This window comes from Triturus cristatus, chromosome 5_2, assembly GCF_964204655.1.
Source record: "Triturus cristatus chromosome 5_2, aTriCri1.1, whole genome shotgun sequence".
In the NCBI taxonomy this organism is placed as follows: domain Eukaryota; kingdom Metazoa; phylum Chordata; class Amphibia; order Caudata; family Salamandridae; genus Triturus; species Triturus cristatus.
Window position 1 is genome coordinate 1,015,217,462 of NC_140588.1, and position 576,716 is coordinate 1,015,794,177.

The 576,716-nt window shown below is 45.2% G+C and overlaps 1 protein-coding gene across 7 annotated transcripts; it reads right to left on the bottom strand.

Annotated features, from left to right (window-relative positions):
• Nucleotides 1-45,419: 45,419 nt before the first annotated feature.
• ST3GAL4 (ST3 beta-galactoside alpha-2,3-sialyltransferase 4) lies at nucleotides 45,420-398,325 on the bottom strand. 7 transcript variants are annotated; one of them, XM_085608300.1, is made up of 12 exons: nucleotides 398,163-398,325; nucleotides 306,245-306,320; nucleotides 211,797-212,027; nucleotides 175,156-175,243; nucleotides 119,709-119,783; nucleotides 114,376-114,473; nucleotides 110,945-111,008; nucleotides 87,721-87,816; nucleotides 75,485-75,674; nucleotides 75,100-75,246; nucleotides 60,192-60,335; nucleotides 45,420-47,878 (listed from the first exon to the last, which is right to left on the bottom strand). In XM_085608300.1, the coding sequence occupies exons 3-12, from the start codon at nucleotides 212,008-212,010 to the stop codon at nucleotides 47,792-47,794; spliced, it is 1,203 nt and encodes a 400-aa protein (XP_085464426.1). In that variant the 5' UTR covers nucleotides 212,011-212,027; nucleotides 306,245-306,320; nucleotides 398,163-398,325; the 3' UTR covers nucleotides 45,420-47,791. The 7 variants fall into 7 exon arrangements, with proteins under 7 accessions (XP_085464426.1, XP_085464419.1, XP_085464425.1 ...); XM_085608293.1 differs by lacking the exon at nucleotides 398,163-398,325 and adding an exon at nucleotides 396,581-396,634; XM_085608299.1 differs by lacking the exon at nucleotides 398,163-398,325 and adding an exon at nucleotides 394,470-394,754.
• Nucleotides 398,326-576,716: the final 178,391 nt, after the last annotated feature.

Consider the following 576,716-nt stretch of genomic DNA (forward strand, 5'->3'; position numbering starts at 1 on the left):
ACTACCCCATTGATGCCGAGAAGAACGTTTCCTTCATGGTGAGGGGGGCAGAACCAAAGCCTTGCCGAAAGGGGCTAACTTACACGTGAATATTTACATCAACCGAGAAAACAGCCACTAAATTCAGACATTTACCATTTACGTATATGAAATTACACGACGACACATTTAAATTCCGTGGAAACTACCCCATTGATGCCGAGAAGAACGTTTCCTTCATGGTGAGGGGGGCGGAAGCAAAGCCTTGCCGAAAGGGGCTAACTTACACGTGAATATTTACATCAACCCAGAAAACAGCCACTAAATTCGAACATTTACCATTTACGTATATGAAATTACACGACGACACATTTTAATTGTATTTTAAAGTTACAAATCTAATCCCTACAAATAATTATTGAATAATAAAGCAACGTTTTACATAATTCGTTATTAGGGCATTACGGCTTTGTCAAAATTTGATTTTTAAATAGGTACCTATAGTTTCCCCGATTCATAATGGAGCTCTCATTCTGCACTGAGAACAAATGTAACTCTAAAATGGCCGTATAGTGTCTAATGTTTTATGAAAAGGCGTAGTAGCTTGTCCCTCCTTTAATTTTAGCTTCTACCGTGGGAGCGGGGTGACGTTACGTGCCGGCGTTTTGCGGGCGGCCATCTTTCTCCCCCTCTGTGTCTCGCTGTTTGTGTCTTTCGGGCGGCGGTTGTTGCTGCAGAGCCCGGGCCTTGTGCAGTGGAGTGGGGGACCGCTGTACAGTAAGACCAGCAGGGAAGGTGAGGCATGTTTAGGGGTACATTGTTGGGGAGACTGTTGTTAGATTAGGGGAAGAAATTGGCGAACAAGGAAGGAGGCCCTTGAACCCTCTGTGTCTTTTAATCAATGCCCATCTCTTTCGTGTCGCTTGTCATCTACTTCACGCTACCTATCCCAGCACTCACTATCCTTTCACTGTGGAGCGCCTGTTTATCTTTGCCTGTCACCCGTTTGCCGTCATTTCCTCTCACCTTCACGTCTTCGAAAGGTGCAGGTATGCGATTGTGAAGAAACCGGAAAGGTTCTTAAACGCTAATAGTCATCTTCTCGCTGCCGATTACCCCCACCCCCCCCCTTTGGTCACCGTTTCAATTAAGACATTATCTGCCAATATCTGAAAGTGATAAGCACGTGACTGAAAGGTGTCAGTGTGTGTGACTGTTGAGCATCTTTGGCAGGTGCTATCCTTTACGTTTTGGTTCAAATTAGAAGCTGCAGGCACGTTCAGTGATGATCAATGACGAAAATTTGACTCTCCTGCATATGTAAATACAGCTCCGTGGCATCCAGCTTCTGATAAAGCCAGAATAAAATGCTACGGTCTGGGGAACAGACTTAAAAAATATCCTAAAACAAATAATTGGTTCTCTCTCAACCTTGGATGATAACGCCTTATTTGGGAAAAGGGGGCACAACGGCCCCGTTGTGTCTACCTATAGCAGCCTATAACTTCTTCCCTACCCTGACTGAGTGCTTGATTGTGCGATGTCATAATAGACTAGAGACCAAGCCTTCACGGCCTATCAGAATGTTTGAGAATGTAATTTCACAATGGGATTCTCCTGTGACTTCACTATCCAGTCTGGGCACATTTGACGTCACAGTGAAACGCTCCAGTAAGAAGGTTTGATTTTGCGATGTCATAATAGCCAAGAATATCTAAAAGCCTTTCTGTCCTATTATGTTTGACTACGTGACGTCATACATGTATACTGTCTGAGTGTTTGTGATGCCACAGTGAAGCGCTCCTCTGCTTTCACTATCCTGACTGTATTCACGTAATGTCACACTGAACGCCAATCCTCCCCCTCCCCCGTCTTCCCTATCCTGAGTGAGTGCTTGATTTTGCGATGTCATAATAGACTAGAGACCAAGCCTTCACGGCCAATCACAATGCTTGATACTGTGACATCACAATAAATGGGCTGCCCTCCTGCCTTCACTGACCTAATACAGCGATTGATTGTGTAATGTCGGCAGCATCACTGTAGGTGTCATCAGTTGCAGAGAGTCCTTCTAGCTGCCTCATTCCCTGTGAGGTTCCTCTGACATGGAATCTGTAATAAATGTTTCAAATGTGCTCGTTTTCCTGTTGGTCGAATATATGTCGTTACTCCGCATTCCGTTGCAACGCATGCCTTTACCACGCATGCGTTACAACGGAATGTTTTTTCTACGCATTGCCTTTACCTCGATTTTTCCTTACCCCTCTTTTTCTTTTTTGGGGGGAGACCCCCCCAAACCCCTTTCTTCTTTTTGTTTGCCTTTTTCTTAGGTCTTCGCCGATACTAAAAAAGGACTGACGTTTTTTTTCTGATGAGGAAGACGTTGTTCCGTGATGACGTTGCTTGCGTGGTAAAGACGGTTGTTGAAGCAATACGCGTTGTGAAGACGTTTACCAGGTAAGTGTACCGTTGTAAACGTAACGCGTAGAAAATGCTTCGTGGTAAAGGCTGTTTCCCCTGTTGGTCCTAGAAAGAATTCTGTGTGTTGTGAAGCTTCTTTGTGGCACTGCACACTTTCACACTTTCAGAGTCACACCGGACCCTCTATCACACGCCTCTGCACAAGGTGATGGTCTCAAGTGCTAATGAAACAAGCATTTGCAATGCAATAGGTCTCGCCTTTGCGAGAGTTTGAGCTATTGGCATTGTAAATGACAATGCCTTTTATTTATGTGTTTTGAAAACCTGCAAGCGGTGTGTAAACACATACTTTGTACTTTTAGTCGTTGCTTACAAGGCTGGCAGTAACTGCGCCTCTTTTACTGCCAGCTATTAGTACAAACTGCATGTTTACGGACCGCTTACAGGTTTTCAAAACACATAAATAAAAGGCATTGTCATTTACAATGCCAATAGCTCAAACTCTCGCAAATGCTTGTTCCTTATTTTTCTGTTTTAATAGCAGCATTTTTGCAACATTGACATCCACAGTGAAAATTTACCAAGACAACATTTTACAGAGCATTGTATAATCTGTAGTGCACGTGGAATCACATCATACAATCATACGCATCTAGGTGCATGACCATTAACACAAACCAGGTAACCCCTCCCCCACCTAATCGTTCCTCAGCATAGTTTCCTTTTACCCCATGCACAAACATAAAACATCATTACATCCTCATAAGTGTGTTTGGAGGTTATTTCCTGTTCAAATTTTCCAAGCAACAGTGAATTATCTAAACTGACCTCGAGAGTCCCTTGAACAGCTCCCAACTGACCTCTGAGAGAAGAAAAAAGTGCAAATCAATGAATGGTTTTCAATCACAGCAGCCATGATACGGATGTGACCCCTTGAGACAGATTGAAAAGCAAGGGACCCCAGATTGCTTCAGAGTCAAGCTTGCTCCACCTTAAACTGTTCTTGAGTTTCTCCCGCATGCATGGCAGTGAGTAATAGGCGGAGAGTCCACTTTGTTCCAGCCTCCCTTCCCCCCCCCCCCCCCCTGTAGTTTTGGCAGCACCAGGGCAGTTACAGAGTATTACTTTATCTGCTCCAGTCTGACATAAAGTGGGCGTCCTCACCCCTAAAAATATTGTGGGTAAATCTAGTTGAAGGAGAGAACCTTAAATGGTCCTAAGTCGTTTTATAGCATCAGAGCAAAATGCCAAGACGTGTGGAGTCCAGCCATCTGAGTTTCAAATCTCCAATTGAATGGCAGCCCCTTAAGCACACCAGGCTAGCGAGAGGGTACACGTGTATACTGTCGCTGGTTAACAATACCAGTCTATTACCAATTTGTAAAGTGCCTCTCTTCCTAGAATACTGCATATATGTTACTTGTCTCATGAAGTTTTAAAAGGGGGTTAGGCCCCTGGTGTCTGTGTCCCTTCACCCTGGCTGTAGCACCCAGTGCCATAGCTGCGTGGAGTGGAATCTTTACTTTTTGTCTGAATCAAAATCCTTCTTACATTCTGTAAAGGTCTCAATTGTCCCACTATTAAATAAATCTGAGATCACAAGGCAGCCTCCACCATGCCAAGCTGGAAAAGGCACCAGATGGAGAGGAGGCGTGAATGATGATGCAGTGCAGGATATGTGGTCAAATATAGATGACGATGTAAGGTGTCCCAGACCTGCAGTGTTGTGGACGTTGGTGTGTAAAGGTAACCATTTGTTGGGTAATCAATGTTTGGTTTCCATGTGAGAGATCCACTATTGCTCTGTCTATATGTACCCATACTATGAGCGCTCTATTCCATGATAACTCTCAGTTGGACTGCTCAGTAATAGGTCTTCAGATCAGGTAGGGCCATTTCCTCTCTCTACATTTAGGCTGGCTCATCCTTTTATTAACAATTCTTAGGTGATCTACTTTTCAAATAAATTTCAGCAGTGCCGTTGCAAAGGCAGCATATAAAACTTTACGGAAGCACATTTGGTAAAGCCTTAAAAAATGTAGAAAACACTAGGTAGCACTGTCATTGTAAGAGCCTATCCTGCTTATCCATGAGATGGGGATCATCAGCCCTCCATTCCATTTCGCCTTTAACTTGGCAGGGATATGGAGTTCAGTTTTGTAGCGGTACCGGAGGTCAGAAATACTACTGGCTCTCAAGTATCTAATAGATTTTGAGGTTCATCGAAATTGAGCACAGATCTTAAGGGCATCAATGACCGTCTGTTACATTTCATATTTCAGATGTAGACATGTGTCCCTTAAATCCTGAGACTGACTCCTATTCCCTCAAGACCTCTCGTAGGCGAGGTGTTTGGAGTCAATAAGATGCCATTCACTAATAACACCACCTTGTGTGTTCCTGGCCAACCTGCAGACATGTATTACCCATGCCTCTTCTAATGTTCATGCCCAGTAGTTCTACAATAAGAGCAAACAGTAAAGGGGCTAGTGTACATCTCTGCCATGTTTCCCAGCTTAAAGTCCTACGGCGCGAATGCCCTCTGTTTAATGCTATGCTAGAAGTTGGGGGATAATGATGAAGACTTTTGTCTGCTCCCAAGATCCTTAAGACGGCCGGTATCACCTTTTTCTTTGCCTTTTCAATCAGGTGAAAGAATCCTGTACAAGCTATCATGTGATTCTTGACCAATCCCGACTGATCAGGATGGATCGCACCAGGGAGGATATACTCTACACGCATGGCAAAGAGTTTCATGAAAATCTTATGTTGGGCAATGTTATCAGTCTGACAGAGGTGCTAATTTTAGGATCCTTTCCCTGTGAGTGAGGGAGTTGTTGCTTTTTGCCATAGTGGGGGTGACGCAAAAAATCTTGTGAAAAGGAATAGAATAGCTGGGTAATGTGTGGAATCAAAGGATTTGCTAAACCCCTCCTGCAAACACATCATCAGGGTTATGTTCATCTTCAATGTCTTTCTGGTTGCCTTTACGTCCTCTTCCGTTATTGGGGTATCAAGAGATTCTTGTTCTGGGCACCCTTGCGTTTCCCCAGGACGCGTTACAGCAGTGTATTCAGGGTGTAAAAGTTGTAGAATGCCAACATCTTGGACTCTTCCTTCATCATACAGTTGTCAGAATCTCCCCCCAAATTCCTTGCCTTAGCTGCTCTCTTGTTTCTACCCAAACTTCCTCTCTAGATATGCACCCACCCTGTTTCCATGAACATAACATGTGTGTTTTATTTACAGGAGTGACAATTCTGTTCTGTTTGTGTCTAGGATTGTAAGTGATTCCTCCAATTAAAGTAAATGTGTGGGGGGGGGGTATGGGGGGGTTGTTCCGTACTTCGTTACAATACTGGAGGCTATCATTATGCATTAATCTTGAATGCTACTCCATTGCAGCACTTTAAAGAACATATCACATCATAAAACACTAACAATCCAGAACTAGAATCTACCATCACGTATAAATAGTCCCTTCACGGAATCCTCCTCCTCTTTTAAAGGCTGCTCCTCATTCAGATACGTAGCACATTATTGATTTGATTATATATTCTACTAGGGATTGTATATTCTGTTGTTAATAATTATATTTTATCTAAGGGTTGTATATTCTGTAGTTAAGGGTTTCCAATTTATGGAAACGTTCTAGTTAGGTGTTTGTTATCAGTCATCTGGTTTTACCCAATGCTTTTATGTCCTGGTTTCAAGATACTTTGAGTAAGGTGTAATTTAGTGCATAATTTATTGTGCTAACCTGGAACGTTACTGCTCCTCCCTTTTTACATCGAGCCTACAGCGCTGGCAGGTGATCTGTTGTCTGTACTTTGTGGGGTCTGACTCCTCCAGGGCCGGACTGAGAACCAAAACCGGCCCTGACAAAGTGCTAGGCCATCCCCAGCCGGGGGTTGGGGTGCGGCCTAGCTCTCTGCCAGGGCCAGTTTTCATCCGATTTTGTTACACGCCGATTTTTGCAAAACGGTCCTGTAACTAAAACGGCCCCCAGGGGCCCAAAACAGGCCCCCACCCGTGCGGTGCACCAGGGGATTGCCCAGTGCCCGCTACGGCCAGTCCGGCCCTGGACTCCTCCCACGCTTTGGATTGGCTTTCGTGTGTGTCCTTTAAAAATCGTAGCCTGCAAATGGCTACGGGGGGGGGTGCATGTTCCACCTTTTCTCCCAAGTTCACCCCCAGGGACTATTGCTGTGGGAGTGAGCAGGGGCACGCACGCTACGTGCCTGCCTTTATCCTGCTGGTTTCCCAGCCTCAGACCGTTTGTACAAATCTTCTGAGAGTGCACGGCGGACTGCAGCACACTCCCTGCTCCAGCCAATAAACCTGGTGGGCTGGCAGGCTTGCAGTCCCTCATTTGTTTCCACTGCAACTGCGAGTAGAGGCACAGGCCAGACCCCTTTTATGACTTAAAAAGGATGTACAGACAGTGGGAGAGGATTGTTTTACGGGAGGCAGTCCTTTCTTTGGAAGTCATAAAAGGAGTTTAGCCTAACGCTCCCTAATCTTGTTGTTCTTAAAGTTAAATAAATGCAGCAAATCGGTTCCAAATAGGCTCTCCGGTGTATGTCGGGACAGCGTCAATAAACATTGATAGTAATCTTTATAACCGCGGTTGAGCAAGTTTGCCCTTGGTGTGACGCCAAATATCTTCATTTGATTTTCAGTTTCACAGTGACGTTCTTGAAAACAACACCAGTGACTCAGGCCGTGTCCAGAGGACTGCATGGGGCAAATAAGGCACCATTCAACGTTTGAACGGGGAACAAAACGAGCTCAGAAAGGGTAGAACAGGAAGGAGGGGAAGATGGGAAACAAAACTCCAGTTCCCTGTTCAGAGATCAATTTTGTTTCCTCATGCGCGCATCCTCCAAAATATAGTGACGTCACACCCAGAGCCAGGCTCTCCTAAATTACATAGGAGTGAAGGGCAGGGACACATATGTCTTGGTCGCGATTAGGACATATCATACAATATTTGCCCAACAGGCAAACGATTACACACGTTCTTGTATTATTATTATTATTATTATTGAATTTTGTACCGCGCACGGTTACCATGAGGCATCCCAGCGCTTATAGAAACCAAGAGCAGGCTACTAATAAAAAGCAGAGAAGCTACAGTTATTCTGGGAACAGATACGTTTTCAGATGTTTCCGGAATCTGGGAAGGTTTGGTTCGGACCGCAGCGAGAATGGGAGGGAGTTCCAGGCTAGCGCTGTATGGATAGAAAAACTCCTGCCCCCTGAGCGGGCTCTCCTGATTCTCTTAGTCTGAAGGAAATGTTTATTGTCAGAGCGTAAGGCTCTTGTAGACTTATAAGGGCGAATCATGTCCTTCAGAATAGCTGGTCCTTTCCCCTGTATGCTCTTGTGAGCGATGCACAGGGCCTTAAAGGTAACTCTCTCTTTGACAGGGAGCCAATGGAGTGCTTTTAAAGCAGGCCTGGCTGACTGCCTGGCCGGAACATTCCGCAGCAGCCTTGCTGCTGCGTTCTGCACTTGTTGCAGGATCTTAAACGTTGACTCTGGTGCTCCAAGAAAGAGCGCGTTACTGTAGTCCAGGCGTGAGATGATTAATCCTTGGACTAACAGCTTCCGGGAGAGTTCTGGTAACAGGGGGAGAACCTTACGGGCCGACCGGAGCATTCCATAACAAACGCCCGCGATCTTCTTGGCGTGTGTCCTAAAGGACAAGTCCGGCTCCAGCCAGACCCCCAGGCTCTTGATCTCTTTTTTTGGGTCAGGCGGGGTGCCCATGCAGTTGGGCCAGCTGCTTGGCGAGAGGGCAAAACTTGAATGACCCAAGATCATCAGCTCAGTTTTTGAGCCATTCAGTTTGAGCGATGACCTGGACATCCAATCAAACACATCTCTCAAGCAAGCATGGAGTGTCTCTGGCTGTTTCTCCAGCTGTGTAAGACTCACCACTAGCTGGGTGTCATCCGCATAGCTTATGGTCTTAAAGCCAAACGGAGACACCACACCCTCCAAGGGTGCCGTATACACGTTAAATAACGTGGGGCTAAGGGATGAGCCCTGTGGCACCCCGCAGTGGAGTGGGAGGGGAGGGGATTTTGCATTTCCTTCCCAAACCTCGAAGGTACGCCCCTCCAAAAAGGAGGCCAACCATTCCAGGGCCACTCCTGTGACACCCGACTCAGCTAGACGTTGTATCAGCACCCCATGGTTGACGGTATCGAAGGCCGCACTGAGGTCCAGGAGGATCACTGCCACTGATCCCCCTGCATCCAAAGTGTTTCTGGCCTCCTCTACCACTGCTAGCAGAGCCGTGTCCGTACCATGGCCTGGTCGAAATCCCGTCTGGGAGTCCCTCAACCGGCCATTCTCCTCAAGAAAGTTTGATAACCGATGGTTCGCCAGCCTCTCGGCAATCTTACTCACTCCTGGTAGTAAGGAGATGGGCCTGAAATTGGCCAAGTTCTGCGGGTCCAAGCCCGGCTTCTTCAGAAGCGCTTTGACAACCGCACTTTTCCAGTCAGGCGGCACTGTCCCCTGAGTGAACGAGAGATTGATCAGATTGGTCAGGGGCTCTCCTATCGTCAGGGCGGCCTGCTTAAGGTACCGCATCGGGACAGGGTCCCGAGGTGAGCCACTTTTCATGCTCCCGAGGACCTTCAGTACTTCACCTGTAGATACAGGGCCAAATGACGTCAGTCGATTTCCCGACATGCTGAAGTCCTCAGAAGGGGGCGATGTTCCCAAGACCGAGGGGAGAGAACTAATAATAATGTCGATTTTGTTTTTGAAGTAGGTGGCTAATTCCAGACATTTTTCCTGTGGTCTATCATAGACAGGAGTAGGCTCAGGTGGTTTAAGAAGCTCCTTCATCACTAAGAAAGCTTCCCTGGATGAGGACGCAGCATGGTTTACTCTCTCCCCATAGAAGGAGGCCTTAGCAGTACGTATAGCATATAATAGGGATTTCAGAGCAGAGGGATGTGGTCTTGTGGCTAGGCAGCTGACTGTTGAACAAGGAGAGTTAAGGTCAAATCCCAACGTTCCTACCAAGATGTTTGACCCTGGGCAACTCGTACTATCTCCCGCAACTTATTGTTTCTAAATTCTAAACCGAGAATGCCCAAAATCAGGTCAGGTTAATCAAAGTATAATGGAAGTGTACAAAAACTGGACATTTAGAGAACACTTACATGCCTATAATGTTACGTCCCTCACACGCCGGTAGGTATCATCGGGCAAGGCCCCGAAGAACGACATAGGCTCAAAACAAAGACAATACACAGCCTGTCCACTGAAATGAGTCTTTTCTCTTGCCAGCCTTAGAGCATAACTTCTCCGCCCTAAAACCCAACACATCCCTTAGTAACAAAACACGCTTCTTTAACACCCCGCCTTCTTTCAAAACCAATGTTTCTGAACAATTTCACTGCATAACCAGTGTTACTTTAACTTCTGTTTGATTTGCGATGTCAGTTTAGATTTGAAGTCACTGGTCATAAAGGGCAGCACATGGGTTACGATGGATGCTTACGTACCAAATAAACGCTGTGATTTTAAGTTGCACGGTTGATAGAGTTGGAGTAGGCAAATCAAGAGTAGGGTAACACGTCCATTCTTCGTGTTGTGAGGATGGCAACGTGATTTATTAGACTTTTCAACCAGTGCTTTCCTAACCATAGAAGCAGTAATTGAAAAATGCACAATAAAACACACATTTCTATAATTCTGCTTGTGCACAGTAAACTGTCAAGTCTTGACAGTTACAAGCATCCATATCAGTGCAAAACTATGCTTGAATCAGTTGGTCTTTTGAAGGCTCTAATGCGCATGTTGGATTCTGCAGGCATGGACACCGAAGTACGTGCAGCTCCTTGGTCTCTTTTTTCGATCAAAGGTAACCTGCTACACCTCTGCAGCACAGAACATCATTGACCAACATGCTGGTTCATATTAATTATGGCAGATCTTTAATTTTATTTTTTGAGAGGGGTTTTCACAAAATATCTGTTGTAATAGACTTTATTGTGTCAACAAGGCATTTTCTAAAATTGCTATGGGTAGTACTAGGAAATGTTTGAGCGTGCATGTCCGAAGTTTTACCTGATTTGACCATGTACCCACTCAATCTGCATGTCCCCACCCTAAGCAGTGCCTCTTCGCTGTTACTGTCTCTCCGAATATATTGTTTCCCCTCACGGTGTTCTGTACTCCCCCCCCCCCATGCATTTACCTTCTTATACTCCCAGGTCATTATTCTCCCCTATGTTTCCGTCGCCAGTGCATCTCCCGGTGCTCTGTCCTTACACATTATCACTCACTGCATAATGCACACGTTGGCTGTGCACTCCATCTCTCTGCCGTGCCACCAACATGCTCCTCACCTTTGCTCTTGACCGCAGCTCTCTGAATGCTCTCCTTGTATACTGCAAGTTTTAGCTTTAATATGTCCCTCCTTATACAGTACCAACATCTCTTGAGCATTCTAGGGTGACCAGATTCTCAAAAAAAAAAAACAGGGACAGGTCATAGACATAGAAGTAGGACTACGGTTTGCAGTAACCAGACATAAAAGTGGGACTATTTGACAGCTGTCATAGACATAGAAAAGGGACTACCATTACAGCTCCCTCCACAGACCGAGATGAAGCATTACAGACAACAAATCCGCAGTCTTTTATTGGCAACCCTCTCCTTCACACAGCAGCATTAGTACTTTTTATTACATTTACACTTTTAAGGACTATAGTGATGTAGCGCTTAAAAGGTTGAAAATCGTAGGGGTGCGTTATATTCACTGTTAGTCGGCACCCGCATATAATCAAATGTGTACTCAGGTATTTTGTGTGCAATGTATTAAGAATTGTATAACCTATGTCGATTTCAATAGAAGTGTTAGCTATGTACAAGCATATTGTGTACGTATTAGGGAAATGTATAGAGTTTAGCTTACATGAAAAGTAATGTGGTGTTAGAAATGTGTAACTTAGAATTCGTGTCTGTAGACTGTTTAGTTTGACCACACATGAAAGAAAGACGTAAATGTCAATACTGTGATTTAGACCTGCTTGTGTAACCGAAGTAGTGGCCAGAATTCGCATATATCGTTGAGGCGAAAGGCCTGGTATTTTCTTATGTTAGCCAAGGGCAATAGGCCAAAAGGGATTTATGCTAGTAGAGGTTTTAGGCTGTAGTAAATTGCAAGTTAAAAGATGCGAAGTATGTCTGCCTTGCATGATCTCACCCCAGGTGCAAGGACAGTTGCTCGTTAGTAGAGAAGCTCTTTGTTCATGAATTGACTTATGTAGTAAAAGCCAGACATGGGAGTGCATTGGAATGTGCCAATCGTAACTCCTAGTGCGGATGGCGTCTGGGACTCAAGGCCAAGCGATGGACGATGGAACTGGACAGCGCTCTGTGGAAAATTACTGAAAGCCGACCCCGCAGAAGAGGAGGTGCAAAGGGCGTGTTCTGAGATTTGGGGTTCTGTATTAGGGACAGCGCCCCGAGGGTGGAGGCAGATCAGAGCGGCCCAGAGCAGAGGAAGGCTAGGCGAAGAGATAGAGGGGGCAACTTAGACCAAGCTCTCTAAGTGAAGACTTCTTAGGAAGTTTCACTCTGACACCTTTTACTCGATTGGGGGTCTCAGGGATTGCTAAGTAGGGATGTCACCTAGTACAGAGTAGGGACAGAGATGGTATGGTCCAGTGTCCCTAATATCGACATTGGCTTGGTAGTTTTCTACCTCATGCTTTTAGAGATTGTGCTTTTAGTTATTTTTAGTCGTATGCGGATTCTTCGTAGAGTAGCATTTGTGTTAGTGCCTATGTACTTGTTGTGCCTCGTATTGAGGACTTTGTATCTTCAAATCTTTATGCTGATAATAAAAGCCAGAGAGCCAAGAGATTAAGTCTCGCGTCCTTGATTATGGCAAATTGTGGACAGTAATTTTGATAATTGTGTTTATTCCCTCCACGCTATTGGGCAAGTAAAAAGTTCCATCCGACCAGAGTGGGTTCTAGTAGATAATTGCGAGATACTAAAATGGGCCGGAGCAGTTGGTAGCAGAGGATGGTTACTTCCGATAGCGAGGGACGATTAGATTAGATAAGGATAAGTGATCCTCGAGGCCCAAAAGACGATAAGTGATGCTGAATCATCAGATGGCGAGCAGCAGACGGCAGCAGATGAGCATCGACGGCGAGTAGCAGTGCGGCCGAAAGCAGCAGTTCCAGGAGTGAGTATGAAAATGAGATGTTGTAGATTGCGGTGTTGATTTGTTGTGTGATGTCTTGCGGAGTTGATGTGTATGTCGTGTGATTGTGAGATCAGGCTGTGAGCGCGCGCAGCCCGGGAATTGTGGTGTAGAAGACACCTGAGATAGATTTTGTTGACCACTCAAAGGAGATCGTGAGGTACCATCGATCACCTGGACCGAGATCGGGGGAGCGAACGTGTGTGTGTATGGCAACTTAACGCTGGTCGTGGGTTGTTGTGTGCGGATCGGAGTGTTAGTAACCTATCAGTGGCGATCTGTCTGGCCGGACGGGGGCAGACGGGCGCCAATCGAGGTCAACAAGGTCGAGAGGCTGTGGACGGAAAGCCAGAGAAGTAACTTAATTGGTTATTTCAGTGTATGAATGGGACGAGAGCAGGCGTGAAACGTGTTTGGAGAAGGGAACTGCTGCGAACGGAGGAAAGTGACGTCAGAGGGTGTCGCGCTGTGATAGGCCGGTTGGTGTGAGTCGCGCTGTTATTGGAGGATTTAAGAACAAGAAGTAAATAGAGTGCGAGATCGAATTGCTCATCATGAAGTGTCTTAGGGTTTTGAGAGAATTGTGTAGAGGCGATAAACATGTGGTTGTGCGAGAGGGAGAAGAAGCCCCTCCCGAGGACACCCCAGCACATTACATGGCAAAGAATGTGGGGTTACATACTATAATTTGGATCGAGAATTGGCACAAGGTTACACAAGGTGAAGGGGAACTAGCTTTCCCGAGGTATGGCTCATTTAGACTAGCGGTGCTGTACCAACTGAAGACGGTGATGGGGTCCTTAAGACTCTTGCCAAGACCGGCGCAGTTCGAAGCATTGCATGCGTGGATTAGAGCAGTGCATGATAAGGAAAAGGGAAGAAGTCAGGAGAGGATGAGGAAGTCGATTAGGGCATTTCAGGATGCCAAGTGGGACGCTGCGGAGAAAAGATGGAGAGTGCAGACAATTGAGGAAGAGAAACTGTATCCCTTGCTGATAGACTCGACGGGGATGAGGCATGTGAAAGCACAGGAAGAGGAGAGTGACTCCGATGATGGGGTATTGCAAAGATTGTTAGACGAGAGACCACCTCCTTATAATCCGGACGAAGTGGATGATAGGTGGGGTGAGAGGGGAGAAGCTAGAAGGGTAACGATCCAACCCGAGACCCGAGTAGAAGGGTTGGTTTCGTTTGAAACAGCGAGCTCACAGGGTCAGTCTGAGGCTAGTGGGAGGATTGAAAGAGAGATGAGGTTACCGGATGCATTGAGGGTACCGGTCACCATTGGACCGATTGTGTCGATATACAGTCCGGAATCAGAGGAAAGAGAGAGGTCTGAACGAGTGGCAGAAAGAACGAGGAGAGAAAGCGGGGAAAGTGGGTTGGAAGGGGCAACGGCCCGACCTCCAAGCCCTGTACAATGGAGTACACCATTAGCAGCGGTGTCAGATACATCTAGGGGCGAAGAGGACGAGAGATCGGTGAGGCCGAGGACTCTGATGGAGTCGAGATTAGATTTAAGGTCATGGGTACCGTCGGAGAGGCACCTGAACCGGAATGTGGGCCAAGCGGAGAAAGCTCAGGATGACTTTAAGAGTTATTCTGCTCCCATAGAAACACCAGAAGAGAGGAGAGAGAAGGAACCAGAATGCGAATATGATGAGGGACGTGGAGCAAGTTGTCAGGTGTTGAAAGGAGCTTTGAAGGCAGGGATGATAGACATAGTAAGGCTCAAGGCAGAGGTAGATGAAATTATATATGGAAGTCTACCTCTTGAGAGAATAGTATCTTACAATCCGGATGAACTGTTTTTCGTGGCGAAAGATGTGACTCGGAAAGCACGAATGGCACACGAGAAATTGAGGGGATTGGCGAAGGAATATGATGTGGATTTATCCAAGACTAGGGTGTTGCAAGGAAGTCATAGGATGCATTATACTGAGCGAGAGCTGGAGGAGAAGAGGGTTGTTGGATTGAGGTCACATGCCAGAGAACTGGTCCTAGCCATGCGGCCATGGCTGACGCTGGATAAATGGGAAGAGAAATGGTCTAAGAAAAAGACCTCTAGGGGGGCGGAAGGAGGTACCCCGGGTGAAGGGTTGTTACTAGCAAAGACCTTTCCCCTGAGGGAAGTGGCGAATGGGGGATATGTGCATGTACCATGGAGCAGGGGGGATTTGGCATCATTTACGAATGATTTTCCCAGGCTCAGGGAGAAGCCTGCAGAGTGGTACAAGCAGGTTGAGCGTTTTGTTAAGATTTCGAAGGTGTTGTGGATAGACCTAAATACCTTATTCGATATTGTGGTTCCGGGAGATCTGTGGAACGCATGTAAGATTGCTGTTGATTGGCCGGACTATGAGCCTGAGAGGAATGTGATTACAAATGGTCCGTCGCCAGCGGTGATGAGGCTGTATGAGAAAGTAATTACCTGGTTGAAATCGAAGGTTTCACCCCAAGACATTGATTGGGTGAAAATAGACAGGACGGTGCAGGAACCAAAGGAGACAGTACATGAATTTTATGAGAGACTTTTGAAGGCTTTTAAGCAGTACAGTGGCCTAGATGAGCTGGAGACGAAAGATATGGGACAGTTTGTGTCTAAGTTCGTGCTGGGTTTGAAGCCCGAGGTTAGTCTCATGATACAGCAGCATTTAATTTGTTGGCAGAATAAGCCCGTAAATGAAATCTTGCGGTACGCCAGGTACTGCACGGATGAAATTGAGTCGAAACACAAGAAGATGAAGGATAACCTATTGCTCATTCAGATGCAAGCTGCCCAGGGACCGCCGAATGGGGGTCCAGTGGTGAGGAGACAGGGAAACTATCAGGCAGGGAATCAGAACGTGCAGGGTCAAGGAAGGCCGAGGCCCGTAGACCCTAGGACAGGCATAGATGTAGCAATACTGAAAAAGACGACAGCTTGTCACCAGTGTCATCAGGTGGGACACTGGAGGCGCGAGTGTCCCTTGAACCCCTATAATCAGCCACAGATGGAGGGAGGAATGGGTCAGGTCCCTGGGGCGGAACAGGTACAGACGGTGACTGTACCGAGAATGATGCAAGGGGGGACCGGCATCTCGCAAGTGCAGGTTCCCCAGCCACCCAGAATACAGAACATACAGCAGGGAGCTCGAACTTATTTACAGATGCCCATGTTTGAAGTAAGCGAGGAGAAAGATGTGGATTTGCTGGCCCAGTTGAGTTTAGGCCAGGACGATGATTGCATACTTAGGGCCATTCTAGAGGTGGATCAGAGAGGGCCCTTTGTGGAAGCAGAACTCGATGGACACCCTACTACCTTTTTGGTTGATACGGGGGCTACCAGGTCAACTATAAGATCGGCAGTAGTTCCGGGTGTAGCCCTTTCTGGAGAAAGCATACAAGTGGTTGGAGTAGCGAACAAAAGACTAGTTAGCCCCTTGACAGAACCGATTCCAGTCAGGATAGGAAACTTTAGGGATCGACATCAGTTCGTGGTGTGCGATTCTAGTCCTGTTTGTTTGTTGGGGAGAGACTTATTGTGCAAGCTCAATTGCACAATTTACTGTACCCCGAAAGGAGTAGAGGTGCAGACAAGAGATGAGGATGCGACCTTTAAGGTTGCAAATCAGCGGGTGTGCGTGGAAATGTACCCAGCTTTGACAGTGGAGGAGCTTTCACAGGATTTGAGGGAGTCAGTATCGGCTGACGTGTGGGACCTAAGTGGAGAGGAGATTGGCTTAGTCAGGGGAGTGGAACCAGTGAAGATACAGGTTAAGCCAAACGCGGAATTCCCGAGAACACCTCAGTATAAATTATCCCCTGAAACGATTGCAGGGATTAAACCTGTGATCGAGTCTATGATTAGGCAGGGAATACTGGTGGAGATTATGGGTAGTCCATGTAACTCGCCCATTATGGGACTGCAGAAACCAAGTGGGAAGTTCAGGATAGTGCAAGATCTGCGGAAAATAAACGACATAGTCGTTCCATGTTGTCCAGTGGTACCGAATCCATCTGTGATACTGTTTCAGATCTCATGTGAAGCTGGATGGTTCACGGTGATTGACCTATGTCAGGCGTTCTTTTCGATTCCTTTACATGAAGAGAGCAGATTTCTTTTTGCATTTAGGCTAGAAAATCGTATATTAACGTGGTGTCGTATCCCACAGGGGTATACGGAGAGCCCATCGATTTTTAATCAGCTCCTAAAGAAGAATCTTGAAAGTCTTGTGTTGCCGCGAAACTCTGTTTTGGTACAATACATTGACGACCTGCTTGTTGCGTCAGAAACAGAAGACGCTTGCAGGACTGATACAATTGCGTTGCTGAACTTCTTGGGAGAAAATGGTCACAAGGTGTCTCCAAGCAAGCTGCAATACTGTTTACCTGAGGTACAGTATTTGGGGCACAGAATTGAAAAGGGTAAAAGGAAGGTGTCTCCAGATCGCATTGATGCGATTCTGAGAATGCCAGTTCCCTCGACGCAGAGGGAAGTCAGAATGTTTTTGGGAATGGTGGGCTATTGCCGCCAGTGGATCCCAAACTTTTCCTTTGAAGCGAAGCCTTTACAGCGGCTGACGCGAAAGGATGTAAGTGATCCGGTACCATGGGACGACGACTGTTTGAAATCATTTCTGAGGCTGAGAGAAGCCTTATGTAGCGCTCCTGCGTTGGGAATGCCGGATTACAACAAGGCATTTGCATTGTTCTGCTGCGAAAGAGAAGGTTGCGCATTAGCAGTGTTAACCCAGAATCATGGAGGTGTCCATAGACCAGTTGCCTATTTCTCAGCTACTTTAGATCCAGTAGCTTCTGCGTTGCCCGGATGTCTCAGATCCGTTGCGGCAACAGGTGTCAGCATCGAGAGATGTGAGAGCATTGTGATGGGTCATCCTCTTACTGTACATGTGCCACATTCTGTTGAATTGTTGATGACTAGGACTAAAACACAGCACCTCACGAATAATAGGCTGACTCGTTATGAGCAAGTCATTCTTGCAGCCGATAATGTGGTATTGAAAAGGTGTGCTGTTTTAAATCCTGCTACATTGTTACCTGTTCCAAATATAGATGATAATGAAGATTGTGAGGACCATGATTGTCTCGACGTTACGGAACTATGCACCAAACCGAGACCTGACATTGTCGATGAACCACTCCCAGTTTCAGATGAGATTTTCTTTGTGGACGGTTCATGTTTAAGAGACAGTGTCGGTCGACTGAGAGCAGCGTTTGCTGTATGCACCATCACGGGTGTGGTTGAAGCCGCTTGTTTAGAAGGAATACACTCCGCGCAGGTGGCTGAGCTCATTGCCTTGACTCGTGCCTGTTTGGCAGCCGAGAAGATCCGTGTAACGATTTACACGGACAGCCAATATGGGTTTGGTGTGGTTCATGACTTCGGACAGCTATGGTCCCAGAGAGGGTTTATGACGTCGTCAGGTTCACCCATAAGAAATGGTGACCATGTACGAAAATTGCTTGAAGCATTGCAAGGCCATGATGAAATTGCTGTTAAATGTGCTGCACACACGAAGGGGAATGATTTTGTTTCGTTGGGTAACAACTATGCTGATGAAGTAGCTCGGTTTTGTGCAGAGCAGGGATGCAATTTCACGGAGACTCACATTGAAGAAACGGAGGAGGAATTGGTGTATGATCAAATGTTCGCAATGGCAGACTCATGGGAGGAACTGAAACAGCTTCAGGAAGGGGTTTCTGATCAGGAGCGGGACAGTTGGATACGAGCTGGATGTGAGAAAGGAGATGTGGATATATGGGTTTCGAATGATGGACGAGCAGTGTTGCCGGAAAGGTTGTTGAACCCCATGGCGAGGCTGATACATGGTGCTGTGCATCTTGGGAGAGACGCAATGATGAGAGTGTTTCGTCAGACTTGGTACAACCCAAAGTTTCGGGCAGTGGCCGAAACCGTGTGCCAGAGGTGTGTTACTTGTCAACAGATGAATGTAGGAAAGAGGACAGCTGTGACTTTGAGCCATATAGGGAGGTCAGGAGGACCTTTCAATAGGATGCAGCTGGATTTTGTTGAAATGCCGAAGTGTAATGGGTTGAGGTACATATTAGTCATAGTATGTGTCTTTTCCAGGTGGGTGGAGGCATACCCTACACGCAGATGTGACACACTCACGGTAGCAAAACTATTATTGAGAGAACTCATTCCAAGGTACGGGTTCCCGACGTCCTTTGAATCGGACAGAGGAACTCATTTCCATAGCGAAGTTATGAAGTTGCTTTGTGCTGCCCTGAATATAGATCAGAGGTTACATTGTAGCTATAGACCAGAAGCTTCAGGGATAGTGGAGCAGGTGAATGGAACCCTGAAGGCTCGGATGGCGAAAGTATGCTCGTCTACGTCTCTGAAATGGCCTGATGCATTACCCTTGGTCCTTATGAGCCTTCGAAGTGTGCCTGATAGAAGGACTGGGTTGTCACCCCATGAAATCCTCATGGGAAGAGCGATGCGTTTGCCTGCAATACCTGCTACTGCTCTGATAAATATCACTGATGATATGATCCTGGACTATTGTAAAGGCCTTGCTGACGTGGTCCGTTCTGTGTCTCAGCAGGTGCAGACAGCAACGGTTCCAGCTGCGAGTGACCTGTGCCACGACCTGTGTCCAGGCGACTGGGTCTTAGTCCGCAAGCACGTGAGGAAGAGTTGCTTGGATGCAAGGTGGCGCGGCCCGTTTCAAGTGATCCTCATTACGAACACAGCTGTCAAGTGTGGAGGTTTACCGAACTGGGTGCATGCTTCCCATACCCGCCGAGTCCCAGCACCCTTAGAAGGTACAGCCCCTCTCGAGAACGAAAATCCAGCTGAGCCGATAGAATCACCTGAGAGGGCCAGTCAAGCTGTAAGGGTTGCTGAAGCGGCTGATGGTGCACTGAATCGAGTTGGGGAAGGACGTGAAAGAAGTACTGACCCAGAAACAGGCGAAGGAGCAAGAGGTGCAGTGGGTAGTACGGAATCGAGTTCTGCAGAGGAGGAGGAGGTCAGTGCACAGGGTATCGAAGGGAAGACTGGAGGTGCCACCGAAGCAGAAAGGGTTTGGCCCGCAAGACAGGACCGGGTAAACCTGAGGTCGGTACCGGACACAGATCTTGCACCAGTTTCGGAGGAGCCAGAAGAAGAATCGGGAGACGAGGAGTATCCTCAAGGTGGTGTGAGAAGGTCCAAGAGAACTAGAGTGCCAAGTCGGAAGTACGCTTCACCAGAGTGGGCTTATCAAGTGACCGATGCCAGGGTTACCGAGCACGGGAAGATTGAGGTCGATGACATTGGTCAACAGTGTTCCGCTCCAGAGAGTGGAAGTGTTGTTGAAAGTTCCGGGATTGGAGATCGAAGGAATTCTGACGATTCATATTCCGAGTCCGCCTTTCCTGAGTGTCATTCGAGGTATGATCTTGGACAATTTGAAGTTCCCGATGTTCACTACTGTGCCCGACCCACAAGATCTGATCATTCTTAAGCTCGAAATATTGCAGGGAGTCCTGGAACTGTTGGGACCAGCGGTTATGTTGGACTGACTTGAGAGGGTTGCAAGCAGAGAAGAAGATAACCTAGACCCGAGCGGAAGAAGAACAAAATTAGGGATTTTTCCGTTATAGAACGAAGAAAAGTTAGGGAGGTTTGCCTAAGTTCACGAAAGAGACATTAATGAGAAAGAGACTTACCCTTTCAGAGACTGTATTGGACACTGAGTATATTCCGAAGATGGCAGATCCTGCAAACCCACATCGTAGGGCTAAATTGATAATAGGCACATTGATAGGGGTTGTGATAGTCACCATATTTGCAGTAGTGATAAGTTCGTACATGGTGGCTCACAGGCAAGAGGGGAAGGTTCAGGGAGCACCCACACCTATTACCCCTGGGCAGAGAGGTGTCAGTATCAGAGAACAGGGAACCTAGAAGTTGAGGGATGATCGCAGACTCCACATGGATTTGTCGAGGGGTGATTTTAAGCTTAACGCGTATGCAAAGTTGCTGTATGAGTATGTTGATGCGATGGATGTGAAGGATTGCTATGTGTGTATGCAGTTGCCTGCTTCAGTGGATGAAGGTATCAAGTATCATCTCCCATTGACACATGGGATTTCTTGTAGTTTATTGCTCAGTCTATTTTATGACAGGAGGCAGTTCGAGTATTTCTTTTCAAATTTTGACACAGTACTTCCTGAAGTTCCAGCAATAAAGCATTTGAACAAATACGATTATTATAAGAAAGAGGACAGACTCCTGAAGTATTTTAGACCGACTGTGAAGTTGGATACGGCGCATGCTCACAGGAATAACCTGACATGTGCTTTATCTGAGACGGAGAAAAAATTCATTGATCAAGTAGAAGACAGGTATAGAAAGTTGACCCAGACACGAGACACCGGAGATAGTCCAGTAGATTGGACAGAGGAGGAGAGGGCTCACAGATCCAAGGGAAGTTATGGACCAATAGCATTAGATGAAGTGCAGAGAGGGAATTTGTGCATTGGGCGGCCTCAGTCGGCCACGGAGAAGGTTGCAGTAGAACATAGCACCCGTTCTCAGACTTTCACTCTGGACGCTTCTGTTAAGGGTTTTATGCAAGGTCCAGTAGAAGTGATTCCGACAGTGTATTATGTATGTGGGAAGAATGCTTATGTCAGGCTACCCGCGAATTGGGATGGCATATGCTATTTGGCTATCATATTCCCGAAGATTTATCACACAGAGGACTTGGAGTTGTTAGAGACGAAGCAACATTCTAGAAGACGTAGGGCTGCAAACGCAGGTGCAGTGATTGGGGACATATACGGAGCAATGATACCTAGTATGGGTGTGGTGTTGAATGACGTGAAGATCAGGAGGTTGGCGACTGTAGTTGATGAGTTGTCTATGAACACGGCGAGGTCCTTGTTGTTGGTGGTTGGAGAGATGTTGTCGATATGAAATATGGTTATGCAGAATCGCCTTGCGTTAGACGTGTTATTAGCCAAAGAAGGCGGAGTCTGCAAATTATTGAAGGTTCAAGAATGCTGCACATATATTCCAGACAACACGAAGGAGATAGGGAAGTACATAGATAACATCACAACTATTCACAAGGAGATTATGGACTTGACAGAGGAGAATGTATGGGAAAAGATTGGACAAGGATTTGGAAAAGTGGGAACGTGGTTAGCGAATTTGGGAAGAGGATTTCTTGGATCAGTGTTGAAGCCAATTATCATTGCGGTTGTTTGTGTGATTTGTTTGTGGGGATGCGTGAAGGCATGGAAGTGGTATCAAGGAGGCAAGGTTGAGAGAGCTCTTAGGGCAAACGAGAAAAGGATGGCGAAGCTCCAGGAGCAGCAATATGAGAGTCTTAAAAGAATGGAGGGAATTCGACATGGCGGAGCCATGACTAGTACGGTTTAAATCAGTTCCGAAGAAGGGGATTGTAGTGGTGTGATGACAGATGTCATCAAAGGGGGGGAACTGATGTAGCGCTTAAAAGGTTGAAAATCGTAGGGGTGCGTTATATTCACTGTTAGTCGGCACCCGCATATAATCAAATGTGTACTCAGGTATTTTGTGTGCAATGTATTAAGAATTGTATAACCTATGTCGATTTCAATAGAAGTGTTAGCTATGTACAAGCATATTGTGTACGTATTAGGGAAATGTATAGAGTTTAGCTTACATGCCTAGAGGACATAAAGGGTTGGATGACCAACTCCTCCCTTAAATTAAATGGAGATAAGACGGAGCTCATGCTCCTAGGCCCACCTTCTCCAGTCCCATTCACCTCCCTGTGGCCTAATGCACTGGGTCCCCCCCCCACCCCAAAGGAAAGCGTGAAGAGCCTGGGAGTGTGGTTGGACAGCAAACTCTCCTTCTCCACCCAGGCCACAAAACTATCTGCCACATGCTTTGGCCTTCTAAGAACCTTGAGGAAGGTTCTTCCGCTGCTGCCACTAGAAGCCAAAAAGGTTGCGGTCCAAGGGCTAATCCAGTCTCGCCTTGACTCGAACAATGCCCTATACATGGGGGCACCTGAGTTTACACTTCGAAAACTGCAGGTTGTTCAAAACTGTGCAGCTCGTTCCTTGTTAGAAATTCCGCGCACTCAGTCTGCTAAACCTGCTCTAAAAATTCTCCACTGGCTGCCAGTGAGGCAGAGGATAGCCTTCAAAGCACTGTGCCTGGCGCACCGCACCTTCTGGAACACAAGCCCAGCGATCAACAGAAATCTTGTCACCCCCTATCATCCCAACAGGAACCTACGATCAAAGGAGGCCTTTCTTGCCGTCATTCCCAGAGTAAAGCGAGCCAGAGCAGGGGGAAGAATGTTCTCGCTGAATACCGCCAGGCTCTGGAACGACCTTCCCCTCTCACTCCGGTCCAACTCAAATCTTCTATCATTCCGCAAAAACTTAAAAACATGGCTGTTTGACAAACCCACTGTACCATAGCACCTCCTCCGTCATTTTCTGGTCAGCTTAGCGCTTGGACGCCCACGGGCAGCAATCGCGCTCTACAAATACCATTACAATTACAATTACAATTACATGAAAAGTAATGTGGTGTTAGAAATGTGTAACTTAGAATTCGTGTCTGTAGACTGTTTAGTTTGACCACACATGAAAGAAAGACGTAAATGTCAATACTGTGATTTAGACCTGCTTGTGTAACCGAAGTAGTGGCCAGAATTCGCATATATCGTTGAGGCGAAAGGCCTGGTATTTTCTTATGTTAGCCAAGGGCAATAGGCCAAAAGGGATTTATGCTAGTAGAGGTTTTAGGCTGTAGTAAATTGCAAGTTAAAAGATGCGAAGTACGTCTGCCTTGCATGATCTCACCCCAGGTGCAAGGACAGTTGCTCGTTAGTAGAGAAGCTCTTTGTTCATGAATTGACTTATGTAGTAAAAGCCAGACATGGGAGTGCATTGGAATGTGCCAATCGTAACTCCTAGTGCGGATGGCGTCTGGGACTCAAGGCCAAGCGATGGACGATGGAACTGGACAGCGCTCTGTGGAAAATTACTGAAAGCCGACCCCGCAGAAGAGGAGGTGCAAAGGGCGTGTTCTGAGATTTGGGGTTCTGTATTAGGGACAGCGCCCCGAGGGTGGAGGCAGATCAGAGCGGCCCAGAGCAGAGGAAGGCTAGGCGAAGAGATAGAGGGGGCAACTTAGACCAGGCTCTCTAAGTGAAGACTTCTTAGGAAGTTTCACTCTGACACCTTTTACTCGATTGGGGGTCTCAGGGATTGCTAAGTAGGGATGTCACCTAGTACAGAGTAGGGACAGAGATGGTATGGTCCAGTGTCCCTAATATCGACATTGGCTTGGTAGTTTTCTACCTCATGCTTTTAGAGATTGTGCTTTTAGTTATTTTTAGTCGTATGCGGATTCTTCGTAGAGTAGCATTTGTGTTAGTGCCTATGTACTTGTTGTGCCTTGTATTGAGGACTTTGTATCTTCAAATCTTTCTGCTGATAATAAAAGCCAGAGAGCCAAGAGATTAAGTCTCGCGTCCTTGATTATGGCAAATTGTGGACAGTAATTTTGATAATTGTGTTTATTTCCTCCACGCTATTGGGCAAGTAAAAAGTTCCATCCGACCAGAGTGGGTTCTAGTAGATAATTGCGAGATACTAAAATGGGCCGGAGCAATAGCATATATTTGCCAGAATTCAATAAAACATCACAGGCTAGCAAACGCCAGATTTACTAGCTTTATCAATGCTCGTTTCTATAGCTGCGCGTCAGCACCACATAAAGTACAACTCACCAATGTTGCTTAGTTGCTCATGACAGAAAAGCATGGGAGGTAAACTGCGGAATGCTAAATTGCCAAATGGCAGCCATGGACTAATGTACAAAAAAAACTTCTCTCCAGGTATTACTGCCTTAGGGTCTTAAGGGTGGCAAAGGCTGGCCGACCACACAGTCCTCCCACATTTGCGTAGTCACTGCTGGGATGTCATGTTACCTTACTGGGGTATGTATAGTGCACTCTAGCCATTGGTATCATCTCATAGTGCAATAGTGTGAAGACCTGAGCAAAAAGCTCGAGCAGCACTGCTCGCCTCTCCCACAGGCGTTAACCCTGCTCCTTTAAGTCCTTTCCAGCTAAACAGTTTGCCGTGATCTGAAAGGTCAGTCAAAAGGTCAAGTCGTAGCTTTGATATGGAGAACACAAAGCATGCATCAATTGGTTATGAATAAAACATGCAATGAGCAATGCATTAATCCTTGCACGGTATGCATAAGGCTACTGAAAAGTTTGTATGGCTATGAATACAAGCGACCGGATGAAGAAATATTGTTTTATCCAAAGTAGAAACTTTGGCTGGCACGCTGACGTAGGTGGCGCTGCGTGTAAAATGTCTCTCTTCAAAGGATTTCCCTTCTTGCTACAGCGCTCACCTCAGTGACGACACATGCTGTAAACAGTGCAAAGAGTATGCGCGCGCATGCTCAACCAGAACAATGAAAAACAGGGACATTTCTGTGTTTAACGGGGACACTGTTTGAAAACAGGGACATTTGAGTCACTTGGAGAAAAGTGTCGGGACACGGGACACTTCCCCAAAAACGGGGACCGTCCTGGGAAAACGGGGACGTCTGGTCACCCTAGAGCATTCCCACCCATTTCGTAGTGCACCCCACACACAAACACACGTTTGTGATGCAAGTGTACTGTAAACAGGAACACATTGCTGTCCAAAGTCTTCTTGCCCATCCTGACTTCATACCCTCAGCTACTGTCTAAAGGCCTCCTCGGGTGGAGCAGCCCCCGCACCCTCTTTCTTACTTGCTTGCTTTTTTGGTCGATCTACAATGATTGGTGCCCGGTACTCCCTTATTCCGCCTTGAAGGAATGAAAGGCTGCATCAAGCATTTGTTACAGCCCTTACTACACATTTCTCTTTTAACCTCTTCGGTGTTCAGGACGTCCCCCAGACGGGCAACGTCGCGGTGGGCGTGTGCAGAGGACGGCCAGCGGCCGTCCAGCGGCTGTCCAAATCCCGCCCACTTATTAAATCTCCCGCACAGCGGGAGAATTCGTGCAGTGCCTAAGGGGTTAACCGATCTCTAGAACTGGTAAATAAAACTTGTTCAGTGGTGTCCGCTTTCTATTCTACCTTGTTTTATATTGTGATTCCTCTCCCGAAGAGGTGTGCGTGGTGTGGTCAGACCAGTCTTTAAGGGAGGAGGAGGATTCAGAAGACTCCAGGGCGATTGACCTGCCCATCAGCCTGAGTCTGCTAGACTTTGTGTAGCCAACAATTTTCAGGTAATTTAAGGTTCCAGCCCTGCCAAGTGACATAGCATAACGCAGTGGTCTTCAAACTTCTTAATGCTGTGCCCTCCGTAAAAAAAATTTTTTAAAAAAAACTTTGGCCCCTCTCAATTTTTTTACAGTTATTCTGCTAAATTGGCAAAGTTTAAATATGTTTAAACACATTTAAACATTGCAGTTAAGTTCAGTTTCCCATTTTTACACATACTCGCAGCGAGGATATAAATGGCAAAAGTTGTTAGTGATGGCTCATTACAAGGTGGCTGACTGACGCTCATGTTTGTAACACTTAAAACAAAGCATGAGGCTTCTCTTGGCCAGAGACTGGCACCCCCCCTGAGATCACTTAAGGCCTCCTAGTTTGAAGACCTCTGGCATAACGGGTTAAAAAACGCATTCCAGTGCATGTTCCCGCATCACTGCACTGAGAGGCAAAGTCACACAAGTAGATACTCAGTGCCTGCTTTTACTCATGGTGTTGCGCCAACAGGAGCTCTCCGACTGCAGCAATACTCGGAGTGCAGGCAGTGCCTGTCAGCCCGGGAGTCAAGCAGTGGTGAGGTTGTTTAACCCCTTCAGTGCCCCGCCCTGTGCCGGGCGTTGCATTAGCGGGCGGGGTTCACGACGAGATAGTCTCGTCATGGGCACAGCGCAACCGCGCTCCATGACGAGACCATCTCGTCATGGGCACTGAAGGAGTTAAGATACAATAAAGTCTTGGGCTTCTTGTGATGACATGGTTGCATGTGATTAGCAAAACACACAAGTTGATGGACGGAATGTTGCACATTGGCAAAACATTCACCCCCCCAGTCACAGATCTGGGTTTAATCCATCGTTATTCTGCTCACCATGCCACCCCAGTTCAGACATGGCCATATGCAAATCAGTCTTGACCCTGTGCCTCATGGGAACAGTCCAGCCTGAACTGCCAAGCCATGTCTTCCCTGGACCAGAATCAAGCATCCTAGGACAGGTTTCGGGGTTTCACCCCTCTTCAGCCAGGATAGCTTGACTCCAGTGGCGTGGTGAGCACGGGACCCACGTCTGGGCATACCCTTTCCACATAGTGCAAACAGCAAAACACACAAGATGGACGGAATGTTGCACATTGGCAAAACATTCACCCCCAGTCACAGATCTGGGTTTAAGCCATTGTTATTTTGCTCACCACACCGCCCTAGTTCAGACATGGCCATATGCAAATCAGTCTTGACCCTGTGCCTCATGGGAGCAGTCCAGCCCGAACTGCCAAGCCATGTCTTCCCTGGACCGGAATCAAGCATCCTAGGACCGGTTTCTGGCTATCAGCCGTCATCAGCCAGGATAGCTTGACTCCAGTGGCGTAGTGAGCACGGGACCCACATAGGGCAAACAGCAAAACACACAAGATGATTAGCCCCATCATCACACTCTGCTGTGACTTGAATTGGCGGCCTAGAACTCAGAGCTCCTGTTGACCATTTTATTTTTTGGAGTTAAAGTCCATAAACAGAGTGCTGAAGTTTTGTACAGCAGATTAGTGAAAGATCACAAAGCTGCTTCTATGCACAATGATCATTGTGCTTTCAAGTAATTTTCCCTTTTCTAATCTAAAGAGGTATAATCAGGCATTTTTCCTGGGAACCCTATTATGATTTCCCTGAGCTCCCATCCCCGTCCTATGCATTGTGCCACTTTATGTAGCTTATAGTGTGGTCTCATAATAATTGTATTTTTCCCCATTTATAAATGTTACACGGTTTTCTAAGAAAATTATGCCCTTTTCAATTTTATGTTGGTAAAGTGATTTATTCTTGTAGAGAGCAGGTCGGTGCATCTTGCTTTGGGGAAAGCACCAGTCTTTACAGAAGTTTATAGTACAGTTTTCTTGAACCCCCCTCCCTCCAAGTCTTGAGTTGTCAAGACCTATTGGCTTTGTACCCAGGAAATTGTGCTGCATGGCTAAACACTTATAAGTCCAAAAGGCGAGACATAATGGCTATGTCAATGCTGGTTACTTTTTTGAATTTGTTATGGTCTGCACTTGTGCAGTGGTCAGTCTGTGATTGGCACCTGCACTGGACTCTTAGAATGTGTGACATCAGCATGGAATCTTGCCATTAGGTGAGATTGCAGCTGGTGCCTTGACGAGTGGTTGTGTGTGGCCCCACTGTTCTTGGATCCTGAAATAAACCTTCTCTACAGATCAGTGGCTGGCGTATTCATCTTTAATGTGCACCACAACAAATTTTTGGTGATGAATGAGCCTGTTTCATGGGGCCTTTCAACCAGCGTAGGCATTGTACTCAAATTTCCACCAGGAACCTCAACACTCTTTGTGCAGACTGTAGTGAAGTCCAATCCAACGGTGATCACCCTATAATATAAAGCACCCAAGAAGTGCAGAATGGTGGCCCTTGGAACACATTGGCAACTTTATATAGAAGTGGATTAGGAACCCACTTGAGAACGAGGTGAGGAATGTGTTAAGGGCAGAATGTCCAAGACCTTTTATCAATAAGGTCTGCTTCAACTAAAACTTGGATCCTGAGCTTATCACCTTTCTATTTAAGATTGGCAGAGACACCAGAAAGGGATGCACTCCCAGGACCATCTTTGTGGATGTGATAGGCCCATTCACAAGAATAATCGATATGCCTGAAGAGGCATACATTAAAGGGCTTCCATTGGACCTGACTATATGAGAGGTTGGAGTCAAAAAGCTCTGGTATTATTGGGCAACACAAACTCAGACCTTAATGCTGAAAGGCAAAATACATTTTTTATAAAAATAAACCCTAAACTAAGTGATCAAGCTGAGAAGGAAGCTAGTGAGAACCTGAAGGGACTCTTGTTTGGGGAAGACCTGGTCAAGATCCTTGGCAAATATGTTGCCCCCTTCACAGCCCTAGACAAGGCCCAAAATATCATGCACAGGGTGTTTAGTGGAGACGTTTTTGGAAGGGCCGGCAGAAGGGGACTTCTGCCAGCCAAGGGTTTCACAAGTCCAAATTCAACAGCTTCAGGAAAAGAGGTTACAGTAGATACCAAGTCAGTGTGAGCTCTTCCTTCTACCTACAGAGAGGCCGCCATCAGCGAGCAAGAGAAAACTAGCCCCGTGGTCAGGGGACAACTGGATACGGGGGGTGAGCACAATGGCTTCTTCCCTATGAAGAGTAGGTTGTCATCTAAAACAGTTTGCCAAAATCTGTGAGAGTATAACCCCAAATCACAGAAATGCCCATTCAGTACAACCACTAGAGGAATTGATTTTGAATTCGGACAGAGTGTGGTTGACCAAGAGATAAAAAGCTATGTTACAGAAGGGTGCAATTATGAAGGTGAGCAAAGGAAACACATTTTTTGTGAGTACTCTTTTTCTGATAGAGAAAAAGGACAAGGTTTGGAGACCAGTTATAAACTAGAGAGACTTGAACAGGTTTCTAGTTTACAGACACTTCACGATGGAAGGCATCCATCTCCTAAGGGAACTACTGGTTGGCAAAGTTGGACCTGAAATATGCTTACTTGACAATACCTATGGCAGAGAGCAACCAACGTTACCTACAGTTTATATGGCAGGATTGAATCTACCAAATGTGTTCCCTTCCATTTGACCTATCCTCAGCACATGATGCCGCACCAAGGTAATGAGGCCAGTGATGGCCTACTTGAGAGAGAGAGAGGTATTTGGATGATCATTTATTTAGAAAACATTTTAGTTAAGTTTCAGTGTCGGAATCAACTCCTGAGAGATTTGGATATGGTCAAGAATTTATTGTGAACAAGGAGAAGTCGTTTTTGACTCCAACACAAACTCTGGCATTATTAGGGTTTATGATAAACACAATCAATACAGTTTTATTATTATCAGTCAAGAAGATCATCAACATAAGGAAAGAGATTTGATATGTGCTCAAAAGAGAGTTACAAACTCCTAGGGACCTAGCAAGGCTCATAGGTCTTGTATCGTCTGCAATTCAGGCAGTTGTCCCTGGTCCATTATACTATTGTGCACTGCAAAGAGTGAAAGCAAGAACTCTTTGGGCAGGCTTATGGTACAGAGACAAGATAAATCTAGATTTGGCATCAAAGATGGAACTACATTGGGGAGAGGATGTGGCTTAGTGGGCTAGGGAGGTCGATCCCAAATCTGGGGAACTGGGTTCGAGTCTTGACAATGACGCTCAACATCCTATGATTCAGAGCCGATCACTTAATGCCTAACAAAATGTGTCCTTGTGTAACGTAACTGGTGCTCATGTAAAGCATTCTGATACCCGATACCTTCGGGTCAAGTTCACTCAATATAAAACGTCGTAAAAAAATATATATTGGTGGTTAGAGAACTTAGATGTTTGGAATGGACAAACAATCTTTGGTTGTACTCCGGATTTCATACAGGAGTCAGATGCGATAGACTCGCATCTGACACTAGAATGAAATGAGGTTAGGGTGCACGTCAGGGTTCACTGGAGACTAGTGGATTGTGGTCAAACACGGAGGGAGAACACCTCAAACTGTTTAGAGTGGACATTGGATCTCTATGCTCTCATGAATTTCAGGTATACTTTGCAAAGCAGAGCGGTATTGTTAAAGATAGACTATGTTTCTGCAGTGGCTTACATATATCGATTAGGGGGCACAAGGTCCCTTGGTCTGTCCGAATTGGTAAAAGAGCTTTGGTTGTTTTGTTTGGAGCACAAAATCAGCTAGAAGGCAAAATATTTGCCTGGTAAGGAAAATGTAACTGCAGCCTGGAATGTACGTTTTTTTTTAGGGATTACAGCGATTAGGAATTGAAACCGGAATGTTTCAAGAAAATAGACCGGTGATGGGGTCCTCTAGAGATACACCTTTTTGCGAGCAGGTTGACATTTCCGGTACAGAATAATTACAGTTGGATGCCAGATCCAGGTGCTTTAGCAGTGGATGCTTTTTCTACGGAGTTGGAAGGGAGAAAACATCTATGTGTTTTCTCCCTTCACTATGATTCAGAGTTCTGCAGAAAGTGAGGAGAGAGGAATGTTCTTCAAGTACTGGTAGCTCCCTTTTGGTTGTTGCAGGCATGGTTTGCAGTGCGATTGGAACTCCAATTTATCTTCCTGATATGGAGGGTCGTTTAAGTGACGCAGATGGAGAGGAACACCCTCTGGTCCAGACAGGGGCTTTGAACCTTCTTGTCTGGAAAGTATCACAAGATTTTCAGGCATGTCAGGACTCTTGGGAAAGGCATAGGAGTCTTGGGCACCAGGTACTTGGTATAGATAGAAAGGGATTTAGAAATGATGGGCATGTTGATGCCTGGAATGGAGTTTGGATCCCGAGGAGTCATCTGTAGTTGAGGAGGTTAACTTCCTGGTAGAACAATTTCAAAAAGGCCTTATGTTCTAGAACCACAAATTGCTACATGTCAGCAGTATCTGCTGGACACAGTCAGGATGATGGTAAAAGTGTGGGTAAGAGTGTTTTAATTTGTCCTTAAAAGTATCAGGCTGCGGAGACCTTCTAGAGTAAGGATTGAAATCTTGTGCGGTGTCAGTATGGTTTTATCCTTATTGACCCCGCCAAGTAGTAGGTACTTAGACTTGAAAAGATTGACCATGAAGATAGCACCTTTGTTATTCTTAGTTTCTTGTCGCAGAGTTTTTATAAGTGAAAGATTTGGGGGCAACAGAGTTTATGACCCTTTTGGGGTGACATTTAATATTACTAAAAGAACTAAAATAATGTTGGAAACTATATTTTATCCAACATTTGAGGCATGTAAAAAGCAGTGTGTCGTAGATTGTATGAAAGAGTGTGATTCTAGAGTGGAAGAGTATCGCCCTGATGAAGTGAACCAATTAATGATATTTTTTGTGAATCTTTTCAAGGCTGTCACTACAGCTACTGTTGCAAGATGGGTGAAAAGTACTACGCAACAAGCGGGTGTTAATTTACAAAAAAGTAAAGCTCATTCGATGAGAGGTGCAATAGCTAGCCAAACTTTTTGGAAAGGAGGGAGACTGGAAGTTATGAGAGTGGCTGACCGGTCAAATGCTTGTGTATTTTGCAAAGCATTATTGCAAACCAATTGAGTAAATGTGGATTTAGAGGGCTACCAACTTGCATAATGGTAGCCTCTGGTCTAGTAATTAAATAGTGATTCTCCAAATAAAATTACAAGAGAACTTGGATTTTATTAGATGCGGAGGCTAGCATTATCCTACCCGCCTCTCCCTAGTTTTAGGAGAGTAATATAGGTTAGTTTTAAGTTTAAAAAAAAAAATCAATATAGGAGATAGAAATAGAAGGCTAACTTTGATTACTTATTTTTTTGAGTGGCTATTTCCAACTTTTTCTTGTTTCAGAAAACAATAGTTCAGTAGAGGGAGGATGATTTTGCGTTTTCAGAAGAAGGGAATATGCTTGATGATATTGACGGAGCAGGCTTTCGCGAAAAGGAAACGTGCTCGAATTGAGTACCCCCATAATACGTACTAGCAATAAGTAGATATAGTAAAATTAACATGCACCCAACACAAACATGGGGAAGCTGCATTGCACATGTCTTAACTAACACGTAAATGGATAACAATGTAGTAACTTTGTGACTTAAAAGAAATTGCATGAATAGGATGCATGTGTTTCACTATTTTGCCCATTGCATCATGCTATAAAGTAATGATTAATGCCGCTTTTTTGCATTAAGCTTATGCTAGGTAACATTAATGGGAAGTAGTGAATGGTGGGTGGTAAACCGTGATGGTTTAAATATCACATAATTAATAAATGTTAATTTCTATTTACTTTAGTGTGTTGAAGGAAGATGCCATCTATTTAACTTGGCTATGGTGGGAGGGGTGAGCTGTTAGGAGTGAGTTTGTTCTGCCATGAGGAGAACAAGATGTGCTGTGCGCCGCGGATGACATGACGGAGTGAAGGCCAGTGTGTTAGTCGCCTGCCAACTACTGTACCCGAGCGTGGAACCGGAGATGTTTGCTCCGAATAATTTTAATTCATAATAAAAGAATGCAAATTTGTATCTGATGTGGTGAACATGTGAAAAAGCTGAGATTCAGACCATGTGAATTGTTATACACAATACATTTGTTGAATAAAAGGTGTGTCGAAGTAGCTTAGGCTGACAGGAGAGAAAAGGGGATATGCGTCGCTGTTCGTCGGTTTGCAGAGTGGCCTAGCTGTTCCTATCCTATCCTGTTCCTGTCCTTGTATCTTGCATTTCCCGATTACCTTTTGGGGAACCTCCATCTCCTGGGTCCAGGGGGTGGTTTTCCTACAGACCGATAGGTTTGTGTTTAGCCTATATCATTCTCAGAATCTCAGCATTAGTGTATTTATCTATGAATATTTTATCTCTCCACCTATCCACTCCGTCAACAAAATATTGATATGCATTATTTTAGATTAACCTATTGTCTCTTCATCTATCCCTCCGTTAGGTATGTTATTAGCTGACGTAATTATTTACTGAATCTTTTGTCTCTTACTCTATCCACTCCTTCATTGCATTATGTCATTGCATAATGAGTCTGTATAAAATGCATAATTACTCCTGTCATGAAATTCGATGTTTTTAATTGTGACCGGATGCAGATGAGCATATACCTTTAAGATTGAGATAAAAATGTAATTATTAACCTTACAGAGAGTCTGTAATTAATCTGACTAAATGGTTGGTAAATTAGTATTTATCATTGCCATCAACTCTTCAACTAATTGGTCCACTCAACAAATAGAAGGAAAGTTGATATCAGTATTAGTTATTTAACGGATGATCCAAAGGGATCTATAAAAAGAAATCATTGATGAATGAAACAAATTGACCCCAGCGCATCAGGGATACTGGGTGAATGTGTATGTGCCACTGTAGTGATGTTGTTGAGTATTGATCCCCGATTGATTATTGGTTTTTGCGCTGGATCAATATCTTGTACTGACAAGACAGATAGAAGGAGCATGGTTTCGCATTTTAAAGAGGAAGATGATTCTGTGAAGAGGCTATATATATATATATATATATATATGTGAAAAAAGATTCTAGTACTGGATTCTTAGTGTTTCATTGTGCAATGTGTTCTTTAAAGTGCTGCAATGTAGTACCATTAAAAGATTGATGGATATAGCAATTCAGATTCTCTGGGCATTTTACTTGGAGAGTCACTATTTTAAGTCTGCACTTTGCAGTTCTCACTCAAGTTAATTTTTGTGTTGCTGTCGAAGTCTTTGACAGTCGCCACAAGCCCAATACAGTTGCCTGGAAGGACCGCCTTAAAGGCATCCATAGGTTTGGCTATATTCACCTCTCCATTTTCATTGTTCTTAAAATAATCCTGAGTCTGTGTGCAGGGTTACCCCCTCAAAACTGGATCGCCCAGCAGTGAGGGGTAGAATATCCACCTCCCAAAATTCTTGGGCACCGACCTATCTCAAACAACACAGGGGCATGGTCCTATAAGCAAATTGGGCTAATATCTGAATGTGTTATGGCAGGTACTAAAGCATTATTTATTAGTGTGTAGTCCTTTCTCTAGTAAGTGCTAAAGAAACAAGTGTATTCTTGGGAATCCCTATGTTGTTTTGATCAAACATCATGAGAGTGTAAATCTTTCATTGAAACCTTCAGTTTTTAAGAAAAGTTCCTGTGTGCGTCACTGCCTTTCTGGCTTTTCCATATGCAGATACGCTTCTTCATTCACCCATTAAGCTTAGAGCTCCCACTGCAAATTACGCTACAGCAGTTGTGAGATGACAGAGGAATGCCTCCTGGCCAGTGTAAGAGGCATAGGTTACTATAATGGTGACTTTTTCCCCTCCAGGAAATTCTTGACCAACAATATCTTGCTCTCTTCATACTTTTTGGTGTCTATCATTACAAAGGGGAGGAACATGTGAAGAAATAATCCTAACCCACCGTGTCTCATATGATTTGACAGGTAGAAAGCGTGGGGGTACTGTTTACGTCTGAATCGTGTCAACTTTATTTTCTTAAAGCATTTTAAATGGATGCTAATGATGGGAAAGATGTTGTAGACACTTACTCTCAAGATGCTGATTCTGGTCCTAATAAAGATTTGAGAAGAGTGCCAAAGTGTAAGACCTGCACATCTTAAAGACTTCTTTCGATGTCTTCTTCCCTTGGTTATTTTGTTACATAAAGAGGGAGCGTAGTGTCACAGTTAAACTTTAATGGAAAAAATATGACTCATTCCAGTTTTACTCTGCTAGTTTTTTTTTTTTTTTTTTTTTTTTTTTTTTAAACCGTTTATTGCAATCTCAAGAATATACAAGTATGGGCCTACAACCTTCCGGCCGGCCGCTAGAATGACAGGAGCATATGACATACGTACAAAAACACTGGGCGTTGCAGAGAAGCAAAATCAGGAGGTATCAGCGTCGTGGGCCACATCACTCTGACCCCACAATACGGTTTCATTTTATACAAACAACACAAAAACCACACCCGCAAGGCAACCCGCAAACGAAAGTAACAGCACGTGCCCCCCGAATGGGGGACCCCAGCCATCCACAGGAGTCTAAAGAGGGGAAGGGGAACAGATCGAGGACTGGGGGAACTCCGTGCTCGGGGCTATGGAAAGGAGTCAACTAAGGGGACGGGGCAGGTGAGGCCGCAGGCAGCAGTGGTGGCGCGCAGATACCCCCGCGGTAGGCGTTCCAGGGGCCCCATACTTTCACCCATGCCCCAGGCTTACCCCTCGCCACATACACCACCTTTTCTCGGAACATGCACCAATCCATGTGTTCTTTCCAGGCCGACACCGCCGGGGGCCTCTGGGATCCCCACAGTTGAGCAATGTCACACTTAGCTATCATATATCCCAGAGTCACCCATCGCGTCTGCGGAACCGAGTAGTCAGTTGGTTCCCACACATTCAGCAGGCATCTCCTCGCTTCAGGCAGCAGCGCGACATGCGTAACCACTCGCAGGACCTCATGCACACCACGCCAGAATCGCTCCACCTTCGGGCATTCCCACAAAATATGCAAAAAAGTCGCCAAAGCACCACACCCACGCTTACACAACCCATCCTCAGCATAGCCCATACGCAGAAGCCTTGGCCCCGTCATGTAAACCCGATGGAGTATCTTAAGCTGGACGAAGCGAAGGCGAGCCGGTATGGCCACCTCCTTCGGAGAGGCCACCGCGGAAATCCAGTCTTCGTCGTCCAACTCCAGCCCGTCGGCAACCCAAGCCTCGCGGAGGCCAGTCAGCAAGCCCGAGCGATCATTAATCAATTTTTTGTAAATAAGGGAGATCGTGCTGTCCGGAACGTGGCCATCCAGCACTCTATCCTCCAGGGGGGAAGACTCCGGGATGGAGGCGACGTCTGGGAAGACTGAGCCCAGCGCGTGACGGACCTGCAAGTACCTAAAGTATTCACTGCCCTGCAGCTGAAACTCCGTCTGCAGCGTCTCGAATGTTTTAAATCCCCCCCTCGTCCAGAGGTCCCCCACTTTACTGATGCCGATCGTGTCCCACTTCTCGAAGCCCTTCGAGGTCCACAGGGAGCCCAATCTCTCAGACGCGTACAACGGTGATGCCCGGGTCAAACGGTCCTTCCACCCCATAGCTGCGTTAGCCGCGTGCCATACTCGTACCATGACACGCGTAGGTCCCGTCAGGCGGGATCCGGGCGCGCCAGAGTAGAGCGCTCGATTATAGTCGCCACCAGGCAGGAGCATCTTGTCCATTTCAAATGCCGGGTTTAAGGCGGGCCCGTAAAGGCCATGATTAATTGCAGCTAGCTGGGAGGCCCAGTAATACCGTTTAATATCCGGGAGGGCAATCCCCCCGTCGTACCATGGGAGCGTCAACTTCGCCAGGGCAATACGCGGCCTCCCGTCCCAGAACAGGCGGCGCTGTAGACTCTCCACCTCACGGAAGTAGCGCGCCGGGACTAAATCCATAGTATTCTGGAGAGCGTACAGGAAGCGTGGCAGCGACATCATCTTAAACAATGCCGCCCGGCCGAGCGGCGAAAGCGGCAGGCGCCGCCAGCGCGCGACGTCCTCCTTCAAGCGCTGGAGGGGGGGAAGCAAATTCCGCTCGTAGCGGGCCTCCGGGTCCAGAGTAATGTAAACCCCCAGGTACCGAAACCCCTGTGAGGCAATCTGGATCGGACAGCCCCGCGGGAGGACGGGAGCCTCCCCGTAAAGCACATACACACATGATTTAGCCCAGTTGATGACAAGGCCTGAGTTGCGGCCGAATGAGCGCAAAACATCAACCAGGACAATCAGTGATTTACGCGGGGAGGCTAGGTACAAAAGGATATCGTCAGCGTATAGGGACACGCGGTCCTCATACTCGGGGGTCCAACGGAGACCACGGATGGAAGGGTGCCACCGCAGCCACTCCGCCAGGGGTTCCAAGGCCAGCGCGAACAGGAGCGGCGACAAGGGACAGCCCTGTCGCGTGCCCCGTCCCAGCTCGAATGGGACCGATACTCTTCCATTCACCACCACCTGCGCCAATGGGCCCGAATACAACAATTTGACCCAGCTGATGAACCCCGGGCCAAATCCAAACTTCGCCAGCATAGCCCAGATGTATGGCCACTGGAGCGTGTCAAACGCCATGGTGGCGTCTAAGGACGCCAATATGGCCGGCTCCCGCACAAACGGGACACGCGCGAGCACCCCGTGCAAGCGCCGCAGATTAAGGGCCGTGTTGCGATGGGGAATAAAGCCGGACTGGTCTTGGTGGACCAAATCGCCCACCACGCCGACCAGCCGGTTGGCTAGCACCTTGGCGAGGATTTTGGGCTCCGCATTCAAGAGCGAGATAGGCCGGTAGGATGTAACCCGGTCTCGAGGTCTCCCTTCCTTGTGGATCACCACGATTGTAGCCAGACGTTGGTCCGGCGGGAGGGAGCCCAGCGAGTGGGCCGCCAGGAACATCGCACGGAGGTGGGGTGCCAGTACATCCGGTCGCAGCTTATACAACTCGATAGGGATGCCGTTCGGGCCCATGGCCTTGCCGGATGCGACCGAGCGTATGGCGAGGGCAATTTCGTCGGAGGTAGGAGCGGCATCGAACGACACCCTGTCTTCCACCGAAAGGGAAGGCAGCGCGATATCCCTAAGCAGGGCATGGGAATCCTCCTCCGAGCAGGGAGAAACCGGGGAATACACCTCGCGGAAATAATCCGCGAAACAAGAGACAATGTCTTCTGGCTCGGTGACACGCACACCATCCATCCTCTCAATCAGCGGGACCACACGACTCGCTCTCTCCTTTTTATCCAACCATGCAAGCAGTTTACCAGCCTTATCACCCACATCATACAGTCGCCCCTGTTGCTCTCTATAGAGGCCCCTGGCCGCCTCCGTGACGAGGGCCCTGTAGGCCGCCTGCTTAAGTTGTAGGACATGTAGTGCAGCGTCCGTCACCCCACCCTCTAGATCACCCTCCAATTCAGCGATTTCGGCCTCCACCCGGGTCACCTCCTCCTGCTCGCGCCTCCGGGCATGGGAAATAAAGGAGAGGGCCTCCCCTCTAAGAACTGTTTTGAAGGCTTCCCACAGGGAGATAGCCGAAGGGACGGACCCCACATTCTCATCGAAATACCGCTGCAAGGATTTAATCAAATCAGCGCGAATAGTGGGGTCGCGCAGGTACCAGGCATTGATTGGAGCTACCCTGCCCTCCCCCCTCGGGAAGACATCAACGTGCAACAGGAGCGGGGAGTGATCTGAAATACCCCTCGCCAAATGGCGCACCTCTCCTACCCTCCCAACATAGGCCGCAGGGACAAGGACATAATCAAGCCGTGAGAGGCTACCATGGGCACCCGAGTGGAAAGTGTACTGCAGCTGCGTGGGATGTTTTAAGCGCCAGCAGTCCACCAATCCCAGTGTATCTAAGAAGCCGGACAGCCACGCCTGCGCCCGGGGGAGGTCCCTAGGGGGGTGACGATCCACGGTCCCAGAAACCACCGCATTGAAGTCCCCCCCAACCACCAGAAGCCCCCCCGGAAGGTCAAGGAGGAGGCGCCCTAAGTCTGCAAAAGTCGTAGACTGTAACCCCGGTGGGACGTACACTGATACAAAGACAACTACTTTACCCTCCATTCTCCCCACTAAGACAGTGTAGCGTCCCCTCTCATCATGGCGCACCTCGTCTATTTCCAACGGGAGCGAGTTCTTCACCATGATGCCCACCCCCCGTGAGCCCGACGTGAAGCCCGAGTGGGCCACCAAGCGATAGCCACGCCGATTCATGGCACAAAAGGAATTACCAATAAGGTGTGTCTCCTGCAGAAAGACCACATCTGGCGAAAGTCGTTTCAAATACTGCAGGACCACACCTCGCTTAATCCTATCCCCCAGTCCGTTAACGTTCCAGGACAATAAAGTCAGGTCCCTACCCCCCATCACATACAGAAGCCATCATTCGTCCCCCCGAGAGCACCTTAAAAACACCAATACAATAAAGGGTTTGCCTTGCGGTAAAAACGAACAACACCCCACCCCAACCCACCCATCCCAACAGAACTCCCCCCTCCCTGCACCCCTGCATGAGCCCAAACAGCCCCCCCAAAGTGCAGTGTGCCTGTCGCCCCATGAATGATTAAACTAACTAGTCCCCCAGAGGAGGAGGGAGAGCCCCCAAGAGACCCCGTACCACCTCCACAGGAGGGAGACTTAACGAACAGTCAAAAATGACGACAATATTGTCCAGAGCGAGGCCTACTATTAATCCCTCAGTCCTGATCCGGCGAGCCCTCCCCTCCAACCGCGCCCCCCCCACCCCCCCGGCCCCGATCCCCGGGCAAGGAGTCCAACCAGTCCCCGGCCGCCTCGGGACGATCAAAAAAGTGCGTGCGGCCATCCACCTCCACCCGCAACTTAGCTGGAAAAAGCATCGCATACTTGAGGTTCAAGTCCCGTAGACGACGTTTGACTCCGAGAAAGCTCAGTCTCTGCTTCTGGACCGCTGGGGTGAAATCAGGATAAAAGTTTACGTCCATATTGTCAAGTCTGACCGGTCCTTGTTGCCTAGAAGTCTGAAGGATAGCGTCTCTGTCCCGAAAGTTGAAAATCCGGGCAATGAGAGGCCTCGGAGGGGCTCCGGCCTTCGGTCTTCCTCCGGGAACCCTGTGGGCACGTTCCACCGCAAAGAATTTACTCAGCCCCCGGGGCTGGAGATGGGTGAGAATCAGGTCCTCCACAAACAGGTCCGCCGCCGCCTCCTCACGTCCCTCCGGCACCCCGACAATGCGGACATTGTTCCTCCGGGCCCGACCCTCGGAATCCTCCAGTCAACGATCCATCAGGGCGCTCGCCTGGCCAAGCCGGCGCACCTCCTTTTGGAGGGCCGCCACGTCCGCTGTAAGGCCCGAGGTGGTGTGGGCCAAAGAATCGACCCGGTCATTGGTCTTGGATAAATCAGCCCTCACCAGGCCAACATCCACGTGGACAGAGTCAATCTTTTGCGCCAGTGTGTCAAAGCGCTGGTCCACCGAGGCCTTCATCTCGGCGATAGCGCCCATGACATCTCGCAGGGTCAGATCCGCGGGCAGCGCAGGAGCATCAGTCGGGTCCTCAGGGGACCTACGCGGCACCTCGGGAGATCCCTTCTGGAGGGTGTAGCGGTCCATGCTGTTGGACTGATGGGCTGCGCCACGGCGGGTCGATTTCACCTTTGCCCGGTCGCCATCTTGCTTTGTGGACATGGTTTCAGTCCCCAAATCGTGCCAAGCACCTCGGAAAAGGCCGACAAACCAGTTCACGGGCTCCGGGGGGGGGCAACCACAGGTCCGCAGGACGGATCACAGCCGGCGGGCCAGCAGAGCACCCCAACGAGGCCACACCACCGCACACCGCCCCGCAACCCAACCTCGCCTACACAGCAAGGAGGGTGCAAAAGCGAAAGTGAAAGTGCGGGGTACGCGAGTCGCCCAGCCCTGCCCGCCGCTGTTGATCACTTTGTCTCCGGATCGCCCCGCAACTCCAATCCGGGGGGCCGGCGTGGAGAAGGCCGCAAACCTCAATCGGTGCTCCCACCGGTGTCCGAGGTCCAATTTGGAAGCGGAAAACGGGTGACACCTCAGCTCGGGCTCACCCACACAGTCCCCTCATCTAGGACAGGATATTTTCAGGATTTATGTAGGAGGTCACGGAGGTCCTCGGGAGCCTCGCACCTACGCGGCCATCTTGGTTGCGCGCTAGGCTCCTCCTCTCTACTCTGCTAGTTTTGATGGTCTGGCTTGAGAGCACAGCTGTTGTCAGACAGTTACGTTGGAAACACCAGGAGAGGGACTTTGGCTCCAACTACACATTGGGAGTCTGGTGTTTGATTGGGCACAATTGTTTCCTTCCACAAAAAAGTGCTTGCGTTCCACACATCTCTGATCACTTCATTTACCAAGCTTGCTGAGCTTCAACTTTGAGAGGCACACACATGCCATGGTAATGCTTTTAAAGTGTCTTAGATAAATAATTGAACGGGTAAAAAGCGCCGTCAAGGGATTTATTTGGAATACGCTGTTCTATTGCTTTTGATATTTATTTTTAACTGCAAGAATTATTGATAAACTCGCCAGAGATATTATTCAAATGTGTTTTATCTAAGAAATATTTTTGTTCCTTGTGAGGACATAAGAACCAATGAACCAATCGCAAAACAATAAATATTCAAAACACGGGTGTATATATAGAAAAAAGTTTTATCTTTTGAAATTTATCAAGGGTACTACACAGTTATACAATGTAACAAGAGGAAAATAAATACAATTGTATAATCCTTCAATGTCACTATTGTAAACACTTCTTCTCATTATACATTATTTTCCAGAAGAGAGTGTGAGTGTCGACGTTTCAGTCTCTATGCATTTGTCCATGAGTCCATCTTCAGGACTATCATAAATTTAACAGTTGACCCCTGAATGGTGTTTCCAAAGATTCAAAAATTATAGAATTCAAGTGCGCAATGTAATTAGTTTTGTTTATTTAATTATGTACTTCCCTCCGTTTGGCCGTATTCTGTGGTTTACTACCCCCACCCTACCCCACCCTGCCCCTCCCCCACCCCGCCGCTACTTCTGAAAGTCCTGCTTTTGTTACTCAGAGTCCTGTTGTCACTGCTGTAACTCCTGGGGGCCATGCCCAGCAGTATTGTTGCTGTCACTTTGTTTAGATCCATCTGCTGTCATTCACATGCACATTTGTCAATGAACCTTAGATCTCAAAGGCTGGGCCCTTTCTACCCCCAATAAAGAGAACTTCTTTACTTGTGGTGCGAAAGTGGATGTAGGGAGCGACATGCCCAGTATAGCCCATTTAAAGACAAAACCAAAAAACATGACTCTTCTCTTTTGTTCTCTCCCAGTATTGCCCCTTCTACGTCTATAATACCCCTCTATTACATATTCTTTTCTCTCACACTCTATCCACCTTCTACCTCTAGCCATTTTCTCCTTTCCTACATTTTCACTCTTCCTTATGCTCCCCCACCCCTCCTCCTTCCATGTCCTTCACTTAGGCTTACATGTCTATCTTTTCACACCCCTCTCTCAGACGTTCTCTTTTCTGCCGCACCCACGCTTCTTATCGTCCCATATTCACTCACATCCTCACTTCTCACTGAAATACTCCCCTTGCGAATGTTCCTTTACCTCGCAAACACCATTGCTACACTTCCTTCTCTTGCTCGTATCCTTCTGTTTATGTTTCTCACAAGCACTTTCACTTTTTTGCTCTCTCCATTACACAGATTCAGCCACTTCAGGATGGCTGTGCCTTTATGTTCCCTGTCAACTGACTGAATGGGAACGAACAATATTGAAAATTATACTGGCCAAAACAAAGCTGTGTTCAACAACATGGCAACATCGTCTTGGATACCCTGCTGATGAGGTCTGAAGAGAAACCTATGCAGGAGAAATATGAAAGTAAGGGAGACTTTTCAAATGGCTGGAGTTTGCGTGGATTTGATTTTCCACCTATTGGGAAGTAGTGGTGATTGATAACAGGAGCAGCTCAGCCACAGTCTAGGTAACTCTGTTCTAGACCGACACAGAGGTGCCCATCTCTTCAAAAAGGGTTTGAGTGCGCACACACCAGCTAGAATGCAATTTCGGGCACGGTGCTGCACCTGTTCAAAATGTTGAGGGCTGAGAGTGGTATGCGTAAATGAAAGTGGGAGCAAATGCGCATGTAAAGTCTTCGAGTTAAAGAGATTCTCATGCCTGGCAGCACATGATGTCACAACCTGTGATTGATCCTGTAGTCTAGAAAAGGAAGAGAAGATACTATCGCAGCCATTTTGAATTGGGGAGAAACATATTTACAGCAAAGGGGTTTTCCTGTGACCATTCCATATAGAAGTAATGGAAATGCAAATTTACATGGTGAAAACAAAGGTTTATCCAGTGCTTTCGTTCTCCTTCATGCTGTTGGTTCCTCACATCTATGCTGCACACAGCCGGCCTCTCTGTACAGCCAGTGTGCAGAGACTTGCACCCATTTTAACGTGCTTGTGCACCTCTGAACAGGCCATGTAAGACAATTAAGAGATGAAGTGGGTTAAGTGTCCTGTGCTGTGGTGAGAAGAAGCAAAATGTGCATGACACTCCAAAGAACGGATGACCAATAGGGCCTATCGCTATAAATATGTGCTTTTTTGTAATGATTTTTTGTTAGGTTATGTTAGTAAGTTTTGTATAGCGCTTAAATACCCGAAGGGTGCCTTGGCGCTGCCTTGCAAGGAGCCAGAATGAAGAGGGTCTAAAAATGAGGGATAAGACTAGTGACTGAAGAGCCAGGTCTTCAAGATCTTTCTAAATTGAAGGAGCTTTTTTGCTTCTTTAAGGTTAAGAGGCAGGGAGTTCGAGATCTTTGCAGTGCTGGTCACAAAGCCTTTTCCAACCCAAAGGGCTTTCTTGACAGTTGGGACTATCGCGTATTTAGCGTTGGAAGAACGAAGTGATCTGGAGGGCCTATACCATCTAAAATTCTGGATAAGAAATTCAGGTCCAGGTTTATGCAGTATCTTATAGGCAATGGATATGGTCTTAAATGTAATTCTTTTCTGTATGGACAGCTAGTGAGGTTTGCGTGTGTGGGAAGGCCAAAAATAAGGCGTGCTGCCGCATTATGCAACGTTTGATGTTTTGTCAGTAATCTCTGTTGCATGTTCAAATAAAGCCCGATGCAGTAATCCAATTTAGACAAGATTTGTGCTTTTACCACAAGTTTTTGAAGATGGGAGGGGATAAATGTAAATGGCATAATTTTCCTAATGAGCTTGAGGAGGCGAAACACCGCTGAAGTGATTTGGTTCACTTGGTATCCAAAAGTAAGTCGCCTGTCAAATATAACTCTGAGACTTCAAACTTTCTCCACTAGTGTAGGAAGGGGGCCTATGTCCCGTGGCCACCAATCTGGGGATCAAAAGATGCTGTTGTTACCAAACAGAACCTCAGTTTTGCCAGAGTCAAGTCTTCGGCAGTTGTCACTCATCCATGCGCTGAGGCTTTCCATATATGTGCAGAACTTTTTAGCTGTCAAGGAACCGCCTGACACTGGTACAATGTTTTGGGTGTCATCAGCATACGACACCACAGCAAACGCAAAAGCCCTGATCGATTTGATTAGAGGAGAGATGTAAAGGCTAAACAGTGTGGGACTCAGGGATGCAGCTTGTGTGACACCACAAGGGAGGATGAAGGATTTTGTCACAAAGCCGTATACGGTTACTTGTTGTTCTCTCTCTGAGCGGTAGGAGGTTAGAAGAGAGAGAGAGACGCATCTCTGATGACCAGGTCATGAAGGCGGCTTATAAGGATCCTATGGCTGACGGTGTCGAAAGCTGCCGAGAGGTCACCACGATCTACGATTGTTGTTAGACTTTCTGCTGCAATAATAAGGGTAGTTTTGGTGCTGTGATGTTTATGAAAACCAAAATGCTCTAGAACAAGTAAATTGTTTTTGTTGATGAAATCTAATAGCTGAAGATTTAGTGCTTTGTCAATGATTTTAGCTGGTAGGGGCAAGCATGGAATCGGGCGATAGCTATTGGGATCTGAGGAGGTAGGCGTGCTTTTATTTTTTTTTTATTTTTTTTTTTTAATCAACGGCAGAATGGAAGCCATTTTCCAGGTTTTGGGAAATATTCCAGTGTGGATTATTTCATTTAGAATCATCTGATGAATACTCGTTTAGAAGTGAGTGGGGAGAAGTTATTTTAAAAAAAATATGAGGCTGGCACGGAAGCGGTATACAAACCAGGCCTAACAAGATACACGTGTCCCCTAAAGAAAGGAAACATATCAGAAATGAAAATTCATGTTTATTGACAGATTTTTTACATTTTAAATACCTTAATGATAATTTGACAGCACTGCTGAGTAACCCTCGCACACTCTGTCAGCAGTTCTTTTGATGTAGAATTATACTCTATACCTTACATTGATCCATATGAATGTTGCATGAAATTATTCCACAATGATATAAAAAATTCTTTAAAAAATAGAAATGAACACTCGTACAGTCAGCATTTGTTTAATAAATAACATTTTACATTAATGTAAACTTAATTAACAATAATACATAGAGCATTGTTCCACATATGCTTTATCATGACCACGTAAACAACATTGGAAATGAAGAAACCTTCGTAAAGAATTCCCCCAGGATGTCATTGTGAATTGAAAAACGCTTTTCCCAGAGGACTCAGAGCCAGTACCATGGTAAGAGAAACCCAAACAGAATGGATGCTGAGAAATTTAAAATGAGATGAGATAAAGGGGTAAAAACTAAAATATCCCTGAGTAAAATCAACGCCTCCTGCTCCAAACCGAGCATTTGGGGCACCTCTGTGCCAGTGGTTCAGTGACTGCCACCCACTCGCCATAGTCCACAAACCAATGACATCCCGTGCCAATGCTCACCACCCACACCAAACTTAGTTTTGGCTTGGACCTTGCGTTTGCCATTTTAATTGGAGCAGGCGCTTGAACATTTTTGCAATGAAGTACAATAATGTTTTAATGAACATTTTTCAACTCTCCCTCATTTATAGTATGCATTCTTTGAAAGCCCACCGTCTGAATCAAAACATGTCGCCTTTCAGAACCATTAGCTGACTTGCTAAGGGAAACCCTGAGGCCTGGAGCATGCGGCTCCCTGAGTGGACGGGGATGGGAAACGTTTTTAAGTCGCTAACTGGATCTTTTTACAGATAAAGGCCGGAGTTCTAAAACGAGTTTTTACATATAGTTCGCACAAAGCACCTTATTGCAACGAACCTGTATATTTTGAAGATTCACGGACATCTCTCAGAAATATCTGGATATAATGCAAATGTTGGAATCAGACATCTCAAATATCTGGATGTAATGCAAATGCTGGAAGCACTGACATCTCAAATATCTGGATGTAATGCAAATGCTGGAAGCACTGACATCTCAAATATATGGATGTAATGTAAATGTCAGAAACCCGGACATCTCTCAGATATATCTGGATGTAATCTAAATGTTATAAACTCTCTGCTTCATAACACGACTTTTTTCATGAATGTGCTTTTGAATACATAACTCCTAAAAGCATAAAAAAACTCCCAAATTCGGAAGTGAATACGGCCAATCATTTTAGAGAAGCACTCGCCCTCGCCTCTTCATCACAGGTATTACAAGCCATTCCCCGTGAGTGGTATTTACTGCCATGGTCTCCTTCCTAGCCTGGTGCCCGTATCTAGCCCACAGACAGCTCTATTTTGAAGACACCACAGAGAAGGGCAGCACAGCATGAACGTGGCTGAGAAGTACAAATCATGGGGAGTTATGTCTTTCACTCTTGCCACAACACCTTCTCTGATTGGTGGTAGAAGCTTGCGTCAATCCCACACGTTCCACTTGCTCTTCGATGATTGAAGCCCATGGCTAGATGGGACTTGTCAGGTTCCAGTGTAAGAAGAGTGCGATGTCCATCATTCCTCTTGACGGGTTTCCATCAGCTTCACGAGGAACCAAAGCTTGACCAATCCTGTTCCGGGAAAGAATGCTGAGCAAATCCCTGTCCAAGATCTCCCCAGCAGGGGGTAAACCAGAATCTCTGGATCAGTTCTCCTTCATTTCAGAATAAACCGCACTAACAAGATCTTAATCCTTATGTTTCATTCAAAACACAGAAAACAAGCAGTCGCAAAGTCAATAGTTCTGGCTGTATTTTTTAAGTTCTCCTAAACATATTTTTTTTAAATCCTGATGGTGACAAAATATTCCCAAAAAAAAGATTTGTTTGTGTATAATGCATCGAATCAACAACAAAGTTAATTTGTTATGATTAAGGGTACCTTCAAAATAGAATATCGTCCCTCATGTATTGCAATGAAAGCACGCAAGCCCTCCATAGGAGGCAGAGTGATACACAAAAGAGTCAATAGAAAAAGGTGAAATTTAAATACGCCTCTAAGAAGAGACAAATCCCACTTTATGCATAGTTTGAAGAATTGTTGAAAGGATGAAAGACCGCTTCGGTGTCAAGTCCGCCCTTAAAAAGGTGTAGAGGGCAGCTTACGTATTTCAAATCGACTCTCTCTCGGTATCCTTTTAGGGTTGCCACCTCTGAAACAGGGTTGATGGAATACTCATCTCTCAAATAGCATCAGACCACCTGGTCTCCAGGACATGAAGTTGTGATATGGCATAGCTTATCCACACAAACGTTTCGTGCTAGCCAGACCACCACATCATTATATACGCCAACAGCCAGCGTTGGAAGATCTTACTGGAGCTGCCCACCAGGATTTGTCGTCAAAATGATTCCGTTGAGAAATATACAGTTGTACGCAGAGCACCCGGAGGAGGATTCCAAGCCCTTAGTACGTCACCTCAACAGAACAAGAGATGCTTCTTTAGAAGCGGGTGAGGTTTTTGATAATCCCATAATCGAGGAGTCGTTTGATAGTGTGTGTTTCGGAACTTATGTTGTGGTCTGAAACCTAGATGAACGAGAAAGAAAAACGGGTCATTTTTTTCTTTTACTTTTAACATAATTGGTAGTAAATTCAGTTATTGTGCAAAACCCCCAAAATGCGGCTTAAGAAAGGAGCGATATATTTTATACAAATTTAAACTTCCGAAAAACCACATACTTGACTATCAAAACTACTTTGAAATATGTATGATCTAGGGTCAGCTTAAAACCCCTCTTTCATGCTCCATAGACGATTAAAGATGCTGGGACTGTTGCCTTACTGCACAGAGGGCATCACTGGGAATAAAGACTGGCTCACACATCCTGCCTTACCCGCTACCAGAAAGGGGAAACTATGCTGCATAGTGAAATATATATAAATAAACGTATCAGAGAGGAAGCGATATGTACCAGACCTATAGATTTATCTGATACTCATGCACAGAAACCCTTTGGAATGCCACCCCTGTGAAAATGCAAGCAATGTGTGTAGCCAAAAAAAAGAGAGCCAAAAGGATAGAACTTTGGCTACAGTCAGGGGAGAATTACGGTCCCACTACACGCAATAGTAAACTTCATATCTATCATTACTTGTATTTGTAACAAAAGATATGGCAGCAGGACCATCCGAAATATAAAAACAGAGATGCAGGAATGCAAAAGCTGCAAAAGGTGTGGAAAACTGACAGATACTGATAACATTTCCTTGAGAGAGAAAAAAACAAACTAGAAGATTTCCAGTGGACAATCAATGATGAGGAAGTCAACCCTGTAATGACAACAGTTGTCCATCTAAAATGCTACTAGGAAAGTAACACTGGATTTTTAAGCTTCCACCCACGTAAACTGCCTCAATGATTAGGTCAACTGGACACATCATACAACCATAATGCTGCTACTATCCCAGCAGAATGAGGGGCCAAAATTTAAATTCTAGTAGCCTTTGTCACTGAGCAAGTGACAGCATCCAAAACATGTAACACACACGGATCTCTAGGGAGGAAAGTATGTTGTGCCACCCAGCACCAGTGGGGAAGGCAAGTGTTCTCGTATTCCTATGCGATTTACCAACTGATGAGGAATTACCCAACTTTCAAGTCCGCCCCATATCAAAATGCAGAAGAATGCTTTTTTTCTTCCATAAGACAACAATTGGATATAAAAAAACAAATGCAATACTACATGCAGATGGTATGTCACTTGAATTCCCACAGGAACACATCTCTTTCCTGAAGAAGTAGTAACACCCACTGAACAGCAATAAGTAAGCACCAAATAGCTTTACTGTAATATTTCAATTACTAGCACACATTAGACTCCCACCAAAAAATGGTAATAAATATGAGAACAATGGAAGAGTTTTTACGAACATGCATACATACTGGTTATGTGATACTTAGAGAAGAATCTAGACTATGAGAATGCTTTCACCAATGTAAACAGAAAAACCAAATGCCCCCAACATAATGTTAGTTTCACAAATAGGATAAACATAAGAACATGAGACAACTATAACTATTTTTCCAATTCTGATCAACACACTAACTGGAGACAACAGGATCCGTAGAGCAGTGATGTCATCATGCGTAGCCACGCCGTAACGCTCACGTGCTAAAAACGTACTGGCGAATACGCCGTTCTCTCTCCTTTTATTTAGACATTAGACACAAGATAGTCGATTGTGACACAGGACGACTGTATCCATTATCTGTGCCAACAAGTGGGGTGTGTGAGAGGTAGGTGAAGGTTAATGAAAGAAACCATAACACCATAAATGAAGCACTGTAATAGCTTCATACAGTTTAAATGTATTGAAGTAGGAATGCCAATGTTTTCAGTTGCACTGTCAATGCTTTCTTTCACAACACAGCGCACTGAATCAGATTAAATAGCCAAACTGTTATGTTGCAACAATGACTATAGCTTTGTTAATGTAGAGGAACATCTTATTGTGAAGAATGCTACAGACCTACTTAGGGTACAAACAGGGTAGAAACATTTTGACTTCCTATTGAAGACAAAGTAGGGTCCTAATAACATGCTTTAGGTCAATTATGCCTTTTTAGGTCGAACATTCGAGACCTCATGTATATACTTTAGTATATACTTCTATGTGTATGTACTTTGTGGGCTCTGTAGATCAGCCCTAGGACTTGTCTGCTTCCACTTAGGAGCTTTATTTTCTGTTCAACTACCTCTATTTAAGTGTCTTGATATTAAACGACCAGCAGAGGTGAGTAAATTATCAGAATTGCTTTCAGCTGAGGGACTTTCTTTTTTTAATTTTTCTGGCAACTGCCTCTCTTTAACTTTCATGATAGAAAACGACCAGCAGAGGTCAGTAAGATACCAGAATCACTTTAGCATTCTCTAGATTCCAGTCCATAGAAATTGTCTTCCACGAGCACCCGCAGACACTAATATTTTTTTTAAATCTTGTATTTTCAGTGATATGACCACCGAAGGCCCCGATTTCGTATTAAAAAAAAGAGCTTTGGACCCAACCATTTCACGCTGAAAGGCAATACTTCTCTCCATGTGTTCCCATACCTGGTATGTCACGCAGTTTAGTGCTTACTTTCCTTCCATGTTAAAGCACAGTAGATATTTCAGTACCCAGGCTAATGTGCTGCATAGCTAAATACATGTAAGGTCCCAAAGGTGAGACCGATTGCATTGCAAATGCTTGTTTTAACCTTGTGTTCAAGATATATTATCGAATAAAAGATTGTATTTTGTCTCTCATTATACAGTTTTAACAGTATTGACCCCCTAGCAGTGTGGTAAAAACACATACAATACTTGTTAGCTTCAATATACAATGCAAGCTTAACATGTACCACTGTCCAGAGCTAGGAGTGGACTCCGTGATGAAGAATGTCCGCGGACAGGGACACTATTAGGTTGTATGAGGCACAACTATAATGAATGATTTCTTTTTCATTTAATCCAATGGGAATTTCAGACATACGATTAAATGGGATGGTTTTTAACCAACATATAGGGGCCGATACCGATCCGGGTCGGAAAGCACTCCGACCGAGTCGGATCCGGGGTGTTTTCTGACCGAGCCGGACCCCTACAGTCCGACCGAATGAGTACGATGCGCACGTATGCTGTCGGACTCGGTTCGGTAGGACTCCCATAGAAGTCAATGGGAGCCAGTTGTACGACGTGTACATGCGCTCTCAATGACTGAATGGGTACGTCTCGAACAAGTGCGCCCCCTACAGTGGGTAAGCGGTGCCATCCACGTCGTACATGCCTGTGTTGGGGAGACCCATAGGTCTCCCCCTGTGTCCGAGTCGTAGGTCTGCAGGTGTCGGGGGTCTGACGCGGAACCCCGAAGTCCGACTCTGGGAGCTTTTGCGAGCCGGACACTCCGGCTCGCACAGGCTGTCCAACGCGTGCATCGTACTGGCTCGGTTGTAAATCGCATCCATTGCACGCCATGGTTAGCTTCCGACCGAGACATACGGAGCGGTTCGGACCCGGAAACGACTCGGTCGGTGAATCTCACGTAGCTCGCATCGTACTTGCTAGGTGAATAATGAACAAGTTACTTACCATTGGTAACGCTTGTTCTGGAACAGATGATCTAGCCGCAGATTTCTTACCTTAGAATTATCCCCAAGCGTCCGAATGGATCCAGAAATTCTTGAGCAGCACCCCGACATACTGGTAGGTGACAGAGTTTGGCTTAGTATCTTCGGTGGCATCCATGCCAGAAGTGACGTCCCACCGCCCAGTGCACTGACAGTTTCTTTTTGCTACTTTTCAAACCAGAAGCGCAGAGCCACGAGGAATGCTGATGCACTGGTGTGTGGTGGTAAAGGCTTCAGAAGGGTAATCGATCAATCAATCAATCACCCATCAGGGTATCCAGGCTCTGGACTGCGGGATTCAGTCGAAAAGCCAGGTCTTGAATTTCTTCCTGAAGTCCGTCAGCGATGGGGATGCTCAGAGGATTCTTATAACCCTAACGAGAAATCAGTTCACACAAGGGGAGGATGGGAAAGCGGGATTTAAGTAATCTGCAACTAGATCGAGTCTCTACCAGATAAACTAGTTACTTACTTTCTGTAACAGTGTATCTGACAGAGACTTCTAGCCATAGATTCCTTAACATAGAATAGATACCCAAGCAATACCTCCCCAGTGGTTGGTCTGCGAGCAGATTAGACCAAATAGTCCTGTAGGACCAAACGGGCAAAATGGCCATTACGATGGACCGGGCTGTCCTGAAAGTAATGTTTGCTGAACATGTGCAGTGATGCCCACATTGGTGGATGACAGATGTCCAGGACAGGGGCCCTCTGAGCCAGTGGTCACAGCCATAGCTCTCGTGGAATGAGCACGCAATCCCTCATGGGTTGCTTTTTGGCAATTGCCTAGCAGATTTTTATGCAGGGCACTATCCATCGTGAGATGGTTAGTTTCTGTACAACTTCGTCCTTGTTCGCCCCGACATACCCAACAAACAGTTGATCGTCCACCCCAAGCTCTTTGGTACAATCAATGCTCATTTTGGATCCAGGCATTGGAGTCTCTCCTCTTCTTTAGAAAGCTGAGGCAGAGTGAAGAAGGCAGGCACGGGGATAGCCTGCCTCCATGAAAAGCTGACACAACCTTTGAAGGGAAAGAGTTATGGGTCCTCAGAAACAGTTTGTCTGGATAGAACGTTGTGTGGAGAGAGTATACAGAAAGTGCATGCAGTTTGCTGAGCCTCATTCCGATGTTAAAGCCACCAGAAAAGCTGTTTTGATGGTGAGAAGGCAAATTGGGTGGTTGTGCAGGGGCTCAAAGGGTACGCACATGAAGAATGTTAAGGCCAGACTGAGATCCCATTGGGGTATGATGAGTGGTCTTGGAGGGAACAGATGCTGAAGTCCCTTACGAAAGCAAGTCACAACAGATGACTTAAAAAAGAAGGTCGGTCTGGTAACCGCAGGAAAGCCAAGATGGTCGACAATCAGCCCTTACAGTGCACTGAGCCATGTTGGGCCAAAGAAAGAACATACAATGAAACTTGGGAGAGAGATGCAGAAAGAGGGGCAATGTTCTTGGATGCATACCATGTCACAAATTCGCCCCAACGACGGGCATATACTGTCATAGTGGGAAGATGCCTGGCTGCCAGATTCACATCACAGGCTTCGTGAGGGAAGTCAAAAGCTTTCAACTGTTGTCGCTCAAACTCAACACATGAAGGCAGAGGGTGCGCAGCTTCAGGTGCAAGACCTTGCCCTGTTGCTGTGATAGAAGATCCTCCCGAAGCAGCAATCTGATCAAAGGACTGATGCTCAGAATTTGGGGATCCCAGACTCTCCGTGCCCAATCTGGAACCTCAAAAATGGCATCGGCCCAGTCGTTCCTGATCTTCTTAAATACTCCGGGCAGGAGTGGTATCAGCCGAAAGGTGTCTGGAGCTCCACTAGAAACAGAGATAAAAATAGCGTATCTGAGCAACATCCGCCTTCAAAACCGCAGCATGCAGTGCTGCTGACATTGGACATTCTCCGCAGTGGCGAGCAGATCTGACCAAGGCTCTCTCCAATCTTGGAAGAGAACTTGCACCACCTCTGGATGGAGACGCCATTTGTGATCCGGTAGACATCGACAGCTGAGTTTGCCCGCTCTGGCATTCAGAGAGCCCACCAGGTGTTGAACGTGACATTTCAGCCATGTCCAGAGAAGCAGAGTCTCGGGACAAAGGGTCGAAGGCCTCACCCTGCACTGTTTGTTGCAGTACCAGATGGTGGTGGTGTTGTCCGTAAACACTTGCACCTGCCTTCCGTTGATCGAAAGAAGAAAGGCTTTCAATGACAACCGGATAACCCAAAGCTCCAACAAGTTGATGTGGATCCTGGACTTCGCCGGAGATCCAAGTCCTTTAATCTTTGCCTCTCCCATGTGGCTGCCCCAGCCCAGGCGTGCCACATCTGTAACTACAGTTCGCTCTCGTTGGGTAAGGAAGAGAGGTCTGGCGCTGACCCAATTGCACCACTGCGGATCTTTTCAGTTCACACTGAGATCTGGACCAGGTCTAAGAGATTCCCCTGAACTTCAGGTCACATGGCAAAGCCCACACATCCCAATGGGCATGTGTCACTAGCAGCAGTGGCGGCTAGTGACATCTGAAAGTGGTGAAGCAAGCAGGTCTCGGGGTTCACTGGAGCTAACATATACATGCCATAGAGACAGTACAGCTAGCGCAGTACATCCCAACCTCCATAACCGAATAGCTTTGGTGGGAAAAATTATGACATTTAGAATGCTAACTGGTGCGGTTACAGACTATAAAAAATAGAAGTTGTCATAATAATAATAAAACTTTATACAATATGAATGTCGATTCCTGAACTGCTTGGTTTGGATACAGTGTCCGGCTCTGCAAGGTTGTCCTCATTCTCTGTGGCCCAATAACAGCCCCTTGTTTTTGCTGGGTCCCTAGTGGACACCATTGCCTAGCACGACCAGCGGCCGCAGCCTAGTCATTTAAACAAGTACGACAGGGACAGAGCAAAGCTGTCCCTAACCCTTCTTCCACCAGTGTGGAGGCACAGTGACGGAAACATAGTGGATCCAGCACCTGGGGCAACACCACAACCTTCTGCTCTGGGCCGGCAGCCCCCGCCCTGGCTGCTCGGCTCCTCTCCCTCCCCATCTCTGCTCACCTCCTGCCAATGGTAATCCGCTGCTGACCTATAGCGGTGAATCAATGTCAAAGCTGGGTACAGTGTCGCCTGCTGGTGTCAAGACGAGGCCTGGAAAAAGGCAGACTGCTAAGGCCCCCCCTCCCCCCGACTTGTCCGTGCAGCTCCTTATTATGTAGCAGCCAGTAAGAAAGCTGAGTGGATTAACACACACCTTTTGTTGAGATCCATGCACCGTCAACATATCACAGCTGTCATTTTTTCTATAACATGTTGCACTAATTCACCCACAATGCAGGTAGATGGTAGATGCAATTTCATTTGTTCATAACTTAGTTGTTCTGCAGTTGTTCACCCATACTTCATTTTCTCTGGTAGTTCAGTAATTACTCAAACAGTACTGATAGTCTCCAAGTAGATGCCATTCTTCAGAGATAAGTATTGCTTCCCTTCAGGGTGCCTCCATGCAATCACAGTTGGTTTGGTGTGCTGTAAGTATAGCCATGTTTGGCTGTGCCACCGGCAGATAGCCAAGTGTAATGTCAGTTAATACGCAATATAACCGCACATGGTAAAGGCACTACCATAATAGAACTTTGGTGGTAGGGGGAATAAAAGAGGAAATAGCCTAACAGTATGGGAATGTTGCAAGATTAAGTCAAGTGACAGGAGAAGTGTGGGATAGGTGAGCTGTGCGAGAAAGGAGGAGAAGAGGGACAGTAGGACCCTGGAGATCAATGAGTGACATGATCGGAAATATTACTTACCAACGTCAGTTTCCGCCATTAGTGTCTTAGGAGAAGGCCATTCAATGGAACTCTGAACGCATGCAGTACTTCTTCATTCTAATTTGAAGACAGGAAGAGAGCCTATGAACCTAACCAATCCTGGAGATGCGCTCATGAATTTTCCAGCATGAGAGTAGCTCCATGATTGGTCGGAGCAGGCTAAGGCAGAGCTCTTATTCAGACTATGAGCCTGTTTCTGCTGTCTGTCTGCTATTAGAGAGCTAGCACTTGCTATGGTCTGAGTGCGCATGTCTGGCTGGCCGGTGCAAGTCAGCTGACCAATCCGACATGTGTAATTTAGGCAACAGTGACCTGCCTGCAAGTAAAAATGGTAACGCCTCTGCCCTCATACTCAAAGAAGACGTGCACTCAAATGTTAATGATCGATAAAAAATTTTGTTTTCTGCAGCTGCTGCTCCCCACTAGCAGGTTGCATGAGGCCATGATATCCAACAGCCTCAGAGTCAGTCTCACTGAAATCCAGCACAGAGGCTGAAACATCATAATCATAGCCCAAATATCCTGCACTCGCAGTGTGGGAAGATAGTCCTGAAACTGCGCTGTGTCGAGAACAACTCTGCTGAAAGGGAGCATCTGCTATCATTGTAATAGTGAAAAACAAAGTAATGCTTAAAGCTGGAGTTAATCAGATGGAAGTATGTTATGCTCAGGATTGCAAGGCTGTTTATAGCATTTGTGTACCTACAAATGGCCTTTGATAATATTGACAGAACAATCCAGAAGGTGATTTATTTAAATTGAAGGTTCCACCATATCTATAAGAGCTAATATTTAAAATATATTCAGGAATATAGTACTAAAGTTGAACAGACATAGCAGATGCAGAGAATTGAGCCCAGGGAAACAATCTCAATCTCAACAGAAACAGTGCTGCAAACATTCACATAGTTTAGTTACTAATCCATGTATTAAGTGAGACACTTTTAATTACTCACTTAAACAGACAGCTACTAAATCCTCCATCCAGACAGTTATATATCCACTCAATCTTCAATACAGATTGGTATATATATATATAATACATATTTAAATTTCAAACTAAACCACATTCACTGGATGATGTCATCAGTGATGTCATCAGTGATGTCATTTGAGATGTCACTGACCATGGCATGAATGATGCAATATGTGACATCATCAGCAGGGCATTGCGGGCGCGCGAGTTATAGTTAGCGGAACTAACTATAACGGAGGAAGTTCTATGGTTTTGTACGAGTGAAATGGCCAGCTAACTATAACACCCCAGAAACCCATGGTTTTTTCTGTGAATTTCTAAGGTTTTTTAAATGCTAATTTCTAACTATAACGTCTCTGAAACCTATGTCTACTACTCACTCCCTACTCCTCACTCTACTACTTTACTCACTCCCTGCTACTCTCTACTACTCACTCTCTACTACTCTCTACTGCTCACTCTCCACTACTCACTCTCTACTGCTCACTCTCCACTACTCACTCTACTACTCGCTCTCTACTGCTCACTCTCCACTACACTCTACTACTCACTCTACTACTCACTTTCTACTACTCACTTTCTACTACTCACTTTCTACTACTCTACTACTTTCTCTTACTCTCTGTACTTCTCACTCTCTACTACTCACTCTGTACTTGCTCTCTACTATTTGCTCTCTACTACTTTCTAGTACTCACTCTCTACTACTCTATTACTCTCTACTACTCTCTCTCTGCTACTCACTCTCTGCTACTCACTCTCTGCTACTCACTCTCTGCTACTCACTCTCTAACTACTCACTCTATATTACTCTACTACTTTCTACTACTCACTCTACTACTCTCTACTACTCACTCAACTACTCACTCTCTAATACTCACTCTACTACTCTCTACTACTCACTCTGCTACTCTACTACTCACTCTCTTCTCTCTATTAATCACTCACTACTCTCTACCTCTCTCTACCTCTCTCTCTACTATGCTCTACATCTCTACCTATACCTCTCTACCTCTATCTCTCTACCTCTACACCTCTAACTCTCTACACGCACACATATGCACATATATATGCATATATATTTATATATATGTATATATATGTATATGCATACATAAACATATATATAATCTGCATATCTATATAAATACAAATATAAATGCATGCATACATATACATATATGCATACATATGCATGTTATGTACATGAAAGTTTGAAAAACACTAATACAAGCAAAGGTAAAAAGCCACCTAATTACAAACAGAATTGCTTTAACTCAAACGAGGGCAAGACCTATTGCATTTTCAATGCTTGTTTACTTTGGTTCCTTCAAGAAGGCATTCAGATGTGTCACACATTTGCCATAAATTCAGAATGTTAGCACTCTAGTTGCTCATTAGATCACCGTAGTAAAGCTACTGCTCACCAGGAAAGTCTGCTGCTGGTATTGAAAGTGCATGTTTCAGTCTGCATGTCAGACTTTTTTAATGAAATAGAAGAGGATTTGAGAAGTCACTCAAAATGTGCCCTAATTTTTCTTTCTGCAGCACTAATCATACTTTCTATGGCAAAATTAATTGTTTTAACAGTTACCCCTTTATTCCAATCAAGATGACTTCAGGTGTGCCATACGTTTGTCATAAGTAGGACTGTTAGTGCTCTAGTTATTCTTTGGAACACTCTGGGAGGCTGCAGTAGAACACAAAGGAATCAACTGACAGTCTCTGACCTGGTTGGATGTACATGTTTTACTCAGAATTTCAGACTTCATTCTCACATGACTGAGAAAGATAATGTGAATTTACAGAAAATATGCTCTCAGTTTGGCTTATAGATCACCTTCCAAACTTCTGTGGGAAAAGCATGAGAAACTAGTTCTCTCAAACATGATTCATGATATCCCAGCCGAATGCTTTTTCACATGGTAAAATCACCTTAGAACATACCACAATTCCTAAAATGAGTATGGTACATCAACAAATGATTTATAATGTAACTAAAGTCTTAAAACCTTCTATAAACTGCAATGCTTTTTAATGAGCTGCTATCACTTATATTGGTCCCAAGATGGCTGCCAACACTTCTTGGATGAAGTGCTGACAGCCAATCAGATCTCACGATGAGATGTGTAGTTAGGCTCCGCCCAGTTATACATGTTATTTTACTTTTGATTTTCTCAGGAACTACTGAACGGATTTACACAATTTAAGCAAAAGGCACGACTCTGAACCAAGGTCTACCTTTCTGCCAAATTTGGTGTAATTCCGTTCAGCAGTTCGGGCTGTAGCTGCGACTAAAGTTCCCTATGGAAAATTGCATGGGGAAAACATGTTTTGTGACCCCCCCCCCCTTTTTTCTCACCCCTGCTTGATATAGATATATATATATATTTAGAATAAGGTTAAATCAGATGATGTTTTTAAGTAAGCTATTTTGACACACAAACATGCAGATGACACTGTCCGTATTTCATGTACTGAGTTTTGTAAGTGTACTGAATTTCAAATTAATGATAACATATGCCAAGTTTTGATCAATGATAATCCATATTCTGTAATAAAAATAGATTAGGCTGCATCAAGATAAACTCGGTGGTTCTGCATTTCGATTACTTGGGAATAGGAGTCAATAAATATAAGAACTGACAGGCAGTGGTAGCCAAAATTGTACCCTGACAGCACTCTAATCTTTCCTACGTTAAAACATGTAACTCCTGATTTTTTAAATTAATGTCACTGCTCCCTACTTTGACTATTCATTCCCGCTCCCTTTACACCTTTGTAAAAAAAAAAAAAAGAAAAAAAAAAAAATCTGACAACTTCCCAGTCTATCAGTCAGGGCCAGACTGGGAAATCAAAAGCAACCCTGGCAAAAATATTTATGCCAGCCCTGCTCCCTTCCTTTGCCAATCTCTCTCTTTCCATCCATCCATTCTCCCTCTCTTCTCTAACTCTATTTTCTACTTCCCTTCATCTCTTTCTTGAAGCCTCCCAGTGCCTGCTGCACTTATGACGGGAGTCAAGGGAAGTGACAGAGGCCCCATTACCTGCCCTGGGCTGTCAATACCAGCCTGTTCGGGCTCCAGCCCCCTGGGAAAGTACCAGATAGAACATAAGGCCTGTCCGGCGCTCCCACCACAGCAGCATCAAATTAATGGCCCATGCAGCCCCCTGTCTCCCTTCTTGTCAGGCGAGGCAGGGCAAGGATAAAATCATAAAGAGCGGGCAATACTGCCTCAGGAGATAACATTTAAGCAGTCACACTGGAACAGAAAAGAGGGCCAGACACCAAAACAAAACTGGCCTCCATTAGTGTTTCAGATAACCATAAAAGCACCCACATTTATACATCCGGGCAGTTTTGAACTTGTGAAAACATGCTGTATGGAGTTTTGCAAGGTATGGGAGACTGCGTGCATCTGGGCTTCCTGCATGCAACATTTGTAGTAAAATCAGGGAAATCAAATGCAAGGCCCATCAGGCCAGAACAACACTCCACACACTGACCTATCAGACCAGCCCTTGAGTGACTGCCAGAATACTATACTCTGAATTTAGCAACTAGGTTGTATGGATTTCTCCTGTACTTGGAACCCTCACCCGTCTCCCCACAACATCTCCTCGCACGTCTTTGGGGCAGCTGAGAAATCGTCTCCTACAGGTGTACAGTAGTACCAAAAATAAACTCCCAGGACACAGTGTATTCATCTTTCTTTCTGGTCTCTCTCTATCCCATCTGATCATGGAGGGTGAGGGTGCACAGTCCATCCACCCGATGGAGCAGTAGCTCCAAGTAATCCTGTGCCACCTAAAGCAGACTGAGGTGCCCAGTGAGGGGCTTGAAAACATGCAGAATCTGGGCATATCTGAACCAACAGAGCCATGCTGAGTAGACCGAAGTCAGCTGCAGGAGCTTACCGCCATGGACTGTAGTGTGGCTTTCTCATAGTAGTGTATCGGCGTTCGGTTATTCGAGAGCTCCGGATAGCCAAACCCCGCTATGTGGACCACATCACAGAAATGCAGAGCAAATGTAATCGCCAGCAAGCCACTTGTTGGTTTCTGCAGGGGAAAAGTATGGAAGGAAGGAGAGAGAGAGAGAAAGAGCCATGAAGGTCACATCACTTACATTTCTACATTACATTTAACTTGGGACTTGTCGCCATCTAAACCCTGAAGAAGGCCGGTTTACTAAACTGCTGCCTGGCTAAACTGCCCAGAAACATAGGACACTTCTTAAAGAAATATAAACAACTTTAACCACATATTGTACCCATACTGTAAATATATTTACATCGTATTTTTTAATTAAGTATTTGTATGCTGGTATTTAGGTGAGTTTACACATTTCTATTTTTAGCGGATAAAGGGGGATTAGGGGAATTACACCGCAAAAAATGCATTAGACACCGGTTACAGTTTTCTACAATGATCAACCTAGACGCATGTCCCAAGTTCCATTCAGTTCTTTGAAAAACAATTTAAATCTTTAAGACAGTCCAAGTGGAAGCCCCTTAGCAAATAAAGTAGAATACAGATTTTTGTTAACTATATATTAAAAGACTTCTCTAAAACTAATTTCTTTTTTCCAGTAATCCCTACATATTTATCTCTCTGCCACCAATATTTCCACCGTGGAAGCAACTAACAATAGTGAAAGGGCACAAAACTCACAGGTTGTGCATTTCAGAGTAACTCCAGGACTCAGGCCCCATCAGACCTAAGAGAGGTCATTCTTAACTTCCCTTATACCTGACAATATGGCCTGTTATAGGAGTATATGTTTGCCAGGCACAGGTTCAAGAAATCAACACCATGCAATCAACCAGACACCTGCTCTTCCACCTCTCCAGAAAGGTCATGCAAAGAACTTACTATTTCTTCCTCACATCAAAGTGTGGACCTGAAACTGACGACACCGGAGATCTCTCAAGGGCGAGCTATAATGAACCTATACGAGCTGGGCAGAGTAATTATAAAGTGTAGGCACAAATTTCTAACCCATTTTGGAAAATATCTCCACAACCTACATAACCATAAGACAAAGCGGATGACTGAAGCAAAGAAACAATACACCTGGACCCGTCGTGTCCTTCAATCCAAAACTCTCCTCCTCCTAGGTTTCACCAGTCAAGTAGCTTTAAGTCGGTCTAATTCAGTCAACTGTTACATTAAGATCAAGTTCAAACACCATTTCCAAAACTTAGGCAAGCTTATATCTCAACATCCAGGTGAATAAGTCATAACTGAATTCAACCAAATCAGAAAACTAAAGCTGGTTCTTACACTTAAGATCCATCATAACATGTCAATGACTCTCCCTCTCCCTCTTGGAGGGGCCATAAACCAAGGAAGAGAGTGTCTTAAGCCTAATGAAAACACACTCTGTAATCATACACTGGATGTACATGACCTTTAAACAGCTGCACTGGCTGCAAACAGGGACAGTAGGCCCTATTATGATGAAAGTGCTGCCCTCAGGGCAGCCGTGAACTCACGCTGCCCTGAGGGCAGCGCATTTAGTGAAATAGAAAGTGACTCATTGAGAACTGCTCCGAGTTTCTCTGCACAGACGGCAACCTGCCTACACTTTGAAGACAGCACCTTGCTGTAGGAAGAGGTCCGGGGGGATCCATGGGGCCCCCTTTAGCCCCTCCAGAGATCTGCCCTCAGTGGGCATACTGAAAGTGCACTGCATTTTTGTGGTGTGTTGCCAGTGTGCCTCCCAAGGGAATGTGCCTGGCATGTCAGGCTGGACTGTTCCTACTGGAGCAGAGTCAAGACTAATTTGCATAAGGCTTGGTCCAAACTGAGGTAGCATGATGGGCAGATAAACTGGTGAGTGGCCCAAAGCAAATACCAGTGGCTGAGCTTAATTCAAGCATGCTATCCATCAATTTATTGGTTTTTCAGTTGTCACGCTAAGTGCGACGGATATGCCCAGACGTGGTTCCCGTGCTCATTGTGCAATTGGAGTCGAGCTATACCGTACTAAAAGACGCAATCAGTGGCAAACCGGTAATGTGTTGCTTGTATTCTGTTTCAGGGAGGACCTAACCTGGCATTTCATGCTGGACTGATCCTATTGAAACAGGGTCAAGACTGGTTTGCATATGGATGGGTCCAACCTGAGGTGGCATGGTGTGCAAAATAACCATGGACTGGGATGTGGCCCAAATAATTACCAGTGGCTTAGGATAATTCAAGCACTCCATCCATTACTTTCTATACTTTAGCCATACAAATGATGGAACACCCTCTGAAGATTGAGGTGGTGCTACATGTGCGCCAGAGCCATTAGTATTACAGAAGGGGCCACACAAGCATCTGTGGTCCCTTCTGTAATTTCTAAGTACCTGGGGTGCACAAAGCAGGTGAACACACTCATTGCGCCCCCCAGGAACTTATCAGTAACACTGCTCCAGGTGCTCTTCTGATGCAGCTACGTTTTCCAGTGTCATTATTCAATCCTCTTAATGGTGGACCTTCAAAAATAGGATAAATATAGAACAATTCGTGGCAGCATAATAATGCTAAAACACCACATAAGTACAAGGCATCATACATTCTTCTTGAATCTTGTAAACGCCCTCAGAAACCTTAATCTACTCATTGCAAACTATCCCTATCCTTCCTTTAAAAAACAGTTGGGAGCATGCATCATCTTTGACAAATTCCACCTATTCCCAACTTTCAACCCCACCACATCTCTTCCCACTTTCACAAAATTCCCATTGGAAGACTGCAGAAGCGCAGACCCCACCAATCACCAACTATGGAGCTGAAGCAAGCTGCAACGTCATTATCTTGCAGCAAGGCAAGTAACAAAGCCTTCATAGGAGATCCACATCTCCCAATGGAATTCCACTCAAGAATCTAGCAGCAAACTATCAATGCTGATCTCACGGGCATCAATGCACCCACTTCAACCAGTCGAAAAGTACTGGCATGATAAAAACATCATCATTCCGATCTGTTCAATGATAAATGACTGTAAATCAGTTTTATACCAACGTGCCAAAAGGAGGTGTAGGATGGCAGGATACCCTTTTATGTAAAAGCCTCCACTAGGTAATAGTGAAGCTCAGGCATACCTATGATTGGGCCCTGGGCTTTAAATCTGTAGCCAGGATATACATAGTGGAATGTGATAAGAACAGACTGCATCAAGTTACCATGTGGGAATAGCAACAGCCTGACTTTCTTAGAAGATGCCAACTTCCAATGAAGTGAGTTATAGGAGTATGGTCCCCTTTCTCCGATTGGATAAGCTCGACTGAGCTGTGACCATTAAACATTCCAGTTCTTTCATTCTCCGTATCTCAGACTGTTTATTTTATCTACATCACGGGAATTTTTATATATTGTGTATATAGTTTCCTTCTTCCTTACTGACTGAATATTTTATATAAAAATATACTGTTTGCGAACTGCTAATTAGACAATATCTTTCCAATGTGCAACCTATAAAAAGTGGGCACAAGACTTACTGGCACTAATATACTCTTAGTAGTCACAACTGTGCCAGGGAAATAAACTTTTGTTGGCAAAACAATGATGAATGGTGATTTATACCCAGTGCTGACTGCCTTCAACAGTAGTCCCATACCTGGAACTTTTATTTACCAATCTTCTTTTCTCAGTTTCTCCATAGGGTCACTAGGTTTATACAGAGGAGATAAAATACCTATTTATTTCATTTTGGTTCCCATATCACCAATGTTTGCAAACTTCTTTTGATGTTCGAAACAAAAACAATGGTTCTGTTATAACACATATGTGTTAATTTTTGTACAGCACCATGTCACTAAACACGATCAGTCACTAATTGTTTCACGGTCCATGTGTTTTACTGTTGGACAGCCCTGTATATATTGTCTTGATGTACACAAAGAGTAAAAAGGAATTCAGTTTCAGAACCTCTTTCATTGTTATGTGTGTGCTTAGTCCCTTTCATTGAATGATCAGTGAAATATTGATGACTTGTATTAAGTACTTTAGAAACCAAGTTTACGTGACTCCCAACAGAACCACTGTTTTTGTTTCACATATACACCCAGGTTCTGAGGGTTACTGGGTTACCCCATTATCTTTAATGGCTTTCTTTTGATGTTCAGCAACATTTTAATGTTTGCGACAGTGGCAACATTTATAAAAGTATATTGAATTATGAATGCATGAACTTATAAATGAAAGCAAATTCCAAATAACATTTCCTTACGCAAGATTTCCAGATGAATAATTTGGCATTTCTAAATTTAAAAGCTCTACCTTTCTTTCTGCACCATAGAGATTAGCTGTGCAACTTCGACACCCTCAGCAGGGTTGAGATGGTGAAGCTAGGCAGGGCTGAGATGATGAAACTATGCAGGGCTGAAATGATGAGACTATGCAGGGCTGAGATGATGAGACTATGCAGGGCTGAGATGAAGAATCTTTGCAAACAGAAGGGTGGTGAAAACAGAAGGGTGGTGAAAACAGAAGGGTGGTGAAAACAGAAGGGTGGTGAAAACAGAAGGGTGGTGAAAACAGAAGGGTGGTGAAAACAGAAGGGTGGTGAAAACAGAAGGGTGGTGAAAACAGAAGGGTGGTGAAAACCGAAGGGTGGTGAAAACCGAAGGGTGGTGAAAACCGAAGGGTGGTGAAAACCGAAGGGTGGTGAAAACCGAAGGGTGGTGAAAACAGAAGGGTGGTGAAAACAGAAGGGTGGTGAAAACAGAAGGGTGGTGAAAACAGAAGGGTGGTGAAAACAGAAGGGTGGTGAAAACCGAAGGGTGGTGAAAACAGAAGGGTGGTGAAAACAGAAGGGTGGTGAAAACAGAAGGGTGGTGAAAACAGAAGGGTGGTGAAAACAGAAGGGTGGTGAAAACAGAAGAGTGGTGAAAACAGAAGAGTGGTGAAAACAGAAGAGTGGTGAAAACAGAAGGGTGGTGAAAACAGAAGGGTGGTGAAAACAGAAGGGTGGTGAAAACAGAAGAGTGGTGAAAACAGAGGGAGGCTGAAAACAGAGGGGGGCTGAAAACAGAGGGGGGCTGAAAACAGAGGGGGGCTGAAAACAGAGGGGGGCTGAAAACAGAGGGGGGCTGAAAACAGAGGGGGGCTGAAAACAGAGGGGGGCTGAAAACAGAGGGGGGCTGAAAACAGGAGGGGGGCTGAAAACAGAAGGGTGCTGAAAACAGAAGGGTGCTGAAAACAGAGGGGGCTGAAAACAGAGGGGGCTGAAAACAGAGGGGGCTGAAAACAGAGGGGGCTGAAAACAGAGGGGGCTGAAAACAGAGGGGCTACCCAACTGGATCTCCAGGTAGCTATCAGCCTGTTGAGGAAGTGCAAATATAGCAGTCTGCCTCAGGAGAGGATGATAATGATGACAATGACGAGAAGGGGGAACCCTGGCAAAGGATGAGGCAAGAGAGGACCCAGTCCAGGGTCCTGAGGTACAAGGAGAGCCCAAACCAACCTCAGCAGATGTACAGGAAGCCCAGGATGGAGCAGGGAGCAGCGTGTCTGCAGGGGTCTGACCCCAGAAGAACTGGAGGACAGGAAAGAGGAGAGGAGGCTCAAGCCACAGCTGGCCAAGATGAAGTTGAAATTGGAAGAGAGAATGACCAGAGAGAAGGCGGAGGATGAGAGAGCCTTGGCTGAGAAAAAACTGTTGCTGACACAGGCGGTGTGACTGAAAGGAAGGCAGATCTCGGAGTCCAGAAACAATGATGGAAGCACACCTGCAGTGTCCACTGGAGAGGGGATGGTCCACATACCCAAGGAGTTGGTGCCACCTTATATGGGGAGGCATGATATTGATAAATGGTTTTCTGCATACAAGATCGCTCTAAGGGCACACAAGGACCCTGAGGACTACTGGGGGGCTAGCTTCAGGAGGTACATGTCACACCGTGGGGAGTCCCACACTCCTTACACTTGAGATAGAGGCCCAAACCAATCACAACCTTATGAAGGCCATTCTTATTTCTACATTTGGGCTGACCCCTAAGAAATACCACCAGAGTTTCTGGGACAGCCACAAACTCCCAAACCAGCCCTTGGTAGACTTTTTAAGACTATTCCATCAAGGCACTGTTGGGCTGAGTGTGGGGCAGCAAAGTGGATGATTTTGGTGGGCTGTACAGCTTGATTCTGAGGGAGCATATGCTCAGTGCCTGTTTTAAAGAGCTGCACCAACACCTGGTAGATAGCAAACGGACTGACCCCAGGAAGCTTCCTGAGGAGGTGGACCTCTGGGTCAGCACTAGAATGTCCAAAAGTTCACCTGTGAGGTGTGCAGAAGGGGGGGGGGGGGACGGCTCCCAAAATGGTGATAAGGGTTCCCACCAGAAGAAAGGTGGGGTGGGGGTGAGATAAAAATAAAGAGTTATCTTAAGGCCCCCAAAATAGTTCACGGGGGAAAGGGTCCAAATCTGGCAACCAGATTGGAAAGGCTTCATAGACCAGAAAACTGGAAAGTTTGTACCCAAGTACGATATGGGCATGTCAAGGGAGAGGCCAACTGCACTAAGAGAGCACCTCCCCCCAGTGGTGGGCAATCACAGGGGATGAGCAGTGTAGCGCGTGGGGGCGATATGGCCCCAGTTAGTGTGGGGGAGACTAGGGAGGTTGCCCTAGTGTCCCTGAGTGATAAGGAAATGGTGCCCAAAACTCACATGCCCTTCAATACTTCAAAGTATAGGCAATGGGTCATCATCAATGGCCAGAAGGTGGAGGCTCAGAGGGACACTGGAGTCATTATGACCATTGTCACGTGTCATCTGATGTCCTCAGAGCTGGTGATACCCAATAAATTCCATCAGGTTGTGGTAGAGACAACTGGTACAGCCAGTATCCGGTGGCCCTGGTTCCCTTTGAGTTGAGATTTCAGGTCTTCTGAAAGCTGTTGTGAGCCCTGCACTGCCTGTGGTCTGTTTGTTAGGGAATGACCTGGAGCACACTGCCTGGAAGGACTTGGAAATGTTAGGGTTGCCTGAGTGGGTCTGTGCTACCACCAGGTCCATTGCTGCTCAGGGGGGAGTCAAGAAGGTCTAGATCCAGCTACCAGGAGACCAGGCCCTGAATGTCCCACAGTACGAGGGAATGGAATATTGGAGGAGGCAGCACCAGAGCCTCCTGGGGAGGCCATTTCCTCCATAGGTGATCTTCCTGAGCTTGCAGGACAGCAAGCGGAGGGGGGACCCACCAGAGAGGAGTTCTGCAAGGCACAGAAAGAGTGCCCAACCCTTGATGGCCTGAGGAGGCAAGCTGAAGCCCAGGCAGCGGGTGACATCTCTGGAGATCACCTCATATAGTGGGAGAATGGCTTCCTGTATTGTGACTTTAAGGCTCCTGAGCATCAGGCAACTTGTATGCCTGCTGTTCCCCAATGTTACAGGGCCTTTCTACCAGGGCTTGCTCATGAGATACCCCTGGTAAGACATCTGCAGCAGGACAAGACGTTTGCCGGGATTGCCACCCACTTCTATTTGCCTCAAATGACGACAGCGTCAGATGCATTCTGTAGGGCATGTTTCACCTACCAGACTCCCCTGACTCCCATGCCTTTTGTTGGCACTCCCTTTGAGAGGGTGGGCATAGATATGGTAGGACCCTTGGATACCAAGACAGCCTAAGGCAACAGGTTTATACCGGTCTTGGTGGACAGTGCCATTTGATATCCAGACACCATCCCTCTGAGGCACGTAACTGCACCTGTAGTGGCAAGGGCCCTGATGGGGATTTTTACTAGAGTGGGTTTCCCAAAAGAAGTGGTGTCAGGCAGGGGTACCAACTTCATATCTGCGTACATGAAAGCTATGTGGAAGTTACTTTTAAGTTCTTCACACCCTACCGTCCACAAATAAATTGACTTGTTGAAAGATGGAACACGACCCTCAAAGGCATGATTATGGGCCTGCTTGAGCCCAGGAGGTAGAAGGGAGGAATTATTTTACCATGCCTGCTTTTTGCTTACAGGGAGGTAAGCACAGAAGGGAGTGAGCTTCAGCCAATTTGAACTTCTGTATGTCCACCCTGTGAGGAGACCTCTCAGTGTGTTCAAGTAGGGTTGGGAGACAGCTCACAAGAACCTCCCCCCTAAGGATGTTGTTGGCTACACGGCAGCCCTCAGGAACCAGCTGGCAAAGTTCTGGAACAAGGTCTCTGAGATCTTTAAGGCAAGCCAGGAGGTAATGAAGTAATCGTACATCCAAGCAGATACTATTGAGGAATTCTAGCCTGGACAGGCACAGTGGGTGATCGAGCCAGTGGAGCCCATGGACTGCTGGACAGGGCCCTATCAGTGGTCGATATCAAGACCCCCAGAAACCCATTAAGGGTACTCCATCTGAACCGGCTCAAACCACCTACAAGATGTCCGAGAGCACAATGCCGCTGGTGATGGATGATGGAGAGGAGGAGACTGAACATCTTCCTGATCTCTTATCGTCCAAAAAGAAGCATGGGTCACTGGAAGGTGTCAACCTCTCTCCTATCCTGACCGCAGAACAGCAGAGGAATTGTTGCTAGTTACTGAAACAATTTGCCTCTCTATTTTTCCTCACCCCTGGGCTAACATGCATGTGTACCACCCATAATAGTGATACTACGGGAAGCCTTCCTGTCACAAATAAAATGAATAGGCCGTTTGATAGAAAGAAGGCCAAGATCAAAGCAGAAGGCTCTAAGATGCTGGAAACGATTCTTGAATTGGGGGTTATTGAACCCTCCACTAGTCCCTGGTCCAGCCCAGTGGTGGTGGTACCAAAGGCAGCCTACTAGGCACCGCCCCAGAACTTAGATTCTCTGTTGATTACAGGGAACTCAACTCAGCCACCAAGACTGATGCACATCCACCCCCCCCCCCACCCACCCCACCCCACCCTCCCACCACATCCCCCCTGGAGCTAATGAGCTTATGGATAGGTTAGAGGCCAATTTCCTGAGCATTTTTGATTTGAGTTCAGGGAACTGGCAAATTGCCCTGACTGAGAGGGCTAAAGAGAGTTCAGCCTTCTCTACCACAGAGGGCCACTTTCAATTCAAAGTGATGACCTTTGGACTGAAGGATGACCATGTTGCCTTCCAGAGCCTGGAGAACCAGGTCTTAGCTGGGATGGAGGCCTTCAGTGCTTCATGTTTAGATGACATAGCTGTCTTTCAGAAGCATCTGGCAGGACCACCTATTTTATCTGCAGGAAGTGCTTCAGGCCCTGCAATAGGTTGACCTGATTATCATGGTGAGCAAGTGCCAAATAGGACAGGAGTCTGTGGTGTACTTGGGACACTTTGTGGGCAGAGGTAAGGTGCAGCCCCTCCAGGCAAAAATATGGACTATTCTAGCCTGGAATACCCAAAAACTCAGACAGAGGGAAGGGCCTTCCTGGGCCTCAGTGGACACTACATGAACTTTGTCAAGGGATAGGTCACCATTGTTGCCCCTTGACTGACATAACTTCCAAGTAGCCGCCCAAGAAGGTGATATGGACAGAGGCTTGTTAGAAAGCCATTGACTCCCTAAAACAGGGCATATGCACAGCCCCTGTGGTCAAGGCCCCTAACGTTTCCCAGGAGTGTATTGCCCAAACAGATGCCTTGAAGCATGGCATAGGGGCAGTCCTAACACAACTAAAAGGGAGGGCCTATGCGAACCTGTAGCATTCATTTTTAGGAAACTACTTCCCAAATAACAGAGGTGGAGTGCTATTGAGAGAGAAGCCTTTGCTGTGGTCTGGGAACTGACGAAGCTGAGACCATAGGTGTTTGTGTCTCACCTCTGGGTTCAGAAAGACCACAGCTCCTCAGGTAGGTCATCCTCATGCAAATAAGGGATGTGAATCCAAAATGGTTGAGGAGGTCCATCTCCCTACAGGGAATGGACTTTATGGTGGAACACCATCCTGGATCAGATTACGCCAATGCTGATGGACTATTCAGGTTTTTCCACCTTAGTGAAGAGAACTCCGGAGGGGCTGAGTAGTTCTTACCACTTTCACCTGTGTGGGGACACATGTTAGACCTGTCAGCCTTAGGGTGTCCTTCCTCCAGCCTCTTGCCTCTCTTAGGACTGTGCACTTTAGCACAGCTAACTAGTGCTTAAGTGTTTGAGCTCAACCCCAAAAAACAAGGTTAAATTGGTTTATACCCAATTGAAATATTAATTTTGCCAGTAAGTCCCTTGTAGAGTGGTATATCTTGTACCCAGGACCTGCGTATTAAATGCTACTAGCGGGCCTGCAGCACTGATTGTGCCACTCACTTAATTAGAACCTAAATTGTGTCCTCAGCCTGTCACTGCAGTCTACATCTGCCATGATGACTTGGCATTGAAACCCCCCTAAACTCCACTTTTATTAAACAAAAGTCACCCCTGAGGAAGGCCCTAGGTAGCCCATAGGGGAGGATGTATTGTATTTGAAAGGTTGGACACGTACATTTTAGTTTTACATGTCCTGGTCCTGAAAATCTCCTACATTCATTTTCCACTACTGTGAGGCCTACCTCTTCCATAGTATACAATTGGGGATGCCTTATTATATTTAAAAAATTGTTATTTCCAATTGGGACTAGGTAGCTTTGGACTATATAATGAATAACCCTATTTAACAGTAAAATAAGTGTTTTTGATTACAATTTTGGAAATTGAACTTTTAGAAAGTTGGTATTTTTCGGCCCTTTGCCCTTCTGGGTCTGCAGCCTACCTTCGGTCACATGACTGGGAGTAACTGACAGACTTTGTGAATTCCTCTGAGACAGTCATATAATAGAGGGATTAGGTGTGCCTCAATGGGAGATCTGCTGCTAGAAGGGACAGCAGACCTGAGCACAGACCCCTTGCAACTGAATAGGGAGCCTTCAAAGAAAGGCCCTATCGCCTACACAGTCACTGCAGCCAGTTTGGAGCTAGGGCAAGGAAGTCAAGAAATTCCATGCACTTCAAAGCAGCCACTGTCTAGAAGCTTCTCCCACCTTCCAGAAGGAGGGCACCACGGGATAAAAGTAGGGCTTCAGACACCAACTCCTCAATGCGCTTCTAGGACCAGATGATCATGGAGTTTTTCAGGTCGCAAAAGGCCCGATTTGTAGAATCAGGTTGTATGCGACTGAAAAAAAAAGCCTTTTTCTATGTACCAACCTCTATTTTGCGATTCGGTAACTTATTACCGAATACCAAAATGGGTTAGCGATTCGGTATTAGGAAGAGTCTTAAGGGCGCCCCTTCCTAATAGCGACTCGCCGTTGTATGTGTGAATGTTTTTCGACCGAAATACAGTTCGCATTTTCCGCTTACTTCAGGTAGGTGGTAACCCATTCGCAAACGAAAACCAAAGGACCCCTTTCCCTTTGTGAATGGTTGCAAAAACTTTTTTTAAGAGCAGGCAGTGGTCCCACAGACCACTACGTGCTCTTAAAAAATGAAAAGAAAACTTTTCAATTTTGTTTTTGGAACGTATCCCATTTTCTTTTATGGGAAACAGGCTGCATTTAAAAGAAAATTGTTACTTTATTGAAAAGCCATCACAGACATGGTAGTCTGCTGACCCCAGCAGGCTTCCATCTCTGTGATTTTTGTGAACATTAATGAGGTAGGCTGTGCTGTCTAAACGATTACTACTCTGCTGGACTACTGCTCTGAAGGACAGCAGCCCTGCTGCTATGACCAGCTGCCCTCTTGCCTTAGTGAGGACTGGACCAGCATCTTGTGGTACCTAGGACCACCAGAGTGACTCCAAGGGAATGTTGGCTTGTCTCCTGACTTGACCCTCATTGGCAAAAGACTCCAACAACCTTGAACCCAGCACCTGGACTCTGCCATCTGTGAGTATACCCTGTCCAGTGGTGTCACCCCAGTCCTATACCCTTGGAAGTGGGATTAAGGTGCTTTGCCATCCTCTGTGGATCCAGCAGAACCGACATCTTTTGTGCTGCAAGGCACACCGAGCAGAACTGATGCATCGCCAATGCTGTATGGATCGCAACCACTGAAAAGACCCGCATTGCAGCTCCTAAAAAAACGCCGCAGGGGCAGGCCGTAGCATCCCTCATCGAAGGCATTGTCAAGGCTGCCGGATTCCACATTTCAGCCTCGCAGGGCCTTGAAATGAACACATCGCCCCGCCTGTGGAATACCTCCTTGATGTCGGAATTCACATTACAAGCCCTCGTTGAAAAGGTCCTCGATGATGACACAAGACCTCGCAACGTAGCCTCGTCTCATTTCAGAACAGAAGCATTGCTTTGGCTTCATGATGCATCTTCAACGCAGATCCTCACAACGCTCCACAAAGCAGGATTTGATGTACTTTGTTCAGCAGGCCTAACAGGGTCCCTGTAGCCAGCCCGCCCTCCATCATGGTCGACTTGAACTTGTGACTTTGTCCCGTTCCAGGGTGACTAGATATCCACAGTTGATGCTTTGTGCTTTTTGGTGTTATTTTTCATAAAACCTTAAAAACTGCCTGGATGGTTGTCATTTTGGTCTTGTCTTAGTTATAAAAAATGACACTACTATTGTTGCACAAATACTTTATACTTTGCATCTAAGCTAAGCCTGACTGCTATGTGCCAAGCTACCAGAGGGTGAGCACAGGTTAATTTAGGGTTGGTGTGTGCCTCATCCTGTCAAGGACTGTGGTTGATGCTTGACCAGGGCTCACACCCTAGTCAACAAACAACCATATACAAATTACTTTCTTAAATAATTCACACATATTCCTAACTGCACACCTTCTAGTTAAAGACCTCCAGGTAAACATCTGGAGAAACATATACAAGTTGAGATCTTTCACTTTTTCAGCTACCAAAAACAATCGTTCATTTTTTCTGTGTTATAGATTTTTTACCTTCTTTTTACTTTATAAAAATAGCAATTCCGTATCTGGCAGTTGTTGCTTTTATTGGGAAAAGGATGCATATCATTTTTAATGCATTTCAGTTCATTGTTTTGGGGTTAAGGTACGGAATAAAACCAGTACTATTTTACAGACTAATGTCTAAATATCCATGCACAAAATTCTTCTGGGTAGTTTGACAGAGGACTGACCGGCTCTCCCAGTAAAGGAGACTTATTAGTTATGGTATCTATTCGGCGCATACATGGAAATAGAATCCTAAATTGTCATATGTTGCAGGATGGCAAACAATTTCAAACATAACATTGACAGGATCAATTGTCCTCTATTATATCAGATCTGACGTGATTCCTTTTAATAAATTATAGTTTTACACCCTAATCAATCAAATTTCAAACACTGATAATGGAAGATCATGCCGCCAACCCCCCTTGACTAAGTATTTTGCATGATTAATACGTATTAGTTAAGAAAAAAGTTTACTAGATTCGATAGGGTGTATGTTTTTATGTTCTCTATAGTGCCTCGTAGCTGTGTAAAGAGCTTTTATGGAATAAACCTGAATATTTTGTGGTCTTTCTCAACCGCCCCTCTATATTTCCTTTCAATAGAATGAATGGTTTCAATTCTAAATTGGATGTCCTGTTCCTTCAAACTGCTCTTCGAGAGCTTACAACAATGTGGAATGCTGTATAGTGTGACAGTTATATTGAATTATTCTTTATATTGTGATGAGAATTCATGTATTTATGTCCTATGTCTTTAGAAAACTTCTAAACTGGTCCCACTGCTTCCGCAGATCCACGCGCAGCCTCTAGAAGGCGGAGTGTGCAGAGGGAGGGAAATCCGTGGTATTGGTCGCCTCATATTTAATACTGGTAGTCAGGACCCCGGATATTATCCCGCTGACGAAGGAAACTTAGTGGGTAGGACTGTTCCTTCTCTTGACGAAGGCAACCATGGAGTACCCCCCTGTTCATATCCTACCGAAGGAGGACCGCCAATATTTCAGAAAGAAAAGAAAATACCAATGGTCACTAGTGTATATTTTAGTCTTTTCTTGGGGGTTCCAGATTTTGAGTCACGTCATTTAATGATAATGCACGTTACATTTACTCTTCTTTTTCATCAACAATATCTATTTCTTGTGACCTGGATATTGTGCGATGATGAACCAAGGCATTGAAGATAGAAGAACCAAATTCAACCAAAGGGATGAAATGAGAGGTGGCGTGATACTAGGCTGATAAAAGAAATGAGTGACATGGCTGAAGCAAAAGGAAAATCCGAACAAGTTGGAAGGAAGAAGTCCACCCCAGCCTGTTCGGGGCTCGGCTTTCGGGAAGTGCTGGGGTGAGACCTTTCGGGATCTGAGACTTTGGTGAATATTGAGAACAAGGCGCAGTCTGAGAACTATTTTTACCCATTAATTGATTCAGAGATGGTAAATGGCACCAAATATGTAAAATGCTTATTGCATAGTAAAGACCCCATTCTCACACAAGAGTTAAGAGGATTTTTATTTTAGGGGTACATTTTCCCACTGAGGTACATTTAAGAGCCACAGGGCGCCACTTACAGCAAGAAAAGGGACAAATACCTTTCCAGTCATAATGTACTCTTTAATTCAGGGGCGTTTCCAGGTGTCTGGAATTGCTATAATGAAACTATTTTTCAGCCAGTAATGCACTTATAAAATGTGTGCTTTTACACTCCAGGCTGATGTTTACTTGGAGCTAATCTGAACAGTTCCACAAATTATAGAGGGTTATATTTTGGAAGGTCTGTGTCTTTGCCTTTTAAAAACCCTCTCAGAACGATTAGATATTGACTTAGCAAAGGATGGTAGCCAAGTGAGGCCTGGGGTGGATGGCCCAGATCTCTCAGTGTCATGCTCGCCTGTAATCGCTTTACCACCTGGGCCTTGCTTCAATGTTGTGGGACATGTGTGAACAGGCTACCTCCCACGCGGGACAGCCTGGCATGCCTACCTGAGCGATTACTTTACTGGACTGGATCATGGAGGCATTCAGAAGTTTGCCGGTCGCCACCTGCATGAAATAAGGGTTCAAGATCCGGAGATTATCCACTTTCACGTTCAACATGATTGGAGGCCTTTTCCAGAATCCCTTGGCAGGCTGAAAAAAAGAAACAGAAACACAACAGGGGAGTGAGGCATGGACGTCTATGATAACTCAAATAGTTCATGAGAGGTGAAACTCAACATTATCAAAAAATCTGATAGTTTTTAGCTTACTTAGGTTCTGACAGGTAAAGTTATATCTAATTAAAACTGAATAATAAGCCTTGAGATGAGTATTGCAGCATTGTCATGGTTACATGCACAGCCCTGAGACCAGTGTTCTTCATACTTACCCGCTTTTCGTCTTTTACGACAGATTTTAACCACCGTAAGTCCATGTGTTTGAACGGGACCAGAACCATGAGAGTCTCCGGGTTATTCTCTACGGAGGGGTCGAAGTCCGCAGACTCGGGGTAGAAGAGGCGCATCGTGGTCTTGTTCCCCACATCCTTCTGGTACTGTTTCACCGGGGCGTTGTTCAGCCTATGGGGAGGACAAGGGACGTTTACACCCTAGCACCGCTGTGAGCAGGCAGCAGGCGTCTGCTCTTTGCACATACCTTTGATGATGGCTGTGAACACATCCTACAAGCATCTCCCAGTGTCCCAACATCTAGCAGAGACTAAAAGACCAGATAGGTCAGTGGCAGCGTGCCGCTTCAAGCCCAAAGAAAAGTTACTTATTTGTAATCCTCATTCACCATCACTGGTAAATTTACAAGCACTAAAAGTTGCTGCCTATGAACAGAATCTCTATTAGATATTTTCAAAATCTAAATATTAAATATCCGCCTGGCGTTATGGTCTTTATAGCAACATTTTAACTAAACAAATAATTAAGGGCAGAACTCTACTGCTTTTAATTTTTCTTAAACACCCATTTCAGAAATAGAATCAAAGATTAAAAAAAGCAACAGGCAATAGTACTTATGAGCAGCTGGTCTACCTTACGGCGCCCCACATTGGAGGGAGCGATCGCCTGTGTGCTAATTGTTTGCTACTCAGAGGAAGGCTCTTACCTGCTCTCTCGGCTCCTCAGATCCTGATTCCTGCAGATATTCCTTTGAACTTTTAAAGGCACCTTCTTGGTCCCTTAACACTGTGGCTGGAGGAGTGTGAGGAGGCAGTGAGGTCACGCCCCCATGCAAACGAGGGAAAGCCCTCTAATGTTAGCGCTGGCGCTAAATGTGTGCCAGCACTATCAGTATTACAGAAGGGGCGGCATTTGCATTGGGCTACGCCCCCATGCAAATGAGGGAATGCCCTCGAATAATAGAGCTGGCGCTACAAGTGTGCGAGCTCCATCAGTATTATAGAAGGGGTAGCACAAGCACCTGCGGCTCCTTTTGTAATACCAAAGTACCTTGGGGTGCACAAAATGGGGGCACATGCCTGTTGCGCTTTGAGGAACTCAATTAACTACAGGACCTGTGCCAGAGAAAGCAGGGGACAGGGGCTGCATAAATGGCCTCTCACTTTCTTGTTTAAATGGCACTGAAGGAAAATAGGCAACGCATAACCGAAAAGCTCTCTGACCCCGCCCTCTTCCCCGAAGTTCTCAGAATCAGAGGCATTTAGGGCTCCAAGTTCTACATTGTTGTTGGGGCAACCAATCATACGGGCGGCAGTAGCTGACGTACCAGGAATGAGACGTACATGGTTCTGTAAGGCGTGGAGGATAATCGAGTGAATCAGGGGAGGGTTGTACACTTGCCTACTAAGAGCCTTTGCGGTACAGACCCAGGAGTTGGCACAGTGAAATCTAAACTGGACAAACCATTACAGCAGATGGTGACAAAGGCAACAGTGAGAGGAAGGAATATAATAAAGAGATCAAAGGTTCATATTTATCCCAAATTATACCTTGATCTCCAGACAGAAGACAAGACCTGCAAGTCATCAAGTAAGAAGTTATTTCAGAGGAGCTCTAAGTTCTCTGTGGCTCCCTGCAGCATGACAGTTCATAGCAGGCGTAAGACATTTATACTTTTGAACCCAGAGGCTCCCCAGGACTTTCTGAACTCAAGAAGAGGGAGCTGTGAGCACGCTGGAAAATGGAGGAGTTTGAGGAAATATGAATTTTTTATGGTCAATTGTGTCCCCTATCTTAGACCCCAACGGCTCCATGTACATGCTACAAGTACATGCATGTTCCCTCCAGTTCCAGCTATGAAGACGCAAATACATGTGCGTCCAACGTCAACCTGTCCTCTTTCAGATTTGCCATGAATGAGTCGAATATTCCATTCCTAAGTATGATTGGCCACCGACTTTATATGGTTCACTTTTCACGTTTTACAGTTCAGGCGAGTAGGCCCTGAATTCTGCCATCAAGCCTTTTCCTGCTTCTGCCTCTGAAATGCTCCAGCCTGGACCTGCATCGGTATCCATGAACTTTGTCCTACTCCCTGCGCAGCTAACGGTGCCTGACGCGGCCTGTTGCCTGCCAAAAACTGTATTCAGCCTTCAAGTTATCTGCTCCGCTCCTCACCCAATGCATTCCTGTCTAGTAGTTTAGGTAAACATCCTTCCTGCCACCGAGCAAAGGGCTCGGCCTCGCTGTCTTTATGCAAGTAATTCATAGCCCCTGTTACCATGGAAGATTCCTGCCCCTTCGCATCTCATGTAGACACATAGACGCTTGTACATGCACTAATAGTCAGTATAGAATAGATTCCGTCCGAGAGACCTTTTCTTTTGGATAAACCAGTTCCTTAAACAAAGATATTAGATACGATTTGGGATTAGGTTGACCTGACCCCCCAGACTTCTGTCTCCATATGTAGAGCTAAATGTCAATTCCCCTTCACCCTCTAGTTGCACGTCAATCACACGTCATGCGGCTGCGCGCATCTCTGCCAAATATTTCTGCTGACACTGCAGGATTCTCTTATGGATCCACCCACTTGTGACATCATTTTAAGTGACGTTTCTAGTATACGCCTATTATTACGCCTATTTTCATTACGTATGTGTATTCTTATCTGTATTATCAGCTGTTACGCCTCCTGCATCTGTCTTAATGTAATGCTTTTCATATATATATGATTACTTGTCAATAATGCATTGCCTATCCCTTCCTGAACCTTCGTGGTGATGGAATATGATTGCCTGGTTCGAACCATAATTCCTTTGTAAGGAATAAAGTCCTTTTCAGAACCTCTAATACCACGGATTCTGCCTCTTATTTTGACTGAGTTATTCTTACTAGACTTTACCGCATAAAAAATAGTACAGGTAATTTAAATATTTACCACAAGTTGTTCGGCCCATCATCTTGCCTTGAAGGTACTTGAGAGTAAAAATGTACCTGTCTGAACAGACGCAGCATACGTGGCATGAGGGCGGCCTTGTTAGAGTCTGGTGGTTGGACTACTGGTGTTCACTCCAGGTTTTAAAATGTTTACGAGCCTATATGTTATAGGACGAAGGCAGTCACCACCTGGCTGAAGAACGGCTGTCTCAAGCTTAAGGCAGACAAGACTGAAGTCCTCATCCGGGGCTCCACCCCATCCGCCTGGGATGACTCATGGTAGCCCACAATGCTTGGAACTACCCCCGCACCCAAGGACTATGAACAAAACCTTGAAATCATTCTGGACTCTTCGCTCTCAATGAAAAGCCAAATCAACGCAGTTTTACCCTCGTGCTTCCACATGCTCTGTCTGCTTTGTAAGATCTTCAAGATGATCCCCACTGAGTCCAGGAAAATGGTCACCCATGCGCTTGTCAGCAGCAGACTCGACTACGGCGACACACTCTACACCGGCACCACCCAGCAACTCCAAAAGAAACTGCAGAACATCCAGACTGCCTCCGTCGGACTCATCCTGAACATCCCACGCTGCAAACACATCACCGGTCACCTGAAAGACCTCCACTGGCTCCCCATCAACAAAAGAATCACCTTCAAGCTCCTCATTCATGCCTACAAAGCGCTCCACAAAGCTGGACCTGCATACTTCAACCACCGCCTCAGGAACACTCCCACCAGACATCTCCAATGACCACGGCTGGAGGAAGATCCTTCTATCTCATAGCGAAGACCTGGAACTCCTACATCTGCACATCAGTCAATCACCATCGCTGCCGCAATTCAGGAACGACTTTAAGACCTGTCTCTTCGACTGAACCGCAGATTCTCCCCTCCCCCCCACTCAGCGCCTTGAGACCCTCATGGGTGAGTAGTCGCACTTTATAAGAAACCTGATTGATTGGTTGCAACTCCCCCACTGTCCCCCTGTAATCTCTCCCTTGCCACCACCTTCATCGTTGCTTCCCTTTTCTCCCTCTGTAGAGACAGGACAAGAGGAGCTCCTATGTAGTGGGTTATGCAGAGATGTTACCTATTCTTGTACTTTAATCCGAAGTCCGAGGTCTAGAAAGCAGACTATTTGTTGAATTTGTATTTGCTATTTCTACGCCTTCAAATGCATTACTTGTTTAAATGGTTAGTTAAAGGATTCCATCCTATAACAGCAGGCTCATCTCCAAGGAAGGGAGGCTGGGAAAACTAGGGACATTACAAAACAAAAACAAAAAGAAAGGCAAAAAACAATAAAAGATGACATTATATAGCGACTGGCCTATAATATACTCAATCATGCCAGATTTTCAGGATAACAAACGCACACAAATTAATCCCATATTGAGTATTAGTTTACCTTGTGGACATTTGTCAAATATGCCACGACTCTGGCCCTCATGAACCAATGAAATAAGAGTCAAAATGCTGCTCTGTAGCCACCATGGCAACGGTCCTGCACAAGGCACAGATCATCAATGGCGGAGATCTCTAAATATGGTGGGCTGTACTCCGCCGGAGCAGCAGATCACAGGCTCTGCAGAAGGCACAGAATGAGACCTATAAATATGATGTGCTGTACTCAGCAAGAGCAGCAGACCACAGGCTCTGCAGAAGGCACAGACTGAAACCTATAAATATGGTGGGCTGCACTCCGCAAGAGCAGCAGCAGGGCACAGGCTCTGCAGAAGGCACGGACTGAGACCTATAAATATGGTGAGCTGTACTCCGCCGGAGCAGCAGGGCACAGGCTCTGCAGAAGGCACAGACTGAGACCTATAAATATGATGTGCTGTACTCAGCAAGAGCAGCAGACCACAGGCTCTGCAGAAGGCACAGCCTGAGACCTATAAATATGGTTGGCTGTACTCCGCCGGGGCAGCAGCAGGGGACAGGCTCTGCAGAAGGCACAGACTGAGACCTATAAATATGATGTACTGTACTCAGCAAGAGCAGCAGACCACAGGCTCTGCAGAAGGCACAGACTGAGACCTATAATTATGGCGGGCTGTACTCCGCCGGAGCAGCACTGCACAGGCTCTTCAGAAGACACAGCCTGAGACCTATAAATATGGTGGGCTGTACTCCGCTGGAGCAGCAGCAGGACACAGGCTCTTCAGAAGGCACAGCCTGAGACCTATAAATATGGTGGGCTGTACTCCGCCGGAGCAGCAGCAGGGCACAGGCTCTGCAGAAGGCACAGAACCAGACCTATAAATATGGTGTGCTGTACTCCGCCGGAGCAGCAGCAGGGCACAGGCTCTACAGAAGGCACAGCCTGAGACCTATAAATATGGTGGGCTTTACTTCGCTGGAGCAGCAGCAAGACACAGGCTCTGCAGAAGACACGGACTAAGACCTATAAATATGGTGGGCTGTACTCCGCCGGAGCAGCAGCAGGGCACAGGCTCTGCAGAAGGCACAGCCAGAGACCTATAAATATGGTTGGCTGTACTCCGCCGGGGCAGCAGCAGGGGACAGGCTCTGCAGAAGGCACAGCCTGAGACTTATAAATATGGTGGGCTGTACTCCGCCGGAGCAGCAGGGCACAGGTTCTTCAGAAGGCACAGCCTGAGACCTATAAATATGGTGGGCTGTACTCCGCCGGAGCAGCAGCAGGACACAGGCTCTGCAGAAGGCACGGACTGAGACCAATAAATATGGTGGGCTGTACTCCGCCAGAGCAGCAGCAGGACACAGGCTCTGCAGAAGGCTGGGACTGACACCCATAAATATGGTGGGCTGTACTCCGCCGGAGCAGCAGCAGGGCACAGGCTCTGCAGAAGGCACAGCCTGAGACCTAAAAATATGGTTGGCTGTACTCCGCCAGGGAAGCAGCAGGGGACAGGCTCTGCAGATGGCACAGCCTGAGACCTATAAATATGGTGGGCTGTACTCCGCCGGGGCAGCAGCAGGGCACAGGCTCTGCAGAAGGCACAGCCGAGACCTATAAATATGGTGGGCTGTACTCCTCCGGGGCAGCAGAGCACAGGCTCTGTAGAAGGCACAGACTGAGACCTATAAATATGGTGGGCTGTACTCCGCCGGGGCAGCAGCAGGGTACACGCTCTGCAGAAGGCACGGACTGAGACCTATAAATATGGTGGGCTGTACTCCGCCAGAGCAGCAGCAGGGCACAGGCTCTGCAGAAGGCACAGCCTGAGACCTATAAATATGGTTGGCTGTACTCCGCCGGGGCAGCAGCAGGGGACAGGCTCTGCAGAAGGCACAGACTGAGACATATAAATATTGTGGGCTGTACTCCGCCGGAGCAGCAGGGCACAGGCTCTGCAGAAGGCACAGCCTGAGACCTATAAATATGGTGGGCTGTACTCCGCCGGAGCAGCAGAGCACAGGCTCTGTAGAAGGCACGGACTGAGACCTATAAATATGGTGGGCTGTACTCCGCCAGGGCAGCAGCAGGACACAGGCTCTGCAGAAGGCACGGACTGAGACCAATAAATATGGTGGGCTGTACTCCGCCAGAACAGCACTGCACAGGCTCTGCAGAAGGCACAGCCTGAGACCTATAAATATGGTGGGCTGTACTCCGCCGGGGCAGCAGCAGGGCACAGGCTCTGCAGAAGGCACAGCCTGAGACCTAAAAATATGGTGGGCTGTACTCCTCCGGGGCAGCAGAGCACAGGCTCTGTAGAAGGCACGGACTGAGACCTATAAATATGGTGGGCTGTACTCCGCCAGGGCAGCAGCAGGACACAGGCTCTGCAGAAGGCACGGACTGAGACCAATAAATATGGTGGGCTGTACTCCGCCAGAGCAGCACTGCACAGGCTCTTCAGAAGACACAGCCTGAGACCTATAAATATGGTGTGCTGTACTCCGCCGGAGCAGCAGCAGGGTACACGCTCTGCAGAAGGCACGGACTGAGACCTATAAATATGGTGAGCTGTACTCCGCTGGGGCAGCAGAGCACAGGTTCTGCAGAAGGCACGGACTGAGACCTATAAATATGGTGGGCTGTACTCCGCCGGGGCAGCAGCAGGGCACAGGCTCTGCAGAAGGCACAGCCTGAGACCTATAAATATGGTGGGCTGTACTCCGCCGGAGGAGCAGCAGGGCACAGGCTCTGCAGAAGGCACAGCCGAGACCTATAAATATGGTGGGCTGTACTCCGCCGGAGGAGCAGCAGGCCACAGGCTCTGCAGAAGGCACGGACTGAGACCTATAAATATGGAGAGCTGTACTCCGCCGGAGCAGCAGCAGGGCACAGGCTCTGCAGAAGGCACAGCCTGAGACCTATAAATATGGTGAGCTGTACTCCGCCGGAGGAGCAGCAGGGCACAGGCTCTGCAGAAGGCACAGCCTGAGACCTATAAATATGGTGGGCTGTACTCCGCCGGGGCAGCAGAGTGCATTTCTCCTCTGAGCTGCCAGAACGAAGTACAGCTTGACAAACCTCAATAAAGCCCCACAGTATCTCGATCAAAACAGCGTAAATTGCTGTTTCATCTATGAAATATGTAAGCCACTGTTTTTTTGCTATTTTAGTCTAACAAGCAAAATTGTCAAGGAAGGGTTTTTCTAAGAATTGCGATAGGGAAGGAGAAACAGAAGACGGAGAACAGGGGTGAGCCTTAGAGCGGTGAGAATGAAGAGGCCCATGGCTTTTATTCGCCACAGTTAAACTTGTTTGTGTTTGAGTCCATTTCATCACAGTCTCAGCAGGGTTCACAGACACAGGCACAAGCAGTGAGATTCAAGTTTAAAACATGCGGTTAAGCTTTTCACTCGCCAAAGCAGCTCTCCTTTCTGCATTACTATTCTGCCTGAATCCCTGGTATAGCGCCTAACTGTAAACTGCGCTACTCTAAACGCTGACAGTTTCTGAAAGATAAATCGGCTGATGGCAAAGACACATAAAGTGATGTGCCCAAGAGCACATAATTCATTCAAGTAGGGAAGCCAGGATTTAAGTTTGAGCCTCTTGGTTGTGAACTCTTTAAATGTAATCATTAACCCACCTCTCCCCAGTAAAAGACATTCCGTTCTATAAATCGCCTTTTTGAACCACAAATGTAAACATCCGTGTTCCTTACTTATTTGAACCTATTGCGCTATTTCTGGGCCCGCCCAGTGTTAGCCTGTAATCCTGCAGCACACGGCTGTAAAACGGATTAGTCCTTTGATCAGAGAAGTGGCAAGGCCCGTATTCAAACCAGGGACGGACTGGGAACCAAAACCGGCCCTGGCAAGGTGCTCGGCCGCAAAGCCCCCCCCCCCCCCCCCCCCCTCCCCCGCCGCCGGGGGTGGGGGTGCAGCCGAGCTCTTTGCCAGGGCCGGTCGTCGGCCGACTTTGTTACAGGGCCGATTTTGCAGCTATGCTGCAAAAACGGCCCTGTAACAAAAACGGCCCCCAGGGGCCCAAAACCGCCCCCACTCGTGCGGCGCACCGGGGGATTGTCCGGTGCCCGCTACGGCCAGTCCGGCACGGATTCAAACTCTGGTCCCAGTGAACTGGTGTGTTCATTGATCAGCAGATACGTGAATGAATGAATAAATGAATGCCTGTTTAGCGCGTGACTACCCAAGAAAGGGATGCCCGGGCGCTTAACAGGAGGCAGCAGACACAGTACACAGCAAAGCCAAAGCAGCTCACAGATTGACTAACCAGTGCACAAAAGTCAAAGGCTTAGATCATGTCATTTATTTCTAAAGATGCCAAAGGGATGAAAAGCCACATGACTCTTTCCTCTAATTGTGGCTTCGTGTAATGTGATTTTCCAAGTCCTCAGAGAGTCAAAGGTCATATGACGCCATGCTCCTGTGGTGTCAATGTTACACTAAATACTGATTTTAAAAAAATTAAAAAATCCTGTTACTTTTTTCTCACGGAACGTTGTTTAATATGACACTGTATGTCATTCTTAGTAGAAGATTACGTCAGGGAGGTCACAGAGCGCATGTGCAATTTAGTGATGTATTTAAATTCGGATTTTTTGTGCAATTTAGAATGTTTCAAGTACACCCACTTCTATTTCCCAAACTCAAATTGTATAGCTTCTCTTCTCCTACTGGTATTTCTGGGGCTTGGGTTGATATGGTTCATCACACACGCAAACCCTCCCAAAAGCCGGAGAGGGAGTCCCCTACCCCCATCCACCCCCCCCATTCAATATTCTTCAAGCTACAAATCTGTGCTAGTTTGCCTCAAATGCAAGTTGACACCACCATGAACCCCCACTTCGGTCTGTACATCTCCCCGCCTGACAGCTGCTCCCCAGTGGCAGCACGTGTGTGAGAGGCAGGGCCGGCTTCAGAGTTGGTGGCGCCCGGTGCGACAATCACCTTTGGCGCCCCCTCGTTGCGTTGTTTTTATGTGCTGTGCCACGTTATCTCACCGGGCAGGGGCCACGTACCTAATGGGCCAGGACAGATGTACTTATGTATCTGGCACAGAATTGTTTGTGGAGTAAGCGTTTGTGCATTGCATTCTTACCACTTCTATGGTGTTGTTGTTCCCTCCACAACTGCAGAAGATGGCGAGTGCTCCAACAGCAACACACTTTTTGCCGGGGATGCAGCCAAGTTAATTGATGTGAACATTAATATTGGACTCAGACAGTTGAGGAATACAGAAAGCTCTGTGGAATCAAATGGTCGGATTATTTTAGAAAGTAGGTGTGCAGCCAGGTCCTTGCGAATGATACGTGACAGAACCCTCCAGTGCCATTACGGACTCAAAATGTCCCCCCGCCCCCGAGTTCGTCACATACCAGTCTTTAGTTTGAGTTTCTACATTGAAGCTTTTCAGATATCGACAGATGGGAGCGGCTGTAACAGAGGCTTCCCAGCCACTGCAGAGGTGGCGACATTAACGTCACTGCTTCAATGCTTTGATTTTAGGATACACCTTTAGGGTAAACATGTGTAAAAATATATGTACAATTATCTGAAAATCTGCGTAGCCTGTGGTTTTGAGCGGTCGAGAGAGAGAGATGAGTGAGAGACACGTGTGCAAGAAACATACGGGAACGAAAGTGAGAAAGAAAGGTCAACAACACAATATTGTTTTAGCCCACATGGATGGTCTGATTGGAAAAGGTGCGCTGGAGGATAAAATAGAGAAGTCACGTGCCAGTAGCAGAACATCAGACCACATCCAGAGAGACTTTACAGCCCGCGCAGCACACAACTCAAACGAGTGAGCACGTTTGAAGATAAGCCCCAAATGAGGGGGGACATAAAAGGAAAACCAGCAGTATTAGCATCCCAAAACAAGCATCCGCGGGATTATGCCGACTATAAAAACCACAACATGACGAAGCTGAAACTGAACTCCAGCATCCTGATATTCACTGCCCCTGTGCTGGGGCTGTTCGCTGCACCGGTGCTGGGGCTGTTCGCTGTGCCAGTGCTGGGGCTGTTTGCTGTGCCAGTGCTTGGGGCTGTTCGCTGTGCCAGTGCTTGGGGCTGTTCGCTGTGCCAGTGCTGGGGCTGTTCGCTGTGCCAGTGCTTGGGGCTGTTCGCTGTGCCAGTGCTGGGGCTGTTCGCTGTGCCTGTGCTGGGGCTGTTCGCTGTGCCAGTGCTGGGGCTGTTTGCTGTGCCAGTGCTTGGGGCTGTTCGCTGTGCCAGTGCTGGGGCTGTTTGCTGTGCCAGTGCTTGGGGCTGTTCGCTGTGCCAGTGCTGGGGCTGTTCGCTGTGCCAGTGCTTGGGGCTGTTCGCTGTGCCAGTGCTTGGGGCTGTTCGCTGTGCCAGTGCTTGGGGCTGTTTGCTGTGCCAGTGCTTGGGGCTGTTTGCTGTGCCAGTGCTTGGGGCTGTTCGCTGTGCCAGTGCTGGGGCTGTTCGCTGCACCGGTGCTGGGGCTGTTCGCTGCACCGGTGCTTGGGGCTGTTCGCTGTGCCAGTGCTGGGGCTGTTCGCTGCACCGGTGCTGGGGCTGTTCGCTGTGCCAGTGCTGGGGCTGTTCGCTGTGCCAGTGCTGGGGCTGTTCGCTGCACCGGTGCTTGGGGCTGTTCGCTGTGCCAGTGCTGGGGCTGTTCGCTGCACCGGTGCTGGGGCTGTTCGCTGTGCCAGTGCTGGGGCTGTTCGCTGCACCGGTGCTTGGGGCTGTTCGCTGTGCCAGTGCTGGGGCTGTTCGCTGCACCGGTGCTGGGGCTGTTCGCTGTGCCAGTGCTGGGGCTGTTTGCTGTGCCAGTGCTTGGGGCTGTTCGCTGTGCCAGTGCTTGGGGCTGTTCGCTGTGCCAGTGCTTGGGGCTGTTCGCTGTGCCAGTGCTTGGGGCTGTTCGCTGTGCCAGTGCTTGGGGCTGTTCGCTGTGCCAGTGCTTGGGGCTGTTCGCTGTGCCAGTGCTTGGGGCTGTTCACTGTACCACTGCTGGGACTGTTTACTGTACCAGTGCTGGGGCTGTTCACTGTGCTGGGACTGTTCACTGTGCCAGTGGTGGGGCTGATCACCGTGCCAGTGGTGGGGCTGATCACCGTGCCAGTGGTGGGGCTGTTCACTGTGCCAGTGGTGGGGCTGTTCACTGTGCCAGTGGTGGGGCTGTTCACTGTGCCAGTGGTGGGGCTGTTCAGTGTGCCAGTGGTGGGGCTGTTTAGTGTGCCAGTGGTGGGGCTGTTCACTGTGCCAGTGGTGGGGCTGTTCACTGTGCCAGTGGTGGGGCTGTTCACTGTGCCAGTGGTGGGGCTGGGGCTGTTCACTGTGCCAGTGGTGAGGCTGTTCACTGTGCCGGTGCTGTGTCTATTCACTGTGCCTGTGCTTTGTCTATTCATTGTGCCACAGCAATGCATGTGCTTATGCATGCGTTTCTTCAAATGAATGACCTGAAAGATTCGAGAGGGAACCATTGATAACAAGCCCTTTGAAGGACCAGCAATTCTGTCAGGAGACTCCTCATTTTCTATGCAGTTTCCTCTGATATGAGGTATTTATTCTGCTTTATTGTTCTTGAGAGCTTTAGCAGAACTTGAGACCCCAACTTACCACTGGTCTAGTGTCTCTAAATGAGCCCTTAAAATCAACCATGTTTTGACCCACGTGTGGAGGGTACAGAGATGCTGACTGTTCCTACACGCGAGCCGACTTCCCTTCGTTGTGCCCCCAGGCACCGGATCACCCATGGGTCCCACAGCACCGGGACACAAAGGAACCCACCCGCTACCTCGTGTGGGTGAAACAGTAGCCCTGGAGTAAACTGGAGGAGCAGAGAGGAACGAACACAGAGAAAGAAACTAAAATCCACCCCTTCTTTAAAACAGTGACCACTTACCTGATGACAATGTCATACTTGTCGATGTGATGCCCAAGAGAGCTGTTTTGTAGTCGGTTTCCATTTCCCACCACCACGCACGTCTTGCACTTTTTGCTGACAAGTAAAAAAAATCATAGCAGGACAGTCAGTATGTGGTCAAGAAAACTGAAATGTGTCAAGCATTCCTGAGCACCCACAAACCCTGCATGCACAAAGCAACCTTCTGTACACCAAAATCGCACAACAAAACCCTCCCAAAACTGATGCACTGGTAGTCAAGTCAAAAGTACTGTATTCGGCAGCCAAGAGCCATAAAAGCAAACCATTTTGTAAAAATACACATTTCATCAAAATACATCATATGATAAAAGGTCTCTCTTCTGTACACCAAAATGTCACAACAAAACCCTCCCAAAACTGATGCACTGGCATAAAACACTGGACTGGAGAAATACTGTCTAACATCTGCAGGGCTGGAGAAAGTGTTACTACGTAGGCTTATAAAGGACTGCGATGACTTTCATGGGCTGGTGTCCTATATCTGCACAGAAACTAAAGGCTCTTGAAAGGTGTAATGAGTGAAATGAGTGTTTTTTGGGGGTGGGTTTGGGGGTGCTGAAGGGACAATATAGTTTTATCCATTTATTATACCTCTCGTTCCCATGCCCTGTTTCTTTTCCACTTACTCATTTTTATTCCTGCTAATATTTGAATATTTTGGAGGGTTACATTTTTTAGGTGTTGCCTACAGACCACTTTTGCAGTGTAACAGCTCATGTCATAACACCACACATAAAAGCAGAAACATACAGACACAGAAAGGGGCTTTTGAGCAGCTCCTTTCAGACACTGAAATGTAGTTTAGTTGGCTTTAAGGATTGGCTTTAGAGGTTGTCCATCAACATTGGCACCCGCCTACATCATTTCGCGGATATGAACTACTTCAAAAAAACGTAAACCAAACTCAGGTGTTAATTCCTCGTTTGTTCTTTAAGAGGGCACCGACCCAACGCACTCTCTGCATGCTTACCCCACTTCCATCCATCATCCTCGTCCACTGTTTCCTGGTGGTCCCCCGCTGAACCCTAGCAGATTAGTGCTACCAAACGACTCTCTTTCTCCCACGGGCTTTATTTGAGGATTTTGATTTTACTGTTCTAAAATGGCTGTCGGCCAAGCTAAAATGGTAAAGTAAAAATAACAAGTATTGGAATGCAAATAGGTCTCGCATTTGTGAGTTAGAGCTATTGATATTGTAAAGGGCAATGTTTTTTACCTACACGTTTTATTTTTGGAGTGAATGTATGTAGTGTGCAAAATCCCTTGGAAAGGTCCTGCACTTCTTAATAAATATATTGAAAAAGACGCAAAGTGTGGATTGTGTCAACAATTGCTTGGCACGTACCTCATGGGTGAAGTGTCGCCACACATGCACACCGTGGTGCTTTACCAATGCGAAACTCATTAATAAAAGCAGTGCTTACAGACTAACCAACGCGATCGGAGCATGTGAATCCGAATCCCGGCTTCTCTTTCATTTTCTAGACTATTTGATTCACTCTCCTGCGTCTTGGTTATCCCTCAAACACTGGGAGGCAATGAAGTTTGCCAAGGGGGTGGGGGCAGAGGGGCTTCGTGGGTACCTGAAAATATATTCATTGCCTAGTTGTCAAAGGTCGCCCGGTGCTATTAGTTAAAATTGTGCAGATTTCATTAAGATATTAAGAGTACTTTACTCGCATCTATGAGAAAATCAACATTAACTAAGCGAAATGTCAGAATGCGTGTCAGTTTTCACAGTGTTTTAGACAGTACTGGTTGCTTAGTTTCATTTCATTAATTTTTTGTATTTACTATTTTACACAGCATTCAAAGTAGGTTACCTAACCCCAAAGCCCTAAATTGTTAAATGACGAAGGGAGTGTTTTACAGTTGAGCAAATGTGTCCAAATGTAATTTTGGTAGTGGCATGGAATGATCAGCCAATGAGGTACTTGATGAGCAAGAATTTAACTACACGTTCAGAACGTACGGTATTGTGGCTGTTTGTTTGTACACAACCATCTCTCTAAATGTGTTTATTAACATAGAGCTTCATCTACCAGACAGTGCTCACAGAGGGGCTACTAAAGCACAGAACAAAATGTATTCATTTATCCTGAGTGTGAAGGCACCCGGAAGGCTTAGGTGCCCACCCGGAGAGGCTAGGGATCCCAGCGCTTCTACAGACTCTGCCGTGCTCCTCTGCCCCAGCAGGGCACAGCTCAGAATCTGCCGCTGCTGCTAAGAATAGGTGAGGGGGATGAGGTTGGGGCATACGGGAGTTGCCGGCAGATTTCCAGGTTATTGAAAGTGATGATTCTGACATGAGGCAATAGAGACTGACTTTGTCTGTTCGTCTGCACCAGTCTATTTCTCTACCATCCACCGGGCTCAATGTCATGTATTCATTCATCTCTCTTTAGAGGTGCGCGAGCCAATATATTAACAGGTAGAGCCAGCCGGAGACGAGCCAAGCGTATACGAGCCAGTGGGCGAGCCGTGAAGATGATCAGCATGTTAATCATACAGTAAACATGATGTAAATGTGCGTAAATGTCTCTTCAGAATTCAAAAATTGCTTTCTTTAGCGCATCGCCTCAGTACACAAGATTATAGCACTGAATTGAGAGGAAGTTATTAAAAGTGCTTGTTTTAAGCATGATTTAAAACACTGCTGCTCCTCCCGCCCGACAACAATGCCATTTGTGAACTAAGAGGCGTCAGTTGCCATGCATACCCCGAATGTTGCCTAGAGCCTTATTATATTTAGAATAACATTAAAATCTAGTTAATTAAACACGAGAAGTTTTTGTACAGCACGCATCTTGTAATAAAGATGAAACCATTAGTGCCGGCAGGCAAGAAAACATGAACAGGAATGGGGAGGCAGGGGAGGGTGAGAAGTCGCAGACTGAGGGAGGGTGCTGTGGGGTGGGGAGACAGGGAAGAAAATAGTGTAAGGAGTAAATGGGCCAATAGCCGTGGAAGGATACAAATGATGAATGAGGAGGGACTAACAAGCCTCAAACCAATCGGAAGCCAGCATTTAAGACAAAAGCCAATGGGCAGAGAGTGGTCGGAGCTTCCACGAAGCTTCCACACTACAGTATATACTGCATGTCTCACAAAGCGATGCGCATTCGCGCTGCAATGCTAGGCGAGTCCAAAAAATGGCCACTGGTTCACCATGACACATGCAAACACACAGCAGTCGTCTTGGAATTAAATTATTCCAAATTTACCTCCGTGTACATGCATGAGTGCACAGGCATGCAGGAGTGCACAGGCATGCAGGAGTGCACAGGCATGCAGGAGTGCACAGGCATGCAGGAGCGCACAGGCATGCAGGAGCGCACAGGCATGCAGGAGCGCACAGGCATGCAGGAGCGCATAGGCATGCAGGAGCGCACAGGCATGCAGGAGTGCACAAGCATACAGGAGTGCACATGCAAGCAAAGTGCACAGGCATGCAGGAGCGCACAGGCATGCAGGAGCGCACAGGCATGCAGGAGTGCACAGGCATGCAGGAGTGCACAGGCATGCAGGAGTGCACATGTGGCATGCACATGCATGCAGGAGTGCACACGCATGCTGGCACATGCGTACCAGACGTCAAGATGTCATTTAAAAACCTACCCTTCCAACTCACTTTCCATTGCTGTGGACATTATAGATTGAAACTGTCTGTTTGAAGGTGCAGACTCCTGATCGGGGACAGATCCCGATGAATAGCTCTCAGTTCACACGGAAAAGAGAGGAGGCTCCTCGCTACATAGCAAGGACACGGGAGCTAGTGATGGTGGCACTCCTGCAGAAAGAGCAGTGCATGACTCTGGTGCACGCTGAGTAACTGCCCTTGGTGCCATTTCCCATGTCAGTGACAACCTGCCAGATAACATGAAGCCTTTCCCGCCTCCTGTGATCTGAATGTGCTGCTTCCACTTAGGAGGACCTGGGGAGCTAGCAGTCCCCTAGTAACAGAAGGAGGCATAGCCAGCACAACAGTGGACTTGGAGCAGTAGTGATGGTGCTTTGGAGACACAGGCCCTGGTTAAAAGAGAAGGGAGAAGAGCAGGGAGTCTGGCGAAAGAATGGGGCTCTCTGCGCCACATGCAGTGAGGAGGATGCAGTGAAAGAATGGGGCTCTCTAGGCCACATGCAGTGAGGGGGATGCAGTGAAAGAATGGGGCTCTCTAGGCCACATGCAGTGAGGGGGATGCAGTGAAAGAATGGGGCTCTCTAGGCCACATGCAGTGAGGGGGATGCAGTGAAAGAATGGGGCTCCCTGGTCCAGATGCAGTGAAAGAATGGGGCTATCTGGGCCACATGAAGTGAGGGGGATGCAGTGAAAGAATGGGGCTCTCTGGGCCAGATGCAGTGAGGAGGATGCAGTGAAAGAATGGGGCTCTCTGCGCCACATGCAGTGATGGGAATGCAGTGAAAGAATGGGGCTCTCTGGGCCACATGCAGTGAGGGGGATGCAGTGAAAGAATGGGCTCTGGTCCACATGCAGCGAGGGGGATGCAGTGAAAGAATGGGCTCTGGGCCACATGCAGTGAGGGGGATGCAGTGAAAGAATGGGGCTCTCTGGTCCACATGCAGCGAGGGGGATGCAGTGAAAGAATGGGGCTCTCTGGTCCACATGCAGTGAGGGGGATGCAGTGAAAGAATGGGGCTCTCTGGTCCACATGCAGTGAGGGGGATGCAGTGAAAGAATGGGGCTCTCTGGTCCACATGCAGTGAGGGGGATGCAGTGAAATAATGGGGCTCTCTGGGCTACATGCAGTGAGGGGGATGCAGTGAAAGATCTGCCTTTCCAGCCTGGGCCCCGCTGAACCTGTTCCGGTGGCAGCAAAAGCAAGTGGGATTCAGCCAGACCAAGCTCAGAATCAGAAACTGTTGCTGACTCTGATGCACAAAGTACAGAGAGTTGATCAACAACATTCAGCAGCAGAAGGACATGGTCAGATGTAGAGCACCGGTAGCATCACTGGTACCGAAACGGGAAGCGATTGGTTGATTTATTCCTTATCACTCCTGTGCACATTCTAGTACTTGAACGCTTCTTAACGGAGGAAGAAAATGAATCATCCATAGCAGGTCCTAAAACTGGAAGAGATATTGCTTCAAAAACCCATCTCCCCACTTCCATAAGGTGCACTTAGGTTACAATGGGTTTTTTCCATGGGTACCAGTGTAAAACGAAAATGCTACTTACCTGTAACAATAGTTACACAGTTTTCCCAGGGTCCCCTGGTGGTGTTATTCCACCGGCTAGCAGTGGGGTTGTGATTGACATGGACTCAATAACCACCATCACACCATTTTCAACTTCGTTTCTATTAACAGCGTGAACTTAGGGACATAGGTCCTGTGAAAGAAAACCAGCACAACTCCTAAGGGCGGGGTAGATTCACATGGAAATATAAGCACATTCAGTGTTAAACTATTCTCGATTCACTTGCTGTGCATCGATAGCGAAGCCGCACTACATCTCGAAGAAGGTTGTGGTGAAGCGTGAATGGGATCAAACGGGTTCTTAAAAAAAGTCTATCCTCTTGACCAGAACCCAAGACCAGATTGCTGCTCTGTATGGGTCATGTAAGGAAGTAGGGACAAAAGCCAGTGTCTACGCCTTCTTCCGTGTGGTTTGTGGCAGAGTACTTTCTGAGGCAGTGTACAACACAATCAAACGCAATGCACAATCCAGTTTGCAATATTGCATATCATGTTAGGATTGCCCTTCTGTTGATATGCAAATGATACAAAATAGTTGCTTTTTTTGGTAAACTTATTGGACCTGTTAATATCCTGCCTTGCACATGTCTGCTAATGATACGTTACCCAGACAATCCATGGTGGCTCTTTTCCCATGTGCATAGTGTGACTTGGGGAGGTTTGAAAAAGCTACAAAGAGCTGGTTCGGTTTATGGAAGGACTTAGTGCTGTCAATGTAATACTGCCCGTTCAAATCCTAAAGTGTGCAGTGGCCTTTCCACTACTGAATCAGGCTGTGGAAGAATATGAGCAGCTCAAAAGTTGTGTTAATGTGAAAAGATGAAACTAGGTTGAGAAGGAACTTAGGATTGGTCCTAAGAACTAACTTTTGCTTGGGTGCCTGATTGAACGGTGCCTGAACATGAGTGCTTCTAACTAGCTGATGCGCCAGAGTTAGGTTATGGATATCAGGACGCCCATGTTCTAGGAGAGAAGCTGTAAGCTGCAAGAGTGGAGAGGTTCAACAGACGGACCCACAAGCCTCGAGAGACCTATGTTAAGGTTCCACACTGTAGCTGGGAGTATCCTAGGGGGTGTCACCCTTATGAGTCCCTCCATAAATGCCTTAAGCACAGGAATCCTAAGAAGGGATGAAAATTCCCTGTTCTGCCATCACGCTACGTGGAAGTATATTGAAGTGTATGCAAGGCCTGCTGTCTGAAGGTGTAAAAGTGAAGAGCGGATCTCTTGATCCTTTACTTTGAAAGAGTATGTGCTTGGAGTGCAGCAGTAGACACATCTCTGCATAACATGTGTGTATAGTGGGCCTACGTGCCTCATGCAATATGTTCATGCACTCAAGAAGGTGCAAGTAGCCGAACTCTAGGACTTCAATTACCAGATTGCTAGGTGGACCTGCTTGGGATTTGGGTGCCTGATTTGGGTGCTCTGTTGTGAGAGAAGATCTGGCCCGATCAGTAGCTGTTCATGGGGAATGATGGACATCTCCAGGAGAATCAAGTACCAAGGCTCTCCTGCCCAAGTTGGAGCCACACTTCAAACAGCTGTTCAATGCAAATTAGATCAACAAACGTTTATATTGAATCTTGGAACACAGACACATCATCCTAGATATACCACTTGCCTTATTGCACCTGTGACCCATCCTAACTCGAGCAACTGGAGTGGGGGACTATGCATACTCGTCCTGTGAAGCACTAACATATCTACAAAGATTCCTGGTGTCACCGACAGTTGCAGGTGGAGGAAACCATCACCACCGAGCAATTGCATGTCTTCAGCCAATTCTCATCATGCCAAATCTGCTTTAGCATTCCGCGGCACCTGCATCTGGCAGCTTCTTTCCAAATTTGATCCGCTTCAGGAGGTCGATGTGTCGACGTTAGTGGAGAGGAGTCTCATGTCTGATAGTCATGTCACCGAGATGTGAGCCCCGCTCAGTGAGTGATGCGCTAATGGTCACCGACGCAAGAGGGTCCAAGAAAGGCCTGCTGAGTAACCAGGTGTTGCTGTTTCGGTGCAGAAAACACGGAGTGTCGGCCTTTATCAACACTAGATCTTCCTAGCGACGCTTCGCTTGTGGCCATTGCATCACAAGTGCTCATCTATGATATGGTGCCTGGAACAACTGCTATTCATGATGCCCTCATAGCCAAGAGCTTTGTTACAGTCCTTACAGATAATGGATGAGTGGATTGAAAAAACGTTGTTTGCTGCCGCAATCCTAAACGATCCAAGTTGTTGCCAACACGATTTAAGGACTGTGCTGCAAAAGAGTTTTGGGTGATGAAGTGTTCAAGCAGCGGCCATGTGATTGAACGTTGTGTGGTCTAGTTTGTGTACTATTTGTGTACTATATCTCCCCAGTGAAGGGCTATGCTCTGTGACCTCATCAGGAGTCGCAAGCGCTATATAAATGCAAACCGTTTCCTCTTCTATCCCACCGTTACCCTTCTTAAGCCAAAAACATACTAATATGTCCACCACTCAAATAAATTTAATATTTCCCTACACTAATTCACCAATAATACTTTCTGGACTCCGTAGTAGCGTGCTGCACGCCAAAAAATCATTTTGGCGCCTCATCAGGGGTAGCAAGCGCTATATAAATGCAATTACAATACAATATTCTCAACACCCTGGAGTATTATGCTGTATAGATTATTATTTCATATGCATGTCTGTTGCTATTAAGCTTTAGTTTATTTGTTTTGGTTGCCACATGCTATGTTTTAATTGTCGACTTATGTGTATTGGCTGCATTTGTTATTATTGTAGGAGGCGGTGTGTGGTGGGTTTCCTAGGATGGTAGATGGTTGCATTTGAACGTTGATGGCAATCCAGCGAGAGTCCAGGCAGAGTGCAGTTGCTGCCTGAACTTGTTAGACTGTTGGTTGCATTAAGCTTAATAAGGGATTTCGAAGTGCCTGCTTGTTTGGGTTCTCTTCGGGGGCTGCTGTGGCAACATTTGCCAGCACTGCTTTTGGTTTTCAGTTCGGCTCTGAAGGAAGGAACAACTTCACAGCGCACTGGGCGTGGGATTTGTGATGTTTAAAGTCACCAAAAGTGATTGCAGAGGCAACTGCAGCACAGGGTCTGCATCTTATACAACAAAGAGCTGAGCACAGGGGCTGCATCAGATACAACAAAGAGCTGAGCACAGGGTCTGCATCAGATACAACAAAGAGCTGAGCACAGGGCCTGCATCAGATACAACAAAGAGCCGAGCACAGGGTCTGCATCCTATACAACAAAGAGCTGAGCACAGGTCCTGCATCCTATACAACAAAGAGCTGAGCACAGGGCCTGCATCAGATACAACAAAGAGCTGAGCACAGGGCCTGCATCAGATACAACAAAGAGCTGAGCACGGGGTCTGCATCAGATACAACAAAGAGCTGAGCACGGGGCCTGCATCCTATACAACAAAGAGCTGAGCACAGGGCCTGCATCCTATACAACAAAGAGCTGAGCACAGGGTCTGCATCATATACAACAAAAAGCTGAGCACGACGTCTGCATCCTATACAACAAAGGACTGAGCACAGGGTCTGCATCAGATACAACAAAGAGCTGAGCACAGGGCCTGCATCCTATACAACAAAGAGCTGAGCACGGGGTCTGCATCCTATACAAAGAGCTGAGCACAGGGTCTGCATCATATACAACAAAGAGCTGAGCACAGGGCCTGCATCCGATACAACAAAGAGCTGAGCACAGGGCCTGCATCAGATACAACAAAGAGCTGAGCACGGGGCCTGCATCCTATACAACAAAGAGCTGAGCACAGGGCCTGCATCCTATACAACAAAGAGCTGAGCACAGGGCCTGCATCAGATACAACAAAGAGCTGAGCACAGGGCCTACATCAGATACAACAAAGAGCTGAGCAAAGGGTCTGCATCCTATACAACAAAGAGCTGAGCACAGGGCCTTCATCAGATACAACAAAGAGCTGAGCACAGGGTCTGCATCCTATACAAGAAAGAGCTGAGCACAGGGCCTGCATCAGATACAACAAACAGCTGAGCACAGGGTCTGCATCATGTACAACAAAGAGCTGAGCACAGGGTCTGCATCCTATACAACAAAGAGCTGAACACAGGGTCTGCATCATGTACAACAAAGAGCTAAGCACAGGGTCTGCATCCTATACAACAAAGAGCTGAACACAGGGTCTGCATCCTTTACAACAAAGAGCTGAGCACAGGGTCTGCATCAGATACAACAAAGAGCTGAGCACAGGGTCTGCATCATATACAACAAAGAGCTGAGCACAGGGTCTGCATCAGATACAACAAAGAGCTGAGCACGGGGCCTGCATCCTATACAACAAAGAGCTGAGCACAGGGCCTGCATCCTATACAACAAAGAGCTGAGCACGGGGCCTGCATCCTATAGAACAAAGAGCTGAGCACGGGGTCCTGCATCCTATACAACAAAGAGCTGAGCACGGGGTCTGCATCAGATACAACAAAGAGATGAGCACAGGGTCTGCATCAGATACAACAAAGAGCTGAGCAAGCGGTCTGCATCATACACAACAAAGAGCTGAGCACAGGGTCTGCATCCTATACAACAAAGAGCTGAGCACAGGGCCTGTATCAGAAACAACAAAGAGCTGAGCACAGGGCCTGCATCAGATACAACAAAGAGCTGAGCACAGGGTCTGCATCAGATACAACAAAGAGCTGAGCACAGGGTCTGCATCAGATACAACAAAGAGCTGAGCACAGGGTCTGCATCAGATACAACAAAGAGCTGAGCACGGGGTCTGCATCTTATACAACAAAGAGCTGAGCACAGGGCCTGCATCAGATACAACAAAGAGATGAGCACAGGGTCTGCATCAGATACAACAAAGAGCTGAGCACAGGGTCTGCATCCTATACAACAAAGAGCTGAGCACAGGGTCTGCATCATATACAACAAAAAGCTGAGCACGGGGTCTGCATCCTATACAACAAAGAGCTGAGCACAGGGTCTGCATCATATACAACAAAAAGCTGAGCACAGGGTCTGCATCCTATACAACAAAGCTGAGTACAGGGCCTGCATCAGATACAACAAAGAGCTGAGCACAGGGCCTGCATCAGATACAACAAAGAGCTGAGCACAGGGTCTGCATCAGATACAACAAAGAGCTGAGCACAGGGTCTGCATCATATACAACAAAGCTGAGCACAGGGCCTGCATCAGATACAAAAAAGAGCTGAGCACAGGGTCTGCATCAGATACAACAAAGAGCTGAGCACAGGGTCTGCATCAGATACAACAAAGAGCTGAGCACAGGATCTGCATCCTATACAACAAAGAGCTGAGCACAGGGCCTGGATCAGATACAACAAAGAGCTGAGCACAGGGTCTGCATCCTATACAACAAAGAGCTGAGCACAGGGCCTGCATCAGATACAACAAAGAGCTGAGCAAAGGGTCTGCATCCTATACAACAAAGAGCTGAGCACAGGGTCTGCATCCTATACAACAAAGAGCTGAGCACAGGGCCTGCATCCTATACAACAAAGAGCTGAGCACGGGGTCTGCATCATACACAACAAAGAGATGAGCACAGGGTCCACATCATACACAACAAAGAGATGAGCGCAGGGTCTGCATCACATACAACAAAGAGCTGAGCACAGGGCCGGAATCAGATACAACAAAGAGCTGAGCACGGGGCCTGCATCCTATACAACAAAGAGCTGAGCACAGGGTCCACATCATACACAACAAAGAGATGAGCGCAGGGTCTGCATCACATACAACAAAGAGCTGAGCACAGGGCCGGAATCAGATACAACAAAGAGCTGAGCACGGGGCCTGCATCCTATACAACAAAGAGCTGAGCACAGGGCCTGCATCCTATACAACAAAGAGCTGAGCACAGGGCCTGCATCCTATACAACAAAGAGCTGAGCACGGGGTCTGCATCATGTACAACAAAGAGCTGAGCACGGGGTCTGCATCATGTACAACAAAGAGCTGAGCACGGGGTCTGCATCATGTACAACAAAGAGCTGAGTACAGGGCCTGAATCAGATACAACATAGAGCTGAGCACAGGGCCTGCATCATACACAACAAAGAACTGAGCACAGGGTCTGCATCAGATACAACAAAGAGCTGAGCACGGGGCCTGCATCCTATACAACAAAGAGCTGAGCACAGGGCCTGCATCCTATACAACAAAGAGCTGAGCACAGGGTCTGCATCCTATACAACAAAGAGCTGAGCACAGAGTCTGCATCCTATACAACAAAGAGCTGAGCACGGGGTTCGCATCATATACAGCAAAGAGCTGAGCACGGGGTCTGCATCCTATACAACAAAGAGCTGAGCACGGGGTCTGCATCCTATACAACAAAGAGCTGAGCACAGGGTCTGCATCATATACAACAAAGAGCTGAGCACGGGGTCTGCATCATATACAACAAAGAGCTGAGCACAGGGCCTGCGTCCGATACAACAAAGAGCTGAGCACAGGGCCTACATCAGATGCAACAAAGAGCTGAGCACAGGGCCTGCATCCTATACAACAAAGAGCTGAGCACAGGGCCTGCATCCTATACAACAAAGAGCTGAGCACAGGGCCTGCATCAGATACAACAAAGAGCTGAGCACAGGGCCTGCATCAGATACAACAAAGAGCTGAGCAAAGGGTCTGCATCAGATACAACAAAGAGCTGAGCAAAGGGTCTGCATCCTATACAACAAAGAGCTGAGCACAGGGCCTGTATCAGATACAACAAAGAGCTGAGCACAGGGTCTGCATCCTATACAAGAAAGAGCTGAGCACAGGGCCTGCATCAGATACAACAAACAGCTGAGCACAGGGTCTGCATCATGTACAACAAAGAGCTGAGCACAGGGTCTGCATCCTATACAACAAAGAGCTGAACACAGGGTCTGCATCATGTACAACAAAGAGCTGAGCACAGGGTCTGCATCCTATACAACAAAGAGCTGAACACAGGGTCTGCATCCTTTACAACAAAGAGCTGAGCACAGGGCCTGCATCAGATACAACAAAGAGCTGAGCACAGGGTCTGCATCATATACAACAAAGAGCTGAGCACAGGGTCTGCATCCTATACAACAAAGAGCTGAGCACAGGGTCTGCATCATATACAACAAAAAGCTGAGCACGGGGTCTGCATCCTATACAACAAAGAACTGAGCACAGGGTCTGCATCAGATACAACAAAGAGCTGAGCACAGGGCCTGCATCCTATACAACAAAGAGCTGAGCACGGGGTCTGCATCCTATACAAAGAGCTGAGCACAGGGTCTGCATCATATACAACAAAGAGCTGAGCACGGGGTCTGCATCATATACAACAAAGAGCTGAGCACAGGGCCTGCATCCGATACAACAAAGAGCTGAGCACAGGGCCTGCATCAGATACAACAAAGAGCTGAGCACGGGGCCTGCATCCTATACAACAAAGAGCTGAGCACAGGGCCTGCATCCTATACAACAAAGAGCTGAGCACAGGGCCTGCATCAGATACAACAAAGAGCTGAGCACAGGGCCTACATCAGATACAACAAAGAGCTGAGCGAAGGGTCTGCATCCTATACAACAAAGAGCTGAGCACAGGGCCTTCATCAGATACAACAAAGAGCTGAGCACAGGGTCTGCATCCTATACAAGAAAGAGCTGAGCACAGGGCCTGCATCAGATACAACAAACAGCTGAGCACAGGGTCTGCATCATGTACAACAAAGAGCTGAGCACAGGGTCTGCATCCTATACAACAAAGAGCTGAACACAGGGTCTGCATCATGTACAACAAAGAGCTAAGCACAGGGTCTGCATCCTATACAACAAAGAGCTGAACACAGGGTCTGCATCCTTTACAACAAAGAGCTGAGCACAGGGTCTGCATCAGATACAACAAAGAGCTGAGCACATGGTCTGCATCATATACAACAAAGAGCTGAGCACAGGGTCTGCATCCTATACAACAAAGAGCTGAGCACGGGGTCTGCATCCTATACAACAAAGAACTGAGCACAGGGTCTGCATCCTATACAACAAAGAACTGAGCACAGGGTCTGCATCAGATACAACAAAGAGCTGAGCACAGGGTCTGCATCAGATACAACAAAGAGCTGAGCACGGGGTCTGCATCATGTACAACAAAGAGCTGAGCACGGGGTCTGCATCATGTACAACAAAGAGCTAAGCACAGGGTCTGCATCAGATACAACAAAGAGCTGAGCACAGGGCCTGCATCCTATACAACAAAGAGCTGAGCACAGGGCCTGCATCAGATACAACAAAGAGCTAAGCACAGGGTCTGCATCAGATACAACAAAAAGCTGACAACCATATAACTGATTATGATAGGTGATTTGAAATGGCCTCATAAGCAGGGGCAGCAATCTTCAACATGGCATGTGACAAACGTGCCATGTGACTAAACAAACTATCACCTAGGTAGTTCTAATGACAAGGCTGTCACAGCAAATCAAACGAGTTAGGGGGCATAGCTGGGCTGTCGAACCAGATGCTGCCCTAGCAAAAAAGTTCAAACAAGTCCTGTTCCCTTCTCGCCTAAGGCAATCTCTCCCTTTCCATCCTTGCTTCTCTCCTCTCTCTACCTCCCCCCTACCTCTCTATCTCCCTTGAAGCCTTATTGTGCCTGCAGTAGAGTTGAGGAAGGGACAGAGGCACCGGGAGTGGTCCTGGCCTTTCAAAACTGGTCTCCCAGGGATCCAGCCCTTGGGGAAATGCCTGGTGGAATAAAAGGCCTGTCCAGCCCAGGGAGGGGGCGTGTTCTACAACGCCAGGGTCTTTGGATGCAGAGTCAACAGGAGAAATAAAACAAAGCAAGCTGTCATGTTGGGTTCGTTCTTGTAGACCTGAAGGATATAGTACTTTAGAACTGTGTATGCAATGGGTTCCATAGAAGAATTTTTATCACGTTCGAAGATTAAGCAGATGAAGTTTGGCAGGGCAGCCGTGTGGATATGGAGTGCCAGGGCTGCAACAAACACCTACCACACCCTTCGCCTGGAGTCTTTACTAATGGCCTTAAAATCATATGGCCCACTCAAGCCCAGGGCAGCTGGCCAGCAGCATAAGAGGGTTTCCATGGCTGCAAGACTAGGCCTGTCAGGTACCTGGATAGTGACTGAAGCCTGGAAGACTGAATCAACTTGTAAAGACACGCTGCATAAAAACATTTTGCGAGGTGTGGAAGAAGTCATGCATTTGGATGGGAAACAGCCATTTGAACGCGATCATAACCACATGGGACAAACCACGAAGCCATTACCATGCATGCCTTTACCACAAATTTTGTTGTAAAGGCATGAATTATAAAGTCATATGGTAATGACTTTGTGGTAACAGTCATGCATTACTTACATACTACAGTACTTCTTGCCGCACTGCTGAAAGCTGAAGGAGGGTTTTGGGCTAGTTTGTAGGCGTTAGTGTGCAGTAGGACGTCCTCCACGCAAACATACAGCCTTTTTCCAATGGGGGATTGGGCTTGTGTTGGTGTGCGAACCAGGGCGAGTGCTCTTGTGGACATGCTTTATAATTTTACAGTCATAGTAGTGAAGGCGGTTGAGCCGCTGCATACAGCACTTCCTGTTCCAGCCGAAAGTGCGAGGGGTGGTATTTGTGAACTGTGCACAACAAATATGCATTCTTGTAGCCGACTGCCCTATTTAATCTGGTACCCCAAAGCTATAACATTACCCACATCGGGACATTACAGCACTCTGTTTAAAAGGGCAAGCATCCGATTTCGAAAAAACGTGGAGAAGACAGCCGTATGACTGTCCTTCAATGACACCCGGCCATCATGCACTCAGTTGGACCACCAACACAAGCCCAATCCCCCATTGGAAAAAGCCTGTATGTTGCATGGAGGACGTCCTATTACACACCAACAGTAATGCGTAAAAACTTGCCCAAAACCCTCCTTCAGCTTTCAGCAGTGCGGTAATGTAAGGCAACAAGAGCGGGGCAATGTAATTAACTGTAGTATGCCAGCAACACGTGATTTGTTGCTAAAGTTTTGTGGTAGTGGTATGTGTGGTAATGGCACTTTTCATGTGTCTTGAGCCTTGGCATAGCCAATAGGTCTCGCTTTTGGGACCTTATAAGTGTGTTTACTTTTGCTATAATCGCGGCACGTAAAGCGCGGGTGCCTTGGTTATTGCAAAAGAAATAGAAAAAAACATCTATTTCTTTACTTTTGCTATAATCGCGGCACCCGCGCATTACGTGCAGCGATTATAGCAAAAGTAAATATACTTATAAGGTTCCAAAAGCGAGACCTATTGGCTATGCCAATGCTTGTTTTAATTAAGTGTTGCCTTCACTGGCATTCAAGCAACAGTCTCCTACCCAGACACAGACAATCAAAAAGAGACGAACACGATATTGACTTTGGCTGCGCACTCGGGGTCCATCCACAACTTTTTGTTTATAATTTTTGACTTCACTGATTATGTGTCTAGAGGTTGGCTGTTTAACAAAAAAAGGCACTGTGGGAAGGTTAGCTCGCTTTGAGAACAATTGGCAGTCGTTGCACCACACATTTTCTCCCAGATGCGGTATGATAAGTGCAGTGCGTGTTAACACTTTAGTTTAGGCACACAAGTACAGAAACGCGTGTCAATATCGGCGCTGTTAGCGGTGTGCATTCTGCACACGTTTCTGGATTATTGTTCTCCATCAACAGAGGAGCAAATATGTATAGAGGCGCGTGGAAAATCTGCTTACAGTACCACTCCCAGAGGTAAGATGCTGTCAGAGGGCGTGGTCAGACCAGTAACTCCACGAGGAAGCCAATCACAGGGCGGTAAAAGAGCACACCACCTAACACTCCAGCACAGATTTCCTCCTAAGTGTATTACGGTAAAAGCAGTGCATGATAATAGTCCGTACCTTCCTAGCAGGTCTTTCTCGTCCCATTGTCCCAGGAGCCTTCAGTCTTCCCTGGTACAGATTTCCCTATATAAATACACCATGTAACTAATGCACCTCCCAACATGGCAGACACAACGCCCGGTTGTGAGACCCATAAAAAGAAGCCCCACCACGTATACTTCCTGATTTTTTTCTTGATCCACCGGAACATTAATTTCACCCATAACATAAGTTGTGTCAGTTATATTGTTAAGTGAGAGTTTGGACCAGCAGCTTTAGCTGCAATCCAGTGATATGTTTATGTTGCAACAGAGATTAGAGTGTAAAACGATTACTACCGGCATATAAACATGGAATACATGCCTGCAAAAGAAACAAGCATTGGCATAGCCAATAGGTCTCGCCTTTGGGACCTTATAAGTGTTTAGCCATGCAACGGTTGATATTGTTGCACCAAGGATATTGTGCTGCATAACTAAATACTTATAAGGTCCCAAAAGCGAGACCTATTGGCTATGCCAATGCTTGTTTTGGGAATATGGTCACCCTAGTGTTTGCATTGTAAAGGCATGAGTGCGTTGTTCCACATTACAACCCCATTTGGATTTGCGGCAGGCAATGTTTGTTTTAATATCAGAGAAATCAACAACAAAAACCGGCCCAGCGGATTATAAAACGGACCCACAAACAGCCAACAAACCGGAATAGTCCGACCGGTCAGGCCAGCCCTTCTGCACCACCGTGTTGCCCTGCAGGGGAGCGTGACCCGGGGCCAGCGCACCACCGGGGTCAGTGCTTCTCACGAGGCACGCACACTTGTTCTGGAGGCGCCGGACTGGCTCCGATGACCCGTCCCTCATGATCGGCATTCCAGAGAGGGCACGCGCTTTAACCTCGTGAGGGGTATGGGAGGCGCTGTAGAAACAACGATAGATACCATGTTTGAATAAATCATAGGTGTTACAACGAGTCTCCCGCCTGAGTCAATTGTCGGGGGGCCAGAACCAACCCCCCCCCTCCCCCCCGCTTTCCATGCACAGATATGGGGTGACAGCGTCTGAACCCGCTCCCTTCCTGACGATTCGTGGGTTTCCACTTTCAGAGCAGAGGCGGACTGTGTGCAGAAACCTGACCGTAGCTTGGAGACATTTACCCAAAGTCCTCGATGTAATACATGATCATGCAGAGCCAGCGCTTTAAGTGGGCGGCTCCTGTCCCGTCTCAGGCCGAGCAGGCATTAAAAGACGCCTTTGCAAGTGACCCTACCGGGTCATGCGCTTGCATTTCGGGCAAAATCACCGTTTCTCACCTAAGACTGTAAAAACCCTTAAACTATTGCATTCCAGCCGTTCAGTCCTTGTTTACATTTCCCATATTTTACTTCCTCTTATATTCGCCAAGAATATTTGCTTTTGTTCCAAAATGTTCTGTTTCTGTATTTCGTACGCAACATATGACACTTGAATAGTGCTTACTTGGAAGCGAGCGACCTCTGGGCGTCTGAGCGCGTTCAGGTTTCGGCTGGGTGTTTATGAATGTGAATGAGTGACCGCTTTGAAGTTGGGTCAGAAGGCAGCGAGTTTCTCACAGCGCCTCTGAGTGGAACATCAAGGTGTGCAGACTACATGCACATCCCATTCTTGGCCTCTCTGCAGAGCACATAGCATGATGGTTCAATATGTACCAACTGCAAATGTGTTAAAGTGTAATATCTGCAGATGGACAGGTGGGGAGAAAAAGGATGTGTCTAACAGAGTGAGAGACTGCAGAAGAAAGTGGGGTCAAGAGAGGGGCGGAGTGACAGGCACTCTCTTAGGACACTGCCCATTCACAGACCGTAGTACTGTTTCATTTGCAGTATTTTATTTTCAGAATTGAAACATTCCCAATTATAATTGCTCACAACGAAAGTATTCTCATCATTTATCTGATACAGCTAACAAGCACTGTCAAGAACAACAAGTCTCTCTTGCTTTAGGCATCTCTTCGTTGTTGTTTTACGTCGGAATGCACAGGAGTTTGGTTTACATGTTTTAAGCCACGTCATTAATTACACAGACCATGCCTCTTGGACAGGATTTCTAGTTAAGCTTCTTGGGCCACACCCCTTTCAGGGACTCCCCACACCACCTTTCCCATCCCACTAAAACACTGCACAGGAATACAAGTATCAGACATAAAATACCCTGGACTGGGCAAGTCACTCACACCGGACTTAAGATTCAGGACACTCCTAACAATTGTGCGCTAAGCTGGTTTATAAGGAAGGCTGTCGGGCCTGGGCCGTCGGCAGCACCCTGTGTCTATTATTGGCATACTGTGCTTTGAGCAGCACCAGCCTGTTTGGAACTGAGCTCTCCCTACCAGTCTGTCCATGTCCATACAGAGAAGCAGTCTCTGGCTTTCACGCTTAGTTTCTAGTGAGAAGGACCCTCCCTGTTCAATTATCGTCAAGGCCGGCTTTAGCGCTGGTGGCGCCCGGTGCGAACATCAGTTTTGGCACCCCCACGTCCCATGACCGCCTCCTCGGATTCTCTCACTACTACCTGCAAAAGTGCCCCTTATCTCTCCTCTCATAAGATCTTGCTAAGCACAGCGCCCCCCTGAGGTCACAGCGCCCCCCTCCACAGGTCAGCGCCCGGTGCGGCCACACCAGCCGCACTGCCCTAAAGCCGGCCCTGATTGTCCTTTGTTTCTGGCCACACTTTTTCGCAGTGTGCCCCTACACCTTTGCTGCTGGTGCCCATTCTGCCATCACTATTGCTTCGAGGCGCTTTTTGGAAAGCGTCTCAAAGTCATTTTACCAGAACGTATGCTGTCTTATGTGGTCTGAGAAATCTTGTTATTTAATGAGGTTTTTATTTTTTGGGAAACTTACAAAACAGCCACAAACGAATTCTATCAATACTGTCTGAGAAAAACATCCAGCGTGAATGTGGCAAAACTGTTAAAAACTAAAACTAACGCCCACCTATGATCAACATGCCCTTAATGGGATTAACAGCACTGAGGTTGAACAACGCGCAATGGATGCTCGCGGAGGTTGAACAGCGCACAATGGATCCTCGCTGAGGTGTAACAGCGCACAATGGATGCTCGCTGAGGTTTAACTGCGCACAATGGATGCTCATTGAGGTTTAACAGCGCGCAATGGATGCTCGCTGAGGTTTAACTGCGCACAATGGATGCTCACTGAGGTTTAACAGCGCACAATGGATGCTCATTGAGGTTTAACAGCGCGCAATAGATGCTCACTGAGGTTTAACAGCGCGCAATGGATGCTCATTGAGGGAAGGCATGGCTTGGCAGTTCGGGCTGGACTGTTCCCATGAGGCACAGGGTCAGACTGATTTGCATATGGCCATGTCTTAACTGGGGTGGCAGAGTGGGCTAAAGAACGGTGATGGATCAAACCCAGATCTGTTGACTGGGTGTGAGTGTTTGATTGGCTCTGATGCTCCGTCCATCACCACCCCCTTTTGTACCGCATTGAGGTTTAACAGCGAGCAATAGATACTCACTGAGGTTTAACAGCGCGCAATGGATGCTCATTGAGGTTTAACAGCGCGCAATAGATGCTCACTGAGGTTTAACAGCACGCAATGCATGCTCATTGAGGTTTAACAGCGCGCAATGGATGCTCATTGAGGTTTAACGTGCAATGGGTGCTCACTGAGGTTCAACAGTATACAATGGATGCTCACTGTGACTTAGCACGCAATGGATGCTCACTAAGGTTCAACAGCGCACAATGGATGCTCATTGAGGTTTAACAGCGCACAATGGATGCTCACTGGGGTTTAACAGCATGCAATGGGCGATCACTGTGGTTTCACGGTGAGCAATGGGTGGCGCACTGTGGTATAACAGCGCACAATCGGTTACTCACTGTGATTCAACAGTGCGCAATCGATGTTTACTGAGGTTTAACAGCGTACAATGAGTGCTCACTGTGGTTTAACAGTGTGCAACCGGTGGTTCACGGAGGTTAACAGAGCGCAATGGGTGACTCACTGAGGTTTGACAGTGCACAATGGGTTACTCACTGATATTTAACAGCGCGCAATGGATGCTCACTGTGGTTTAACAGTAACAGTGTGCAATGGGTGGCTCACTGAGGTTAGTGCACAATAGTTTTTCTTACTGTGGTTTAACAGCGCGCAATGCGACGCTCGCTGAGGTTTAACCCCATTGGTGCCAACTGCCGACACCCACACCCCTCCGTAGTGTGTCTGTCAGTCACTGGCTCATGTCACAGACTCCTCACTGGCATGGCTGAAAGGAGCAGGTGAGTGCTCTCTCCTGGTCCGGTGGGAAACAAATGCCTAAGGGCCTCCCCACGTTTCAGGGAGGCCTCGTTGGAAACGGAGGGCCCCCTTCCAATGAGGCCTTCCTGAAACAGTGCCCTGGCTTTCCACAGCCAGGAAACGCACTGGGCCACCAGCGACGTTTGCCAGGGGGTTCATGCTAGCGGTCTGCAGGGTCTTTATGTGAATGACCCTCAGTCCCAAACAAAAAAGAAAAGCATGCTTGAAAGAGGCGTCAAGGAACAGGGTATCGTGAAGTGAAGCACTGGGTAGAAACTCCCCAGAGTCTGCGGGTAAGGGCTTTTGGGTCTTGTCTGAGACAGCTAAGTGGGATAGTGTCTGTGTGAGCTCAGCTGAAGTAAAAAGGATGTTGGGGCCGAAAATAGCAACTTGTGTTGTAAACACGAGACACTCGGAGTTACAGATGTCTCAGTGGCTACACAGAGAGGTAGGAGAGCGTCTGTGTGCTCAGTCCACAGCGCCTGGAGCCCCTTACGGTTACGGGTGATTTGCCGCTCTTTATAAATGACTGATTGGTAGTGGCGTGCATGCTTTTTGTACTCATCCGGGTCTTCAGTAGCCGAATTGAATCGCACCCATCTCACGCTTTAACATTCTTGGTTAAATGAAACCGCCTTTATTAATGGAACGGCATTTATTAAGCGCGTAGCTACCCAGGGGCATCCCAGCGCTGAAGGCAGTAAACCGAGAAAACATCATAGCAACACTTAAGGGAAGAGCCAAGTTTTTAGAAGTTTCCGAAAGGCCAGATGGCTGGGTTCCCTCCGTTGGCAGAGAGGGAGGGTGTTCCACAGCCTAGTGGCATTATAAGAGAATAGACGACCGCCACTTCTGGCTTTCTTAATCCTGGGAACGCCGACCAGATGCAGATCGTCTGAGCGCAGCCATCTATTCGGCAGGTAAGGCTGGACAATGGAATGGTTGATCGCTGGTCCATTCCCTGCTAACGTCTTGTGGGCACCAAAAAGCGTTTTCCATGCTGAAATATCAAGCTAATAAAATGCATTTCCCAAACATCAAACCAAAATCTCAAGATGGTGACTTCACAAAAGTCACACAGAACAGATGCCCTGTGGAGCACTTTTAGGTTCTATGCATTATCATGAAAAAGTTAACAAAACTCTAAACAGGTTAACAGGGAGGGAGTGACCAATGTGCAGAGCGTGATGGAAGGGTGACGCACAGAGCGTGAGGCAAGGGTGACGCACAGAGCGTGAGGCAAGGGTGACGCACAGAGCGTGAGGGAAGGGTGACGCACAGAGCGTGAGGCAAGGGTGACGCACAGAGCGTGAGGCAAGGGTGACGCACAGAGCGTGAGGCAAGGGTGACGCACAGAGCGTGAGCCAAGGGTGACGCACAGAGCGTGAGGCAAGGGTGACGCACAGAGCGTGAGGCAAGGGTGACGCACAGAGTGTGAGGGAAGGGTGACGCACAGAGCGTGAGGGATAGAGTGACGCACAGAGCGTGAGGCAAGAGTGACGCACAGAGCGTGAGGCAAGGGTGACGCACAGAGCGTGAGGGAAGGGTGACGCACACAGCGTGAGGGAAGGGTGACGCACAGAGCGTGAGGCAAGGGTGACGCACAGAGCGTGAGGCAAGGGTGACGCACAGAGCGTGAGGCAAGGGTGACGCACAGAGCGTGAGCCAAGGGTGACGCTTTGTCAGAAGAGTGGGATTAGACGATTTAGCTTCTTGAAAACAGACAGCAGGTGGGCAGAGGACATCGGGCACAGAGACCCGCTCCTTCACACAAAATCTCAGCAATGTTGCGCAATGTTTGACCATCTTAATTGTGACACAGCTGGCACGTACTCAACTACCTTTAGTTAGTTAAGAAAAGGCACGAAAAATATGCGGAAAACATGGAAACGCTTGTATCATAGACTGGCTGGCATCAATGCGGAAAAGCCTTGACGCACACAGATTCATCAGCTGCCTGGGAAGTGCAAAGACCGTAAAAACAAACACCTGCTGCCGTTTGAGTGACGCACAGTTTGGGCGTGTGTGTGTACTGTACAAATGTCACACTTCTTCTACTGAAGCGTAAACAAAAGTATCTGCAATGCGGCATACACAAGGAAGGAGTGTTGCTTTAATTCCTGTGGCATGTCTTATTTTATATGCTTTTGTCAGCATGTGCTCCCCAATGCCCCTGGGCTCCTTGCCAACTGATTTCTGATGTAAAACTGCTCTCATACCTTCCAATCGAGGTGAAAGGGCAGACCCAAAGAGCAAAAACAAACAGGATGAGACTGAAACACTCCTGTCAACTGATGAAAGATGTGATTGGCAGTGTCTCAAGCCAATGGTTGAATATATCAAAGTTAAATAGGTCTAAGGCTGAAGGATGCAGGACTTAAAGTGAGCATAGAATGTAAGATGTTCTTCATTAATGGTCCAAGCACCCCACTAATCAGACTTAAAATGATGCCATCGTGATCCCTAAAAATGGGGAACTGAAAGGAGTGGAGAAGCTCAATGGAAGACTGCTCTTCCCAATGATGGGAACACCCGCCTGGCTGCCGCTTGCTTAAGAGATGGGGCATAGAAACACTCAAGAGGAACCATGGGCACGTCACAAAGATACCACTCCGCTGACATGAACCTTGAAGCCCACACATGCCTGTGATGATGCTCAGCACATGTGCATTTTGGAATCACATTATCACCAAAGACGCTAAGAGCCGTCTATAATTATACAATTAAACGATGCCATTGGTTCAAATTTCACCCGCGCTCACCTTCTCATCTCTGGCGGAAGGTTATACTTTGAAGTGATGGACAGGACTTTAAGCAGCAGATCCTCTAAAAAGAGAGAAACAAAAATTAATGTTAGAGATCCAGAATCCAAAGAGCAATGGCTTGAGTGTTGGAAATGTAGGTCTGTGATGGTGAACAGCAAACTCTTAATGTATAGACTGTAAAAAGTCACATACGGCTAGGATTTCCCTCTACATGGTCAGATGGTCGCTGGAAGCAACTGCGCACATGTCTATTGTACGGCAGTGTCTCCAGTCGAAGCATAAAACTAGGGCTCGATGAACACAGAATTAAATTCAGGATTTGCGATTTCAAAGAATTCAAAAACTAAAAGCAGCCACGATTTTGTGTGCCCTACTGCCCTCCATTGGTGCCTAAAAGCAGAACCACGTGCCCCCTCTGCCTTGACCAGCTCCACTAAGAAGCCACAACTGCCTTTTTTCTGTATTCTGCTATCAGTGAATGAGGCATCTCCAGTAAGCATAAAGCCCCTATGGCTTACAGTCAGTTCTTCAAAGTTCTTAGTCAGTTCTTCAAAGTTCTTAGCGTCATGAAACCGTTTGGTGTACGAGCGCTTTATAAAAACTTTTAACATAACATAACAAAGCCATCTGCGCAGGCCTCACCATTTGCTCGGCGCCAAATGACAAAGACGAGCCAGAAAATTGCATCCATGTGGAGCTCAGACATATTTTTGTCTGCTTGTGCCGGAGACAAGGAGGCCGCTAGGCTTGGGTTGACTTTCTCTGCTTCGTCCACAAGGGTGCAAGGCTTGCTCTTTGCGACTGTACCTCACCCATGAGGGTAGGCCTGTTTTGTCTGCCTTTGTCGCATTCACCAAGACCCTGGGTGCCTTTCACCTGCTTCTGCTCCTGAACACTGGTAGCAAAATATCAGTAAAGAAGGGCTTAGGAGAGAACGCAGAGCCAGGCTCTACAATGGGCCAAAGGGGAAGAGTTTTTAAAGAGCAGAGTGGAGGCACCAGGACAAAACCCTCACTTTACAATTTATTGTTAACACCCAAGCATGATTTTAATGTCTGGAAATTCCTTGATCTCCAAATAAGAGAAGATTAGAGCTCAATTAGGAACTATCAACAGAGAGGCGAAACATGTTCACTGCACTCAAATGGACGTATTCAAGTCAAACCCACATGCAAAGATCTGCACTATTTTTTACAAAATGATGGCAAGTATTGTCAAAACATGGACCACTGTCTACAAAAGGAGCCCCTGGGACCGGAGCTTTTTCAATTGCTTCACAAGGCGTCAAAGCATGTGCCGAATTTTCAAAAACAACAACGGCGGACCTCCTATGCAGCACCTCGTGCCAGTTCCTATTTATAAGTTCTCTGTGCAAAACTATCCCTGTGCCAGCCGTTGAGTAGCGTCACTGTGCTCCAGATCAAACGATATTCTGATTCATGGGGGTGCGCAGCTCAAGAAGTCCAATCCGAACCAATAATTAGAAAAAATATATTCTTTATTCTGATAATTCCCTTTTCTTAAATAAAACATAAAATATAAGATATCCTGCCAACGCGTTTCATTCCCAAAGGGGAACTTGCTCAGGGCAAAGAGAATATTCATATGCATCACTAGTAGGAAGTACTTTATAAACAATGACTTCAATAGTTCAGAATCGCAGATGTGTAGTAGTATATAACTTCATTGGTATGTTCTTATGTATATCTCCAAGTTGTCTTGAGATCCTCAAGCAATGTCCCATGGTCCAAGAGTATCAAAGTGTTTAGAACGATGTTGTGTTATACTCAAAGGTCGAACAGTGTATTGCACCGTTGCCCATACAAAAAGGATCTGTGTAGGCCTGATAGTCGTACACGAACACGTCCTACTCCGTAGTGTGTAACCAGTATCACTCCCACCGACATTCTAAATACATGGGACTCCTCCCCCAACCTCGGTCCGATAGCCAATCCCAGGGTTGGGGAGGAGTCCTGTGTATTTAGAATGTCGGCGGGAGTGATATTGGTTACACACTACGGAGCAGGACGTGTTCGTGTACGACTATCGGGCCTACACAGATCCTTTTTGTATGGGCAACGGTGCAATACACTGTTCGACCTTTGAGTATAACACAACATCGTTCTAAACACTTTGATACTCTTGGACCATGGGCCATTGCTTGAGGATTTCAAGACAACTTGGAGATATACATAAGAACATACCAATGAAGTTATATACTACTACACTTCTGAACTATTGAAGTCATTGTTTATAAAGTTCTTCCTACCAGTGACGCATATGAATATTCTCTTTGCCCTGAGGAAGTTCCCCTTTGGGAATGAAACGCGTTGGCTGGATGTCTTATATTTGATGTTTTTTAAGAAAAGGGAATTATCAGAATAGAGAAGTTATTTTTTCTAATTATTGGTTCGAATTGGACTTCTTGAGCCGCGCACCCCCATGAATCAGAAAATCAAAGCATGTGCCCTGTAACCCTTCGACCTCCTCAATCAAAATTCAAGTCAAAGGACTTCTCCTGAATAACCAGCTGCAACAACTGTCTTGAAGACATTATAAATAATCTTTTTATACCCTAGAGAAAACATGACTATCTCATTTGTTTGAGACATTTTTGAATGCAACTTATGTTCTCGCTACATGTTCCTCATGCTTGGTTTAGCCCTTATTGTATTGGGTTTGGTTCACTACAAATGTTTAGGATGTTTACTTGCTTAGTGACAAATCATATCCTTTTTCTGATGTACAGCGCTCGGATACCCTTTTCCGGGTCATGTTTGCGCTTTATAAAACTTTTCAAAATACAAATAGAAAAAAATAACAGTTAAGTCACTTTCGGATTCATAGAGTTTGTTAGCACGCATACATTTAAATACTATTTTGTTTATGTTTATAAACACCTCAGTGTTCTTACCCTTCCCCCTTTACATGGTTGATAAATCAAAACAGCTACTAATTACTTTTTAGCTTTAATCCATGTGCGTTAAATTTCAGCAGTCAATTTAGTATTGTGATATTTCCTTGTATTTAACCACTTTAACTGTATAGTTGATTTAATAATTTCTTTAATAAAATCGATTATCAATTATTCATTTTATTCTAATAAAGATTTTTAAACATGAAACAGATTAAGATGGCGATAAAAGACAAGGTTGTTCACCTGCACATCTGTTTAAGAAATGCAATAGGATTAGTATAATGCCAACAGGTGCTGGAAACAGACAAAGGAAGTAGGTTCCGTTGACTCAATGTTGCTTTCCTGATAATCGTACACTTCACGCAGGCGTTCCTTCACACAGCTTTCGACTCATGTGAGGGAGAGATTCATGGAGAAAGAGAAGCAAAAGGAGACAAAAGACAGGAGTGAAGAAGAAAAGGAAAGCAAAGTCTAGCAGAGATCTAGATACACCAAAAAAAGCACTTCTTACCAATTCCCTTGGTGCCAAATGGGAGTGTGTAGGTAGAGTTGGTCTTCACCCAGAAGAAGTTACTGGGCTCTAAAAACGCCTGTTGATCCCGGGTGTAGCTGCAATATAAGCAGAAGGTTTATTGATACAAGACAGGAGCACACATCATCTGGCTAGTAGCATGAGCAGTATCGCCCAATCCTGGGCGAGAAACACTGTGTCCACAACAGGCTCTCTCCCAGAGCAGGTTACAATGAGCCTGTAATGGTGGCTACACAACATAGTTGATTTTACCTCATAAATCACACGACCACTAGGATATTAACACAGCTAGCTACAGGGGAGCCAGAAACACACAAAAAAAAAAATTATAATCAAAGTAGGTTTTAATAAGCCTATCTCCTCTCTTCTTGGAGGCCATGAATTTCAGACCCAGAAGTTCTTACAACTATCTGTACTATTATTTTCAGTAAAGCAGAAAGAGGCTGCCTCGAGTGCTCCGCTTTAGATCCCACTCAGATCTATTTATAAACAGGCGCACAAGAGAATTATTCATAAAAAGCTTCTTTCAACAATATATTAAAGAGAAAAACAACTATAGAAAAACATCCCCAGGGAAGGGTGCTAGGGTAGAAGAGATGGTTAGAAAGAGTGAGAAACAGGCTAGCGCTCATAGGCGGGTGGAAAGCAACTAACGGCACTGCGTTGCAAGGCGCTTGGTTGTGGGTGCAGGAGGGATGATGGGTTTGGAAGAACAGCATTGTATCGGTTGAACTGGGCTGCGAAAAGCCCATCATCCAAGCTGAAGATGGAACATTCTGGCACTTCGCCTGTGACATACCATACACAGACACAGGAGCAAATTAAGTGAAGGCCATGTCTCTGTTGAATATGAAGTCAATTCCATAGGGCAATTTATGAGCACTTCAATAATATTGGGGAATTGGAATGCAAGAAAAATTAAAAGGTTTAAGGGACTTTTTCTTGAAGAAAGGTATTGTGATGCAGAACACTAATCCAGATACCTAAATCTTGAGGCAGAGGAAAAGAGTCAGATTTGTCATTTCTTTAAATCAGAAGGAATGTTAAATCAATAATCCATATAAATATGTGGACAGATGTGTGGAAGTACAAATCATCAATTAAGATGAACAAAAAGTGCAGTCCAGCTGGAGAAAGACATGCGTGGTGTGGTTGAAAAGAAACCATTGAAGTGCTATGAAAAGTTCAAAAGGGAGGTGTGCAAGGTGATGTTGGGAGGAACAGAGTGAGATCTCAGCAGGTTGGGGCAGGATGGCTACGGATGGAATTGAAATGGTAGCAAAGTTACATCAACTTCTTTTTTTTTATCTATATATATATATATATATTTTTTTTTAAAGTACTAAGCATGTCAGTTATTATTGTGAGGAAAGAAAGACCTGGGGATTGGGTGAAATAACAGACTTGATTGTCAAGTCATGTCCATGGAATGTGGCTTCATTAGGGCTTCCTGTGGTACTCTGCTGCTGTTTGCATGGGGGGCGGGGGGGGTTGTCATGACTTTGACCTATTGATATAGAAGTGGATGATCTGATAATGCGTAAAACCATCAATAGTTTATCGGCGGGCTTGATACGAGTTGTGTGTTGGATCCAGATGGAGACTTGAGACCTCAAGCAGTCAACACTGCAACCGCGAATGGTGGATGAGGGTTACTAAACCTTTTATAAAAAAACAATTCTACCTGAGATAGTAGTTCAGACGAGGGGCAGATCATTATACAACCAATTTACAAGCGTGTATTAAGTTTTTTGTTCTATTAACTCAGCCATTGAAATAATGAACGGGCAGAGGTTTGTTGGGCGGTCCCTTGGAAGCAGGAAGGATTTTGCCTGGGGCTGATTGCTAAAGAAAAGTGTTATGATTTGTCTTACAAAAGTCCATAAAACTAAAAAATGGCCAATTGCGCTAGTTTACTCAATGATTGACCTAAAGAAACTAAAGAGAAGGTTAGAGGATATGATGAAATCAATTAAGCCTTGCACGAAGGATGGGTTCATAATGCCTGGCACTCTGAAATTTCCCTGGTCAGAACTTCACAGAAGTTAAGATTTTCACATCCCTTCCAAACTATACAACATAGACAGAGAAAAGTTTGTAGAAGCATACACTCAAAGAACTTATTTAATAATTTGAGAGTTAATAAATCAAAATATTCTTGCTGGGTCTACTATCTACAGGGATATTTTCAATCAATCTGCAATAAGTACAAAACACTTAACGGAATACATTTTAGTTATTTGACACCAGAATTTTGACATGAGTCATGGAATAACTAGACGTAGGAAAGACGGTGTAATCAATTTTGTAAAATAACTTAACCACGGTGACAAATCAGAATGAGAACAAAACAAATAAACAAAAATAAAATCAAAATACAATGTTTAGTTTTCAAGCTAAAACCACTTTCTAAACTACCTGTAATATATAATGATATAGCGGTAAGGGTAGGGCACCTAAATAAAGAAAGCAGAACACAGTGTACAGGTATGTCAAAGCAGCAAAGTCCAATTGCAGATACACTAACGTTGTGCTATGTTTAGAATGACTCCAATCGTATGTGTCCACTGGACCTTTAGGCATTCATGAGAGAATGTATATGTATTCTGGCACTCAGGGCCAGAAAGAAGCATGGGTTACAGCCACCTAGAGATTTCACTGGTCTATCAGTCGGAGCTGAGTTTGCATGAAGAGAGAATACGTGTATGTATTGATGACAGTCCTCTAAAGATGTCACTTTGCCAGGTTTATGTCTGCTGTGGCTTCCATTTACTTTACTACTTGAAATTGTTTAATAATAGAATTTGATGGTTTGATAGGCAAGATTAAATATTTATGTGGTTATTTGCCATCTGTACAAGTACATGTTGAGTAATTTACACTTTTCTCTTAGAGTTGTTGCAGCCACCGCCATGGACTTCGAGAAACTCTCTGAGCTGCCTTCAAACCGAAGGTCAGGTGTAAGTACATCCTGTAGTCCTACTGATGCTATGCAGTGTCCCCAATGAAGATGCAGAAAAGTATAATGCAGAGGTAACATTAGGAACCTCCACTGCTTTACCCATCTGTTGACTTATTTGAGATCCAGTCTTAAACCTTTCTTCTTTACTAAGATAAAAATAGTAGTACGTCTTTGTTCATTTGCATTTTGGAAAACCTTTCCATGCTTTCTTGTATAGAAGAACCTCGACATCAAGTCATGTGTCTGATGTCAAACACTTAATTAATACATTTCTATAGTAGTAACATTTCTGAAACTGATTAAGTCCAAATGCAATTTCTCAAAAGAGCGGAGTCTTAAGAACCATCTAGAAGGGAAGAAATTCTATTACCTGCTGCAAGTTGCCAGGGAAAGTCAGGAAAGATTTACCTACTGCCTTTTTATTAACTCCGTGAAGGAACCGGGACGTTCTCGCTGGTCGTCCTCAAGAAACTAACAGGGTAGTGTAGATTGAATTATGCATCAGATATTTAGGAGCGCCCAAAAAGTTATTTTTTGATGAGGGAAAGAGCTTTAAATTGGACCCGTGCGGTCACTAGCAACCAATGCAACAAACAAAGTTTGCAGGAAATATGGGACAAGATTCTGCAATACAAGTATCTATCTTTACAATGTTAGATTCTTATGGTACCTCCAATCAATCCTTGATCCTTTCATGGCTGTGGCAATTGTTACTTCGTTTTCCGCGATAGTAAATAATGGAAAATGCGATGTAATTCTAGGTGATAAATAGAGGACTCAATAGCCCAATTCACCTGCCAGTCCAGAGCAGTTACTGTTCAAAAATAAATCCCTGCATTTTTACTTCTTAAAGATCTGATGCCAAAAATTCGTGTCTTGTTGGCCAATATGTAACAAGTGACAATTAGATTTCTGGGCATTGGATTCACCTATTCCAGATGACAGCCCAAACATCGAACCACTCCAACCAGTCAGCTCAAAGATTCAGCTATAGCCAAACTTCAATTTTAAGTATCAACTGTAATTTCTTAAATTGATACCAAGATCCGCTAGAAATAGATGAAGCGACAGTACATGAATATCGAAAGGGATAGGAGAAAGGTGTGATCCCCAAGGTACCCTGTGACCCGCTGTGATGGTACTGGCAAAATCATCATCAACGACAATCGTCATCAACAAAATCGTCATCAACAACAATCGTCATCAACAACAATCGTCATCAACAACAATCGTCATCAACAACAATCGTCATCAACAACAATCGTCATCATCAAGATATAGGACTGACAAAATAGAATCCAGTCATTTCAAGGAGGTGACCGACACCCCAGCCGCCCTACTCAGTCAACCAAACAAGGTGGGGGAGTGGAGGGTATAAAAGGCCTCAGAGATCCAGTAGCACCAACAAAGCCAGGTATTCTTTGTTCAAAATTGTAGTCTAAAAAAATCAACAAAAGTAGTTTTTCTGCCTCAAGGAGGGCAAAAACGTGACTGCTTGTCCCAGATGTTCTAAAGTTGACTGGGAATATGAAAGCGTGCTAGAAAGTCATGCTGTTGGAGACCACATCTATTCATGATTTCAGTGATGCAAAAGATGCTCAGTTATACATTTTTTTAGTGGTTTCCCAAAATGATATCATGTGGAGGAAAACAAAAAAATTAAGGAATTTACATTGGACAACCTAGATTGGAGAAATCACCGGAGTTTCTCAGAGTTCAGCTCGAGTCTAACGCTATATTAGATTTCAAACAGCGTGACTTTCTAGCACACATTCATAGCCCCAGACAACTTTAGTATATCAGACCTCAGATTGGTCCTTTATCATCTTGAAATACCCACAGTCCTGAAGAGGGTCTCACTGATGAGCAATGACCGAGACCGAAACGTTGACACACAATCCAACTTCATTTAGTCATTATATAACATACTGTCTATAGCCCAGTATCTTTTGCTTGACTGCCCTAACTTGCATAAAGAGGAAGTGGATTTTGGAGAAGTGACCATATTGTATCTGATTCGGTTTATAACTAAGCAATGGCCCTGGTTAAAGTATCATGAGATTTATTTATGTGAACCACTGCTACTGTATACATGAAGATTTGTTTGCTTTCAATATAAAAAGATAATGAATGTATACACCTGCTTGTGATAATTTTTCTTAATAATTTTCCTCTCTTCAAGAATCTTCAATTAGATTGCAATGCCAATTAAAGACACAGTGAATGACTTGTGAACATATGTATAACTATGTATGTCTAAACACATCCCTTGCTAGCATTCTTACCTATTAGACTACTAAAATATACAGAAATCCTCCCTAAATCATATGTAGTATGGCAGCATACTCACTTGTCTATAAATGCTGTTGCCATGGCCTCCACACTTCCAGGAGAGCACACTAGCCGACGGTCATCTCTATGAGGCCTGCAAAACAGAAAACAGGGGTCATTTGTGGGATACAGTGTATCAATTCCCGCTTTTAATAGAGAGCTCACATCAAGACACTATTAGGATTGGTACATACATTCTTTAGGATTGTTTTGAGTTATTCCTCTACTTCTCTCAAAACTAAAACAAATTATACAAAAATATTAATGCCGTGCTCCAAGAGAGTATTCTTCAAATGTGTACCTGGAGGAAAACATTTGCATAAATTGTTTCATGTGACTTTTTGAAAGTAAAATATGAATGCATTTCAGCTCTTGCATATCACTGTGCGAGGCATTTGTAACACTTTCTCATTCTCATAATGGTTGATGAACAAGTTACTTACTTTTGGTAAGGCTTTTTCTGGCAAAGACTCACCATTTCAATACCCTCGGTCATCAGACTGGATCCAGAAACTTTTGTGCAGCATCTCTGTGTGCAGGTAGGTGGCTCCATACAGCTCCACACCCATGTAATTCCGGTCCAGAAATGATGTGGGGTGCCTACATAGGCGTTGCTCCTGCGAGCTGAGGTCAGTTGCTTTCAAGACTGTCTGAGCTCCCAGACGTAGATTCCTAGACTTAGGATCTTATTAATGGATAGAGTCCAATCACAGAACGGAGAGAATGGGAGGTTCGGGAAGGAATGTACGGACCAGATAGAGTCTCTACCTTCTGATAGAGACTTTTAGCAGCTGATTGCTCACCTTCTGAATAGATACTAAAACAGTACCTAATTAGAGGTAGGTTATGAATGGACTCAAACCAGAAAGTCTTGAAGACCTGAACAGGCAAAATGCCCCTCTCGGCAGACCTGTCAGTTCAGTCAACAGTACTTTGTGAACGTATGGAAAGACACCCAAGTAGCCATCTGGCAAATGTCCAGGACAGGGAATTTGTGTGCCAATGCAGTAGTAGCAGCTTTGGCCCTGGTAGAATAAACACACAGTCCTTCAAGACGCTTTTTAGTGTAGCAGATCTAAATACAGAGCACGATCCAGCAAAAGGCTGGTTCTCTTCTGTACAGACGTGCCTCTCTTTGCAATGTGAATGGCACAAAGAACTGATCGTCCAACTTGTGGCCTTTGGAATAATCCGTGTAGAAACAGGAGGCAGAGTATAGACTGCCAACAGGGTGATGCTTTGACAGATGTGGAAAGGCGTCTCGCCTTTTGACAGAAATTATGCCAGAGTCTGCAGAACCAGCTTGCCTGGAAAGAATGTGGCTTATGGCGGTGAAGGGGTAGAGAGCGGGAATGAGACCAGGACTAAAACTTGAACTTGAACCGTGGCCTCGGCGAGGAGCCTTCTTATGTTTGGTGATGCAAACTTTAGCCTTGAGGTCCTAGATGGCCTTCAGGTTCATGAATGTGCAGTCACTTTAGGCCTTGGGGTCCTGGCTCAACCACAGACAGCACAGGCACACCTGGTGGGGATTGGTCACAGAAATCTGCTTGCACCACTCCCTACTGGGCTTACATCTGCTGTTTTATGGGGGGGGACGTCCCTTGCACACTGCAGAAATGTTGAAAAGATATTGAGGTTAAGTGTCTCTGAGAGACAAAAGAGAGCATCTGGAGGCACGGAAAGAAAAGAGTTCATGGCAGCGCACAGGAGTGGCACCTATATAGGCTCGGCACATCATTTCCGGACTGGAACGTCATCAATGCAGAACTCCACAGCACTACCTTCTGGCACTCAGATGTACTGCTGAAATGTTTCCAGATCCAGTCTGACGCCTGGGCAATAGTCAAAAGGTAAGGAATCTGACGCTAGAAGTCTCGGTCAGAAAATATGTATTTAAATTAAAGTCTTCAATACATGCTACCTGTCCCTAAATGGACAATGCTGCTGCTGTTCAAACAATAAAGAAGACCAACACCATAAAGGGGAAAGCTTAGGTACTGTACTCCAAGATAAACGGCTTCCAAAGACCCTTTCCAAGATATTATGTTCTAGCTTCTAGCTTAAGTCCTCATGCAGCCAAGGGAAGTTGACTGGAGATGCCATGAGGCCTAGACAGGTTGGGCCTAGACACTCGCTCGATTAAAGATGGATGCCCATGTTTGACATTCCCAAACCTACGGGGAGAAAATGAAGTTGCAGAAGCTTTTCTTCTATACAAACATTTTAGCTTATCGGATTTAATTTGCACTTTCATTTTCTGAAGCACAATTTGCACATTAAATAAATCAAGCGCAACTGTTCGAACTTTCTTCTTGGTCACTCACCGATTGGTAAATTCATCACTATATTCCGCTGGCTTTCCCCTCAACATGTAACCTTTTGTATCATCAGGTGAAGCATACAGCTTTGTTGAAACTATATGCTATGTTATGGCCTACTTATCTTTAAATTAAGCCCCAACCAACTGGTTGCAAGGAGCCGCCTTGTAGGCATTATTTAGTAAACCTAGAGTGGTGCAGTCCTCAAAGCACAGCGCGAGCGCCAGCTTATTCAATGTTGTGTGCAAGGGGTGTAGGGGTATAGTGCTTACCAGAGTAGGGAGCGCTGCCATAATATCAGGAAATCGGTGTCGCCTATCTGATATCTATTGACTTTGTCAATGTTTTTAGGCCCGTTATCCAGCTGCGCGGGCAGCTGTACAACATGGCTGATAGTATAGAAAATATTAGCGGTATGAGGGGGCCAATGCGGGCTGCAGCACGGATTCCTTTCCTTTACTTTAAGCCATGTGGCCCAGCAACCAGCGCTGCTGTGCAACATGTGTGAAAATCATTGACAAAGGCAATAGATGTTGCATGGGCAAAGCCTACCGGATTTGCCAATGCTTGTTTCTGCACAGCTCACATTGTGCATGCACCGAGAAGGACGAATACAGCACTGCATGGCGTTTTAAGACGTAATCAAAGTACACTAGGTTTTCAGTGCTGTTGTGTAAACCCGGGTAAGTGACAGCATTAGAGGAAAGAACACGCAAGTTGGGCAGCTTAATAATGAACCAGTGTCGAGGACAAGGTGGCTCAGCGAGTTGAAAGATTGACAGTGACAAATGCGGTGGTCTGAAGGACACGAGTTCAATCCCAGCAAGGACGACCCGGCCATCATTCCTAGACTTTACAGGGCTTAGAAACGGCAATAGTGCCTTAACCCCTTTGGTGCCGAGGACGTAATGGTTACGTCCTCGGCAACAGTGGAGCTGTGCCAAGGACGTAACTATTACGTTATCTCACTGGCCCGCGGGGGGAGTGCTGGCGCTCCCTCCATAGGCCGCCCCCCTACATGCCCCCACTGGCAAAGGCAGCGGAAGTGCTTCCGCTACCTCTCCCGACCCCTCCCTCGGCAATCCGATGACATCGGTGTGCTCACAGCACGCCGACGTCACCATAGGGTGCCGGGGACACGCTGGAAGCTATTTGTTTCCAGCGTGTCTAGGAGAGAGGACGTTCAAAGTTAAGTCCTTCTCTCGGGAGGGATGGGGGAGGTTTGGGGAAAAACGGAGGAAAGGAACGTTTTTCCTTTCCCCCTGTGCCTGTTTCAAATGGATTCCTGCTCCACGATCGCGGGTGAGGCCCGCAATCATGGAGCAGGAATCCATCCTCTTGACCACCAGGGATGTTTTTTGGGTTTGTTGGTGGAGCGACCCCTTAGGCAAGGGTCGCTCCCCTGGGGGGTATTGATATCCATGTTTCGGCCCCAGAGGTGGCCGATTTGGCCATTTTTAGGCCGATCAGCCTTCCCGCAGGGGGTTGAAACCCACTAGGAACCAGGGACTATAATATTGCACATTTTGGGCGCGACCCCTTGGGCAAGGGTCGTTCCCATGGGGGTGATTTTTTTTATCCATGTCCCCCCCCCCGGGGGCTGATTCGGCCATTTTTAGGCCAATCGGCCCCCCGGGGGGGGGGCAGAAACCCAATAGGAACCAGGAACTTTATTATTTGCACATTTTAGTAGCGACCCCTTTGGGTAAGGGTCGCTCCCATGGGGGTGATTTTTTTTATCCATGTTTCGCCCCCTCCCGGCTGATTCGGCCAATCAGCCTCAGAGTGAGCAGAAACCCACTAGGCACCATGGAATTTATTTGAGTGCATTTTGGGAATGCCTCCTGGGGCAAGGGTCATTCCCATGGGGGTGGTCTTTTTTACCTCCATGTTTCGCCCCCCCCTGGGACTAGATAAGCCATTTTTCCTGCTGATCTAGCTCCGGGGGGGAGTGGGGAGGAGGGAGTTGAAACCCACTAGATGCCAGGGATTCATTTTTAGTAATTATGGGGAGCGATCCCTTGGGCAAGGATTGCTCCTCTTTTGGGTATGAATGCTTTGGCCATTTCTGCCCCCCTTGGGGGCAGATTGGCTTTCTATTTTTAGGCCCATCTGCCCCCAAGGGGGGGTTGAAGCCTCTAGACTACCAGGATATATTTTTAATGTATGTATATACATATGCTTTGGGGAGTGGCCCCTTGGGCAAGGGTCACCCCCTTTTGGAGATGACTGTTTTGGCCTTTTCTGCCCCCCTTGGGGACAGATCGGCCATATATTTTTAGGGCCCAAAGGGGGAAAAAGCTGCTAGACCACCAGGGATTTTATTGTTCATGGTGCAAAATGTTTTGGGGAGTGGTCCCTTTTGGGGGTGAATATTCTGGCTGTTTATGCCCCCATAGGCCTTGTATTTTTAGGCCCATGTGCCCCCGGGGAAATTTTGTGTGTTCGGCTGATGGTTTGTGTGGCATTATTTGTGATCGTAACATTTTGTTTTCTCCTTTTCATTTTAGGGCAAAGCTTTGTTTTAAATTGTGCTTGCGGTTTCGGCACTGGTAGAGCTGCAGTTTAGTTGCAAGTGTTTGGGAAGGAATTTATTTTTATATTGTTTACTACAAATGTGACCTTCATGAATGTGTTTTTTGGGAATTTTTGTAATATTAGAAACCTATTTCGCTTTTGTTTGAATGTCTGTGCCATTTTCCTTGTATTTGTGCACAATTTGTGTTGTGTTGCTTTTTGTGTAATCTATTTTGTGTTTTCTTTTTTAGTGGGATATTGGTGCTTGCTGTGTCTGTGCAGAGTAGGTGCTGGTGAGTCTAGCTGCCTCTGGCAAGTGAGTGGTAATGTTTTACAGTATATAGGTCTTTGTGTGCTTTGTAGTGATAGACTTTGCCTTGCTACTGCTATATGCTTGTAGTTTTTCTTTTAGTTTTATAAATCCACACTTTGTTTATTACTTTTTTATACACTTTGGGTACAGTTGACTTATTTGTCAAGTTACTTGTATAACTAAGGATAATGGCTAGCCGCAGGATGACCGCTCAGCAGGTTGTTGGGATGCTTTGAGTCTTCTTCTGACCAGGATTATAAGACTGACTCTGCATCTGAGGCAGAGGAGGGAGGGTAAGATTCAGGCAGTGAGTTTTCTCTCCACATGGAATCATCTGATGATTAAGCTACTCTCAGTGCGGATGAAGTGACTGTTTTAGAGGAGGACACTGATGTGCCGATAGTGCAGCAAGAGGCATCAGGATTGCAGTCTGAGTCTGCGAGGCTTCCCATTGGAAGTGGTGGACTATGGGTTGACCCAAACATGGTGCAGCCGGTACACCCTGTCTTTAATGGTGTTGCAGTGTGTAGAGTGAATTGTGAATTTTTTTTGCCTATACATTTCTTTCAGTTGTTTTTGGACGATGTATTTTTGGCTGAGATTGTTGAGCAGACTAATTTGTATGCTTAACAGAGTTAACCGGTGGACTCCTACAAATCTCGATGAGCTGAAGAAGTTCTTGGGTTTAACTTTTTTGACAGGCCGGATCAGGAAGCCATCTCCGACTTCATATTGGTCTAGTAATCCCTTGATGGCAACAGCTATATTTCCTGCAACCATGAGTCGTAATCGGTATTTGCTTCTTCTACGGATATTGCATTTTGCTGATAATGCTTTTGCGTTACCCTGCGATCACACTGATTGTGACCGTCTTTTTAGGATTCGGCCTGTCCTTGATCACTTAGTTGATCGATTTTCAGAGATCTATGTGCCCGGAAAAGAAATGACTGTGGATGAGTCTCTGGTCCTGTTCAAGGGTCGATTGGTTTTTAGGCAGTACATTCTTAGCAAGAGGGCACGCTATGGAATTAAGATGTATATGCTTTCTGAGAGTAGTACTGGATATGTCTATAATTTCAGGGTCTACACTGGTAGGGATTCCAGTATTGAGCCCCCTGGTTGTCCGTCCACTTTGAGAGTTGGAGAGAATATTGTGCGAGAACTGAGCAGAGGACTTTTTTCACAAAGGTCACCATTTATATGTAGATAACTTTTACACTGCTGTGCAATTGTTCAAAGTGGACACTGTTGCTTGTGGCACAATCTGCTCGAACTGTAAAGGTTACCCAAAAGAGCTGGTTTGTAAAACAACTTGTGGAGGGACAGTGCAGTGCCTTGCGTAGTGATGAGCTTCCAGCTCTGAAATTTTCTGACAGGAGAGATGTCTATATGCCGACTACCATCCATGATGAAAGTACTTCACCTGTGACTGTTTGGGGTCAGGTTGCTAAAGTGCGCAAACCTGTGTGCATTTTAGATTACAATAAGCACATGGGCAGTGTAGATGGAGTAGATCAGGGGTTGGAACCTTACACTGCTGTTCGTAAGGCGTACGTTTGGTATAAGAAGTTGGCTATCCATTTATTCCATTTAGCAAGCTACAATGCCTTTGTTCTATTTAAGAACTGCTCTCCAGTGTCAAAGATGACATTTGTTCAATTTCAGCAGTCTTTGATAGGCAGCCTTGTTTTAGTAGAACAGGCAGGAGTTCCTAAAGAAGCAGTGGTGGAGGATGTGGCTAGATTGAAAGATCGCCACTATCCTGATCGACTTCCTCCCACAGCTAAAAAAGACTTTCCCGCAAAAAAATGTAGAGTGTGTGCACGAAGAGGTGTGCGGAAGGAGAGTTGTATGTACTGCCCCTATTGCCCTTCTAATCCTGGGCTGTGTGTGCCCACATGTTTTAAAATGTACCACACACAACAGAGTTTTTGGTTACAACCATGAGCTTAAAAGTAAAGTGACATGTCTGTATTGTTTTATATTTTTGTTCAGATTTCATGGTTGGCAAAAGTGTGTTGTATTCAGTTAGAGCTGTTGTGCTTGTTGTTAAAGGTTTGTATCTATTGCCAATTGGTTTGTGGTTTTTTTTGCTGCATAAAATATGTGATGGCGGTGTGTGTGTGGACTGGCGCTTGACTGGCAGTGTGCGTGGACTGGCACTTGGCTGGTGGTGTGCGTGGACTAGCGGTTGGCTGGCGGTGTGCATGGACTGTTGCTTGGCTGGCAGTGTGTGTGGACTGGCGCTTGGCTGGCCTTGTGCGTTAACTGGCGCTTGGCTGGCTGTGTGCGTGGACTGGTGCTTGGCTGGCAGGGTGCGTGGACTGGTGCTTGGCTGGCATTGTGCGTGGACTGGCGCTTGCCTGGTGGTGTACGTGGACTGGTGCTCGGCTGGTGGTGTGCGTGGACTGGCGCTTGGCTGGCAGTGTGTGAGTAGTGACTTGATGCTGGTCACTACTCACACTGCTAGCCAAACGCCACTCCACGCAATCCATCAGCAGGTGTGGTTGCTGTCTCAGGAATGTGAAAGTGATGGGCCCTTGAATGGCGCTGTCTGCTGATGTGACTGTTGTAATGTGTTGGTTTCGTGCCTGGTGGTGTGAATGGCCTGTAAAGCGGTTGGGGCCTTGACGTGGCTTTACAGCTCACGAGCTGCGAGTCACTGGTTCAGTTTTTTGTTCTTTCAATAATTGACAGTGCATTTCATTTTTGTGAAATCTCTTGTTAATAACATTTTATATACTAAACCATCACGCGCCCTCGTGCCAAATCCAACCAGTATGTGTGTGTGCTTGAGGAATAGATGGCTGTGCAGTGATCTTTGTCTTTTTTGTCTCTCTGCCAAGGTGTACATTCCATCTAAGAATAACCTACCAACTGTAGATATTGTCGTAAACTAAACACCCATGGGAGTGCATGGTGATGTCTCTCCTGTGCATCCCAACAAGTTATCGTACCCACAATGCCCTGCAAACCTCAAAATGTGTCTGTTACATTTTCGTTGCATTATTATGCCAAAATTTTCAAGCTGCAGAAAGAAACAACAAATTTCCTCACCCCCCCCCTCGACTTTCTCCAAGTATCCAAATAGAAATGGTACCGAACTAGCGTGGGTGGGTCAAGGACCCGCGACAGGCAAGGGCCCAAAACCTAGTGAGGTGACATCAAAATGATCTATCACAAACCAACCTGGTTTTCAAGGGGGGTCCCATGAATTTTTGGCCCCGGGCTCAGCAGCCATCTAGAGAAACCTACCAAGCCCACACATTTCTGAAAACTAAACGCCCAAAGATTCCAGGGAGGTATGGCTTGCCTGAATCCCCCAACATTTTCTTACTCAGAATTCCCTGCAAACCAGCGTTCCTTCGGGTCTCCCGATAAAAATGGTGCCTCACTTGTGTGGGAGGCCCAAGTACCCACAACAGGCAAGGGCCCAAAACGTATTGAGGCGACATCAAAATTGCCTATCACAAAACGACCTAGACACCCGGGGTATTCCAGGGAGGTATGGATTTCGTGGATCCCCAAATGTTTTCTTACCCAGAATCCCCTGCAAACCTCAAATGTAGCTGGAAAAAAATCACTTTTTCCACACATTTTTGTGTGGGAAAGTTGTGGCATCACTGGGCTGACACAAATTTCCTACCACCCAGCGTTCCCCTGGGTCTCCTGATAAAAATGGTGCCTCACTCGTGTGGGAGGCCCAAGTACACGTAACAGGCAAGGGCCCAAAACATATTGAGGCGACATCAAAATTGTCTATCACAAAATTGCCTATCACAAAACAACCTGGTTTTGCAAAAAGTGATGTTTTTCAGCTAAATTTGAGGTTTTCAGGGGATTCTGGGTAAGAAATCATTGGGGAAGCCACGCAAGCCATACCTCCCTGGAATCCCCCGGATGTCTAGTTTTCAGAAATAGGTGGGGTTGGTAGGTTTCCCTAGCTGGCCGCCGAGTACAGGGCCAAAAACCCAGGTGACCCCCCTTGCAAAACCAGGTTGTTTTGTGATAGGCAATTTTGATGTCGCCTCAATACGTTTTGGGCCCTTGTCTGTCGCGGGTACTTGGACCTCCCACACGAGTGAGGTACCATTTTTATCGGGAGACCCGAGGGAACACTGGGTGGTAGGAAATTTGTGTCAGCCCGGTGATGTCACAACTTTCCCACACAAAAATGTGTGGAAAAAGTGATTTTTTCAGCTAAATTTGAGGTTTGCAGGGGATTCTAGGTAAGACAACGTTGGGGGATCCATGCAAGCCATACTTCTATGGCATCCCCTGGGTGTCTAGTTTTCAAAAATGTATAGGTTTGCTAGGTTTCCCTAGGTGCCAGGAGAGTTAGGGTTAAAAAACTACAGCCAGGCACTTTGCAAAAAAAGGGTCATTTTTTACTGTGAAAATGTGGTGTGTCCACCTTGCATTTTTGGCCGTTTCCTGTCACGGGCACTAGGCCTACCCACACAAGTGAGGTACCATTTTTTTCGGACGACTTTAGTGAACGCGGGGTGGGTGGAATTTTGTGGATCCACGCAGATTTCAGAACTTTCCACCACAGTAAAGTGAAGAAAATGTGTTGTTATTCTTTTTACAAATATTTAGGTTTGCAATGGATTCTGGGTAACAGAACTTGGTGAGAGTCAGTCAAGCCACCTCATTCTGGATTCCCCTGGGTGTCTAGATTTAAAAAATGTATAGGTTTGCTAGGTTTCCCCAGGTGCCGGCAGAGCTAGGATTAAAAAACTACAGCCAGGCACTTTGCAAAAAAAAAAAAAGAGTCATTTTTCACTGTGAAAATGTGGTGTCCACGTTGCGTTTTGGGCCGTTTCCTGTCGTTGGCACTAGGCCTACCCACACAAGTAAGGTACCATTTGTCTTGGAAGTCTTTGGGGAACGTGGGGTAGGTGGAATTTTGTGGATCCACACATATTCCAACACTTTCCACCACAGAAAAGTGAGGAAAATTTGGATTTTTTGACAATTTTCTAGGTTTGCAAGGAGGTCTGGGTAACAGAACCTGGTGAAAGCCAGTCAAGTCACCCAATCCTGATTCCCCTGGGTGTCTAGTTTTCAAAAATGTATAGGTTTGCTAGGTTTCCCTAGGTGGCCGGTAGAGCTAGAGTTCAAAAACTACAGCTGGGCACTTTGCAAAAAAAGGGTAATTTTTCCTTGTGAAAATGTGGTGTGTCCACGTTGCTTTTTGAGCCATTTCCTGTCATGGGCACAAGGCCTACCCACACACGTGAGGTACCATTTCTATCGGGAGACTTAGGGTAACACAGAATTGTAGAGCAACTGTTATTACCTATTGACTTTCGATGCATTTCTGCCTCCCAAATGAAAGACAGTGTGTAAAAAAAGAAGCCATTTTGAAAAATGACATAATTCTCATGCTAGTATGGGACCTCTAATTTCGGAAATGTGCAAATATCTACTGTTTCTAAACTCTATATTTTGTTCCATTTTCAGAAATGCATAGGTGTCTTTCATACCGATTTTTCCATGTATACATTTTCCCAAAATAATTGTTATATACCCGGTACATAATAAAAAACCATTGCAAGACGCTGCTCAGTTATTGGCTCTGGATTCCTCGGGTTCTTGGTGAACCTACAAGTCCTATATATCCCCAAAACTAAAATGATCCAACGGATGTAATGATATATTGATTTCAAACATCTGTCATACTTAGTAGAAGTTACAAGTGAAAACGTTGGCACAAATGGCTGTTCTTTTTTTTAACTCATTTTCAATTTTTCTATTTTCAACTGTTAGTTTCCATATGAAAACCTTGAAGGATCTACACAAATGATGCCTTGCTGAATTCAGAATTTTGTCTACTTTCCTAAAATGCATAGGTGTCCAGGATCCATTATGTACCATTAACTGGAAGGAGGTTGAAAGCACAAATAAAAGCAAAAATAGGCTATGTCCCAGAAAGATGCCAAAACTGTGTAAAAAATGTTGGTTTTCTGACAAAAGTCTACTTGTCCCTGAAAGCTGGGAAGATGGTGATTTCAGCACCACAACCCCTTTTTTGATACCATTTGCAGGGAAAAATCCAGACGCTTTCATCTGGAGCCTTTTTTTCCAATTTTTCCCAAAAAACACAAAATGTAGCTGTATTTTGGCTAATTTCTGGGTCCCCTCTAGGGGAACCCACAAACTCTGGGTACCTTTAGAATCCCTGTGATGTTGGAAGAAAAGGACGCACATTTGGCATTGATGACTTAAGTGGTCAAAAAGTTACAGGGGCCTAAGCGTGAACTACCTCAAGTAGCCAAAAAAAGGCGTGGCACGGGGGGGGGGGGGGGGGGAGAATGCCTGGCAGCGAAGGGGTTAATAAATGGTATACAATCTTATTATTGTTGAGAATAAAGCCACAATGCAATTATAAACACAAAATGCTCTCAGTGAAGGTGTGAGCCCTTAAATGATTCCATCCAGCACGGGCTCTGTCCCTCATGATTGGCTGTTCAAATAAATCCATCCAGTCATTACCAATCCGCCTCTGCTAGTCTTTGAGAAGGGCTCTGATAACACTGCCAGGCTGATAGAGAGCCCCCAGTGAGCACCCTCTGCAGACATGCCAAGGCAGCCCTCAAGCTGCAGACCGGCTCGATACAAAACACAGGGTTTACCTGGTCCTGCACACTGAGCGAAGGCAGCCTGGCCCATGAAGATTGTACTGCTCTGAGCGATGAGTAATTTATTTGCTGAAGAAATATGAGGAAGTTGCTCTGCAGGGTACAAGATGTCCTCTAGAGGCGGTGGGTTAACGAAATGTTTACAGTCAGCAAAATGAACAAAAATGTAAACATCTACCATTTGAAGTGCTGAGAATTGCCTAAAGAGTGTTTACAATGGGGTGTGGCCGCAAGCCATCATGGTGGCCTGACTACAATACAGTCAGTGGCGGTTGGTGACATTTGAAAGTGGTGTACGAAAAGTTCTGGATGAGTGCCCTGTGGTGAGCGACCATGCGTAACGAGTGAGCCCGGCCAGCATAAAGGAGGAATGGGGAGGTCCCCACCCCCTAGAACATTTAGAAAAAGAGTGGGCCAATGGTGCATTTTCAAGCAAATTTGAGAACGCAAGAAGGAAAATATAGCAATTGTGAAAGTGTAGTTATGACATAGATGATGGCTGTATGGGGTTAATGAGCACTCTGCCTAAGGCTGCCATTATTTAAATTTACTTCCAGTCCAGCAAATAAACCTCTCACTGGGTAATGTGTGTTCTGCAAGACTGTGTGGTGAACTTTATCAATGGCTAGTTTGCATGTGTTTGCTTGGGTGTGGTTGCCTGCGTTTGTGTGGTTCTTTAAGTCTGGGAGATGTGTTCTTGTGGGAGACATTCCTTTACTCTGGCTTCCTTCAGGAAGAAAGGACACTTTCCAAACATCGATAAGCCATGCACCTGGGAAGAGTGCAGGTGGACAGGCCTCTCAAAGGATAGTCACTTCATATTTCGAAGATAATATAGCGAGCAGTGGAACCACACATAAGGATAAAATATCCGCGGGATAATTGCAAATGCCAGGTTGAGATAAGCAGCAGCTGTCATTCATGCGCTGCAAGATTTAAGGAGGTTCAAGGAGTGAACTGTGCCCCACAAGCCACTGAAGTCCCTGGACATGAACCCTACAGAGCTAAAAGTGGCTGAAAAGAGTTCACAAACTACAAAGAAACCTTGCAGGATCGGGTCAGTGTGCTCCAACATGAAACCATGACTAAAGAACACTTACCAACTCAAAGATGCCAAAAAGACATGGCAAACAACATTGAGGCCAGCGCCAACCAGACGAAGGAACTCTTCACCATCATCAGAGTTCACCTGCCCATCAGTCACCGGAAACTCGATTCCCTCCTCACAGGAACTCTGCGACGCTCTTCCAGACTACTTACACAACAAGATAGCCACCATATACAGGAACTTCGACCCACAACCCACCGACATCTCCAGCCTCCCCACTCCCACGAAGACTGCCACCAGCCACGTGCTCACCACATGGGAACAGCTCAGCACACCGAACACTAATGCCTTAATGAACTCCATCCACTCGGGAGCACCCTCTCACCCATGCCCCCATCGACTCTTTAACCTTGAAAGCAACAAGATCAGCCACAGCTCATCACCATCCTCATCACCTCTGTCCCCACAGCCACCTTTCCAGATGCCTGGAAACACTTAAAAGTCAGACCCCCCTCCTCAAGTAACCCTTCGCAGACCCCAGCAATCTCCAGAACTATCGCCCAAGCTCGCTACTCTAGTATTCTGCCAAAGCCCTGGAGAAGGCCATCAACCTCCAAAATACCGAACTCTTGGAGAGAAACAACCCACTGGACCCCTCCCAAACAGGATTCAAAGCCAACCACAGCACCAAGATGGCCTTGATCGAATAGGACACGTTACAACGCACGTGTTACAACATGTGTCATTACAATGATTTTTTTGCAACGTGAAATCCATTACAACGAATGTCGTTACAACGCATGTCATTACAACGCATAATCCATTACAACGCAATTGCTATTCTAACTCTGTTGGGGCATTACTATGGGGAATGCGTTGTAATGGATTATGCGATGTAATGACATGCGTTGTAATGGATTTTGCGTTGTAAAAAATGTGTTTGACACGCGTTGTAAAGAGTGTGTTGTAAAAGATGTTTTCCCCTTGATCACCGTGACAGACAACATACGCACCCTACTAGACAGGGGATAATCGGCTGACCGATCCTTCTCGATCTCTCGACAGCCTTCGACACCGTCTCCCACCACACACTCCTAAAACATCTACACCAGATCGGAATCAAAGAGGACTGTCTCGGATGGATGGCATCATCCCTCATTGGGTGCACCTCACAACCCAAGTGCACCATCTGCGGAGTCCTTCAAAGTTTGTCCCTCAGTCTAACCCTCTTCAACATCTACTTGATGCCACTAGTAGACTTCTACATATCCCACAACATCAACATCATCTTCTATGCCTATGACACCCAGCTCGTCCTCTCGCCCTCAGCGGACCCCACCACCACGAAGTCCAACATCCACGACTGCATGAAGAACGTCTAAGCCTGGAAGAAGGACAACTGCCTGAAGCTCAACACAAGCAAAACCAAAGTGCTGATTTTCACCAGCCACACCACCCTCAGAAACGACTCCTGGTGGCCATCCGAACTCGGACCCACCCCACACCAAAAGACCACACTAGCAACTTCTGCATTATTCTGGACAGCAAAGTCTCCATGAAATGGCAGGTAAACTGCATCTCCTCAGCCTGCTTCCACGCTCTCTGCAGATTCTTCAAATGGCTCCCCATCAGCACCAGAAAAACAGTGACACAGGCCCTCGTCACCAGCCGTTTGGACTACGGCAACACACTCTATGCAGGCACTACCAGTGAACTCATGAGAAGACTTCAGATGATACAGAACGCAGCAGCCAGACTGACCCACAACCTGCCCAAAAGGACCCACATCACCTTTCACCTGAGGCCTCCACTGGCTCCAGAACCAGGAAAGTTGTATTTTCAGACTCATGAAACATGCCTACAAAGTCCTTCATGACCAAGGACCTGCATACATGCAACATCACTTCCAGAAACCGCCGCTCCACCCACTTTACCCTCGCACAGACAATGTGCATGTGCTGCTGCCACACCGGAGGACTCTCCTTCTCCCACCTCGATGCCAAATCCTGGAATGCCCTCCCCTACACCGCCGATCATCATCCTTGCTGACAGACTTCAGGAGGGAGCTCAAAACCTGGCTGTGCGACTAAAACCCGCAGCCCAGCGCCTGGATACCCTCGCACTCTACAAGTACTCTATAACTTGATTGATTGAAAGACACTTTCTTTCTATGAAATGGTGGTTGGAGGCAAAGGTGCAGTCACCAACATGTAGGCTACACCCCTATACAAATGCTGGTGTGCCAGTTTCCCCCATAGTTAAACTGTGCTCCTGCACCGACTTGCCGGCTTTCCTCAAATCCAATGACTTAAAGTCCGACTCACTCAATCTCCAGTTCAATCCATCTCCTTCACTCATCTTCCGTTGACCCATCCCTCACTCACCCACTCAGTCACCCATTCAATCACTCATGTTAATCGAAGGTTTAATTTTCTTTTTTAGCCTCATCTTTCCTTCTTGTTGCATTTGACTTATGCTGTACTGGTATGTCTCGCGACTCTGTACTTGTATGGAGACCTGTTTTTCGGCTAACACAACACATGGAGGAAAACAAACAAACTGAGTACTGAACTAAAACCCTGGCCAATGGCTAAAAAAAATGTGTATAACTTCAGACAGGGGTTGCAAGTTTATCAGGTTTCAAGCATGGATTTAAAAAATGTTTATTTTTCATCCTCCGAGCGCTTTGCGGCACATGCATCGGGTGCATATGCGCAACACTGCGCTTGAAGTGATTTGGTGCAGTGTCATATAGTGGTTGTGTGATTGAGTAGTTGTGTGCAAGTGGTTGTGTGTTTGTGTGCAAATGCTTCTGTTTGTGTGTGTGTTAGCTAACGCTTAGCTTTATGCTTTAGTGGCTGCTGTGCAGGTATGTGTGGTTGTTAATTATATACGTCTTTAATAAGGCCTATGATCTTTGGTCCCTAATCAGACGGGGTTGCAAATTCCAAAGCAAACTGCGGTTTGTGTCCACAGTGAGACTGGCGTCTAACCTCAGTTTGCGAGTGTTTCTATCCACGATTTTCGGCAGAACAAAACTAACGAATTCGAACTGCACAAATGCACTCTTTGCAAATACAGGAACTGCATGAATTGGGGGAAAATTGGTTATTTGCATGTCCTTCCCATTCACGCGTAATCCGACTCCAGATGTGCACTCGCTAATTTGTGAAACCAACACACACAGTTACAAATTATATAGTGATAGGGCACGGTTTGTCCATGTAAAACGTAAAAGGCAACCCCTTTCCGATCGGGCCCTGGCTGTTGTTTGGCCAGCATCTGGGTACTCTGAGAATTCTCTGACAGACTGTTATTAGCAGGTCAGGAACAGATTCAGGCAAACACTGTTGGTATGTGTGTGTGTGGGGGGGTGGGTGATGGGGTTTATAGCATATGGATAAGCATGAGATATAGGAGTGTCAGGGCCACTTCACCTCGTTCTTCTGGGGGCCTACCAAATGGAGGAGGCCCCCAGTCCACTGTGTGCCGCCTGGGCTGGGAAAATAACACAGGTGTCATATTTCACACCCTGGGGTTCTTTGTTGCTCAATTTCAACCAAATAATGGGTCAAATAGCACATTTTCGTGGTTTGTGCACGTTCAGATATGTAATAACAGCCAATAGTGGTAGTCCCCATTCCAAGGTGCATAAAAAGCAAACATTGGTAAATCCATTAGGTTTCACCTATGTGATTAATAATAAGCGGATTTTTGTCGGAAGTTGTAGCTTGCTGAGTAGTTGTACAGTGTAAGATACATAAAGTCTGTTAAAGTGTTATGACTTGTTTATGTACAAAAAGGCAATATATTGTGCTGTTACAAGTGGTCTAGTGCAGGTAAGTAATAACATTTTGAAAACTGAAATGAAAGCGGGAAATAATAGAATTAATTGGTGTAATACCAATAATATGTGTTTAAAGGAGTTCTGACAACTTTTGGGCCCGGTGCCACTGCACCTGCTGTACCATTCAAATCATGCCCAAGTGTGTGTAAGATAACTGCATTTGTGACTGCCTGTTTAGTAGTAAAATACAGCAATATTGGGTGTTTAGAGCGGGTGCTAGAGCTTTTGTCCCAGTGTCACTGCACCTGCTGCACCACAGAAATCATGACCCTAATGCCTGCAACGTAACTGACACTTGTGACTGCTTATTTAGTAGTGAGAATTAGCAACATTTGGTGTTTAGAGGAGTTCTGACAACTTTTGGGCCCTGTGCCGCTGCACCTGCAGCACCATTGAAATCATGGCCCAAGTGCCTGCTAGATAACTGCACTCGAGACTGCCTGTTTAGTAGTAAGAGTTAGCAATAATCTGTATTTAGTGGGTCCCTAGAGTGGTTGTGACCGGTGCCACTGCACCTGCTGCACCATTCAAATCAAGCCCTTGTAACTGCAATATACCTGCAACTGTGTCTGCCTGTATATTAGTAAAATATAGCAATATTCGGTGTTTAGAGGAGTTCTAACAACTTTTGGGCCCGGTGCTACTGCGCCTGTTCACCATTCGAATCATGACCTTTTTGTCAGGAAAGGTAACTACACTTGTGGTAGACTATTTAGGAATAAAATATAGCAATATTAGATATTTTGTGGGGTGGCAGGAGCTTTTGGTGTCGTTGCCACAGCACCTGCTGCACTATTGAAATCATAACCCTAGTGCTTGCTAGATAACTGCAAATATGACTGCCTGTTTAGCTGTAAAATATAGCAATATTAGGTGTTTAGAGGAGTTCTGACAACATTTGGGCCCGGTGCCACTGCACCTGCTGCACCATTCAAATAATGACCCTGTTGCCAGCAGGATGACTGCACTGGTGACTGCCCGTTTAGTAGTAAAATGTAGCAATATTTGGTGTTTAGTAGAGTTGACAACTTTTGGCTCTGGTGCCACTGCACCTGCAGAACCATTTAAATCAAGCCCTTTTTAACTGCAAGGTAACTGCAATTGTGACGGTCTGTATTGTAGTAAAATATGGCAATATTCGGTGTTTAGAGGAGTTCTGACAACCTTTGGGCCCGGTGCCGCTGCACCTACTACACCATTCAAATCATGACCCTGTTGTCGGCAAGATAATTACACTTGTGACCGCCTGTTCAGTTTAAAATTGCAGCATTAATCTGGGTTTAGTGGGGTCACTAAAGCTTTTGGCCCCGGTGCCACTGCACCTGCGACACCATTCAAATTAAGACCCTTTTAACTGCAAGGTTACTGCAACTTTGACTGCCTGTTTAGTAGTCAAATATAGCAATATTATGTGTTTAGAGGTGTCTTGACAACTTTTGGTCCCAGTGCTGCTGGACCATTCACATCATGACCCCGTTGTCTGAAAAGTAACAAACTGCACATGTGGATCCCTGTTTAGTAGCAAATATAGCTTAGCTCTTGTATAATAACTTTATTTTTAATGCACAATGTTTATAACAACATTTAGAATTTGATTATAATGACCAAATAGATTAGGTTGAAAAAAATCAATCCGATAATGCCTACAAAATGCAAAGAAATGCACTGAGGCATGAATAGGAAATGCCACAAACGTTCTAAGGCTAAAGCATCTGCTTTTCTGCTTTACACAACTAAGTAATAAAAAGCAAGCATTCCAGCTTACTGTTAGAAGCGGTCTGTCTTTTCTGTGGGAAGAGATCTGATCTTGACAGTACATGGGGCTTAAACAGTGTGAACAGCTTTAGTAGAAGTATCATTAATAGGTACAGCCAGGGGAAGTTAAAAAAAAAAAGGTTCCACACAAAAGCGAATGAACACAGCAATTCGGCGATACAAACTGATAAGAGCCCCCTTTTAAGATGTATTAAATACAAGAGCTTTCACAAGCACAGCACAGGGGCTGTGCAGGCAATATCTAAAAATGGTGTGCAAACTGGTAAATATTGTACCCTAAGCTTTGGGTATTTTCATGTTTTGAGATAGTAACTTTAGCAATCTCACAACCTATTTGGGAAGACTCTGTTGGCTTAAACCATGACGTCAGAATGTTTATTCTGTGGCTCACAGCCAGGATCTCCTTGGGGCAACATCGGGCAGCGAGCCGCTTTCACAGGGGAATATTTGCTCATCAGCAGGGGATTACACTAGCATCACAACACACCCAAGAAAGAATTGGAAAAGACAACCAGCGCACGGTCGACTGCACACAAGCTGAGAAGAGTGTAAAAACAAGCAAGAAAAGTGCAAGGTGACGGCACGCGCACAGCTAACTTCACTAAGTCAAGTCAACACAACTTGGTGCAACAATTGATTTCCACATGTGAGCAATAACAAATTCTTTTAGTATGAAAACCAAAGAAATCTCTAGCTCCGAGGCACATTATTACCAGCGGCACCACTACAACAACCACATAGTAAAAACACACTTAACTCACTGTCACAGACTGAACTTACTTTCATTTTCGAATTTTATTTGTACCTTACATATATTTTTTTTACACTGTAAATGTAAAAAATGTAAATTGATACTTGTATAGCGCACTACTCACCCGCAAGGGTCTCAAGGCGCTTGTACGAATACCGCTGTGGAACCCATCCTGGCTTTCCCTGTGAGGCGTCCACTCCTGGGCACCCCCAAGGTGGAGGCCAGGCATCCTTAGCATTGTGGGGGCCGTTGTGGAGATTAAGCAAGCTATTGCCCAGAGTTGCAGAGTGGGACTCCATGATTGGAATAGGCACCGAGGCGAGAATTATCAGGTCCGTGGAAATTTTGAGCCCAATACCCGCCGAGGCGGGGAATTGAACCCTGGTCCCGGGCTAGACCTCTACACTGCCGCCTGCTTCAGCGTCTCCGAGTCAGACTTCAACTGCTGCCTTGCAGTGAGGCCTGGCCTGGCCTGAACGTGCAAGTTAGAGTCAGTCCGAGAGGTGATGAGCGAGATGGTTAGAAGGAGGAATAATATACCTCACTGCTCATCTTCGTTTCCTCGTTCTCGTATCTGCACTCTGTCTGCCACAATACAGGACTGCTGCTGGTGGACTGGTCCTGAAGACAAATGAGATTCAGACTCCCGCATGGCAACAGGAGAAAGGGCCAATCACTGCATGGCTTCGTAATAAAGCCATACAGTGATTGGTCATGAGCTCCATGGGCGTTTAAGCAACCTTCCACCCTGCGCTGCCTCTTGTGCACCAGAAAGGCCTACAGACCGTGTCTCTTGAGCCAATCCAGACACTGCTCTCTTGTTCAACACAGGATCAGAGCAGTGCCAGCATTGGCTAGAGCAGGCGGGGTTAGCACTCATTAGGAGACCGGGGGTATGAACCCTGCGCCTATACCGTCATCCATCCATCAGAAAAGCACACCTTCCTTTGTGGTCAGACACTAAACTTTGCTAAAAATTGCAGCAAAAAAATGCACAAAAAGACGACTGGATAGATGGCGGTGGTTTGGTTGGGAGAACAAACGGCCCAACCCTTCCAAGTATTATCATCTCTAGCCCAATCCCCCTTCTTATTGGTAATTTTGTCGCACAAGCAGGTTTACGGCGCTGCCTGCCACACAGAAAGCGGCACTTGTTCTTCTTGTGTACATAGAGTGGTGTGTGTGTAGGAGGTACAAAAAGTTCAACAATTTTGTACAATACCCTGTACCATCCAAAATTGCATGGCTTAAATGGAAAAAAAGGAAAAAAGCGCTCTAACGCGGTCAATGGTGGCTGCGTCAAAGCAGCTTTAAAAAAATGTACGTTAAGATGCCTAATTACACAAAAGCGCACAGTACACCAGCTGCAATTGCTTGGAAAGGAGGGTTGGTGGGGTGGTGAGGCAGATATGTAAACAGAAGGTGGTTGGGGGGGGAGAAACTGACAAGGGGATGGGACCAAATTTGCAAATAATTAATGGAATCTTTGTGATGTACACTGCGATTCCTGGAGGCTCGTTGTGACGGACATGTCATTGTTGTGGAGGATGAGAGCAGCGTAAGTAAAGGACAACTCAGAAACTGAGGCCATGGTGTGGAGGTCTGGGTGGCTACAGAAACAGCCTGCAGAAAGATGCATTCTGATGGAGTTCTACATTCCAAACTAAAAAAAAAAAAAACTCTGCAGGTGCGCAAGTATAGACAAGAAGCAGTACTTGGTCCGAGCTTCACAGCATGGACACATAACGAGCCTGGGGAGAAACCTGGAGGTGAGATGGGAGCAAGCCAGAGGCAAGGAAGAGGCTCTGTCAAATAAGAAGCAAGAAAACAAGAGCGAAGTGGGAGCCAACCAATAGTAAGTAATAGGCGGGCTCTAAGCCCCATTTAAGATTTTGAATTCATTAAAAGAGATTTTGAAAGCAAGGCTCAAGCAAAACCTATAAAATCCAGTCCGCGCAATATATCCACCTGATCTTACAGCTCAGCTCCGCGTCACTAAACTTTGGCAACTAACTTGCATGTTAGAAGCGATTCTTGCTCTGTAGTGGCAATTAGGCAGGACAAAGAACAAGACTCAAGACAAGGTATGCAGAGAGTATGCTCATCAGAAAGCGTTCACTGAGAAGAGCACCAATGTACAGCAGTGAAGCCAGAGAGGTAAAGACAAGATGGCGGCACACGGTCATTTAGACAAATGTGGCCTTCATACGGACCGGGTGAGAAAAGAAATGGAAGATCCTAATTTGGTAAGTAGCTTGGGCTTCACCTCCCGAAACTACTGCTCTTAATACTATGAACTCTACTGCTATCACTACCGAGGAGCCAATGATAACAGGGCGGCATTCAGACATTAATCCACAAGTCCTTATGACCTTGCCGTGTTACACACGCAACTTAAGTAGAGGCCAATGGAATGCAGGCATCTGTAAAAGCCCAAATGGTTCACTGGTTACTGTGGGAGGGGACTTTAAACTTCCATGGGAAGGATCACTGGACAGGCTATCCTCTTGTAAGTTTAGAGCCAATACATCTTACGCCCAGATGCTTAACTTATGCACAATCTTCAATCTGTGAGATGCCTGGTGACTACTCAATCAGACTGGAAACAATTATATATTTAACTCTTGTCCTCAACACATGTTTACGCCAATAGGCTACCGCCTAACAGATGACAACCCCCTCTCCAACTTAACAAATTCTAAAACCGACCCAATCATTATTTGAGAGATTGCGTGTACCACTATTGACTATAGCCTGACCAATATGACCTCTAATGTGAAGGAATCGCAGGTGACTGGTGGTCTTATGTATGGCCAAGCTAGTAAAGAACAAACACTTATAATCATACATCACTTCATTAAGGAAGCTAAAGCTGTGCCTTACCAGAACCAATAGTGACGAACTGAAGGCAACCAATAGGCATTAAGTATTAATATCATGTCCAATACAAACGCATATAATAAGCTCAAGCAAGACACTTAAGGAAAAAAAATACCTGCTCTTGGATACACATTACCACCTACAAAAGGGTTGGGCGCCCTATACGAATTAAGAAAACTAACATATGAATACAAGAATAACGTGAGTGCAAGAGTCGCCTTAGTAATAAACGAGGAGGCAAAGAAGATAAGAGAGAGGCCTAAAGCACATAGAGTTCTCACCAACAGCCTAAAATATTAAAAATACTTACCATTAAAAATTCACAAGGGATAATACAAATACATCCTGGGGAATGTAATGCCCATCTGGGAACCCTCGCGCGTCCTTCTCTGAATGCAGAGCATAGTTTACTGCAGTGCTACAGAGTTAGATGCCAATAAGAAATATTTCAACTTTGCATCTACCCAACGCAATTAAATGACCTGAGATCAATCTCCAATGGGTCAACAACCTTCGAGATCCAAAGCTCCACATCTGTAAACTCAAAACTAAAAGAAATCCAGATGCAACATTCTCACTGAATTCCCAAAACATGAATTGCTGATACTTGTGTCAATCTGATAAAAGGTGGCATGACAAGAGATCGATCTCCTGTTCTACGCACCAGATCCAATGTTGTGGGAAAGATCTTTCACGCTATGATACTCGACCCTCACCAGACCAAGGAAAGCTGGAGGACTGAAACTAGCAGTCATCACCCTGACATGGTCCCACACCTTAACCATATATGTATATGGTGTGCAAATGTTCCAGAGCAACCTTTGACCTGCACTTCTAAAATTAAAAAATGACCTAGATCATATTCCCTCTGCCCGAGATTGGCCGTTGCAGTCCCCTCAGCTGACCTCATTCCCAAATTATTTATCATCCAACACAGACTTCTACTATCTCGCCGACAGCCATTTCCCTCAATGGCTAGTTCACCACGATTGCTGAGCATTTAATGAGTTCACTTATTAACGCAGGACTTGTCGCAAAAAATGCCTACAATATTCATGACCTCATCAGTCAATGTAGATTTCCCTTCCTGGGCATCACATCAATGTGGCTCAAAGACTCCTCAGGTTGCTGATATGACCAACCTCCATCCTCCAAGACATAACATCCGGCTATGAAACAGAGTTCATGGATGAAAAGGAGGGTAGCACTAGTCCATCACTTACAAGGCGATGGATGGAGCATCTTTTACCTCTTTCCGGTATATTCTAACCTGTGCGGCGGTAACCACCCACCTATAAATTGCCTATCCACATTCCAGTCAGATTTCTTAAATTTTCCTCAACATGCCCTACGGCTTTAATATCTAGGAAGACAATCCTGCAATTACCTTCTCCCACACCTTAATTGAGGACATGGACACTCTTGGCTACACACAGCTGTCATGGAACTAACAATGAAGGAGGCCATAGCCTGGACCTCCTGTTCTCCACACTCTCTGAAATCAAGGTGTCAGACATTGATCATTTATCATGGTCAGGTCACTTCCTTATCAAATTCCACTTAGATACCTTACCAATCAAAGGACACAAGCCCAGCCTCAAAATCCGTCCTTCATCCTCAAGGTGTGACCTGAATAACACACAGCCTGAAGTCTTCTTTTAAACACCACATGATATTCCAGACCTTCTGTTCAATCACCCAGATGACATTCTGAATCACCTACCCTCTAAGGCTGTGACGGCCCTCCATTCCATGGCTCTCTCCATGATCAAGAAGCGCCAATAAATCAGATAACTGGTAAACAGATCGCTTCTGCCCAATGGAAAGGCAAGAGGAGCCTAAGAAAGTTATTGGAATAAAAACAAACTGCCTTCTGAATGCTTAGCCTGTTGCGTTTTGCAAGAGAAAAAAAAAGGACCATTACCAGTTCACGTCGCTGTAATCTTTAACTCCACAAAGGAGCTTTTCCAAACCTTCATGGAGATGTTCTTGACCAGTGGACCAAAAATGTATTTTGTTCCCACTCCAAAGCTCTGTAATAATCTTCTAGATTTCTTTACCAATACAATTGACATCCTTGGGGCTCAAATCACCGAGTTCATTGAGAGATACCCAGCGCACGAGCCCAAGGGTGTGGAATTTATGAAACTGTAAGGGACAAGATGCTCCAGAAATCTACTTATCCCTTACAAACATCCACGCATACGTTTTGGTGCAATGGAACGATTTGAAAATCAAGACAGAGTTCTAATTATATCAGAGCTCTGATAATAGTCTTTCCCAATATGTTAGTGCTCACATTATATCTGGGTGTGGATTCCAGCAAGACTCTGATTTTGCCACCTTCCAGAAAATCTACAACAAGCATTGGCATAGCCAATAGGTCTCGCATTTATACGAGTTTGAGCTATTGGCATTGTAAGTGACAATGCCTTTTATTTAGGTTTTGTTTTTTAAAATATAAATAAAAGGCATTGTCATTTTCAATGCCACTAGCTTAAACTCTTGCAAAAGTCCAGGTGCAAGTAAGGACTGGGGAGGAGGGGAGACGACTTGCCAGAACATGCGCTCTCAAATAAAATTTAAATTATCTCCCAAAGCCTTCCCCGTGCTGTATAATGGCCATCACTTGTAGATGGAAGAATAGTATCACTAGCGATCACTTGGCTGAATCCTTTCTTGTACAGGTGACTGCAGAGTGGCCCAAGTAAACCTGGTTATAGACTCTAGTTTGGGAAGAAGAGAAATAGATCGACCCCCTCCACTTGTCTCTTTGACACCGATTGCAACTTAATAAGACACTTGACATCTGTGCTGATGTAAAAAATGATGTAACACACTTGGAAAAACAAGCCGTGCGCTGGAAGCAGTACAAACCCTGCGTTCTCGTCAGAGAGGGCAGGTAGATACCTGTTTGAATAACACGCTTGTCCATGAATTCGGACACAACAGATTCCCAGAGGATTGCGGTCCTTCAAGTACAGGGTATCGCAGAACTTCAAGGATGTGAGGATTAAGGGGAGTTCGCTGCTGTTACTGTGCAATGCAGAAGCAAACAAAAGGCAGCTCAGCGTGATGTTGTGTAAGCACACATCACACCGCTGCGCTATCTTTGAAAGTCTATGGCTCCGAGTGTGCAGATACGGTTATTTGGGTTAAGGCTTTGGGAACGTGTACTGCTCCCCGCTTCCGAGGCAGTTTACCTGTGATGTCCGTGCCCAGGGGTAGGTTTCTGCGCCCTCCTGCCTTTGCTGCACTCGGCCGTTGGTAGAGTGAAGGCTCGCATTCCGAGTGGAGGGAGGGAGGACTCCTAATGCGAAGCGGGAGGGGGGAAGTAAATGAACTTCTAGACGCATGCCGCAGCGTGCAAAAGAAATACCGAGAGGGGGGCTCTTAATGCGAGGCGGGGGTAGAAAAAACTTCAAGGAGCACGCCATGGCCTGCTAAAGTTTGTTGCGCTCTGCCCTTGCTAAAATGAAACCGTGTATACAGAGTGGAGGGGAGATAAAAGTATACTGCTCCCGAGGAAGCTTACCTGCGATGACCATGCCCAGGGGTAGATTTCACGCCGTCCTGCCTTTGTTGCACTCTGCCGTTTGTAAAGTGAAAGCACACATATGGGGGGGCTCTTAATGCGAAGCCGGAGGGGAGGAAGCAAAAGAGCTCCAAGGAGCATGAGTGAGTACTACTCATGATGGATATAGGAGTACCACTCCTGAGCCATGGGCAGTGAGTACCACTCCTGAGCCATGGGCAGTGAGTACCACTATTGAGACAGGGGCAGTGAGTACCACTATTGAGACAGGGGCAGTGAGTACCACTCCTGAGCCATGGGCAGTGAGTACCACTCCTGAGCCATGGGCAGTGAGTACCACTATTGAGACAGGGGCAGTGAGTACCACTCCTGAGCCATGGGCAGTGAGTACCACTCCTGAGCCATGGGCAGTGAGTACCACTATTGAGACAGGGGCAGTGAGTACCACTATTGAGACCGGGGCAGTGAGTACCACTATTGAGACCGGGGCAGTGAGTACCACTCCTGAGCCATGGGCAGTGAGTACCACTATTGAGACAGGGGCAGTGAGTACCACTCCTGAGCCATGGGCAGTGAGTACCACTCCTGAGCCATGGGCAGTGAGTACCACTATTGAGACAGAGTACCACTATTGAGACAGGGGCAGTGAGTACCACTCCTGAGCCAGGGGCAGTGAGTACCACTATTTAGACAGGGGCAGTGAAAACCACTTCTGGGAGGGGCGCAGTGACCACCATCCCTGAGAGAAATAGGCAGTGACTATCACTCCTGAGAGAGATAGATGCAGTGGGTACCACTCATGAGAGAGAGAGAGAGACAGGGCAGTGAGTACCACCTCTGACAAGGACACGGCAGCAGTGAGGACCACACAAGAGAAGGGCACGGGGCGGTGGGTTTTACATCTGAAGAAAAGATGGCGTTTGCGTACCACGCCAGAGGGAGACACAGCAACTATGAGTGCCACACCTGAAGGGACCCGGCGTGGGCAGTTCCAAACTAGAGGTGAACACAGGCGCACTGATTTCCACACGAGAGGCACGCGGCAGTGAGCATCACATCTGAGAGCCGCGGTCGGTGAGTGCCAAGCCGGAGAGGAACACGGGGACTGAAAGCACCATACCATGTGAGGGAAAGAGAGACAGTCAATACCACACACCAAAGGAAGCAACGGGGTGAGCACTCCAGGAAGGGACGCAAGGTCAGTGAAAACCACTCCTGTGAGAGACACAGGGGCACTGAGTTACATGCCCGAATGAGTACCTCACATCAAAGGATGCAATTTAGTAAGAGACCTCACCCGAGAGAGTCACAGGGGCAGTGAGTATCAAAATCTGAGGTAGATACGGGGGCACTGAGTACCACACTTGAGAGAGACACAGGGACAGTGAGTTCCACTCATAAGAGAGACACAGACGCAGTGAGTATCAGAAAAGGAAGTGAGAGAGACAGAGGCGGAGAGAACGACAGATGTGAGGAAAGACAGAGAGAGAGAGAGACAGGAAGAAGACATACGCAGAGATGAAAGAAATAGAGAGGGAAAGTGAAAGAGGACGAGAGTGAGAGGGGTGAAACGAAAGCTCAGAGAGACAAGCGCGCGCGCCTCGCACTGAAAGTTTAAAAAAACAAGACCTGTGGCCGCGGGACGCGCTCTGTGGTGGGGGATGGGGAGGGGCTAAGGGTTGTAAGGCTTAAAATGAACATGGAAATATACCTCCAATTCACAATGGGTCACTCAAAAAGGGCACCATACAGCTATGCAATGCGCCACACAAACCAGCATTAAACATCTTCAAAAACTCTTGCAGCCTCGCAACCTGGAGCACTGTGACCATGGCTCTCAGATTGCCACAGTTAGGAACGAAACTCATAAATGCTTGTCCAACTTGAAATTTGTATTGGAATGCCCAGGAACTGCTGCAAATCTGGAGGGAACAGAATAGAAAGTGGGGAGTGGGTCTGTCACTTGAAGAACCAGGAGCTTCTCCCTTGGCTAGTACATGTAGCCAATTGACTTCAATAACAAAGCCTCACACTTTAGTAGCCTTTTGCCCCCCTCAAAAAAACTGTCATGTAAGCATCAATATTGCCTGCCCTGGAGGCCTCAATAACCAAAGGTACATGAGGAAACAGAGGGAGCTGGGTGTACCTAGTGACAACAGCAAGTGTACCGGATGTAATCAACCAACATCCCTGGAGCCTGGCTTTGCTGATGCTTGCGACGTTGTTTATCTAGGGGGGCACTCACCGAAGTTCTGGTCCCGGGGCCACAGGTAGTAGGTGGCCGGCACTTCGATGAGCCCCACGAAGGATGTCAGGAAGTTGAAGAAGGTGTTGCCGTTGTCATTGTACTGGAACTGCGGCCCAGCCATGGCGGCTTCTCCGAGGTGAGGGGAGCAGGGCAGGGGGGTGCGCGCACGCTCACTGACGCAGACCCGGCGCCGCGAGCCAACAACTGCCCCAACACACAGTAGGAGCGGAGCCGATGCTTGACATGCCTTTCTCGGTACTTACGTCACTTTTCCTCAACTTTGCTTTTAAGCTTTTCATGCTCGTCCCATTCACGTCCTCACAGCCCCACAATTGAGCACAGCATCTACAGTCTGCTTAAGAAAACAAGCCCGGGAGTTGTGTGCGCGCGCGCGCTAAACAGAATTTTTTTTAAAAACACGCAAGTGGTGCACACGCGCACTGCGGCAAAAGTGAAAGCAGCGCCACGTCTGGAGAGTGGTGTGCGATGTGCGCGCACCATGACGAGAGAGGAAAGCCAGATGGTGCCTCTGCTTGTGCCAGTGCGCGTAACCGCACACTCTATGCCAGACAAAAAGCTGTGGTCGGCTTTTTAAAGTCCACTCACTAAATGTCTCGCCAGTGCAACTCATGCGCTGGCTCAGGCGAAATCTAAAAAGGGGCTAAAATTAAGTGGAAAGTTGTTGTCCTACAGTTGGAATGCCGTGTGAGTCTGTGCACGCTTACAGACTAACAAGTTTAAGGCTATTCATCAAATCCTCTAGAATTGGTACCCATAATGGAAAAGGTTGGAAATTTACTCCGGACAAGGGCAGGAGTAAAACCTTTTACATTGTGGAGAAAAGGAGGTGTATGGAAAGTGAGTTTGCAATCGCGACGCATCGCATGTGCAAATATATGCATGTGTATCTGTTTATGGGAAAAATTAATTCCCAAAATTTGATAGGAGTTAGGCTTTTCAGGCCTCCTTCTGAAGATTCTTGTAAATGTCTAAAAGTCTTAAGACTGCACCGATGCCTGCAGGTTTACACTTGACTTTCTTTCAGAATCTGATCCCCCGTTTGTTTCAATGTTAGCCCTAACACTAGAGCATCAACAAGACTAAACAAATATGGTGATAAATGTGCCATCTTGGTTTACATGTAGATAATTCCCCCCCATAACTGAAACAACAAAAACATTGGCGCTTACACAGGAAGTGTCCATGATGGTATAAAGGCGTCCATAACAAAAACTAAAAAATATCAGCCTAGATAGTAGGCAGACATGACACTAACATTCCTACGCATGTTTACACTGACGTTTTGCTTGTTCAGGTTACCGTTTCAACACGACGGTAATCACGGTACTACAGGCCACCCATGGGTAGGATTTGACACACGACACCTGAAACTTGATTGGCCAGGATTCTTTGAAATACACAGGTCTTCACGTATACCTATATACGCTTCTTCACTGCTCCCAAGTTATTGTTTGGCAAGATTTAATTTATAAAAGATACCACACTTTTCCGCAACAGCCCTGTGCATCATCGTTTTAAATTTCCTGCCTTGAAGAAGGCCATGCTTGGGCGAAACGCGTTGGCTGTGAATGTGGTTGTACCGAATTGTGGAATAAAGAATACTTGAATCTTACAAGTTCTGTGTGGACTCTACAATCTGCTTCAAACTGTATTGACACAGTAAATTCAGCTTTGTGTTGCCTCTCATATATTTGTGAACATTTCTACGCATGTCTACAACGTCACACTTTCTACTAAAAGACATAAAAGAATCTGCAAACAAGCACATGATGAAAAAAGAAGAGGCTTAAACTGGACTTGTCCTACTGCTCACAACACCAGTGTATGTTTGGAGGATTACAAATAGCCTCAAGTTGTTAAAATTGATTTCATACTGGAATTACTGTCAGTGATGCAAGCTGAGCTCACAGCATTTCCTTAGAGTGTTTCTCCTAATAGTAAAAGGTTTGCATGAATTAATTTTATATACAAGTCTGAACAGCACATGCATATTGAAATGATTCTTTCCCTTCGGGGCAGACAATCCTCTTTCAAAGATCCAAGCTCTGGTGCAGTAAACTTGCAGTCAAGGGGTTTGTGCTGCAGGGGATAAGGCCGCTTGTCCAGAAGAGAAGAAGAAACACGAACATTTGTTGTCCTTCACCGCTGATGTCATGGGTGTCAGGCCCCTGAGAGCCTCAATGCTCCAACGTGTTCTCTCTTAACAGTAATCTTCGGAGCAGAGGCTCGTCGCTAGCTCCACGTGCCACCAACAGCTTTAAAAAAAGTGCTTTCATATGTTTGCATCTGCAAGAAGAGGGCCACATGAACAGCTGGCATTCCATTCTCATACTACAGAGAGAAAGAAGCTGGAGTTACTTTTTGGGTGGAGGGGATGCTTTTTTAGTTGGTGACCTAAGCTGAATTATTGCCCTCTGCAGAAAGCTGTGCTCAGCTTGTAGGACACAGGTCCAAACCCAGGTCAGCAGACATATGTATATCCTCCTGAGGTTAAACAAAACTGCAAATCAGAACCAGGTAATACCTATTATGTAAGCACCAAGTTACAACTTAGTTTTTGGATTATTTATTTACACCACACAACTACATCCACCGGATCTCCCATATATCCCACCTTCTCAGAGGACTATCCGACCACTTTCTGGTCTTATTCAAACTCATTAACTCCCATAAACCTCCCTTTAAGTGGCATATGTCCCCATGGCGCCTTTGAAACCCTGACTATCAGGAGACCTTAACCAGAGCAGTCTCGGACTATCTCGAATCCAACGTGGCCTCGGCCCCATCCAACTTTGAGCCCAAACATGTGGGCAAAATCCTTGCTGTGCGCCTGTGGACTTGCGTGCAGGACCTGATCCATCTGGATAAGACTGGCTTCATGCCACATTGTTCCACCCATCACAACATACGTCGTGTTCATAATGCTATGGCAAGGCCGCAAAGCTGGGGCACCCTGCGGCTATTCTACTAGCTGACATAGACAATGCGTTCGACTATCGCAGCTGGTCTTACCTCTTCCAACTTCTCGTAGTCATTAATTTCGGCTCGTGCTTTTTAGCCTGCGTACGCCTGCTCCCTTTGGATCTAACAGCCTCGGCCTGGATCGCGGGGCACCGGTCGGCCTTCTCCATCTGCCGCAGCACAAGACAGGGCTGCCCCCCTGTCTCTACTATTGTTAACCCTAGCAGTGGACCCCTTGGCGGCATGGGTACACAGCGACCAGGTGATCAGAGGTTCGAATGGTCACAGTCCCAATCTGACCGCATCGCACTATAAAGCGATGTGCTATTCTTTATGACTGACCCGTGGTGTTCGGGACCGCGAATCCTACAGATCCTCTGAGTGTTTGGTCAGACCACCGGGCTCAATACTAACCCCTGAACGTCAGTGCTGTTCCCAGTGTATGGGAATCAGGGACATGGATCCTGGGCAATGCACCTATATCACGCAACCGCAGGCTATAAATACTTCGGCATTTTTATGTCGCCCTGCCCAAAGATCTTGTGGGCACACAACATTAACCCGCTCATCACTAGTCTTAGAGATGAGACAGCTATTTGGTCTCTCCTCCCGCTCGCACTGCACGGGCACTCAGCGATTTTTAAAATGGTCTCATTGCCCAGAATACTATATAAGTTGCCTTATAATATACCATGGGCTTGGTTCGCGCAAGTTAATGCTATACATAATAAATTTCTATGGAATGGTGGGGCAGTCCGGGTAGCACGGAGTACGCCTGCATAGTCAACGTATTGTGAAGGCACCGTATCAGGGGACGTTTATGCCTATTATGCTGCCTCCCATTTACTAATCCTAAATGAATGGTGGTATAACTCGCCAACAGACCCAGCGTTTGCACTCTAGCATATGGCGATGGAGAGTGCCCCCCTCCTTCAGCTTCCATATAGTATGCGGAACCTGGACTTCCTACCTCCCGCCAGTAGAACTGTGGTCCGGCTCTGGAGATACACAGTTAAACAGATGGGGTGGCGTGGCAGCCTAACACAGGTGACCCCACCGTTGCATGGCACACATCTTCGCTCTGTGACGGCACTAGTGGGATTTTGTGATTGGGACCTAGTAGGCATATCCACTCTGGGAGACGTATTGCAGGGTACCACCCTAAAATCGTTTCAACAACTACAGAAAGAGTTACATTTGCATAGGACACAATTTTATAGATCTCCAATTACAGCATGCACTTGCTCCCCTGATACAGTCAATTGATACCCTGCCCGAATTCCACCCCCTCGAAGGCCGCCTTCTAATGGGAGACCTAGGAGCGCATAAGATCCATCATATTTACCAAACACTGACTACACACACTCGTACAACACTACACAAGACTAAAAGGGCATGGTTAGAGGTCATACCTGACCTAACAGAAGATGACTGGACTGAAGCGCTGGCTAGCCCCCGGGGTGCGGCAGTGTCATCACGCTACCACCTCATACAATTTAAATACATACACCGTATATATTACACACAATCTCGTCTTTGGAAGATGGGTGTTATCCAGTTCCCCATGTGTCTGAGATGCGAGGTGGAAGAAGAGACTTTCATACACACGGTCTGGAGTTGTGCAACATTACAGCCTTTCTGGCGGAAGATTTTGTCCTGTCTGGGCAGTGTATTATCGTGGGATCTCCCATTTGACCCAAAATTGCTCCTACTTCATAGCGTCAACGGGATAGGTGGGAACGAGTACAAGCACACCTGCTCTTTCTAGCCGTCACTATTGCTAAGCGTGACATCGCCCAGCTGTGGAAGGGGTTGTCCCCTCCGATAATTGGTGGGTGGAAAAAGGCCATTGATAAATGCATGGGCGCAGAGATTGTGGTGTTCCAGGCCCGAGGCTGCCCCCAGATGCACAGGAAAATATGGTTCCATTGGGCAATCTATCGAGGCATAGACTTACCCCCCTTCCATCTCTGGACCCCCCGATAAGACTTGTTCCCCCATATTATTGGTCACCGAGCAACCCAAACTACAATGTGATACAGTCTGTACTTGCATTCAATCAGACCTACTCAGACTTATGGGATCAGAGACTATCTGTGCCATGTTTCTGTTGTTTTAACTGCAGGTTACGCAGGGGTTACAATTTTATGTTTGTATTGACACTCCTGATTTATTTTGCCCTCACAATGTATACATAGGGCCACAGCACAGAATGTACCATGAAAACTCAATAAAATATGTTGTTAAAAAAAAAAAAGGATTATATGTTACGACAGTATTGAATTTTGATTGCCAATGTATAACAAGTACAATAAACAACCATGTTGATGCTGGTCTGTTTAAGGATTGTGTGTGCTTGCATGCTGTGCATTGCTGGCCTCCTGCATTCACTCACTACAACACACTCATACTCACTGTCTCACCAACTAGATACACACGCCAGCTCATCCAAGCCCCTCACTCATACTAAGTCGACATGACCCAACCCATGCATGCGCTCATTCTCTCACTATGCATCCACTCACACCAGCTCACTGAAGCCTCTCCCTCATGCACTTGTATAATCTCAAATGCATTCACCCACTGTACACTCAGTCACACATGACCCTTACTAAAATCATCACACTAATGCACATGCTAACTGTTTGAATTAGGGCACACTCACACCAACACACCAAGGCACACTTGAATTCACTCAAAGTTCCAACATGTAAACACTCACACTAACTCAAGATGACCCTCAACCAAGCATTCACTCACTATTTCACCAAGAACCCACTCAGAGTAGCTCACTGAAGACCATCCCTCGTGAACTAATGTAAAACAGTGAGCTGGCAGTGCACGTGCATATGGCTTCAGAGGATAATCTCAGAGACTGTCAAGTATGTGCTCTCAGTGGTGTATGTTTGGGAAACACTCCGAGAAGAGAAAGTGTAAAGTGAAGTTTAGGCCAGGACGCTGGTGAGAGGGTATGGAAAAGGAGAAGCGAATGTACTATTTTTTTGTCAGTGGATAAACAAAATAAGGTGTGGGTGCAATAAAAAAGGTGGTAGGAGGCATGGAAGGAGGGCAGAATGCCTCTAGGAGAGTATGAGGTAGAAGACGAAACAGGACCAGAGAAGAATCCTGCAGGAAAGAGAATACGTGGTTTTATACATTCTCGAAGGCCTGTCAAATGGTTCCAGATTTGTTTTGATGCGTTAGTCTGCTCGACATAAACATTTAAATAAATCTGCTTCCAGACTTTTCAGTGCATACTATGGTCGGATGTCACTTAATCTCTCAAGTTGGTGAGACCTGTACATTCATCAATGTAATGTAATGTAATGAGGTGCTTGTATAGCGCTCTATTACCCGACGGGTATCATGGCACTTAAAAAGGAGAGTCCCCACCAGAAGTTAATAGGGCCAGCCGAGGTGTGACACAGGAAGGGAGGAAAATAGAGATAATATCAGAAGGAAAAATTACTCCAGCCTAGGGAATAAAAACGTTTTCAACTTTTTCCTGAAATCCGTAAGACTTTGGACCGGACGTAGATCCAAAGGAAGAGTGCTCCATAGCCGAGAAGCAGCGGCAGAGAAGGATCTGCCACCTGTTCTGGACCGCTTGAACCGGACTACATTCATCAGAAATGCAGAAGCAGAATGAAGGTTTCTAGTTGGAGAATACCAGCTGAATTTTCTTTGCAGGCTCATAGGGCCCATTCCATGAGCTGCCCTAAAGACAGTGTATAGAGCTTTGAATTTAATTCGCTGGTGGATCGGCAGCCAATGCAAATCTCTCAAGGCTAATGTGGTTGAGGTCCCTCGCTGGCTATTTAAAGCGAGTTTCGCTGCAATGCATCCAGTTAATTGCCATTACTGTGTAGTTTTTAATTCTTTGAGCACATGCTACAAACACACAAAGGATGCATTCCAAGCAGACCAATAATGAAAAGCTAAGGGGTCCAAATATTACGTAAGGCGATTGAGGGAGTGGATATTTGGGCATGGTTTACACTGCATGCTGAACTGTATTTCTGTGTTGCAGGGTATTCATGTAGCCAACCCAAGGGTTCCACATTGAGACAGCCGCGCATGTTGTACACTCAATCTGGAACCCTTTTTGGGAGCTAGCGTCTTTACGCTGCCTCTTGTCAGTGACAAGGCAGTTCAAGGTTCATGCTCCATGAGTCCTTGTTCTCTCTGCAGGGACTCTCAAAACGTGGATCCTCCTGACCAAAAACTGTTGCCAGTTTTGTAAGTAGTGGTCCCTTGGCAACTGGGAACTGGCAAGACGCAGCCAAATATTGTCACTCCTGACACCAAACACATCAGAGGATGGTAGTATTTTTAGATCAATTAATGGTGACAGGAGTGAAAAAGAGGAGTTCAGGACTCTGGTATTTGTCCAGAAAGAAACTTGAAAAATGTTACCAGATGCGCTCCAGGTGATGATTTCTATTCCCTAGTCCAAACAAAGAAACGGTGGTTGTGTCAATGAAACTCCACCACTTTCTGGGTTAAGGGCCCCAATACCTAATCCTCTGCCTTACCTCAAGATGTAACCCGTTTTAGAGCGCAATTTTTGTTCTTTCATTTGTAGGGGTGCAATATAATCATGGGTAGTCTGCACCTACAAATATTCCATTACATCCTCACAAGTCTTCCTCGCCACATGATGAACTAAGTGAGCATCCGCTCCACACCAGAACCCTCCAAAGCAAAAAAGTTAGCCTCCCATGCCTCCCATCCCTTCCCAATATGGCCGACCAATTTCACCCTTGACCTCTATAAAAGGCAGGCCGGCCCAACCCTTCAGCCTGATTTTTTGGTGCTGCAGATTCTCCAGAGCGTGTCTTCAGGTAAGTTGGGGCGAGGTCCTGCTCTAGCAGGTCCAAGGGCTCGGGGGCGGGGGGGGTGGGAGGGGGCCTGCTCTAGCAGGCTCACGCTATGGTTCCCCCACCGTCTGGCCCTCGCACTGCCCTTAGGGTTTTCCCGCTCTGCTCTAGCGGGCTCTTGTGGTTGGGGGCTCTTGAGATTTCGTCTGCCCTGTGCCCCCCCCCCCGCTTGTAGCTTTATGCCCTGCTATAGCGGGCTCTGGGGTTTGGGCTCTGCTGTCTGGCAGCCCGGCATCGGCGGGCGCTGGCGGGGAGTGATTTTAGCCCTGCTCCCGGGACGGCTGCGGGCTTCACTTTTGCTTGAGTTCCGGTCTGGGGCGAGACAGCCTTGCTGCTTCTCGGGGATGCCGCTTGGCTTCCCGGCCCCGGTTGTTGCTCCAAGTCGGAGCCGGGTTTTCGGCGAGGCTCTGCTCCTTGCTGCCCAAGCAGTCCAGTTCCGGCTCTGGCCTCGGCCCGGCTTGGCCTGCTGCTGCCTTTGCCAGTCGAGCTGCGAGAAGCACATCTAGCCGGAAGCCTTAGCCTACGCCAGTCTGACGTTGTCACTCATTCACTTGGCGGTATCAGGTTCGGTCCTCATGTCGACTGCCTTCTCATCACCACTGGTATGTTTGTTTCGGTACAAGTGAGTGTTAGTACTCGTTTGTGTCTCTTTTCCTGTGGCTGCGGTGGGCGTCCTGAGGTTCCCGCCCCCCCCGTCTTGTGGCGTTTCTAGAACATTAGAACGTGAACTGTAATAACGTGAAAGGTGATGTCTTAGGGATATTTTCAATAAATGTGAAGAAATTAATGCTGCAACTACATGTGTTTAGCTGAAAACACTAACGTGCAGAATTTGTATATACTGCCAACAATTATTTACGTATTTGATGTGCTTATGTAACGTGTTAATTTAGAAATGCACAGTAAATTGTATTTTTATTATATGCATATTCATGAGGCCTTGTGTCATTTCTTATGTTGGCTGATTTCTGTAGGCCTGAATTGTATTTTTCCCTGGAAGCGCTCACATTAGATTTAATAGTTGAATTTCATGTGCATGTAGGATTTGTTCTTTCTCACGCAGTGGCGGCTGGTGACATTTGAAAGTGGTGAGGCGCAAAATAATTGTCGAACTGCAGTGCGGCGAGCTTGTGTAGTGAGCGAGCCTGAACAACCTACAGCAGGTTCGGGGGGGGGGGGGGGGGTCTCCCCCTGAGAAAATTTGGAAATCACAGTGGACAAATGGTGCATTGTCAAGCAAATTTGAGAAAGCAGGAAGGTTAATAAAGCAATTGTGAATCTGTTCTAACAAAGACAGTGACTGGCAAAACTGTCAGTCTAATCGGATGCGTATCAGATGCCGGCCTACCACGTGCTCTGTCTATCTGTGCCACTGTGCGCTAGTCTTTCACAAGTGATGGTTTGTACTAAGTTGAGCTGGTATTCCTTGAATTTCACGAATACCATCACTGCACTGATTTAAGAAGGGATGTGCTGTGTCACTAAATAAAATGTTTCAAACTAGTCTGTTAACCTTTGTGCAAGCGTGTCAGGCAGCAGCTGTAGGTTTATTTCACCCCACGGGATATATTGTGCTCTTTTAAGAACTAATTCTTTCTGACATTTCTGAAAGCTAGGGTTGCCAAATGCCAGCTCATTTCGGAGATGATTAGATATCTCCCAAAAAAGGATGGTCTGCGAATACTGTATTGTTCATGACGCTGCCGAGGATGTGCATTTCGTGACCTCTGTGGGCTAGAAAACTGTAGTTCTGATAAAAGGTCACTTCAGATCAGGAGGGAGTTTTGAAATGTTAACAGCTCTAGCCTAACGCTGCCCACGTACCGCCCAGAGTATATTATCTGTGTTTAACATGCAGGCCAGAGGCTCAATACTGAGTAGGACAAAAGTGGAATCTTCTTGACCTCGCTCTGCACAAAATACCAGGAGCAGAAGGGGACACGCGCCTCTTTCTGAATTAACTGCTCGAGCGTGCATACGCTAAGATGGCCGCTAGACTCGGGGAATCTCAGAACCTGCCATACCACTCTACCGGTTGTTGTGCTGACACTACCATCTCCTAATGTTCAAGGAACAATCCCTCAGAATCATCCAGCTACAGGTTTCCCGATGTAAGTTACACCTTTGATGTTTCCTTTCTCATCCAGTACCTTCAGCGCTTCATCCCATGGTCTGCTGGGGGCTACTTTGCATTCCTCCGGTACATATCAATATTTCAGTTATTAACTGTTTCTGAATAAATGTTTTTAATCGCACTAACAAAAATTAAAAGTTAAAGGAAAACATACATTTAATGTACATGTTCTAAACCGGGGGGCCACAAGCCTAGGGTGACCAGGTGTCCCGGATTTGCCAGGACGGTCCCCGTTTTTCACCAGCTGTCCGGGCAGATTTCGAGAAATTTAGCTCATATCCCGGTTTTTGCAGAGGGTCGACTAAAAACACGGGGGGAGAGGTGTTTTTTATGTTTTACAAAGCGGGGATAGTTAGCAGTTGTTCCAAGAAAGCAATTTAATTCACAGGCAAGCTACTGGGTTTAAAAATAGCATCTTATGTATGTTCTTACCGCCTGTTTTGTAATTCTCTGCTGAGGAGCGTTGTCATTCTGTGCGCTCGCTTGACATTATAGTCCTTCTATTTTTGTGAAATGTCCCGGTTTTTTGCTTTAAAATTCTGGTCACCCTACACAAACCCCCCTCTTAAGCAGCTTGCGCGGGTGGGGAGTGCATCTGAGCAGTTCAGATTAATGTAAGACATTAAACTTCTTGCTTATAGCTTATTTTCATTTGATTGGAGAGCGCTGGTCTAGAAATGAGAGCACGTGCACACCAGTGTGAGAGGATCGAATGATGCAGCTGTGTGGAGGCAGAATACATAAAACAAAAGAGAACGGTAGGGAGGGTGTGATGACAGAAACCTGGATCGACGGTGAGATGGACGGATGCAGAGAAAGATGAAAGATGGATGGAGGACGGAGAGAATGGGTGAAGAGTGGATGATTGGAGAGAAGAGGGGTGAAGGTGAGAAGTGTCGATGATTGTAGAGAAGTATGAGAGGATGAAGAGAAGGATGCATGGATGGACGGAGAAGACAGGGATGCAAAGAAGGAAGGATGGTTGAAAGAAGGAGGGCGAGACTGAAGGATGTATTGAAGGGTGGAAAAGGAACAGGAGGAAAGATGAGGGAAAGAAGGAAAATGACTGAAAGAAGGATGGAGGATCGGGAGGACAGTCCCCTGAACATCTCCCGGGCTCGCTCATCACACTTGCTCGTTTGTTGGTTTCAAGCAGGGCGTAATTTATTTCTCTGGCTACTCCCTTACGCACTAGGATAATTGTTTTGATTTTGCATTCTAAAGCATTGCATATAATTGGCTGAAGAGAGCTTTTCTCTCTAGAGAGCCTTGGAGACATTCACACACTATTGAAATGAGATGGTTTGGTTGTCCAGTTATTTGGGCGTATGGTATAGCAATGTGCGTTTAATGTGCAGGAACCTCTGTCGTAAGGTTATAGCGGGAGGGTGACTGGGTCACCCCGCTCTAGAAAATATCCTAGATGTATAAACCCTCCAAGAATATAACCTCTGCTGCTGGTAGATATCACCCCTGCTATTCTAAATATCCCCTCTTTCCGCACTACAATATATCACTCCCACACTAGACTATATTCCCACTGTGGCTGTACATTGCAGCCCTTTCATTCATATGTATACATTCGGCCTAGAATACAGTCCTTCCCCGCGCTCTGTCTCATCGAACACAAAACGTATTCACCTATCGTTCTATGATATATCCCCTCCCTAGCAGATCATATCCTTTACTGCTACTCTAAACCGCCACAGTGTGGAATCTATATACCCTCTTCAATACATCCTCCCCTTCCCCCTCCAGACTAATGCCCCTAGCCACTTGGCAATAAACGTTTGAGAACATATCCCCCACTCTGCAATATATCTTCACCTACTTCTGACTAATATGTACCAGAGAGTGCTTGAAATGGAAAAATAGAAGTAAAGGTACTCTGTACCCAGAGTACCTGCTTGTTTCTGAGAAGTGCCGGTACTCTCCAATTAAAAGTATAACATTTCTCTTGAGAAGTGCTGGTACTCTCCCCCTCAAAATAAAAAGTACGGGTACTCGGCATAAGCCCATTTAAAGCACTGTGAACCACTCTTCTAGACTACGTCATCCTCCATTTGTTTACATCACTTCCTGCTTAGATCAGATCACCTTGGTATCTTCAACACATCACCCTAGTACTAAAACATGAACTTTCCTGCTTATTCTAGATCACCCCCTCCCTCTCTGGAATATACCTTCTCCTACTTACACCTATGTACATGAACGACTCCATTACTGAGAAAATATTTCTTCCTGTTCTTGCAAACGCCACCTTCCCACTCTTCACTAAATCACCCGAGCGCTGATACATATCCATTCGTAAAATTCTATTAACCCTCCTCTTTCCCGCCTCTTCCTCGGCTTGTGCACCAGCAGTCCATATAGGGAGAGGTCAATAGAGTGTGACGTGACCACGTAATTAGAAAATGTATTTAGCCCTGCACCATTAAGAGGCAGGCCCATTCCCTCTGTTCACGCAGGTCAAAGTAGATCTATCCCTAGTATAGTGTGCTTGTATGTAGCGCTCCTATAACCTTTACAGCTTACGTAAACACAGTGCTTCTCACTAGGCGCTATAGATATGAGTGATTGTGATGCGAGTAAACCGAAGTGTGGGGTTGCTTGCTCGCCGGAATCGGGTTCAAGTGCCCTGAGGTCAATGGCAGTCACTTTGATTTGCTAATGAAAGTGTATACTGGTGTCTGAAAGTGCCACAAAGGAATTGCTTAAATGTCATACATTCATGGTCCCCCTACCATGTCAATGTCTTATTGTATAGGGCAGACAAAGATGACCCTGGATTTATCTCAGTCACGGCCGGCATGACGGGGTGGGGGGGTCGCGAGTGGGGAGGGAGGGTTTTAATTAAAATAAAACTTACCTTCCCACAGCTCCCGCAACGCCTAGGCTCCTGGCCGGGTCCCGACTCTTGCGTTTTCCTGCTGCTCTCCTGAACAGGAAACAGCCACCCACAGACAGCCTCCCTGCCCTCCCCTAAGCCAATCACTGGCAGTATTGTGATTGGTGCAGACAGCTCCCAGCCGGGAACCTTGGGGGAGGCTGTTTTCTCTATGTAGGCTGCTGCATGCAGCCGACATAGAGAAAAGGGAGAGTGCGCATGACTGGGCCCACAGCACTGGGCTAGCCACGCCTCCCCTGCTTTCCAGCAGACCCACCCACCCGCCCACCCACAACCAGGCACTTCTGCTTTCTCTCAGTGCAAGAAGCAGAAACATAAAATGGTAGTTTTACTGTTTTATATTTCTCGCACTGCGATAAAGCAGTGAGGCAACGCCCCTCCGCCCCAATGGAAGAGCCGCCGCTGTTCTCACATTTCTGTTGCAAGTGGCGAATTCATCCTTGTTCACTAGAATAACGTGTTTGTTTTAGGAGTTAGGCTCAGGGAGAAGAGGAGACATTAAAGACTGATACTGATAATGGAGAACTGTGGTACTTTCTCATCGAAGCAAGCCTGGGAGTCAAGGTCATCTTGCCAAGGCCTGGGAGCATCGCTGACTAGTGGAAATACACCTAAGAGGAGGTGGCTTGGACGGATGGTGTGATACCGCAATGCATCTTGGGATACTACCTGAAAGAATTGATGTACTGAAGTTAGGGAAAGTGTCACAGGCACACCGAAACTCGAGGGCCCCCCCTGCAAGGTACTTGGAGGGGCCCTCTCCGGACTCAATCAGGAGCTCGCCGGCCAGAGTACTGTGCAGAGGGGCTTGGGAGCCCCCTGCACCGCGGGGGACTGTGTTACACCACTGGAAAGTGTGCGTGGGACTTCTGCCTTGACTTGAGAGTATCCTAAAACGAGCTCTGTAGCTTCATGCTACCTGACCCATCTGATAAGAGACTTCTTAGGAAGACTTTACAAGCGGACACCTTATGGAATCTCGCCTGGGGAAATACTAAGTAGGGATGTCACGTGAGTAGTAGTGAAGGGACAAACTAATGCTTTATTCCCACGAACTGCCAATGAAGGGGAACCTGGGTATTAGTCCTGTCATCTTTTGTATCTTGGTTCTCAAACCGATAATCCTGTGCATATTGCACCCCCTTAATCTCATCCGTAGGTTTGGTGTTTTGTTAGTTCCAATGTATTTCTACACCCTCACTTTGAGGTGTTTGTACGTCCAACTGCTCTTGGCTTTCTAATAAACTAAACGTAACTGGGAGTCTTTGGTTTCCGGTTTCAGAGTATATTGGAACTGCAATGATTGATTGGCTAACGATTTCTCTCCCCCCTACGCTTTCATGCTGGCAAAATGAGCCGTTGACCTCGGGTTCCAGAGCAGATCTAGAACGTGGAACCCGGCTCCTTCACCTGAATTCACTAAGGCTCTCAAGCCACTCCTGTTACAGAAGAACTTTTCGCTGCCGTCTCTGGTGCAGGAAACCAGGGTTCGAGCCTCGAGGTCACGTCCACATCCTCTGATTCTGGGCAAATCACTTAATCTCCCCGTGCCTGAATGTGTAATGTAAATACGGTGCTATGTAAAGCGCTCCAATACCTTCGGGTCGAGTTCGCGCTATATAAATATGAAAAAAAAAAAAATGTAGGCCACTCCCCTAGGTCCATGATTACAACTTGGCCCTGCTCAACGAGCCCTTTAAACAGTCACTACTACATGCTGTGCTGTAATAATATAATTACAGCTACTCCTGGCACGAATAACAATCCTGGGTCGGGTATGAGTAAGCCTCCGGGGTCCCTCACGGGTCGCTGAGGAGCGTGGGCGCGAGTCCACAAACGCCAAACCTAGTTTGCCTCCCACCAGAACCCCTCTGATCGTAGTCCGAACAGCGCTCCGAAGTCACTGCGACGAAGACAGTGAGCTATCCTCATTTCACCTGTTGAACAATAGGTCAGACGCAGCAGTGTTTACTTCCGGCAGGTTGCCAGGGCGTGTGTCCCAGTACAGCGCTCATGCAGAATGAACTACCGCTGACCTGGTGTTGTCATTTGTATTTGGAAATACAACTGCTGCGTTCTGGGTTTAAAGGACAGGTTCAAATTTGGGAGGAGACGAAGCCTCGTCAACCGTGAGCTCAAACTTGCTGTAACTCGCGCTGGGCTTGCTCTAAGCCTTGCGGCGGGACACTCACAAAAACAGGCTTCACTCCAAATGTTGTGCACAGCTGTGCTCACAGTGATCTCACCCTGCACTGACCCTTCGGCCCACAGAGCTCGATTCCCGGATGATGACTCCATCAGTGGGCAGCCTGGCAACATTCACAAGGAAGTATTGTGGCTAGGCTTAATGCAAAAGTCTGTTGTAATTAGTATAGCATTACACACACACACACACACACAGCCAAGGCTTAAGAAACCTGCTGTTGTATGCGGACTCCTCTATTTACACCCCCAGCAGAAACAAAACGGCTTTTAACTAAACATATCTAATCATAGGTACAAAGGAGCGGCTGACTTACTGCCAGCAGCTAAACAAATAACTAATGCGGAGGTTACGTGATAAACATCTCGTATATTGCCAAGTGACCCGCTGCCAATCCGAGGCAGAGAAACCATGCGCGCATGCGCGCTGGCTCCCCCGAGTCAGGAGCCAAATGGGGACATGGCCCTGAACGTGCGCAGTGCAAAACTGTCAAAGTACACACATATCTGGTGGTCAGGTTGGACTGATCGGGACCACGGGATTGTAGTGGTTGAGTGTAGAGAGAGAAATAGTAGCCGTCAATTGTCATATATAAAAATGGGCACCCAGCAAGGCTGGAGGAATATAGCCAACATGATCCTTTTGGTGTCATATGAAGGCATTTCTTGAGATGGAAACTTACAGTCGATTCCACATCTTCCAAACTCAGAAACTGCCTTTAGCAGGGCCTCTCTTGGAGGCTAGAAACCAAAAATATACAGAAAAACTACCAATGCATCAAAATTAAAGCATGGGGCCGCCCTTTCTGTGCAACAATCGTAGCATTGCAGGAAGCGGTATAAAAATGACCTGCTTTCCTCCTAGACGAGGCCAATGTGCCACCCACCCATGATGAGTCAAGCCAACAAAAACTATTTACAGGCATTATTGTACTGGGAAAAAAGCACTACTAGGAGTATTAAGAAGTCATTGCGCCAATCACATTCCCTTTCCTTTCATGAAACAATATTTCTTCAATTTGCGCGTGCCACTCAGGGCTCTCAAAACAGGGCCTTTCTCTGTAGTACTAGCGCACAGCTCTCTGGCACGGTTTGTTCCCTTTAGCGATGTCATATTCAATTTTTACTTTGCTACTGCAGTGTCTACATATTTAGGTACCAGGGGGACTTGTGATTTAATAAGCCAATCACAATTTTTGTAGTTTGACTGACCTGTTTCTACAATCCATTTTTGAGGCAAGCTTACTAGTCATGTTGTGGGCTTACCAAAAACATACTGGTGCTTGGAGCTCACCAATTTCTTACTGTGTTTGGCTTCCCCGTCACTCATTTGGTAGCTTCATATTCAATGGTTTGCCTTGTCAATCTTGTGCCTCTCCCACCCCTGGAGCATAGTCAATTAACTTGTGTCCTTCCACTGCTCACTTTTAGGGACCTATATTTTCTTCTTTTGTCTTAAGTACTCCACGAGAGTGAATGTGTTTTCCAGGTGTCTTCCTAGTGTGCTTCGATTTCCCCCTTCGTGTTGCACTCTACTGCCTGTGTACGCCTCACCCGCCCACTGAACATTTCTCTTCCCAACACCAGTCGTTCTGCTCGACTGCACTAGCGCTTCAATTAAAAAAAAAAACATTTTTGGTGTCATTTTCCAGAATATCATGGATATGGAACAACACTGTTAGTTGTAGGAAGATGGGTGGATCCTATCCGAAAGACGGCCACATCAGGGGCAGGACCCAATAAGTATTTGGCACTTTCTCCCCAAGGGGCTACACCCATGAGCCCCTAGTCCAAAATGCTTGCCGGGTTGCTAGAAAGAGAGAGTTGCACTCATGTTTGTAATGCGCAAAAAGGATGTCATCCAACGTGCAATTTTTGGGTTTGTAATCCTTTTATTTATCGTAAGTGAATTGGTTCACAAACCTAGGAAAAAACAAACAGCCGACACGTGTTTCGCCCGAGGGGCCTAATTGGCCAAGGGCTTTCTCAAGGCAGTGATTCCAGGCGTACGTCACGTCTCCTAGTTAAGCGCGTCTGAAGCAGTCACTGTGGCCCTGATATGCCAATTAGGCCCCTCGGGCAAAACACGTGTCGGCGGTTTGTTTTTTCCTTTGTTTGTGAACCAATTCACCTACGCTAAATAAAAGGATTATGAACCAAAAAAATGCACTTTGGACAACATCCTTTTTGAGCATTACAAACATGAGTGTAACGTTCTTCCTCTAACAACCCAGCATGGAACCACACCGAGCTGTGGGCACTGGGTCTTCTGGGGCAGGCTGCTAGATGGCACTGTGCTTGTCAAAAGCATTTGCGGAGCGGTTGCGTCTTAAGCATGGGCAGATGCACACTTTGTTGCGAGGAAGAGTGGGGCTTAGGGCAGCACAATTGCATGGATGTAGGGAGTGAGATTCCAAACAGTGCAAGGTATTCTTTCCCATCCCCACAAGCACCAGAAGGGACATGGGGAAGAATGCAAACTTTACTCATTCGGAACCACAGAACTGCAACGGGGGTTTGAGGTGGGGGAGGAGGCGTTTGCCGAGAGGATACATCATAAACCTACTAGATCATTAATCTTGCCTGTCCCAAGCAATAGTGACTGATGGGATCTCTGAGCGAGGCAAAGTTAGGCCTTTTGTAGTAGATCATGGTGGGACAAGGAGAAGGTGGTATCACATGTGCTTGGATATGAAAGGTGTTCCTGCATGCTGTGGCAGGCAATGACAAGGGTATTGCATAGACGGAAGCATTCACTCCACTGGGCAACTTGCTCCTGTGCGGATCTCGGGAGGCTGTAGAGCAAGTAGCTGGTTGAATGCTGGGACCTTTTAAGGTTCCAGATGCCCCAGGAGGAACTCATGGTTGGGAATGACCTGGAGAAACTGGGACAGCCATGATGGGTGAGGGTGATTTGTCACACTCTTCGTCTAGCTCCCTCTGCAGGTCTTTCTATCATGTCTCTGGTGTTTCAGACAGAGAAGCAGTCAGACTGTCTACTGCTGGTGGATCTCCTCCATCAGCCTGTGGTCTGATCAATGTCCAGTTCCTTCATCATCTTTTTTTCATTTTTCCTCTCCTCTGGTGAGCATGAGGGAGAGGAATCTCTGGAGGCATAGTGTGGTGGTCTCAGGCGTCTGAGCTTCATAAGTGATCATGAAAGGAGGCCCAACACATTGTTCTTACACCCTGAATGTACTGAACAGACGTGGCCTGGCGTGTCCGGCTGTAGATTGTGGCCCTCTTGCTCCCGACTCCCTCTGCACCCACTGGTAGTCCCTGAACCATAAGACCTCTCATTTGTCTCTAGATGTGTTGTATGTGGTGGGAGTGCAAGGGGGCATAGAGCTGCAAGAGGTTGGAAGGGGAACACAAGGTGGATGGCTCTTTCTGGCCGATCGACCTGTGAACGGTTGCATGATAGAGCCACGCATGGTTAAACCACGCGTGCCTCTACCACGCAGGCCAAACCACGAATGCGTCTTAACCATGCATTCCATTACCATGTATGCCTTTACCACGCAATTGCATGGTATAGGCATGAATGGTGAAGGGGTATGTGTGGCTAAGGTCGCCACTACCCTGACCGCCCACCCCAGTTCCTAAAACCCTGCCCATTTATTAACACTACCCCGAACACCTGCACTGACTCTACCCATTGCCCTCCCCCTGCCCCAGGCCTAAAACAATGCCCCTTTACCTACACTACCCCCACCAACCCGTGCTGTCACTTAAATTACCCCAACTCTTTCCACTGCCCTGAAACCTACCCCAGCACCCCCAAGCCTAAAACTAACCCAACTACCCCTTCCCCTCACATTGCTCTAAGGCCTAAAACCCTGCCCCTTAACTTACACTACCCCCACCAACCCGTGCTGTCCCTTAAATTACCCCAACCCTTTCCACTGCCCTGAAACCTACCCACACACCCCCAGCCCTAACAACTAACCCGACTAGCCCTTCTCCTCCCACTGGTGAAGGCCTAAAACCCTCCCCTATACTTACACTACCCCTCCAGCCCACCCCACACTGTCCCTTAAACTATACCAACTCGTTGCACTGCCCTGAAACCTACCCCGACACCCCCAGCCCTAAAAACTACCCCAACTACCAATTCTCCTCCAACTGCCCTAAAGCATAAAGCACTGCCCTTTTACTTACACTACCCCCCACCCCAGCGCTGTCCCTTAAACTACCCCAACCCCTTCCACTGCCCTGAAACCTACCCACTTCCCCCAACCCCACTCACCTCATTGCAGCACCTTCCTGCTTCAGTCTAGCCAGCAGCTAGACGGTGCACTGCCTTAACCACACATATGCGTGGTCAAGGCAAGCGTGGTTTCACTTGCGTATTCGGAACACCCGTGGTTAAGAGCGTGGTGTTCCGACTTTTCCACCCTGTAGACCCCTTGGTGTGGCTGATGTCCTCTTTTGTCCCAAGTTTTACCCTCATTCTGACTCCTTCACTAAATTTCTGTAGTCCTTTAGACCCATCACCAGAGATGGTGCGGTATTTAGATGATGCAGTAACCTCTCAAACATTTTTTAATCTCTTAAACTTACCCATCTGAACACAATGTTTACTATTTGAAAATACTTTGCGCTGACTGCATACCTGTCTCTGCCAGATTCTCTCACCCACTTCCTTATCAACACACAGGAGGTTGACACCTACCCTGGCTGATAGAAGATGGAATTTGGCCACCCACGCAGACTCTCTGTGCGCTGCAAGCAGGAAGAAACCAAACAAACTTGCAGTTTTCATGCTGCACATGCCAGGCAGAGGATCATTTGAGAACAATTTTTGGGAAAAGCAAGGTCTTCATTGTTTCTCTGAACTCACAATGTCATTGATCGCCCCTATTTTCTTGAGGAATTATTCCACAGTTTGCATGTATTCACTGAGAAGGGGTTTCCACCAATGCATGCCTTTTGAAAATAGGGTACTGTCGGGAGCGAAGGCCTTCTCAATCCGAGTTTTCATACTTTATAAAGCTGAGTTTAGATTGCAAAAAGGTTGATCCAATTTCATGGACTGTCTGGTGTGCAGTGCACAGCACCTTATAATGAATCAGTGGTACTGTGTGTAGATCATGGCTCAGGGGACTTTGTTTGTGTGTAGGACTGGTTTGGCTGCTGCATTCTCAATTCATTGCAGCCTACTGATTCATTTTTACTAAGTCTGATGAAGAGATCATTGGCATAATCTAGATGGTCCATCACAAGGGCTACTGATGGCGGTCTTGTTAGAAAGGTGGAAACACGGGAACATGCATTCCTTTGTTGACTCGGGTTTGAAGGAATAGGTTGAAGTCCATGAACATACAAAGGCTTACACCTCTGTTGAAGTGGATCGCAGCTGTCCCTTTTCCAATGACCAATAGGATATGGGATTTGATTATGCCTAGAATCACGGGTCGGTATTAAAGATATAGAGGAATTAAGTTTGAGACGATTCGTCATCCACCGTTCCACTGAAAGAAGGAATTTGAGAGCCTGGATGTCTTGAATTCAGACGGGTGTTCCTGTTTTAAGATGCTTCAAGTGTCATCAGAAAGGGTTGTAGTAGGTGAGGTTCAAAGGCTTCACAAGATCCGGATGGGGTGATAGGTACACAATGAACTGGAGAGGCCCACAGTTGAGCCCTGAGGGAGGCGTCCAAGAGGTTATGAGCGAAGTGTCGAAACGAAGTTTGCGTTCTATTGTTAAGTAAGCATTTTGTCCAGCGGAGGACTTGAACACGGATATTATAACATCTAATCTTTGAGCAAATAGTTGGTCGTCTACCATGTCAAATGTGAAGAAGAAGTAATTTTCAAGTTTATCAACTTTTTCAATAAAGTGTTTTACTATGGCATTACAGCATATTTATGCGTGTTTATGCTTGTTGATGGGCTGGCCAGGTTGATTTAGTCATCTACTGTTTGTAACAGCTCCTTGCTTTTATGCAGCATCACAAATGTGTTGAGTGTACTGGGATCTTTGGGCTTTTTTAAAGGAGGTTCTCCAAGTGCCTTGGGGGCAACTTTTTAGGTCTCGCTGAGACAGCGCAAGCTGTCTCTTTGAGACATTTTGTAAGTGGGTTTTCAAAAGTGCTACCCACATGATTTGGCAGGCCTAAAGCTTGAGTGCACGATGGCGTGCACGTGCACAGCTGCTGCTCACACTCCCTCCTCCCCCTCCCTTTTCGTAAGCTTTAATCAGGCTCCTCTGATGCTGGCATTCCCCCCTCCCTTCTCGCCCAGCCCTTCTTGTCACCTCGGCTTGTTTATTCGCGCGGTCGTGTCACTTTCACGGCCAATGCTGGTTTGTGTTTACTGCAATGCTTCATGATTGCAGCAGTGCTCGATGCATGTCTGTGTCCGTCCCACCCCTCCCGCACCGCCACTCGCCCTCTGTGTGCCACCCCCCTCGTTCCTTAAATCGCCAGTAAAACGTTCCAAACAGTTCATGCAAAGTACTGCTCATCTCCGAGACGGCATGAGGTCTCTTTCTTTTTCAAACTGCCTGCGTCCGAGCAGAGTGCTGGTGATTGGTGCAGTGGGGTTCTAATCACGCTCCAGAGATAAGCTGACTTGATTAGCTGTGCTCATAATGGCTAAGTGTTTGTTGTGAGAATGTTCTCCTCGCTGCCACTTCCTTTCCTTGTGACTTGCTGGCATGATGAGGGTGGCGCTGTATAAAAGATAACCCACCTAGCTATTTGATGGAAACTGTTTATGCCACAGTAGTCCATTAGCTCGGGCTACCTTATAGTTCAATTAGTGTATCAATGTCTTCGTGTGCCACTGCCTTGCTATTACCCACGTTTGATTGAAGCGTGTAAAACAACCTCTGCTGAAGTGCGAGGAGCCCCTCATGCACCTCTGCTTCTCATATGGAGTGTTGGCTTCTGGAGAGAGAAATTGCTGTTTATTTAGTGGGCGGGGTGCTTTAAATGGAGGGATTTCCTTGGAGTACTGTTTCTTTGGTCATTGTGGCATGCTGCGTATAATGTCATCCATCTTTAACAGCAGCAGTCCGGCCTGCTCAGAAATCGGAATGTGTGATTACTTGGAATTTCATGTTGGGGAGATAAGGGACTCCGGAAAGAACAACATTGCTCTGACAGAATGCTAAAGTTAGCCGAAATGCGACTGTACCATCTGGCGCAATATCGAGATGTGCCTGAATGAAAATGGATGGCATGAAACCTCACAGGGTTTATTTAATTTCGACTTTTTTTTGTGAACTACGGAATTAATTTATTCACATTCTTTTTTATCTTCCACTTTGGTTCTCTCTCGCAGGAACAAAGGTGTGATAAATTGATACTTATTCATACGTGTTTTTTAAATTTTCATTGGTCCTTCTTTACATCTCAGTTGGATTGTGAAATTGTTATTGTCCATGTGATACCACTCAGCCCGTAGCGAAATAGAAGTGATATAGTGCCGCTATCCCATAGCCCACCACACATATACTTCACTGGTTGAAATGCATATACCCATGGAAAAAAAAAACAAGGGCACACTAGTTGGTGTTGGAGAGAACTTTGCTGCAGGTTTAATTTTGCATATGTAGCCAAGACAAGGAATGGGTTAACTTACAGGCGCTCCAGGGTTGACCTGCGAAGATGCAACCAATGCTGTCTGCCCTCCTGAATAGCCAACAAGCGCCTGGACTACACACCATCAGGCACTGTACCTTTTGGGGTGTCATTGTTACATTTTGGGGTTTCATTGTTACATTGTCCATGTGTGGCACAGATACCACAAAGCCTAGCCAAATAGAAGTGATATTACTCTGGCGTCTTAATTTTCATAGTAGCTTCAGAGTATTAATTGATATTCTATGAGAAAGTAATAGTTATAGAATTATAGATGAGTAGGCAAGTGACAACATAAGCAACAGTAGCAATGCTCTAGGTTTCTACTCACTAAGGTATCCCCATGGATCGGCTGACTGTGCATGAGAACAAGAGTCATGGGAAACCAAATACCCTTTCTTACCCACACTCGCCTCCCTTACATGGAAAAACACACCATTTCCTCCACTCGTCTCCTTCAGACGAGCTCTTCCTCCTTTTCTTAATTTATTTCTGTAAAAAAAAAAAAAAAAAAAAAAAAAAAAAAAAAAATATAGCTAACATTCTTCCTGGCCTCTATCCTCTCCCAACTTGAGGGCCATAATCTCCAGTCTCAATTAGAGACTCTAGACCAAGCACCTTGCTAGCAATAAATGAGTGAGTCCCTTTCAGCTCTCGTGATATTTATTGCCTGTCTGCGTTGGACCTTCCTGGCAAATGAGATAGTGATTGTCAGGACAAGAAAGACACCTAAAATCCCACTCACCTCTTGACTGCACAATCGTCTACCACCTCTTTCGGTTCCCTGGAGACCCATGGGAGATAGCAGATCAGTGCAGCCCATCCACCCCTTTAAAAACCATCTTTATTGATCAATGCAGTAAATAACACAGTTTTGAATACAGTGTTGCTGGATTCACTGTAAGATACATGGGTGCACATCAAATACTAGAATATCCCTTCATTGGAAGAGTGTGTAAAATAAAACCAACAAGAGATTACATAATAGTGTAACAAGAAAATGTAAAACATGAAGATTGATGTTCAAGTTTTTTCTGTTTTACTCACACCACTGGCAGTGTGATGCAGGAGGAAGAGGATGTTGCATTGTAGTGCTTCACCTTATAAATAAGTCAATTCCAATGGTGGCTGGTGTACTATGGCCTTGCGGATAGATCTCCACCTCTTTACAGCTGCCACTCATATTCTGGCATTAGCTAGGTAGAGGACCTAAACTCAGGCTACTTGCATAACTAATGACTGCCTTACACACGTGCACTACACGTGAATGGAGATTTGACTCAGACATTGCCCTTCCACTTGCAGTATGCATCTAAAATAGAAATTGGGGTAGGAGGTTGCAAATTTAACTGCACAAAAGGTGGCAAGAGTGTCAGTCAAGATAGCTGGAGCCTGTCACTGCTATTCCCTGATCTGACATGATTTTGCCAGAGGCATTAACTACTCCCCCTGAGCTACTGATGTTCATCCTTCACATATTGTAGATATTATTTGCATAACGGAGGGTGTTACTGACTAATGGTGCACCTCCTTGACACATGGTGCAATTTATGGCATACATGAGGATATTCCTTTAACAGTGGTTGGCCTGGCCAAGTGGTGCCTAACCATGAAACATCACGGGCATACTGACACAGTGTGGCAAATTGGTGGCCTCGGTATATTGTTGCCCAACCCTGTGCATATTGCGGGGATTCTTTATGTATTGATGGTGATTTCTGGCATATAGTTCCCATTATTGACATAGCACATGTATTTGTGACTTATTGAGTCCATTTCTAGCTTAACGGGGCCTGTAGAAATAGTAACGTAACCCAAGAACTTTCTTGGCTTGTCACCAGTGCACATCCACTGATCTTAAAATACTGGCAATCATATTGAAACATTGTTAATCGTTTTGAAGTGCTCTGAATATTCAAAGGAAATTTTAATAGTATTTCCAAGATGGACGTGAGTATATAGTATAGCAACTCATCTTTGCACTAGCCCAATGCATTTCGGGACCATTATATATCTTTGTCAGGGGACTGCTTAAGTTTATTAGTGGAGACATCATCACTGTGTTTCTGGCATCTAGCATGTAGAAGTGGAGACATCATTGATATGTATGTCTCTGGCATTTGTAATGTAGGCCTTATGTCAGAAACGTTACAACAAACAAATGATGGACGGAATGCTGACAATGCAGACATTCTCCCCCAGTCAACAGATCTGGGTTAAATCCATCGTTCTTTTGCCCACTACGCCACCCCAGTTCAGACATGGCCATATGCAAATCAGTCTTGACCCTGTGCCTCATGGGAACAGTCCAGCCCGAACTGCCAAGCCATGTCTTCCCTGGACCGGAATCAAGCATCCTAGGACCGGTTTCTGGCTATCAGCCGTCATCAGCCAGGATAGCTTGACTCCAGTGGCGTAGTGAGCACGGGTCCCACGTCTGGGAATACCCAGTACTTTCACTTTCACGGCCGCTTAGATGTTTGATCGCGATCACTTTCGCGGCCGCACGGCCGCTTGGCATAGCCAATAGGTCTCGCTTTTGGGACCTTATAAGTATTTAGTTCTGCAACTGTTGCATGGCTAAACACTTATAAGGTCCCAAAGGCGAGACCTATTGGCTATGCCAATGCTTGTTATTGTTGATGTTGTATGATTTTGTTCAGTCTTTTGAGCTATCTGGTGCCTCCTTTCCAATGTTTTATTTTTTAGTTAAACCAATTCCCTGTCCATCTGTGCGAGAAACGCAGCCATGTTTTAATCAGGACCCTGGTATTTAAACCCCTTTAACCATTGACAGAACTGATTTATGGGCAAGCCTCAAGAGTGGATGTGATGAGTTTTCTAAGAAGTTTAGATGGAAAATGTTCCAGAGCCTACTGATTATGGTTGTATCAGGGTCTTTAGAAATTGGGTTGCTATTTGGAAGTTGTGATTGAAATGAATAATGTGGTGCTTGTTTCAAATAGTGGGATTACTTCCTGTGATTAAGATGAACCTTCAAGGCAAATACAGCATTAAAAGTGTGGCCTGCTGGGTTGGTGGGCCTAGTGACCAATTGGCAGGAGAACATCAATGTTAGAGAGGGCAGATGAGGCCTGGCATAATGCTGGTTGTTCAGACCAGATCATGAGATCTTCCGGGAAACACGATTTGGATGATCCATTAAAACATCCTCAATTGAGTCCAGCAGAGCATCTGTGAAGGCTCAGTTTTATTTGGTCGGTAGATAGTTGTGGAGAAAGTTGTGGACAGTGAGCAGCGAACAAGGAATGAAGGCAGTGAAGTTGTAATGTTGGATGTTAGTTGAGTATTTGTGGGGACCACTGCTAACCCTCCTCTGATTTAGGTGTGTAAGTTTCTAAAAAGTGTCAAGTCATAATCAGGGATTGCCTCCTGAAGTATGGGTGCAGTATTATCACCTAGAATACAGGATGAAGAGAAGGTCCAATTTGACATCAGCTTGATGGTCACTGATAATCCATTCTGTTTTTGCACTCTGACCTGGATTGTTTTAGCACTGAAGATAGGTGATTTCAGCATGGGCTGTGATTGCTCTTTTGGCAGGGGTGGAAGGTAGTCGCTGAGACTTGTGGAGGTTGGCTCAAAGTTTATCTCTGGGGATGGCCCTTTTGCTTAACCTGGCTGGCTTGCCAGGCAGAGGATATTACACCCTTTTTACTGGTACCACGCAGCAACTTGCTTCTACAACTGTTGTATGTATGCTGTACGTGTTCTGTGAACGCCTCTGATACATACAGTGATGAGTCGAGCTCGGGAGCATGCGTACAGTTCAGTGTTAATGAAGGAAGGATTCTGCTCATAAGTGCTTTAGTTTGCCACGGTGAGGTTGATCAATTTGGTGAGGTTTAATGATCGCTCTGGCTGAAGTGGCAGTAAACTGGAAATACGTTCAACAAATTGCTCCAGTATTCAAAGTAGCGGCTTCGTGGGGTTTGGTAGAATCAAAGAGGCATATGCACTACGAGTGCTCTGAGGGAAGTGTGTATGGGGATGATTGAGAAGCAAGGCTGGCGTTGTAGGCAGATGTTGGAGGGGTAAGTGGTGCAGGCTGGTGATTGAAAGGGGTGAAGCAAAGGGCAAAGTAAGAATAAGAGCAGCGGGCTGCACATGTAGTTGCATCGATTAGTGCCCAGATATACATGTTGTGACGGGCATTGTGCTCGGGGTATGAGTAAGTGGAGGAGAAAAATCATCATCAAGGTGTTTTTGGGGCTTTTAATGGTAGACAGATTACAAGATGGTGGTAAATGATAGATGGGAGAAGTGTATGGGGGTAGAGTCAGACGGGGTAGTTCTTAGTGGAGGGAGATGCCGTTGGAAACAATGTAGACATAGGAGTGTTAGGTCACAGCAAGCAACAGGGGATTGTTGGAAAGGCATGTGGCAGATCTCACTCCCCTCTTTGTTGGGTTTATGCTTTTAAATGTAGTAAATATAAATGTGTTGCATTGTCTGTATAATTCTCTATTTTTAAATTGGAATGCAGCAGCTTTTTTGTTACTAATAATATTTGATATGATTGTGTAAAGGCAAGGGGTCTGCATTGAGTGACTAAGTTTGGATACCAATTTGACCGGGATAGTGTGTTGAATTTTGGACCAGAAAATTCCAGCATTTGTTTCTAGAGCCAGTTAGGAGCCCCCCAGAAGCAGAGTCTTCAAGCCACACTGCTTCGGCTCAAACTCCTAAGGAGGAAGAAATCTCCAATTGGCCTCATGAAGCACCCCTCATGACACTGCCTGGATCATCAACCTCCACCCTTACAGACACACACAAGCAAAACATTAGCGCATGCTCCCATGTGCAAGAATATGGGGATTATCCAAGATTACCCGACGTGGAATGAACACACAAGAATTTATTTAACTCACATGGGTTGGACATGAGTTTTCAATGTCAGATACCACAGTGTTCCAGTGGAAAAGGTCATGAATAACAGGACTCCTGTCGCCATTGTGCCTGTGAAAAGAAGAAAACTATGTTATAGAATTAAAGCAGAAGACTCATTGTAGAAGACACAACCTAGCATAGATGCACTTAACAGCTATGTGCTGATCGAAGACTAGCAATGCTCAGAACAATACACAACAGAGAAAACATTAGTGTCAGTATACTAGAGATTTGTATAAAGAATTTGGTTGCTCAAGGGCATGGTGCACACCATGTCCTGAAGTGCTCAAGTACATGCCAGAGATTACTAGCCCAAAAAAGGAAACGGTTCAATTACTGTACCCTAAGGTGCAGGTCGCACCTCTCCTAACCAATCTCTCACCTGCCCCCTGAATATTAAATGAGAAAAGAAAAAGAAAGCTGTTTAGCTAGCGTGGTGTGCAACCTTACAACCCCCACCATTTCCCGGGGGTGATCCACTTGATCCAAAACTTTTAGGCCCACTGTAGGTCGCACCACTTTGATAAGTCCAAACAAAAGTGTCCATCCAGTGATGTATATATTTTCAAATCTTGCTCTTTATTCTTCTTACAGTTTGATAGTTCATAAACAGCCAACGCGTTTCGTTCTTGAAAAAGAACTTCGTCAGGGCTGAAAAATCAAATTGTGAAACAATCGAAAGGTCTTTGTGATTGTTTCACAATTTGATTGTATCAAGCAATTTATACAATTGTATTAAATTTTGTATTACATATGTATTTTTTAAAATGTTGACGAAGTTCTTTTTCAAGAACGATACGCGTTGGCTGTTTATGAACTATCAAACTGTAAGAAGAATAAAGAGCAAGATTTGAAAATATATACATCACTGGATGGACACTTTTGTTTGGACTTATCAAAGTGGTGCGACCTACAGTGGGCCTAAAAAAAAAAAAAAACATGCCAGAGATTACTTGGGTTTATTTCTCCAGGCAATGCCCATCTGAGCCACACTTGAAGCAGAGCTGAGCAGTAAGGGATGGCTCTTTAAGTGCAGACTCTGAACTATTGGAACGCTTGATCTTCCAGCTAAATCTGGGTGTCTCTGGCACACTCAATGTGATGTGTTCCCTCATCCCCTTGATGGCTTGAAATGAGGTGAAGCTACAGAAAGGCTGTCTTATTCTTTTGCTCTCCCCTCTCCTGCTAGTACAACTCTTGTTTCAAGTGCATTGATAACATGAAGTCTGCAACACATGGGTAGAACCGTCAGTAGGCAAGATCTAAAAATACCCTTACCTACACGAACTTTAAACTTGGGGATTATATCTTGAAAAGCGAGGTGCAATCGGGTACAAGGTAAAGAAATGAGGAGTATCTTTGTATCTCTTGATCTTCTATCTATGACTGGACTACTCTACTCCGGGTGAGTGTCCATTGCTCCTCATCTTCTCAAGTATGTTGTCCAAGTCCTGTGCAACTTTGATAGGGCTTAATATGAATGAGTATGGGGGTGGATGTCCTTGATACCAAACATTGCCAATGCATCTTTTGCTATGAATACCTCTAAAGCGGAGAGTGGTCTCATTTATTTGACATCAATAGTGGAGAGCACATCTTTCAGTTGCAGTTAGGTGAGAACCTGTAAGGAACAACCAGAAGGGTTTTTGAAAGTCCATATAGCTCCACTTCTTTCCAATTCTGGCTGGTCGCCTCAGGCAGAAAGAGAATGGAAGTACCCACATATATGTTAAAGTAAAAGGCCAAATCAATCTCATTTGTAGCCAATGCCTGAGTAGTACATCCATAATACCAAGAAATGGATGCATCTAGTTTTGCAAGGAATGGTAGCTTTCGGAGTCCCAAAGGTAGTTTCTACCCTTTGCGTGAACAGTTCCACATTCACATACGCACCCGGTTCTTTTGTCGAGCATGTTTTGTGGATCGACACATTGTGCAGTGAGAAAATGGCTCTTGCAAAAAAATATTTGGGTCGAAGAGGCCAGTCAGAAAATGACGATCCACAGACTGGTGAATCAGAAAAATATCTTTCTCCGTCAATCAGATTCGTTTTAAATTTAGATTACCATCTGTGGACTGTCAATCTTCCATACATAACAATCCTAATCTATAAAAGTTTGAACATTCAAAGAGTGCCAGACACAATTTGTTAAACAAAAATAACTCAAACACCACAGAATGGATAAACACCTAACCAAAAAGACCAGCAGGACAACTCTCATAAAAAGCACACTGCCATAACCATCCAAATGCAACTGGTTTTGATTTTACCATATTCGCGCTGGCTTCATCTTCATACCTTTCTCTGTCAAGGTTGTTCTGCCTTTTTTCTTAAGATGAGCACTCTGCTGGAAGACACCTTCCGTGACAAACGTGGAGAAGTACGTGGCCACCCTAAATACACTCCGTGCTCCAGAAATAGGAAGAAACAACCACATTGGTACTTCTTTGTAGGGCTTGCAGAGGGTGACTTGGGTCCAGATTTCTATTTTTTATTGCTTCTTTGAATTTTCAATGGTTGTGATGGTCTTTATTTTCTTTGGTATGTACTCTAAAGATTGCACGTCTGCACAAACTAACTTCAACCAATGCAAGCTTTTTGAATATGGTAATCTTCAGGAGTGAGGACCGTCTTCATCGGAGAGTCCTCAGTCTGTACAATTGGAGTTTGAGTTCTAGAAACACTAGTCCCGTTTCACCGATTGCCCGGTGCGCAGCGCACGATGTTTTGGAACATACCCTTCTTTTGACTCACTGGTAGGCCGTGTAATGCCTCAAGAGCATGTCTAATGTAATCCCTTATTTTTAGGTTTTGTACTCATTCAACTGCTTCTTTCGGCATCCTTTGTGCCTCACTGATTAATTTCTAGTGAGTCCGATGAAGTGATCATTGTGTAATTCTAAACATGACATCGCTACTTCTACTGACGACTGTGTCCTTTGAGAGAGTGCAAAGTAGGGGATGCGCTGTAGTTATCTCGATGTGGAGAATTAACCTCTTCTACCTTTGTTGACTTGGGATTGAAGTAGGAGGTTGAAGTCCATGACCACACAAAGGATCACATTAGTTGACTTTGTTGGCCATTGTCACTTTCCAAGGGCCAAGAGGATCGGGGTCTTGATTTTACCAGGATCCAGAGGTCAGCATTTACAATTTAGCGTAGTTAAATGTTAGCTGATTTTAGCATCCATTGCTCTGCTGATGAAAAAGTTACTTGCCTTCGGGCAACCATCTTTCTGGTGGATACTCCATCTACCTGCCGATTCTTACCTACTAGGTATTTCAGACAGGAGACTGGATCCGCAAACTTTACATAGCTCCCCTTCTCCAATACAGGGTGCTGGATCAATCCCCGCATGGGAAACAATGCCACAGTGACATCCGTGAAGCCAAAAAGCGCTCACACATGTCTATTTCTACCAGACCCTTATAGGCAGAGATGAAGTGACAATATTTGTAGTATTGTAGTGCAGCAATCTAGATTGAAACCTTTTTAATACGCCTTAAGACCATCCTTCAGATGGAGGGTTAGGTGAGAAATCTGTAGATAGATGGAGTATCCACCAGAAAGATAATTACAGAAGGAAAACAACTTTTTCTTGTGATGGATACTTATACCCGCAGACTGCTCACCTGCTGAATAGATTCCAAACCAGTACCCCTTCCAGGTGGTGTGTCTGAAGGCATGATCAACTTAGGAAATCCAGGAGTAAAGAACGTGTGAAATAGCCAACCCTTCTTACGCAGTGGCGGCTGGCACGGATCGGGAGTTGGCAGGGCGGATGGCATGGGGCGAGGAGGGGGAAGGGGGTAAAGTAAAGAAAAAAAAAGAAAAAAAAAAAAAAACTTACTTTACCTCCTCGCCACTCTTCGTTGTCCCTCGTCAGTGTCCATCCGGTCCATAGAAACCAGGAATCACACCCAGGCTCCCCTGATCAATCACAACGCTGCAATGCACCTGAATAGCTTGAACTCTTATGGTCTTTCCAATATTAAGATGATCGGTGTGTCATGAGTGCGGATTGTAACTGGTGATGTGCAGTAATTTCACAAGATCACGAGGGGGATAGAAGTGCCTACCCAATGGGTGTAGAATTGAACGCAGAGTCAATCTGCATTCTATCCATAAACAGTTGAGGAGTGTGCCCAAATTTGTTCTGATGTAAAGTCTTTGCATTAGTATTTGGTGCTGCATGGGTCAAATGAGGAGGACAGGTTAAGTAGGAGTGGACGACAACTCAGATGGCATTGTAGGTTCATAGGGACATCCCACGTACGTATTAATGTTTATTCTATGCTTCTTCTAGGCCGAATACAGCCGGTTTGCCCGATTGTGGACCTTTGTTCAAAGAATCAAAGGTAAGGTAGGTTCTGTTGGGAGTTAGATAATTACTTTAACAGCATGTATAAATAAAAAGAAAAAAGGTAAACCCACCTAGATTGATGTAATCCATATCAATTGTATTTGTAAATTAATTCATTTTTCTGGTATACAATTAGGGTTATATCTTAGGCTGTCACAAAAAACTGTTTTACTTTTAAAAGGGCGGCACAAACAAACTAATCAATCAGTGATAAGGGGATCTAGAAGTGACAAAGTGCTTTGGGTGAATAACACATACAGTGCTGTACAAAATGTATATAAAATGTTCATTCAGTAGACATCAATCCCTATTTCATTGAATCTCCAATCCATACATGGTTCTGCTATGACATGGAGTGTAGAGAATGGGGAAAGTTTGTGTAAGCACGTTGACGTTTCGACCCAAGAAAGTGCGTGATTCAATTGAAGTCATGTCAGGTCTTCTTCATGACGAGGTAGGTCAGCCATTAGTGGTAACCATCAAAGATCTGATGAGTGCTTCGATTGGTCGATGCACCAGAGGTTGGATTCTAGTCTAGAATGAAAAACTGGATCATTGTAGAACGATCAGGGGTAGATTGAGTCAGATTCTGAATGCAGGAATGTAGAGGAGTCATATCCACTGCCGTGCAAATCAAGGGGCTCTGGCCAGCTGGTGAAGGAATTCCTTACGTTTTATTTCAGACACCCAGGTTCTGAGGGTCACTGGGTAACCCCATTATACTTAATGGCTTTGTTCAAAAAAGGCTGAGATCTAAGAGAAAGTTGCCTTTTTAATGATTTACCGTAGGAATTGAATATGTCTGTAGTTTGCAGGATCAGCCCGGCAGTGCCACAAATAGTGCTTCCTTCCCCCTTTTTCCCTTTTAAAGTACAGTGTGCCCCCTCAGTGCTTAGTGTGTAAAAAAACAAGCAAATAAAAAAAAAAACAAGCTCCAGCTCTCGTCAGGACGCCACTGAAGCTTGCTCCACACATTACCCCTGCTATGCTGCCAATGATGATAACAACACAATTAATAACCATCACACTCCCACAAGTGTGACAATTCGGACTATTTCAGGGTCCCCAAAGCTAAAAGAATGGCTTAGGTGGCAGGTAATAGCAATTTTTAATGTATAATGAGTTAATAATGAATTGTAGTGGTCATCTCTAAATTAGACAGCCAGCACTATCTTATGGTAAACCGGCACAATTAATTTGACAATTAAGTGCTGCTGCGGAGCACCGGAAAGCACAGGCTCAAATTAAGCACTGGTGCTCCCCCCTCTCTCCTGGATTTGTCATGGTTAACGAGATGGATTACTTTCATTTCCTCAAGGAATCTCTACCCTCACCTGTTTCCGAAGGGAATTGAGGTGCAAAGGAGAGCTTCAAGACCAGGCATTGCACTTTGCCTGGATCATGGGTGGACTGTCATATCTAAATTTGGGGCATGTTTTTTTCTTAGAAAATGACATTGTTCTCCTCTTAACCCAGTTCTCCTGCTACCGCCTCACTGGAGACTTCTGAGAAGCCAGAGGCCCCGCAACCAAAAAAAGTTCACCATCGAGGAGTTCGGGGTCCTCGAGGAGCAGGAGCCACAAAGTTTATGGAACACACAGCAAGTCTGCAGGAAACCATCTTTGTTGTGGTTGTATATGTACAGTGTCACTGCAGCGTACATTGCATATTTTCAATATAACGTTTGCGACCGGGCCACTTTCAAGGAATCATTTATTTCACGTTCACAACTTTTTGAGCACACATATTTGTGTGTGTGTGTAATTTGTATAGGTTGATGGGTTCATGCCCCTTTTGTAGCCATCTGTGTGCAATCCGAACATAACAAAGTTGAATCCTGGCAAGAAACGTCCTCGACTAAACCATAACTTGTGACACACTGTGTAGAAAAGACCCAAACAAAAAAGTGATGGGACGTATGCATGAATTAATCTCAGCCACTGGTAATTACCCAAGGCTGCATTTTAGTCCATTGTTTTGTCACCCACAATGCCACCTCAGTTTAGGCCCATCTATATGTTTATCAGTCTTAATACTACTTCAATTGGAACAATTCGGCCCAAACTGTGAAGTCAGGTCCTCTCTGAACCAGAACACATTCAACCCAAGACTGAAGAGCCCCAAATAGTGCGAAACCAGTCAGAAGCAGCTTGGTTCCAGTGACAAAATGAGCATGAGACCGATGTCTGGGAATACCCGTCACACTTAGGGCAGCACAATTAAGTAAACAAAAAATTGATGGGAGGGATTAATCTCAGTCACTTGTAATATTTGGGCTGCATTCCAGTCCATAGTTTTTTCCTCATAATGTCACCTCAAATTAGAACCAGACCGAAACTGGTCTGGGGTGCTTGTGGTCACTTCTGGAGGGGGGCTTGCCTTGCCGCTCAGGAAAGACTGTGCCCATGAGGAACAGGGTCATTACTGATTTGATTAAGGCGGGCCGTTGTCTAAAGCGGCATGGTGGGCGAAACACCAGAGACAGGTATGCTGCCCTGAGCAATTACCAGTAGCCGAGATTAATTCAAGCATTCCCTCCATCACCTTGTGGCTGCAGCAGTTTTTACTGTGTAGGAGAAACATGGGGTGTTTCATAGACCGAGGTTGAGGGCTTGGAGAATGGAGAACAACCTGACTGCAGGAGGCCAGACAGAAGAAATATTCTGCGACTGGCTCTTCACTGACCGTGGTTGTAGGCTTAGGGATTACAGCACATGAGGGGTGGCTTTGGTTTTTAGTAGAAGAGAAGGATAACCTGACAGTACAAGGGCAGACAGAAGAAGCATTCGGTGACGGGCGATTTGCTGAAGGGGTTGAGAGTTTGAAGAATGGATCAAAAAGGAGGCTTTTTGTTTCTAGTAAAGAAGCATGAAGATAAGCTGGTTGTATGAGACCAGACAGAAGAAATACTCTGCGACCGGTACTCCACTCACAGTGGGCTTGGAGAATGCCGCATCAGTGGTGGCTTTGGTTATTAGTAAACCAACATGAGGATAACCTGATAGTATGAGGATTTATTCTTGGCCCCGGGAGGGGGGGGGGGGATGATAGTTCTCAGAGTATGCTCAGTCCCACCTAACTCACAGTGGCCTTCTTCCCACAGACCACTGTGCCAAGATCCTGATACACAAAGAAAGGCAGCTTCTCCAACGTGAAACCAAGCCTTACATTTTCACCCACGCCAGGGATGTTTCAGACGGGGAATGCCTGACCTCAACATGGCAAGTACTTTGAAGGGACTTGACTTAAAGCATACGGTGCAACTAAAGTCCGCTTTAGAGCCTGAGTTTACTCTACAAACCTCTCCCTTTCACAACTAGAAATAGAACGCCCTTGAAAAACAAACTGCACAAAATCCTACAGGCCTCGTTCAATGGCAGTCAATAGGTGTATCCTTTGCAAGTACGAGTTGTGTATCTTGGCACGTTAAAACATACAATTTAGCTTTTATATCAAAGGTGCTTTGTAATATCTGGATGTTGAATTGATTAACTCATCACTGAATAACGTGTTGAATAGTCCTCAGTAAAATAAACACAAGTGTGGGACTAGTCATTTCTCACACCCTGGGCACACCCGCAACACCAGCTGCCTTCAGAAAGGACAGAAGAGCAAGTCACTGCGAACATCCATGTGTCGAGGGATAAGCAGCAAGAGTAGACTCAGAAAGCAGCAAGTATGTGTTTATAGACTGGTACATCTGAAACTCTTCACAAAACAAGGGACCACGGGACAAGAATAGGGGTTCCAGAGGCAGCTTACAGGGTGGAGCAGGTCTCTTTGCTCTCCGATGCCTCGGGTGGGTTTCATGGTCGCGACTTGTGAAGGCGATATCCCTCGAAGGGATGACTCTACAGGTCCTACCACGAGTGACGCATGGGTGTAGCTTGGGCGGCTTGAGTTGGGGCGGAATTCCAGAGTCTGAATGTGTCACAGGAAAGAGCCTGATGGACAGCCTCCTGTTTTTTAAGGATCTTTTGTCTCAAACCTGTTGCTGCTATAGTGTTACAAACTCCAAAAGACATCTTGTTTGTAGGTATGGGGGGGAAGTTAATGTACATCGCCTTGAAGGGGATGCTGCAGACCTTGAAGATATGAGAAGACAGAAGAAACCAGTGATATTCTGTGTGCCATACAGAGTTTGGAAACTCGCTCTAAAAAGCCTGAATAATTTTAAAGGCACTGAAATTTAAAATAACACAAGAAGCCCATTTTAGTATTTTGCAGTTAGAAAGCAACAGAGGCGATTTAATTTCTTGTAGAGAATGTGCTGAGTGAAAACGCTCCTTCCAGCAATCGGAGTATAAGTCAGGCTCCCCTGAGCAAATAACAGACTATCCGGTTTCTGATTTTGACCCTAGACTGTCACTAATCTGGTGTGTGTGCAGATGTCTAGGCCTGTTTCCTCACATTGTGGCCTGTCCTTGTGCACAAGATAAAGGTGAGGTCGTTTTCCCAGACAGTGTATGTGTGTTGCTGACATTTCTGGGAAGGGAGGAGGCCGATACATTGAAGTAATGACAGAGAAGACAGGGTTCCTTATGAAATTAACTTAGGTCCTTTTGCTGAGAAAGGCTGTTGATTAGTCCTGTAGCACTGTCATTTGGTAGATGGTGGAGGTGAAGGCTGAGTCTGCAATCTCTGTTTTTCAGAGTGAGAGGGATCCTTTCAGTGTGGCCTACCTTTTGTCTGTTCCCTGGTCAATATTCAGTGTGGTTGTTAATAAGCAAGGTGCAGAAAGCCAACACCTTTTTGTGTCTCTGTTGTGGATACTCCTAGGTTAGAGAGAGTGTACTGCTGTGAGTAGCATCACTACACAAAGGGTGTGCCTGGAGAAGAGCCTGGTGGACACCTGAAACAAAACCCACCATAACCCAGTTCTGGAAGTGCAGACAATCAATAGCTCCCCTCTGCTTTGCTTGTATAAAAGTGAGATCCACTGACCCACCTGTTGGAGCTCCAAGTTCTCTTTGACCAAGGAAGGGAGTGCTGCTCCCAGAACTCGGAGGACTTCTGTGCAACCAGAGCTGGTGTCTGCCAGACAGCCAGTTGCCGAAGTGAGGGGAGATCGCCCGGAGTCTTGCCTTACTGAAGACCTGTACCCATGAACTGAAGCACCTGGAAGCCAACATGCCTGCCGAGTAAGAGGACGAGCCTGCTAACTCTGAGTTGTATCGGTCTAGAGTGTGCCAGGAGCAGCCAGACCCTGGAGTTGTGCGTCTACCAGGCCAAAGAAGGCTGTGGAGAGCGCTCTGAGATCCCTAGGGCTGCACGGGTGCGGTGTTCCCAGGAAGATGATTCTCTGGAATGGACAGCGGACCTCACCACCATCCAAGTAGACCGATCACAGCTGATCACGCCATGTATATGAAGAACTGTATGCCTGGTGGATGCTACCATTGAATCCTAGAGATCTGCCATGGTGAAGGTCCCAACGAAAACGATGAACTGCCCCCCTCAGTGTCAATGACCACAGGAAGCAAGAAATGTGCGCATGGTGAACATCTCCCAGCTGCTATTGTGTTACGGTGACACCCCCCTTCACATGGTGAATCATCGGCTGGTCATAAATGAGCGACCCAGAAGCAGATACAACACCTGGTGAGGGCCCCAAACGATGCTCAGTACCTCTATTCGTGGAAGGTTTCCAGGCAGCAGGTCTTGCTGCCCCATCCTGCTGCAGCGTGCCCAGATCGAGGGCTGTGTCTGTAGCTGGTGCAACTCCTAAGAGAAGCAGGAGATGTCAGAGATGCATGCTGACCGTTCTCTGCAGCCACCCATGGACACATAGTGATGTGACTGTATCAAGGGGACTTTACTGAAAGCGCAATCATAACTGAAGTGGGTTTCTGCACTTAAGCCTTGATTGAAATCCAACCCAGAAGGGAACCTGTGCAAGTTCAAAAGGACTCTCAAAAAGGGGAGGGGGAGGGCTGTATTCTAAGGCGCAGTAGACCAACCAACAGTGGTGTTATTTTACCACCTATTACCTCTGTAGTATTCTCTTTTCAGAAATGTGTATTAAAATATTTTTCTTTCTTTTAGGCAAATCACTGGGTTGGACATTGTGAGCCTGCTGCTTGGTGGGGGTTGCGTACTGACTTTGTGCCTACACTACCACCCTGAGAAGCCTGCGACTACTGGTCATTGCTACCACTGAGAGTTAAGTGCTATGGGGTTTGTACTTTGCGCAGTTTGCACTGCCATATTAGGAGACACCCCAAGACCTCATAGGCAAACAACCTCCGCCCCCACTGCTGAGGGACAGTTTGCTTTGTGATATCCCCCCCCCCAGTACCTAGGGACGAGGTGTGACAAAGTCATATGAAATAGTTTTTTTCTTGAGAAGGAAAACCATTCCAAAATGCCTGTCAGTGGATCACCGTGCAAGCATGCTCATACACTGCGGGATATCTTGGGGATTGTTTTTCATCTTTAAAAAATGATTTCAATATGGCCGCCCATATATGTGGTGACGCACAGCCAGCGTTTTATTTTTTAGGTTTAACTTAACAATCCAAAAGTGTATCCAAGAACGCAAACGGAAGCATGTGAATTGCCCAGTCGCAGTGTTCAGTTGATGTGAACTTGCACAAAAAGTTTACAATATAACAAAAAACATGACGAGAGGAGTGGGAAGGGTTGGTGCGTGGTAGCAACTGATTACGCTAAATTGCACCCCCGTCTTCTTACTAGCATTTAGCGCCAATTATCTTTTATTTACCTTCTAAAAGTAGTGGAGGGGAAGAAACATTTCATAACAAGAGGTCAATATCATACCTGAAAGTACCACAGACTCCGACTTTGGGTTTGTCAATTTATTATAAGGCCAAGAATAATAGGATGTATACACATCGTAAAATTAGCATATATAGATATAGAAAAATGAATATCGAGCTGATTCTACGAAAATAAGTAATTCGGCATAACAAGAATACAATTTTAATCAAAGGATTAAGATACAACTCAGGATGGAAGCAGAATCTAAATCTCTTTTCATTAGAAATAAAATACATCTGTCCCTACACTATACTAAAAGAAGACGCTACCCAACTATCCTTCCATCTAATCCCAAAGGTGTCAGCACGTGTTGACTTCCTGAGAAGTACTCGCGTCAATGGGTTAAAGTGCTCGAGGTTAGGAGCGAGGTCCAAGATGCTCCTTTCTCTCCGAAAGCTGGCAGAAGTCTGGGGTCTCTGCCCCTGCGCATCATACAATATAGAATTTGATTTTCTGATTCATCTTGGTAAAAATTTCCATTGTCACTTTTTCTATGCGGTTCATGCTCTGCTAATTAAAGTTCTTTGTTCACCAAGTCTACCTTGGTTCCCAGCCAGACACGAGAGGCATCCTCCCTTCTCGCTTCCAACTGTCTTCAAAGCATTCCTTGTATCTTTTCCAATCTTAAAATAACGAGTTGGAATTCCGATACCTGCAGTAGGATGAGAACACTGCTATTTCTTGAAAACAACATGCATTTAATTCTTTATTCCTCGAGAAGCCAAGGAGGTGCAAAACAATTACGGTTTCAGGCCTAGTGACATGTTGCTGCACAGTGGAAGGCCTTGCGCAAAGGTTGACTGGCCATCATTAGTTGCTTATTCCTGTTTTTAGGTGGTAAGCAGGTACTAGTGAAGTAAAACCTCTAGTGGATAAAAATAACGAATTAATGAAGGAATACTATCGCAAAATGTGCCACGTTACACCGCATAGTATCTCTATTCTTCTTGCATGATTTTTAGTCAGCTCTGCCGCATAATTTGGCAATTCCCTGTTGCACAATTCCAGTGGCCCTGTTAATAAATAAGTGCCTTTCACCCGCAACCACAGAAAAAGTATTGCCCATAACCATATTTGCCAATACAACTTTGCAGATTCTTAGCTTTTTAGCCACTACTTGGAGTTTTTCTTTTTACAAGAAAAAACACAACCCCCCCCACCCCCCCCTGCCCCAACAGAATGCTCAATGCGATGCTATTGACAGAAAAGTCTGGACTGCCTGGTGGACACTGAACAATTGCAAGCCCATTTAAAAAGAGAACAATTCTGCCCTTCGTTGCATTTATATAGTGCTTGCTACCACTCTTCATGGGTTGTAAGCGCTATATATAAATGCAATTGCACACAATACAATTTACCATCTCTGCCTTACTTTCTTAGAAGTATTCGAAGGGTATCAGTCAGGTTGGGGAGGGGCAGAGATCCCCTTTGAAGTGCAGATGGTCTCTCTCATCCCAGGGCTCAGAGGCAGTCATTAGCTTTCCCATAAAACTATACTGAAGGCTCAAACACACTGCCCTGCACAGCGAGAGCCCCCACCATGAGCTCTGCACCATAGGATATTATGAATGACCAGTAACCTCCACCCCTTTCCCGAGAAAACATTTCCTAGCAGCAGGAGACGTTGAACCTGCCTTTTTTAAGAATGAAAAGTCATCTCCGACGCCGCTTTCCGAGCAGAGCTCTGAGTGGCCGAGTTTCACGGAGACAGGTGCCCTCGAGGAAGGTGCCCTCGAGGAAGCAGCCTGGGCTATGACCCACGATGGGGGAGGGGTCAGAAGTCATTTTAACCCAATGGGCGTTGCACGCCTGCTTTGATGGGACACACTGTGCCCAGGCAGACTGCAGGGTTCATTTGCACGAAACAGAGGGATGGCGAGTAAGCTGACATGTTTACAATATTTAAACGTCAATTGCAAAGACGTTTGGAGGAGCAGCCCTCAATGCTCATTTACAACTTAATTTTAAAAGCACACTAAATCAGACTTCTACAGGCAAGTGCCTACACTCTACACAAAACCACTCACTTTTGTGCCTCCCCTGCACATGTTTTAAATAAGCATTGACCTCGCGTTTGTTGGAGTTGGAGCTATTGGTATTGAAAATAGCTATTTTATTTTACTAATGCAATAGGCCTTGTATTTGTTGGGGCTACTGGATATAGAAATGGCAATTTTTAAAAAAAATGTATGTGTTATGGGGTGTATGTATGTGGTGTGTTGTGGAATTACGTGGATTGGATTAGTTGTGTAATTATGTAGCGTGGAATAGTGTGATGTGAAGTGGATTTGTGTACTGGAATTATGTGGCATGGTGTGTTGTGGAATTATGTGTATAGTAATTATGTGGTATTGAATGTACTGGAATTTTGTGGCGTGGGATTGAGTGTTTTGGAGTGCAATTAAGTGGAATGGTATTCTGTGTTGTACAGTGGTATGCAACAGAGTTCAATGATTTGGTGGGCTGTTGAGGGCTGTCTTTCTTCGCACACTCACGCCTATTAATAATACTTTTTAAATGACATAATACATTAATGTACTTGGTAAGCATATGCCCTCCCCACCATAACAAAGCAAGGACCTCTGTTGTGTGTCTTTGTCTGTAGAACTTTGTACGGCATGCTCATTACTTAGCGAGTCACGTACCGTCGCTGGAAAGGAATTCCACTGTGTCAGCTCAGCACCTAAAAAATCCTCAAGGCACTGAGCTAAGCCATCACGTGACCCGCACTCACAAGAACAGTTTGCATGGAGTGACAGGCTGCTCTGGGCAGTAGATCTTAGGTCTCTGGTTGACTGGCACAGGGTCTACACTTTTAAAACACCAAGTGGTACATGCCTCTGTGGTGTTTTAAAGATGAAACATGGGGCCTTGTACTTCATGCTGTGGTTGACTGGATGCTGACTGAGTGACACTAGACTGGGTGTGATGTGGTCATACATTAGAAAGGCGTGAGGCAGGCAGCTGCAAGTGCCCACACTCTACTGCAGGTTGAAGTTTCCTTTAGGAAGCCCATAAAGACGCCACTGCTCTTATCAAGAGGACAGCCGAGAAGGATCAGGGCAGTCTGGCGTTTGCAGCAGAAGGGGCAGGATCGTGAAGACAGAGGGAAGGTGATAAAAAGCAATGCCCTGCTCATGCTGGTTATAGGAGTAATAAGGGTAGTTCCATGCATCGGTCTCTACCAAGCTCTGCACTGCATGTGATGGCAAGGAATGGTTGGTCACCCCATAGACGTAGGCAAGTCTGAAGGTGGTAGAATGGGTCCCATGGCTCCAAGATGCAGAGAGTGGTACTCTGACAAACGTTTAGACTCATCCTCTTGTCCTCCAGCCACTGGTGGTCATGTGTGAGGGGGTAAATGATCAGAACCAAAATAAAAATACAAAAAGAACTACGCTACGATAAACCACTTGCGAAAAGGAACGACATTTCGTACCGTCTTGTTTGTCAACTGCACAGCACCGATTGGTGTTTTCGGTGTTACTTCTAATTCGCTCATACATCATGCTGTGGGATTTCTTTGTAGTTTTCAGCTCCAAGAGTGCCAACCTGTCACTCAGCCACTGATTACGATGGGGCATAGTTAAACTTTTAAAAGCAGAGACTTTCAATGAAATAGTTCCAAAATCAGTTTAAGTACTTCCGATGACAGTTAGCCCAGTGCGCTCCAAAAAACAGCGTAGCAGTTATTGTAAATGCAATCACAACTCTGGGTCCAGCATTATAACAGTGTTTATGGAAGGAAAATGCTGTCAGTTTGCGTCTACCGTACGACGGCACACTTTCACTTCTGTGAAGCTAAACGAACACTCCAACCTCAGATGTTCCTTCCTCTTCCTCTCTGACAACAAACAAACCACTCACATTTTATTGTCCTTAAAGGCGCCTTGGGTACGTTCATTCTCTGACTGTTTAATCCCTGTTCCGCAAAAGTGGTGATAAAACCGTTGTAGTGTTGAAATAACAGCATGTAAGACTTCCTTGAAGCAGCTCTTATTAATGAAAACTCGCTTTCTTGAATAATCTAGATTACATTTTGGATGCCGGGGAGGGGTTGCATTGGTCATTTCTGCAGGTCAAGTAAACTCTAGGAGTAACTGGCATAAGAGAACCACATTTGTTTGCAGCTCGGTATAAACAGGCTTGATGAAAACACACGCCACCCAGCACTCGTGCAAAGAAAAGACTTGTTGACAAAGCAAAGCAGCCGGGCCCGTGATAGTATGGACTGGACTAGGTTATAGAATCCTCCTTCGAAACCACCTACACCGCACCAAACAGTGACGGGGGAAAAGGGTCCGTTGTCTTAACAGATGGAATACTGAAATTCTACTTCTAAGAGTACCAGACACTGCCTCTTCTCCGTTTTTGGACCCCCTAGTCTCAGAACTGCCCCAATGCCTCTCAGAAGTTTCCAGTATCTTAGCCTGTGATACCCTCCAGATACATAATGAGCCCTGCGTTGCATTTCTTCAGCAAATATCATGACGGGAGGGAGGGGGTGCGAGCAAGGAGGAAACGAATGGCCAGAGCTAGCCAACCAAAATAAATAATCAGTGATGTCTCCTGGGAGGGAACCAAGCACCCAAAGGTGGGACAGATGGACACTACTAACCAACCTGAGTAAAGGAATTTCGAAAGGCCGGCCAACCAACCGGAAGCGCTGGGCGTGTTAAAAGCCCATAGACTGAATACAGCATGCCTCGCATGTGCTGCCCAGGTTCTACCTGAAAAACAGAAAGCTCCCAACAGAATCTCTGGTGTATTTCTCTACATGTATGCAGCCAGTGCCACGTGTTATAGCACCAAGAGATCTCATTAGTGGTATGTGCCTACACTTTACATGTGATCAATTCAATGAAGGTCTTCAAATCATGTCTATCTTTAATAATCAATGTCAATAACATGCAGCAGATGCTAGGTTATCAAGACCAACAAAATAGCATTTGCTTTATCCACATAAGAATAATGAAAGGACGCATCAACGTATGGCCTTGCCGGTCTTTGGATGGAAAAGAAGCTAAATTAATTTACTCTAGGATGGAGTATAGCTGCTTCCTTCTCTTCTTTTAATAGAGCCGAAAGAGAACGTCAGCTCACAACTGAGAGATTTTATGTAATACCAGCTAAATGCCATGTTGCTCAAAAGTTCTGTCTAACATGCTCAAATAGGTTAGCTCGCTGCACTGTGGTCTCCAGACAGGCCTGTGGCCAGGGCCGGATTTAGCACTGGTGGAGCCTAGTGCGACAATCTTTGTTGAAGCCCTCCTCTCAAAAAACACTCCTTTTCTATGAATTTCCTCACTAACACACTCCACCAGTGCCCCTCACCTCTCCATAGCCTCTCTCTCACATGAATTTTGCTACTAATACTAGTGTTGGGTGTCAGAGCACTTTACGTTACACACAGATTATACAGAGCCAATGAATCGTGTGTGTAAATCAGTCTATAGGAAATGTTACATAAGACAACAAGAATTACAAGGTGTAGGAGTCAATGTCACCGTTACTAGGAGGCAGTATATTTTAAAAGTGTTTCGTCTGGAGAAGCACAAACTCAGTATTTAAAAACATACCACAGTGGTTAGCTTTACTAATAAGAATGTATTTCTACCCAAATGAACCCTTTTAAGCACAATTAGGATCATGAAAGACTGGAGAAAAACATAACGTTCTAACCTATACCATGCAGTTTGCGTGCAACGCTTTCAAAACTGAAGACAACCAAAAACAATACCAAGTTGTTGGAAAGTTGACTATTGGTAGGGGCAAATGTAGGTCTGCCACTGGCAATAAGGCCCCTAACACAGTCTAGGGCTCAGAATTAGTCCCATGCTCAACCCTTGGTAGCTTGTCTGCGAGCAGGCAGGCTTAACTTCAAAGACAGGTATGTAAAGCATTTAAAAACACCAATTCAGTAAGTATTTAAGACAATACATAATAAAAATCCAACATCAAATTATAAAAATAGGAAATATTTTTATCTTTAAAATGACACTAAAATGACAAAAATCCAATGTAGGGAACCGGAGATATGAATTTTTAAAGATTTATCACTTTATAGCACTTAGAAACCTAGAGCACCCTATTGGCATATCTGGTCGCGATAGACCGGCTCAAAGTCAAAGTTTCAGGCCGACCACAATGGAGCCCTGAGCGGCTACCCCTCGCAGTAGGTCCCGGTCACAGTTTTTACCTTCAGACTTCGAAACCTTTCTGGAGCTTTTTCTCGCGGGATTCTTCGATACTCTTCACCAGTCTGGATTAGGTGAGGGTTCGCCGGCCTCTGATTTCTTCTACTCCCGTCAAACTCTGGAAATCGGACCTACAGAGCTTTCAGCAGGACGAACCTGGACAGCTTTGCCAGCTCGTGGTTGAGGGCAGGCGGCATGGCTGGCCAGGTTGTGTCGGTCCCCTTATGGAGCTTTTTTCCAAAGTTGCTCCAAAGTTCTCCAAACTGCTAGAACTTCTTCCTGAAGTTCCCCAAATGGTCACAAAGTGTTTCAAACTCACTCCAAGGGTCTGGAAGCTCCAAGATGGTCCTTGAAAGTTGAGGACTTCAGTTCCCACAATCCACTTGGACAAAACCCTTACAAATCCACTGGTAGTTCTCCAGGTTGAGGATCCTTGGTGGTGATGTTCCAGGTGAGCTCTGTTAACCTGTAGCTTGCAGGGAGTCTGCTCTTTAGTTCTTTTACAGCAAGGTAATCCACAGAGCTGCAATTTCAGCTAGTGCAGTCTTCAGAGGGCAAGCCTTAGAATTTGCGCCCCAACTTCTCAGCATGGCAACGTCTTGCTTTCTTAAGTTTCAAGCAGCAGATCTGAGAGACTTTGCCCCTCTCAGATACTTATTCCAAGTTCTCTGGGTCAAGCAGGAGGTCACTCCTGACCAATGGGAGCAGGGCAACTCCCCAAGGATATGACCACATCCTGTAGAGTGTGGCATTTGTTTGTCCCAGAGTGCACCAAGTCTTCCCGAGTCATAATGGCTGATTTTCCAGCAGGGCGGTAAGAGCTGGCTAAACGCTAAACGCACCCCTAGGATGGCTATTTTCCATAGCCTCTCCCCCTTGCATCTGCTCATTCTTTCCTTAATCCTAGCTCTGGCTTTGGGTCAAGAGAGTAGAGTTGTAAATGGCACTGAGGCCGTCCCCTTCCCTTTGAAGGCCATGGTTTACGACTCCTCACACTGCTCTGGTATTTCTGCGTAGCAGCACACTGCCCTCCCAGCACAGCTGGCTAACCCCAGGGGCTCTATCACCTCTTCAAGGCAGCCTGGCTAATCCACTTAACTCTGACCAATCAGGGCAGACCACTGGAAGGCTAATTACATTTTAGGAGAAATTCAACAATATGATATTGTTGGATTCATCACTACCATTCTGGGAAGTCTTTGAATGGAGGCTCTATCGTTCTCTTATCAGGAGTTATTAGTTAGTAACGTCTTGCCATGTTAACCTCTGAGGCATGGGATTTGCAATGGGAAAAACGACTAGGGCCATTTTCCCAGCACTAGGGCTTAAAAAAACAACAACATATTTTATAAGTACTTCGCTTATATCTACTGGGCCCCCCACCCTATGGGACAACAAGGGGAGACTTTAGGGGCTCTGAATCTGTAGAGATATTTTAGATCCTCCCTCCACAGTGGTTCTAGCATCAAAGTCAAATTTGGGCAGCACTTTATCACAATGTGGTGAGTGAAATTTGAAATTTCACTTAACCCAGGGCATATAAAACTCATTTTTTAAGGGTCTACCTTGTAAATACCTGACCCCCACCCCTCGCAAGCCTAGGGAAGACCCTGGGGGTTGCTAATATGCCAAAACATTGTAGGGTATCCATTTTGAAAGTGCCCCAAACACCAAAGTGGACTTGGGCACAATTTACCTTTTTAAAAGCAGTCCTGCAACCCATGGCTACTTTTAAACTGACCTCGGGCTTCAGCAGTGCACACGTGCAAGTGCAAAAAAAGCTGCTCGCCTCTAAACTGCCATTCCCTATTTATACTAGGGACTGATAGGTAGTTTTAATCCCCCTGCGCTAATATGTACTAGGGCCCTACGGGGTAGGTCATGCCAATGACAGGGGTACCCCAACCCTTGGTGTACCCTAGCGTATGTAGGTGTTTTCACTGAATCCTAAGTGTTTTCAGCATAGCCCTGGGCCTGGTTAGGAAGAGCCCAGGGTCAGTCAGAGTCAGTTACCACCAGTACCAGTCAGCAAAACGTCGGGGGTGCCCACGGCACAGGATGACTTTGCAACACAAGTGGACAGATTTTAAACCCATGACTGAAGGAAAAGTCTTCAACATAATCGTTAACCTGAAACCCACATCCCACGCTACTGATCCCCTTACCCTCCACCCTAGTGCAGAACCTCAACCATATCTCCCCGTTCTGAACAAAACTCATGAACGCCTTTCTCTCAACAGGCTATGTACCCAACTCCCTCCAACTGAGCCAAATCACACATTCTCAAGAAACCAGGGTAGGACCTAAGTTACCTTAATAACTTAAGACCCATTACCAACCTCTCTTTCCTAGCCAAAACGAGGGAGAAGAGTTTCCTGATACAACTCAACCAACAAATAGACAAATTCAACCTCCATGACACATTCCAATCAGGTTTCAGGAAAGGCGGTAGCACTGAAACCTTTATGCTTAATATAACAGATGACATTCTCAAATATTTAGATGAAGGAGACTCCTGCCTCCAAATCCTTCTCGACATATCCACGACATTTGATACAGTAAATTATCTACTTGAGACACGCACCACACGGGTATCAGTGGCACAGTTCTGAGATGGTTCACATCCCATTTGCAACATCACAAGCAACAAATTAAAATCAACAGCTGTCTCGCAAACCCCGCATCACTCACAAGGTGTACCTCAAGGCTCAATCCTCTCGTCCGGCCTGTTTGACCTTTTTGTGGAACTCTTCACAGTCATCCTGAACCAAATGGCATCAAAGATCCCCTTTATGACGATGACACTCAACTCTACTAGAAAATGAAATCACCCAGCGACATCCGGCACCTTAAAGACACACTACTTAAGATTCAAACATGGATGGATACACATCAACCGCCTAAAGCTGAACTGCTACAAAACTGAGCTACTGTTCCTCCTACCAAAAAACAAACCTCTACCAATCAAAGAACGGGTCAAGAACCTGGACTCACTAAACTGTTCACTATCACTAGCTAACTCGGTAAAGTCCTTGGGTGTGACACTGGACAAAAATATATCAAAGAAGGACCGAATAACTAACTCAGCCAAATGCGCGCTTTACACATTAAAACACATCAAGAAAATCAAACCGTTCCCAAACTATCTTAAGACGGTAGTGCAAGCACTTGTCCTCTCAAAAGTCTATCACGGCAATGCCATTATCACAAGCACTCCCAAACGTCATCTTGCCCCCCAAGAGTAGTCCTAAATGCGGCTGCCAGGCTTTTGACAGGAATCAAATGGTTTGATCACATCTCACCTGCCCTCAAAAGTAGGTCTTCCCTTTGAAGACCACACGTGGTCCAATGTACAAGTTCGTAGAACGTCGTGAAGGGGTTGCACTCGAAAGTGCACGGTACCCGGGTATTGCCGTTCCTCGTCACTCGTGGGGTCCACTCGCCTCAGCTTTGCTGGGGACTCACAATGGCCGTCGAGAAGTCAGGAAATCCACTTCCGGGGCTGCTGGGACTTCGGACTCCAGCGGGAGCGGCAAAGTTTGCAACCGTTGATTCAAGTTTATGGTGCCTGCCAAGCAGGGGAATCACTCCTTGACTCCAAGGGAGATTCTTCTGTCTTCCAAAGGTAGTGGAACGTCGAAGGGCCAGGATTCTTCTTGTAGAGCGTCGTCCAGGGATATCTAGTTTGCAATGGCAAGGTTTCCCTATCTTATACTAAAGGAAAGGGAGGGACTAGCTATATGACCACTCCTATGGGAGGGTCAGGGGAGTGGGTGGTTACACCCACTTCCCTTTGTCCAGTTTCGCGCCAGAGCAGGGGCAGGTAGCCCCTGAACCGGTTTGAGCTGGCATATGCACAGAGGAGCCTACTGCTCCCCCAGTGCAGGACTTCACAGCACTCTAGGAGTGCACCCACCCAGCCCCAATACACTAAATCCTGTCTGGAAGGTGGTTACACCTCCCTGTGACAGGAGGCCTATTGTTGGGCCTCCTCCACTGCGAATTTCAGTCAGCAGCAGGAGGGCAGCCCAGTGTCTGTGCTGGTGGCATCCATTTTGTGATGCCTGGGCTCTTTCAGATTTCTACCGTGTTTCCACAGTAGGTACAAGTCTTCCCCACTAGAAGGGTGGGATCATACTCCCACACCAGTTACTGGTGTGGGGGTATTATTACAAGCTTTTTGACACCAAACACGACATGTTTTGATGCAGTCATTCAAAACTTAGCATTTACCGGTAGGTTATAATGCATTTAAGAGTATATGGTTTAACCGCATCCCAAAACAGCCACAGAGAATAGACTCTGCCAGCTGCAGAGGGCCCCTGCTCATGAAGAGGCACCCCCTCACATTGTAAACCAAGCACCCTGCCTACAGGATTGATAGGGCCTGCCTTGGGGGTGACTGATAGGTTTATATGTGTGTGTATGGTGAGATATAGGGAACCTATACCTCAGTGAGGAGTGCTAACACTGCCTCACCCAGGCTGCAGTACCAGGCCTGTGGTGTCAGATTTAGTCTGCTTCCCAGGGGTGGCATAATACATGCGTCAGTCCCTGGTAGGCCTGTGAAGTACCTATGCCCTTGGTACCTAAGGTACCATATACTAGGGGCTCATAAGGTACCACAGTATCCAATCACTAGTGCATCTAGTATGCACACCATGTCATTTAAGGGAGTAAGCAGATAGGCTGGGGTCCTGGATAGCAGGATCCCAGCCAGACTAGTCAAAAACCATTCAAACAGCAGGAAAAAAGTGGGGGCAACCATGCAGTCAGATTCCACCTTCCTACACTGTCCATCAACTGTTATTTTTGCATTTGTCACCCCGAGTGGGATGGGTATGCCCAGACGTGGGTCCCGTGCTCTCCATGCCACTGGAGTCAAGCTATCCTGGTTGATGAGGGATGAAAGCCCGACACCGGTCCAGGGAGGACCTGGCCTAGCAGTTCGGGATGGAGTGTTCCCAATGGGCGCAGGGTCAAGACTGATTTGCATATGGCTGGGTCCAAACTGGAATGGCATGGTGAGCAAAAAAACAATGGATTTAGGCCCAGATCTCTGTACTGGGGTGAATGTATGACATTGTTCTGCATTCTGTCCATCAATTGTTCTTTTTGCGTTCTACTGATTTTATTCAGGGAGCTAGTGTTGTTTATTTCTCACCACAAGAGTGCATGTGTCTTCTTGACCATTCCCATGTGTGCAGCATCCACCATCACATCTAGCAGACTTGGTACCTATATGCTCCTTTTTCAAGGGCATTTACTCATATTTGTACCTTTACCGCACCAAGACTGGCAGTCACCATTTTAGAATATTACATTTTTAATAAAAATAAAAAAATACATTAACAAGCATACATCATCACGAAGCGCTAGAATAATGAAACATACATTCATATACATCACTGCATTTTTTTTTCTTGCTGCTGCTTAACAGAATATGTAAAAACTATTGTGTAAAGCCGAAAAGCGAAAGTGATTACGTTTAACAATGCTTGTTCTGATACCTGCCACCAAATAAGTTCTCTCTTTCATGTGGTAGCATAGGAAGGTAATTAGGGAAAGAACAGCAACAAATATTTTGAGTTACGTTCATGGGAATTTTAATGACTCCTCCTAAGAAATACTATCCCAATCAACAACGACTGTATGAATAAGATAGTATAATCTCGTGTGTATCATTTACGTCCATCCTTAGTGGTCCCACCCAAGATGGCGATCACTTGTCCCCACGGCATTGGTCGCAAATATTAACTTAGTCCAAGACTAGATGAGATTAAGCACATAAACCTTTACTGAGTGAGGAGGCAGACCAAGAATGGCCTTTGTATTCGATTTTTACTGGATGACAGATATTATATTAACGCCTGAATAACCAAAAGTTTGGAGACTGTTTACATTAGATTTAATCATTGTGTGCTTTGTTTAATCAAGCAACAGGAGATTACCGTATAACTGAGGTGTGGTATGTTCCCTTCAAACTACACAGAGCCTTAGTTGGGCCATGTGAGGTTATTGCCAGCACCACCTTGACAATAAATAAAGTGTGCACACTAAATGAAGGTGCATAGGGAGCCGACGCCCTCGCGTTCACAGCTTCAGCAAAACATAAATAAATTCCACATTTGTAAAGCGCGAATATGTCACCCCTGAGGGTATCAAGGAGCTGGGGGCCTTCCGGGTGATTGAGTGAGCGGTACTGAGCTGCGCCGGGGATCGAACTGTGAGCCCCGATCTCTGGCGTCAGACGCTCTGGCCGCTGCGCCACACCTCTCCCTCAGCATCAGGCAGGCAGAGGGTCGTCAGGGACACAGGTCTCTCAGGGAGGGGCTCGCCCCCTGTCGTGTGAGGAGAAGCTGATCTCCTGTCCAGGTGGCCCTGCCAGCCCGAATACCTTACTCCAAATGGGAAATACAAATTGAAGAAACTACAGTACAAAGTTTCCAATAGGTAATCCGGCCCAGGCGGAAGCCTTTGTAGACAAAATCTTCCCCTGCCTGTTTCCAGATCTGCCATCTTGAACTAGGGATAGCTTTGCGGTTCCTCCACTTAGCCTCTGTGTTGTACTCCAGGTACATCCGAATGCCTGGAGAGCTTGGACAGCCTCGACTGCGCTGGAAATCATTCATTGCCATAATTACAAGGACCACACAGCAGCTGTGAAATCACCTAATTCAAGTCGCTCTGCTGACTGTACAAGCCAAACCAGCCTAAAGTTTGTGGGAAACGAAAAATATCCACAGAAACGAAATTAGTAAACAGTGCACTCATGCCAAATTAGCATCAGATTATTAGCCACATCTCAACACATTTTAATCTTATAAATCACATTATTTTCTTTTTTTAAAACAGATTTTATTGAGGTTTTGTCCAGTATGCAATACAGTGTTTTTAGACAGTTAGCCATGGGATCACAGGCTCACTCAACAATAAACGTTCCCTTCCCCATGAGTCAGAATTTAGCGCATATGTATTTGTGTTAGATGTGCTGTCTAAGTGTGCTATTTCGACGCGGCGGCGAGCGAGGGGGGGACATGGTTGGCCGCACCAGTAGGCAATGTTCATAGTGTCAATATCGGCAACACTCCCCATCCCTCCCACAGCAATATCGTAGAGAAATAATCAGACAAGACACATTCTTAGTGGAGAAAATTGCTGCAGGTTTATTTGTATAACAAATATGCCAACATGGTGGGTTATCTTACGGGCGATCCCAGGGCAGGCAGCCCCTCGCTGCCTGTCCACCTGATGAGCCACAATTCACCGTGGCCCTAGGCAACCGGTGTTTGTTAGATTTGGGGGAGGGGATAGCCCCTCCCACCGGTGGACCACCAGTCCACTCCCTTACTCACGCCCCCCCTAAGAGGGGCGGAGCGTTGAGGCAACCCCCGGTTGCTCAGGTCCACAACCGCCCGCAGGGCTAACGGGGCGCAGTCGCTCCTCCCCCCCACCCCCTCCTGCCCGTAAGTGACGTGGGCATGGGGGACGCTCGAGGGTCCCAAACACTGGGAGGCTAACTCGTCGTGTGCCATCCTGTGGCACTAAGGTGGGGCCGCCCCTTAGGAGGGCCCCCTGCGTGGGCCCAAGACAACCCTGCATTCTTCAGGCTTGCCTACAATCTGTGCCTCCGCACACCAATCTAGGACGATGTTCCTCCTGGTGAGAGTGTAGGGCTCTTGGAGTCAAGGGACATAAAGCTATCTACCAGGGTATTTCAGGCTCGGGCTGCATCTATTTTGCCCACCCCGGGTTTAGCTTCTCTCTGTAGCAACCTTCCCTTGCAGCTCGCCCACTTCTCCCCCTCCCTCCGCCATGTAGCTAGCTGGGGGCCTCCTGGTGATTTCCAGTTTCTCGTGATTTCTCGTTTAGCCAGTATAAACGCTAAGTCCTGAAATGTACTAGTGACCTTATTTTTAGAGGTATGAGGGAACTATCCCAGAAGACAGTGGCCTGGAGACGCAGGGATCTCCTTCTCAATAAAGGTTGCAACCATTGCTATGATTACCTTCTAGAAATTGCAAAGTGAACTGAATTATATTATTGCAATTAAAACACATATAAACAAATCTCATTTACTTATAAGGTAGTGACACCCTGTTGGGTGCTGCCAGCATCTGGACCAGCAATATGGAGACTCCCAAGCTGAGCAACTGTCCCATGTATCTCAGTATACACACATGCTGAAGAATCTCGCCTTGGCCTTTCTGGGACGTAGAAACAGGGAATCTTCCAGAGATCCTGTAACTGCCGCCCCTCCCTGCTCCCCTCCCACACACACACACTCAGGACCCACATCTTTTAAAAGGTTTACAGATGCTCCAAATGGCTCTTTCCATAGGCTTAGAAGATCACAGGCAGGGCAGGTCAGAGGACACAACCCTACTTCGTTGCACGGACAGAGTCATCACTAACAAGACTGTAAAGTCCTTCGATTGAGACCTACCGGATATTTCCAGGCCCGAGTATACGCTAAACGAGTCGAGAACTGCAAGGCTTGAGGCTCCAATCTAGAACGTAAACATGCGTATTGGTGGTGGCCTTCTGCGACTTCCAGTGAATTCTATGTCAGGATTTGAGACCATAATTAACTTAACCTCTTTAATCCAAGCAAACTGCAGCCCCACCGACATCAAAAAAGTCCGTATTCACTGGCATCATCATAAAGCTAGCTGTACGTCACTGGCAACGAATCACGAGTCCATATCCTCTACGTCCAGCACCATAGCCACCATCTTAACTCCTTTCATAAATGCTCAGCAGCCTAAGATGTGTACTTGGTGCTCTTTGTTTCTACCTTCGTTCATAAGTATTACTAGATCCCTGTGCTATGGCTTGAGTTGTGAGCATCGGCGCTCTTTCTGTAATTTGGAAAAAAAGCCACCCTCCAGCAGCCCGATAACCTTGCACGCTTCTGACACACACAGCCGTGTTTTGTAACAATATATGCACTCTTTTTTTCCACAGTTAGGGAGGGGCACCATTTGGTCTGGCCTGATTCTACATTTCTGAGTCACTTTTCTAGCCTGAGAGAACACGAGCACGGCTCACCATCATCGCTTGAAGCTGCCCCCGCATGCACGGGCAGCTCCTTCCAGAAAGTCACGGACCAATGCGATCATTTCTGGACCACTAAATTAGGGGAATGTGCGAGGCCCCTCTAATTTACATAATTGGCACCTTCAGGGCTCCAGAAGCTGCTTTGTGTAGATTCCTCCTGGGCCGCAGCTCCCACTCTGCCACCTACAAGCACCTCTTTCACAGCTCATATTGGGCTGAAGGTGTGAGAATAGCTCGGGAGCTGAGAGTTAAACCTGTGCAGAAGGTGTTGACAATGGGTGTGTCCCACCGTGTCTCTCAATGGGCAGCCAGGCGGGAGGCCTAATTGCAGGAAAAAATGCGTCTCCTTGCAACTGGCACAAGAAGAAGTGTCCCCGTTCACTAGGACTACCCACACCATATCTAAGAGGCCCAGGGATGGAGGGGGCCCCTCCTGTAAGCCCAATTGCAAACAGACACCTTTCTTCAATGGGATCAGTAGGGGCACAAGAGGTTTGGTGGTGTGTTGCACTGGTGCAGGCCCCATGCTGGTGGGCTAAGAGCGAGGCCCTGGGTAGCTGCTCATACTGCCCATGCCCAACGCCGGCCCTGCTTACACATTACAAGGCACAGTACAGCCGTACAGGGTTGCAATCAAGCAACATGCCGTAGGGAGAGAATGATATAACAATATAACAGCGTCTCAACTGGGAAACATTTAGCAAGGACAGTTAGAGAAAAAGGTCTCTATCAAACACAAGGGGAAGGGAACAAAGGGAGACCACGGGGAAGTGATGTAATTAAGTTTTTAGTAATTGCAGGTAGTTATAGCAGCACTACTACACAATTAAAGAATATAGTGACCAAAATACACAAGTAGGTACTGGGCGTGCCAGTGATAAGTGACGGCGCAGTGACACAAAGTGTAAACGACAGCGTGAACGGCGAAAAATAATTACAGACAGTGGTCAACGAGAAGACAAGTATATACACATTTGGTTGCCAATTGCGTTAGTTAAATTGACCACTACAGCGCCAAGGTTCTGTGCTGGGTAGTCGACGGCGTTTCAACCTGATCGATTTCAGGTCATCATCAGGACAATTGGTCACATAAATTACAAATGTAGTGCTGTAAGGGGAAAGGAAATTGAAAAGAATAAGTAGCAAAGTGGCCTGAAGGGGGAGAAAGGAGTATTTAAGAGGCACCAGGAGCCGGTGGAAATACCTGGGAGACGCAAGATAGAAGCCAATCTGGGCGGTCAGAGGTCCAGTATAAACAATAATGGGGTCCAAAAGTAGGGTCAGCGTACGAACGAATCACGGGGCAGCTGTGGGGGTAGGATAATAGAAACGAATGAAGGGGAGCAGCTGTAGGTGCCTGAATCGATCATGAGCGAGTGAAGAGTTACCTGATCCTGGGGGAGAGGACAGGTAATTCCTGGAGCGTGAGTAGATGTGGCAATCTGCGGGAGAAAGGGAAGGCATGGGTGTAAATATGGAAACGAAGCCACGGGGTGGGAAGAAGTGTGAAGGGGCAGGAGAACACGGGGGAGGCGAACACTTTCTCATTAAACAATAAATATAGGGCTGTTCATGTGGCGGGTGGATTTTTATCTCCCGTGGTAAAAAATTAGCAGCTCAACTTCGAAGACATGTCGGTAGGGCACACTCACTTGAAAAGTGTTAACGAGTGCTGAGAAGTGAAGGCACCCTCCCTCGCGAATGAGAGAGTTGTAAGTACTCAGTAACAGTGTCAAAACCAAGCTATCGTTCCACAAGGTCTCTCGCTGTATATTGATCCCAGCGCCCCTTATACACATATTAATATCGTCACAGGTAGAAGCATAAGGATTTCTGCACGGTTAGACCTATTCTGAGCTACAGTATTTTCTAAATCTGATTCACACCAGTGCCGCAAGTGTTAAGTTGAATGAACGGAAGCGCTCATTTGAGATATACTTTCTTCTGTGCCCCTTAAGCCCCTCCCCCTACTGTACACTTGTATCCGACAGAGCAGAGGGCGGTGCTGCGGGTCGAGACAATCCAGATGACACACAGTCTCCACATTAAAATTTTCTGGTTAACACCTCTCTCTTAATTTCTTTGCCAAAACTTTTACTTCCTCCTTGAAATTAATTTTATGGTTGATGAACTATTTCACTTAAGACAGCTCTTGCTAGGGGGCCATGTTATACTCCGAGTGTGCACCGCTGATGAAGTGTCTTTACTTTGATATATTTTTTATTCTTTTTTTGTTTGTTTTCTTTTCTTTTTTCCGACTATTGCTTCCTTGGTGTGGGACCCAGTAAGTACTTACCTGAAGGTCACCGATAGAGCCTTTGCTAACGTCACAGCAACAGGCACCATTCACACTCGTTGCCTGGTAAAGCATAACAGGATATAATTATCATGCACAACCCACCTGGACAAACCTTTGTCGAGTACTTGTAGCACACTGCGTTACACTGCCGTCCTTCTACGCACTACGAGAAGCCAGGAGTAGTACCAGAGAGAGCGGCAGGCTCCACATCTATGTGTTTCATAAATCTGCCCACTCTGTGCAAGGCCCGGCAACATTTTATTCTCCTCAGTAAGAAGCCCACCAGGGACTGTGGGATTGACAAGCATATCTCAGTAAAATACCCTACACTACCTAAATTACCCATGCCCATCACACGGCCAAAAAAAACAAAAACAGAACATTAAAATAACAAGCATTGGCATTGCCAATAGGTCTCGTCTTTGGGACCTTACAAGTATTTAGCCATGCAACTGTTGATGCTGTTGTACCAATGATATTGTGCTGCATAACTAAATACTTATAAGGTTCCAAAGGCGAGACTTGTTGGCTATGCCAATGCTTGTTTTTTACTGGGGAATACACGTGACATCAGATAGACTAGAACAAAGCATGAGTTGCATGTCTGCACAACGCATGCATGGCGCGTTTTTGCTTGGTTTTTTTCATCTCCCTAACTAGCAAACCTGACACTTGATCAGCTCAGTATACTTTCTTTGAAGGGAACAAGCTGGCTTTCGGATTTTGATGCTGCCACACAAGGCTGCCCTTGTTTCTCCACTCCTCACTTCTTTGGATGTAGTAATATCCATATTCAGGAGCAGTAATAGCACCCTGAATCACGAGGGAAAATAATTGCAATCATATTTTTATTCAGACAACGCAGCAGCTTGGATCCGCCATCATATGTCTCAGTCTGAAAAAGCAAGATCTGACAATATGGCGTCCAGAAGAGAAGGCAACTTCAGCAATGAAGAATTAGTAGAGGAGCAAATTTTAACTTGTATGCCAGAGCGGGCCTGCCTGAGTCCAGTCCAGGCGTGAGTGAAGCACACAATCACTGCGGACCTGAGACCACTGGTCGAGCATCTCAAACGTTTACCTGACCCTCAACGATGCTGCTCTTTGACAAGAGGATGAAGATTAAGAAAAAATACCAGCACTAAAGAGGATCCTGGAAAACCGGTTAGTCCTGCGCATGCCTTGCTCAGGTATTTAAATAAATTTAATCCGCCTTTTTGTCAAATACTTTTAAATTTTCCAGTGACAGAGCTCTCCTAGACCATATCCATGTCAGCGTACCACCCATCTGAAGTTCCAACAGAACATCGATCTCAACACACAGGAACTATGACAAAACTACAGCCCCTACCACCAGTCTGCTCAGAATGAAAGTGTGATGTCAATACATAGAGTCGCCCAACAAAAAGGAACAGCCAGTCAAGCGTACAGCTAATAAATACTCATCATCAAGAAGAAACCACGCTGATCAACCTGACCACCTACAAAAAAAAGGATTTTGCAAGAACAAGAAAACCACACCAATCATACCTCGACAAACACATCCATCTATAAGCTATCAGCCATGTTAACCTATTCCTGGGAAAAAATGAGAACCTCTCTCTGTCCCTAAACTCCTCAAACATACCATCTGCTCCATCACAAGCACTGTTAACCCCTTCGACGCTTATGACGGAACGGTTCCATCATGCACGTCGGTTGGGCTGTGCTTATGACGGAACCGTTCCGTCATGGCCCCGCCCGCGCTCAGAACCTTCAGCACCGCGCGGGAATCCGCGCAGCGCTGAAGGGGTTAAATGTCATCCCTCCCACCTCAACAGTAACCCCTCTCAGTTCAGTGTTAAAGTGCAAGTGGTCCTAATGGAAATTTTATTATGGATTGGTGCTTCCATGATTGGCATATTTTGATTTACTGGTAAGTCCCTCCTAAAGTGCACTGAGAGTGCCACGGTCTGTAAATCACATGCTACTAGTGGGCCTGCAGCACGGATTGTGCCACCCACACTAGCAGCCTTTCAAAGGGTTCTCAGACCTGTCACACTGCAGTGTCTGCGTGAAGTTTTTACCTTTATTTCAACTTGGCAAGTGCACCTACTTGCCAAGCACCAACCTTCCCTTTTATGGCATATAAGTCACCCCTAAGTCAGGCCCAAGGTACCCTGTGGGCAGGGTGCAGTGCATTTGAAAGGAGTGACGTGTACTGGTGTGTGTTACACTTCCTGGTAGTGAAATACAGTGCATTTTGTTTATAACTAGGGAAAGACCATCTGCCCCATAGGATAGAATAGTTTACTCATAACATCTTATAAGCATAACTTCACATTGGTAGAAGATAAGGAAATGGAATTTAGTATGCCTGGACTCAGAATGTAAGAATACATATTTTAGTAAGGATGATCTTTATATTCTTATAATACCACTTTTAGAAAGTAGGTATTTTCTTGCTTAGCCATCCTGTGCGTGTCTGCTGGGTTGTGGAGAGACTGTCTGAATTTGGAGTGACAGGGGCCGAGGATGTGCATGCTCTTCAGAGAGCCACTTGGGGGAGTGGGGGTCAAGGTGTGTCCTGCCTTTCCTGGATGAGTCAAATAGAGGTGTCGAAAATCCCTATTGTTAAAAATAAAAGTAAAAGTAGTACACACAAGAAAGAAGTCAACCTATACAATCTAGTGGCTATTAAAGCAGCACTTTACTGAGTGGTAGCACTCATTTGTCCCTCAAGTACATACGTGTTAGACACACCTTCCTGTATATCAAGGCACTCAGGAGCAACTGTTCTCCTAATGCATCAACTGGAGTATTCCCCCACTGATGTCCTGGAGTCTCAGTACTGGTAGACTCAAAACTGGACAACCAAGTACTCCTCTCTCAGAGTAGCGAGACAGAGCAGTCCAAAGCATACGCAAGGAGGTGAGGTGTGGTTAGACATTCAGAATACAGTGCACACCGTACTACCAGCGGATAAAATCAATGTGCAGTCAGTGCTTACTTTTTAAAAAGAAAAGTACTTTAATACACACAAGAGAATTATACTACACACAAAACTAGGATAAACAGTGAAAAACAGATGTCTCTACAAACCTCTGGGCCAGAGTTTTGACTCCAAAAATTATCATAGCTCCTAGATACTAAGCACTACAAAAACACAGTTAACATGTAGACACACAATTAGCATTGCATATTACAGATCATGTTGTACAGGGTTGCTCTCATTCGCTAGAGCCATGATACCAGTCCTTGTATTAAAATGAAGCCATATGTTCTTAATCAGTCCTGGACCCACACACAAAGAAACAAAAGTGCCCTCCCGTCCTGAGTGAGGACACTGCTCTAGTGGCATAAAGGATCTGATAGGAGGTGCCTGAAGTCTTGGCACTGTTTACTGCAGTCCCACTAGTCCAGTAGCCACTGGCTAGCTGTAGGAGAGTAGATACTGACCAGAGTGCCAGTACACCTGGATACCCCCAGATGTCACAAAAGAAAGGTAGGGGCGTATACCACTGGACACTTCACCAGCTACAGATTGTAACTGGAAGTACCACACAGGCTCCCACAGCACATCACAAGTGAGAGGTCTTGGCGAAGTGATATCAGCTTCAAGGACTGGGATCAAGCTTCCCAGTCTCCCTCTTCTTCCAGTGATGTGCTGCAAGCTTCCTTATCTTGAGCAGTTGTCTGCATTTTCCTAGTGTTTCCAAGAGGCTCTGCATACGTCTCACACAAACAGCTGGTCCTCTGACTGACGATGACAGATTCCCTTGCTCCTCGTCAAGCTGACATATTCCTTTGCAGCATAATCCATCAGTCTTAGAGAAAACTTCCTAGGGTTCCAGATGTGGTGAGCAAGCTCATCACGGGCCCTGGCTGGCTTCTTTGGGCGGACCCGATGTGGGCTGCCTTGTTAGAATGGTAGAACAGTCTTGAACAAAAACTGCCCACTAATGTCAGACTCTTATCACCTCTGATTGATGAGCTGATCCAATCAGAGAGACTGCTACTTTTGAATCCTAGATGCCCTCCAATCACGTGGCCCATTTCTAGCATGTTCACTGTTTGTCCAAAGGATGCAAAGGATGACAGTGTCTTTCCCCGGACAGGCTCTTTGTGCCAGCCCGGGCTATTCCCAAGAGAGGAATTTTTATTAACTTCAGACGAGGAGGCCCGGACCATCACCCACCAGAAAAAGGGGGGTGTTGGGGGGGTGGTACATTCTAGCAAAGTTAGTGCAGCATAACACTGATAAGAGTGAGTGTCTACCCCGGGCCCACCAGGCTTCTCCAATGAATAGGGAGGGGAACAGGGAGCTGGAATGTATAACAGAAGAGCTCATATTAAACATATTAGCTCAACTCTGCATCCTTCCCCGGTACACACGCTGGCTCTCAAACACACACCCCAGGTAGACAATGGCAACAAGACCAAAGGCAAGGGAGACTGTACAGACTTGATCAAGAGGGTGGCTAGTGATCCACTCATCTTGGAAGACATGGATACCTTACTATAGTTTTATTGCTGCCACCTCTGTCAGTCATCCACAGCAAAATAGGGGTGCACTAGGCCTGCCCCCCGTTCTCAGAGCTAAGCTCTAGGGTCTCAATCCATGTAAACAAGGAGACCCTCAGCGGACATGCAAACAGCCAACACTGTAGGTAGAGACTCCAATCCAAGTAGACTGACTACGATGGCTTCATCATCCCTTTCTTTATACTCAGTCACTCTCGGCCAGCCTAGAAGATCCAAAGAGCGGGATTGGGATCTCAAACACAGATCACAATCTCTCAAACAAGTGACCCCAGATCTACAATACGCTCAATATGAGCAAGACACCAATGATTTTGTGTCTCAATTCTGTAAAACAATAACCAGCATCCTAGACATCTAGTTTGTGACAGAATTTCTGAAAAGCTGTGTTGTAGCCCACTTTATACTGTTCCTAGAGGAAAACATCACACTGGGTGATCATGCTTCTGGGTGGTGCAGCTCCAAGACAGCTACTATAAAAATTGTGGATGATGCATTAATTAAGCTAGATAAAGGCGACTCCTACCTCATATACTAATTGACATTTCCGATGCTTTAACACAAACCACTCTATTTTCATCATCACTAGCTGTGGGCAGAATCATCTATTCCGCCTGTGGAATTGGCTACTCTGCATTACTCTTTAACGCAGAGTTTAAGCCAAATTCCGCTAATCGCGTGTGATGGAATTTTTCTCCCAAGAGGCTCCAGAATATGCAAGCCGACAAGCGAGATTTGGAATCTCCAAGTGCATACTTCTAAAGCAGCAGTCACTGGCGTGCGCGAGCGGTCAGAGGGCTGCCGTTTGAGTAGATTTGCTGCCGCTAGAGTAGATTTTCTACTCGAGCCACAGTAAAATAAACTGGAATGGCCAAGTGCTCTTTCGCAATGAATGGTGCTGTTCATGCCGATTTTCAGTGCTGCTCATGATACCGGTGCTAAATTGTAATGTGAGCTGCATATTTTCTGCCCGTTGGTCGTATTCTGCAGAATCTCGCAGAGTTTTTCTGTAACTCCACGGAATTCCGCAGAGTGAAACTCTGCGAGTTCCGCCCACCCCTAATCAGCACACTGAAAGAAAAAATGTATATCAAAAAGACTGTCCTCAGTAGGCCTTCTTCCTATCTACAATACCACCATGAATGCATTAAGTGAGTGCAATATCTCTCACACCCTTCCACTATACGTCAAGGGGTCCTCAACTCTCTGGCCAACGCTCTTCAACATCGTCATGGAAGGGTTTGCCATTATTCGCGAACAATCAGATATAAGATACCATTTCTATGCAGAAGAAACTTTACCTTTATTCATCTTAGTCCTAACGATATCAAATTTTTTCAGCCTGGGTCTTAGCAGAAATCTAACCCTGCATGACTCCTCAACATCTCAAAATCCAGGCCATCAAAACTAAATCCTTCCTGATCTCTACACAGATCAGCTCTATCACTGTACAATCTTGACTCAATTCAGTCTTGGTACTGAACTGCAAACTTCAATGTAATTGCAAAAGGACCACATCATCAACTAATGCGGTGTGGTAACAGATCCTTCATACATGATGGTGATCTTAAACAGGGGGTTCAATTCCTGGTACTAGCTAGGCTTTGCCTAGGTTACTCTTCTAATTGGAATTCCAAAAGATCCACCTGGCTCTTCTTAAGGCATTTTGAGCATGAAGCTACAAGGGTGGTAGCATGGACAAGAAAAAGTTAGCATGAACCTCAAGTTATAGCTTCTCATCGGAGCAACACACCTCAACCAGTTGGCATGCATAAACTATAAATCCTTCCACTGTGAAACCCCAAAATACCAAGCTCGGAAACAGATTATTTCGGGAAGACAGCACCAGCTATGGAGCTCCAACATGCGCTGACTTTCAGTGGAAGTGCTCCGAGGGTCCAACTCTCTCTCCTCAGACCTCTTGCTAGCTCTCCTGCAAAATAGAGCTGAGAAGCCTACCATGTCCGATCATCAAAGCACTTCTGTGACCTAACCAAGTAATGATGGGAACCAGACTGATTCTACGTTCTAATTAAGTAAGGATGAGCATTGCTCTCCCGATGAACCATTGGAGTCGCAATATACTGGTATTTACCCCCCCCCCCACCTGCTTCTTTGTCCTATGATGCCCATGTGGGATAAATTCAATCATGTTGAAAGTATGCTTGTAAAGCGCTCTGTCACCACTTCATTCTTGTTTGTATGCGCTACACAACCATGCTGCATACATAAACAAATAAGCTATCGAATACATTCAGAACCAGGAAAGCCTCAAAGTTTAGGGAGATGCAGAATGGGGCACACTCGCGTTCTGGTCTCTCCGAGATCCCTTATACAAAAAAACAAACCGTTTCAGGATCAGAAAATTGACTATGCATAAAAAACTCCCAAAATCTCCAATTGAAGAGTGTTCAGAAAGAAGTTTGTTAAATTAAAGGCACAACAAATGCATGATTTTCAACTTTAACAGATATACCCTTAAACTGTCCTATTTCTCTTTAGTATTTTATCAGAATACAATGGTCGAATTATTGTGTGCAAATATATTGTGGACAAAATATTGCCTCCCAAAGAATCACAAAAGGTGTATATGAGGGTAAATCTGGGTTTACTGCATTTAACGCCACATATTGCAAAATCGCGGACGCTGCTTGTTCCGAAAGGCGTCTCACCGCAGCGGATTCCCATATACTCGAAAAGGAACAAGCCCCCATGATATAATCCAGAATCAACTGTTATGGGGTCAAGAATGAGCAGGGGACTCTATGAGTGTATTGCAGATATCTTAAATAATTTATTCAATCAACCACAATCACAAATCCTGTGATTATGGTTAACTGAATAAATAAAGATGTCTGCAACGCACTCGTGCCGTGTGTGTTCCTGACCCCATCACAGACACTTCTGTATTAAATACATATATGTGTCTTGGCAATGTGCTCATCTTCAAGACGCGTGGATGTGGAGTCAGGAATAGTACATCTATACTTGTATAGTTACTTTGGTTCTCAGGATTTAGGCAACAATATTTTTGGAGGATGATATTTCTTCTCCAGCTATTCTGACATAAACCCTCTTCCTCAGGCATGGGACTATAAAAACTAAAATCCGCTGAAGTACTTCTACCTCAATTTCCACCCAAACCCTCTTTCTAGGCATTTTTCATTACATTGTTAGCATGTTACCATGCCTGAGGTCCACAGTCATACAAATTCTTTTGACAAGCAGATGTCCAATGATCCCAACAGCCCAGGCCCCTCCTCAGTCTGATTAAAATGTTGCAATAATACTGGCCGAAACAGCAGATGACTATCACAGACACAAGCAGCTGCATAGAGGGTTGGCAAACATATCAATTCTCCATCCAATACAATCTCTTCTCCATGACATAGAAGCATACCTCTTAGGCAGACCATGCTGAGGGCACTGGCTTGCTTGATGGCAGGCTCACAGCAGCGAAGGATCTGGGCGCGCAGCTCCGGGGCCAGCGTGAAAGCCTCCAGAATGTCAGAGCCAAGTCCCTGCAGTTGATCAATTATCCAGTGGACCGGCCAACGTAGATATTGAACCAGAGAGGTAAAGAAGTGTCCAAACATTACGAAACGTTCTTTCATGAAAGTATTCTGGAATCCTGCAAAGGAGAAAAGGCATATATGTAAGATGATGTAAGAGGATGGTCTGCATTGATCATACTTATTTTGAAAAAGGGTCTACCAAAGGGTTTTCATGGGCCTAGAGACAGAATACTAGATTGTTTGCATTTTTTATTTTTGAATTAACCTTTACTACAGTGCGTCTCTAAAAAATATTACCATGTTACAACACGATTGTTCTTTTTAATGTTTTATAAGCCCTCTGTGATATGAATCGTGTTAGGGTTCCAAAAGACGTTACAGAAGATGGTTCAGCAAGATCTTCATTCTCAGTCCTGTGGTCCTCTACCCAGTACTTCACAATGCTACGTTGAGAGGTAGTTTGCAGATACTTTCATTTCTCGTTGAGATAAACCCATCTTTAATTGGGCTCCTCATTATTCTCAGCTCCTCGTCAATCGAACTCAAGTCCAGATTATGCCCTAGCTCGGCATTGTGTCTATAAGAGCCATTCTAGCCCTCATTGGGGGTGACTAGGAATCTTAGGGCCATTTCAACTTGGTCAATGTTTCAGGGCCCGGAATCACCAGAGGTGCAAACTCCAGACCGGGCAATTCTGGGCCGAAGGACACTGGACCAGGGCCTGTGTGCGGTGCCGCAGGACCTTGCTGCAGCCAGTACCCACCAGCCGCTTCTTCACAACAGGAGGAGCAGCAAATGCACTCCAAAGTTCTCCCCTCCCCCGCACCACAAGCCAAACCAGCCCCACCACCCACTCCCATCAACATCCAACGTCCTCTAAGAAGGTGCTAAATGGATTACGAATTGGGCCTGCTATTTGCTTGGAATGGGGGGGGGGGAAAGCATGGAACTGAACCCAATGTTCAGGAGTCCAAGTTTTATTCCCCATTATCTGAAAAATACTTTGAAATCCCCGAATGTTGGTGTAGGGATACTGGATGGAACTGGAGCGTAAACGATCCGTACCACCCACCATCACGGCACAAGACTACAGAGAACTGGGAAAGAGGACCTATAAGTGGGTAACATCCAAAGGACAATTCTCAGAAGATGGGATGGACAGCACAGTGTCCAGGACCTATAAGGACAGAGAGCAGCAGCCATTTTAAAAATAGCAGGATAAATGATCTCCCAGAGTGGGAAACTGACAGGATGTGAAACCTTTCTCAGTTATATTAAAAAAAGCAACCAGCAAATCCATCCAAGTGGAGCCGTATGGCTGCCTGTGATCATTGGGAACCAGCCAGCAGGCGTACTTCAACAGAGCAGCTCTGCATGCCTTTGCCCATGGAGTAACTTGTTTTTACTTCTGCTTATTCATTTTATAAAGAGCACTGACAACACGTAATCAACGCATATCAATAAGCAAGGCCTTACTTCCACCATCTACATAGCGTCCATTTCAACAATCATTCAAATAAGTGGCAGTGCAAAGCATTGCATGTAGTTGCTACGATAACACTCCAACTCACCACATATATGATACAAGTACCTTCAGATTCCCTTCCAACCCGCCAAGCTCATGGTGGTCTACTATTTAGAGGGTGATACAGCCAAGTTAACATTTCCACCCGCTCCGAGAGTTTCCACGAGTTTATCGCTTTATGTGCTGCTCAGCTCCAGTGCCCAAACCAGCAAGCCTTTCATTCAATCGGGCAACCTATGGAGGTCTGGGTGTTGGGGTAACTTGTTTAACAGGGTGGCGACCTGGCGAGCTGGAGAAAGGCCGCCTGAGCGTCTGTTATTTGGATGATGAACCATTCCATTATGAGCTGCTGTGATCATGTTTAATGTGGCCATACTGCTGTCTATTGTTACGGAAATCTGAAAAATAAAAGTTAAAAAATAAATTTAAAAAAAACTTGTTTTACACAGAGTAGCCCATGTCCACTGCCCACAGGAGGCCAGGCTCCAGCAGCTGTAGCCCCTTCTGGGTGCAGGAATAGCACTCTGAACACCACTGATGGGCATTACAGCACTCATCTGCCATCTGCAAGTTGTCCTGGACTCTGGCCACTCTTGCAGAAGAGTTCTCTGCACTTTGCTTCACCTTAATAAAATCTTAAATGACTAAACAGAGGCCCACTGTTTATTTGTGGAGTAGCTGTTTCTAGATCACCTACAGTCCTGACAGAGCCAAGTTGTGGAAGGCACACGTAGCCGCTGGTTGCTTCCACATGCCAAAGCTGGGTATCCAACAGGAGTTTCCCACCCTCATCCTCCCAGGGCACCCTGGCCTCGCGAGGGGAGGCCACCGGAGTTCAGGTGAGAAAAGCTAGAGCAAGTTTTGTTTAGAAGTGACTAAAAATAACAGTGAGCAAATGTGTCTTTTTACAAAGATAAAGAAAGGTTTTACAAAGTAAATGGCAAGTGTGGTAAAATGTTACTGGTTTAGGCTGATTCGGTCTAGTGTTCGGGCAGGGCGGAGTTCGGAGGAGGGTCGCAGAAGAACAGGTAAGAGGAGTTAAATTTCAGGGGGTGGGGTTTCTCTTTTAGGGGTTCGTTTTTACGGGGTATGGGTGATCGTGTTTTTTAGAGGGTGATGGAGGGATTAGTTTGTAGGGAGTGGAGTTCGTTTTTAGAGGGCGTTGGTTATTGTATTTCATTTTAAGGTGGGGGAATTAGCTTTAACGGGGTTCAGTTCGTTTTTAGGGCGGTGGAGGTTTGGGATCAGTTTTTAGGGGTTATGGGTGATCGGGTTTGTTTATACGGTGTGTAGGAATACGTTTTTATGGGGTTTAGTTCGTTTTTAGGGGGTGATGGGGTTTATTTTTAGGGTTGGGGGAATTAGTTCTAAGGGGGTTGAGTTCGTTTTTAGGAGGTAGGGGTTTTGGATTCGTTCTTAGGGGGTATGGGTGACCGTTCTTTTATTTATAGGGTGTGGGGGAATTCGTTTTTATGGGGAAGGAGGGTTTGGGGGGACCGGGGTAGTAGTTGAAAAGCATTTTTTTTAACACGACTTCCTTTAACACGAAAAGTCGTGGTAAAGGAATGCATGGTAAAAAAAATCGTGGTTTAGACGAGGTCGTGGTAGCGCCCTTGTTGTAAGGGAAGTTGTGGTTGTGGAACTCGTCGTTTCAACATAAAACCCAAAAAAACAGCACATCCCCACCACAAAAAAAAAAACACACATAGCAAATATGCACACAGATTCTTGTTACACGGCACCAATTTCCAGAGACCTGCTTTCGTCAAATGGTGTTTCAGACCATGTTCGGGGGCCCGGAGGGTAGTCGCAGGCCCCTGGATGCCAAGTGTGGCAGCTGAGGTTGTTGGTTTCCTGGGCTCCGACCTACTATGGCTCTGCAAACTTTCTGCACTTGACTCTCAGGGTAGCGCGTGTGAGCAGTCACAGGCGTCAGAGGGACGCAGAGCTCAGAACTGAACCCTCAACCAACGGGTACTATAAAGTATTGTCCAGACCAGTGCCGGCCTTAAGAGACAGTGCCATTGTTACATGGCGTTACTCAGTACTACGATAATACACAGCGCACATAGAGAAATAAAATGAAGGTTTAAAGTCCTATTCAACAATGGGAGCTACACCCAGTGCCGTCTTAAAGCATGGGCACGCTGGGCGGTTGCCCAGGGGACCTATGCAGACCAGAATTATAACCCTAATTTTCCATTAAACATTTTTATTCCTGTGAGTGGTTGTGTAGGCTGGGCCCAATTCACTGCTTTGACCGGGGCCCATAATGCTGTTGAGACAGCCCTGACTACACCTGCCTGCAACAGCGTCCCGAGGTGATCCCTGGTGTTAATTAGGGACACGCGCTCGCTAGCCACAGGTGGTATCGCTCAATCACTCTTGTATGTGAGCCAACATTGCGGTTTGCTTTTCCTTCAGTGCAATAAAAACATGGAAAAGGAATTTGTGCAGCAGGCTTCTGCACGCTTTTCAGTCTCTTGTTCACATGTTTTCTTCCACCCAGCACTTATCTAGTTTGGGCATCTGGAGTCCTGTTAGGTGTGGGACAGATCTGTATAGCAGGCCCCCTCTGGCAGCGACTTTTAGGCTGTCGCAGCCGCAGAGTTGTTCAAAACATGCAGACTTCCACGATCTTGGTGCAGCGACATCCTCTTACAGCACGGTTCTCCAAAGTCGGTCCTAGAGGGCTGGATCCATGCCAGATTTTTAGCATATCCCCATGTAGATAAATGTAGTTATCTTAAAAATCTGGCATAGATCCCGCCCTCCAGGAGAACCCTGGCTTACATTGTTCAGAAGTGCCTTCGGAGACAGTGGACTAGGAGGGATGCTAGTTCGTCGGGTGCGGTCTCTCTGCCGCTCTACACAGACTTCAGATGGCTTTGGCAGTGGTGATCTCCACCCCGATCACGGTGCACACCTCAGTAGCGCAGGGGCACTTGGGCGGTAAGGACAGTGGCACTAGTTATTCCAGACTGTCTGTTTCACTCAGTGGCTGCTTTCAGTGGAAGGTTTAATGCGGTTCATGATGAGAATCTTAATGGAGACTGGGGGACACCTCCACTTATGGGCAGGGCCACTGGAATTATGCGATTGTGCGGCTGCAGTAATTTGCGCACATTTATAGATTTGCTACATTGGCCACATCATGCATCATCTGCTGCATAATCTGCAGATGTTAACAAAAAAAATGTGTTTGTAGCCTAAAAAGTTACTAAAAATGCGGCAACACGTGTTGCCACGCAGTGGAAGGCCCTATACCAAACTGGACTGGTCACGTTTATGTTGCTCTTCGATATATTTGGGTATTAAACTGGTGATAATTTGGTGCAACCATAGCCCAGAGAGTGTTACTAATTTTCGAAATGACAAAATAATGAAGTAAAATTACATAATGTACCGCATTATGCAGCATAATTTGCTTTTTGTTGCCACCTAATTTACTCAACCCTGCCACATAATTTTATTGGCCCTGCTTGTGGGTCGCTTCTGACATGCTCCCAGGCAGTCACACGTTATCTGGCTCTTCCACGCCAAAACATGCTTGGCTTCTCACCGTTGACGGTTTCTCCTCCTGGAGGGCCTGGCACCCTTCTTCCCTCTCTCAGCAGTTAAGCAGCTTCTAGGCAGACCCTTAGCTCCTCCAACATAAAGTGCAGACTTCAAGTGATTACTCCTCCCCTCTGGGTGACTGGCTGTCAGACATGAGCACACAGCAGTCCTTGAAGTACTCTGTGTCAATCTCTTCCTTGGTTTTGAAGGATTTGCACCTGGAGCAAAGTGGGGTGGTTTGAACCCCGCTTTTATAAACATCGTCTAGCCAGACAATGTGGCTCCACTCTCAGAGGTCTGTGAACCGGTTTGCGTTGCTTCTCTTTCAAATGTAATTTTCTCGCTGCTCTCCAGACTCAGCCATTGTGCAAAGTGATGGTTCTCACAGCAACAGGGCTGGTGCCGAGCAGGAATATCCAAAACATGGACACAATGATGTGCGAGGTCTCTGCACCTCGCTGTCCTCAGCCTTCCCGAAGCAGCAGGGACAGAAGCAAGCATTTGCAATGCAATAGGTCTCACATTTAGAAGAGTTTGAGCTATTGGCATTGTAAATGGCAACAGTTTAAAATCTCGCAAATGCGAGACCTATGGCATTGCAATTATTTTTTGGGTTGTTAAAACCCCCAATGCCGCACTTTCAGGTGCATGAAGGCCGCGCCCCTTTCTTTAAAAAATCTGTGTCTAACAAAAGGTGCGTATTGTACCTGAAGAAGGCTCCTTTATTCAGGTCACCCGCTCTCCAACTGGCGAGGCACACCGTGAACGTTCTAAGGTCAGCTCCCGAACAATCTAATGGGGGGGTAAGGGGAAGGGGTGGACGGAAGGTACCAATGGGGGAAGAGAGGGTAAATACAACAGTGCGCAGCTGCTATTAAAGGGAAACCGCGGCATGGGGGCTTTTACATTAAAATATAGAATCTGTTCATCAAACAAATGATGTTTTTTTTATAAAAGCACTAATGCCGCGGTTTTACTTTAATAGTGGCAGCACACCTTTCCTCAGACACGGCTCTTCTAAGGAAAGGGGCACAGCCTTCATGCACGTCTAAGTGGAGCATGGGGGCTTTGACAACAACAACAAAATATTTGCAATGCCACAGGTCTCGCATTTACGAGAGTTGAAGCTATTGGCATTTACAACTCGTAATTGCGAGACCTATGGCATTGCAAAGAAGCGCCCGTCATTGTCCAGTCTGCTTGGAAAGTGAAAGCGCGCATGGCGCACTGAATGTACGGAAAGCATGTCGTGCCTGCAGTGGGGAAAAACCCATTAAAGAAAATAGTGCTTACAGATGAATTAAAACACACCGTGTGGCAACAGAAGTAAAAAGGCCAATCAAATGAAGACAAGACGGTACTCAGGAGGGACTAACAACGTGATCAAGGAATCAGAAGCCAGCATTTACAAAGGACAACGACACAAGCCAATGAAAAATACGGGTGGAGAGTAGGCGTGGCTTCAAAGCCCTACTCAATACAGCATGCCTCGCAGAGCAGCACATGCACTGCCCAGGCTCGAACTAAAAAAGGCAGAACCTACCTACCAACCAACGTCATCAATTTGAACAACAGAAACAACAGATCCACCAATCACCTCTAGCGGTGAACCCGAATATCTGATCAAAAGAGTCTTTTTTTTTTAGCAGAGTTTTATATAGCGCGAACTTGACCCAAATCCAATCGGGTATCAGAGCGCTTTACATAGCACCAGTTACGCTACGTTACATGAGGACACGCATTCATTTCTTGTTAGGCATGGGGAGATTAAGTGATTTGGCCAGAATCACAAGATGTTCAGCGTCATTACCAAGACTCCGAGGTCGAGCACCCTAGCCGTTAGGCCAACTCGTTGAATTTCTAAAAGGGACCCCTCACCCGCCTCAATCCTCTTCAGTTAATTCTCTGGGTCTCCACCTTCCAGCCATCGGAATGCAGGAAATACACTTGCACTGTCCGGAAGAAACTGTCCTCCTTCGTTTTAAGAGATGCTAAACCAGGGGCATCCAAAACGGTTCCCCCTAGTACTCGGACTCACCTAACAAACAGTCCTACAATCTTGTATATGCCACACACACACACACACACACACACACACACACACACACACACCCCCGCGCCGGTTTCCATATTTCACATCAAAGTGGAACTTTCCATGTGTGGGGACCAAACGCACAGTGACACAGAAGAAAGGGTCTGGTAACACTACGGATTCAAAAATACGGTACGCCGCCACCAGCGCTTAATGTGATACTCTCAGGGAATGACCAGTGGTTCTTTGATCACTATGAGGGCACGACTGGCAGACCCCTCCTGGTCAGGGACAGACCTTTGTTAGTATCTTTTGATAAACTTACGTTAGAGACATTTATTTCTGGTTAATGTCTAAATTATACATAAAAGAATGAATTATGTGACAAGAGTGGTAAATCCATAGTTATATGGAAAATGTCACGGCCACAGAATCATATAACTACAGTGGCTTTGCACAGACCTCTCCCGTAACCACAGTAAGTTTTAGAGTTCTTGCATGGAACATTTCAATATTACCTCATGGTGGGCATCACGCTGGGTAAGACCAACTTCCAATAAAGAATAGTGAAGAGCCGCAACATGTGAACAGCTTTGTGAGGGAGAAATGCCACATGGATACGAACCTCTCTCTTGATGACCTGATGTGTCAAAGCATCTGTAGCAGACAGAAGTTCAAAGCAGGAAGGCACGTGATGCAAACAGGAAGTCGTTGCATGTACTTTATTAGTAAAATGAAAACAGCCTGCCAACCAGCAACCGCCAAACCACAGACTCCAACTGCCACCTCGAGAATTACAACGCCGGAGCTAGTGAGCCACGAGCCCCAACACAGGCGCCGCGTGGGGCCCAGATAAGAATGCACGCGACAACGTCATAAAATGCATATCCGAACAAAGAGTAGTCTATGGACACATCCGAACATGAGGACACGGGTACCACATCTTCCCCTTAAAAACAAAACAAAGTCGGTATGCTTCATTCTGTAAATAAACCGATTTCTTAGGCTCGCGACCACTCCTTCTCTGAATTAACATTTCTTCAGCTACATCCGGACAACGGAATCCACCCCCACACCAGCAGCCTCACACACACCTTCACTCCTCTGAGGGATCACAGCGCTATCAGTCGGTGGAAGCAATGCTGCGACTTCTCATGAACGTCCTGTCCCATTCTCATTGCCCACTAGCAGCATCCCTCAGCAGCGGGGAGCAAACGCCCCCCCCCCCCCAAACAACGGAAACAGCTGCAAATGGCACCGAGCGAGTGGGTGGAGAAAACTGTGAGAGAAAAAACATGTACCTGCCGTTGGTGTACCCTACTGGATTACGCTTCTTAGGAAAACAGTCATTCAACACCACCAAATGGCGCAAACGCCACAGCTGACCACCTGCCAATTTCATGGACTGCTGCGTGCCAAGCTCGGCCCATCAAGCACCCGAGAACCAACAGCACTGGAGTTTCAGTGCGTGTTTTGGACCGCGCCGCGGCTGCACTTTGGCTTAACTCTCCGTGACCCTTCTTTTTAGTCTGCATTAAAACAACATCACTCCTTCGTATCAGTTTTACATTGGGTACTACACAGTGGCATACGTCAGTGCTTAATTTGAACCAGTGGGGGGTCATGAATCTCATTTTGGGGGACCAGCACTTATTTTTGCTCCCCAGACATTTCCCGAGAGCAAGTGAGGGGAAAAACACACAAACATAAAAGAAGGAGAAAGAAAATCCGTCACACAGGGAGAAAGCAGTAACTGGCAAGGGAGAGTTAGGCCTGTACTTCTGAAAAACAAATAAGCGAGTTTTTCACCACCAGGACATGTAAAATGTAAAAGTGCCTGTCCTGCCTCTTAACTACATGGATTGCACACTGCCCTCTTGGTTGTTCAGGGCCTGCCTTCGGGGTGACATATGCATAACAAACATTGGCATAGCCAATAGGTCTCGCCTTTGGGACCTTAAAGTGTTTAGCCATGCAACAGTTGATGTTGCACCAAGGATATTGTGCTGTATAACTAAATACTTATAAGGTCCCAAAGGCGAGACCTATTGGCTATGCCAATGCTTGTTTTTTAATTGGTTCACAACCCAATCTGGTTCACCCGTCTACCATCTAGTATCATGTTCCCTCTCTGGCTCCTATGATTTCAGCCATGACTTAAAAACTGATTTAGAGATTGGCAGTAACAAGACATCTTCCGACTATTAGAACACTGGAATGTTGAGCGTTCCATTGAAGACAATGGAATGCTCCAGGCTTCTGATGGGTGGTAGAAGCCCGGAGTGTCAACATTCCAAGGTTTGTTCACAGCTGTTGCAGCGAACAAAGGCCTCACAGAGCCCGAGGGGATTTCAACCCCCTCGGGTTCTGTGAGGCCTTTGTGTTACAAATTAGAACATTCTGCCCTCTAGGGACGCAATGTTCTAATAGTCTCATTAGAGCCTTTGGCGCGGGCCTTTAATGGTTGGTAGAGTCGGGTATGTGGGCTCTAAGACTATATTGGAGCCTGTTCTGCTGGCTTACCGCTTTCATCACCCACCTCATTGGGAATGCGGGGAATGCTGCTATCAGGGAAGCCCTGGTGGCGGACACAGTCCCAAACAGGAAAAGTTCGTCACTGATCCCCACCCCCTGTGTATATGGGAATATTCGGGTTTTTTTCTGATTTGGTGATCTGTCTTCAGAGGAAACAAAACAGTTAAAAGGTCTGCCAAGTTAGCATTGCCTTCCGGAGGCAGCAGGGGTGTCAGAAATGGTGAACATGACATTCCCAGGCAGAAAAACAGAGAACCATAGGTTTATGATGGGGCACCCACTTAGCCAGACCCAAAAGGATTCCCTATGTTTCTTTTCCCGTAATGCCATGTTTACAATTTTAGTAGCAACATTTTTGAGATACAAACATCAATTTATCATTTTCATCAAGTATCAACATGTACCACAGCCGCACATGGGTAGATTTTGTGTTATTTGCCCAAGTATCACCACCTCCTGCAACAGATGCCCACTATGTCCCAAGAAATAACATGATTATGGCAGGATCATCAGAATAATTAGGATGTGCACCATCATGCCATGAATGTTCTCACTTAAATTACCGCCTTTATAGCACTACTTGCATTTTTCCTGCAACGGACACCATAGTTGCACACACTATCCCAGGATTTACCACCAATAAACCAGGGCCAACAACGTTGCAAGGGTGGCAAGTGGACATAAATGCCCACCTTTTGCAAAACATTACTGTCATTATACCAGGGCCAGCAACACCCAGGAGGGGCACCATGATGCAAGGACTACCTTCAGCGTGTCAGCAATTACCATACTTATGCTAAGCACAGAGTACTACCAGGAGTGAACTCCACCAGTAAGCCAAGAATGACTACCATTAAGTTAAGGCTAGAAGTATACAAGAGTTGGGTAGTGAGTAGGAATGCCCACCTTATGCCAAGTCTTGCAGCCACTGTGCCATGGTCAGCAATTGCAACAGAAGCTTTTATTCGAGAGCCAACAGGCAATCTGGTTTATGGCGTGCACCAAACACATCTGACTCGATTCACAAAGGTAAAATATGATGAGTCTAACTTTACGGCTATCGGTATTCACAAAGGGTATTTACTACTCATAAATGCCCTTTGTGAATATCGAAAGTGATAAAGTTCAACTTTTGGTATTCACAAAGGACATTTACGAGCAGTATAAGTTGTAAAGTTAGACTTTCGTCTCAGTTTACTTTTGTGAATTGGGCCCATCGTCCATAAGAATGAAGGAAATGTATGGTGCCAGGCACACTGGGAACTGAATCACATTGGGCTCCATTCATCTGAGGATTATACATGAGTTTTCTGCAGACGGGCCTGGAATTTGCCTTGGACCACTTGCTTTCTGTAAAAGGCCGAGACGGAAAAGAATGAAAAGTATGAGATTTCTAAAAGGAGGGGTCGTGGGAGGGGCCTACTTCCTCTCTACTACCGGAAACGCAGTGATGCATGAGGGAGGCATAGGGTCTTGTGTGTGACTGATGCTGTCCGCGCAGGTACACACGCCTGGGCAGAGAACAGCCCGGGGAGTGATGATGGGGGCGTGGGAGTCGGGGAACTATCATTATCCTCATAAAAAAAAAAAACAGAGATGGAATAGCAAAGCCCACATCGTAACCAGTTATTTTGGTGACAGAACACAGCGGCCACGGGAGTGTTCAAAACTTTCAAAATCTGTTGTGAAACTCCACATAGAGGGCGGGGTTAGGAAATGAACTCTGCAGCAAACCAAAGATATGGATCCTGGCGTGCTGTGTGGGGAAGTTTGAACTGACGCATAATGTGTTTTTAGACTGGTTGTTTAAATACATTTCCCAGCAAATTTAGGTTTAGCCTTGACTCCGTATCATGCGACACAATGTTGCAATGCTAGACGTTTCTCTGAGAACCTAATGCATTTTGGGAGTTGTAGTATTGCCTCATATTAATAGAAACAAGTATTGACCGCGCTGCCGTGAAAGTGACACAGTCGGGTGGCCCGCAAAAGTGAAAGTGATCACGATCAAAGACAGATGGCGGCTGCTCACGTGAACGCAAGCGCTAGGCCACCAAAAGCCTGTGGCAGCCCTTTGAAAACCCACACACTAAAAGTCTCGCCAGACCAGCGCATGCGCTGGGTCAGGCGAGACCTAAAAAGGGAAGGCTTGAGCCTGGCAAAATGTTTATTTTGTATCACACACAGGGGGGTCTAGAGTAGGACAATGCTACGGGATAGAGTTCCTATCCTATACTACTACTGTATTGATATAATATAACTCACACGTCATATATAGGGTAGCAAGGGGAAAAAATAGTGGGTAAGAGGACATAGCGCACAACAAGGTTGTGGACGAAAACCCTCACTCACCCGAGGGTGACATACTTCATCATTGGGTTCCTCCAACACACGGGGACTGCAAAGCACCGTGTGGGCTACGACTTTACCCAAGGGGGAAGGAGCAAGAGTGCGGAGCACGTGTTGGATCTACCAACTCAGAATGGTAAGGAGGGGTAGAGTGCAAGAAAAGAAGTGAAAAGTGATTTAAAAACTACCTACATAGGGGCAACAACTTTATTCTTCCTTCCATCTGAGGTAGTGATTAAAAAGCAAGTGAAAAAATAGGGTTAAATGTATATACCCTATCTACTGATCGGTCAACATGTTAAGTTCTAGGCATTCGTCAGGACCAGTAAACTTTAGTCACTCTGCTAGTGAAGGTGCATCAACAACAAATGAAATATATAAAGGTACTTAGGCCTCTGTGCTTGACCAGGGATATATATCATCAATGTTGTTGGTCAGAAGGCTCTAGACATCATTGTTGCATTCCCACTCAACCGTCTACAGAGTCAATCACCTCTGTCGGTTTCACTAGTAGGGATTAAAATTAGGAAGGTAAGAGCATAGTTTACGCTATGTGATCCAGCACATGTTACAAACACCAACTAGATGGATGGGATCGAAAACCTGACTTTGAATGTATGTCTCGTATCTCCATACAGCTAAAATCAACAACCCAAGTAAAGCGTGTTTTTAAAAAAGGGTTGGTTAAAGGACCGGTAGGTCTGCAATATTGACATTCATGTGGGCAACTACCCTCAGGTGTAGATCGATATATAGTGAAAGCCTACAGATCGGGGTAGAAAAACGCTCTCTAAAATAGAGAATCTATAGTGTTTTGATACATATATTTGTATCATGTTGGTTACATTAGTTCTAGATGGCGTTCTGAGCCTGGTAATGTGCTAAAAAGACTAGGCAGATGTATCAAACCAATCGCCCTCTCCGTGTGGCGTTTCAGTACGTGTGCCCGTATTCTATTAATACAAGTGTTGGGTGGTGTTGTAAATTTTCGCCCAATAACAGTATAGCATTTCAAAGGTTATATTTAAATATCCAGAAGCGCAACTAATTCAAAGTTATTACAGCAGCGAGGTATTATTACTCACCTAAAATACCGCTCGGGCTCTTCTACATGACTCTGGCGGGAGTTCCGTCACGGTGTATGCGTGTCCCTTCATACCCGGAATGAAAATTAGTTACGGCATGACGTGCACCATATGCGTATTATGTAGTGCCGTGTTTTGGTTGTGTAGTTGTTTACTTCGTCACCATGGAAATAAGGATAACCTAGAGGAGCCATTTATATTGTTTACTGTATAAAATCGCTCCATTTCTTTAATTAGATATCTGCTTCCAGATTAAGGACAAACTCTGTCATAAGGCAATGTACTCCGTTTGCTCATTTCATGATGTTGTATTGGGCATTTGGCGGTTACCATAGTACCCGGAATAACAAAGGTCATATGTTTCATTGGTTTGGAGGAAGTATGGTGTTCTTTGATATAAGCAAAAGCGGGAGACCAAAACTAGAGTAATAGGAGGACAGGGTGGAAGATATCATATGTGCATGGAAATTAGATCCAAGAAACCGCTATTTAAAGAGCCCTTTAAAAGCGTGATGGACAAAATGGACCAACAGTATTTCTTTATCTATCCAGATATGTCTGGGTCATATCTTACTGGATAAGATGGGCCACACGCACATGTCTAGTCTCAAATTGTATGATGTTACACTGAACACCACGGTTTATCGTCATTCAGGCCAATGAAATGGTTATGGAGTCTGAAAACCGATCGTTGTTCTCTATGGAATAAAATGGTGTCAAGGGGTCCCATATTCTTGGGATAGTGAGGTTTATCTAATACCACCCACCTGAGGTCCTGTTCAGTATGTCCTGCATCTATGAAATGTCGGGTCAGTTTGGTGTTTGATTTCTTCCGTTTGATAGAGCTCTTACGTTCAATCATTCTTGGTTTAACTTTTCGTGTTGTCATACCCACATAGTTAAGTTTGCAAGGATATTGTATCAAGTAAATAACTGCTTCAGTGTTGCAGTTAGTATGGTTAGTCAGTATCCATGGGTTTTGAGACCTAGATCCAATTGTAAAGTGCGTGCTGTCAAAGGATATACCTCACAAATGCCACAGGGAAAGTGGCCACGAACTGGTGTACCAGTATGGATCGTATATAGCTGGGCCGTGTTAGCAGAGACCCTGGGTCTGGTGTGTACCAACACATTGCCAAGATTTTTGCTGCGTTTAAAGGCAAACAAGGGTCTCTCACAAACCTCGTTACCTTTGTTCAGAATGTGCCAGTTGGAGTTGATGGCTTTTTTAACTGTGGCAGTGAGACGGATAAAGGTACTGACACACATCAGGCGATCAGAAGATGGTTTCAGTTGTGTCTCTAGTAGTGCCTCCAGGTTATAATTACGGGCTCTTTTCTTAGCATTACGTATCAAATGCGTTGGATATTGTCGAATCGCTAAATTTGTACTTAGATTAGCAGCATGTTGGTAAAATGTCTCAAGTTCAGTACAATTTCTCCTCAGCCGTAGAAATTGTCCTACCGGAAGATTGTCTCGAAGAGCCGGGGATGGAAGCTCTTATAATTTAAGAGGGCATTGCGAGACATAGGTTTCTGGTATAGTTCGGTGTATATCATTCCATCTTTAGGATATAGTCTCAGATCTAAAAATGGTAAGGTCTCATTACTTGATTCACCAGTGAATTTCAGGTAGATGTTGAGGGAATTAATCCAATCAGAGAACTCTTACAGAGAATCCTGGTCACCTTCCCAGATGGCCAGGATATCGTCAATACATTGTTTCCACAATAACAATTTGTGATGGAATGGGTTCAACCCAGAGTAGATGCAAGTTACTTCAAACCAATGCATGAAGAGATTGGCCATACTAGGGGCACAAATGCTGCCCACAGAAGTGCCAGTAACTTGCAAATACAATTGATCTTCAAAACAGAAAAAATTCTCCTGCATGGCTAGAGTGGCACAATTCATAACAAAAGCCGTGGGGGTCTGGTCACTGCACGGATTATCTTCCAGAAGATGTTGTATAGTCCGGAGTGGATCTTCTTGTGGGATATTAGTATACAAGGCCTCAACATCAAATGAGGCCATAAGATGTTTTGTTGGATCGAAAGTAATGGTGGTCAAAAAGGACAGGACATGTTTCGTATCTTGAAGATAAGAAGGCATTTTGGCTACCATTGGTCGGAGGAACCAGTCAACAAATTGGGACAATGGTTCTAATAAAGAAGCAATACCAGAGAGTATGGGCCATCCAGGAGGTGGTCTTTGTGTCTTATGCATCTTCGGCAAGATGTAAAATGCAGGATTTTTAGGATGTTTAGGTGTCAAAAATGCTGCCTCATTTTTGGTGATCCATCCAGCTTCTACTACCTCTTTAACTAAATTGCTAATAGTGTTCTGCAAACTAGTAGTGGGATCCACGTTTGAGGGGTTTGTAGTATTTGGTGTTTTCCAATTGTCGTGCCCAATTCATATGCACAACGTTCTTCTGCTTTCGTCATGTTAAAAAGAACATGACGAAAGCAGAAGAACGATGTGCATATGAATTGGGCACTGACCCTCAGATTGTTATCAAACAAGCTGATAAAGGCGGAGCTGCTGTAATTATGGATGCACTTGCTTATCGCACAGAATGCCTACGACAATTGAAGAACACCAAATACTACAAACATATTTACTTATACCCACTCTAACCTCAGTGGCCAGTACGAGTCTGCATCTGAGGCTCAGATTGACTGAAAACCACGGCCCCGAAGAGGAGTCTCCAGCAGCCTGGATCAGTCACATGGTATCATGATGAGAGGTACAGGCGGGGGTGCAAGCAGCGGCGGACACCAAAACTAAATTACAAGCTTCCACCCGCTAGCACCGCCCACTCAGCTGACTTAAATTTGGTCCCTCATTTGTGTTGGCCTGTGTTTTTCTCCCCAATTCCTTCCTGTGCCCTCCGTCTTCTGTCCCCCCCACCTGCGTCATCTTTGTTCCTTTAAAATAACCCCTATGTTGCTGCCCTGTCCGTCCTGTCCTCCTGTGCTCCTTCAATGTCCTCCTTCCCTGTGTTGCTTCGCCCCCCCTTGTTTCTTCTACACCTCTTGCATCTTGCTACCACTAATACACAATACCCTGTCTCTTTATGTTTTACTATTGGCCTGTGTGCATTGATTCCTTATCTTTATGAGTCTTTGTGCACAAGTGCCTGACCTGTTGGACTTTGTAAATAAATAGGTGTCTGTAGGTGTTTCATTGTGTGCATGCTTATTGGGTGCATGTGTATCCGTACGCTGCTTGCCTGTATGAACATACACAGAAAACAAGCATTGGAAATGCAATAGGTGTCGCATTTGTTGGAGTTGGAGCTATTGGCATTGTAGATGGTAATATTTTGCACTTGTGCAATAGGTCTTGCATTTATTAAAGCTACGCTTACGCAAGTTTAAGCTATTGGCATTGTAAATGACAATGCCTTTTATTTATGTTTTTAAAACAAAAATAAAAAAGGCATTGTTATTTGCAATGTCAATAGCTCAAACTCGGGTAAATGCGAGACCTATTGCATTGCAAATGCTTGTTCCTTTTACAAAGAGCATGCATAGGATATAAAGTTCCCAAACTTGGCCATGTCTACCACAGTTTCCAAGGTGTGGAAGAGGTGACCAGCCTCTTTGGCAAAGCGGGCGCCCTGTTGTAGGAACATGGAGCTCAGTAGGGTTCAGCAGACATACAAGAGTGCCGGGCAGCAGAGTAGTCTGCGTGCCAATGATGCCCTTCTGGAATTGCACAGTCTACAGTGTATGATGGTTTCAAGGGATCGCCAAGTTGGGCTCATTTTTCCGATTGGGAGTGGCACTAGTCTCATCAATAGAATTTGATTTAAAGCTCGCTTTCCCACTGTGTGATGGAGATGGAGCTTGGCTGTGTGATTTGTTTGAGGCACTGTTAATGAGGCATGTAAGGCCTTTGCCTGGAGGGCTTCCAGGTCCAGTTCACATGAGCAAAGAAGGAATTGCTGATTTAATGCTTGTGTAGTTAATAGCGTTTGTGTCCCAGTTCTCCAGACTTTCCCTCGTGGCTGTAAGATTCGTGGACCAGGGGTTGTGACTCTTGTAAAGATTGTTTTTATGAGTGCCTTCATGGTGTTGTCAGGAGCAGCTGTTGTCTGGAAAAAGTACTTTGCCAGGGTGGCCATGCAGTCTAGCCAGTGCTTTAAATGGGCCGGTACTGTCCGGTACGGAGTACCGGCACTTTTTTTTTATTGTGAGAGGGGGAGTACGGGCACTTCTCAAGAGTGACATAATACTTTTAATTTGAGAGTACCGGCACTTCTCAGAAACAAGCAGGTACTCGGGTACAGAGTACCTGCACTTCTATTTTTCCATTTAAAGCACAGATTCTAGCTTTTGCTGAACGTGGCTGAATTCGAGCCTGATCAACATGTTCTTTGTATGGGAGGGAAGGTGAAACCGTTTCTTCTTGAGTTTGTTCACCAACATACCAGGCTTGCTGTACATAGTTGACAGATGAGAGGAATTTTGACCGAGTCACCTCCGTGTAGCCGTGGTTGTTGGGCTGTCGACAGTGGTGTTTAATTTGCAGAGTGCATACGTTTGGTCTTTGTTTGTAGGTGCAGTGTTGGTCTTCCAGTTTCGGACAGCCATGGTCCCAGATAGTTATATTTTCGTAAACACCAGGAGATGGACGGAGCGCTGAAACTTTTCAGAAACTCACCCCAAGTCACAGATCTGGGTTGAATCCATCATCATTCTTTAGCTCACTTCGCCACCCCACTTATATTTTTGTATGCATTCTAGCCTCCGTGTCCCGAACCACCATCTTGTGGACCTTTTTTCTGTGTGTTGTCCAAAAACTTTTGTTTTGCTTTCTTCGGCTACAAGCTTATTCTTCGGGTTATGGGTGTTCAGGGCGTTGAGGGCTCTCTGTAGGCCGACCTTCATGTGGTCAAAAAGCAACTAGATCGTTGGTAAGGTGGATTTTATTGTCTCCAAATCACGTGGTGCCTAAGGCCTCACTGGAAAGGCCCAGGCAAGTCAGGTGTGAATAGGTTGAATAAAATTGGGGCCGGCACACATCCTTGTTTTAGTCCTCTATCAGTGGTGATTTTGGCAGTAGCGGTCATCCCTGTAAGCTTGACCCTTACCCAGGTCCTGCTGTACAGGGATATGATTGCACGCAGTAATTTAGGGCAGAAGTTCCAGCTCTCAATTTTCGGCCAGAGGATGTTTCAGACAACTCCACCAAAAGCTGCAGAGTAGTTGATACGAGAGGGTGACAATGTTGTCCACTGTTGACCCTCCTGCTCAGAACCCTTTTTGCTAGAAGGGTAGTAGCCCCTCGGTGGAGGCCCAGTCTTCTAGTTCCTGTAGTAATCTACTGGCATTGGCTTTGCTCTCAATGTCCAACAATGATATTACACGATAGTTTCTTGGATCAGTGTCAGCGCCTTTCTTTTACAATGGGCTGCAGAGGAGAGCCCCTCTACGACTCTGGGCATCTTCAAGCATCCTGCAGTTGCCGTACAATGGCACGAGTGCCAAATCCCAAAACGGTGTCTCCTCTCTAAATAACTACCCTGGTAGGCCATTGGAGCCAAGAGCACCGTCCTATCTGATCCTCTTCAGGACACTGCGGACAGCAAGTTCACCCAGTGCTTAGTGTTCCACTTATGCCTCAATTGTCGCTACGTCAGTTTCTTCTGCTTCCGTCCCGAGATCTAATTTGTTTGGGAGAGATGTGTCCTGATGTTCAATGAAAAGGGATTTGATGTGTGCGATCCATCTCTTTGCTGGAACAGAGTTCCCTCTGTTGCTAACCCTGTGGCATAGGGTGTTAAGATATTGCCAAAATTGTTGGTGCTTATTGGCAGCCATCACATCAAATATTTTAATCCACTTGACCGCCTGTGCTTTCCGCCTATGCTCTTAAATAGGGTGTTTATGTTTCTTGGCTGCTATCCATAGCTGCTCCTTTGAGGAGATTATTTTGATTTTCCTGTGAGCCCTTTGTTTGACCCTTAAATGCGGTGTTCTTTTTTTTGATCTGAGGAGTTGGACCTAGCATGCGAGTTGTGTTGTTTTTTGCTGCTGTTGAAGGTTTCTATTGTAGGAGTGCAAGTGCACACAGTCCGATGCCATCCCGGTCCAGCCCTTGACCACAGGTTATTTTTGATGCCCAGGAAGCCAACCTTCCCAGTTTGCTTTCCATCTTTCAAACTTCCCTATGCAAGTGGTTCTCCACTTAATCCCCCACAGGAGTTTGTAGTGCTTTTCACCATTATTGCTTCATAGTGTGCATATGGGATTGCGGGTCCTAGCAGAAAAGTCCAGGAGGACCTGCACAGTGGTGTGTTCGCTCTCATTAAGGAGTCATGGAAGGCCTTTGCTTAGAGGGCTTCCATGTCCAGTTCACATGAGCGAAGATATAATTGATTTTTATTGCCGATTTAATGCTTGTGTAGTTAAATCGCTTTTGTGTCCCAGTTCTCCACAGCAAGTTGCAGAATTTCCCTCGTGGCTGTAAGATTCGTGGACCAGGGGTTGTGAGCCAAAAACCAGAAAAGATAAGTTGTGATACAGATGTGGGTTTTGGGATTAGTCTTGACAAAACATTGAATTCCATCCACTGGATGAAGCCTAGAGTTCGCAGGGTCGAAATCTAGGTGAACGACCTGACAGAGTAGGTCCTAGTACAGGATTCTCACATGAGAATTACTAGAAAGGATTAAGAGGCGGCTGAAGACCTAGAACTCTGGGCTGACATGATCCATACTAATCAGTGTGCCTGGTGACTATTCCTCAGACTCTGGGGACTTAAATGGTTAAACTTTGGAGAAGACACAGAAATAAAGGACTCGGAGCCTTGCCAGCAATTATAATAAACAAGCACTGGCAAAGCCAATAGGTCTCGCCAATGGACGAGCTATTGGTTTTGGCATATGGGTGGGGGTGGATAACGGGGAGGGGCGGAAACCGGATGAATTTCAAAAACGCTTTGAAACAGCTAGATCTGGCCACTTCATATTGCTTTTTAGGTCGAGATTGAAGAGAGGGGCGGGAAGAAGCGGGATACGAGCGAGGGACGGGATGAAAATAAGCGGGAGTGGTTGGGGATAAGCTACATAATAAAACAAGCTCACAATTAATTGTTCCAATGCTCCACAAAATGTCACTGGTGCCCCCGGGGAAGGAAGCCTAGGCAGGTATGGTGGGGGGAGGCGCATGGAGCCACCCACAGCGACTCCCTTACAGCTGCCGAGATGTGGTGTACTGCACCCTGTGTGATGCCCGTCCGATACAGGAGCACAGCAGATTACCCGGGGAGGGATGCGCAACAGGCCTTCCTCCGAGTGGCAGGGGCTCTCAGGCAGTAGGCCAACGGCCCCCCCATCTGGCGATCGATTGGGTCCCCCTTCCAGGACCCTGCCGCTAGGCCCCTGGCAAGATGTGCTGCTCCGCCGGCATTGTGTGACTCAGGGACAACAACCTTAGCAACATTGGCACTTAGGCCCAACAGTTGTAAATCCCCCTCCCTTCACGCACGAAGAGTCACCTGGGGGTGGGGGAAGCAAAAGCCAGGGACTCCGGCAAGAAGCGTGCCTGCCGACTGCCGGCCCACTCGCGCACCTTGCTGTGAACAGGAGTCAAGCCACCCAGGTAGTGCCGCGCCCTCAGTATGGCACCTGAGGCCGACCCCCATATGCGGTTTATCGCCTAGCGGTCTGGAACGCTGCGCTGCTAGCTTGCCCTTTGCTGCATCGCCTCTGGGGCTTCCAGTGCGCTGATCATGGAAGAGGGGGCCGTGCTAAGGAATGGTGAGAGGAGCTAGTAACGCTCCTTTGTCTACGGCTGTTTGAAAATTTGGACATCATGGGGTGCAAATTGCCCCCAGCGACGGTGCCCAGACACTTTGCGTGCAGGATTCTCTGTGCTGTGATACCCGCCTGGGCCCCGAACCCAGGGGCCCGGCAAGGTCAGACAGCCACCGCGCCGTGCACTGCAAGACCCCTGTGGGGGAACCAGGGAGTGCTGGGGACAAGGGACTCTAGATAGCTAAAGGCCCACACCCCCCCCAAAAAACAAAGTGCCAGGGCGCAGCTCGCATGCTGGCCGGCAATCCAGAGCCCGCGCCCCCCAGGGTAGCCCAGAGCATCAGCGTCACCCACGACCACTCAGGTGTGGGGGGTGGAGGAGGCATGCGGGTTGAAGGGGGGGTGGGCATGAACAACTCACCAGCAACCTCCCTGTGTGCTCCAGCATGCCTGGGACAAAGCGCGCACGATGCGTACAGGTGACGAGTTGAGACGGCATGTCCGGCGCAAAGCTGAAGCTCGTGGTGCACCAGAAACAGAAGTTGGACCAGCTCGGTGCAGCAAGGAGATCTTATGACCTACGTGTAAAGTGAGATAATTAGAAAACCAGAGAAATGCGCGTGTCCCATATTTCAAGATACAGCTCTGCATGCTGGGCTGCAACAAGTGGGAGGTGCTATCGCTATGTAACCGCTGACAAAACAAGCCCACAGCAACTGAGAACACTAGCGCTAGTGTTCCGAACATAAACAAATGTTAAACAAGAAAGAGTGAAATAACGAGCGTGGCCCCACGGCCATGAAAGTGAAAGGGGCACTGCTCGCTCCCGTAGGCAAAACGCCGTGGGATGCGAGGAATGCAGCTGGCCCTGCACGCCCCTACTCGCAGACCAACAGCAAAACGCTGTGAGAGTAACCAGTATACAAAGAGGTGTGACATGCACCAGCCTTTGGCCAATTGCGTGCTTTCATTTTTTGAAAGCCACACGCAAAGCCCAATAGGATTTCACAACCAGACGCACAAGCTTTCTGAAAGCTTTGTGATTGTCTGGAGTGATTACAAGAGGCCCTCTCCTAGAGCAGCACGAATGCACACAGCGCTAGGCGGGACCTGAAAAAGGACAAGGCTTTGCACATTAAGAGTGTGTAGTGAGGGAACAGATACATTTGTAACAGGCAGGGTAAACAATACCAACATTGTTAATAAACCTTCCTTTCTAGAGGGAGCAAGCTGAAGCGACTTGAAGTGATGTGTTGAAAAGTGATGTTTTCTTTGTCTGTTTGTGTTATGTAGAAAATGACAAACAACAATATTTTAAAAAATGAATAAACTTCGGAGTAATCTGGGATTGTTATATATCAGTCGTCCTTCAAGTGAACAAAGTTATCAAATGCTGCTTCCCTACGATGCCAAGCCTCTCTGCATTTTGCCACATTTAGGTTTCCCATTGAAGGACCACTTTCTACCTAGTTTGATAGCAACTGGAAAATGAATGCAGATTTCATCTGAACGCATCAGTCTACCTACTCTGAAGACTAAATAAAAAGCAGCAGGAAGACAAGTGCTGCGCCAACCCAACTCCAGCTTTCCACCTGCTTGACTAGGGGCTTCTTCAAAGGATATTTAGATCAATGAATGTTCATTCAAAGAATAAAATGTATGTTCGCAAGTGGGCGACGCATACATGTAATGCAAATAAACATCTACGAAGTGAATAAAGCATGAAAGAAGCCATGTTCATTCACAAAAAACATTGCATGCACATATTCTCCCCTGCACAAGCATGGTAAAGGATGTTATTCAGACTGCACAACTTTGTACCGCGCATTACATAGCTCTGCTTGGGCCAAGATGATAAATTCGCCAGAGTGTAGCGCGGTATTTATAACAACTGATAAAATCCAACATCACTGGATCTGAATTTTTTGTGCTCGATAACTAGCTCCAATTATTATTTTGCCCAAAAATGGGGCATAACAGGTGTCATTTGGTGCTTTCCGCACCAAAGCAACATATCTTGGTATTTCCCTGGCATTTTTCCCCTGGTAAATTTAGTCAGGTTTGACATGCTGAGATTTACCTGCGGAAATTTGTGGAGATGCAGTTCCAGCTTCTATTTACTGCGCATTTTGGAATTAACTAGGCCACTTGTATTTAGGGAAACAGTCACTGAAACTTGCTGTAAAGTTTTCAACAGGAGTCAAGGATACAATATTGTAGACTACAACTCTTAAACGATATATAGTACATATTTTGAAATGCACCTACTTCTGAATGACCAGCATTACTACAAATACACCACCTAGTTTTGCGCATCTTTGCAGGAAGATTTACAGTACTTTGATGTGTTTGAGTAATTTTGGGGCTTTTATAGGTGCTGTAATATACAACGCAAAGTAACTAACTTTTCTTGAAATCTGTTTTTTTCCATTAAGAAATATACAATTTACAATCTAAAATGTTACCCAGACCAAACGTTGTTTAGTGTTACCTATTTTATCAATACCAGAATGATGAAAGGCTAAGATAAGCCTAGTGGAAACCAAACTCATGTCATGGGGGCATTAGAGCCCTTCGGAAGGCGCATCTGCCTATCTATATACAGATAAATATTTTCTGCATGTTTTCCAATAGCATTTATATAGCAATTCTAACTCCTTATGTCAGCATGCTAGATTACATTTCCAGTTATGTAGTGGCATTACAGGCTGGAAGTGGTTTTACTACTACTAAGAAAATAAAACAAACTGCTTGTTTTCACATCCTAAGTAGGTGTACTTTCGTAACAGCCAGAGCCGCCGTCTTTGGAACTGGGGAACCACGTTTGAGGCTGGGCATCGGCTCAACATCCTGCGATTCTGGGCAAATCACTTGGGGCCATATGTATCAAAAAAGAGTTTTGAGATTCTAAAATTGCGATTTTTAGCTAAACGCAATTAGAGAATCGCAAAATGCAATGTATGTAGGATTTGCTAAACATTTTGTGAATCCCACATATTCCTTAATCGCAAATTGAGATTCGCAAATAAGGAATACCTTCCCATTCACTCCTATGGGCTAGGAGGCCCATCGGAATGATTGGGAAGACATTCTCAATTTGCGATTACCAATTAGAGAATCACAAATTGAGAATGCAATTTCAAGGTTGCAAGGATGCCAAAAGGACGCCCTGTTGCACCCCTGAAATATGCATGTGTGCACATACATGTCAACATATGGCACTTTTAAAAAATCAAAAAAGTGATTTTTTTAAAGAAAATCGCAAATTGCCACCAACTTGAAGTTGGTGGTAATTGCAATTCCTTAATGTCAAATAGTAAATTTCTGGTGCTGCCAGAATTGCATTTATGGAATCGCAATTCCTTACTTTCATTCGCAAAAGAGAGAATCGAAAATTTAGCAATTCTCTATTTTGCGATGGCCTTTTGGGATGATACATCCCAAAAGGTTTTTTAGGTCTCGCCTGAGCCAGCGCTTTAGCGCTGCTCTCGCGAGAGCTTTTGTAAATGGGGGATCTGGAAGTGCAAACGAGTGCTTTCAGGCCTCCAAATACAGTGCATGTGCGCCGGGCGTGCGCACCATTTGGCAGCCTGCGTGATCACTTTCGCGGCCGCTTTGATGTCCTCAGTGAGCCTCGCGGCCACTGAGGACATCAAAGCGGCCGCAAAAGTGCACACCATTTGCTTTCCCTTTCGCTGCCGCTTTGATGTTTGATCGCGATCACTTTCACTTTCGCGGCCGCACGGCCGCTTGTTGGAATATGGCGATGGATTTAAAGAGGCGTGAGATGGAATCGAGACTCTACGTGGCCTTGGTATTCGACAATCCCAACATTTGGCATCACTGGCTGGGGGCTTTTGAGATAAACGTTGGGCCCGACACTTGTTCTTTTACAAATTATGCGCTGGGACGTTAGTTTTTCCTTTACGTATGCGCGCCATATGAGTCCTTTCATAAAGCACAGGATTTCTTAAGAGCCAAACAGCTACGTCACTTGAGGCAATGTGTAGGACACGGATGTCCATACCAAGGTTGCAGGCGTCTCATGATACAAATTGTTGTGCACACAGGAGCGCAGATGTATCTGAAAATAAAGCCCCCGGCAGGCTGCATTGCTCGCACGGTTTCACTCCCAGGCAGGGGGATCATTTTCACAAACAAGATCTCCGAGTGAATGGGTCTTTAAATAGACTCTTAAACACGCGCTGTTAAAGTACGCAGGATTGTGCGTGCTAGAGAAATAATCTTTATTCTGGCTGCCCGTATGTTTTATGTCACTTCGCCAGCTGGTGGCAAGCTGGGCACAATGGGTGCTGCTCCGGATGAAGTGGGGTTGGCACTTCACACCCCAGAAGAGCAATACTTCCTTGGTCCTAAGGGTATCCGAGATAACTCCCGAGGCGACAACCCTTCAGTCACAGCCTCAAACTGACCATAAATCAAGTTGATAACAGATTGTGTCAAGCGCCCATCGTCAACAAATAACGCCCCTCCACCTCCCCTTTCAATGTAAAGCTGGATGACATAATTACAGGTGGTAAAATCAGGGTTTCTACTCACTAACTCCACCCCTCAACCCCCGCGCTGAACTCTAAATACTGTAGGCCACAAGTGTCTTGTTAACCAGACACAACCAACCACCAATCCCCCCGCGCGCCCCCCCCCCCCCCGTCCCGAGAGCTCGACCAGTACCTCAGCAAAAGCCATTTGATGGCCGGACAGAGACTATGGCTTACAAGGGAATGCATGGGGAAACAACCCTGCTCTCAAACTGTAGACTTTATAGCACATGCAGACTTGTTCAGTACAGCCCTATCAACAAGTAATTATTGCCAACATATCATATTCATTAGTTAAAAGGACTTTGGACGCCGATGGCTAGTTGGGGTTAAAAGGGGTATTAACTTTACCAGAGGCTGTACCACGTGATTTTTGTAGTTATTCCTGGTCCACCGGCTGCGGATGATTATTTACTAAAAACATTAAGCAATGCACATCTCTGGTAATTTGACAAATGGCATGTTTGCTTATAACATTTGTAGTGCAGACTTTTGTAACAGCAAGGAAATGTACAGCGCTGCCTCGGCCATCTTTACCTAAAACTTAAATTCAAGGGGTGTGGGAGGGGGCTGAGAGGGTGGTTTTGTTTACATGTTCTCCCCTTCACCGAATGCGAGCGGTAAGAGGCAGGTGCAGAGTTCGCCCTCTCTTCTGTAACGAGGAGGCAGGGCGCAGCTTGGAGTAGATACAAGGTTGATGTATATTCCATCACATATGAACCGAGGGCCGGGAGCGCGAACCGCCCCTGCTTTGAACTGAATAACGCTGCCGATAGCCTTGCAGACGGCGTCCACTCACTCCACGAGATCGGTACACCACTCAAATGGCAAGTATGTGTACGACTGGCATGCTCCGGCCTCGAGAGATCACACCACCGACCTGTAGGTCTCGTAGCTACACGAGACCAATCACTACACCTGCCACCCTACACCTCCCAACACACCCATAGCTTCAAACCAGTGCTTACAACTGCAGTTCATGCCAAATAATTCTTCGGTATGCTTCTTGTCCTGGCTGCCAGCATTCAACCCTTGTTGCTTTCCCTCTCCTACAGATTAGTACAGTAAAGGGCATAAAACAAAGACATAACAAGCATTGTCATAGCCAATAGGTCTCGCTTTTGGGACCTTATAAGTGTTAAAGCGCTGCCTCGTGTAACCATGACATTTCCACTAGATTTGTTGAGATTTTCTGTGTTGGGTGTAGAATTTACAACACCCTCTTCTCTAGTAGGCAGTTCGAGTTAATAGTACCATGATATTGTGCTCGACAGCGTTGTTCTTTGTTTCGAGACACATTCAAAACTGAGGGTGAGCTTTTTCATAAACCCCCAATAGAGTATGATTCTATTTAAAATAGTTTGTTGTTGGGCTATTATTGTCAGCAAAAACTGTACATGTCATCCCATGCTTTACAGCTTGCCCGGGCTGAAGCGGTATGCACTGGTCTTGCCATTTCTTGGTTCGGTGATACTGTACATGGCGAGAATTCACGTTAACTGGTTACGTTAGTTTTCTCGCGGATCATGTAGAGAAGTGTTGCTGCGTGTGTGTGTGGTGATTTGGTGAGCATTTGCCTTTTCTACTTAATGTGCAGTCTGCTTGCCTCCCTCTGATTGCCTATCAATATCCACCCGTCACAGTACTCCCTATTGGCTGGTGGTATCATACAGACCAGTTATGACGAAGCATATTTCTTTTAATTGAATTTTGTTTCAGCACTGAATTGCCTGCATTGTGCGCTTACTCTTTCTGTTGTAAAAACTCTACTTGGGTTGTGTGCATCCCTGTTTATTTGCAAATTGGTTGGGTGCTTTGCATACCAGCCTGCTTAATGCTCTGTCCATTTTTTTTGCAGCATCTTGTCTTGCTTGTAGATGTGTCCAATAAAATGCACATAATTTGTTTTGGTTCTTGCTATTGACTTCTTTCTTTCTTCCCTTTTTTTTTTTACTGGTATTTGGTAGTGTGCTGTTTTTCTTCTGTAAAGTCTCTGCATACAGGCCCATTTATGTGCTTCTTGTCTGTGTATTTTTTTCATTTTACTCTTGGGAGTTAATGGCAGCAGACATCCATCCCCAGAATTAAGTCGAGGGTGGAGGCCTTAGTCTGGGCTGGAAGAGGGGACCCTTGTTAGCCATGTGTTTTAGTTTGGAGTGGACGTATAAACAAGCATTTGCAATGCAATTTGTTTCATATTTGTGAAAGTGTGAGCTCTTGGCGTTGAGAATGACTTTTTTTTACTTTTATTGTTTTGTATGCCGTGGAGTGATGATATTTGCATAACGCAATTGCCATTCATATGACTTTGCGGCGCTAGAAAAACAGAAAATGGGAAATAGGTTATGAGGGAGAGGGAACCAGAATAATATGCTGGCTGGAAAAAAAAAAAGTAACAACATCCTAAAAACAGCAAACGCTGATAGGGAATGCAAGATTAAGTAAAGCATGTGAAACGTAAGCAGGATCAACATAGTTACCTGAACATTTTACACTCATTATTCAGAAATGATTGTGTTTTTCTAGAGAAGTTAAGAACATGACACCACACGGCCGGAAGGGACCTGTTTCAATATCTATTGCTTGTATCCTAACAAAACGTAAGCAGTACGATTTAAAAAGAACACATTTTTAAACTAAAATAAGGAAAACCGCTTATAAGGATCACATTAAACGTTTACCACTTAACACATCAACCAGGGATTTCAGGACCTCCAGGAATGGTGGTTCCCTAGGTGCTCTCTGCTTCAGCAAGCTGCAAGAGCAAGCCTCGATGTACTTCCCTGGCTCTCCCTTGCTGACTCTGGCTGTAAAACCTGCTTCCTTTACGTTCCAGGGTCTTTGCCCCTCTGCCAGCGGGTGGAGGAAGTGCTCCATCCGTGTTGTAGTCTCCTCGGTGCCATGAAAGCAGCAATCGGTAACCAGATGCTCCCACGGTGCACAATGTGTATATACTTTCGAGAGCTTGTTTGTCATTTCTCCCCACCCTCCTCCTGTCTCAGCCGGAGCCCATGCCTGCCTCCACCCTGTGATGCACAAGGGATCGATCACCTGCCTGTGCCCCAAAGGGTTAGGGACCCAATGACAGCGAGGCAGAGATCAAAGAACAGCCCCAACATGGCAACAAGGAGGAAACAAGCATTTGCAAAGCAATAGGTCCCGCATTTATGCCAGTTTAAGCTATTGGCATTGTAAATGACAATGCCTTTTATTTATGTTTCAAAAACCATAACCTAAATAAAAGGCATTGTCAATTACAATGCCAATAGCTCAAACTCGCGTAAATGCGAGACCTGTTGCATTGCAAATGCTTGTTCCAATTTGCAAACGGGTTGATTCTGAGAATATGCCCGTTTGCTAACGGGGAAAAAGGCTTGATACATATGGCCCTTAATCTCCCCGTGCCTACCAAAAAATGTACGTAATTGGTGATCATGTAAAGTTCTCCAATAACTTCTGGTCAAGATTCCCCTAAATAAAAAAAATTAAAAAATGTAACAAAAATAAGCATTTTCTTTACAGGGCATGCCACTCTGCTAATTTGCTCATGCATTGGGGCTCGGTGCCTGGCTTTAATTCCAGGGAGGGCGTGGTGGAGCCCCCTGCTGGGTATCGGCGTCACGGGTGGATTCTGAGAACAGCAGCTGTTTATCCGCACTGCGGTCTGGAAAACCTCCCGATCTTCTTTGAAAGGGAAATGATTAGGCAGGGAGCAGCGGTTGCACCAGAGTTGCAGGGGTGGGGGGGGGGGCGAGGAGGGGGTGGGGGGGGGGTTCACAAGAAGCTAACGCCAGCTGTTTATGCAAAATCTGTTCATATATGACTGGGAGCCAAAAGGAATACTTCTAGGGTGAGCAGATTTTAAAAACCAAAAACCTGGACACTTTCCAAAAATCGAAGGACAGCAATTTTACACTATCCGAGCGCCAGAGAAAGCCAGTGCTCATCAGCAGAGAAATGCAGAACAGGTCCTAGGAAAACATACGCAATTAAAGGTTTAAACCCAGTAGGACACCTGTTAGTTAAATCGCTCTCATAACATTTGCTAACTAGCCCTGCTTTGGAACACATAAAAATCTGCCTTGGACTATCGTTGTGTAACGCACAGTACACAGTGGCCACCGCCCACAGCTGACCGTGGGGCAGAACTAGCCGCTTCTTGAGTGTAGGACTAGTAGCTTGAAGACCACTGACACGCATCGCAGAATTATTTACCTGCAAGTTGAAGAATCCTTTCCGGGGACTCCTGCAGAAGAGAGTTTATGTACTTTAACATAATATTTTAATAACTTAAATGAAACAGACTGGAATGGAATCGCCGTTTGTGTGGACTTCTTTACAGTGCTTAATTTGAGCCGGTGGTTTCCGGAGCTCGGCTCTAACGATAGTTTGCCACAAGGTGACCCGATCAGTCAAATTGGAGATGAGCACAACAGCTGTTTATTAATTCAATACACAATAAAAGTGACTAATAACCACCACCCAGGCCTGGAATATCACACTTTTAAGAGTGTGATGATTCGTAGTGTGTTGGTGCTGTCATTGCAAGCTCTGGCAAGGACAACGGGTGGTGCAGGCTGCAGTGGCCTCCTGACGAGAGCCCTGGCACTTATTGCTCCACAAATTAAGCCCAGGTGGATTCGTTGTTTCCCGATCACCTTTGAACTACCGGACCAAACTGTGGGCTGAACATGTCGAACTGTTGTTCTGTATGTGGCACTGGACCCGCACAGGACTTTCCACTCTCCTTTCTCTCCAGGGCTCAGACCAAGCGAGGGGAGGTCACGGAGTGAAGGTCGCCTGCAGGGAGGGAGGGGTCGTGCAAACGTTATGAAAAGTACCATTAACATTCTGTTACAGCAAGTGGTGTAACAAGGAGAAACTCAACGGATAAAAATGTTAAAAATGTTTTTTTTAACAACATCCGGAATGTAAATAATAGGTTAAACTCACACCAGATTATAACAAAAGAAGTGAAGATAACAGGTTACAGGCTCTTTCAAGCACGGAGACCGTACTGGCAGTCGGAAAAAACGAGCCTTGTTCTCTACTTCTCTAGAAGAAAGGACTGCAAAGGTGTCTTTCACAGTCAATATCTTTAAATCTTTGTCTTTCTTTTTGGTAAGGAAAGGGTCTATTGTTAAGTGGTAGAAGTATGTTTTTGCCTAGACAACTCCACACGCCTGCTCAGCCTTTCTGTGTACACTGACTTGGTGGAAGGGGTCTGGCACCAGCACCCTGCTGTATTCAGGGACCAGTGTACCCCTCAATTGCCAAGCATGATTTCAACACCCCCACTGCCCAAAATAAATAGTCTATTTACAGAGTGCACATTCACAGCCAAGATGTTAGGAACGGATACTGGATATGTACGGTTACCCAACTCAACGGCACTCACAGTGTGACGCAAGACGGATGAAAGGCTGAGTGCTACTCCCCCCCCCCCCCACCCCCCCCTGGGTCGAACCTGCGACTACAGGGCCAGTGGATAGATTAGTCCAGCGAGCCACCAGGACCATCATCCCCATCGCTCTATAAAGTAAGGAGGGTCCGCAGGTGGTCCAAGAGGCATTAAGTCTGACTGACCCTGGCTGTGTACGACAGTCCCAGTTAAGGCGCCAACGAAGCTTCGCTGAAGCGGGGTGTTGGGTAAGAGGTGAGGGTGATTCTAAGGGGGCCACCAGGAAGTCCTGGAAGGCCATGCCCATCAGTATTCTGGGGTCTTCCGAGATCCTTCGTTACAGGGGTTTCTTGCTGCACTAAAGCTGTAGGGGGTTTGCGACTCTGGCCAGACTGAAGACGTGCCTTTGGGGGAAGGCTTCTTCCGGAGCTGGGTTACTCGCTCAGATCAGAATATTTGGCCCAACAGTTACTTTGGAATATATCCTAAGTGGTACGTTGACTGGTGGGTAGGCTGATCCATTTTATTTCCTATAATGTGAGGAGCCTTTGTACTCCTGCCGAGAGACCGGAACTTGAACTGGCTTAAGGGGGGCGGTGGTTTTCTCCAGAAGATCAACCTGCTGCTTTGTGATACTTTGGGAAGGGTCTGTAGATACAATCCTAACCTATGTCATGGACCCAGCCAGAACAGGAGTGGGCATGCTGTCTGCTACATGTGCTGCTTTTTCATTTCAGAACTCTCAAATGGGCAAGGAGGGGCTGGCGTATTGCACTGAACAGGAAGTCACTGGCCTCTGTGTATGTCCCCAACTCGCATTAAAATGCATTTGTTAAGTCTGCACTGCAGGACATCAGATACTTTTGTGAACTCGTAACTGTTAAGGAGACAAACACAGGCCTGGATGGTAGTACTGAAAAAATGCCAACATCCTATCAAGGGCACTGTCGCTTTTTCGAGGTAGTGGAGACAGTGGCATGGTATACATCAATAGTTGGAGGTTCCGTCACCCAGCAGATGCGCTCACTTTTTCTGCAGCACACATGCCTTACTTCAGGTAGGATATAGTATTGACTGGCAGAAAGTTCCAAGTTCCATGAGGTGGTTGAACCTGGAGTGAGGTCCATACTTCATCTTTCTCCGTTCATTAACAGAATGCAAAGAGTAGATCAGAGGAAGGTATCAGAAGGCGCTCTGTATCTTATCGAATGCCTCTTGCGGGATCAGGTAGCCGTTTCATCTTTGACTGACCAGATTAAAAGACATTTGTACAGTTCAACATCACAGAGGAGAACAGCTTGAGGTGCGGCAAGACTCACACAAGGGAGTACTGATGGGTTGCTACAGACCTGAGGCAGCCCAGTTGTGGCAAGTCAGGGAAGAAATGCCAGTCGCAGAAACAATGGCGTAGTGTTTAAGATACGACAAAACAACCGAGATGCTTCATTAACAGAGAAAAGGTGTCAAGTACTGACCATCTCCAGGCTCAAAGGACACGGCTCTTCCTTGCAAACTTAGCTCCGATTGAACCACTGACCCAAATCTAAAATCACAACATATCTTGGAATCACGAATAGTTCATGAATCCAGTTAAAGAAATAGAGACATGACATCTTCCTGTTGTCTAGAAAATTAAATGTATAAAAACAAACAAATGTGGAGAGGACATCGCATTAGTCCAATCAGCTGCGGTGGCTTTTTGATGGTTCTCTTCGATATGCGAACGGGTGTATCACTACATTCCACTGGACCTGCTGGCGTCAATTCAACACCAACCACATTTTGGTTGATTCCACAGTCATCAGCAGAATCAAACTCACAACCATATTTGGACCCTGCGTCTCACTGGCTCTATATTCTGTGCAAATCATCTCAATTTGTTTCAGATCTTGTATAAAGTTTTCCACATTACTCATTTGCAATGAGACATTTGTTGGTGTATAGACCTTCAAGATTTTGCTGTCAATACTGTAGTACCTTTAGCTTGTGTAACTTGGAATGGATCGCTTTCAAATGGGGCATCCGTTGGTCCTAGCTGTGGCTGCCTCACCAATGCCCAATTACTATGACCAATATCTGAACCCCTTGCGTGACACCAAAAATCAGCACATTATTTTTTTGTTGTTGGTTAGTTATAGTCTAAACTATCTTTTCAACCAGGTGATTACTTGCCCATAGATTGAGGAAACATTCTCTGAACTATCCTTACAAATAACAGGCCAGATGTACAACGATTTTTAGTGTGCGCAAACGGGTCTTAGACCAGTTTGTGCATGCTAAAAAGCATGGGCCCATGTACAAACAGGAGTTTGCTAGCCGCAAATAAATTGCGACTCGCAAAATACTGTTTTGCGACTCGCTATTAGGCAGGGGCGTTCCCTTCCTAATAGCGACAGCAAAGCTATGTACCAATGTTCTGCGACCGTAATCGCGGTCGCAAACCACTCACAAATTACCACCTACTTCATGAAGGTGGTAATTCATTCGCAAATGGGAAGGGGGCCCTAGGGGACCCCTTCCCCTTTGCAAATGCATGCAATTTTATTTTTTAAGGGGAGGCAGTGGTGCCTGCCCTTAAAAATTGAAACAAAAACGTTAAAACATTTTTTATGTCTCCTGTTTTCCTTTAAGGAAAAAGGGCTGCATTAAGAAAAGAGCTGCTTTATTTAAAAGCAGTCCCAGACATGGTGGTAGGCTGAGCCCAGCAGCCCACCATCCCTTGCAGGGCCAGCCAATCCCGATGGGCTCGCAAATTGGGAGTGGCTCATTAATATTTATGAGCCTCGCAATTTGCGACCCCATTGGGAATCGCAGTGTTAAACACACTGTTGTACATGCCAAATAGCGCCTTGCAAATTGCAAATGCAACGCAATTTGCGAGACGCTATTTGGCAGGTCGTACATCTGGCCCCCCATTTCTGTTGAAGACTTTCCACAGAAAGAATAAGGGGCAGCCGGTGGTCTAATGATGTTTTGCCGGACCGCTTGATACAGAGTTAGCAGCAGTACTTTTGCCTTTTGACCAGCACTCCTAACTGCTGCTATGGATCTATCTGCGAGCCCACTGCTGTGGGGCCATCATCGCAAGATTTTCCATTGATCTACGCCTAGATATACAGAGTTAAAATTACGCTCCACTGAATAGCGGGCAGTTATTAGCCTAAAATGTTACCAGTATTTCCCAGTCTGCCAACATTTCATCCAAAACTCCAAAACAGAAAGCACAGCCATGGCAGAAGCCATAGACACTTCATGGAAGACAGGGAAGCGCGAGTACTCATCAATCGCAACACACAGTTAACAACTATAAAAGTCGACAACCATTCGTTTTCTGGATGATCCAATACTATCAACTAGGGAGATGCGTTTTGCCTTCCCACAGTCTGACACAATGACAGGACTGTGTGGTATGTTTAACCAGGAAGTACAACCTTGGAAACCACACCTTTTCCATTGTAACTTCTTTGATAACACAATGACTCATGAGCAATGTTATGTTTACCATTTGTTTGCGCAATACTTGTGGTATGACAATCCGTTTCCTCTTAACAAAATTCCTTTGGCAGTCAGTGTAAATTCATCTTGGATCCATTTAACAGCCGCCATTTCCTCCTTCGCCCCTTTTTGAAATGGAGTCACAGCAATAACATGTCTCCACTTTATTTGTCTGAATCGTTGTAATCACCTCTTGCATTTTTCTATCCTCTTTAATCTCTTTTTGGAGTTCTTCTGGTGTTGCTCTTTCTGCAGTTGACTCTCTGGTGATAGGATCAATGTACCTTCAGCAAGTGGACACCTGTGATCCAAATTGGATAGTGGGTGACATGGGATATAATCTGCCATATTGCATCCCTTTCTAGGCTTGTGTATCATCTTAAAGTCATAGTCCAGAAGTCACATTTTCCACTGTTCGTTCCTAGGCGGGATTTCCGCCGTAAGTTTTTTTCTAAAAAATTTACGGAGTTTTATATAGCGCAAACTTGACCCAAAGGTATCGGGTATCAGAGCGCTTTACATGAGCACCAGTTGCGTTACATGAGGACACATTCATTTTCTTTAAGCACAGGGAGATTAAGGGATTTGCTCAGAAACACAGGATGTTGCGCACTCATTCAAGTACGCTGCTCACCCTGCACTTAAAACAGACACACCCTGCACTCATTCAGGCACACTACTCATACTGCATTTTCCTACTGCGCCACTCTGGCAGTGGCTCCTTGCAATCCTACCCCACAGCCTCTCCGACAGCCCCAACATGTGTTCATGTTTTTTCTATTTGTAGGGGAGCAGCTGAGTGGGAGAGTGAACATGGGACTCTTGACAGGCTGCTCACCCGTGTGTGATGGCAACAGAGCCCAACCCTGGTAAGTGGTGGGCAGATACAGACAGGCAGTGTCAAAAAAGAAGTTTCAAAAAGGGGGCTCAGTGAAGTATGTGCCTAAGTTCACACAATTTGATCAAGTAGGAAGCCAGGATTGATCAACATTATTTTCACTCTGTGCAATTCAGCGACTAGATGGGCATCTCTGACTTCAAAGTTTCATGCTTTGTTCTTAAATCTTGGAGGCTGAGATTAGAGAGGGGCTGACGAGCAGAATGGGCCAATCTCGCCGCGTAGAAGGAAAATAAAACAAGCATTGGCAAAGCCAACAGATCTCACATTTAGGACCGATTCGCTCTGGCAGAGCTTGCCTTTAATATAGACTGCGCTGAGTTGCAACATGTCTGGGAAGAGAGGCGATCTCGCTGCGATGCGAGGGTAGCTGCCTTTCGTGACGCACAGGCTTGTGTTTTTCAGGCGGCCCTTCTGCTGCAGGGTATGGGGAGGGCAGCTTCCAACAATCTTCAGCCGCGTGCTGTATCCATGCTAATACTTAGACTTTGATGATGTTTATGTTACGCTCTTTTTACTTCCAAATATTGCAATTACAACCTTTACGGTTCCTTGTGGCTCCAAAAATTCATTTGTATGTGCCTAATTCTAGCATAGGCCTGTGATGTTTCCGTCGCCCCACCAGGTCTCAGCTGAATTGTTTGCTGCTCGACATCGCCGAGTTTTGGTAGACGTGACGTAAGCAGCGTTTTACTGACTATTACCCTGACAGGGACGTCCAGCGCGGTGTGTTCTCCGAGATAGAACACGCAGGCGCCGCTCTGCAGGCAGATGTGTTAACCAGCTGTTTACACGCAGCGTGTAACTCGAGGAGGTATACCGCGCCTCACGTGGCATCCGACGGGTGCAGGTCCCGCAGGCTGCCTCCAGCGGGAAATGCCTGCTTCCAGAATTCAACTTTCAGTCTTAACAGAACAGGCTGAAGAATTTTACATATTCACAATTTGCTTTTAGATAACACGGTTTGGCACGGTTTTACCGTTTGAACCCATCTGTAAGCATGAAACCAACGAGGGAAGCCAGAGTCAGCCTACCAGGATGCAGTTAGCGCACAAACCTGCTGTGCTACCTTCCTGGAATAGATTATTTTTGCTTCACTTGCTTATCTTTACAGTCAGGTGTTCAGTGGAGCACTTTCTTTTTTAAAGCAAACAAGCATGCTGCTCAAACCTAGGATCTTGTGGGAGGGGATTTAACCACGAGTCTATGAAACATACAGGAAATCAAAAGATAATATCTAGCAATGGGAATATATTCACATATGTCTAAAGATAGAAACAAAAGAGTGATAAATTCTTTTTTCCAACGTGTGTGCTGGTGGTGTCGGAGCTGGCTTGAATTAGTGACGTGATAACACATCAAGGCAATAAAATAAAACCTAATTACACGACAGGGACATCTCATTATTATACAAATGCAATATACAAATCGTAAAAGTGTACAGGATGACAGCAAACTAACTAATTAAAATCCAGCCTAGGAAAGGTAACCTGGGGCTTGACTGCCACGTACAACCCAGACCAGGCTACTTGCCCCCTTCCTCACTCAGGGAACAAATGGCACACTAGCGGGGTGGCATCCCCTCGCCAACCTGCAAGGTTAGTTCGATCATATGTTTTATGGCTTGAATTCTTTCAGCGGAGTACCCATGCAACCCGATGTATCAGGTGTGACATTTACAACAATGTCCATTTGTAACCCCATTTCTAAGACTAAACAAGTGACGTGAGCCCAGCCCATCTCTAAAGCGTCACAGAGTGAATGAACAGGTACATTCAGAGTAACTCAACGAAGGCTTCGGGGAGTTCCTGGTCTGCGGTACTAAATACTTCCACATAGGTGAATACTAGGTTTACATGCCCTGGGAAAACCAACTGTGTCTTTTCTTATCAACTCCACAGGTAACAACTGACCACATGAGGCCCTGTTATCACCATGGTTTTGTAAATGTGGTGTCCCATTCACCAAAAGAAGTTCACAATAGTAGCCGCCTCGCATGGAATGCTGGAACTTGACTTTTCTTTCCGTCTTCCCAGATAATGTCCACACTTGGCCCCAAGTAATACATACAAACAGTGCAACTGCCTTTAACGCCCCTCGGCCCCTTTTCACCTGTCCCTGCTGTGACTCTCACAGATGTCGAATCTCAGTTCACTTACAGCTCCTCCCCGATACCGGACATACACCTCGCTTTTGGTAACCTAGTAGGGATTCGGAGTAACTAACCCCCTCTGCTTTCTATTGCTGACCATACAATGACAGGCCATACCATACTATACAATGACATACCATTCTATACACCATAACAACAAATATTGACAAAGCCAATACATGTCACACATGCAGACCTATTGACATTGCCAATGCTTGCTCCCCCCCCCACCCCCCCCAGAGGTGCTGGGAGCTCAGGTTGGGACAAAGGTGAAATTAATCCAATGGCGTGCAAATGCCAGTACGATACGTTTTCCATGCAGGTTCCCCTGAAACTCTTTGAGGAAAAGTTTTTAAAAGTTTCCCAACTTTCTTCTAGTGCCCCCATACATTTTAAGGCCCATAGGGCCACAGTGGAAGGCACATAAGAGACTCTCCTGGTGTCAGGCAGAGGCCAATAGCAAAGTCCAGTTCAGGTACAGTTGCTGTTGATCAACTGGACTTTACAGGAAAGGGCCTCTTGCAGCTTGGTGTGTCCCCGTAGCCACATAGGAGGTCAGCCAACTGACCTCTGGTGTCCCCTTCTTTGTCCTGGGTACAAAAGGAAGCAGGGTCCAGTCCTGGAGGGCTCTTTTCAGGTCACAGAGAGCAGGTCAGGAAACCCTCTATCCCTTAGCGAAGCCTACGTGCCCGGCCAGAAGCATGAGCAGGGTGATAAGCAGTCTCCTCCTCGGGGGTCACTCAAAACTGGTTCTGGGGGCCGCATTCCCCCCAGTGGGTTTGGTGCCAGCCTCACCAGGGGTGGAAAAGCTACAGTCTTTCCAAGTGTCACCTGAAATTAGGTGACGCAGGTCGAGCCCGTCTGAAGTGATTTACATTCCTGAGATAACTCCAACTGGGCTTTCTTCCAGGGGAAGGAACCACCTCCCAACTCCCAGGCGACTGTCTCCCTCACATCTAATGCAGGCCAAGGACAGACGGAGAAGTTGCTTCAGACCTTAAAGTAAATTAGCATCCAGCAGCTTCAGGCAGGGTAAAGGTCATTTTTAAAAAGTTGCATTTTCCATACATTTAATAACAGGGACTGGCAAAGCCAACAGGTTTTACCTATGTGATACCTATTGGCGCTGCCAATGTAGTTTAGACATGTTGCACAGCAACACGGGCCGCTGAGCAACATGGTTTAAAGTAAAGAAAAAGCACTATGGCGTGGCCAGGGTTGACCGTTTCTGGTTGCTTTTTTTGATTACTTTAAGCCATGTTGCGCATCCGCCTATGCCGCTGTGCCACAGCTTTAAGAAACATTACCAACGCGAAATAGTTTGAAAATCACCAAGTAACAAGAGTACGGTAGAAAAGACCTGAACGTGAATAGTCGCTAAAATGGAACCATGCCAGTGGAAATGTGATAATAAAACAGGCTCTTCGAGCAGCAAAGTGTGAATTGCTCCATTACCCATCCCTCCTCTCCGCGGTTGCCTAGCGTAACGTTCTACTTGCCTGGCGTGGTTATTAGGAAGTACAGGTAAACTGTGCTTAGAAGCCTTCATGGCAACAGAAGGAGGAGGGTGTGGCATAACGACCAGAGCTGCCCACTTTGGTGCTGGGGAACCAGCTTTGAGTCTGTGAATCTGTGCAAATGACAATCTCCCAGTGCCTACAAAAAAATGAATGCATCCTTGTGTAATGTAACCGGTGCTCAAGTAAGGCGCTCCAACACCTTCGCCATTGGCAGCCCAATTCATGTTCTTTTGCAGAGTAACAGGAGCAACGGGGCTGTGGCATACTATGTTAGTGGAGCATGCTATGTTATTGTAAAAACAGAATAATAATTAGTGGAATGGTATGAGACATTGGAATGACAATGAAGAGGTGGAGAGGATGAAAGTGGCGTTGACAGTTGGTGGTGGCTGAGGTATCTGAATATAGGTTACTTCCTCTCAGCCTAGACACCACAATTTTGCAACAAGCGTGTTGGAACACCACTGCATCAGACACCACAACACGTAGAGAGGGCGGTTTCCCTTCCCACACAAGTCTCAATGACACGGAATTGGCATCAGAAGAAGAATTGAGTTGGCGGTGCAGAACTCAAACTGTGTTTAGCAGTAGTGGTTAGCCCAGCGGGTGAGAATGACTTTTCACTATTTAGACATTGTACATCGGGAAGAAATATGCACTTAAGGGGGCGCGCACTCGCAGCCACAGCATGAGCTACCAGCTGCTTTATTGCTAGGAGCGCAGCCATGTTGAGACGCAGAGACGTAAGAAACGTGGTGGCCATTTTAAATCAGGATAGCATTTCTATAAAGGAGCAAGGCCTACAGTACCGGTAGCTGTGTCATCGAGACATCAGAAACGCAGTGGCCATCTTAAATCGGGACAGTATTTTGATGTCTGCAGTGAGGCCTACAGTGCAAGCAATGCTATCATAGCTGACATCTTGAAGTGGTGACAGTACTGACATTTCATAGCATTACATACCAGGTTGTGGGGTTAACTAAAGAGCAACTATTTGATCATGTACAGTGTGACAAACCGTCTCAATAAATTGTAGAGGTTTAAAGAATTTTGGGAGAGACAGTCGTGTATGTATAGGAAGTGTGTATTGCTCACAACCTAAACCTTCGGGAAGAGTAGAAGATAATACTCATCCGTTGTGGTGGTATTCAAATGTACCCTCAATTTGCTGCCAACATATTTCGGCCCTATAACTAGCCCAGTCGGGTCTGGGGGCCTTCGTCAGGGCGATAAATATACTTTCTTTTTATGTATCCCTGCCGTGTGTCCATGCACGTTTTTAAATGCACCCCGAGAGTGAGGCCTACTGCACTCACCTTTACGTGTTCGTATTCCGACGCCAGTAGTTTTTCTACTGGGAGATGCCTACTTGCACCATGCAGATCTCATGTGTAGGGGTGATCTCTTGTAGTCACACATTCGTCAAAGAGGACACCCGCTGAACCACCTATCGGGACACATCGTCTGCCGTCGGCAGACGATGTGTCCCGATAGGTGGTTCAGCAAATTGAGGGTACATTTGAATCAAATTTGATCCAAAATAACCCCATCACGAAGTTTTTAGTGATACCAAGAGTACCCAAGAATAAAGGATCTAGTGAAGGGATACTCGTAGGTATTTTTAATTAGAATCTGGTTCCCTGCTTAACCAGTACCCACTTATCTAAGAACTCCCAGTATACTTGTGGTTGAGTCCGCCCGGAGAGTACCATCTTCTCTGGGTGTGGAGTAATAGCCTATGATGAAGCATGTCACTATTATGTGAGTGAGGCTTTTACTTCAATATCTTTGATATTCCATCTGACAGTTGGGTTTTGGAAGATTACTCCACCACAACGGATGACTATTATCTTCTACTCTTCTAGAACAGTTGCTCATTGTGAAAAAAACTGTAGGACGGGAGAACGCAACTGTGTCGTTTACTCTCTCACTCTCCATGTGTGATAAACACAACCTAAACCTGCCGAAAGTAGTTGAAATGGTTTAAGGGTTGCTAGTCTGCCATAAATGATAGCACTCCTCAAAAAACTATTTTAGTAGCTTAGCATTTAATATACTTGGTGATACATGCAGAATGTTACAGCTCAGCCACTTTTTCTACCTCCCCATATGAGCCAATTCTCAAATCGAAGAAGTGGAAAAAGGTTCTTGCCAATTACTCAAAAGTATGTGGCACAAACTTAAGTGCTGATGGAAGCACGTACTTCTATTGCATTGTCTGGATGCGGAAGGGGAGGAGATGATGGAGAATATACCAGAGTTATCACTAGACCAGATGAGAGATCTAAATGGATATGAAATGGCCATCACAATGGTAGAACGCCTCGATTGAGTTCCATGATCTGCCAAGAGCGAGTAGAAGTCAGGGGAAAAATGAGTCTGTGAAAGAATTTGTCACTAGTCTAAGGACACTTGCTGTGAGCTGTACATTTGGTGAAACCATGAAATAGAGAATCAGATCGGTTTGTTTTGCAATGTAATAGTGAAAAGATCCAGGAAGAACTATGGATGAAGGATGACACTTTTGGAGGAAGTACTTTTGATGGCAAAATGCATAGAACACATGTTGAAGTATGGGAGGAACTCAGCACTGACAAAGGAGGAACATGGAAAGTATCAAAAGACAGTAGGGGCCGACCTGTGTGTAGTAAAAACCAAAACTGAACCGAAAAGAATGACAGAACTAAAGGAATGTGTTTTAGGTGTGGCACAGAGGCCATATGGCCAATGACAAAAGATATGCTTAGCCTGGTTCCAAGCATGTAATGCTTGTGGTGGGTTGGGTCATTTCAGCAAGTGTTGTCTGACCAAAGGAAATAAAGTTCCCCAGAATTAAAGTTTCTGAAGTTGGTCAGGATGTTGTTTTGCAGGTTAAACGTGTATCCACTGGATATCCAACTGAAGTTATAATAATTGATGGTGCAAGTGTACCCGTGAACTTTGAGTCTTGCTCACAAATTACTATCATTGCTATAATTTCTAAGGATACATTGGAGATACATTTGTCCTAAAGGGAAAGAAATGAGGACAGATGATGTGAAACCTGGTGGATATGGAGGTTCAAATTTAAAATGTTAGAGTACTTTGAAACCTGCATCAAAGTGAGATCCAATACACAAATTGGAAAAAGTATGTATTACAAGTGGAAGATGATCTGTTGGGATGGGTTCACCAAGGTATCCTGGGTGTCAGTTTAAATACTAACAAAGTTCCTCAGATTCAAGTTGAGGAAATTGTATTGGGGAGAACATGTTTGTATGAGAATTTCAAAGTCTTTTTCAGGACAAATGTGGGAAACAGGAAAGATGTAACCACAGGATAAGATAGAAAGAAAATGCAATTCCAGTGGTGGAGTAGGTAAAGTGTATTCCTCTAAGCATAAAGGATGCGGTCATTAGTGAATTACAAAAGTTGTGTGATTTGGGGATTATCGAACCAGTGGAAGCTACTGAGTGGTTGGCTCCTATAGTTGTTTCTCGTAAAGGGAATGGGAATATTCATCTCTGTGATTATCTATGAGCATTCAACAAGGAAGTAATAGTCATCAAATTTCCTTTGCTGAATATTGAAGAAATGATTTTCACGTTTCAGAAGCCAAAGTTTTTGCAACAAAAGATCTGGTATCAGCAAACCACCAGGTGGAACCTGATGGGACAGTTTACGATTTCATAGTATTTGTGATTCCCATGGGCATGTATCAATTCAGAACAATGTCATTTGAATCTTGTTCAGTGGCAGCAGTTTTTCAAAGCGCAACGATGACAATTTTGAAGGGTATTCCGGAGGTTAAATGCTACCAGGATAATCTTTTGGTCTATGGTTCCAACATGAGAGAACATGATGAGAGAGTACATGAAGTACTAGGCAAATCACAGGATGCTGTTCTGACCTTAAAAGCAGGAACATGTGTGTTTGTAAGTGACTTATTTGGGATATAAAATCTCTGGTGATGGTGTACATCCTCAAAAAGAATTAGCAGACACGATCATGTCCATGAAAAACGTACGAGTAAAGAACTATCGCCTTTCCTTGACATGGCTGAGTAGAAGTACATTTGTGAAAGATTTTGCAAACATGATAAAACTTTGAAAGAAGCAAGTAGAGCTTAAGTGGGGGAGTTTATAAGAGGAAGAGTTCATTTGGTGAAAGAGTAATTGAGTCACGCACTGTGTCTTCAAGCATATGATCCTACATGTGACACCAGAGAGGTCTATGATGCCTGTGCGAAGGATTGACAGGCTCTCCTTAGACAAGTGAGATATGGTCAGGATAAACTCACTGCTTGTGTGTCGCAAGCATTAAGAGATGCTGATTGTATCTACTCTGTTATAGAAAAGGAACAACTAGCGGTTTACTGGGGCTATTAGCAGATGTAAACATTTTCTTGGGAGAATGACATTCACTGTTCAGACGGGCCATAAAACATTGGGTGAGGTTTCCATGAGGCGAGGTGTTGATTGCATCTCATCTCACAAATGCAAATGGGTAATCGGTTTACAAGAATATTGCTTTATTGCGCAGTATAAATCTGGTGCTAAAACTTTTAGTGGACTGTTTATCTAGATTGGTTGACACGTGTGATTCAGCCCAGTTAGATGTAGGAGAAAGTGTGAAGCAAAATATCAGTGTATGTCAGGTCACTCATGAAATATTGAAGAAGAGGAATGGCTGCAAGATTTGAGAGAGAGGAAGAGTTAAAGCAAGTGACCAAATTGCTTACTGCTGATAATCTTAATGAGAGAGAGTTGTAACGGTGTGGTAGATGCTGAGACAGGAACTTGCTGTTGACAAAGGGTTTCTCTTTAGAGGGACAAGATTAGTACCCCCACAAAGTATTCAAGGGAAACTATTGCATCTAGGACATGAAGACCTAAGGAGAGACTTTGAAGAGGTTTCTGGTGGCCTGCACTTGGCCAGGATATGGAGAATATGGTAAGAGATTGTGTTGAATGTGTAACGTGTGATAAGGGCTTGAGAATCTCTACTACACCAATTGTGTATAGGAAGCTTCCATCTTATTTATAGGAAGTCATCATGGATATTTTGGGACCAGTACAAGGGGGAACATGCTACTCCATATGTACTTGCTTTGATGTATCCATATTCAAGGTGGGTAGAAGTGTCTTGTTTATTAGATAAAGTGATATATTCAAGAGAGAAAGTTATTCTCTATATTTACTCACAGACTATGGTGTACAGTCCTGTTCTAGAGAGATGGAAGGTTACTTAAAGGAGTGTGGAATATTTAATTTTAATAGAACATCCGGTTTATATCACCCCCAGTTGGATGGTGCAATTAAGAGGGTGATAAAGACATTCAAGGAAGGGATACATTTGGCCTGAGTGAATACTATAGAATGGAAAATTGAATTGTCCCGGAAAATAGCTGGATATCGTATGTCTCCTCACTTCACCACAGGAATATCTCCTCTGTTTAAGGGTAGGACTCCATGTATAAAGCTATGGCCAGGATGGAAGACAAGGGTGTGTGAGCAATGTTCCAGGTGAGTGGAGAGAGTAGGAAATGGACATGTAAAATTAAGGAAGGAGAGTTATGATAAGCAAAATAATGTGAAGGATCTTTTAACTAAGGTTGGTGAATGGGTAAGTGTAAAGGCATCTACGGAGTGTGCTGGCTGACCTAAATTCACTAAAAGGTTGGAGGTGGTCAAACTTTTCAAGAATGCGGTCAAGACTCATGATATAAGGAATTGGAACAAAAGGAGGGTCGCAGCTCTTCGCCATGATTCTGTGAGGAATGAAGGGACAGGTAAACCGATTTATGCAGGAAACAAGAATAAAGTAGAAGCGGATCTAGAGATTGTTGATATCAATGGACCTCCTATTGGTGGAAGATTTTGTTGCACATTAACGGGGGCTGTTTCTTCCACGATGATGTGATTTTCAGTTCTAATGTTCAATTTTCACTGTGCCATCTTCAGTAGTTGCTCTTGTTTTTGCCGGAGTGTGGGTCTTCTATGAGATATAATTTAATTGTTTGTGCTATTTGTTCGACATAATCCTTTTATGATTACTTTTCTCTTCAAGACAATTGTTGATGTTTCTTTATTTGGTTTCTATTAAGGGAGGGAGAAGTGGGGCATACTAGGTTAGTGTTAATGCTATGTTATTGTACGAACAGAATAATAGCTGGTAATGGTATAATGCGACAGAATGATGGAATGGAGAAGTGGAAAGGGTGGCTGTGAAGTTGACAGTTTATGGTGGCTGAGATGTCTGAATTAAGGTTATCTCTTCCACCTTGTCTCCTGTCTTCAGTGTGGACTCTGGACACTACAAATGCACCTCCCATCCCAACCCTTTAAACTCTACAGATGGTTTCTTTATTGGGATATTCATTGAAGCTAAGCAGAGTTTAAAGAACACTACAACAAATAAGGATTTATCTGTGACATTAGCACAGTTAAAACTAAAAACTGGAAATGATGCCTCATCTTATTAAACTAACAGTTGTTTCAGTATTTTGATCCACCGCATAATCTTTAATTTTTCTCTTTATTTAAGAAATCTGGACATTTCACCGTCATGATGTCAGCCCTGGTAACAATGGGCAAGCAGTACTTGGTCCACGCTCCATGGCAGGGATGAAAACTTAAGCAAACTCTAAAGCCCAGGAGGAAGACGAAGGCAAGGCGGTGGTGCAGATTTATAGGAAACTGGGGAAGAAGAGTGACATGGGAGCCAACCCACGGTAAGTAAAGTAAGCCCCCCCCCCCTTTTTTTTTTTTTTAAGGTTAATAGCTTTCGCTGACAGCGCATGCGCGCTGTAGGTGAAACCTAACCATCTCACTTCACAATTGGACATAATTTTTATTTAAATATACAAATAAGTCTGAGTGGAATCTGTAGCGGGTAAAGGTCAAAAGTTATTGATTAAAGTGAATATATTCTTTGGCTTTCCTGTGTGTCAGTTACAGCCTGACCTGTGACAATGTCCTTTTGGGCCCAGTCAAAGGAGGAAAATACCATTTCTATTGTCACACATACTCCACTCTTTATGCACCCTACCCAATGGGTGGTAAGATGAGCTCACTGGTGTCTTATTTAATATTTAAAATCAGGTTGTCTTACCTGTCGAAAGGATAATTTTCACAGGCCTGTGCATCAAAGTTCAAGCTGCTGCTGTCAGGCTAAACGGGTATGCCCAAAGCCATGTTTTGTTTTCAATACCACAGTAGTAGATGGCACAAAAATGGATGTAGTCCACAAGTGGCATTGAATTTCCATGCCATGGGTGAAGTAAACTGTGTCAATCAGGTTTTGATCCAGTTTCAAGATGTTTTAGAGCAAAGAGCACACACCCTTGGCACTAGATAGCAGTGACCCAGTGTTAGAGTTCAAGATTACCAGCAAGTCACAACATTGTTAAGAAGTCTGTAAAATGTAAGAAGCAACGTGTTCAATAAATGAAGCAACGTGTTCAATAAATGTGCAATCTCATTAGAGGTCTTGCCACTTTTCACCCACTAATACCTAGCTGCTATTGTTAGCACTTATCAAAGTTACGTGCTCATAGCAATTATGTTAGCCATTTAAGAACAGGATAGGCTTTGTACAGCGGTGGAAGACATAAAATTTCAAGGTATCGGAATGGTGCTTCCAGTGTAAGAAGGCGAATTTTCAGGCCAATGGCTACAACAAGATAAGTTAAGCACACGTAAAAACAACAGTTGATGGACAGAATGTAGAACAATGTCATACATTCACCCGAGTACAGAGATATAGGCCTAAATCCATCGTTTTTTTGCTCACCACGCCATCTTGTGTGTTTTGCTGTTCGCCCTATGTGGGAAGGGTATGCCCAGACATGTGTCCCGTGCTCACTACGCCACTGGAGTCAAGCTATCCTGGCTGAAGAGGGGTGAAACCCCGAAACCCGTCCTAGGATGCTTGATTCCGGTCCAGGGAAGACATGGCTTGGCAGTTCGGGCTGGACTGTTCCCTTGAGGCACAGGGTCAATACTGATTTGCATATGGCCATGTCTGAACTGGGGTGGCGTGGTGAGCAAAATAACGATGGATTAAACCCAGATCTGTGACTGGGGGTGAATGTTTTGCCAATGTGCAACATTCCGTCCATCATCTTGTTTATTTTGCGGTTCGCCCCCTATGTGGGAAGGGTATGCCCAGACGTGGGTCCTGTGCTCACTACGCCACTGGAGTCAAGCTATCCTGGCTGAAGAGGGGTGAAATCCCGAAACCGGTCCTAGGATGCTTGATTCCGGTCCAGGGAAGACATGGCTTGGCAGTTCTGGCTGGACTGTTCCCATGAGGCACAGGGTCAAGACTGATTTGCATATGGCCATGTCTGATCTGGGGTGGTGGAGTGAGCAAAATAACGATGGATTAAACCCAGATCTGTGACTGGGGGTGAATGTTTTGCCAATGTGCAACATTCCGTCCATCACCTTGTGTGTTTTGCAAGCTAAGCACACTACATGCAATTGCCATTAATAAATGGTATCATGAAGTAGAGGAGTATTGGTTTGTTCTTAGCTGGCAGATTAGGCCAGTAAAATCTCATCAAAAAGTAATGACTGCCATAGTATTCATTGCAGGGCTTAGAAGAAGAAAAGATACTAACTAAAGAAGAGGAACTAAAGAACCAGGAGTTTCAGGCTGGTATGGTATGGTAGTGATAGTTCCCCAACAGGACGTTAAAAAAAAAACACTTCTATTTCTTCATACAAACCCAAAGATTCAGTCTTGAGTCGCCCCACCTATCGAAATGGGGACAGTGGAAAATCTCATGGATTAACCAAGGGATGTGTTTTTTCCGGTGGGTGTGCCTGCACCAAATTCCAAAAGCTGTGCTGATAGTCCAGAATAGGGACCACCTTGTGATGTTAAGAGTGCACAAGGCAAATAAGCATTCATTGAGAGAAATTTAGAACGACTTGCATCGTTTAACATTTTGTAAAGCCCATTGTAATTCAGCGATAGGACAGCTCTGGAACAGATTTTCTTCGAGAATACCCGACTCTTGCTTTGCAATATGATAGCCGACAATGTAATTTCAGGTGCATTATGTGTTTTCTTTGTTAAAGAACGCATACCATTATCAATTGGGACAAACATTTTCTTTATGGGTCCCTTATCAATGTCCCTTATATATCTGAGGGTTCCCTCTGTGAATAGGTACATAAAATAAAACAGATCCCACTGGTTAGGTCGAGCCTACCAGAAAGCACAAGCTGGCTGGTTGCCAAAGACCTATTGTTTACTTAGAGTGGTCTTCCAGCTCGCCCACTGTTTACCATTGGTTGGCTTTACTGTCAATCATTTGCTTGCTTCTTATTCAATGGCTTTTCGAGTCTCATCCTGTTGTGTTTGTCCCGCAGACTGAGCATACCCTCTTTTCCAATGTTTTGCTTGGCTGATTTGTATCGCTCCACTGCTTACTTTTTATGGAGAAACCTTTTTTTAGTTCAGCCCTCATAGAGATTGCATGTTTTCCAGCTCTCTCCCCTTTGTATATTGCTTACCACCATATACCTACCCCACCGATCCAAGATATCCCCATATTCCCACATCTTCCACAGCTTCCTCCGATCCCTCTCCTGTCCCTTGTACTTATCCAATGTTTGCCCCACGCCACCTCCATTTATCCCCCTCCCCGAGATCTGTTCTTCTAGAAATGAGAGGGCTACATTATGGACAGGCAGCCGCCCAAACATTGGTGCTTTTGCCTCGGTCCTGATACGCTTGTGCAAGAGCTCCCCTATCATTACTGAAGGAATATCACACAATATGCTTTATTAAAGGCTTCTTCCAAGGCTCTGAGACCCCGTGTTTACAGTTCTAGGAGTAGAATTTATGAATGGCATGCGAGCCCCGAAGAGCTGAATATCACGACAGAACGTGCAAGAGGATCAACGTCTATAAAACAAACTGGCTGCATGTGCACTAGTCCACGGAGTCATACTTCTTTCGGGCATATGGCAGGAGCGGGCACTAGTGCCTAGACTTCACAGCCCCATTTTAGGTCGAGCCGAGGTAGCGCATGCACTGCTCTGCGTGGCATGCTGTAATCTAGACTGTGGCTTGAAGCACCTCCCATCATTCTCATTCGTTCATGTTCGTGTCCTTCATAAATGCCTGCTTTTGTTTGGCAAGCATGCTTAATTTGTCCCGCCTTTTGATGTTTTGGACTCACTCAGCAGACTGTTTTACGTGTGGTCTTTTAATTTACGTTCCTTCATAAGCACAATTTTTTATGGGATCTGTCTCAGGCTTATGTGTTAGCATGTCGACCGCTTCACGGACTCCGTGCTTGCATTTTTAAATTATAATCGGTGCGACCGCCGCCACGCTTTATCCTTAAGTTCGGTGGCTGTGTGCCTTTGCTGTCTGTAACTGGTGCTGCCAGCCCGGCAACTGGGGTCAGGGGGGGCCGCCTGTGTTGTCTGCTATTTGTTTTGGCCCATTGGCATGGATGTATGCCCTTGGGGTCTTCGTGTGACTGAATCTCTTTTCTAATCTTAGCTAGTTAGTATTTTTGTGCCTGGCTTTGCAAGGTCGTCGCTCTGTCGGTTCTCGGTTACTTACCAGTTCTCGTGTTACGCTGCATGTTTCGTACACGCGGTGTTCTCATTGCATTGTCAGTCTAGTAAGGAAACCTCTTCTCGTTCACCCTTCACCCCCCATTAGTTTGTCTTTCTGGGTGGTGGGTATTATTTGAACTAAGTATCCAGACACAATTTCCGGCTCTACCATTGCTCCAGTGTTTTGTGATTTTGTGTGCGTTTAAAATGTAAACTACGCTACTCTCACGGTAAACATTCTTTCAAAGGAATGTTGATTTACGCGGTGTAAGGTTACCAGAAAACTGCATGTCTGGAAGGAAGCGATGCTTCAGTATTCCGCCTTTGGTGTACACATTATTTTTCAGGTGTGTTAGGTGAGAATTGCTACTTCCAGAATGCATTATGTTGTTAGCAGGATGTCTCTGCTACTCCATAGTGTAGACAGGCCACCCTCCTCACAGCCTTTTGCATCTCAGTCGAGAGCCCCACATCATGGGTGTATCTCCCATGCAACAGCGCAGGGCATGCAATCAGCAGACACACATCACAATATTGTGCAACATAGAAAGAGACACAGAAAAGATGCAAGAGGATGGGGGTTACATCCGCCAGCAGTGATCCATAAAACACCGTGCTTCTGCAGCAAATTCCCTGATAACAAGGGGCCACAGCCCCCAAAGGGGTCCATTGTGCCCATGACATCATGAGGAATGTGGGAACCCACTAGCTTCGGCACTGTGCATGCCGGTAACTACAGGGGTTCGCTTAAATGCGGGGAAGGGAAGCTTCCTGTCCCCCGAATATGCAACCATTTTAACTACTTTTGTACCGATTAAACATTGTGTTGATATAAGCTTTTTCTGAGTCCGTAGAAGTGGCCGGGAAAGTGCACATCTGTGCAAGAAGGTCGTCAGAGCACACGTATGGGCATCTGCTATAAAATAACTTTCATTGATCAGGTTACGGAACAGCTGTGTTAAATGCTTGCACACATAACGTAAGTAAAAAACATCATTCATAACGCCAATAGTAAAGAGATTGCATTGCAAATGCTTGTTGAACTCTGTTTCCCTTTCATCATTCGGCCCATTAGCCAAGCAGCCTATAGGAGCCTATACCACACTACACATAAGAAAGGACCGGGTATCGGAAAGGAAATATGACAAGAGCTAACTCCACTGCAGAAGCAGAGTGTCTGTGGAGGTTGGCAAAATGCTGCAAGCATTCACATTAGCTTCAGAATGCTCAACACTTCCTCTTCTAAGAGGCAATCCTGAGAATATATCTGCAGAATTTTAAGAGGTCATTTGCCTCCCTTTAGTTAAATTGCTGTTTTTTAAAGACATATAGTGCTGACTGCTGTGCAACCTGGCTTCACGCGATAGGATGTGGTAAATGCTGGCCACGTCAAATCTCTTTTTTATTGAACTTTAAGACACTTTTGTAGAGTGCATGGCAAAAAGTAAAAACAACAAAAACAATTACCTGGAGAAGTGCCCAGCCACTGGATGCGAACAGGGAGCTGTGAGAGGTCCAGGCCTGAAGCAGGGACCGAAGCCATTGGAAGAATGCGGCTGCCCTCGGCCCCCGCAGGGGGCCACCTCAGAGGGCGGCCACCCTACCCCCCCACTTTCCTGCAGGTCTCCAGGATGAGGCCCCTTACAGGGCGCGCCGGACACGTCATGTCCGGCACGCCGGGGGTTGGGGAGGGGTATTTAGGCCTCCTCCCCTCCATTTTGGACCCTCTTTGCTGCCCTTCACGCCGTTCGTCACGTCGTGGTCGCAAATGATTGTTGTACTATCGCTAAAACAAGCAGTGCTTAGGAAGTCTCTTAATGTATGTCTTGTCTCCCGGGCCAGGTCCACTCCAGACGTTCAGCGCCGTTATCGCAGGATTTCACTTCGCACAAGTACACAGCAGGTATTGGGGCGCGGCCGATCGCCGTAGGCACAAGCTTTAAGGTATTTCAATGCCTGGTGGCATGGGGGATGGTACAGCGACGTAAGGGTGAAAAAATGAAAAAGGTTTCAAAAGCGTCACTCTGGCCTAATGGTTAAGGTAACCTCTTACACGGACGATTAGGTGTGCAACCCTTGGTCTTTCAATGTTGTTGGGCGCTCAGTCTACAATGTAGGCAATGGTATTTCCTTCAGTAAGGTTGGGAAAATATTGTGCTTAGGATAAGACGGGGCCTGTCATGGATCTTCCGGTTAGGAAGGAACAAGGAACAGGTACATATTGTGGCATCGGAACTGGGAGCAGTTGGCCTGATTGTTGGCTGCCAGTCCCAGTGGGTGCCTTGTACCAGTCCAACCTGTCCCTTATGGTTATAAGCAGCAGTCAACCTTTATAGGTGAATTCCATTAGGGCACGATGGAGAGAAGTCTTTTTGGCTAAGTCTGGAAGGAAGGTCGAGCAGCTGGTTGTAACAGTCTATAATTTCCAAAGAGCAATTGGGGGTGGCGTGCTGGAACCGCCGCTATGTACATGTTCTTTTCATCATACAGTAATAGCCCCCACCCCCGCCTAGTAAGCCCTGCGGGAATCGCCTCAGGGAGGTTATCAAGGGTGATTTAATGATTGTAATTTTTATCACCAAGGTTTCACCGTCAGTTCGCACACTACAACCAGGAGGACTGTCAGGCGGCCACTCTAATGTTTGAATCCGAAAGTTTTAGGCAGGACTCGGAAGTAGCGGGGGAGGCAGGGCAGGTGTGGTACCAAGCAGCAGAATTGGTTGAGGTAAACAAGTGTACACCCCTCGCTTACACACACCCCCCCTCTCTACCGCTTTCTCGATGATCGCCAAGTCCCCCCCCCCATGTTCACATCGCCTCCAGGTAATGTCGGCAAACCGGATAAGCACTTACCTGTTTTATTTACAGCATAGAGAAGCCTACCCACCTCCCACTCGCCGGCAGACACGGACATGGCACTCCTCCCTAACAAGGGCAACCGTTAACGGACGTACGGAAGCGACAGTGGACGTGTCGACAGGCTAGGGTGAGCCAGGTGACAAAGATCAAAGTAAGTAAGGGCAAAAGGTGAGGGGGGGACGCGGATAAACAGAGCCGTTATGGGGGAAAGTTTTCAACACGCAGGTCGGCACCAAGGCCCTGGGAGGTCAGATACTCATGCTCCTTTATCTCTGCAGGACCCGAGTAGAGTTTCGGCACTACGAAGCAGAGGCATGGATAGCCAGGGATCCCCCCCCCCCTCCTGTTTTCCCAAACAACCACAGGGGAAGAGTCGCAGCCCAGCACGTCGCAGGAAGCTATATGGGCAGACTTTTGGGAAATGGCAAAGACCAGGAGAGTCTCCTGGGCTAAAGAGATGCTTGACGCCTGAAAACAAGGAGATTCTGGTATAGTTGAGGATGTACCTGCGGCAGGTTCAGCAGGGCAAGCTGAGGCAGCGCCCGGGAGGTCGAAGCGTGCACGCCGGCCGACAAACAAGGATTTCCCGGCAGAGCCGCCATCCCAGAGAGTTAGGGTGATTGCCCCCACACGGGCAGCAGTGCCAGCAGTCATCCCGGCCGGCCCGCCACCGCTGATCCCAGTCAACGACACGAACTCTGATAAATTCGGTAAGATGATGGACTCTATGTTGAGCATCTTGGACGACTTTAAATCACGTTTGGTGAATACAGTACAGACACCTACTCCAGTGGCCGATGTGACCTGGGGGGAAAGTACATCATCTATTGTGCGAGTATGGGGCGAAGTTGCTGGACACCAGGCCTGGGCGTAGTGGGGACACGTGGAGCAGCGCCTAGTGTGGCAAAATCTACACAGACTCGCGCGCTCTGCGTAGCCCAACTACGCGCCGCCCGCCCTAATTTAAAAATAATTTAAAGAAGGTTAAAAGTACATATAAAGCTCCTTACCTTCAGCGCGGCGTCCCGGGGCTCCCTCTTCTTTCTGACGGTAACTTCTTCATGCAAATACGCATGCGCAGACGCCCGCGCATTTCTCGCGAGAAATGCGACTGGCGCAGGCGTCCGTGCATGCACATTTGCATGAAGAAGTTACCGTCAGAAAGAAGAGGGAGCCCCGGGACGCCGCGCTGAAGGTAAGGAGGTTTATTTACCTTTACCCTTCTTTAAATTAGGGCGGGCGGGAGGCGGGTGGCGGGCAGCTCTGCTTTGCTACGGTGTGTACGTAGCGCTGCCTGCTACGCCTACTTCGTAAACGGCGAAGCAGGCAGCGCTACGTGCACTCCGTGGGCGAAGCAGAGCACGAAGCCCAGGGTTACTGGATATGCAGGTGTTCAGGAAGGACCAGGCTCAGCAGCCGCCGCAGCGGCAGCAGTGTCACAGCAAGGATTCACTGCGCAAACGGCAATAGAGCGCGACAATAGGGAGACCCCAGCAGCGAGCGACAATGCTACCACGAGCCAGGGAACTTCCGCTTGTGGCGCATGAAAAAATCATGAAGGAGAGGGCTTTGGGGAGGGTGGCAGGGCCATTTCTTTCCCCCTACTTGATAATTTCTTGGTGTCTCCCCTGGGGGTGGTCCCCAAAAAACAACCTGGGTCCTTCCGCCTCATACATCACTTATCTTACCCAGAAGGCAACTCAGTGAATCACTGGCTTGAGGAAGGTAAATGTTCTGTGTCATACTGCTCCTTTCACATGGCGGTAGACATGGTCAGAAGAGCAGGGAGGGGTGCATGGCTGGCGAAGGCTGACATAGAGTCAGCCTTCCGCCTGCTCCCAGTGCACCCTGATAGTCACCATCTGCTGGGCTTTAAATGGCAGAGCAAATTTTACTTTGACAAATGCATGCCGATGGGTTGCGCAGTTTCCTGCGCTTACTTTGAAGCGTTTAGCAGTTTCCTACAGTGGGCACTCATTTGGTCATACAACACAAGGGGAGTCACGCATTATCTAGACGATTTCCTCTTCATAGGGAAAGCAGGGACCCAGGACTGCAGCTTAGCACTTCATCATTTTCAGGAACTCTGGCCCCGGGAAAAACCGAGGGTCCGGCTCAGGTCCTCACTCTCCTGAGCATCGAGTTGGACACGGTCAAGGGCGTGTCCAGGCTCCCTGCCGATAAGGAGCAGGCGTTGCAGTCGGATATGCAGGCTCTCCTGGGCAAGGACAAAGCCCCCCTGGGTGTCATTCAGAGCCTGTTAGGGAAACTGAACTTTGCATCCAGGGTAGTCCCGGCGGGCAGAGTCTTCGCAAGGAGACTAGCGAGGGCCACAGCCAATGTGCGAAAAAAGCATCACATGGTTAAACTAACGAAGGGTCTAAAGGAGGACCTCCTCATGTGGCATGAGTTTCTGGTGAGTTTTAATGGCACAGTCATCTGGAGATCCCCTGGGCTGGTAGCCCAGACATTTGCCTGTTCACGGATGCGTGAGACAGGGAGGGGTTCGGAGTCATAATGGACTGCGAATGGTGCGCTCAAAAATGGCCCAATGCTTGGCACAGGAAGAACATAGCAGCAAAAATAACAGTACTAGAACTCTTTCCCATTGTCATCGCACTACATCTATGGCTAGAGGCGTTGTCAGTCAGGAGGGTGGTATTCTGGTCTGATAACTTGGCGGTGGTACAAGCCATCAATGGGCAGACAGCCAAATGCCCTCTGGTTCTGTGCCTGTTAAGGGAGCTGATCAGGGCCTGCATGCGCTGCAATGTAGAGTTTAGGGCACGTCACATTGAGGGAGTAAAGAACCTAGCGGCTGATGCGCTCTCTCGATTTCAGTGGCTCCGTTTCTGGGAGGCCTGGCCATGAGCGAGAGCGACGATGACCCCTTTCCCTGCGCAGCTATGGAGACTTCTGCGATGGAACAGCAGCTAAGAGCGATGGTCGAATGTTCTCTCGCACCAAGGACCAGGAAAAGATACAGAAATCAGCTATCAACTTTTCATAACATTTCAATGACACTGGGCCAAGCAACGCATCCCCTAGAGCAACGGGTGCAGGGTTTCATACTCTGGGCAAAAAGGCAGGGGAAGAATGACTCGTGGGTGCGGGGTCATTTGTCAGCTGTAACCCATGACACCAAATTGAGAGGTGATCAAGATCCCACTAAGTCCTTCCTGATCTCAGCAGCTTTAAAAGGGTGGGCTAGAGAAGAAGTCAGAGTATCCGACACCAGGGCCCCCATCGAGTTCCCCACACTCCAGGCGATGCTAGACGTAGTAGAACAGGTCACTGTGTCACATTTTGAGGCCAGACTCTTCGCAGCAGCGTTTTGCCTCGCGTTCTTTGGGGCATTACGAACTAGCGAATTGGTGTCTAGGGCAAAAAACGACCAGTCAGGAGACGCATTAGGCAGCCACGACGTATGTGTGTTAGATAGGCTGGTGATCCACCTCAGGAGGTCTAAAACCGACCAAGCTGGGAAGGGGAGGGACATAGTACTAATGCCACTGGGCGACCCCAGGTACTGCCCCGTGGCGAGAGTCAAAGAGTACTTGGCTATCTGCCCTAAGGTCCCGGGTTACTTTCTGATTCATGTGGATCAAGTGCCTCTCTCTAAATTTCAAATGGATAAGGTGATGGGGGCTTGCCTCGGGCGTGCAGGGCTTTCCCTCCCCGACAGGATGTTTGAGTCATTCATTTAGGATTGGGGCCGCTACTACAGCATTTAAGGCGGGCATGGGACAGGAAAGCAAGAGAAAGTGGGTCGATGGGAATCCCGTTGCTTCAAGCGCTACATTCATCCTTGAGTGGGACAGCTACAGGCAGCGTGTCATGCGCTTGCCCCCCCCGCAACAAGGGACTGTTGTAATGTGTGAGCAGTGAATTACGGTGACGGATTTTGCATCCTGTGTATATATGTGTGCAGTGAAGATGAACAGCATAACATGTAATGCTTTTGCAAATATGGAAAGTATTAAATAAGTGTGTGAAAATTGCATCCATTTATTTTGCCAGGATTCCAAATGTGGGTGATTGGCCACTCGTTCGTCGCCAGACTGGCCCAGAGGGCGGAGCGCAGGAAGTGGATGCAGGGTTTCCCACATACTAACGTGGTCTGGTGGGGTTTCCCCGGCATGAGATGGTCCAGCCTGCTGAATAGGCTAGAACAGGGCCTGGCAGGGCGGGAAGGCTTTCCCAACATCTTGATAATACACCTGGGAGGCAACGATCTCACTTCCATGGGCAGGGGTGCTCTCTTACAGGCCATGAAGACTGACCTGGGGGAGATTAGCAAGCGCATGGGACAATGCAAGCTTTTTTGGTCTGAAATAGTGCCACGCTTGGCCTTGCACGGGGCGAAGTCCAACGAAGCGGTTGAACATTCACACAAAAGGGTGAACAGTGCAATGCGCAAGTTCACAGACCAAAGAGGTCTTGAGTTTATCAGACATGAGCTGATCCAAATGAAGGTGAGAGGCTATTTTGATGCCGATATGGTTCACTTGTCACAGGTTGGAATGGACCTGTTCCTCTTGGACATGCAAGAGACACCGGAGGGAGCTGGGTGAAAGTGATTAAAGTGCTGTTGGTTGATGGGGGGCTCGGTAGGCGACGGGGGCCGCCTCCAGAGCTGTGGAGGAGTTACAGGGCGATCTGGAAGCAGGCTGGGTACAGAACATACCTCTGCAAGAGCACAATAGGAGCGCCAGAGCCAAACCCACAGGAGCCTCAGGAGAGGGTCCTGGAACAATGACGTCGGCACCCGTTAGTCCCTAGGGCGGTTGTGGGCCTGAACAACCGGGGGCTTGCCTTGCTACGCTCTGCCCTGAAAGGGGCGTGAGTAATAAGGGACCAATGTGTCACGTGATCCAGTAAGGGGATCACCCCGATAAGGGTAGTGCTGGTTGGGTTTTTTTTCCACAGTGCTTGGCTCATCAGGCGGGCAGGGCAGCATAGGTTAGTACGGCTGCCTGCCCTTGGATCGCCCGTAAGATAACCCACCGTATGTTGCATACTTTTGTATGTAATAAACCTGCAGCAATAATTTTCTCCCAAACAAAAATTGTGTGGTGTATTTATTCATGCATGCTTATTCTGCTGTGGTGTGGGTGGGGGTCTTGTGCCCATAATGGAACTAAGCAAGAGGAGATGAGCAGCCGCCAGGAGGCGTGACAAGTAGGAAGCAAGGAAACGAGAGTGATGTGGAAGTTAACCAATGGTAAGTATTGGTGCTTTTTTCTTTTTTTTTTTAAAACAACATCGTAATTCACTGACCGCACATGTTCAGACGAAACCTAAAAATCTGCTGCTTTTCTTTACAGAGCAAGTGCCTCTCTCCCGGCCAGCAGTTTTGTGTTTTACCATGTATTATCCCCAACCTATAGCGCCTGGATGGGGTGCAGGGCTTGTTTGGGAATGTACTGTTTGCTTAGCAGCAACGATCTGCATGAGTTACTTCTGCTAACCTGTGCTTCTGAAAGAATGTCTGTATTGAAATCCATGCCAACCTTGTATCAAAGCCCAGGGCTCCTGCAGCGCAGAAAGAATGCTCTGTTCAATGTGCCTTTCTTATGGTTCGAGTGGGTCCCTGTGCTTAGACTGGTGGAATGCTGCTACTCCAAAAAACTGCAAACAAATCTGGTTTGCCGTCTGGGCCGGCATATTGTCTACTGAATCAAAGGCCAATTCAATAACGTTGCATTATTTTTAATTGATTTCTCCTGTTCCACAGGTTTCCACAAAGAACAAACTGCTCCGGTCAGAGTCCACTTTGCACCATAGTTTCCAGTGACCCTGCCTGCCCTGATGTAGTTTGCACGGACATTGGGACCGGACTGCGCACACATCACTTTTAAAGGTCTCATCTGCACACAGCTTTAGCGGTTTGCTCTCAAGGACAGCGTTGAAATGCTATACCTAGAGTACGCTTTTGAATTAGACCATTGTTCGTGATTGGATGTTTTTATTGTCTATCATATTTCTTGGTTTTATATTTGAAGGCCTTCATCCCTTTTTCTGGGGCTTGCCCTCTCTCAGTAGCGGCCCGTCCACAGCCAAAGTGGTCAGTCGGCAGGAGGAGAGGGGTGGAATGGGGGTTTCGGGGGACTTTTTTTTTTTTTAAACTTAGCTGAACGCCGCCGACCGCCGCATCATGCTCCTCCAGGCTTCTTCTGGGCACAGGTTCCCAGACTGCACTTCGGCCAATCCTGACGTTGCATGAACGAAGTATCAGGATTGGCCTGAGGACTGGCAACTTAACGTCCAAGCAGACTGGTAGCCTGTGCCTGCTCTCTCCAGCCCCAGCAACACAGCAAGGGCTACAGAGAGCTTCAATGCGCATGAGGGTTTGGCCGGCCTGAGACGGCTGGCCAAACCCTCATGCAAAGTAAAGGGAGTGCCCACCACTCCCCCACTAGCAGTGTCATTCCCTGGACCCGCCCCCAAGACTCATCAGAGTCCTGGAGGCAGGTTCAGGGGATTAAAATAAAACAATAATAAAACTGGTTTAAAACCCATTTTATAATCGTTTCATTTGCCGCCGGCGTGGGGGGTGGCGCTCCTCCGCCCTAATGGAGCGGCCGCCGGTGCCCACTCTGGAACCCCGCCACTTCACACTGCTTCTAACTGAATGAGTAGAGTCCTTCCACTTCAGGAAGGGGATGCCCTTTTTAGGTCTCGCCTATGCAGCGCTCATGCGCTGCTTGCGCTGCATAGGAGGACCTTTAGCCGCCGCTCTGCTCTTTTTGGAAGCACACACTCATGCTTGTGGCGGCATTCAACTTGCGGGTGCGAGCAGGGGCGCGCCACAAGTACGAGTATGTGCTTCCAAAATGAGCAGACTGCGCGCGCACCACTCCCGGGCTCACCTCCTGCTCCCCCTCTCTCTCACTCACACATGCGCTCTCAGGACAGTACTGATGCAAACTACAAGCAGAACTTGAATTCGTGTCTCATTTTGCTCCCGCCCCCCCAGGTCCTTGTTGTTGGCTTTCTTCCTGACTCCCTCCCTACATACTTTGTTGCTTTTTTTTTTCACCCGCTTCCCATTGTTCGTATTCCCTTTGCTCCCGCCCATGTTGTCAGTGTTATCTTTCTTACGCCATGCCTGTGCCTGTGCCTGTGCCTATATGGAAATGACCGCTGGAACCCCCATTGACCTCCCATCCTAAAGCGCTTATGCCATCGTATCCTACTAACACTCGGTGTATTTGCACATTAAAATGTGGAGCCCGTCTTACCTGCCGATTCACACAATCACCCTCGGAATTCCTGACGAGTCACTATTTTGTCATCTTTAACTTCCTAACACGCTTATGCCGCCTTATCCTAATAACACTGGATGTATTTGCACATTAAATTGTGGAGCCAGTCTTACATGACGATTCACACACTCGCACTCAGAATTCCTGACGTCATCACGCAGGCATGCATATGTTTGAAGTTACTTCACAATAGCCAAAGGAGGAGTATGCCTCTTGCTGCGACTCGCCCTTACTCTGTGTCTTCAGAAGAGAGTGAACAACGTTTAAACTGTTGGATACCCACACGTATCTCTTCTTTTTGCCGTTTTCCCAAGCTGGCTTGGCAAACTTTTTTGGACTAGTGATCTCACAAAACTTTTGTATGCCGCATTCATCATGGAATACCCTCGCACATGTTGCCCTATTACAAGCTATCTCGCCTGATTTTTGGCGAGCTTCTTCAGCAATTACTATTGAGAATTATGACAATGACGAGAAGGCACTTAGCAATGCAGTCTTGGTGCTCTGTAAACATACCCGTTATTTAATCCTTCAAACCGAAAATGTGGAGTAGTGAAAGGTATTTGAGCATATATTTTTTTTTATGACGCACGCCATCGCTTCACATGTATCTCTTCTAGGCAATGTATTCTCTACATGTTCATTTTTGGGATTACTTCATGAGTGCCGGCACTCGCATGGTAATAGTGTACGGTACTGGTGTTTACATATGCAGAGTTTCTACCCTGCAAGTTGTAGGAAGGACCCAACTATTCCTTTCGTCTATACATTTTCTTGAGTGGTACACAAGTGGTAATACTTGCATCAATCCCTTCAGTGTAGTGTGTATTGTTTATATTGCATTGTTTTTGTGTGCTAAAGCGTGAAATGTTTTTCACAGAAAGCGATATGTTTATCACTGTAACAAAGTTCATGTAAACTTTTGTGTTAAAACACGGAATAAAGCCACACATAATTAGAATCAAAAAGGTTATTTAATTTTAATTTATTCTCACACTTATTTGTTTCCCTCAAATTATTTGGCTCCATCAGATCCAAGCTAACCAACTAATTCATTGCATATTCACATGAATTATTGCTAATTAATTTGGAAACAAAATCAATGAAAATGTTTTAAACAATAAACGGTACCTAACCTGTGGGTAACAGGAAAAATGCCCTGCGCTTCACTCACAGTACACGGATACCGAACCAATGTGGATATGTACAATACATAAAAATAATATAGAAAAAAAGAATAACTGTGTGTGACAGCAGAATTTCTTGTGATGACTTTTATTCATACATGGTTTACATTCTTGAACAGCCAACACGTGTTTTGCACACATTGCGCTTCTTCAGGGCTGTTACAAACATAGCAAATATGTACATCAGTATTTTTATATAACAATACAGATTTATCTGCAATTTGCTATACATTCTTATTGAATACATTCATGAATTCCAAATCAAAATATAGGACTGTGTCATTCTAATATGCCAGTGTATGAGTAGAACGTTTTACAATGAAATGTGTACGATATAATGTAATGTGTCTGTAATGAGATTTATGCAATGAAATCAGCTATATGCTAAATTCATAAATCTCACATCATAATCCCGGTCACTGGAATTATGAGGCAGGGTTGCACCAAATTATGCAACAAGAAAACACAAATTATGCAGCGTAATGCGGCGAATTGTTTTTCTTGTATTATTTAATTTTCTTGTCATTTTGGCATGTTATCCTCTAGGCAAAGGTTTCATGTCGTTAGTAATAGTTCAACAAGTACAGCAAAGTGCATTACGTTGCCCGGCAACAAGTGGTGCCACATTTTTTGTGACGTCCGATTCGATTGTGCTAGAAGCTATTTTTTGTCTGCAGATTATACAGCAGATGTGTTATGTGGCAAATCTATACTTACACAGAAAATGCCTCGGCATCGAAAAATGCCAATTGCCATGTCCACAATGTTGATCAATTGAATAGCTTAGAGTGTTTTAGACAGGCTGTCTATCTTTGGGGTCAGCAGTCATGGGCTCAACATCAAAAACGATGTGAAAGTCTAATGAATGCAGGGAAGCCCAGCCGCTCTACAATATAGCTTTAAGACATTGACAAAGCCAATAGCTCTGGCTAAACACTTATAAGATCCCAAGACAAGACCTATTGGCTATGCGAATGCTTGTTTTAATCATTCAGCACTTCATTACTTTTTTGTTTCTTTCTTTTTCCAGGGTCTTTTTCCTACCATCCTGACTGCCACCCTCTCTGTATCCTTACACCCCCCCCCCCCTTCTCGCTTGCACTGTGTACCCCCGTCTCACTCCCTGTTTTTTTATTTATTTGTTTTGAATTCCTGTTTCCCTCCAAGAGACCTCCACTCTCTTTTCGGGCACAAACCTCAAGTTGGCTGCCCTGTGTGTGCATGTGCGGTGACACAACAGAGGCCATTTTAACGTTTTTTTAAATTTACCATTCAACCATCTCCAATGCCAATTTCAGAATGATAAAATAAAAAATGGAAAAAGTAATAATCATAAATGCAAACGTTTGTGGGCACACCAGTGCAGACAAACATTGGCACAGGTAAATGGTTGGCACTTGCCTTTTAAAGGGGAGGCTTGCTGACTTTGCCAATGCTTATTTTCAGCTGCAATCAGTAGACCAATCATCAGATCCTCTGCAAGTTGTTGCACTTGTGACAATGTGTGTAGCGAAAAGCTATTCTCACCCTGTGGCCCGCAGGCCACTGGTGTCAACGAGGACTACTCAAGGCATCCACAACTGGGTCTAAAATTAATCTTTGCAGATTAGCCCTCAGCGCGGAGGAGTCTCCCGCTCCTCCATCCCCACCAGTGTTCAGCCCTCTATATGATGTTTAGAGCACCTCACAATCAAACCTTCATAACTTTTATACACAAAAGCCCAACGAGCCTCTCCCCCCGCCACACACACACACACACACGTTGGAGATTCTAAAGATGCCCAGGGTTTGTAGACTCTGTTGGAGGGAAAAAAGAAAATAGGCAAAATATTGCAATATTCATTTTTTTCGAAAAGGTGGTATACAAGAAAGTATATCGTGTTTTTTCTAAACATTGCACCAATAAAAGTATGTTGTGTTAAAACCACCATCTTCCCAGCTTTTAAGAACAGGCAGATTTGCAAAGAACAATTTTTACTGTTTTTGCATTTTGCAAAGTGGTAATCCAGATTTCCAAATGTTTGTGGTTTCTGCCTACTGACAGATTGGTGAAAGTGCATGTGGAACCTATGGGTAAATCCAGAAAGCTGTATATTTCAGAAAAATAGACAAAATTCTAAATTTAGTTACATGTTTTCCCAAAAAAGTAACTGGTGAATTAAAAATCAATGAAAATAGGTCAGAAAAAATGGAAATAGTTATTTTTTGGTCCAATGTCCAATGTTAATATACTGTTACGTCTTTCAGATCCTTTAGTTTGCAGAGATATATAGTGTATATTGTATATATAGTGTGTCTGAAAGTACGCAATACTCCGAGCCAACAACTGAGCTGCGGCTTATAATGATTTTTCATCATCCCTCTCCCAAGGGGTAAGACACTGTTCCCTTTGAGCAGACGATGAGAGTATTTGCCCAGAGGGGCCTTTTTACTCCTCTCCACAAACGGAATCCTGGTGTCCAGTGGGTGGGTCCCTGCTTAGGGATTGCCCCTTGAGGGCGTCACTGTGAGGCATGCTGGGTTCAGTGTTGCGCCTTGGCTTTCTTAAAGACACAATGCACCTTTCTATCTCTACTGCGGTGCTAGGACTGCAATGACAATATCATTTAAGGTTTTGATTTTAAAAGAGCAACCAAGAATTTGGGCAACAATGATGCTCTGCTTTTTTTAACATTCTTCTTGAGTCTTTTATAGATTTATTATTGATGTTATTAGAAGTTAAAATGCGAATACAATTAGATTAAGATTTTTTTTCTCTCTTGGGAAGGCGTTATATGATCACATGCGAGTGGAGATACTCTAAGATCTCAAACTAGAAGACACCTTTTACCCACGCATTATCATTTGATGCCATAGAATGACCTTTATTCTGATCTTCTTTTATCTTAAAATTCATTTTTAAAGGTTTAGAATATTTATGGAAATACTAAAATAAATATATTTAATGGAACTCACCAAACCACAGAACATGCTCTTAAACATTGCATACATAAACAAGGAAGGAGTGACACCTACAACTTCACAGCATTAGATACCCCCCAGGTCCTTTCATAGACCAGAAACAAACAGCACAACACACAAGATTACACTAAGAGCCCAACACAGTCAACAAATCCTTACACTAGGACACCACGAGAAATGTGAACGAGCAAACTTGCTCCCAACCTTCAAAAGCAAACCATATACCGCCAAACCACATTGCTGTATATAGTAACCACATAATTTGATAACACACGAAGAGGTACATGAAGAACTTAACCACAGCCACTACACTAAACTGAAGGGAAAGCGTGCACTAATCAACCACACTACATATGGTCATGGGTCCTCTTTGCCTGTCCGTCACTGCTAACTAGTGACAAATGGCAACTCTGCCCTCTCAACCAAATAACTTCCAGAATATGAAACAAACACCACTATCACCCTTTACCTGGCAGCACAGCCACTAACCCAAGTCATTCAAAACGCCTGACAGACTCTCTTCAGACAGCCAGGAGCAAGACATGCGCGAAATGCACAGGCTCTTGGCTGCCCGAGCTAAACTTTACTGGGCTGAAGATGTCTCGGCTCCTGTGGGCGTGACCTCCTCAGCTCTGCAAAGGTCCTCGAAGGACTCAACTTTGTGACAGGGGGGAGCGTCACTTATTGAATCAGACCTTGGCGCTTCCGTTTTAAGCACTGAAGTGCTCAAGGCAGAGTGTCAATCAGTGACACCTCGTCACAGAGTTGGGTTGGGTCAGCAGTCACTGACACCATCCCAATCAGTGACAAGGCTGAGGTCAGCCAATGAAGGAAGGTAGCAGTCCCAAGGTCAACTGAGGAGGGAAGGCACCAGTCCCAACCTTCCTGGGACCACAAAGGCAGAGCTGCAGATTAGTGTGATCTCTTTTTTAAATTAATGTTTGGGGCGTGCGTGTTTGAATATTGAGTAATGAGTGTTGCGAGTGTGTTTCTCGCTCGTCTACTTCCTTCCCTCCTAAAATTACTAGCCACCACTGCGAGAGAGAGTGAGCGTGTGTGAGAGTGAGTGACAAGGCAAATGAGTGTAACAGTGAGTATTAATGAGCCATAAGTAGTGAAAATAAAGGAGAAATGGAGAATGTGAGAGTGAGACCATGATACAGCGATGGAGTGAGTGCAAAAGAATCACTGTGAGCAAGTATGAGTGTGAATGAGGAGGTGTGAGTGCGAATAAGTAAGAATGACTGAATGTGATGAAGCGTGAGAGAGTATGTTTGAGAAAGTGTTACTCTTGTGAGTCTGCCACTGATGCTGTTATACTAAACATAAATGTTGGCCTAAGAGGCAGCCAAGGAAAATTGCTGGTACGTTAGAGGCATTTCGTACATATGGCATCACCCATGGATGGCAATGGCATACTGCACATAGTTCTCGGCATAAAGAGCACCCATGACAAAATGCTGCCATTGGTATATGCGAGCTAATTCTTGACGGAAGGAGTAATCTTATCAACATGCGTCCACCCAAGTAGTAATTCTTGGAGAATGGGGCATGATACGTGCATACTGTACATTGTTTTTGGCGTTAGGCTAAGGAACACCTATGGCAAAATGCTGGCGTTTCATTTTGGGTGCAATTCTAAGTATATGACATTTATTTTATTTGAAAAGTTTTATATAGCGCTGGCTAGACCCGGAGGTATCAGAGCGCTTTACATGAGGACGAACATTGTTTCAGAGCATAGTTACAAGTTACATGAGTTACTAGTGCGAAATTACATGCATTAAAAACATAGATGTAAGGAAAAAAAGCAGGCAAGGGAAGAGAGGAAAGGGGAGAGAGGAAAGGGTGATCCCAGTGGAAGAGGTATCATTCCCACACATCTGCTGTGTGTTGTTCCCTTTGCGCTCTGGACTCTCTCAGAGGGGTCTCTGAAACTCCTGGGCATAAATACTGGATCCCTCCCCAACAGGGGAGAAGGAGTGCTTTGGCAAGGGGCGCCATTCCCACACCTCCGCTGTGTGTGGCTCCCTTAACGCTGTGGACTCTCTCAGGGGGGTCTCTGAGACTCCTCAGTAAAAATGCTGGATCGCTCCCCAACAAGGGGACAAGGAGTGCTGTGGTAAAGGGCACACACAATGGTGGGTAACACATAGTTACATCTGTTACAGTTACCATTATATTCTTAGGAGAGAAACGTGAGCATACATAATAATTTAAGATATTAGCGCGTATCATATCCAAGACACACGTCATATGGGGAATGGAAGGTAGTGGGGGAAAGGTAAACAGGGGAGAGGAAAGCAGACAGAGTCAGGTAGATCTGAAAGGGGAAAGTACTCCAGGGGGAGCAAAAGTCAAAGCAGTCGAGGAGAGAGACCGATAAAACCGTGAAGAACCGTGAAAAACAATGTCCGATGTCCAGCTGTGTAGGTGACGGCCGAGCGGGTGTCCCAGAGCCAGACTCTGCTATAGCTGCATAGGACAGCAGCCAAGGGTACTCGGGCTCCGCAGTATGTACACACAGTTTAAAGTTTCAGCTTGTGGGGCTCATCGTTCCATAGAATCAGTCCTGGTGTTACTGGGAGGCGCCGTCCACCATGTCTTCCATCTCGGGGTGAGCGCAAGCGAGGTACGGATGCGGAAGTTAATTTGAATTTTGTCTGAGAGATCTGCTTTCAGAGCAGCCAAAGAAGAGCCCATATACCCCTTTAGTTCTTCAAGTAGCTCCTTTTTAAAGTCATAAAAGGGAGTATAAAAGTCATTCTTTTGTTAGGGCCATTGGGTCAGTGTCCGCCTTGCCGCAGAAGTTGCCGTCTGACATCTGCATAGCAAGATGGTGGAGCTGGCATGGCACTTCGGTGGTAATTCTTGCCATAAGGGGCCATGACAAAATGTTGGTGCTGGCACTCAGAAGAAAACTCTTGGATTTAGGGAAGACCATGGCATAAGGGGGTACGGGAGGGGTTAAGAGCAACCCAGAAAAAATGCTGTCCCTCACATACTAGACATAACTTTTGATATAGAGGTCACCCAGTGTTCTTGGCATAATGGGGCAACAATGGCACATGGAGATGAGGAGTCACCCATAACAAAATGATGGGCCAGGCACAATGGAGGTAATTGGCAGTTTGAGAAAAAAAGGGTTACAATCCTGGGGAGCGTCATGCTTTATTGGCTTGACACACAATTGTTCTGCAAATCTGTGTAAAAACTGGCCCTTAAAATGCAGTATTTTATCCATATTTCTTTCTTCAAAATGTTCTTGGAGTGGCAGGGGAGAGGAGGAGAAGAAGCCCCCTCCCTCAACCTCCGAACCGCCTCTACAAGAAGTAGGACTTCCTCGTTGGAAAGTATTACTACCAAACATGTTCAAAGAACACAGCGGTACAAAAGGGGGTGGTGATGGACGGAGCATCAGAACCAATCAAACACTCACACCCAGTCAACTGATCTGGGTTTGATCCATCACCGTTCTTTAGCCCACTCTGCCACCCCAGTTCAGACATGGCCATATGCAAATCAGTCTGACCCTGTGCCTCATGGGAACAGTCCAGCCCGAACTGCCAAGCCATGCCTTCCCTGGACCGGAAACAAGCTTCCTAGGCCGGTTTCTGGCATTTCAGCCGTCTTCAGCCAGGCTTGCATGAATCCAGTGGCAAAGTGAGCAAGGGACTCACGTCTGAGCATACCCTGCCAACTTATGCGAACAAAGCGGTACAAAAGGGGGTGGTGATGGACGGAGCATCAGAACCAATCAAACACTCACACCCAGTCAACAGATCTGGGTTTGATCCATCACCGTTCTTAGAACACAGCCAGCACTGGATCAACCGCAGTAACTTCACCACAGGATTATGAAACCATGTACACTACTTCCCATTATCCTCACCTTACAAAACACGCCTTCAAGACGCTCAACTACTTGGGAACACGCGACTCTCACATTGCACCTATTTCAGAACTAGAACTCAAACACCACTGCCCACTACAAAATAGACTTTCTCTTCAGCAAAGGGGCCCTACTAGCCCTAGTTTTAAACTTCTCAATTTACACTTCAACCCCTTCCTGTAGCCCTCCAAGTTAACTCCTTGCCCCTTCTCTTCAGTCGGGTCAAGCCAAGGATCCCAGTGAATTCTTTGAGGCAGGTAGGTTGGTGGCTTCTGCCTTAATCTGAGACCTTTTATCATTTGCTCCATGCATAATGGTATTAAAGAGAAGAATGATGTTTATTTGGAGAGGAGCAGAACAAGAGACAGATACATTGATGTGCTCATTTGCTCGTAAAGGCCATCTCGATTTTCCTTTAGTCACGAAGTCAAGCTCCTCAAGCTAATTTTGAGGGCTTTCGAGTCACTTGGATCTTACATCGAGCCCTGTCTAACCCAAACGGAGACTTGCGCTGGATTGCATTAAATAAATGAATAATTAATAAATGCATTTTGGTGGAAGCTGCAAGTTAGCTTTAAAGTATCCAAAGTATAAAATATTTCAGCTACAGGAGCTATTTACAAATAAAGAAGAGACAATTAGAAACCTCTGAAAACGATCTGAAGTATACAAAAAGGTGATGGATGGAATGTTTGCATTAAACTCAGCCACTGGTAATTATTCAGGCTGCATCAGAGTCCATCATTATTTTGAACAGCAAGCCACCTCAGTTTGGAACCCGCCATATGCAACTCAGTCTTGACCCAGGTAAAGTGCGAAAACTCAACTATACCTGGCTGATGAGTTCTAAGCAGGGCAAAATGGGTGCTTGGTTGCTTGTGTTCCAGATCAGAGAAGGCCTGGCCTGACATTTCTGGAGGACTTTCCCCATGGGAGCAGGGTCAAGACAGATTTGCAAATGGCTGGGTCCAAACTGAGGTGGCACGGCGGGTGAAAAATGACGGACTGTGATGCAGCCCCATTCGATTGCCAATGGCTGAGATTAATTCAAGCATTTCATCCGTCACATTGTTGAAGTTAAAACCCTAAGTGTGACAGGGATGGCAAGATGTGGGTCCCGTTCTCACTATGCCACTGGAATCAAGCTAGAACTGGCTGATGAGCCCCGATCAGGATGAAACCAGTTCTGGGTTTCTTATGTTCTGGTTCATGGTGGAACTGGACTAGACTGTTCCCAATGGAGAAGGTTCAAGACTGGACCCAGCCATTTGCAAATCAAGCTGAAGTGGCTTGGTGGGTGAAAAACGATGAACTAGAATGCAGCCATGTGCGACTGCCAGTGGCTGAGATTAATTCAAGCCTTCCATCTATCACCCTGTTGTTGCTGTGATAAGATTCTAGCAGCTGAATGCCTGGTTGGGGTAGAAAAATGAAATGAATGTGTGTCCTCATGTAACGTAACAGGTGCTATGTAAAGCACTCTGATACCTGATTGGATTCGGGTCAAGTTTGCGCTATATAAAACTGCTAAAAAATTTTTTAAAAAGTGTGTTCTTAGAATATTGACTTTGGAAGAAGTTGACAGGGAACCTATGAGCAGATTGGAAGCTGTTAAACATGCTACATCTGTTGCAATAAATCAGATTTACTATACTAAATAAGTGTGGAATTGGTCATTATCATAAGAGAATGGCAGATGAGTTGCCTGTGTAGCCCCAGAAATGCGTCTACACTTACTCACGTTGACACATCACACTGGGAGGATTTTTTGCGGCTTCGTGCCACAGAAAAATGAGACGATTTCTGAAATGCATATCTACTGAACTACTTATGGCATTTGTTTGACGTTTCACTAAGGAATGTACTGCAATGATTTATACTAAGGAACCATTACCTAGGGGCGGTAAGTTTGTTTGAATTCCTGGGAGCTCTTGTAAACTGAATTTGCATCCACGTGTACTTGGTCAGCTGTGTGTAGATCCACTGTGGAGGACCATTGCTACCCTTGGAGGGGATTGTTGGAAATGGGTTGGTGCGGGTGGTTTTCCTTGGCTTTACTTAAGAGTCCGACATTTCTTATTAGGTTGTGTAATGATTTGCCAGCTTGTCCGAAAATTCTAGAGTTTGTTCTGTGCATTTAGATTTACAAAATTCAGTGAGAATTTTGTAAAAAGTTTATTTAAACATTTAGGATTTTAAATTCTGTTTGATTAGTACCTTTTTTAGCTTTTCGATTGTTGACTTGTATATGCTAAGTTTGTGTAGGTGGAGTTTGTCTTATTTGTTTTTAGACAGGTGTGCTGCAGCTTGCTTTATCGTTTAAGTACTGCATTCATCCCCAAAAAACAGAATTCCTTCTCATTTCCCCACCCACTCACACCCCCAAGATAGACTTCTGGTTGAAACACCTAACCTCCTTTGACTGTGCTCCCCACATCATTGACTCCCTGAAATCCTTGGGAGTCACCATAGACAAACACCTGAACATGCAGGCGCAAATCACGAATGCCACCAAGGGAGGTAATCACCAGATGAGTACACTAAGGAAACTCAAACCCTCTCTCCCACAGACAGACTTAAAAATGGCAGTTCAAGCCCAAGTGTTACCAAGATTAGACTATGGAAGCACCACTATATGCGGTCTCCCCAAATACAAGCTGGCCCCGCTTCGCATAATGCTGCGGCCAGACCGGTATCAGGAACTAAAAGAAATAACCACATTTCTCCGACCTTGAAAGCCCTGAACTGGCTGCCCTACGAGGCAAGAATACACCTAAAGATCGCTTGCATGACCCATAAAGCACTGCATAAAAATACCCCCAGTTACTTAGCTCTAAAGCTAGAGCAACCGGGAGGATGCAGACAATTGCGAAGTGCGAGTTCACTACTACTGAAACCACAACCCTTCCTTAAAAAGAGAATTGGTTGCAGAGCATTCTCTGGGATCGCACCGAACATTTGGAACTCCCTACCTCCAGTGGTAAGTGGAATCTCCTCCTTTACCTCCTTCAAAAAAGAAGTAAAAATGCAGCTAATATACAAATTCACATCCTAAGACGGGAAAAGTGTGCAAAGGTGATTGTATATATACACTCGACATTTGAGTGTAAAGTATGGCACTTCAATAGATTATCTAAATGCAAAAGCTTGGAAATCAATTATGCTGAGGATTGAGTTGTGCAACGCAACTGGGATTGGATGGATTCATCTGTAATAAAGATGATATGCTGTGTGAGGGAGAACGAGTTTCTGATGAAAATTCCACTACAAACGTAAATCAAAATTTGGAAGAGTTATTGTGAAGACGAAGACATTTGAACATTTTATTTGTACACAGTATATGTTTTGTATTATTCATTTCTTTGTGTATATTTGGATAAAATTCATGTTTATTTTTTTGTTAAAGGGAGAGATATCTTATGATGTATTTATGGTAATGTTTTGTGTCGTGAAGGTCCCATTCAAAATGTGATAACTCACTGCTGTGACACAGCAATGGTGGGTTACAAACCTCAAAATTTACCTTGGCTACTTCACAAAAGCATTCCAAGCAGCTCCGCCTGGGCTCTGTAAGAGCTTGTCCGAGCAGCGCTGGAATGCAGGGAGCACAGTTTCTGAAGGAGAGAAGAAGAGGAGGCACAAAGAGTGGTGAAGATGGCCAACTAGAGGCCATGTTTTCTTTCCCAATTTGGGGCAGGGAGGAGAGGCGGTGTTATGTATTGCTCCCCTATCACTCCTCTGCCCCAGAGTAGCAGTTAACAGCAGGGATAGATGATTTGGGGAAGCCAAACTTAACATGAAATTATTGATGGGTAAAAGTGAATTACAGGGGATGTTTTCACCTAGGGCTTCTGAGTGACATCATAGACAACTCGATCCTCACTTTCATTGTCTATTTCATGTCATTCAGAACGCCTAGTTAAAAACCATGCCCGTAAGCCACGGGTACCAATAATAATTCTACAAGCTGTTTGGAGCTCTGTAGCCACTGTAAGTACAATGCTAGAACACGGAATGTTATTAGAATGTTGAATGTGCAAGGAGTTGAAGGGTCACCATTGAGCAGAATGGATGCCGTAACTCATGCTACAACTGAGGTTGTGATAAATCACAGTTACCGTACCAAATAAGTGCGAAATAGGTCATTACCTTAACAGGTGACACAATGATCCCACAAGAATAGATGCCCTGAGGCACTGCACTCACCCTTGTAGAAGCTATCAGATTACCCCCTTCAAAAGCAAGGGTGAGGTCCAGCAATGCCTAACATGGGTGAGTGAGACCACTGCTCTCTAGAGGTGGGCAAGCCAACAAATCAATAGAGACGCGAGCCAAAGGTCAGCTCTAGTTTTCAGAGCCTGTGCACGAGCCGAGCCCAGGAACCTATTTGGCATGTAAATCGTGCAACAAAGATCATGTTAAAATATCATAATGTGTCTTCAGAATTCACAAAACTGTATTTCTTTAACATGGCGAAGCATCTTGCCTTAGTACATCAGATTATTTGAGAAGTAATTTATTAAAAGTGAGATTATTAAAACAAACTGAGAAACATTCCTAGCCCGCTTCGATTAGGATGTGATTAGGGAACTAAGAGGCAAGGCAGTTTTCATGTGTATTCTATAAAAGGTCAACAATTGTATTACAGATGGAGCAATGGTATGGGCTATTGAACAGATGAGAGGGTTTTGTACAGCGCAATTCTGAAATTGTGTGCTTGAAGGTACTCTCATATCAAATAATGAAGTAAAGAAGCATTGGCAAGGCCAACAGGTCTCGCCTTTGAGACCTATTGGCTTTGCCAGTGATTTTTATCCCTGCTGTACAGCATCCCTGATGCTGTACAAAAAAGCCTTTGGCACTGGCCTCCTGTGTGGTCATTTTGGAGGTGCACACATCAAGCATGTGCGTGCCTCTAAAATGAGGTGAGTGCTTTCTTCAAATTTGCATTTACCGATCAGAGTAGGGTCGGTTACTAAAAAACTTTTGTTTCTATTTTTTTTTTAAGCAAACATCAGGAGGGTGGGGGAGCAGAAAGCACTAGGGGGCAGAAGTAACACGGGACAGAGAAGCAACACGGGACAGCAATGCAACACAGAAGCAACACACAAGATGGCTGGGGGAGGCAAAAGCAACACAGAGGAGACAGGGCAGGGATGCAGAAGTAATAGGAGGTTGGAAGAAAGCAACACGGAGGGCATGCGAGGGCGACAACAGGGAGAGAGGAGGGCATGCGTGGGGAAAAAGCACATGGGTGAGTGCAACAGAGTGGGACTTCTGGGAGAAACACATGGCAACAGAGGGCAACACTGAGTGCTGGGACGAGGAGTAGAAAAAGAAGACAGTTTAAAAAAAAAAACACTCATGCAGTGCTTAACACAAAAGAACAAGCATTGGCACAGCCAATAGGTCTCGCCTTTGGGACCTTATAAGTGTTTTGCCAGAGACTAGCACAGCAGTAACGAGTGGCATACAAGCAGGAAGCCCACACACGGAATTGGTGGAATGGGGGAGGATATATCCAAAACAGGCAGGATGGGGGAGGGATATACCTAAAACAGACAGTGGGATGGAGGGTTTTAGCCACAGCAGTGGGTGGGACGGAGGGTTTTAGCCACAGCAGTGGGTGGGATGGGGGCTAAAGCCACATAAGAGTGTAGGGGGAACCGATATAGCACACCTTGTTTGGGGAGATGGTGATGGCAACACAGAAAAGTTTGTGAATAGCAATCACTGGACACATTAACCTGCTAAACACACAAGAATTCAACTGCTGGACAAAGGCAAACAATGAATAACAGCACGCCCCCCCAGCGTAGATTATTGAAAAGGTAAAATAAAAGCAGTGACGTCATTCCGAAACGAAAAACAAATCACAATTAATGAAGCAACAAGGGTTCACTAGAAGGAGAGAAAGAAACGACTTGTAGGTATGCGGGCGGAAGGTTAGAGACTTTTGCAGGCCAACACCACCCACCAAAATACAATGGCATCAACTAAAACGGAAACAATGAACATTCTGGGAGGTAATAACGCTAGGGTGACCAACCGTCCGTAAATTTCACGGACAGTCCGTAATTTCGTCCGTCTGTCCGTTGTCCATGAAGGATTCTTTAACGGACGCCATTTGTCCGTAATTCTAACCGGGCACCGGTCGCACCACCCTAAAGCCGGCACAGCTTCCACCCACCTCCCTGCTTGACTCTGATGCTGTTGAGGTCGGGTGTAACAGACTCCGATGCAGCACCAAAGCTCTGATCCCCAGCAGCATTGGAGAGGCACTGCGGGATGGCAACCCTCACACCTTCTGTCCTTGATGAGCTGTTAAGAGGTGCTTGAAGGTGACAGAGGGAGGGGCTGCAGCTTCAGGAGCAGGGGCATATATTCAGATGCCAACAGCCCTGAATGCGTCTTTGCAATTTAGAGTGGCCTCACACATTCCCTTTATGCCCAGGACCCCAAACATCCTAGAACCGGCCCTGATTACCCAGAGGCAGCACGTGGTTCTCTTCACAGAGCTTAATTACAGTCACTAAATTGTAAGCAAACCTCGGTTCTGCAAACATGCAGTCTATATTGTAATAAAATTAAGAAATGGCACAATCGCACCCACACTGATTAACAAAGTATGGAGGACAGTCAGTTAAATCAGTTCTCTTGGAGTATCTCCTTTAAGTACTGTACATCACAGTGGGGGATGGCAAAACTAACATTTTGGAAAGAGAGCCTGTCTTCTCGTTGTCTTGTCCAGGAGGGGGTGAGGAGCCCTACCCCACCCTGGAAGAGACCAAGATGATACTAGAATACTGCATGCCCACCCCTGTGCCCACCCTGGTGGATCCGGTTCCCCCTCCTGTGATGGCTCCTGCCCCCCCCCCACAGTGATGGCTCCTGTCCCCCCCATGTGGTGGCTCCTGCCACCCCCCCCCCCCCCCTGCGCCTGTGATGGCTCCTGTCTCCTGTCTCCGCCCTGGGTGGCTTCTGTCCCAGTACTGGAATGGCTCCTGCAGCGAGGGTTAAGTTCTTGATGGGCCTCTTCTCAAAAAGGCTCAGCTCAAAATTAATATGAAAAGGTGGGCGAGTGAGTAAGTGAAGGGATGGGTGGATGGCTGGTTGAATTAGTGAAAGGGTGAATGGATGAATGAAAGATTGAATAGATGGATAATGAGAGAGGATGGAAGGATTGATGAGTGAGTGGAAGGATGGATGAGAGAAAAGGTAAATAGCTGGATGTATGGGTGGAAGGGTAGCTGGATGGGTAACAGGGTGGATGGATGAGTGAAAGGATGGATGAGTGAAAAGGTGGATGGTGAGTGAGTGGGTAGATGGAGGAGTGAAATGATGGATGGGAAGATGAATTGATAAGTGCAAGGGTGAATGGATGGACGGATGAGTGAAAGGGTGGATGTAAGGATGGATGAGAGTGAAAGGGAGGGTCGATGGACAAAAGGATGAATAGATGAGTGAAGGAGTGAAAGGATAAATGGATGAGAGAAAGGATGGATGAGTGATAGGGTCAATGGATGGATTCATAAGTGGATGAGTGGGTGGATGGAAGGAAGGATGGCTAAGTGAAAGGGTCGATGGAGAGAGAAAGGGAGGATGGATGGATGACTGAAAGGGTGGATGGGTGGAAGGAGGAGTGACTGGGTGGATGGATGGATGAGTAAGTGAAAGGATTGCTGGATGGGTAAATGGCTGGATTGGTGAGTGGATGGATGGGTAGAAGAGTGGATGGATGAGTGTACAGATGGATAGGGTGAAAGGGTGGCTGGATGGCTAATGGATAGGTGAGTGAAAGGATGGATGAGTGAAATGATAGATGGAAGTATACATGATGGATAGGTTTGCAAATGGTTGAATATGTTTGGATATGGCTGGGCTTACTTATATACTATTGCGCGTCCTCCTCTGATGTGTCTGTTAAACTTACCTATTGTCCTGAAGTTTTGTCCTGAATTTTGACCCTTTGTCCTGAATTTTTACACTTACCATCCTGAATTTGCACCAATGCCAGTTGGTCACCCTAAATAACGCGCAAATTTTTGTTCCGCTTGGCGCCGAGAAGTCCCGGAGCTAGAATGCAGGGAGTTAAGGGTCCCCCCCCCACCCATGTTTTCGACTAAAGCCAGATGCCCTCACAGGGGCCAGGGGCCTGCTGTGCGGATTAATGCAAACACGCAGGGCAGCTTCAATAAATGCAGGACCCTCCTGACCCGACCCGTGCTTGCGCATGCCTCAGGGTTACATTTGTGTCCGTGTTCAATTTGCAATGTTTGCAGATTTTCAACAGTCGCAATGTCAATTGTTGTAAAAACAAACCCAATCACAAGAGAACTCCACTGGATGTGTGGAGGGGGGAACTAGAGGCATGGGGTTCTAGAAGCAGCAGCCTCCAATACTAAATATTCATCACAAAAGAGCCGCTCCTAGCGTGATAACCCAAACGAGTTACAAGAACGTCGTAAGTGTGGGCATCTCACAAAAAGATACGGACTGGTCTCACACACCACCTGGTGTCATGCTTCATCATTGACCAGTCCTCGCCCTCCAAAACCTTCGTTTGATGGAGGGCGGGAATACACTTGACGACAAGGATGCACTTCTAAGTGATGGAGTGGGGGCCCGTGACTATGTGAGTGAAGTTAAAAATCATTATAGTAATCAGTAGCAATTCTTTAATGTGAAATGAAAACTATATGATATTAAAATACAAGTGTGACGGTGATTGGGACGGTTATTGTTCCCAACCGTCTAGTGAATGGTCGACATGTTTCTGCCTGTATGGCCCCGAAGGGTCCGTGGCATTCATCAGGACCTAAATAAGAAGAATAAAGGGCTCCGTTCTTACCAAATATGGTAATGTGTAACCACTGCGGGAGTGTGGCATAAGTCACACTTCACCGTCTTAGAGCTGCTTCCAATAGTGAAGCCTGAAAATAGAGATTATGGAAAACAATGTAACCCGCTGGGTCATTTGTACCTGTAAAGGAAAGAAAAAGGGGGGGAGAAATCAATGCATGCATTGGATGCCGTGCGTGACACAAGTGTGTACGTGACTTGGTGGCACTCTATTTGTGTACACTAGTGCGGAAATGCGGTGGCAGACAATGCTGCTACCAGGCTTACCCTAATGATTTGGACAACTTGCCCCATGGGGGAAGGGGCGGAGGAGAAACCACAGTTGTGTTTCCTCTGTAAGAGAAAACATGACAGAACAGTTCCTTAGTAAAAGCGTTTAGTTGAAAAGGAATATCACAAAGCGAACTATGTTGTTATTTTAACCAATCTCATAAGATGAGTCAGCATTGTTCCACCTTTTCACATACCCATACTATCGTGCACACTCCATCATCATTCACTTCAGACACACTCTTACTGTAACTTGTGATCAATGCGTCCCGCAACCTATACGTCCGCTCCCGGTCCTCCCGAATTTGAAGATGTCAGGGAGCAGGCGGAGTATATAAAGGTTACTTCCGGGTGCTTAATTGAGGAGGACGGAACAATTTACGAGAATTGACAGCACGTGAGCGATTCCCGGTGTCCCCGGCTACTGTTGCCTGGAGCAAAGATGTCGTTTAGAGGCGTGTGAAAGTCTCGAAGAGACGAGCTTAATTCGTTGAGAGGAGGCTGGGTTTTAATAGCCAATGGTTGGTGCCGAGAGATTTGTGCAAACGATAGTCCGCTGAACAATGGGGAGTGAGGAGGGTTACTGTCATTGGATGGACCGTGTACGAGATTCTAAAACCCGCTCTGATAGGTAGGACTACGGCGGGGGGTGTGGTCGAATATCGAATACGATGGAGCCGTGGCTATGTCGTTGGCATGGAAACGCACATGTAGTAAGTGCTCGTGCGGTGGTGGCGCGATCCTCCGGTTGTTGGACTCGGAGTGGAGGTAACTCTGTGCTGGGTGTGTAGTATATTAGTAAAGACAACGATTGTGAGGGTCTCATGCTGGGCACGTGAGATGGAGATTCTACACCATGCGGTTGAGCGATGCATACAATTTATGGAGGGTCATAAGAGGAAGGTAAATCCCTTGGGTCCCTGGATGCTTGTACGATCAAAAACCGGAGCGATCTCCTGTGTAATGAACTTCTATGGTATTAGAGGAACGCTCCCATACATTCAACAGTCACGAAGCGCTGTGATGAATAAAACCTTTTTAAATGGCATCTCAAAAGTTTCAGAATAGACGATCATTCATCATTAAGTTAAGCCAGAGTGTGTGCGTCCCACACATATTGATGCTCAAACCAGGTACCCCAAACGAGATCCTAACTTATTAGGTGTGGGAGGAGGGACTAAACTATGATGTATGAGCCCAGACCATGATGTAGCGTGAGTTTGTATGAAAACACGTATACATCGTTGTAGAACGATGGTGTATTCTAAGTTCATTGATCCTTCTATCGTGTCAGTTGTAGCCAGGGGATATCATCATTGAGACCCTTCTCATGGGTACCGAGGCGGTAAACCCATCGTTGCTCTCTAAAATGAAGGTTTTTTGTGATGTCGGACTTCTCTTTTCTCATGACCTCAAGTATAGTCCAACTGAGGTCTGTTTCTTTGTGGTTTGCTTCGGAGAAATGGTGAGTCAACTTAGTATTGGTTTTTTTGCACCTGATCGTACTTCGATGCTCGTTGATACGAGTTCTTATCTTCCTAGTCGTCATACCTACATATTGGAGCATGCAGGGACAAGTTAGGAGATAGACAACATTCTCCATGTTACAGTTACTGAATGTTTTGAGTTTCCAGGGTTTTCCAGTGCCTATGTCTACCTCTTTGGTGTTCTTAGTGAGGTTACATGAGTTGCACGTACCACAGGCAAAATGACCCACTACACGTGGTTGGTCCCAGAGTCTAGGTTGTTCAGTGTCCTCCATTGTGGTCATCTGGGCATGTACCAGCTTGTCCCTTAGGTTTCTGTTGCGTTTAAATGCAAAAAGGGGTGCTTCCCATTGTTTCCCTGCGCTGTTCAGTATATGCCATCTTTTTCTGATGATTTTCTGAATAGAGTTTGATGCTGGTGTGAATGTAATGACAGATACTTGTCTATTCATTTTTACTTGCTCGGTGTCTTCCAATAGGGCTTCTCTGGGGTTATTGCTTGCTCTTTTATTGGCCCTCTTTACCATCTTTCTAGGGTAGTTACGTGCGATGAGTTTGTTCTCGAGATGTTTCGCTTGTTCTTTATAGGTTTCTTTTTCAGAACAATTTCTTCTTATCCGTAGAAACTGGCCTACCGGAAGGTTCTGTCTGAGGGCTTTTGGGTGGTAACTTTCATATAAAAGTAAGCTATTCTTATCTGTAGGTTTATTATGGACCTTGGTTGAAAACCCTCTACCAGTGAGTGTGATATCCAAGTCCAGAAAGATAGCGTGGTCCTTGTGGATGGAATGTGTAAACTTGAGGTGTCTGTCTTGAGAGTTCACCCAATGTACGAAAGCGGTTGCATCTTCTTCTGTTCCATTCCACACAATAAGTACATCGTCTATATACCGTTTCCAAATCTTGAGATGGCTTAGAAACGAGTTCACCGGATTGTTAATAAAGTCATCCTCAAATTGTTGGACGTACAGACAGGCCATACTAGGGGCAAAGGTGCTCCCCATCGAAGTTCCTGTTATTTGATGGTAGATAGTTTGTTCATACTGAAAAAAGTTTTCTGTGAGGGCCAGTTCAGCGCATTCCATGACAAAGTGTTGGGGGGTGATGAAATCCCATTGCCTGCGTAGAATGATGTTTTCTACCACTTCCAGTGTTCTTTGTTGAGGTATACTCGTGTACAGGGCTTCGATGTCCATAGTTATAAGCAATCACTGACGGGATCTATCTCCAGATCTCTTAGGAGGCAGAGGACATCTTTAGTGTCCCTTAGGTAGGACGCGGCCTCCTTCACAATTGGCCGCAGGAACCAATCACAAAATTGTGATAGGGGTTCCAGCACAGACCCAATCCCTGAGACGATAGGTCTCCCCGGGGGGGGGCATCCGGTTCTTGTGGATTTTTGGGAGGATGTAGAATCTTGGCATCCTAGGTTCAGTATTGGTCAAGAAATCAGCTTCTTGTCTCGTAACCCAATCGTTACCGAGTGCTTCTTCCACTATGTTCTTTATTTTAATCATGATCTGTTTAGTGGGATCTGTTTGGTGTATGGCATAGCTGTTGGTATCCGCTAGTAGTCGTAGGCACTCCTCCTGGTACATCGAGCGATCCAAGATGACAGTGGCGCCCCCTTTATCCGCTGGTTTTATAACGATGTTGTGGTTATTTTTGAGTCTTTGTAGGGCCATACGTTCTCTCCCCGTCAGATTATCAAACCCTTTGGTGTTCTGGAAATCTATGCTCTCAATGTCTCTGAGTACAGCGTGTTCGAATGCTAGTACTTCACACGAGATATTCTGCATAGGAGGTTGGAAGGTTGATTTTTTACGTAGCCCTGTTGATTTCCTGCCATCTTCACTGGTTTCTGTTGTGTCGCCAAAGAAGTCGCGGAGTTTAAGTTTGCGAAAGAATTCACCGAACTCTCATTTGGGGATGAAGTCCTAGCAGAGATTTTGAACACACCATCTCTACTGGCGGAAACCATTGTCACGCAAACAGTACAAAACTCAGACGAGTGGGAAGCGTTATCCACCAAGAAAAAAGAGCAAATACGAACAGCTCTCCATGGGGCATTTATGACAGAATATCTCCGGAAAAACAGCGCCCCGAGAGGATTGATTGTCACTAACGAGCCTAGACTCTTTCTTAATAACAAAGAGTTTAGAACCAACTGGTCCAGCATCGCTTGGAAATGTACAAAAGATTGGCTCATCCTGATTATTAACACCGCGAGACAACTGGCTGATGCCCTCCTAGTTGAAATCCAGCAGAGCGAAAGTAGGCTAAAAACTACAGTACAACTATCAACCTTCAAGAAAAAGTTGGATGAGATTAATAAAGACCACTCAGAATACAAGGAATATTTGACCCAATCAAAATTGACGAAACTAAAGAAAGATGTACCGAAGTTCAGTAAGGAAACAGTCTATCCATACATAACGGATGAACATTACGATAAACCAACCCCCCAACAAACAGGGAGAAAACAACGTTTCAGACCTACTCCCCAGAACTGGACGTTCAGTTCAGGAGATGAAAGAAGTGATTCCAGCAGCGATGAAGGCTCAGGACCACCTTTCGGAAGACAACCCCATTACCAACCACTGATGCAAATCCAACAACCGCAACACCCTCCCTTCGGTTACTGGCAACAACCGTATTTTCCACCAGGTTTTGTCTATCCTCCCGGCCCCCCTTCTTTTTTATTCCAGGGCAGGGGCAGAGGGAGAGGCCGACAAAAAAGAAGAAACGCAAGGGTCCAATGGGAAGACCAACAACAACAACCACAAGGGATGACAACCAGGAGCAGAGGGAGAACGGAGATGCCCTCAACAGCAGGGATTAACAAACATTGTTAACATCAGTACACACACCCTCACAACTGAAGAAAAGTCCGTCCTTGAGAAAGGTCTGGGCTTTGTTCCCACACCAAGAAATGACCCATTCAGCCTAAATATGGAATTGGCCCAATTCTTTCGCAAACTTAAACTCCGCGACTTCTTTGGCGACACAACAGAAACCAGTGAAGATGGCAGGAAATCAACAGGGCTACGTAAAAAATCAACCTTCCAACCTCCTATGCAGAATATCTCGTGTGAAGTACTAGCATTCGAACACGCTGTACTCAGAGACATTGAGAGCATAGATTTCCAGAACACCAAAGCGTTTGATAATCTGACGGGGAGAGAACGTATGGCCCTACAAAGACTCAAAAATAACCACAACATCGTTATAAAACCAGCGGATAAAGGGGCGCCACTGTCATCTTGGATCGCTCGATGTACCAGGAGGAGTGCCTACGACTACTAGCGGATACCAACAGCTATGCCATACACCAAACAGATCCCACTAAACAGATCATGATTAAAATAAAGAACATAGTGGAAGAAGCACTCAGTAACGATTGGGTTACGAGACAAGAAGCTGATTTCTTGACCAATACTGAACCTAGGATGCCAAGATTCTACATCCTCCCAAAAATCCACAAGAACCGGATGCCCCCCCCGGGGAGACCTATCGTCTCAGGGATTGGGTCTGTGCTGGAACCCCTATCACAATTTTGTGATTGGTTCCTGCGGCCAATTGTGAAGGAGGCCGCGTCCTACCTAAGGGACACTAAAGATGTCCTCTGCCTCCTAAGAGATCTGGAGATAGATCCCGTCAGTGGTTGGCTTTTGACTATGGACATCGAAGCCCTGTACACGAGTATACCTCAACAAAGAACACTGGAAGTGGTAGAAAACATCATTCTACGCAGGCAATGGGATTTCATCACCCCCCAACACTTTGTCATGGAATGCGCTGAACTGGCCCTCACAGAAAACTTTTTTCAGTATGAACAAACTATCTACCATCAAATAACAGGAACTTCGATGGGGAGCACCTTTGCCCCTAGTATGGCCTGTCTGTACGTCCAACAATTTGAGGATGACTTTATTAACAATCCGGTTAACCCGTTTCTAAGTCATCTCAAGATTTGGAAACGGTATATAGACGATGTACTGATTGTGTGGAATGGAACAGAAGAAGATGCAACCGCTTTCGTACATTGGGTGAACTCTCAAGACAGACACCTCAAGTTTACACATTCCATCCACAAGGACCACGCTATCTTTCTGGACTTGGATATCACACTCACTGGTAGAGGGTTTTCAACCAAGGTCCATAATAAACCTACAGATAAGAATAGCTTACTTTTATATGAAAGTTACCACCCAAAAGCCCTCAGACAGAACCTTCCGGTAGGCCAGTTTCTACGGATAAGAAGAAATTGTTCTGAAAAAGAAACCTATAAAGAACAAGCGAAACATCTCGAGAACAAACTCATCGCACGTAACTACCCTAGAAAGATGGTAAAGAGGGCCAATAAAAGAGCAAGCAATAACCCCAGAGAAGCCCTATTGGAAGACACCGAGCAAGTAAAAATGAATAGACAAGTATGTGTCACTACATTCACACCAGCATCAAACTCTATTCAGAAAATCATCAGAAAAAGATGGCATATACTGAACAGCGCAGGGAAACAATGGGAAGCACCCCTTTTTGCATTTAAACGCAACAGAAACCTAAGGGACGAGCTGGTACATGCCCAGATGACCACAATGGAGGACACTGAACCACCTAGACTCTGGGACCAACCACGTGTAGTGGGTCATTTTGCCTGTGGTACGTGCAACTCATGTAACCTCACTAAGAACACCAAAGAGGTAGACATAGGCACTGGTAAACCTTGGAAACTCAAAACATTCAGTAACTGTAACACGGAGAATGTTGTCTATCTCCTAACTTGTCCCTGCATGCTCCAATATGTAGGTATGACGACTAGGAAGATAAGAACTCGTATCAACGAGCATCGAAGTACGATCAGGTGCAAAAAAACCAATACTAAGTTGACTCGCCATTTCTCCGAAGCAAACCACAAAGAAACAGACCTCAGTTGGACTATACTTGAGGTCATGAGAAAAGAGAAGTCCGACATCACAAAAAACCTTCATTTTAGAGAGCAACGATGGGTTTACCGCCTCCGTACCCATGAGAAGGGTCTCAATGATGATATCCCCTGGCTACAACTGACACGATAGAAGGATCAATGAACTTAGAATACACCATCGTTCTACAACGATGTATACGTGTTTTCATACAAACTAGCGCTACATCATGGTCTGGGCTCATACACCATACTTTAGTCCCTCCTCCCACACCTAATAAGTTAGGATCTCGTTTGGGGTACCTGGTTTGAGCATCAATATGTGTGGGACGCACACACTCTGGCTTAACTTAATGATGAATGATCGTCTATTCTGAAACTTTTGAGATGCCATTTAAAAAGGTTTTATTCATCACAGCGCTTCGTGACTGTTGAATGTATGGGAGCGTTCCTCTAATACCATAGAAGTTCATTGCACAGGAGATCGCTCCGGTTTTTGATCGTACAAGCATCCAGGGACCCAAGGGATTTACCTTCCTCTTATGACCCTCCATAAATTGTATGCATCGCTCAACCGCATGGTGTAGAATCTCCATCTCACATGCCCAGCATGAGACCCTCACAATCGTTGTCTTTACTAATATACCACACACCCAGCACAGAGTTACCTCCACTCCGAGTCCAACATCCGGAGGATCGCGCCACCACCGCACGAGCACTTACTACATGTGCGTTTCCATGCCAACGACATAGCCACGGCTCCATCGTATTCGATATTCGACCACACCCCCGCCGTAGTCCTACCTATCAGAGCGGGTTTTAGAATCTCGTACACGGTCCATCCAATGACAGTAACCCTCCTCACTCCCCATTGTTCAGCGCACTATCGTTTGCACAAATCTCTCGGCACCAACCATTGGCTATTAAAACCCAGCCTCCTCTCAACGAATTAAGCTCGTCTCTTCGAGACTTTCACACGCCTCTAAACGACATCTTTGCTCCAGGCAACAGTAGCCGGGGACACCGGGAATCGCTCACGTGCTGTCAATTCTCGTAAATTGTTCCGTCCTCCTCAATTAAGCACCCGGAAGTAACCTTTATATACTCCGCCTGCTCCCTGACATCTTCACATTCGGGAGGACCGGGAGCGGACGTATAGGTTGCGGGACGCATTGATCACAAGTTACAGTAAGAGTGTGTCTGAAGTGAATGATGATGGAGTGTGCACGATAGTATGGGTATGTGAAAAGGTGGAACAATGCTGACTCATCTTATGAGATTGGTTAAAATAACAACATAGTTCGCTTTGTGATATTCCTTTTCAACTAAACGCTTTTACTAAGGAACTGTTCTGTCATGTTTTCTCTTACAGAGGAAACACAACTGTGGTTTCTCCTCCGCCCCTTCCCCCATGGGGCAAGTTGTCCAAATTATTAGGGTAAGCCTGGTAGCAGCATTGTCTGCCACCGCATTTCCGCACTAGTGTACACAAATAGAGTGCCACCAAGTCACGTACACACTTGTGTCACGCACGACATCCAATGCATGCATTGTTTTCTCCCCCCCTTTTTCTTTCCTTTACAGGTACAAATGACCCAGCGAGTTACATTGTTTTCCATAATCTCTATTTTCAGGCTTCACTATTGGAAGCAGCTCTAAGACGGTGAAGTGTGACTTATGCCACACTCCCGCAGTGGTTACACATTACCATATTTGGTAAGAACGGAGCCCTTTATTCTTCTTATTTAGGTCCTGATGAATGCCACAGACCCTTCGGGGCCATCCAGGCAGAAACATGTCGACCATCCACTAGACCATTCACTAGACGGTTGGGAACAATAACCGTCCCAATCACCGTCACACTTGTATTTTAATATCATATAGTTTTCATTTCACATTAAAGAATTGCTACTGATTACTATAATGATTTTTACCTTCACTCACATAGTCACGGGCCCCCACTCCATCACTTAGAAGTGCATCCTTGTCGTCAAGTGTATGCCCGCCCTCCATCAAACGAAGGTTTTGGAGGGCGAGGACTGGTCAATGATGAAGCATGACAGCAGGTGGTGTGTGAGACCAGTCCGTATCTTTTTGTGAGATGCCCACACTTACGACGTTCTTGTAACTCGTTTGGGTTATCACACTAGGAGCGGCTCTTTTGTGATGAATAATTGTTGTAAAAACCCAGAAATGAACCAGTATTCCCGCTTTCCGGTTGGAACTTCGGGTTTTATACTGATGAGCGACCCTCAGGTGGGCAGAAAGTTTTGTGAAAGTGACCCATATTTCTAAAGTGTGAGCATCACCTGAAACCAGTGAACACACGAGTATTTCCAAGACGCTCTCATCTCTCAGCACTAGTTTGATCTTAACAGAGCTTTAATGCACACCAAACAAAAGGGAGCTTATTTGTAAAAGCATTAGCTATTACAAATTGTTTCTTTTTCACATGGGGGCAGTGCAGCCGAAAAGGATTATGAAAAGGACAGAAAAAGAAAGAAACAGGAGCAGAATCCGCTTTTATCCCACAGTATTGTGTAATGGGGCGCTTTCACAGTGCTGTGCGTCTAGATCGGTCTGCTTCAGGGCATGTTTTCCTTTATTTTAATGTCGGGGTTTGATATAACCCAGAGACGCACCCGAACAGCAGCGGATGCTCTATAACGCACTATTTTATTGTAGCAGGAACATCATAAACTTCAGGTGCTGTACATAAAACTATAGTGTGTGTTGTGGGCGGTTTAAACCTGAATAGGGAGACAGCACTAAAGAGCAGGGCTATATTTTTACATCACACATATTTGAATAGTACGGGTGCTACAATCTGCGCCACGTGTTTTTTTAAGTGCAGTGCTGAACTGAACGTTTTCACAACTGTCTGTCAAATAATCAAACCTTTTCCGTGGCCTCCTAAGTGATTTAGTCATATGGAACAGTGACCCACAGCGAAAATAACAGAAGAGAAGTCAAGCAGTCAAGGACAAAGCCTACGTCTCTTGTGGGACTACTAGTGCTGCGTGTTTCATATAGCGCCTAGTGCTGTGCTGGTTACTATCACCCTACTCAAACGCATTCAATGTATCGACCTCAAAAGGATGGAATGGCGAGATTCATACACTGCACATATTTCAGAATAAAATAACAAAGACATGGAACATGCAGCACTAACACACACATAACGCCGCAAACACAACTTTGATGCACAGACGCGATCAACTAAAGTATACAGTTAGAAATCCGGAGCGCACTCTTGAACCTAGCTCAAGCTCCTTGAAGAGCAGGGCGAGTGGGGGGCGGGGGGCTGTCTTCGCCGCTGATATTTGAAACACAGGGACACAAAGAGGAGGGTAGGGCGGGCACACGGAGCTGCCACCCTGCATGCCGCCACTGCTCGCTTCCACAAGCAAAACGCCGTGGGAGTGAACCTTTGCAGAAGAGGTGGAACATGCACCCGCCTTTAGCCATTTGTGTGCTTTCATTCTTAAAAGACACACGCAAAAGATGCGTGGGGGGGGATAGTCAGACCCGCACAGAGTAGTTTAGAGTAATTACAAAAAGCCTCGCAGACCAACGCATGCGCGCTGGTTCAGGCTCGACCTAAATAAGTAGTGCTTGAAAGGCTAACAGTGGAAGTAGAAATGCCAACCAATCAAGAGATAATAAATAGGAAATTATCCATGGAAATAACAAATACAAGACAGACAAGCTGAGACACAAATAAGAATCAGGCAATTGAGAGTGACAGGCAAGCCAATCGATGGGAAGCAGTGGTGAGTGCCAAGCCCCTCTATGAACTTGGTAAGCCACAATATGCAGGCTCGACCTGAAAGGAGGCTCAGTAAAACAAAGTTTCTGCCGAGGGGCACCACCTGCTTAACTCTTGTTTCCGCAATTTTGCAGTGCTCGGTAGGCCTGGGCGAAAATTTTGTTCCGTTCGCGGAAATTGCGATAATATGACATTTTCGCGTTCCGCGGAGAGCGCGAAAATGTCAAAAATTCCGGTTTCCGCAGCTTGGCGATAATTTGTTTCTTGCTCGCGCTGTAAAATAATACATTCTCGCGCGCGCGAGATCGCCTTACCTGAATCCCTGCGTTCGCCGACAAGTTTTCTTGATCCGGTCGCGTTCTCCATGAGATGTTGTATTGTTTTTAGCCATTTGCGCTGTCTCGCGACAGTTCGCGCCCGCAGTGACGTCATGCGTCGCGCGATCACGTCTTTCTTCTCGCGATCATGCACCGCGAGAACAACTCAAAACAAGATGGCCGCGCCCGCAAGCAACCACATGGGTAAGTTGGCGACCCGCAACCATGCAGAAAATCTCGCGAACATGCCGGAAAAAAACTTCCGCATCTTCGCAATATTTCTGCTTGTTTGCGATAATTTTAAACATTTTCGCGATAATTTGCGAAGGTTAATTCCGCAAATTCCGCCCACCCCTAGTGCTCGGTCCTGACTCTGCAAACTAGTGCTGTTTGACATCAAACGCTGTGAAACCTTGCTCTGCTGCCAAACTCCGCATGGATCTGTCAAAGGCAGCATAACGGATATTGGGTAGAATTCCTTACCAACCTAAAATAAATTGCACAGTAAAAAAACTACTTTGTGCTCTACTTGTGCCAGCGTTACAATGAAAAACTGGTAGCCGCGTGGTCTGCCTTGTTTGCTCTCTTATGGCCCACTCAAGGCTCTTCCAAGCCAGGCTCATTTCTATAGTTAGTATAGACGTTTAGGGATTATCACTATAGAGCATATGGCCATTCTTTACAAAAGTAATTTTGAGGAAATATGTAACAAATATAAAATTTTTATAGAGTACATTGATTCTGCAGGAATAAAAACAAAACTTTGATTTTTAGTGAATTTCATACTTTTTGTGCTGCAGCTTCAGAAATTAAAAGCGTGATTGCGGTCATTGTAAATTATGCTATTAAGCTGCACTATTTCTGCTGGAGTGACATCTTTGCAGGACACTAGCCATTTGCCACACTTTCTATGTGTTCTGGCGCTCGAAGGAATACATGTGTCCTTTGTGTGCGGAAACTTCACTTGTTTCAAAGTTATTTCAATGTAACAGTCAGTTCTTTAGGCCCGGTGGCTTCCCCCATGGATGTGGCTCAGTCATGTCATGAGAACTGCTCGATGTGTGGCGCTACAACAACTATTTTGTTTCGATTTAGAATGCTACAGGGCCCTGGCAGAGTAATTAACAGGTGATAAAATTGCCACCTGACTGGCACTGCCTTAATTCAATCTGAGGAGGAATGAAAAAGGCATTAGGAATCAAACTTGAGATTTGCCAGTCAAGTAACCCACCAAGGCCAATGTTCTGAGAGCTGTACATGTGTGCAGCCTCAAAGGCATATGTTGCAATGTACCGCTGAGCAGAACAAAAATGTACTTTTGATCAGCAGTCAGAAACGAATTTCTTTCTGAAGATTAAATTGAAAATACTTCATGCAGTCATTTTACAGAAGGAACTTTTTGGAGAATTGGCAAAAAGTTGTTGTCTTGCGATAACTTTGAAAAAACTGTTTTTAAAGTGTTTTGGATTGAAATTTATAGGAGCTGCTTTTTGGTTGTCTCTTTCATTCCCCTTTTTGAAGATCTCCCATCAGTAGCCTACAAACATTGTCAAATCCACTACACCATCTTTGTTATCTGGTTTGACCAATATATAAAAAAAGGCACAATTCTTCTCTGTATATTCTTGCATTGGCTCCAAGGATAGTTCCACCCCACTCCTTGAAATGTTAGCCCCACTTCCATTGGTTGACCTGTTAGCCTCCTTCCGAAGTTCAGGTCTAGTTGCTCCAATGGATGCTGGTTTGTCATTTCTGCAGCCAGATTGAGTTTCTGAAGCCCAGTGAAAAGAAACATTGCTGGTTGGAGGGCAGGGTAGGAGGCATTCATGGCTTCTGTGTTGCATACACAATCGCAGTCCCTCTGAGATGCCTCCCATCCATGTCAATACTTTTTTTAAAGCACTACAACGCAGCAGGCGCTGGCCGCATCAAAGTGCTTTTAAATAAACCAAAAAAATAAATCGCTTTCAGCCGTGCTGCTGTGGAACATGGCTAAAACATTGACAAAGGCAATACATTGATTGCACCAGACACATTGGATTTGCCAATACTTGTTTTCATTGGATTCTGGTACTTGCAGCTCGTTTTTCATCATAAATACTGGACCACAAATACCAAAATGCAAAGGGAAAAAAAGCACTGGCACGGTGCAACTGGGAACCAACTCAAAAATGAGACGCATGCCTCAGGAGAAATAAATGGCACAATGGAAGGCTTGATTAACTCATCTGTAGTGCTGTGCAAATCTAGATGGGTCTAATTAAGGCACTTGCACCTCTGGGCTCCGTGCACCAACTGAGGGCACTCCCTGCTCATAAAACAAATTTCATGGGTGTTAAATGGGTTAGCATGTGTACAAGCTTCAGTTTAGGGAATATAAAACTGCTAATGCAAGTCATCTCTGTCACTTTTCAGAGTTAGTATCATCACTTAAACAGGCGCAAAATATATTTTATTCCTTTTTTTGGTCTCAGCTAGATAGCGTTAACGCAGTCTTGAAAAAGACAAGTTGTATATACTTTGTGGGCTTCATCCCACCCATAGGCGTCCCATTTGCTGGATCCATCGTCGCACTCCTATTCTTTCTTCCCATTTGTCCATGGCATGCTTGCGTCTTGTCTCTTCTGCGTTTAGCCCTCCTTGAGACTATGGGCCAATGACCACTATCCATCCACTTCTCCCATTTAATGTCTATTTTAGAGAATTCTTTTGTGGTTGTTTAACAGCCCACCTTAGAAGTGGTCGCTCGCTCCCAGCACCGCAGCGTTCCTGCTTGCAGGTGTTCCAAGCCCCAGGCATACCACGCGTTTTCAAGCTGCAGATCGTCGCAGTGGAGCAGCAACCTTAAAAACAGCCGAAAACTCCCAAGTAAATTTTAATTATTTTTACCTTCTTACAAGCAGAGGCAAGCACAGCGTCAGTTATCTTCTCAGAGTTCTATTTATCCAGCAGGCATATTGAGCAGAGAGGGGCTCCTGGGAGGAATTCATGTCACTGCAAGCTTCTATCGCCCCAAAAGACCTTACGTTCAGCCTCAAGTACGCTCTATTAGCTGAAAAAACAACTGAAGCGCGCTACAGTGCCAAAGAGATAGTAACTGGGCCCCGATTTATGCATAGAACAGTGCCACCTACTGAATTTGAAGTCAAACACATTTTAAAGATTACGGTCACACGTATACGTTCATGGATATTCCTCGTCGGATGAGCATAAAACAGAGCTTGTACTTTTATGCACAGATACACGTGCTCGAGCATGCATGCCCACACCTAGTTTGTGCACAGAAAATTACATTTCAAATAAATATCTACATCCAAGAGTTTGCACAGGTGTAACTTGAGAAAATAAAAACTCAGATTGAAAAGTGAAACCTAACAATCTTAAAAAAAAAAAATGTTTACATGCATCTAAGAAGATTCTCTTGTACAAGTCAAATAGATCTGCACCATTTAAAGGGCGGGGGTCTCAAGAGGGCCTGGAGCGATATAGGCCCTACAAGGCCCAAAGTTGCCAATTGAATACACAATACTGGCTCAGAGTTCCAAGGTGACATGTCCTTCATGGGGCTAGGTTATTCTGTATAATACCAACATGACAGCAAGCTTTATAATTCTGAAGATGTCAATGGCCGCCTTGAGGCTAGGGATACTGCTGCAGTGTTTATAAAGGCTGTGTATCATTTTGCAAAGTGTAGATGTGGACGAGTTAACACACCTCGACAGAGGGACGACTGGTTTCAGAACTCACTATTTGTATTAAAATAACAAGCAAGTTTAGACGTCAAGAACAGGACTATTTAAAGATATTGTTACTGAGAATTTGTGATGTATCATGTTTAATATCGTAAAAATACGAGAAATCATGTTAAAAAATTAAATGAAATTATAATAAAATAATTTCACATTTACTACAATATCATTTACCTTTAGTTAAAACATGATAAAAACTATAGTAATATATTTTGAAAAGGGATGGCCAGTCAGAGTTAGTGGGGTTATATTTTTACAAGTACTTTTTTTCATATTTTGCTTGTAGTCTGCTCATATATTTTTTCACCTCATCAGGGACAAGAGGCCACAAGCCGTAAAAGCGTTTTGCATTTCCTACACCAACTAAAGGAGTGCAGCAACTTTGCCAGTAAACAGTGTTTGCAATCTCCATGTGCCATTTTCTTAGCTGATGTTTTTAACAACGAGATGACCTTGGAGTTTCCTGGTTACACCTTAACCGTGGCAGAAATCTTAACGCCAGTTATGGCCAGTAAAGAGTCAGGGCAATACAAAGGGTCAGTGAGAAGTGCAAGGGCCCAGCGTGAATGAGCTATAATTTTAAATGTTTGTGCATAAAACCATTGTATATGAGATAGTTACACAAAAACAGGAACACGGCTTAAAGGGCTCACTGGTTACTAGTGAAACCGGATGTGGGAAGGGCTTATTTCAATGCACTGAATAGTTATTGTAACGCGCCGCATACCACCAACTGCACTCTTAGGCACTGGAGTGCATCTGTATAGTAAGCGCGTTGTGGTTTAGAATACAGCCCGCAGTACATAAGCAAGCACGTGGTTTATTATGTTGCAGAAAGACAGGCTCAAAGCAAATGATCAGTAGAAGCCAGCCAGTCGGATAGCTCAGTGGGTTGAGTGCCTGCAGCAGGCATGTGTGTGTAACATGCAGGTCACAAGTATGAATTGCACTAAGGCAGACGGTGCCTTCTGTTCTTGAGAGGTAAATAAAATAAGTTTCACGATTTTACTAGATAATTTTGGCAGCAGTTGTTAAAGGGAATTGACACCTTTCATCTTGTGTTTTGCTCTCTTTCAAATAGTAAATCTAATTGGGATGTCTTGTTCGTGTATGCCAGTGGTTACACAAAGGAGTAACGGTGCATCCGCTCTGGGCGCTTGGGTGCTGCATCTGTCTAGGGAGAACTTACCATCTGGCCATGCAATGCTGAAACACATTGACAAAGCCAACAGCTCTTGCATTGCCGAGACCGATTGGCTTTGCCAATGCTTGTTTGATGTAGCAAACACCACTTAAAAGCTGAACTATGTCAGAAAAAATACATGTGACTTTACCATAAGTAAAGTTACTTTTAAAACTTCTTGGCATAGTTCTGTGTGTGATGATATCCAATGTATTATTTAGATAGCGTAGACCCAGTCTGAACACAGTCACAAAACACTGCAATCCCCGGTTGGAGAGATGTCCTCATGACCAACAGGGCTTTCTCGAAGTAGATCACAAATACACGCCTTTTGCCCGATACGTCAGTGGTTAGTCGTTTCCCAAGACCCACGAATGAATGAGAGAGCAGAGCATTGCACAGCGTGTTGAAGTAATACTCAAACTTCTTACAGTACAGGCATGAGTCAATTTCATTAATGCAAGTATAATTTCCTAATTTAGTCTCGGGCATTGCCTCGAATATCCACTGTTGGTTTGCAATGACAGACAAAAAAAATTGATATACAAGAACGTGTGGCATATCTATCTCAACAGGGCCCCTGTAAAATATTTTTTTCTAGGAATATTTTATTAATTTTTCAATATTCAGCAGTGGCACAGTGTGAACATGCAACACCAGTTTCTTTGGCTGTAGAAACATTTAATGATAATAGTCTGGATGCGTCTTAGGGTCACGGCACAGTTCTGGCTCAGTCTAGGAGTCAAGAGTTTGTGTCATAGCACTCATTTACAACATTTCCCATGCAAATTCTTAACCAACAGGGTAAAAACATTAAAAAAAAAAAATCAAAAAACACACAACGTGCAATAGCACCCCAGAGCACATTCTACGTCTGTTTTCTTATCTGGACACGAGCATGCAACGCAACCCGTATCTATCTAGGCAAGCGGATGCCATCTGATCCCGCTCAATCTGTCCATTAAGTAGAGCAGGACCGTTACAGTGGGAGAGTTTGGCGGGGCGGATTAAAATATCAACGTAGCACCCCAATCCAGGGGTTCTTCCTGAGCGGAGGGTTGGGGTACTGGGCACACAATAAATTAAAACCAGTTTACCTTCAATCCTGATACCGCCCCAAACCTCTCAAGGGAACGCATGGCACCTCATTTGCCACCTGCCCATTTTGTCCATACAATAGCATGTCATTAGCGTATAACGATGTAGGATGTGTAGTGCCTGTGACAGTAAGGTTCCTGTAAGACTTACCCTCTCTGATCATGCATGCCAGAGCCTCAAAGGCTACTCCAAACAATATCGGAAACGAGGGACAGCCGGTACAGCTGCCTAAATCAATTTTCTAACATTTCGGTATTGATTGCCTGTTGTGGACTCACGCCATGGGATTAGTATATAACAATTCAGTCCATAGTCGAAACCTGAACCTCACACCCACTGCATCCATTACTGGTAGGAAGAGGTAGTCTCCGTATAAGACACCGAATGCCAATTGCTGATACTAGGTATTTATTTGAGAGGGTACAGGATGGGCAATCCATTATCCGAGTCTATCTTCATACACTGGTCCCTGTGCTACGCTCTGGAACAAATCCACTCTGGTCGTGGAGCCCCAATTTTTGCATTTGTAATATTCATATGTTTAAACGCATGCCATAATACATATCTCGCCTTTGAGTGAAAATGTAATCGATTCCTACTCAAGGGAAATGAGAAATAGGGTTGTGACCACTCTCCTCGCGACGAAACATCAATGCATGTTGGCAAGCCTGTTAGTCCCCTTTCAATTTTTAGGGCTTGTCCCCCACAGACCTTGCTCAGGGGAAGGCTACTTTGTCGTGCAACACTTTGATTGGGTCAATACATAAAGAATAAATAATAGATGTATCTGTGGGTCATGAGACTGCAGAAATGTGGTCGTTGCAGGGCCTTTGTCACTGGACATCAGGCTCATAGGGCAGGGCATCTTTCAGATTCTGGCTTTTATGCAACTCATACCAGGAGTTCTAGCAGTATTTTGGTGAACCTAGCGCCTATGCGAACAGCCAATCGGATCTTTTCTACCATGGGAGTCAGAGCCTCGTTTGTTCGGATTGGACACTTTAAAGCCCACCATTCCCCACCCTCCACACATACCCGGATGGGGCCACATGCTATAGAAACTTACCGGGTCCACTCGTCAGAGTCCTTCCCGCCTGGAGCAGCCCGGTGGCCCTGCTCGTATCTCGGCTTCGGACCGGCCCCTGCCAAAAAGGAGAACAGGGTTGGAAGGTGGCGGATTAAAAAACACGCGTGTGCCCCGCTCAGTGTCTTGTGAAAGGAGCGCTGTGGCAAGAGACGTTACAAAATCGTGAGTCGTGGTAGGTTACAGCATTAATAACAGTAAATCCCGGCCCTTGGAGACTGCGGCTGGCACACGCGGCAGCACAGAGAGGGCACCATGCCCTCTCCTGTGACATCGGACTCCATTCTCTGCCTGTGTACACACTTCGTTCTCAAACGAGAATTCACAATTCAAAATGTACAAGAAATGTGTTCCCTGGCACAATAAACTCCCCCCTTTACCGGCATCTCACACTGGATTTGCGCATTTTAGGCGTAACTGCAAATTGTATTTGGAGTTTAATTTACAAAAAACACCTAGCAGAAAAATGACTAAAAGCACATCTTTTACGCATTTTCTTAGGACACGTGTGTCTAACACATTATTAAAAACTTCGTTTAGTGAAGTGTAGGTGGTATTAAATATCACAGTGATGTCATTTAAAAACACCCTCGGGCGTGGCATTAGAACTTGACTCGGGTACAGCGGGACTATAGCGCTATGAATAATCTACAAGGCACCTTTCTGTTGTCGGATTTGTAGGGCTCGATTCACAAACTGCATTTTGTAGTGAGTTTTTTTTTAGCACTACTATAGTACTACAAAACTCTCTAAAGAATGCTGTTCACAAACTGCACTTCTGTAGTAACCTATACTTTTGAGTGAGTTTACTACTTGTCCATAGTCAAAAATCTCACTTCCTAGTAACTTTTACTTTTTAGTTAAGTCCCCCCACTTCCATTATTTTCCATGGGAGGGTATTGCAGTACCAGTGCTTCGCCATGTGCGGTGCTGTACTTAATACAAAAGTGTAAGTACAAGGGTAAGTTACTACAAAAGTGCAGTTTGTGAAAAACGAAGAAAAGTAGAAGACGAATTCAGAGGTGTAAACTTACTTAAAATTGTAAGTTACCTTTGTGAATTAGGATCGTAGTCTTTAAGAGATGGTAGGTATTACAGAAAAGTGTCACGTGTACAGTTACAAAAGTCCTTCAACATTAATAGACAAGCATTTGCGATGCAATATGTCTCGCCTTTACGCGAGTTTGAGCTATTGACATTGCAAACAATGCCTTTTATTTTTGTTTTTGTTTTTAAAACATAAATAAAAGGCAGTGTCATTTACAATGCCAGTAGCTTAAACTTGCGTAAATGCGAGACCTATTGCATTGCAAATGCTTGTTATATGTGGTGTCCTGGGTACTTAAGATGACTCTAGTATTCTAATTAAACCCAAAAAATCTAAGAGTGTGGAGGGTGGCACTATTACAGATGTACAACAAACAGTTGAGCTACGTTTCTAGGTAAAGCTAGACCTAGCTGTGAATCTGCTCGGAACGGCCACACAATGCCAAAAGTTCATAAACAGTATGTAATCGTGCATCGGTGGTGTAGCATTGTGTGAGTTAGCAATGACGGAATCATTTTGGCTCCTGATGGACTCAGTAGAACTGTGATGTCAGTGTTCGAGCATAGTGAAGTGAATGCAGGCTTAGAATGTTGAGCTCACGCAAATAAACACAGAGGTGTAATACCAAGCTCCGTGTGTGGCGTAGTCATTGGTGGGTGCCCAGGCTGGGAGGACGCTCCAGGTGATTGCTTTACATCTCAAGTGCTACTTAAAAGGTGCTCACGCTGCGTTGGCACTGTCTGTATTGACATGAATACCCTCTAGAGAACTGGGGAAGCCCACACACCAGCCTAGAGAGGTCTCTTTAGTGGCGTGCAAGCTGGGGTTAGGGCCTGTTTAAAAAACTGATATGCTCCCTCCATCCAAGGTACGACCGGACCGCCATCCAGTCAAAAGTGAGCTTAAGACATTCAAAGCATGGATTTGGAAAGAATCCTAATTCAGATGAAGCTCTGGTAGGACTTGTGACCAAAAAGAAGTGTCTGTTCACCTTTTCCCGACACAAAACTTACGTAGGGTTTGTCCGAATAAAGAGATTACTCGTATTTTTCATTCTAATGTAATCGCAGAGATGACCACTGGCTTCATATTGCTGCATGCCAAGAGCTCAGAAGACAGGAGCTACAGCAGATAAAATAAAATTGATATTCCAGCATGATTGTGCATCCGAAATGATGGACACGCACTAAGGCGTACTAAAGAACTTGCGTCTTCTGCAATAAATGCAGTGTCAGAACTGATTTGAGTGTGGATCCGTTACGGGTAATGTTGATGATGCTCTGGACTGGTCCGATTTTGCCCAATTTGAAAAAGTAAAGTCAGAACACAGCCCAAAGTGGAAGCAACCTGGAATCCAGAGCCAGAAAATCAGCAATGTGGCCCAGAATGGCATCTACTGGACTGGTCCCTCGATGACTGTTCCCTGCCCTTTACTTCTCACATCCTTGTTGCTTTACCAGGCTGTACTTTTCTTAAAACTGGCTTATACCAGTTTCCCTATCGAAGTGCGCTACAAAGCACACCGCTTATTTAAAAAAACGCAGATGTATTTTACGGTTTCATTAAATAGGAAATAAGGTAAATACTAGTGGTGATAATTGCGAGTGGTCACATTAATGTAGCATCGATGGAAGTCCAAGACAGGCTTAAGAAGCACTAGGAATCCACTCTGAAGTCGAACAATTTCAGAAGCCAGCAGCTCTCCATGAGATGAGAGCGGAGAGGCTCACCGCGACAGGCAGAGTGCAGCAGAGAGGGCTGATGGGTGAGGAGGTAGAAGTGCAACTCTAGGAGGACTTCACACTCCAGGGGGTGCAGGGCAGATTGGGGAAGGTGCTCATTTGCGGAGGAATGTATAGTGGATCTGGGGGGGGGGGGTTAAGGTATGAAGGGTAGGCTGCAGAGTTAGCACACCCCTACTTGAGATGCAGAAGGGACTCAAAGTGAGGCTCATCTGGTGCAGAGCAATGGCTGGCAAGATTCCCTGGAGGGGAGAGAGGGTCTGGAAACAGAAGACCACAGTGCATTACGTAAAGAGGCTATTGGCTGCAGGAGCATAGAATGGTGGTATTTAAGACTCTAAAGAACTACTTTAAGACTAGAAGAAGACAAAAAAATACAAAAATATGAGTCAGACAAACAAAGAACCCCAAGATACACAGTGTTTATATTGCAGAGTACAGATTTCGAATAGCCAAGTTGTTTCTCCGATCGTCTCCCCCAATCTCTCTCTGGAATCCGTACCCACAGTTGAGCTTCTACAATCCTATTTAACGTTGGTCCTTTCCCCTTTCGGTTGGTAATAGCAATATTCAAACACATCCCAGAAATGGAAATATAAAAGAGCAAGTACTCAGCCCCACGGAGATCGGTTTAGTAAGAAGAGCTACAGGTACTCTCTCATTAGAAATACTAAAACCCTCCTGAGAAATGCAGCCATTTCCCTTTGAAACTGAAGAGCAGGTACTCAGTACCTCTGTATTAAAGCGCTGCAAACACTGAGAACAACTAAACATGGCTTAATAGTACTTGGGCTTAAAAAAACCACAAAATCCACTCCTTTCGAAATATTACGCGTTACAGTGGAGAGGTGTGGCTCACTGGTTAGAGGCGGCAGACCCGTAAGCAGAGAATCGGCCAGGGACCAGGCTTCAGTTCCCGACGCGGCAGGGTCGTGGACCAGGGTCAAAACGGACTCGATAATTCTCGCCTCGGTACCTACTCTAACCAGGAACACACTCGGCAACTCTGGGCATTAAGCTTACCTCATCTCTACAACGGCCCCCCACAGACGCCGGGGATGCCTGGTTTCACCTTGGAGATACCCAGAAAGGGACCATCTCACAGGGATAGCCAGGACGGGTTCCCCAGCGGTCTACAGCGCCGGGACGCCCCGTTGCTGGGGCAGCTGTGCGCTTTACAAGTCTACAACAACACATTTTATAACTTGAAATTAAAAATCTCAGATCTAAAAAAGTTATGGGAAGTTACGCAGAAAAGAGAAGAAAGCTGTTGTAGAGGTACCTATCAGTGCACTTGTAATGTGTAGGGCTCCTGGGCCCAGAGGGATGATTTTTCCATAGCCTTAGAAAAGGACCGTGTTCCGTCATGCGTTGCAGGATGGACAACACCTAGGGTGGAGGGGATAACGTGCTGGGACTGCTGGATAACCACATTCATGGAAATCGTTGGAGTACTTTTTAGGGTCATTGTGTACATGTTGAAGGCAAGTCTAAATTGAAATGTTTGCACTGCATGGGAGGAATATTAAGGATAGAACACAATTAAATACCAAACAGTAGGAGCTGTCGCCTGAAATGTAGGACAATCGGTAAAAACTCAATGCCACTGGTTTCTAAAGCTTTCAAGTGGATCCAGTGGTAGGAGAGAGATTTAGGCATCAATTCAATTCTATAGGAAAAGTTTCAGTCGCATTGTGAAACAGGAGGTTGGAGTCTGGCACCTCCAGTTGGTGTTCCTTTTAACAGCAGACTGCCCCTGAATTTTCTTCCATGACATTGAAAGTCTAAAAACATGTATGATGAAATTTGAACCAATAGAAAGGATTCAAGATGGTGAACTTGGAGTTCCTCAGGCATAGGTAGCAGCCCCAAGGGGTCTCGCAGTACTGGAGGGGTGCAACCACACGGCAAGTGAGGGAGCCAGGTGCACAAGCTCACACTGCAGGCCGGAGAGCACCTGTAGCGACAGGATCCTGTAACAAGCGCAGAGGTGGGCAAGCCAATTAAAAGTCCAAGGGGCATATTATCAAGACAATTAACGCCGCTTTAGCGGCCATTTTCGTCTGAAAAGCGGCGATAATTCTAACACGGTATCAACAAGAACACGCTAACAGGCTTTAGCGTGTGTTTCCTTGTGTCAAGACCCATTTCACTAACGCCTTGCATCTAATCGCTAGTGAAATGCAAAGTAGGCGTTCCTCACTTTCACTACATGGCAAAACATCGATAACACAGCTTCGCGCTATTAACAAGCATGCCCCATACCCGCGTTGAGACTATGAAAAGTCACGCAAAGCCCCAATTAACGCTGGTTTCGAACGTCAGGTACATTTCTGACTTAGCCATATTGCCTTAGGGGAGGTGGATTGCCAGGCTGAATCCACCATAGCTTATTAGCAAGCGCTTCCATATCGCTGACATTTTATCGCTGGATTACCAGCGATATCGCAGCATTTCGCTGCTATCGCTGGAATTTTTATCGCTTTGGAGATAGCGCGTTTGTCGCAGCGATAAAATCCAGCGATAGCCGGCGAAAACTTTAATCGCGCCAAGCACGCTTAGCGATATTTATCGCTGTGAATTGCTAATATGCCCCCAAGTTACTTTACTTGCCTGGCTCGGACTCAGTTCGACACCCTGTTGGACGCTCGGGCCCAAAACGAGCAGAGTTTTTATACTGTATCCGTCTACTACTCAAACTGTAACCTCATATGCCAAGAATTAAAGCCAAAGCATTAACCTTTGATGTCAAACACCTAGTGGCAGAATTGCACAGTGAGAAACCAGACAAGCATTGGCATAGCCAATAGGTCTCGCCTTTGTGACCTAATAAGAGTTGAGCCAGAGCAATTGGCATTGCTATTGTTTTTAACCTATGTTGTAGAGCAGTGTGTCTGCTGTGTAGTATGTTGAAAATTTACAATAAAATTGTTTTCTAAGCATTTGTTACCTTATATATAACTAAGAAGACATTATGTACAACTAAACGACTGTATTAAAAAATGAATTCACATAAAAAATGTCTTCTAGTTATTTGTCCTTGAAATGCTGGCAACTTCTTTCTGCATGTACTAATACTTGTTATATTTATTTATTTTTGTTATGGGGGGGGCAGAAACAATGGGAGGGTGGATGTTGGGAAATACTACCTGAATTACAACATAAGCAGCGGACGGATGTTAGGGGTAAATCAACAGATGCCAGATTCCGAAGGCATATTGCGGTGATGCTTAGTGGTGCTGAGGTGATGGTGCGGAGGTGCTGCTCAGGTGATGCTCCATGAATGTTATGTGGTGCTGCACTGAGGCTGAGGTGGTGCTGAGTGATGTTTAGTTGGTGGTGCTGCACTGAGGCTCAGGTGCTGCTGACCTAGTGTTCAGGTGGTGCTGAGTGAGGCTGAGGTGGTGCTGCACTGAGGCTCAGGTGCTGCTGAGCTAGTGTTCAGGTGGTGCTGAGTGAGGCTGAGGTGGTGCTGCTCTGAGGCTCAGGTGCTGCTGAGCTAGTGTTCAGGTGGTGCTGAGTGATGCTGAGTTGGTGCTGTGCTGAGTTGATGCTGCACTGGTAAACTCAGGAAAAAGCAGCGCCCAAAGAGGCATAACTGAACATACCTCGGTGGAAAATGTCAGCGATGCGACCGGGACATCAAAGCAATGCCTCCGTTAATAACAATGACAATAAATTCTAATTTGCTACGAACTGTACAGCTGTTAGTGTAGAAAGTAGTTGTGCGCATTATAATTAAAAGGTCCTCAGATTGAAAAAAGAACAGGAGTGCTTGAAACTGGCCTGGTGCATTGTTTGTAAATAAGAGAGAAATTTAAAGCTCATTACAATCAAAGTAAATATGGGCCGGGGAAAGGTCACCTGGCAGCAGAGCTGTAACCTTGTAACAACACTTATTGGGTATGCCTCTAACTAGCGGGGGGGGGGGCATGGGAGGAAGCTTAAACTCTTTTGCAGATTGCTGCATATTAAGACTTTGGATATGTTAGATGGACTGAGGAGAGGTCACCTTGCCTCAGACCTGTGTTTTACTAAGGACATTTATGGTGTGCGCCTTTAATGATTTGTAGGTGAGGGAAGGAAGCTTGCAGTACAATAGGATCCTTGGTGATCCAGGCTGCAAACAGGTTAGCTGAGTTGGGGAGAAGTCACTCTGCAGTAGTTTTTCGGGCAACAATAAAAATGTAAAGGTAACTTTGGTGATTAATGTTCCTGCTGGAGAGAGATTGGAATTTTATCTAGTGGCTGTTTCCACTCATGCTAAAGTAATGCAGAGGAGAGATCGAAGGTTTATCTAGTGGCGGTTTCCACTCCTGCAATAGCACAGAGAATTAAGATGCCTGCTACAAATAACATGTCCTTGTGTGTCCAGAGGTTTTCAAGCAACAATAAAAATGTAAAGGTAACTTTGGCGATTAATATGCCTGCTGGAGAGAGACGCATTATTGGACAACGCTTTTAAAAATGATTGGCAAAACTTATTCTGTGCAACTAATCCTGTCCCTAAATGAAGCTCTGATATTACGTAAAATTGGTTGAAGAATGGCTTAACAGCGCATAGCACTTTAAATGTATGTGAACAGCGTCTGCAATATTTGTATGTTCTCATACTTCTAGCAGAATAGCAATTGGGTGCACAAGCTTTGCAGAGCCACAAATTTGAGGAAGGTAACTAAAACGGGGCAACAACGGGCAGCGAAAAGGAAGAATTTCACCTGATATATGGGGATGATACGTGCTTTAATAGGACTTGAAGTGCTTTAAATAACTGTTAATTATATTGTGCATAATTCTGGCATTAACTATTTACAATTTGCTCTGTGGCTCTGCTTTTAGCTTCATGCATGTGCTGCCTTTGACCAAATTGTTTTTCTCTGCTTCTCAAAGTATTTGTAAAGTAAACATTGCTCGAGTGGTAAGGAAAGCACCTCAAACCCTCAAAGAGTTTATCTCAGAGGTGAACATTTAAAAGCAGCAGGCAATAAATCACACGAGCTGTCACCGTGCTTGCTTGAAAAAAATAAGCATTAATCTAGCGGCAGAGGAGTCCTCGCGCTGTCGCGAGCTGCTGTTCTGGTCTTCATTGAGTATGTCGCCAGTGATCTGCCATGGAGATTAATCCCGTGTTAGTGCAGATACTGTGGAAATCGGAGTGAGCTGCCTTATAATGTGGTATTTTCAGAATACTGTGGCCTCAATTGGGATGTCCCAGGAGGGATAGGCAGTATTTGTAGCACCTGTTAAAACCCAATATCCAGGGGTTTAAATAGCACATTTTAAATATCTATTACTGCACCCTAAGACTATTTCAGCTTTGAAGCCTGTTTCAACGCCAATCACTCTTTCAGCGCTGAAGAGCCCATTGTTGCCGACACAGATGACCCAGAGAGCCCAGCACCATGCTGGGCACTGGGATGGAGTTGTGTCTGCTTTGAAGACTTATGGTGCTGCCAGCTCTGGCGGGAATGCAGTGGTGGACCGGAAGGTTGGGTCCCCGATTGTGGGCTCGACGTCGGAGTCCCGTCCCTGCAGGAACGGCGAGTGACTGGTGAGAGCTGTGAGGAGATGTACTCACTATCAAAGTTTTGTGACGGGGGGCTGCGAACTGTAATTGGCATTGTGCTAGAGAAAGCGAAAAAAGGATTCATGTCCTGAACAAAGCTTGAGGGGAAATGTAGTTCTACAGCATGTTTAGGACTATAGTGCCAGGGAGTCTGTGGATAGGCAGCAAATGTTGAAGAGTGGGATGGCTGAAATGTTTCCTTCACTCTGCAGTGCTCCACGGAAGTCTGTTGGAGCGACTGAAAGCGTGTTTAATTATTCACGCTGGACGGGGGCAGTTATAGGCATTCCAAATAAAAACAAGCAAATGGTGTGCACGAAAGTGATCGCGAGCAAGAAGTTCGGCCGCGACCAAGAGTTGTGTGTGCACGCAAAAAGTAAATAAAACAAGGCGGCGAGAGGCACACAAGGCTTAATGAGCCTTGACAGAAACCCACATGGGGGCTGCTCGCGCACACGCAAGCTTGAGGCCAGCAAAAGCCTCTGGTAGCACTTTCAAAAGCCTCTCACTAAATTTCTCGCAGAGCTGCGTATGCGCTGGCTGAGCGAGACCTAAAAAAAGGCCCTTTAAACCACCGGCAGTGGGCCTAAAAATTACACACATTCAGGTAACCACACAATTGACAGCACAGATTATCTTCTTTTGCCATACATTAGTCATTATTATTTTTATCACAGAGCAATACATTTCCCATTTGTACTGGCACATATCATTCGAGTAACTAAATTACAGTTAAAGGTTAACGTTGTGAACCACTGCACGTATACATTAAAACCAGCACTGGCAAAGCCATCAGTCTGGCATTTGCAAATGCTTTGGCTTTGCCTGTGTGTGTTGCATATACTGTTCAGCATTGACAAAAGAAAAACTTGCCTATGCTTAGCAAAATTGGAAAAAAATCCACAATGTCCACTTTATGGTTTTCGGCCAACCAGTCACAATGCATGTGTGGTGTGCACATTCAGCATGAAGGGGTGACCAATGTTCTTTTTTACCATTCCAAGATGGCAGGTACCCATTAGAGGTATGCAAATGCACCTATAAAGAAAGGAGTGGCCTGTCCACAAAATGCAGCTGCTAGGACTTTCTAAAAAGCAAGGGGGAAGCAACACAAAAGGAAGAGGGGTCCAGCAAGAAAGCATACACTACAAATGAGTGCTAAAAATAAAGGAAAAAAAGCATTGGAAAAGCCAAAGGCTTCAACTTGCATCTTTGGTTATACGCCAGCCATATTGATGCCATTCCTTAAAAACAAAGCAAAACCAAAGGGGATGATGGACGGAGTGTTGAACATTGCAAGTACTCAGCCCCAGTCAACTGAGCATAGCACATTCCTTAAAAACAAGCATTAGCAAAGCTAATATGCCAGCTAATAACTGTAAACGAGAGGCAGACATTAGCTTTGCCAATGGAACTGCGTACAGCACCAATCAGGAGCTGTGGCAGGTACAGAAGTGTGCTGCACACTTGGAGAGCGAGGCCGTGCATCAGCTCACGAGTTAGAGAGCGACCAGCAACTTCACAGGCTCGGCCTGCATGGGCAAGAATGCTCAATGGCACTCAAAACAAACTCATGTTAACCTTTTATAATTCTACATTATTGTAAGCAAATATACATGCATAAGGTACATCCAAACGAGAGAAGTAGAATAATAATGAAATCATGCAGGTAATACAGCCTCATTCTTAATTTAAATTCTAAACACAAGACAACATAGATTACTAGACTGCATTCTATTGACCTTTCTTTTTTTTACATTTTTTACAGTGCAACATTAATTCCACAGACGAGTCTCTGCACAGGTATCCATGTGGTGGTGCTGACTGGCACATCTACTGGTGGTAGTTTTTTCTATATTGATCCAAGCAATGACAAAGCCAATAGGCCTTGTGAAGAAGTGGAAAAGCTTCTTTATTGACTGTTTACATGAGGGGATAGGTTAAACTTTGAAGCTATGATTGATTCATTAGTTGAAAAGGTTGATAGAAGAGAAAATGTGGTTGGAGCGAAAGTGAACTTGTAAACACTCAATACCTGCATATTTCCTTTGTTCTAAAAAGCAGTTCACAAATATTTTATAGGAGTATGATTTCCTGACCTACTTCTGTATATTCTTGTGAATTCATGAAGGCCGTAAATTGCACTAATGCAAGGACATATACCGTGGGTGCAAATTTATGACCTTCTTTAATTAAAGTAGGTTTGTTCAGTACCAGGGACTACTGTGGCAATGTGTGCTTTTTGAGACCAAAAATATTATTGCTTTTGCCAAAAGGTTGTTATAATGCGGAGGTCCTGGCAGCTCGCACAAAATTTTATATAAACTATATCAAAACAAGACACGTATTGACAAAGCCAAAAGGCTGACAACCAATATCAGACCTACTGGCTTTGCCACTGCTGGTTTATTTTCATGTTTCCCATTATCTTGTTGAAACTGGTTGCACTTATTTTCCATTATGAATATTGTTTGTAAATACAAGCATGCATCAACACATTTTACTCAATGATGCTTCAAAGTGATGTTACCTACAATTTCACAGTAGTTTAGCAAAACGTTTTCTTCCTCGTATTTTTATGGGAACATTTCATTTTGAAAGCAAAGGATGATCGATCCTGCTGTCAAGCTTCTGTAGAAATCTGCATCTAATTAGAGAGCATTCTGGAAGCCTTTTATGTAGCCTCATATTGTTATACTTTGCAAATCTGTGTAAATATTTTTACACAGGCACCACTGTCAGTAGTGCAGTCCGAGCTTACAACATTTTCTTAAAGCGCTCACCCTAATAAGAAAGGCTTTGTATTAATGAACCATAAATACAAGTTCGAACAGTATTATCACATGGACAAAAATATTACATTAACTTTGGACAATGCCCTTTACGGATTCATTATGTGGTACTGCAAACTGGCAGCCAAAGGGTTTGTGCTGCAGGGGGGTCCTAAGGACAACATAAACATGAAAACTTGTCCCTGAACTCAAAGACTATGTTCTGGGAGTCCGAAGGCATTCACAATTGAAGGAGTCATCAGAAAGGAGAGGGCACAATTTAAGTAAAAAAGTCGCATGCCAGCCCACAAGAGGGATAGAAATCCAGTTTCCGTAAGAAAGCCCTACCACCTGTTGCCGGGATGCAGGCTCCATCAGTTCTCCTTAAAACAAGCAAGGCAAGAGTGCAGAATGAGGTGTCCATGATTGGAACAGACAATGCAGGTTTTCCAGTCAGTGGCTCGATGCTACTGATGGAGCAAGGATTCAAGAAAACGAAACTGGCTCAGAGCAATCCCTCATTAATCGTACTAATTATTAGAAATAGTAAAGATAACTAAATTAATATACATGTGCAATATTTACATATGGGGAAAAGAGCTTTACGTATGCTTAATTTAATGAAAAACAGAACGCAACGCAACTAAAACCCGCTTTAAACTGGAAAACTTTTGCACATCTGCAAATTAGAAATACGTAGATAGTAACTTAACTAACCCGTTTTGAGATGAAAATCCCTCACGCATGAGCAGAAATTACTAACATTAGGTCTTGAGGCACCGCGTGCCTGGCATATGCTTACCTGAATTTAAAGAGAGCTGTTGCCGTTAATGCTTTTGCTTAATGAAGAAGAAAATAACATAGGATAGAGTAGAAGTGGATGGTGAACAGTGAAAATCTCTTATTTGAGAAATTAACATCTGTTTATGATCCCTTTATCAATGGTGTACGTTTGGGCCTCATGTGGCATACAAGAGAAAAAGATGGAGACAAAAATGGATGCGAGCTGGACAGCGCAGTGTAATAGTAATTTGACCCGCTGACCGTGTCACTGACAGGCTGCCAAGAGCCAAGGACAACCGCCGTGTGAAACCTCTTCCTGACTGTGGAACTGTATTGAAATGTGTTTTGATTTGTAACATTAAATACATACATTAAATACATGAGAATGTATGACACAGAATATAAAATGAGCTAAAGGGGATGGGTTTGCTAGACAAAAGCGTTTATTAAGAAATTAAGCACGTCAGCGTGAGATGATGACAACTCCCCTGTCCCTGCCCAATCAGAGTTCGTATTTCATCAAGATTTGTAACTTTTGAGGGTGGGACATGCAGAAATGAAGACTATACCTAGCGTGACTTAAATTTTAAGAGGGGTCATTCATGTAAGCGAGGCGAGGCAAGCACAGCACAAGTGCATGAGAGAGGCAAGAACTACTGCTGCTGAGGAGGGAGAGAACAGATCGGGAAGATTCACCTCTGAAAGGCACTTGATTAGATTGAAGATTCCGGAAGAATATCGAGGAGGGAGAGAGTGTAAGTAAGGAATGCACCCCGGTGAGTAGGGTCTATAACGAAGTTTAGTGAGTATTACCCTGTCCTGACCCTGTCCTATAGCCTTTGTCCCCTGCGTCTTAATCAGGGGGCCTCCATCAGCCCTTTTTGGCCAGAGAGTTGGTTTTCCGTAATCACCTTTGGGCAATTATTATTATTCTGTCTAAAATGTGCATACCCTTTGCAAATGTATGATTTATTATGTCTTCTGTCTCTTCATCTATCCAGTCTTAATGCATCAATTTGTTAAATGGGTCTGTGAATTGAATGTGTATTGTTAAATAAATTCTTCTCTCCCATGAACATTTGATGGGGTTTGCACTGTGAATTTGTAGTAATGTCCGTTCATTTATGACTGAGATTTAGATAAACTTTATTGAAGCTTACCCAAAGCCTGTGGTTGTTTCACTAAGCTCTGTAAGTTTAGTTAGTTAATTTGTTCATATCACCATCAACTACTCAACTAATGGTCCATCGACCAAAAGAAGAGTGTTGATCTGTGAAGATTAGTTAGATATTGAATACGATGTTATCAGGAGTAAAACTGAATCTCCAGTGAGTTAACTAATCAAGATCAAAGTGAATTAAAAAACTTGGCCCCCAGCGGACCAGCTGGGAAACTTGAATGTGTACATGTGCCCATTGAATTTTTCATTTGTTTAGGAGGTGTTCATCCCTGGTTTTCCGCTGGTTCACTACTGATAACTGTTCTACTGCGCTGGGTTGCAGCAGACATGCCAATCAGCACCCAGGTGCAACTTGTAATGTATTGGGGATTTATTTAGCACTTCCAACCCCTGACAAGGAAATGACGCAGATGCAGATGGATAGCACACTACTTCCTACAACCCAAAGTTAGTTTGTAGTGCTAGTTTTAAGCGTTGCATTTAGTCTTACATTGTGCTACTTTATTGGGTTGATTGCATGCACATTGTATTCTAAAGGCAAGTGAGCTGTTAGTTGTAGTTACGGAGGTAGATGATTCAGTTATGTGCCTAGTAAAGGGAATGGAGGGCAGACAGTATAGAGTGTGTATTATATTACTGTTTGGTTGGACTGGCACATTGTTTTTTTTGGGCAGCAGTATCGTAAGAATACGGTTACTTGTATTTTGGGCTATGCTTACACTTGCTCAGTCACAGAGTCTGGTGGAAAGAACTCAGCAGGATATAGGGCCTCAAGTTAGGTGTTCATAAGCGAAAACAAATAGAGTATATAACTGGTCGCAAACCACTATGCATTTTGTGGGTCAGCGATGTAATAAAGCAAATAAGAAAATGAACCCCAAAAATGTGATGTCATCAGTGATGTCACTGACCATGTCATGAATGATGTAATATGTATCATCATCAGCATTGGAGGTACCTGGTGGGCTAGTTGGCCCCCAGGGACCCTCAGGATTGAAGAGGTATTAATTCCTCAACTTAAAACACGCCACAGGGTGTGTTTGCACACGTCACCTCAGGCCCCACCCCCCACCCTTCTCCACTGTGCAAACGCGCCCAGTGGCGCGTTTTAAGTTGGGGGATAAACTCCCCTTGAATACTGAGGGTCCCTGCCCCACCAGCTACCTCCATTAAGCGCCACAGAGATGCGTTGCAGAGAGGTGTAGAAAGGGGCGTGGCCTCAGAACACCTCTCTGCAACGCAGCCCCCTGGCGCATACTGGAGGTTCCTGGTGGGCTAGTTTGCCCCCAGGGACCCCCAGTATTCTAAGGGAATTTGTTCCCCATCTGCAAACGCGCCAGGGGGCACGTTTGCAGAGTGCTGCAAGAAGGGGGCGTGGCCTCCGGCGCGATGCCGGTCTTTTCTTTTTCTCTTTTTTTGGCCGTGGGGACCCCTTCCCCCAGGGCCTGACCCCTAATTGTTTTTTTTATTGAAAATTCAGGAAGGGGGCCGCATGGCTCCCCTCCAGAGGCCATAATCTGCCCCGGGGACCCCATCCACCAGGGCATGGCCCTTTTTTTAAATAGGTTTCATATTGGAGGGAGGCTGCCTTGCCCCCCTCCTTAGGCCATTTTTTTTTTATATTTTGGGGAGGAGGGCGCGTGGCTCCCCTCCTGGGCCACTTGTAGCCCCGGGGATCCCAACCCCGGGGCTGGCCCTCTCTGTTGGGGACCGTGGGGGGGTCCCCAATCTCCCCACGGTCCCAACGGCTCCCCGCCTCCTGCGGGAGCCGGCATTGCTTTTCCACACGGGGAGCTGCTAAGATGCAGCTCCCCCTGTGGAAAAGCAATTTGCTTTGCTATTTGGAAGAGAGAGCAGGTTTCCTGCTCTCTCTTCCAAATAGCAAAGCAGTTTGCTATGACAGGGCAGGAGCCGTGAGGCTCCCGCCCTGCCATAGCAAACTACAGTGTCCTGGGGTCGGCAGCCCAGGACACTGCAGGAGCCGGCCCTGGAGGGTGGTGGTCCCCAGGGCAATCACAAGGCTGCAGGAGGGGGGCCGCGCAGCCCCCCTCCCACCATCTACAAAGCCCCGGGGGTGGTGGTCCCCGGGGCTGGGGGGTCCGTCACGGACCCTCCAATTTAAATATTTAGAGCCCCGGGGACCGCCACCTCCCTGGCTTGAGCCCCCCCACACAGGGTATGTTTAAAAAAAAATAATAAAGCCCTGGGGGTGGGGGGGGTGACAGTCCCCGGGGCTGCGGGGGCAATGTGCCCCCCCCCGCAACTATTAATGCTTTGCTCCGGGGGTGGCGGTCCCTGGGGCAGTGTGGGGGGGGCTTGGCCCCCCCCACACTTTTTTTGATAATGCCCCCGGGACTTGGCCCCCCCCCGGGGGCTAATTACCAACGAAGCGCAGGAATGGAGTAATGCAGGCAAACCTGCATCTCTGGTTTAAGCTGGACCTGGGTCTGAACTCCTGGCTTCAGGACCAAATGGCCCTCGGCCCCTGGCTGTGGCAGCGTCTGGCCCTGGACTCCTGACTGTAGCAGGGTCTGGTCCTGGGGCTCCTGGCTGTGGAAGCATATAGGTCTTGCCTTTCATTAAGTTAAAACCATTTGCTTTGTTATACAATACCAACAGCAAAGCAAATGGCTTTAACTTAATCAAAGGCGCGACCTATTGCATTTTCAATGCTTGTTTGGGAGATGTTGTAGGCATTTGTTTAACACTTCAAGTTGAATGTTTTTCAACTGCATGCATTGACAACCTGTCATCTGCCTTGTTTTCATCATTGGCTCACATGTCCTCCTCGTGGCATCTGAACCCTCAGTGGGCAGAGGCAGTCTAACCGGAGACAGCTAACAAATAGCCACATACGCGGCTTCCCTCGCACCACTGGAGCCGGCGTGGCTGCAGCGTGAAAAAGACTATCGCCTTCATGTCCGTTTTTGTGTGCAATGCACCTGTCACCTGGTTGAGGCCTGTGGGCGAGAACGTTGGGTTTCTAAGAATACTGACTATCCCTCGGTCACGCAAAGCAGAAACTCAGTTACCTAAATAGGTCACGGTGGGGGCGGTCCTCAGACGGAGAGCATTCTGGGGTTTGTTTACTCGCTGTGGTTTGTGCCATTCTATTTTGGCCTTTACAGCAGTTTTCAGCCTTTTTTTTCTTTCTTTAGAGTTTCTCATCACTCAAAATTGGGTAATTTGTGATATTTATCTCAAAATGGGTGTCCCTGCTTGGTTTTTATCCGAGATAAAGTGTCGCTTGAAGTATCCCACATTTAGCTGTTGAATGTCACATACACACACTGAAACCATGAACATGTCACACATAGGCAATCTGCAAACGTGGCATCTATGTACTCCCCTGACAAATGAAGTGCAATTCTGATCCCATTCACATGCCATGAATGGATCTTGGGATAGAAAAGAACTACAATTGCTAGCAAGGCCTTCTGCGCTCTCAGACAGGAAAGGGTCAAGGCACCCCTTCACTGCGTGAGAGAGATGGGGTGCTGCATGGTTGGAAGCATGAGGTTCACAATTAGTGAGTCCCTGCTGCTTACCTTTGCTTTTGAAGAATGTTTGCGGGGGGTTGGGGGGAGGTAGGGGGGGTGTTGCTTCCCTCCCCCCCCCCCCCCCCCCCCCCCCAGACGGAACCAGAGCCAGTCACCATCAATGAGCTACACCTTGGGCAGTCCAGGTGGTAAGAAGGAGAGTTGAAACAGCAGCTAACAATGACTTGTCACAAAAAATATAAAAACTACACACAAAAAAGGCCCAATGTCATGAGAAGGACTTAGCCAGGCCTAGTTTTTCAACCAGCTGCTCAAAGAACACCGGGCTTCTAGTCTCAATTTTGGCATGTGTGTTTATAGAACTGCAAGATCTACCATGCTTAGCACTGCGGACTGGAAAAGCAGTATTGGTACATTTCACCTGGTTTGAAAATGCGCTTTCCAAATAGTTCCTCTAATTTTTCAATACCATGTACTGCTGATATCTCGACTCTACACAATTAGGAAATAGTGAACTGGTTTCTCAGTACATGTGTCTCATTCATAAAGAGTAGAGAAATGGCAGGACTCATTGCAGGAATCTTGGCAGTTGCATGCAAATGCACCCATTTTAGTTTCTCAGCGGAGGGCGCTCGCTCAGCTTGTCTGACCTTTGCATGAGCAAGCTGCAAGTGCCGGTCCCGATACCCATGATGAAATGGGGGGGCCTGGAGCCTTAAGCTGGAGAGGGGAGGTTTGGGGAGTGCAGGACAGCCTTGCCCCCCCTCCCCAGGCTCTACAGGCTTGTGATAGGGTCCAAGGGCAAGGGGCAGCCCTGATTATTTAGGGGGTGGGGCCTGGGTGGGTCAATGAAGGGTTTTAAGTCCACATAGTTGGTTGCCAGGTGCCATTTTAGTTTATTGTGCACCCTGGCTGGGGGAAATTTTTGTGGGTTTTTCCGTACCCTCCCTCCCCGTTTTCAATTTTGGTGAGGCGGGTGTGCAAGGACGCGGGGGTCTAGAGTGTTTGTTGTTGCTTTTGATGAGATGCTGTCCAGGTGTTGACAAGTTTCAAATGTCATTGCAACAAAACGTTGGTCTGGTTGAGACCCCATTTGAGATTTCAGGGAGGGATTGGAAGAAGATGACAACAGTAGTGTATGAACAAGGTTTGGATGCGGGGAGTTGAGTGAAGATAGTTAATCGGATTTTGCTTGGTTTGGTTTGTTAAAGGGTGCTTAAGGGAGGGGGGCAGGTAAGTTTGATAGTTTTAACATGTATTGCGAGGTCAGATTGATTTTAGTATGCAAGGCGTTGGAGCCAAGGTTTGTTATAAGCTTAGTGTACCTCTTTCGTTAAAGCAGCCTTTTTCACACTATCAAGTAGTCATTTGTTATTGGATACGCCATACCGCCGGAGCGGTAACTAAAATGCAGCCAGGGTCATTACTATAGTAAAGGTTTGATGGATTAAATGAAGAGGATGACTCAAGCCTGCTATTTCAGGGAGGGCTAGAATTATGGGTCACCAAATGGCCTCCTGGAGGGGTATACAATTATTATTTGCAATGTAATCCTTTTTCCCCAACATGTTGGGGGGTGGGGGGGGGGGACCAAAGGCCCTCTCTGGTAATGCTCACATAATTACATTGTCTGGAATCCGCTGCACTGTCGAGAAAGTCTATAAAAAGGTGGCGTATGCTGCCTCCTACACGCAGCCCCACAAAAAGAAGGAATTGGGGGTTGGGAGGGTCATGTGAGGCCTGTTGATAAGTAGAGCCAAGCCTTTAGAGTGTGCAAGAGAGACTACAAATGTACATGGTGCATAATTTGGAAGAAGAGAAGAGACTGCTGGAAGAGTAGAAAGACCTGCAAGCAGCCACACCACCAACTCCGGGTTTCTAACAGAGAACTAGAATGATCCGATCTCATGGTGGCCAACAGAGACCCCAGAGGGCTTCAAAGAAAACTAGAAAGAGCTGCTCCACAGCCTCGGAATAACAGGGTAGAGACAGTAGAGGTTGGCATTGAGGCGTCAGAGGAATTGAGGCATCAGACGCGGCAACTGTATCAAGCCAGAGCTCAGCAGTAGCAAGGACGCCGAGCTTAGCTAGCAGAGAGGATAGCAAAGCACGCGCACATACAAGTAACTTGCACACTTGGGCACACGAGCTACTGCAAAGCGTCCATAGTACCAAACAAACTGAGATTGCAACAGTGGCAGTCCTGAGAAGGAGCAAACATATACTACGACCTTGCAAAGATGCTGTGGTGGTAGAAGAGCCTTGAGAGCCACGTGAGGAACAATCTAAGAGAAACCCACAAGTAACTCACAGCCCTCAATCCTCAACCCATAACCTATAATCAAACTGTAATTAATCTAAAATCAGAATACGACATTGACAGCTACGGAGGATGAGATCGGGCAAAGTCAGGCAAACCTCCAAAGCAGTCCCCAAAAACTCAAAAGACTCAGAAAATGATTGGCTTCAACCCCGGAGAAAAAAGCCAAAAAAATAAAATCAGACCATAAAAGGAACAGCTACAAACTTTTGAGTCCACTAATTTCTCCGATCGTAACTTTGTTTAGGAATCAAGAATCTAGAGGTATAATAGAAAAAAACAAAGCCTCCTTCTTCCTTATAAATCCCTGGGCTGCAATTTTCTCAATATCAAGCGACCTGCCAGGCCTTCCTGCACCACTAACCCCTCAAAGGGTGGCACTCAGTACTGGAACAGAAGTTAACCCGGTGGCTCGGACACCCTTGGGACCAATAGCTCCCACACCGGACCTAATGGACCCAAGCAGCCAAGACCTAAGCCAAGACGCAAGTAAAAATATGTGGCAGTCAAACAAGGAAAAGGAAGAGAGCAGTTCAAAAAAAGAAACATTGGTGTTTCCCCTCTGGCAGGGAAAGCCAGAGGGGAAACACCAACGCCAGATGATCACCATCTTGGGACATCTACGGAGGGTCGGCAAAAATACATCACTACTGGGTGCAACCCCAAGACAATAGACAAGTTTAGGTCTGGCAAAGGAAGAGAGCCGAGCAAGGAAAGAAGGAAGTGGACTTCAAGTCCCAGCCTACCAGATTTAAGCGTCAGCCCTAACGCTGCCTCATGTCCTACCTTAAAATCTATAACCTCCATCACACCTGTAAGGCAACAGGAGTCTAAATAGGCCCTCAGAACGGAAGCTCAGATTCACAGGACAAGCTTAGATGAAGCAACCGGCCTGGAAGATCTAGAAAATTCATGGTTGAAGCTCCTAAACCCAACATTTAATAAGGATTCATCACAAGACTCAATCAAAATAGAGGGGCCAGAGGACAATAGTGCCCCAATGCAAAAGGAAGAGGAATTACCCTGACCTGGGAAAAAAAAACCTAGGGAAAAATGAAATAGTGATGACACCTATCCAGAATACCAGTCAAATAACAATCAGCAACTATGTGACAAACACAGAACAGCATACGGGCTCTAAGCAAACATCTCAACAAGAAAAAGTACCCAGCGACACAATACCCATCCGGAGCTACTTATGTCTGTAATACATACCCTTCAATCACCCGCAAAGGCACTTAATTTGCAATCAGACAAACTTGACATCCAAATAGAGCTAATGAACATCATAGTACTACACATAGCAGGAATAGACACCAAACTGGATAAACTTAACATGCTAATAACAGCAGCTCAATCAAAATACACGCTAGAGCAAAGTCAGTGCGCCTGTGGCCCAATCATCAACAAGCTGAGCCTCCTTCCAACCCTCCTAGAACAAAGAATAGCCCTCAGACAGCAAAATACGCCAAGCATTAAGCTTAAAGGAGCTGCAAGTAAAACCCAATCATCCCCCTTTAAACAGGAGGACAAGAAAAAAGAAGACAAAGCAAAGAAAATACTAGCTGAGATAAGAGTCGCTCCTGTTCTAAAACCGTGCATTTCAACTAAACCAACCAAACTAACAAAAAGACAAAAGAAATGTGAAAGGAAAGCAAGAAACAAACAACTAGTAGACAACATGGAGCAAGGAACCAAAATGTTTCCAATATTCGGCGTAACTAGAGAAACAGATGATATGTTAAACACCACAAGGTCTTTAGATAGAACAACTGACACTTGGATTGAGGTTGATAAGGAGTGGTCCCCAGCAATGCCAGCAAGGGAGGAACAAGAGTTTAATAAATGAAGAGATAACAATGCCGGTAGTATAGTATAGCCTGGTCAAAGCAGAAACAAAGCAGCAAACATCGGGGAGTGTATAGAACCCCTAGCACGGAAAAAGCTCACAGAGCAGCATTCAAATAGAGAGTGATGGCAAACTAAGCTCAAAAAAAGGCTACACTGGAAATCAACAAAGAAGGGAACCTTACCAAGGGACACTTACCCCCGCGGACAAAGAAACAAAGGAAAAAGGAAGGGCAAGCGGGAAAATTGATATCACAAATGTTCCAAAACAGCACTAAGCACCTGAAGCGGAAGGAGAGGACAAAAGGAACGACTAACGGGAAAGAAGGCTCTAACTTACAACAGAGCAAGGAACCAGGGAACACTGACAGGAGCCTGCTGGGAAAGACGTGGAACAAACAAGGCGAAAATGGAAATAACAAGCAAGGGTCTAATGATAATGCAGAAACAACCCCACGTGGAAAGGACTGCAAGACCACCCCTGTCCAGCGTGCTAAGAGTTCATCTCCCAGCCCCGCAATAAGGACTATCCTACAACATAGAAGCCTTTGATTTAGCGTAACACGGCGAAAGCTGCCCCCTTGGAAAGTATACATGGGAACTGGCCAAGGGCAGCAACCTTTGACGCTGAATTGGGACCCCAAAGAAAGGACCTCGCTGCAAAAGGAAAAGAGAACAAGCAGTGTACCAGGCCACCGCTAATTACCACAGTACAAGACGTCGAAAAGAGCAATAAGTTCAAAGATGACAATCGTATAATACAAATATCTACATTGATGGGAATTGATCAAGAAGTCTGCAACAGCAGCATCACCGGTTGGTCAGAACAACAACCACAACAAATACTACTAACACCAGAGTATGAGTCCCAGGGACGATATGACATCCTAAACAGGGGCAACACACTTAAATTGCTTGCAATTATTCCTGGGCTAAAACATTTGAATGCAGCCCATCTACTGTCTGTGGAATTTCATCAGGAAGGAAATGGAAACCTTAATGAAAAAACCATTACAACCTGGCAAACGGCAGAAGTCGCCCAGCTAATCATGACCTTCAAACAACAATCTGATACATGGGGCATAATGCTTTCGAAACCTGTAAAACCACGTTACCAAGACCCACTAGGGGAAAAACCCACAGCGAAGGGAAGCTCGGGGCTCAGCCTGGTGATAAAGGAACAGGCTTACTCAGTGCTCCAGAACGCAAGGGAAACCGCCCATTGACAACAAGATGCAATGTGGGCAACGCTGAAAATAAGGCAATCATAGAGCCTGCCACTGACCACTGGAGTTGGCTCGCGGGCGCGCTGAATTAAGTGAAAGCCAATTGACCACCACGCAAACAGACAATGAACAATGGCCAAGGAACCCTTCGCCTCATCTCGTGGAACATAACTGGAGTGAAGAAATTGCTAGAAGAATGCAGGCCTTTACAATATTGGGCGTCATGTGACATAATCGCCTTGCAAGAGACCTGGGCACTTGAGGAGCTGCCTCTTGCTGGTTTCACACACTTTAGCACACCGTCAGAGAAACACAGGAGGCGCGGACGCCCAAAAGGCGGTCAAGCTGTTTATGTTTCGACTGCAATCAATATTAAACCAGAGCAAATAGCTACCTACAGACAAAATGTGCAACTAATAAAACTGTCTCTACCAGTCAAAGAGGAACCTGTACTATTAGTCAACACCTATGTACATCCATCTCCGAAAGAGAAGAAAGCTCACACTGCATTCTAACATCTATAATCAATGATATAAAAAAATATCAATCCCTTCTGGGAAATCATTGTAACAGGAGATTTCAATACAAATTTAATCTACACACCAGAAGGGGATGAGAAACTAGCAGCAGATAACAAGTTCTGGGATGTACAACCCCAATATCAGCTCAAATCAGTTTGTCCTGACCTAGTAGGACAACAACTGGTGAAAACTATTGAATACCTGGGTTTGAGAATAATAAACAGTAGAACACCAGAAGACAACCCACCAATGCATGCCTACCTCTGAGGGAAAACAAAATCAAGGCTGGACTATACAGCAATATCACTACCAGTAATGCCTTTTCTCACCCGGTTTTCTATCAAATTCACTACCAAAAGAGATCACTTGTTCCAACATATTCACTTTAGTCTAAAGCCTCCGTACTAAGCACCAAATTAGAGCGACAACTGTAGAAAGCACGTTCTCAACCGATTTGAAGCGGCTGAAATGGACAACAGGAAACATCGATGAACTTCAAGCCAAATTACAGAGATTCAAAATGGAAAGTGAAACTAGCGAATTGAATAAGATACAAGAATAGGTAAGCGTCACTGACAAATTAAAAACAATCATGTCTGGCAAATCAAAACAGGCCCCAAAATTTCAAAACATCACGTCAATATCAATTGAAGCTGTTAAACTCAAGCGAGAATTAAGGGAAAGTGTAAGGAAACTGAAAAGAATTGAGCCGACCCGCTCAGACTGGGACTTAATACGGAATCTCAGGAAAGAATACCAAAAGAAACTGTGGGAGCACAAAAGAAGATGCAAGGACAACTTCTGGGCTAAATGACTATACACAGCAAAGAAAATTAATTCAAGCACATTTTGGGAAATAATAAATGGTCTGAATTGGCCTGTCAACTCGGTCACCTCAAATGTACAAGAAAATTATTGGGGCATGTTATTAGCAAAAAGATTTACAGATACCGAACCATCTAGTAGGTTTAGAGAAGGAGCACGCGAACATCAAGGAGCAAGAGGAACAAATGAACAATGACAGGACCGTTACACAAAATACAAACAGCACCCTAATTTGTCCACAGACCAAATTGCCAAGTGCAGATTAAGCTCAAAGTAATGGAGCCGTAACGAGCGCCTGGAGTTTAGGGACTACACCTGGAAACTCAGGTTACCAACTAGCAGATGTAAATAGAGTAATCTTGAAGAGTCGCGGAAATAGGGTCCCAGGACCAAATGGTATCCCCCCAATAATCTTCAAATCGGCTCCAGACTTTAGGAGCGGGAGACTAAAAAATCTATTTGAAGAAGTGAAGAACGAAAGGCTAATTCCACCAAGCTGGCAAGGATCAGTAATTACACCGATCTTTAAAGGAGGTGACAGAACGTCCCCGTCCAATTACAGGTTAATTGCGCTTTTGGACGTAGAATTACAAGTAGCTGGGTTTTTACATCGACAGCAGGCACAATCATCGGGAACAAAAAGCACAGACTGTTCAGAGGACAAATGCTCCATCATTTGCCTCTAGGTCCTTAGTAAAAAAAATTTGAAGGGGCCATCATTCAAACCCTTATTAGCAGTAATATCAGCTAAAACGTCACCGACGTTGTTATACGGCAGTACAGCATTACACGGGAAAGACGCCGACCTGCTAAATAAATTACAAGTCTCAACATACAATCAATCAATCAATCAAAGACATTTCTAGAGCGCGCTACATACCCGTAGGGTCTCAAGGCGCTGGGGGGGGGGGTGCCGCTACTGCTCGAACAGCCAGGTCTTCAGCTTCTTCCTGAAGGAGAGGTGGTCTTGGGTCAGGCGCAGGTCGGTCGGGAGGGAGTTCCAGGTCTTGGCGGCCAGGTAGGAGAAGGACCTTCCTCCTGTAGTCGCTCTTCGGATGCGGGGGACGGCGGCGAGGGCGTGGCTGGCAGATCGGAGGTGGCGTTTGGGAGCGTAGAAGTTGACTCGGCTGTTGAGGTAGCTCGGGCCTTGGTCGTGTAGGGCTTTGTGTGCGTGGGTGAGGAGGAAAAGGGTCTTTCAAATCCATCAGTGTGCGTCCCCAGAGCAGGTGAGGTTAGAATTTGGGGTAACCAACGAAACGCTGGGGAGAATGTTTGCAAAAAGATAAAGATATACAGAAGGAGCATAAAAGAAATGAGTAGGTCAAACACAGAAGGAAAAAAAGGGGTTAATGTTGTTTTTGAAAGTGTAATGTGCGACTTTTCCATATTGAATTGGAGGTCAACAAAATGCCATTTTGGTCACTCATGGCACCATCATGGGACAGTTCAGAGTGTAGTGAAGGGACCCCAGAGTTGTTGTGCAATATTGAAAAGTTTATAGATCTCAATAATGGCACCAGCTGCAGCAGAGCACACGCATAAATGGGTGAAAACGTTCAGCTCATCACACACAGATTCAGCAGTGAGAGAGAGCGCGAGAGAGCGAGAGAGAGATGTCATTTGGTGAAATACAGTTCTATTTATTAGGATAATTATGTGTTTGAAGACAAGTGTTTGGTAGAGTGAGATGGTGAGTGTTTGTTGTAGTTGTCAAGTGTGTTGGTGATAAATCTCTGACCTTCTTGGCTAATCCTCTCTTTAAACTCATGAGCTAAACAAGCGATGCTATGCCTCCCCTCTGATGGGTGAAACATTTTTCAATTGTACTTGCCAGCCAACATAGTACTTAAGAATTGTAGTGCGAAACAATAGTGTACTGGGACTGACGGCTAAGTTGTATGTCAGCATTAGGTCTCCTCAGCAACCCCCAGCCAATGCTTAATTTGAGCCGGTGGTTGCAGATTGAGCCCCCCCAACACAAATTTTGGGGGGCCAGCACTTATTTTTCTTCATCATGCCTTTGACCCAGAGCAAAAGAAGAAAAAAACACAAGGGAAAAAAAGAGGATCATATTTTATATGTTTCCCTCGTCTTTATTGCCCAATTTTGCTCGCGAGAAAGTGTCACTCAGTCTTTGAATGTCACTCATAATTACACTGAAATTATGAAAATGTCACACAAAAGCAATGCGAAATCTTGGCAGCCATGTATGTGATCAAAAGATGTATACTTCCAGTTCTAACTGGGTGGCTCTGCATGCTTTGATTGTCAACGCAGACTTGAAAATGAGGGAACCAAATCTGAAAACATTGGAAGATCTACTGGCACAGATGGCTGCAGTAGGAAAAAGCAAAACTATCTGGTAAACAATTCACAGATTGCTTGGACTGGTATGATATGGAGTGTTTAAAATTAAAAAAGGCATTGGCATTAGCCCTGAAAAATCGACAGCTGTCCAACAGCAGCTAGCAGCAATTTCAGGAAACTCCAAAGCAGTAAAAACGGCTAATAAAATACCAAAACAAAAATCAATCACAGAAACTTTTGGCATGGTTTACGTGACGCAATAACTCACAAAAATTGTAGACAATCTTGGGAAAACATAAGCGAGCGTCCCACCTAAGAATTTAGAGTTGAATATAAGCCCACAAACTTGGATCAGTCACTTTGCAACTCTCTATCCGAACATAGGAGTAAAATCATCAACAACAACTAGTGGGTCAGCCATTCAGAATCAGGATGTCTCAAAAGACAATAATTCCTTTAAGACACCGATGCAAAAAAAAAAAACTAAGGAAAGGCTGAATCGAAGGTAAACATGAGTGAAACCTGGAAATTAGTACAACAAAACACATCCCACTCAAGAACCATGGCCAATACATCAAACTCCAGCTCTCTCTTGGTTGCTCCATTAGTTGCTTATTTACATCACTTAAATTTGGGGCTAGCTGATGAACTTACCGAAAAAGAAGCTGTCCAAGTGATTCGAGTTCAAAAACAGCGCAAAGCAGCTGGGCCAGATAAATCCCAACAGATGTCTTCCGGAATCATAATAATCTATAGTCCACTGTATTAACCAGGCCGATTAACCACATCTGGTTTTACCAGGAGATTCCACCTTCTTGTAGAAAATCAATATTTACTCAGTCATGTAAAATGGGGCCTAGTGAATAACCGGAGAGTTATCGACCACTTTGACTGGTTAACGGAGTGGAAAAGTCATCAGGAAACTGTTACCGTCTCTTCTAGACCAGTGGTTGGAAGTAAAAGATCTAAAATCTCCATTTCAAGCGGGTTTCAGGAGAGGCCAGAGTACAGTGGATCAAGAAATGAGGCTACATTTAATCTGCTCAAAATATATTTCCCTTCAAAAGTCTTCTTTATACTTTGCTTTCATTGCTCTCCAAACGGCTTTAGAGAGCATTGATCGACGTATACTATGGCCAATTTTAAAACATGGAGTCCCTGATAAGCTGCTAAAGCTTCTGGTTGCAACGCACTCTGGTACCACAAACCGGGTGAAATATAGTTCCAGGGGTGAATACACTGCAGAGATACCAATGGAATGATGCGTCAAGCAAGGTTGTGTGTCAGCACCAACTTTATTTAACTGCTATATAAACGAAGTCGTAAAAACACTACAAACCTTGGCTTGGACGTACCAAAAATTAACAATGAGCCAATACGAATTCTGCTCTTTGCAGACAACGCGGTATTAATAACCATTGAACCCACCTATGATCATCTGGACATTCGTCTGAATAGTAAACCGTTGTGGGCCCACAGGCGTCTAAAAGTAATACTGTTCTGGCCCAGCAAGCAGGTGCCGTATTGAAGTTTGGTAAATCGTGTAGAAACCGTTTGATAAACTCTGCTACCCTCGCATATAAAAAGAAAGCTAGACCTGCCAGCATATATGGTTCCGAGATTTGGGGGCATTGAGAAACTCCATCCATTCAAACGAAAGAGAACAATTTTTATGATGGTTAGAGCATCTGGGCCATGGAACACAAATGGATTCGCAGCGAGCAGACTTGGGGATTGAAAAGAAAAAGAAAATATTGAGGATTGCATTGCGCTAGCACCTGTAAAATATTGGATCCGAATTGGATCCGAATTTGATCCACACAGGAGCTTTGCTCTTATAAACATTACTAGATACTATGAAGAACCGAAAATATCATTTTCTACCCTGGTTCACACAAGTGTCAAATGATTTTCAGATCTTTGGCTTCAGCCATTCAAATTGGTGTTTGGCTTGTTCGTGTTCATCCTGTAACCACAGACAAGACCATTCATTTGGATCTATTAACATTTGTAACTCATCTAAACGCACATTTTTAATGATTATTCATACTATTTTTTTTTGCATTCTTAAAGCGAACTGTATATTTAGAATGTAAAAGTTAAGTTTTCACCTGGAGCAATGCTTTCCACGTGAAGGCTGCGAGGACAGTGATGATCAGGTTCAAGGTGCTCACCTAAAGATGAAGTATAAAAAGCTGCCCTTGACAAAATAGGAGAATTGAAGGTGTAGCAAATTTTCAATACATGTCTCAGTTTTTGGAACAAAGGTCAAGTCATTCTACTTTGCAGAATTTAAACTATGCTCTCCTTTCAACAGACACCTCTAAAGTCTGAAGTAACCTAAATTAGTATCTGTTTGTTTTAGGGCAACGTGGGAGGAGGTCTGCCGCATGCTTGAAGCAGAGGGTAGACAGAGTGGGAAGGAAGTCCTGCTACAGATAAAGTTGTCTAATGTAGCCTTGCAAATGCAAGTACATTATATATAATTTCCCACTAGGTAGTTTAAGTTAGGTCTGCTTTTCCATTGAGAAAGAGTTTTTGACTTTCTAATAACTTTGGCCCCATTTGCCGAATCTTCACAAAGCTTTCCCTCAAAAATGGCTTTTGTGCCTCAGCTCCTTCCTGGAAAGTTTCAGGGTGATCCATCCAGCGGGGGCTGAGTAAAAGGGGAAGTTCCAAAAAAGCAAAATTCCCAATTATTTTCCATGGACTTCTTTAAGACGGGCCACAGCAAAAACTGCTGAACGGAATTCCACCAAATTTGTCAGGAAGCTAAATCTTGGGCCACAGATTGTGCTTTGGTGGTAAATCCATTCAGTAGTTTAAGAAATCTCGAGAAAAACATTAATTCTATATTTAGGTAGTTGGGTCCGCAAGAATCTCGAAAGACTCTTGTTGGAGTGTCACTTTAAAAATAGAGCATTCTGATTGGCCCAAAGAATTTTATTCCCCTTGGGCCCTCTCGCTCCCACGAGATCTTTGACTGGCTGCATCAACTAAAAAATTTTTTGCTGGCAGCAATTATAGGACTTGGGGACCTAGTCCCCTGTTCTAAAGCCCCACCCCCCCACTCCGGGTCAAAAAAAGAAAAATGCAGTGATCCCAAACCCACTCCCCCCCCCCCCCCCCAAGACTCTTGCGGGATCAGGAAAAAGAAAAATGGCGTCCGGCCGCACTTCATAACAAGAAGCCCTGGGGAGCCCAACCCCAGGACTGTGTTCATAAATGGGAGGGAGGCTGCATGGTCCCTCCACCCCGAGCCTGCAGAGGCCCCGGGGAGCCCATCCCCAGGCCAAGATTTCTCTATATGGAGCTGATTACTTTAAGGGAGGGGGGCCACGTGGATCTACTCCCTTAGCCCGTTAATGACCCTGGCGAACTCAATCCCCCGGGGTTAGCTCCCAACCTATGACCCAGGGAGCCACCCCTGGGACTTAGCAGTTTTCCTGTTGTAGTGTAGTTCCTATATCCCGGATATGCTCTGCGCATTGGAATAACATACACTATAGATTTGAAATAGGACTAAGGTCAGTATGTCTCTATCGAGTATATTAAACTTAATTACTTGTGTGTGCCAGCCAACTCAGAGGTCACTAGAAACGACTCGAACTTACAAGAAGGGATTAGTCTCGGACAACCGCATAAACATGACTTGGTTTCCCTTTAGAATCGGAACAGTCTCAGAATCGAGGAAACAATAGATAAACAGTTTCACTCAGTCAATCGTGCATGCTTCGTTTCTACAGAGTTGCACAGAAATATGAGACGGGCGTTTTCAATAAAAGGGTTTATTGAACAGTCTTATTTCTCGTGCAAGAGATATGAATTGCTACAATTGTAAGACAGACTGCGAAGTACAATATGTACGAGGTTAGCAGTAAGATAAAATAATACTGCAATAGCATGGTTTGTAGCTATGACATATATTATTCAAAATACATACATAAATAACATATGCTAAAATGTGATACTCATCTGATGCTTCTAAATTGTTCTACCCCAGTGTACCTAACCTAAGTGCAGTACGAGGTTTGAAGTAGGTGCTATTTCTAAAGTATAGCTAGCTATATTTTAGTTTAGCCAAGAGTTGCCAAAAGTTTCTTTAAGTTCTAGTCCGCTCCAAACCGGAGAATGAGAGAGGTTGGAATCTCTTTTCTGGACTCGATAGTCTAACCCCCGCAAGGGAAGTCAGAGAGGACTGGAGCTGGATTCTCTGCGAGGAGGATGATAGCATCAGGTCAGTGCATCAGGCTGGAATTCGATCTCCTTCCGAACTTGCCGTGGAAAACCGCGTAGTCTGGGTTGGATTGAATCCTCCGGGAACCGTAATTTGCCAAGGCAAGTGCTGGTATATTTATACCATGAAGGTGTCTAGGAATGCCAGTATTGACGTAAAAGTTGGGCAGAGGAACGTCATGAATGAACCCCTAAGGAATAGATATTCATGCATACTTAATGAGTTCTTGGAGAAATCAATATTCAAGCTGGGGAAATTCCTTAAGGCTAAAGGGTTTGGTTTTCCAAGAAATCGTTGTGACGTGGATGGGCGGATGTAGGTGGCCATGCCTGTATTTGGTTTGTATAGACAATGTCTAAATTAAGGCCGGATTTCTATGTCCAAATAAGGGCAATGTGAATTGTACCTATATAAGGGCATAAATCTGGATACCTATAAACAGAATCTAAATCTACACACAACACTCATCAGCGGTGCAGGCAGGGAAACCTGTGTTTGCTCTCACGTGGCAGGAGCATTTTCAAAACTCCTGCCAAGCGGGAGCAAACACCAAGTCCACTCCCAGCGGGTGGAGCTTCAAAAAAGGTCCTGCCCACTTGAAGCGGACTTTTGATCTGTTTCCCCACCCTTAGTGATGAGGGCAGGGAAACCGATCAAAATATTGCCCCCGCCCGCAGAGAGCAGCATTAGGAGCTGCTCCCTGCAGGCAGGAGCAATGACAGCTCCCACTGTATGCGTGGCGCCAACTGGGACGGCCGGGGCCTTGGGGCTTCCCCTGTAGTCCCCAAAGAGACAAGGATGGCTGCTTTGGGTAAGCACCATTGGACCCACCTTTAACTGTGACTGCATCCCCCTGGAGGCTGGGTTCCCAGGGGCTAACAAGGCTCGGAGGAGGGGCTGTGCAGCACACCTCCCATTTAATTAAAAAACAAAATGGCACTGGGGGATGGGGTCCCCAGGGCCAGGCCCCATGGCCAACCCCCACTGCGCACAGCCAGTATGGAGTGGCTGTATGGAGCTGGGGTTGCTTTTACATATGGTAATTAAGTATTACTTTATATTTCTTTCAAAAACTACAAATGCACTAGAAAAAAAACAAAGGTTAAAGTAACCTTATAGATGGGAGAATTTGTCAAAGACAACAGTGATGTTTTGAACTAAAAACAACACATAACTTTATACCAGTTATAGTTAGCAGCACAAACTATAACTTGCACCCCACCCGCTCCATTTACTGCTTATAACCTCACATATGACATTACTCACGACATGTTCTATGACATCATTTATGACATCACTGATGACCTCTGAAATTTCCTCGTTGATGACATCACTGATTCCATCATCCAACGAGTGCGTTAATTTGTTCTATAGTTTACATAGTGGCAAGTAACTAACATATCACTTTTCTACCTACTTTTGTACAGCTCGGGTCCAGATTATGGGTGTGTTTACAAAACACACGTGCTCCTAATGCATCACGGGCGTTTAGAGGTATTAAACACATCATAAATCTTTGCAGTGTGTGCAGGTAACAATTGTCTTGTGTTCATTATGTCCCACACAAGTTTTTTGGTTCTGCAGCAAACTTTTCAACAGGAGAAGGATTCTATACAGTAGATACTATCTTTTGTAAGGAGCCTTGCGTTGTTAGAGACAATTGTGTCAGCATGGCAATTTCGACTTAGGACAGAAGACTGTGTGCACCAGGTACTAACCTATGTACATGTTTTGCTTCAGAAGTTGGGCTATCTGAAACGTTTTCACCACAGTATGAAGGGTACAGGAAGTAGGATCTGTAGCAACTTTAGACAGTGGATATTTTTTAGCAAATAGTGTCTTTTTGCCAACTGTAGCATAGAATGTACACTGTTCCTGGTATATTAATTAATACTCTGTAGTGTATTTCTCATGAGAGTTTCACTGTGTGCAAACAGTGTGGCATAGAGTAATTTCTATAGAGTAAGCACTGTGCATAGTACCCAGTCTTGTACTAATATCAACTTCATTTCTCAAAGTAGTTTCAGTGAGCGTCAAGGGTTTGTACCAGTTAAAAGTTGTCCCTAGTACAGCATTTGTTTTGGAACTGACATACACTATTTTTAGGAACTTGGCTTTCTGTGAACATTTATATACAGATTGAACACTGTACCCACAATGAGGGTTTCCCATATATCCGTGTTTGATTGTTAAGCTGAACTTTGCTGGCTGTGAAGTTTTTGGTATAGGGTCAATGTTGCACATAACCCATGCTTAGTACATCTAAGGCAGTGGTTTCTGTGATGGCACTAATGATGCCCGACATTTTTCTGAACTATTTTGTACTTACTGTCAGACCTCTAATGCCATAGAAATGTATAGAGCAATATGTGGGAAAACGAAGCTTAGATGAGGACATCACTGATGACATCTCAAATGACATTATAGAAGAAATCATCCAAGCTTCATCAATGACGTCATTAGCGATGTCATCAGTGATGTCAAATTATGTCATAGCACATCATTAGCGATGTCATATGTAGTGTCATGAGCAGTGCATGGCGGGGGCGAAAGTTACAGTTAGTGCTAACTATAACTTGTGAATTTCTGTAGGTATTTTTTTTTTAAGTAGATATTTTTACCACACCCAATAATAACATAAATTTAACGTGTGTGTGTGTGTGTGTGTGTGTGTGTGTGTGTGTGTGTGTGTGTGTGTGTGTGTGTGTGTGTGTGTGTGTGTGTGTGTGTGTCACAACTCGCGTCACCACTCACGTTTTTTTTATTTTGTATTTTATTTCGTGGCCGCACGGCGTTACTTTTACGGCTGTGCGGCCAATGCTTGTTACTCAAGTTCACTGCGCATGCCAGAGGCACCACCCCCCACAAAACAATTCACTTTCTCAAAGTTCCTGCCAGACTTGGACGTAGCCTATGAGGATCGCGTACACCCCGGCCGCCGGGCACATCACAGCTTCCCGGGAGCTCCTCAGCTCTGCAACTCACTCCTTCAGGCTCCGAGCCGCCAATCTATCTGAAGCTTTACACATGCAGTGCCTAGCCCAGTATCCTTGTTGTACCTTGTTTCGTTCATACATACATTTGAAATTTAATTACGGGGAATGTTTTCTTATCTGGCAAGTTGTTGTTTGATTTGGATAGCGGGCCCGTGCCGCCTCCAGTGGATCGGTTGTTTGGTGGCACGTGGGGGTAGGGGAGGCCTAGGGGCATGGGATAAATAAGGACACGACAGCATGGGGTTACTGTGTGGGCCGAAGACCTCGAGCGGTCTCGCGCCCCTTTATTTATACCGTCGGGCGTGCCCGCCCTCCGGGTGCGTGGATGCGTGAACGGCGTGATGGAACGGGCCGGGTGGCTCCGTTACCACATCCCTCCAATCTTTCAGATACAGAGATCATTTCTCGCTGGACAGTTCAGTTCTTGCGCACGCCACGCAAAGTCTCTCAGTCTCTTACTAGGGGCCGGGTTTGGCTGAAGTCCATACGGCCGACTCCGTGGAACATCTCCTCGGCCATTGGGCGCCTCAGCCTCGGCGGGGGCCCCGCCTTCTCTCTCGTTCGCCCCGGGCAGTGGGGGTGCGTTCTGTGACGGGCTTGCCGGCAATCCTGGTGAGCCGCCCCCCTCCGGGGCCTCAAGCTCTTCCTCCTCCTGGTCGGTCTCGGGGACGCCAGATGTTATTCGTTTGAACCAAGACACATTTCGCGTTACCGTCCGCGTCCCTCTCCTGGCGGCCACCATGGTGCCGCGCACCCCGGTCACTTCCCACACCTCCGGTTCGAATGGGGTGCGATACTTCCAATTCGGGTACCGGTCCTTCAGGATGACCCTGTCTCCCACCTGGAGACTCCTCCCCCGGGCTCTCCTCTTCAGACTGGCTTTCTCGTTGGAGGTCCGCCGTCTTCCTTGCGCCGCCTCTTGGTCTAGCGGCGTGGGCAGCCACACATGACTCGCCGGGATATTGTCCCTGGGGGCCTTCTTGAACAGAAGGTGCGCTGGCGCACACCTGGTTGTACAGTGGGGGGTCCGCCGGTAGGCACTTAGGAACTGCGAGAGGCACTGATCCGCATCTTCTCCTTGCTCGACTCCAATTCTCAGCGCCCGGTTCATCGTGCGCATGAAACGCTCCACTTCCCCATTCGCCTGGGGCCACTGCGGGGTAATTTTCCTGTGTCTGACCCCTCGAGCCGCAAGGTATTCCTGGAACTCTCGCCCTTGGAACGGGGGCCCGTTGTCCGATCGGACTTCCTCTGGCAGGCCCATCATGGCAAATATGCGATCTAGCGCCGCTCGCACCTGGCTGAACGCCGTCGATGACACTACTTCCACCACCGGGAACTTGGAGTGTGAGTCCACCACCACTAAGGTGTGTCGCCCATCCGGGAACGAACCAAAGTCTATACTCAGCTTGGACCAGGGTTCCAGACAGGGTTCCTCCGTGATCACTGGGTGAGGCGTCGGTTCCCCCCCCGTGATGTTGCACGAGTGACAGCTGCGGATGGCTTCCTCCACCAGCGCGTCCATCCGCGGGAACCACACCTTGCTCCGCAGCCTTGCCTTGGTCTTGGAGATGCCTTGATGCCCTTGATGTGCCAACCTGACCACCTCTCCTTGGAGACTCATCGGAATGACGAGGGTTGCTCCTCGCAGGACCACCCCGTGCGGCCCCTCGCTGAGTTCACTCCGCGCGTTCCACACCTGCTGTCGATACACTTTCTCCTCTTCGGTGAGGGCCTGCACTCCATCTAGGAAGTTCCGCCAGTGGTGGGTCGCCAGCGTGTGCTTCACCTTCACGAGGCAGTCGTCCAGTTCCGTGGCTTTGCCGATGTCTTCCAACGTAAGGGCCACCGGGCATGCAGCTTGCGACACTAGGCGGACGAACTCCTCCGTCTCCGCCTCCTCCGCCTGATCAGGGCGCGCCGGCTCCGGGTGGCGGGACAGGAAGTCCGCTGGGTTGCTGGCCCCTGGTCGGAACACGACCTCAAATCGGTACGCTTGTAACTGGACCGCCCATCTCTCGATCCTCGGGGGCCCTAGCCTCGCCGTGCCAGCGAAGAGCGGAACCAGGGGCTTGTGGTCGGTGACCACCCGAAAGTCGTGCCCGTACAGGTAGAGATGGAAGTGTTGGCAGGCCCACTTGATGGCCAGCGCCTCCCGCTCGATCTGCGCGTACCTCATCTCCGTCGCCGTCAGAGCCCTGCTGGCATACGCGGTCGGGACCCATTCCTTCGCCTCCGTCTCCTGCATCAGGACTGCGCCCAGCCCCACGGGGCTCGCGTCCACCACCACCTCTGTCCGCCGGTGGGGCCTGAAGTACGCCATCACCTTGTCATCGATCAGCGCGTCCTTGACCGCTTGGAACGCCATATCTTCCTTGGCCGTCCAGGTCCACGGATGACCACTCTTCGTGAGAAGCCGGAGCGGCTCCGACAGGGACGCCAGATTGGGAATGAACCGCCCGCAGTAGGTTGCCATCCCCAGGAAGCTCCTGACCTCGGTGGCAGATGTGGGCCTCGGGGCAGCGCGGATCGCTGCCGCTTTCTTCGGATCCACTCTCAGGCCTTCCCTCGAGAAGATGTAGCCGAAGAATTCGACCGACTCCTGGTAGAAGGAGCACTTGGCCTCGTGAAGGGTGAGTCCACTATCCGCCAGCCGCTGCAGCGTGTCACGCAGATGTCGATGGTGTTCTTCCAGAGTTCGTGAGAACACTAGAATGTCGTCACTCAGGTTGATGACTCCCTGGAGACCTGAGAGAGTCTCCCGTATGGCGTTTTGGAAAACTTCGGCCGCTGACGAGATTCCGAAGCTCAACCGCTTATACCTCCGCAGGCCAACGTGGGTGGAGAAGGTGGTAATGTTGCGGCTGTCGGGGTGGAGCTCAAGCTGGTGGTACCCCGCGTTGAGGTCCAATTTCGTGAACCACTGTGCGCCGTTGAGGTCGGCCACAATATCGTCCATGGTGGGCGTGAGGTGTCTTTCGCGCTTGACTGCCTTGTTTGGGAGGCGCATGTCTACACACAGTCGGATGGCGCCGGGTTGCTTGGGTTTGGGCGCCACGACCAGGGGGGACACCCACGGGGTCGGACCCGATACTTTCTCAATCACCCCCAAGTCTTCCAATTTTTGCAACTCCTCTTCTACCTGTGGTCGCAGGAGGAATGGTATTCTCCGGTGACGCAGCGCCATGGGCCGGACCGTCGGGTCCACGTGTAGTCTGAACTGCTTTCCGCGTAGGCATCCTAGACCTTGAAACAGCATCGGAAAGTCCTTCAGTATCTCCCTTGCATGCAGATCGTGCACCTGATTTGCGAAGAATACCAGCGCCAGATCTTCGGCGGTGTGGCAGCTCAGCAGGGTGCCCCTCTTGCCTTCCGCCACGTGGAATGTCGTGGCCAACTTCCGGCCTTCGCTGACGACTTCAACGTCGATCACCCCTCGCAGAGACAGTGGCCGGTCACTGTCGTACGTGAAAATTTGGGCTTTGGAGGGTCTCAGGGGTGGGCGTGGCGACAACCTCTCATACTGGCAACTGTCCATGACGTTCACCGACGCCCCCGTGTCAATGAGAGCACTCACCGGGGACCCGGCCACCATGATGTCACACATGGGCGGCGGTCTTCTCCTCGTGCCTTCCCGGCCTACAAACGACACGAAGAAGACTTCCTCTTCTTCTCCCTCTTCATCGAACTCTGGCTTGGAGTTTTCACGCAGGGCGGCGGATTCCTCCGCGGTCAGTTGGTGTACACGCGCCGTTGCCCCCCGTGGGCCGGAAGCACCACCGCGCCCCCTTCGGCCACCTCTGCAGACCTTCGCAAAGTGGTTCGCTCGGCCACACTTCAGGCATGTCTGCCCCATCGCGACGCACCGGCCGCCAGGTGGGTGACCCAGGCCGCAGTTGCCGCACGTGCTGCCCTGTGGAGCTCTCGCGGCTCCTCGCTGTTGACTCGGTCGCTTCTGCAGCGCGTCCACTCTCTCTTCCTTGACCACTGGCGGTTTCGGGGCAGTCGCCGGCCGATTGAGGGCCGCCTCCATCGCATCCGCCCGAGCATTGGACAGCTCGTGAGACCGGCCTAGGACCAGGATGTTCTCAAGGGTGATGCCTGGCTCCCGCAGGATGAGACGTCGCAACGGGACCGACCTGCACCCTTGTATGAGTTGAACCCGAATCTCTGCCCTCTGGTCTGGCAGCACACAGGACAGCGAGAGTTTCCGCAGGCGTGCATAGAAGACGTCAATGCTTTCGTTTTCTTCCTGTCGCGCCTGGCGAAGCTTAAACCACTCGAAATCAGGGTTCGTTTGGGGATCAAAATGGCGGTTCAGGGCCCTTATGGCGCCCGCATAGTCGTCGTCGTTCCCCCGGTCCGGCAGAGTTTCGAAGAGGTCGTACAGCTCTTCACCCCCGTAGCACATGAGGAGAGATCGTTTGACCGTGTTGTCCGTCTCCCGCACTCCGACAAAATAGTGCTCCAGCCGTCCGATCCATGACCGCCACCGCACTGCCGCCGTGGAGGGGTCCGACAATCCGCTGAATGGCGGCCGCGGGCTGCGCGGAGGCTGCCGGCGGAGGCTGCCGCGCCGTGCCACTTCCGCTGGGGGCCGGGGTCGTCATGTTCGTCACCCTTCACTGCTCGCGCCCCCAGACCGTCGCTGCGTGGCAGGCGTCCAGGCGAGACCTCTGCTGCTGCTGGAGCTGCGCGTGGGCGAGACCTGCGCCGCTTGGATGCTGCGCGGAGGCGAGACCTGCCGGGTATTTTTTCTTGGAATGTGCTTTATTGGTCTCTCTCCCCCTTGGATGCTGCGCGTAGGCGAGACCTGCCGGTTTCCTTCCTTTTTTTTTTCTCTTAGACTGGCTTCAGTCGTATCACTCCCCCTCAGTCACCGCTGAGGACGCCTCTGCTGCACACTGCCTTCGGGGCCTTCCCCGGCAGAGCCAGAGCCAGCCACGAGCTCACCTGCAGAGCGCCAGCTGCCCTCCAGCGCGAGGACGCGCGCGGCGAGGTCCTCCTCGTTCCGCCTCTGCGGAGAGCGCCGGGCACCCCCCCAGGCAAGTTGTTGGTGCCGGAGAGGCGAGGCGCGGGTAGGCTCCGCCCTCGTCGCCAATGTGGAGTTCTTTGGTGGCACGTGGGGGTAGGGGAGGCCTAGGGGCATGGGATAAATAAGGACACGACAGCATGGGGTTACTGTGTGGGCCGAAGACCTCGAGCGGTCTCGCGCCCCTTTATTTATACCGTCGGGCGTGCCCGCCCTCCGGGTGCGTGGATGCGTGAACGGCGTGATGGAACGGGCCGGGTGGCTCCGTTACCACAGGTTGCACAGGAAATTGCTGGGCGCTCGTTTGCACGAAATCAAAGTCACCGCTCACTGGAATGCTTCCATCATAACAATCAACTAGCAGCTGTTGAGGAATTCAGCTGGCATGTGATTGGAGACCAGTGGAGGGGCCAAGGAAATGTCCCGTTTCCATAGCACCACCAAGGGCGGGACTGTGCTCAGTGAAAGTATTGGACCATTAATCTATGACGTCATTGACTGCATGTAGCCCCCGGTTCTGTTTTATTGTCTGGCGGAAAGACATCTTTAGACTTTTCACAAACCTCTTTTATTTATTTATATGTTTTTATATAGCGCGAGCTTTACCCGAAGGTGTCGGAGCGCTTTACAAAAGAACCATGTTTTCTCGCCCCTTTAAGTCCTTCATTCGCTCTTTATTGGCTGTTTTATCTCACCCGCTTTCCCTTTCCCTCCTCTTTCTTCCCTTTTCACCATGCACTCTTTACTTCTCACTTTTCTCTCCAGTTTATTTTTCATTTTCACCCTCTCTCGTTTTCCTTATTTTCTTTGCACCTGTATTGTTTTCCTACCTTTTCTCTCCCTTGCTTTTTCTTTTAGTTGCTTGGCACCTTGCCGTTTCCCCGCTGCTCCACTTATCTGGCGCTCACCCCCTTGCTTCTAATGGCATAGCTGCTGGCCACATACCGGAGGACACAAGCGCACCCGGCAGGATGGCGCCATGCGCAGCCGCATCAGCAGTCATGCTTTAAAAGAAAATAAAGTGTGTGCATATTTCAAATACATACCGATACAAAAGTGTGCATGTTTAAAATACATACGGCAACTAAGTTGGGCAACTACGTTTTTTCTTTTAGTTAATTGCTCAGCTTCGTTGTGGTATGTATTTAAAAAGCGCACACTTTAGTCGCGTTATGCATTTCAAACGCGCACACACTTTTTAATTTCTTTTAATGCACTTCACTGTTCATTTGGTGCTCGCAAGGCACACTCAAGGGGTTAGTGAATGGATTGTGTGACGCCACATATCAATCAATACCCCCGCCCCGTTGTTCACTTCCCACTACAAATTTATGCCCACCCCAAGCCCGAAATCACGCAATATATATGCCCCGCCCCCTTGTTAAAATGGTGAATAGTTACTGCTGCTGCTTCCAGACAGTCACCAGCTCGTACCCGGTACTGGTGTTCAGGGAGGGTCTCTGGTGCCGTCTGCCTCTGTAGGGGCATGCAGTGTGTGTCTGGCTTTCCACTGAAGCTTAAGAGTGTATGTAGATAAATGTAGTGCACAGCGCCAGCATGCCTATGTGTACAATAGAAAACACAGGCTGAAAACACTGGCCTCCACATCAATGGCTGTTTGTATCTCCTGTGAATATCTCCACCCATCCCTTCCCGCCCCTTATCCTGCTAGCTGCTGTTTAGCAGGGCGGTGCTGTGTGATCTATAAATCAAACAGGGAGCACATTCTTTTTAGTGAATGTTATCCAGTTCCTCCTTGTTCAACTGCTGTTGTGGAGGGTGAGCCGGGCGTGTTTTGCAGACACCTCGTTTCATGGTGGTTTTGTGAAGTTTGTTTACAACGGAAGAAAGTGTAGTAGTGAGTGCGCAGGAGACAGAAAGCAAGCTCCTGCCTTTCGCCAACAGGACATTGTACTCGGCTTGAATATTTCCTTTACTTTTCAGACTTAAATATTGTGGCTGTGTTGTCATTGTACAGGGGGACTATAGTCACGCTGCTGGCCTTCTGCCACCATGCGACGGATGTGGGACGGGTAGTTTAAGCTTAATTCTGAAAAATGATAAACCGTGCATAGCGATTGGAATAGTTAATTTCTGTTTTAGCCAATAGGTCTCGCCTTTTGGACCTTATAAGTATTTAGGTATGCAGCACAATATGCTTGGCGCAACAACAGCTACTGTTGCATGGCTAAACACTTATAAGGTCCAAAAGGTGAGACCTATTGGCTATGCCAATGCTTGTTTAAAGGGGGGCTCGAAACGGGCCTCTAATCGGGCTCCGTTTTGTGCCCCTTTGAGAGACCCCCGCATTTTTTCCTCCCACTTAAAGCACGGATTAGGGGAGTGATATGTAGTTATCTGTGCAGGTTTTGAATTACAGATGCAAAGAACTTGGGCTAATATTGATGGTTTGTGGAATGTTTACGTATTTTCCCCTGCTGAAATAAATGGGTCCCAAGAAGTATTTTCTCAAAACTAATAAAATGGGACCTTTGCTCCGTTTTTTAAGCCTCTGCGCAGAAGTTTTTCCTGTGTTCGGACTTGTTCTTGGCTATCCCCACCCTCTTCGGGGGGCCCTTCACCTACTTATAGCCGTGTGAAAGCAATGACTACGAATGCGCTACGTCACCGTAAGCAATATACAAAATCATAAAAATCGTCCCATTTCTAAGCGCTTATTTAATGCGTTCGGATAACGTAACAATAGATCAATGTTGCGATGTTTGTTTTAGGTGAATTTCCCTCGGTTGCCGGTGTTTTTCTCTTTCACTGAGATGACTGCAAAATTTAAGGTAAAAGTTATATTTTGCTATAAAGTTCAAAGAAATGCGGCGCCCGGGGGAGAAGGGCCCATCCGTTTGAGGTATGCCGCCAAACCAGATCGCCCAGGAAAGGCCATTTTCAGACTCGCCACAAATACGTCACCGGCAGGGTAGGCCCAGAGGGCATTGAGCCGTTTATTTGGCTGTTGGTGTGCCTGCGTTGAGATCTGCCGAGGCCGTTTTTATTACTATTTGATTTCTCTGATTTTAAAACTAACATGGCCAATAGCAAAACCCGATTCGTGGGGTCTCTCGTGCCTTCAAAAACACTTTTTCGGCGTCTTTTTACAACTTCAAAAGTGGCCCAATGTGCAGGCACGCGCCACTTTTATAGCCATTTAATGAGGGCACTTATTTTGGCTCCTGGGTCAATTTCCCGCCCTAGTCTGCTCACGGGCCTGTCAGGGAAGCACGCAATGTCCGCGAGGTGTGACACTACACGTTCAGCCGGCACTTGTTACGCGCCAGGTAGCACGCGCGTCGCTGTTCTCTGTCCATGATGTAGAATTATCAGCACCCGCCCCCGTTTCTGTCAAAAAACACGCTATGGAAATGAATAAAAGTGATTACATGTGTATAGGGCCGCCTGAGAACTGAGGGCGGTCCTTGCAAAAATGATCAACTCACCCCAAGGAGAAGGCCGTCAGCTCAGGGCGTTGATAGAACAGGAGGGGGGCGTCCACTTACTACCATTTAAGGATGGAGCTAAAACCTGCAAGGGTTTCAAAGTATGCCTTGTAGGCGAGCTACAGCGCTTCGCAGCGAGCGAATAATAATCTAGTTCCCATACCAAGTCACAACTTGAGATCTGCACATTAAGTAAAGGCCTCGTCCAGGGCTTTAAGTTGGATGAAAAAACTACGGGGTCTCTCAAAGAGGCGTGGCCAGTTTAATTAAGGGCGTGGCTTAAAACATATAAACTACAAATCTGTGCTAGCATAGTGTGCGCCTTTGCATCCAGACATATAATACAACAAGTAACAATAGAGCTACAACCAGCCAGGACTATTGGCTTTGTCAATTGTTAGCTGCATATGACAACTAAGCACCAACTACGGCTTCGTTGTATACAACATTGAAAAGGCTACAGTTCTGACATGACTGTGAAAGAACTAAACCGAGTCTCTTAAGCTACATCAAAAGCAGTGAAGGTCGTCACTGATGCAGAGTTAAGATTTTTTTCACCCTGAGGGTGAGGGTAAAAATTGAGAGCCCGATGGGGACCGTCTCCGCATCTGTTTTTTATAGCTGCCGGTGCTGAGCACTGGCAGGACCCGGCCCACTTAAAGGCCTAGCTTTGTCAACACATGCATTATCTCACTGAGCTAGCGTGTACAGAACACAGCTGTGCTACATACTGATTTCATATATTGGTCTGCCGCAGGCACCCTGCAACCTATTTTATGAGTAAAGCCGGTCAAATTTCCCACGCTGGCAAGGGCGTAACGCAAGCCCACTGCAGACCCTGCAGCGCAGGGGGTCCCCCGACCCTCCAAGGGACCCTCATTTTCAGCGCAAGGTCAACGAATGTATGAGGTACTGAAGGACCCAGAGCCCCTCATCACATTGTGCAGGGGTCCAAAGGTGGGGGGGGGTTGGGGGTTAAGGTGCCAAGGGGCATCAATTTCCACGAAGTCACTGAGCACTGGTCTCTGAGGCAAATATGTAATCTTACCAGAGTTCTGACTGCAGAGAGCGCTGCTGGACACACATGCGTCACCAGCACGTGCCTCGGCGTGCAGATTTGCCCCACAATCTGTCTAAGAACAATGTATGCCAGGACAGTTTTGCAAACACTTTGTTGCAAAGATGACGTATATGTATGGGTGATTTGTCGTCATGACTCAGTCCTACATTCCGCTCAGTTTCTGCTTCCAAAAGCCCCAACAAATGGGAGGGCGCGGTCGGCCCTGGGGTTGAATCTGCCGCAGGGAGCTCGTTTTCCCACGAGTAATAGCAGGACATTAAGTGGGGCGGGTCCTGCGAGCGCTCAGTATCTGACACTGAAAAGGGACACCGCCCGCCCCTACAGTTAGATCATTAACTTTATAAGTGAAAACACACATCTCTTGTCTCCATCAGGCGTGCAAAGAACCCTTCAGGGCAATCCGGGTGAGCAATGCAGCGCCGGCTGGTTCCCCACGTTTTACTCGACATTGCATGGTGCGTGCGCCCCTACACATTAGAAGTGCTTCCCTTTAAAAGCTGCGTTTCTGTTTTTCATACAATTTATGAGTCATGTATAACACATACGGAGTCGCCTCCGAAGCGGAGGCTAGATCGGGTAATGGAAGCACTGAAAGGGCTCATTTAAGAGGCGCGTCTGCCACAGTTTTAGGCTGAGTGGCATCATAAAATTGTCGTTGCTGTAGCTATTAGATGTGTGCGGGTATCACACATCCGCATCACGCCCCTTTTATGTATTTAAACTCTTGGCTCTCGGAATTTGTTTTGCTCGGGCATTATTTAGGCAACGTTCGACTTTTCTAGAAGCAGTGCAAACCTTTACAGAAAAAACGAAACTGGGGCTAAATAGCTCATCATTGCGCTATTAAGTTGTGGCGCTGGAGAGCAGGGTTGTGTAGATGTTGCAAAGGAACAGCCATGCATCAGTGCTCGTTTGAGACACTCGTGGAGCAGAGGACGCAGTGGAGAGGACCCCTATATCAAAAGTTACTAGTGCTCGCATTGTCCTGCCTCTGACCGGGGGTGCCTGTACCCAGGCAGAAGTTGTCTGAAGCCTCGTCTAGAACAGCCTTCTCCCTCCCTCCCTCCACCGGGTCCTCAGTAGGTCACTGGTAACACTCCTGGCGAGTGCCAGTCTTTCACCAGACACTACCTTTACATCCGCTACTGACCCCCTACTCCCCCGAGCTCTTTCTCCTGTATTTTTACACTAGGGAGTGCTTTATATGGCAGGTACCGTGCGGTACGGAGTACTTGCAATTCTAGAGGTCCTATTAAAGCACTGACTGTAGGGTTCTCCTTGATTTTTTTTCTCTCTCTTCCGTTTACAGTTTAAGTATTAACTCGTTGTTCCAGGATCCCCTTCCTGGCTCGCGGTTAGTGCTTCTTTGATAGACAGGGTGACCATTTGGACACCTGTTAGTTAGTCGTCCCTTGCCCAGTCTTGTTATACCCGTCCGGTAATGGAATGGGGGCGGGCGGGGTGAGATGGTGCTTAACCGCGTTCCCTCTGCGGCCAGGGGGATACTCTCAGCCCCAAGCCGGCCTTCGCTGCCCAGTGCTGACCCGACTCTAGCCATACTGCCTCCTGCGCTCCTCTGTAATCAGATCTCTGCATCTCAGACAGCAACGGCGCCGCGTTACTGTCCTAGGCTTCGCTCCGGCGCAGCGCTTTCAGTGAAGGCCACTTCGAACGGGGTCATCTTTTACTAACACGTGTTCATGTAATCATTGGTTTCCGAGGGCGGCATGTATCCGTAGTTGCAAAGAGGTGTGGGTGCTGTACCCTGGTGAGATATTTACAGACCTGGCTTCATATATTTGTTTCAGGTGCCCCCTGTCTGTCTGTGTCGATGCCCCGCTTATTTCCCCGGAACATCTCCGGACATGCCTAGGGGCACCGGACTAGGTGGCAATGCCATTATGTCATTAGGAACACCATGTTCTGGTCATGCGCTCTTTCCTTGCATGGCATTTTTTCAGCGGTTAGCCTTGTTTACTTCCAATAAACTCAAACTACAACCCCCAGAATGCAATTGGTATAAAGAAATGGTGCTCCTGATGACATAGCCTCCTTAGCTCACGATGCCTATGGCTGGTGGGCAGATGGTTCATTTGGTCATATTAGCTACCTCTTTTGCATTATAAACAGGTCTACTTACAGCAGCTGCCAGTAGGACAGGCCAGTCAAGGAGAGCAGGGGCAGGTTAAGGGTGACAGTAGCTGGCAGTGGGACAGTAAGTGACGGAGAGTATGGGCAGGATAAGGGTCTCTCGGTGCTTACTGTAGATAGAATTGCCAAGTGGCCAGTGGCTGGCAGTGAAATAGGACAGTAATAATGAGCAGAAAGAAAGGCAGGTTGGGGTCCCATGTGGTGGTTACAGTGGCGAGCAGTGAGATTGGACAGTGAGCAGGGTCAGACAGAGGCCGCTCCTGTTGCTCTTACTGTGTCTGGCAGAGAAGCTGGTCAGTGAAAACTACCAGAAACAGGCCAAAACAAAACACAATGTACACCTAGTGACAGACTGTGGGACTGCACCCTTTTACTGCCTAGTGCACAGTATCAGAGTTAATGTTGCTGTTCCCACAATAATGTGCTGCATAGCTAAATACTTATAAGGTCCCAAAGGCAAGACCGATCGCATTGCAAATGCTTGTTTCTAGAAAAGTCAACAATAGCCTCCTTACTCTGAGTGGGGATAACGAAGTCATACAACTGCCTGCACTTCAACAGGAAAAACCGAATACATTTCCGGTAATGACACAAGAAGGCACGCAAGAGATCCTCAAATCTCTTAAATCGGGTTCTCCATTAGACCCTGCCTCTTCGTATATATCATGCTTAAAGGCAGTTATTGGCATGCTGACTGACATGTTCAATCTGTCGCTGGAGTCAGGGAATGTTCCAGCAGAATGGAAGCATACAATTGTTAGGCTGCTGCTGAAAAAACATCAGCTGATCCCTCTAAATGGGAAAATTACCAGGCAATCTCTCTGCTACCAGGACTGAGTTCGACACTAGAAAAATGCATCAACAAGAATCTCTCCCTCCATCTGTAAGCACATGGTATTTTACAGCCCTCTCAAACGGGGTTCAGACCAGGGTGCAGCACTGAAACTGCCCTGCTTGCTGCCCCAGAGAAATGAAAAGCCACCCTGTTGGCTCTGAGCTCGGCGTTTGACACTGTTTACCACCGGGTGTTAATCAAAATGCTGGAGGAAGCATGGCTTGGCAGTTCGGGCTGGACTGTTCCCATGAGGCACAGGGTCAAGACTGATTTGCATATGGCCATGTCTGAACTGGGGTGGCAGAGTGGGCAAAAGAACGATAGATTTAACCCAGATCTCTTGACTGGGGGAGAATGTCTGCATTGTCAGCATTCCGTCCATCATTTGTTTGTTGTAACGGAGGAAGCAGGCGTAGCAGGAACAGCACTTAAATAGCTTACCTCCTGTCCACCAAACAGAACATTCCAAGTCTGTGAGGAAGCCACGGAATTGGAAATTCACTCCTTAAATAGTGGAGTGCCTCAGGGCTTCTCTTTAAGCCCTGCTTCGTTCACCCTTTATGTTACCTCACTGATGGGGATCATAAAGGCTCCTGGCTTCTCAATTTCTTACACAGATGATACACGGATCATCATCTCTCTCTCCTCACAAACAAATAAAACCTCAGCTCAGTTAAACCACTGGCTCGAACAGTAAGTAGTCTAAAACTGAATGGGGAAAAAACTGAGGCGACGGTAGTGGGAAACAACCCCGCAAGGTGGAGGGAAGTGAACTGGCCAGCCAGAGGTAAGGAGCCTGGGCTTCTGGCTGGACGACACGCTCACGATGACAACTCAAGCTAAAAACGCCTAGCAGCAACAGGCTTTGGCATGCTCAGAGCATTGAGGAAGCTTCTGAGATGGTTACCTGAACCATCGCACAGAGCCGTGGTGCAAGGATTAGTTACCTCACGCCTTTATTATGGAACTCCCTATATTTGGGAAGTCCCAAGGCTGTTATAAATACAATTACTGGTTATCCAGAATACCACTGCTCATATACTACGTAAATTCCCCCAAAAATCAGTCTTCTGCTTCGGCACTGGTAAGCCTGCACTGACTACGAGTGAATAAAATAATACATAATTCAAAGCACTCTGCTTAGCTCATTGAGTAATGTATAAAACAGGTCAGATGTTCATTCAGAGACTTTTCACCCTAGAACACCGCAAGAACCCTGCACTCTACCAGCCTACCTAGGATAAAGAGAACCAGGAATGGAGGAAGTTCCTTTGCATTCCTGACTCCTAAGCTCTGGAATGTGCTTCCACAACATATTAGGAAAACAAAGACCAAACTTAAGTTTAGGAAACTGCTAATAACCGTCCTGTTTAGTCTGCCTTATTCATCTATTCCCTGCTGTTGGCTTGGCGTTGGGAGGCCCTTTTGGGTACCCCTGCGCTTTAGAAATCCTCATGATTAGAAAAGGTCATAAGCAGTGCATTGAGAGGGCGTAAGTTATAGTAGCTCAGGAAACTATAAAAGCTGAATTTCACTGGTTTTGCATCAGGGAAATCTGAGCATAACCATAACGTCCCGGTAACCTTTGTTTTTTTCTGCGAATTTCTAAGTTTTTTAAATTCGGTTTCCTAACTTTGTCATCCCTTTAACCGTTGTTTGTTTCAGAGAATTTCAGTGTTTTAAAATATAATTGTATTTCCAATCTGTAACCTATAAACTTTGAGAGTGGGTGTGTGAGGGGCTGTATAGGTAGGGGAGTGGGTGTGTGAGTGGGTTTGTGGGTGTGTGAGGTTCTGTATGGGTCTGCGAGTGACTCTATGGGTCTGTACATCGCAGTGTGAGTGAGTGTAGGAGTGCCTTTGTGGATCTGTGAGTGAGTGCATGAGTGTCTGAGTGGGTGTGTGAGTCTAAGTGGGTCTCTTTCTGCTCATTGCCATCCTTTATTTTGCCTCTTTCTGACCATTATCTTGCCACTTTCTGCATATTTCTATCCTTTATTTTTCCTCCTTCTGCTCTTTTTCCCCCGGGACAATGTGGGGTGCCTCTAGGCCCCCGTGGTTCCAGCCTCCTGCGGGAGCTGGCATTACTGCTGCATGAAGGGAGCTCCCTCTGTGCAGGAGCAATTGTTTCATCTCTTTCCCTGCCCACGTCTGCGGGCACGGAGAGAGAAGAAACCTCTGCTTCAAGCAGGCGGGAGCACTTGGATAGCTCTCACCCGCTGGAACCGTAGTGTTTGCTCTTGCTTGGTGGGACCTATCACAGTTCCCGCCAATCAAAAGCAAACCGCTAGGTCCAGTGGGTGGGCACCCCGGGACATAGCAGAAGCCAGCCCGGAGGGGTGGCAGATCCTCGGGCCATGTATGGCTCCAGGAGAAGGGCCTTGTGGCCCCCTATTTAATGTTAATTCTAGCCCTAAGGAGGTGTTGGTCCCCAGGGCATAATTATGCCCATGGATAGGGGCCACGTGCGGCCTTCTCCATTAATTTAACTTTAGGAGGCATGCCGCTGGGACATTGCCCCCCAGTTTTTTTTTTTTCTTCCAAAACAAGCACAGGAGACGGCGCTTGTTTTTTTTCCTTTCAATATTGCTGCAAATATGCAGAATAACATGTGATGTCGCAGCAAAACCGAAAAAACCCCAATGTTTTTAATCCCCAGCGGGGTCCATTTGACGGGAGCACTTACTATAACTTTGGCCCCTGCCATGCACTGCTTATGACCTCACAAAAGGCATCACTCATGACCAGTTTTATGACATCATTTATGACATCAATGATAGCATCTCAAATGACATCACTGATGATCTCATTGAAGAAACACCACAGAGTATATACATCACACACCGACTTTTGCTTTTACAAAAGAAATCCAGGACACGCAGGAATCTTGGTTGAAAAGGATTTAATGGGCGAGGTAGCGCCTCACCAACGCGTTTCGCTTGACAGCTTTTTCACGGTATGGCGGACATCTCAATTTCTCGTATTTACATCTTGCCTCAACCAATAACATAGAGGAAGGACTGTGAAGGTTATGTGAAAACTCATTTGCAAATATAGACGCCATTTTGGCATGTTGTATTATGCTAAGATTTGCACTTTACAAATTGAAGGGAAGCCATTTGTCAGGAAGCACAGGTTATAAATACTTGGTTACACTTATTAACCTTAATACCATATATCTGCATAATGCGTTGAAGCATTATTACGTTCAAAATTCTGTAAGCACTGATATCGGCATGCGTGCAAAGCCTATAATTGTATTGATCAATAAAGCATTGTTGATTATAAATGTCGTAACCAGCTCAACATATTGTAACTTTGCAATCAATGGTCATCACATTACTATCAGAACCCCAGTGGGTCACAATTCAACTGTGAGATCAAATTCCGATCCGACAATGTGCGCTATTGCAATAAAGCATTGGTAACATCAACTGCATGAATTGCAAACAGACCTTAGTTTAGTCATTGACTTCCTGACAATTCTGACCTCCACCTTCTGGTAGTCAAAGACTTCAAGTCTCGCCCAAGTGGGCCAAGATTACATTGTAATTAATATCCATAAATAAAGTTTAACTAACCGATACTTAGTCCTTACGTTTTGGGAAACAAAGAAATCCACCTCAACATTAATTAATTCAACTGCAATGGCTAAATCCCACATACTAAAATAGTACTGAATACATCAAGAAATTTATACAGTGATTAGTATATTCCTAACAAATTCTCCACTTCTCTTTACAGAAAACATGTCAACTCATAGTTTTTACAAATGTACAGCCATTTATTCGCTCGAATTGAGTCCTTCGGGTATCACGGTGTTAAAGTCAATTATATACCTTGATTCCAGGCATCTTAAATGGCGCTCTCTGTCACCTCATCTTTCATGTCGTGCAATTGCATCTAAAACAACATAGGATAAAAGTTTTTCATTTTGCTCATGTATGTGGAAGAAGTGACGGGCTACAGGATATTGAATGTCATGTTTTTTTATAGCACGTAGATGCTCTAGGACTCTTTTCTTAGCTTGGTGTACTGTGCTGCCTATATACAACTTCCCACATGGGCAGATCAAACAATATACACAATATTCTGTTTTACAGTTAAAATTTCCTTTGATAATAAAATCCCTTTTGGTACCTGGTAACGTGAATATCTTACAGTCTGTACTATGGGCACATGCCTTACAACGTTTACATGTTGTGAAACCAATGGGACTAGTGCAATGGGCAACTTCTGTAGCAACTACCATATTCTTGCATAGATCATCTTTTAAAGATTTACTCCTCCGAAAGGTTATCTGTGGAGTGTCATTCAGATATTCATTTAGAGTCGGATCACTCTTTAAGATGTGCCAGTTTTTATCAAATAGTTGTCGAATTTGGAATGCATTTTTCGAAAAAGTAGTTATGAACCTTACTGAATCCTTGGATTCAGGTAACGTGGGTTTCGAATGTAAAAGATCTGATCTATTCAATGAATCTGCCTTAGCCATTGCTTGTTTAATGGTCTTATCACTGTAACCACGTTGTTTGAATCTAGTGCTCATGATTTGTTTCTCTTTATCATATTCCTCTGTAGTGCTACAGTTGCGCTTAGCCCTGATGAACTCCCCATAAGGGATACTTTGAATTAGATTAGACGGATGGGCGCTCTGAGCATTTAGGAGACTATTCCCAGCCGTCTGCTTTCTATGCAACTTTGTAACCAATGTATTGTTGGAAACTGATACCTCTACATCCAAAAGCACAATCATAGACTCACTTATTTGGGAAGTGAATTGTAAATTCCTATCGTTGTTATTTAGGGAGTCAATGAAGGTTACAACTGACTCCTTGTCACCTCTCCAAATTAAAAATATATCCTCTATGAATCTTGCCCATATGACAATCCTGTCCTCCTGAGCTTCCCAATTTTGGGACACCTGCTCCTCCCACCAGCCCATGTAAAGATTGGCATAGCTGGGGGCGAAGCAGGTGCCCATTGCAGTACCTTGGATTTGTTTGTAGATGTTGTTGTTAAACAGGAAGTAATTATTGGTTAAGCAGTACCTCGTCATTTCCAATAACATTTCAGTGTGGGCTAGTAATGAGATAGGTCTTGCTCTCAAAAAGTGCCTGATGGCCTGGATCCCCAGGTCATGTGGTATGCTAGTGTAAAGACTGGTAACATCTAAGGTTATCAGTAAAAGATCATCCTCCCACACCACACAATCAATCAGCGTTAAAAAATGTGTAGTGTCTTTAAGGTATGCTGGTAGAGCACTAACAAAAGGTCGTAGATAATGGTCAATAAATATAGATGTTACTTCAAGTTGGGAACCCATAGAAGATACTATGGGTCTACCTGGGGGTTTCTGGGAATTTGCTGTAACTTAGGCAGCCAGTATAATATCGGAAGCTTGGGATGTTTACAATAAAGGCTGCGAAATTCGTCCCACTCCAGCAGACCTGAATCATTCCAATTGACCAATATTTCATTGTGTTTGGAATATGAGGCTAACACTTCCGAATGGTTGCTGGCAGTGTAACAAGTGTTATCATTGAGTTGTCTTAACCCTTCCTTCAAATAATCAATCTTGCTCCACACCACCACGTTGTCCCCCTTGTCGGAACTTCTGATGACAATAGAGCTATCATTGCGAAGATCATCAAACGCTGTGTATTGCTTTAAGCTCAAATTACCTCTAGAATTACCTTTCAAGTTGAATCTCATTTTCTTAAGTTCTTTTGTAACAGTTTTGTCAAAAACCTCAATTGCATCACAATGTATAGATGGCATAAAAGTCGATTTCGGTTTAAATTTACTTGGCTCGGTAGAATCAATTGCTAAGCCTAGTAAATTCAGATTCCTCACAGGGTCTTCATCATGCAATGTATCTGTGTCTAATTGTGCCAGGGTGTGTAACGTTTCAATTTCAGAAATGCATCGGGACACAGGATCTACAATTGTACTGATATTAGGCTTGGGTGTTGCCTGAGTGTGGAACCATTTTTTCAATTTGAGCTTTCTCAAAAAACAGAAAATGTCAATACGAGTCTGTACATAATCCAGACGTCTAGATGGACAGAAAGATAAACCCAGGGAGAGTAAATTAATGTCAAGAGCTGATAACTTACGGTCCGATAGGTTCACCACATTCATTTGGCACCCCTTTTCGCTCGTGTTGACACCATTGTTGTTTTGTTTGATTCTCCTCTTCCTTCTCCTTGACCTGGCTTCCTGGTTCCTGCGGTTCCTCCGCGCCCTCTGGTTCTCCCTCGTGTGCCGCGTCCTCGGCCTCGCCGAAAATCCTGGTCACCTTGGGTTGGGTTCATTTTCGCTCTTGTCATCATTTGGAATTGTTTTAGTAAATTGCTCTTGCCCAAGTCGCTGTCTTGTACATTGCGTGCCAGGGTCTCTCCTGAGATCTCAGAGACATTGCTGTCCGATACATCGCTTTCTTCAGTGAGTTCCTCCCTCAGCGGTAGCTGAGGAATTCCGTTGACTTTTGAAGTTATCGATTCATTGAATAGGTAGTCATATTTTTTATGAAATGTCAGGGTTCTACCTGCCTGGTAGTCTTTAAAGTCTCTGATGAATTTTCTTTGTTTTTTGCATGTAATTTCATCTTCCAATTTGTTAAGTTTCAATTGGACTTTGGCCATGAACCCATCAAATGTTTCCTTGGAGATAAGCTTTAATAGTTCTTCACTGATCCTATCAATTTCTTTGAAAATCTCCGCCCGATCTTTTAAGGCATACTTGATAAGGATTCTCATCATGACTGTGGAACATTCTTTAGAATTCCCAGCCCATTCTTCAAGCATCTCTGGGTCTGGGTTCTCGTGAGTAGGGACTGTATAAATGCGGAGTCCTCTAGGAACACGGCCGACATCGATATATTTCTGCAGGGATTCAGCCTCCCACCACTTAAATTGGAGAAGCTTCATAAGAAAGAACTGTCTATCATAAAGAACTTGAATCTGTACTTCCTGATTAATGTAAATATGCTCCTGGGTATGAGGATTTACATTAGATAATCCATCTGACATTTGTGTAAAAAACAACTTGTTGGATGTTTCCTTGCGTCTCGCTTCTATTAGGGATGCCATTGCACTAAGGCGCTCTTGAAGCCCATTCAAAATATTCCTTTTCTCAAGTTGTCCTGTGCCCGTTGACTGGCTTTGTCAGCTAACAGTCAGCTGGGCTCCACTCCGTCAAATCCGCATAAGCGCAATCATAAAAAACCAACACGGTTTCCGTTAGGACGAGTCCACCTCCGTGGCTCCGCCACCCGGTTACCTTAAGTTAGTTAGATAAACGCTGATAGAAATCAACTTGTTTACTTTAAGAAGTTACTCTTCATGCGGATTCCACACTGCTTGTGTTGCTTGCACCGCAGTCACTTCTACCTTAGAGGACCGCTGCACGACTTGAAGACGGAGTGGAGCCCAGCTGACTGTTAGCTGACAAAGCCAGTCAGCGGGCACAGGACAACTTGAGAAAAGGAATATTTTGAGTGGGCTTCAAGAGCGCCTTAATGCAATGGCATCCCTAATAGAAGCGAGACGCAAGGAAACATCCAACAAGTTGTTTTTTACACAAATGTCAGATGGATTATCTAATGTAAATCCTCATACCCAGGAGCATATTTACATTAATCAGGAAGTACAGATTCAAGTTCTTTATGATAAATTGGAGAAGCTTCATAAGAAAGAACTGTCTAAGTGGTGAGAGGCTGAATCCCTGCAGAAATATATCGATGTCGGCCGTGTTTCTAGAGGACTCTGCATTTATACAGTCCCTACTCACGAGAACCCAGACCCAGAGATGCTTGAAGAATGGGCTGGGAATTCTAAAGAATGTTCCACAGTCATGAGGAGAATCCTTATCAAGTATGCCTTAAAAGATCGGGCGGAGATTTTCAAAGAAATTGATAGGATCAGTGAAGAACTATTAAAGCTTATCTCCAAGGAAACATTTGATGGGTTCATGGCCAAAGTCCAATTGAAACTTAACAAATTGGAAGATGAAATTACATGCAAAAAACAAAGAAAATTCATCAGAGACTTTAAAGACTACCAGGCAGGTAGAACCCTGACATTTCATAAAAAATATGACTACCTATTCAATGAATCGATAACTTCAAAAGTCAACGAAATTCCTCAGCTACCGCTGAGGGAGGAACTCACTGAAGAAAGCGATGTATCGGACAGCAATGTCTCTGAGATCTCAGGAGAGACCCTGGCACGCAATGTACAAGACAGCGACTTGGGCAAGAGCAATTTCCTAAAACAATTCCAAATGATGACAAGAGCGAAAATGAACCCAACCCAAGGTGACCAGGATTTTCGGCGAGGACGTGGCACACGAGGGAGAACCAGAGGGCACGGAGGAACCGCAGGAACCAGGAAGCCAGGTCAAGGAGAAGGAAGAGGAGAATCAAACAAAACAAAATTGGTGTCAACACGAGCGAAAAGGGGTGCCAAATGAATGTGGTGAACCTATCGGACCGTAAGTTATCAGCTCTTGACATTAATTTACTCTCCCTGGGTTTATCTTTCTGTCCATCTAGACGTCTGGATTATGTACAGACTCGTATTGACATTTTCTGTTTTTTGAGAAAGCTCAAATTGAAAAAATGGTTCCACACTCAGGCAACACCCAAGCCTAATATCAGTACAATTGTAGATCCAGGGTCATGATGCATTTCTGATATTGAAACGTTACACACCCTGGCACAATTAGACACAGATAGATTGCATGATGAAGACCCTGTGAGGAATCTGAATTTACTAGGCTTAGCAATTGATTCTACCGAGCCAAGTAAATTTAAACCGAAATCGACTTTTATGCCATCTATACATTGTGATGCAATTGAGGTTTTTGACAAAACTGTTACAAAAGAACTTAAGAAAATGAGATTCAACTTGAAAGGTAATTCTAGAGGTAATTTGAGCTTAAAGCAATACACAGCGATTGATGATCTTCGCAATGATAGCTCTACTGTCATCAGAAGTTCCGACAAGGGGGGCAACGTGGTGGTGTGGAGCAAGATTGATTATTTGAAGGAAGGGTTAAGACAACTCAATGATAACACTTGTTACACTGCCAGCAACCATTCGGAAGTGTTAGCCTCATATTCCAAATACAATGAAATGTTGGTCAATTGGAATGATTCAGGTCTGCTGGAGTGGGACGAATTTCGCAGCCTTTATTGTAAACATCCCAAGCTTCCGATATTATACTTGCTGCCCAAGTTACATAAAAATTCCCAGAAACCCCCAGGTAGACCCATAGTATCTTCTATGGGTTCCCAACTTGAAGTAACATCTAAATTTATTGACCATTATCTACGACCTTTTGTTAGTGCTCTACCAGCATACCTTAAAGACACTACACATTTTTTAACGCTGATTGACGGTGTGGTGTGGGAGGATGATCTTTTACTGGTAACCTTAGATGTTACCAGTCTTTACACTAGCATACCACATGACCTGGGGATCCAGGCCATCAGGCACTTTTTGAGAGCAAGACCTATCTCATTACTAGCCCACACTGAAATGTTATTGGAAATGACGAGGTACTGCTTAACCAATAATTACTTCCTGTTTAACAACAACATCTACAAGGTACTGCAATGGGCACCTGCTTCGCCCCCAGCTATGCCAATCTTTACATGGGCTGGTGGGAGGAGCAGGTGTCCCAAAATTGGGAAGCTCAGGAGGACAGGATTGTCATATGGGCAAGATTCATAGATGATATATTTTTAATTTGGAGAGGTGACAAGGAGTCAGTTGTAACCTTCATTGACTCCCTAAATAACAACGATAAGAATTTACAATTCACTTCCCAAATAAGTGAGTCTATGATTGTGTTTTTGGATGTAGAGGTATCAGTTTCCAACAATACATTGGTTACAAAGTTGCATAGAAAGCAGACGGCTGGGAATAGTCTCCTAAATGCTCAGAGCGCCCATCCGTCTAACCTAATTCAAAGTATCCCTTATGGGGAGTTAATCAGGGCTAAGCGCAACTGTAGCACTACAGAGGAATATGATAAAGAGAAACAAATCATGAGCACTAGATTCAAACAACGTGGTTACAGTGATAAGACCATTAAACAAGCAATGGCTAAGGCAGATTCATTGAATAGATCAGATCTTTTACATTCGAAACCCACGTTAGCTGAATCCAAGGATTCAGTAAGGTTCATAACTACTTTTTCGAAAAATGCATTCCAAATTCGGCAACTATTTGATAAAAACTGGCACATCTTAAAGAGTGATCCGACTCTAAATGAATATCTGAATGACACTCCACAGATAACCTTTCGGAGGAGTAAATCTTTAAAAGATGATCTATGCAAGAATATGGTAGTTGCTACAGAAGTTGCCCATTGCACTAGTCCCATTGGTTTCACAACATGTAAACGTTGTAAGGCATGTGCCCATAGTACAGACTGTAAGATATTCACGTTACCAGGTACCAAAAGGGATTTTATTATCAAAGGAAATTTTTTTTTTTTTTTTAAGTTTGAGTTTATTGAAGAAATAAAGAAGGGAAGGAGAAGGGAGGGGAACGGGGTATAATCATCATGATAAACATATACAAAAAATAAGCAATTCAATAGAAACTCTCATTAAAAGCAATTATAACAAGCATGAAGCTTACATGAACAGAGCCTACGTATAGGAATGAAAAATACCATATAGTATAGTAGAACGTGATATCATAACAAAAAAGGCATTAAAGAAAGAAGAAAATCATGGTGGCTTACGCACCTCAACTGTGTTAGGATCTGGAGAGGCGTGCACCGGAGCAAAGGAGGAGAGATAGGATACCAAAGGAAGCCAAATCAGGTCGCGTTTAATTGCCAGGGAAATGGGAGATACGTAATTAGTATCTAGGCGATGATGGAAGCAAACTGCATTCCACCAAGATTGGTAGGAGACATTTGCAGCCTGTTTCCAATTAGAAGTAATGGTATGGAAAGCCACAGCAACTAGAAGGTCAAGTAGTAGATAATGGGAAGGAGATTGTGGGAGTGACGGTGATAGGGAACCTAGAAAAACTTGTGAAGGGGAAAAGGGAATTTGAAGTTGAAATATCTTTTGTATTTGCGTCCATACTAGGTGCCAGAACTTGGAGATAGGAGGGCATTCAAACAACATGTGTTTGAGATCTGCGACGGGACAGGAACAGGACCAACAAATAGGGGATGTGTCAGGTGAAAAACGGGATAAAGCTTGTGGAGTACATAAAGTTCTGTTATAAATGAAATATAAGGTTTGGGTAGTATTAGCAGCTCTAGAGGCTTTATGAAGCTTAGCCCATATTTTGTCCCAAAAAGGTATTGGCCAACCCTGAGAAAGATCCAATTCCCATGCATTCTCGATTTTAGATTTTAGTCTGTCAGTGGAGTACCGGAAAGAGTTATAAATAGCAGAGGCTGAGGGAGACGTCTCCAATAATAAAGAAGTAGCTTTGCGGTCCAAAGGAATATCAGTAGATGGCGCCAAAGAGCGAAGATATAAGATCAGGACTGGGAGAAGGGCATTGTATTGCGAACGAGCAGAAGAGGGCAGTGAGAAAGAGGATTGAAGTTCCTGGAATGAGAGAGGGGTATCTTGGGAAATTAATTGAGAGATCCAACACAATCCTCGAGAATGCCATGTCTTCCAAAAGATGGTGCGATTACGAATTTTGAAAAGAGAGTTGTGCCATATCGGTTGATCGTGAATGGAAAGGAGGGAGGGATAAGATGATATTATGTAAGGGAGAAGGAGAGTGCGGCAATGAGAAATAACAGGCGTACGAAAGCGAACTAAAGAAGACGTGAAGGATAAAAACTCGCGAAAGGTAAAGGGGGATAGAAAGGAAGATTCCATACTTAACCAGACGGGCGGATAGTGCGGAAGATCAGAAGAGAACCAACGGGTCGATTGTTTCAAAGAGAAAGCTCGATGATATTCTCTGAAATTCGGAAAGCGCACACCAGACTGAGCCTTATCCTTGCGCAATGAAGCCAAAGCTATCCGAGACCGCTTGCCATTCCATAAGAATTTCAGCAACAAGGAATCAATCCGTTTAAAGAAGGAAACTGGAATGTGTACTGGTAGCATGGAAATGGTATAAAGAAGAAGAGGGGATAACATCATTTTTATAGAATTGAGCCGACCCCACCAAGACAGAAAGAGCGGGTTCCAGCGTTGAATAGCCGTGTCCATTTTCTTGAAGACATAATCAAAATTAAATTTGAGTGTATCAGACAAGAGAGGAGCGAACCAAACACCCAGATATTTGATCCTAGATGGTTGCCAGGAGAAACTCGTTTGGGAAAAAAGATGCTTTTGACAAATAGGGTTTAAAGGTAGAATCTCGCACTTATCAGCATTTAGGCGATAACCAGAGACCGCGGAGAAGGAAGACACCTGCTGGAGAAAAGAGGGAATAGAGGAAACAGGATCAGAGCAGTAAAAAAGAATATCATCAGCATAGACCGAGAGTTTAACTTGACGCGAACCAAATTTAAAACCAGAAATACTGTTGTCTAGACGAATTTTAGTAAGAAAGGGTTCCAAGGCTAAAACAAAAAGTAGGGGGGATAGAGGACAGCCTTGTCGCACTCCCCTGTGTAACGAGAAATAATCCGAGGTCATCCCGTTGACAAAAATGGAAGCCTGGGGATTAGAATAGAGTAAAGAAATAATAGAGATGAATTTGGAAGAAAAGCCGATCCAGCGCAAGGCCTGAAACATAAAATCCCATCCAATCCTGTCAAAGGCTTTCTCCGCGTCTAAAGAAATAGCCGCGAAGGGAAGTGACAAAGAGGAAGCCTTGCTAAGTATATTAAGAAAAACACGGGCATTGTCAGATGAGAGACGGCCCTTGACAAAGCCTGATTGTTCAGGGCCAATGAGATCGGGTAAAAGGGGATCCATGCGCAATGCCAAAATTTTGGCCAAAATTTTATAATCCGTATTGACCAGTGAAATTGGTCTGTAATTTTTGCATAATGAGTGGTCCTTATCTTCTTTGGGAATTAAACAGATTAAAGCCTGTTGGAAGGAGCCGCTGGAAGAACCCGCTGCAAGGAAGGATCGGAATAATAATAATAGTTTAGGGAGAAGTAGAGAGGCGAAGTGGCTGTAAAATTCAATAGTGAAACCATCAGGGCCTGGAGACTTACCGTGCCGCAATTTAGAAACAGCATGAGAGATTTCAGAAAGCGAAATGTCTTGTTCTAGGGCAAAAAAATCAACTTGAGAAGCCATCAAAGGAAATTTTAACTGTAAAACAGAATATTGTGTATATTGTTTGATCTGCCCATGTGGGAAGTTGTATATAGGCAGCACAGTACACCAAGCTAAGAAAAGAGTCCTAGAGCATCTACGTGCTATAAAAAAACATGACATTCAATATCCTGTAGCCCGTCACTTCTTCCACATACATGAGCAAAATGAAAAACTTTTATCCTATGTTGTTTTAGATGCAATTGCACGACATGAAAGAGGAGGTGACAGAGAGCGCCATTTAAGATGCCTGGAATCAAGGTATATAATTGACTTTAACACCGTGATACCCGAAGGACTCAAATCGAGCGAATAAATGGCTGTACATTTGTAAAAACTATGAGTTGACATGTTTTCTGTAAAGAGAAGTGGAGAATTTGTTAGGAATATACTAATCACTGTATAAATTTCTTGATGTATTCAGTACTATTTTAGTATGTGGGATTTAGCCATTGCAGTTGAATTAATTAATGTTGAGGTGGATTTCTTTGTTTCCCAAAACGTAAGGACTAAGTATCGGTTAGTTAAACTTTATTTATGGATATTAATTACAATGTAATCTTGGCCCACTTGGGCGAGACTTGAAGTCTTTGACTACCAGAAGGTGGAGGTCAGAATTGTCAGGAAGTCAATGACTAAACTAAGGTCTGTTTGCAATTCATGCAGTTGATGTTACCAATGCTTTATTGCAATAGCGCACATTGTCGGATCGGAATTTGATCTCACAGTTGAATTGTGACCCACTGGGGTTCTGATAGTAATGTGATGACCATTGATTGCAAAGTTACAATATGTTGAGCTGGTTACGACATTTATAATCAACAATGCTTTATTGATCAATACAATTATAGGCTTTGCACGCATGCCGATATCAGTGCTTACAGAATTTTGAACGTAATAATGCTTCAACGCATTATGCCGATATATGGTATTACGGTTAATAAGTGTAACCAAGTAGTTATAACCTGTGCTTCCTGACAAATGGCTTCCCTTCAATTTGTAAAGTGCAAATCTTAGCATAATACAACATGCCAAAATGGCGTCTATATTTGCAAATGAGTTTTCACATAACCTTCACAGTCCTTCCTCTATGTTATTGGTTGAGGCAAGATGTAAATACGAGAAATTGAGATGTCCGCCATACCGTGAAAAAGCTGTCAAGCGAAACGCGTTGGTGAGGCGCTACCTCGCCCATTAAATCCTTTTCAACCAAGATTCCTGCGTGTCCTGGATTTCTTTTGTAAAAGCAAAAGTCGGTGTGTGATACAAAGGGATGACGGAGCCCATCCAGGACCGCCACGTTTGAAACGCCGGACTTCCGTGATTGTGCGTCTGGAGAGATATATATATATATATATATATATATATATATATATCCAGTCTAAAGGTAGCCCTTCAAGAAGGAAGCCGCAGGCAGGTGAGTTATTTCAGCATTTATTGGGACCCAACTTGCCAGCAGATTAGCAACATGGAAACCGGCATCAAATTCGAACTGCCAAACGCGTTTCGGGAACTCGGTTACATTTCTCAATGGCTGTGGGACTGCAGTTACAGGCGGTTTCTCCACTCAGTATCTCTTCCAGGGCCCCGCCCCTGTGGGCCTGGCCAACAGGCTTCCTGGGACCTGTAGTGTGGAGGGTGTTTCCTTCAGTGAGTCTGTTTGCAAAGTGCAGCTCAAATAAAAATACTAAAACCACAGGAAAATTCATCTTGTGGGTAATTCAACTGGGGGAGGGGGGGGGAAGAGTTGGAATAAAATACGAGTGGGGAACCCATGGGAAATGTACAGGGGGGGGTGGGGTGTCCCTTAACTCACATTTTATACAATCAGTACAGTGGTGCAAGAGGCACTAGCAAAAGATACAGGGATGAACTGTCTGAGAACTGAGCATTTTGAAGCAATTCACAAAAGCCAGCTTTTCTGGAACAGCCTCGATTTTAGGGGTATTTCGGTCTATGGCGTTTACGCACCAAGACTCGTGGGATCTGCCTTGACCAGCAACTTGCTTTTTAGGTCTCGCCTGAGCCAGCGCTTTAGCGCTGCTCTCGCAAGAGCTTTTGTAAACGGGGGATTTGGAAGTGCAAACCAGTGCTTTCAGGCCTCCGAATACAGTGCATGAGTGCCGGGCACGCGCACCATTTGTCAGCCTGCGTGATCATTTCGCGGCCGCTTTGATGTTCTCAGTGAGCCGCGCGGCCACTGAGAACATCAACGCGGCCGCGAAAGTGCTCACCATTTGCCAGCCTGCGTGCCTCTCTCCCCTACCGCCTACCCCCTCCCTTATCCCACTTGTTTAAAGCTACATAAACATGCTGCTTGAACTCTGCTGCAGTTTGTGCCCAGTTATGTTCTAGAGCAAAACTTTGTCTCATGTAAGTGCCTTTGCAAATGTATAGTAAATCGGGGCACGATTTGATTATATCGCAAATTGTAGAAGCACTTTCACCCATGTCTTCTTCCATCGATGAACAGACGCCTTGCTTTGAGCAAGTCACATGAAATGCACATTTATTTTCAAAACTCAGGGTTATTAACAAGCCCCTTAAACCGCAAGTGTTACTTTTTATGTGATGAAAAGTGACGTGGCTTGTAAATAAGCCGTCACCTGGTACAGCAGAAACCTCCAAAATGAGCAGTCACACTTTCCTGAAGGGCCCCTAATGTTGGGAGAGGCGTGCTGGGATTTGAGTACATGATATACGGTACAGAGCAGGGCCCCTCCGAATCATGGCTTTGGTCTAATTCTGTGCAGGCCTCCCTGGTTCAAGGGCTGCTTCTGAATGTCTTTTCTTTGTGTGCCTAAATACAGCATATCACATCACCTCCCCATTCAGGGCGCTTCTAAGACAGCCGCCACAGAGCCCTACCTGAGCAGTAAATGCAATTAAGGCCGTCCGAAGCAGCCTTTTGGCAGACGAGCTACCGAGATGACAGCTGCAGCACAGAGAGCATATGTGGAGGGCTGGGCGCGCTGCAATGGGAATCGGTCGTTTTACAGAACAAGCATTGGCATAGCCAATAGGTCTCGCTTTGGGGACCTTATAAGTGTTTAGCCATGCAACAGTTGCATAACTAAATACTTATAAGGTCCCAAAAGCGAGACCTATTGGCTATGCCAATGCTTGTTTCAAAGACTGGTTGTCGGAACAGGTTTAGCACAGGGTTAGTAAGGACGCTGGTCAGGAAGGACAAAGGCGATAAATCAGTTCACAGGAGGGCGGCGCCTTTGTTGTCAGTCTCTCCTTGGGGTGACCAAGCGACAGACAGACGAGTACAACAGGTGGCTGAGCCTGCCCAGGCGAGAACAGCAGCATCTTAGAAAAGGCCTTCATGGGACGCCGTCCCAGCCCAAAAGCAACCCAATCTCGGGCAGGGGTTTTATGGATATGGGGGAATGCAAAGGTGCTGTGTTTAAGGCAGACCAGTCAAAGCTTCACACATTTCAAATACTGCACCAGTAGTAATCCTTCGGTTGTCTGTCTGAGGAAACTGCTTTACTTGCAAAGACACATCCGACAAAATATTCCAGCACCGGAGCTGCAGTTCTACAGTTTTCAGGTGGAATCCCAGCGTGCTATGCGTGGTTTATGTAAGGATTTTTTTGTTGCATTTACTCTCACCCGTTCCCAAGAAGGGGTTAACTCTGACCAACTTTGTTGGTGGGGGCAGTGGGGTGAAGGAACTGTAAAGCACTGAATCCCCAGAAGAGAAAAACTTTATCCTTTGGATAGCGAGGACATGAGTGTAATTAGTTAATGGCAGAGCCAATGAAATTATGCAGCAGGAGAGGAAAAAATTATGCAGCAGGGGTGAGTAAAATATGCTGCAAGAAAAGGCAAATTAGGTGGCATTGTGCAGCATATTTTGTTATAGTACTATTTCATTATTTGTCGTTTCTAAACTTGTTATCACTGTCTGGGCATTAGTTGCACCTCTTTAGTACCAGTTTAACGCTCAAATACAGCAATAAGCTACAGAAAGGTAATCAGTCAATCTTTGCAAAGTGCCTTATGCTGCGTGGCAACATGTTGCTGCGTTTCAGTAACATTTGAACTGTTTGAGCCAGAAACAAATTTTTTTTTGTTAAAAGCTGGAGATTATGCAGCAGATGATGGATTATGTTGCAAATGCAGCAAATCTGTAATTATGAGAAAATCACTGCACAATCGAATAATTTTAGTGGCCCTGGTTAATGGCAGCATTTTTCAAGCCAACAGATGAAACGCTAAAATTAGAGCAGGGTTGTACTGACCCCCACATGCCATTCCTAAGCATGCCTTTACAACGCGGTCATTACAACGAACGACCTGCCTTAGGGAAGCGTTGGAATTTACTATTCCAACTCCAGTCGGTGATTCAGTAGGGAAGGTGCTAGACTTAAAATCCAACACCAGTCCAACAAGTTACCTAAAGCAATTTGTTGCAACGACTTGCGTACTAAAGGAACATGTGGTAACAACATGTTCATTGTAGTGCCCTCGTAAAGGCACTTAATCGTTTAGATTGTGTGGTAAAGTATGTTTCCCGACAACTGCAGTAGTGGACTAGCAAGGGTACTACCGGCCCTAACAGGAGGCAAAAATGTAATTCCATTGCTCTCTTTGAGCAGGGGCAGACGGCCATACTTTGTGAAACCATCTTGTTCGTGTTTTTCACAATGTCAAGCAAGGGCCATGGGTGTGCCACCATACTTAAAATTGCCTCAGTGTTTTTGAAAGCAGAGCAGTTGATCTTGTTAGAAGGAACATTAATCAGCGAAAGTCTATTTTTGGGTGTGGTTCGCTCAATGGGCCCCCCGTATCTAGCAGTAACGCAGGAATGAACATTAGCAGAGCTCTTTAAAGTTTCCAGTTCAATGCAGAATATCCCATCCAGTTTAGTTGTATTTTTGCATTATGTGGATTGTAGCACAGTTTATGACATTTTAAAATTAGAACTAGAAGTCCTAGAGTGCAAAGAAAAATCTTTGAGTTAGTCACGCCCAGACCTGGGAATATGGAGACCTCTAGGAAGCCAGGAGTCTAAAGTGAAATTGCAGTCATGTAAGAGGGTAACAGTGGCATATGGAAACCTTAGGGGGGTCCCCCTGCAAGGCATTATGAGAGGTCCCTGTACAATACTCATGCTCTCAAGCTGAGGGGCTCCCCTTTATGTACAGAAGACTGGGGGCCCCTGCATAGCAAGGCCTGCGGGCGTATCAGTTACCGCCCTAGAGGGTAAGTGGTAGGGCGGAGCTCTGGCAAACGAAGGTCCTGATCTCCTGGCCATAGGTAGGGACATAGTGCAGGCATTTAGTCCACAGACCTGTCTATCTGTACGGCAACTCATGCATTCCACATGGTTCTTTTGCCATGAAAAAAAGAGATTCGGACAAACTTTGGAATTAAGGGTGGAGGAGGAACATATGAAGCATTCACTTCACCTGTGCAGTATTTTTAAATGCTTATGGCCAGTTCCTTTTAGATTTAAACAGAAAATCTAAAAAGTCCCTCTCTAACTTTGACCTAAAAATCTAACTTCTGCGTGCTTTATTGATTCGACGTCTGTCTTGGTGTGCCAGCCATACCAAAGTGGGGTCAATCAAATCTGGGGAACGCTAGTCAGTCCCCTCTACCTGATGCCATAAAGCATCTTCTTGTTTTTCCCTGTCTGTAGGGCACGTTTAAAGAGTCTGAGATTGCCTGTTTATGCCCCTCTATCCATCCCTGCCAAGTGTCACGCATCACAGGTACCTCCAACGCATTTCACTGCTGGTCTCTGCATCGCACACTGAAATGCATTAGTCACGTATTTAGAGCTCCTCTCTGCCCCTCCGGGTTGCTTGAGGCTCTCAGTGCTGCTGTGTGATCCCACGGTGAGCTGCCTGACAGCAGCTGCTGGGTGCACAAGCAGTACAGAAAAACAGGCGGTCCTGCGGAGAGCCTAATAAACAAACATCACATCACCCATGCCATAAATTGAAGAAAAACAATTTCGAAAGTTCATTTCACTTTTTATCGTTGCATTATTAGTCAGCATCGTAAATGAACATATATATAGGTGCTCAGAGTAGAAAAGTGCTCAAAGGAAGTGCTCGTTTGTGAGAAATTCGGAAGTGTGAAAAGGGAGGGTGTAAATACAGTATTCACTTTTAAAAGAAAACCTGTCTGATAGCCAATGAGGCCACAAAGCATTTACATATACAATCAGTTATTTAGATACACTAACACAAATACTATTATCCCAGTTGTATGCCATTCAGTACAGGCATTGAAATACAGTCAACGTTTCGACTCCATCAAATAGCAAGGTGCATTAAGTCCTTAAACCGGGGTCTCCTTCAGGACAAAGGGAGACACCTTAAATGCAACCATTTTAGCAGTGGAATCATGATGCGAATGTGGGCCAAAAGGCTCCTATGTCAGAGGGGTAGAAAGAGAGATGCAAACCAGTCCCATCCGTGGACTGCTTGAGTAACCGGGTCAGTCAGTAAGTCGTAAACAGGTATGACCACAAAAAGGAATTAATCACGTTGTGTCTCGTACAAATTGTAAGACGGATATCCTGCCGGCCTGCAGGTTCACCACAGGTTGAATTCAATCCAAATTGAACTTGGGACCATAAGGTGCAAAGTTGCAGAATAAATCAAGTTTCTCAATTTAGCGCGTTCCTGTAGCGTCTGTGCACATGCAGAGCATCCCGTTTGGGCAAATGAGAGCCTGTCAAGGATATACTGACATGACACGTTTGGTGGTGGCTGGGATTTGGGCAGAGAATCTACCTGGCAGTGGCTGCAGGAAGTCAATCATTTCAGACTCCCTTGGCCTTGGTGCCAATGGGGAGCCTGTGCTCTGCCCCCTGGCTGGCTCTTACAATCCTAAGATCTTTTCTGGAGCTCGGTTTCCAGCAGTCACAGAGCTCTCATACTTTGAGAGGAGTCCGGTCATGCACACCTTAAATGCGGCCTTGATCCCAGTGTTAGATGGAGCAAGATGTTGTTCCATTAAATAAACACTTAAGAGTTTTAAGTACAGTGCACATCCTGAACTCACATATTTGTAGGTGCTCCAATATGTGATAATGAAGAAAAACGAGTCTCTGTGAAATAAAATATTTGCTTAGGATCACACAATTTGATGAATCTGGGAAACCGGCATGAAGGTCAGGTTTTCTGGTTTCACATTGTGCAATGCGGCCACTAAATCAGTACCTCTTCCTCCTTCTTTCCCATCAAAGTAATTGCTTTGCCTTTAATTCTTGCCCATTATGTACAAAGTAGAGCAGGAAGAAGCCACAGCGGCTTCTTTTGGACTCGAGGGTTCAGGAAGACCTCGAGCCGAGCCACTGCTAGGCATCTTGTACGGGATTGGCTCAAGCACTCCAGGGTCCACGCGTCCACCCACCGTTGCTTGGCTGCCTCTATGCTGAAGTACATTTCATTACTGTAACTTGTGTAAGTCAGCGAGTGCTGCGACAGTCACTAACTCAGTGTGCATAGCATATTAGTCTATCCTCAGATTCTTAGTATGAGCAGGATTACACAGAATATTTCGGGTGGGGGAGTGGCAGCGCGGAGAATGAAGGGCAGCATGACAGCCAGTGAATTAGAAGCAGGCAGTGGCACACGGTGACAACAGGTGGCGCTCTGGAGCGAAGATGGTTCCAAGAGGGTGTGTTTCTAGAGACCCTGGCACAAACCATTTGGAGGAAGCTGAGCAGAAACCAGATGAGTTCATCAACTATTCAGCGTATACGCACTGTCCTCAGCCAGAGAGGGAGTGGAGTGTGTTCACCCCTCTCAATGAAGACCTCATAGAGCGCTGTGTCTCAAGATGTTTGGGTGCGCGGTGACAGTAGCGTCAGAGGTTTGCCCCCACGCCTCACTTTCTGCATCTGCCCCCTGGGTGAGGGGCTCTGGATGCTGGGAATGCCCTTATTGTCCTATTCCATACCACACAGTAAAGAGCTCAAGGTACGGTGACAATCATGGTGCCATAATGGTTTACAGTACACAATCATGCTAGAAAGGGGATTTAGGCAGCATAATCGAAGCCTTTTCTGGGCTTCACATTTCCCGAAAGAGGTCATTTAGGATATTTACTTACACAGACTTAATCACTAGGTGTACTCGTGATAATAACGAAAAAGCTAAATAACGAATTAAAATATTGTTGGAAGGTGGGTTATTGGTAGGGGCAAAGGTTGGTCTGCCACTGGCAATAAGGCCACTAACACATGGTAGAACCCAGCATATGTCTTAGAAAATTATTCCTATGCTCAACCCTTGGCAACGTGGCTGTGAGCAGACAGGCTTAACTTCAAAGACAGGTATGTAAAGCATTTAAAAACACCATTTCAGTAAATAATTAAGACACAACACAAAATAAAAATCGAACACCAATTTATAAAATTGGTAATATTTTTATCTTTTAAATGACACCAAAACGAAAATAATCCACTGTAGGGAAGCAGAGATATGAATTTTTAAAGATTAGTCACTTTCTAGGGCTTAGAAACCTACAGTGCCCCTTTTAGTCATTTCGTTTTCTCTGACAGGGACACACCTTTAGAAACGGTTCTGGAGAATATCTCACCACTGTGTAGCCTTCTCCAGCAGGCTAGGTCCAGTTAGAACTCCTTCCTGAAGTTCTGCTTGCGGGTCCCAAAGTATCCAACACACAGACAAGGTTCTGGAATCTCCAAGAGGGTCCTTGAAAGTGTGAAACTTCAATTCCACAATCCACTTGAACAAAACCCTTTCAAATCCACCGGTTCTCTAGGCTGGGGATGTCCAGGTGAGCTCTGTTAACCTGTAGCTTGCAGGGAGTCTACTTCTTAGTCCTTTTGTAGCAAGGTAATCCACAGGGCTGCAGAGTTCAGATGGTGCAGTTTTCAGAGGTCAGGCCTTAGAAGTCTTTGCACAGCAGAACTTCGCAGCAGGGCACGTCTTGCTCCAGTAAGTTTCAAGCAGCAGATCTGGAGGGCTCTGCCCATCTCAGATACTTATTCAAAATTCCCTGGGTCAAGCCACAGGTCACCTCTGACCAATGAAAGCAGGGTAACTCCTCATAGTGATGACCACATCCTGCAGAGTGTGGCATTTTGTTGTCCCAGGGTGCATCATTCTTCCGAATCCATAATGGCTGATTTTCCAGCAAGGAGGTAAGAGCTGGCTAAACACACCCACTGGGATGGCTTATTTCCGTGGACTCTCCCCCTACCATCTGCCCATACCTTCCTTAAGCCTAGACCCGACTCCTGGTCAAGAGTGTCAGAGTGAAACTGAAACCCAGGCCTCCCCTCTGCCTTTGAAGAGCATAGTTTACGACTCCACCTCCTGGCCTGGCATACCTATAGACCAGCATACTGCCCTCCAGCAGAGTGGTCCTTTATCACCTCTTCAAAGCAGTCTGGCTAATCCACTCAACTCTGACCAATCAGGGCAGACCACTGGAAGGCTGAATTTGGACTTACAAACAAGAAAGTCTAATAACTTCTTGTATGTACACTTTAGGAGAAATTCAACAATATAATATTGGTAGATTTACTACTACCATTCTGCGAAGTCTTTGAATGGTCCGGCTAGTCCTCTCCTATCAATATTTATTAATCATTAACTTCCTACCAAGTTAACCTTAGGGCCATGGGGTTTGCAATGGGGAAAATGACTTGGGCCAGTCTTCTAGCATCAGGGCTTATAAAAACATATTTTATAAGTATTTCCCTAATTTCTGCAGGACCCCCCAGCCCCTGTGCAACTAGGGGAGACTTTAGGGGTTCTGAATCTGTAGAAATATTGCAGATTCTCCTTTTACTGTGTTTCTAGTATCAAAGTCGAATTTGACCAGCAATGTACTGTTTCAAAGCAGTCCTGGCACCCAGTGCTGCTTTTAAACTGACCTCAAGCTTCAACACTGCACACATGCTAGTGCAGAAAAAGCTGCTGGCCTCTAAACTGCCATACCCCAGGGTACTGGGGACTTCTAGGTAGTTTCAATCCCCTGCCCTATTAGATACTAGGGGCTTATGGGGTAGGTCATGTCAATTACAGGGGTACCCCACCATACCATAGTTAACCCTAGTGTATGTTGGGTGTTTTAACTGTATTCTAATGTGTTTCTTTCAGCTTGGCACTGGGCCTGGGCCTGGTTAGGCAGAGCCCAGGATCAGTCAGACTCAGTTACCACCAGTTCCAGTCAGCAAAAAGTTGGGGGGTGCCCAGGGCACAGGATGACTTTGCAACAAATATGCATATGTGTAAACATAGGAGAGGAAGGCAGGAAGAGTTACCAAGGGAGACATCAAATTGGACAGATGAATGGCCAAAGAGCATAAGCGATTAAAGACAGTTTAGGTATGACGGGGGAGGGGGGAGGTGTCAGATATGAGGACAACGATATTGTAAGAGTGTGGTAGTAGTGTGATAGTTCTCAATTAACAGAGAGAGGTATTTAAAAAGCTAACCGCAGATTACAAAAATGCACGGATTATAATTTTTCAGTTGCCATTAGTAGGCCTTTAAAAACATGCATTGCAATTAAATGTGCAAAAGTTGCATTCTCTGTTAAACAAAATCAGTGTAAATTCATTTGCAAATGCTGGCCTGGCTGCCTCTATCATTTTTGTAGCTGAAAGATGTAACATTTCCAGGCTATAACTCAGGACAGTTAGCAGGAATGACATTTGCTTCTCCACGTTACATGCTGGAAGAAATTATGTGCAAAAAAAAAATCAAGTAATGCAATGCATTTTGAAGTTGGAACTCTGCTTGATGCGAAAAGATTACATTAATAATCAGTATTTGCCTGTTCAACAAATACATGTGTGCGTTTGATTTGATGTAACATTCCAGTTTCTTAAATCTATTGCTAACAAATGCTATGCATTTTAAAATGTCACAGTATTTTCTGAATAATGTTTGTTTTTAAAGCATTATGGGAGGACTTGTGATCTTGGCAGGCTCGCTCTTTTTCTTCGGGTCCCTGCTGCTCTGCACTTTATTTTCCCAACAGGAGATGTTTTTGCTAAGGTAGTTTTCATTTCTTTGCAGTCACTTATTTTCAAGTTCATTCTGCATTATTTTTCCTTTGGAGCCCTTTCGACTTATTTAAACTTTAAATGAGTTAGCACAGAGTGCACTTGGTTTAATTGAACTAAATAACAAACTTGTACGACAAGTGCCCCATTAAGGGCTATTCTGCTCTGACCACGCAATGTCATGCTGTCAAGCAGGGAAACTATGTACTTATTCTAAATGACCAAGTTTTTTGCTCGACTTCTTTTTAAACTGAATGTCTATTGTTTGACAATTTATGTGCCAAGAAGATCCAGCTGTTTTTCTCTATTAAAATTATTTGTGCTGGTTACAATGCCAATGCAATTTTAACTATAGTACTTAAATAAATCTAACGAAAAGAGACAAGAAAGCACCTTTCTGAAAATCATTTTAGCATGTTTTTGAATTAATTTGGTCTTTCACTCATCCTGAGGTTCGACCCTTTCTGAAAAGGGGAAAGAGTCAATAGTGTTTGTTGGAGAATAGCGAGCATTAAACATTTTTTAAGAAACTGCCAGAGCAGCACTTTTTGTTGGAGAAGATGAGGGCAATTAATGTATTAATTGGAGATTGCTGTGGGCAGTGTATACTGTCTTGAGGCACCCCTTTTTTAGGTGCATTGTCCAGTGGCACCTTGTCTGGAGGAAGTGCGCATGAGGTCTCGAGGTGTTGTACTGGTGCACTGTTCGGTGGGGAGTTGATGTTATGGCATGTTACTGGACATTTACTGATCACGCGTTCACCAGAAGGCCTTTAGGCACTGTGTCTTGGTCCAGTTTTGGTGTGGTGACCATGAGAGGCTTTTGATGTAGGAGGTTGACGTGTGTCTAGCACAGAATGAGGTTGTCTATAATCTTTGGGTGGACGATATTGTGTTATTGGGAAGGTGTTTTCAATAACATCGTGGTTGGTTATTATGCGTTGACTATATGTATTTTGTGTGTTGTGATTTTGGTAGACTCGTGAGTTAAGGACTCCGGTATCGCGTCTGTCGAGGATCAAGGTGTGGCATACTCGGTCCCCCAAATGTAAGTTTATGATTTCCTAAATGGTCTAGGTGTATGGACTGATTTACACAAAAAGGAAGTTTTTCTGGTCCTGAATCAATTGCTGCAAGTGGTGACCAATTTCTAGGTGCGATTGTGAGGCACCTTTAAGTGATGGTGTACTTGTGGTGAGATTGAAAGGTCTTCCCGTTTCCCGGTGATCACAGACACATTTGTTCATTGTTTTTCTCAAAACAAAAGTGTTTTTGGGAATCCACCATTTTTGTATTAATTTGCTTTGCTTGTGTATTTGTTTTACATTTTGTTTGAGTGTGTTACTTTAACAATGGGTTCAATGTCTGCTAGAGGTGAAAAGTTGGTTGAAGAGACAACCATCTCCTCCCACTGGGAGGCCCAGCTCACAAAATGGTTATTAAAGCTATGATGCATACATTTGCTTGTAGTTGAAATAGTAGAATAAGGCTGCAGAGTGATAAAAAGCTACAGGCTCCTGGGAATGGTACATTTGATCTTTTTTTAAAGCTGCTTTTCTGAGACCTCTCCGATATGAAACTGCATCCCGGGTCTACACCGGTTGAGGCAATGAAGTAATGGACCCACCAGTAACGAAAAGAAAATCAGAAATGCATTAAGGGTGTGATAAGAAACTTATTCAGGATTTGATTGATACTAGATTGCAGCAGCGAAAGCAGGCATGCACTCAAAAGTGCATTGGAGCTTTCCCTTGTGCACCTAGCTTGGACACCACAAACCAGTTGAAAGAAAAATCTGAAGGCACAAAGCAGAACGACTCAGAGGATGTGAATTAAGTGGTACATGAATTATTGAATGGAAGACCTCAGTCCTACAATGAGGATGGACAGCAGAGGGCACAGAAAGATGCTGTTCCATCTTTGGTGGTGGAGTCGCTGAAGCAGTGCGGCCGATGCAGGTAAGTGGGGTGGAGGGGAAAGCCATTTATCTTGCGCTCGCCGCATTGCTGACTAGGCGATGCGGCGAGCGCAAGGTAAGTGGTGTTCTCTTTTTTCTTCCCTCAACATCGTCTGTTGACTGCATGCCCTGCCGCTCCTATCTGCACCGGCCGCGACTGATAGCGAGTTATAATGGAGGAAGAGGTTCAGTATGCAATTTGAATTCGGAATATAACATATTTAGTAAATTCAAGCAATTTAGGGAACACACTTCCAAAATAAACATCAGAGGAGTTGATATTTTTGATTTCAGAAGTAGGAAAGCGGCTGTCTTATGCAACTGAGTAGCCAGCTAAAGAAATGAACGCAAATTTACATAAAAAGGAGAATGTGTACATGTTCTGTAATGGAAATTTAAGCAGTTGAGTTGCAATAGGAAACAATCATCCCACAGAGACACTAATTTGAAAATTAAAGATTGGGAAGATGATGAAAGACATAAAAGTGAATGGTTTCAAAGCCTTTGAGAGGTGATGTGTGCAAATAATTTACTATGTTGTACTGTTGAAGGTGAGTTTCCTTTGAAAGACGCTCCCGGTCAAGCACATTCGTATAAATTGGAGCAGCCATGGTTTATGGCTTTCACATAAGATTTTCCAAAACAGAGTGAAACCGGCGAAATGGTGTCCAGAAGTCGATAGGCTTGTGACCGTGTCAAAGGTTTGATGGGCCTGTTTGGATGTGATGTTTTCAATTGTAATACCAAGGAATTTGTGGCTTGAATGCAAGACACTAATTAAACAACCAGAATAAAGACATGAAAGAACAGCACAGCCACAAACCCACTTCAGAGGTTACGAAACAACATAACGAGGTTATGGATTACTTGAAAAGGAATGTTCCAGTGAAGCAGGTGAATTGATCAAAGATGATGAGAACTCAGAATGCAAATGAGTCGGTTCATGCGTATTATGAGAGTTTGATGCAGATGTACAGAAAATATAGGGGGATGGAAGATCCTACCATAGAAGGTGCATCAGGTTCTCTTTCAGCTTTTGTGTTGGGACTGAAACCAGAATTGAGTGCACAGCTTCAACAAAGTGTGATGCGCTAGCAAGCAAAGTCACTTGATGAAACTCTGGCTTGTGCAAAATATTGCTGCGATTATTATGAATCTAAAAAGATGTCAAAGAAGAAATTGATGGTGGCTCAAACGGAGGTTATCAGCAAGGAGGGCAAGTGGCCATACCACAGAAGACAATTCCGTGCCATCCCATGGTGTCCAAGCTTCTGGTCCTCAGCCTAGTCGAGGAAGGGGACAAAGGTTTAGGTAAAAGTTCGGGCTTCAATAATAATGGTAACAATGGGACGGAGAAGCCTCGAGTGAGACACAGAAGTGGGAAAAGTGGACACTGGAAGACAGATTGTAGAGTAAGTTTAAAGGTGCAGTTGTGTGTAAATGAGATGCAGATGGTAACCGTGATGACTCCAATGACACAGCGGGACGAAGATGACCTCAGCGATCCCAACTCAACAGACACACATGCAGAACACAAGGCAGCCCTACGGAACTGCGCCTTCAGCATCATCCTTACAGTCATACTTACATTATAGTACAGCACAACAGCTTGCAAGACAATCAGGGATTCATTTTCACAATTTGCAGCTACCCTAGGAATAACAACTAGGACCAAGTAAGCCAATCAAGGGGTGGGGTCAAGGGGCAGTTTGTGATATGGAACACAGTGGACCATATAGGGAAGGTACTGTTCATGGACTTCCTACGTCCTTCCTAGATAATAGTGGTGCGATTCATTCCATTATTTCACCGGTGGTAGCTCTTTACCTACCCCTCTCAGAAAAAGAAGTAAAAAAGCCGAGGGCATTGCACATTGGCAAGTGGTTTATACAATATGTGTTCCTGTTCTAGTGAACATAGGTTCAGTTACAGGTATGCAGGAGTTGGTGAGTAGTAAAACACGTCTAGTAAACTTGCTAGGTAGGGATTTACTTTGCAAATTGAATTGTGTAATTTATTGTACATCAGATGGTGTCTGTGTTCAAACAAATGACCCAGATGTTGAATTTAAAATCGAAAGTTGGTGTTTTCCCCAGTTCATACAGATAAAGACATACCTCCAGATTTAAGACAGACTGTGAAAAGGAAGGTTTGGGATTTGAAAGGTAAAAGACCTTGGGCTTATTAAAAGTGCTAAGCCAGTGAAGGTTACATTAAAACAGGGAGCCGTCTATGCACATCTACCAGAGTACAGACTTTACCATGAAGTTTAAGAAGGAATTATCCCCCCCAGTGTTTGGGAAGATGATACAACAGGGTATCCTAAGGGATGTTTGGGGGAGCCCATGTTACACCCCTATAATAGGGATATGTGAATCCAGCAGAAATTGGAAGACAGAGCAAGATTTGAGAGCAATTAATGATATAGCGAACCAAATTCATCAGTGATATAGCTTAAAATTCCAGTACTTAATAATAATTGCCTTATGTTCTGCATTTATTTCTATCCTCTTCATGAGGATAGCCAGTATATTTTGCCTTTAAATTAAAAAAGAAAGTACTGGTGTTGGAAAGACTGCCACAAGGGTATACAAACTCACCATGAATCTTTACATAAACTCAAGAAAGATTACCCCGCGAGTCAGGACTGGGACAATGCACTGATGATAGTATGATCACTACAAAAAACAAAAGCAGCTTATAAATGAGACACCATTCCATTAATAAATGATTTGGATGAAGAAGGGCGCAAAGACTCGCAAACAAAATGGCAGTACAGTCAGACAGGCGTTCCTTATTTGAGACTTCTTGCTCAGGAAGGAGTGAGGAAGGGGACCAAAGAATGCACCTCTGCAATTCAGAGGGAGTCCACCTCATGCACAGATTGGCAAGAATGTTCTTGGTAGTGGTGGCCTACTGCCACCAGGGAAGATCCATTCTTACTCAACTGTTAAGCCGTTCCAGATACCGACACACAGCATCGGAACAGATGTGGTGCCAGCCATGGGATGGAGAATGCATGCAAGCCTTCGATGAGCCCAGGCACACTTTCTACAAAGCACTTGCTGCAGGAAGCATGGATTTTGTAAGCTAATCATTTCTGATTTGCCATCAATGAGATGGGTGTTCGGTCTGATCCAGTTACGGGGCTTTGCCTGGATGTTTCAAATCTGCTGCGGCTAGAACTGTAGCCGTTACCCAAAGCGATTCAGTGGTTTTAGGTCACACATGAATTGTATTTGTGGCACACTCCGTGGCGACACTATTGACCAGAAGCAGACGCAACATCTAACCAATGGAAGATTGGCTACTATGAGGCAGTGCTTCTTGCAGCCACTCCTAGAAGCAGAATGGGAAAATGATAGTAATGGTGAAGAGCACAATTGTGTGTAAGTAGCACACTCTTGCACAAAACCAAGACCGGACATAGAAGATGTGCCAGTGATTTCAGCTGATTTGGTTCCATTGGCGGATAGCTCTTCTTTAAAAGATGCGCAAGGAAAGTGGCGTGCAGCATATGCTGTCTGTGCATGAACATATATTGCTAAAGCATCATATTTGTGCCTTGCGTTTTCTGCACAGGTTGCCAAGCTGATTGCTCGCACTACACCCTCTTGTATTGCTCAGGCACAAAGGGTCAAAAACATTTTTCATATTGAAGGCCATATTCGCGTGTAACATCATCAGAAGTGTATTACACAGGCGTAGCCAGCCACTTTGAGAATCAGGACCGCACACGTGGACTCTTTGTGAAGATAAGCTCACCTGTGTTGTAATGTGCATTTGTTCGAATGAGGGAAACCTCCAACTCAACAACTTTTACTGTGGAACACATTTATGACAATGTTGTGTATGAATATAGACTTCAATATGACATAGATGGATTCCCTAGCTCCATTGTGGAGAAACCCAAGGGTGTGATCAGTGCTGCGAATAAAGGGGGCACCTACATATATAAAAAACACTTACAAATGTACAGAGAGCTTTGAGAGAAATATTTTCACGGGCCTTAACCTGAGTTTCCCCAATAAACACATTGGCTGTTTTCATTGAAATTGGGTATCAATACTGAAATTGACTGTCAACATCGAAATGGATGGCTGGCACTGCCAATTAAAAGACTGATTCATCATGGATACCACGAATGGACTGTTGTGATGTAATCCATTTTTTAAAATGTGTATTGATGAATGTGATTTTTTTTTGGTATGAAAATAATATATTGGAAAATTAATGACTTTTTTAAAACTCGTGAGGTTTGACGAATATTTTGGTATCTGATCTGTTTGATCTTTGCATGGTTTCCTCCCGGATATGCCGGTTATGCATTTAGGAAAGTGAACAGTGGATTTTCTGGTCTTTTTCAGGTTGGGGACAGCAGGGCTATGGGCGGACTTAAAATCCTATTTTATGTTGTATTTGTGGGTAAATGAATGCACCAGAACTTCGACAACAAGCAAAATTCCCTTTTGTTTACCCTCAATCAATAGGACCCAATGTTAGCTTCTCAAGAACAAATAGAAATGCACTAAGCGGTAGTAAATGCAATATAAGAAACTTAGAAATGAACTTTTTCCACACCTGTGTAAAAACAATCTGTCACTTCTTAAGCCCTCAAAGGATATTTCCATTTATTTTCATATAAAACATACATATGTATTCTGTATGTATATATATTTCTTTTAGTTGCCCTGAAGCGAAGGCACACTCGACAGGGGATAATCGGTCCGAATGTTATTTACAAAGAACCAGCACTTGCATTCCAATCCATTTGTTGCCGGACGCGTTTGAGCCCCTGATCCTTAATCATAGGCTTTCTTGAAGGTTCAGAGGCACTGCCACGCCTTTACTCATCTGCATTCTCTCAAATAATGGCCCTCTGGTGGGCTTCCCAGGTGAGTTATACTTGCCATGCATGCTGGGAGTTGTAGTTTGTGGCATGTCGATTATTTTCCTCCTGTGGGTTCTGTGTCCTTGCAGTTTAATCTTTAACTGTTCATAGCCCTCCAGTGGGCCTCAGAGAGCAAATCCGGATTCAATAATTGTCAATCTCCTGTACTGCTTACAGCCCCAGCATAGTCCTGAGCCCCTGCGGCCCCCTATTCCTGTGGGGATGGTGGCGCAGTCCTCCATGGCCGGACTGCCGGGATTAATGCTTCCTTAGTTGCCCTGAAGCGAAGATGCACTGGACGCATCCGGGTTCTATTTCCACAGAGACCAGCACTTACATTCCAATTCATGTGTTGCCGTACGCGCTTTGGAGACTTTCTTGAGAGTTCAGAGGCGGTGCCACACCTACACTCTCATCTGCATCCAACCGAGCACGTGGCTTTCTGAGGCCCGCTGGAGTTATGGATATAAAAGGACTGTGATAGAATTCATCAGCATGCCTATAAAGGTGTGTTTGAGGGCACCTGCAAGGTTTCAGAACTGCCTACGATTAAGGAGCCGGGGGCTCGGAAACGCGTCCCGCACAAAAATTTATCAGAAAAGCAAAATGCTGGTTTCCCTCTATATTAAGAATTTACCGATTTAACTGCTGCGGAGTGCGTCCACATTTCAGGACAAAGCGGAAAAATAAAAATTATAAGTATATCTGTGTTTGTGTAAATATACATATCTCACACAAATATTCATTATTTTGGTCTTCACCTGCCTCCCATTGGTTTCTCCTGTAGCAATTTTTGAATGCTAAAATAATTCCTTTTTATTATCCAGTATCTGCAGGGGTACTTGCCACTGTAGAGTCTGGTCCAAGCGTGATCCTGATGCAGTGTCATGCGGCGCTCATCCGTCATGTGATATTTTCAGCATACAAATGTGTTTACGAGTCCTCCAACGACAAATACAGCGAGAATATTCACCATAAGAAGCTAAACCCCTGAAATTGAGTATTTCAAGCACCTTTGTACCATTCGAAAAATTATCCATAAATAAAAGATCATTCTGAGGGAGTAACTAGGAGAACAACAAGCATTGCTAAGGACAATCAATGGGAGCTGTTGAAGACCAAAATATAGAATATTTGAGTGATGTATAAATTTCGTCGTGAAGAAGGTGGTGTGAACCAATTCTATTTCTACCGAAAAGCTGTGTCTACAGATTACTCTTAGTTAATATTTGTTGGATTTTTAATTCATGTGTTATAGTGTGATTATTTATTTTAGGATTTATAAACGTATTATATGACAATGGACCATGTGAAGTCCTTTTTAAAATATGGATGTGATTTTTTTTTTTTATATATGCAGATCACATATGGATGTTTTTTATGAAAGTATCCTTTGAGGACTTAAGAACTGACAAATTAAATTTCCCCACACCTGTCTAAAAACAATTACTAGTTTCTCATTGTGTATCTGCTACAGCTTAGTGCATTTCAATTTGTTCTTGAGGAGCAAACATTGGATCCTATTGATTGAGGGTACACAAGAAGGAATAGTGCGTGTGGTCTCCGTTATACTACCTGTCCCTTTTTGCAGTGAAGGGTGACTCTCCTTTTGTTTGGGGTGCACCAGAACTTCACCTCCTGCAAGCACTTGCGATCAATCTCAAGGCAACATTTGAATCCCAGAAGGGACATCTCAGCATTTCATCCTTTTTGGCACTGACAAAATAGGTGCCACCGAGTTGACCATGGGGCACTTGTTAATTACAGTGCTGCAATTCTGCTCTATTAAGTGCTAAATAAAACACAGCACATTATATATTTGCTAAATGAAAAATCAAATATGTCAAAACTATAAGGTTATAATGGCCATAAACTTACACATCAACAGCGAGAGTCTTAAAAATACTGAAATATATTAGTTAAACTTTAAAAAAAAAAAATTATTACACTACATAATATTTCCTAAACAATGCATATCTGGGGCTGTACCATGATCCAATTACTGCACTACGCCAGCGGAGAAGGTGTTAGAAATTGGGTCTGTAGCTTGTAGCCGGTATGCACCCTGTCCAAGTAGGGACCCTCACTCTAGTCAGGGTAAGTTCCACAGCTAAGATAAGCCCTGCTCCCCCAAATGGTAGCTTGGCACGAGCAGTCAGGCTTATCTCAGAGGCAATGTGTGAAGTATTTGTACACGCACAGTAACAGTGAAAACACTACAAAAGGACTCCACAACCATTTAGAAGAATAGCCAAAATGTATCTGAGTAGAACACGACTAAAAAGATAAAAATCCAACAGACAAGTAAAGATATGAATTTTGCAAGAATAAACTTGCACATACAGTCTCTTGAAGTTGATAGCACCAACCGGGGCTATTGCAGCCATCGTGAATAACACAAATCCAAGTGTTCAGTGATACGGCATCGGACGGACCCACAAAACAGTACCTTTGGAAGGGAAGTGGCCTCGGTGACCTTGTGATGAAATCCAAAGAGGAGGTGTCACCGGCGTCAGTTCCAAAAGTCTTGCAGAAGTCCTTGGAGTCGCACGCTCTAGGGAATCGAGCTCTGCAATGTCGGGTCAGGAGCTCTGGTGTTGGCGAGGCCTGGACTGCAATGTCATCACAATGAATTTGTTGTGCTCTTCACGAGCAGTGACCACGGCTTTGGTGCAGGCAGCGGCATTGAGTTTGCTTTTCTTGATCTTACAGCACAACCACTCAGGTCCAAGGGCCCAGGATTGGTTTTGGCAGCACGTAGCAATGCGGATCTCACAGCAGGAAAGTCCTAGGGCTGTGGATGAAGTCTGATATCCCTTAGACTTCCCACATAAGGTAAGCTCAACTCAAGCACTTGGGGAAACTTGGAAAGTAGGATGTAGAAAGCAAAGTCCAATCCATTCACTGCCCAAGACAGAAGCAGCAGGCCATCAAAACAAACAGCAAAGTGGCAGTCTCGTCTGATAGCAGCACAGCTCTCCTTCCTGGCAGAATGTCCCCAATCCAGTAATGTTCTGAAGTTATGGTGTCACAGCTCCAGTATTTATACCAGTTTCTGCCTTTCAAGTAGGCAAACTTCAAAGGAAAGTCTTTGTAGTGCACAAGATTCTGCCTTTCTCTGACCTGACTCCGGAAACACGACAGGGGGTGAAGACAGCTTTGTGTGAGGACAGGCACAGCCCTATTCAGGTGTCAGTGACAACTCCTTCCACCACTCTAGCTCAGGAAGACCCATCAACCTGGTGAAGGCCCATCCGAATATGCAGGGCACACACCTCGGCTCCCTTTGTGTGACTGTCTAGAGTGAATGCACAAGAGCCCAATTGTTATCCTATCCCAGGCGTGGATTCCTCAGACCAGTGGTGTATTGAAAGTTGAGGGGGCCCCCTGCTAGGTACATGGAGGGGCCCCTGGCTCTATATTTCTAATTTCTGTGTTACGCCACTGCCACAGACAGGTAGACAGATTGGTCGAGTAAGAAAATGCCCACTTTCAAAAAGTGAAAATTTCAAACTCACAATTTAAAAACCCAACTTCACCAAAAGATAAATTATTAAATTGTTACTTCAGAGACCCCAAACACCAAATTTCTATCTGCTCCCAATGAGAATTTACACTTAAAAGATATTTCAAGGCAACCCCCACATTACCCCTATGGGAGATAGCCCTTGCAATAGTAAGAAACGAAAATAGCAGTTTTTCACTATTAGGAAAATGTAAAGCACACCAGTACATGTCCTACCTTTTTTAATACACTGAACCCTGCCCATAGGGCTATATTGAGCCTACATTAAAGGTGACTTACAGTTAGGGAAAGGGAAGGTTTGGGTGCACTTGCCAGGTCGAATTGGCAGTTTAAACATGCACACACAGACACTGCAGTTGCTGGTTTGAGACAGGTTTGCAGGGCTACTAGTGTGAGTGGCACAGAGTGCTGCAAGCCCACCAGTAGCATTTGATTTACAGGCCCTGGGTCCACCTGGTGCACTCGTTTAGGGACTTACTAGCACATTGAGTATGCCAATCATGGATAACCAATTACAGATACAATTTACACAGAGACATATCCACTTTAGCACGGTCGAGTGCCCAGAATCCTATCGCAAACAAAAACAGGTGTGAAAAAATACGAGGAAAAAAGGCAAAAGCCTGCAAAAGGGGCCAGGTCCGACAGAAGGTACGTGTGTGTTTTTGTGTCTTTTGCATGTACGGTAACTCAAAATCTCTCTAGTTAAAGTAGCTTTAGCTGGCAGCAAAGCTCAGAAGCACAGGCTGTGCCTCTTTGTGTCAACGAGCCCTGCTGTCTGTCTGCAAAACACACAGTAACTCTGAGAGAATGTACGAGCTCAAGGTGTCCAGAAGACATGCAGAGAACCCTTCCATGCCAGGATCATGACTCGGCCCCTGGTGTGTTGTTGAGCACCGGATCATTCAGAACCAGCTGAGGGTTTAACAGAATGCCACAATGAGTTGGAACGAATAGCACCTTGACTGGGGTGCAGCTGCAAATGCCCCATTGCAGAGCGGAGGTGCACCTTGGACCCTTTTCCTGGGGTGTTGGGGGTGGAGGAACACAACATGCAAAGTAATTGTTTCGCGCCGATAATCTATGCTCGATTTTTTTTTCTCCTTTTTTTTTTTGTTTTATTAGCACACAAACTTGGCCCATGAGCATTAAAATAGTTCCTGTCAGCACCAGGCTATATTACACTTTTTTTAAGGCACGGGGAGATTCAGTGATTTGCCCAGGATCACAGGAGGTTGAGTCGAGGCTGGGACTTGAACCTAGTTCTCCGGTTCCACGATCGGGTCACTTTGGAGATTCCAGATACGTGTCCTCCTTCCGCATCCCCTGCTCATCACCCTTCAGTCCTACTGGAAGCTGCGCATTATGTCCCAGATACGGAGTAGTAGGATGAAAAGCGCCGTGTCCTACAAGGAGCCGTCCTGTTTGAAGATGAGCCCATTGTATGTTCAGACGAGTGAAAGTGCGTGCAATATTGCCTTTTTTGCATAATGTAAATGTTTTTTTAGGATTTGAACTTGTTCACTTGATGTACTGAGTGCACACTATGAATTTACATTTAGTTATTTAAAGGTACTTTCACTGGTCAAAATGTACATACATTGCTGCTATGGCACCTTCACAGGTTCATTTGTACCCAGGGCTTTAAGTTGGGCCGGATCCTATCGGTGCTCAGCACCGGCAGTTCTAAAAAGCAGGCGCCGAGACGGTACCCAATCGGGCTCTTTTTTTTGCCCTCATGCTCAGGGTGAAAAGCAATATAATATGGACTCAGCTGCAGTGCCACCCTTCACTGCCCTTGAGGTAACTTCAGACACTCGTCTTAGTTCTTTCAGTCTCATCATTTCAGAATGGAAGGGTTTTCAATACCGTATACAACGAAGCCGCAGCTGATGCGAATTTTATTGTATGCAACTAACAACCACTGGCAAAAGCCAATAGTCGTGGCTTGTTGTGTGTAATGTTACTTGTTGTATCTGGATATCTGCGTGCAATGATAGGAACAGCAAAATACCAGACGGGGGGCACACTATGGAAGCACAGGGTTTTTAGCTGCGGTGTTTAAGCCACGCCCTCAATTATACCGGCCACGCCCCTTTGAACGACCCCCCCCCAGTGTTTGTTTTTTTATCCCACTTAAAGTCCTGTCTGTACCCTACTGGTTTGAGAGTATATTGGTTAAAGACTGGATCTAAGTGAGCAGGTCTGAAGGTGGAAGGGCGGGGCTAGCCACAAGTCCGGACGAATGTGTGCAGAGGGCTGCACCGCTGCTGTCTCTGGGGCCAGCCCGTGCTGCAGCAGGCCTGGGGTTACCCAGCTGTGGTGCGTCAGATGGAGGTGGGTGAGGCTCAGCAAGCCCAGGCTCAGCGCAAGAGCCTCACAGAACCTCAAGCCCAAAAGGAGCCGGGCTGCACAAGAGCCCACGTGGCCTGGTGGTTGCAGCTGTCACCATCTCATGGGAACCACGTGCGAATGCGGCGTCTGCTCAGCATCCTGTAAATTCCGCAAATCACCCTGTGCGGAAGAATTGTGCAACTTTAGTCTGTCTGCTATGAAGCACCCTTAAGTCCTTGGCAACTGTTTGGGATATGTGAAATTATAAATACCTGACATAGAACGTGGTTTCTGGGTGTCGCCAACCTCTAAATGCATTCTCCACAAGTTAATAACAAAGAATTAACCTTTGATGTCAGAAAGAGATACCGCTCTGGCTGAACTGCACAGAACGAAACTGTAAAACCCGGGAGCAATCCCGGCTTCCCTGCTTTGCCAGTCTGTGTGATCCTAGACAAATACTTGAGTTCCCCGAGACCGCCTTTCTGTTCATAATCACACATCAGAACACTTTCAAACACGAGCGTTCAGTAGGTGTGCTGTACAAAGAACCTCTCGTTGACGCAAACGAGTGTAGTGTTGCTCCATCGAGGGCTTTAAGTTTGATGAAAAAGCGAGGGGTCTCTAAAAGGGATCTCGCACATTTAATTAAAGGCGTGGCTTAAACACAAACTACATTTCTCCAGTGTCTAAAGTGTGCCCGCAGACCGGTATTTTGGTTCCTCTGCGGTTTTATTGCACCCTGAAATATGACACAAAAACTGACATCCACCCATCCCCCCCCCCCCCCCACTATTGGCATGGCCAATGGGTGTTAGCTGTTTAAGATAAGTAAGTAACAATAATCCTTTCGTTGTGAATAACACTGAAAATATTTCAATTCTGAAATTGTGAGACTGAATTAAACATTCCCGAGGCCTGCGGAGCAGCAGCGCTCTTCAAATTGTCTCAATCACTTAATTCTGTGTTAGACATGTACCTCCTTTTTCGATCCACGTCTTTCCTATTCAGCACCCTCTTTTCAGCCCCTCATGAATACACTTCCTTTCATCTCCTTCACTTCCCCCCCCCCCCCCCCCCCCACAAACACACAACGCGCCCCTCATCTGTGCGCGCGGCATTTTCCCTTAGTCTTGCTTCCTCAATATTTGGCAACTGTATACTTCCTTCGAACACATTTGCGCGGAATAGCAAATGGAGCATGACGCTGTGGTTCTGTGTGCTCTGCAGAGAGGCCAGGGATTGAATGGCCATGTGCTCTAAACTACTTTTGACCCACCGACAGGCACTAAGAGAACCTCACACTGCCTTCTGCCTCAACTCCAGACCTCTCAATTGTGGCCATTATAAACACCTGGAGGCAACTCGGTTCACAGTATGCACCGCCAAGGAGCAGTTTGCAGCACGAAAAAAATACATAAATCCAACATTATGGCAATAGGCAACACACTTAGGGAATACCAGATTGAGTAAACACGAAAAAAACATGTTAAACTGAAATGGTAAGTATTTTTCTGTTGTGGCTTCCCTCCTCATTTCCTACAATCAATTGTTCAGGAATCGATCAGCGTTTTTATGGCAAAAAAGTTAAGGACATGAACAGAGAGAGTCTGACAGGGAGCCATTTCAATGTCCCTTTTTAATTGCTACTGGGTCGCAGACTTAGAGGGTTCAGGCCCACTTAAAGCCCCGACTGCATCTATAGTAAGAGTATAGGCCACATATAGGGTACCCATTGCAACTGACTTGCCTCCGTTTTCTAACAGCAGCGCCATCAGGGTGGGAGCAGGAATATTTCTCAGTTTATGATAAAAAAACCAATACACTTCGTTAACTAGGTCTCAAATAATCTGACGTACTAATGTGAAACGCTTCAGTTTGATAAATACACTTTTTTGAATTTTCAACCACATTATAGTTTATAGCATGCTCTTTGTGGTGTAATTTACATGCCAAATATTTTCCCGGCTCGTACACAGGCTCTTAGATCCAGAGCCGACCCTGGACTCGGCTCTGCCTGTTGATTTGTTGGCTCGCCCACCTCTACAACTTGAGTCCAGGAACAAGAGGTAGCCCGGATAAATAATTTATTTTTGGTGAATTCCTCACACCAGAGCCTGAACTTGGGAAGAGTTGGGTGCCAACAGTCTGAATTGCAATTAACACAGTGTACAGTAAACAGTAGTGCCGAATGACGAGATGGGGGGGGGGGGGGGGTTGGGCGCTAAAAGTCTTGTAAAGCCCCCCCGTATGCACACCAAATAGGGCGAAACACGCGTTTTTCTAAATGCCCATTGTGATTTTTTTTTTGATTTTTTTTAGACATTGAAAAGAAAAGTTGAATAAAGTAAACTTGTAAATTCGTGAAATTCTCTTCAAATCACTGGAAAACCTCGGATGCGCCCACCATTCTTTTAAAATCTAAAATAAAAGTGAGCATGCAAAGTAGCGTGTCTACTTATGTATGTATTGGGTGAGAGGGGAACAGCACAGACCACAGGCATCTCTTTGGTGTGAAAAGGGTCGCTTTATTGAAACAGGTGCACATCACATCATCTTGAGGCCTCTATCCTTACAAACTATAGACCTCACTATACAACAAATCAACTACGGTCACTAAATCCCACCACCCCTAAAATCCGCACCCTCCTACATAATGATCTACACCTATCTAACCCTTCCTACCCTGCTGCACAAATGAAATGGTGACCTTTGACCTCCCCTAACTCTTAACCTACATCTGAATATCTAAAATTCCTACCGCATAACCTTAACTTTCCTACCTCGTCAACAACAATAAACTTCATCTACAAAACCATGCAGTTTATAGGCAACCGCCCAGCGCCTGCTTCATCCGACAGCAAGTACACAGCAAAAACCCAACACTGCACACCTGTATCCAATAAAAGCCAGCCAACAGGGGCATTAACTGAAGTATAAACCCAAACCAATCAAAACTAAAGAACGGAGAGGATGGGTGGCTGCAAGATCCACCAGCTATAGTGTCACCTTCCATAAAATGGTGGCTGGATCAGGCAATATGGGAGCTATATACAAGTCCAAAAATATCCCAACTCCCTCAATCATCCCGGGTATGCACTCCCAGAGGTCGGCTGTCCCCCAAACCCCACTGGATGTGAAAGAAAATGGCAGAGCAAACGCGAGATCTTACTTTTCAATGGATGCGGACCAAAGTTAGTATTTTACTTCAAGTAGAGGGGGTAATGTCACCAAAAGTATGTGTCCATTTTCAGGAGTGAATGAAGAGATAGTGGAAATTCACAAGTGGAGGAGAATGCACGTCTTAAGCAAAACAACGAGTTAAAGGAGAGGCGGTAAGATAATGTCAGGTAACACAAAAAAACAACTGCCCCATTAAACACCACAATCAAAGTTGTATCAGACATCATAAGTTAGGCATTTGACACAAATCTTAAAACAATTTGGGTCGTCCTCGAGGATAAGAGTTAAATATAGTTCATGCCCATCTGAGGGAAGAACCCCAGAGCTCGTAACTGTACCCCAATATCTCAGGTTCATCGTCTCAGTCTCCTGTAATTTAGAAGTCTCAGAGAATAGGTTCTTTGGCTGTATGCAGATGATCAGCAATTTGATGTCCAATAATTGCTTAAAGTTTAATTCTGGGAAAACCGAAGTATTACTGCTGGGCAACAATACTTCCTTCTACTACCCCACTTGGTGGCCACAAGAATTTGGTGCTCTACCCACCCGTGTCCAAAGCAAAGAACCATGGCGTTATCTGATGACACACGGTCCTTTGAGAAAATCATCAATGGGTGGACCACCTCTTCCTTTTTCATTCTAAAGATGCTGCGGAAGATCTTCCCCTTCATTCCCCAAGAGCTTCAAACGCAGGCGGTCACTGCCCTTGTGCTCATGAAGCTCGACGACTGCAAGGCACGTTGTCAACTTGAAACAAACTTCTAAATAGGCTGCCAGTCTTGCAAAATGCTTCTGTTTGTTTGGTACCAACAATTCCGAACTACCATTCTGGCTCGCTCGCCCTAGTCCAGCTACACTGGTTGCAGATACCCAAGTGGAGAATTTGTAAACCCCTCTATATCACCTTCAAAGCTCTTAATGGCGTTACCCCGACTACCTGCCACAAAAACGTGTTCGGTGCCATCCTTCCAGAACCTTGCATTCCTCATCAGCATGCAAGGTCATGGGTCCCAGAATCAAAAAAAGCTTATTAGGGCGGCAGAAGTTGGATCTACCGTACAGCAAAAAGATGGAACTCAATGCCTTTCTCCCCTAACGCCTGTACAAGCCTTAATGCTTTCAGAAAAGGCCTAAAAATGTTGCTTTTTAACCCATCTCCTTTTGGGACGGGTTTCTCTGCTTGGCACTGCGGTCTTTTCATTTGTGTCCTCTACAGCCGGCAGCCCCTAGACGCCCTCTGGCAGTAGTTGCGCTTTATAAATATTTATTTCATGTAGATAACACGAAGGATGAGAGGCAACAAAAAAACACAGATTCCAGATATTATTTATGACATATCACGAGCCCGGTTATGCTTCAAAGTTCCTTTATTTGTTTTTCCTTCAACTTGACAATAAGAGACATATGCAACCAACGTGTTTCACCCAAACATGGGTTTCTTCAGGGCACAGCGATTCTTGAGGCAATAGTAGCGCACGTATTGCTGGGAAGAATCCTGCCGGATTCTACATCTTTCTTTCACAGCTGGTTGCATACAGGAAAGTCCCCAACGTTATATATATATATATATATATATATGGCACAAATGATTGAGATTTACGATTAATTCAAAGTAGCCCTTAGTTCTAATTCATAAATTGCAGTATTCTGCAAAGCTGTACAGCCCGCCGCGTTGGCGTCCACGCGTATGATACGCGTGGAGACGGACGAGGCAGGCTGGGCAGCTTTGCTGAACACTGAAATGTATAAATTGGAACTAAGGTCAGCTTTGAGTCTCAGAATCATTTGTGCGGTGTGCGGTGCGGGGACTTTCCTGTATACAACCAGTGGTGATAGAACGACGTAGAACTCTGGCAGGATTATTCCAAACTACACTCACGCTACTATCGGCTCAAGAAGCGCTGGGCCCTGAAGAAGCCCATGTTTGGGTGAAACGCGCTGGTTGCATAGGAAGGAAAAAAGAATAAAGGAACTTTGAAGCATAACCAGACTAGTCCTATATGTCATGAATAATATCTAGAATTCGTGTTTCTGTGTGGTCTCTCATCCTCGGTGTTAGCTATGTGTATAATCTATGATCACTTTAGATGGCCATGCGAGGAGGGTCATTTTGATGTTTACAATATACTTGCGAATACTCCACGTGTTGCAGTGGCTGAGATGTCCTAGCTACCGCTATTTTTTCAAATAATTATTTCCTATCTGGGAAAGACCCCAGGCACGCGTATGACAACAGCTGGCTTAAAATACAGCTGTGCTGTTCAAAAACCACAACTCGCAGCTCTGGAAGTGGTTCAGTTCCGTTTAAATCGTTAATTTTTATTTCCTGGTTCTAAATAATTACGAATAACAGAATGTAAAAAACAAAAAATACGTTTTTTTTAATACACAAGACTTTGCAAGCTAACCTGTCCTCAACAGGCACAGGCCTGCCAAGGCTGACCGGAGTCTGTGCAAGCGCTTCGGCGCCGTCACATGCAGCGGCTCGAGCGCGTTTAAAGGGTCAGTGGCTTGTAGGGCACGGCTAAACCAACAAGGGACGTTAGTTCGACCCTTCGCAGGTGTTTGCAATGCAACGGCCGAGAGTGAGTAAAGATGAGCCCATACCTAAGTCTTGGTTCCAGGCGGAGGTTCTGTGGCTCTTCTGCTCGCGGGGCCAGCACCGGTGCGCACCGCCTCCGCCCTGGGCACCTGTGAAAGCAGCGTCCACCCTCACACTAGCGCCTGAGGCCTCCGCCCGAGACAGACACCAGTGAGAGCAGGCTGCACCCGAGGCACGCCCCTGCACACCAGCGCCCACGAGGAAGGGACACCAGTGGGTGCAGCCTCCACCCAGGACACCCGAGGCACGCCCCTACGCACTAGACGTCTCCACGACTAACGGACACCAGTGGGAGCAGCCTCCACCCAGGACACCAGAGGGAGCCGCCTCCACCCTGCACACCCGAGGCACGCCCCTACGCACTAGACGTCTCCACGACTAACGGACACCAGTGGGAGCAGCCTCCACCCAGGACACCAGAGGGAGCCGCCTCCACCCAGCACACCCGAGGCACGCCCCTACGCACTAGACGTCTCCACGACTAACGGACACCAGTGGGAGCAGCCTCCACCCAGGACACCAGAGGGAGGCGCCTCCACCCAGCACACCCGAGGCACGCCCCTACGCACTAGACGTCTCCACGACTAACGGACACCAGTGGGAGCAGCCTCCACCCAGGACACCCGAGGCACGCCTCCTCCACCCAGGACACCCGAGGCACGCCTCCTCCACCCAGGACACCCGAGGCACGCCTCTAAGCACTAGACGTCTCCACGACTAAAGGACACCAGTGGGAGCCGCCTCCACGCAGGACACCCGAAGCACGCCCCTACGCGCTAGACGTCTCCACGACTAACGGACACCAGTGGGAGCAGCCTCCACCCAGGACACCAGAGGGAGCCGCCTCCACCCAGCACACCCCTACGCACTAGACGTCTCCACGACTAACGGACACCAGAGGGAGCCGCCTCCACCCAGGACACCCGTACGCGCTAGAAGTCTCCACGACTAACGGACACCAGAGGGAGCGGCCTCCACCCAGGACACCCGAGGCACGCGCTAGACGTCTCCACGACTAATTGACACCAGTTGGAGCAGCCCCTCCACCCAGTATACCAGAGGGAGCAGCCTTCACCAGGACACCCGAGGCACGCTCCTATGCACTAGACGTCTCCACGACTAACAGACACCAGTGGGAGCAGTTTCTACCCAGTACACCAGAAGGAGCAGCCTTCACCGGGACACCCGAGGCACGCTCCTATGCACTAGACGTTTCTACGACTAACAGACACCAGTGGAACTTCCACCCGGGACCCCGAGGTACGCCTCTAAGCACTAGACGTCTCCACGATTAACAGACACCAGTGGGAGTAGCCTCCACCCAGGACACCAGTTAAAGCAGCATTCACCCGAGGCACACCAGCGCCCAAGAGGAACAGACACCAGTGTGAGCCGCCGCCACCCAGGACACTGGTGAAAGCAGCCTCCACCCCGGGATACTGGTGGTAGCAACCGTTACCGGCACGCTTAAGAGCAGACTCCACCCAGGACACCAGCCTTCATCGCGGGACACCACCGAGAGTATCGGCAGCCTTCACGAGAGGCACGTTAAGAGCAGACTCCACCTGGGGCACACTAGCGCCAGAAGCCTCCACGCGGAACAGACACAGCAGGACGACAGGGACACTGTGAGAGCGCCCCTGTACCCCAGCGCCCGAAGACTCCACCCCCGGGACACCACTGAAAGCAAACTCCACCCGGGGACGCGTCCTGGTGAGCCCCCTGCTCACAGGTATCAAGAGCCTCTAAGCGGAACTGACACCAGCGGGAGCAGCCTTCAGCTGTATAGTCGACGGAGCGTGTTTAGGAGACTTGGCCGACGCCAGTGAACAGCGGGAGCCCCTCCCTCCGCGGTGGACAAGTTGGCGGGCATGTCCATGCCTGACCCGGGGCAGAGCGTCAGCGCGCAGACCCCACCCTCAAGGGCCGTCCATCCGTTCTTAATTTGGAGCGGTGCCTGCTGGTGGGGCTCACCGGCACCTATTTCTCACTCATCAGACTGACTCCGAGCATGGGAGTAAAACACTAAAGGGAGAAAGACAAGAAGCAGTGGCAAAGACAACAGGGACACAAAATATCCTGAACGAGAGTGATAAAGGGACAGAGAGCGACTTACTGGCAGTGGATTAAAGAGGGACCGGGTGAAATCAAGGCAACGCAGCCTTTGTACTCCGGCAGCACTTGCTGCTAACGTCAAAAAACTGCGGGCCCCGGCACGGGTTCTTTTCCAATTAAGCCCGGCACCGGTCCTCCACCGAACCCAACAGCACGTGTTGATGCGTCGTATATGTGACGGGCTCTGTCTACCCGCCTCTCAGCAGCAAATGGGAGTCGCCTCTACTGAGGCCGGTCCCTCCAGGGGTCAACGCTCTAATGTCAGAGGTCAGCGGGTGTCACTTCCTCTATCTACCCCAGCCGTTTGCTTCTCATTCGTTAACTGCACTGAGTGAGCACCCCTTTATACGTCATCATAATGGGGATCTATACTTGACTGCCTTCTTGAGCGCAAGGAGGCTCCTGTAAACCACAACATGCAGATTGAACACCTGCTTCGTGGCGCTGTTCCATGCCAAACAAAACAGTCTTGCTTGGCACAGCGCGTTGTATACTAACGCCCAACGCGTTGTACACTAACGCCCAACGCGTTAATAACCACGTTCAAACCGTTTAAGGTATTCAGCCAACAACATAAAAAGTGAACGACGTAGAACTGCGAAATTGTAGTCGTGCAGGTAATGCGGGGGTTAGAAACCGAGCCTGTCCATAAAGGGGCTGACTGTAGGAGCAGCGCCCGCCTCGCACAGGTGGCGCATCGGTCGGTCTACACAGGTTTCAGCCCTGACTGTGTGGCGGCGCCGCCGGGGCTTAAATAGATTATTTGGAACCACGAAAAGTAAAACAAATCGATTGCAATTCCGGCAGGTATAACGATGAACCTCGACAGAAATGTCAATTTTTTTTTATTTGTACAAACGTTAAAATTGGACGCTTGCGACGTATCGAAGCACTCTGGGTTTAGAAGGCAAATGAAGCGAGTCCCCGGCTTGTCCAGGATCAGACGGTTGGTTATGTGGAAACCCGGGTTAGCCCTCTGGATAGGAGCCGAAACATAGCATTTGTGTGAACACTTGCAACAGACATGTAATACGTCTAACAGCATTAAACACTGAAACGGAGACTGTCTGAGGGGGTTGCGCGTATATCTAAAAATCACCCATCACAAAAAGAGGGACTTGTATAATAGCAGAGATCGGAGTGCCAGCCCCGACACTGAATTGTACTTTCTAGGCAGATTTTCCTTTCTGTTTTGCAGTTTTTATGTAGCGCTTCCCACGAGCACCATTCCATTACGCAAGGACATTTTTGGCCGGCACAGGGTGACCTGTTTTAGTATGCTGTCTTTTTTTTTAAAAAAAACGTGACGCTGGCGAGATTAGGCCAGCCTCCATAAAGTGTCACTTGCTCAATAATCGACGTCCATCATGACAGCAGCCTTTAATTCAACATTCAACACCATTCCCTGCCCGGTGCTTCTGAGCCACGCTGTCCGTGCCCTCATCTAAAGGCTGGCATCCAGGGAGAGGTTTGCCGCTGCCGTGGTTGCAGAAGTGTTAAGAGCTCACCTAGTTTGCATCTTAGTCCAGACATAAACAGCACGGCATCTCTCACGTCCAGATACGCATGACCCATCCACTTACCTGCAAGAGTGAAATTAAGGGGCAGGGAGCGCCTGGCAGGGGATGAAGAGGCCCGATGCGGACTCCGCTCTACGCAGCTTTGGTTATTGGCGCGCCGACATTTAATAGCGCCGACCGAGGGCTTCTGAGCAGCGCTTTTTGACACCGGCACTCTTTGTTTTCCAAATTAAGCACCGCGCCCTCCCCTTTTCACATCTTGTCCAGGACAGCGCCTCGGGGCGGGGCAGGCGGAAGCAAGTAGCAGCGAGGATTACACTAAGTGACTGTTGATTTAGTTAGTGGACAAAGGAAGTACAAATAATGCAGCCAGCAAAGGTGACCTGTGCAGCACGTAAAGCAATAAACGCAACCCGTGTGAAATATTCTGTGGCAGTTTCCTGTTTCTAATTTGGCATTTTAGCACACAGTAGTACCATATGGAACCGGATGCTATAGAAACCATATATTTCTCCAGAGAGGAAAGTATGCACCTTCAGCGGAACCTGTTCAGATTGATATCGACCAGTCATGAAGGGCTTTGTCTCGCATCAAAGTACTGTCCGTTCTCCATACCTGAGTAACAGTCTTTGCAAAGCAAAAGCCATATTGCACTCCGTAGAAAGCAAGCACACATGTACAGACTACTATCAAAACAATACGGACTACTAACAAATCAAATAAAAAAATCTGCCTTTTTCTTTTTGCACACAGCAGCATTGTTTTTTGTTAGATTTCTTTTTTTTTTTCTTCTAATTGTTTGCAGAAATCAATTATCAGGCGAAAGTAGGGGGTTTAAATCAACTCGCCTGATAAGGATATACCAATTCAGCGGGATTGGGCTAAACATGAAGGTAATACCAAAGGGGATGATGGACGGAGCGCTTGAGCAAATCAAGCACTCACCCCCAGTCAACTGATCTGGGTTTAATCCATCATCATTCTTTAGCTCACTCCACCACCCCAGTTCAGACATGGCCATAAGCAAATCAGTCTGACCCTGTGTCTCATGGGAACAGTCCAGCATGAACTGCCAAGCCATGTCTTCCCTGGACCGGAAACAAGCTTCCTAGGACCGGTTTCGGGTTCATAACCCTCATCAGCCAGGCTTTCTTGAATCCAGTGGCAAAGTGAGCAAGGGACCCACGTCTGAGCATACCCTGCCAATTTAGGGCGAAAAAAGCGATACCAAAGAGGATGATAGATGGAGCGCTTGAGCAAATCAAACACTCACCCCCAGTCAACTGATCTGGGTTTAATCAATAGTAATTCTTTAGCTCAGTCCACCACCCCAGTTCAGACATGGCCATATGCAAATCAGTCTGACCATGTGCCTCATGGGAAGAGTCCAGCCCGAACTGCCAAGCCATGTCTTATGATGATGGATTAAACCCAGATCAGTTGACTGGGGGTGAGTGTTTGATTAGCTCAAACGCTCCGTCCATCATCCCCTTTGGTATCGCTTTAAACATGAAGGTAAGCAGTACTGTACAAAAGGTAATGTATCTAATATTGGTAGAAATCAAGCTTAATCTTCACACACCTTGTTTTTTGTCTCTATGAAGACGTCTGTGGAGGGGTGTGAGTGGGAGTTTATAGGTAGGACACGTTTCGCCCTTTAACAAGGACTTCATCAGGGAGCACATATATCTTGAACATTAATATCACCATATACGATTTTCTGTCTGCAGGATATATAGACCGTTTCAATGGTGCAGATCATTGATGGCCATTTACACTGAGAACTCCGTATCAACATCTACTTTCTAGAGCGTCCACTCTTTCGTCCACTCCTTCCTTGTGACCAGTCGGCAAGTTCTATGTACTTCCGGAAGAAGTCCTTGTTGAAGGGCGAATCGTGTTCGCTGGACTGGATATTTCTATTTTGTGAAGAATATATATTTTTTGAAGACTCGCCTCTACTTCTTCTCGTGTATTTATGGACATATGGCAGAATATCTTGACCCATCTGGAATCTGGACTCTGTTATGAACTGTCTCTTTGTTCTTACTATGGATAGTAATATAGTGCCCCACAGATTATTTTGGTAGCGCTCCCTATTGCAATTTTTCATTTACAGTACAAGGTTTGTGAGCAGTTGGGCCTTTTTTTTGGGTGCAGCGTTGAATAAGAAAATTTGACACTTCTGCGGTCATAGATGGCCTATAACTGCTCTGTTTGGTTTGTGTGACCAACGCAGATGTGCAAGCCTACGGAATAAGATGAGCAATTTTTTCTTTTTATTTACCAATCCAGGCTGGATTAGGAAATAAAAAGATGCATGAAATGAGCTTTAAAAAAAGTATGTGTGTGTGTGTATGTATATATATATATATATATATATATATATATCCACAAACAAAGTTTGGCTCAATGAGGAAACGCCACACAACGGGAAGTTAGTCACCTTTTAATTGCGGAAAACCAGCTCAGCGAAAGGACAGACACCTCCTCTTTAAAATTCAAAAGCCCAACGCGTTTCGAACACTCCTATGCTCTTGTTCACGGGCAGAGTAAAGATCAGCAAACGGCAGTTCAAAGAGTCTTTTACCCAATACAAGTCCCGCCCTTGTGGGCGTATGCCTCCTGGCATGCTGGTACTTGTGGTCCTTTTGGAAATTAAATGCCCAAGTGGGTGCCGTGCTAACCCAAAATTATAGTTCACAGTGTTCCCCAAGTGGGTTAGGCAGGCTCTGGCCATCTCCCCGAGCTGAACGTGGATGTTCCGTCAACATGGCCCTCTCGTTCCATAGTGGTTGAAATTCAAACACCCGGTCCGCTCAATTCTCGGCAGGGCGTCTCCGCGACCTGAGCCAGGCCGCTAAACATCCACAAACAAAGTTTGGCTCAATGAGGAAACGCCACACAATGGGAAGTTAGTCACCTTTTAATTGCGGAAAACCAGCTCAGCGAAAGGACAGACACCTCCTCTTTAAAATTCAAAAGCCCAACGCGTTTCGAACACTCCTGTGCTCTTGTTCACGAGCAGAGTAAAGATCAGCAAACGGCAGTTCAAAGAGTCTTTTACCCAATACAAGTCCCGCCCTTGTGGGCGTATGCCTCCTGGCATGCTGGTACTTGTGGTCCTTTTGGAAATTAAATGCCCAAGTGGGTGCCGTGCTAACCCAAAATTATAGTTCACAGTGTTCCCCAAGTGGGTTAGGCAGGCTCTGGCCATCTCCCCGAGCTGAACGTGGATGTCCAAAAGGACCACCATTTTGGGTTAGCACGGCACCCACTTGGGCATTTAATTTCCAAAAGGACCACAAGTACCAGCATGCCAGGAGGCATACGCCCACAAGGGCGGGACTTGTATTGGGTAAAAGACTCTTTGAACTGCCGTTTGCTGATCTTTACTCTGCCCGTGAACAAGAGCACAGGAGTGTTCGAAACGCGTTGGGCTTTTGAATTTTAAAGAGGAGGTGTCTGTCCTTTCGCTGAGCTGGTTTTCCGCAATTAAAAGGTGACTAACTTCCCGTTGTGTGGCGTTTCCTCATTGAGCCAAACTTTGTTTGTGGATATATATATATCTCGCCAATGCACTTTTTCTAAAAAAACAAACAAACATGGGAGTGGGTTGGGGTGAAGGGCAGGCAGGGGATGATGCAACACGGAAAAACAGTGGAAGAGAATGTCAAACGAGGGACATCAATGCATACAAACACAGACAAAGAGGGTGAGCAGGCAGACGGAAATGGAAGCACACAGACAACGAATAGTGAGTGGGTGGGTAGGGAAGTACACAGGCAGCCTAGGGAAGGTGCAGGGGCAGTGAAGCACATGGACAAAGGAGGGTGGACAGGGATAGGCAAGCAAATGGACCATGGATCATGGGTGGGCGGATATGAGGAAACAGACAGCAGAGGGTGGGTGGGTGGGCAGGGATGTGGAAGCACAGACAATGGAGGGGGCTGCGGAAGGAAGAACTGCAACTGAGTGAGAGAGGGTAAGGGGAGAAACACTAGCCTGAAAAAGGAACATGAAGTGCATGTGAGAGACACCTGGAAAACACATGCACTTTCATAAAAAGTTTAATGAAAAAGAATAAAAGTAGTGCCTGAAAAAGGAGCAGTGGAAGGTCAGAAGTAATTGGTGAATGTTCCAGGCGAGGGGCAAATACCCGAAGAAGAATGAAATAAGGAACAAGGAAATGAGTAACAATAAAGCCAACAAACAGTATGCAATGGTTGGTCTCTAAACCCACTGTAAGCTAACAATATGTTTTACAGACAGAGCCCATGCACCGCCTTAGGCAATGCCTGAAAATGCGGTTGCAGTGCAAAAACACTGTTCACAAGGAGTCATAAATGTCCTGCTCCATTAAAATGCATAAGGCACAATTTCTTATGAAACTTATTGTGAATGGCTGAGAAACCAGGGATTGGTCAGACTCCCATCCATGGATGCACAGAATGCTTACCTTTTTAATTGAGAACAAATATTCTGCTAACGGTATTGAGGTCAGTATGCAGTGGTCCTCTGGGTAATTGGCTGTTCCCACAGTTGCCCCGAGCTATGATTTGCTGAATGGAAGCCGTCCAACTTCCCACTTTGCAAATCGAGACCACCTTCTTTGACAGATGTAGGAAGGTGGGTTATTAGTAGGTGAGGGTATGCACCTTCAGCTAATAATATCGCAATCGCTAATAAGGTCTAGTCAAGCCTCAATAAATGAATCCTTGGTAGTTTGGGAACGAGCAGTCCGGCTTAACGTAAGAGCCAGGAAAGTGTAAAGCATTTAATATAACCAAAACAGTAAATGAGTAAAGGAGACAACACAATAAAAATCCATCACCAATTTATAAAAATGGAGAATATTTTTATCTTTAAAATGACACCAAAATGACAAATTCAATGTAGGGAATTGGAGATATGAATCTCCCACAACACACCTATGCAGTCCAGGAACATTCAGGTGTAGCTTGACAGCTGGTGTAGTCCTCTCTTTGACTGTTACAGGTGGCTTTTTCCAGCATTTCTCTATCTGTTGTTGCTCAGGGAGTCCACTCCTTTTCCTTGGGTTAGGCACTGCCCTTCTTTTGGGGAGCCTTGGGAGTGCAGCAGGTGCAGTCCTTATGGGTGCACGCCTTCTGTGGTTCATTCCAAGGGTCCAGCAGATCAGTCCTCCTTCTGGAGAAAATGGAGAACTTCTCTCCTTGCTGTGTGTGTTTGACTAACCCAGCCCAAGGCATGGCTAACAATTCACTACACTACCCTTCCAGCCCCATTCATAATCTAATTAGGGGGACTCCCATCTGGCTGGAGATCAAGGAAGTGGGGGCTGGCCTGGGTCCTGTGACATCTGTTCTCCTGCCTTTGAAGTCCAGCTCATCTCTCCAGCCCGCTTCCTGTCCTTCAATTCTCCCGATAATCTCCCACCAAGTGTCTGTATTGCTTTAGGCCTAGGCCTCTTCAAACGTACTCAGAGAGCAGCTTTACTCAGCCTGGCAAAGTCAGGCCAATCCGAAGAGGCTGCATAGGGCTGTTTTAGGTAAATTCAGGATAGTGAGTTATAAAACTACTTTCCTTATAATAAATCATACCGTGGCCAATTCTTTGGGTTTATTGTATCTATTATTTAGATACTTTGAATTATGTTGCTAGCTAACTTCAATCAAAAGTGAGACTTTTAAAGTTTAATAAAGCCTTCCCATGTTGGTCTATGGGACCTGGCAGCACTACAACAGGGAAAACTACTTTTGCCGTTTCTCCTTACCAGGGCATATAACATATCTTGCATGTTGTCGGTCCTTTTTATAACAATGCACTTTGTTTGGGGCACCTAGGGCAGACCTTAAGTACTTTTAATTCCTAAGGCAAATTTGGACATAGTTTTATTTTAAAACCATCCGACAAAGCAGGCCTGACTTTAAAATGACACCAGACACCCCAGGAGTGCACACTTAAGTGCATTAAGTCCACTGGAGTTCCTAAACCTACATGCAGTACCATATACTAGGGTCTTCCAGATGTGTTGTCTTGGCCAATTAGAATTATACCAATTACCATCTACCTTCTAAGGACAGAGCCCTTGGCCAGGTCAATAGAGCTCGGTTACTTCAGAGTCTGTAACCACCAGTATCGGTCAAAAGATGGGGGTGATCAGGGCAAAAGATGACTTTCCTACACAAGGACAATAACCTGTTGGAATGCATTGATACATTGTAGTGCACATGGGAAGGAGCAGGGGGCACATTCCCATCACCTTCTGATTCCTAATACGTCGCAAAGTGTACTATGCGAATCACAAATATATTTACTTCTTATAAAGTACATTTTGCACATTGCAACTTGCAATTTTGCAGATGCAAAGTCTGCGATTTTGTGAATTGGAGGGTTTGAGGCTGTAAAACAGGTTTGCACATTAAGCCCTTGAATGGCGCCAAAAATGCTGTATCATTTATGTAATGTGCGCTACAAAACCATTGTAACAGAATGTGTCCTAACAACACTGAGCTCACTTTTGTTGCTAAGTAACTGTCAGAAAAAACCCAGAAGACAACCAGTTTGTATTACAGTGATTTTAAGTGGCAGAAAAGGCAACCACTAACCGGGTAAAGTACCGAGACATCTTTCATGATTTAGGTTGTCATTGGCCCGTGATAATTTCCTTCCCTCCGTGGAGTACTGAGAGCATTCAGTAGCATATGAGTTTCAAAGTGTGAAAATTGTAAGTGCCTCTCGATACAAAGCTGAATTACAATGTTTCATGCGTTCCCGAGCAACAGTGCACTGTGGTTTTATCTACTTTGCACGAAAGAGATGGGATGAAGTAAGGAGGCCCAGCGACTGGGACAAGATGCAGTCACTGAGGGCGACTCGCAGAGACACTAGAACCAGTGCCTAATTTGAGCTGGTGGTTTCCGGTGCACAGCACCAGAACTTAATCATCAACACTGGTGCTTTTCATGAGCACCAGTTTAGGACACTTTCATTTATGGTATGCACAGGGAGATTGAGGGATTTGCCCCGAATCACAGGATGTTGAGCCGACGCCCAGACTCGAACCTGGTTCCCCTAGCTAAGAAGTTGGCAGCTCTGACCATTATGTCACATCCTCTCCCCAGGGGCATAACACAGGCCCTCGCATGATTATAGATTTGCCGTATAATCCATCATCTGCCGCATAATCTGCTTAGTTTAGCAAAAACATGTTTTGTTTCTAGCACAAACGGTTCAAAAGTTACTAAAAATGCAGCAACACAGGCACTTTGCAAAGCTGGACTGGTCACCTTTCTGTTACTTATTGATATATTTGGGTATTAAACTACTGCTACTGAGGTGCAATCAATGCCCAGACAGTGTTACCAAGTGTAGAAATAATAGTAATACGATAACAAAATGTGCAGCATTATGCCGCATAGTTTGGCTTCTCTTGCCGCACAATTATCTCAACCCTGGTGCTTAAGTTGGCCCTCTCCTGCCACATAAATCCAGTGGCCCTGTGATTATTGAATTAATAATTGACTGTTATGGTCATCTCTAAATTAAAAACCAAAGGAAATGATGGACGGAGTGTTGAACATTGCAAGCACTTACCCCCAGTCAACTGATCTGGGTTTAATCCATCACCGTTCTTTAGCCCACTCTGTCACCCCAGTTCAGACATGGCCATATGCAAATCAGTCTGACCCTGTGCCTCATGGGAACAGTCCAGCCCGAACTGCCAAGCCATGTCTTCCCTGGACCGGAAACAAGCTTCCTGGGACTGGTTTCTGGCATTTCAGCCGTCTTCAGCCAGATGGAAAATGCAGGTACTCTCATTGAGTGCTTCACAAGAAAGAAACAAGAGTTCCCAAAAACCGAGCACTTATGGAAAAATAGAAGGAGCCAATCATACAGCTGGTAAAGAAGATATGCTCCACGGGAGGGATAAAGATGTGCTGCAGGGCCTGAAACAAAGACAGCAAATAGAAAGAAAGCCACTGTGAGTGACAAAACACAAAGCTAATGGTAAGCAATGGGTGTAATGAATTCCTAGGTAACCTTTCAGCATGTCGCCAAAATGTCTTTGCAACCAGATAGCAAAGCCGTACGGTAGGCTTCGAATTTGAGGACGCATTTATGAGTCCTGTTAAACTATGCATTATTAATCTACACTCAAATTCCCATGTATATACTGACAAAACTATTGCAGTTAGAACAAATTTGCTACATGTTCAAGAGTGTTTTCCTGGCTTATGCTAACTAGGCCTCAACGCCATCCTGTCAAAAATTGATGTTACCTCATATGCATTCTTTGTTTGTGTTTCTGCTGCATGTTGGTAAGCAATTGCAGATTTGATTATCTCTGAATGACACTGCCCTCGAAGAGGACCTACTTACTGTTACAGATTCTCGACGACCTTCCACTTGCACACTGTATTGCATTTATTCATGATGGTTCACTGTTGCTCATGTAACTGATTTATTCTGACACCGTCGGATGATATTATTTCAGCCTCTTGTCCTTTATGAGTAACAATATGTGAATATGTGCAATAATTAAAAAATGTGACTAAAACCAACAACACTTACTATTTTAATGAGATGTAGGAGGTTGATGGGATGAACACAGCTGGTTAATATTTGGTGGAATATTAGATAAAGACACTCACGTTTCGTCATCAAGCATCTTCAAGCTTCCACGTTTCAGTGTCTTTAAGTTTGTCATCGTTGAAAAGGATACTTCACAAATGTATGTAGTACAAAAACTACAGGAGAATGTTTAATTCTTTTTTACCTATGTTTGGATGCATTTTTGAAACATGAATCCAAAAGCTGTCCAAATCACCCTTTTCATGCATCATTAACAGATTTTGATCAATTTATATTTCAGTTCATTCTTCAATAAGTGAAAAGTTCCCAGTTGCAGTTGAAAGAAATGGATTTCTGATCCAATCATAGTCTTGGATGTCAACATTTGGTAAGTAATGATGAACTTTCTCCCAGAGCAATGTTAAATGATCAACAATCAGCAGGCTGATATCACATTTCAGCTCGCCCTCAGCAGTTTTGGAAAACATTTAAAAATTACCTTTTTTCACTTTCCTTTTCCAAATTGCTCTTTTGTCTCTCATAGCACAACTTGTATCTAATGCTGTTAAGATATTTTCTCCTTTTCCTTACATACTGGTGTTAATTTTATTCAAATATTCAATTATGTCAGCAAGCTATCGCAATTTTGTGCACCAAAGTTTGTTTTGAATTAGATCGTAGAAATCGTGTTGCTGATTTTCATCAAAAAGTTTAAGCATCATTTCCCGCAATTCGTATACACGACAAAGTCAACGAGCGTCTGTGTGCAGTAGAAGCTTTTTCAACCTTGCCCCCATTTGTTCACAAATATGAGCAAATAATCTTGATTTAAGAGGTCTGCTTTTAATTTAATTGACCATTTGAACCCCTTTGCCCATAACTTTTCTTAATTCATTTCCACTAGTTTGCGCGACTGGTGCTTCGCGACGTAAATAAGTAATTATAATATTTTATTCTCTTTCTTTGCCAAAGCTATAAAACCTTTTGTTGAGCCAACCATTGAGGGTGCTCCATCCGTCCATATTTGGACACAATTTACCCATTGTGAATTACTTTTCTTCATAAAGCAATCTAAAGTTTTAACTATATCCTCATCTCTAGTTCTCATTGGAAGTTCTAGGCAACACAAGAATTTCTCAATAATTCTGTCAGTATGAATGAAATGTATAAAAAACAATAATTGAGCTAACCCACTGACATCTGTTGATTCGTCCACTTGCATTGTAAAGATCATATTATCACCTTGAAAAATATCCTTCATTTGCAGCTTAATGTTAGCAGACGTATCTTGAATACGTCTTCCAATTGTGTTACCTGTCAAAGGGATTTTATTCACTTCTATCTCAAATTCTGGCCCAAACATTGTTCGAGTATTAGCACAGCAAGATTGCTATATGGTGGTTTCGGCAATTGTGTGTGGTTCCTGTGTTTTTCGGCAATTAATTGAGTGTAACTTCCCTTTTGAGCATTCTCTGATGTCTTAATTTTCTTTGTGAATGATGCAGACTGCTTCCTTATAGATTTTGAAAGCTCAAAGTATTCTACTGGTTTTTCTGACAAATGACTGTGATTTGTGGTAAAATGTTTGAATTTATTTGGTACCATACTTTCATTTGCAAGTATTTCCCCACAAACTAAACACTGGGGACGAGGATGGTTTTCATTACCAGAAAATGTGAAGCCCTGTTTCATATAAGCTTTATTATATAAACACGGATTGGAGATTTTTCCTTTACACTTCTTACTTACTGAGACAGATCGCTCAGTTCATTCTTGGGTACTTTCCTTCCTAGCTGCTACATTTTGTTCATCGCAAACGTCATCTTCACCAGTGACAGAGTGAGTAGCACAAGGTGAGAGGACATTAGGCAGGACAGACGGAGGAAGACAAAAGAGAGTGAAGATCACATTAGTTTAGGCACCCTCACCACAATGTTTACCGGTACCTAAGACACAGTCCATGTGCTGCTGTCAGGCTAGTGAACCCCTCCACTAATATCAGAGCGCCGTCTGAGCCAATTCTCCACAACTCGCAACAGGGGGCATCCTGACCGAAATCAACAAATAAAAATGGCCTCAGCTTGCAGCTGGCCCCTGTCTTACTTGTCTAGGCCTCCTCCTGCAAGCTCCTATTTCCTTATGACCGTTGGGCTCTCAACCCAGCAATGACAACACCCTCCGCACACCCACTCCTCACAGGCATCAGTCTCAAGAAGTACACCACCACTCCTCTCGCGCAGCTTCCATCACAACTGCTTGGGAACTCCTGGCGTGGTCAGCCTGGTTCAACACCGTATGCAACGTCTTCACAGGGCTGTTCCACAGTTCAAAGGTTGCCCCTATTCAAAAGCCCTGAAGCAGGCCTCAGGCTCACGCCCCCAGAGGTCTCAGCAGGAGACAGTCATGCAGCTCCACTGCTCAGCAGCAAAAGTCTCTGGGCCTTCTCCACAACCCCATAGACCCTGGCAATCTGCTGCCCATCAGGGGTGGGGATCTATGGCCCTCTGAATCACCCACAACCTTCAGTGCACTCACCGGGCTTCTCCTGGGGGTCTCTCTCTTGCCTCTGTGGCCTCCAGGGCTCCAACACACTTCCTAGGGGAGCGCCTCTGCCTTGAGGTGTATTGCAAATACAGGCCACAATCCGGGCTGCAACTCCGGTAGCTCTCGCGATGCCATACCTCTTCAGCACCGCTCCACATTCAGCAAGCTCCAGCGGTGCTTTCCTGCTGCAAGCTCTGGGGGGGGGCTCCATCTCAGTCCCACAGGCTCGCATCTCTGGTCGTCCTGCCTAGAGGCTGCAGCACCACGGTATCTCCATTGTTCAGGCCCGCCCCCTGATGAAGCTTCTGCACAGCAGTGAACCAGCAGCCACTTTATAAAAGTTGGGCCGGCGGTTCGTCACTGCTCCAGTGCCCCAACGTGGTGCAGCCGTTAGGTACCGCAATTCACAGGGCCGTCATAGTGGGTCTCCTCCACAGTTCCCTCTCTTGTGGCTGACTCTCCTGCAGCACAGGCCAATGATCTCTACAGCAGCAGCGCCGCTGCATCCCTCCTCCCTCACAGCGACATGAGCAGACTCTCCACACTGCCGCCCGTGTGTATGGCAGGTGAAGTCTGATTGCTCTCGCACCCCCATACACCACCAGGCGCCGTTTTTGGGGAATGGGCCTAGACCCCTGGTTGTGCCCATAACCGGACTACTGAACGGCCCAGAACCCCTGGCTGTGCCCATAACAGACCACTGGAGGGCAGAAGCCAGGCGACCCCATCCCCCAACAGTATATTACTCACCGCTGCTGCAACGGGCCCGAAGGAGAATGGCAGCACGATGCTCCTCCTCTTCCGCCTTCCGCTTGAACAGGTACTGCATCACTAATATATACACAAAACCGTCCTGCAAGATTAACTGACCGCATCTCATCATTGTCGTTGTGCGACACACCCACGCATGGCAAGCGACATAGTTGTGTGTCGCGACACAGAGTTTGATGAGGTAAATAACTTCCTAGGCAATTAATGAATTTAAAGTAATGATTCTAGAGGAGTGTCAAAATAGAGCAGCCACAACAACTTTAAAAATTATACAATGAAATTTATTAATAGTGTTTCTTAATATCACATGTATGGTCAGTATTATCAACAATTAAATGCACATCAAGGATGTGTAGTCATTCAGTTTAAACATTTCAACATTAATATACAAATAGAAATATTATTGTGGCGACAGAGATAGTCTTCTACGCGCGTTTCGGCGAAAAGTACGCCTTCATCAGGAAAAGCCACAATTCCTGCAATTAAAAAACATAGACTCAAAACTGTTTTACATATCCGTTGTTTCAATTACATATTCAACAAACTGTGACTGCCTCTTCTTATTTGACACACTGATTCCTTTTTCTTTGTGTTACTGTGTATATCCATATAACATACTTTATATTTATATATATTTTTTATCTCTGTGGAAATACAGGCCTAAATTAAGTGCAAGGGAAAGATGGGTAAATAAGGGTTGAATGAGCATTATTTCAGAAATAGATTAGAGAATACAGAGGTGTGTAAGTGATGAAAATGATATTTCAAGACTTTAACCTTATGTCTATAAATGAAGCTTACTTAAAAAACTGAATGAATGATTCGCAGGCAGCCCAAACGATTTGATGGTTTGTGGGATGTTTTTCCAAAAACAATTAATATTTCAGGTTATGCGAAAATAGGGGGACACCTAAGGGTAAATGGATTAGACATGAACTATCCATACCTGTGGTTAGGTACAAGAACTGCTCTGTTTGTGGTATTTTCATAAAAGGATCTGGGGTTCGATTACTCGCAGTTGAAAGAGAATGTTCTTTTTAAAAAAAACACAGAGTTTGGAAAGCACTGGCCTATGTCAGCCCTTAAATTTGTGGGTGAGCCAGCTGTTTTTGGGTCTTTGCTAGGGATGCAGTCTGATTTCTAACTGAATTTACTGCACACCTGAGACTTGGCACTTATCTGTTTTTTTTCACAACTTTGTATTGTTCTTCATTGATGGCTTTTAGGGCACCTGACGTCTGTATAAACCAGCATTTTCTACAATACATTTTGCTGTGTTTTACTTGTTAATTGCTGTAATACATCTTCATGGTTTTTCTAAATCCACTCTCAACCTCACTTTTTGAATCAGACCTTACTTATTTGACTGTATTTCTGAGATGCTGTTTTGTAACTTACCTCTGGGATACATTGATTCATGAAATTGAGATTAACATTGTCCCGATCTACCCCACTCTTGGGCGTACCATTGAGCTGTAAGATTGTTTAGGGGGACCACAACCTAAAAATGCTTCTCTAATCTCCACAACTGGATATCCTCAAATATCATAAAGTTTAACTCTGGGGAAAACAAAATGTATCCTTATTTGTCTACACATCACTCAATGAAGGGATTGAAGAACTTCACAACAATAGCCTTAGCCCTTCGACTCTTGGCTATGCCAATGCTTGTTTATGTTTGCACAGATTGTTCCTACTGTTGCTTCAAAAGCCATATCCACACTGCAAGCTGTGAAAAAGATCAAGCCATTTTCTTAAATGGCAAACCTCCGTCTCGTTATTCAGGCCTCATTGTTGTTGATAATGAACTACGGGTGCTCAGTTTTGGAGGTATTGAATGTCTTCTTTAACCACATTGAAATCCGTCCTCTGCTGTGTGGCACAGCTTATCTAGGAAAAACAACAGGAGCATAACCCGTAAACCTCGTTGAGATAGGGTAATAATGTAAGAAACAACAACAACTCTCAACTGGTATCATTCGACCAAGACAAATAATTTGCATGTAAAAAACATTACAAAGGAGAAAAGGAAGACTCAAGAAGAGAATGATTTAAGAAAAAACATACTGTATTAAGTTAGGAAAAAATTACTTACATAAAAACATGTATAAATTTGAATAATCCAAAAAATGAAGCAGTGATAGCAGCACTGTACATACAGTAAATATACCATAAAGACAACCCGGACTTGTACTTGGTGCTTAAAGTGTATGTGACACGAAGACGGCGACGCAAGTGACAAGGTGAGATCAGCAAGGGACGGCGCAACGTGAAGTGAAAGTGAATAATAAAACGATAATTACAAGGTTCTGAATTCAATTTTCGACATTACAGAATTATTTGTACATCAATTTGAAGAACCATAAAGCCATCAGTTAAGCTGAAAAAGTCGACGGCGTTTCGATCCTGATTAAATTGGGATCATCGTCAGGACAGGGTTGAATTATTCATCACAGTGCTAAGTGGATGAAGCTTCAAGGTTAAGGAACGTAGGAGAGAAAGGGTCCAAAGTAGTTCTGGGACTAGGTGACAGGGGGCGGGGCGCTGAATCCAGGGGAGTAATCACGGTCAGCAGGTCTGGGTAAGCGAGATTGAACTCGTGGCCGTAAGGCGTAAAGACTGGTCCTTCATGATCATGGATCCCTCATGACCACAACCTTCCGTTTCAAGCCCCTTATCGTTGTATATGAAACGAATACACATACAATAATTGTTTACACCTGACCAGTCTTTACGCCTTACGGCCACGAGTTCAATCTCGCTTACCCAGACCTGCTGACCTACGTTCCTTAACCTTGAAGCTTCATCCACTTAGCACTGTGATGAATAATTCAAGCCTGTCCTGACGATGATCCCAATTTAATCAGGATCGAAACGCCGTCGACTTTTTCAGCTTAACTGATGGCTTTATGGTTCTTCAAATTGATGTACAAATAATTCTGTAATGTCGAAAATTGAATTCAGAACCTTGTAATTATCGTTTTATTATTCACTTTCACTTCACGTTGCGCCGTCCCTTGCTGATCTCACCTTGTCACTTGCGTCGCCGTCTTCGTGTCACATACACTTTAAGCACCAAGTACAAGTCCGGGTTGTCTTTATGGTATATTTACTGTATGTACAGTGCTGCTATCACTGCTTCATTTTTTGGATTATTCAAATTTATACATGTTTTTATGTAAGTAATTTTTTCCTAACTTAATACAGTATGTTTTTTCTTAAATCATTCTCTTCTTGAGTCTTCCATTTCTCCTTTGTAATGTTTTTTACATGCAAATTATTTGTCTTGGTCGAATGATACCAGTTGAGAGTTGTTGTTGTTTCTTACAGCTTATCTAGGGCACAGAAAAATATGACTGTTTCCTCTTTAAAGAACTTTGCTAGCTTTCCCCTAGAAGCCACAATAAAGTTTAGACCGGACGGCATTGTCTTTAAAGCAGTGCAACTGAACTGATCATCTTTACAATTGTCTGGGTCCAAAAGGCATTTTAAAATCTTTATAACATGATTATGGAAATCAAAATAATGAAGAGCTCAGAGCGGTGACTCAAGCCTTCTCTGAAGCATCACATTTACACAGGATTTCACTGCCAGCCGACCTTGAGATGTACTGATGTTTCCAAAGAAATCTGAAAGGACATCTGTTCAAATTGTATTTTGACTCAACTTCCTGCTCTATTGGCTCACTCCCCTATGCGCCCTTCGAGGATTCATCTTTTACTTCATCCTTCATTCTCTCTCCCTTCCCACCTTTTCTTTCCTCGCTGGCTACTGCTCTCATGTGGTCTATTCCTTTTCTTGTTACCTCTAAATACCCAACTTTTTTCTTTGTTACATTTGTTCCTGGATTTTTCGCCAGGGACAATACTATTCAATTAAATTCAATAAAAAGTTATTCGATTTTTTTTTCAATAAAATCATAGAAGAACATACTGTAGTTAAGATCGGTATCTATATATGTACAATGCTAAGTTAACACAACCGCGTTAGATGTTAGAAAGCCATCTTGCCGCATTTGCTGCTTTTGCACACGACACTGTAGTCACATGTTATTAAATTGAGGAATGCTTGCTCGACTTTGCTTCACATGAGAACTGTCTGTTGTTCACATCCCAAACAGTGAGCAGCGACCTTGGTCTGTACATAGTGTAAAGAAACAGTCTGGGTCGCTAGACGGTGTATGTTGTTGGGTTCAGGTTGATCGGCCCACTATTTAGCCATAACACGCACGGAGCTGCAAATACCTGAAAGTCGGGTGCTTTTAATATTGCAGTGTTACATGTTTTCATTACATTCGGAAGAAGAGCTTTCCCAGGAGCAGAGCCTAGCTGATCCTGTGATGTGATCTCACTGAGCTGATCTTTACGGTATGGGGTTCCCCATTCAAGCCTAGAGACCTTTTACTAGTCTAATAATAATAATATTAGTTTGCTAGGGAAAGGAAGGTGGCTGAGATCCACTGTCATTTTAGTATGATTACTCCTTTCAATTTCTATGGTATTGTAACTATGCTGATGGTTTTGATTTTAATCATTTGTCTGCTTATGTTAGCCAAAGTACTGCATCTTAGGACACGAGGTTTCTAAAATAAACTCTTTAAACTTTACTGTGTCTCTGTTTATTCTGTTGTGGACTGATATGAGAATAATTACGAACAGGTATTTCTGATTCCCACCATTCCTGAGAAATACACTAAGTCGCTTGTTCTGGGATGTCTATACATTGGGACCGCCGAGATAAACCTCGGATAACGAATGGGACACTGATGCTGGACGGATAAGGGGTTCTGGGGTGAGTTTTTGGTACACCACAATTCACTGAGGTCCTGGTTTCCTGTGCATAGTTCTGTGCATAAGCAGAATCCCTGCAACAATACAATCCGACAATATTTTATAATCAGAAGCAGGTTTAGATTATAATTACTGAAATATAATTATCAATATAAAATTGAAATGACATACTATAACTTCCTTTAATTGTGATCAAGAATGTCATGTTATAAAATTTCATATGAAAATTGTATTTCTCCATTTGATTACTTTTCTTAGAAACGATGCTGGTGACCTTAAACAATGTTCATTATCTAGAAATTGCAGTGAAAAAAATTACAGGACGACATTGTCTGAGACCAAGTAACCCTAAAATTGGTAAAATCCACGTGCTTCTTTGTATTTCATAAAATTTACAAAATAGGACAACATGCATTGTCGATTGCTGAGATATATCATCGCATGGGCAATTACTTAATATTCTAAACCAATCATTTATGGTGGGAAAAATTGTTTATCTATGAATGATCCCTAGTCAAAAACGAGTCAGTCCAAATCTTTTGTGTCCACCTAATATGTTTTTAAGATACGGCTGAATACTGTAGGCGGTCAGTATCATTTGGTTAGACTGTACTGTTGGACTCAATATTCCTACAGAAAATATATTTGTCTCTAGAAGCGTCATGCAATTTCTTGTAAAATATTTTCTGGTAACAGAAGATATGTAGCCGTGGTTTTCATAATATTGTGGGTGCCCAAGGTCATTCATAAAATATTTGACATGTTTTAGCCATTGAATATTAGAGGCCCGCTGTAGCTTAAGGCTGTCTTTTATATTATCCTGGTTAAAAGTATTTTTTGTGGAAGTCCAAATCCTATGCCACAGCAGGACAGGTTGAATTTTTATAAGGTTCCATCTATACGCCATCCCTAATTCGGAATGACATACATAGGTAGAAGTACTGCATGGGACCGCCAGCAGAAATCTTAGCAAGGCATTCTTGCCCAACTGTAGGGGCCGAGGATCACAGCAGCCCCAAATACCTGCATCATACATGGCAATCGTAACACATTTTGCCTGGTATATGTGTACCAACTCTACGGGGGCCTTCTTCCCAATTTCCTTGCAAAATTAGCTAGGGCAGCAGTGGCTTTTGAAAATAATAGTTACCTAGCGTTAACTGCCTGGGACCATGACCCCTTCTGGTCGAAGAGGATACCTAAATAAGAGTATGTCTTAGTAAAATCAACCTTTTTGTTGTCAATGTATATGTCTCTGCATTTTGTGCTGCCTCTCCTGCACTTCATAATAAACGTTTTTGAGGTGTTCACTCTAAGCAGGTATAGGACGATTATCGATTTGCGGCAGGTCCTGGCACTGATCCATCAAGGCTTGGCCCAGTCTATTAATGAAAGGGGAAATAAAAAGGTGCAAAGACGCAGCCCTGTCTTACCCCCCTTTGTATATTGAACAATGCTGTGCATTCACCCGTAGCCCCATAGCGAACCCTTGCATTCGCATCACAATAGCGCTGCCTCAGGAAATGTAGAAGTGAGGCTTCCACACCCATGTCAAGTAGTATCTTCCATAATTTGCCGTGCACTACGCAGTCAAAGGCTGCAGTTAGGTCTATGAACGCCAGGTATAGCCTGCCCTGTTTGGCCAATGTATACTTCCCCAGTAAGATGTTTAAATTTAGACCCTGCTCTACTGTGCATAGGCCCTGCTGAAAGCTAAATTGTAACTCAGATATAATATTATTAAATTCAGCCAGTGTTGGAGTCTATTAATTATGATGCGCCCTACCACCTTGACCAAGGAATCTTACAGGTAAATTGGTCGATAAGACGCAGGGTTCTGGCGGTCACCTTTCTTAAATATCAGTAGCAGTGTTGATTCTGACCAGGTCGTAATAAAGCCAGACGAACAACATGCTGTAATTACCTGAGTTAAAAGAGGTCCCCATAGAGACAGATTGGATTTAAAAAGATCTACGGGGACTCTGTCAGGGCCAATACTAAGGGCCAGATGTATCAAAGGGTTTTACCCATTCTGTGTCTATGGAAAATGTGAACAATATCAGACTACAGGAGGTAGCCCATATACCCTAATGAGACTAGGGCAAACATCTGCAACGTACAACAATGTCTCAAAAGGGTGTCAGTAAGAGGACAATTAGAATTAGTCAAATTAATTACTGAAGAATAATTCAAGAAGGCGAGAAACCAGGGAGACGAGATACTTTGCAAAACATATTGTATTAGTACATTCACATATTTGACATATTCAATTTCACATGATCAAACAATTGAAGAGTTGTGCTGCGTTACATTCAATGCCATGCAACCTGCTGGATGCTGTGCACAAGTGCTCGTGAAGGATTGTGGCGGCGCAAGTGGCATGTGAGGTATTATATACAGCGACGGTGAAGGGCGCGACGGCGAACAAGTGATCTTTAAATTTGTACAAAGTCAGGATAGCCAAACAGTAAATGATAATTTAATGCACTAGTAATTAAGTATAGTATCCTTGAGGGGAGCGCTGAAAGTTCCGCTGTGAAAGTCGACGGCATTTCGGCCTGTAGGGGTGTTAGGCCAATTGTCCTCTTACTGATCCCTTTTGGAGACATTGTTGTACGTTGCATATGGGAAAATGTCTTCATACATATGGCCCTAAGAGCTCACCTATGACCGCATGGCTTAAGAAAGGAAAGTCTTTGTTCACTCAATTTCCTTCAGCATATTACTAGACTCTGCGCTCAGACTAATGCTTGGTCATTCTTGTGCTTCAGAACTCGCGGTGACCAGGAAGGGTTTCCAGCGAGTCACGTAACGTACCTAGTGAAAGGGGTATCAGTGGCACTCCAGAATTCTATGCGGCAGGAAGGATGTCAAACCGATGCTTCTTCAAAATCAAACCAACACCATAAGGTCTTGGAAAGAGATTGGACTCAACCTATAAAAGGCCCTTTCTAAGATGGTAGTCTATTGGAGGCTGTCTTGGGTATCCCAATCCAAGTGTCACAATGCATTCAAATCCCTGATTTGTTGTTGCTATCTTCACCCTTTTCTACTGCTTTGTACTGCTTCCTTGGTTCTTTTCTCCTTCCTAATGTCAGAAGGCGGAGCTTGACACCTCACTTCTTTATTCAGCAATACCTTAATCATCAATCAAAAATGACAAAGACTGCCCTTTGTGTGTTTTTCGTCCAAACCGCATCACTCTAATGGAGGCACTTGTCACCTTTAAGATATATCCTTTCACGGAGTGGCACTGTGGCTGCTGAAAGGAGCAGCCTTTTCATCCCGCAGTCTGAAAGAGTTAACAGTCCTAGATTTGTTTGTATATTCATGCACAGCTTTGAATGATTTTTCTGTTCTTATTTAAAATGCAATTTCCAGGATTGTCACCGAGCAGGCACACCCATGGGTGGACAACTTGGTATGGATTAAAATCCATTAAAAAGATGGCCTTCCATCCATATAAGGTGAGGGACAAGGCAAAATAGTTCCTTGTGTATTGTAATGCAGGTTTATGACATGCGCAGTGGAAGGATATGATGGAGCAGAAGTTTGAAAAAAGAAACCTGCTCGAATTGATATCCCCATAATACGTACTAACAGTAAGTTGTAAATGAACTAACGTGCACCTGACAAAAACACATGGGAAATAACTTTGCGCATGTATGCACTAATATGGAATAATAAATGAAAGAACTAAAACGTATTTGCAGTATGCTTTAAAGAAAACAAAAATTAATGCATGTGCATTTCGTAGATTGCATGTTGCATTTTGCTCTGTTCGCCCTAAATTGGCAGGGTATGCCCAGACGTGGGTTCCTAGCTCACTTTGCCACTTGATTCAAGCTAGCCTGGCTGATGACGGCTGATTAGCCAGAAACCGGTCCCAGGATGCTTGTTTCCAGTCCAGGGAAGACATGGCTTGGCAGTTCAGGCTGGACTGTTCCCATGAGGCACAGGGTCAGACTGATTTGCATATGGCCATGTCTGAACTGGGGTGGCGGAGTGAGCTAAAGAATGATGATGGATTAAACCCAGATCAGTTTACTGGGGGTGAGTGCTTGCAATGTTCAGCACTCCGTCCATCATCCCCTTTGGTTTTGCTTTGTTCGCCCTAAGTTGGCAGGAATGCCCAGACGTGGGTTCCTTCCTCACTTTGCCACTGGATTCAAGCTAGCCTGGCTAATGATGGCTGATTAGCCAGAAACCGGATCCAGGATGCTTGTTTCCGGTCCAGGGAAGACATGGCTTGGCAGTTCAGGCTAGACTGTTCCCATGAGGCACAGGGTCAGACTGATTTGCATATGGCCATGTCTAACCTGGGGTGGCAGAGTGAGCTAAAGAATGATGATGGATTAAACCCAGATCAGTTGACTGGGGGTGAGTGCTTGCAATGTTCATCACTCTGTCCATCATTCCCTTTGGTTTTGCATTTTGCTTTCAAACAATAAATAATGCTGCTTTTTGCTTATAGCTTATGCTAGGTTACTCTGGTAGGAAATAGTACAAAGGTGGGTGGTAGAACAGTGAATTTTTCATTATCACTCTATTAATAAATGTTCATATTTCATTTGCTTTAGTGTACTGGAAAAGGGGCAGTCTTTATTAAGTTGGCTGTAGAGGGAGGGGTGAGCTGAGGAGTGAGGTCAAACTGTCAGATGCACTGTGCACCGCAGAAAAAGTGTAGGAGTTGAAGGACGAGGTGACGACTGACTGTCAAGTGCCGTGACCAGTCGTGGGACCGGAGACACGTTCTGCGGATGATGCTAAAATTATGAATAAAAGACTGTCTAAATGTAACATGTCTAGAAATTGTGAGAACGAGCTATGAACCAAACCCTGGGAATGAATGTAGAATAATAAATTAACTAAAATGTACGTGAAGTCACCATGGTGTGACAACGCCACCTCCCAAGCCCACCAATCCACTTGCGAGTTACATGAAAGTTTGCAACTAATGTGGGATGGACATGTTAGTTGTAGGGTATAATTGGGGTGCCTTTAGGGGTGTGGTTTACGCTTAGGCTGGCAGGAGAGAAAGAGGGGAGATGTGTCACTGTCCGTCGGTTTGCAGAGAGGCCTAGCTGTTCCTGACCTGTCCTGTTCCTGTCCCTTTAATCTTTGTTCCCTTCCTACTTCGGGGAACCCCTGTCATCTCCTATGCCAAGGGGGTGGGTTTTCCACAAACCAATAGGTTTGTATTCTGTCTCTGATTCATACATGCAAATTATTTGCAAATGTATTTTATTCCTGAATCTTTTGTCTCGCCACCTATCCACTCCGTTTTGACACATTGAACATATTATTTAGATGAAACTATTGTCTCTTCATCTATCCCCTCCGTTAGGTGTATTCAGTTTTTGCATATGATTTTGCTGAAACTTCTGTCTCTTAATCTATCCACTCCTTCATACATAATGTAATTGATTTAAAAGATGAGTTTATATTGCATTTTTGTTGTTAAGGTGGATCTCTCCCCTTGTGAGTTTCATTATTTACATTTGTGACTGTATGCATTGAGAAATCCGCATATGTCATTAAGATAAAGCTTCATAATTTCACAGTGTCTGTGGTAATTTAGTTAACTGTCTGGTTAATTTAGGAAGGATAATCATTACAATCTACTATTCAACTAATAGGTCCATCAACCAAATAGAAGGAAAGGTGATTAAATTAAATTGATAGGTATTCCTATGACGTTATACATGGTTAGCAGAAAAGAAAAACATTGAACATAAATTGACCCCAGCGCATCAGGGATTCTGGGTGAATGTGTATGGGCCATTGTAAATGTATGAATTGAGTATCGATCCCTGATCACGTATTGACCTCGCGCTGGATCAGTTTCTTGGTAGCAGAGGATGGTTTAATTATTGATTAGTTGGTAATGACTATTGATTATGGATTATATGTTATACCATGAAAAGTTAGTGTCCTGTTTTCTATTGTCTGGAAGTTCAGGTACGGATATACCTGAGGAATCCTGGAAATGGAATTTATCCTGAAGCAGGCAGAAGAAGTGTGAGGTAACGAAGCCACACTGCAAAAGTACTTTGTCTGTTGTAATAATACCTGAAAGCTATGGAGGGCTGTAGGTGTTATATTAGGGAAATTTTGTATATAAGTGGAGTGACTGAAATAGCGAAGGGTCCACTTCCGAAGCCCTAGCCTTATCCTCAGGGGAGTAACAAGACCCCTTTTCACGCCAAAAAGTCCTCTTGTGAAATCTTGGCCTCATCCCTAGAGGAGTAATAGGTCCACCCGGAGCTTGTGTGAAGAGTAAAATAACGCTGGTAGTTATTAGGCCTCATAGTGAAGGAAACTCTCAGAAAAAGTGAAAACTATCCCTTTATTTAGTAGAACAGACAAGGTAGCATTGTTTTCGTGTTGTTACTAACAGAAACTTTTGATTAAAAAAAACATTGCTGTATTATTTTGTTAAGGGAGGTGTAGTATTTGCCTGACATGCTGCTGCATGTCAGCTGACTAGTTTATATGGGACTCTTAGGTACCCTAGAATGTTAATAACACAAGACTCTGTTGCTATGTGGAAGGAGAGTCAGTTATCTTTGGTGTGCTCTGTGGCTAGGACGTTATTGTATGAGGATCTCCAATAAAGAAGATAATATACAACTCCACCCTGCAGGTTTGTACTTCCTTACACTGGCGACAAGTGAAGAACTATGGACCCAGGGAAATATTGCCATCTCTTCGCTAAGCATGAACACCCAGCAGGCATTTCTCCAAAAAGTAAGAAGACCTCATAATCAGCAAAACGTCCTAACACAGCTCCAATTCTAAACAAGACTTTAAGGTACTGTGCGTGATATACTTTTACCAAAGATAAGCATATGAACTTTTCAATTGCTGCTTCTGAAATTCTCAACGCTTGAAAACACACGCTTTGCCCCTGCGAAGCACTACTAGCGTCTTTCATCCTACGGACTTCGTGACTCGCTATTTCACTATCTTTGTAAAATCTATACAACCTTACAAATAATGAGACTGTGGCTTGAGTCATCTCTTGTAATTTTTTGAAAGCGCGCAGTCCTGTGGCTTGAATTCATCGGCGGTCACCTTAATTGCCAGCGTTCCCCATTCCTCATCGTGACATCACGCAACACTCTACGCTGTACGGAATTCGTCAACACTCATGCGTATTGACGTCAGCGTATCTATGGGAACTTTTCTTTGTTGTTGTTGCTAGGTAACTACGCCATTACCCTGACTACGGAAGTCAGCACCGTCTCTAGTGCATTTACTTTGGTTACGTGGCAACAGCTTCTCTAGCGCAGCCCACGGAACTCATATTTACAGTGTATATACAGCACTGCTATTGATGCAGCCTGGTCAAAGCCAAATTCCTGATACTTTAACAAGCAAAAGGAAATTCTTTTTGCAGTCTTTATGTTCTGGCTCACCCGCTTGCCAAACCATTGCTTCAGTGATAAGCACACCTTATTTGCTCGTTACTGTTCACCAATACCACTTCATTGACAAGCACACATCCTTGTGAAATTTCTTACTTGGTGAAGAGCACGTCTACTTGCCACTTTACATCTCTTTGTTTTCTTCGGTGACAAGCACACCTGCGTATCAGATTCTTTAAATCTGTTGAGGCATACATTACTGCTCTGTGTAAATTAGGCTCCACCTGCAAGTTTGATGGGTCACTCGAAGAGCGCATTTGCGATCAGTTTATGTTAGGTTGCAACGTTGAAAAAATCAAAGATGAACTATGGCAGAAAGATGACCCAAAATTAGATGAAGTGGTATCTGTAGCTTAGAGAATAGAACACTCTCTTGCCTGCGTCAAGGTCATCAAGAAGGAAAACTGAGATTTGGAGGAAAAGGTACACACTGTGACAAAAAGCTGTTTGAAACCTCCTTTAAAACAGCGTGATCCAGCACATACTTCTTCCGTCAAACCCAAAGGAAACTCCAATGTGAAGTGTTTTCATTGCGACATGTTTGGTCACCTTGCTAATGACAAGTCTTGTCCTGCTCTCAAATCTAAGTGTAGCAATTGTGGGAAGATTGGACACATAGCTAAAGCTTGTAGAGCTCCAAAAAACAAAAAGGGCAGACGGGTCAAAGAAATTTCTCTAGAGGATGAAAGTGATTCTGATTATGATGAATTACACTGTGGGGAAGTTTTGGTTCAAAATGGACTGAACAAGAGTAAAGGTCCTGTTGATGAGGTACAAGTAAATGATTGTAAAATCAGAATGTTTTTTGACTCGGGAGCAAAGATTTCACTAATCCCAAAGGTCTTCTTTGACAAGGAATTGAATGGGAAAGTGAAAGTCTACAAACCACACATTACGCCACTAGCGTATGGTGGTAGACCCATAAAGTTGTTTGTATATTTTATGGGCAACATTGAATATAAAGGAAGACTAATGGCAGGAAACATTTATGTCTCTTGCAGAGGTGACAGCATCATCAGCTGGTTCCATCAGGCTGATCTAGGGGTGTCATTGGTTCCTGGGGGTGATCCTTGCATCATTCTCAGAGACATCACTTCACACTCGGGTCATTTAAATGTTTTGTCAAGTGATGTAGTGGAAAAGGACAAAGGGTGTGATTGGCAATCTGAATTTGAGAGCGTCTTTAATGAGAAATTCGGATATCTCTCAGGATACACACACAGAATCACACTCAAACCTGATGCCCTTCCAATGACGTGTAAAGTGCGCAGTGTGCCACTGACCATGAGAGAATCAATGCGTTCTGAACTCAAAAAATTAAAGAAAGAAGGAATTACTGTTGAGACAGAGGCCAGTGAGTGGTTGGCCCCGGTCGTTCTAGCACGCAAGGCCTCTGGAGAAGTGAGATTATGTGTGGACCTCCGTGCCCTCAACCGGGCAGTTATCTCGGACAAGTACCCTTTTCCCAACATCTCAGAGATGCTGGCCCAGTTAAAAGATGCTCGGGTGTTCTCCACTCTAGATCTCAAGGCGGGCTATCACCAGGTCAAGATTGATGACGAGTCCATGAAGCTTGATAACCCCTTTCGGTACTTTCAAGTTCACTCGTCTTCCTTTTGGCTTGAATTTCGCAGCCTCTGTTTTTCAAAGAGTCATGGAAGACGTGTTGGATGGTGTGGAAGGGGTTAAGATTTATCAGGATGACGTCTTGGTTCATAGCTCCTCTCAACAGGAACATGATGAAAGTCTTAAGATCGTCCTTGAGAGGTTCAGTGCGAGGGGTTTAACTATGCGTGAGAACAAATGCAAGTTTAATCTCTCGGAGACTGATTGAAGGAGGAGTTAGACCTAGAGATCGCCTGGTGAGCTTCCTCTCCCACAATCCAGAGATGACCTTCTCACATTTTTAGGGATGACTGAGTACTATAATAAATTTGTTCCCCAGATTGCAGGTCGCACCTTCACGTTAAGGTTCCTCCTAAAGAAGGGAGTTAAGTTTTCTTGGTCTTCGCAGTGTCAATTGGAGTTTGAGGATGTTAAAAAGGCTCTAAGTCATTCTCCATCATTTCAGAGCTTTGACACTTCTTCAAGTTCGATTCTAGTTACCGACACCAGTTCAAAGGGGTTGGGCGCTGTTCTTAAACAAGTATAAAATGGTAAAGAAGTAACCATCATATTCCTCTCACGAACACTTGTTGGTCCGGAGATACAATATTCTGTGATCGAAAAAGAGGCACTGTGTATCTTCTGGGCCATCCAGAAATTCTCTAGGGTAGTACGTTTGTTGTTCATTCTGATCGCAAACCTTCAAAGGACGTGTTCTGCAAGAAACGTCTTGATTATGTCTGCTCCAGAATATGTAGATGGGTGATTGCCCTAAAGGATTATGATTTCACTGTAAGCTACATATCCGGAGCAGAGAACAAAGTCGCGGACTGTCTCTCTCGCTTAGTCACAAACACAAGGATATCAATGCCTGGCCACCAGAAGTACAAACGAACACTCTCTTTGGTTCTGTCACAAAACAGGATGAGGGTCCCCTAGCTGATCCAGAAGATCCTTGGGAAGATGATGACTATAAGGTGTGCGAAATTGTGGAAGATGTGATTTCTGAAGTAGAATGGAAGGATGCTATGAATGATGATGCAGTCGATGAACGAGGTTTGCAAATTGGTTGCTGAAGGTTGGCCCGGGATCAGGACTCTGAGTGAATGTGTCCAGAAGTTCTGGAAAGTTCATGCTGAACTCTCTAAGTGAGGGGTTACTTTGGAGGAGCACCAGGCTCATCCCTCCCACACAGGTTAGAATGAAAATCATAAATTTAGCTCATCAGGGACACCAAGGTATCTCCAAAACCAAAGAGAGGGTCCGTTTGTACTTCTGGTGGCCAGGCATTGATATCCTTGTGGAGCGTGTGATAAGAGACTGCGCAGAGTGCTTTGCTTGTCATAAGACTTACAAGACTAGAGTTAACCTATGGTTATATGTGAGGCGCCCACAAGATGGCAGCATGTGGCCTTAGACCTTTTGGGGCCATTCACTAGTAAGCCAGGCTAGTTTTATGTTCTTGTGTTAGTCAAGATGGCCCGAAGTTAAAGTGACACAGAGCATAGAAACTAGGGATGTTACGAAGTTCCTGGAGGATATTTTTTGTAGGGAGGGGCTCCCTGAATCCATGTTGACTGACAATGGAGTTCAACTTGTGTCGAAGGAAATGGAAGAATTTTTAAAACAAAAAGGGATCAGGCACAAACGTTGTTCCCTCTATCATCCCGAGTGTAATGGAATGTTAGAGAGGGTCAATCGGGTGCTAAAATAGTCAATTAAAGTTGCCAAAGATGAGGGAAGAAACTGGAGGTCTTGTATAATGGAAAGAGTGATGGTTTATCGCTTGAACCCACACTCAACCACAGGAAAAATCCCTTACGAGTTGTTTAGGAGCCGTACTCCTAACCCTCAAATGTTTCACTCCTGGATGAGGGAGAAAGGTGTTGTGAGTGAAAAAGTCAAGGACGCTGAACGGTTGGCTAATCAGGAACTGAAGTCAGCCAAGAGAAAAACCAACTTTGATACTGCTGTCTCTCGCACGAAGGTATGTGTGGGAGACAGGGTGAAAGTACGTTATCCTCAGAAGTCTGTTGGTGTGAAATTCTCCCCGCCTTTTAAGGTGGTGAAGCTATTTCGTAATGCTGTGAAACTTGATGATGGACGCATATGGAATTTAGGTAGGATTGCTCTCATCCGTTCTGAAAACTGCATTAAACATGATGCTCTAAATGTTCCCTCCAAGGCTGTGCCTCCCTTACGCAGATGTCCCGCATATGTAAAGCTCCTGTTGCTCTGCTTGATTTTGTTTTACTTTAGTTTTACTTTATGTTCTTAGCTCTCATAATTTGTTGTACTTCTACGTAAACTGTTATTTCATATGTTATTGTTTTAGGTTTCCGGGGAAGGTGTGTGGTATTTGCCTGACATGCTGCTGCATGTCAGCTGACTAGTTTATATGGAGCTCTCAGGTACCCTAGAATGTTAATAACAAAATACTCTGTTGCTTTGTGTACATAGAGTCAGTTATCTTTGGTGTGCTTTGTGGCTATGACATTATTGTATGAGGATCTCCAATAAAGAAGATAATGCACAACTCCACCATGCATGTTTGTACTTCCTTACAGGAGGGTCAGAAGGAGTAATACTGATGTCAGAAAAGGCAGCGCTAGCATTGGTCAGGCAGCGGGCGTGTATTGAGCTCTGATTGGTTGGTTGGTGTGAGTCGCGCTGGCATAGGACGAGAGTTGACAAATAGAATACATAGAATTACAGAAAGTTTTCTTGTTTATTTTGGTGATGTACGCTGGTGTAAAGGATTAGAAAGATAAAGCTGCTAAAGAAAAGAAGTAATTTTTTCAATAAGGACAAACTGATTGTGACTAGCGATGGAATTCCTATTCAGCCCCCAAAAACACCTGCTTCTTATATGATGTTGGAGCGAGGATATCATACGTGTATGTGGTTAGAGAATTGGGTTGAGTATATGTAGAACCGGCTTTTTGGAGACCCCCCCACTTAGAGAGTCAAAGCCAGTGGTGCAGGGGACACCTTAAAATCTACGGGTTCTTCTTGCTCAAATCATACATTACCAAAGAGACCAGGACAACCAGCCGTGGAGGGAAGTAAGTTATTTATTAGCTCGAGCTAAGGACAGAGGTCCCAGAATGGTACAATTCTACGGAGACTGCTGTTTTACTCCACAGCTTACACATATTTATAGCGCTAGACACGCCCATTTGTACAATACACAGTTCCACATTTTGATAAGTTCCTCATTCTGACAAGTTCTTCGTCAGTCTTGTGGTGCAATCATGGTCAGGGGACATCTGTTCTCTGCTTGCACAATGTCCACAGCCCGTGCTTCCTTGCCCAACTGGTGTGGTCATGGGGCACAGCCTTGTGCTTCCTCTGTTAGTTGGTGTGGTCACAGTGCACAGCCTCGTGCTTCCTCTATCAGTTGGTGTGGTCACAGGGCACAGCCTCATGCTGGTCGTGACAGGTTGAGTTACCAACAATGGTCAGGATGTGGCTGAGTCTCTGGCACAACTGGGGGGTGAGGTACACACGCAGCTTCTCGGAATCGGCTCGACCACAAGGAGCAGGGAGGGTTGGGCAAGTTTCAACAGGGACGTGGAAAGCAATTCTTCATCAGGTTGCCGAGAGCATGGCAACGCAAAATGGAGTCATGTGGGTCATTTTAAAATACAGTTCAACATATACAAAGGACGATGGGGTCATAGCATTTCCACAGCATGTAAGGATACTGCAGAATCTGAGATACCGAATGAATGCATTAGAAACAAATCCTAGATTGACCCAGTACGAAGCATTGGAAGAATGGGAAGTTGAGGCATTTGAAAGAGAAAAATATAGATGAGGTAACGGAAGGTACAGGAGTTGGAGGCATGGATATGAAAGTAGCGAAGAAAAGTTGAAAAGATGGAGGAAAACTGTAGTAGCCGAAGGGTTGTATCTAGTTTTAGTTGTCGATGATCAGACAGGAGGAAAGTGTAAAGAGAAAAAGAAGAATATAGAGACTTCTAGTTTTAGAGGTGACCGGAATAATTCTAAGGATGATGAATTGTTGGAGGATATGATGACTAAAAGAAGAAAATTTAGGAGAAAAAACCCTGAGTGCTCCACAGATGGGAACCCCTCTGAATCCCCAGGTTACCGAAATAGCTAGGGTAGTGAGAGAAAATGAAACAAATTTGTTTAATAAGGCAAGACTGGAGCAGGGTCAGAAAATAAATCAGTTAAGCCTGAATGCAGAAGCATTGACAGTACCAGTGACAATTGGTTCCGTAGTTCCTTTGTACGGGAAAAGACAGGCTATGTCAAAAGTGTATTCATTGACAGTTCCGAGAAGTGGTAGCAGGAGTGGAGTGGCGACAGGGATGAATGAGGATGGTCAAGGTGATCAGAATACCACACTATTAGATCTTCCAGTTTGTGAGTTAATAACAGAGACCCCCCAAAGAGGTATACAATTAGATCCGAGGAGAAAAAGGCCAAATGTTACTCCAGTAGCAGGGAGTTCGGCAGGTCCTTCACAAGAAGAACTCAATAGTTGGATAATGGAAATAACGAAGCCGAAACCACAGCCACAGAGTATTAAGGTGAGTCAATTAAAAGTAGATTTGGAAGAAATTATCACTGAGACAATAAGTCCAGACAGGTTAGGGACTTATCAAGATGAACTGTTGTTTTTGTGTAAAAGCATTACTTGGAGAGCAAAGAACTTACATCAGAAGATAACTGAGGCTGCTAGTGAGTACGGAGTAGACATAGAAAAATCAATTGTGTTGCAGAAATCATACAGATTAGCTTTCACTGACAAGGACTTAGAAAGTTTGAATGCACCTGGAAAAAGATTACAGATAAAAGAATTGATGAACATTATGGAGAAATGTGGAGATGTAGACGATGGAAAATTAGATGGGCAAAAAAGAAAGAAGAAGGAGCTAGTAAAGGAACATCTATGTTTCCGTTGAAAGAGACTTAACAGGTTGAAAGGGTGTGTCCAATGAGAGAAGTACCAGGTGGTGGATATGTTCATGTTGCATGGTCAAGGCAGGCTATATTATCCTTTATGAATGATTTTACCAGGTTGAGAGAGAAACCAGTTGAATGGTATAAACAGGTGGAAAGGTTTGTGAAAGCCTTGAAGGTTTTGTTAAAGGATTTAGACAGATTGTTTGAGATTGTCATTCCAGCAGATCTATGGACAGAGTGTAGAATTACTGTAGATTGGCAAAAGAAGAATATCCCAGGGACCCAAACACAGGTGCACCGTCTAACTAGGTAATGAAAAAATATAATCAAGTAATCCCGTTTCTGAAAGGGAAACTTTCCCCTAAGGAAACAGATTAGGTTAAAATTGACAGAACGACCCAGGAACCAAAGGAGTCAGTACATGCCTACTATGAAAGGTTGTTGTAGGTATTCAAACAGTATAGTGGATTTAAAATATTGGATACAAAGATATGGGACATTTTGTGTATTGTTTTGTGTTTGGATTGAAACCATAAATTAGTAACATGATTTAACGGCATTTGATTTGCTGGCCGAGCAAAACGATTGACGAAATCTGAGTTATGCCAAGTATTGTAGTGATGACATAGAATCGAGACATAAAAAAATAAAAGAGAAAATGATGTGGGCAAAGGTGAAAGTGGCAGAGCAACAAGAGGTTAAAAATAGCTCGCAAACTTGTAATCAGATGGGTGGTCGAAACCAAATTGGCCAAAATTCCAGTGGAGGGAAAGGAAGAGGAAAAATGAATAGAGAGAAAGCTATGAAGAAATTTCCTTGTCATGCGTGTGGAAAGCTAAAAAGATCAATGGGGAAATCAAAATTTGATTCCACAGATGCAGAATGAGGTGGGTGTAAATCAACAGCCGCAGCAGCAGATACTTAATCAGCAGTTACAGGTGCCACAAGCTCCCATGCCAAATAATGCGAATGCTCAAGTGCAGAGGTTCAGTGTGAGTACTGGCTATCACGGAGGTGACCAGATTGGTAAGAATCAAACTGTACAAATGCTTCCACAATATTGGTTGCAGTGCAATGAGAATGAGTCACACTCATCTCAATGACGGTGCCTGAGGGGGGAGGAAGAGTGTGCACTTGGAGCATCCTTGGCGTTAGATCAGTCAGGTCCATTTGTTGATGGAAAGTTAGAAGGGAATGACATTACATTTTTAGTGGACACTGGTTCTACCCGTTCTACTGTGAGATCAGCAGAAATTCCAAACCTACCCCTCTCGTGAGAAACGATCCAAGTTGTAGGAGTCTTGAATAAGCATATTAAAACGCCAGTCACAAATCCAATTGAAGTTCACATTGGTAACTTCAAAGACATGCATCGGTTTGTGGTATGTGACTCGAGTCCAGTAAATCTCTTGGGAAGAGATTTACTTTGGAAAATGAATTGCACCATCTATTGTACACCAGATGGTATTGCATTTCAGACACCTGATGAGGATGTCGAATTTAAGATGATGTTAGCGAAGCAAGGAACAGAGGTGTTTTCACTTCTTACAGAAGAGAATTTGCCTAAAGAATTAAAAAGTGCAGTGAGTTCAGATGTGTGGGATTTTTCAGGAAAGGAAATTGGCCTAATGACAAATGTAGATCCAATTCAGATTACAGTAAAGCACGGGTCCTCATAGTACGGCCCGCGGGCCGTCAGCGGCCCGGCAAGCCTTCCCTGGCGGCCCGCGGACCTTGCACACAGTGCCTGTGCCCTGTGCTTGTCAGCGAACACCGCCGGTTACAGCAGCACGGAGCTGTGAGGCCGGGCGATTCTTTTAAAAAGCATTCACTTGTTAATGAGGCTTTGTTGTATTTCACCTCTTCTTAGCGCCCCTGCATCTCCCCTCTGAATGAGTGGAGATGCAGGGGCGCTAAGAAGAGGTGAAATACAACAAAGTCTCATTAACAAGTGAATGGTCTTTAAAAGACCTGTGAAGTACTTGGGTGCGGCGGCTGTGTGCGGTCCCTGGAATCTGTCTCACCGCGGGGTGAGGTGACAGAGGACAGCAGGGTGAGTTGATGGAGGGCAGCAGGGAGTGAGAGCAGGGGGGTGAGGTGACAGTGGCAGGAAGACAGAGTGCGACAGAGGGAGGAAGAGGGAGGGAGACAGAGGGAGAGGAGGACGACAGGGAGAGGAGGAAGACAGGGAGAGGAGGAAGACAGGGAGAGGGGGGAAGACAGGGAGAGAGAGAGGGGACAGAGGGAGGGGGAGGGAGGGAGGGAGAGGGAGGGAGACAGAGGGAGGGGGAGGGAGGGAGGGAGGGGGAGGGAGGGAGGGAGAGGGAGGGAGACAGAGGGAGAGGGAGGGAGGGAGAGGGAGGGAGGGAGAGGGAGGGAGACAGAGGGAGAACGGAGGAGGGAGGGAGGGAGACAGAGTGAGGGAGACAGAGGGAAAGAGAGCAATAGAGAGAGGGCGGGAGACAGAGTGAGAGATAGATAGATAGAGAGGGCGGGAGACAGAGTGAGAGATAGATAGATAGATAGAGAGGGCGGGAGGCAGAGTGAGAGATAGATAGATAGATAGAGAGGGCGGGAGACAGAGTGAGAGATAGATAGATAGATAGATAGGGCGGGAGACAGAGTGAGAGATAGATAGATAGATAGATAGAGAGGGCGGGAGACAGAGTGATAGATAGATAGATAGATAGATAGATAGATAGATAGATAGATAGATAGATAGATAGATAGATATGTGTGCATACCGGGTCTGGTGGCTCAGTGGATGAAGGCGTCGGCTGCAGTGGCCTGTGTTCAACCTCATGGTCATAGTTTTTTTTTGCTCTAGCCCCGCCCCCTCCCCCACTGGCCCCGCCCCACCGGTGCGGCCCTCAGCCAGAAACCACACTGTAAATTTGGCCCCCGAGAGAAAGTTTGTGAGTACCCATGCAGTAAAGGATGGTGCTGTATACCCAAACACACCTCCAGTACAAAATGAGTCCAGAAGTAATTGCAGGAGTCACTCCTGTGATTGACCAAATGATTGAACAAGACATTTTAAAGGAAATAATGAGCAGTCCTTGTAATTTGCCTATCATAGGCATAACAAAACCCAGTGGGATGTACAGAATAGTGCAGGATTTACATAAAATTAATAAAATTGTAGTACCTTGTTGTCCAGTAGTACCGAATCCAGCAGTGATTCTTTACCAAATTCCTTGTGATACCGAATGGTACACAGTTATTGATTTGTGCCAAGCCTTTTTCTCAATTCCTTTGCATCCGGAAAGCCAGTATTTATTTGCATTCCGGTTTGGAGACCGTGTCTTGGCATGGTGCCGAGTTCCTCAAGGGTATACAGAGAGTCCCTCAATCTTCAACCAGATCTTGAAAAAATGCCTGGAGACTTTAGACATGCCAGGAAATTCGGTTTTGGTTCAATACATTGATGACCTACTGGTGGCATCAAAGACACGAGAGGCATGTGTGATGGACACAGTTGCCCTATTGAACAATTTAGCAGAAGGAGGACACAAAGTGTCCCCAGCAAAGCTGCAATTTTGTAAATAAGAAGTTCAGGACCTAGGACCTAAAGAAAGGAGTTAGAAAAGTGATCCCAGAAAGAATTAAAGGGATCAAACAGATGAGTCCACCCAAAACACAAAAGGAAGTACGAATGTTTTTGGGAATGGTTGGATATTGCAGGTAATGGATCAGTGGTTTCTCACTGATTGCAAAACCTCTACAGAGGTTAACACGGAAGGATGTGAAAGATCCAATTGCTCTGGATGACGAAGTATGGAAGCTTTTGTAAAATTGAAAAGCAGTCTTTGTCATGCACCTGCATTGGGAATGCCAGACTATACCAAGGAATTTGTGTTGTGAGAGAGATGGGTGTCCACTCTCAGTCCTAACTCAGAAACACAGAATGGCACGACGTCCAGTAGCATATTTTTCTGCTACTTTGGACTCAGTGGCTGCAGCATTGCCAGGTGGTTTGAAAGCAGTGGCAGCTACTTGCATGAGTCTGGAACAAAGTGAGCCAATTGTTATGGGATACTCAGTCAGGCTGTATGTGCCACATTCTGTTGAGATTCTTTTGAATCAGACTCGTACCCAGTAGCTTACCTCTAGTTGGCTGACTAAGTATGAGAGAGTGATTCTGGGTGCTGAGAACGTGACTGTGGTGAGGTGCACTACTGTAAACCCGGCAACCATGTTGCCAAACTCTTGTTGTGAGGAAGTGAGAGAAGAAGAGGATCATGATTGTTTGGATGTGACAGAACTGTGCACCAAACCCAGGCCTGACATTGAGGATAGTCCATTGGAAAAATCAGATTGTGAGATATTTGTGGATGGGTCATGTTTGAGAAATGGGATAGGTAAACTATGTACTGTGTATGCTGTTTGAACAATAGAAGGAGTTCTTGAAGCATCCTGTCTAAGTGGGGTATATTCGACCCAAGTTGCTGAACTAATAGCTTTAATTGGAGCATGCAAAATTTCCAGAAGCCTGAAAGTAACCATATTCACTGATAGCCAATATGGGATCGGGGTTGTCAATGTTTTTGGACAGCTATGGATGCAAAGGGGATTTATGACTTCTTCAGGTTCTCCTATTCGTAATGGCAAAACTGTAAAAGAATTATTGGACGCTTTACAACTGCCCAAAAGAATTGCAGTGGTCAAATGTGCCGAACATAAATCAGGAAATGATTATGTGACGAAGGGCAACAGATATGCTGACCAAATTGCATGTTTTTGTGAAAAAACTCAAAGGCTTTAAACAGATCAATTGAAAGAGGAAATACCGAATGCCATTTTCTGTTTACAGCAACATTTGAAACTTGGGAAGAAGTTAGACAGATGCAGGAAGAAGCAAACAACTCCACAGTAACTTGCCAAAAAGCGGATAAAGGGGGAGCCCTAGTTACATTGAATACCACCTACTACCTGGAACAGGTAGAAACTCATTTACTCGACCAGAACACCTATATGAAACTCGAAACAAATCCCACAGATCAGTTCAAAGAGACTCTCCAAATCATAGTCCAAAAAAGCACTGGATGGGGCTATCATAAACAAAAAAGTGAAGACATACCTAATCAAAACCAATCCTAAAAGCCCAATCTTTTATATGGTGCCAAAAATCCATAAGGACCCAGTGAGACCACCCTGTCGCCCTATTGTGTCAACTCGTGGAAGTCTTCATGAACCGGTCGGCAAGTTTATAGACCGCTACCTGCAACCATGCGTGTTGAAGATGAGATCATTCCTCAAAGATACTACGGACTTTCTCAATAAGCTTCATCAAGTTAAGATAACGGGAGATGAGCCCACACTATTGTGTACCATAGACGTAAAATCCTTATATACGTCCATCCCGCACCAACAAGGAATAGAAGCCGTTGAGGAAGCCCTACTACATACAGAATATGAAGAAGGAATGAAAGTATTCCTGATGGAACTTCTGGAGTTTACCTTATTACACAGTTACTTTAAATAGCAGGACAGCTGGTATCAACATAAGATAGCTACATAAATGGGAAATTGTGCAGCACCCACATATGCCAACATCTTGATGAACCACTATGAGGAAGAACATATTTTAAATGTCCAACCTTGGAAAAATCAAGTACAACTGTACTTACGGTTTATCAATGCTATATTCATCATATGGAAAGGCACAGCTGAATCTTTGGTGGAACAAATATCCCAACTCAACCTGATAGACGTTAGAATACAGTTCAATTTTGACATACAAGAAAACACAATCAGCTTTTTGGATGTGAAAATTACTAAGGGTGGGCGACAATTTCCGTTCTGCTCACAGAAATTGCGAAAATTCGACATTTTCGCGTTCCACGCGGAACGTGAAAATGTCGAAACTTCCACGATTCGCGAGGGAATGGAAATTGTCGCCTATGCAGGTGTGCTGCTGTCTCCCCATATCTACCATCAACAATTTGCTGTCATCCTTGATGGAGCTCTGTGCATCCATGAGTTTCTCGAGCGCAATCCCCGTGTAGTTCCTGACACCCAGGAGGTTCTGTCTCCTCATCTGCTGCTCTGATCCTCTCTGTCCCTTTATAACCAAGAGGCATGTGAACTGCATGGAAGCCTTGCCCGTTTGGCCCCGCCCCACACACCAGTGGTGTGCAACGTCTTCCCGCCCTTTCCCCCACTATGATGGACAGCTCACTCGAAGGACCCCGGCGCCCGCTGGCGCGGTGGCAACGTTACAGACACACATGATCGCTGTAGACAACTCTTCTGGCCCTTTACGCAGCTGTAGTGTAGGAAAAGCACATACATTTACCCAACGAGGTAGCACTTACTGATTAGCCAGTAGAAAGTACTCCAGTTGAGTAGAGGTATTGCACAAAACTGTGGCATCTTCTTGGGCGTCTGTTGGCGCGGTGGCAACGTTACAGACACACATGGTCGCTGTAGACAACTCTTCTGGCCCTTTACGCAGCTGTAGTGTAGGAAAAGCACATACATTTACCCAATGAAGTAGCACTTACTGATTAGCCAGTAGAAAGTACTCCAGTTGAGTAGAGGTATTGCACAAAACGGTGGCATTTTCTTGGGTAAATATGCGGGGCAGGATTCATTCAGGCACGATGCTCCTGTCACAAAAATTAAACCCCAACAGAAAGCGCTTTTATTTGACCTTCAACTCGGGCACCTGCTTTATTTATATCTGTAAGTCTTACAGATATAATTAAAAATAAAGCAGGAGCCCGAGTTGAAGGTCAAATTCAGTAACGCATTAATCAGCACACCAAAATCTCCACGATCATGCGGAATTTCGCGTGATCGCAGAGATTTTTTGCCATTTCGCGATATTTTGCGAAAGGCACTTTCGCTAATTCCACCCACCCTTACTAAGACACCGGTCGGGTTTGAAGCAGATCTGTATAGGAAGGAAACGGACAGAAATAATACCTTGGCTTATGAAAGCTTTCATCCACAACCCCTTAAACCCCTTAAACATCACCTTCCGTATAACTATTGAGAGTTAGGAGGATAGTCTCAGACCCCACGAAGGAGGCAGAACAAACTAACGGTATGTTACAAAGATTCAGGAAAAGAGGATACCCAGAAGACATATTAACACAAGCAAAAAACCGCAGTAAAGACAAAACAAGGCAAGATCTGTTGTAAACACGACCCAGACAAAAGGAAGACTGCATTACGTGTGTATGTAAATACTCTACTATGAGCCAGCATGTCCAAAAAATTGTAAAGAGACATTGGATACTACTGAAATTGAAACAAGACTTTAAGAACATATTTGAACAGGAACCAATTTTTGCATACACTAGGGGTAAGAGTGTAGGTGAAATAATAAGACACCCCATCACGAGCGTCCCACAAACTCCTTACAAAGGCACTGTACCATGTTGGAACTGCAACAACTGTAACAATGTCATCAAAGGAACCTACGTCACCCACCCTATGAAGGGGTACAAAATTAAACTACGAGTTAATGCAACGTGTGATACGTCAAATGTAATTTATATACTTAAGTGCCCATGTGGAAAGCCTACATAGGACAGACAGAACGGAAAGTAAAAACACAAATGAATGAACATAAGAGTAATATCAGAACTAAACAAATGAAATCGACAGTAGCGAATCATTTTATTGAAGCACATCACCACATTAGTCAACTAAAATTCAGCGTGTTAAAAACCATAGAAAAACAAGAAGGAAAGGACAATCACAACACCTTACTACAGCGAGAGAACTATTGGATATACCATATGAATACCTTGAAGCCTAACGGGTTGAATGATAGGGTTGAATTTCAATGTTATTTATGATGGAGCATACCAATTACATAAAGGACTCATGGCATGAAAGGAGATAAATCAGCCCATGTGCTGACGAATATTATGTTCTTGTTCTAGAGAAATGTCTAGAGGGATCTTGGGTGCTGTAATGCTCAATTTGTGTTGTGATCTTTGGAGAAATATTGTACATAACATGTTCAATGTCCACATTATTTGCATGTATAGTAGGGGTATACTTTCTTACACTGTTTTTTCAGTTTGATCGTAATGCTGACGTGTAGTTCATTACTCTGAATATATTCACCTGCACCGAACAGTCTGCAGCTATTTAAGCTGAATAGATGATTATGCATAGAGCTGTTGAAAGTTATCAGCACTTTTGAACACACAATATATTTTCTATTTTTACCATATCTTAGCTTAGCTCGCACAACCGTTTACACAATTTAATCATCAGTCCCCTTTTTATGTTTAGCATAGCACATCAACGCGTAACCCGTCGCACATCACTTAATGTGAACCCACGGGAGTTCACTAACAAACACTGAACCGTTTTGTGGAGAAGAGCGTGTAATTGTGAGAATCGGTAAGCTAAGTTGCACTGTGTTGTAAGCCGTCGGAACGATAGTAAACTTGTATATACATTGTGATAACTTGCATGTTGAGTTACGCAGCGGTCCCCACAAATCACGTATTTTAAGTAGCTACCGTAGGGTTTAACTATTGTCGACACTTGAGAGACACACACATGAGCAAAAAGAGGCACCTCGTGTTAGAATGCACTAATGTAGTGTATGTACACAATGCATGAAAGCATGTTCAGCACGGACGCGTTATAGGCACCTAAAATACACTTTTAAGGCTAGGCGGAATAATACAATCTCGGTGGTTATCCCCTGTAACTAATAAAATCAATTTCGATTTTGTAGACACTCCCCTGACGAAGGCCTTTTAGGCCGAAATGCATTGGGATGATGATTGAAAAGGTTAACCCGGGAATGATGCATTTTGGGATATGAAGTTTAAGCAAGAAAGCAAAATATTGTGAATAAAACAATCAATACAGTTATGAATTCTTAAAACAAACTTTTTGGAAAAGCGAGTTTATTTGATAACGGACAAGCTGCAGTTATAGCCCTTTTGACCTGTGCCTTGGGAGACATACCCCACGGATTTGGGGATGCTACCACAGAAAAGGAAAGATGGAACAGAAGAGGCTGTAGCAAAAGAGCAGAAGATGAACTATGGGTCTATCTTGATGGGAGACCAGTGTTACCAGATTCTTTACTTTCCCACATGGCCAGAGTTTACCATGGAATTGCACATATTGGAAGAGATGCAATGATCATACTCTTCAATCAGTCATGGTATAACCCAAAGTTCAGGGTCATTTCAAAGAGCCTTTGCCAGAGGTGTATAACATGTCAGCAGCAAAATCCAGCCAGCCTGAATGTCCTGTCACCATAAATAGGCCCCTGCCTGTAGGGCACAATGGGACCCCTTTAAGTTCTTCTGCTGCATACCATGGCAGAGCCTTGGCCACCAGCACCCTTTTGACCATGCTGCCAAACCAGTTGACATTCTAAATGAGCATCTTAAGGGTGTGTATTGTCATTGTGCAGACTGCCATGCTACCTTACTTTGGGGGAGCCTCCCTCCCAGGCGGCAGAATAGCCAATCCCAGCCTCAAGTTCCCCACTCTGGCTACAGACAAAAAACAACATGAGCCATAACAGTACCCCCACTCCCCTCCCACTCTGCCTTACCATTCCATGGTGTTAAAACTGACTGCTACACCAATGTATGGTATGTCCATTGCCAAAGGCACACACAAGTTTAGAGCCACATTATGTACAATTCACAATCTCACACTTCAGTACAGTTAGTCAAGTGGCTCGCTCCAGGCCCACGAGAATCCCAGTCCTACATGGAAACACTTCTAATCCCCCGGGCTGGCTTGATGGACAAGCTCCACGTTTCCCCAGAGCTATTGATTCCATTAATGCACCCCCACCCCCAATTTACAGCCAATCTTGTTACACAATCTCCTCCAAGGTCATTGGGTTGATTCTCTGTGAGGGTAGGTACAAGGTCGCCATCTGCTTCAAGATCAAAGATCTCTGGCGATCCCCCCTGATCTGTCTCCAGGACTTCCCACCGATTGGTAGTCTCCAAAGAAGTTTGGTGTTGAAGATCCACCACCACTCTTGCCCTGTCCATCTGTGCCTCCTCCTTTGTTGCAGTTGTCTGAGTTCTCCTCTGTCACTGTCTGTGTTTACACTATTGCCACCTTGGCACCTGAAACCATTGCAAAACCAAAGGAAATGATGGGCGGAGTGTTGAACACAAGCACTCACCCCAGTCAACTGATCTGGGTTTAATCCACCACCGTTCTTTAGCCCACTCTGCCACCCCAGTTCAGACATGGCCATATGCAAATCAGTCTGACCCTGTGCCTCATGGGAACAGTCCAGCTCGAACTGCCAAGCCATGTCTTCCCTGGACCGGAAACAAGCTTCCTAGGACCGGTTTCTGGCATTTCAGCCGTCTTCAGCCAGGCTTGCTTGAATCCAGTGGCAAAGTGAGCAAGGGACTCACGTCTGAGCATACCCTGCCAACTTATGGCGAACAAAGCAAAACCAAAGGAAATGATGGACGGAGTGTTGAACATTGCAAGCACTCACCCCCAGTCAACTGATCTGGGTTTAATCCACCACCGTTCTTTAGCCCACTCTGCCACCTGAAACCATTCCCTCTCCTCTGGGGGCTGGTACGCACGCCTTTGCAGCCAGTCCCAGATGGCATAAGCCACCATAAATACAATGTCTTGCCCTGATCCAAAACCTATAGTTTTACTGGAAATTGGAGGGTAGTACCATAAATGCAGCTTGTGGAGATGTTTCTCAACCGCCCAAAAAAATTCTTGTTGACATCGGACTAACGATGTGTAGTTGGAAAAGTTGTTCACCTGCCCCACTTCCACCATCCACAGTCCATGGGCCCTCGCTGCCTGCAGTATGGTGTTCTAATCCCAAAAATTCAACAACCTGTCCACATTGCATGAGGGGGAACCCCAGGAGGGGACAGCCAGCTGGGTACGCTATGAGTTCTCTACCCCGTAAACCACTTTGAGAATTTACCCTGCAATCTCACTGACGCGAGCCACTCCTCCAAGTGAAGTTCAGCACTGGGGCCTTCCACCCTCTCTGGGACCCCCACTACTCGTACGTTGTTAAAGGGAGAGCGGCCCTCAAAATCAATCATTTTGTCCGACTGTATAGCCACCTCCCTCTGCAGAGCCCTTAGGTGGGTGCCATTCTCGGTGACCTCCAGCCAGATCTGGGCCACAGTGCTTTCAGCCTCTGCCACTCTGCCTGCCAACTTATTTTGGTTGGTCCTAAGGAGGTTCACCTCCTGAGAAACTGAGTCAATTTTAGGCTCCAGTGTTGTCTTGATCTCCTTTATAGCTGCCAGAATGGTGAACGTATGCGTCTCGAGGCCCCAGTCCACTGGTGGGGCAGTGGGTACCTTCCATGAACCTCCATGCGTGTAGCATCATCCCTGTCGCCTTGATGACCTTAGGATGAACCATGTTGTACCAGGCTGAGAGCCGCAACGCACAGGTGCTGGGTGCTCGCCCCCTCAGCCCCTACCCTCTGACCAAGGGTGACAGGGCTCACATGACACACAGCAGCCCAGGCAGAATGTACCTCCAAGGGGCAAGCAAGCACTCATCAGCACCCCAGGAATTAACACTCTCTTTGCCCCACTGTACTTGTGTCCAGCTGCCATCTCTAGGAGGAAGGGGAAGGACCTGGCCCTCTGTGTTGCTGGGTCCACACCCAGATCCCTGTTCCCCATGCCGTCCCTCAGCACTCTGCTATGGTTAACACTGTGTTAGTAGATGGGTGGGGATAGGAAACACCCTCCACCGCCTCCTCCAGAGCACACTTCCATGGGGCCCCCTGCCACATTCCCAACCAGTCTGCAGGAGCTGCAGAAAAGACACCTGGGCCTCTGCCTTGTTCAAGTGTGCCTAGTAAGGTTGCAATGCGGCCTCCACACCCCCGGCCTCATCACCTCACCCTGCCCAAGAAGCCAGGGCTACAGTCCACGTTTGGCCACTAAGTGATCTCAAAGTCTGACCCTCAAGGCTGCTACAACCCCACTGCAACATCGGCTGCTAGATCCCTCACTGTACCTGGCTACACCACTTTCATTGCATTCTTTGCTAACTGGCGTACCGAGCACCCCCGAGGCATGAACACAGCGCAGCACATTGCGTCTCCTTGAGCAGTGCTGGCTGCCACACCGGCACCTAGTGATCCTGCTGCTGTTCTCTGCCCCAGGGCTGACTCAGGTGCCCCCAACCACTTCACTCCATGTAGCAGGTGTGGGGAGGAAAGTGTAGCCTCTGCTCAGGCTTACGCCCGGCCCCGGTGGCTCCTCTAACAACAGTTGTGGGCAGGCCGAGCAACAAAGGCAAAATGGTGGCTGAGCCTCCTTTCCGGCTGCAACAGGCGTGGCTGCTCTACACAGCACTAGTCTCCAGCAGTCCAGACGGCCGCAATGACTGCTCTCACACTTCCCGAAACCTCTGCTGCTGTAATCCGTTCAGCAGTATACCTGAGGGGTCCGGGGTCAGGATCCCTTTTCCTCACAGGGCTGGGAAGAGGTCTGTTGTCAGGCGAGTGGTGACATTCTGCGTCAGACGCACTTGTTGAACTTCCTTTTTGAGTCAGTAATTTCTTTCATGTTGACTGTATTTGAAATTCTGTTTTGAATCTTGGCTTTAGAGACACATTTCATCATCTGTTCTTGGTGTCAACACTGTTCCGAATCCAACATTTAGGCAACTGTTATGATCTGTAAGCTGTGTGCTAGTACTGTTTGGAATCTTGTCCATGTCATGGAATGGAGTGGTGCATCGAGTGATGTATCATCCATTCCAGAGCGGGGACGATGGCTGATCGGTTGGTGCTGTTGTATTGATACTGCAGTGTTCCTGAATAAATCTACACTGCTGAAATGGATCAAGCTCATTATTACACTGGCGACGAGTCGACTTTACCTGATTGGGAACAAGCAACACGGTTAAAGCACCAATTCCCTTACTTGAACTTCATCGTTCGCTTCGCTTAAACCCTGGACTTCTCAGACGGATAATAGGAGAACGGACTGTTGGATGTGCAAACGTGAGTTTAGTGCGCACGTTTTTTTGGGTGTAAACAAGTTTAACCAATTCAGAATTATTCTTAATTGGGTGTGCGCAAGTCTTACCGTTGGGCCCCACGAGCTGGTTCCGCGAGCTTTCAGTTCTGCGCTGATGCAATTCTTTGTGCGCGCTCTGAGAGAGTTGGAACGCAAGTGTTGAAACGCACGTCTTTACATTGCCTCATCATTCCGGCGGCCATTTTGTTGTTGGTTACCGTGACAACGCGGAAAAAACGAAGGATTTTTTTTTTCTTGACAATACTTTATGTAAACCCGACTATGGTGCTAACTTGCACTACAGATTTGCATGGACTTCATAAACTGGTAAGGAATCAAACAAAAACAAGGAAAGAGAAAGAGGAAAAATATCCACGATCTTTGGGCACATGCATTAATTGTTGGGAATTTTTTATAATTTATGCACATGTTCAACAGTGATCCATGCCCCAAGAACTGGTCTTTACTATGAGACTTTTGGTCTGTTAGGACTTTTAGGAGTTATTTATTATACTACTATTATAAGTGTAAAAAGAGTAACAAAGAGATACTTGTATCACAATGGCTTCATCTACTAGCATGTCACAACCGCCTGCCTTTTTATCAGAGAAAGGTGACCCAATTCTCCCTTGGAAAAGATGGAAAAATCTTTTTGACTCGTACATTGTTGCCATTGGTGGGGAGAAGTTTTCGGCAGTTAGGAAACAAGCCATTCTCCTTCATAACTTGGGTGTGGAAGGAAGGAATATCTATGATAGCATGGACCCGATCCCAATTGGTAATGGTGATGGTTCCCCAGCTGATGTATACGAGATGTCTTTGACCATGCTGGAAAGGTATTTTGGTCCCCGCATCAACGTGGTCCTGGAAAGACATACGTTTTTTACCAGAATTCAAGATCCTTTGGAACGTGTAGGCAGCTATGTTGCATCTTTGAATACCCTTGCACGTACGTGCGAGTTTGGTGATCTTTCGGACTCGTTGGTGAGAGACCAATTAGTGATGTGCACTAACAGTGTTCGTGTTCAAGAAAAACTATTGTCAAAAAATCCTTCTTTGGTTGAGGCAGTAGCCATCGTTGAAGGTATGGAGAACACTTCCACGTGGGTGAAGGAAATCAGAAAGAATAGAGAAGATAAGAATCAGAAGCTCGGTGAGGTGCACGTCGTAGAAGAGGGCGACAATCCTGAGACTTGCAATAGTTTAGCTAAAATTTCCACCTCTGACAATACCAAAACTATTGAGAAGGACACACGCATGCGTGTTCCTTCTAAAGGTGTTCAAAGCAAAGTGGAGCGTGACAACCATTCCACTGATATGGGTGGTAGTTCTGGTGACAAAGCTGCAACGACATGTTCTAAACCTAAATGTATGAGGTGTGGAAGTTTCTCACATTTCTCTAATTACCCGCACTGTTTTGCCAGGGAAGCAGTGTGTAACAAATGCGGTGTCAAAGGGCATTATGCTCGAGTTTGCAAAGCCTCTGACAAAGCCCATAACCCACAGAAAAACATTGAAGTAGTGTGCACTGTTCTTTTGAATGTTAGGGCTGATGATGGAGAAGTAGATGCGGGTAAAATAACAATGCCAGAATGCAAAATTGCAGTTGATGGTCATAATTTCAGAGTCCTAGCTGACTCAGGGTCGCCTTTTACCATGATTGGTAATAGACAGTGGAATGAGTGTGTGGGTTTGGACAACATGACTATCGCCACCAGATATCAATCCTATTAGTTATGGTGGTTCTAAGATAAATGTTCTTGGTTATGTTCAAGCCAGTATCAAATTCAAGGACAGATATACTGTGGGCAAAGTTTATGTGGCTGAAAGAGGAGACAATTTACTTGGGTGGAGGCATCAGCGTGACTTAGCTATCATGCTTAACCCCTGTGCTAAGGATCCCAAAGATCAAGTTATGTTAGTAGATCCTATTAATCAGAGTTGTGAATATTTTGACAAATTTCCTGAGGTCTTTTCGGATACATTAGGGTGCCTTAAGGGGTTTGAACACCACATTATCCTTAAGGAAAGGGCTATTCCGTGTGTGCACAAGGTGAGGAGAGTACCCAATATGATGGATGAACCACTCAAAGCTGAACTGCATAGACTGCTTAACCTAGGAATTATTGAAGAGATTGAAGCTTCGGAATGGCTTGCCCCCATTGTTCTTGCCCTTAAGGATGGGGGGGCAAGTGTCAGGATGTGTGTGGACTTGAGGGGGTTGAACGAATGGATTTGGGTGGATCGTCAGCCCCTACCCAATATATCTGAGTCCGCCAGCATTCTCAAGGGAGCTCGGATCTTCAGTGTATTAGATTTATCTTCGGCCTACCACCAGGTTGTGTTACACAGAGATTCGAGGCACCTCACATCTTTTGTGACACCTCTGGGGGCTTATCGCTTTTTGCGGATGCCCTTTGGTTCAGCGTCTGCGGCGGCATGCTTCCAGAGTGTCATGAAAATGGTGCTCGGGAAAATACCCAATGTCATGTTTTTGCAGGATGATATCCTGATATATGGGAAAGATGAGATAGAACATGGTGCTAACCTCTATAGTATGTTAGAGAAGTTGAGAGATGCAGGACTCACAGTAAAGAGACAAAAGTGCCGTGTTGGACTGAGCTCTGTAACGTATTTAGGTCACGTGATTTCTGGAGAGGGCATTCAACCCAAGTTAGAACTTGCGTTAAGTGTTGTGAAAGCTCCCTCTCCTCAAGACAAGGATCAAGTGAGGTCGTTTTTGGGACTCGCTGAGTTCTATTCTAAATTTATACAAGGATTTGCAAGTGTAGCTGAGCCTATTAGGGCTCTGCTCAAAAAGAGGACACAGTTTGCCTGGTCTCATGATTGTCAGAAAGCTTTTGATTGCATCAAGTGTGAAATTGGCAAAATGCCCACTTTAGGACATTTTGATGTTAATCGCAAAACCATTTTGACAACAGATGCTAGTCTTAAAGGCTTAGGGGCTGTGCTTTCTCAAGTGGTGGATGGTGAAGACAGAGCAATTGCTTTTGCCTCCAGAGCTCTTCAGGATGCGGAAGTCAATTACTCGTGTATTGAGAGAGAAGCCTTGAGTGTGTTCTGGGCGGTGCAACATTTTAAATTCTATCTCTGGGGGATTCCATTTTTGGTCCGAACCGATCATCGCCCTTTAGTGCAGGTCTTCTCGTGCCGCCATAATGAGCACACCACACCCAGGCTCAAGCGTTGAAGTGAGGGTCTCCAGGAGTTTAATTTTATATCCCATCCTCGTCGCCAGTGTAATGATGAGCTTGATCCATTTCATATGTCAGCAGTGTAGATTTATTCAGGAACACAGCAGGATCAATACAACAGCACCAACCGATCAGCCATAATCCCCGCTCTGGAATGGATGATACATCACTCGATGCATCACTCCATTCCATGACATGGACAAGATTCCAAACAGTACTAGCACACAGCTTACAGATCATAACACACTGAGCAATAAATCCGCTGATTGTCTCTCTCGATTGCCTGTCGGTCAGATCTCAGAATGTGATGAAGTTGAGTGTGTACTTTGGGTTGCTGAGTCTGCCTTTTCATCTGAAGAGTGGTTGGAGGGTGTGGGTAATGATAAAGATTTTTCTCTTCTCAGAGGATGGGTAAGTCATGGTTGGCCTGATTATAAGATCTTGGATCAAGATACGAGACCCTATTGGGCTGTGAGAGAGGAGTTATCATTCTACTGCGATAATCTCATGAGAGGTGACAGAGAAATTCCTCCCAATGTTTTCAGGGACAGAATAGTCAACCTTGCTCATGAGGGTCATTTGGGCAGGAGTCTAACGAAAGCCCGAGTGAGGGAAAGGTACTGGTGGCCCGGTATGGATCATATGATTGAGTGTGTTGTTAAGGACTGTTTGTCTTGTGCCTCCAATGACAAATCTCACACTCCCAACAACGCTCCCCTGTCTCCTGTTGAAGTCCCGGATAGAGTGTGGTCAAAGTTGGGTTTGGACATAGTTGGTCCATTCAAACTTTTGCCTTCTTTTGAGAGGTTTGTTCTTTTACTTGTGGACTATACCTCTAAGTGGGTGATCACTAAGTGTATGTCGGTGGCTAACACTAAAACGGTGATAGATTTTCTAAAGGATGTATTTGTTTCTGAAGGGGTTCCAATGTTCTTGGTCACTGATAATGGGGTCCAGTTTGTCTCTCATGAGATGTGCAGTTTTCTTAAAGATCTTAATATTATTCATCAAAAGACAGCTTTATATTCACCTCAGGCCAATGGTCTAGCCGAAAGGATGAATAGAGTGGTTAAAGGATGTGCTCAACGAGCCCTTGAATCAAAATTATCCTTCAGCACTGTTTTGAGAGATACCTGGTGGGCTCATCGTACTACACCTAATGCTGTTACTCTGAGATCTCCTTTTGAAGTTTTGAGAGGGAGAAAAGCCTCTTCCAAGTTGAATCCTAGTTGGCTACCTCCATGTAGTGAGAGTGGTATGTCTGCAGCCACGAGACGTACCAGAATTTCTAATCATCAGAACAAATATAAGTCAAGTTATGACTCCAGGATGGGTGTGAGATACAAAAAGTGGTGCGTTGGTGACCAGGTGTTAGTGAAAAATCCTAAGCATACTTACAAAGGCAGATCTGGTTTTCTGGGCCCTTTTACCATTGTTGCGATCAGAAAGAACATGGTGAAGGTTAACACGGACTGCTGGTGGAGTATGTCTAGGCTAGTCAGATACACTGGTGGATTCCCGGGGAATCTCTATTTTATTGGGAGGGGGATGTGTTATGATCTGTAAGCTGTGTGCTAGTACTGTTTGGAATCTTGTCCATGTCATGGAATGGAGTGATGCATCGAGTGATGTATCATCCATTCCAGAGCGGGGAAGATGGCTGATTGGTTGGTGCTGTTGTATTGATCCTGCTGTGTTCCTGAATAAATCTACACTGCTGACATATGAAATGGATCAAGCTCATTATTACAGCAACACTATCATGCAGATTATCTGAGTGATAGATCAGCAACAATTGTATTAGATAAGCAGGACTATAGGGACCTTAGGTTGAGGCTAACTGTGGGAGAGCTGGTTTGGGTTCTGAGAGAAATGAGGGGGTAGGGGGACTGAGTTACATGACGAAGACAGAAGTTAAGGAACATGTCTAGTGGAGATGTTTCCCCTGACCTTGCGCTGTGATGGTGTAATAAAGCTTACCTCTAGAAAGATATCACTGAATCAGCTGAGATTGAGTAATCTATTCCATTGTAAGTAGGAATTGTGTGTTACCAGTAAGTGAGATTTCGGGCTAACCTGATGTAGCAGGGACCAGAATTTGTCTCTCATCTATCAGATGATGAAGATTATATATCGTGCATAGACAATAATTGTTAAATTGTGCTAGAGCTGCCCAAAAGTAAAACTGAAATAGCAACCCAACTGTTGGCTAAAGTATCTCCCAGCTTACTCATGGCTGTCTATCTGCAAATATCAGTTTTACTACTAGTCCTCATCATCTTAAAGAAAGCCTAGATCAGTTCAATAGGGATGTTGAGGAACAGATAAAGGAGCTTCAATGTCTCTACTTCTGTTGTAATCACAATGCATTGTTCAGTAGAAAGTGTGACGGTAACCCATAGGTTGACCTCACCCACTAGTTTGTGCTTCGTTACCTCATAATTATCCCACATAATTAAACCTTTGGCTTTGTGACCTAGTATATTTTTAATTTGGCCACTAGTTTTTGCTTTGTTACCTCATAACTATCCCACATAATTACATCTTTGACTTTGTGGCCTAGTATATTTTCAACTCGGCCACTAGTTTGTGCTTTTTTACCTAATATTTATCTCACACAATTATATCTTTGACTTTGTGGCCTAGTATATTTTCTCCACCCCACAGTTGGCCCATAAGCCTCCCTCTCCCTTCCCTCCTTTATCTCCCCCTGCCCCAACATATCCCAACACCAGGTACCTACAACCCATGCCTTCTCCAACTATAATTGATTAACATAATTGTCCTCCGTTCAACAAGCTTCTTTCCTTGTTCTCACACCTCTCTCGAAAAAGTACATCTTCACCTCAGCTCTATTCCATAAGCAGCTCTCTGTCCTCATGTTGCTGCTCCCTACCCAGACGCTTACGGACTCAATTTCCCCTCGACAACTTCAAATTCTGCTACCCCCTCCTCCGCTCTTCACGCAGGGGACTGCCCAGTTTCCATCATCCTTTCAGACCGCAGTTAAAAACACAAACCCCAGCCCAGTGTACGTTTATCCTCTCTTAACTTGAAACAAATCCCAAATTCCCTCTGTGAACAGTCAAGTCAGAACGTTAATTGCTTCTCCCTGACCTGCTGGGTCTGGCGGCTTAGTGGACTAAAGCATCCACTGTAGGGACATATGTTCGACCTCATGGTCCCAGGTTCAACTCACAGGGGTTCCACTCAGCCTTTCATCCTTCTTTGGTCGATAAAAGCAGTACCATTGAGTTGGGTAACAAAAAACACCTGGTATTCAGCACCAAGAAACCCTTGGGTGAACGTGCGCTTTACAAATCTACATGTTAGGTAATGTTATTTTATGAACTGCATGCTACACAATTGTCGGTCTCCAGTCAAACACTGTCTAGAAATATCAGACTTGTTCTTCGCCCATAATCTCAACATCTGTCACTCACCAAAACATGGCTCAATGACTCCTCTAACCTTCTACTTCCTCCTAATTACTCTATTTTGCATCACAACAGGGAAGATAGACATGGTAGAGGTCTCCCACTCATCCACAGAAACTCCTTGAGATGCAGGACCCTCCCAACGACTCATTTTCAGTTTTTCAAGTGCATGTCGGTTGAAATGTCTACATCCACTACCTCCAGCATCAGACTTAATGTGATTTACCATTCATCGGGTCAAAACAACACTTTAATTGAGGAATGCATGGATCTCTTCACCGCTCAATTTTTCAGCTCATACAAGACTACCTTCTTTGGTGACTTCAACATCCACTAGGAAGGCGAGGGTAACAGCTAGGCGGACACTTTTACCTCCTTTCTCAAAGGCAATGATCTCCAACTGCACTGCCACCTACTCACACACCACAAAGGTGCAATTCTGGACCTGATAATCTATTTCCTCCAATTTACAGCCATATAACCCCATTCCAGCTGACTGGTCACACCACATGAAGATCCAGTTCTCCCTATCCTGCGTTTATACCAAAACATCCTGGCAACCTAAGAAAGAGAAAATATGGCTGAGGGACTCATCCAACCTTAACATTGTATCATGGCCATCATGGTTCTCCCTACCCTAATTTCAATAACACCTCATTTTGGTACTAACAAGGTCACTGACAATTTGGACTTCTACAGGGACTCCCTGATCGACAAATGTGCACCCCTGAAGAGCAAATTATCCAGACCAATACCTTCGAGTCCTTGGTTCTCAAAAGAACTTTATGAAGAAAGAAAGCGTATCAGAAAATGTGAGAAAGAATGGAGACTAGCGCCCTCTTACCTGACTATGGTCAAGTTTCGCAAAGTGAGAAAAAAATACAAAGACTAAATACTCAGAGCCAAATCCTCCCATATCAAAGCCCTAGCAAATTCTGTAAAGAACAGACCAAAGTGCCTGTTCAAGGTTATCTCACAGGCCACAAACCCCTCTATCACTTCATTTCCTAACTCATCAGTGGCCCGCTGCAACAATTTCATGGAATTTTATGATAAAAAGGTTAGAAACATCCATATCTTGCTACCCACCAGTGACTCCCTAGAAATGTCTCAGATTCTACCATGCAAGAGGTCCTCTTTTCCCCCAATTTCTGAATGAGACACACAGTGAAACCCTCAAACAACCTTCAGGACGCCATTCCAGGTTCTATTAGCAAATCTCATACCACTCACCTACTCCCCACATGGACCAACATGGTCAACATTCCTCTCAAACTGGGCATATTTCCAGAATGACTAAAAGTGGGTCATGTCTCTCTTCTCTTGAAAAATCAACCTCTTGATCCAGAGAACATGAATAACTACCGCCCAGTCTCTACACTCCCATTCTTAGGCAAAGTCATTGAAAGTTACATATCCACCCAACTAGCTTCACACATTTGAACAAACAACCTCCTAGACACTCTCCAATCAGGTTTCTGCCAGGGCCATAGTACAGAAACTGCAATCCTCCAAATAGTCGACTCCTTTAGAATCCTCAACTCGAGTAACTTCTGCCTCCTGGCCCTCCCGGATATATCCCCTGCATTCGACATTTATAACCATCTGGACCTTCTTCGCACTCTAGAACAATGCATGGGTTGTGCAGGCACAGTCCTCAACTGGTTCTCCTTATAGCTAGCCAACCATTCCCAAATCGTGAAAGTGGGTAACTGGTTCTCATGACCAGTCAGTGTACATGAAGGTGTCCCTCTCGGCTTGAAACTCTCTCCTATCCTCTTAAACCTCTACCTAGAACCACTATGTGTGATTCTCAGAAACTCTGGGATTTTCTTTCACCTTTTCGCCGATGCCACCCAAATTTACATAAAAACATCACCCGCAGAAGAAGTTGCCCCACTTTCACATTCTCAAAGATTCAAAACTGGATATATTTTTTTTAAGTTCAAGAAAAAGTTTATTGACAAAAAGTAATCAAACATCGCTTTTACAAACAATTAAAATATTAGAGCAATTCAGCAAATATAAAGAACTGGTTCATATAGTCGACAAGATAAAAAGGTAAGAAGAAAGGAGAAATAACATAAAATACTCTGTATAAACAATTGCATAAAATAACAAGAATAAATATAATAATATGATGTCAGCAATAAGGAAGTCAAGGAGGTTGAGCAACTTCTTGTATCAGAGGAGTAGGAGCAAAAGACTTTTTGCACTATTGTCAAAAAACTGTGTAATAGGAGACCATAGTTGTAATCGTTTTTCAGCAAGAGAAAGAAGGAACACAAATGATGTGTCCAGTCTGTGATTATAGCATGCAGCATTCCACCATGCCAAATAAGACGATTTAGACATATCTTTCCAATTTTTTGTTATCTGTTGAAAAGCCACAGCTAACAACATGTCTATAATCTGTAATCTCAAATGACTTTTAGACCAATCAGCAGCTAAACTACGTAAGAAAATATTTCTGTATGAAAAAGGAACTGAGCAATGAAAAATAATGTTAATCTGAGACCACACCTGTTCCCAAAATTTAAGTACAAAGGGGCATTTAAATAATAAATGTTTTAGATCAGCGTGTTCAAGAGAGCATGACCAACAAGTATCAGGAGTTTCTGTATGCATTTTATGTAACGTCATAGGTGTCAGTAAAAGTCTATTATAAACAAAGAAAAGAGTTTGTGTGGTGTTTGCTGCCTGAGAGGATTTCCTAATTTTTGGCCAGATCTTGTTCCATAAAATAATGGACCAACGCATGTCTAATTCAGCTTCCCAAAAGAGTTCTACTTTTGTTTTGTCTCTATTAGTGGAAGAAATAGTCACGTGAGAATACCTACTAGAAGCTTTAGGATGTGAACGAAGATAAGTATACCATGTTGTGTCATTCAGAGAGGAAGAAGGACAAAGGGGAAGAAATTGAGCTTGTGCTTCCAGAACCGCAGAACGTAGGACTGTACATTTTTGTTGAAAGGAAGGGGGTAGTTGGAAAAGAGATCTTGGCTGGGAAAATGTAAGGAACTTGTCAAATACAAATAATTGATGTAACCATATAAGACCCTTATTCTTCCAAGTTTTCCCGAAAAAATATTTATTTTTAATTAATATACATTTATTATGCCATATGATGGTGTTAAGAAAGGAGTCAAGATCGTTCGGAATAGATTGAAGTGTAGAATTCAATATTTTGCAAGAGTGTTTAACAACTGTCGAAGACAGTTTTTGAGGTTTGCGTGTAAAATATAAGTTTTCTTGAAATGAAAAAGGGGAGAGGAGTGATCTCTCTAAGTCAAGCCAAGGTGGTGAATCTAATGATGAGTCGGAGACCCACTGAGATAGTTGCCTTAATTGAAATGCCATGTGATAATTAGGAAAATCAGGGAAATTTACACCACCTTCCAGTTTTGGACGTGCTAGTTTTAGTAATGACATTCTAGGTTTTTTCTTATTCCATAAGAAGGATATGAGAATGGAATTAATTTTATGAAATAACTTAACTGGTATATTTACAGGGATGTTGGAAATAATATAAAGGATAATGGGAGTCAACATCATCTTGATGGTGTCTAATCGACCCCACCAAGAAAGATAAAGTGGATGCCATTTTGATGTGAGTGTGGATTATTTATTTATGCATTTGTCTAAGTTCAGAGTAATTGATGTTTTAGTATTGGACGCGAACCATAAGCCGAGGTATTTGATATGTTGAGGACTCCATGTAAAATTAGAAGTTGAAAAAACCTCTTTAAAGGTGTATTTGGTCAAAGCTAAAATGTCACATTTTGTGTTGTTTAATTTATAACCAGATACTTTGTTATAACATATAACTTATGACAGAAATGCAGGAAGTGCAGTCTGTGGTCGTAATATAAATAAAAATACATCATCTGCATAGGCTGCTAGCTTAATGTGCTGAGTATCAGATATAAAACCAGTCATGGATTGATTTTGACGGATTTTGGATAAAAAAGGTTCTAATGCTAAATTAAAGAGAAATGGAGATAGTGGACAGCCAAATCCAAACCATTTAAGTGTATGGAAGATAAAAGGCCAGTATACTCTATCAAAAGCCTTCTCCGCATCTAAGGCAATCGCTGCAAGTGGTTCTGAGAGATATGAAGACTTTGATAGAATATCAAAAAACAAGCGGGTACTATTAGTGATGTAATATCCTTTGACAAAGCCCGATTGTTCCTTACCAAGTAGATGAGGGAGAAATGATTCAAGGCCAAGTGCAAGAGCTTTGGAAAATATTTTATAATCTATATTAACTAGGGAGATAGGTCTATAATTTTGGCAATAAGGTACATCTTTTCCCTCCTTTGGAATAAGACAAATTAAGACTTCGAAAATGAACCAGAAGATTTAAGTAACTCAGCAAAAGAAGAAATGAGGGTAAGCAACTTCGGGAGGAGAAGCTGGGGAAAATGTAAATAAAATTAAACTGTAAAACCATCTGGTCCTGCAGCTTTGTCCTTCCGGAGAACCTTCAAAGCACCAAGCAGCTCCGCTTGTGTAATGTCGGTTTCTAGTGGTTCGAAATTTAATGATGGGTCTAAAGTTTTCTGAATAGTGGAAAAATAATGTGAAATGTCTGAATCTAAAGGTGTGTTCTCCGGGGTATAAAGTGTAAAACTGCACGAACTCATGTAATATTTCAGAGTCTTTGTATTTTGAAATATGATTATCACCAATTATGGATTCAATCTGAGCTTTGTTCAGCTTAAGTTGGAGGTAATTAGCTAGCAATTTACCTGCTTTGTTTTGTCCACCATAACATTTTGCACTAGTCTTTAGTAAATATAGAGACACATTTTATGTGGAGTTCTTGTTGAACTGACTCTTTGTTTTAATGAGTTCCAATAGACAATCTTTAGATTTAGAAGTATAGAAGGAATGTTCTAATCTTTTCATTTTAGAGAGGAGTTCTGCGTTGAGGTTTTTAGATTTTTTCTTTTTGATAGAGGTATATCCTATGATAAAACCCCAAGCGGCAGCTTTAAATGCATCCCACACGTGTGAAAGGGGATATTGGATGTCTGATTATATCTGAAATAGTCATGAAAAAACGGACAAATAAGGAATTAAAAGCAGGATCGAGGAGTAATGAGTTATTGGAACGCCATCTTTTAGGATGAGTGGGCTGGGATAGTATATCTAATTGGATCCGAACAGGGGCATGGTCAGATAGAAGAATGGGTCCTATTTCTGCTATGCGTAGGGATAAGGACACATTGTGTGATGTAAAAATTTGATCAATTCTAGATTGGGTTTCATGAGGTGGGGAGAAATAGGAATATTCCTGTAATGAAGGATTACACAATCTCCAAGCATCTATTAATTTCCGTTGCTTTATGGACTATAGGAAGCATTTATGAGCTTTGTTTGTAGTGAAAAAAGTTGGATTTGCGATCTAAAAAAGGGTCTACCACCTGATTACAATCGCCAGCAAAAATAAAGTTGTCAGCTGGTTGATTAATAAGACACTGGGAAATCAGGGACCAAAAGGAGGCATCACCATTTGTAGGTGCATATACAGTAAACAAAGAAATTGGAGTCCCTCCTATCAATAAATTAGTAAGCAACCAACTACCTTCGTGGTCTGATTCTTGAGAAACAAACTTAACATTCAAGGCCTTATGACAAAGTGTTAGATTGACGTGGATTGAACATCGTTTTCCTCAGACCCTGGAGCTTTCAGACTTCACGGTTGACGGCTGAACCCGCCTGTCATCCCGTGGCTCATATTTTCAACAAGCCACCATTGGCTTCTATCCTTTACTTTGAACCCGACTAGGCCGGGTTGGAATTATCACCGGCCTCATGACCCTTTCATCCTTGTTCCACATTCAGCCCTGAAGAGTCACGGGTGTACCACCCGCTTGACAAAACACGTGTCGGCTGGTTTTCTCTTTGATGTTTTCAAATACATTTCAACTTGGAAAGAACAAAAAAACCTGTGTCAACCTTATCTCCTTTCCATACTGTAATATCATGTTGCTTTGAAAAGAAAAACGCTTGTATATATTTATTCTATAACGTGTGCCTAGGACTCTTGTTGTATTCACTGAGTGGGCCCTTGCCACTCCCTTCGGGGTTATTGGGGTTTCCTCTGACCTAGTGGCACCGTATCCTCCTTATTTTCTAATTACCCTGACTTACCGCTACCAGGCAGGGCGCCAATTTTCCTGTACACTCAAAACCCTACACGGAACCCTCCTTATGACAAAGTGTTATATCTCCATTACTTTTGCCATCTCCAGGGGAAAAGAAAACATCACCTACCCAGTTTCTTTTTAGTTTGAGTGATTCAGATTCTGTGAGATGAGATTCTTGTAACAAGGCTATATTAACATCAAGTTTAGATAAATAAGTTAGGACTCGATGTCTCTTGATAGGGGGATTTAAACCTCTGACATTCCACATTACAATTTTCAATGACATAGCAAATTAACTTTATAATGATATTGAAATGAACCAGCATTAACGTAAATGAAAACGATTTTAGACCATAAAATAAGCAAATAGAATGTAAGCACAAAATTCAAGAAATTGAGAAGAAAAAGAAGAGAAAGGAAATAGAAGTAGAAAAAGAACTGAGAGAAAGAATAGAGAAGAAGACATCTGATAGGAGAAAACAGATTAGAAAATTCCAAAGAAAAGTTTGATGACAGCCATAAAAACAGAACAAAAAAACATACCTACAAAAATTCCCAAAAATATAAAAGTGGGTGGGATGAGGCCACATGGACTAGATGGCATGTCCAGACTCCAGAAGGGAAGGCGGGAGACCCATCAAACAGACGACATGAAAACGGAAGGCTTTATGACATGAAGACTGAAGACGAAACCTGCAGGAAAAGAGCAAGAACATTATCAACTAATAACTGTTACCAATTATAGGCATTTACCCATCTTAGACATGAAATAACATTAAAGTAACTTTTTACATTCGAAGGAAGACATCTGTGCAAGCTAAAAAGTACTTCCTGATTAAGTATCCATAGTGACTGTTCTACAAGAATTAAGAAAATGTTTCAGTCTATTAGGATCTTTGTATGTAGTAGTCTTATTATTATTATTATTAGTTATTAAGAATAAACAGGGATGAAAAAGGGCAAAGCGTGCATTAATAGATCGAAGAGCTGGATTTAAAGCAAGGAACTCTCTGGGTCTGTCAGCTGTACTCTTTGCATAATCCTGTGTGAAAAATAGAGGGTTACATGACCATAAAACTCGTCTAATAGATCTAGCTGCTGATAAGACATTGAGAAGATCAGAATATTACAAAAAATACATTATTACTCCTCTTGGTTTCTTTCCATTGGAAGCATTGGCTCGCGGAGGACCAAACCAAATGTTAAGACGCGTTCCTTCTGGCAGGTTTAGAATTTTCGGAAGGAAGGATTTGAGGAAGGTTATGAGATCTGGGCCTTCCATTCCCTCTGGCAAACCATATATACGAAGATTATTCCTTCTGTTTCTGTTTTCTAAATTTTCCATTTGTTTCTGAAGAGAAGCAACTTGGGACTGCAAAGCGTTAATCACAGTAATGGATGAATCCAGAGAATCAATCTTTTGTTCAGTCATAGTTAGCCTTTACTCCATACGTGACCAGTTGTCTGTGAGGGCTTGTATTTTAGAGTTAGTCTCCTCCATGAATGGACGTAGAGCATGAATCTCTTGCAGAAGGAGATCCATGGAAACTGTGGAGACTTGTTTTGGAGGAGACGGTGGGTCTTTCTTCAGACGTTTAGTTGATGCCTAATTAGAAACTGAAGGCATACTAATGTTGGAGGAGGAGGTGCGCCTAGGCAGGGAGATTGTTGATTCATTCATTAGGGTGGCATGATTGAGGAAAGAAGCTCTAAATATACATTTATGAACAGATGCAGAGGCTTCTGTTTTTTCAGTCTTCCCATATGAGGAAACAATATACCATCTGTAATATTGGTCAAAGCTAAGACTTGTAAACTGTCATATAGTAATATTCAAATGAATTGAACAGTCATAGAAGATAAGTAAAAATATAAAAATGGTTGAATCATGACAAGGCGAACTCTAAAGTGGTAGCTAAGGTGAGGGTATGCATACTAGCAATCATGGTTTCAAATAAATAAAACTCAAGTACAGCTGACATGGAGCCCAACACCCTCAAAGAAAATCATTAAACACACCTGTCTTCTTATTATAGGTGGAAGTTCCAAAACTTTCCTGAAGGGGGAGAACTTCTTTCAAATAGTCTTCCAGCAATTTCTGTTACGTAGAGGTTGTAAATAACAAGTCAAAAAAAGGAAGCAGAAGAAGTGAGAAAAGCCTTATCTTGAGGATGAAGTATGCTGCTACCTTCTCTGTTTCATTTAAAGGAGCCTCCCTTCGAAGCGGTAACATTTCTTCGACCGTTTATCTTCAGTCAGGAAGCATTGCACAGGTTATAATATGGCCGGCGTTTCCTCACGGGGAAGCACTGTATTAAGAGGAGCGGGTTTGAGTAGGTGCGGGTCACGGAGGCAAAAGAGACTTACTGCAGCGGGTGCAGCTTCATTTCCAAAGCCCGCGACCCGATGTAAGCGAACTTGAAGCGCTGCAAGAGGTGTCGCTGCCGGTGGGTCTCGCATCATCCTGAGAGAGCTACGCGGACGCCCCCATCATCCTCGGGCGCTAGCCACACCCAACACTGGATGTCTAACCACCATTTAAAATTCAATCCAACTAAAACAGAATTTCTTTTGATTTCGCCTCTGAAAGCAAAATCTTCAGTACAGGAATGGCTGGTTAACTTTCCCACCGTGGACCGCTGCCCCACCATTGTCCAAAATGCCACTTGGTATCACCCTTGACAATCATTTCAATCTTCACAGCCACCACGCAGCCAAAAGCCCTCAAAACCAACTTAGGCAGATCTGGGGCATCAGACAATTAATCGCGGAACATGACATCCAAACAGTTGTGCAGTCTCTTGTTCTTTCCAGGCTAGATTATGGAACTGCCCTAATCTTAGCTATTCCCAAAGTCCACCTAGGTCCACTGAGAGCAACACTACATGCTGCAGCATACTACTTTGTTTTAGGTCTCCAGAAATTTGACCACATTTCCCCTGCCCTGCTAGTCCTCCAATGGCTTCCCATTGAAGCGCAGGCCCAATTCAAAACCGCTTGCCCACAGGGCGTTGCATTCCTCGTTACGATCCTATCAAAACGAGAAACTGAAAATCTCTGAAGAAAATAGGAGTTCCAGAAATGCCAATCCCTGTGCCTGGAACACCCCCACCTTCAGCTGAGAACGATACATGAGCACGTCATTCTTTGGTAGGGCCACACAAATCTGGAACTTTCAGCCTCCCTCCCTCTGCCTAACCACCTGCCTAGCCACCTTCAAAAAGGACTTCAAGCTCCTTCTATTTGACAGACACCTTGTTTAATCTCCCTTGAACTTATTTAAGTACTCTCTTCACTAGGATCAGAACTACCTCTGTTATGTGACCACCACCATCTAAATATATGCATTAACTGGGTACGACCTTTGACCAACTGCTGAAATTTTTTCATGTAGTTAATCATGCACGTATCTTCCGATGTAAAAGTCAGAGTTTAATCATTGTAACTGGCACTTGCTGTAACCCATGTAGTCTACGACTGTTGTAAAGCACTCCAATGCCTTCGGTTCATGTCTGTCCTATACAAAATTGCTTAAATAAATAAAAAGAAATAGTATTTCCAGATAGCGAACAGAGGTTTTGTGCCATGCAGTGGGCAGTCCAGAATACTCCTGAAAGTACCAAGCATACAGCGAAAAATCACCAACATATTCCAATTATTCTGAATTCTTGAGTATTCCCCAAAGCAAACTATCTCACAGAGATAAGCAAACAGAGTCCCGGCCAGGTATCTGCTACATAAAACAATCAATCAATCAGGCGTTTGTTAAGCGCTACTACTCACCCGTGAGGGTCTCCATGCGCTAGGGGTGGGGGTATGCAGGTTCCAATCCATCAAGGAGGGGGTCTGTCGAAGAGCCAGGTTTTGAGGTTTCTTGTGACGATGGGAAGCGATGTTGTCTGTCTGTGGTGGAGCGGAAGGCCGTTCCAGGCCTTGGCCACGAGGAAGGAGAAGGAGCAACCTCCCCATCTAGATTTTCTGGTGCGTGGGACCACGGCGTGGGAGAGCTGGGCTGATTGTAGGGTCCTTTGGGGTGCGTGGAATTTGAGTCTGCTGTTCAGGTATGCTGGTCCGGTGTCTTGGAGGGCCTTGTGTGCGTGGGTGAGTATCTTGAAGATGACTCTAGCCTTGATGGGGAGCCAGTGGAGGGTGCGCAGGTGCTGGGAGATGTGGCAGTGTCTTGGCAGGTTGAGGACCAGTCTTGCAGCGGCATTCTGGATGTTCTGTAGCTTGCGGGGGAGGTTTGTGTTTATTCCTGCATAGAGTGCGTTGCCGTAGTCGAGTCAGCAGGTGACCAGGGCGTGAGTGACGGTCTTTCTGTGTTCGAGGGGGATTCATTTGAAGGTCTTGCGTAGGAGGCAGATGGTGTGGAAGCAGGAGGACGAGACGGAGTTGATCTGGTGGTCCATTTTAAGCTCGGAGTCTAAGATGATTCCTAGGTTGCGTGCGTGGTCCGTGGGGGTTGGTGGGTTTCTGAGGGCGGGGGGGCCACCAGGTGTTGTTCCAGGCATCGGGGTTTGGGCCCATGATGAATACTTCTGTCTTGTTGGTGTTTAGTTGTAGGCAGCTATTTTTCATCCATTTGGCGACGACTTCCATGCCTTCTCGAAAGTTGTGTCTGGCAGTGTTGGGTTCGTTGGATAGGGAGAGGATGAGTTGAGTGTCGTCTGCGTATGAAACAATGTTGAGTCCGTAGGTTCTGATGATGGGGGCGAGCAGAGCCATGTAGACGTTGAAGAGCGTGGGGCTGAGGGAGGACCCCTGAGGGACTACGCAGGTGGTTGGTGTAGGTTCCGAGAGGAAAGGGGGAAGCCTGACCCGCTGCGTTCTGCCAGAGAGGAAGGAGCGGATCCAGTCGAGGGCCTTGTCCTGGATCCCTGCTTCGTTGAGTCTGCGTATTAGGGTGTGGTGGGAGACTGTGTCGAACGCCCCTGAGAGGTCGAGGAGGATGAGGGCTACTGTTTCTCCTTTGTCCAGTAGGGTGTGGATGTCGTCTGTTGCGGAGAGGAGTGTGGTTTCCGTACTGTGTTTTTATCTGAAGCCGGATTTGAGTCGAGGATGTTGTGCTCTTTTATGAATGTTGCGAGTTGCCTTTTGATGGCTTTCTCGATGACTTTGGCTGGGAACGGGAGCAGGGAGATGGGTCTGTAGTTTTTGAGGTCGGTGGGGTCGGCCAAGGGTTTCTTCAGGAGGGGGTTAGCCTCAGCGTGTTTCCAGTCGTCGGGGAACGATGCGGTCGCCAAGGAGCAGTTGATGTGGCAGAGCAAGGGTGCGATGGTGTCGGTGGCTCTGTTGAAGATGTGGTGGGGGCAGGGGTCCGTGGGGGCCCAGAATGGATTGACTTCATCGTCTTCAGTGTGTCTTCGGTGGTAAGGGCTGTTCAGTTGTCAATCGCTAGCTTCAGGGTGTCGGGGTGGTTGGTGGGGGTTCAGTGTGTTGGTTGTCTTCATCAATGTTGTTGTAGATGCTCTTGATTTTGTGGTGAAAGAAGGTGCTGAGTTTGATGCAGAGGTCTTGTGAGGGAGGGATGTCAGTAGACTCGATGGTGGGTTGGGAGAACTCCTTGATGATGTTGAAGAGTTCTTTGCTGTTGTGTGCGTGTGTGGAGATTCTGTCTTCAATCGCTTTTTTCCTCGTTATTCTGATGAGTTGATGGTGGGCGTTGGTGGCGGCTCTGAAGTTGTTGTGTGCTTCTGTGGATTTGGTGTTCCTCCAGGCTTTTTTGGAGGCCGCGGCAGGTGCGTCTAGACTCTCGAAGTTCGGTGGTAACCCATCTAGCTTTCTTGGCATGGGTGTTGTTGTTTTTCTTGAGGGGGGCTATGGTGTTGGCGCAGTCGGAGATCCATCTGTGCAGGGTTTGGGCTGTGGTGTTGGGGTCGTCGTTTTCCACGATGGTTGGGGTGTAGTTGCTGAGTGTGGAGGTGAGCTGGTCATCAGTGATTCTGGTCCAGTTTCTTCATGGGAGCAGGTGCTGGTGTCTGTGGATGGTGGGCGTTCTGAAGGTGAAGTGAACACATCGGTGGCCAGTCCATGGGAGTTCGGTGGTGTGGCTAAAGGTGATGGAGTTTCCTGTTGTGAAGAGGGGGTCGAGGGTGTGTCCTGCTGAGTGCGTGGGTTCAGTCACGATTTGGCGGAGTCCTATGTTGTGGAGGTTGTCCAGGAGGGATGTGGTGGTGGGGTCCAGTTGGTTGTCGAGTTGGAAGTTGAGGTCTCCCAGCAAGGTGTAGTTGGTGGATGCGATGGCATACAGGGAGATCATGTCCGTGATGGAGTTGGTGAACGGTTCGTGGGGTCCAGGTGGTCGGTAGATGAGGGTTCCTCGGAGGGTGGTGGTGGGGCTGGTCAGTATCTTGAAGTGTAGGTGTTCCATCATGTCTGTGGGCTCGTCGGGGAGTGTGCTCAGGCAGAGGGTGGATTTGTGGACGATGGCGATTCCTTCTCCCGGGCGGGTGTGGCGGTCCTTTCTGGAGATCTTTTATCCTTGGGGAATGGCGATGGCGATGTCCAGTCCCGAGGTTGTGTTGCACCAGGTTTCGGTGAGGAATGCTACATCCGGGGTGGTGCTGTCGAGGAGGTACCAGATTTCGGTGGCGTGTTTGTGGAGGGATCGGACGTTGAGGAGGATGCATTGCAGGGTCTTCGGTTCGGGTATGTTCTTGTGGTTGGGTTGTGCTGGGTCCTAGTTCCTGGCGGTGCTGTAGGTGTGCCGGCAGTGGTGACAGCTGAAGGGTCCGTGGGTGTCAGCCGGTGACACTAGCTTGCAGTTGTTTTTGCGGCCTGGATTGAGTGTGTGGAGTGCTGCTGGGTTGTAGCTTTGGAGGTGCGGAGGTCCAGAGTTCCTGGTGCTGGTCGTGTCGCAGATGAGTGCAGACAGGCTTGCTTTTGGCACGTGCCTGCTGGGTGCGGCCGACATTAAGTAGGGGTCGGGGAGGGCTGGACAGCTCGGAGTCGGGAGCGGGAAGGGGAGCTGGATTGGGCCGGTCGCGCTGGTCGTGCTGGGGGGAGGGGCCACGGGGGCAGCAGAGGCGGAGAAAGGTAAAGGGAGGCAATACGGAATAAAGCAAAATAAGCAGAAATAAAGCAGAAAAGAGAAGCGATGCAGAAAAGTGCAGAAAGGTGAAAAATAAAGAGGGTAGAAAAACGAGTGAAAACGAGTGAAAAAGCTGACTGAGAGGAAGGAGACAGAGGTCCACTGGACCACCAGGGATGAGGCGCAGGGAAACCTGCAGGTGGAAGAGGGCCTCGATCACCAACACTCGAAAGTGCAGGGGAAGGCCTCACTTAATGGTGGAGTCAGGCGCGCAACACCCATTGGGCTCACTGGGCTTCGTGTGTGTCAGCCCGGGCTGAGACAGCTTTGTGGGCTGGCGACCATCCAATTGCAGCCGAGTACTTCACAGGTCTTTAACAGACCATTTACTTGTTTATGAGGCTTTTGTTGTGTTTTCACCCCATCTTAGAGCCACTCTGCCTATGGCTGGAAGAATTAGCCCTCCCCCCGAAATTTGGCTCTAGTTGCCCGCCTGGGTGGAGCTGCATGGGTGGGGTAGCAGTTTCACTGACAATGAGTCAGTGGCCTTGCTCGCCTGTCCCTGCAGCGGCTGCTATTATGTAGGGGTCGAGGAGGGCTGGACAGCTGGGAGGCTAGAGCGGCGAGGGGAGCTTGATTGGGCCGGTCGCGCTGGTCGTGCTGGGGGGAGAGGGGCCGCGGGGGCAGCAGCGGCGGGGAAAGGTAAAGGGAGGAAATAAGGAATAAAGGAAAAAGGAAAATAAGCAGAAAAGAGCAGAGATGCAGAAAAGTGCAGAAAGGTGATAAATAAAAGAGGGTAGAAAAACGAGTGAAATGGCGGAGGGAGAGGAAGGAGACAGAGGTCCACTGGACCACCAGGGATGAGGCGCAGGGAAACCTGTGGGTGGAGGAGTGCCTCGATCACCAACACTCGAGAGTGCAGGGGCTCGGGGGAAGGCTTCACTTAATGGTGGAGCTGCGAGGGAGGAGAGCAATTTCACTGACAATGAGTCAGCATGCCTTCAGCATGAAGAGACAGCCCTTGACCCAAAACGTGTTAATCTCTGTAGGAATCAAAATCCCGTAAGGTTCACGCCAGGAGTTCAAGCACAATCGCAAAATGTAAAGGGGGCTGGAGATCAGGGTCTAAGTACACCTTGTCGAACTACACTTTGAGCCTCTCACCCCAGGCGCTTACCCAATAGGCATGCCCCACCATCTTTTTAAGTTCCGCCTGCACAGAGCTTGCTCTGTGCTAGTGAAGTCTTTTGTGAGTAAAAAAAATGTCTTCAAAGGGGCCACCAACTTTTCATTTGTTTTTCTGCTTGCCACTTTGTTTATCTTGCTTTTATTTGTTTGGGCATGGTATTTTCTGTATGTATATAGTCGATTTATTTTGTTTCGATTCTGTTGAGTGTGGACCAAGTACTCCTCGTTGCAGATGTCATCTCCCCCACTCAAGCTACTTTTTATTACTTTGTCATGCAGCTCGATTGTGACTGCACGTCTTTTTGGGAGCCGAAGCTAGTAATCAAGCTCATTCACTGCATCTAATTTGTTTGTGCAGTTGTGGTTTTCTTGCAAAACATCCCTTCTGTAACATTGCATAGGGACTTGCATTACTTTTCAGGATACATCTTTTCTTTTTTTACTGCGAACACATTATGTGTTTGTTTAATATGCTTTTTCATTCCCTGGGAGCTGTGTATATTGAGACTTGAACCCGGTCGCCTAGCTTCACAGAACACGGCTCCAGCCATTATGCCACATCCTTTATCTTTGCCTCCTCCCCCGCACTCTTTACGAGGGCTTGTGCTTAAGCTCAGTTTAAGAATAGGGTCTGTGTGTGTGTGTGGGGGGGAGGTGGGGTGATTGTTTATCGTGTGAGCAGAAGCTGCCCCAGTCATGGCAAAAAAACACCACTCTTTGTATAATCATTTTTACGCTCTACAGTTTGCTTGAATTGCGTGCACATGTAAGTCGGTTGAAGGCTGCCCAAACGTGCAATTAGTAGCAATTAGTAGCAATTATTACTTGCCCCCTCACTTAAAAGCAACATGGTGTCCCTCTAAAGACGGTTGTTTTATAAACAGCCCCGTGCTTACGCTATGACACACTTATATGGTCCGGTACGGCCTACCGCCCCCTCCTCCCCTCACTGTGACAAAACCAATATAACATTTTGTTTGGAATAGGGGGTCGTTGACCCCCGATCGTATTTATTAACAAACACACAAAGTTATATTCATATATACAATAACGCAGAAATGTCAAGAGAGTATTCGGTACATTTGCTTCATTCCTAGCTTTAACAAAACTCTAATACATAAATGTTCCTATCCTAGTCTAAATACATTGCTGATCACATTTCTGCGTATTCCTTTGGGCCTACGGCAACGTCAAAATGCTGGCCCCTCCCCCTTTAATCCAGATTGTCCCACGCACCCCAACCGGAGTGCGCATGCGCAGGGGGCCCAGCTGACCCGGAAGTACTTACCCCCAGGCAACCCCCATATGTTCAAGACTTACTCCATAAAGGGGCCATGCAGACAGCGCAGATTACTTACGCTCGCGTGCGGGGTGGCCAACCAGCCAATGGAAAGCGTAACCCCCCCTTTGTCCCCGCACTGTTCCAACCAACCGGTTGTAACTGCCCCTGGAGTCTGGTGAGGGCCACATGTCCCTCCCCTCTGGGCGCCCCACTTAATAAGGCGCCCCAAAAGATTAGTCAATTTAGTCTGTCCAACCTATGACCTTACCGCACAGGCCTGCATAGTAGACCGACTATCAGGCAAATCGTTCAAGCCAAGCTAAAATGTTGCCCAAGAATTACTCATTCCCCAAACGCGAAAGGTGCACCCCATCTTGCACATAGCATACGTCCCCTTTAATGCACCCATGGGCAATTACCTGCAATCTGGGGGTCCTAAACAGCTTGTCTATCTTATTATTAATCCTCTGGACCGAGTGATTGAGAGCCTTCACCGATACCCCTCCCCGCCACTGAAGCCTTGGTATCATGTGTGACCACACAATAACCGTACCAGGGCAGCGCCTGGCCAGCCATGCTGACTCTGACAGCACCGTTTCCAGTAGGACCCTCCTATTTAGGTGCGCTAAGTCGTTACCACCCAGATGCAAAATTATAGCATCGGGGGGAGTGTCCATGGAAGTGAGCATGTGACCTATCCGTTCTCTGAACCTGTCAAAACGCAGCCCACCATGGCCAAAAAAGGAAACCCTGACACCTAACCGCTTTGCGCGCGCTGCCCCATTTCCTGCCCTGAAAAAACTCCCTAGACGAGAAACATACGAATGACCAAAAACACACGCATGACGTTCCAACTTTGCATCCGGGGAAATCACTGTTGTCTTGACTGAGTCTCCATCTTGGTAGGGTGTCGCTGTCTCTCTTCCTGCGTGGCAGGCCGAGGGAACTGGCAGTAAAACAAGAAAATTAGCGCCATCAGTACCATTGTCATATAAAGTCATAACATATCAACTCGCACATAGCGCCTAAAACAGTTGGAGGCCCACCGCCCAATCCTCCGCACATCCACTTCCCCAAGACCCCGCGCGACCGCCTCGGTGGCGGCACCTATTCCGAAGGAATGTGTCCCAAAACTACTGGGGTCCAGCTCCGCCCCGCCTATTGCCATATCCAAGACTCGTTTAAATTGGAACTGTGTCAGTGGATCCCCCCCGTGTGCATTAGCAATGGGCCCCCCCTATAACTCGGTCTGTATGGCAGGAAAGCCTTCATATGAAACACCGGGCAGCAGGGGTTGCCCGGTGCCCGCCTGAGAAACACCACCTGCCCCCTCCCTTCCTGATCTGTCTTTGATCGCCGAATTGTAACCTGCAATGCACCGTTATGGAAGCGTATGTCACCCAGCTGCAAGCCACCCCCCAGGTCCCTTTTATTCTTAGCCACCAATTCCCCTATTCGAAAGGCCCCATAGAAAGCCAATCTAAAGGCTGCCCTGAATAATAAGCGTTCCGTCACATTAGCGCAAGTCTGCTCTAGCGCAGCCAGGACTGATGCCAAGGTAGTCAACCCTATCGGGCGCCTAGTGTCGGGCGCAGACCCCTTTAAGCGCTGCCAACCCTTCACTGCTTTGCGCACTACGAATGCCTGAGTAGGACCCTGCCTGCCGCCCATCTGTGCAAAGAACGGAAATGGCTGCCATGTGTCTCCTAGCAGACCCCACTGACCGCCCTTCGTCCCGCAAGGCTTGCAAATAAGAGCACACCCCGGCCGAATCCGCCCAATGCGCCCCTCCCTGGTCTTTCAAGAAATTACAGTATGCCCCAAACGCCCCTTCATATGCCTTTCTTGTTCCTGCCGCTAGGCTCGCTGCCACCAAGTCCGGTAAGTGGGGGCACCAATCTGCCAGAGCTGTTCGGGGAAAGGCGTTGGGCGTGGTGCTGCTCCCGGGAGATGAGCTCTGAATACCTGCATCTTGAAACGAGACAGTGCATCAGCAGCGTGATTTAATACCCCCGGGACATGTTTCGCCCTAAACTGAAGATTCAACTGCAGGCATTTCAAAACTATCTCCTTGATTAAACGCAGGATCATCTTACATTTTGCTGACTGGTTGTTTATGCATTCCACCACTGTCATGTTGTCGGACCAGAAAACAAGTGCTTTGTTCCTCAGTTGCTCCGGCCAGACGAACAATGCCACCCAAATGGGGAAGAATTCCAGGAAACCTATGTTTGCGGTGAGTCCATTGTCCACCCACCATGCCGGCCAACGCTGTGCCACCCACTGAGTGCCCAGAATGGTGCCAAACCCCTCACTGCCAGCGGAGTCTGTCATTAAACCCAACTCCGCGCAAGAAGTGACAGGGCCGGGCCACAGGACAGAGCCATTGAAATCCCGCAGAAATGCCAGCCAAATCCGCATGTCCTGCTTGACCTCTTCGCTTAATCTGGTGTGGTGGTGTTTCTGCTTAAGGCCTGACATTGCCTGTGCAATGGATCTCGAAAAAGGACGTGCCATTGGTATAATGCGTAAAGCAAAATTTAACTGCCCTACCATTTGTTGTAACTGGTGCAACGTTACCCTTTTAGTTTCCAGACATTGCCTCAATGAATCTCCAAACCTGGTCACTTTATCAGCGGGAAGCCGTGAGCACCCTGTGACTGAGTCCAGTTCGATCCCTAAGAACTCTATGACCGGGGATGGTCCAACGGTTTTTCCTTGTGCTAGTGGCACCCCAAAACTCTTCATTAACGCACAGAATTGCTCCAGCGCCTGCCCACACCCCGTGCTCCCTGGTGGCCCCAGAAAGAGGAAGTCATCTAGGTAATGCAGCACATGCCTATGCCCGGTCACTTGTCTGAACGACCACTCTAGGAACGTACTAAACATTTCAAAATAGGCGTACAACACCGAACACCCCATAGGCATGCGCATGTGCATGAAGAACTTGCCCTCAAACTGGAAGCCCAGCATGTGAAAATCGCTCGGGTGAACGGGCAGCAGCCTGAAAGCAGATTCTATGTCAGATTTTGCCATCATTGCCCCCGGTCCCAGTCCCCTCAAAATTTCAATTGCCTGATCAATAGATGCATAACGCACAGAGCAGAAATCTTCATCAATGGAGTCATTCACCGACTGCCCCCTTGGCGCTGATACATTGTGAATTAGCCTAAATTCTCCTGGTTCCTTCTTAGGGACTACCCCCAGGGGGGAACACACAAAGTTATGCACGGGAATCTTGTCAAATGGCCCGCCACTCTGCCCAATCTACATTCTTTTTCAATTTTTGCCGCCGCCTCACCAGCATTCTGAGTGACCGACAATTGGTTCCTGCAAAAAGAGGGACACACAAAATCCGCCACCGGGATTCTAAACCCCTCTCTGAAACCCTCCATTAACGTCCTTGCTGAGGTCGTGCACTTATATCTGTTTAACCAGGGCATCATTGCGTGTAGGAGAATCGGGGACCTAGCTTCGCTGGAAACCCCTTCAATCCAATTTTTTGGCCCCCCCTATCCCTCTGTTTTTTAAGACATTTTGCCTCGCCATGCCCTGAGGTGCCAAAGAAACTGCACGCGTGCTTAAATCTGCATGTCCCTGGTGCCCTACCGCAGGTGCGCCTGTTGAAATCCCAACAGCATCCCTTCTTCCCCGCCCCCCCACCTGGTGCAGCTGAGTGGAACGACCGAAAGGGCTGTGGTTTTGGCGGGTCACTTGCAGCCTCAGCTGTCAGACCGCCCAAATGATCCAACCAGGCTATCCCCTCCACCTGATTCCATTTTAGTGTTGGATCAGATGCCCTGATGCGCCTGAATTTTTTGTCATAATCCAACCACCCTGTGCCCCCCTTTGCCGCCTGCGCCGTGCTGATCCTAGACATATAACAAGCCATTGCGGGCGCTTCCTCCGAGAAACGCTCCATCATCACAGCCATGTAAATATTGTAAGCCAGCATCCAATGCCTGATGTTCTCTTCAACCCTGTACTTCAACATTTCATTCACCCATTCACGCACGGGCATATAATCCTTCTTCCTCCTCATCTCCTCCCTCTCAACCTCATCTATCAAGAGTGAAAAAATGTCAAAATATGTTCCCTTCCAAATTCTCTCCTTAACCTCCTGCGACAAATGGCGTGACAGAGATTCGTAAGATGTGCGTGCCTCGCCCATGCCCAACAATGGCAACGTCTGTGGCTTACCATGCAAAGGTCCCGCAGTGTCCTTGGGGGCCCCGACCGCCGGCACTTCCTTAAGCTTGGTTTGATCGATAAGCTGTCTTGCTTTTTCCAATGCGTCCGCCCCGACCACACCCGCTGCACTCACATTCAACCCCATGCCCCCGAGCCAGGGAAGCACGGCTGCTAGGCTGGAGACAAAATCAGTAGGAAGTATTGGTACCCCCCCGGATGCGGGGGGAACAGGTAACGGAACATTAGGCACCCCTGGCACTGGTACCGCCGGTGCGGGGATAGGATTCGCAGGTGCTGGTGGTGAAATACCGGGCGTCGCAGGGACCGCTGGTACCACCGGTGCGGGGATTGGATTCCCAGGTGCTGGTGGTGAAATACCGGGCGTCGCAGGGACCAAGGGAACAGGCCCACCCACCGGATCTACAGGAGAAGCCTCGCCCCCCGGTGTGTTGCGTGACGCGGGTACTGCAGGCAAAATTGGGGCCCCACCATTCCCAGGGACAACCTGCGGCCCTTTCTTTGCCCTACTCTTTTTTGGCAAGGGGGGAAAGCTTCTCTTGGGGGTAAAGCGTCCCTGCGTGACCTCCCCGATGGCCCCTCCTGCGCATCCAGCCTATCTGCCAGCTGCGCCATGGTATTATCCATTTCCCCAATCTTCCTCATCAGGGCATCTAAAACACTCGCGATACCAGGACGCCACTCGCCGCGCTTAGCCTTAGGAGGCATGACTACCCTACAACCTGTTACCACTGTTTTGATGGAGGAAACACGACCGGCCATAGCAGCCACGCTACCGGAGCCTCAATACTGGCTAACCCAGCAAGGCAGGTGAGCAACAGGCTCTAACCCGCTTGGCTCCCAGCAGCGCCGGTATGCAGACCCCTGTATGTGTCCTCAGGCACCCTCTGCGCAGGCCCCCACGTTCTTGTGCACTGCTGCTGATCACGGCCGACACTCCAGATGATTAGGCACTTGGTAAACGCTGGACTGCCCCTTAACGATCGGCGCTGCTGTTTCTGAGTCGCTTGGAAGGCACTCGTCGCTCCCCTGGTTGAAAACAAAGTGAGAAACCAATGAGACGCCCGATGGCAAGGACAAACGCTGCCGAGATCTCCGCTCCGCACGCGATGCACTCGTGCTGATGGCGGCGCTCTTTAACGATGTTCCGGCGATCTACTGGACACCAAGGAAAAGGCTCAAAACCTCCCGCACTCGTGCTGATGGCGGCGCTCCTTAACGATGTTCTGGCGATCTATTGGGAACAAAGGAAAAGGATCATAAAACCTCCCGAGGGAGGATGCACCCGACGCGACCTCCGCGTTTGACGCGCTGCTCCTTGCAATCTCGCTCGCCCCACAGATAACCTCCAAACACCTTTCGCCGAAGCCCGGGAACTGGAGCGGCTCCTCGCAGGACACTGAAATAAAAGTGAAAAAAGGATTAGATGTCCTCCCGAGGGAGGGGGCAAACGCGACGGGTGTGCTGCCGAGGGGAGCAAGAGATCGCTCTTCGTGCTCCCCCCGGCTTTAAATGTCCCAGAGAGTCTCCCACGCCCCGGAAGCGGTCCGATCACTTCCGGGGCGCGGGGGAGCCTCCCATGACCCGGAAGCGATTCAATCGCTTCCGGGGCACGGCCCCTAGCCAAAGGCGGGGCCAATGAGTGGGCACGATACGGGGGGCACGGCTGACCACCATAATGGCGGCGGGGCTGATGCTGGCCCCGCCTTCCTCTATGGTCCGGTACGGCCTACCGCCCCCTCCTCCCCTCACTGTGACAAAACCAATATAACATTTTGTTTGGAATAGGGGGTCGTTGACCCCCGATTGTATTTATTAACAAACACACAAAGTTATATTCATATATACAATAACGCAGAAATGCCAAGAGAGGATTCGGTACATTTGCTTCATTCCTAGCTTTAACAAAACTCTAATACATAAATGTTCCTATCCTAGTCTAAACACATTGCTGATCACATTTCTGCGTATTCCTGTGGGCCTACGGCAACGTCAAAATGCTGGCCCCTCCCCCTTTAATCCAGATTGTCCCACACACCCCAACCGGAGTGCGCATGCGCAGGGGGCCCAGCTGACCCGGGAGTACTTACCCCCAGGCAACCCCCATAAGTTCAAGACTTACTCCATAAAGGGGCCATGCAGACAGCGCAGCTTACTTACGCCCGCGTGCGGGGTGGCCAACCAGCCAATGGAAAGCGTAACCCCCCCTTTGTCCCCGCACTGTTCCAACCAACCGGTTGTAACTGCCCCTGGAGTCTGGTGAGGGCCACATGTCCCTCCCCTCTGGGCGCCCCACTTAATAAGGCGCCCCAAAAGATTAGTCAATTTAGTCTGTCCAACCTATGACCTTACCGCACAGGCCTGCATAGTAGACCGACTATCAGGCCCCCCCCAAACCCAAGGTCATACTTACCATTGAAATCGTTCAAGCCAAGCTAAAATGTTGCCCAAGAATAACTCATTCCCCAAACGCGAAAGGCCCCTAGCCAAAGGCGGGGCCAATGAGTGGGCACGATACGGAGGGCACGGCCGACCACCATAATGGCGGCGGGCCGATGCTGGCCCCGTCTTCCTCTTCTGGTAGCATGCTGCTGTTTGAGAAAACCCACTGTGAAAAGGCAATTACTAGGTTTGACCTGCAAGTGTGTCTTTCTTCACATGCTGGTAGATACAAAATGCCAGCTTGCTGTGAATTGAGCACGTGACCCCTAAGGAGGTCCCCCCAGGATGGCAGCGTGACCTGGTCTTCCCAATACCAACCGGGAGCGTCATGGTGATTTGCTATCGATTTGCACAAGAGGGGACTCTGAATGCTGCCAAGTGGGGGACCACGCACCCCCTTAACAATTCCACCAATTACCGTGACACTGGGATAACACTCGAGTCTAGAAAATGGTTATGCAACTCACAGGGGCCTCACTATAGCTCTAGGAATGAGAGCTCTGACAAAGCCCAGTAGATTTCACTCCAGCCCTTACGCCACACCCTCTCCTCAGCTTTTCAGCTGAGATTAATTACTGACTTGTGCAGCAAACGATATGTACAGGATTGTTTCCAAGATCGGCTCGGTTTTTTAAAATGTTGAGTATAACTTAATTGCGGAACTGGCACATCCATTTTTGTTCTTTTTTTTCAGCAGTGGACACAGCTGGATGTTGGTAGATGGCCCTTTTCAAAAGAGCGTTTGGGGGGCGGCACGAGTTTTGGGGTCGGCGGTCGTCCGTCCCTCCCCCCGGTCTTACCTGCGGCCGTAAGAACCGGTAGCATATTCCCCCCCCCACCACAACGCCCTTACACCCCCCCCCTACCACAGTTGTGGCCGCTTGAATCACCAGCACCCCCCCACTCTTTGATCAGGCCTCCGCCACGGACGGCCTAAGGCCTAGCTACACTACTGGTTTGATTTAGCAGACTGAATAAATACGGTTCCAAGTTTGATTGGAACGGCTGACAGGTTAAACTAGTTGAATCGCTTCTAGCCAGAGGCGCAACTAGAGGCAAATTTCTGAGGGGGGGGTAATTATGCCAGCAATAGGCAGAGTGGAGATTCAGGGGCTCTAAGAAGGGGTGAAAAAACACAACAAAGCCTCATTAACAAGTAAATGGTCTTATAAAGACCTGTGAAGTGCTCGGGTGCGGCTGTGTGTGCCCCGGAAGCTGTCTCAGCCAGGGCTGACACACACGAGGGGGGGCAGAAGCCCTTTAAGCCCAATGGGCGTTGCACGCCTGCTTCTAGCTCCCCCTTTAAGCCCAATGGGCGTTGCGCGCCTGCTTCTAGCTCCCCAATCCTTAGTTGCATACCAGTAGTGTCATGTTGTCTGGTATTCAGTAGGCACACTGTTAACCATGTGCCCTTATTTTTCACACTACGGCCCCTTCTTGCCCTCTCTTATGTAGGACGCTAAAAATAAAGTAAAGCGCTATAACGCGCCAACTTTGGCCGCATCATAGCACTTTCTTTCTTGACTTTCAGCCACGTTGCACAGCAACTTGATCGGCTGTGCAACATGTTTGAAAACAATTGACAAAGATAAAAAATATTGCATAGCGTGTTCATTAGTAAGATATAGCAATAATCAGTGTACATTGAGTTTTCTAGACCTTTTGGGCCCTGTGCCACTGCACCTGCTGACCCATCGAAATCATGACCCTAGTGTCTGCAAGAACAATGAGGGAATAGTTTATATCCAGTAATAAATGTATTCCGAAAAAGGCACAATTGCAGATGGAATACCTAATTATTGTGTAGCTAAACATAAACACAAACGCTTTCGTCAAAATTTATTCATCTTTATAATTATTTTTTTACAAATTTAAATAATACAGTTAGATCGCAGCATAGACTGCAATAAAAGAATACAAAGCAAAAAGAAGTTAAATAGGTGAAACCTATTAACTTTGCAAATGCTAGTTTGTTTTCTGCCATTGCGATAAATTGTATCCTGCTCCCTTTCTGCATTAACCGGTCTGGCCAATGTGACGCCGTTGAAGTAGACTGACAAATACTCATTTGATTTATAGGACCAAGGGCCAGATGTACGTCCTTTTTTAGTGGTTGCAAACAGAAAATCAGGCCACTGGCGACCTCTAAAATGGGTTGTCGCATATACAAACCCTATTTGCGAGTCGGTAACCTATTATCAACTCCCAAATAGGGTTTGCAAGTCGCTATTAGGATGGAACGTGCCAAGGGCGTACCTTTCTAATAGCGAGTCACAGGGGGATGTATGATTGTTTTGCGACTGGAAATATGATAGCTAAACAATCAAATTGGTGGTAAGCCAGTTGCACACAGGAAGGGGTCTGACCCCTTCCCCTTTGTGTTTGGCAGCGAAAATATCTTTTAAGAGCACGCAGTGGTTGCACAGATCACTGCCTGCCCTTAAAAAATGTAAAGATTTTGGCGGAAACGGGCTGCATTTGAATTTTTTTTTGTCCTTTATTTGAAAGGCAGACACTGACATGGTGGCCAGCTGTCCCCAGCAGGCCACCATCCCTGTGTTAAAGACCATTCCCAGTGGGTCGCAAATTGCTACCTGCCTCATGAATATTGATGAAGCAGGTCATTTGCGACCCCATTAAGAATCTTTAATGTGTTTGAGACACATTAGTAGGTTCTATTTTGTGAGTCACAAATTGCAAGTCGAAAAAAAAATTGCAATTTGCGACCCGCAAAACGGAATGGTTGTACATCTGGCCCCAAGTAGCATATACACGTTAATAGAAATAAAAACTGCCAGGACACCATATTGCATAGAAAACTCCCTTCCAATCCATCCATGCCACAAATTCCTGAAGAATAAGTTCTCTCCCAGTCTGCTGCATCCCTAAATTCGTGCAGTTTATGAAAAAGGGTCTGATTCTGACCATGGAAGGCGCCATGAATCGCTTTCAGTGGAACTGCTCCAAATGTCCCTTTTAATGCTTTGTACGATGTAAAAATGATCCTGCTCCAACACTGTAAGCTAGCATGTCTGACAGAGCATGGCTGTTTGGAGCAGGTGGAGAACCATATCAATGTACCCCTGGGAGCTCTCATGAGTTTTCGCTATTGTATAAATAGATGTCTATGGATTCCTAGGTGTTCAAGACCCTCCTGAAAGGCAATGATGCTATCATTAAGGAAAGTATCCCCCATGTGTTTGCATTAGTTATATATGCACGGGAAGCAATGCCCCTTCCTAATAGCAACGGGCAAACCCTATTTTGCGACTCAGTTACAGGTTACTGACTCGCAAATAGGGCTAGTGCATAGGAAAATGCATTTTACCGGTTGCAAACGGCCCAATGGGCCATTTGGGACCTATAAAATGCGTTTTACATCTGGCCATTGGGTCTGTGGGCCAGATGTATGACCAATAACTGAATTAAAACCATTGATTCACAGTGTTTCATACAGCTTATTGTATGTGCTAGTTTACGAACCAACAAAGGTCTTGCGGGCTGCCAATATGGTCCCCTATATTTCTCGTTAAAATCAGGGTCCAACAGAAGCACAAGCCGCCATTCCTTTTTTTGAAAATGAACTGAGGGAACCGCATCGAACAGACAGTCTCTTATCTCAATGTGAAAGAAACAGACTGTTCGTACTATTATTGGTGAAGGACAATAAAAGCACAGCACCTTCAATATACATGATATACAATCCTGGAGAGTATCAATGGTTTTAATTTAGTTATTAGTCCTGAAAAAGGTGGGATAAAGGTCAAGAAGCCACAGCAAAAGCGTTGTCGACACAATAACCTTTTTTAGTACTTTGATTGTTGTTTTTTTAGGTTATTTTTGTACCAAACATTTTTGATGATGTATCTGGTCCAATGGAAGTGGAATTATATTTAAAAATGGCAATAGTATTGTATGTGCCTTTTATTAAATATTTATGAGATTCTAAATGCTGTGGTTGGAGAATAATTGGTTATTTTTTTACATCGAAGTTATATCTGTTGTTGTTAAGTTGATAATTAACCCCTTCGACGCGCTTGACGGAACGGTTCCGTCATGCACGTCGGTTGGGCTGTGCTTATGACGGAACCGTTCCGTCATAAGCACAGAATCTTCAGCATGGCGCGGAAATCCGCGCCGCGCTGAAGGGGTTAAGCATCCACATATCGAAAGATTGGATTTTAACAACAATTCCAGGGGAAATACTATTATATTAGTTTGGTTGAACCCTATCCTCTGTGCCTTTGTGGAGTTTTTTCAGCCTGGGATAAAGGGTGCATTTCCAATCTTCTTTCTCAGCAAGCGTGGCAGCAGGGTAGCGGTCCTTCAGACAGCAGATCATAGCAGTCATTCTTCTGTAGTATGCATAGGCCCAGATGGGTACTGAAGAGCTGGGTCTGAGGGTCCAATATTTATACTTGGTGCCAGCTTTGAAGAAGTAAAAAGTTTCTGGACGTTTCCATCACAGAGGAGTTTGGATTTTCCCGCCTCCCTACCCTGGTCCCAGCTTGTCCACCGAAGGCTAGTGTCAAACCCTTTGTGAATGTGCTTAGACAGAGGCTTTGTGATGTGCACCTGTGGTAGGTCACAGCTCCGCAATCTCTATCAAGTCAGAGATGGCTCACATTAGCAACACATATTCTCCCTTGTCTCACTGTCTGAGAGCAATACACAAAGACCAACTGCCAGCTACACCTAGTCATGTGACCAAGGATACAGGCTTCAGGCACCAAATGATTAGGACAAGAAAATGCCAACTTTCTGAAAGGGGCAATTTCAGAATTGTGACAACTTTACCGTTAAAGATGGTTTTACATTACAATTCTTTAGACACCAGACTCAATATGCCTACTTGTCCCAAATGAAAGTTAGCACCTATTAAATGTAATAAGTTAGCCCAATGTTATCCAATGTGAGAGGTATGCCTTGCAGTAGTGCAAAACAAATGTATTTATTTTTCACTACCAGGATAAGTAAAACTTAAAAGTATATGTCCAACTTTTTAAATACACTGCACCCTGCCCTGGACTGTATAGACACTACCCTATGGGTGCCTATATGTGTTAAAAAGGAAGGTTTAGGCCTGGCAAAAGGTTTCTTTTGTCAGGTAGAAATGGCAGTTTAAAATTACACGCACAGGCTGCAGTTGGAGGCCTGAGACTTGTTTTTAATGGCTACTGAAGTGGGTGGCATAACCAGTGCTGCAGGTCCACTAGTAGCATTTAGCATACAGTCCCTGAGTACATGTAGTGCCACATTACTAGGGACTTAGAAGTAAATGAAACGTGCCAATTGGGTGTACGTCAATTGTACTATGTTTCAGGGGGTGAGCAAATGCAGTGTAGCACTAATTAGCAGTGACAAAGTGTACAGATTCCTAAAGCTAACAAGAATTAGGCCAGCAAAAATGGCAGAGTAAGGCAAAAAGTTTGGGGGAAGACCATCCTATGGCTGACAGATCTAACAATCTATCTAACAATGCACCATGAGAAACTGAGTTTGCTTCAGGTGGAAGAGGTCTCCCTTTGGTTAGACATACATTATATGTTCAGACATCACATAGTTCACTATCTCTCAGTCTACCCACTGTTCTTGACACCTACCCTTTTGCTATGCCTCAGGCAACTTTGCTCCAACACCAAAGGGCAGTAGTCCCAACAAATCATTTCTGACCACTTCCTTATATTGTTGCTACTTTCCCTGTGTTTAGAGCCTAAGGGAATCTATTAAATATATTGATAACTACACATGCAAGATATGAGTTGAGATGTTACTTAAAAAGGGCAACAGATGCCATAATGCATCTTGGCACTGAACTGACTAATATCAGAAAAGACATGAAGATAGTGAATAAAATAGATTCATGTTAACAACCTTCCTAAACATAGAATGGCCCTCTATTTTGTGCAAGCCAAGACGGAGTGCAATACAAACAGGATGCAACAACAGAGAAGGAACATCTCCCTCTGCTCCCCAGCAAGCCTTTCTAAATTGGGAGACTGATAGCACGAGGGAAGAGCCACATTGAAGAGATTGTTTAGACTTGGAAGCAAACACATAAGCAGCATGGCGATTGCTTTATAATAGGCTGTATGGGCAAAGCAGAGGGCCTTATAATAAATCCCATGTATCTGAATGGCTATCATCATGATAGAAGCACAAAGACAGATTTGAAGACTAAGGCAACGATTTCAGATCATGAAGTGTTTGGGCTTTAATTAGTTGACAATTGCCGCTCACCTAATGTGGGATATTTAATGAGGAACATAACTAACTTCGCCTGAGTTCCCCACCTCAGAATGAAGCCTAACAAGTGGAATTGGTGATTACCACACCGATGTCTACTTGTTGCAGTTATGTTGTTGCATTTTAATCTAGTAGATTTACTCTGTCTTTTTCTGGGGCAATGTCAGGAGAAACTTGCAGAATGTGGTAACTGTTGTATGACTTAGAATTCTGCCCTTGGTGCAAACATTCACCTATGCCTGAATGGGAATTTAAAACACAAATTTGAATAAAGGTCTAAGTAAAATATGCATGTTTATGAAAGGCAGGGGTAGTTAATGTCAGTAGTAATTTGCCCAGCTCTGTATTGCTACTTTTAGGGACAGTGCTGTAGTGTTTGAGTATGTTGTATTGTATTGCACTTGTATCTATACAGCATTTCTAACTCCTAACAGGGCGCCAAAGCACATTTGTGGATTGGAGAATGCTACTCTGTGGAGTGCCATAAATGGAACAGTGCATGTTTATTGTGTGGCCTATATGGGGAGTTTTTTTCTATCATGCATCAGGACCAGAGTCATGCTGTTAATATGTTTTTGCTGTTACGCCTCTGCATGAATTTGAAGAAAAAATGAGTGACAAATACGTTGCACTGATTTTACCTGCTGGGTGTTCTGGCCTGTAAAATCTGTTTTTTTGTTCCAGTAGCCAGTAAATCCTGAAGCAGGAACTCTGAACCTCTTATAATTGCCCAGCATGGATGCCATCACAGGGATGGATGGTGGCCTGCCGGGGTAATCGCATTTAAATAGAGTAAACTCTTTTTTTAAGTAGTCTTAAAGGAAACTGTGGTGCCTTAAATGGCCTACTTAAAAAAAGACTTTGTTTTTTACATTAACATTTGCTAATGTGTTACCATTTCAACTCAGGAGCCGGTAACTTTTCAAAGTTTTGCAACCGGATTTCAGTTGCAAAACATTATTACATACAATAACAAATCACTATTTAGAAAGGACCCTCTAAACACACCCCTACCGAACAGTGATTCATTATGCCTTTCTACACCCATTATGTGATTAGCAACCTGTTACTGAATTGCAAAATGGGGTTAGTATATTAAGAGAGTGAATGTGGAGTGAATGGGGAGAGAATGTGGCCTAAAGGCTAGGGTGGTCGACCTCGGAGCAGGAGAACCAGGTTCGAGTCTCGGCAGGGACGCTCAATATTCTGTGATTCTGGGCAAATCACTAATCTCCCCGTGCCGAACAAAAAATAAATGTGTCTCTGCGTAACGTAGCTGGTACTCAGGTAAAGCGCTCTGATACAAGCTGAAAACAATGGCGAACAACAGCGGACCAGGTAACCGCACTTCCCTGCTGTGTTCCCTTTGTAATTATATCCACAGGTAGTCCAAATCAGTGTGCACATGCAGCTCCTGCACCTGCCGTTGTTGGGTGCCAGCTGCTAGGCAGAGAAAGAACTAAAGCAAAGTTGGAGTGGTGCACTACTCAGAAGAAATTTCTCAATAAGTTATGTGGGCTTGTTTTGTTGTGTCAATAAATCCTTTATTCTCAATGTCATCCGACAGTAAAAAGTTCCAGCCAACGGGTTTCGTTAATTTGAAAATGAACTTCTTCAGGGCTGCAAGTTATAATATATAAAAATACATAAATATATATTCAAACATATAATTTCACTCAACACAGAACATAACTAAAAAGAGACAAAATGGCAAAAGGCATAAGACACGACAACAACGTAAGAAACAAAGGCATATAGCAAGACCTAAGCGCACATAGTCATACCTATAAAACCATATGTGGACAAAACATACATATATAAAGTCACTAAAATCACTAAACAATATCCTTGGTATGCGTTTGCAGCGCGTTTTCAAGGCATAAAACAAACAAAAAAAAACACACAGTGACTAACTGTGGTCTTGTGGGGGATCTTACCTATTAAAAGGATAAGTGGACAGGAGAAGTGATTCAGGTGATGTGAGTCCCTTGTCGTCTGGGGAGATCCCTTCCAGGTGGGAATGACAATCGGGATACATGGCAATGGTATGCAAAAAATGGCAAGCAAAGTTAATTGTGTCTGTACATACCAATGGATGGTGTGTGGTCAGTTCGGGGAGACAGTCCTCAGATCCCCAAACGTTGTCTCATGAGCGAAGAGCGAGCTTGTTCCAGTGTGCTTGTGAAGTTAGTTGCCCAAAATGTTTGGGACACGCAAGCTAATGCGATAGCGAAGGCCTCCCTGATAAGGGCCAGCACTGGGTGGTTCTGGGGAAAAGAACGGAGTAAGAATAAACAAACAGTGGGAGGGGAACAACGATCGGAAGAGAAGTCAGGGTCCAAAGAAAGGAAGGTGGTGGGGGGGCAGTGGAGTGAGGAGTGGGGTGGGCAGAAGGTCGCAAAGGAAAGATAAAAGACATGTAGTTGGCAGTGGCTGTGCCCGCATGTGTAAAGTCATCAGCGTAAAAATGAGAGAGGGCAAAAGCCGGGAATCTGAAGCGTGGTGGGCCAGGGGTTGTGCTGGGAAACAATCATATCAATAGCAGTGACAGTGCGCGCACATGTAAAGGCATCAACATTGGGCATGAAGGCGGGCCAAGACCAAAAGTGCTATGGGTCGCGAACGTGCGATGACAAGCATGTAATGGGCGTTGACCATGTGTGCGAATGTGAAGTCGGCAGCGCAATGGAAATAAATGGGCCAAATTCGAGAGTCCTAAGACTGCATGCATCCTGCCCGGAAAGAAAAGTGGAAAAACTGATAGATGGGTGGCGAGTGGTTAGGTATCCCGAAAGTGGGGGTGTGAGCGAAAGCATGGAGTCCGCAGTATCCGCGGGGTACGCTTGACCTAAATAAGCAGAAGTGGAGCAGGAGCGGCTGTAAGTATGTGTGTGCACAACCGTACAAAATGCACTCGTCGAGCTTTGCGACAGGTAACCAAAAGGCGGTGCGGCTAGCAAGATGTTGGCGCCAGTGTGGGCTGAGTACATGTGAGGCCAAGCGGCGGGTAGCTAAAATAGATGCTGCTGGTTTTATGGTAGTGCCGGAAATGCCGCTGCCCGCGTCCCACGCAGGGGGACATCAGCAGGGCAGCTCTCTAGTGGCCACCCATCGGAGCCCCCCCACCCCGTTCCTGCTCCCTTGAGAGGCCGTGCCTTGGGGAGGGGAGGCCCCAACGGGCATTGCTGGTGGAGGCTGGGCTGGGTTGGGCGGGGCCAGGCCCTATTTAAGCCTCCCGCCCCCGCAGATCGCCCTCTGCTTCCTGTTGCACTCCTGGCCGCGCGAGATCGTGGTCTCCTTTGTGGCGGCGTCGCGTTTGATTGTGGTCGGCGGAGTTGGTGCGACGGGGCGCGGTGCGGAACGGGATCCCGAGGTGAGGTGTCTGGGGCCGGGGGAGCGTGTGGTCGCTGCCGGTGGTTGGCGCGGGGAGGCGTGTGTGCTTTGCCGGCCTTTCCCCCGCGCTTGGTGCCGGTGGTTGAGTGCGCTCCCTGGGCAGCGGTGTCTGGCGCCTCCCTCGGGTATGCAGGGGTTTCCGTGAGTCCGGAGTTTGGTGGGCACATCGCCCGGTTCGAGCGTGGTGCTGTGCTCGGTGGAGGCTCCATCTGGTGGCTGGCTGGCCCGCTTTTCGTCAGTGTGCGTTGTGCGGAGATTGTCGACGATGGCACAGCATTTACCCGCGCTTGATTTCCCGCTAATGTAGTGGACTGTGCATGCACCACGCGCGCGCTCTTGTCGCCTCCCCCAGTTGAGCTCAAGGAGAGTTTACAAAGGGAAAGGGGAAAAATCCAGGAACAAACAGTTTGTGCGCTTGTTTCCTCACTGCAGGGTGTGCGCGGATACCCTCATTTCAGTTTCTGCACGGGCAATTTCCCCCCGGGCCTTACTTGAGGTTGTGCGGCAGCGGTGACGTCGTGAACACGTTTGATCGCATATTTTTAGGGGATGTTTTCTTCCCTGTTGTTGACTGCAGGGGTGGTCGTTGGGTCGGTGCAGAGCGACTTTGTATGACCCGCGAGCAAATTGTTTGTCTGCGTGTTTTAGTTTTGAACACCCGGCTTTGATGAGCAGCTGGGCGTCGTTTCCGGAGAGGGGCTTGCGCCTTTGTGTATGGATCGACAGAGGATCTGGAGACACCGATGATAGTGTAGATGCTGTGGAATGCTCTGTGAGATGAATGCCCGGTGCCTAGTGTAGACATTGCAGGGTGTGTTGGCTACAGGCAGGGTCGCGGGAATTGTGGAGCATGGGAGGACTGGACTATGCGACAGGGCTAACTAGATAGCTGTTTTTTCCACGTGCTGAGTTTTTGCATCGATTTCGTTTGAACCGTTGCTGTGCACATGTTAATCATTGTCTCATTCTAGCGCAGCGAGGCCATAGTTTTCTCCCCAAGAGGCCTTCGAGGTATGGTTTGGATTTCGCACATTGTAGAGCCCTGTTCCCGATGTCTCTTGGAGCATTTGTGCTTTTGGGCTTGTGTTTGTGAATTCGGCGGAGGTGCTTCCGGGGTGCGCCTCATGCCAGCAAAGGGCCGGCGGCTGCGCCTAGAAGCCTTGAGCGGGCCTGCGTGGGAGCTATGCGTGACGGGATGCAGCTGCGCCAGGCACTTGCTAGCAACTGCGGGCTACCTCCCCATCAGAGCCGCGCTTGCCTCGGAAATGAGGAAATGACTTGGGGTCCATGTGGCAGTGGAGTTCGACGGGACAGGGTTGCAGGTCAATAGGTCGCACCCGGGCGGGTGTCATCTGGCTCAAGGGTGGGAAACGTGGAGTGATGTTTTATCTTCCCACTTAAGGGAATTTGCAGCCTCGCGCGTTCACCGTGATTTATGCTGTCCTGCACTGTTCGAAAATGGGATGGAATTTTGGCAAAGCAAAGACGGGCTGCTTGGAAAGTACATACATGGCGTGCACAAGGGAGGATGAGCTGAAAAGGGTACGATTGTAGAAAGGTTTCCGGAAGTCGAATGTGAATGGTGGTTATGGCCGTGGAATGAGCACTGCGTCTAAAAGATATCGGATGGCCTTTGTTTGCGAGCGGTCTCATCTGGCTGCGGGAACAGCGATAGTCACGTGGGTCCCTGGTCTAAGTTCAGGTCAGTCACTCAAATAAGGAGAGCGGGACATTTGCGCCTAGGGGTAAGACAGAGGCCATCTTGGACAAGTAGCGCATACCTGAGCGTACGTGCGTACATAGCGTTAATTCTGTGTTTGTTAGCTGTTAGCCGTGTTTATAGTGGAGGTTTTTGACTTCGGTGTAGTTAGTGCAGAGGGTTAATATGCCCGCCGCAAATAACGTGTGCCAAGTAGACTGCAGAGTGCGTATGATGTAAATAGGGCATCAGGTTACTGTGTTCAAAAGAGGCATCCTTTTGTTACTTGCAATGTATATCTGAAAGCCCTAACAGTCAACAGTGAACTACGAACGCTCATCCTAGAGCTGCATACACACCGCTAAGCATACATTATTAGAACATTGATTTATGTTGCAAAGAGGGATAATTGGGGTAGAAATCGACTTAGCTAGTGCTTCTCCATACCAAGCAGCCTTAAACTATACTGCCTGCCAGTAGGGATGACATGAGTCTCCTACACTTGGCTCAGGTAACATTTCCTGTACACAGATTCACATGCATATGATTGATTGGCCCGGCGGTTTTTGTGTGAGATGCAAAGTTCTCGGACACCCTACACTGGTAGGAGTGGCGCTATATAACTAATTCAATGCATCTGGGAGTGTGGTTATGGAAACTTGGTCAACTGTTAAAGGGGGCTAGTGAGAAGCCGGGGGGGAGGCGGCATTGGGGGGGCGCCAACAACATTCTTGCACAAGGTGCCACCATCGCCAAGGCCGGCATTGCCGTTTACCGCGAGAGTGCGTGAGTTCTACAACACTGTTAGGGGCGTGCCGAATTACATTAAACATAACCGGCATAGCGCAGGATACAAACCAAATTATTTCCGGCAACCAATTATAATTTTCTAGGGATACCCTGGCCTTGTTCATACTCTCTACAGCACTTTGCTCTCATATCACCAGGTGTTATACCTTACCTACCTTTCGTGCGAAAGTGACCTTGGTGACTTTGCATATTATGAAACAGTGTTTTCATGGAGGAGGAAGAGGCTAAGACATATATAATGACATTGTGGCGACTATAGGGGGCCCTAGACTTACAGAGACCATGGTGACGGTAATATATGATAAGTGGTGGGTCATAAGCTCCTGAGCATCTTTAAATGAAAGCAAACTAGATCTTCAATGAGAAGGAATTGGTCATCAAAGTGCAACAATATCCGAGGGAGGCAGCAGGTGTTATGTATCACTACAAGTCAATAGGAATAAAAACCCACATTGCTTATGCCCCTATGCAGTGTCTTATGCAGACTCCGGCGCCGCCGGCAATACAGCAGCTGTCCGTATGTATACATGTAGGGCTTCTTCTTTGTGTTGTCAGTTAAATTAAATTTTGAGGGGCAGTCGTACCTACGCTGCACGGTCACAAAAGTCGTGAGGCCGCTTCATTCAGCCATGTCTCTGGAACCATGCTATGCTGTGGCTCATTTTGTATATCCTTGGGCCGGCAACACATTCCTTCATCTCCAGCATGCTTTGCTGATTAATTGATTATATGAATGAAGTCGCATGTTTTAGCTCAAACTGAGCGACAGTTACTAATCGCAATGACATGGGTTCACTCGCACTGGAAGGCCCCATCAATTTATTCCCTGGTATCTTTGTCCCAAAATCCAGCATTTATTAGGGTTATCCGGTACAAGGGGGGAATCTCATTGGCATTAGTTCAATGCCTGTAGGTACGAAGGGACGAAGTTATGGGTCCCACGTGGTGCATCAGGATAAGGGAGTATATATAGATATATGTTATCTTATGTCAAGGTTCAGCCCAAAACCCAGTCTCGACCATAATGCAATGGTCAGCTTGTGGAAAGGTGTAACACAGAACTCGATCTACCAATGTTATTATTGTGAGTTCAACACTTGAGTCAAGAGATGCTGCTGTCTTTCATCTTTGCCTTGCTATTCGAAAACAGCTGGGGTAAGGTTTCTTTCAAATCAGTCATAGTGGCAGCTTAGTCTATACAGAAAGTTCTGCAGCCTGAGCTGTTTTGGACAAGTTGTAGGCTTGGGTTTGTGTGTTATACATAACATCTTGAAGGTATTTATTATTGTGAGTTCCACGCTTAAGTCAAGAGATGCGGCTGTCTTTCATCTTTAGCCTTGCTATTCGGAAGCAGCTGGGGTAATGTTTTCTGCAACTCAGTCATAGTGGCAGCTTAGTCTATACAGGAAAGGCAGCTGCCTGAGCTGTTTTGAGACATGCGGAAGGCCTGGGTTTGTGTGTCATACTTAACATCTTGGAGGTTATTCTCCCTGTTCACAGGGAGGCCAGGGAAAGCACAGAGTGACAGGGTTTACCGAGACTTTGCCTGGCTTGCCTTTTCTGCGACCTTGTGAGGTCTGTTTATGTATCGTATGAAGGTGACAGAGGCTGTCACTGTTGTTTGACAGGCAACAGGGCCAGATGACATTTAAGTGCATTGTGTGCTGGAAACTAAGGAATGGGACCAATTTGGTAAGCACATGGAGCATGGGGGGCGTTTCTAGCGCTAAAAGAAAGTTGAGACAACCCAGTTAAGTTTCAGTGCACGGCCACATTTGGTGGGGCAATTCCATGTGTAAAGCATTAAACTAGTCAGCCCTGGGGAATTAGGCAGGCGTACGATTAGTTGAGATTTTGTCCAAACTGAGGGAGAGCATATCGACCATAATTCACAGTGGAACCAGGGACAGCGTTACAAAGCAATGCTGTAGATTTCCTGTAGAATGCCGTATGGCTAAGCTTCAGGGATAAGGCCCTGACCTTTCACCCCTCGAGGGACCATCACCAATTGCGAGCAAACAGGCGAGGAGCACCCTAATCCCCCAGTAAGTGTAACTGCGATGCAAGAAGTTTGGTAAACACAGCGTTAGAGCACAAATAATGACAAGGGGTTATAGACCAGTTGGCATTCCCGATATCCTGCCAGGGGATAGGGTTCACTGCCGGTTCCATCAGACTTGTCTGCCGGCTATCCTTCCAGGGCCTAAAACCAGTGACTGGAAGGGGCATCTTTTTCGACCTGTGTTGAACTGGGAAAGGAAGCAAGGCGGGCTTGATAACCCTTACTTCTACCTGCGTTGGCACATCTTGTCACGAGTGATTGTCATAGGTATTGCACTTCAGCCAGGCTAGGTTAACACCCATCCACCCCAAGCTAAGTGTCCAAGGTGATATTGGGCCGCATATACACAACCCAGTATCAGGCCCCTGGGGGTCGTCAACGTCGTGAATTACTAAATTCTACTGCACTGGAGGTGTGACTGGGTTCTACACTAGCAGAAGTTAGGGAGTGCAAGCCTCCGCCTAGGGGGGTGGATGGCTGAATTTGATGAACTAGTTCACACGTTTCACAGCACTACACGGGGGAGAGTGTCCACTACCTGTGCATACTTCAACCAGACACCCCAGAATGGCATGCCCTCATCTACATGGTCATAATTGAGAGACCAGAGAGCGACCATATGGACTTTGCACTTAAACTTTCTAATAATGGAAAGGGCTCAACACCTTCTGAAATGAGCATGACCAGAGATGTGTTGCCTTCCAACGACATTTGACAGGTTAAGTTTGCAAAGCTAGCGGAAGAGCCAGATGTATTGTCATCAATTAAGGCAGACGTGACCCAGGTATTGGCAAGATAGAGACACTGCCAACTATGAAGATGTGAACGGAATCATAACTGGGGCTCACAACAAATTATTTGATAAAATAAGAGGTTTCTTTTTCAAGCCACTATGTCGGTGCCACGAATTACCATAACGCAGCAACACTGGTATAACAAGGTCTGTAGGCAAACCATTAACTCCTTGCAGCAGCAATAAAGTTTAAATCTAGCTCATATTCAACCAGCAACGAAACTTTATACGCTGTCACAGTGGAGAGCAAGGAAAGATTGGGATGAACAGCGGGACTAGTTTAAGACCCTATCATCCAATTTAATGCAACTTAATTTGCAAGTAGAAAGGCCAAAACAAGGAGCTGTTGCTAAGATACGGGTCGGTTTGCTTTAAACAATAGGATGATACAATGTGAAAGGAAGCAAAAGTAGGGGGTTAATGGCCGAAAAGGTAAACGTGGCAGAGTTAGCAGTTTTATCGAATTTTCAGTTATTTGTACTGGCATGCTGTAGGAAGGTGAGATTGTCTCTACGACACATTTGCCAACAATGCTGTCACCAGCTAAGGTTGTGGCATTAACCATCCAGAGACAGTGACATGATGCAGCCAGGGACAGTGAGCATATGTTCCCGTGTGCTGGGTGAGAGTACAAAGACAGAGGCTGTTGTCCCCCACACTGTCTGATGCTCACGGCTTTCAAGGACCCGCCCCCCTCATGAGATACCCGTGATGTCAGCTTGTGTTTATATACGTAGGGGAGGTGGTTACTCTCCCGTTACCTTCACCTTGCTTTATTGTGCTGTAGCTGTTTGGAAACACACTTTTAAGCCAGGAAGGCCCCTCATTTCAATTTGCAATTGAAAATCATAATCTGATTGCAGGTCCATAAGCGCCTATTTCACCATGCCTTGGTACCAATGCCATATTTACAAGCCTGGGAAACAGATGTAGGTGTTGCCCTTCTCGCTCAGCCTTTCCTTGGAGCCAGGGAGATGGGAAACGTACACAAATTTTGGTCCTCGAGCTGAGAGATACGTATTCTTCAGCAGCTCAGTCAGTCATAGTAGCTTCATCCAGAGCCATGATAAACGGCGTCCATATAGCAGTTACGGTAAATGTTTTGCCCTGTCGAGACATCATGCAAACCTCGAAGCAGCAGCAATTTGGGAACCATGACACTCTCAATACATCACTTGGGGCATGGGGTTTCATCAGACATGCATTGCTCCAAGAAAAGGTGGAGGGGTTCTATGAGCCTGATGGGGTACACCTGTCCAGGGTAGGGATGGACAGGTTCTTGCTGGACGTGCACGAAGCGCTCGCAGGGGCAGGGCATCAGTAGCAGCAATGGAGGGAAGGGGGGGCTCTGGCATCGACGGGAGCCTCCCCAGAGCTGTGGCGGAGTTACAGGGCGATCTGGAGGCAGAAGGGTACAGTAAGGGTACCTCTGCGACAGGCGGTACAGTAAGGGTACCCCTGTCCGGCACAGTAAGGGTGCCCGAGCCAAGGTCCGGGAGCCGAAGGAGGTTCTGGGAAGACCGCGACGGCGCCCCGTTAGTCCTTCGGGCGGTTGGGGGGCCTAACCAACCGGGGGTGTGCCATAACACGCTCCGCCCCTGTTAAAAAGGGCGGGAGTATTAGACAGATCACGTGATACAAAGGAGGATCTGAAAAGAATGTGCCGCACTGTCGGGCATCGACCCACCGTGCGTGCTGGCTCGCAAGGCGGGCGGAGCAGCGAGGGGCAGCTTGCCCTGGATCGCCCGTAAGATAACCCACTCTATCGTCATACTTATGTTGTATGAAATAAACCTGCAGCAGTTCTTCACCCATAACTAATGTGTCAGTGTAATCATTGGGTGATGTCTGTGCATACGTGTTGAGTGGAGCGGATGACGGTGTGGTCACTAAGGGCTGTGCACATGTGAGGCCAAGTGGCAAGTAGCTGAAAGAGATGCGGCTGGTGGAACAGTAAAGTAAGAGGCAAGAAAACCGAGGGGCGCCTATGTGTGAGCTGCTGGGAAAATGAAGATGGTAAAATTGCAGTAGCGGGGGAGGAAAGTCTGTACCGGCCGCCGGAAAATTACTGGGCAACCAAAGGGTGGACGCATGGTAACCAGCGCGAGTGATAAGGGAAAGGTTTGGAGGAAGAAATTAAGTAAAAAACAAAACGTGACCCAGAGCGCATCCAAGACCCGTGACTGAAAGTAAGTGCGTGGGATCAGGTCGAATCCAAGTGATGCTAGAGCTGGCGACCAAGTGATATATCCCTGGAAGCACGGGAAAAGAAATGGGCAGACATGGGTGGAAGACCGAAAATAAAGAAGGGCCTCTAGTGGCTGATAGAGAGGTGGATGTATCCGTGTAACTGTCAGCATGTCTGGCAGGAATAAGCATCAGCACAAGTTGCCAACAAACCAGGGGAATGGTGGGTGATGGTGGAAGGGGTAAGGAAAGAGTAAAGGGATGAAAGACTGCAACGCGGGTGCGTTGGAGGAAGGACACCAAGGGGAATGCTTTGCGATGGTGCGCTGTATATAAAAGTGCCGATGTATCCGTATAACCATCGATAATACTGACAGGCGATTAGTGTCAGCAAGTATACCAAACCGGGTTGTGGCAATGTAGTAAGGGGGGATGAGAAAGTAGAACGCATGTGCGTTGGGGGAGGGACTGAAAGGGGCATGATACGCGATGAAAAAAAAATCAAAAAAGAGTTTAGTACTATGCCGACAGCTCCTCTAGATCAACAGTTGGTTCCCTCCTACACAGGACCATCCTTCCATGCCTTCCATAGTATTAGCCTTTATCAGTCACGTCAAACAATTCTTTCAAGCAAATCTGGCTCCCCTTTTGATGACTGCCCACCTGCTGTCCTTCATGCCATTGTGGATATTGTCAATCCAGTAATTAATAAAATCTTCACAAGCTACAGCAGAAGTCCCTGCAGACTGGAAGCTCGCAGCAGTCGAACCACTTCAGAAATAACAGGTCGCAGATCCTTCCACTCTCTCAAACCACCGTCTTATGTCGCTACTTCCTGCCCTTGGCAAAAACTGGTTAAAAACTAGCTAACAAACTTTCTAGAAGAGGCCAAAATTCCACATCCCTGCCAATCGTGTTTCCATCCTAAACATTTGACTGAATAAGAACTATTGGAAATCGCAGACACTTCAAAATTAACTGTCGACTCTGGGAATAATGCAGTGCTGATCTTGTAGGATCTATCAGGCGCTTTTGACACCATCTCCATGATATACTATTACATTGTATAAAAAGTTGTGGCATATCCCATCTTGCCCTAGCATGGCTGCAATTCGTCCTCTCCAACCGTAGGCAAACTCTCACCCTAGGACCTTATCTGTCAACTAAACAACCCATTATATTAGGCATACCGGAGGAATCCTTTCTCAGCCCTGTATTATTTATTATCTGCACGGCCCCACTTATCTTGCTGATATCATCTTTTAATATCAATACAATCTCATACGCTAATGACACGCAGCTGATCCTAGCCCTAGATAAAGATTCAACAATTTCAGAGCATTACTTTAAGCTATGTCTAACAGAGGTCATCCGGTGGATGCAACTCAGCCCCCTAAAATGTAATTCAGACAAGACAGAGATCATGCTAGTAGGGATCTCACACCCTTTTGAAATTATTTTATGGTAGCCTGAAGCTGTCCCCCCAATACCACTGAGGTAGTCAAAACCCTCGACGTAAAATTTGATGCGTCTGTCTCGTTCCGCCCACAAGCACTCGCAGTGGCAGGGATGTGTTTCAAGCAGATAAAATCTCTCAAAAAGTTCTTCAACTTTATCCCCTGCTCAGCAAGAAAGACAGTGGCCATGGCACTAATCACACCAAGATTAGATTATCGTAACAGCCTGTATGCAGGCGCCACCAAACAAATGTTATGGATGCCTCAAACAGTGAAACAAGCAGTTGCTCGTCTGGTACTGAAAATGCCCCGCCACTCCTCGGTCTTGGCAGCTCTTAAAACTCTGCACTGGCTGCCAATTCATAAAAGAGTACTGTTCAAGATACTACTAATTACCTTGGAAGCCTTTAGAGCAACAGGGCCAAAATACCTTGTTTCAAAATTCACGCCTTACGTTACCGCTCGCACATCAACAAATTTGCTTTAACCTCCTACCTTTAGGTACAAGACTAAAGGTGGTAAATCCCTTGCTCTCCTCGGGAGTAGAGCCTGGAATCTCCTTCCTTGCCATATGCTTAAAAAATAAAACTGTCGCTACTCAAGAACTTTGCGACAGCTTAGCTATTTATTTTTAGGAGAAAATTTCTAAGATAATAACTGGGCTGTTAGTAAGTCAGGACAATTCTTGTGATTCGGTCTCTGAGACTTACGCTCAGCCATCAGCAGGTCAGAGAGATGAAGGGGCTTGTGAGTATAGACCTATAACTCTAAGCCAGTTTACCTTACCTACGGAAGAAGAGTTCTACAAACTTGCTATGAGCACCAAATCTGGATCCCCTATGGACCCTCTACCCCACAAGGTCTTGAAGGAGTATGGCAGACAGTTAATACCACAGCTCCATCGGATCTGCGGTCATTGAACAGTGGGACAGTCCCTCCCTGTTGGAAACAGGCATTAGTGACACCCCTGCTGAAGAAACCTACTCTTGACCCTCAGTGCCCAAACAATTATCGCCCTATCTCCCTTCTCCCTTACCCCGTAAAAATTCTCGAAGCCTGGTCAGCAGAACTCTGTCTACTTTTTTGGAAACTAACTCGAGATTTGAAGACAAGCAATTTGGCTTTCAACCAGGCCATGGGACAGAAACAGCACTAGTAGTGGTCTTGGACGAACTTAGAATGCGGGCAGACAGAGGTCTGTCAACTGTTCTGATCTTGCTTGACAAAATTTTATTGACGCGGCTTGCGGAACTTGGGCTGGAGGACCTTGTTTTTAATTGGCTTAAGCCCTATCTAGAGAATAGACAACAAGCTGCACGTTTCCCCCCCTTTCTATCTAAATTTAGAACGGTTCAGCATGGGGTCCCCCAGGGATCATCCATTAGCCTAATCCTTTTTAATATTTATTTAAGACCACTGATTCCCATCATTAAATCCTATAACATCAAGCTGGTGAATTATGCAGACGACACGCAGCTCATCCTGTCTCTGGAAGGCAGAGAGTCTACGTCACTCAGTGACTTCCACAAATGTATGCAGAAGACTACTAGTTGGCTAATGGATAATTACCTGCAGTTCAATGGTGGGAAAACAGAAATACTGCACTGTACAGTGAAAAAAGTACCTCGCTCACTTCCAGATGAATGCTGGCCTACCCAGGCAGGTACACCTCTCACACCAGCAGCTGATGTGCGCAATCTGGGGGTAGTTTTCGAAGATAAGTTGAGTATGAAGAAACATGTAAAGAAAACAGTTGGAACCTGTTTCTCCCTCTTTAAAGCCTTGCAGAAAATCCCTCCCATGTTGCCTTTGTCAACCAGCGCTCTAGTAGTCAGAAGCGTCATCCTGAGCCGGCTGGACTATTGTAACGCCCTGCTTCTTGGTGCACCCAATTTTCTCATTAAGAGGCGACAAAGAATACAAACAATAGCCGCCAAGTTAGCCTTAAAGAGGAGACGGGATGACTCTGCATCTGCGGCCCTCATCGATCTCCACTGGCTCCCTCTAGTCCAGAGTTTCCAGTTCAAAGCTGCATGCATTGTGTTCAAGGCCCTTCATGGACTTGGACCTCTGCCTTTGCAGGAAAAATGTGTCTGGCACTCCCCGTCACAAACTCTTCGCTCTTCTACCGCTCACCTGGTCCGCACCACCAGAGAAAGAACTTCCAGATTCCAGTTCACCGACCCCATCCCACTCTGTGACGAGGTTGGGACTGCTGAGGCTTGGGACTGCTGCCTTCCCTCATTGTCTGACCTAAAGTCAACCAATGAGGGGAGGCAGAAGCCCCAACCCTTCTGGGACCACCAAGGCAGAGCTGAGGGTAAGTGTGATTTTGTTTATAATTAATGTTTGGTGCATGCGTGTATGTTTCAATATTTGGTAATGAGTGTTGTGAATGGCTGTGTGCGTGTGTGTGTGAATGCATGGGTGTGAGTGAGTGTGTATGTGTATCTGTGCGTGTGTCCTGTCAGCCCTCCTCCCTCCTAAAATTTCCGGCCGCCACTGCTATTTTGAAAGTCAGGAATGCACAGCCGTCTCCTTTCATAGGGATGCTGAGGTTGATATTTCTACTTACTCTACTACAGTTTTCACCCAGATAAAATGTATACATTGAGCTGCCCAGGTCTTTGCAGTTGCACCCCAGCTAGGAGCATATGCACCCTTGAAAAACACATAGGGCCTCATGTAGGACTGTCAGGTTTTGCGACTTGCAAATTGCGATTTTTAGCGACCCGCAATTGGTGAGTCGCAAAACCTGAGGTACAACAGTTTCTCAGACACTGTTTGCAAGTCACAAATAGGTCGCAAGGGACCTGCCTGATTAATATTTATGATGCAGATTGCAATTTGCGGCACTGACAGGGATGTTGGCCTGCTGAGGTGAGTAGACCACAATGTCTGTGACTGCTTTTTAAATAAAGCAGTTTAAAACAAAAATGCAGTCCGTATTACTTAAAGGAAAATGAGATGCATTTCAAAAGTGAAAAGCTTTCTTTTCATTTTGTTTACAGTGGGCAGTGTTACATGGGACAACTGCCTGCTCTAAAAAAATGTGGGTGCCCCCATTCACAAAGGGGAAAGGGCACCTAGGAGGGCACCCTTCCCGTTTACAAATGGCTTACCACCAATTTGAAATTGATGGTAATCTGCAAATGTTCGGATGTTCTTTTAATATTAGTGACAATACGGAATTCCCAAAGAGGAGCTCCTACTGTTTTTCGCACATACCAAAGACCCCTGGATCCTAGAGTATTTTTGTTTGATTCTCACTCGGTTAGTACCTAGGTCTCTTTATTCTAGTCTTTTAACTTTTATATTGGTGGTGGAACGTGGTGAATATATGGCCATGATTGTTTTGTTTTGAGTTGTCACTTGCAGGCTTTTTACTTGGTATTTTTACTAGGTGTTTTTCTGTACTTGATCCTATCTTTTTGGTTGGTGTATCCTAATCTAGCACCCAAAGCTATATGTGCTATAAAGGTGTGGTCTTGTCATGCTCACCTCAGTTTTGTGTTTTTAATTAGTACCAATATAATTGGTATTGATTTGTATAAATAACTTTTTGTAGGCATTGCCATTTCTTGTCTCCTCTTTTCTGATGAGGCTCGAACGAATGGGCCGAAACGCGCCGACCTTGCATCATGGAGGAGTCCAACAGATTATATCGGATTGCTGTTTTTGAATTACATTCTTTGTTTATTTTTAGCATCCGTATGTAAAGACAACTGGTAGGAAGGATTGGTTATTTGGATATGTTTGTATTTATGTACATGTTTTGTATGTGTCTTTATGTGTGTTCAACGTCATAAAACAGATAAAATATATGCTTTAACAGCCATTTTTGGAGTGTGGGTTGGTTTGGTATAAAGGAAAAAATTGTAGAGATTGAGGACTCCTTGATAGGGACTATTTACCCCCCCCTATAGAAGTATATATATATTAGTTCCTCTGCATCACTCTCTGTTTCCAGAGTGTATTCCTTGCCCAGATGCAGTAGGAGTACCCGGGCAACCCCCCATTTTTTCCATGAGTCCATTAGCACTTTGATAAGTGTGAGGGTTTCAGTTTGGCATCATGTACTGAGAGTTTTGCAAGACTTTTACTTATAGTGTCTACTTTTCCTTTACCACTCCAAAAGTATGGTGTGTTAGCTGAACATATTATAGTCTTTTCTTTTACTTAAAATGTTTTGAGGGTTTTGGGTAACTTTTTGTGAGACATGACAGAACCCCATATAGTCTGTTATACAGATGATAAAATTAGCAAACTGTTACAGATTCCATCTTTACTAAGTGGAGATCAACCAGTCCCCAACAATTCAAACATTGACAAGGTAGAAAGACTTAAACAGTTGAGAAAAAAGAACATCTATACACAGTTACATGCAAAGGTGCTTTTAGAACATCTGAAAAGTGATACAATATCGGTGGGGTTGCATGTTAAAAATATCCCGGTCATTTTTTGTTTTTGACAAGACATATTTGTTAAATTTCAGTGGTGTGGCACAAAATTGTTCTAGGGACTGGATAGCCTTATCAATAGAGACTACATTAAGGAATAATGAGGAAGAACTTAAAGAGATTAAAGCTTTAGAAGAAGAAATTGGTGGTGACACGAACATCACTGACGCAAAAGCATTACTTGAGTCAGTAGAAAAAAACGATTCTGACTTTAAAATACATTCCAAAAATCAGAAAACCACTAAGATAGTTAGAGATATAATTATTTTTAACAATGAACTGGTGTATCCTTTCCTCAACAATGACTTTTATCAGAATAGCAACCCTAGCTCTTTAAATTTACAGTACAGAGGCTGCTCTCGTCCAAAGTTTATTACTTTCTCTGATACCTCATCAGACTCTGATCAGGGATCATATAAAACTTACCAGCCGCAATTCCAGTACCCCAGGGCTCAACCTTTTTTAGGCAGAAGCAGGAGCAGGGGGAGAGGGGACGGTTTCGAATGGAGAGGCCAAAACCAAAATCAGGAACAAGGGTTCTTCAGGACCAGGAGGAGGGTATACAGGCGATGAGAACACCACATGAGGCATTGCCAGATAGATCTGAATACATTCCAATCTATAATCTATCAAAATATACCCTTATGGGAATTGAACTCAACCTGTTACAGAAGGGCTTATCTTTTGTCCCAATTATGGAAAATCTGGTGGACACTAAGACAGAAGTCTTACAGTTCTTACGGAAGATCAGATTAAAATCCTTCTTTGCGGAACGTGACCATGAAGAAGAAATCAACACTAGTGGATTAAAAAATAAGTCCACCTTCTGTTCTGAAAGTTCCACTATACCAATAGAAATCTTGACATTTGAAGTCCAGAGAGAAATAGATATACTCAATGATAAAAAAAAAAATATTAAAATAATAACTGCGCGAGGGCTGAAATACAAGCCTTAAAAAATCTGGCTGAGAATTCTGCCACAGTTATTAAGCCGGCAGATGAAGGGGGCGGGATTGTGATTTGGTATAGTGATGATTACGACAAAGAAGTCATGAGACAGCTTAATAACATCTCCCAATATAGACCAATTGATACCAACCCCACCCCACGTTTGAGAACCCAGTTTTTACATCTAACTGCAGAAGCCCTAGAAGAACGGTGGATTTGTAAATAAGAGTTTGAATTTTTGAACACAGTGAGCCTTAAAACACCAAACATATATGTCTTGCCCAAAATACATAAAAATACAGCCAACCCTCCTTATTTCGGCTTGTGGCTCCTTATTAGCACCAGTGGCCAAATATATAGACACCGTCCTTATACCGTTCATTAAAAATACAAAATCTATTGTAAGAGACACTATGGATTTGATTTCAAAAATAGAAAATCTTCCTTTCGAGTCAAATAGACACTTATTAATTACATTTGACATCAAGTCATTGTATACCAATATCCCGCAGGATGAATCGCTTGAAGTTTCAAAACTCACCCTAGAGCAGAGAGAAAGACCCCATCATGTGCCCACAGATTTTATAGTTGCTCTAGCAACTATATATCTGAAGAACAATTTTTTTAAGTTCAAAGACTCCTTACACTTACAAGTTAAAGGAGTAGCTTTGGGGTGTTGCTTCACCCCAGAAATAGTGAACCTTGTCATGGACTGCTTCGAAAACCAATGGATCTTTAGCTGTACCAATGTTTTTCAGTCTCATATCACCCATTGCTATCGCTATATAGATGATATTTTAATGGTCTGGGAAGGAGACCATGACACACTAGAACTCTTCTACAATTGGTTAAACTCGAGGACATTAGACCTCAAATTTACAGTTACGAACAGTAGTGCAAAGATCAATTTTGTAGATGTGTGGATCCAACATAAAAATGGTCTATTAGAAGTAAATGTATGTGCACCAAAACTCACAGACCTTAACACTATGGTACATTTTACTAGTGGCCACCCTATGAGCCTGAAGGAGAATTTGCCCTATTGGCTATTTCTCAGAATCCGAAGAAATTGTATGAACGAAGAAGACTTCTTCGAAAATGCATACATCTTAAAAAATAAGCTTGTTGATTGAGGGTACCAGCAGAAGTTGGTAAAAACTGCTCTTAAAAGAGCTTGGTATACCCCAAGAGAGGATAAATAAGTCCCTAAAGAATGATCACAATTGAATCCTCTGACGTGTTCTTACACATAACCCGAAGCTAATAAAATTATAAAGATCATTTTGCAAAATTGGAGATTGGTTAGTCACCTAGGAATTCCTAAAACATTGATTTCCTTCTATAAAGGAAGAAATTTGGGACAACAATTGGTCAAAGCAGCATGACCTGCCGAAACAGTTAAAAAAGATCAGAGAGGAATGCTTGAATCCCGCCAGTGGTTGGTCACTTTAAATGTAATGGCTGCGCAGCCTGCCAGATGACTGCCGATTCCAAACATATCATGATCAATGGCTACAAACATGTTCAGAATAATTTTTCAAATAGTAACTTCAAGGTCGGCCTAGCGCTTGACCAAGATGGCCGCGTGAGCTCAGAGCTCCCGAGACCCTCGCGCCCTCCGTCGCCTATCCTGTCTCTAATCCTGTCGGTATGCATGGCATCGTGTAGATGATTTGTCAGGGAGGCGATTGATGCTACCCGCGGTCGGATCGCCCACCGGGAACCGGACTTACGCCTGGCGGAAGATTGCGGCCTATCTCCCGGGGATGCCAGGGGCTAGAGTTGGCAGGATGCCCGACTCCTAGTTGAACAACAACGGCCAGGCGAGGTGTGAACTGTCGGACGGAGGTCCCCGCTCTTTCACTTTCGATTTCGCTCCCTTTGTCAGCCCTGCCACTGGAGAGCTCTGGGTGGCTTTATTACCCCAAGGACGCTCTGCAGGCTACTCTGGCGGCCTACGGCAGAACTGATCACTCCTTATTCCTTTCCTTGAGAGGGACCCGTCTTAACTGAACTGACCTGCTTGGAGTCAACCATGTCGGGCAAAGCAGAAGGGGATCGGATGAAGGCTAAGTCTACCAGGCGGGGAACTTATACCCAAGTCAACAGCATGGACCGCTATGCTCTGCAGAAGGGATCACCGAGTGGATCGAGCCAGGCGCCGGATGCCCAGAAGGAGGACTCGCCTGTGGCCCCGGAGCTCTCCCTACAGGATGTCATGGGCGCGCTCGAAGGGATGCAGACTTCGATTGGGAGACAGTTTGAGGCCCTGGCGCATAAGGTGGATGCCATCTTGGTGGATGTCAACCTGATCCGTGCGGACTTGGGCAAAACGAATGAACGGGTTAAGAACTTGGACCTCAAGACCACGGGCCTCACTGCTGATGTTACGGAACTGCAGACCGAGGTTCGTAAGCTGAGGACCGAGAGTGATCTCGTCGCCCGCCGGCTGGAGGACTTTGAGAGCCGGGCCAGGCGCAACAACGTGCACGTCATCGGGGTCCCGGAGTCCTCGGATGAGGCTTCGGTTGACCTGCTTGTTGAGGACTTGGTCCTTAATCATCTGAAGCCTAAGGGCCTTGGAAAGTTCTTTGCGGTGGAAAGGGCCCATAGAGTGCCGGGCGGGAGGCCCAAGGCGGGTGCCCCGCCGAGGCCGATCGTCGCCCGGCTCTTTCATTTTCGAGATCGGGACGCTATCCTGCAAGCATCGAGGGTGACGGGCCCGGTTCCCTTCCAGAACGCGTCGGTGAATTTCTATCCGGACTTCACCCAGCAGGTGCAGAGGCAGAGACAGGGCTTCCTGGGGGTGAAGCGACGGCTCCGGGAAAGAGATTTGAAGTATGCCATGCTCTTCCCTGCCAGACTGCGGGTGGTGCACGAAGATCGGACATTCTTTTTTGAATCTCCTGTTATGGCCGACGAATGGCTGGACGCTTTGCCCCGGCGACGGACGGGGGACGACATAGCCGAGGATGGAGATAATGTCCGGGATGGACAGGGCTGACATCTCGGAGCCGGTCTGACTTGATTTGGCTATACTTGAAGACTTGAATAGAGTGCAGTAACTGTGGAGGGTTGCGGGAGGACGAGGGGTGCTCTTTTCCTCCCTTAGGGTGCTTTTTGTAGACTTTTGGTTTTGTAGGGCGACAGGCACACTGCAAGTTGGGGGGGCTTTGTAAGCTGCAGCAGGGGTGCAGGGTGGGGGGAGTTTCAGGGATTTTGAGTTTGTTGTTGGGGGGTTTATTTCTGCGAGGCATGATGATTATTTCCAGGGTTGTTCCATGGTGGCTCCTCGGGTGTGGGGTGGGCCTCTTTCCGTTTGAGGATGGGGGGTAGGGGCTTAAGTGTTATAAGCTGGAATGTTAATGGTTTGGGGGATCGCATTAAGCGGGGGATTGTTTTGCAATTCTTGAAACGATCAATGCCGGATGTTGCCCTGCTGCAGGAGACGCATCTTATAGGTAATACGTGCTATGCCCTGAATAGGAAGGGGTATAAATTCATTGCACATTCGGGATTCTCTTCTGGGTCCAGGGGTGTGGGCATCCTAGTTAGAGCTTCGTTGCCATTTGAGGTGGACTCCACCATTGTTGATGATAGGGGGAGGTTTGTGGCGGTGGCGGGGCGGTGGGAAGGAAGGACTTTGGTTTTAGTTTCGGTTTATGTCCCGCCGGCCCTGCAGGCCTCCACGTTTGCAGATCTGGGTAGGGCCCTGCTGGATCTCCCGGGGGGAATGCTTGTGGTGGGAGGGGATTTCAACGCTGTTGGCTCCGGCCTGCTGGATAGATACCCGCCCAGAGACACAGGGGGGGCTCAGAAATGGCTTCCAGACTTCCTAGACACGCTTGGCCTGATAGACTGCTGGAGGCTCCGGCACCCCACACAGAGCCAATACACGTTCCACTCCGGGGCACATGGTAGCCTTTCCAGGATTGATTACCTGCTCACTCTGGCCGCGCATGCCTCGTTGGTATCTGAGGCGAGGCACATGGCGCGCGGTATATCGGACCACTCGCCAGTGTGGATCCGGCTGGATCTAGGTCGGGAGGGAGGAGGAAGGGTGGCCCCTATCAACCCGTGGTATTTCCGAGACCCCAAGATGCGCAGCGCCCTGGTAAAGAAGGTAGACATTTTTTTCAAGGACAATCAGGGAACCATGGATCGGCAGTGTCGCTGTGGGAAGCTTTTAAGACCGTGCTTCGGGGGGAAGCCCTCTCCCTAGTAGTGGCTGCCAAGAGGCGGAGAGATGGCGAGGTTCTGCAGGTGGAGGAGGAGATCGCGGCTTTGGAGGGAGCGATGGAGGAGGAGGTTACAGAGTCCTCACTGCATGAGCTTTGCTTGAAGCAAACTGAGTATAAAGACCTGGTGACGAACGCCGCTAAGACCCTCAGTAGGGAACAGCAGGGCCGACTGTATGATGTTGGTGATAAGGCAGGGAAACTCCTGGCGTGGCTGGACAAAAAAGAACGGGTCAATAGAGTGGTGCCAGAGTTGACGGGAGAGAGGGGAGAGGCGATTGTGGAACCTGAGGGGATTGTAAAGTGTTTCTCGGATTATTTCTGTAGGGTTTATGCCTCTGCATCGGATAGGCCGCCCGAGGACTCGTGTAACCTCCTCCGTGATATCGAGTTGCCCTGCCTCTCTGCTATAGATAGGGACGATTTAGATGGTGACATAACGGTTGACGAGGTGGCGGGGGCTATCCGCGCGTTAAACTCGGGAAAGGCCTCGGGACCGAACGGCTTGCCGATCGACCTGTACAAGCTGTTCCCGGATAGGGTCACCCCTCACCTGCGCGCCATGTTTTTGGAGGCGCGGGGGGGTGGGACCCTCCCGTTGTATCAGCGACTGGCGTCGATTGTGGTCATACACAAAGAGGGTAAACCCCGCGATAAGTGCGCCTCATATCGGCCTATTTCACTTCTTAACGCGGAGCCGAAAATTCTGGCTAAACTCCTGGCGACCCGTTTGATTAGGGTACTTGGCGACTTGGTCCACCCGGATCAATCCGGCTTCATCCCGCACCGAAACACAGCGTTAAATCTTAGGCGTCTTCATGGCGTAATCGCCAGGGCAGGCACGCTGCGTGAACCGGCTATTGTGGCGTCTCTTGATGCCACGATGGCCTTTGACACGGTGGAGTGGGCATACTTGTGGGCCGTGCTGGCCAAGTTCGGCTTTGGCCGCGGTTTTGTGAGCTGGGTGAGGTTGCTGTACGAGGGGCCGCTAGCGAGTGTTGTGGTGAATGGTCGGGCGTCGACTCCGTTTCAGCTTGGGAGGGGTACTCGGCAGGGTTGCCCCCTGTCGCCTCTGTTGTTCGCCCTCGCCCTTGAGCCGCTGGCTGCGTGGATACGTTGGCACCCGGATATACGGGGCCTTCGGTGGTCGCCTGAACACGAGGACCGTATTTCGCTCTATGCCGATGATATCCTGTTGTATCTTGCCTCACCTAAGAAGTCACTTATAGTGGTCTGTGACGTACTCACATCTTTTGGTAGGAACTCGGGTCTCGTCATCAATTGGAGCAAATCGTACTTGTATGTCCTTAGTGGCGAGGTTCCACCGATCCCTAGAACATGTTCGATACAGGTCGCCCAGCAGGGTTTCGTGTATTTGGGGATCTTTATCTCCATGGACTCCGCTGTGCGCTATGAGAAGAATCTGCTCCCCCCCCTGGCACGCCTGAGGCGCGATGTTGAAGGTTGGCGGAGGCTGCCGCTCTCCCTCGTTGGGCGTGCGGCCCTGTTCAAAATGATGTCTCTTCCCCGCTTCCTCTACGCCTTACAGAATACCTTGGATTGGGTGCCGGCCAAAGACTTTCGGGAGGTCGAAGGCCTCCAAAGGACGTTGCTGTGGGATGGGCGGCCGCGAATAGCTATTGCAAAGTTGACGCTTCCATGGTACGACGGGGGCATTGCGCTCCCAGACATCCGACGGTACTATTGGGCCACCCAGCTGAGTGCGATTAATCATGGGTTTTATGGCCCTGCCCTCAGCCCTGGGTATGCCATGGACAGGTGGTTGCTGCGTGGTGGTAACTATTACAGGGCGTTGTACTCGCGGTCCCTGGACTCGTCCCTCATGGGGCCCACTGGTGTGGCGGTGCGTGTGTGGAAGATGGCAACTAACTCGCTGGGCTGGAAGGATAGGCTCACCCTCGCTACCCCGCTGTTTGAATCGGAGAGATTGGGAAGGCTTTGGCATACAAAAGGCTTTGATAAGTGGGACCTGATCGGCATCTCCAGGGTGGGAGATGTGCTGCATAAGGGGAAGGTGAAGTCCTTTGAGGAGTTGCAGACTGAGTATGAGCTGGGGCCCTCCGAGTATTTCAGGTATATTCAGATGCGCCACGCCCTCCGATCAGTCCTCGTGGAGGGTGAGAAGGTGCCTGAGTCCTCTCCTTTGGAGGACCGGGTCCTTGATGGCCATATGCCCGAGAGCACGATCTCGCTCATATATAAGAAACTGATAAACGTCCGGGCGAACATGCTTCTGGGGCTGAGGGACCAGTGGACTAGGGATGGCCTCGAGTTGGATGATGAGGACTGGCAGTCAGCTGTTTCTTCTCCTAAGGAGGTTGCGATCCCGTCGCGTCTGAGGCTGGTGCAGCTTAAAATACTGCACCGAGTGTATGTGACGGGGCCAAGGCTGGTCCACATGGGGTTCTCGGAGGACGGCCTGTGCAGGAGGGGGTGTGGTATGGTGGGTACTTTCCTGCACATCATTTGGGAATGTGGTGTCATTGTGGAATTCTGGAGGAGAGTCCATGCAGTTATGGGGGAGGTGACGGGCATTGCTGTGCAGCCGGAGGTGCGGTGTTGTCTCCTGAATGTCTGGGGGCCCACTGACCTCGATGAGGCGCGGACCCAATGGGTGACTCTGGGTAACATGGTCGCTAAGAGGGATATCGCGCGATTGTGGGGCTCCTCGGGGCCCCCTACACTGACCGCGTGGAAAGAAAACATGGACTGGAGCATGTTTAGGGAGAAGACGGTCTATTGCTCTAGAGGCCGCCCCCGGAAGTGGCATGCCATCTGGGGGCGGTGGAATCAATACAGGGGGGGAATATGTCTTGCCCCTGATCTGGAACCTCCCGAGGAACAGCTTTCCCCCTGACCTTCTTTCCAGCACAGTCTGGTTTATGAACTATTTTGGCCTCTGCTGTCCCCCTTCTTCCTCCTTACACTATCTTGTCACTGGTAGATGAGTGGGGTCCGGCCTCCCCTGGGGGCTCTCACCATGGGCTTTTAGTGTTCTTGCCTTGCTGGGGTTTGTTGTGAGTTTTTGTGTTTACTTAAAATTGAACCTTTGCACTTCTCTTTGTACTGTACTGGGGACGCATCACTGTTTCTATTATCGATGCTGCCGAACCTCCGGGTTGTCGGCTGAATAGCCGTGTCCTGATTTTAAATAAAGGTTTTTCAAAAAAAAAAAAAAAAATAGTAACTTCAAAATGTGATTTATTGCTTGAAGTGCCCCTACGATCTGTTTTATATAGGTCAAACAAGACAACCAGTAAAGTCTTGCATCCTGGAACATAAATCCAGATTAAAATGTGTCACCCAGAGAGCTCCACTGGTACAACACTATCAGCAATTGCAACATAATGAAAATGAGATGCAGTGGTCTGTTTTGAGAGTAGTGCAGAATACTAATAAAAACAACATGTAGACCTCCCTTAACAGGTTAGAAGCCTGTTTTGATAGTAGTGCAGTTGTACGCTTTAGAATTTTTCACAAGATAGACATCTTTCTCTTAATCTTATTCCGACCACTATGAGATTACTGTGCAATCTCACAGTATCCTTAATCTGTGTTTGTTCATGATTAAATCCCTTGGCGAAGATGATTATGTATATAATAATTTTCTTCATTGTTAAAACAACTATTATGTATTTTAAAAATGATTTGCTTGACTTGATAAATATCGCTGCATTGTTTACAGAGTCTGTAAAATATGTAAAATATCTGTTGGGTTCATCCTTTGTACTAGAATTTTTTTTATGTTTGGACAGCCAATTTTTCATTTATATGTATTCAGACCATACACCTCGGATGACATGACAGGTGATAAGATCATTGGAGTGTATTAGGGCTTTCCTTTTAAGTGGCTTTTGCCTTTTCTTTCATTCTTTATTATTTTTTAGTTTTTTAGGTTCAGGGTTGGTTTCCCCCTTTTTTAAATGCAGGCACAAGATTTTTTCTTCAAGATTTTGACTTAGTATTTTTTATTATAACAATTAGGGCGAGAAGCTCGACTTTAATTAAGTCCTCTCTTGATAGTGTCAGGCCTTACCTTGCAATTCTGGAGTGGCACAAGATTTTTCTTTCTTTTCATTCACCAGAGCGAGAGGCTGGACCACAATGGATGCCTCCCTCTGTGATCTCAGGCCTGCACTCCTTTAAGTCGGAGCGGCCCACAGACTAGTAAGGTGCTCCAATGGTCCTTTTTCTATTTGAATGAACCGAAAGTAGAGGATCGCTTAGTCCGCACTCTGTCTATTTTCGTCCTCATTAGTATGTAGGCGGGCATCCCTCGGCTTCACGTAATCGAGATTCCGATATGGAGAACGCCGATGAGAGCACGGAGGACTCCACCGAGAGCACACTCGTACTCGAGCAGCCACCCACCGTGTTCATTTAATTTAATTTCCATTTAATTTAATTTCATTTACACTTTATTGAGCATCAGTTCATTCGTGCCTTTGCTTGTTTTTGTTGCAGCTTCTATATATATATATATATATATATATATATATATATATATATATATATATATATATATATATATATATTCCACACAATCCGCTGCATCTCACATTCCCATCACAGGACGAAAGAACACTGGAGCCGTGGCCACAATCAAAATGCGTGTTTATTTTAACACCAGGTCCGACGCGTTTCGGAGTTTAATGGCACTCCTTTCTCACGGGCAACAGACTGTGTTTTTTTCACACTATTAAAGTGCGAGTGCCGGTCACGTGCTCTAGACATAGAAAACATACTCAAATTTGTGTCATTTTAAATCAATTCAAAATCGGGTGACAACTAATGCGTTTTTAAATATATGCACGAAGATATGTGGAACTTAAGCAACATTACTGATGCATTTACATGATCGTGCCGTAATGTGGTATATGAAATTCAAACAAGTGAAAACTTTATCAAATCGTCAGTGCGTGCAAAAACACGCAGGGAGTAAGGTGCTATTATCGTATGCTTACATCATGGCTACTCGTCAAACAACATAAAGCCCAAGTGGGCTGAATCAATGGTCTAGTCAGAACAGACCTAGTGCAGATCAAATCGGCTTGTATTAAGCACCCTTCCTCTTAGTATTTGATCAATTCAATCATCTCTCCCTAATGGGGCACCAGCACACTTCTGCCTGTATTCACAATTTTGCTGAGACTTCATATTTATACATATTCAAAATATATGAGTCAATGAAAAACAAGGAACCATAACAATTCCTAAAGTTTTGTAGATTCAAGACATCATGCCCCAGTGGGCTTACTCGAATATCAAGCACAGTATTTACAAAACAAAGACCACTTATTCAAAATTACAAAATGAACCCTTAACAGCAAGCAATTTTCTTCGGCACCCTCGAAAGTTTATGAGGTTATCCCAGTTACAATCATAGTTCCATTAGGCCACCTGGAAAAAATGAATAAAAAAAGACTTGTTGTCGAAACCATAACAGTGCACAGACCAAATCGAATTAACACAAAATGTTAAAAACACATCAGAGAACAATACCAGAACAAGCTGTTACTGACTTCACAAGTGTACCGATAGCTCTTCATCAAGGTTTAGGCCTTCAGGGGCCGTGGTATTGTATTTTATGATTATTCTCGATTCCAGACTTCTAAGCTCTCTTGTCCTGTTACCACCCCTTCACCTTGCCGGGATGTGGTCCAGAACAGAGAACTTAAGAAGATTTGGATTCTGGCCGTGGAACTCATTAAAGTGTCGTGCAATGGGATATGTTTTGTCATTTTTTGTGATGGCTCTACGGTGTTCGAGTATTCTAACTTTGCATTTATGGATGGTGCTGCCCACATAGAATTTATTGCAGGGGCATCTTAGTGCATATACTGCATACTCGGTGTTACAACTCAGGTGTTTTTGTATGACCAGGGGTGCTAGATCTTTAGAGAGTTTGATGGATTTACAGTTGTTGCTGAATTTACAAGCTTTACACCTGTTGCAGGTAAAAATTCCCTTTATATCACTCTTTTTTATGTCTGTCAACATGCTTTTACATAATGCATCTCCTAATGATCTGGGTTTCTTTAAAGTAAGTACAGGATATTCACCTACGTACTCTCTCAGATCGTCATCATTGCGCAGTATTTCCCAGAACTTTTTTAGGCTTTTTCTCACTTCCTGATTGTTGAAGGTCGTGATAAACCGTATAGGTTCATTCAAATCCTTGTTATTCTCCTTATTCGCCGTGAATAACAACTCTTGTCTATTCAACTTCTCTACTTTCTCAGCAGCTTCATTAACTAGAGTGGTATCATATCCCCTAGCTAAAAATCTTTCGGTCATGACTGCTTTCTCGATAAGGTAATTGTCTTCATCACTGCAGTTTCTGCGAGCTCTTAAAAGTTCTCCAAAGGGAATGCTGCGTATGAGTTTTTTGGGGTAACATGTGTGAAACCTATGGTTTTTTAAGTGAATTTGCAAGGTTTTTTAAATGCTAATTCATAACTATAACGTGTATGAAACCTATGGTATATTGGGCAATTTTTGACTTTGCGTTGGTCTTTTAATATTAGTGACAATACGGAAGTCCCAAAGAGGAGCTCTTACTGTTTTTTTCACATACCAAAGAACCCTGGATTGGTTAGTACCTAGGTATGAATATTCTAGCCTTTTGACTTTATATTGGTAGTGGAATGTGGTAAATATATGGCCATGATTGTTTTGTTTTGAGTTGTCCCTGGCAGGCTTTTTACTTGGTGTTTTTACTTGTTTTTCTGCACTTGATTTCCTTTTCCAACACATCTTTCTGGTTGGTGTATGCTAGTCTAGCACGCGAGGCTATATGTGCTATAAAGGTGTGGTCTTGTCATGCTCACCTCAGTTTAGTGTTTTTAATTAGTACCAATATAATTGGTATTGATTTGTATAAATAATTTTTTGTAGGCATTTCCATTTCTTGTCTCCTCTGTCCTGATGAGGCTCGAACGAAAGGGCCGAAACGCATGGACCTTGAATCATGGAGTCCAACAGATTATGATTAATTCATAAAAGATTGTGGTTACACATTTCTAGTACCAAGTGGAGGGTTAATTGATTCCCTTGAGTGTGTAATGGACTACCTCCCTCTATCTCGGATTACTGTTTTTGAATTATGTTCTTTGTTTATTTTTAGCATGCGTATGTAAAGACAACGGGTAGGAAGGATTGGTTATTTGGATATGTTTGTATTTATGTACATGTTTTGTATGTATCTTTATGTGTGTTCAACGTCATAAAACAGATAAAATATATGCTTTAACAAACAATTTTGGAGTGTGTATTGGTTTGGTATAAAGGAAATAATTGTAGAGATTGAGGACTCACTGATAGGGACTAATGTTTACCTATAGAAGTATATATATATGAGTTCCTCTGCATCACTGTCTGTTTCCAGAGTGTATTCCTTGCCCAGATGCAGTAGGAGTAACCGCGAAATGCCCCATTTGTTTTTCCATGAGATGCTTTTTAAATAAAGCAGTTTAAAAAAAAAATGCAGTCTGTTTTCCTTAAAGGAAAACGGGATGCATTTCAAAAGTGAAAAGTTTTCTTTTCATTTTGTTTACAGTACGCAGTGGTACATGGGACCACTGCCTGCTCTGAAAAAATGTGGGTGCCTTAGGGACCCCTTCCCCTTTATGAATGGGGGCACCCTTCCCAATTGTGAATGGCTTACCACCAATTTGAAATTGATGGTAATCTGAAAATGTTTTGCGACCGCATTCCAGGTTGCAAAACATTCATGCATACATACCACTACGACTCACTATTGAAAAAGAACGCCCTTTACACGCCCCTTCCTAATACCAACTCGCAAACCCTATTTTGCGAGTCTTTAATAGGTTACCGACTCGCAAAATAAGGTTGGAGCATAAGAAAATGCATTTTATTAGTCACAAACGGCCCGATGGGCTGTTTGGGACCGGTAAAATGCATCGTACATCTTGCTTATAGACCCCTGGGCAGCAAAACCTAAGGGACCTTTTCCGCTTTATGAATGGGGACACTCCTCCCGTTTGTGAATGACTTACCACCAATTTGAAATTGATGGTAATCTGAAAATGTTTTGCGACCGCATTCCAGCTTGCACAACATCCATACATACCGCTACAACTCACTATTAAAAAAGAACGCCCTTTACACGCCCCTTCCTAATAGCAACTCGCAAACCTTATTTTGTGAGTCTTTAATAGGTTACCGACTCACAAAATAAGGTTGGTGCATAAGAAAATACATTTTATTAGTCACAAACGGCCCAGTGGGCTGTTTGCGACCGGTAAAATGCATCGTGCATATTGCTCATAGACCCCTGGGCAGCAAAACCATTTTCCCATGAGCAACCTGGTCCATAATTGATCACAGCAGTATTATGCAGGATGGTAGTCACTTTCTGAATCCCTCCAAAACCCTGCCTGCATTCTTTTTAATTGACTCAGCTTCCCCATGGCATACTTGAATTCGCAGGTACCCAAGAGAGCGAACATCTGACATTAAACTGGACACTGATCGAAAATGTTCAATGTTCTTCACCAATTTTAGACCTGACTCTCTTAGGTTCTGAAGGTGAAGTACAATGTCAGTATCATAAAGATATAGCATGCAATTTGTTTGTCACAGTGACTCCACTATCAGGTAGAGTTTTTGTTAATGTACAAGATAAAGGGTTTACAAGTCACATGAGCAGCACTGAGGACTGAAGACAACCATGATAGGTTCTTCTCTTCAGTTCGCAGTGGGTCACTGTGTAACTGTTGATGGAGCGGGGATTCGCAAAAAGAAACCCGCTTGAATTAAGTACCCCGTGATACGTACTAATTTTAAGTAGTAAATAATATTAACGTGCAATTACACATCACACATGGGGAATTTGTTTTGCAATATGCACGAAATTAATCCTAACAATACGTAAATAACCGAAATTGTAATAATAATGTGTGTAGAACGTGTTATGAATGTTTTGCATGGCACATTGTCTGTATATGTAGTAAAAAGCATGACATGTGTTGCTTTGTCATAATAATTAATGCTGTTTTCCTGCTCATGCTATGCTAGGTTAACTGTTAACATGGGCTAGAGATAAGGTGGGTGGTTAACAGTGAAAAATATCATTACCACATTTTAAAAAAAATTCTGCTTTCTGTTCTTTTATTAAATGGACGAGTCTCCATTTTGCGTTAAGTTAGCCAAACTTTAATGAATGAAACTTGCAGATGACTGAGTGGCTGGAATGCTGAACAAGCTGAAAGAGCATGGCACGGTGAAGGACATGACGCTTGACTTGCAGCCAACTCCAGTATCTTCGTGTGAAAAACCACAAGATGTTAAATGTATAACATTTGTCCTTGTTACTTTATCCTCATGAGAGAACGGGGATGTATTCTGAATATATGGGAACGGAAGCTTAACAATGGGGTAGTCAAAGAAGTGTGATTTAATGATAGGGTGACAATCCACCCCTCGTTTTAACCAATCTCATAGCTAGAATGGGTGACTTTAGCAACTTTAGTGGGATGGACATGTATGGTAAGAGTATAATGAATAGGTGATTTAGGGGTGGGGGCTGGATGTGAGGGCGACAGATGCGGCTGCAGTCTTAGACGACGAGAGAGAGCATGCACTGCTGATCATTGGGTTGCAGAGAGGCCTAGATGTTCCAGTCCTATCCTTGTCCTGATCTTAGAGTGTTTGATCCCTGACTCTCTGTCTGGGGGTCCCTTGCCGCTACCTAGGCCTGGGTGTTGGTTTTTCCCCGCTCTTATTCCTTGGGTTGGTATCTTTGATAACTTGAAGTTATTATCCCTGTACTTTTGTCTCTTCATCTATCCTTCTGAATTGAGAATTGATTAGTGCACATATCTGATGTCTCTTCATCTATCCCCTCCATGCAACATATGTTTCTTGAGATTGATTATTTACTGACTGTTTTAGTGTGTATTTTCTCTCATGAGGTATTTTTCAAGATTGATGCATTTGAAGTTAGATAAAATTAACAATTTGCAAACAAAGAGTCAGTGATTATTTTTGTCTGATTATTATTATAAGTAACTGTTACCTTCAATTTTTTAGCTAATTGGTCCATCGACCAAGCAGATGGAAATTTGAGCATAAGGGTTATTGTGTAAATTGCGAACTGTCTAAATTTTGATTAGCTAAGTATGAATTGGTATTGAATTCGCAAACTTGACACCAGCGCAACAGGGAGCTTGGGTGTATGTGTATGGGCCAAAGTAAATGAAATAAAGGAATGTTCGTCCCTGTCCAAATTATTTTGGTCTGCGCTGGATCACTGTCTAATCCGCTTTTGAAAGCTGGATCGACATTCATGTGCTGCAGCACACAAAACAAGAATGGCCAGATAACCATATCAAACGCTTCTTCCTTGAACAAAAACAACCTTGCCTATCTATTCCAAATAGCCACTGCCAACCTTCATATGCTTGCCACCTCGTGTAAAACCAAAGCAAGTCATCCAAAGCATGGCACAACAAATGGTTCTCAAAGATTCTGATACGTCGAAGGCAGAGGTAAGGCACAAGAGAGGAGCAGGAAAATGCGACACCTGCCTGTCAACAGAACAGCGTGGGGCACCCACAACCGAGGTTATAAACATCCATACAGACATCTGAAAATGCCTACAATAGCCACACTCACAAAATCTTTGTAAAGTCATTCATCAATAAATATATAGCAAAGTTCCAGGCCAGCTTGCGCCAGACCAATACACATCAACAAGAGTTCTGACAACTTCTTGATGGACCTTCTACAGTAAAACACCATGATCAAAATCACTAGTAAACGTAAACTTGTTCCTTCAGTTTCAGAACCAGGAAATGTTAAAATTATAAGAGAGGGTCAATTTGTGAAGGCACTGATCAGCACGAGATTCAGCAATACTTTAATTCTGTGGAGGGTTGTCCCTCAAAACTAAACATGCCATTGTAGGTTTGTTCATGTGTTGACCACCAATTTCAATGATAAACTAGTCTTCAACCTGCCAGCTAGCAATCACATAGTCCCTACAGCAGTAGTTACTTTGCAACCCTTTACTTACTTGGATACAAAAACCTTCTGATTTATGTCCCAAAACCACATTAACAAATTTCATGGAATGATTAGTCTCTTTGGTTGAGGGCTGTGTCTTGATCCTTCTGTACCTGTCTACTGCCTTTGATACACTACAGTCTTCTATCATGTTTGGAAAACATGCTTGGTTGGCAGAAAACTGTGCTTCAGTGGTTCTGAACATTCCTCTCTAACCACGCCCTGCAAGTACAGACTGGTCCTTTTTTCTCCGAAAAGGATAACTATGATAATTAGCTGTCAAAAATGATTCCACAATTTCAGCCAATGCAAAAGGGAGAGGGGAAGCACCTACGAATTAAGGTCAGGTCAGTTAGATGGCCCTTGGATCCTCAGTACTTAAGACCAGGATCTGTTTGTTCACTAGTCAAGCAAGCTTAGTTATCAGCCATCCTCAACTGTATGAGAAAGAGGCAGTTATACCTCAAGTAACTGTTTTCCTGATCTTTTAGGATTCTGATGTAGATTTGGGTGATGATAGTTGGAAGGGGTTGCATGCAGGTGTTCAAAAGAGCCAGGGACAGGGAGGAACTATGAAGGGCATTGCTTTTCATTTAATAACTACCCCTCAGACATTTGTAATGAGAAGAGGCAAGTATACATGGCATCTCTGACATGTAGCTAAATAAATGATCAGAAAGCACAATGGGCCAATTTCAGCAATTTTCCTTGCAACATAACAATGTACATTTTGTCATGTTCCAATGTCCGGCAACATTGCTATTATAAATAATGATAGGGTGGGGTCAATGTCACCTATGTGTCAGACTTGTTACAAACCCTTTAAAATAGTTATAGAGTGGGCTTAGGTCCTGTCCTAGACAGTGTTTCTTTGTATCAGTCTGCTTCCTATTGAGTATTTGCATTGCAAAATATGATGGTCTTTTCACATTAAAAAAATTCACACAGTCCCCACCCATTCAATTTGTTTTGTCATACAAACATTCTCTACAAAAAACTAATAATGATTCATTATTACTAATTCACTGCATCAGCCTTTTCTGTTCAAATATTTTATTGACTTTGATCATAAATGAAAAAGACCACACAAAAAAGAGCATCGGAAAAAGGTACACATATGTTATAGTTTGCTAACTAGTGAACTATCTAACTGTTATTTAACATTTTAATATCTGCTAAATAATCTTACATACCCATGAATAAATTATATAAGATAGTAAAAGAAAAGCAAGGAAAAGGAAGAAAAGAATAATAAAGAAAAGAAAAATGAAGAAAAGATAGAAAATAGAAAGTAGATAATTCCTTTACTAGAAAAACATGTTACCAGTCATTATGACTATAGTAAAACTTGAGTAGGACTACGTAGTTATACTAAAAATAGTTATAAAATTATTAATTTAATCAACAGATTAAACATAGTCATGACTGTAGAGCTATATAATTATCAATTGGTTTCCAAAATTAATGATAATTAGAAGTGTTATGGATAACACCTGTAAGGGATAGATTGGCTCCTCTTGTGGAAAAAATTATCCATGCCCACCATGTATATACAGACAGTAATGAAGCATTTTTCAATTATCAGTAATGGATTTCAATGCAGCTGAAATAAAAAAATAATAAAGCTTGCCCTCAAAGTCTGTCAATTTTGTTGTAATAACGACTGATTTACAAATTATCATAGTATAAGACAATATATCAGTAATATTCAATATTTTCAAACATCTCTCCAAAACTTACTCATATTAAGACAGTCAAAGAGCATATGTTTTAACAATCCTTCTTGTTGAGTGCAATTCCAACATACACATGAATTCAATACGTTTGCTTTATATAACCTAAAAGGAGTCCCTAAGCAATTGAATAAACTAAATGTATTTGTTTGATATATTGAAACGGGCAACCATCCTGAGATGTTATTCAGCCAGATTTTCCGCCAAATATCTAAGGATAATGCAATATTTAAATCTTTATTCCTAAAATAAGTCAGGAAATAATATTGCCACTTGTACTTTCTTTCAATTTTTATATAAAAGAGAGATACAGCATGAGATGAGGAGACCAGGGTTTGTATGTATACAGCCAAATCAGAGGTCATATTCTGGGGAAAATTATTAGGGAAAGATTCTACTACTGAATTACACAATAGTTCATATTTATAACTATCTGCAGATTTTAGCTTGAACAATTGTTGTAGTTCCTGAAAAGGCAAAAAAGTATTGTCACGGTATATATCATTCAAGTAAAAAATACCAACTTTAATCCAGGAATTCCCCAATGTTGTGGATCTATTTACCTTAAGTCTAGGATTATAATATTATTATTATTATTATTATTATTATTTATAAAACTTGTAATGCGCAACAGCTACCCGCAGTGGGTTTCCCGGCGCCAGGGATAGACTAGAGAAGAAAAGGAAGAAAAGGAGAAAAGGAGAACGCAGTAACCATGACAACACCAAATTAAATAACAGGAAGAAATTAAGAATAATATAATGATGAGTGTAATGTAAATGCCATTGGGTATTGAAAAATTGAATCGAAATAATTTAATATTAATTTTGTAGATTTCACAGTTGTTGATTTCTGAAGCAAACTCATTGAATTAGACATGGTGACTGATGCCAGCAACGGAAACGGGGCAACCAAGTTTTGTTCAATAGTAAGCCAAGTAGGAGTATTGTTAGGTGTCACAGTTTGAAACCATAATGTACTTTGCTTTAAAATGAATGCTTTATGATACTTTACAAAATCAGGTAACCCTAAACCAACATTGTTCTTGACTACCTTCCATTTCTTATAGCTTATACGAGGAGGTTTATTATTCCAAAGAAATATGATAATGCTGTTATCTATTTTTTTATAGAATTTAAGAGAAAGCTGTGTAGGCATCATGGTTAGAAAGTAAAAGATGTTCGGAGCATGACCTTGGCTGGGAAGGGGAGGAGGGAGATGGGTCTGAAGTTATTGATGTCAGTCGGGTGTGAGGATGGCTTCCTCAGCGGGGGGTTGAACTTGGCATGTTTCCAGTTGTCGGGGACGGTGGTTTCTTTCCATGGAGCAGTTGATGGTGCGGTGAAGCTGGAGGGCTATGGCGGCGGCTGCTCTGGGGAAGATGTTGTATGGGCAAGGATTCAACGGGGTTCCTGAGTGGATGCTGGTCATGGTCTTGAGCGTGTCCTCTGTTGTGAGCAGGGTCCAGCATAGCATGGTCTGTTGGGGTGCCACATGGTTGCATGCCTTGGTGACGGGTGACAAATGCAACTGAGTATGCAGCAGTTCAGGAAACACTGAAGAAGGACTTTGTTAATTGACAGTTTGATTTAAGTGGCAGCATGAGGATAGAAAGTGGATTTGAGAAGGATTGAACTTGAAGTTATTTGTACTGAAGGTTGCTACATTTTAATGGAATCTATCTTCCCCCACCAGGTTAAATGAAGGGCAGACATTTTTGAACATTTTCTCTGATATAGTCTGAAATCCATTCACAGTTAAATGAAATCGATTGTTTTACATTATGTAAAAATTATATACCCAGGTGTTTGATTTTATCAGCGACTCAAATTATATCTTTGTTGGGAACCATAACTGGTAAACAATGAACATTTAAGGGAAAAAATGCAGTTCTTTTAGTATTTAGTGAGTATCCAGAAAACTGAGAATAAGCATTAATTAAATTGAATAATGAGGGAAATGACGAAGCCGGATTACCAATATAGAGAAACATGTCATCAGCGTATGCAGAGGTTTTAATAGTAACGTTATTAATAGTAAGACATTCAATTTCCTTAGAATTTCTGATCACAAGTAACAAAGGTTCGATCACAAGTATGAAAAGTAAAGGCCATAACGGGCATCTTTGCCTAGTACCTCTGTAAAGTAAAATTTATCAGACCTCTGACCATTAATAAAAAGTTGAGCAGACGGACCCGAATATAAAGCTAAAATCATATGAATAAACAAGGAACCCATATTAAATGCAGCCAATGTATGAAAGAGATATTGTCAAAGTATTTTAGCAAAAGCCTTTTCTGCATCTAAAGCTAGAAAGAAGGCCAGCAGGTTGAGTTAATGATGCACCACTTTCAAATGCATGGAGTAATATTCTTAAATTGTTTATTGACTGTCTGTTTTTCATGAAACCTGATTGATCAGTATGCACAATGGCACGCAATACTGAAGCTAATCTTGTTGCCAGGATCTTTGCGTAAAGTTTACAATCCTGATTCATCAAGACACTAGGACGATATTTTGAAACCATAGAGGGGTCTTTATCTGGTTTTGGAAGAACTATAAGCAAAGCTTCTGTAAAAGACACTGATGTTGTTCCTGTAAGACTAAAATCTGTAAATAATTTGAATAAATGGGTGACAGGAGAGTAGCAGATTCTTTATAAAACTCTGCAGGAATACCATCCGGGCCTGGAGATTTATGCAACTTGAGTGATTTAATAGCTGAGAAAAAGCAAAAGACACACAATTGATGGATGGAATGCAGAACAATTCAAAACATTCACCCCCAGTCAAGAGATCTGGGTTAAATCCATCATTCTTTTGCTCACCATGCCACCCCAGTTTAGACCTGGCCATATGCAAATCAGTCTTGACCCTGTGCCTCAAGGGAACAGTCCAGCCCGAACTGCCAAGCCAGGTCCTCCCTGAACCGGAAACAAGCATCCTAGGACCGGTTTTGGGGTTTCACCCCTCTTCAGCCAGGATAGCTTGATTCCAGTTGCACAGTGAGCCCAGGACCCACGTATGGGCATACCTGGTGCACTTTCTGCGAAAAAGGAAAAGACACACAATTGTACTTCATCTACAGAAATTGGCATATTTAATTTATCTCTAGCTAGTTGAGAAATTTGAGGTAAACCACACTTCTCTTAAAAATTATCAATAAGTGATAAATCACTTGTGGGAGGTTTATTATATAACTCTGAATAATACTTCATAAATTCATTCACTATTGCTGAATGAGATATGGCTGTTTGTCCATCTGAATTGTGGATAACACTAATTTGAGTTTTATCTTCCTTAATACGCAAATAGTTTGCTAAAAACCTCCAGATCTATTGGCATTAAAACATAATTTAGCTTTTGAATTAGAGATTTGTATGCCTGCTCTAGTGCTTAATGTAGAGTTCAGTTCATAGTGAAGTTTTTGCAAGTGTATTTTGTATTTAATGTCACTGCTGTAATAAAAAGACGTTAATATTTAGCAGTTTGTTTGTCTAATTCGTTAATTCATGAATTCATGATAACATTTTGTGTTTGTTGTCATTATTAAGAACATTATTTGTGTTCATGCGCCTTCTTCCTCTAGACTGCTGAGATACTGTAGGATGTAAAATGCCTGAGACAAGCGCATGATCCGAAATATCAATATTTTGGATCGTGGGTTCAGAAATATAGGGAACTAGATGATGGGATATTAATAAAAAGTCTAGTCTAGAATATGAATTATGAGGATTGGGAAAAAAAAGTGAATTGTTTGTCTGTGGGGTGATGTAAACACCAGATATCCACTAATTGAGTTGATTTAAAAATTATGTAAGAACAAAGAAAGCTTTTAGAGAACAATATTTGATAAGAGAACATCTATCTCACAAGTCAAGAAAGCTTTATTCGACGATTGTCATAAAAGCATATATGTACCATACATTTACAAGATAAAACATTTTAAGATATTTTAAAATGGTTTAAAACAATAAATAAATAGAGATATTTACAGACTGATTGAGCAATTCACGGGAAGGAAAATTAATCAAGACAACATTTTGCTCCTAATCACCCATGCCCTGCCAAGAAACTTTGCAACAGATATATAAACAAATGAAGTTTCAGCAGATCGTAAAATACGAACTGCCACCTTGGTATTCCTGGTACCCAAGGTCCGGCACATTGGTTTAAGCCAGGTCTGTCGGGGGATTATATAGGAAGGGCATTGGAACAAAAAGTGATTAACAGATTCAATAGATGCAGTACAACCAGGACAATTGAGTACATTTTCTGTGGACCATCTAGATGTAAACTCTCTTACTGGGAGACTACCAACTCTGAACTGAAAATAAAGCTTCCTGTCCAAAGGACTGGTTATATCATCCCAAAAGGGTGCCAAGGAAATGGTGTCCTTAAAGTCCAAGAAGATGCCAGATAGTGAAAGCGGTGCTGTTGATCTGAAAACTCTGGATGCTACCATTTCCCAGTACAAAGCCTTCAGGAACATCTATCTAATAAAGGATCACTTATAAGATTGAAATCACCTCTAATAATAAGTGGAACATTACCCAATTTTAGGACTTCTGACGTAAAAAGAGACCAAAACTCAGGGTCATCCTTCGTGGGACCATATATATTAATCAAAATGTAGGACTATGCCATCAATTTTATTTCTGAATACTTATGTAATATTTGAAGATTAAATTATTTTGCAAATAAGATAGCAACTCCATTTTTAGGTTGAGCCTGAGCCAGCACGCAAGCGCTGCTCTGCGAAGAGCTGTGGTAGTTGAGTATGGAGAGAAGCTTTGCCCACTCCCGCCGCCCTTATTTTTCATTGGCTTGTGTGTTTGTCCTTTGTAAATGCTGGCATCTGATTCATTATGAGGCATGTTAGTCCCTCCTTAGTACAGCCATGTCATCAGTTGTATACTTCCATGGCAACTGGCCCCTTTACTTGATTGTTACACAGGGCATGTACTATTTCCTTCGTGCACACGTAGCTTTACGCAGCTTTGTCTGTGCCTTCTCCTCTCCTCCCCCATTTCCCTTCCACCCTCCAGTTGTCCGTGCCTTTTTCCCCCACCCTCCCTCTCTACTGATGTCTGTGCCTTCTCCCCCCTTCCCTCCCATTGTCCGTGATGGCAATGAAGGACTGGGTTTTTCTAAGACCCAGCGGTGCCAGGGAACAACACCTGAAACCTTCGTGGGTTACCTGTTCTGGCGTACCAAACACAGAGACACGGGACACTTCCAGCGGCGTCAGAGATCAGCGTTTATTTTACTGCAGGGATACAGAGGTCACAAGAAGTACACAGCGTGTAGGTTCTCGGAGACTGCTTCAATTTGCAAAAGTGGATCGCTCCTTTTATACATGTTTTTCCCATAGCCCAATATAGTGAACAAAGATTACAACTCAGTTCCCACAATAAACTTCAAAAGGGTCGCGTTCATGTTTCAGGAGGCCGGAACATGATTACCACAGTATTGCCAGTTCCCAACTGTAAAAGCATATAAAACACATTCCATCCTGATCGTAAACACATTAGGAGAAGGGACAAAAACAGATGCAAAGGAAGAACAAGGATGCACAACAGGTTAAAGAAGAGTGTTAGGAGTAATAAAGGAAACTTGATAACGGGATCAGAGATACCGTGTCTAATGTATGCATGGCTGAAACAATAGACCGGCACGGCAAGATGAACCTCGAGCGGGGCCATCTGCCTTCGTCGTGTCGTTTCCCTCATCATAAAAGTCATACTTAAGGGAACACGTGTCTCTCGCGTAAGCTTGAGAGTCCCAGGGTCACGAAGCGGACAGAAGTCCGTTCGCTGGCTACTTGAGGGCAAGAAACAAAATGGATGCCGTATCTAAAATGGAACCCGAGGGTTCAGATGAATAAACCCAAAAATAAGACGAACCATACGTGGTTGCGTAGCGAAACTGCGTACACCCACTATACTCGTCATTTGCGGTTCGTAGATACCCAACTCATCCATATTCGTCACCACTCAAAAGTGTCGTTCCGTCCCACACGGAACCTCAGACGCTCCTTTTGCCCTCATGTAGGCAAGCACTAGTCAAGATCAGAATCTACTTCAATATTCATCAGGTCGTTCAGTTGCTGCTGGAACATCATTCTATTCATCAACGTCTCCTTGGTAACAGATGGTCGTCTTATACACGTTGTAGCACATAGGCCACATAAGGCAGGACCACACTGTACACAAAGACAACACGTGAACAGAAACGTTACAACAACCCCTACGATCATCAGAATCTTCCAACCCCAAGTTGACATCAGGCCCCAAAACCATCCTAGGAGCGTCCAATTACCTTCGTCCACGTGTATGGACTCGGAGATCTTGTGCAACTTCGAGATGGCTTGGTAAACAGTTGGAGCATTGTCAGGAATATAAATGCAACAACTCGAATGGATAACTTTACACACACCACCTCTATCTGCGAGAACGACATCTAGAACCATACGGTTCTGTAACGTCATGAGTCTATCCGCCTGAAGTTCAGCTGTGAGATTACCAAGGGCACTTGCAGTAATATTAGCAGTCGACTCTACTACACGTGTCAGTTGTCTTAAGTTCCTACTATTAACCATAGGTCCCCAAAACGGCAGGAAACCCTTAAAGAAGTCTCCTGCTTCTTGACCGGCAGTATCCTCTTTGCTAATAACACCTCTCACAACTCTAGTTTTGTGATAATCTGAGGCGACAGTGAAAGTCGGTGGTAGAAGATTCGCAATATAACAGGTACCCGAAAAATCACGGTGTAACCATGTATATGCGCGTTCATAACATACAAAATAAGTGCCCTTGGCGGTCAGAAAAACAGGGGAAGAGAGCATCGGCAGAACATACGTGTCGGTGCAAGCACTGTTCCCAAGTTGTGCTCTCGGATTTCGACCCAAACCTTTCAAGCAGAAATTACCGAGGTGTGGTACAATCCATATTGGGGACGAGCTCTTAAGCTGTCTATCACCCACTGACGTACTATACTCAGCCTCGCTCAGATCCTTGTAAGCCTGTACCTCCTCACTTGGGATAAGCGATGCATCAAAAACATCTCTATCTAAATCCGCTATCGCTATCGCCAAAGGTTTGTGATACGGCCCAGGACCAAAATTGGCAGAACGTGGCTCTCGACTGGGGTAGGAATCTAGTGCACTACGGAACATAGTTTGGAATGCTCGAGCCGAACCCTGGGAGCTGTAGGGAAGAACCAAATACGGAATACCCCTATCCATGGTATGTGGCATTAACCCACACACCCAACAATTGGTAGTGTTCATCACCAACTGATGCTGATGTAGAAGTTGAACAAAGGAGTTGTTCATGAACTCCGCACGTCTAACCTGTTCATGTTGAGGCAGAGGATGAAAAGAATGTGGGGAAACAGTGGTGAGGGGGCTTAGTTTAGGAGAAAGGGTAGGTGAAACAGAGGGTAATAACAACTGTACTCCAAAATATACTCCACCCACCAATAACATAGATATGGTCAGGAACAGTAGGAACACCTGAAACAAAAAACATTTTGTACATACAACTTTTCTTAATTCTGATCTCTGCGCCGACATCCTTTCTGCTTCCAATAGCTTAGAGAATGCCATCCTCTACAAACCGTCCGTGACGTACTTGACGCACTTCGTTCTGAGAAGCGATTATCAATCCCCAGGAGTTCCCAGGAATCGACAAAAGTAACCGACCTAGCGTCAGAAGCCTGCTAAACAGAAAGGAGTACCCACACGGCCCTACGGTGACCCGGATGGAGAGGTTTCCTCGCAAAAAAAAAACTCAAATCACAAATCTCTTAGCCGCGGGGCAGCACATAAAAACTCAAAAAGAAAGGATATAATTGTCCATAATGTTCATAACATCAAAAAAACAAATATATATATATATAACTAATTTTTATTAGTCCTTGAACGAAGAAAATATCGGCTTCTTCCAGGTTGAGTTTGTTCTACAAACAATTGTTCAGCTGGCGCAACAGTGTTCGATGAAATGGACAACGAGTCAGACCTTTGGTTCTCTGCTACCGATGACTCTTCATGTGGGTTTGGCAGTGACAAATCATTGCCCCTAGGTTGAGCGTCGCTAAACGGCACAAAGTGCAAAGGAGTCTCAGTTTCTGTTGCCGAAATCCCAGTCCTCACCCAACCATCCGTTGGTAAGGGGATCGGCACCTTCTTCGTGTGACTGGCGTGTACCCAATTCTTCCTGCCCTCCAGTCGAACCGCAGTCCTCGTCGTCAATAAGACTTGGAAGGGTCCTACAAATCTTGGCTCCAAGTTACGCTTTCGACCAAAATTTCGGGTAACGACCCAGTCCCCTGGCCGGAGCTGGTGTCCAGGACCCTCTGTCTGCGCCGGTAGAGCTTCAAAGACCTGTTGATGGATTAACCGTAGTTTAGTGGTCAAATCATGCAAGTAATCAATTAACATTGGATACTCAAGACTATCAAAGGCCCTTGGTCTCGGAACCCCCCAAATATTCGCAGGGCGGCCGAACACAATCTCATATGGGCTAAGCCCTACTCGAGAGTGTACGGTCGCTCTGGTCGATAGGAGGGCCAGAGGCAAGGCATCAGGCCACGATAAACCAGTCGTAGCTTGAATCTTGGGGAGTTTCAGTTTCAGGGTACCATTGTACCCTTCAACCAAACCCGCTGCCTGAGGATGATTAGCACTATGGAATTTCTGACAAATTCCAAGGCCCTTACACACACTCTGCATTACACTTCCCACAAACTCACTCCCATTATCCGACCATACAATCCGTGGCATTCCGTACCGAGGAAAGTATTCCTTCAGCAGGATTTTTGCTGTGGACAGGGCAGTGTTATCCTTAAGAGGATAGGCCTCAATCCATCTGGAGAACACACAAACCACAACCAAAACATACTTTAGGTTATTGCATCTCTCCATATGGATAAAGTCCAGCTGGATAACCTCAAAGGGACAAACAGGAGGAGCAAAATGACCAGGTGGAGTGGGGGTACCCTTGCCAGGATTGTGCATCAAACACACCATACAATTCTTAACCACTCTCTCGGCACATTTTTCAATACCCTCATTTCTCCATACAGGGGACAAGAACCTGCATATGCCTTTCGCACTGATATGTGCCAACCCATGAGCCATCGTCACAACAGCTAATACATACGCATCTGGTAACATCCACCTCTGACATTCCGTCAGGTCAACCCAACATCCATACATATCCAACTTTCCCGTACTTTCTTTCCACTTAGTCTTCTCAGCTTTGGTAGCCTCGTTCTGAATTGCTTTCACACTCTCAATAGTATTTTCACACATACCAGTCTCTGTCGGCCACCTTACTGAACTCGTGACATACATTCGGGTCGCAAGATCCTTAGCCGTTTCCTTAGCAATCTCATACGAAAATGCATTACCACGACCGACATCGTCCGTCACTTTCCGATGTGCACTACATTTAACAATTGCCACTTGTTTAGGCAGTGTAAGTGCATCCAAAAGGTCATTCACGAGCTGTCCATGCTGGATCTTCGTACCATGCGATGTCATAAATCCTCTTTCTCTCCACAATCTTCCAAAGTTATGCGCAACACCGAATGCATACTGACTGTCGGTAAACCCATTCACTCGCTTTCCTTTAGACAAAACGCACGCTCTTGTCAATGCGATCAACTCTGCAGCTTGTGCTGAATTCTGATTCAATCTCGCAGTTTCCACAATCGTGCTCAACGTTACTACAGCATACGCAGTCGTCACATCACCATTCGGCAATTTAAAGCACGACCCATCCACATACAAGGTACCATCGGGATCTGTCAAGGGAGTGTTTTTCAGGTCCACACGACCTTTTGTTTCCTCCTCAGTTCGTAAATAACAATCATGTGGTGGCACATCATCTGATTCCATATTAATCGGCAACAATGTCGCTGGATTCAGTACATTACAACGTTTGATCTGTATATGACTTGCCAAAAGGGTCAGCTCGTACCCAGACAACCTTGCACTCATCAGATGTTGAGTCTTTGTCCGATTCAAGAGAGTATCAACTGCATGCGGAACCATCACCATGAGCATATTATCCATAACAAGACCTGCGGACTGTCGTATAGACGCCGCTGCTGCCGCTGTCGTCCTCAAGCAACTTGGCAATGCTCTAGCTACCGGGTCTAAGGTCGAGGAAAAATATGCACACGGGCGCTGCTTGTCGCCAAATTGTTGCGTTAAAACACTCAACGCACAACCTTCCCTCTCGTGAACGTATAATGTGAATGGCTTACTATAATCAGGAGTACCTAACACGGGAGCCGAACACAGCGCATCACGTAGTTCAGAAAAACTTTTCTGACATTCCTCCGTCCACGGCAAAGGAGTCGAAACATCCTTGCACGTGAGAGCTATCAATGGCTTCGCTAACAGTGAAAAGTTCGGAATCCACTGTCTGCAGTACGACGTGATACCCAAAAAGGCACGCACATCTCTCTGAGTTGTTGGCACAGTCATTCGAGCAATTGCTGCGATTCTTTCAGGGGTCAACCTTCTTCCCGCCTTTGACAATAAGTGACCTAAGTAGGTAACTTCTTGACAACAATATTGCAATTTAGAAGGTGACACTTTGTGGTGTAAGTCACAGAGATGCTGCAACAGTGACACAGTAGCAGTCTTGCAAATTTATTCAGTATCTGCGGCTACCAACAGATCGTCAACGTACTGAATCAAAGCCGCACCAGTCGGCAGTACAAATGCATCCAGTTGACTCTTAAGAGCTTGGCTGTAGATCGATGGACTCTCACAATAGCCTTGAGGTGCGCGTTTGAACCGGAAACTGCGACCTCCTAACGAAAATCCGAACAAATCACGACTTTCCTCAGCAATCGGAATGCTAAAGAACGCATTCTTCAGATCTATTACCGAGAACCATGATGCAGAGGCTGGAATCAGAGTCAGTAAAGCTGTAATGTCTGGAACCACAGGAAACTGTGGGACAACAATTTTATTGACTTCCCGTAAGTCGATAACTAGACGGTACACGGGAGGCTTGGACGGATCAGTTCGTTTCAGAATAGGCAACACGGGACTATTACACACGTTACCTCGTGTCTCCTCGATAACATCTTTACCGATCAGATCGTAAATGATCGCTAATAGTGCTCGTTCACCATCAAGAGAAATTCGATACTGTGGTATGCGTGGTAAGCGCGCATCAACTTTCAATTGAACAACATAAGGTGGGATATCCAACAGGCCCACATCATTGGGACCTGTTGCCCACAAAGAAGCTGGAAGAGAACTCAATTCCGGTGGGAGCTTATCGATCGATAGATACATAGGGGAAATCACATTCTCACCCAACGTGAGCTCCACACCCGTAGGAGAGCAGTACAAAGTCGCATGTAACCTCTTCAACAAATCCAAACCCAAAAGATTCTCACCACAACCAGTAGTCAAAATCAAAGGAGCTTCTAGCTCATGAGACCCAATCGTAAGTTGCAAGGGGCTAGAAACTGGATTGCTAACGGGGGCGCCAGAGAATCCAACGGAAACATTCGTTAAGCCAGACAAAGGCGCGCCAGGGAGTTTCGAATGCATAATGGAACTTTTTGCTGCACCAGTGTCCAACAGAAAAGGCTCAACGATACCCAATGTAGCTACGTCAACATAAGGCCCTCTCTGATCAACCGGAACTGATACTTCTCCCTTCCTTCGTCTATGGCTGTCCTAGTAGATACCATCCATATCAACATCACGCTCAACGTAACAGTCATCCACATGATACTGTGCAGATCTACCGGACGATGGTTCACGTCGATCGAAACAATTCTGCGAGTCTGAGGAAGTGGCAAAACGCTCGGCCTGACTCCACGACCTCTACCACGTGAAGCTTGTTGAGGACCACCACGTCCTCCTCGAGCTGACACACCATTATTCCTATCACGGAGAACCGGACAATTAAACTTCAAATGGCCCTCCCCTCGACAGTACGCACATTGATTGTATCCCAACACAAAACGGGGTGCGGGAGAGTCATTTCGCGTCTGCGATCTAGAGAACTGTGATTGCGATCTATTTGGCTGTTGCGAATCATTAAAATTCGAGCGCGGAGGATACGCTTGCTGCAATAAGACCTTAGTTTTAAGATCCTTTGTTTTCTTATCTGCACGTTCACTTTCCTCCTTTTCCCTATTTTCGTAATATTGGGCCGTAGCCAATATTTGAGCAGTGGTAGAAACGGCCCACGAACTCTCAGAATTTTTCAACTTATTACTAAGTTCGGGCAACAAGTTCGACACAAACTTATCAACAAACAGCCGCTGACCACCCTCTGAGCCCATGTCCTGGCCACTATGATCGACAAATGCTTCCTCAAATCTCGTAAAGAAGTCGGAGACGCTTTCATCCCTCTTTTGCTTGCACGCGGACAGCTTGTCCCAATTAACGCGCATCGCTGGCATAAGCGTTTTCATGAGGGTAATAATCCTCTGGGGCAATGCCACAATAAGCTGCTCAGGCTTAGCCCCACCGACTTGCTGAGCGTCTGCCGCTGTAAGGGCAGCCCAGTCACCGCCTAACTCAGCCGCGTGATTCTCGTGACGAATTTTCGCCCAAATCGGCTGAGGCACTACATTGCCAAACAACATATCAATATCAGCTAGATTCATAACAGTAGCATCCACCAATTGGGACAACTCCTTATAATAACCTGCTGGATTTTTACGGGGATCAGGCAAAGTTTGCTTCACCTGTAAGACTTCCGATCTTTTCCAAGGGAGGTGTATCCACACTCTCTGAAAACGGCCTGGAACAGCAGGGTTAGCATTAGGATCGCCTGGCATCCATACTGGGGGAACTTCCCGCATCGGATATTGACCAGGTTGCGCCATCCATGCTGCCGTCTCCTCCTTAAACAATGCTCGAGGGTGCACTGTACATCGAAAGGATAACAAACGTTCTAGAGCTTCTCGAACTTTGTCACCTACAACCACACCAGTTGTGAACCGATGCTGGAGCTCAGAAACCTCAGACGGTACAGTATCTACCACATCGTGATCCCACTCCTCCTTCAACGATTTACACAATTCCTCAAACACGAATCGTTGAGTGGGCGCATTAAACTGAGAAAATGTGTCAAACACTACACGCGAAGGATATTTAACAGGATTACGAATCCATTTACGTGCCATTTTTACCAGCGATTCGCGTTCTCTATCGTCAGGAAGCTGGCTGCGCCTCTGAGCGACATCTGAAAGAGTCGAGCCGAGTATTGGCCCAAAAAGCGGAGAATAAAGAGAAGCAACAGCAGTCAAGAGACGACTACGAACAGAAGGAGAAGAGGAAGAAGATCCAGGCGCGGCGACAGTAGGGGTAGAGGCAATAGAAGTTGACGCGGCACCAGGAGTAGCAGGAACAACAGACTGAGGAGGGACATGAAAAGGCGCAGTAGGAAGAGAAGCCGGTAAAAGAGGAGGAACGATCTGTGGCACAAGGGGATTCGGGAGAGCGGGAGGAACAGCGGGCTGACCAGCAGCCGCCAAAACAGCAGGTGGAGGAAGAGGTAGAATCACAGGACCCAGAGTATCGGGAGCATAGGGGGGTGGTGATTTCAACAGATAAGACAATAGCGAATCCTCTACCGCTTCTTCTCCTGACTTATCATTGTTAGGCGGTAGTACCGGATAACACTTATCCACCGCCATATGATGAAGTCGAGCACTAACTTCCTGCTCTTTCTCATCTTTGTCTCGCTGATACTGTTCAGCATCTCGCATCACCGCGATAACGCCTTCTCTTTTACTTTTCTTACTCTGCTTGATTTCTTTCTGCTTGGCCTCTTTCCGCCACAACCGGAAGGAATCAAACATGGCCGGCCTAGCCTTCTTTTTAAACAGTTTAGCTTCCAAATTATCTAAAACGGCAGTTTCAAAACTACCATGAGATGGCCAACTAAGAACGCCATCATTTTTAGTGTAGCGGACCCAATATTCATTATACACGATAGGACCTACGCCATGGCGACTATAGAGCTCATAAATCGGAGTTCCAACCGGAGGTATCGGGCATGAATCCTCCAGCCGGGAATCCATTCTGCAACATTTAAGAAACCCAAACAAAGTACTACGGCTAGGCATCGCGCACACTAACCGAGTTTACAAACTTCAAGGGCTATCGAAATTACGATATCCTCGCAAAAAGTTTGCGAGACCCTCGGTTTTTGGCAATTGCAATCGTCAAATAAAACCCAACAACTAAGAACCACAAATGCTATGGTACCATGTAAACAACAAAGGAACACAGGGAGCGACCCACAAATACTTAACTGAAAGAACAATGGCGTCACCAGGAAGGCCCGTCTATCGTCTCGCCGTACAAAGGACTACGCCAGGCGCCAAAAACAGGTCGACAGTCAGGGCATCAGTCCGTCGCAGCCGTCAGGAGGCGGGGATCTTCGCGGGAAAAGACGTCGGGCCACTTATTTCGACAACTGGATCGATGAAGCGGGGTGCACCTTCCCTCGGAGATTTCACACGAAGTTCCTCACGATCGTCGGGCTTTGGACCGGTACCGCTGATGTTGGCCAACGTTGGGCGCCAACTGAAGGACTGGGTTTTTCTAAGACCCAGCGGTGCCAGGGAACAACACCTGAAACCTTCGTGGGTTACCTGTTCTGGCGTACCAAACACAGAGACACGGGACACTTCCAGCGGCGTCAGAGATCAGCGTTTATTTTACTGCAGGGATACAGAGGTCACAAGAAGTACACAGCGTGTAGGTTCTCGGAGACTGCTTCAATTTGCAAAAGTAGATCGCTCCTTTTATACACGTTTTTCCCATAGCCCAATATAGTGAACAAAGATTACAACTCAGTTCCCACAATAAACTTCAAAAGGGTCGCGTTCATGTTTCAGGAGGCCGGAACATGATTACCACAGTATTGCCAGTTCCCAACTGTAAAAGCATATAAAACACATTCCATCCTGATCGTAAACACATTAGGAGAAGGGACAAAAACAGATGCAAAGGAAGAACAAGGATGCACAACAGGTTAAAGAAGAGTGTTAGGAGTAATAAAGGAAACTTGATAACGGGATCAGAGATACCGTGTCTAATGTATGCATGGCTGAAACAATAGACCGGCACGGCAAGATGAACCTCGAGCGGGGCCATCTGCCTTCGTCGTGTCGTTTCCCTCATCATAAAAGTCATACTTAAGGGAACACGTGTCTCTCGCGTTAGCTTGAGAGTCCCAGGGTCACGAAGCGGACAGAAGTCCGTTTGCTGGCTACTTGAGGGCAAGAAACAAAATGGATGCCGTATCTAAAATGGAACCCGAGGGTTCAGATGAATAAACCCAAAAATAAGACGAACCATACGTGGTTGCGTAGCGAAACTGCGTACACCCACTATACTCGTCATTTGCGGTTCGTAGATACCCAACTCATCCATATTCGTCACCACTCAAAAGTGTCGTTCCGTCCCACACGGAACCTCAGCAAGTTGCCAACCATTTACAATGCAATAGGTCTCACGTAAATTGGAGACCTATTGTATTGCAAATGCTTGTTAATTATTTCCACGCTTCCCGCTCAATGCGCTTTCATTACTCTCTTTGGTCTCAAAGCACAACGGGACCGGCAGGGACCGGCAACACTGAAGGTTTGTGAGTGGCATCTGTCAGAAAGGCTATCGCCACAAATGAGAACAACGCAGACTAGCAAGGGCGAATTGCCATCTTTGACAGTGTTGCTTTCATTGCAACTCCAGGGTTCAGTTGGTAACAAAGCCATTTTAAATATTTAGAAAAAGATCACGTGCCAAAAGCCTGCTTTGATGTTAGAGAACACTGCCATGGCATGCACCCAGAAGACACATCAATACTTAAATTCCCCTTTCATGATCTTTGGTCTTCGCAATAAACCCAAATGGACCTGTCTCTGACATAATACACCATAATCCAATGTGCAAATGTCGGTCATTCAGCCCCACCCATGTGCATCACTCTTCTTTCAGTATCATCGAATTGAATGGTGTAATAGTGCCTTGTTGCCAATAAATGTGCGCACTGTCTACCCTTAATGCACAACATTGTGCCACCTGTTCACTCAAGCCATTGTACCCTCCATACATGCACAGCACTCTGTTGCCTGTGCATGTTTCCCGCTGTACCTCTTACGTTCAGAGTGACAGGATCAATGTTACACTTTCATGTGAGGTAATAAAATGGATAGATCTGGCAGGCAATGCAAGCACTCTTGTCAGGATTGGAACCCCAAAGCCATTCTATCTTTTCTTTCTTTCTCAACATAGGGGTTATTCATTCAACGGTTAGAGTACTTCTGAATTTGTTGTACCCTGGCTGGGCTGCGTCTTTTCTGGGAGCCACCTCCTCCTTCAGGCTATTTTAGACACCTTCAATTGAAAGCCAAGGGCACACTAGCTAGCTTCCAGTACGGGGCAATTGCACCAGTTAAGCAAGGCTAGCCAAGACTAGCAAAGTAAATGCCACCCTCTGAAATGCCTAGGAAAGATATCTTGATTGTGCATTGACTCCGTGTGGAATACGTCACAGGGAGGAAATAACACCACACCCTTCTCTTCCTGTCCAACTTAAGTGTACTTCCTTCCTAGCCACTCAGCTGAAACTTTTGTCACCTGACCAGCAGTGAGATAGAGATGCTAAAAAGTGGCTTCATTCCCTGAGCTTTGTAGATATGCGTCTCTGAAAATGCCACTTGTTTCCCATTTGTACAATATACACATACTAAATGGAAGTGAAAACAGCAACACATGTTGCTAAATGGCAGATGCCTCATCTCACCGCCTGTCACAGTTTCAGAGCAGACTTCTGCTCGTGGTCAGAACAGTACTCTTGGTTCCTGGCAGCCTCTGTACTTCTTCTATTGAAGGTGTGAGTGCATGCACCTGCACGTGTCAGAGGTCGAATTGTCATGCATATGCCATGGCTTGCTTCACATTCTGGCATGGATTGGACTGACGTGCAGTGCTTTTCACCCTTACCAGGATCCCAATGTCAAATATAGTTGGCACCGGAACCAGTATTTTGAGGCGTGTATATTAAGAATATTAAGAATGATATATTGACCTTTGGCTCCATTTGGCATAATTGACAGCTCAAAATACAGGAGCCTAGCCAGTTTCTGTCTTGACCTTGACACAGACCAGTATGGTCAGCTCGTTTTTTTGCAACAGAAGAAATGGGGTGAGGTTTCTAGAACCTTCGCCTCACGTTGGGTAAAAGGTATTAAAGGCGGGAAATCTTTGTGGGCAGGTGGGAGCTAATTTGTGGAGTAGACGTACTGCCACAAAGTAATCTGGATTTGGGTCCTGATCGAACTCCTTCCTGGGCTGTCGAAGGGCTCCTCCAGCTTGAGTTGGCAAAGATGTTGCATGATCGATCGGTGAGGTGTTACTTACATTGTGTATATAATTTCTAAGTTTCTTTGCGCTTTGCTACATGTATATATACCACATTTTATTCTGGTTTTGTGCTTGAGTTACTTAATATTTGGGAGTTTGCATTAGCCGATATATATTTTGGCTTACTTTCTAAAATATTAAATTAATAAACGTGTGTGTCACTTTAAATGCACCTGAATTTGTTTTCTTGCCTCGCCTTAAGAGAGTGCTGGGTCTTGTTTTATCGCCTCATCTTTTGGGAGTGCTGTTTTACGTCTGTTATTTGAAGGTGCAGTAGTGCATTTGCCTCCTCGCAGGAGTGCAGGATTCAGGTTGTGAGAAGTTGGCCTGGTATATGTTGTCCACTAATTAAAGTGGGCACCTTGCACCAGTCCAAATGACCCTTATGGTGATTAGGTTAAAGATAATCTTCATGAAAGCTATCCTAAAGCAGCTTCCTTTACCAGAACAGAACCTCCTGAGTAATCGAATGAAAGGAGAACCACACAAGTCTTATATAAAAAATATGTATTTATTACTAAACACTCTCTACTAATCTCTATACAAGAGTAGAGCACAAAACACACAATACTTAATCAATAGAACAACAGTAAATAGCACAATACATAGCGGGCTCCAGGGGGGGACCGAACCATATAACAAAAAATGGTATAACAACAATGACTTCAATAGACACATGGCCTAGAGCCTGTAGAATCACTGGGGCCCCAAGGAACCACCCAAAGGAGTGACACAGGGAGCCCACGGAGGACGGGTGCAGTGTGGGAACACAGATGCGTGCTCCGGACAACTCTATGGGAAAGTCACGGTTGGAAAATTACAGTTTAAGGACATTTCGGAGAGGACTTCAAGCAAACCCTTTGGAACATAGAAGGTTCTAAGGCCAGCACCCTTTGGAGTACCAAGGTACCCATGTTACCTATCCCAGAGGAGCCGGGTGCATAGGGGTCAAGTGGTGTCGGAAACCCTCGTAGTTTTCAATAGCGTGATGCGATGAAGTGCTGCTGCCGGGAAGATAAAAAGTGTCCCGTGGAATCCAAACCTGGGTCCGAGGTGAGAAGAACCTGAAAGCAAAGGGGACAGAGTCTGGGTCACTTCAGGGTGACCAGGGGCTCGATGGACGAATGCCCACCGATGTTGGGTGCTTCAGGTGTGAAGATAGGATGCTTGACTCTGCAGCCACGGGGACCAGGAGATGTCAATGATGACCAAAGTACAGAGGTGAGCTGTCCCACAAAGGATGTCGAATGATGAGGGGTCAGTGTCCGGATTGAACACCAACAAGCCTTGGCAAAGGCAACCCACGCAGGCAGAGGAAACAGGTTACGATGTGGACCAGCAAGGTCCAGGAGACTCCCCAAGCTATGGGGAGTCAGGGTACATCTGAAGCCAAAGGAAAATCAAAGAGACCCTCGGCAGGACCCACAGGCCAACGGACCAGGGCTCGTGAAGGGACCTCAAGCGGAATCACAAAGCACCAGCCCACAGAGCACTCGTGGAGTGGAGGCTGGAGATCTTTGGTGGAAATACTACTCTGGCTTGGGACTACACGTAGTCCAAAGCACAGCCTCAAGGATCACCAAAAAGCATATGCTGCTGCAAAAGTACACAGTGCACAGGGGTTTGGGTTGCACAGTCCCCATGAGGGATACTGGTCTCAGGATTGCTGAGAGTAGATCGACCTCAGGGAAGCTTTGGAACCCACCTCCTGTGTTGCCGAAATCTTCGGAGTCCTCAGGAGCTCGGGAGATGCAAACCGGTCAGATGCGTCTAGGTGCCTGCTGCTGCAGGGGAGTAACTCCTTTACTCCAAGGGAGATTCTTCTGTCGTCCAGCGAAGTGTAGACCGTCAAAGTACTTGGTTTCTGTTTAGTCCAGGTAAAATCCAAAGTCCTGTAATCAGGTTTCCCACTTTATACCCAGTGAAGGGGTTGGACTGACTCTAGGGTTCCTCCTAGGGGAGGGGCAGGACAGAGGGGAGGCTACACCCATGTCCTTTGTCCAGTTTCGTGCCAGAGCAGGAACAAATGTCCTGCAACTGGTTTGAGCTCGACTATGCATGAGGACACCAAATGTGCCCCCAGTGCAGACTTTCTGGCACTCTCAGAGTGCGCCCACCCAGCCCCAATACACTAAAGCCTGTCTGGGAGGTGGTCACACCTCCCTGTGACAGGAAACCTATTATGAGGCCTTCCTCTGCTCGAGCTTGGCTCAGCAGCAGGAGTGCAGACTCGTGTCTGTGGCTGGCAGCATCCATTTTGTGATGCCCAGGTCGAGAAAGCTGGTACCGGGTATACCGGTGTTTCACATAAGTCCCTCTAGGAGGGTGGCATCATACCTCCCCTGCCAGTTACTGGCATGGAGGTATGATTCCAAGGTGTTTGACACCAAGCACGACATGTTTCTAATCAGCCGTTTTAAAGTTAGTATTTACCGCATGGTTATAATGCACTTAATTATATATGGTTGGCTGCATCACAGACAACCCGGGAAAATAGGTTCCGAAGGCTACAGAGGGGCTCTACTCATGCCGGGGCACCCTCTCACATAAAGCCCAGCGCCCTACCTACAGGATTGTTACGGCCTGCCATAGGGGTGACTGATAGGTTTATATGTGTAGTGATTTAGAATAGATATAGAGAACCTATATCTAAGTAAGGGGTGCATGCACCTCCTTACACAGGCTGCAGTAGCAGACCTGTGGTGTCATTTTGAATGGCCTATCAGGGGTGGTACAATACATGCTTCAGCCCCTGGGAGGCCTCTGGGGTACCTATGCCCTGGGTTCATGGTGTACCATATACTAGGGACTGATAAGGGTGTCCCAGTATCCAATCTGGAGTGTCCCTAAAGTACATGCAATCAATTTAGAGGAGAAAACAGATAGACTGGGGTCCTGAATAGCAGATCCCAGTCAGTCTAAGTCAAAAATAGTGATACATCAGCAAAAAGTGGGGGTAACCATAAGAGGCAGATCCTACTACACAGGTGTGTTCTATTGTGTCAAATTACATGCACTACTTTTTTGGTGTCACGAACAGGATAAGAAAGAAAATTCAAAGGGGCAAGAAAAATGTTTTCCTGAAAAACAAAGGCAGATTCCAAGATACCAATTGAAATACCTAGATGGTAGGTAGTCCCATATGGTATGCTTGCCCATGAGTGGGCTCATTGCGCAGGGCTGAGTGAAAATTGAATGTGTGTTTAGCTGACGCTCAGCCAGCACAAGTGGTTGCGTGTTTGCAAAATGTGCCTTTTGAGAAAAGGAAAGAGCTTAGCACATTATGGAGAAGAGGCTGGATCCTCTTGTGTGCTTATCGTAAAATGAATGAAAAATGTGTTCAGCGGCAGCACGAACATGAAAAAATAGAAATACAGTTTGTTGAAGCCAAAAATACCTCTATGATGTTAACATATCAGAATAAGTTATTAGAAGATAAGTTGGAAACTTACCAGACAGTGGCAGAAAAGGCTGCAGTATGTATTGCACAATAGAAGTACAAGAAAAGGAGGGGAATGGTTAACAAGAGAAAAGTACATTTAGCTATTGCAAAGGGAGGAATCGACTGGGACCCAGAAACGTGGGATGGGAATATTTGGGATTTTTCAGAGTTTTCAGACTCTGGAGGAGAGTGTGATCAAGCCAGTAGTCAGGGTGAGTCGGAAGAACGCAAAGTGGTTCAGGCGCAGCCCATACATCGTAGCAAAATACAGAGTGGTCCAAATTTTACACAGGGGGTTGCAATGGATTCTATGGATGATTTAACTCAGCAGAAGATTAATGTCATTTTAGATAGTTTCCGACAAAGACCAGGAGAAACTCTGCTTACATGGATGGTGCGGTTGCTTGATATGGGTGCCTCTAGGGTAATGTTGAATCACGGAGATGCAGTGAAGTTCTGCACACTCAATACTGACCCTACAGTGCAGGAGCAGTTTAGGAATTACAGGGGCAATAATCAAACCAACCTGTTACAATTGGCAGTGGTTGGATGCAGTCAGAAATACCTGACAGAGTCAGACTGGCCAGTGAATGATAAACCTTGGTATACATTGAGAGTTGCTATACAGAGATTTAACGAGGAAGAGATGAAAACTGCTATTTTTCTGGATAATGCACAGAAGTTGATGGATAGACTATTTACTGTGTCAGTGCCAGCCGCGGTCGGTAGTAGGAGTACCTGCAGGGTGGTGACGTGGGGAGGGGGAGGGGCAAGGTGGGGGGTAGTAAACTATGGATTACGGAGGTGTACAGGTAAGTAAACATATAAATTAATAAAACGAATTTCGTTGCGTGCACAGCATTGCATTTGGGGATGCAGTGCACGCAAAGAAATTCGTTTTATTAATGTATATGTTTACTTACCTGTAAACCTCCGAAATCCATAGTTTACTACCACCCACCCTGCCCCTCCCCCTCCCCACGTCACCGCCCTGCAGGTACTCCTACTACCGACCGCGGCTGGTCAGTGCAGAATAAAATAATCCATTTGGCTCCCCCTGCTTACAAACAGGTGATGATGACTTTGCTAATTAATCAGACTGGTAATCAATGTTCCCTCTAATTTCTTTCATCTGTGTGTGGCAGTGTAAGGTCTCTGTGCGCTGCAACCAAGACTATGTGCGTCAGGAACCAGACCGTGCGTGGGGGTGCAGCGCCACATATCACTCCAAACTTTTGCTTAAAAAAGTGAAAAGACAGTGCATTTCCACACATGCAGCACCACATGAATGGTCTTAAAGCAGGTTTTCAATTTAGATACACATGCCATGACATGAATTGGTTACACAGGCAAGTACACTTCAGGTTCAGAAAAGCACAGGACTCCAATGGGTGTCATTCGCGAAAGCTGGTCATGTGCAGCTGTGTCAACCTCTCAAAGTTAATTTTTGTGAAAAGATGGACTCTTCTTGCTGTAGACTGCAGCCTTCATCTTCATTTGACAACTTCAACAATTGCCAAATACTGCGGGAAACAGTGCTTAATTTGTAAAACAATAAGTGCCGGGGCTCAAAGCTTAGCTCAGAAGATGTGCATTGTTTTCTGTCTATGGCCCTGGATGAAAGTTTGTTGGGGAAAAATATGTAACGGTCCCCAGAATTTAGTGCTGCTGGGTGTGGGATCACCGGATTCACTTGAATCACTAACAGGAGAGCAGAAATACACTCAAAGCTTCCCTCGACGATAATCCTCATTGTAGGAAAGATTACTAGTACAAAGCAATTGGACCAGGGTGTGGTTCAATTTATAGCAGGACCTCACCCGAAATCATGGCTGTCCCACAAAGACTTCTGCGGCACCCGTGTTTGGTCAGTAAAGAAAATATCATTTATAAAGACTAGTATTATTCCAATGAGCTAGCCTTGTTCTTCCATGTGTAATCTTCTAATTTGGGCTGTTTAATTGGAACCTTAATATATCCACAAACCGTATCTTTTTATTTCTCCACTTTCTTCCTTCTTGTTTCTCCACTTTCTTCCCATTAGCATCAAGCTTCTGAACTCCAGTGCCTTCATACATTTGCAGCAGAACCATTATTTTTTTCTTTGTAGTTGTAAGAGTATGCAAGTGTTACAGATTTACCCACTGTAAGCCTCAAATCTTGTTTACACTTCAACCCCCTTATCTCTCCATACTGCTCTAAATACGCCAATCATCATTGTGCACACTCATTTTATCAATTGTTTTTAAATAATTCCAACATCTGCCACAATTGTCTCATTCTTTTTCAACCGGTTTTCATTGTTTTTCCTTTTTGAAAGGTTTTGTTCTTGTAAATTGCCTCTCAATTTATCAATTCCATTGAACACTACCATACATTAGTTTAGTTTCACAGTGTGCAAAGATTACCAATCATTGAGAAAAGATGAATTGTGTGAAATATTATTTTTAATGTATTTGCTTTTTCTTGCTTGGGCATTTGGGCTGGATTTACAACTACATTCTGTTATGCATTCTCACTTTTCTGAGTATTCAAGAAAGTAAAACAGGGTGGACCTGGGCAACCACAATCTTTGTAGTTTTCAAGGTATAAGTGTCTCATTTCTACAAAAATAACTTTTCACTAAATCTAACATTTTCCACTAAATGAAAATCCACCAAGTTTAGGGTTAGTGAAAAGTCTGATTCCCACTCTATTTTTGCACCACTGTGAGCATGTCCTTTCATGTGGTGAAACCATTTCCTCCGCATTTCGATATTGTTTTAGATGTTTGCATAAACATACAAGTGTTTTGTGCATGTATTTGCAAATGTTTTGTGGAAGCAAGGAAGTGCCTACATTATGAGGATTTCTAAAGCCTTCGCATAGTCTCACCAGTATAAAAACTCCTTTTCTCCCTATTTTCTTCATCATGAATTTGATGTGCATTTTCTGTTAATAATTCCCCATTAATCTAAATTCTGTGAAACAAGAAAAGACATTTATTAATGTATTTCATTTTCCTTGGTACGTAATGCCACTTGTGATTAATGTTTCTGCTAGAGAGAGAGATCGAAGTTTTATCTAGTGGCAGTTTTGACTTACCATAAAGTAGCACAGAGGGTTAACATTCCAGTTGCAAAGAACAGATCTGTCTTTTATGTGAATAGCTGAGTGGATGAGTAAAGCCAGCCTTTACCAGCACTTTAAAACAAATGAAATGGAAATGAGAAAGGGCCGACGAAAAGATATGGGGCACTTGTGCAGGGTGGTAGTGAGGGAATCCGAGGAGGAGGTCATGGGGGGAATGGGTGGTGGGTGGGGATGAGGGGGAAGGAAAGATTGTTGCACCAGGTGCCACCAGCGCTAAAGCCAGCCCTGAATAAACAACATGGCAAGCTGACAAGTTTTGGATAATTTGTGGCAAAATCATAAGGCTAAGGCGGTATTCTTGAATGTTTCATGTTCAAAACAATATTACTTTGAATAAACAGCACTCAGTTCCATGAAATAATCGTTTACTCGCCATTAAAACACTTTAATATGATGAAAAATCCATGTTTTTCTATTTTCCAGTCTACCATTTTCCTGACATTTGTTACCTGAGTTACATCTTTTATGGCTCGGCTCGTGATCTGGCTCTTAGAGCCAGGCCAGACCCAGGTTCAGCTCTCCGCAAGGCTGTCCGTGTCCCCTAAGAAATGTAGTCTCTTCTATGCCCTTGGATGCTGCAGCACCTGCTGCACCCCAACTTCCAACGCATGTCTGATGTGAGGCACACACCCCGAAGACAAGGTTACCGCACTCTTCTGTCCTCACTCCAAAACACGAAAGCTAGTGCTGTGAAGCAGATTCAACATATCACAGCTCACATTCCTTGGAACAATTTCACTTGCCTAACAAACCAACATCTTCATTGAACTACCAAAAGCCTCCGTGCATTTTACACAACATGATTCGGCATCGTTAACTACTGGCAGTCCTGCCAAGTACCACGCATCAGGCGTCTGACTAATACATTTGAGTGTGGTGCTACGCATCAGCGCACTGAAATGCATTAGTCAAGCTTTTTTTTTTTGTCCTCATATGTTTGATCAGTATATAGCTGGAGATAAAAGAGATTTCCGACTTAGTCTCTTGCCTTCCATACAAGGTGATACCCGGTCACTCCACTGGGTAGGGGATGAAAACCATCGCGGGATCCCTGTCTACGAGGTCGACTTACTCTTTTCTCCCAGAGTACAGGTTCTTACTTAAGTTCTCTTTCCAGGTCCACCAATGCTTCTTGGTAAAACTCCTAGACTCTCGAGAACAGCCTGTTTTTACTGATGCTTAATATTTGGATTAGTAGTAACCAGTGATTCAAATAAAGATTGTATATGTGTGTATTTATAATAACAGGATACCCACACCAATCAGAAAAGAGTGAAGCAGTTTGTAAAGAAAGAGAGAGAGAGAGAAAGGTGGACTTCCATTGAGACCCGTGCTGTAAAAGAGTGAGAAAAAAGTTTCTCTACTACAGAGAGCATGCGTTCTCCACCCATTTGTCCCAGATACTCCAGTACTTCGTTCTCTAGTTGGAACGTGTTGCCCTGTCCATTTTGGCTATTCTGTGAATCGAATTTACCCATTCGTGTTCTAGGGGAGCAATAGGTAAGATCTACTTAATGCACAGCTCTCTACGTGCTAGTAGGATTAAAATAAAGATACGAGCCTTAAGAGGTTTAGATATATTACCAATAGAGTCTTCTTCCTGTATCACCCCAAATATTACCAATGCAAGGCTCACCTTCACTTCTTGACCCACTATGTCAGACAAGATTTTTCCCGCTTTCTGCCGAAAGGATTGGATGGAGGGCCACCACCAGAACATGTGCGTTTCATCTGCATTGATTTCTCCCCACTTTTGGCACTTCCTCAATTTTTGCAAGCCCACCTTTGCCAATTTTCGAGGCATCCAGTAGGCCTTGTGAATGGTAAAAAGGTTGTTTTTCTTTAAAGGTGCGGATTTCACACAATACCACAAAAGAGATGTAGATACTTTCCATAATACTTCTAATTCGTACTCCAGCAGTTCCCTCCTCCCAGTCTCTGTATACCATGAACTTGGGTCTTCTAAGGATTGGACCCACAGCCAGTACCATACCGAGACCTCTTTCTGTATCCCAGGACGCAAGGATATTTTTGCCTTCATTTTGGTTCCCCCTCTGTCTCAGAGTCTTTGCCCAGCATAATAACTGACAGTACTTAAAATGGGAGACCGAACCTTCTGTGATCTCCTGGAAAGCTTGCCAAGATATTAGCTCAGTGCCTTCCTGCAGCTGGCCCCATCTGCAGATTCCCTTTTCCTTTATCGAAATTGCTAAATAGTCTTGCAAGCAAGCTGGAGTTCCTTCAGATCTCCATATTGGCGCATAATGGCTGTAGTATGGAATCTGTAGCATCATCCTAGTTTGATACCACAATTTGCAGGCCCACTGAAGAGTCTTTAGTCTTATTTTTTTTAAAATTTGGGTCTCCGAACTTATAGAGAAAGTAGCTAGATAAATCTGGTGGACCGTACGTCAAGGCACGAAACAGGGGGGAGATGTTAGTAGAGTCTTCTAACAGCTGCCTAAAAACTTTCAAATGGAAGGCTCTCTGGTATTGTAGAAGGTCTGGGCTCGCTATACCCCCATTTTCCTTCTTTTCCCTACATTTCTTCCAAGCAATTCTAGGTATTTTTTCCCCCCAGATAAAACTGGAGAAAGCCCCTTGTACTTTTTTTTAATCCATTCCTTCTTGAATTCCAGTGGAATTGTGTTGAATATAAATGTATATCTGGGTACGATAGACATTTTTAACAGGTTTGACTTGCCCAGAAAGGATAAAGGCAAAGAGTCCCACTGCAGTACTTGCTTCTTGATTTTTGAAGTGACCAGTTCAAAGTTCACTTTTGCCAATAGATCCAAGTTTTGAACCACTTCAATCCCTAAATATTTTATCTTCTTTTTAATGAGTTCACTCTAGGAACTTGTGTTCCACTGCATAATCTCTGTTTTAGAGGGGTTGACAGCAAAGTCAGATATTTTACCAAAGTTGTCTAGATTTTCCCAAATAGCAGAAATTACTGGGTCTAGGTTTGTTCTGAAAACCATTAAGGCATCAGCGTAGAGTCCTATTTTCTTTTCCCACTCATTACAAGAAAATAAGATGATATTTTTACATGCTCTTAACTTAATGGCCAATGGTTCAATGTAAAGGTTAAATATGAGAGGGGAAAGTGGACAGCCCTGTCTGTATCCTCTTCTGATTTGAACTTGTTCAGAAAGAGTTCCATTTACTAATATCCGGGCCATAGGGCTTTTGTACAGGGCCTTAATTGCTGACCCAAACACTTCCCCCGTATTAAAACATTGGATCACTTCATAGAGAAAGGGCCAGCTGACCCTGTCAAAGGCTTTCGCAGCATCGCAAGTTATTATAATCAAGGGTCTTTCATATTCTGTGGCTAGATCTATTGCGCCAATTAGCTTATGAGTCAGATCCTCTAGGTGCCTCCCCTTCATAAAACCCTTCTGATCATTATGAATAATTGTGCTAACCATCCGCTTCAACCTTTTAGTCAAAATCTGTGTATATATTTTGTAGTCGCCATTAAGCAATGATATCGACCTATGTGATTCACATGCTCTACGATTTTTGTTGGGTTTGAGGAGAATGATTATAGTTGCTAAATCCCAAGAAGGAGGGGTCTCCTGCTTTAAAATATATGTTGAATTAAAAAGATTGAGCAGTATCGGAGCTAATTCTTCACTCAACAGGGCATATAGCTTGTTTGGGATAGCGTGTGCAGCCTTACCCTTTTTCAAATTCTTAATTGAGCTGTGGACTTCTGCCAATGCAAAAGGGGCAGATAGTTCCTCTCTGTTTTCATCACTTCACAACGGGAGATCTATGTCTCTAAAGAGGGCAGCAGTCTGATCATTATTTTGGAATATATCATCTGTCTACAGGTCCCAAAAAAAACGAACAAATTCCTGCTCGATAGCCCCGTCCTCTATGATAATATCACCCGTGGTTTGACTTTTCAGGTCCTTGATGTTATTTCTGGTCCGGTCTGCTTTGGCCTTCCAGGCCAAAAGCTTACCGCTACCCTCCCCAAATTCATAATTGGCAAGCCTGCTTGCTTCCCATCTTTGTTTTACCCTGAGTTCCAGATAATCTGCTAATTTTGTCTTGGCTTTGGCAAGAGCTGCATCTAGTAAAAGTTTAATATTTGTATCTAGGGTGTGGGCCAGATTTCCTTGAATTACTTTTACCTGGTCTTCTAAAGAGGTAAATACATTTTTCACTTTCTTATTTTGCATAGCGTTTTGACTAATTAGGATACCTCTAAGATATGCTTTATACGTATCCCAAACCTTGTTTAGGGGGGCCGTAAAAACTCTTTTGTTTGTTTTTTCACATTATCGATTATCGAAGTTTCAAGAAGGAGAGAACGATTTAGTGTCCAGCGTCGATATTGAGATTTACCATTAAGCTGAAGCTGTAAAAGAACAGCTGAGTGATCTGATAGGTGCTCCGGTATATGGGCAACCGTCTTAACAGAGTCACTAATGGAGCGAGATGTCAAAAAACAAATCGATCCTAGATCGATGCCCATGCTTTTTATTATGAAATGTGAAATTCCCCGACGCACCCCCCTTCTTGAGCCTTTAAACCTCCAGATATCAACTAGACTGTGATCCTGCATTATAGATTTCAGGACGGTTCTCATTCTTGGGGTTGCCGCAGTAGTCTTTTTAGAGGTGGTGTCTTTAACTGGATCAAGAATTACATTAAAATCACCCCCCATAATAACTGTATCATTAAATTCAAGTAACTGCAGCATTATTGTAGGTAGGGGGCAGAGGGTCATCCAAGTTAGGGCCGTAGTATGATACAAAAACTAACCATGTGCCCTGAATTTTTGCCCTAACAATCACCCACCTACCTAGAGGGTCAACCCTAGCTTTAGCATTAGTATATTGAGCTGATTTTTAAAAAATTATAGCCACCCCCTTGACTGTAACTGTTTGCAATGTACATATACAGTGGTCTACCCATGTTTGGGATTTAAGAATATCAAACCATTCTTCTTTTACCAGATGAGATTCTTGGATAAAAATGACATCTACCTCCTCAACTTCAAATATTCCATTATCTTCCTTCTCCTTGGAATCACTCTCAGGCCATTTACAATCCATGATAACACTCTTAGAGGTTTAGTATTATCTAGACCTGCCATAACTTATGTAAAGGGACCATACTGCTATATCTTAAGAATAGCATAAAAAGATAACCTCTCCTAAACTAGTGGTAACCCATAAAGACTAGAACAGCTAAAAGAAAACAAAAAGAAAAACAAATCGACTGGACCAAACATTGTAGGAATTTCTTTTTATTTTTATTTTCTCCCACTTGCTCCCCCACCCTGTGTGTCTTATATGATTCTCTATACTCTAAATTTTTACAAGTGACCCACCCCTTCCTCTCCGGGGCACCCTATCTGTTAACACGAGGTATTAGTCACACTTACAGAACTCCCCGACCCTGTGGTGATGATCATAAGGAGCTCTGATCAGCCTGGCACATGGCGCTTGATCTGCGCGCACTGCAGAGCTCTGGCTTGAGAACTTGTTGCTATAGCGATCACAGGCCATGGTAGTAGTGATAGTGGACTCTCTCTTTCACGCGGCCTGCCCGGCCTCGCCTATCTAAGACACAGGTTACGGGGGTGGTGCAGCGGTTTTAAAATATAATAAGCATGCGGTGGGTCTGGCATACATGTGGAGCCAACATAACGGCTTGTGTTGCTTTCGGGCATGCTGACATCATGATTGGGCCAGGGTATGGCACCCGGCTGCATAACCTGATTGTTTTAAATTTCCTGTGCAGCACCTGCTAGCCAAACAGGAGCCATGCAACACGCAGAAGAGCAGAAGATGATGTGGCTGTCCCTGATAACATGAATACTAACTCAAATGGTGACCATCAGCCCTGTAGCTGTGCACAATTAAGAAAAGAAAAGCAGAGTCTCAAACATAGCATGTGCTAAAGCACATGTAGTGTTTGAGACACTGTTTTTCTTTTCTTAACAGTGAAAGCTGCGGGACTGATTGGGGGCCTTGAGTTAGTATTCATGTTAATTGCAGCGCACACGGGCACCGCAATTAACATGAATACGGTCTTGCAGGATTTGATGTCGTTGTGTGTGCCCTAAATTCAGCACACTGCGCGCTTGGGGTGACTTCGGTGCGCGCATCTTATTGGGAACAGTGCTGGTAATAATTTAGCGCAGGTGATTGAGGCAGTCCGTGAGTTGGGAAAGCTGGGGGACTGGATAAAGACTGAAAGAGCTTCCAGGTCTGGGACTCGTACAGGCTGTCTAGAAGAGACATGTTTTTGGCTTTGTTGAATGATGGAGTGAAGAAAGAGCAGATAGATGGAATAGAGACTAAAAGTCTGTGGGAGATGTATCGGAAAAGAGGGTTGGATACAAAGGAAGGAAGCAGGAGAGTGAATAAACAAAATAAAATGCGAAGAAAGCCAGAGGTGGATTAAGAGGAAAAGGAGGGTGACAGAGCTGCCCATTTGAGTACAAAGGAAGGGAGAGATTCAGAAAGTGAATGGCTCAGTGAGAACCGGACGAGGGAGGATTTCCCCCGAGAGTATAACAGGTTGTACCCGGATTTGACCTGGGCAAGGGTTGACAGATTTAAATCAGATTAGGGAATAGGTCAAGCTCCGGTACAGAGATGAGCTTGCAAAGACAATAGACCCTATGTTGACATAGAAATTCATTGCAAACATCGTAATATTCAGAGGGGCCGAGCCCTCATAGATACCGGAGCAGAGGCCACTTTGAAATATGGAAATCCCCAGAAATTTAAAGGGCAGTATTTCACAGTCATAGGCTTAGGCGGAAAAGAGACAACAGCTGTGCAGACAAAGGTCCAAATGAAAATAGGGAGAATACCAAAAAGAGAGTACACTGTATTGATTGTGCCCCTCTCTGAATATATTATTGGAATTGATATCTTGAAGGGAATGACTCTGTATTTAGAGGATGGGTACTATTAATTTGGATCAAAAAGATACATTTCAGTTGGCACCGTAAGAGTGGGTCACTTGAAGTTTCCTCCAGTGAAGGTGCCCCAGGCAACTAAATTAATTCATTTGAAACAGTACAGCATTCCAGGAGGCCATGAGGAGATCAGTGCAACCATACAGGACTTGATAGAGGCAGGGGTGGTGACTCCGATCACTACCGCCTGGAATAACTCCGTGTGACCTGTGCGCAAAAGTGACAATAGTTGGCGCATGACAGTTGAATATTGCGAATCGAACAAGCACACACCTCCTTTGACTGCCGCTGTCCCAGATACTGTTACCTTAATTGAGAAAATACAGAAGCATGCTGGGACTTGGTATGCGACTATTGATATTGCCAATGCTTTCTTTTCTATACCAATAGCCCCTGAATGTCATGAGCAATTCTCGTTCTCATGGAATGGTCGGTCACCGGCTGATGGATGAGCATTTAGATGAGGTACCTGTTAGTCCTGGAGTACAGCTTTGCCATTACATTGATGATGTAATGCTACAGGGAGAGCCACAAGAGCAAGTGCGGATTCAGTTGGACAGGATTGTGGAGCATTTGCAGAGTAAAGGGTGGGAGATAAATCTCGCAAAGGTACAAGGAACATCTCAAAATGTGAAGTTTTTGGGTATTCAATGGCATCAGGGACACAGAGAGGTGGTGCAGCAGGTGAAACAAAAGATTAAAGAATTTGCTGTGCCATGAAATAGGAGAGAAGCCCGGGAGGTTCATTGGATTGTTTGGATTCTGGAGACAGCACATCCCTCACTTGAGTCAGATTTTGGCCCCTTTGTACAATGTTAAGCAAAAGAAAAATAAATTTGAAATTTGAAAAGAGGCTATACTGCTTGCTTTGGATCTGTGGCCAGTGCAGGAGGGGGATGTTGAGCTGAATGTGACAGTGCAAGTACTGTATGCTAATTGGAGTCTGTGGCAGAAGCAAGGAAAATTGAAGGTGCCTTTAGGATTTTGGACAAAGAGATTGCCAGATGCTGGAGAGTGGTCCACTCCCTTTGAAAAACAGTTGCTTGCATGTTATTAGGCCCTGGTGGATACTGAGCAATTGACCCTAGGGCACAATGTGATTTTGAGACCTGCAATTCCTATAATGGAATGGGTGATTAGTTCCCCCAAGACTTACAGAATAGGATATACGCAAGAGGCCTGCATAATCAAATGGAAGTGGTACATACAGGATAAGGCCAGAGTAAGTCCCAAAGGCACTGCGGTGTTGCATGAGCAGGTGGCACAAGCCCTAATGGGAGATAGAGAGGTGTTGCATGATGTACCTGAGATACAGGAGTCTCCTGTGAAGTGGGGTAGGCCATTTGAAGAATTGTCCTTAGAGCAGTGCTTAATTTGTGCTGGTGCTTGCCGTTGCTTAGCACCGGCACTAAATTATCAGGGCCGGGGCTACACGCGTTTAGTGCACGTCAGTAATTGATTTATGATTAGTTGCACAGAGTGTGTGCTGTGCTGCTCTACCGAAAGAAGTGCTGCTGCTGCTGTGTTAAGTTACGTACTGCTTGTGTTGTTGTTGATGTTCAAAGTAGCCAGTAGAGCGGGCCGCGACCTGGACGGCGTTGGGACTCGTTGAGGTGGACTCCGACTCTGAGACTAGAGTTAAGCATCAGGTGAGGGCGGCAGGGCCTGGTAGAGTTAAGTTAAAAAAATAAAGCTGCACAGCGGCCTAATCAGTTAATGTTATGAAGCCTAAAAGTGGTCCCCCCAAACTCCCCCCGTGTGAGTCATGTCCAACCACCGTCCCACTCCCAGAGTCCCGCTCAGTGACTACTTACTGCTGGTACGGGTGACGGCCCGATACTTGGTCAGAAGACAGTGTGTTGCTGGCAGTGTGGGGCACGACCTGTGTAAGCCAAGAGAACAACTGCCCAAGGCCCAACCATCCAAGGGGCCCCAGAGAAAATGAACTTGTTCTCAATTTTACTTCTGTCTATTTCTACGTCTTAACCTTTAACATACTAATCGGTAGTATTTTGCGTTGTGGAGTTTGCATTATCAGAAAATAGGTAATACTATTCAAAATTGTTTGGAACAGAACCCCCAAATAACTTCTTGCCCGGGGCTCCCAAAATACTTAAGATGACACTGTGAGGGTGCAAAGATAGACACTCAAGACATTCAAGATTTCGGAGTGAAGGTGCTTATCATTGTTTCGATTGTGAAATATCAGTTAATATTAGTTATGATTTACAGTACGGTTTGAGTATTTAAAAATAAGGCAAATACTCGGGTATATAATTGCACAAAGATGGCATTTGTACTGCTGAGCATGAAATAAGCCAATACTGAAAGATGAGTTTGTGATTTTGTTTTGTTTATGCAAATGATGATGTATCACATACCAATGTTTATACATAATATTTTTATTTCAGAAGTTTAAGTGCATATGGTTTAAACAATTAACTAAATACTTTGTTTGATTCATTACTCAAAATACACATTTTTGCTTGATTAGTACACTGTAAATATGTGGTACTATTTTTCTGGCTATTTTCGTGCCTTTAGGACTTGGTTTTAAACAATAAGTAATGTGAGGGTCCTCATGAAGGGGCCGTACACGAAATATATTGGGGCATTTTACATGTGTGTGCAATTGAAGTATTTGAGATTTATCAATGGATTACAGAATCGAATAAGGTTTTTGGATTATGGAGAAGTATATAACAGTGGGAATTTGTTAACAGATACTTGGAATCTATATTAGTTCTGTTGCTGTGCGGAAGGAGGTCTTGCTCTAAAGCACAAATAAACATGTTCTTACAATTACTGAGTGGTGGGGACTATAGAGAAAGGGCTCAAATGCTAATATGAACTAAGAATTATATAGTGATGGGGAAAAAAATAAAGATGTACTAGTGTTTACCAAGCAATGGGGCTAGTTTGAACTTAAACTAAGCATAAATGAGTGATGGCAAAAGTATACAGTTAAGATTTCTATGTAATGGTGCAAAGCTGGCACATGTTGAAGATTACTGAGTGTCAGTGCAAATATCTGCATGCATGGGTTATAAATGAACACACACTATGATTACTGAGAGAGTGTGAAAATCTGAACATGTCCTAAAAATTCGTGAGTGACAGTGTAAATGCGGCAGTGCAGCCAATATGTGTAATTGATAATGCAAATATGGGTCAGCATTCTGTATTTCTGACTGCTGCTATGAACATGAGTTCAAGATTAATGTGTGATGGTGATGCATATCTGAACATGCACCAAGGTTTAATGATAGAGGCAGATTACTGTGTAATAGGACAAATCTAAACATATAGTTATGATTAAAGAGGGATATGAAGATCTGAACATGCGCTAATGATTAGTGATTGATGGGGCAAATCAGAACATGCATAACAGTGTTATTTCCTGACATGCATTGAGTATTCGTGACACAACTCTGTCCACTCCTGCACAAGAGTTGCCTGAAATAATGTGACAATTCTTTCCACATTATTGGCATACTTGACATGATGGTGCTCACCCCTGGTGTAACGCATGTACTGGTATTAGATTGGTAATTTTTGGCACCTTTATATTATTAACACTGCTGGCCGGGGCCTAAGCCTGTAAGATTTGTGTAACCTGTGTGCAGTGGGTTGGCACACTGCCAGCACTGGACTCCAGACAGGAGCTCCGTCCTTCGCATGGCTCTCTACCCACTGTCTGGCACCTGCAGGGGTTTTGCAAATCAGACCCTGACATCCCTGTGCATACTCTAGCTAATGGGGCCTTGATGGGCTTCATGTGGGCCAGGGACATGGAGGTGATAAGTCCTGGGTGTGTGTGTGGTGCTCAGTCTTCCACCCTCTGGGTGGATGTGTGGCATTTTCAGATTTACACCCCTGTCGGTGACAGGAACCTCCCCAGGATCTTGCTGTGCCACAGTTTGGCCCATCTGTGCTTCGATCACACGTGGCTAGTAACTGACCCTCAGCCACAGGTGCACAGTAAAGGGAATAGACTGTCCTCTTGTGCATCCTTATGGCAATGCACATGGCTCATTTCATGACCTTTCAACCTGGAGATTTTGGTTCTAACCCTTGTTATGGCACGTTCAGTAATACTAGTTCTGGATGTGGGTGGAGCCAATAGAGGAAGTGGGTGGGGCCAGTGGAGTGAGTGGGTGGATCCAGGGGATGTGGCCTCCTTAAGAAAACTGAGCACCTGCACTTAATATTTTACAAATTAAAGCACTTCCTTAGAAGATAGGAAGCATGTGTGGTTTACTGATGTTTCAGCCAGGTAGGTAGGGGCTAAAAGGCACTGGAAGGCGGTGTCATACAATCCTGTGACCAAACAATTGTTAAGATCGGCTCTTAAAAGACTCAATAATGATTCCACCATCGTAATAAGAGAAGCCGATAAAGGTGGGAATATTGTCCGAATGAATCGAGTGGATTATATGCAGGAAATAACGAGGCAACTCAGTAATGATCTGCACTATCGGAAAATTAAGGATAATCCTATGCCCAAAAGCACTGTGATGATCAATGCTAAACTGTTGGAGTGGAGGGAATCAGGCCTTCTTAATGAAGATGAATGTCATTTCATGTGGGTTGATTGTCCAACCTTCCCATATATTTATGAGCTGCCAAAGGTGCATAAGGGTGGACAATTTCCACTGGGCAGACCTATTATTTCCGGGGTGGAAACACCAACGGAGAAAATGTCACAATTTGTCGACTCTAAACTACAAAAATATGTTCCCAATCTGCCATCCTATGTCAGGGATAGTAAAGACATCTTAATGAAGTTCAAAGATTTCGATTGGTCGGAGGAACTAATGTTTGTTACTCTAGACGTAGAGAGTCTCTATACCTGCATTAACAAGGACTTTGGAATTAGAGCTATACAATCTTTTCTTGACAGAGACGATGCAAGATTTTATGACTATAATGAGATGATTGTCTCTATGATCAACATCATCCTAGACAATAATTTCTTTCTGTTTGATGATCATTGGTTCCAGCAAATACATGGAACGGCCATGGGCTCCAAGTTTGCTCCCTCTTACGCCTGTCTGTTCATGGGTTGGTTTGAGAGGGAGCATGCTTGGAGCAGGGATGCCTCCCCCTGGACCAATTACATCGTGTACTGGGGGAGGTACATTGATGATGTGATCTGTCTTTGGTCTGGTTCCACGGATCAGCTCAATCATTATGTTTCGTTTCTAAATACTAACGTATATAATGTAAAATTTACTATGTTGTTTAACAAAGAATGTATCAATTTTCTCGATATACAGTTCTACATAAAAGACGGACAGATACACAGCACACTATATAGGAAGGAGACCTCATGTAATGCTGTATTACATGCGACGAGTGCACATCCTCGTTCAGTTAAGAACAATATTCCTTTCGGCGAAATGATAAGAATCAGACGCAATTGCAGTGAGGAAGCAATTTTCAACACGCATATCAATGACACAAAAAATAGATTCTCCAAGAGGGGATATAAACAAGAGGTTTTGCATAGAGCTGAATTAAGGATCAATAAGATCAGTAGGAATGATACATTGCAGGACAAACAAATCAGAGTTGCTACAAACTCGAATGCAAGGTTTATAACCCAATACACTTCTCACAGTGCTGCCTTCTTTAATATCTTTCGAAAACATTGGCACATCTTAGTGGGAGTACCAGGTTTGAAAGACGTAATTGAGAGTAAACCTTCAATCACATACAGGAAAGGTACTTCCCTAAAGAGAACTTTATGTCCTAGTTATGTAGTTACTCCTAAAGCGATAAAAACATGGTTACCAGATAAACCTAAGGGTTTTTTCATTTGTGGAACATGTAATGCCTGTCCCTTGGGCAAAAATAAAACCTTTGAATTTGGGTACAACACTACACTACTAGAAACTTTACGATTGACCATTTCGTAAATTGTAACACCACGTACTTGGTGTATGTTTTGGAATGCAGATGTGTTATCATCTATGTTGGTAGTACCATTCGTAGCCTGAAATTAAGAATCCAGGAACATCGACGAGCTATAAGAACGAATGATACTAGGTACCCGATCACCAACCATTATGTTAGAGAGCATCCTGAAGATGTATCATTCTGGTTTCACGCTATTGATCATGTCCCAGTACCAATAAGAGGTGGCAATAGGGATCTGTTGTTACGGCAAAAGGAATCAAAATGGATATGCCGCTTGAGGGGAACTAGTCTGGGACATAATACGGATGGGGAGATGCACTATTTCCTGTAAACACTATTGCTTTTATTTATATAAGGAAACAAATTTCAGTTCCTCCTAAGGAAAAGCATTGGGTTCAGTATGTCCTGTAAATATTGATTCTGAATACAAAATTTGAGTTTGGTTATGCCTTGGGTGTGATACTAACCATAAAGGACCATCTCTCATTGACTAATACTACTCTGTTTTTCTCTATACTGAAATGCTCTGTACTCACTGTTTATGCCTGTTCTATACAATATTTTACTGTCTGTACTGTATCTGCTCTGGCCACTATTGGCATCTGTCCAATAGGGCACTTTTGATTTTACATTCCGTTCCTTGGAAATTGATGGTTCTAGTCTTACAATGGAAGCTTGATTAGACATTGTCTTTAATTGATTATGCATATGGTCTATTTTCTACATGGCACGATCCATCTTACACGTCATGTTGAAGATAATGTCAGCGGATTATATATTCGAATTAGCATTTACTTTCCATTTGTATAATGCAATTCTTGTCAATATTGATGTCCATGAGCTATTATACAAGTATTGGTATCTCTAAACGCGGTACATCCAAGATGGTAAAAAACGTGTTTTGATATTTTATTCTTAGTATCTCATAATGCGACTTCTGCTGAGTTCACTGTGGGATCACAATGTTCCCAAGATTATCGTAATTTGGTTGATTTTGGATGTCGTTTTTGTATGTTACACCGAGGGGGTAATTGGCAGATGTTAACCTGTTGTGCTTCGGATATTAACTCAAAATAGGTGGGGTAATTTCCACCTCATTCATGCTATTATCCGTGCTGTTATATGCAGAACTGGTAATACGGCTTCGCCCCCCCTCCCCCCCACCTCCCCTTCCCCCTCCTCTTTTAATTTTGACTTTTAACCTTTGACTAGTATTGCCTTAAGAGGTCATGGTTTAGGGGTGGCACATGTAATAGTCCTTCACTAGCTTATGGAGATGGTTCTATGCAGTGACTATTTGTGTGCTTTTACGAATGCTCACATCTTGAGTCTGGGTTTATATACATCCCCGTTTGTTAATTTTGTATTTGCATTTAACTCCCACTAATTTTGGTTTTATTACACGTTAGAATATTCTTAGCTTATAATCACAGCCGAGAGTCTGCCAGATCTATATAACCTTAGGGACCGTATACCATTCAAATATGGAGCTAAAAAAGCCGAGTTCATTGACTTCTTTTGCGTTTGCATTTAACTTCCATTTATTATTTTTTTGTTTTTATTTCCCAATTCTCGAAAGTTATTTTCGTATTGGATATTCAAACTTATTTGGTTTCAATTACACGTAAGAGCATTCTTAGCTTTCAATCTCAGCCGGGAGTCTCATAGATCTATATAACCTTAGGGACCGTATACCATTCCAATATAGCGCTAAAAAAGCCGAGATCACTGACTATACACTATGAGGAATGCTCGAGTGATCAGATGTTTTCTAGAACACGTGACTTGATTGGCAGATCTCATTTAAGACGCCGGCTTTCCCACACACGGTTTCGTCGTTGATTCGGAAGAAGCAGACTAGCAGTCAGGTAAGACGAGAACGCTGATGTTTCTGTCAAGCTCTTAACAGAAAAAACGTATGTTTTCTATTAGTACTGTCTATTTTGAACTTCAGGGGGAGTTTTTGTCCATGATTAGTGGATCTTGTTGAATGAATAGTATTGTTATGATTTATAAGGCGCAGGATTGCAAGCCAGCAGGTTTCACGGGTTGTCTGTTTATCTAAGGACTTGGCGCACAACCCCTTTGGTAGTTGATTTAAGGATTAAAATGAGATTTTAGGAGCGGATGATGGATACGGGATTATCCACTTGTAATAATCATCAATCTATTGTTGAAAGTTTGTTTAGGCGTGAGTTTGTTGAACGCGCGCTCATGGTGATTTCCGTTTTTCTTTTAGTGATTGGAGCCAACACATTGGCATCAAAATATACAACAACATTGTTGATCAAATATATATACAGTTTCCTTTTGAAGTGGTCTGGAATCCTTACTACAGTTTGATTGTTTTGTGACGTATATATGACTCAGGGGTACTTATACCATGTTGATTATTGAAAAGGTAGGATTGATTTTTCTTCCTTCCAAAAACACTTTTCTTCCCCCCTTCCCTTCCCCTTATGTTAAAGATAGGGTTTTGTGATAACTTGCCTGGGTTTTTAATTTTGTAATATTGCTTCAATTAGGCCACTCATTTTTTCGGACTTTGAAATAAATACCAACCTGGAGTTGATTACTTAGTGACGTTTTGGAGCGTGTTCATATGTGATACTTTGCGTAAGAATTGACACTTATGGCCCATGCTTATACTGTACTTTTCAATAACTGTTTTGATGATTATCGGATGCGCCATTATAGTTACCATTTTAATTAACAATACTGGAGGTGATTATTGTCAGGTTTCCCCCTTTGCTTATAGCCCCCTTTTTTCCTTCCCTCTTTTCGCTTTTCTTTTTCTTTTTTTGTCTTCTTGTCTTTTGGTCTTCTTTCTTTTTTCTTTTTCCTTTTCTTCGTTTCCCCCGTTTTTTGTCTCCTTTCTTCTTCTTTTTTCTTTTCTTCTCTTTTTCTTCTCTTTTTTACTTGTAATCTCTGGGGTTTTGGTCTTACTGGGACCCATTCAGCATTTAATATGGGCATATCTTGCTCTTACTTATTCAGATCGTTTTTGTGTCACCTTACATACATAAGGATTAGGTCGGTGAATCGGAGAGAGAGCAGGAATCACGTATCAAGGTGTTTGATCGATATTTTGCTGTTCAAAAATTGAGCGTCCACTTTTGTAAATTTAGACTTTCCGCCTTACACAACCATTTGAAGCTATCGTACAGATTTTTATTAAGAAATCTGATAGCCATCATTATATTGGACCTCCTCATCTTTAATATTGAATCACTGGCTCTCTAGACACATTTATACCTTCTGCGACCGACGAAGATTAATTCTGATATTTTGGATGTCCTGATGTGGGATTTGCTGTCTATTTCTTATTTACCAATCATCAAATAAAAAGCCTATACTTGACTTGCTGTCATTTTGAGCCCTGAAGAAGTTCCATTAAAATTTGTCTTTAAAGGAACGAAACGCGTTGGCTGTTGTTGTGTTTTTATCAGCTATGAAATAAAAGTCAAACAAAGAAACAGAAAAACACTTTGGACTCTCTATTTTATGTTCAGTGCACCTCCATTTGTTGTGAATAAATTGTCAGAGATTCTCTTCTGAGGCACCACTAGGTGAATGGTGCTGGAGTTATTGTGCACTAACAGCCAGATAAGGCAGCAGCATTATTAAAAGTGAGGTGCTACTATTTAAGTCCATCACCTTTGGTTGTTTTTGATATCATTACATACATAAGGATATTATGTTCATACCGTTACGAATTAATATGATGAGGATTGTGTGTCAGGAGTGACGCACACTCAAGTCAGAATTTTAAGGAATGGTTCTAAATTACTTAACTCTTGTTATCTCGATCTATGTACTATAATTTTTTAATGTTGTTAGGAATGTATGTGTATATGTATATTGTCTTACATGGATTTTTTAGTCAAATATCTAAATGTGTTGTAATTGTTTATGTTTTATCAATTTTGAGTTTTGTCACGTTTGTGTTTTGTGATATATGTATGGATTTTATATATATGTTTGTATCTGTATTAATTTCAGCCCTGACGAAGTTCGTAAAGAACGAAACGCGTTGGCTGAGTCTGAATTTTAGAATTTAAGTAAAGAATAAAAGACGAAATTTGGATCGTTTGGAAAGACTTTTATTCTCTGGTGCACCGTCCATTCTTCTAAAAATTGTTGACCACTACTGGAGAGGGAAAGAGTAGCCAGTTCGCAGAACTATATGCTGTGTATCAAGCTTTGAATGAAGAATTACCAGGAAAATGTCATGTATACACTGACTCATGGTCCACTGCCAATGGGTTAGCTACTTGGCTTCCCACGTGGCATGCCCATAACTGGATGATGTATTCAAAGGAAGTGAGGGGTAAGAAACTGTGGAAAGAGATCTGGACCATGTTGCCACAAAACACAGTTACCGTGTATCATGTAGATGCTCACTAATCCACCGACTCACTCGAGCTTTGGTTGAATTCCCTCACAGAGGAAAAAACTAAGATTTCGGAGGCCAAGGTGGCAACACAAGAATCTGACCTGGTTGGGATTGCAAAATGGGCACATCAGAAGTGCAGACACTTTGGAGAAATAATTACTAGCAGGTGGGCAGAGAATAGAGGGATACACATTCCCCTAGAACTAATTAAAACTCCGATCTCACAATGTCCTATTTGTCAGCATACCCAACATAGACCAGTCCCACAGATAGTGAGAGGTCAGCTAGGCAGAGGAAAATTACCAGCACAGATCTGGCAGATTGATTAAATTGGGCTCCTGCCTACTAGTGGAGGATGTCAATATGTGTGCACGGCTGTGGACACATACTCTGGATATTTGATAGCATTCCCATGCAAACATGCTACTCAGTTGAACACATTGAAAACATTAGACTTGTTGATTTTGTATTATGGAATTCCACATCAGATTCAAAGTGATAATGGGTTTCATTTCAAAGGCAAATTGGTGCTGGATTATTGTGTACAACACAACATTGAGTGGGTCTTTCGTATTCGTATTACCCGCAGGCTGCGTGTTTGATTGAGCGCATGAATGGATCGTTGAAAGATTCATTGAGAAAGTTGTCTGATGGGTCATTGAAAAATTGGAGAGATCATTTGAATGAGGCATTACAAATACTGAACAAAAGACCCTTAGGAAATGCAGAAACCCCTATGATGCAAATGCTAACCCCAGCCTTGCAGATTCAGCCTCATGTAGCCCCCAATACCATCCTCTACTGGGAGACAGTTCCTGGAGCTTTGGCTCCGTACTGGGCGACACCAGAGGCTGCAAGTCTTGATCTGCATGCTTTGAAACTGAACAAACTCAAACCAAGAGATATAGCACTCATTGAGATGGGAATTCAGATTCCCCCGTAGCACTTTGGCTTGGTTGCCCCTCGATCTGGATTGGCTTTAAAAGGCACTCAAGTGCTGGGATGGGTCATTGATGCAGACTATCAAGGTGAAATCAAGGTCATCCTACTGAATAGTGGAGACGCTGATTTGATAATACAACCTGGAGACATAGTCACTCAAATAGTGATCATGCCAGTATACGGAGAGAAAGTCAAGAAGGTGACTGCCCCAACATTTCTCACCGTGCGAGGGGAAGGAAGGTTTGGCTCCACTGACAAGAATCCAGGAGAATCTCCAAATATTCCCACCGAACAGGCAGAGGTTATTGCAACAGGAAAGGACAACGTCCTGTTAATCATGGCAGGGAAAATGGGAACATGTGCCTGCTGATAAATGTTACTTGCGAGAATGAATAATACCTGTTTGTTCTCTGTTCTTTCAGATCACAGCATGGCATGTCTGTGCTCTGCTTGTGCTCGCTGAAGTGTGTTTGGTCGTGTTCAAGTGGGGCCAGAGGGACCGGGGGCCCCTTACTCCAAAGGGGCCAGCCGACTGTGCAAATCAACAACACTGCTGACGCGACCTGACAATGTGTGTTCCTATCTTGCACAGACAGTCCTCAACAGGTCTCACTTCTGCATGACATACATGAAAAGCACCATGAATATCATTTCCACGTGCCTCGTAGCTACCTACCCCCATTGATGTATTTTTGCAGTCAATTAAAGTAACAAATGCAGATGGGGAATTGGAGGAAAATGATGTGAGAACTCACCTGTTACCTTATGAGTTTTGCCGATTTTGTCCAGAAACTACTGATGATACTTGGAAAAATCTAACACAAGTGATAACGTTCAATATCTCTGAAGGCGACATTTGTTTTAACTTAACCTGTGACCCAATTACCATTGGTAAATGTGCTCAAATGCGGCTTGAAGGAACTGAATTACAAATGACGTGGGAAAAACGATCTGTATAAAAAAATACCGAAATGAAAGTACATGCAAAAATGTGCAGAATAATATGGTATGCAAAAATGTAGTATCTGCTGCCAGTCATTTCAGGCATGTTAAATTGCCTGTAGGGTGGTTATTCTCATGTGGTAATTTTACATACACGTACATTCCAGAAAATATCACAGGTGGACCGTGTGCCTTTACTAGATTAGGCCTCCTGATCTTCCCATCAAATCCATCATCACATGTCCGGAATACGAGAGAAGCTTTTTAACTCAGTGAACATTGTGATTCTGAAATCCATTTACTATCTAAGTTTGAATATATTAGTTTAGCTGCTTCAGTGAAAAATATTAATTATACATCAGTTGCTTTAGTACAATTATTATTAGATGTGCAGGGGGCAAGAAAAACTATCCTTCAGAACAGAGCTGCAATTGATTATTTACTCTTGAAACATGATCATGATGTTCAGCCTTCAAGGGAATGCAATTTCAGATCATTCTAAGTCAATTCAGTCCCACATTAAAGCTTTACACAAGTTAGCTAAAGATGTCAAGCAGGATGTAGGAAAGGATGGTGGAATTGGTTGCCGAATTTTGGTAAACTTCGCGCTGTTCTAGGCGGGATAATATTAACAATATGTATCTTGATATTACTATGTTGTTGTATCCAGTGCGTGCCTAATCTCTTATCTATGCTTCCACCTAAAGCAGTTGATCTCAGAACGATATGGTGTGAAGGCCAATGGTCAAAGAGTGGAATGTACTGATATTAAGAATGATATATTGACCATTAGCTCCATTTGGCGTAATTGACTCCATTTTCTGTGCTGATTCCATCTTGTGTAACAAACTCCATCTTCTGTGCTCACACACAGCTGCAAAGTGGGGAGGGCATGTTTTCGCTCTTCACTTGTTTTCACTCCTCACCAATGGGAGTGAACTGGAACATGTTGTGTGGGATGCGTGCTTGGTACCTTTCAGGGAATGTGCCGAATATACAGCTCTGTCTCGGAGTCAAAATACAGGAGCTTGGTCAACTTCTGTCTTGACCTTGACACAGACCAGTACGGTCAGCTCGGTTTTTCGTGACAGGAGAAAGGGGGCGAAGTTTCTAGAACATTCGCCTTACGTTGGGTAAAAGGTATTAAAGGCGAGGACTCTTCGTGGGCAGGTGGGAGCTCATTTGTGGAATAGACGTACTGCCACAAAGTCATCTGGATTTGGGTACCAATCGAACTCCTGCCTGGGCTGTTGAAGGGCTCCTCCAGCTTGAGTTGGCAAAGATGTTGCATGATCGATCGGTGAGGTGTTACTTACTTTGTGTATATAATTTCTAAGTTTCTTTGTGCTTTGGTACATGTATATATTTTCTCCATTTTATTCTGGTTTCGTGCTTGAGTTGCTTGATATTTGGGAGTCTGCATTAACCGATATATATATTTTGCCTTCTTTCTGAAATATTGAATTAATGAACATGTGTGTCACTTTAAATGCACCTGAATTTGTTTTCTTGCCTCGGCTTAAGAGAGTGCTGGGAATTGTTTTATCGCCTCGTCTTTTGGGAGTGCTGTTTTACGTGTGTTATTTAAAGATGCATTAGTGCTTTTGCCTCCTCTCGGCAGTTCAGGGTTCAGTTGTGTTCTATTGTGTCAAATTACAAGCACTACAGTGTCTGATGTCACACCTCACACCATAGCTGGGCAAGGCAGGGGAATTAGAGTAGTTCAGCGGATACCATCAAAGCGATGCTAACCTTAGCTTGCGTTAGAACCATCTCCAGATGACATTCGGCAGTGGGTGCTCCAGAGCTTTCGATGGGGGCATTTCAAAGTAAGGATCAGAAGAATGTTTCTCAGAGGAGCACAACAGGGGTCCATGGACCACGGCCTTGAAGAGGCAGAACAGTATCCTGCCGCAGATCACAGGTGAAGTCTGAGGGATGCTGAGAATCTGCTTAACATTCAGGAGGACTTTTCTTCTGCGTGTCCTATGCTCAGTATCCCTCTACTTTCTTTAACCCCTCCCCAAACACCACTCCTCCCTAGAGGCAAACTTCCAACAAGTTGGTGCTTCCAGGGCAGTCCACCTACACATCCATAAGAGAGAATGAAAACTAATATTCCTAGGAAAAGTCTGCTTTTCCCCGCCTTCCCATGTGAAGACCACAGTGTTGTGAAGATAACAAGTGCTGTACAAATAGCTGCAATAATCTTCACAGCAATGAAAGCGAATAGGTGATTGCAGTTTTTGCATGTAAAAATACAAAACTACAAGTACCAGAATGCAACCGCAAACTTTACTCCTGACATATGAGATCTTGAGAGCTGTACAATATATTTTGTGCACGATAATGCATGATAATGCAGCACACATAAAATGCTAACGTGGCATTCAGCACTATTTAAACGCAACATCCAACCACTCGTTGGTTTTTTGGGGAAACCAAAAGCAATTAGACTGCATGAAAGCTGAGATAATATTGAAGAAACCATTTTCAGTTTATGATTTTATTAGCAGTTAGTTTTCTTTGGAGGATAGCGAAAATTAATATTTTATCTGTGAGAGAAGTGATTTTTTTTTAAATGCAGATGCAAAGAGACTATTCCACAAGTCCTCCGATGCAGCGCCAGGACAAACCCTTATGTATTGAATGCTGAATCCTAAGCAGACTCCTTGGTCCCCTTCAGCCTCAGACAGCGTCATCAGGTGCTGGGTGAACCTTGAAATCCTCAGCCCCAGCATTGCAGACTGCCTCAACTGCGGGAGCAGTTATATTGATTCTTGGAGGTGCGGCCCACAGGATTTGGGACCTATTTGAAAACAGGCATTTGCAATGCTATAGGTCTCGCATTTACGCAAGTTTAAGCTATTGGCATTATAAATGAGAATGCTTTTTATTTATGTTTTAAAAAGCGAAACAAAAAAAAGGCATTGTCGTTTACAATGGCAATAGCCCAAACTCGCGTAATTGCAAGACCTATTGCATTGCAAATGCTTGTTCTTATTGAGAGCAGGTGGAGAAAAAATATTACCCACCGATTTTCTGTTCATGTATACTAAAATAGTGTCATCAGCATGAGTTTCCTGTAATAAACATACGTAAGCCTTATGTATGGCCAGGTAATCGAAAAGTTTAGTACGCTTTACAGGATGCCGTAAACCTTTAACATTAAAAGACACAAGTTTAATACCATGAATGTTGGACATCATTGAAAGAAATTAAGTAGAAAAGAAAATAAAGAATTTTAAAAAATGACAAAATACACGTAGTTCTGTAGAAAAGAAAGAAAAAGAATGGAAAAAATGGACCAACATATAACAAAGACAACATATAGACAGAAATAGAATTCTTGAATCGCACACATGCATAACAAGAATAGCCACTCGAATTGTGCCCAGTAAAGAATTACATCAATTTAGGCTAATTATAAGTGCGTAATAATCTAGTATCTCAAGTAAACTTTTCATTAGTTTCCTTGGAGTGCGGCAAGTGTTGGTCTAAGTATGGAAGAAGGTCACCCGAACGTTGAAAGGAATTCGAGAAGTCATCTTTCCATATTTGCATGGTAGACGGGTCGAAAAATCCATATTTGAATCCACAACTTCTCAATCTTGGACGAAGTTCAGTAAATTCTTTATGGATTTTTACAGTTTCCTTAGCAAAGTCTTGATGAATAGAAATGTTATTACCGCTGACCATTAAAGATGGAATTTCTCTTGACGCTTTCCATATTAATACAAGATAGTGATGATGCAACACCTTGAATATCATTTGATGAGGTTTAGTTTGATTTGGGCTTCTATGTGAAAGAATTCTATGAGCTTTGTTGATCTCAAAATTTTCCGTAAATTTTAGCTGCAAAAGGCTGGGCAATAAGTTTTCTTAAATACATTCTGCAGTCATTGCCTTCCACATCTTCTGGCAAATTGAAAATTCTTAAATGGTACTGCCGATTACAATTTTCCAAATCAAGCAGTAATTTATTAATTGGTTCTATTTTCGCTGCAAGAGGAATAAGAGCATCCAATTTGGGTTTGTTGTCTTGAATTTTAATTGTATTGTCAGAAATTTTCATTGAAATACTTGCCATATGTTGGCGCAAATTCTTAAATTCTGATGCAATAGTGTCTGTGTTAGTACGAATAGCCTGCATTTTATCAAACAAATCAGTTACGGAAGGTTCACAAGAGTCTCCAATTTTAGACTTGATTGGTGGAGGTGAAGTAGTATTTTTTTTACGTTTGTTACGAACCAATACCAAAGGAGTATTTTTTCTCTCCATAGTAACCAGTTGATTATTTAAGGCAGTAATCTGCTCAAATTATAATTTCCAAGCCCATAAAAAATAATGCAGTATAAAATAGCTCTGTGCAGCAGCTAAAACCAGCTGTGGGAGTATCCAGGCAACAACCAATTACGAAAGGGGGACCCCTAGGAACAATAGAGGCAGGTGTGATAGGGGTAAGTCAGTCAAATTAAACCAGAAAAAACACCTGCCTGCCTTATATAGTAATGGGCCTAGCACAACGGTCCCTGGATAAGGAAATCACTAAATGGAGCTAAATTGACAGAATATTTACAACATTATTGGATAGAAAAATACATTTACTTTTATTTTATTTTTTATTTTTTGTATATATACAATGTTTTCAGAAGGATTTCTTTATATATAAAACCACAAGACAACATGGAATAATGAAAAACGGCATAAGATAATGAAAGAAGAAAGATATACAACATACTGGTTATACACAATATTCTTCAATGTCCCGCACATCAATAAATTCATACATACATACATTCATTCCATCAGCAATCATACTATCATGTAGCGGTTCAGATGGTACAGTTTCCAGATGAGATTATATAGGTGGTTTTGCTCATATATATCGTCCAGTTGTAAAATAAGGATAATATAGAGTAGAATATGCCGAAAGATCAAACGCCAACGCACATTTCAGTGTCAGGCCCAGAACAGGGCCCGACCTTCATCAGGGCTAAAACCGGTAAATAGTGGGGGACATGAACCAAACCTAGGATTAATCAAAAACACATGTAAAACAATAGGTACAGATATAATTTATGTAACAGCATTCATTTTTTAAGTCTGTCAAAAAGATCAGCTCCAGAAGTGTATCCACACGAAAATCAATAAACATAGTTTTTTTATATAAAGGCCCCGTAGGTACCAGAGATGTGCATGAATTAGAGAAACCTCCATATTAATAATAATAGGGATAGTGTACCATACCCGTGTTCAGAATAAAGAACAGAAAGGAGAAGAATCCAAAAAGTTACGCATGAATACATAGATAGAATCCCGTGTATATACCACCAGTGTTCAGAATTAATAAACACGAAAATTTATAGTGTAGAAACGGAGCTGCATAAATCTGATTCATAATACATACTTAAAACTCAGTCCAGGACGATATAGATTTATGTATATATCTTCGCTGGGTAAATAAGTGTATATTCGGAAACTCAACGGGCCGCTTGTTCAATCTGAGGAGAATCCATTTAAGTATCAAAGCAAAGTGGTGTTCCCCAAAACCCAGAGAGGTCAACATTCGGTAGAAAGGGACCTACCCAGACAGCGGGTTATAACATGAAGAATTCTGTATGATGTTGAACCCAAAAAAGTGAGATGGGGTTAGAAACCAATAGCGATGTTTATAAAGGGTTGCTCAAGATGGCGCAACTGGTTCTGTGAAATGAAAAGGCCAAATTAAAAAAGGAAATATTGTTTCACATAAACAGGTTCCCAACGCGAAGTTTATCTCAGGGAACAAGTAAGTATTTCTAACGCACCTACGGCTCTCAACAAGGCGGGCGGATAAAGCAATCTAAGTTCCACATATAAACAGATAATTCAAGCGAGGTGGCCCACAGCAAGCGACATTCGTCAGGATAGCCGTTCTCGTATTTCAATGCATCAGATATTTTCTACACCAGGAAAGAAAAAAGAAATAATAAGTGTCGCTAAATGGCTGCGGCATTCAAAAAGGTGATCATGACCCATTATAGAATAACAATATAGGACCGCAGCCAGTGAAGTCAGTAATAAATACCACCAAGCTCCTTGGGCCGGATAACGCGATAGGTGTAGCACCAGAACACATGGGAGGTTAGTCAGCATACAGACGCGGTCTCCAAGAAAGAGAGTCACTTCGCCCTCAGTCCATACCAGTGAGAACTAGAGTACCTACTGACGTGCACGCTAAAGCCAGGGGGGAGTGTTTATTTTTTTAGATATAGTCGCACACAGCAATATGAATCTTACCTACCTATAGAGGTTCTCGATATGGTGGCAACCAGTCGTGGGTCAGCAGAGCAACAAACTCGTCCTGGGTAAATTCCCCAGCGGGTCCCGCCCTCTTTAAGGATCACATGTTCTCAGTCAGTCCAATCAAGGGCCGCGTATTTCGCCGCCTATGAAGATGAAGGACAGACTAAAACTTCAATGGGCGAGGGAGTTTGAAACAAAGTGGCAGCCATCTTAGAACAGTGCATATAGCTCATCGGGGGTTAGCAGAAAAACATATAGGGGAGAATACCGAGTCACAAATAAGCGTGCTCACATATATTCTGGCCATAATATACAAACCGCAGGGATCAAATAAAAATAGTCGCAAAAAAAAGGTTAAAAAGATAAACAAAAAATATAAAGAGGATGAAAAAAAGGGGGGAAAAACACTTATAGATGGCCTAGACTCATTTAGGTTAGAGATAACCTGAAGATACCAATCAAGGAAAAAAGAAGCAAAGTGAGCAGCAGATTAGTTAATCGCATTTTCCCATGGGCAGATCTCGTTTAAGCCGTGGTGGACAGAGTCCAAATAAAAGATCCAAAAGGTCTCTCTCTTTTTCCTGATGAGACTGGGGTCTCTACCAGGGAAGGTACGGATCTTTTCTAGAATTGACCACTTCAGATCCGTTTCGAGGTGGTTTTTATCAAGCCAATGACTTACCAGTGGGGCAGAGACTTTTTTGATGCGAATGTTGGACTTGTGTTCGCCTATTCTGAATCTACATTCCCGTCCTGTCTCTCCAATGTATATGAGGTCACACGGACATGTGATGATATAGATCACATTGGAAGTACGATAGTTAGTCATCTCCTGCAGGGTGATGGAGCGGTCCTTAAGATTGATGGTTTTACCAACAATCGCGTTAGGGCATGCCTGACATGTACCACAACGGTGGTTCCCCTTGATGGGTTCAAGGCTCAAGGTGGCAGTTTGGGCGGGCGCCGATTTCTCAACAATTTTCCCTCTGACTAGAAAGTTTTTAAGATTCTTGTTCCGTCTAAAGGCAAAATGGGGTTTCGGAATTTTGTTTTCATCATGGCCAATGTTTAGGAGATACCACAATGAGTTGATGGTCTGTCTAATCTTGTGGTTAATGTTGGAATGTTTTGTAACATAGACCAACTTATCCACAGGGTTAATCTCCTTGGTTTCGAACATGGACTCTCTGTTAAAGTATCTTGCCCTTTTAAAGGAGTTTTTAATCAGCTTGTGCGGGTAGCCCCGATTTAGGAGTTTTTCCTTTAGGATGTCAGCCTGAATCAAGAAATCTTTGATGTCAGAGCAGTTTCTCTGGAGACGGAGAAAATGACTGAAGGGAATGCTATGCCTTTGGCATCTGGGATGGTAAATGCCATATTGCAACAGAGTATTTCTGGCAGTAGGTTTGGTATACAGAGAAACAAACAGTTATTTTGGTTGTGTTCAATCCATACATCCAGAAATTCTACTTTGAGGTTGATAGAGTGGGCAGTAAATTTCAAATTGATGTCAGCTGCATTCAGCCAAGAGACAAATTCATCTAGAGATTTTTGGTCCCCAATCCAGATGAAAAAGATGCCATCTATGAATCGAGACCAAGCTCGAACATTTTCATAAAAAGGAGCCATTTGGTTGTATATATTCATCTGTTAAAAATGTCCCATATAGAGACAGGCTATGCTGGGGGCACATGATGCCCCCATACTGACGCCCTGTATCTGATGAAAATAGTTGTTGTTAAATTCAAAATAGTTTTCACTTAGGACAATCCTTAAGCATCCAATAATAAATGGGGCATTGGTCATTTCTGTTTGTAAGGACAGGATCTCTTGAAGGACTGACAACGCTCCTTCCTGGGGAATATTCGTATATAGAGATTCCAGGTCCAGGGTGACCAGGAGCTCCTTCTCAGGATCATAAGGCATCCTCTCAATCTTGGAGATGAAATGGCCTGTATCTTTCACATAGGACTCAAGTTTGCTCACCATAGGTTTAAAAAAACAATCAATGTATTTGGAGAGCGGTTCAGTGGCCGAACCAATGGTGGAGACTATGGGTCTCAGTGGCGGGTCCAAGATGTTTTTATGTGTTTTGGGTACCCCATATATGATGGGCATGCGGGTGAAGCTAGGTGTCTAAAATTCAGCTTCCTTGGTACAGATGAAGTCCGCTTCCACTGCCGCTTCAACCATAGCTAAGATGCGTTGTTTAAGGTTGGGTTCAGGGTTCCTCGTGATGCGTTTGTAGTGTCTAGTAGACGACAAAAGGGTATTTATTTTTTCAATATAGGTGGGGGTATTGAAAATAACAATCCCCCCTCCCTTATCACAAGGTTTGATGGTAAGTTGTTTGTTTTCTTTTAAAGCTTTCAAAGCTCTATTCTCAACAGGTGACAGAATACTCGTAGGTTTGGGGACAAATTTGATGGTTTTAGCAATTTTCAATAGAACCGCTTTCTCAAAAATGCCCACCTCCGATTCAACAAGATCAAGGCTGGGGGTAAAGTCAGAAGGGGGTCTGAGTCCAGAGAGATTATCTATAACTTCAGGGGATGGTCCATTAAGGAAAAATAATTTTAAACCTGATTTTCCTGAAGAAGGAATAGAGGTCTTTCATGGATTCAAACTTATTGAAAAAGGTGGTGGCACAAAGGACAGGCCCCTAGCCAAGAGGTTTACTGATTCAGGGTCAACATTAGAGGTGGATAAGTTAAACACAGGTATATTTATTGTGTTTTCCAGTATTGATTGTGTCTGGTTTGTATATACATTTGGGGTTGACCCTGACCCTGATGGAAGTTCCTTATAAGAGGTGTTCTGGTTCTGGGGCGATAATTCTCTCTGCGGTTGCCTAAAAAATGATCAGGCATGACCGGTCTGTCAAATGGTTCTTGCCGCGCTTGGTAATTCGGGTTATAGTTCGTCTCATAGTCAGTAGGACCTTCTCCGTCTGAATCCGTGGTATCTGAGAACGTAGTGATCTTTTTGTTCCCCCATCTTGCGGTGCCATTACTGGGCCCATTGCCCCCCGGCATGTTGTAAAAATTAGATATAAGATAGGGATTTGTCCGTTCCTGGGAAAACATCCTAATATCTTTTCTAAGTTTTTCAGTTTTCCTTTTCAGGAGATAGGCGGAGAAAGAGTCTAGTTCTTGGGCGATTTCTTCCAATTTTTTTATTCCCATTTCAACGGAATTGTCTTTTATGAGTTTTTCTTCCCGCTCTTCTATTTCTTTAGTAAGGACTTCTCTGGCAGTCTCGATGATTAACATCATCCAATCCTTTGAGCATCTGTTCGATATTAAAGCCCATTTCTCAAGGAATTGTCTGATTTCAACAAACAAGCCATGGATGTTTCGGACCCGTAGTCCAAACGGGATAGTTCCGGCCTTCAAGTACTCGAGCATGAAATTGGCGTGGGCTTCGGTACGTTTAGATTTTTTCTTTAAATTGAGAAGTTTGGTCCACTCTCCTTCAAGCCCTTTAGATAGGGAGAACTGTTTATCGCTGCCTGCTGCTAGGCCTACCATTCGTGCAAAGTCCTCATCAGAGAACCCAAAAGTTCTAATACTCTACATGTTAAAGAGGAACCGGGGGAACCACAGTCAGAAATGATACAGAAAATAGGTATCTTTCGTACTAAGATGGAAACTAACACAAACCGTTTGAGAAATGCAGCAATTATAGTATCTAGAAAAAACATATGAATGTTATACACACAATAGATGTCTCCATGTTATATCACATATAAAGAGAATAGGTTGAAAGAAAGATTCAAGAACAACGGAAAAATCAGAGAGACTCAGAGAATACAAATACCGATGGAGGTCCTCATATGCATATTGCTCATAAAAATCACGACCCCCACAGCACCCAGGCTGTGAAGAAACAACCAATTACGAAAGGGGGACCCCTAGGAACAATAGAGGAAGGTGTGATAGGGGTAAGTCAGTCAAATTAAACCAGAAAAAACACCTGCCTGCCTTATATAGTAATGGGCCTAGCACAACGGTCCCTGGATAAGGAAATCACTAACTGGAGCTGAATTGACAAAATATTTACAACATTATTGGATAGAAAAATAAATTTATCTTTATTTTATTTTTTATTTTTGTATATATACAATGTTTTCAGAAGGATTTCTTTATATATAAAACCACAAGACAACATGGAATAATGAAAAACGGCATAAGATAATGAAAGAAGAAAGATATACAACATACTGGTTATACACAATATTCTTCAATGTCCCACACATCAATAAATTCAAACATACATACATTCATTCCATCAGCAATCATACTATCATGTAGCGGTTCAGATGGTACAGTTTCCAGATGAGATTATATAGGTGGTTTACTCATATATATCGTCCAGTTGTAAAATAAGGATAATATAGAGTAGAATATGCCGAAAGATCAAACGCCAACGCGCGTTTCGGTGTAAGGCCCAGAACAGGGCCCCACCTTCATCAGGGCGAAAACCGGTAAATAGTGGGGGACATGAACCAAACCTAGGATTAATCAAAAACACATGTAAAACAATAGGTACAGATATAATTTATGTAACATCATTCATTTTTTAAGTCTGTCAAAAAGATCAGCTCCAGAAGTGTATCCACACGAAAATCAATAAACGTAGTTTTTTTATATAAAGGCCCCATAGGTACCAGAGATGTGCATGAATTAGAGAAGCCTCCATAGTAATATTAATAGGGATAGTGTACCATACCCGTGTTCAGAATAAAGAACAGAAAGGAGAAGAATCCAAAAAGTTACGCATGCATACATAGATAGAATCCCGTGTATATACCACCAGTGTTCAGAATTAATAAACACAAAAATTTATAGTGTAGAAACAGGGCTGCATAAATCTGATTCATAATACATACTTAAAACTCAGTCCAGGGCGATATAGATTTATGTATATATCTTCGCTGGGTAAATAAGTGTATATTCGGAAACTCAATTGGCCGCTTGTTCAATCTGAGGAGAATTAATCGGGGGAGAATCCATTTAAATATCAAAGCAAGGTGGTGTTCCCCAAAACCCAGAGAGGTCAACATTCGGTAGAAAGGGACCTACCCAGACAGCGGGTTATAACATGAAGAATTCTGTAGGATGTTGAACCCAAAAAAGTGAGATGGGGTTAGAAACCAATAGCGATGTTTATAAAGGGTTGCTCAAGATGGCGCAACTGGTTCTGTGAAATGAAAAGGCCAAATTAAAAAACGAAATATTGTTTCACATAAACAGGTTCCCAACGCGAAGGTTCCTATGCTCGCTACTTCTGACAATACAGCTGGTGTTAATATCCCTACCTGTGGCGCTTTCCAGGGAGCTGGCGAGTCTTTAACTGCTGTTCTTCTCCTCCCGCTGTCGCTCTGGGATTAGCGGCGACCGCTGTGTGGAGGCTTCGTTGAACTACGGTGCCCAGGCTCCCTTGCAGCAACTTCCGGAGGCGGACACCCTGCATTTCGCGCCCGTAGGCGCTTTAAAAATAACTCCGCCCCCGGCTGAGCGGGTTCCTATGCTCGCTACTTCTGACAATACAGCTGGTGTTAATATCCCTACCTGTGGCGCTTTCCAGGGAGCTGGCGAGTCTTTAACTGCTGTTCTTCTCCTCCCGCTGTCGCTCTGGGATTAGCGGCGACCGCTGTGTGGAGGCTTCGTTGAACTACGGTGCCCAGGCTCCCTTGCAGCAACTTCCGGAGGCGGACACCCTGCATTTCGCGCCCGTAGGCGCTTTAAAAATAACTCCGCCACCCGCATCGCGGGACCGCGCGCGGGCGGCGCCGGGCTAAGCCCGGGCAAAGGGCGGGCCCTCTGTGGCCCTCAGTAGCCGAAGGAGGCCGGGTCGGGCCCACCCCATTTTCTCCTCGATGTTGAGACAGTGCTACGCCAGATCTGGTATGTGTGGTTACAATTACTAACTCCGTAGTAATTATCTGGGTGTTGACACAATCTGTATTGTGTCCTGGACTGTTTGCCGGTGAATAGTGATATCCTTACACCATGAATGAGCAGATGAAAAAGGGTACTCTTGACAGTTATTTTAAGAAACCTAACACTGACTCTGCCCGGGAGGCTGCTCTTGCAGAACTTAGGGCTAGACGCCGTTGTTCAATAGAACTCATAAAAAATATGGCAACAGCCTCGCCGTTTCCTGAGGCTGTATGCACGGACAACGAGGTTTCTTCTTTTCAAGATTCCATGTTACCCTTGGGGATTAATGACTCTACTAGGAGCTCTGTTACGTCTATTGTTCACGAACACAGTACTGATATGGACTTACCTATTTTTCATTCCCCTATCCCTACCCCCAATGACTCAAATAATATCTTGGAAGCCCAACATGAGTTATCGCCCCTAGTTACTGAGTCGCTACCCACCATTGATATCACACTTAGTCAGACTACACTGACCGGTCCATTGCCCAGGAAAAGAAGGAAGATAGTTTCTGAGATACGCAAAAATAAATGTAATAATGCTCTTAAAAGTAATCTTACTGCTACCTGTTCTGGGAAAAATGCTACCCCTTGCACAGTGAAACAATCTTCTATTAGTAGCCCTGCATCTTGCTTGAATCAAGTTGGTACTACTGGGGAGTTACTGGATGAAATTGGCAAATTGATGGAAAAACTTATGCTGCCAATTGTAGAAAGTCTAAAGAATATTGAAAAAAGGTTAGCGAAAGTTGAAACTTTAGTGGGCAATAAGATGGAACAAAACACGACTCCACCTGGCCCTTCACATATTCCATCCACCGCCTTGGTTTCTGCTATAGGTTCTCCTAATTCATCCCCAGAAGAACAAGTGTCTCAAATGTCCACATCTACAAGCAAGAGAGGGGTTAGCCATTTAGATAGTACCATCACCTCCAAATCATCACACACAACCACGGCTAGGGATAGGACCAATGCTGTAAATACCCCAATGAATGAGGGTCATTTGTTTGACAAATCGGGGCATAATGCAGTTCCCTCGACTAAACCACGAGGTCCGCTATCTATTAACTTACCACCAGAGGCAGTACCCCTGGTAGTTGTGCTTGCAGGGGTTCCTACGATAAAATCTGATGTTGTAGAAGGATATCATCAGTTAAAAAATAAAGTCATCCATTGGTTGGGCCTAAATCGCCCTCTTCCTTCTTATATTAATGGGGAAATTTTACATGTAAGACGCCTGCCTTGGTTGGGTAACACGCCAAAAACTATAAACGGGGATGTCATCCTCATCAACTTTAGGGACCCAAGAGCTGTTGCTCATATTTTGAATTGGCAAACGCTGCATAGGAGATCCTCCATCACAACATGGGAACTTACCTATTTTTTTCCCAGACCAAAATCAGCTGCCACCTCCGTTCCGGGGGATTCATCCAATACTCAACATAATCCTACGATCCCCTTGAGAAACAGATTTGAGGTCTTAGAAAGCTTGGAGGACGTTGATTGACTCAACAATCATGAGTCTATGAGAGCACTATCCGAGGCGCCTGAGAGGAATACAAATATACATTATAATGAGTCCAGTACTGTATTATTTGCAGCAGAGGTAGAATATACTCATGAGCATTTGGTCGATCTTGCTCTGCCTGCTCCAGATAATGATAGGGTTACTACCCAGGAAGCATTGGGCAACCTATTCTCATGGAATATTGCTGGGCTGACCTCCAAAATGGAATTAACAGAGTGGGTGAGTTTTGTCAATAAATTTGACCTTTGCATATTCCAGGAAACTTGGGCCTGTGAAGCATGTTTCATGCAGGGTTATTTGAATTATTTTGTCCCTGCGGTAAAAGGCCCAAGGGGCAGACCTATGGGGGGCCTAGTAGTATGGGTTCGTCAAACTTTAAAACTGGGTATTAAAGCTCTTGACACAAGAAACAAGGATATCCAACTAATCAGATTAGACCTAGATAAGCTGGGTAGTGTAGATATTTATAATGTATATGTCCGGAGGAAGAAGAAAGGGAGGTCCGAGGTACTAGAAGATCTTGATAGCCTCATTGACATACACTCGTCGACCAACAATATTATCATTACGGGTGATTTTAATAGTACATTTGAACCCTTGATAAGCAATGATGATTTGTTTGGAGAGGAGGAGGATCGATTATGGGGCGTGCCTAAATTAGAATTGCCTCTAACAGTGCGTTGGTCAGCCGACACCATTGGTTTAAATGCTTTATGTTATGGAAAAGGGCTAAGAGCACTGAATGGCAGGACTAGTGGAGATAGAAAAGGTGCAAGCACATTTGATAATGGTAGATACAATAGCAGAATTGATTATGTGTTATGCAGCCTAAAGTTATGGCCATCAATTTGTGACATGTCTGTGGATAGAAGGCTAGAGAGTGATCATAATCCTCTGTGCCTGACACACAAGTGGTGGCCACACACTGGCTTGCCTGTGGGACTTCCTGTGCTCGTACCACCCCGGATTGTTCCCACTAATAACATGAGGAGGCTGCGCTGGGAAAAGGTAGCAATCAATCAACAGGCTATTGTTAGTATGAATACCCATGTTGACCAAGCCATATCAGACCTAGAGGATTGTAATATATTGAGCAATGGTCTAGACAGGGTCGAAGGAATTCATAATTCCCTTTTTGATATAATTAAGGGATACTTCCTTAAGCCTGTCAAGGGCAAAGGTGATAGGGTGCCAAAGCCAGCTAAATGGTACAACGATGAATGCAGGGCGTGCAGACTTGCACTGGGTAATGCTATCAAGGGAGGGCAAACAGCTCTAATCCAAGCTGCCAGGAAAAATTACAAAACTAGCATTGTGAAAGCTAAACAAGCTTGGGATGACCAACACTGGATTGAGCTAAAGGCAGCTAGTGACAGTAGGGATTCTCGACAGTTCTGGCACATTGTCAGGTGGGGAAAATCAGGTGGTCCTGAACCCCCTCAAAACAATGTCCCCGAAACTGAATGGGTAAAGTTTTTTAAAAACCAATACACTGTTTTTAACACTGCCGAACGGCACGAGACAATCCGTGTAGACCTCCCAAAAGAAAACCTTTTTTGTCCTAGTGAAATCATGATGGCTCTGGATGCAGTTGCCTGCGGACGAGCCCCTGGCCTTGATGGTGTGCCAGCGGATCTATTTGTCAACGATAAAGAGCGTTGGTGCTCATACATCCACCATCTTATTAATGCCATTGCCCTGGGCGCATCAGTACCAAAATCCTGGCAGGGTGCAGTAATTATCCCCATTTTCAAAAAAGGAGATCGATCATTGCCAGGTAATTACCGCCCTATAAGCCTTATAGATACCATCCAAAAGGTAGTGGGGCGTGTGATCGTCAATAGGCTCCTGGATTGGGCGGAAGAGACCAATGCCCTTTCATCCTTCCAGGCTGGCTTTCGACGATCCACAAGTACGGTGGATCAGGTCTTTCGTTTCACCATGATTCAATGGAGGACGGTGGTGCTCGGCAAAGGAAGCTTGTATGCGGCCTTTGTCGATCTACGGGCTGCCTTTGATCTGGTCCCTCGACTAAAGTTATGGTCGGTTTTACAGAAGCAGGGCATCCCAAACGAACTGTTATCTATGATAATGAGACTCCACGAATCAAATTATGCAAGAATACAGTGGGGTGGCATAGGTTCGGTTACCTCAGACTTCCCAGTAGAGAGGGGCGTTAGACAGGGATGTTCGATGGCTCCAGTCCTTTTTACACTTTATATCAATGATGTTGTAGCACGTATGACTTCCGCCCAAGTGGATGCTCCTTTTTTAGATGGTATTAAAATTCCTATTTTAATGTTCGCAGATGACACGCTCATCCTAGCTAAAACGCCAAGTGGATTGCAGTGTGCTCTGTCAATCTTTGACCAATTTTGCAAAGAGTATGGCCTTGAAGTAAACATTTCTAAAACTAAGCTGATGACTTTCAATCCCCATCGCAGTTTTAAGACAAAAATCACCTTAAACAATCGTCCGCTGGAGGTAGTGAATAATTTCACCTACTTGGGTATGCATATATCCAATGTGAAAGCCTGGCGGCACCACATTGAAATTGCAACAATAAAACATAGGCAATTGGCAGGCGCAATCAGCTCAGAGCACAGAAAATCCTTCACTAAACCTGTGGAACCTGTTTTACAGGTTTATGAAGCTAAAGCTCTGAGTTCCGTACTTTATGGTGCTGAGCTGTGGGGTTTTGAAAAAATGCCGGCTCTTCAACTCGCAGAGAATACATTTTTTAGGGCCATTACAGGCGTCCCCAAAAGTACCCCGCTCCTGCCCCTTAAGTATGACTTGGGTAGAAGAGCCATCTTAGATATGGCACGGCTCCGCCCAATATTGTACTGGCGCAGGCTATGGACAACGCCTGCGCTTTCTCACTATGCTGGGGGCTTCCTAGACATCATAAGAACTGACCTACACCATAAAATAGGTTGGTTAAAAGCGCTTAGGGCATCCTTGCTTGAGCTTGGTTTGTGCACACTCTGGGAAGATCCTGCAGGTGCAACCTTCCCTTCTAAAAGTATGCTCAAGACCATTTATTGGGAGAAGGTTGCCCAGCGGGACTGGTGTAGCTCCAGTGCTGGCAATATGACTAGAGAGTTGCTGGAGGCCAAGATGTACCCCCATCTTGAGCCTTACTGGGATATCATAACCAAGCCTAGAGATAGGAAGCTTCTTTTCCAACTAAGAGCTGGAGCACTTCCCCTTAGATCTTTAACAGCAAAATGGGAAGTGGGAACTAGTGCTGTCTGCCCTGCCTGTGGTACAAAAAAGGAAACTATTGGTCATCTTTTGTTTTCTTGTCAAATCTATGCTGCTCCACGGCGTATATGGCTTACTCCAATGTGCAAAAATTTAAGAACTACTAGTGGCACTGTTGCTCTACGCATTATATGCACCAGCACATTGCCTTGGATTTCAATTGCCACTGCAAAGTATCTAGGATGGGCGTGGATGATTAGATTGAGACTGCTAGTCACTTGACTATTCTCCTGAATTGGGGGAGACTGCTAGTCTTTTTACTATTCTCCCCCTTGCTTGCTAACTTTCAGCATTTTATCGTATGTAATCTGTTTTAAATTTTTTTAATTATTTAAATGTCTCTGTTTTAATAATAAGTATCCACTGTTATTATTGCGGAATGCTCAACCCAGGGTTTTAATTATGTCCATTCCCATGTGATCTAAACAACACCGCTGCTAAATGAAACAATGTCTCCCTTATGGATGTAATTCAATTAGAATTTGTCAAAAGTATGTAATATCGAAAAGTTCCGAATTTAATCGTTTTTTAATGTATTTAATGAATTGTTATTGTATATTGTACCTTGCTTTTATGAATATTATTCGAATAAAGCATACTTTGACTGTATATATACAATGTTTTCAGAAGGATTTCTTTATATATAAAACCACAAGACAACATGGAATAATGAAAAACGGCATAAGATAATGAAAGAAGAAAGATATACAACATACTGGTTATACACAATATTCTTCAATGTCCCACACATCAATAAATTCAAACATACATACATTCATTCCATCAGCAATCATACTATCATGTAGCGGTTCAGATGGTACAGTTTCCAGATGAGATTATATAGGTGGTTTACTCATATATATCGTCCAGTTGTAAAATAAGGATAATATAGAGTAGAATATGCCGAAAGATCAAACGCCAACGCGCGTTTCGGTGTAAGGCCCAGAACAGGGCCCCACCTTCATCAGGGCGAAAACCGGTAAATAGTGGGGGACATGAACCAAACCTAGGATTAATCAAAAACACATGTAAAACAATAGGTACAGATATAATTTATGTAACATCATTCATTTTTTAAGTCTGTCAAAAAGATCAGCTCCAGAAGTGTATCCACACGAAAATCCCCATAGGTACCAGAGATGTGCATGAATTAGAGAAGCCTCCATAGTAATAATAATAGGGATAGTGTACCATACCCGTGTTCAGAATAAAGAACAGAAAGGAGAAGAATCCAAAAAGTTACGCATGCATACATAGATAGAATCCCGTGTATATACCACCAGTGTTCAGAATTAATAAACACAAAAATGTATAGTGTAGAAACGGGGCTGCATAAATCTGATTCATAATACATACTTAAAACTCAGTCCAGGGCGATATAGATTTATGTATATATCTTCGCTGGGTAAATAAGTGTATATTCGGAAACTCAATTGGCCGCTTGTTCAATCTGAGGAGAATTAATCGGGGGAGAATCCATTTAAATATCAAAGCAAGGTGGTGTTCCCCAAAACCCAGAGAGGTCAACATTCGGTAGAAAGGGACCTACCCAGACAGCGGGTTATAACATGAAGAATTGTGTAGGATGTTGAACCCAAAAAAGTGAGATGGGGTTAGAAACCAATAGCGATGTTTATAAAGGGTTGCTCAAGATGGCGCAACTGGTTCTGTGAAATGAAAAGGCCAAATTAAAAAACGAAATATTGTTTCACATAAACAGGTTCCCAACGCGAAGTTTATCTCAGGGAACAAGTAAGTATTTCTAACGCACCTACGGCTCTCAGCAAGGCGGGCGGATAAAGCAATCTAAGTTCCACATATAAACAGATAATTCAAGCCCACGGCAAGCGACATTCGTCAGGATAGCCGTTCTCGTATTTCAATGCATCAGATATTTTCTACACCAGGAAAGAAAAAAGAAATAATAAAGATGAGAAACAGATTTTTTATATATAAGGAAAAAGTGTCGCTAGATGGCTGCGGCGTTCAAAAAGGTGATCATGACCCATTATAGAATAACAATATAGGACCGCAGCCAGTGAAGTCAGTCATAAATATCACCAAGCTCCTTGGGCCGGATGACGCGATAGGTGTAGCGCCAGAACACATGGGAGGTTAGTCAGCATACAGACGCGGTCTCCAAGAAAGAGAGTCACTTCGCCCTCAGTCCATACCAGTGAGAACTAGAGTACCTACTTACGCGCACGCTAGAGCCAGGGGGGAGTGGGGTTATTTTTTTAGATATAGTTGCACACAGCGATATGAATCTTACCTACCTATAGAGGTTTCTCGATATGGTGGCAACCGGTCATGGGTCAGCAGAGCAACAAACTCGTCCTGGGTAAATTCCCCAGCGGGTCCTGCCCTCTTTAAGGATCACACGTTCTCAGTCAGTCCAATCAAGGGGCGTGTATTTCGTCGCCTATGATGATTGAGGACAGACTAAAGCTTCAATGGGCGAGGGAGTTCGAAACAAGGTGGCGGCCATCTTAGAACAGTGCGTATGGCTTATCGGGGGTGAGCAGAAAAACATATAGGGGAGAATACCGGGTCACAAATAAGCGTGCTCACATATATTCTGGCCAGAATATACAGACCGCAGGGATCAAAAAAAAGGTAAAAAAGATTAAAAAAATTATAAAGAGGATGAAAAAAAGGGGAAAAAACACTTATAGATGGCCTAGACTCATTTAGGTTAGAGATAACCTGAAGATACCAATCAAGGAAAAAAGAAGCAAAGTGAGCAGCAGATTAGTTAATCGCATTTTCCCATGGGCAGATCTCGTTTAAGCCGTGGTGGACAGAGTCCAAATAAAAGATCCAAAAGGTCTCTCTCTTTTTCCTGATGAGACTGGGGTCTCTACCAGGGAAGGTACGGATCTTTTCTAGAATTGACCACTTCAGATCCGTTTCGAGGTGGTTTTTATCGAGCCAATGACTTACCAGTGGGGCAGAGACTTTTTTGATGCGAATGTTGGACTTGTGTTCGCCTATTCTGAATCTACATTCCCGTCCAGTCTCTCCAATGTATATGAGGTCACACGTACATGTGATGATATAGATCACATTGGAAGTACGATAGTTAGTCATCTCCTGCAGGGTGATGGAGCGGTCCTTAAGATTGATGGTTTTACCAACAATCGCGTTAGGGCATGCCTGACATGTACCACAACGGTGGTTCCCCTTGATGGGTTCAAGGCTCAAGATGGCAGTTTGGGCGGGCGCCGATTTCTCCACAATTTTCCCTCTGACTAGAAAGTTTTTAAGATTCTTGTTCCATCTAAAGGCAAAAAGGGGTTTCGGAATTTTGTTTTCATCATTGCCAATGTTTAGGAGATACCACAATGAGTTGATGGTCTGTCTTATCTTGTGGTTAAAGTTGGAATATTTTGTAACATAGACCAACTTATCCACAGGGTTAATCTTCTTGGTTTCGAACATGGACTCTGTTGAAGTATCTTGCCCTTTTAAACGAGTTTTTAAATCAGCTTGTGCGGGAACCCCTGATTTAGCAGTTTTTCCTTTAGGATGTCAGCCTGAATCAAGAAATCTTTGATGTCAGAGCAGTTTCTCCAGAGACGGCGAAATTGACTAAAGGGAATGCTATCCCTTTGGCATCTGGGATGGTAACTGCCATATTGCAACAGAGTATTTCTGGCAGTAGGTTTGGTATACAGAGAAACAAGCAGTTATTTTGGTTGTGTTCAATCCATACATCCAGAAATTCTACTTTGAGGTTGATAGAGTGGGCAGTAAATTTCAAATTGATGTCAGCTTCATTCAGCCAAGAGACAAATTCATCTAAAGATTTTTGGTCCCCAATCCAGATGAAAAAGATGTCATCTATGAATCGAGACCAAGCTCGAACATTTTCATAAAAAGGAGCCATTTTGTTGTATATATTCATCTGTTCAAAATGTCCCATATAGAGACAGGCTATGCTGGGGGCACATGATGCCCCCATACTGACGCCCTGTATCTGATGAAAGTAGTTGTCGATAAATTCAAAATAGTTTTCACTTAGGACAATCCTTAAGCATCCAATAATAAATGGGGCATTGGTCATTTCTGTTTGTAAGGACAGGATCTCTTGAAGAACTGACAACGCTCCTTCCTGGGGAATATTCGTATATAGAGATTCCAGGTCCAGGGTGACCAGGAGCTCCTTCTCAGGATCATAAGGCATCCTCTCAATCTTGGAGATGAAATGTCCTGTATCTTTCACATAGGGCTCAAGTTTGCTCACCATAGGTTTAATAAAACAATCAATGTATTTGGAGAGCGGTTCAGTGGCCGAACCAATGGTGGAGACTATGGGTCTCAGTGGCGGGTCCAAGATGTTTTTATGTGTTTTGGGTACCCCGTATATGATGGGCACGCGGGTGAAGCTAGGTGTCAAAAATTCAGCTTCCTTGGTACAGATGAAGTTCGCTTCCACTGCCGCTTCAACCATAGCTAAGATGCGTTGTTTAAGGTTGGGTTCAGGGTTCCTCATGATGCGTTTGTAGTGTCTAGCAGACGACAAAAGGGTATTAATTTTTTCAATATAGGTGGGGGTATTGAAAATAACAATACCCCCTCCCTTATCACAGGGTTTAATGGTAAGTTGTTTGTTTTCTTTTAATGCTTTCAAAGCACTATTCTCAACAGGTGACAGATTACTCGTAGGTTTGGGGACAAATTTGATGGTTTTAGCAATTTTCAATAGAACCGCTTTCTCAAAAATGCCCACCTCCGATCCAACAAGATCAAGGCTGGGGGTA

What these genes read in the sequence shown, in the direction of transcription:
- ST3GAL4 (XM_085608300.1), bottom strand. Translation starts at nt 212,010, where the DNA reads ATGAAAGAACGTTTCGTAATGTTTGGACACTTCTTTACCTCTCTGGTT. An exon ending in TCGTAAAAGACGAAAAGCGG is followed by an intron (nt 75,247 to 75,484) that starts GTAAGTATGAAG and finishes TCTTTTTTTCAG; the next exon opens with CCTGCCAAGGGATTCTGGAA. An exon ending in CCACACTACAGTCCATGGCG is followed by an intron (nt 47,879 to 60,191) that starts GTAAGCTCCTGC and finishes TCGTTCATCTAG; the next exon opens with GTTTCAGACCACAACATAAG.